The sequence below is a fragment of the Phasianus colchicus genome, chromosome 2 (genome assembly GCF_987193195.1).
Source record: "Phasianus colchicus chromosome 2, bPhaCol1.hap1.1, whole genome shotgun sequence".
Taxonomy (NCBI): Eukaryota; Metazoa; Chordata; class Aves; order Galliformes; family Phasianidae; genus Phasianus; species Phasianus colchicus.
Window position 1 is genome coordinate 34751810 of NC_143437.1, and position 489157 is coordinate 35240966.

A 489157-nucleotide genomic window follows, 5' to 3' on the forward strand; every position below is an offset into this window, starting at 1 on the left:
CCAGATCAGAGTGAAATAGGCACATCCATGGCAGATAAGTTCTCCTACATTTTTGATGTGAATAAAAAAAAAAATCCTACTAAGTTAACTATGTTAACTATTGTCTTTGTGAGTACTTTCAATATTTCAGCTTTGGTTATTATTGTTAGGAGCAAGATGGCACTCGCAAAATCTACATTACACTCTCCTCAATATTGGTTCACCTTGGAATGAATGTGTGGTATCAGGAGAAAGAAAGTTGTGTCTCACTGAAAATTTGACTTCATAGTCATCATAGATTCTGTCTGGAAAGGATATGACATCCAGAAGAAAAAAAGAAACCAAACAACTGTTGTAATTAGCAACCAAGTTTGCTCCACACTGAAGGCGGGGATTTGGACATGGCAAATCTCCAAAAGCTTTTCCATTTAATTCCTAATTGGCCACTGTAGTGACAATTAAGACAACTGGGATATTATATTTGAAAACACAATTCTAATAGTTGGTTACTTGACTGAAGGAGCATCTCTTTCCAAGTAAGTTTTGGAGATGTCTGTAGCTGAAAGAAGGAAGAGGGAAGAGACAGTTCGCTGATTCACTTGGAAAGCAAGTAGCCAAAATCTGAATTGGGATTCAGAACCCACACCATAAAGTCCATTTTATTTTACAGGCTTTCTCAAACCCTTGCTCTCCGAAAAGAGTGTGAAAGAAGTAACAAATATAAAAAATAATTAAATACAAAAATCTATGCTGGTTATCACTCCTGTTGTCTTGATCACTTTTTGTTGTTATCGTTTAACAAAGAACATTTACAACCTTTGCTGATCAAATGCCATGGCATGCAAAAGTGCTCCCAGAGCGCCCAACCTCCTCATGTGAGTCCCTGAAGCAATATGCTCTTCAGTAGTGGGTGGCTGTTTCTGGCAAGACCTTCCTGCATCTTACTGCTTGATAGACTAGTTAATTAAGAAACTCCACATTTTAGCTATACTTAGAAAATCCCAAGAAAGTTTTCATTATCTCCATGCCCAGATAGATTTATTCCTGTTAGCACTTGGATTACATTTTTTTGGTTAATCTTTTTAGACAGTAATTGCTAATGTTTACAGAGCTTTCACATGAGGGCTTGGATTTATGTTGCAATTTTCATCTTTTTACTCTTCCTTGTGTCTATTGATATAGTTGATGGACAAGTATTGTTTGGTTCATTTTACAGGTGGTGGAAGGAATGTGCAAAAGTCTTAGGAAATGTGATTGAACTCATGACAACAGTGATAAAGAAGCAGTTCTCCAACTGCAGCCCTAAAAGCACTTTTTAAGCTGTTTTTATATTTTCTTGAATTGTTAAAGGCAAGACAGCTTTCTGACGCAGGTATGAATGAATGGTAATACTGACTTCCTAATGGGCTATTTTCTGGTATCCTGAATTATTTGGAATAACAGTTTGGTTAATCTCACCAGATTTGTTCATTGAAAGAGTGCTAGGTAGAATAAATGAGGGGATCTGAAGCTCACCACAGAATCATAGAGTTGTTTGAGTTGGAAGGGATCATAAAAGGTCATCTACTCCAACTCCCTGACATGAACACCTACAGCTTCATCAGGTTACTGAGAGGTTACCCTGTCTAGCCTGACCTTGAATGTCTCCAGGGATGAGGCATCCACCAGTGTCTCACCACCCTTATTGTAAAAATCTTCTTCCTTGTGTCCAATCTAAATCTCTCCTCTTTTTGTTTGAAACCATTTCCCCTTGTCATATCAAAATAGGCCCTACTTAAGTGTCTGTCCCCTTCTTTCTTATAGCCTCCCTTTATATGCTGAAAGGTTGCCATTTGGAGTAACAGAGCCTCCTCAAATACACAGGCTTAGTGGTTCTTCTTGATCTGACCTCATCCTCATCTCCATCCCTATTCCTCTGAGCTTCTTTCTGCTGGCAATATCAGTTTATGGGTTGTACAGAGAACTAAGCCCTTTCTTCAGCACTTGGTGACTACCATCTCCCTCCCTTTCCTGAGCTGACACTGCAGTCAGGTCCATCTATTGCTCCTTCCCTCAATTTTTAAACAGATGAGCCAATAAAAAAGAAGAAGAAGAAAGGCATGATGATGGATCATTCTTCTGCAGTGCAGCTTACATTTTCTTTTTCAGAGGAGCACATGTGGTATTCTCTATGTAAAATGAACTCCAGTTAACCAAAATGTCCATCAACTTAATCCAGACTATGTCTCTTGGTCTCTGATGGATGCTCATGCTAAAAAGCAGTGAATAAAATTCTCCTGCTCCTGACTGTAGAAATAGTTTTATGTTCACACTTGAGCTCCACATAAAAATGCAACCCCATTTCCAGCTCATCCCCTGTGCAGAGAATCTTTCATTTAAAAAAAACTGAACTAAAATCTCTTCATTGATAGACCTGGTTGTATTTGACCTTAAAAGGCTGTATTATTTCCAGGATAATCCTTGAATGAGTATTTAGAGCTGCATGGGACACTCTCCAAAGAGGACAGAAGGAAGCTTGGTGTTCCCGGCATCTTTCTCACCTCCTCACCACTGTCCATATTCACCATTTCTGGGTTTTGTGGTGTGAACACTGGCTTTCAGAACACTTCCTTCCTCTTGAAGCTCTAAATAGCCAATATCAACTTCATTTTAGGTAGACTGAACTTGTGTCTGTTACTTTGGGTTGTTTGACTTTGTTCTATCCCTGAAGTTAAGGTCCTCCAGTGACCTGTACTGGGACGATTTAATACTTGTGGTTGGTGACACAGTGGGCTGACATGGAGCTGACAACCATCCTACTTTCACACCCTTATGGGAGTGGAGTGGCTAGGTCCAACGGGTAGTCTTACACCAGGAATGAGCCCCTGTTCACGAAGACAGATTTACCTCAGTTCTTCTCATCTGTCCAACCAAGGGAGAAATAATACTTATGCAGCAAAACACATAGAAGAGGTTGAGGTTAAACTGAGAGGAGGCCCACTCCACCTCTTTTCCTACAGCAGCATCTGCTGAAGCCAATGAGATTCCTCCAGCTTTGAACCAGCATATCCACAAATCAAATCTGTGCTTGGCAGAAGAAGAGATACAGAAACATTATGCACAGCCAGATCTGCAAATAAAGATCTGCTAGATTAAAGGGCAGATATACAGTACATGTTTTGCTTTCCTGGTAGCCTGGAGAGAACCACCCAGACTTCTAACTTGTGTACGTATACTTTCAAAAGGGCATAAATGTTGCTTTCATAAATTAATTTCACACACTTTACAGAGATAAAAATAATCCCTGTGACATTTTGTTTGTCTTCCTTTCTTCCTGTGTGCAAGCAGCCAACTCTCAATTACTTACAGCCCTAAATTTGTTCCACTCAATTGTGAAAAGCCCCCGCAATATTCAACAGGAGAGGAAGAATTCTGATTTGTGGAAAGTCATCATGTTTGCAAAGAAAGCAAATTTCCTCCTCCCCAATATGCTGTATGTATCAGCCAAAACGAGACTCCTATACAGAGTGCCAACTGATAGGAATTTCAACAACTTTATGTATTATATATTAATGTTACAAAAATATGCACCCCATTTTTTTTTTTTTAATAACAAGGGAATTGGTTGTGGCAATACTTGACACCACTTCTGAACTGATGTAGATGAGACAACCTGACAAAAACCTGCCTATCAGCAGGCATTGGCTATGGATACAGAGTTGCCTCAAAAATTCATTGGGTTTTGTGCTGGCTTTTCTTCAGTAACAACCATATCAGCCTTACTGAGCTTTGTTCTAGCTACTTGCACCTTATGGTGGTACAAGCTGTGACTATTGCCAAGGCAGTGGATGTGAGCAGAAGCACCACACAACAAGCAGGTGATGCAAAATGGGTGTGAGGGAGGGAAGGAGACACCTGTGTGGCAAGCGCGGCCCCATCCTTTCATTTGTCCTCCAGTCTCACGAATCGTCTCTCTGAGACTGGCACAGACACTGATTAGTGGGTGGTTTTGATAGAAGTAAATGAGATGATCTGTTTACATAATTACCAGAAGGTACGACAAAGCCAAGTGCTGCCATCTTTACTCACTGTGAAAGCTCGTGGGAGCATCTTGCCTGGATAAGGACAGTTGCCGGGCTTCGGGCTGCAGGGATGAACATTTTCACGGCAGCCCAGCAGCTCCGCCTGAATTCCACAGGCCACCGTGCCAGCAGGCCTGGCCTTGGTTCTGGCTGCCGGCGGTGCAGGACGCTACGTGCGGTCGTGCCGGCCAGCTGCTGACAGGGATTAGGAGGATCTGCCCCGTCAGTTGCTGGTGTTGTGACCCTTCACGAAACATTTTTATGTGTTGGTAACCTCCCACGTAGGAGGCAGCTGTTCTTTCTCCATCTCATCCAATTGCTTGCTTCCCTTTAACGTTTGGTTTCTTAAACTGCCAACTTCTAGTCGCAGTCCTGTGAAATAGAGACATCTCATTGGTTTCAGAGAGCAACTCTGCAAAAGTTGACCTAAAACTCTGACTGTCCCAAGCCTATGATTTTACCCCATGTAACGCTTTTTTGTTAGAAAGCTGGTTTTGTTTTTGTCTCCTCTCCCTCCAGCTGTTTTCTGTCAGACAAGAGAGAGGGCTTCCCCAGCACCTTCTGTTAGATTCTTTTTGATCCCATCAGCACCCAACTGATTTTTTCTAACTTTCTCTTCCAGAAAACCTACTCTTTTATGCTGGCCATGAGTATGAAGGCATGGCAGCTACAGGAAATACATGGTTACATCTTCTTGTACTTATGGGACATAGAGCTCATTTCCACTTCAGTAGCATGCTACTACAAATGCTGAGAAAAGTTTAAATGTGCATCACTACTGTGATGCCCAAAAAGCAGGACCCCACTTCAGGCTAGGGTTATTTTAAAATACAACGGCTGCTCTGAAAGTAATGCCTCCTATTTTATTATATTGGGCTGCAAGGTCAGAGGCAGATGTTGATGGTATGGCAGGAGAGGTTGAACCTTCCCACCAGTATTCCGTTACACATTGCTGCTGTGTGACAGATGGCAGCAGAGGGACAGTCTGACAGAACGGTTCTGACATCGGAGTCCTTATGAAACAAAGGTGTGTCATTGAATTCCTCCACGCTGAAAATAGTGCACCCCCTGAATATTCATCAGCTTCTGACAAACGCTGATGGGGACCAAACAGTGAATGTGAACACAGTGAGGCGGTGGTGGTGCATTTCAGTAGTGGTGACAGTGGGTCATCTCCACTGGTGCAGATTTTACATGTGCAGCATGAAGGCTGTTGTTTATTTCTGGTGCAAATGCATGGCAAATGGTGGTCACAGTGTCAAAAAATATTATTTGTAGCTGAAAATGTGTTCTATCAAATAGTGTTGTTGTAATCTTTGTATCTATTGTAGTTTCCATGGAAATAAGTAGGAGGCATTACTTCTAGTGCGACTTATGTACAAGAATAACCAAAACCACTTATGGGTAATAGTTGATTTCACCAGAGAGACAGCTACTGAAACACAGAGGATGAGTAACCCAGAGAGATTTTTCCAGTCATTTACACCGTATCTGAGCATCAGCTGCTTTTAAAAGAATGTTGCAGATGAAAAGATCAAAGAATACAGAAACCTACTGGAAGGCAGCAAAGCCTGATGTGTAGCCCTGCAGCACTGAGAGTTTGTGGCTGTGGAGCTGAATTAAACATAATTCAGCAATACCAGTGCCAGAAATCTCAATAAACTGCACCTCATCCAAGATCCTGATGTGCTGGGTGCCAGAAAGCAAAGAAAAGAATATCGCAATGAGACAAAACAAGCAGCATAGGCTTTTATCAGGCTCTGCTCTGCAGTGTCATCTGCAATAGTAAGTGCAAGTCCCATTTCCTCACTGTGAAGGCTCCTTTGCTGAGTCCAGAGAGGAGAGGCTGTGCAAGTCCTGCCCAGGCTTGTGAACAGAAATGAAATACAGGGCTGCACAGACACAAAACTCAGGCTACGTTTCCCAAAGTGACTGCAGCTCCCATGGAATGGAATTAGACCTCTAAAGTGCCAAGGCATGTGGTCCTGGGCACATGGATGGACTCAATAATGGAATTTTATATTTGGATCAGAAAGAAACAGTCTACATTGGAAAATGTATGATTCTGGAGAGTACAAAGAAAGAATCCCAAAGACAGAATGTGCTGAGCCGTTGTCCTCTCTCAGCCACAGCAACATCAGAAAACTGCAGTAGCCAAGAAAAGCAGACGATGTAATGAGATGACTCTCACCCAGCCCTGTACACCATTACTTATTTTATCTTCCAAGGCGAATGTACAGGTATTAGGCCCTGTTCCAGGAAAGCACTTAGGGCCATATTCTGGTACCATGCAGAACAGTAAACGCTTAGTAAACGTCACCACTGAAGTCTTTGAGACAGTTTATGGAGTTAAATTTGCACTGTGTTAGTGATGGCATCAAAGTTTGCTTTCTGAGTATTTGCGTAGTGCTAGTGCTTGTGATGCAAATCATTTGCTGAGGTTGCTCACACGCACGTGTGCTTTGCTAATAGACTTAATTGATTACTCAGAACATAAAAAGAGCAGGAGACCCGCCTCTCTGACTCGCACGTGAAGCCTGCAGTAAACACGGTCATCAATGGACCTACAGAATTAGGGCATTTGCTGCAGAAGTGCACATGCCAAATGGGACAGAAAATTGTATTTTGGGGCTCAGGGATTCCTTCCTAACAATTTAACCACATAAAGTGTTCAAGGAGGAAGCCAGAGGGACCACTGAATGAAATCACGAATAGTCTGGGCTAGTGTTGGACTCGAAGAGATGAGTCACCTTCCCTTCTTACCTCCCGGGGCCCTGGGAAGATAGCCAATGTACAGTCTAAGCACCTAGAGCAATCCAGGAAAATGACCTGAGGAAGAGGTAATCTTGGAAGTGCTTTGATTCAGAGTCTAGGCAGAGTTGTCCATTGGCTTAATTGAGTTTTGGGTCAAAGCCTACAATAATATTACCAGTATTTAAATGCAAGATCTATACAACAAACAAACAAACAAAACAAAACAAAAAAAAAAGGGGACAAAAATTGACTGTTTTCTGATGCAGCAAAGAAATTACACTATTAGATGAAAGTGTGCTTATGATTTCAATGAAGAAAAATCAGGTTAAAGATTCATTTAGAAAGTTAGATTAATGCCATCAATATTGAAATCCATTTGAAGTAATGTATGGAATTACTGCAAAAACTGTTGCTGCTCTGTTTAAAAATTTTTACTGGGGACAGATACATTTACTGTGAATGCCATGACTCTGAAGCTCTGGGCATTTCACAAGCAGTAAAGAAGATGTTCTTTTTATTCTTGGTTTGAGGCTTAGTGTGGCAATGACATGAAAGACACAAGTAGCAGAGTGGCACTGTTAACTGATGAGAGCACAGGGCTTTACTAAAGTTGCACATGAGTTTTTTGGAAAATGAAAATCTGATCTCCTTAGCTGCTCAGGCAGCCAAGACCAGACACACCATGGCTCCTTATGGTTACCATGCTCAGGCTTCTGATTTGAAAAGGTGCAGCAAAGGCAAGAGGATGAATGGGTTCTGATGTCCGGTCCCTAGTAGGTTGGGGCACGCAGCCAAGCTCAGGAATTTGGAAGTTCTCCCAGATTGTCCCACCATAAATATCTGTAGAGACGAAAGACATGCTCCAGGTTACACATGAAGTCTGAGGTGGAGAAGGCTTTGTGATCCTTAACCAGAACTCGTAACAGTACACAAACATCCAGATTTGCATGCGTACTGGGAGAGCATGCATTCACAAAGGGCAGCATGTGGACTGGGTAAAGAAGGAGATCCCAAAGGCTGGTGCCAGATCATACAAAGGGCCATTATTCATTATTTACTAACTTGATGTCCAACCTGTACCTGCTGTCACAACAGTGTGTGCTTTAATCATATTAGAAAAATTGCACTTCTGCTTCCAATATCAATTTCATGGAGATGTTGCCTCCACAATATACAGGGCCAGATCCTCAATAAGGCAATCAGCAGAGTTGTGTTGACTTTGGAGAAGATGCCATGATTTATATCTGCTGGGGAAATGATTCTCAATCAGCATGTGTTGGGAGAAAATGTTGAGCTATGATGACAGAGCAGCATCTTGAAAATGATTTTAACAAGCTTTCTTTCCAGTGGGGTGGGTGAAATATGGTCTATATGCAGAGAGGTGGCACTGGTCGTATACTAATTAAATCTCATGTGACTTTTATTTTAAAGGTTTAATCAGAATGAAAGTGGTGCATATAAGTGAATTTTATGAATAGGCTTTGGTCTATTCAGAATGTAGTTAATTCAAATTGGAAATCTGGGAAGAGAGAATAAAAATGTGACACTCAAAACAGGAGTCAAACGGCCATTGTACAATTTAAGGGACACAGCAGAGAAAGAATGGGCTTCCACCACCACCCTTTCTCCATGAATAGGCACTCACACTTCCCTTTCGGACTCATGAGGAGTGGAAAGCTCATTCCAAGGTCAGCAGGAGCATTGGTGGGGTGTGTCTGTGGCAGAGGAAGGGATTAGTGGCCGACCCCCAGTTGCTACCCCAGCTGGAGTATCACAGCCTGGTGCTACTTCTCTGGGGACAGCAGCAAGCCAGAATGCACAGCAACTGTTTGAAGGGGGGTTTAAAGCACATCATAAAATGCTGTGGCCAGAAGCAAGGGAGGAATGTTTTCATGAGACGTCAGTAGGTTGTAAAGCTCTGGGCATGCAGACAGCTATTAAGTAAAAGGCAGATAGCAAAGCATTCACAAAACACAGAAAACCACATGTTTATTTTGTCTTACAAAGCCAAGTGAGTAGTGGGTCAGCAGCCTCGAGGAGCTCCTCAGCCCAATCCCTAGGTGCCCTTGTTAGCCTTCAGACAGGCCTACCTTGAGGCAAGGCAGTGGTGGCTGACATGCTGAGACAGTAGCTAGGAGTGAATAGCAGTGCAACTAGCCCTGTGACCAGACCCATTTAGCCATCACTGGGCTCCAGGGAGAGTAGGGATGTGGTGCTGGCTGTCCAGCCCCATCCAGAAACCAGGAGAGCCAGAGTGATGAGCTACACTTTGCTCAAATAGACCATACCTGGTATAAATTGCAAGGGTCAGCTCACCAGCTGGACAGCCTGGAAAATGAAAGTTACTGCAGCTACATCCACGTAAGGGACCCATTCCTAATTTCTGGGTGTTTGCAGCCTCAGTTTTGTAGCAGTCCACTCACACCAATAGATACCCACATCTTGCAGGCAGGAAATGGAGGTACAGGAAATTTGAGTTTTGCTTTCAGTGTCTCTGTGACTTAGGACATGGCAGGGACCACAGCTGAGCAGTACAGCTTCTGTTTCCCTATTCCTATTTACTTTTTGCTTAATGAGAGCTTAAATTGTAGCACATCAGACTAGCTAGTGGCTTTGCACACTACAGCACAAGGTAGGGAAGCATATGACTAAACAGAGGACAAAGACTAACCTAAAATGGCTGAGTACAAAAAACCTGTGCAGCCACGACACTACATACACATTTGCGGGTCTTCAAGCTGTTAAATATTTTTCAGTTGAGTATCTTTATTAGTTTGTCCTGGATCTTGCCTTTTTTTAAAAAAAACCTTTTTCTCCTCTGAATTCACTTTACTAAAAATACCAACTAACAGTCTCTTTGTGCTGTGAAATCTGGTTGGTGAAAACTGGTTTTGTGCAAGCAGCATGATAAAAGGTGCATTCAGAAATATATCCAACAAGTAAGCTCTCTGCAGGGTGTAAGTCTTCTGAAAAGAGGAGCCGAGTCCTGCAAGCACTTCCATTGCAGGCTTATGCTTCTATTGAGGACATCCATGAATAAGGTTTTGCAGGATCAGGCCCCAGAGTTCAGCAAAATTTGCTTCCTGGCTGCTCTCCACAGCATTTAACAACCTAAATAAAAGAAGGAATTAATTTCTGTTTTAAATCCTTGGCAAGCAACTTCATTTCATTGCTTATCTTTTCATCAGAATCAGAGGACTCTGCCTCATTACAGCCACTCGTAGAGCAGGGGCTTGAAGGAGAGCAAGGTATCTGCTCTCTCAGATGAAAATCAGGTTCTGAATGGTGATATTTTCAATAATGTTTAACAAAGCCACTTTCCTAAGGAAAAGGCAGTATCATGGTTTCTCCATTTTTTCATTCTTGTCCGATGTACAGTTCATTTTTCAGCCAAAGAGTTAACCATTTCTACAGTGCTCACCCAGCACTCTTCTCTTTCTGGTGGTTTCTGTCAAACACCGCTTTATTGTGAAGCGCTGCTCTTTTGGAAAATATAGCCCACCAATTTGGTGGTAAACAAGCCTTGGCTTTCAGACAAAGCTTGCTTTAATCTCCATGATCAGGCTACAGATCTGACCATGTTTTTTATCAAATCTCTTACGAAGAAATCCTATTCATGATTATTATCTATATGAGAATAAAAATGTCTAATTACCTTATATTAAATCTGTATTTATCAATTGTGGCTTTCTCTGGGAAATTGTAATTTGCAAAAATGCTCCACATTCCAGGCTGTAACAGTTGGAGGTGGATGTCCTTAAGGATGGGAAAAAAAGTTCTTTTTTAAATGGCACATTTACTAATTATAAAATGCTCTTATCTCTCTGCAGCTAAAGCCAAAATGAACATGTGCCTTGCACTAAGAAATCCCAGGATTGTCACAACTTGTGCCAGCTGTTGAGGTTATGACACCTGTGCCAGCATCGCCAGCTCTGCCCACTGTCATCTGTTCCAACTGTTCCATCTGCACTGTTTGTACCAATTCTCCCATTTCTGCATCTGTACCTTCTGCAGAAACGGGTCCAACAATGCCAGCTGTGTCATCGGTGCCAAATATGCCAGATGTTCTATTTGTCCACCCTGGGCCAAATCAATGTAGTTTTGTGCTCATTAGTTTTAGCTGGTAGATTCTATTTCACAATTTTTTGAGATGTGCTTAGATTGAATCAATTCTAAATCACCGCTACAACTGCTTTACATCTATCTAGCCATAAACAGAACTTTGTTTGTCATCCCGTATTTGGTCAAAATTATTTTGATCTTATTAAATCGCACGTGATGGTACCAATTCTGTCTTACTGACAAGATTTTTTTCCTGTAGACGACATAGCTGCAGAGAAATAAGCAGAAAAAGACAAGGGTCATGGTATGTAGGCTGTAAATAATCTCTGTGGTTGCCGTAAAAATGACCCATATGTTGATATGCTGACCTAGAGAGACCTGGTCCCGATCCTATCTTCCAGCCCTACAGACTGGGAGAGGCTCATCAGATTCCAGTTTAGCTGTGATGAGTGGGTTAAACTGCAATGATAGAGAAGAATGAAAGTCTGGATGTGTGTCAACCAGGAGTGTTTACTGGGCCTGTGCTAAAGGTCTGTGCTCCACAGGAGTTCCTGCTTGGAAGGACTTGCTGTGCTGCCACAAGGCCAACCACAGCCAGCCTCAGCCCATTGGGGCAGCTTTCCTTGGGGTGACATTTGCTTCACTATGGATGTCTCATTTGAAAGCCAAGTCTGTGGTTGCTGTTTATTTGAATTCATCACTTACTCAAAGGATTCTGCTAGGTTGAGTCTTTGTCCACATCTAGAAAGATCATGCTGTGTTATCTGAAGGTGCTGAGACTTCTGGGTGCACATAATTCTCTAGAATTTGGTGCTGCAGGTCAGGAATGGAAGTCAAAAGTTGCTACTATCGTGTACCTTGAAATAAAGATCATTCTTGTGTCAAGAGTACAAGCCCAGCTTTTATATCCCTGTCTAGAAACAATAAGGGACTGCTGCAGACCTCATTGGGTTCATCCCTCAGCAGTCAGGACAAATGTCATCTTGCAGGCTCCTTGAGACCCACAGGTCACTATGCACCAGAGCTGTGAAATGCAGTTGTCTCTGGTCTGTTTGTCCTTTTCTTCAAAGGGATAGAAAATATGGAGAAAACTGAGAGAGAAAATAAGAGAGAAAAGTTTTCTGTCTGGTTTAGGACAGGTTTCTAATCAAGGAGTATATCCTGAAGTTTCTCAGACAAAACCTCCATTGAAATCTGTGATTCATGAATTCAGAAATCCCTTGAAGTCCCAAATCATGCAACTGGAGGACTCCATGCCCTGGTCTGCCACCTTTTCCTCCATGAGCAGCTGCCACCTACCAGGCTTGGTCTTTACCTGTGCAGTGAATCCCTTGAGAAAGGAGCTAACTCAGTCTTTTTGCAATGTTTACAGCAATGGGTCCCTGATCTTCACTCTGGCTGCTGCTGCCAAACACAGCCTGCACTACGGTGCTGACAGTAATAACTAAATAATGCTTTCTCTGTGTCACAATCCTCTGTGGTGGCTTTCCCATCCACCATGCTGCTCTGGGGTAAGGCAAGTGCCTCATCCCTTCTCACCAGGGCTTATGAAAGAGTCCTTAGGAAGAATTTCCAATGCTGCCTTCCTCAGCAGCTGAAATGAAAAGACATTGTCCTGGGTATAAAAAAAAGTACTTTTTATCCCTCGGTCAGCTTGGCTAGGTCCTTTGGGCTATTTTTTCCTCTTTCCATAACACCCTCTACTTACTGCAACCATCCAGGAGATGTACTCCTAGCCCAGAGCATAGACATGACTTATCTCTCTTTGCTCTGTTGGTCCCTTGCTGGCTTTTCAGTGCTTACCAAGGCTCTGTGTTTGCTACAAAGCACTTTGGGGTGTTCAATGCCTACTGCTGTGGTTGGTCTCCGTGGCACAGGGAGTACAGGCAGCAGTGCCATCCTGCCATCCCACCGGCTGTCTCAGGCACCTTGTCTGGCTCCTGGGACCTGTCACCTAAAAGAAAAGCAGGGCATGACTTGTCACTCCCCATTGTTTCATATTGACCATTCTCCCCACATTTCACTTTAAAACACAAGAGGTTTTGGAGGTCAGAGAGATAGAGAGCCAGTTATTTCTTTGAGGGAAAGAGTTGTGGCAGAGCCCTGGGGATATTGTCAGCTTTCAGTTCTGTCCTGAAGAGGGTATTCCGTTTTTCCCTAAAGGACATTGCTTCCTCCCCTTTCAAGTCTTCTTGAATTACACGGGTCTCCTGCTCCTTGTCCCAAGCAGCACAGCTGACCCTTTAATCACTCCACTTGCCACCTAGCTAGCAAATGTAGGTTAGTGTATATATATATATATATAAAAGCCTGGGAATACTGAGCAGCTCCCACTCCAGCTTGTATGCTTAAAAAGGAAAGAGAAAGTGACTGAGAAGGCTACGTGTTAAAACCTGGCATGGCAGAGCGTGAGCTATTTAAAAACACTCACTTTGCTCCTTGCCACCACTACCAATAACACTACTGTGAATGTGCATGCATTCACACACCCACAAATGATTGTGTCTTTACTACCAAGTTTGTAGTCAGTAAAGTCCAGTTCCCATTAAAGCCAAAACTGTAATTTACCTGGACATGAATCACATTCAGGATACTTTCTTTGTTTTCTTCTTCTTCTTTTAATAAGATATTTTAAAATAAATGTAAAAATTGAAGTATGGAGAATTAACAATATTTTGTTTTCCATTCTATCAACACAGGAACTCTCCCAAGTGACTGAGAGGGAAGGTTTTGCACACTGGTCAAAAGCCATGTCCTCCATCCCAATTAGTTTTTCTGGCTGGCCTAATCTTGGGACTGGCCAAAGGTCAGGAACGGCCCTCATCCCATATTCACTCTTGGCAGCTCTCCCTCTGGAGAGGGATGCTTCACTGGGAGACTCTCCCACTCTGGGTGCCCCACAGGGGAAATCTGCAGTTAGCAGAGTTCAGAAGAGCAATGGAAAAGGGATGTAATAGGAATTGAGTTTGTTTTGAAAACTCTTGCGGTGCTTCTGTTCTTCCTCAGCTGTTTTGAGCTTTTCTGGTTTCATCTGGATGGCAGTTAGAAAGATTGAAGAATCCTCTTTAAAATCCTCCTGCAGAATTTCCCAAAAAAGGAATTTCCACAGCAAAGTCTGCACATGAACAGCCCAGTGGGTGTGACCGGAGAAGATATTTCTTGCAGCAGCAAACACTCAGACTTTTGAAAAGAATGAATCCACTTCAGTATTTTTAGGGTTTTTTTTTTTTTTTTTTTGCAAGCCATTTAACAGATGTAACAGATGTCATTACTTCTAGCTTAGAAAACGAGTGAGTTTGTGTGAGCTCTCTTGACGCTTTTTTTCATTATTCTGGTGGGCAACAGGAATAGAAAGGGGACAGTGGAGGAGAGCAGCTGAAAGGTGCCAGAAGCTGACAAATATCTGTGCGGAAAGAAACATCTAGGTGATAGTGAAAAACTTACAGCAGCTAGTGGTGGCACTGGATTTCCTGTAGAAACTTTTTATGAGAGTAGTTCATTTGTTTTCAAAAAATATCAGATTTCACGCTGGGCTGCTATGAAGGGTGGAAATTTTCTTGAAAAATTGTCATTTTATACAACTCTAATTAGCAAACTGTTCATATAAACCCGCAAGCTGTGCAGCAGATTTCACTTCCAACATCTCTGCAGACAAGACAGAATTTCACCTACTTATTTACTGATCATGTCGCAGCATCCTTTTCCTACTCACTGATGACTGTTCAGTGGCTTATGTAAAATGCTCTGGTGATTTCACAGCATTTCTATTGGACAAATGTCCACGTGTTAAAGCAAATCACCATCACTGGCATGCTCCTGTTGGCAGTCTTGTCAGGCAGCAACCAAGGAACAAAAGACTGAATTGTCTTTTTCACCCTGAGAGATGGTACAACCAAAAGCACTCGAAACACTTGGATGGGGCTGTTAGGGGTCTCATGCACTCCTTTTCACTCTCGGTGTACCTTTCAGCAATATGAATATTTATGGCCATACTTTGTCCTGCTACAGACAAAATAAGAGATGCCCAGGGGAATCCAGTCAATGCAAATAAAAGCGACATTTGCAAGCATGAGTAAACCTCAGTCACGGTACTTGGTATTTTATGTCAAATACAGCTAAAGTGCAAAATTGCAAGAGATAGAAATGATTTCAGGACAGAACTGTTGTTGGAAGGTTGCTGAAAGATGTGGGGCTGTAAGCAATGAGTCCTTCTCTCAAGCCAAGGCTCAAAAAGGGTTCCTCTGCTTTGCATGCAGTCACTCAGGGATCATTAATTCTAACCGAATCTCCTGCTTCCTTGAGGTGGTGAACTCAAAAATGCTGGCTGGCTTTGTCAGTTCTCCTACAGCCAACTTGAAGCTTCCGCTGATTTCTTGTATGTTGAAAAATGCCCTTTTATCCTTTAAAATATTTTCCCTAAGAATTTATCAACATTAGAGCTGTTGGGCACCAGGACAGACACTGATGAGGAAGGATAACACCTGATTAAAACCGTGTCAATTTATTCCATTCTAACTTTATTTGTAGCCCATCTGTAAAAAAGAAAAAAGAAGACAGCGCAAGAAAGCTCATACTCTGTGCAAGCATCTGCTCAGTGTATCTAATGAAAAGTTTGCTTTCTTTTCCTAATTGTCTTTCACCATGTTGTGTGGAACAGAAAACTCCCTCTAACCATTCTCATTTAAATCCATTGCTTTTGCCAAAATTGAGGAATACTTATGACTAGGATGATGCAATGTTGTTGTTGCATTAAGGCTATTGATAGTTAAACTGAATGCATTACATTAAAACTATTACAAATAATGTTTATTTTGCCATTCATCCGTGCATCAATAAAATTAAATTTCCATCAGTAGAAGAAGACCAAGTGGAAGACTCCCTGTGCTCTTCATCTGGCTCTGTGAACTTAAAGTGTTCTCAAATGTGGATGTCTTAGTATGTCACTACAAGATTTTTGTTCATTTTGCCCATTATGACTACCAGTTTAAATAAATGGAATAACATTAAACTTACCTACACTCTATGTTAAATCTTTTCTGTCTTATTTGTGTGTCCCCATACAGTTGCAATTACTTACACATAGTAGCCACTTTAAAGCACACTTTCCTAAATGCTCTATTCTCTGATTTTAGATTTTCTTATTTGGAAATTGCAGCAGTTTGTTTTTTTTTTTAAATATAAAGCATTTCATTGTGGATACTTTTAAAATATTCCTTAAATATAAAATGCAGACAAATTATTTTTGTTTATGTTTCTCAGCACTCAGTAGATGCTAGTCCAACAGCACATCTGTGTTCAGTATGTACTTGCTAGGGTTTGGATTCCCTGGTCTGTGTAATTCATGATCTTCCCCAAAACCACTAGCTCGCTTTGACACTCAATTTATTTTAAATCCTTGTTTATTTATTTATTTACTTAAGTTAAAAAAAGATTTTAAATCCAAGAATAACTCAATTTATGGGCATGAAATGATGAAATGTCTAGTTTAATTTGAACGTATTTATTTATTTGCCTATACTTTTCATTACTTGAACCTGCTATAAACTAAAACAAAAACACAATAGTAAGTGCAAAAGCAGTTTATCTCCTTTGAAAAGTAATAGATGAAATTTTTTACCATGTAGAGCTCTGTGGGGCATTATCACAGATGCACTGAACTCTTGGACAGATATTTGCTCGTATAGCTTTGATTCTGTTCCCTTACAAATGAATGAGGAGTGCTTTTCCTGCTTTTGCCAGACTATTAGTCTGCCTTGCCAGATTATTCCTCTTCCTTGCTAAGCACTCTAGCTGTTTTGTGTGAAAATAAGAACTAGCACCCTCACTAGCTGTCTTTTCTTTCTGTTTGATTTTACAATAAAATCGTAATGGTGAGTTGGTGACTCTTCCTCTTTAGCATCTCAGCAAGTCACATTAGAACAGAAGTACAGCTTCACTGCAGGACAGAACAGAAAGTGGCTTGGAGAAGGCTTTTCTCAAAGGCTATTATTTAAAAGATGTAATTGGCAAGCCAGAAGAAAGCACTAAAAAGCTTTTATTTATTTGCACTCTTTCTTTGTGTTCACATGTGGCTCAGTACAGTGCCTTGCAGTATTACAGGGACCATTAGCATCTCCTGTGCCACTTAATTTATGCTGAATGTTGTGCTCTGCCCTCTATAGCTGACCCCGTGACCTGACCCAGCCTTGGGGCCCTACTGGTACCAGGATTTTGCTGGAATCGGGCCCTGCTGCTGCCCTCCATGGCACCAGGCCCTGAGCAAGGCGCTCCCAAAGGTGGCAGTGGGTTGGATGTTCAGCTGGACAGCAAAGCCTTTCTTTGGGATGAAGCACCTCCCTAAGATGAAAGTGATGAAAGCATTACTGTGCTGATACTACTCATTTATCTGCCCTGATATCAGTCCTCCAGGACCAAATGGCTGCGCCTGCATTCCCACAAGCAGTATTTTATTGGCTCCATTGGATTTAAGGTGAAGGACAGTGCAGCACTGTATATACGTTGCAGAACATGGCCAATAGAGTAGAAGGAAAGTACTGGCACAGGGAATTTGCTGTCCTGATTAAAACTCTTTTATGTTTCTAGGTGTGTGCTGGCCTTGTTGTGGTGACATTACTGAGATATGCATTCGAGTCAAGCTGTGAGAGAAGGTGACAGTAAAGAACAAGTGTGGTGGTGAGAAGGGGACACCTGCCAGCGCTTACACTGCAGATTGGTAACCACACCTGAACTGTTCCTTCTGACGTGCCAGCACTGTGGGGATGGGTGTCTCCAAAGGTGCAAATTTGAAACAAGTTTAAGCTCTTCACCTACCTGTAACTAAGAGAAGGTGTATGGAAACACACATTCCTAGTGTGAGTGCTGAGTCTCACCCATTTAAGCAGAGAATCAGAGATGTGATTCACTAAAAAGGGCACAGGCAGGAACATTTATTGAATTCCTTAATCCATTCAACTACATGATTTCTTGCAGATCTAGAGCAGGGACTTTATCTTCTGAATTAAATGTTGGCTGTGTGATAACAAAGCCCGTGAAAGATCAAGAAAGGTTCTGACATCAAAACTGTTCATCACCAAAGATGTTCCTAAAGGCTGAAATGCTGACACTGCCTATAATTATATACTGTAAAAGAAAGCTATCCCCTTGCAGAAGATTGGCACGAGTCAAATGGATTTTAAAGTTCTTGATTACTTTATTGGTGGGGCTGTCATCGTATATGTGTTGTTTGTATTAGATGGAGATGAATTTTTTTCCTAAATGAAAGAAAAATAGGGTCAGAAGTGCATAGTTTTCACTATATTTAATATGACTTCTTAAAAATACATTGAATTTGTTCTATTTTTGTCATATGTATTTGAGATGTTATATTTTGCATCGCTCTGTTTTCCACTATTTTTTAAAAGATTTTAATATGAAAGCACAGTCTCAACTGCCTTTTGTAACACGAACAGCAACAAAATCAAAATCATTGCAGTGACTCTATTCAGAAGCTGGGCCATACTACCTTGGTTTTACGAATAGGAGTTCCCTTGAAATATTTCTTTACACATACCATGTTATTTTTCACAAAATGTCAATGATGTTGTAATTTACCAATAATCACTGTCATCTTGGAAACTGAACATAAATGACACTGTTCCCAAGCATAAGATTTATAATAATATCATGATTACCTAACACACAGCCATTTCTTAATCTTGGCATTAAAAATTTCCTTTATTATTGGTGCTGTAGAGTTTTGAAAAACCATCACAGGCAACAAGTTGGACTCCCTCCTGCCCGATCCCTGCTCCCCGAGATTTGACTGGGCCACAGGTAAAGCTGAAGTGCCAAACAGAGGCAGCCTGTGAGTCCCATGGTCATTCCCCAGCTGTGGTTAGTCTTTGCATGGAGCAGCAGGAGCAACAGCACAGTCTCCTCCTCTGTCACAGGCATCATGGCCTTGCAGAGGCGTTAGAGAAGCAGTGGCTAAGACTGCCCTTGGGACTCCAAAGCTGGGCTAAAGGCCATATTTGACACTTGTCCTGGCACTGCCGCAGCACTTTAGGCATAGCCAACATTTTGAATGCTGTCTGCATAAGTTCTACATCCTGCAAATACATGACCCAGTGCCTGGTGCAGCCTCTCAGTGCTGGATCACGTTGTGTTGGTCAGCAGGTCTTTCCTCAGGGTAAAGGGTATCCAGGCACAAGAGGTGCAACCTGCTTTATGGGTATCATCTCGCTGTCTATACATCCTCTGCTTTGAGCATACGGGCAGGTTGGCAAAAATATGATGCTAAGTAATACTGTATACCTTGGATAAATCAGAGCTGAATGTTTGAAGGTGGGAGCCCAGCAAATGGACAGGGAGAGGTTTTGGCCTGAATTATATTGTCTCATGAGTATAATTAAACTGCTTGTTTTCATAGGTGTATTTTAAAGAAAAATTATCAAAATCCATTATTTGAGCACTGAGGAGAAAATGGTGAGGTTAACAAATTTTTGTTCCCGGTCTGATTCGCATTACAAGAGGGCAAATCAAAGTTTCATGAGTGTTCCTATTTCCTAACTGTGATTATTTGTCTTTGCAGCTACAGAATACTTTCACCTTCTTAAAATGACAGTATGGATTTCAGTGGAGTTGTGCTGACCTACATCTGCTGCAGATTTGCCCCATTATAATTCCACTGGATGGGCATGAGGTCTAATCACAAAGGCTTGATTATCAAGGTCTTCAAAACTCAGTTTCTATTTTTTTTCTGGGAAATGAAGTACTAATTCAAAAGAGAAAACAAACATCCAGTGTGAGTCACTGGGAATTTTCTGTGAGCAAAAAGAACTCTGAGTGGAACTAAGAGTGATGTCAAATTGCATTACTGAGACATCTATTATTTGTAAGGTCAAAATAATTTATCATGTGGACACCAGTCATTGAAATGAGCACCATCTACTGCAGGAGATGTATCTGTTGCCATCTGCATTCTATGTGTATATATATGTCTCCTTTAACTTCAGAGATATATTTCCTCTTCCTTAATCAAGGAAAATATTTGCATATTTACCACTACAGCCTGAGTTTTAAAGGCAGAAAAATCAGAGTAGAGCCCTCAGCACATCAGTACTGAAAACGCTTCCTCTAGTGACTGAATGTCCTGAAGAGCTAAAATGGAGAGAGATTTGGTGAACTTCCAGAAGGTGGCCTCAGCCAGGAAGAAGATTGCCCAAGCCTTCTCCTGTAAGGGCCACTCCATGCTGCTGATCGGCGAAAGGCTTAGCAGGCAGCAGGTGTGGGATTCCTGTGGCTGTTCTAGCCTGTGTCTCTTGGCAGGGGTTGTGATGGTGCGTGATCATATTTTGAGCTTCTTCAAAGGAATGAAAGGAATGAACAGAGGTTACTGTAGTGCATTATCAACAAAATAACCCCCATTCTCCACGTAAAGTAATAATCCTCTCTTTGTGAGCACCAGTAATCTGCAGCCAGCATGCACAAAGTCATTTGTAATTTTCTTTCACTTCTGGGCAACCTGCAACAGAAAAACACAGAAGATACCCAAAATAATTTGGCAAGTCATTTTCTTGTGCGTATAACATGAACAAATAATCAGGATTGCACTCAAAATATCTTTACAAAGCCTGAACTTCACTCTATGGGCTCATGGCTTTCTCACTGCATCTCGAATGTTTCCACGTGTTAACAGAGCTTTCATTTTTCTTTCTTCCTAAAACTTCATTTTAGCATATTAAAATGTTTTTCGTAAGTTGTTGTCAGAAGCAAGAGTAAGCATGTTGCCTTTCTTGGGCTAAATGTAAATTCTTACACTTTGTTGAACCACTCTTGTTGATTCTGAAGAACAGATTGAACAGAGAAAGGCTTATTGTTTCAAGCTACTTGTGCAGAAGTATTTTTAGAGCTTGTCAAGACTGTAAACAATTATGCACAAGTTTGAAATGTTGTGCCACAAAATAAGAAACAGCAATTTACTTTTTTTTTGTGAAATGGTGGGTATATAAGACAACAATGGTTTTATGAATGTGTAACAAACAACCTGGAATTTAAGAAGGAATTAGTTTAAAACCTTGAGAAATTTTTTGAATAAATAACTTAGAAACTAGTGGCAACTCCCCAGTCTCACAGAAATGGTTTCTGAGCTATCATATTTTGTTGAAAAGACGGTATGTTTGATTTTTCATCTTAATAAGTGATGATCTGTGGTGCCTTACTTATTCCTTTCACTTGCCGAGGCAAGAATATACTTTGTATTCCTAAATGCAGTACATTATTATAATTTGTTGTGTATAAAAAGATAGGGAAAACACAATTGATGCCTAATGCTAGAATTACTCCAAATACACTAGCATTAACAGCTGAAGTCCAAAAGTATTAGGCTTCTTACTAACATGATGATGAGCAATGACCATCTGTCTTTGCACAGGATTCCCAGCCAGAAATGATTACCTCAGTCCCAGTAAACTCTTGAACTTTTCCACAGGGCAATAAGGGGTTTAATGAAGGAGATACAGAATGGAGACCTAGGCCATCAATGGTATATTTAGGTACTTAATTCTCTCATAGACACTCTCTTCCATGAACATCTGTACTACAAAATAAAGTCTGATACCTTACTTGAAACAATTAGAAATTCTGCTAGATCTAGATTTTAAAAAGTCTGTGGAACACTGATTCCCAAGAGGGAGTTTATAAATACCCCCGAGAATCCCAGTCTCTTGTCTGACCTCACTGAAATCTGACTTAGTCTACTGATAGATAGACTAGGTTTACCCCAACATTGTAGAAAAAGGAAAATAACAAACAAAAAAATAACTAAAGCAACTTGTCTTTCTGAACTTGAAATTGATAATTAAGTTATATCAGAGCTAACTCACTACTTGGAGAAGAGAAGGCTCCAGGGAGACCTCATTGTGATCCTCCATTACTTAAAATGAGCTTATTAAAAGGAGAGAGACTGACTTTTTACAGGTGCAGAGAGTGATAGGACAAGGGGGAATGGTTTTAAACTAAAAGAGGGGAGATTTATGTTAGATGTTAGGGGTAAATTCTATTATCAAGAGGGCAGTGAGGAACTGGCACAGCTGTCCAGAGAAGCTGTGGGTGACCCATCCCTAGAGGTGCTCAAGGCCAGGTTGGATGGGGCCCTGGGCAGCTGAACTGATGGGTTTCAGCCCTGCCTGCATCAGCAGGTTGGGACTTCAGTGGGCTTTGAGGTTCCTTCCAATCCAACCATTCTGTGATTCTATGATTCTGTGATTCTGTGAATCATTTTAGAATATCAGTCTTGAGGTATTTGTAAATGATTTACTCTAGTAATCTTTCTTTTATGACTTTCATTTTTTCATTACTCTTTTTTTTGCTCTATGTAATATTTTTCTGTTTGTAATTAACTGTATGCAAAGTAGCAGAATAGTATTAAATAGTTTAATAGTGAAAAAAAAGGAAATAGTCAAACTCCCATTCAATTTTAGAAGTCAATTAACGACTTGAAAGAAGTAAGAAAATTTGCAGATGCACTTAAAAATGCATCATCAAAGCATAACACAAGCTTTTCTCATTTAATCATTTAAGGTGTGCAATTATCTTATTTCCAAGTGGGATTACTTCTACCAGAAGTGGGATAATGAGGACTGAAATGCTAAAAACATTTAGGCCTGTATTTGGGTGTCCGTATACTTTACACCATTGCAGGTAACCCCTGAAAGCAAACCAGAGCTGACCAGGTTCAGTCCAAAACAAAACTCCCTCTTTTTTTCTTTTTCTTTTCTTTTTTTTTTAAATTGTGAATGCTTCAAGGTAATGTCTGTTGATATTGCAGCTTAGGCTCCACTGCATGTGCGTTTGCCTTGTAGACATTAAGGACAATGGCTACAGGTTTCCAAAGATGTTTCAGAACAGGATTAGAGTAACGTACTGAGCAGGCCACTCCCAGGCAATGAATGTCCAAGATGTGAGGCTATCTTTCGTAGTCTGCAGGAAAGCACATCTATGAAAGTGAGAGCTTAAGCACCAGCTCCCTTCACTCCCTACAGCATGCAGGCTGTAACTATCTTGCTAATTTCGACCCACTGGAAAGCATCTTGGTTATTACTGCAAAACTTCTACAATATTAAATAAGATTTTGCAAGATGTTCAGTCTGAGAGAGGATTAATAACAGTGAACAAATAATGGATTAAAAGGAATTCAGTACATCAATATTCACATATTTAGTTAATCTGTGGCAGCATGTTTTTTCTTACTTCTGTGACAGTTGTTCGCATCATGGCATTGTCGTCTTAAAGGAATACTTCTAATTTATTTCTAGTACTAACAGCAATGGTGTCAAAGTTCCTGCTTTGCCTTAGGCAAGCTACTGACAATGCTGAGAAACTTCTAAGCAATATAAGTATGTATGGTTTGATGCAGTGCCTTGAAATTTGGGGCATCTCATGGACTATGCAGCAGGGTTTGGCATTCAGAGGAGGGTAAGTGGAAGAATCCATAAATAAAAACATTGTGAAAATTGTTATGCTGTCCTAGTAGTTTGAGCCTCAGGCCCATTTATACTTTGACTGATCCTGTCTTGAGAGTCTCTTCAGAAACATGATATTGAATAAGTCATTATAAAGATAAGATTTAATAGGAGAAAAATCTCAGGTTCTCTAAATTCATGAATTCTGCAAGATAAAAAAAAAAAAAGAAGAAGAAGAAAGAGCAAAAATTAGTTCATCAGCATTCTAGGTAAGGTAATGATTATCACATGACATGAATGACTCAGAAATCTATGCCAGGACTGTTGAGTAAACCAAACACATCCTACTCTTGACAGGAACTGGAGAAAGCTCTGTAGTCTTATTATTGTTTCAGCCCAGTAGAGTTGAATCCCCTAAAGGAGGGAATATTTGAAGGCAAAGGAATCTGGTTTAATTAGATAAACCAGAGGGATTTGCATTATTTTCTGAAAGATAATTTACACATCTGTATAGGAAAGAGCTGATAGAAATTAAAGGATGAGGAATGAGAGAAAGAGGGTCATTTAGAACAAAAGGAGGAGGATGAGCATCAGTGAGCAGCTGAAGCAGGCTGGGTGGGAGGTGAGATCCTGGAAGTGGTCATCAATGGGAAGATCCATATCCCTGCTTTTGCAATGTGAGGATGAGCATAAGGATGATAACCAAGATCATCCACATATCCGTGACAGCCAGGTGAATTCTAGGGGATGTGGCTGACTGGATAACCTGGAGAACTTTATCCGATTTCTTCTTAGTAGCTGTGAGGCAATGACTGACCTCCACAGAGAGGGGAAGCATGTGCAGGACTCTCATGTTGAGGGCATGATGCTGGCAGACCAAAGCACTGCCATGCTGTGCCCATCACTGGGCAAAATTTGTACTCCTGGGAGCCGAGCTGAAGAGAAGATATTTATAGCAGGCAGGTAGTTGGAAATGAGGCTTGCTTTGTAGAAAGAGCCTGACACATGCACAGTTTGAAATCCATTTTCAGTCCATAAGACCACACCCAAAAAAGTACAATGTACCTACTAAATTAACCCCATGCATTGCTCTCACACTCCAGTTCACAAGAACCTGCATGCCACACTCAAAAGTCTGTACCAGTGGAGGTGTCCTACTGTTTCTGTCACAACTGCTGAAACACACCACCCACTGCCTCACTGTACTCATACCCACTGTTTGGTCTCTATCAACTTTCAGTAAGCTTCAATGAATGCCAATGGGTGCAATTTTTTTCTGCATGGAGGAATACAGTTCCACACCTTTGCTTCATACACACTTCCATGCCAAATGCCATTCAGTCAGCCTGCCCCTCTGCTGCCATCTGTCACACAGCTACAAAATACAATGGAACACTGGTTGGAAGGTTCAACCTCTCCTGCTTTACCGCCAACACCCTCCTGATGTGGTGGCCCAATATAATAAAATAGGAGGCATTACTTTCAGAACAGTCTTCATACATATCACTTTAAATACTGCTTTGCACATTGATCCATTTGTTCATAATATTTTAGGTGCATTTATAAATAAACATGTGTACCTAAAAATATGTAAGTTATATACTAGCTGGGAAGATGTTGATACTTTTCTTGATTCCAAACAGGAAGAGATGTACATTCTGTAAAACAGAATGTGTAAAAATAATTTAATAATTTTAAAATATACTATATAGGAACATTGAACTAACATAAGAAGTTGAAGAAGAGGAATGCACCAGAGGCAGGCCATAGGGAAATCGAGAAATGTTACACTGTTTATAAAGGAAAGACTTGCATCTAAACACTAAAATCATGAAACAAAATCTGCCCATTTAATCACTTATGACTGTGTCACCTTGAGTTTCAGGGAAATAGAATGGGTGACAGTCATCACTGAGTAAGGGACCCATCTCATTGTTTGGACTGCTATATAATGAGACAGGAGAATAATAATTAGCATAGAGACACAACTCTTTCTTAGATATCTTTGCTTGTTATTCCCAGTACACCTTTAGTTCACAGACTATCACAGGAGAACAAATTCAAAGTGTAGTTTCAGAGAATTGAAAGGCCATTTAAACTTCTAATTATGATGATTTTCAAATTCCAACACATTCCTTTTTAATTCTTTTTCATTGCGCATAGCTGACTTTGTGAAGTACTGAGAATTTGAAACAGCTCGTTACACTTTCCATTTTTTTATCAGCTTTCATTCAAAATTTAGTTTGGTTGAAAACAAGTGGAACACTATTTACCCCCCTTTTTTTTTCACTTGCGCTAATTCTTTCAGGATAGCTCTTCATATCTACTTCCCTGTGTAGCACCATTCTCCACACAACTTGAGGGAGATTGTCTGGGCATTGCTAACATTTGATATCCATTTATTATCTTTCAGAGAACATTCCAACACACCAACATATGATGTCAAGTATATATGTATACATGTTTCAGGGTCAAAATCAAACTGGTACTGAATTGTAATGAGTCACTGCCCAACTGAGGATGAATCACCCCCTCAGCACCTGGGAGTGAATCATCCTACAAGCAGGCAGCCATTGGCTGCTGTCTTTAGAGTCTCAATCACTATCTCATAGATTGCAGTTGTCTCCATTAGGATTTCACTTGGCTTACTATTGCAACTATTAATTGAAGAGAAGATAATTGGCTAGAAAAAATCAGTTTTCAGTTAGAAAGTCTTCCAGCTTACTTTGTCCATTCTTTGGATACTTTCTGGTGTCCTTGAAGGATGCTTTCCAAACAATCAAGGAATGAAAGAGGTGCAAATATTACTCACAACCTCTAGTCTATACAAGTCTCACCTCTCTACCCTCCCTAGTTTTCTACTCCTCACCTAAAATTATTGGTTTTACAGAGCCATCTTTCAGAACTCTTGCTTTCCTGTTTAATCCAGCTTCTGGCTTTGGTATCAGTTTCTCTCTGACTATATATATGTACATACGACTGTGACATGACCTGTAATTTACCTGTCTTGGCTTACCAAACTTTGCTTCATAAACTTGTTATGAGCTAAGGTTTTCTGATTTAGCTGCCTAATCCTGGACTGATTCTTGGTTCTGGTCTGCCCATGATTGGGAATTTGCTATCCAGATCCTGGACCAAACTACAGAACATTATCTCCCACTGTCCCAGTCAAAAATCTAAGAATTTGTGCAGGTATAAATAAAATACTTCTTACCTCAAAAAATGAAAGAAGAAGGGAAGGAAGGAATGTAGGAGGGAAGGAAGGAATGTAGGAGGGAAGGAAGGAATGTAGGAAGGAAGGAAGAAAAGAAGAAAGGAAGGAAGAAAGGAAATACTGAGAAGAAAATAAGACACTTTATTCAGATATGGGTTAGATATGTTGTATCTACCACAATTACAGTAATTTGAAAAAAAAAAAACTGTGACTTATAACAACATATATTTACAAGCTCTAAGGGAGTTGTAAGTAACACATGGACTAAGTCCCATAGTTTTCTGATTGTTTACAAATATATTTTTCCCTGTCATTTCTGTAAAGGAGTATCTGTTTAGTGTGAACATTTAATTATTGTATTCAGATACCATAGAAACCTATACTATTTGAGATGCCCTAGTATGCTGCTACTCCAAAAAAGTACAGGTGTCCTTCAGGTTCTGTGTCAATCTCAAAAATCTTATGGCATCTTAAATGGTACTAAATATCTAAAGACTACACTGAAGACATTCTTCAGACAGCTGAGAAAGTACCAAAGCAAGAAGTTTAACCTATTAGCTGTAGATTAAATGCTGCTTTTATGCTTTTATACCAGCCTATTTTCAGTTTGCAACAAGTTTTACAATAGTAGAAGCAAACAGAAAATTCTAGACTCCAGCTAATGTTTTCAGAAAATTTTCTCATTGTTCATTAGTAAAATGATTGTTCATTAGAATGAAAAGACGGACTGCAATGGATGTTAAAAAGTGTGCATATATAAGTTCTGATGTCTTCTTGGCCATTTTTGAAATGAAGACCAAATGAGCACAGATCTGCCTCAATAGGCAGGCCTGATGATTTATTTTTTTACTGAATATATTTCCTTTATAGAAGTAAAATCTTCCCGTAAAATCAATGCTGTAATTTTATCAAAATTAATTTGGTCCTATATTTATTTCACAATCAGACCATGTAAGATCCAGTGGTCTTCATATCAAACTGGGAAGTATAAAAAAATTCTTATTATGAGGAAATTATTTCAAATTTGTTTGAATTGCTGGAACAGCTGAAATCAGCAGATTCTTTTGAATGTACAAAATATGATGTCATGTATGATATTCCCAAAGTGGGTAATTTAACAGCTTTTCTTTCAAGAGGCAGAACTCAAAATATTTGAAGACCTCAGAGATTATTAATAACCTGATTAAAGTATAATCATTCGTAGAACTATAGTCTTTTTTGTCTTTTTGTGTGCTTTGCCCTTTTCCTTAGTTCATTTTAGAATCATGGGTGCTCTCCAAGGTCCTGAAACATGGGACTGGACTTTGGAATATTTTATTACTAATTAGAATTAGTAATTTTACATTAGTTTATATCTAAACTCAAAATGAACAGAATCAATCTTGGAAGGGAAACTTTGATTTAAATACATATAAATACACGCATTCAGATTTTACAAAGCACAGATGATAAAGCAGAAAACAAAAGTTAAGCAAAACGTTATCCTTGTGAATGAAAATATTTGGGAAGAGTTTTTTTTTTTTATGATTGATGATTTTCTGGAAAACATGCTTGCTGAAATTTGCCAGACAACCTGAATAACATAAAATTCTTGCTGAGCCCTGAGCTATCATTATGTCCATTATTAAAAAACATTGATGTTCTTTCTCTTTTCTAATATTCACATGTTCCCTAACAAATTTTTAACTCTGCAGTGGTTTTTGTACTTGGAAAAAAAGTAACAGAAGAAGTGTCATTAGCATTTGCCCAGAAAACTAAAGCACTGCTTCTGTCTCTCCCAGCTCCCTGTACCCCCCAGCCCCTCGTTGGTAGGACAGTAGAAGCTGAGAAAACTGAAACAGTCTTGGTTGGCCCTGTACAGTACTGCTCAGCAACAGGTAAAACATCAGTGTGTTATCAACACAGCTTTTCTTCTAAAACCAAAATGTAGCATCACACCAGACACTATGAAGAAAATCAGCTCTGCCTCTGTTGAAACCTGGTCAGGTGATCTTATTGCAGAGATGTGTACCTAAAGATATAACAACCTGACATTCTAGCAGTCTTAATGAATACTCTAAGAGGTGAGTGTGAATGTTGACTGAGCTACCAGTTTGCACATCCATGACATTCTCAATATGTCAGCTTAGGAAGAATGGTCAGGATTTTAAGAAAAGCTTATTCTGCTGGGCCATTATTGTCTTTTTTACAGATAATTAAATGGCTTTTTTTTTTTTAACCTACTTTTAATTCAATTTTTCTTATCTACTACCCTAATTAAAAAGAATAACACAGTATAAATTAAATTGGTATTACTCCACTACTGCACATTTCAGGGAGAACTTATTAGTAAAGTCTCCCTACCATAATCCCTGAGAGGTAATTTATTTAGAATTCCTGCTTCATTACTTGCCATGTTTTCTGAATTTTATTAAGATCACATACAAACAGACAAATCATAATTCTTGAAATAACAAGAATCAGGACTACCAAAGACAATACATTCTGTCAACATTAAAATGTCAGGAGATATTTTAAAGTACAAAGTAATATGAAGATTATTTTACCAGAATTATAGTGTAAGAAAAGAAGAATATAAATTATAATCATGAATTAGTGATAGCTTTCACCAAAAGGAATTTTACAGGTAGGAAAAGAAAAAAAAGACCGTAAAAATATTTCTTCAGGAGTTTTGTCATTAATTACTGTTTTGGACATCTGATTTGAGAGACTGTATAAAGGAAGAATGAATTTAATCAACAAGCAATTCTCTAGGTACTTCATCAAGAAGAGTAGTTAACAAAGTGGAAAGACATTTCTGGACTGGAAGATGCAAAAGTTCATTATGAGAATAAGAACAATCAGGGCAAAGTGCAATTAAAAAAGCATTCATTATAATTGGAAATACTGAAAACAAGAATCATTAGATTTTCAAAGACGGCAAGAGAAACTTCTATGATACATTCATGGAATGAGTTCTTAAATACAGAGTTAAGACTAAAATACTAAGACTGCACTGAAGACTTCTTGCAAGCACATGAAACCTAAACAAGTGAGCTTGGAACTGAACTTTAAGATAAGTCCTGCTCATTTTAGCAGTTCCAAAAAAATGTACCATCCTTATGAATACTTGTGATACCACCTTCTGCAGTTGATGGCCTTTATGAAGGACTACTGAATTTGAAAAATAAAACATAGTTTTGTACATGAACAGAGGTTCAAAAATACCTACAGCTTCAAAAGAGTGATCAAAGTACAATAAAATTATACCTCTCTGTATCTTCAGGAGCACCACAGTAAATGGTCGAGAGATGGAATCCACCAAATAATTATTCCCTTTCAGCCAGGGACAACTTTTGAATTATTATAGGGTTGTTTAACAAGAAATAAGATCATCAACTTAATTAGATACTTAATGATGAAAAGAAGATATGGAGTAAAATCTTTGCAAAACTGCAATCACCTCTCACAGATTATACTTAGGTGGTGGTGCAATTCAGTTTCCTGAGTTGAAAGGTAAATATTAAAGTAGGTATTATTTGAGAGTATTAAGACAAAGCTCAGGTGCTTGTACCTGTATTTTTATAGGGACAGCAGCAAGAGCTACAACTACTCTTTGTGCTTTCCTGGATGAATCTCCTAAGGTTATAATATACTTTCTTGTTTATAAAGTAAAACAGATTTCCACTGGAAGATAAAAAGATACTGAATGTTACTTGTAAAGCTTGTGCTGCTCCACTCCTAGGAAATTAAAAATATTGTTACCAGATGTTTCACGTGGTCCTGTGTACTGGCAGAGGTGATAGCCGAGCCGCTTTCCATCATCTATCAGCGCTCCTTGTTGACGGGTGAGGTCCCAGAAGACTGGAGGCTTGCCAATGTGACTCCCATCTACAAGAAGGGCTGCAGGGAGGATCCGAGGAACTACAGGCCTGTTAGCCTGACCTTGGTGCCGGGGAAGATTATGAAGCAGATTGTCTTGAGGGAGATCACACGGCATGTGCGGGACAACTGGGGGATCAGGCCTAGCTAGCATGGGTTCATGAAGGGCAGGTCCTGCTTGACCAACCTGATCTTCTATGACCTAGTCACCCGTCTGGTGGATGAGGGAAAGGCTGTTGATGTAATCTACCTAGACTTCAGCAAGGCCTTTGATACTGTCTCCCACAGCATTCTCCTGCAGAAGCTGGCAGTCCGTGGCTTGGACAGGTACACTCTTGGCTGGGTAAGGAACTGGCTGGAGGGCTGGGCCCAGAGAGTGGTGGTGAATGGAGTTAAATCCAGCTGGTGACCGGTTACGAGTGGAGTTCCCCAGGGGTCAGTGCTGGAGTCTGTCCTGTTTAATATCTTTATTGATGACCTGGATGAGGGCATTGAGTGCACCCTCAGTAAGTTTGCAGATGACACCAAGCTGGCTGGAAGTGTGGATGTGCCTGAGGGTAGCGAGGCCCTACAGAGGGATCTGGATAGGCTGGATAGATGGGCTGAAGCCAATGGAATGAGATTCAACAAGACCAAATGCCGGGTCCTACACTTTGGCCACAACAACCCTGTGCAGCGTTATAGGCTTGGGGCAGAGTGGCTGGAAGACTGTGTAGAGGAAATGGACCTGGGGGTGTTGGTTGATGCTAGACTGAACGTGAGCCAGCAGTGTGCCCAGGTGGCCAAGAAGGCCAATGGCATCCTGGCTTGTATCAGGAATAGTGTGACCAGCAGGAATAGGGAAGTAATTGTTCCCCTGTACTCAGCACTGGTGAGGCTGCACCTCAAGTACTGTGTCCAGTTTTGGGCCCCTCGCTGTAAGAAAGACATCGAGGCCCTGGAGCCTGTTCAGAGAAGGGCAACTAAGCTGATGAGGGGTCTGGAGCACAGGTCTTACGAGGAGCGACTGAGGGAGCTGGGATTTTTCAGTCTAGAGAAGAGGAGGCTCAGGGGAGACGTTATTGCTCTCTATAACTACCTGAAGGGAGGTTGTAGGGAGCTGGGGGTCAGCCTCTTCTCTCGTGTGACTAGTGATAGGACTAGAGGGAATGGCTTCAAGCTGCGTCAGGCTGGACGTTAGGAAATACTACTTCTCTGAAAGGGGGTCGGGCGCTGGAATGGGCTGCCCAGAGGGGTGGTGGAGTCACCGACCCTGGAGGTGTTCAAAGAACATTTGGATGCTGTGTTGAGGGACATGGTTTAGCAAGAACCATTGGTGATGGGTGAATGGTTGGACTGGATGATCCTGTGGGTCTTTTCCAACCTTAGTGATTCTATGATTCTATGAAGCTGCGGAACCTTACATCCATACTTCATTTACTTGTTGAGAAGCCAGATACAGAGAAGACCATGGCGTTTACACCTATAAAGAGGCACTCTGAAGAACTCTGCTGCACCACTGTTCTTTAAACTTGAAAGCATAAACAATCCATAGGTTTTAGCCTGATTCCCTAAGGTTATCAATATATCTCATGTTACCATGTTCTGTTCATTTTCCAGTTCTTTCTAATAGTTTTTGAATCTATTAGCCAAATCCTGTCGACAGAAGTCCCAAAAGCATTACATTTCTCTGTGAAAATCTGTAGCAAGACAAAGAAATGCCTGCTTACCTCCTCCAAAAGAAAAAAAAGGCTATAATGTTGACTTAAGTAATTAGCTGTCTGAGATGAACATATTGTCATATAAATTTTACTGTTTCCACAAATTAAAATTCAAATTTTATGAAAAATTTGCCTTTCACCTTGTGAACTTTTGCAAGCATTGCTTTACTGATATTACCAGTTTCTGATGTTTTCCATTTGGTTGCTGCAAGATTTTAATTTTCATGAAGTACATACTTCTTAAATAATTTGGAAGCTTCTCACAAACACTGGAAAATACTGAAAGGAATTAGGAATAAAGAGTCTTCCTTTAACCCAGATGGACAGTAGTTTATTGTCTAGATTGGTCTCTTCTCTCACAATAAACCTTTTTCTTTTGCACTGTAGGAAAAAAAAAAAACAACATTTATTTTTGTGCAATATAATCTGAGAACCAAATGAACATGGTAATTAGCACAGCACTAAACCATTTTTCTTTCTGTACCAGCATTCTCTACTATCACATTTTTCCTTAAAAAATGAAGAAAATGCTGTGGAATTGACAAGTAGAAGTAAGGCAAATAATCACCTTGTGTAACTTTAGACATCTAAATTGCATTATTGAATTAGAAGGCAAATCTGCTAAGACCACCCACAAAGTTAATGGAGACAGGCAGGTTCTTGTAGAAGGTGATTCAGAGCAGAACTCTTTTAACAACCTAGAAACCTTCAGGAAATCAGCTAAGTAGTATCATGACTTAGCCTTCTAAATGTGCACTTGGGAAGTTTAATCAAGAGTGGAAACCTGAAATTCATTTTCATCTTATTCCCATGATTGTCCATTACCCTATATCCAGGCTCTAGAGTTATTATAGTAATTCTTAGATACAACCCTTGTAAAACAAACAAACTTACCAATGGTATCACTGACTAGGACAGTAGAAGAAAAAATCGGATCTTTCACTGTGCAGAGAATTAAAACTTGGCCTTTAGTACCTTTCGAAGGCTTTGTTACCTTTGTTCACAACTGGAAAGCAGGAAATAAAAAGCTGTGGCAGTGGCAGACCTTTTGCATGAAACTGGCTTGCACAAAGGAACGAATAGCTTGAGAACAATATAAAAGATAGAAATCCTATGAAACTACATTCCAGGTGAGTACTGTTAGTGCTATCTTTTGTAGATGATTCAAAGTAATCATCTTATGAGTTACTTCAGGAAGGTAAGAACAACAGTAGTGTTAATTGAATTTACTCCTTAGTTTTAAGATGAGTGTAATATTTTAAAGCACTACAGTGCAATAAGAGCCATGAGTTATTTAAACATTTCCGTAGGGTTTTAAACATTCTGATGAATCATTTATAATTAGCTATGATTAAAAGATCACTGTCAAATAGACAACTGCAATGAAAAATATGGTACAAAGCAACTTTCTCAACTCACAATATCTTTTTTTTTTTTTGTTACGAAGTAAAAAGATTTACTATAATTACAATTCTGTAATACTAGTCCATAAGGAAATAGCGCAGCCAGACCGCCTACTGATAGCTGGCCCTGTTGGCTAGCAAAGGGAGATAAATGCTTTACGTTCATTCGAAATTTCATCTTAAGGCTGTGCCAAAAATGTTTTTTAGATCAAAAAGGGACAAAAGTGATGAGGCTTCCAGAAATACATGCTATGTAATAGAAAAATATCAACCATATGTGCATTTTAGATTTGTGGATCAAGGTTGGCAATCAAATTTTGACTCCCTAAATATTCTCAGTATTCTAAATATAATGCTCTTCTTTAATGTTGTGTTTCTTTCTTTCTTTCTTTCTTTTTTTTTCCCCAGAAACCATCATAGCATTGCTGTGTGCAGTAAAGCGAGCTGTCTTGTTTAACTCAGAGAAGGCTGGATTTGATTTGTGAGTAAAACGGCATTTAGTATATTTAAACAGTTTTAAAAGGGCAACTTAACTGCCAGGTAACTGACAAAATTCTCAAAGTGTCTGTTTTTATGCCCATCTACCTGTCTGTCCTTTCTCTTCCAATAATGTTTTATTTGCATTCTTTCTTCCAACTACATTTAAAAGAGAGGTGAAAGCCTCAAGGTCAGTTCCTAAAATTTTCAAAAGAACTTGTCATTGAGAGAGAAGGCTCTTATTTCTATCTGGCAAATTATTAAATATGAACTCAGTGGCTACCTATGTGTGTATCTATCTGCCCCCGTCCCTGGAGGTGTTCAAGGCCAGGTCTGGGCAGCCTGGTCTAGTATTAAATGTGGACGTTGATGACTCTGCCTGTGGCAGGGTGTGTTGGAGATTCGTGATCCTTGAGGTCTCTTCCAACCAGGACCATTCTATGATTCTGTGATTCTATGCATGGCAACCAGCTGGGCTACCATGTGCAAATTGGACACAGTATGGAAGTCAGAAGAAAAGAAAAGAAAAAAAGAAAAGAAAAGAAAAGAAAAGAAAAGAAAAGAAAAGAAAAGAAAAGAAAAGAAAAGAAAAGAAAAGAAAAGAAAAGAAAAGAAAAGAAAAGAAAAGAAAAGAAAAGAAAAGAAAAGAAAAGAAAAGAAAAGAAAAGAAAAGAAAAGAAAAGAAAAGAAAAGAAAAGAAAAGAAAAGAAAAGAGAAAAGAAAAGAAAAGAAAAGAAAAGAAAAGAAAAGAAAAGAAAAGAAAAGAAAAGAAAAGAAAAGAAAAGAAAAGAAAAGAAAAGAAAAGAAAAGAAAAGAAAAGAAAAGAAAAGAAAAGAAAAGAAAAGAAAAGAAAAGAAAAGAAAAGAAAAGAAAAGAAAAGAAGAAAGGGAAGGGAAGGGAAGGGAAGGGAAGGGAAGGGAAGGGAAGGGAAGGGAAGGGAAGGGAAGGGAAGGGAAGGGAAGGGAAGGGAAGGGAAGGGAAGGGAAGGGAAGGGAAGGGAAGGGAAGGGAAGGGAAGGGAAGGGAAGGGAAGGGAAGGGAAGGGAAGGGAAGGGAAGGGAAGGGAAGGGAAGGGAAGGGAAGGGAAGGGAAGGGAAGGGAAGGGAAGGGAAGGGAAGGGAAGGGAAGGGAAGGGAAGGGAAGGAGCTTTCATAAGCTCAGATTTTACGATTGAGAAAGAATACTGTGATTAGCAAATCTTGACTGTCAAGCTAATCGCAAACCTCAGCAAATTCCTAATTTCTTAATCAAGACAACAATGTCAGATTAGCTAGACTAGTGTACTCAACTGGAATCTAATGTAAGAGAGAATTTAGCACATGCTGCTTAAATTATTACAATTTAATTCTGTTTCAAGATTTATTCATCCTCCCCATTAACACTGTAATTTATTTTTGTTTTGAGTTTTTCTGTTTTCTGGTTTTTTTTTATTTACTTTTTTTATTCAGATCCTCTCATAGACCCATAAAACGTACCTTTGCATTTCATGTTGAATTACAGATTACTCCATAGAGTAGTCAGATTACTCTACCATAACTTCTTACACAGAAAACACATTCTACCTACTACAGAATCACACTGCAGTCTTAATTCTTCCTCTGTGGAAGAGATCAGACTATAATCTTTCACTGTAAAGTACAATTTCAACATCAGAGCATTCGTTTTTAAATTCCTTTTAATTCTCTCAGCAGCATTTAAAAGGTGAGCACTGTATGGACATAGAATTCTGGTTCTGCTTTAATACAAGCTAACCATCTAGCTAAAATTACTGAAAATAAAGTTTTGAATTCACTTTGAACCACTCATTGTGCCACCTTCATTTCCATCCAGATGTCATGTAAATACATTGGTTATTTCCTTAGTGACCTCACAGATTGCCTGTAAAGGATACATTAAAACTATTTCAAAATTCCTGAAGACTAACACTATGAAGACAACACACTGACAGCTTACTAGGAAGTTCATCCTTGAATCATCTGTAATAATAGCTTTTTCTTGGTCTACAAGATGGATAGATTATAGAATGAGACAAGTTATGAATTCTGTACAATAGCAATGAGAAATCTTATCAGTTGTTCTGAAAGGGGAATTGTTAAGAGTTTTTAACATAACAAACAACCAGTAATATTTCTGACAGCATAAACAGTTACAGAGATAACATACAAGTCTGAATTCTAACCAGTAAATCTGAGCCTCTACACAAAGGAAGATATCACAGTGCACACACAAACACAGACATAACAAAATACGACAAGAAAATCAACTGCAAAATTTCGAGACACTTTCTCTGGAAAAGCAGGACCAATGGAAATGAGTTTCCTTTAGGCTCTCGTGAGTCACCAGCACACAAATTCTCTGAGTCCCCTCACTGAAAATGGACCACTCCTTTTCAAGCAACAAGAGACATGCCTTCAAAGTTTATGACTTAGCTTTTGTAAGTGAAAATCTTGTTTTCCTACTACTTTGCTTTCTTCCTGCTTTGTACTTTGCAAAATAATATTGTATCACCTATTTTTGTTTGATTTTCTTCTTATCTCTGTAGTATACATTCAGTAATTTCCTCTGGGTAGAGTTCTGCTGACTTGGAGTCCAGTTTATAAAACTGCTATAAAAATGAAACCTGAATTAAATGAATGATTTGCCTTCTGTATTAATCTAATAAACAGCAAGATATCCTACAGTACTGTATCTTAATGTACTCAATGGGAATTCACTTTTAGTATCGTTAACCTGAAATTAATTACTACAAGAAATCATAGCTGGCTAGAATTACAATGACTTTAGAAACAATACAGACACTATTGCAATTTTTACATTTTGTATGTTGACGGACTTAAAACAATTCAGGGGAGGAGAGAACTTTGTTACAAAAGATTAGAACCTTTCCATGTTAATGTATATGTCATTATCACAGAAGTCAAGGACAGAACGTAGACTCAACAATGTCAACAGGAAGGCAGAGGATTAATTAGCTTGGAAAACAAAAGCAAATTCTTAAAAGAAGACAGTTTCAGAGGCAAAATTGTTCAGGAAGTACTTAGGATTTAAGATAATTAAGGTCTTTTCTGGAAAATGTACAAAATTTTTGTCACATCCATTATAATATTAACTACCACTTTATAACATTTACCTAAAGTTTATTTTAGGAGAAGCTTTGTTTTTAACAATCATCTTAAAACCTAGTAAACTGAAGAATTAATTAGCAAGCATGGAGGATCAGCAAACTAATGCTTTAGTCTGTTAAACCATCTGCTCAGGAGCACCCTGTTCAAATCTTGGCATTATGAGAAGATGGATGAATACTTTTGTTTCTTGCACTTAGCTACAACTTGCCATTCTTAGCTAACATTCTTTTTCTTTTTTATTCATTTCATGGTAAATAAAGTTAAAAAGAGGTCAATAATTGATCAGACTTCTGCTATCATGAAGTTTTACTAAACAGATTGCTAACGATTTTGGCAGAAAATCTCACAGTAGACATTCCTCTTACTTCATTTCAGATTCCTGTATACAATAGGTATTTATAAAGGGCCAGATTCATCATTATCTTCTCTTAGCTCTCCATTGTACAAAGCAGATATACATACAGTTAAACCAGCCAACTACTGTAAGGTAACTGAAGTGTTCAAGGCAGTCTGTCCTTCAGTTTTGAAGACTATTAATATTTTAGTATATTTTTATATTTCATTATTAACAACAACACACTTATCAGATCTGAGAAGGTCCTTGTTATTGCAACCCCAATCTGTCTTTGTCTTCCAAACTTCTGTACTAATTCTTTGATTTCATGTCATAGTTTAGTTTCTGGAAAATGCAGGTGCTCTGATGGGGAATGGAGCAAGGCAGCATCTGGCAATGAGTGTAGCCAACAGTTTGCTCAGAACAAGAGGAGTACTTTGTCGACACTAACAGAATCTCCTTGTGCTTCAGCCACTCTCTTAAAGACCAAAAAAGTGGAGGACTTCCTCAGCTTCAAGCCAGGTGGTGGATGTATCAGGGAAGCAACTCAGAAAATCGCATGGTGTCCAGGGGCAAACGAAGGTGCTCAAAGTAACGCACTCAAAAGATAAGGGATGCTTTACCACTAACAACCCAAGTAGCTGCCAGAGAAAGTTCTCCAGAGGAGACGATTTGGATTCAGCTGGGCAGTAGGTGGCTTCCATCCCTCCCTTAGCAGGCAGCTTTCTCCTTACTTCTTTCAAACTCTGGGCAGCCATGACCCTCCCAGGGTCACCTGGGGAAACTCACCTGGTCACAGACCTCTGAAGTGAAGACATCTGTTTAAAATTCTGTCCCTCTCCTCACTAATCTTTCTAGTCCTTGATTTTGCTCACGCACTACAGACTCGATCCTTCCAACCAGCATCAACTGGCATTTTCTCATTGACTTCAGCTAAGTGAGACCAGGACACAGACAGGGCTCTGCTTTAGAAACTGCTGTACACTGGTAATTGCAGAATTTTATTCAAAGACATTTTTTATCTGTGTTGATGAAATTAAAATAGGATAGGAAAGAGAGGGAGAAAAAAAGCTCAGGCAGAAAGGCTGGCATTTTATTCTTCTTCAGCTTGCTCCTGTAGTAGATTGACCTCCCTCAGATAAATCCGTACACCATGGAAACTATTTTCTCACCGAGGAAAAATTTCCAAGTTCAGCTGAAGGCCTATACATCATGTTAAGCATATAGCTAAACTGTGCAAGCGCGTAATCTTACTGCCCTCTCCCCATCCTTCCCTCCTGCTGTTTGTCATACTTACTGTCATATCTCGTTTCAAAGTCGGGTAAGGGCGTTGGGGCAGGGCATGTGCCTTCCTCTGTGTTTGCAAAGCAGCAGCGTGTGGGAGTACAGGAAAGAAAGGGAAGGGAAACACGTTTCCAGATCTTTGGAGGATAAATTATAAAGCAATAATAACACGCTGTAAAATAAATGCTATCAACTGATATTTACACAGTCCTTTATCTAAAGTCTCTCTCTAATGCGCTCCACGTAATTACAGTGCTGTTTGGCAAAACATAGGTGGACAGAATAATAATTCCTTTATTACTATGTGGTTTTACTGCATATTCACAGATAGCCTATACCCGGCAGGTCTAAAATAATAACAACTGGAGTTCATATCTGGATACCTTTGTTAAGCACTGGGATCCTCTGTGAAAAGCAGAAATTTCTGTGGACAGACAATTTCCCAGCATGGTGCGGAGCAATGGGCCACCTCAGGTGCATGGCAGCTGACACTGAACGCCAGCCTCGTGGAGCTGGTGGAGTGTAAGGCAAAATGGGAATTGTGAAGGCAAAACCTAGTCTGTAGGGTTTCCTTTTTCAACATTTTATATACGAGAAATAAATGAATGAGATTTAAGGTGTTATTTGTTTGCTTGTTTTACACAAACAACACAAATATTCAGGAACAAGGGGTAGAAACTGATGAAAGTCTACAGAAAGCAGTGGGATATGGCCCGCTGAGATGGCTACAGAGACAGAAACACCAACAAGAAGTTCACTGGGAGTCAGAGCATAAAGAAAAAGAAGAGATTCAAAGAGTCATAGAATATCCTGAGTTGGAATTGACCCGTAAGGATCATCGACTCCAACGCCTTCTTACAGCAATCAAGTTATTTATAAGTGAATGCGATAGAAAGGAAAAAAGGACACTCTAGAATCCAACTGGACATGTGTAATTTGGTTTTCTCACAACATCCCATGGATTGCAACACCCTCTGTGCAGGCTTTTCCCAAGCATCTTATCTAAATGCTGCAGCTTTATAATGAACTCTCCTTGGCTGTGAGGAATCAAATTGTCACGGAGCTGGCTAGGATTTGGGTAGCAGTGGTTAGAGCCCTGAGGCAACAGAGAGAACTGTCTCAGCTTAAGAGAAGGTGAATGTGTTCTCCCCTCCCAGCGGAGGAACTTATGCTCACTAACACATGTATTGGCTCTTTAAGAACTACAAATACACAAAAAACTTAATCCATGACTTCTGCAGACAACACGCTAGAGCCACTACAATTAAATGTATAGGATATCTTCTAAGCACAACTTCTTTCACAGCAGATTTCGTTGCCCTTCTGTCAGTCAATTGCCACTGATATTGGTGTGCTTTTCAAGGCAATAGAAAGTTGCCTTGAAAGTCAGAAATGGCCATCTTATCTGCTGTTGTTTTCTTTTTTTTCCCCCCTTTTTTTCTGAAAAATCACTGCTCTAAAGGGTAATTTGTTTTTAACAAAGACTTTTATGTGGATGCAAGCTTATTAGCTGACATGAGGAAAAAAGAAGGAAGTGAAAGGTGATGCAGTGCAAAGAGGTAAAGAAGCAGTGCTATGCAGGCAGTCTGTTCCTCTCCCACTTACTTCTTACATGCAGGGTTTGTATGCCCATACCCTTAGATCCCATCACTCTGGTGATGGAGGCAACAGAAGCATGTTAGGTGAAGCATGGGGGACAGCCTTTTTTTTGCCTCAGAACAGACAGAAGTTCCAGACACGGTATGCAACTTTCCCATTAGATTTCTGTTGAAATCATGTTGACCAGCAATGAAATAGAAGTTTATAAACCTTATTGGTGGTGCCAGTATGGATGACAAAAACAGGGTTTATCCAGTTTGACTCATGATGCTGCATTTGGAGCACATAAGTTCTGAGCTCCAGCTCTCTCCTGTCCTTACATGTACTCAATTGTCCTTAACTTGTGAACTGCAGTGTTTTCTTCATTAGCATGTTCGTAAGTATGTTTGTTAAATTCATGCCACACGGTAATTAATCTGAAAATGATGTAATTTGTACAGAACTGGCAAGCTCACAATGTTCACAATACATACAGCATAGCCATGTTATGTCTGGGACAGCTATGTCCCCGTTTGGATATTAATGCAGGGTGACCACTGCCAACCTTACGGCAATTGGTTCTTTCCAAGAAATCATTCTGATGTCATGGAGCATGATACTAAGCAATGAAATGGCTGTGTGCTTTAAGAAAAGAGAAAATACAAACTGTATTTTGCTGCACAGCAACATTTATTTCTATAACATATTTAACCATGAGTACAGAAGTGCAGGTAAGGCTAGGCTCACAATTTCCAAACAGAGCAGTGACAATGATTTCTGGGATGTGGTAGGGTAAGTGTTATACTCCCTAATGTACGTATCACAAATCACAGATCACAGAATGGCCCGGGTTGGAAGGGACCTCAAGGGTCATGAATCTCCAAACCCCCTGCCACATGCAGGACCAACAAACCTCCCCATTTAATGCTAGACCAGGCTGCCCAGGGCTCCATCCAGTCTGGCCTTGAACAACTCCAGGGATGAGGCATCCACAGCCTCTTTGGGCAGCCTATTCCAGCACCTCACCACTCTCATAGTAAAGAACTTCCCCCTGACATCCATCCTAAATCTTCCCTCCTTCAACTTGAAACCATTTCTCCTTATCATAAGCACTGTGCAGTTTTTTTTTTTAATTATCATTTTTTCTTTTTTAGATGATTTGTGTGCCAGATTTTATCCCGGGCAACGTACACCAAGTATATATATTTACATATTGAAGCAAACTTTCTATCATCATAAGACAAAGAGCAGGAAGCTCTTTGAAAGTTCCAGGATGAGCCAGGATGATCAGCCACACAAATGCCCTTTACCAATAAGAAGTCTGTTGTTGTTTGTGGCAAGGACCAACGAAGAGCAGCAACGCAGCACCAGCTTCTGTGTTGCTGGACAGCAGGTACGTGCTCCCCATGGGCCCGGCTGTCACAGCCCCCAGCCCAGCTCACAGCCAGCTGCCCGCTGCCCCAGGGCCGGGGTCCTCTGCAGCGACTGCGGCGCACTGAGGGCACTTCCCAGATACACTCCTTTCGTTTTGAATGTCGAAGTGTGCGTCGATACCTGACAACGCGGCTGTATGTAAATACCGATAGCTGATGCTTGCTTTAGAAAAGTGCTTTGAGGAAAGAGGAAGACCGAGCTGTAAAATCACGGGAAGGAAATAATACTCAGCAGTGTACTTTTAGCAGCATACTTTTAACCCTCCCCCCCAAATAGTTATGTTAACCAAATACGTAAGAAATTTTAATTTTCTTCAGAATTGAGAGTTTAGGCTGCAGCCTGTTGTAACCGGAGGGCGAGCAAACTTCACGGCTCTGACGGCGGACTGATGAACGGGGTTCACGCTGCGGGGGAGCGGCCTCACCGCCCCCGGGCAGCTGTGCAGCCCTGTGCCAGTCCTGAGCGCTGCTCGGGCCCTCGGGAGGCTCCCACTGCAGCCCCGCAGCGAGCAGGGAAAGAAGGTCTGATGCTTGAAATGGTCACAGAGAAAGGAAGGATGTGGGAGGGACTCTCGAGAAACAAATATGGGGTACATACATCCTAAGGAGATAGCCTGGGTTGTTTTATTTTATATATATATATAATTGTTTTTTTTTTCTTTTTGGGGGGGCGGGGGGGGGAATTTATTTTCTTGAATGCCTTCGTGTCGATTTTTAGGAACCCCGCACACGTAACGGGGCAGACAGCTGTACTCTACAGACCGCTCCCTCTGCACGTACAGGTTCGGACACAAGTCAGGGTCAGCTGCGAGATGCCATTGCGCAGAACATTAATGTGCGCGTTATCACTTCAAGCGCAGACTGACAGAAAGCGCTGCTGCGCACCGAGCCCAGGTGCGTGCAGGCACACGCGCTCCCACTCAGCGGTGACGCCGGGAGCAGCCGGGGCAGCCCCGCGCCCGGACGGAGCTGCAGCAGCGCGGTGCCGCGCTCAGCACCCCGCGGCCGCATCCACGCCGCGCTCTCCCATCGCTCGCCGCAGCAGCGGGTATCACGGAGCCGCGGCGCGGGGCAGCATCCCTCGGCGTGCGAGCCCGCGGGTCGCGTGCCGCTCCCGGAGCGCCCGCCCTGCGGCTCGTGAGGGGCGGCCGTCCCGCGTCCCGCATCCCGCACCGGCAGCGCGCGGCCGGGCGCCGCCGCGGGCCCGCGTCGGAGGGCTCCGCGCTCCGGCTCGGCTCCCCTCGAGCCCCGCCGCCGGCCCGGCCCTCCGCATCCCTCCTCCTCCCTCCCTGCCGCCGGCCGCGGCCCCGCCGCCTCCCCCACCCTCACCTCAGCCGCCCCCCTCTGTCTGGCTCCCCCCTCGCTGTCTGGCGGCCCCCCCCCCGTCCCCGCCGCGCTTCTCGCGAGAGCTGGGGATGCCGCCGCCGCCGCCGCCGCCGCCGCGGAGGGGGAGACACTCGGGGGGAGCCGGTGACGTCGGGAGTTTTCCTGAAAGTCAATAACGAGCCCGGCGGAGGCGGCGGGAGGAGCCGAGAGCGGGGCCCGGGCGGCTCCGGGGTGAGTGCGCCGGGGGGAGCCGCCGCCGCCGCCGCCGCCGCCGCCCTCCTGACCCCCGCCCCGATGCCGCGGCCGCGCTGCCCGCCCGGGCGCCTCCCAGCCTAGCGGCCGCCGCTCCATGTAGCCGCCGCGCCCGCGGCCGGAGCCGCCTCCTCCCGCCCCCGGGGGACACCGGGCCGCAGGGAGCGCCGCGCCCGGCGGGGGTCGGGGACGGCGACGGGGAGGAGGCAGCGGCGCCCTCCCCACCCCCCTTCCCCCGGAGCCGCCGCCGCCCTCCGGCTCCGCAGCAGCGCCCGCGGCGTCGCCGCCTCTGCAGGTACGGGCGGGAGGGGCCGGGCGGCGGCGGCGGGCGGGGAGGAGGCGGCGGGCGGGGAGGGGGCGCGGGGCGCGGCCGGGGCCGCCGGGCAGCGCGGGGGGAGGGGGGCGGTGGCGGCGGCGGGCGGGGGTCGCCCGTCGGGCGGCGCGGGGCGGGGTGGGGGCGGGGGGCGGTTATGTAACGGGGGGCGGAGGGGGGTGGGGGGAGACGGGGTAGGGCACGGCGCGCGCCCGGGGGCGCCGCCTGCGCGTGGCCGCGGCCGTTCCCACGCGGCCGCCCCTCCTCGCCCGCGCCGGGAGCGCGCCCCCGCCCCCCTCTTTTCCCCGTCGCCGCTCCCCGTCCCCGCGGGTGAGCGCGGGCCGCGTCCGCCGGGAGCCGCGAGCGGCCGCGCCGAGAGCGGCGGCGTGGGAGGGGGTCCGCGCGTGGCCGCGCCGGCGGCGGCTCCGGCTGCAAGTAAACAAACCGGCCTCCGCCTCCTGCACGGCCATCATGGAGGGAGGCTGCGGCGCGCGGGCAGCAGCTGATGCGCGGCCGGACCGCGCCTCCCGGCCGCGCGCGGGGCTGAGTGCGCGGGGCGCGGAGCTGGGCGCGGAGCTGGGCCTGGGCGGCCGGCCGGCAGCCCCCGGCCCTCCTCGGGGTGGGGGGGAGCGTGGGGAGCGTAGGGCGGCCCCGTCACGACCCTCGCCGTGGGATGGGTAGTAGGGCGGTGCGAGAGCCCCGAACTCTCGTTGCTGCGCAGCTGAAAGGGAGTAGGGACCGATTGCATCCCTCTTGACCTTAATTCTGGTGTTATTCTGTAATTATTGGTTGACCGCTGCTTGGATACGGCGACACGATCCCATCTTTGTTGTTATGACGATGTGCCTCAGGCCTGACTCACTGAGCTCCTGCCGAAGGAGTGTTATGCTCGGGGCTGGGATGTGCCAGGTACCCGCGTCGCCAGCTCTCAGCGCGGAAGGAACTTGCAGCCGTCCCTTCTGCCACAGCTGCCTGCTTGCTGCTCACCAAAACTTTGTAAACGGGCAGACACGTGTCCCCTCGTTTTGCATACAGAAGCACTTATTTCCCAGGGCAGGAGGCACCCAGATGAGCTGGCTGAGCTTCAGACAGGTGTCTGTGTGCTTCTGCAGGCTGCTGCATAGCAGTATGGATAGAATGAGATAGGGAGGAAAGCTTACCTGATGTTTTAAACAAGTGTGCTACTGAAGCAGAGCCCGTTCATTGGACTTTTTTTTTTTTTTTCCATAGGAGTCATCTTTAGGTTGACCCCAATATCTTTAATTGGATTGGATTGCTAATTATAGCCCATGTGTTTATATTTTGGTTGGCCACTAAGTCAAGTTCAAAGGAGATATGAGGTAAACTGCAGAGAGGGGGAGAACTCTCTGTTTCCTAGAAAGCTCTGTCCCATACCTACCAGCTCCCATTTTCCAGTGGCAGTGCTGGGGCAGGTGTGTGAGCATGGGGTGCACATGGTAGGACTGCCCCACTTGGGCAGTGCCCTCCTGTTCTATCATTGCTCACACAGACCATCAGCTTTGTAGAATCCGATGTTTCAGTGCCTCACTCCTTGTTTGTTTGTAGTTTGAAGGAAGATGATACGTTGTTAAATAAAATACTGGTGTTCCACGGGATGCCACTGAGAAATCTGAGTGATACATGAGCTTCAGCTTATGTAGTGTCAAGGCTGAAGGTACAGTAACTTGTATTAGAAAATGGTGTTGGTATTTTGATGCTGAAACAAATGCTTTGGGGAAAGAATAGTGGTGAAGTTTTCTCTTTTGCCTAATCCCAAACAAGTGGAGCTCTGCTTCTGTGTCTGAAGTGTTACCAGAGGCTAGAGCTCCACTTTGGCACAGTGTGTGCCTGAGGTTCCTACATGAACTTGGGGACCTGCAGGTGGATTGGGAATGTCTGCCACTAGGTTCTCTCTCATGTTCTGTGTGCATTTTCTCTGCAAGAGGCATATCAAATAGTCATTTCTTTACCCCAGAAATTTATTAATTAAGCTAAAGAGCTGAAAAGTAAGTTTGAAATACTCAGTTGTTTCCAGTGATATGGCACCATTACTATAATGAATTGTGTTAAAACACATTCAAAATTTCTGTGCCATTATTGGTGTAAAGAATGCAGAGTTTCTATTTGCAGCACTAGATTGTCACTTCATGTGGTGCTGTTGGTGATGCAGAGAGGTGGGCCTGCATGTGGCAGCCTGCCTTTGCTTCAGCTGTGTGGTATGGCCCTGATGTCCCCTTGTACCTCTGGCTTCGTCTTGCTGCTGTCTGTACCCCACACCGAGGAGGGTGGTGGGTGAACACTGAACTATGCTGAGCAAACACTTTGTTATGCTGAATTTCCATCTCAGTTTGCTCAGTGTGTAAATGGAGCTGCTTCAGCAGCAGTGTGCCGGGCTGTACCTGCATGTCTGTGGGGTGTTGGTTGTCCCATGTGAGCTGGTGTCATGTGCCTGAAGCCCGTCTAAGAAAATGAACGTGTGCGCTGCTCCCTTTGGCAGGAACAGTAAAGACTCAAAAAGAATGGCATAATTAAAGGTGTGCATTTGTGAGTTTTATTTGACAGTATTTATATGAAGTTTACCAACCTCTTATTGGTTCAAGTACTGTTTTTAGAATAAAAGATAGCAGATTTAAGCGCTCATTAAAATTACTCTAGAATATTAGGTTAATCTGTGCCGCCTCCGATTGTCTCTCTGTGGGGACGTACCCAGTGAGAGCTTCACGGTAGACATGGGGTTGCTCCCAGTAGAGCTGCACCTCTGGGAGCACAGCACTGCTTATGGTGCTCAGTGTGTTGTGTGAGTGTGCCTGGTACCACAGGCTGTCCTTGGTAAAGCTGTGGCACCAGTTGGTCTCTGTGCAACAGGTGGGCTTGGTGGAGAAAAGACTACTTCCGTAAGAAAAATTACACGGTAAATGGAAGACCTGGTTCAAAGCATTTAAAAAATCTGCTGAACCAGAGGAATGAATAAAACAGAGAGGCAAATGATAAAAGGCTGAATGGGAAAGTGCACATTTCAGTGTTTTGCACAGTGTAAAATCATCCTTAAAATTTTGGTTTGTGTTTTCTCCTGAACTGGTTGTATGAAGAAGATTCAGGGCTGTCTGTGTGAAGAGAAAAATTGCAAACAAAACAAAAATTGGAAGGTGCAGCATTAGACTGGCATTTTGTTTGTGTTCTGTAGCTCTAGATCAGCTTGAGGTATGGCAGCAGAAGTAGAGTAGCGCTGGGGCATGTGATGGATTTGGAACTGGTCTTTTTCATCATAAAATGTTATTGTCAGGGAGAGTAAGCATTTTTATCCCGTGCATATGAAGACTATTACTTTTGATCACTTAAAATGTTTCTTAGATTTTTCATATTAGTGACACTTAAATAACTTTGTACATCTTCAGTTCATCTTGGCCAATTCTCCTGCATATGTTTATGCAGGTGCCTAGGGGCGAGTCCTATTGATTGAAAATGGTGTTAAGAACAAGCTGTCACCTGTGAATTTTTCTGAGATACCTTGACTAAGAGCAGTGGTTATTTTCCAGTTCCTTTAAGAATGCAGCTAGGACCTCAGTATCTTCTGTGCATGGCTGAATGACAGCACTGTTTGTCAGACCTTGTTGTGCTGAGTGTGTGGTAAGGGAATTTGAATGCATCTTGCAGCAGAGGCAGGGATGAACAGCCTGATTCAGCTTTGCTGAGCTCAGTGAAGATCTTGCCTCTGGATTTTTGTAGCTGTGGAATGGCAGTGCCCAGCAGTCAGAAACCTCTCATACAGCTGGCTTAACACTACAAAGTGCAGAATTTCTCATCTGAATCGCATCCATCTTTCAAAGCAGTTTCTACAAACAAAACCAGTTTTTGTTTTTCCCAGAGTGTTCAGTGTGCTTCTTGGGATAGATGATCACTGCAAGTTGCCTAATGCATTTTTCTTGAAGTTGTTGTACCTTTTCCTGTATGTATTGGTATAATTGGAGGCAGAGAATTAAAGTTGAACGTGTGAGTTTCACTCAGTCGATCTCTTCATATATCTTAGGAGATGACCTTCATCTGGTAAAGACAGCATCTATCCCTAAGTGTGCTCAAGCAGCAATATGCTTATGAAAAACACATTCTTCATTTAAGGTTGTAGAGAATTCCTTCTGTAGTTGAGAAATTCAGTGCTCGGGTTGGGGAGAATAGTGCTGTTTGAAGACAAACAAGCAGATCCCAAAGTTTTAGGTTGGAAGTTGGAGCATGATTAAGTTCTGGTCTGGGGCAGAATTAAACAGTTAATAAGTTCAGCAGCTTTGATGGATCTCTGGGAAAGAATCACAAAGTTCAGCCCTGTTTATGCAAACGAATTCACTATTCAATTTGTACAATATCCATGTAATAAATAAATCCTATTTCAAGAGTTTGAAAAAAAAAATGTCTCTTGCTAGACATATCTCTGAACTTTTTCCATCTTGAATATTAATAGTTTGAGAGCATATTTTTATTTCAGTGCTTTCCTTTCCTCGTTGCCCACAGCACTTCACATGTTTCTGGCTTTTGTTATCTTCAGTGGTGGTGGCTTCAGCAGTGTGCTTGGAGCTGTGCACACACTGGGATGTTGGACTCCAGGAAATATTTAAACCTGGGAGTTCAATAAAGCTATTTTCTATCTCTTAAAGACACCTTTTAAAATAATTCAGAATGATCAGGAATTGTTGAATTCTGTGAGCTTTCGAAAAGTAGATTACCTATTTCGGAGTATTATGAACAGAAATCTAATTTTAGTTTGTTTTCATAATATGGAATTTGAGTTTGGTTTTGCTTGGTTGCTAGAATCGTTACTCAGCTATTTTTTTAAAGGGTGAAGGAACTTTGACTTAAAAAGGCAAGAAATAGTATTCCTGTGTTAATCCTCAGCGAGTGCTGTTTATTACATGTATACTGAAGTGTTGATTGGAATGTGATTGTCAGCTGTGATACCTAACTCATCCTCGATTTCAAAACTCTCCCCAGCTCCTTGTCTGACAAACTTTTCCCTTGAAGCTTAGCTTTAGCCCTCCCTTCATGTTTTCTGCTTTAAATATATTCTTTGGTTGGATTTCAGACCCATGTTCTCATACCTTTCTCATACATTTTCTCACTCTCCTGTCATTTTCAGTTATTGTTTTCTGTGGCTGGAGGGGAGAAAAGGATTTAAGGCGTTCTTGTCAATAAAAGCAGCACAGAACAATGGGTTGTTAATGTTTCACGTGGGATTCTAGAGAAACAATTTAGTTACTTTTAGAAACTTCCTTTATACCTTGATAAACAAAGACAGGGGTGGGTTTGTTCACCTTACTTTAATTATACCTTTGTCCCTTAAAATAACTTATTTTGTCATTATAACGTGAAAAGGAATGCAGAATTGTACTTTCTTTACAGATAAAATTACTCGGTTACAAAATCTAAATAAAACATATAACTTGTGCATTAATGCTTCACTGTGCCTGTAATCTCTTAACCGAGCTTATCCGAGCGTTTATGAGTTATATGCAGCTTTTTGTCATACTGGAAGTGAAAACACAGAATATTTTCAATAAGGGACAAAACAAATATGTAAGTGTGCTTGAGGAAGACCCATTTGTCTGTTCTTTTTTCTTAGCACAAAGTGTAAAAATTGCCATTTGTATGTTATCCTCCTCTTAATTCCAAGTCAAGGCTTATGAAGTAAGCATGTCAGGAAGAAATTGTTGATGCCAATATTCTTAACAGCACTGAGACTTTTAGTACAAAATGTATTTTAAAAATGTTTTGAATGCGAATCATAGAGATATATATGAGATTTTTTAAAGATTTGTTTTAAAATTCGTTAAGTACTGTCATTTATGCTTTGAAATTATTTAAAGGCATGTTTAAGTTTCTTAATTGTGCATGCAGTTAAGATTTTGTAAATTTAGCTTGCATTCTCTTTCATACTGTTTGGTTTTGTTTTTGCTTTGAATGGAAACCAGTTAATGTTTTGTTTGGTGTTGTGTTTGTTTTGTTTTGTTTGTTTATAAGTTAGTTCTAATAAGTTGAACAGATTGTAAGTAGTGTCTAGTGTCTACCCACAGGTTCCTTTTTCTCAACCTAAGCAGTGGCAGTATTCAAATCAATCAGTTCTCCTGAGACTGTAAAGAGCGTCTTAATGCGACTGTACTGTTTCTGAAGTGTAACCAAAATTCTGGGATGTATAGTTCATAGAAGCCTGTAGAAATACTTGGTACCGTTTACAGAAATCACTGAATCTGATGTGATTCTTCCACTAGTAATATCGGTTAATTTAATTTAGGAGTTTTTGTAGTAGTCTGTGTTCTGCAGCGTAGTCTTCTGTGTGATTTTTGATGCTATGCAATATATCCTCTAATTGTTTGACCAGACTATTAGATAACAACTTGGGTAGGGGAGGAGGATATGCATGCATTTTTCATGCAAATGAAACTTGGATCTCAACATCAAATCCTAAAGAGTGCTCTGTTTTTAGTTTAGATCCTTATCTTTTTAATTTGTTGCTCTGTGATTGCAGTGAGTATTGGAAACTACTACAGTCTGTTTGGTTGTGTTGGAGCATTCAAACTTAGTTCTGAGAAAGCCTCTTAAGAATGCGATCTGCTGGTAGGAAAAAAAAAAATGCCCCCAAAGCAGAGAAACAAACATGGGGGGTGGTGACAGTCACTGGACTAGAGGATGACTGAGCTGCTTTTTTTGTTATGTTTTGTCTGTGCGAGCACATAATTTTCCAGTGTACCTTTCTGAGAAATGAGATAAAGATGAGATGTGGCTCTGATTACGCTGAAGACCAAGGAATCTCAGTGAGTCAGAGAGAGTGAATCAGAAAGATTCACTTTTTGATTTCCCCTCCCGCCACGCACTGTGTTTTACAAATGGTTACTTGTAAAAAGGGAAAATAGTAGTTCCCTTATATGTTGTGAGAGGGGCGCGAGCGGTACTGGCAGATTAGGGATAGTCATTGGAAGAGGTGAAGCTGATTCCGTTGGTGTTCCCTGTGGTAGCTTAAGTTGGTAAATGTGAGAGTATCTGTTTATCCTCAGCTCCAAAATTGTTGAAAGTAGAAGCTTGTGTTTATGAAAGTTCTTACAACAGAGACCTGAATCATACAATTTGCACTGAATTTATGGGCACTGTCTTCTGTGCTCAGCTGTCTCTTGTCACTGGGGAGATGGGAGGATGCCCAGATTCCAAGGGAGTGTTGTCTGCTCTTACGAGTCTCAATGATTACTCACTTGCACATAGTAGTTGTTAAGCGTAGACCTGAATTGCTGTTCTTGCTCCTTTCTGCCTCGGAGGAATAGGTGTTGTTTTTTCACCATGGCTTGGGAAAACCACGAGTCTCAGTTGGATTTGCTGCGTGTAGAAGTGTCTGCTTAACTTTTGTTAAGGAAGATGTCCTTGCAGCCCTAACAGCTAGAAACTTAAAGTGAAGCAGTAGCTCTTTAAAGTGTGCTGAATTGGTTCATGTAACAAGGTAAAAGTGGCTTAATAGCTTTCCAGTGAAGATAAGAAAAACCCTCACTATTTTTTACCAGATGCAAATAAGAATAATGCACATTTTGTTAACATAACTGGTCACGACTGAGTAAATTGTCATATCTGCACCATAAAACATGCAGACAGTAAGGTTGTATTTTTTTTTGTAATGTATAAGTGACTGATACAATCTGCAAGATAAAATGTTCTTGGAATTGCATCTTCTAAGAGTTTTGTTTGATAAAGTTGGAAAAAAACCCAAAAAACTCAAACCCACTCAACAGTCCAACCTGTTCTTCAGTTCCTAGAACATACATTTTAAACAAGTTAAGTTTTTCCCTGTAGAAGCAACTGGAGTGCAAAGAACCTTCAGGTTCAGTTCTTAAACATTTTTCCCCCATTTGTGTGGGTTCATCCTGTAGCAACAGGGGGAACTGTAGAATTTATAACAGCTCTTCATCAGGAGAGCAAAACTGGTGGCTAACAAGTATTGAAGTTCTATGCAGGCTGTGCAGCATTAACATTTCCGTAGCCCTTCTTGAAATAGTTGAACTATAGATGGAATGCTGTTTTCATATGTTCTTGTTCCATATGTTGTAGGAAACTCCTTTATGTCTATCGAAATGCAGCAGTACATCTTCAGGCAGATGTCTGTATGTTTATTTTTCATCCAGGTTACTTTCTGTCATTATAGTAGGTAGTTTTTAAGAATCTGTTCTTCTAGACCTTTGCTGGGTGACTTTCTGAGTAAGAGAATACAGCTTTTAGAAAATCTAAAAGGAATTTAATAAGGAGTATTGCTAAAGATGCTTATAAATGGTTTCTTGAAAGTGCAGTGTGAATGCATAACCTTTATTTTCATTAGTCTTTTAATGCTTTGATTTATCTTCTACAGCTTCCTATGCAATTCGGATTGACTTTCAATTACCAATTAAGGGAGCAATCGTTATAACCATAATGTCCACCTATAACTGTTGATAATTTTACTTAAGTTGTTTCTGGTAATACCATGAAGCTAAGCTGGAGATAATTCAGTTTTTTGTATTTATCCAATTTTTGTATTTTGTTTTCTTTTCTTTGAAGTTCAGTATAGCAGTTCATGGGAATAGTAGAATGCAATCCTGCAAGTGTACGTTTGTGGTTATTGGGGCACTGGCTGACATAAAAATCAGTCACAGTTCAGATTTTGATTAAATAATACTAGCTTAATCATGATTGGTGGTAAATAGGGAACTTTAAACATAAATTTATTCATTAAAACCGGGTCTCTACTGACATCGTGGACTTTATGATCAGTTTGTGGACAGACAAGATCATGGCTACTTAGTGCAGAAGTTCATTCCTTACAGCTCGGTCTCTACCAATAAAAATAAATGATTGCACTTTGCATAAGAGCACGCTGACGTTGGGAGGTACATTGAAGTGGCTGGAAGGGTAAAACAAATGGCAGTGCGTGCCACCTCAAGCTAAATACTTTACTTAGTTTGTTCTTAAAGTTGAAAAAAGTGCCACCTGTGATCATGTCTTAAAGAATGCATGGAATGTCTTGTAGGAAAGTCATACTGAAGTTGGACACTGGGATGTGAATGTGCTTATCGTAGAATCATAGAATGGCCTGGGTTGAAAAGGACCTCAAAGATCATCTAGTTTCAACCTCCCTACCATGGGCGCGGTTGTCAACCACTACGCTTGCCTACATGTGCATTGCATTGCAGCTGTTTGTATGTTGCTGTTTTTTGACCTTCAGCCCAGGATTTGTGAAGGTGTGTGTATTTGTGGAGGAGCACTGTGCTGCTGTCAGCCAGAACGGCGGAGCTGGGACCTGTGTCAGTCGCGTGCATCACTCTGTCAGATCTGTGCTGAGGCACATCTGGCGTATTGCTTATCGCTGGGCTGAAGTGCACAAACAAAAGCTCTGATAGTGTGTGACCCAGAAAAAAAAGTCTCAGAATAGTGAGGTGAAAGGCTGTGGAAAGGCAGGTTGTGTTTTTTCTGCCATGCTCTTTCATAATACAAAGTGTAAACAGTTATAGGTAAAGAGACAAATTACCGGTAATGAAGCTGTCTCCTGTCCTTCCAAAACTTTGTTTGTAACTTTTCTTTTCAAGTCTTAAGAAATCTTAAATCTATAAAAGTCCTAAAGCAGGGAGCAGTTGCATCATAGAGGTATCTGATGGTGTCCCTTTGCACACGCATGTGATGTTGGTGCGCAGGGCTGCTCATTGCCTGCATTGGGCTGGGTGCTACATCTGCCAGTGCTGGGGAGGTGGCTCTGAGGTGCTGCCTTTTGTGCAGTTTAAACTTTGTGCTACTCATGGATTCAGCACTGTGGTTTTTAATTTTAAGCAGCTGGATTTCAGCATGTTTAGAGAACATAAATGAAAGCAAAACTGTAAAATGGATACCTCAGTATTTCTGAACCAAGCTGTACTGTGTTATTTGTTATCGCTTGAAAAAAATATTTATACCAAGGTTTATTGTGCACAGCACAGTATCTATACAGAAGCAGCCTTCCATCTGTCTGCTGAGCGCTGCAAATACAGGTTTCAAACGATAAATAAGGAGTAAACTGCATACATATAATGGTCAGTTTTTACTCTGTACTTGGCTGCATTAGAACAGTTTATTTCCCTGTCTGTTCTCCAGTCATTCCTTGCACAGCTGCTTCTAGGACAACAGTTACTTGTTTCTGTTATGCATTTACGTGTGTCGGTCAATAAACTGAATGAATGTGGCTGTGCTGCATTTTGTAGTATTAAACTGGTCGTTCTGTTCTTGTTCCATGTCAGCAGTGTGCAAAGGTGTATTCCTGTGTGTACAGATAAAGGTATTCCTCCACCATCACAGAAATCCCTCTCCTTGGCATCCTACCCTTTTCTAGATTGATATGATGTGGGTGTTTCTGTTTACTTCAAAGGATGGAGGGAGAGGCAGTCTGCTGGCAAAAGGAAACCTCTCCTTCCCTCTGACTTCTCTTCCTGTTTGGTTTCAGTGCTGTTATCTCTTCTTTGCACTTAGCTCGTAGTCTCAGAGTGAGGTGTTTGGAAGGGGGGCTGTGCCTTTTGGGAGCAGTATGTCCTGTTGCATGGCGAGCCTCCCTTCTGCCTCTGTAAGTCAGGCTTTGGAAGGAGAGAGCACTCCTGGCACTGCCTGTGTGAAAACCCTCAGAGAATGTACACTGCTTTTCATAAACTGAACAGCAGCTTTTCTGGGTTAATTTGTGCTCCTAGAAAGTTTTTTTTCTATTCATTTACTTGCAGGCAATGCTGGTTTTTGAAAACTAAAGGGATTTGTACCAGGTATCATATAGTTATAATACTGTTCCTACTTTCATTCTATTTCTGTAGCCATTACTATTTATTTATTTATTTATTTTTAATTCAAGTATTTAAAAAAGTAATTGAATGGCTGGCGAGTGGCTTACAGATTTTAACAGTTAAGCCTTAATGGATATGGTTATCATCATAAGGCTTTGGTTTTAAGTGCTTTTGCAGAATCTTTCATTCCGTTTCCTTGCTCTTTTGATATGATCAGTGTCTTCATAATAGAATCACTTAGCCATTACATGGATTCTCACAAATAGGGGAATGGTTAAAGGTAGTGTGACTTCAAAGTTGGATCTGAGCAGAAGTACTGGCTTTCATTTAACAGCATCCTGCATTAGTACAAGAAATTTTATTGTGTGCATTTTATAATAGTGCCACGTAACTTAAAATGTAACACACTTGGCTTCTGCTAGATAGGTGTTCATGAAAAGGTGTTCATGAAAAATGTGCTGTAAAACTAGAAACCTGACTCTGTTACATTGTTAATTAAAAGAAGAAAGGCAGACTTTTTAATATGAGCTCAGTCAGAGGAAGACATCAACAAAGAGTGTTTTGCTGGCTGTCAAATGAGAAAAACAAAAAGACTTAAATTCTTTTTCTAATATTTCCTTCCAGGGTGACTCATCAATAGAAACTCGGAAGAGCAGCAGAAGAGAAGCCATACAGACAAGCTGATAACTCAAAGAAATACTATTTTGAGTTGGGGGTTCAGAGTGGAGCCATCATGAGCGATGTTACCATTGTGAAGGAAGGCTGGGTTCAGAAGAGGGGTAAGTTCTACCTATTAATGCATAGTTCTAATTTGTAGCTGTCTGTGTGCAGTGGCATTGTACAGTTAGGCTGTGAGCATTCTTGATTTATCTTCTGGTCTGCAGCAAGCTAATCTGACCATATGGAATTAACGGCCATTAAGACCTGGGTCTTGTTAATACTTAACCCTCAGAATTGCCCCTGTTTATGTGGGTAACTGTAACAGTAAGGAGGTAGCTGGTCTCAGTAATTTCCACTTAACCTTGCTGCTCCAGCTCCTGTCACTCCTGTATCAGACTAAATATGCAGTGGTGGCAGCTGTAAGTGGGAATAGAGGTGCACAGTTGGAGGTTGTGTGGAAACAGTTGTGGATGCAATACTTTGCATAGAACTCAATGGATGCTAAAATGTGGCTCAGCTGATATTACTTACTCAAGTACTTCCCATAAAATCAGTGTGTTACTTGTGTAAAGCTCAGTGTATACCTAATTGCTCTGCAGACCTGGAAGCCATATGATTAAAGAATATGTTCCTAATTATAAGCCAGTCTAAAGCAGTATTTTTTCTTACACTCAATTCCTGTAAATTCTTGAGATGTCATTTTATGATCTGTCACTGCGCAATCTGGAATTTTGGGATGGTTGCCGTATGTTGGGCTTTGAATGGGAAACCTCTGGAAACACCTGGCATTCATATCAAGTAATGAACTTTGAATGAAATCTGTGCTTTGTGCTGCTTTGCTTGGGGTTGTGGTTGTGCACGTGATTATTTCCAAAAGAAGATCATCTCTCTTGCAGAGAGAAGGAGATCTGTATTAAAGAGGAATGCATACGGATTCTATCCCAGAAGCATTTAGATGTGAATAGTATGAACAAAATCGCTCTTTAATTTACATAGAAATGCTTTGTTTCATTAGCAGTGTGCAAAGACAAAGATCATTATTAGCTTTCTTATTGTAGATTGACATTAAATGTTAAAGAAGCCAAGAGAATTGTGGAAAAAAAGTTTATTATCCTGTAATTACTCCTGCATAATTGTATTGCAGTATTTCATTATGGGTATTGAAGATGAAAATTAGCTAAATGGCATGAAGCTTAAGGCCTGCTTCCTGTTTTGTAGTATTATACTTACATATATAACAAACCAAATTTTGCAAGACTGGAGTTATTTAAAATTTTGAATTATTCTTCCTTCCCGCCTTCTTGCTTGCTCTATTTGGATATCTCATTTCATTTTCTGTTTATTTCATGTAATTTCAAGCATATTAGGATATGATTGGGTTGATCGATCTTCTTCATTAAAGCCCAGTATCAGCTCTGTGATATGTATTAAACAGGGTCCCAGAAAGGACTATGGTTTTATACAGTGAAATTAAGTGTCATACTGAACATTTGAAAATTTGAAGTGTAAAACAAAGGTTCTCCTTCTCATGCTGCTATCAATTAAAGAAAAGCCTACTGAATTTCACATCTTGTTAGTTTTATTGTTTTGTTTTCAAATTAAAAACATGACATTCATTTTTCCTCATTTTAATGAACTTTCAGCAAATGTATGGTTGTTTTTTTCCTTCTTGTCTAGGTATCTGTAAGTTTAAGGGTGGTTTTCTTTTCCTTTTTTTTTTTTAATTTGTTTGTATTTCCTTAATTTTCTGTGTCTGACTTGTTCTGAGTGTTGGTGGATTCAAGTTTTTTGTTTCTGAAAACAGAAGGAGTGAAGTGTGGTTTTACTATGTCAAAAATTTGTAACTATTTGCTTCAATGCTTATATATTTCATGTAATTACAGATTCTATCTAGGCTTTGCTTTGCTTTGCAAAAGTTTGCTAAGCACTTTTTTTTTTAATTGTTGACAAGGAAAAGTTAAGCTAAACTTAGTCTATTTGTGAAAGTTCGGATTTCACTGTACTCAGTAGACACCTGGCCAGCTGAATATTCTCTCTCTGTACCAAGCAGCATCATGGGACTGGTAAAGTAGCACTGCTTCTTCAAGCTTTAATGCAATTACAATTTTTAAAGTGGGTTTTCTGATCATCCCCACTTGACAGTTACTGGTTAGTTCATAGAGCAGTTTGATATGTACATGCTAGGTTCCTCCTGGAGGAAACCAGACATGGCATCTCCTCCCCGTGTATCCAATGTGTGGATTTCAGCCTCCAGCTGGGGCATGACCATACAAACCAACAGCTTACAGCTGGTACGTTGAACAGTTGTAAGCCATGTGGATGGTACAACATTCCTTCTGAGGCACCAAACTGAATTTAACTTGAAATAGAACTCGTAAACTCTGTACACTGTAAAAGTAGGGGCCTGGGCACCAAGTGCTTCAGTTGACTGATCTGGTTTTATTACGCCGAATTACTTGGTTGTGTGAATATAGCCTAGGGCTTTTAAAAATGGTTCCCTTCAGCAATCAGGGAAGTTTGTGGTACAGGAAAAAAAGCAGAGCAATCTTGCTGCAATTCAGAACCGAGTCAAGAGGTATGACGGTGATGATAGGACTGGGATGAAGCAGAGTTCCAATGAGCCAGCTAATGAGAAGCTGTTACGAAAGGGAGGTAAAGGAACTGATTATTGGAATGAGAGGGGGGAGGACTGATAGTTGAGCTGAGGATCTCTCTCCATGTTGAGGCTGAGATAGATAGATGCTGAGTAGTAGAGGATCTGTTTTGTTATTGCAGCGTATTGTGATTCTTAATGGCTGTGAAATGCACTGAGAAAATGTTTGCTTAATTATCCTTCCCACTGTATCCATTAGGAATAGAGGGCTGATAGTTGTATGTTTGCAAGTCTTTACACCTGCTCTTGAGCACAGAGTCAATATGATTCTACACTTTTGGCTTCAACATGCTGTTGTGCAGTGTATGTTTAAGTGACCAAGCTATTAAAGTATTCCTATTTTAAAATCACTCAGCACTCAAAGTAAGAAATGCCAGAATTAAAATTACTTAATTAAAGATGATCATACTTGGGTTTGAATAGTCTTTACAAGCAGGTGTTTCATTGTGATGAGAGTAGATGACACTGAGGGAAGGAAAGCTGTTTTACCTGAACACTTATACTTGCAGAGGTGACAGGCTGGAAGTGAGAATTTCAGGTGGTGTATGAATTGAAAGCCAAGAGGAAGCAAAGCCTGAGAAGCTCAGTTAACCTCAGCACAGGTCAGAGCCCATGCAGTGTATGAAGGAAGATCCTCAGGCACAGGGGCTGGACCTGCCTCAGCAAGTGATGTGGCTCAGTGAGAGCAGATCCAGAGACTTAGTGATGAGGACCTGGTGCCTATCTGCACTCACAGCATTTGCAAGTGAAGTGGGTTTGGTCTGGTTTCTGTCTGCTTCTGTGCCCCATTACAGCAGTGGTAGAGCTCCAGAGTACATCTCCTGGTTCGCTTTCATCTGAAAGAAACCAGATTTGTGCACTCCAGGACTGCTTCATTCAGCAAACAAAAGTGCATTAGCCAGAGTGATAGAAGATTTGTTGCTAGAGTGCTCTCCTTATCTGAGCTAAAGTACTAGTGCAGACTTACCCTGTGGGACATCGGAACTTGTCTGAGCAAGATCCAAATGTATGACATGAATGGTTTTTGGATTGACTCAGTCAAGAGAGCAGTGAGAATGCATTTTGTGCACATGATCTTACAGTTGTCTGTGATTTGCTGCCTCAGATCAAGTCCTTAGAACCAAGCATCTCATGGCCTTGTGTTCCCGTGCTGCTGGAAAGATAGTATTGCAATGTACTGGCTGAGTATGCTTTGTTTCAGAGAGGATAATCATTTTCCTTTCTTCCCTCTGTTCTGCAGTCATTCCGGTAGCCAGAATAGAAAAGTGTTGTGTTGTCTACTTTTGTGATTGTCCTTTTTAGATGGCGCCAACTTTCTTTCCTTCTAATGCAGAGGTGAGAGGGAGGTGGTCTTAACTGAGAACCTGAAATAGACTGATCCAAACCTTGCTGCTGATTTGCAGAACACGGTGTTTATGCAGTTAGTGTAAGGACTCTGCAGTAATTGCTGAAATTGCTTCTACATTTTGGCTTTGCTTATAAGCACAATGTTTTGCTGAGTGTCTTTTCAAATTATTGTAAGATTTAGTCTTTTTAATTTTACTGAACGCAAATTGAATGTCTTACAGAGTGGGGATATATTCTGAATATATCAGTTTGGAAACAGCTGTTTTTTCAAATGGATGAACATGCTTAGTCTGATTGGAGCATATCATTATGACAGAGATTTTATGCATATAATTCAGGTGGTTTGTTTCTTTTTCTTTAAAGCTAGTTTCTTGTGTTGTGGGGTTGACCTTGTCTGTGGTCTATAATAGTCACAACCATTAGAATTAGATTTAACAATCGTTAATAACTATGCTTAATTGCAACCTAATTTCTTTATATACAACCTGTGCACAAGATTTCAATTAGTTTAAACATGGGAAAAGTTTTAAATGTCTACATTACCATATTATTAAAAGATCATTTGGGACAAAGGAGAAATTGATACAGACTCTAACTTTTTAAAGACCTAGTTTTAAATTGAACGTGTCAGATATTGTGTGTGTGTGTGTGTGTATGTGTGTGTTGAAAGAGGAAACGTTTTCCGTTTGAGGAGAGTAGACCTAATATGGATTACATAACAAAATGGCTAAATCATTATTTTAAAACAAAACAAGATGTTGTCTGTTTAAGTCTGTACTTCTGTACTTGACTTACCTGACCTCTGTTGGGCTTCTCCATTCAGGTGTGTTAGATGAGATAATGCTGTTTATTGTGACCATCTTTACCTTTGTTTATTATTATATTTTTTATGCAGATTATGTGAAATAGATAATGTATGCAGAGGTGACATTAATCATTGTGTTTCTTTTCCTCTTCTTATCTTGCAGTACAGAAAAACTTGTATATGAGTTTTATAGAGAGGGAACTGGAGTATAAAGCTGTACTAATTTAACTGTGATAACTTAAGGCATTTAGTGTAGTGAGATGGAGGTTAAAAAGAAGAGATGTTTTGAAACTTTCCTGTAGCTCCTTCAATAAGAGTATCATTTCAAATATTTTATTATTTTTTTCACTCAAATATTATTTATTTATGAAAATATATAGCTTTTCATAACTTCTTGGTATCCAGAGTAGAATCACCTGAAGCATTTCCAGCCCCACGGAGATTATAGAGTAAAATCTGTTTGATTTATTATGATGAGATTAATTCAGCTGCCAGTTTGTTCTCATTTCTGTAGTTCAAGAGAAGATGCAGATATAATGGGATTTCAAGAAATAAACATGTGGAAAATATTTTGTGGTGTTATATCTGTGTTATAATGGACATTAGGTTTTTCAGTGGAACCAAGCCCAAGAAGATGTTAATTTTGGAAATACTTGCTGGAACTTGAATTCTTGTGGTATGTTTTTTTTGGGTGGGGGCAGGAATGCCTTGATTGAAAAAATAATCTCAGAAGTTATGGTACTAATTGACTGTTATTCACAACCTGTCAGAAATCTTGTTTGCAGATTGTCTGAATTATTTGAGTAGTTTAACACACCTCTAACAAAGACAAATTTAAATAGACTGTCTTGAACATCTGCTGCAGAAAGCAGAAGGAATTTAAGCCATTTTCTAATTGTTTTAGCAAATGGTAGTTTAAGGTGAAGTCATCACTGATGAACCACTTGAAACTAAATAAGTTATTGAAGTTCCATTAAAGCGTTACATGGAAGTTAAAGAGTCAGTGAATGTAAATGGTGGCTTTGAGGAACTGACCAAAACAGACAAGAAATGACAATAAAAGCTTTGTTATATGAATGTTTATACATCTAAATTACAGTATTTTTTATGTTCTCAAATACATATTGTTACATCATTCACTCAGTTCAGAAATGGATCTGTAATGTTGCTTGCAGTACTTTGCTTCCACATCTCCCCTGAACTGAGGGAGCTGTGTATGTACGCAGAGACTATTTTCCTCCAGCTACTGACACAGGAAAGAGGCCCTCCATGCCCTCCCCCCCTGACCTTTTCACTTTTCATTTGAGTGCCAAATTCTTCTTTTTGGAAATAATCATAATCTTTTTAACCCCACTTGTCCCTGACAGAAGGTCAGATCCACATGAAAGTCTGAAACTCGATGTATATAGCACGAGTGTGGGACATTCTCTTTGCTAAATTACTATTTATTCCAGGTACTTTTTAGGTAGTAAATTTGTGAGCGTTGCTTTATCAACCCTTTAGCTTGGATTAATATAAATTTCTACTGGTAAAGGCACTATGCTATAGTAGCTGAAGCCTGAGACACAATCATGAAGCACAAGGTAATTCCAACAGTCCCAATATTTTTTCTTCTTCATTATCTTTGCTGAATGCTAAGCATAGGTAATACATACATGCTTGATATCTGTTTTTGTTTCAATTTATATTGTAATATGGCCTTTCCCCTGTTCTAGGTGTTTGTATAATTGTGATTCTGATTGGTAAAAATGACATTTGTCTAGAGCTGTATTGTAGATAGCAGTGTTCTGTGTGTGTTCTTTGATTGAATATATTTATTCTCATCAAAACTGTGTTGGATAGAAGATGGAATAATACGTTCAGAGGGAAAAAGGTGTTATCAAGTTTGTGTTAATAGGATTTTATTAGAGTATAATATTCATGGGTATCAGCGTGTTTGACCTTGATGCTGTTGATTGTCAGATACTTGATTTCTTGAAAGGGGGTTGAGAGCCTCAATATCCAAAAGGTATCCCTGTTATTACCATTTTTCCAGTGGCTTGCTTCTGGTGCTTATCACTTTAGTCTTTGGGATAGGGGGAAAAAAAAGGAAGACATCATTTCGCCTTTCACATGTTCTGAGATTTATGGTGTAAAAGTGCTTCTACTATTCCTGAGAACAGCAGGTTGCTTGTTACACAGGAAAACACAGGCAGTGGTCTTTGGAATGTTTCAGGCAAATTGGAATTGAATTTTCTTGTATGTCTGTTCCACTTCCTGTGTAGTGATTGCTGCCTTATTGTCCGTGTTCTGAATGGTTTTTCCAGTCACTCTTATTCCTACCAGTTTGTTACCCATGAGGGCAGTTCTTTCCAAGAGGCAAGGTTAACATTCAGTTGCAGGGACTGGAAAGCAAGATGCTGAAATTCATTGTCCTTGTCCTACTCGCAGCCTTTCTGGCCTGGCAGTGCTTTGTGATGAAATTATACTGTTTGGGAAGACTTGGAGGAACTGTTTCTCAAATACACGCTCATTGTTATTTTTTATTTTTTAAAGCTTAAATAGTAATTCTGTATAATACTTTCGGCATACTGTAATCTGTTGATTAAACTTAAATCTCTTTGTGTTTATGTCACTTTCACATTGAATATTTTATTATTATAATGAGAACTTGCTTACAATACCAGAGTTTTTGGTCTCACTAAGAAGTCATCTTCCCTCACTCTACTATCTATTTGCCAGTCTGACCAATAAGTATACGCCAAACCTACTTTTGGTTCAGAGGCAATCCACATATCTTGCTCACCTCAACTGGGCTGATCAGCTTATGCCTCTGTGGGCTGTAATTGTCAGAAACATTAATAAGGTCAAGAACTGTGACTCAGAATTATGTCCTGAGAGTTTTTTAGGGCTGGGTGGAGAAGTGAAAGGTGTAGGGCATGAATACGGAAGAAACAGCCGAAACTGCAAAATGAGATGCTGAAAAATCAGGTTTGGCAGGAGATTGGGCTAGTGATCATTGAGAGAATGAATGAAAGATGGAGGACAAGGGAAGAAGGTTTTCTAACCACTGAAGTGCTATCTTGGTAGCTTTTCCTTCTTCCAGAGGAGCTGTTGACCCTTCGTGAACGTCTGTGCAATCTATTGGCAAAATGAGAGTTTTTTTTCCCCAGCAAATATAGAAAAAAGGTGGTGGCAGTGCCCAAGACTTAAACATGATGATAGCCAACTGATCTTTTCCCAAAGTGCAAGCAAAACAGTGTTGTTCTGACCTTACTTGACTTGTGTGGGAAGGATTTCCTGGAGTAGACCTTAACTAGTACCTTATACAGCATAGGAGAAGATAGCCAAAACTGCCTGAATATGGTCTGGGGCTACCTGATTGAGCAGGTGCTTGGACCAAATGACCTCCACAGGTCCCTTCCCACCTCAGGTGTGCTGTGATTTGTGTGGTTCTGTGAATGTGATGAGTGGAGCAGCTGGTGCTTAGATTTTGATGTGCATACTCTGCATGTTTCCAGTGCTTTGGTTTGGACTCATTGTCATGCCTGTTCCTGTGGGCTGGATGCCTTGTAGCAGTGGGAATGTATTAGGCGCAGTTGCAGTGTAAGCCAAAGCTTGTAGTAGTTGATAATTGGGAGATTTGCTTCAGATATATACTCCTTATCTGTAAAGCAGATCTATCTTTACTCTCATTTTTTCCAACCCTCTTCAGTATCATCTTTAGCTGTGTCATAGGTGCTGTGTTGATTACTCATCTTGCAAATCAGGGCAGAGTTAGTTTACTTTTTATGAATCTAACTACATTACTTTGTAATTAGATCATTGTCTATAGTTTACCATAAATTCTGAATTTATTAGTGTTCTTTATTGTAAGATTGTTTTCTAAGACTAACAGGAAAATAGGAAATCAGTGTTTTGCATGTCAGCACACTGATAAGAAATCATTTGTCCATTTTCAAGACAGATTCAGAAGTTCACTTTTGAAAAGTTAGGTGATTGTCTTTGCAAGGGTATTTAATTACAGTGGGATAGCATATTAACTATGTGAAATTAGAAAGTCCCCGATTTTACTATTGTCAACATTTTTACATTAAAACTCCAAATTATTTAATCTTCAGTTGCGTTTGAACAGTTGAATTGTAAAAAATGTATTCACTTCCTACTGGTTTTCTCTTACCAACATTGTCATGCTAAGAAAGTTACTGGATCCGGAATAGTTTTCACAGAGAGCTACTGACTAGCCTGAGATAATGAGAAACGCACTCATGAGAAATTGGAGAGGGATCCTGTAGCTACTTCATACAAGTCCTTTGTGCTTTTGGCTGCAGTAATTCAGGGACAACTATCTAACGAAGAAAGATGCGTAAGGTGGTAAATCATGTGAGGAATTGAGCCAATGGTATCTTAAATTTGGCTCTCAGTGTTAAGAATTTTAATTTTTCTGAGCCACAGTTTCCCTCAGGTAGAATGGAAATAATATTGCTATTTTACCTCAGGGGCTTCCTGAATGTAAGTCTAGTAGTCTGCATGAAACGAGTGCTTCACATTACTGTATTCCTGCTTGTAAAGAAAGTGGAATGAGCCTAGCAGTAGTTGAAGTTAGCATGAAGGAGAAGCAATGGATGGTTTTGTTTTCCTTTGTTTCTTTTCCTGACATTTTGCAAAGGGAGAGGTGAAATCTCTTAGGAGTGTACAAAGGGTAGTGTTTATAATTAAGTGCAAAAAAACCCAGACAAGCCTGTAGTCCCTTACCAGTTCTCAAGGTTTGGTGTTTTTGCCAGATATCTTCCAGAGAGAATGGAAGAAACTCCCAAGGAGCAGTCCCCAGGAGAGGATTCCATAGGAACATGGTGACACCTCTCCTACATTCTTCTGATCAGATGAAACTGCAATTGTATCAGTGGTTTAACTTTTGCGTGGACGAAAATAGATACAAAACAATGTGGTTTTGTACAGCATAGATTGCTTTAAAACTAGCGTTCACTGTGCTCACTTTTATATCACCATGCCAGCTTTTGGATGCTGACTAATACATTGGAAACTTTTCTGAACAAGTTTATTCTTATCTTGAGAAATAGCAGCAACTACTGAATTTTAATTAGGATCCTGTGAACTTGCCCCTGATAGATGCAGTTCCATGTTTACTTGGAACTTGTATTAAGTGGAAGCTGTTTCTGAAATGGGGGAAGTGTCATGTCCTTTTCTTGCACTGTTGTGTTGGCACTTGTGTTCATAACGGTCATGGGGTGAATCATACCAGGAAATTTATCTGGCTGAAAACTAATCTATTTTTATTTTCTCAGCTAACTTTCAGATGGATTGTTTCTCTGATCTGACTCACCGTGTAGCTGCACAAACAGTAGTGCTGGCACAATTGGGAATGAGCGACTGGAGGTGTGGAGGGCAGGGCACGTCCCATGTAGTGACAGCCTGCACCTTCCCCTAAAGTAAATTGCTTACAAAACTGCACCTAAAAATTAGGCTGGGACTAGAACCAAGCTGCAGCACAATTATTTTGTGTTTTGAGATTGTTTTCTCTCTGTAATTCCTGTTTAGAAAAGAGCCAATGATTTAATGTCTGTGCTGATCCCAAACTTGATTTAATTAGAAAAAGCTACCAGGTGGTTAATTCCCATGGGTTTAAAGTTTTTGAACAAACAGTAACTTGTAACAGAGTAGTGACTTGGCTAATGTCTGAAAAATTAAATAGTGCCTTAATCCAAGTGATAGAGTAGCTTCGTAATCCTCTCTGATTTAGGGGCTTCATAAAGAGAATGTTTTTAACTAAGAAGCCACCCTTGCAGCAAAAGGGTACCCTTCTGAGGCTGTTGAATTTGTTGGTTTCTGGGTATTACTCGAGATGTAAACTATACTTTCTGTTTTCTGACTTCACAATATGCATTCTGTGTTGGTAGACTATCAGTGAGACTTCACATAATGTTAATTTTCAGACCTCTGAGTTTTTGCAGAGTTTGCAATATTCTGCAACGTGACTGCAACATTTGGTAAAATTCCTTTAAAAGTATGTTTTGGCATAAACTCATTCTTTGTAAACCTTCTTCTGGTTTTGTTTGGTTATATAGCAAAATTTGGAGGAGGTTCAATATCTTTATGATTACATCATGCATGAAGAATACTCTGTTTGTAAACATTTTTATTGAGGATCCCTTTGGATGTTCTTCCGTCACAGTCAAAACTTTACACATTTAATTTAGATTATGTGGAACCAATGTTGGTACATAGGGTCTTATGCTGATGAACTTTTTCCATACTTGATCCAACTATCCTTTCCCCAGAGGAGAGAGGGAATTGTTGTTCTGATCGTAGTGCGTTATTTGTGATTTCTAATAGCTGTGTAATGCATATTTATGTGTGAGTGTAAGTGAGCTGTTTTTTTGTTGTTTTTTTTTCCTGTGCCAGACTTCAAAATGTCATTAATAGAGAATGCTACAATGATGAGGGTATTGGTAATATCAAGTTTATTGATAAGGAAGGTTTAAATAATCTGTTGTAGGTATGGAAATAATAATAAATATTACCTTTGATAGTAAAATTTGACCCATTTAAAGATCATGTTATAAAAATTCTGGTCTTATCTTTTTTTTCAGTGGATTTTTTTTTAGGAATATAATGTAATGTTTTTATATTCTTATGTAGCTGTTGGTTTGATCTGAATTTATTATGTTTGCTTCTTAAAATGAATTTTCCCATAAGAGTTATCAAGTCACAATACCAGAGCTGGGTAAAATAAGGGGGAAAAAAATGCTATTTTTATTGTGAGACAGCGTGATTGCAAAAGCATTGCTGTCTGATTGTCCATAATGTGTCTGACCTTTCCTTACCAAAGGAAAATATCTTTGTGGTATAGTGAGTTTTGCCAGAGAGAGTCGCAGGTCTTTATATTCAGTAACAAACATTGTCAGTTGTAAATTGCCACACAATAAGTGTTTGCATTTTTGCAGTAAATTATGATCCTGCATTGGAGGTTTAGCATATTAATAGCCTTTTCTTTCTTCCAGTCCACTTTGTTTCCTGAAACCCAGCCGTGGCTGTTGATGTCAGTATATCACAGCTGCACTGCAGAAGAAAGTTTAAAGCGATCAGATGCGCAGTTTATAAGAAGATGACTTACCACAATCTCTCTGTTTTGCCAATCAACATATTTAAAAATGCTCCAAATATCTTGTTTTCTTTAGAGTTTCTTGAAAATCTGTTCGTATTTCTTTGGGTGTGCATATTTTTTTTTAAATACAAAGCAAGAAATGAATCAACTTGCTAACATTTTAGTCTTCTCAAAATAAAATACCAACAATTTCTGTCTGCTACAAAATACCATGCATCGGAATCCAATGCTTGAAGAACACATTTCTAAATATTGTTTAGAACGTATCGTGCAAGAAGAGAATGGTGTTTAAAAATGCACCATCACCATAAATGTAAAAGCTTGTAGTGTACATAAAGAGGTACAGAGTTAAAATCAGAAAGATATGACTGTGTCTGAAGATGGCAGTTTGTGTAAGTTCTCATTCACTGTGGGAAGTGGATCTTTTTCTCATTTTTAGCCATGTTGGGTGTGTCTTTTCAACTATAAATTAGTGTGAAGTTCTGTGGAGCCTGGGACGTGGAGCAGACACTGACAGCAGAACAGGTCTGGAGAACTTTCTAAGACGGCTGTGAGTGCAGTCACCAAAGAAATGGTCTTTATGCTCATGCTGTGCTGTGCAGAGCTTTTGTTTCTGGGAGGGAAATATTCAGTAGTGATTTCAGCTTCTACTGTAGTTAAAGATTTTGTTTCTGGTTTGAAATGATACAAATAATTTTCTTTTGGTTCCTACTGCGACTGCCATTACATTATTCTCAGTATAGAAGTCTGTCATTAGTTTGCTATGTCGTTCCCTTGGCCGCAGTTGTGTGAACTTGGTTGTAGGAGTTGCAGGTGAATGTTATATTTTTGCAGAGTTCTGAGCAGCTGGTGGGCCTGACAGAGAGCAGTTGATACAAATGGGAAGGATATAGAGCATGGAGACCTGTTTGAAGGATGAGTTGATTGGGCTGGAGTATCTTTGGTATGAAAATCAATAACCATTGCTAGATACATTAACATCATAAAAGGAAAAAAATAGAGAAAGTTTGGTGTGACCGTATTGTTTCTGAAAAAATATTGAATATTTATATTGGAGAGACTAGTAATTTTTAATTAATTATGAGGTCACAGGAAGTTTCCATTACAGAAAAATTACATGGTAATTGCTGTTACATCTGAGATGCACCAGCATATACTTCAGTGACTGGAAGATGAAGTTAAATAGAAAAGCGCTCTTTTTCTTCACTGCTATTTATAAAATGGTATTATGTAATTACAGGAAAAAAATCTAAGCAAATATAATTAATCCCTGGAAACTCCCAGCTCAAATACTACATTGAAAAGTAAAGGAATAAAAGAAGGAGGTAAATTTATCTATCTTGGTAATAAGGTGCCTGTCATCTGGGGATTCCAGTGCACGGCTACTGTTACAAATTGGCAAGGCAGCAGTTTCATTTACCAATTAAATAGGATGCGGTCATGAAAAAATCCATGCTTTAAAGACCAGAGTGTGAAACTTCAACTCAGATATTTCTTTCCATCTCAACATATGGATGTGAAAGCTGGAAATCTAACAAAGGTACAGACATCTAAATGCCTTTGAAAGCAAATGCCTTAGAAAAATACTACGTATTAAATGGAATGAATTTATAACAGATGCCAAGATTCATTAGACAGCTCAAAAACCCCTTGGCTCTAAAGTTATCCAGAAAAGAAGATGGAATTATCATCTGGAACATATGTTAAGAATGAAGCCAGAGCATCTGTCATGGAAAGCATGCCATTGGGCAGCTGGAGGAACAAGGAAAAAGCACCAACTGAAAAGAATCTCTCCATAGAACACCTAAGGTAAAAAAAAAAAAAAAAAAAAAAAAAGAGGAAAAAAAAAGGAAAAAAAAAAAGGAAGGAAGGAAAAATGAGACCTCACAGTGCTTGCAGGAGGGGTGGCTGGAGGCTTGTGGTTTGTTTTCTAGTTTGCTTTTATTTTTTTCAATGCACATAAGCTGAAGGTTTTGTGTTGTTTTCTGTGAAGATTGCAAGGGATGATTAATGAACAAAGATTAGAATTTAAAAGTACAGACTATGTACAGTACTTAATTGTTATCTATTTTCATTTATTATAGAATTTGTATGTAGCTTTAGGCGTGACAAGAGAAATTAACAAATCTTTATTCCTTGCCCCTGGTTGGTTTAATCTGTGATAGAGCGTTCTGAATTATGTGGATAAAAATCCAAAATTATTTTATCCAAGTAGCCTACATTAATGATAGCACTATTGATTTCCTTTTCTCTGAGAACGTTTGCTTTTGTTTCTTTGTGGTAGAACTACTTGTCACTTTCCTGGAGTTTCTGAGGTGGAAGCTCTCTGCTAAACTGTCTTTGACTTGCACTAGTATTACCTTTAATGTTAGCAGAATTCGTGCTGGAAACACCTCAGGAGGATTGAAATTTCATAAAAGACTTCCAGTTGGAATGTAAGGTTTCAAATCTGTTGTCTGACTCTATCTTTTGATCCCATGTTATGCAAAGCATTTCATTAAAATACAACAATCTGAATTAACTTTCTCCAAAGTAGGTATTCAGTACTGTGTTGGACTTGGTGGATTCCTTTCCTTTGTTGATGCTGTTAGTTTATATGTTTGTTTTGTTTTTCTTTCACTTCCCTTATGATTTATCAGGTAAAAGGGAAAGCTCTGTGCTCAGTAATGTGGAGGTGCTTCCAAACAAATATGTGTGTGATATGGCTTTTTAAAATTTGGTTTCCTTTTTTTTTTTTTTCTAACCTCACTGAATCAACTCACTAACACCCAACCTGACATATGGGTAGAGATGCTTCCTGTGAAAAATTTGAAAAATGCTTTCACCTTCTATATGCTGAAAATTCTAAATCGTGGCATTTCATAATGCTTTTGGAGCCGCTAAAGGTTTACCAGAAACAATTTTAAAATGTATGCATTTTAAATACAGAGAAATCCTATCTTATGAGCTTAAGTAGAGAGCCAAGAATCATGTAGTTCCACTTTGCAGGGTGATGAGTTTAGGCAAAGTGAATAGCTTCTGAAACATTTTTGAACGTGTATTGATAGCTACAGCTTTTCTGTTTCTTCCACTTATAATATAATGAGTGTTACACTGCATATATTCCTTATTGCTTCATAAAGGTGAGAAATGCTTGCAAATGGAATTCAGCCACACTTAAAGGTTCAGCATTCTAGAAATGTAATTAGTTTTTACTTTTCTTTTTAAAAATGTTTATGGAGATTTTTTATTAATTCTGCGCATTCAGAGTTGATAGAACAAAGTTTAGATGCCTTCTTCTCATTTGCAGGAAGTAAAGCATATAGGTATTGACTGCGCTTCACAACCTATTTGGTCAAGTTTTTCTCCTTAGTCAGTTTTACAGACTTTCCTGCTGATCTATTGTGTAATTATTGCAGTTAGGACTGCAGATAAAACTCTGCTTAACTAAACTTTATCAGAAGATGTTCATTCTGCCAAATTCAGAGCTGCCTTCGGCTATGTTTTATGGAAAAATAAACTGAGAGCACTCCTGAATATCTTTTCTCCTTTAGCTTTCATGACTCTCTATTCTTTTGCATGTTTGGAAATTTCTTTATATTGTTTGTAATAAAATACTTTCAGAACTACATTTAATGTGCTTAGAAGACAGATCTCTGGAGTAAATGAAGTAAAAAACATTGTGTGGTGTACTACTTCAAGTTGTGTTGACTGGTGTTTTGAAATACAGTTGTCCTGTGCTCACCACTAAAGATTTTTGCCAACATAACAAAATAAAATACATAACAATGAAAAATACTCAAGTGCTAAAAATACAGGATTACTACATGCTCTGACCTGTGCTCACTGAGTTGGCAGGAGTAGCCTTGTATTGTTTGTTCAAGGTTTGTTTGAACAGAACAATTATAGGATGATCATTAAAAGTATTGACATTATTTTTCAGGAGTAGAAGATTAAAAAAACACCTTGAAGAAACAGGGTTTTTAAGAACTCTGTAAGATTGCACTACACAAAATAGCAACAAAAGACAAAACATCATAAACGTTTTCATTTGAAAAATACTCAATTCCAGTTATCGAGGAAGTGGTTGTTTATGCAAATTATGTATTTTCTTTGTGCATTTTCCTTGCAGTATTTTGAAACTATGCTACAGAATCTTCATCTATAAAGGAAGGGGGTTACTTGCCCATGTCAAGGGTCTCATGTTGGGTGAGGATTTTTGGATGTTTGGCAAAGACAGAAAGAAGACTTCCTCCCTCCATTTTGATGTAATTCACAGCCAAATGACACACAGGGTAGTGGTTAGGTCAAAGACGGCTTGCTAGGCTGATGGTCTGAATGAGTGATTCTCTGCTTTAGAAACCTGGTTTCCACGGGTGAGTGTGTGTGGGTTTCCAGGGTACAGATTTGCTGAGTTTATGCCAGAGCTAGTTCTGTAATAAAGTTGGAATGTTTCAGCCTTTGTTTTTCTGCTGTGTATGGTCAGCATGCCTGTGTTATTTTGTCCTTGTCCCTGTCTCAACTTTATTCCTTTTGTAACTGATTTGAGAAGTTGTTTGGGAACTGACAGAAGGAACACTGGCATTTCCTTCAGTTTCTCCTTTGGGTGTACTGGATATTCTTGATTCAGCCTCCCAGAAAACATTACTTGTAGATAAAGCTGAGGTGCGTAACAGTGATGGACAACAGCAAGCAGATAGTAGAGCCCATGTTTTCCCAAGCTGTGAATCTAGAGCATTGGGTTGGAAAATGAGAGGAGATACCTGGATAATCTTTTTATTTTAATTCAGTTCAGAGACCAGGTTTTATACTTCAAACAGAATTCACTGCTTCCTATGACTCTGTTTCTGTTGCCAGACTGGGAGAGTTGTGGTTCAGATTTTGTGAACTTTGTGAACAACTCTGGTTGGTCTCATTGAAGATTCAGGTGGAATGAGAGGGCTTCCATTTTTTCCCCAGGAAAACTGAATGCAATAAGAGGTGGAATTCATATCCAATTAAAAACAAAATAGTTCTTTTCCTCCAAACCCACTTTCCTTAAAATTTAGATAATCTGTAAATTTATGATATTAGAAAGTGCTGTGTGACTGTTTTCAAAGTTGTAATTATGATGATGAAATAGTTTTTCATGTGTATAAAAATGTTTATTGAACAAATGGGCAGATGCAGATCAGTGTGTGACTATGCATTTCTCCATGAGAAAGTGGGAAAGTGTATCACTTCCTCATTAACCTCACTGAGCTAGGTGAACTAGTACAGCTGTCCTTATGTTGAAGATTATGTACCAAAGTAACTAGTTAACTTCCAAAATCTTGGCTGTGTTTCCAACAAGACTGCCAATTTATAGTATTGATACATTTTATTGGACTTAAAAATGTAGTGCTGGAAGAGATTTTGAGTGCTACTTGTCTGTCCTTTATTTTGATGCAGAGACAAAAACAAGAAAGTCCATACACCATGTCTGTCTGTGGTGTTCTTGAAAGGTCCAGCAACCCTCTGATGCTAAGTTGTTCTACAGCTCAACAAACTTTATTTGGATCAACTTTCTAAATTTTTGTACTGCCATCTATAGATGTGAGGTACGATTAATCGCTGTCTTCCTTATGAGACTCTTTCATATTTTAAGAATATTATATTTCACCTCCCTCCTATTTTCTACCATATTCCTTGTTCTAGACTAAGCCTCAATAGTTATTTTAACTATGTTTCAAACTTCATGTTTTCTACAAACAAACAAACACAAACTTTTTTTCCTACCATATTCCTTGTTGTAGACTAAGCCTCAATAGTTATTTTAACTATGTTTCAAACTTCATATCTTCTACGAACAAACAAACACAAACTTTATAGTTTATTCTCATTCGGCTTTTTTGGTGCAGCTTTTTTTTTCCCCCTAATTTGGTAGTGTTCATCAATTGTAAATGATAATATTTAAGAGCTTTTCTCTTTGCTTAGTAGAGAGGAATAATTCCATGCGTTCAGCTATTTCCCCTTAACTTACAGACAATATCTTTGTTCATATATAGCATAATTATATTTGTCTGTTATGATATTTGCCTCTTTTATATCATTATTACATCCATACTTCAGTCTGCTTTTTCTATTTTTTGAGATGTACTTGTCTGTTTTATAAAAAATAAAACCAGAACAAATGCTAAAAATATATTTTCTGTGTTTTTTTTTCTTTATACCTAAATAAGTAATCTGTAACAGAATGCAAAGGAAAAGAAGTAGAGAGTTATTCTTTCTTACTTCACTTGAAAATGTTGGGGGGTAAAAAATCTAAGACATGATGCTTTTTGCAGTTATATTGACTTTTAATAAGTAGTAATCAGGAATATGACCTTTTGGGATGTTAGATGAATAATATTCAAATATTTCTTTCTTTAAACTGTTGACTTACGTTAACTGTGGTAGTGTTATTGTAATCTTATCTTTTATTAACGTACCATATTATTTGCCATTGGTTTTTTTGTTTGTTTCAATGTACTATGAAGAGAGTTGGAAATACTGGTGAGGTTTTTTTTTTTTGGTTGATTTTTTTTCATCCTTTGTTTCTGTTGTAGTGTTCTCGTAGTCTTTTGTATTTTTTAAAGAAAACAATAATCTTTTAAAAGAAAAAGGGTACACTTTTGTGGTGTTTCAATTTTTGAAAAACAAAACAAAACTGTTTCTATTTGCTTATATAAAGAACAGCAATTTCATCTGAGGGAAATAAATATAGTGATTAAGGAAAATAAATATAGTGATATTCTGAATAATCAGATGTGATAAAGTTACCCTAAGAGGTGTTGTATGAAATCTTTGACCAGTGGCCACCATAGAGCTCATGTTTTGATGATCAGATAGTCTTTGTGACCCTTGCTATAAGGTGTTTTTAGGAGATTTGTAGATTGTGTGAGGCTTCTGAAAGTGGTGCTGGGCTTAAATGAGATGTTCTTTCCAGTGCATTTATTTGAATTTGAGAGGTCTCCTTTCCAATTTTCACTAGTACAAATTTAAAGAAAAAAGTAGCGGCATTTCTTCTGTTGGTTTGCAAAAAAGTCTCTGTGGTACAGTACTGCATTCGTTTTGGAAGTGAACTTGATGTTCCGGAAGAGTTCCTGATGCTGCAGTCACCTTGGCTGTTCATTTTGTCCAAACGCCTTGGAGTGTGGTTGTATGGGAAATAAATTTCTGAGGTGTTTGCCCTCCTTCCCTTTCTCTTATCCCTAAGAAAACACATCAGGGCCCACCTGCTATGTCCATGTCCCAGTCTGTTAGTGTGATACACATTTCCTGCACGTCTCCCAAACCTTTACCTTTACCTTTCCTTTTTTTTTTGGGGGGGAAACTTCTACGTGGCCTTCTCACTGGCACGTACATCTCTGTCACGCATCTCATATTTTATAGTCTCAGCATGATAATTCCTGAGAGCACAGAGCTACACGTGACTGCTTGCCTTCATGCAGCAGTTCACCTTGCTCCACTTAGCAGTTGGTGACAGCCAAACCAAAGATCTCAGGCTGCTGAAGAAGAGAGAATGTCTTTACAGATCTGTATGATTTCCTCAATGAGGAATAATTCCTCCTGGTCCTGCCCTAGTAAGAATGGGTGTTTCCCACAGGACTGATGATTTCTTGAACAAACCAGTTTCATTAGTAGGGTTTTGCACAGCAGATGAAATTTAAACGCAGAGTATTTGTTTAAAATAAACTATTTTCCCATAAGGCAGTCATTTTTGTCATTAAGTTCTCATCTTCAGCTCTTGGATATCCACAGGAATATTTGTCATTATAGCCCCTGAAGGAGGATCCATCATGCCAATACTCCTTTTCCTTTTTTAATGTTCCAATCAGTGACTGAAGAAGCTCCAAAATCCATAGAGAACTTGCTGATTACAGCTGTCCTAATATATGAATAGCTAGAAACGTGTACTCAACAGGGAAGACTTTCTGATAGATGTTTGTTTTCATTTCCCTTCTCACCACCCTCCAGCTTTCCCCAGTCTCCACTGTTGAGTATTTCTGAACATGATATGTGGGTAAGCTCTTACTTTACAGGGCTTGAGTTGGAAATTGGAAGCACGGTGCAATGCTGTCTGAAAATATGATGTTCACTATACATTTTCTAGGGAGTTGCTATATGTTTCGTTATAGAATTCTTCTTAAAATCAGTGCACTCTGTCCTCTTCTGGTACAGTTTTTGTTGCAGAGCAGCATTTTGCGCTCTTTTGTAGTTTGAGACTCATATTCCCTACTTATTAAGCAAATTGGGTGTTTTAATGTGGTGCTACATGTGCTCATTAAAGCTATTTTTCCAACAGCTGATCGTTATTTGTTCCTTTTTTGATTTTTTTTTTTTAATTTTCTAAATTTGAGAGAGCTAGCCAGCAGAGATTTTTGTTTCATTCTGTTTAAAATGTAAAATTCCTTTTCCATTCTTTGTTCTTACATCTCCTCTTAAACAGCGTGAAATCTGCTTTTGGTCGCTGCGAGTAGCCTGGAAAAAAGTTTGTCTGTTTCATTACTACCTATGGATATAGCCTAATGCTTTGTTTGTGTTGCCAGGCGCAACAAACTCCATAATCTATGAAATTCCACTTTTCCAAATGGGTCAAATGTTTTGGGAATGTGAATCAGCTTTCTGAAACTTACTTCTGAATTTTGAAGTGCCTTTCTAAGAGGCACGTAATGTAGGTGAAGAGGAAATGGAGCTGCAGAATTTGGTGATATTCTTATTAGTTTTTAGTATATTTATTTCAAATTATTTTTATTGAATAAGTGTTCAATGGCCCACTTGTCAAAACTTTCAGCAGTTTAGATGATGCTGTGGTTTCTTCTTTTTATAATGTGTGGTTTGATTTTTCATAAATAACTTTTCCAGATCCGAAAAAAACCCTGCGTTACTTTAATAGTTTCTTCTTGCAGTTTGACTTTACAGAATTTTGCTGAAGTAGGTAAGTGCCTCGGTACATAAAACACCACTGAAGTAGTGTAAGATGATGAAACTGGAGTAGCTTTGGATCCTGGCCTAACTCATTTGTGTTTAAAACTTCTTTAGGTAGATGTGATTTCCTCAGAAAACATAGCAATGGGAAGAGCTGTTCCCTTTGTTAATATAATATTTGCCTAATGGAATATAAAGTATGACTTTTTGAATTAGTACACTTGTGCAAATTAAGGCTCGGAAAGAAAAACAAATTGTCAGGTATTACTACTTCCCCCCCCCCCCCCCCCCAAGTTATATGCCAAATATTGTTTATATTGTTTGCTGTTTGGTACAAATGTCTAGACTACAGATTTGGTCCTGGAGAAAAATATGATATAATCCCCTTATTGCTTTGTCACTGTGAGAGTTAGAGGACTTGAAAATGGACCAGGCTGTGGTCCTAGCCACAACTAAGAAGTAAAGCTTAGAATTACAGCCATTGAGGTCTGGGCTGGTGAGGAAGTGGTGGGACCTGAAGCCATGAGTAAAATCCTTTTAGTTCACATCAGAAACGAAAATGGTGAATTACATTACATTAAGGGAGTATCAGGGAAATTTAGAAAAAATAGTAAGTATTTAATAGACCTGTACTAATTAAGTTGATAAATTATAAAAGTTTATTATCAAGGCCCAGACTTTGAGATGATGAGTGTCTTAGTTTCAGCTGGGACAATATTGTGTTCTTCGGAGTGTCTGGTATGATGCTGTGTTTTAGTTCTAGGTGAAGAACAATGTTGATAACACACTGATATTTGTGATTGTCACCGAGAGCACTGTGTAGAGCCAAGGCCATTCCAGTTTCTCAGTGAAGGGCTGGTGGGGATGGCCCAAGGAGCTGGGAGGGGCATTCCTGGTCTGATTGGCCCTTCTGATTATTACCCATTATTGATAGTTCAGGCTGGCAGCGATGAAGTCGCTGAAAGAAGCCTGAGGTCTATCAAGGAAGACTTCAGAGGACTGGGGCGGGTAGTTGAAGGAACGGGTGTGCAGGTGGTTTTTTCTTCCCTACCTTCAGTGGCAGGGAAGGATACCGAGAGCATCCAAAAAACCCGCCTCATAAATAAATGGCTAAGAAGTTGGTGCAAGCACAGGAACTTCGGTTTTTTTGACCACGGGGCAATTTACTCTGCGCCTGGCATGATGACTGCAGATGGAAGTAGCCTGTCTCCAAGGGGTAAGAGGATCCTAGCCCAGGAACTGGCAGGGCTCATTGAAAGGTGTTTAAACTAGGTAGGAAGGGGGAAGGGGACAGAATGAGGGCCACTGGGGTTGAGCGGGTAGTTCGTGGCTCAAAATGGAGTTCGATGGGTGAAAAGGGTGGAGTTCAAAGGGATGGAGAGAGGCAGGGGGGTGCTGCTTCCCTAAAGTGTCTATACACTAATGCGCGCAGCATGGGAAATAAACAGGAAGAGTTGGAGATCTGTGTGCGGTCGCAAGGCCATGATCTCATTGCGATCACGGAGACGTGGTGGGGCAGCTCGCATGACTGGAATGTTGTCATGGAGGGCTATGTGCTTTTTAGGAAAGATCGGCTGGCGAGGTGGGGTGGTGGAGTTGCTCTTTATGTGAGAGAGCAGCTAGAATGTATTGAACTCCACCTGGGGGAGGGTGATGTAGCAGTGGAGAGCTTGTGGGTGAGAATCAAGGGGCAGGCTGGTATGGGTGACACCGTTGTGGGTGTGTACTACAGGCCCCCTGATCAGGAGGAGGAGGTTGACGAGGCCTTCCACAAGCAACTGAAAGTAGCGTCGCAATCCCAGGCACTAGTGCTTATGGGGGACTTCAATTATCCAGATATTTGCTGGAAAAGCAACGTGGCCAGGCACGCGCGGTCCAGACGGTTCCTGCAATGTGTCGAAGACAACTTTCTGATGCAGATGGTGGAGGAACCAACGAGGGGAGGGGTGTTACTGGACCTTATTCTCACAAATAAGGACGGGTTTGTTAAGGAAGTAAAAGTTGGGGGTAGCTTGGGTTGTAGTGACCACGAGATGGTGGAGTTCAAGATCTTGAGTGGAAGGAGCAAAGCAAAAAGTAGGATTGCTACCCTGGACTTTAGGAGAGCCAACTTTGATCTCTTCCGGGACCTACTTGGAGCTATCCCGTGGGCTAGGGTGTTAGAAGGTAAGGGGGCCTGTGAGAGCTGGTTGGCATTTAAACAGCTCTTCTTCCAAGCCCAGGATCGGTGCGTCCCTGTGAGCAAGAAATCAGGAAAGGGTGGCAGGAGACCTGTGTGGATGAGCAAGGAGCTCATGCACAAACTCAAAGGGAAAAAGAAGGTCCATGAAATGTGGAAAAAGGGTCTGACCACTCGGGAAGAATATAGAAATGTTGTCAGGGCCTGCAGGGATGCGACGAGGAAGGCTAAAGCCCACCTGGAATTGAATCTAGCAAAGGTGGTAAAGGATAATAAAAAAGGTTTTTTTAAGTATGTTAACAGTAAAAGGAAGACTAGGGAGAATGTAGGTCCCCTACTAAGTGAGGGGGGTGTTCTGGTAACGGGGGATGCTGAGAAGGCGGAGATACTGAACGCCTTCTTTGCTTCTGTCTTCAGTGAAAAAGCTCCCCCTCGGGAATCCCAGGCCCTGGTGGTTAGTGAGAAGGTCTGGGGAATGGAAGACTTCCCTTTAGTCAGGGAAGAGGCGGTCCGAGAGCGCCTAGGCAACACCAATGTTCATAAATCCATGGGACCCGATGGGGTGCATCCACGGGTGCTGAGGGAGCTGGCAGAGGTGATTGCTGAACCGCTCTCTATCATCTTTGAGAGGTCTTGGAGAATGGGGGAGGTGCCTGAAGACTGGAGGATAGCCAATGTCACTCCGGTCTTCAAAAAGGGCAAGAAGGAAGATCCAGGTAATTACAGGCCAGTCAGCCTCACCTCTGTCCCTGGAAAGGTGATGGAACAGATTGTGCTGGATGCCATCTCCAGACAACTGGAAGAAAAGGAGGTTATCAGGAGTAGTCAGCACGGGTTCACCAGGGGGAGGTCGTGCTTGACCAACCTGGTAGCCTTCTATGATGTTGTCACTGGCTGGGTGGATGGGGGGAGAGCAGTGGATGTAGTCTACCTTGATTTCAGCAAGGCATTTGACACTGTCTCCCACGACATCCTTATAACGAAGCTGAGGAAATGCGGGATAGATGAGTGGACAGTGAGGTGGGTTGAGAACTGGCTGACTGGCAGAGCACAGAGGGTTGTCATTGGCGGTGCAGAGTCTGGTTGGAGACCTGTAACCAGCGGTGTTCCCCAGGGGTCGGTGCTGGGACCGGTCCTGTTCAACATCTTCATCAATGACCTTGATGAGGGGGTAGTGGCCACCCTCAGCAAGTTTGCTGATGATACGAAGTTGGGAGGATTGGCTGACACGCCCGAAGGCTGTGCTGCCATTCAGCGAGACCTGGACAGGCTGGAGAGCTGGGCAGTAAGGAACCAGATGAAGTTTAACAAAAGCAAGTGTAGAGTCTTGCACCTAGGGAGGAATAATTCCATGCACCGGTACAGGTTGGGGGATGACCTGCTGGAGAGGAGCTCTGTGGAGAGGGACCTGGGTGTCCTGGTGGACGACAGGTTGGCCATGAGCCAGCAGTGTGCCCTTGTGGCCAAAAAGGCCAATGGCATTCTGGGGTGCATTAAAAGGAGCGTGGCCAGCAGGTCGAGGGAGGTTATCCTCCCCCTCTACTCTGCCCTGGTAAGGCCTCATCTGGAGTACTGTGTCCAGTTCTGGGCTCCCCAGTACAAAAAAGACAGGGATCTCTTGGAAAGAGTCCAGCGGAGAGCCACAAAGATGGTGAAGGGCCTGGAGCATCTCCCCTATGAGGAAAGGCTAAGTGAGCTGGGTCTGTTTAGCCTTGAGAAGAGAAGACTGAGAGGGGACCTGATCCAGGTCTATAAATATCTAAGGTGTGGGGGGCAAAGTGGCGAGGCCAGACTGTTTTCAGCAGTGTGTGGAGACAGGACAAGGGGAAATGGCCAGAAGCTGGAGCATAGGAAGTTCCGCACCAATGTGCGCAAGAACTTCTTTACGGTGAGGGTGACGGAGCACTGGAACAGGCTGCCCAGGGAGGTTGTGGAGTCTCCTTCTCTGGAGATATTCAAGACCCGCCTGGACGCCTACCTGTGTGACCTGGTGTAGGGATCCTGCTTTGGCAGGGGGGTTGGACTCGATGATCTCTGGAGGTCCCTTCCAACCCCTACGATTCTGTGATTCTGTGATTCTGTGAAATCAAGGCAGCTGACTTAAACTGGCCAAAGGGATATTCCATACCATATGACATAATGTGGAAGGAGAGTTTTGAAGGGAGTGGGAATTCATCTCACTCTTCAGCTCACTGGTAAACAATTGCTTTTGCAATCACTTGTTATATGTATTTTTTTACATATATAGTTGTAACTATTATCCTTTTCCTTTTCTCTCTTAGTAATTAGTTTTATCTCAACCTATGAGTTCTACTTTGGTTTTTTTTTCCCCATTCTCTTCTCCCATCCAACTTGGAAGGGGGTGGGGAGTGAATCAGTGATTGTGTGGAGTTAAGCCACCTGGTAGGTTAACTATAACAATGAGACAGGAATTGTGGTTAAATACCTGAGAGTAGTTTATGTGTACAGTGAAACATTACATAGATGAAAATATGAGTGCCTGTAGTAGTACAGTCCAACTTTGCAACGTTACTGTATCATGTAATTGAATGCTTATGTTCTGCAGGAGTTTTTGCCTGTAAGGGTCTTTGATGTCTGTGCTGAGCTCTGCTGGGATGCATTTGAATCACTGCCAGTATATTGCTCTGGTTTGTTATAGCCTTATTTGCAGCATTATATTCTCCTTAAAATTATAGATTCTGGGCTAATGCAGCTTTGTGATTCAAGTAGACACACTTGAAAATTGAGGGTAGGGTGACACATAATCCTAGAAATCTTGACGAAGGCCTTAGCCTTGCAAATGAGCACAGCTCTGCCTTTGGACTTGTGCAGGCTGCCCTGGAGCATGCTGTTTACCTTTTTCACGTGTCTGGAGCATCCTGCCTGGATCAGGCCTGGGCCTTGCACTTAGTGGGCAACCTGCAGAGCGCCTGACTGGGGCGTGAGTAGGAGAGCAGTGCAGTGGAAAGGGCTGTCTGCTGTTCTGCTGTGCTTCTGTTGTTACTCTGCCTGAATTAGTGACAGCTGTGTCTAGTAGTGCATTCTGTGTTTCTTCTTCTTTTCCCACATCTCTAATGGCCAGGATGTTCAAATACAGATAGCAGAATGATATATCTTTAAGTATGTGGCTCTTTGTTTTCTGAAGTTCCTGTTCCCATTCTGGATGTATTACCTTTGTGGAATCCTGTGACGTTTAGATGTCAAACTATCTCTTACAATATTGGGTGCCTAAATAGGTACTTATTGTCTCCATCAAAAAATCATAGAATCATAGAATCACTAAGGTTGGAAAAGACCACTAAGATCATCCAGTCCAGCTGTCCACCTATCACCAATATTTCCTTCTGAATTATGTCCTTAGTATTGCATCTAAATGTTTCTTGAATACCTCTAGGGATGGTGACTACACCACCTCCCTGGGCACCCTATCCAGTGCCTGAGCACTCTTTCAGAGAAGTTCTTCCTAATGTTCAACCTGAACCTCCCTGGCACAACATGAGGCCATCCCTCTAGTCCTATTGCTAGTTAATACAGTATTGTGCTTATATTGCTTACTCACAAACCCATGTGCTATAGCTATTACAAACTTAAATGACAATTTGTATGCATAATTTGTTAAATATGAATGTTAGGGATGGAAAAGTGTATTGAATCACTTAATTGCAAGATCATGGAATGCCAGCAGAAACATAAAATATTATTTTGAACGTAAGGATGATGCTTTATTACTTACTTATGTCTGCAAAGGAATCTCACAGTATGGTGGTGGTCTGGTTTCCAGAAATGCTGTTACTCTAATTCAACCCACCTCAAGAGCTGGTGATAAAATTCTTGATGTGAAACATACTTTTACAGCAGAAGAATGCAGGTGCAGAATAGAAAAGCAAGCATTTTGTCAAGTGGTATTGATTGTTTCTGCCAAAAAACACCAGAATATTTTTAGATTAAAAAGATAAAAAAAAAAATTAGCCATTGCCCTTATGAAAGTCTGTATGTTTGGGTTCATGTTTATCATTAGAAATATCCAGCCTGCTTTCTTAAGCTTTGTAATTGGGCTCCAACTGCTTGAGCCAGGCGGGGGCTGTGGTGCAGCGGTTGTGCAGGGTGAACGGGCACAGCTGCCTGGTGATGTCACGAGCTATTGAGATAGCACCATGCGGCAGAGGAAGGGGATGGGAAGGCAGATTTTAAGGAAAAAAAGCGTCTTCAGTAAGCAAATTATTTTCGTCTGTGTTGTTTTGATTAGGATATGAAATAACAAGCAAAGTCTAATTGCTACAAAAGAAATTACATCTGGAGAGTTTAACTGGGGCAGTTTCAGAAACTTTTTTTTTGTGTGTGTGTGTTTGACATGTCTCATTTTGCCTCTGAAGTTGGGAGAGCTTTGGAGCACCTTGAGTCTGGTTTCCTGCTGTGCTGGCTGTGCCCACATCTGCCCAGCCCTGGAGCTGTGTGGGGTCTTCGGCAAATACCCACGTTTGCTGTGTTACCATACTGCAGTTGGGCACACATGAGGAGCACTGGGCTTCCTGTGGCTACATGAATAGATGTGCGAGGTGCTTGGCGCTGTGTGAGTGGGGTGATTACTTGGGTCCTGTAGTCTTTCGGTGCATGGAATTCTTTTGAGGGCCATGTTGCAGTGACCATACTTACTGTCACTGCATGGGATCTTGTGGGGGTGTTTCTTGGGTTTCATAGATTGAGGTTCAAAGGCATGAAGATTAATCCTACTCGTTTTTGTGATCAGGGATCTTGGTTTGCAGGTTGAGGTCAAAGATGTTTTTTAGAAATGTTTCCTATGATGGATTGATACTTTTCTTTCTGGTATGTGTTTAGATGCATGGGTCTTGTGAAAGGGCAAGAAAGGTCACTGAATTGGTATTTGTAGGGAACGAACTTCTTCAAGTAATACAAAATTAAGAAGATGTGAAGTCTGCCTGGGGGCTGCATATAATATGAAACCATATCAATAGAAAATATATTTTTAACATGTGTTCATTAGAAATTCAAATGTGGATGCAACTGTAATGGTTAATAGAAATTACTAATGTGAAAAAACTCTTGAACAACTGAAAAGCTGGACAGTATGTACTAATGGCTGTCACAACATCACTGATGCAGAAGTACAAAGACTGTTGCTTGCAAGTACCAAATAAAATGTGCTACCATTTGGAAGACATGGTTTGCTTGGCAGCTGGAACCCATGGAGATCATGTATTTGGTTTGCATTTACACGTGCTTATGGCAATCTGAACTAAAAGCAATTTAATTTAGTGTTCATTGCACCTTAAAAATGGGAAAATGGTGATGACAGTAAAAATGAAAATTTGCAATTTTGAAAATATGTAGATAGTACACAGGATTTCATTTAAAAAAAATGTTAAAAAGATATATGTGTTTTAATGTAACACAGCTATGTCTGTGTTACCTTCAAAGCACTTTCAAGGATGTAAAAGATGCCTGTGTAATGATTTCTTTTGAAGGTAGGTATGGTTTCTATCAGTGAAGTGTCATCTGCTTTTTTAGAATGTTCCTAAGGAGACATCAGTCAGCACCTGTCTGCAGAGGACAGGAATGCCTGTCTTTGTGCCTGTACTGCAGTGTTTGCAGGCTGGGTATTAGAATGAGATTGTGAACAGCTTTTTATTTCAGTAAGGAGCATCCCAGTAATCTTTTTAAGTGGGAAGACTTTCTTTTCACTGATGTGCAACAAATAGAACGAATGCTTGTTAAAATTAGTGTTCTGCTTACGCTGAGGTGCAGCCTGCAAGTGGTCTGGTCAGCCTGGCCTTTGGTGGTGAGGGCAGTTCCCTCCAGGCCATTGCTGGCACAAGACTTTTCTGTGCGGGGTGTGTGGCATAGCCTGGGCATGGCACTGGGGTAGGAACTGCCAAATGCTCCCACGCGCCCCTGGCCCTGCACTCCTGCCAGTGAGCTCTCTGTGCAGCATCTTCTGCTGTCTGCTGGGAGTGATCCTCTTGTGCCTCCTTCACATAGGTGTCTGCTCTCGCAGATTTTATAGAACGTATGGGAGATGGCTATGGCTCTGTCACACATAGATGATATCAGCTGCTGGATTTAAAAACTGTGGGGGAAGGAAATAAAGTTGTTACTCAAGCACCTAGTTTCCCTGATCTCTGGCTGGCTTGGCTTTCTGGCAAAACGTTCCTGTAATTCACCTCTTTTGCTGTTCCATTGTGCTGCCTTATGAAAAATACAGTTCTATCGTGGAAGCTAGCTCAGAAAGAAAACAGGAGCTTGTGTGGCTGAACTATATTTTCCCTGAGGCATCACAGCAACAATTCAAAATTTAATATTTCCTAGGTTTTTTTTTTTTTTTAAACAGAGATAAAGCTTACATTTTGGTTTAGTTTTGATACAGAAGATATGGAAAAGCTGTGGAGAATTATTTATGTAGGACTGAAGGAGTTATGGGGTAGGCTATATCTGCAGTTTGCTGGTTTTCAACAGTTTGTCTAGACAGCACTTTTTCTCCTTTTCATTTTTAGTGTATAATTTTTTTCTGTATTATATCTATAATACAGCTGTGCTCATGAATTTTCATTCATAAATTTTTCTTCTTGTGTGGTATTTTGAATATTTATTTTGAAGTTGATTTTGTATTGTCATATTGTCTCTATATGTTTTACCATATAGAAGTCATATTTGGATGACATTTTCCTATAATTGTATTTTGTATATCCAACTGTGTAATAGCAGCATAGTGACACCATTTTCTTAAGAAAAAGTAACAGTGTTTCTGTTAGAAAAACAGAGGAAGATATTTTTGAAGTTCAGCACTTGCAACCTAATGTACATTTCTAGCAATTCCAGCGTACAGAAAATGTCATGTAACATAGACTGAAATAAAAATAAAGATATACAAAGGCAATTGAATGAAAGCTTTCAAATAGCTGTAGCTACTGGATTGAAATATTTGAAAATATGTAGATGCACATGAGCTTTTGAATTACTTTTGCTTTTGGAAGACACTTTTGTTTATTCTTTCTCATTGTTAATTCAGTTATGATATAATTGCACAAGGAGTTAGGGTTTGTTAAATGTGATTTTTTCCAACCTCCTCCTCCCAAGTTTAAAAAGACAAGATTTGTCTTAACTTTTGACGTAACTTTGATAACTTAGGTTAGTCATACTTTTAGACAACCACAGGAATAGCATAGCTATCCATTCTGTTCAAAAATGTGTTCCATTTTAGTGTTTCTATATGCAAACTCTGTATGTATGTGTACGGTTACATTTACACTCTTTTAACAAAGGGTAGTTTTGGCTGTGGATAAAGTAATAGGAATCTTCCGAGCATAAGGGAGAAAATTAAAAAAAAAAAAAAAAAAGCATTGAATTACTTGCTTATTTTCTGTGGTGGCATGTTACATCAGACTGTCTTAAGAAAAAGCCTTAGGTGTTTGTTAAAACATTATTGTTTCATGCTTTTTATTGAATTATTTGTTTATTTGCTGGACGTTTTGCTGAAAATTCTGTGTATGGTCAAGTGCTGTATATATAAGTTCTTGAAGAAATAAAATGTAAAACTTCAACATTCATGTAAGCTGTTGATTTTATGATGGAGTACTACTCTGTTGTGCCTACTACTTTTTAATATTGGAGTCTAGATTGTGATGTTATTTTTTAATTATTCATTAATTTGTGTGGATAGCAAGAGTGAAATTTCACAGTATTTACAGTAGAAACATTTAGAATTGGTTTGTAACTGAATTAAAATCATGTAATGCTAGTATTTCTTACATATGTATGATTGTTCAATACGTTTTAGACTTAACTAGCTGTTGGAATAACTTTTGCAAGTCTTTTAATTGTCACAACAAAAGAAATCAGATTTGGTGGTGAATGACATCTGCTAATGCTGTTTGTTTTCTGTATGGTAAGCTTGAGTTCCTCTTCAGGATGGTAGCCTAGACTGTACTATTAGATAAGTATATACATAATTGCTTTTTGGTGTTTGTCCTGATGTTTTCCCCTTATATTTTAATTGATTCCAGTGCATGGAATCAGTTCTCATCACAATCATATTAATCTCAAACACATTTTTTGTTGTGTTTTAGGAGCTGAGGTGGCAGTTGAAAGCTGATTTTTCAGTATTGCCTCAGTATATTTGAATCAGCTGGGAGTCCGAGTCAGTTCCCAATCTTTTGTACAAATGAATCTTACTATGAAATTTTTATTAGAATTCATTTGCTTCAGATTACTCAATGTCCAGTTAAAGTAAATGGCATTTTAGCATTACTGGTGTTTCTGTTGTTTGATATATAACATGATTTTCTTTGTAGTATTTTTGTAGTTGAAAAAGTAGTATTAATTTTTAAAAAATAGTCTTTTTATTATTAACTACGTATGCAAAAAAAAAAAAAGAAAAAGGAACATCTGCCTTCCAAATGTTGTTCAATGATAGTAATTAAAAGGTTAAATAAAAGCTGAGGCAAGCTTTGAATTCTGAAGCATTTGCAACAGCTACTAATCTGACTTACTGCAGACATTTTTGTCAAAGTTGAAAAAGTTAGAGCTAATTAATTTCTTGGGAGACATATGATGAAATTGTAGGTGTGATAACATATTTGAGTAACATATGGTCGTTATGGGGCACCTTTCTAATGACTGAGCACCAAGTTAAATATAGACTCCCCAGTTTTTCACTTCTTCTATTAGTGATTCTTTTTTACTACAATTTAAACTCCTCTTATTTTCCATTGTGTGTGAAATAAGATTTTATTATAGAAGTCACTTTAAAAATATTACTAGCTTAGTGCTGTGCCTTGGTAAAATTTATTGAGTACTGTGGCACAGAAAATTCATTTCTGTTTCTCGAAGCATTAATTGAGATTATGTGCATTTTGACCTTTATTTTGTGAAACATGAAAATCGCTGCTGAATATTTTTGTGTGTGTGCTCGAAAGCAGGAGCGAGAACGTTTTTGAGAGATTGATAGAAAAAGCACATTGCTCCCCCTGTATGTAATATATTGAAGCGTGCCTTAATAAGATACTGTAATTTATTATGTCGTAAAAAGGAGGACATGCGAGTTTCTAGAACAAATTCTCAGTCTTCAAAGTCATAATTTTTTTTTTTTGTGGGTGGTTTTGCCATTCTTTAGAGGCTACGTATGTAAAGACTGTATTAGAAAAAGATGAATGGTAATTATTCAGTTTCACGTATATTTAAGTTTAATTTATCTATTTTTTTTAACTTAATGAAAACTCGAAAACTTTATTATTTCAGTGTCAACAAGTGGAACAAGCAGCCCAATGTATTGCTTAGTGAAACACAAATAAGAAAGGAAATAAAAATGTTTCATGAAAATGGAGAAAAAAATTGAAGAATGCTTTTTTCCAGAGGTGGTGCAGAAGGTAAAAGATACATGAGAAATCTGCATTTGGTGAGGGCAGAAAATATAGGATGTATACTGAAGGGAGCTAAATATGTACTGATTTCCTGTGGCTACGGCATGAAGAACTATTGCGAGAAGCATAATGACAATTATTGCTTGAGTTTGGCCATCATTTTCTGGTGGGAGAGTGAAAGTCTGCACTGATGTTTAGAGAAAGAGAGAGAGAGAGAAGGGAGGAGTAAATGAGGAATTGTGTCTTGGTAGCTATGACAGTGGGAAAAAAATATCCTGAGAACAGATAAGACCAGGAATGCCTTTTTCACCGGACCATAAAGTCTAGTGCTATGTACAGTGTTATTTGGATTTTCTTTCTTACTTGTTTACATTAATGTGTAGTTATTTTTTGCCAAAAGGGAGCTTTAATGCTTTTCTTGATATTAGGTGATGTAAAGTGTAAGATTGCATTTTTCTTTTTCCAGAATCTATGGAAGACTTTTGATTAGAAGAGAACCAAAGCATGATTTCTACTATGGGAATTGCATTTTGCTTTTTGTTTTCCTTTGGTTACACATGAAATTTGCTAAGAATTATTCATCAAAATACATTTAAGGGTTACAGTAAACTTCCTATAAAGTTTAGTTTCTCTGAGCTGGACATCCTTCAAAGCCTTCCAGCTGATCAGAATATTTATTTACTTATATGTTTAGTTCTGTATATCATTCTCTATATCAGTATTCAGAGATGATCACAGGTCACAGTAGGTGGAAGCAGTTTAAAGTCTAGGATCACTTTTACATACTTTAACATTTGATGATTTTGCTTTTTGTAAAATTAGAAAGATTTCTGTGATCTTTAGTTGATGGTTTTGATAGAATTTGATTTAGTCAGTAAGTTACTCCTTCAGAAGCAGAAAGAGTTTTGAGTACCTGGTGTCAGTACACGTGCAGAAGAATGTGTCTGGGAAGGAGGGTTTGAGGCAGATGTGTTCGGTCCTGATGAGCTTGGTGCTGTGTATACACACGATGTTTTTATGTTTTTTTTTTTTGTTTGTTTTTTGTTTTTTGTTTTTTTTTCCCTATAAATGAGTGTGTTTATTTTCTGGAATACTTGCATTTAAAATCAGCGATAGTGTACTTACTTTGCATGAATCATGGTGCCAGATGTGATGAGGTCTGCAGTCCGGCCATTCATATACCTAGTTAGTTATTGCTAAAAACTGCTCAAGCCCTGAAGGGACTAGTGATCAGGAAGGAGGGTGTATGTTAAAAATCTAATTAAAAAAAAAAATAAGAAAAAAGCATCTTGTGGCACATGATGAACTCTCACATCTAAGCATTTTTGGATGCTTTCATAGCCATCTGTAGAGGGTGGATCATTGATTATGCATCAGCCAGATAAAAGAGATCGTTCTGATACATTTCTTTCTTCACCAGATACTGTTTTAGTGCAAAATACTACAGTATCTTGATCAAATGATAAAAACAATTTTAAGGGGTGGTAATAAAAGCATATTGTATACAGAACAGAAAGGATATGCTACGATGAAAGGTTGAGTTTATCTTAGTGGTTTTTGATTGCTGTATAAATCAAAGGAGGGAGGAGAACCTTGATGAATCACACTTAAATTAGTCACCAGCGGGGCCCCCCTTTGTTCTGTAGGTGTGGTTTTGCTACAGTGAGTTGCTTCATAGTAAAAATAATTGTGACAAAACATTGGCTTCTGCTTAAAACTTTGAATGATTGTCTTTGCATTATTAAGACTTCAAATGTTCTGTGTGTAGAAAAAATTAAAAAAATCATTTGTTCTACAAATCAGTTGTTACGAGAAAGAAGTTTACCAACTGCATTTCTTTAAGGAGATCAAGGATACTGTGTTAAGAATGTACATCAGACTTCTGTATTATATAGAGTGTGCTTTTCCACAAGCAGACACATGAAAGAAAGATCCTCATAGTTGTTTCATATATAAGATTGATATAATTTAGAATAAATTCCTGTTCTGTTGCTGATCACTTCATTAGAGGTGTTAGATCGCAGCATAAACTTCATTTGCCTGATAGGAGCCCCATAATGATTTTTTAGGGAATTCAAAGCAGCAGATAGCAAGAAAGCATCATTTCTGTATTCCTTTGTTTGTTTTCTCTTTAAATCGATTTTTCAGCTTTCAGTATTGAAATAATTCCAAACATTCAAATGTTAAAATATCACATTTGGCATATGACATTTCTCATTGAGGAAAAGATCTGTGTTTATCATATTTCTGTGTTTTGGGTTTTTTTCTTGGGGCTAGGGGAAGAACGTAAAAAAAGGTTTGCAAGTTCTGTACTGTACTTCTACAAAATTTTATATTCCAACTCTTTGCTACCTGTGGAAAAAAAAATAGTGAACTGTAGGAAACAAGAAAAGGAAATTGCCCATTTTCTTTGTAGGTTTACCTCAGCAGCTCAACATGGTGAAAGATACACTCATGTATTTTAGATGACGTATGAGCTGGAGCTCTTCCTGTTGTTTTACATTTCTCAGTTATTTGATACTGTCAGTGAATACTGTTATATTGTAATTGCCATTTTTTGTTGTTGTTGGTTTTGTTTTTGTTTTTCCATCTGAGATCTGTAGATACAAAAAAACAAGAAAAATACAGTGTACTGACAGTTACTCTTTGAAATAGAAACATGAATTAAAATGTATGTAAATAATAATGTAATATGGAAGGCTTGCTGTCAAACATATACATATAACATTAAGACTCTAAATTTGATATGTATACAAGGTAGGCTTCTTAAGTGTCTGTAACAATTCTTAAATTCAGAGCTTGAAAATTTGAATGGAGAATGTGAAATGGAGTTGGGAACAAACTTAAAGTAAAATAGAGGAAATACAAGCAGCTTTTTGCTCAGCAACTGAAGCAGGGGTCCCCTGATGAAGTGTATGTACCTGAAATGAATCCTGTATAGAGAGCTTTAGTTTGGGTATTTTTTGGAATTGTTGAGTTCTGCACTTTGTAACAGATTAGCCTTTTAAGGGAGCTTGCTTTGGATGTGATTTCCTATGTAAAAGCAGACTGAAATGTAATTCTATCACACGGAGTTATAGCATCTCTCAGTTTGGGTTAGAACAGACATTTGCACTTGAAATATGTAATTGGTGGCTGTAACAAGCTCTTCTCTGTAATACCAGCTAGCTACTAGAGGGGGATGAACACCACTTCCAGCAGTTTTCACAGCTATTTACTGACAGAAGAATGTAAAAACGCAGGACCCCCAAGTTCAGCTCTTTTTGGAAAATGTACTTTCTGACCTTGTCATTCACTTCTTTCCCCTGCTACTTAATCCCACATCCCCTTTCCTTCTGTATTCACGCTCTCCTCTTGATTGCCCTGCTGCTACTCATTTGCTCTCATACCCTCCAGAACTGGCCCTCTTCTTTCTCTTTGTTTTCTCAGACTATGGGAGTGCCAGCTCCTGCTCCTTTATTTCTGTCACTGGTTTGAATTTCACTCAGCTCAACTTTCCAGCCAGCCACCTGCCCACTCTGCCCATCTTGTGCGTTTTATCTCCTGCTGCCCCATTACCTTCCGAGTTCTGCAATGAATTTATCCCAACTTGAATTACTCCATTTGGACTGCTTCCTTAATCTTTACGCTACCTGGACATCATTAAAGGTAATGTTTGGAGCCCAAGAAAGAGTGAGTGTCTGTGCTCTCATTTAGTTGCCTGGCACTGTTGCAGAACATTGATTGTCAGAAGGAGCAATTGCAGGAAATGACCTGGTCAGTCCCTGCATGGGCAGAGAAAATGGTCTGCGTAACAAGCCTGCGGAGAATTGGGCTGCCAGACATAACAAGGCTTGTCTTAGCAGCTGTGAAGTGATTTATTTATTTATTTGTACATACTCTTCAGATTAGGGTGGCTCTTCCTACAGACATGTCTGACACCAGGTGAATCCCCTGCCAAATGGCAAGTTCCAAGTCAGATTTCAAAATCTAGTAACTAGAGCTTTTTAGCAGAAGGATTACCATTACGGTTTTGTGTCACAGCAGGACAGTGTAGCTTCCCCTAACTCCCTGAGAAATAAATTGATTCAACTCATTCCATCTTGTATTCACATTCAGCTAAATCAGTGGACAGGCTGCCTCCAGGTGCAGTAGGAACTGGCTTTGGAGGTTGAGGTTCCTCCTGCTCCAGGAGGTGGTGTCAGCCCTGCACCTGTTTGCTTTTTTATGCTTTGAATATGGTGATTTTGCTCTTCAGCGCTCCCTGACTTCTGATGGAAGTTACAGTGCTAAGGAGGAAAAGTGTTGCTGAACAATGCTGACATATTCTTCATTGAATTTAAATGAAACAGTTTACATTATGAGGAAAAACTGTTTAAAAAGGCAGATGCAAGACTTACAATTTGAATGTATGTAAACTAAACATGAGTATTTCATTTATATGACAAAAGTACTATAGGTAATCCAACATGATGTTCAAAGAGCATTTAGAACATATGTACATACATATGTTTAAATAAAAGAATGATTGCATACATAATTGTGTACTTACATTTTAGTTTTGAATGAAATTATCTTGATTTTTGACAAATCTGTCTCATAAAATCATTTACCAAGTATGATTTTGGAAAATTATTTCTACTGCTAATTGAGCAGAGTAATGGGGTAGTGGTTTCTTGCGTACTCAAGAAGTCTGGACTTGTTTGTCTGTCAAAATACCATGTGTAAGGTATGACAGTTAGTGTAGGTAATCAGCACACAGGGGAGAAGTGTGTCTAGCATCTTGTTTAGCACCCTTGAAATCTGCAGTCTGGATGACCAGAGAATGATGGATATCACTTAGGATTTTTAATTATGCAAGTATATAAAGAGAGCTTGTACTCTTGATCTATGTTGTCTAGCAAGACTCCGTAGGCATGTGGCATCAGTCTTGCTACTTCCTTTTCTCAACTCATTCTATTAATAGAAAAATAAGATGATGAGGTGAAAAACAAAGAAAAAATTAGGCTGATATGGTTGGAAGGAGGTAGCTTGAAATGATAATGTGTACTTGTTCCGTGAGCTTAGAAGGGAAGTGCCATTTAACATACTTGTTTATTCTCTTTAATCCTAGTGGAAATCTGTTCTGTTCAATTGTTTTATTGTCTCAGACCTCAAACCTGTTCCTCACAATTTTTTTTTTTTTTTGTTATGCTAAAATGCTCAAAGTCCCACTGCAAATACTCATTTAGATGCTAAATGTGACTGACCTCTTTCATGTTATTTTGCTGGATTCTCTAACATTTGGTGAAATGATCAGATTGTTTCCTTTCAGTTATTTTAATGATCCTGCACTTCAGAGTTGAGATTCTGATTGTCAGAGATGTTCTCAAATAATGATGCCTCTTTTTGTGAGAATGAAGTAGAGAACTCTGAAAATGGAACATGACCTAGAAATCTGGAAGACTTTATGTTACTAATTAGAACCATATTCACAATTGTTTATGAAGATGATAATATTTATACTGGTACTCTATGGATAGAGAGTTAGTCATTAATAAAATGAAGTTGTAGAGGTTCTGTCTTAAAGCTAAAAAGAATACCAGTGGTTTTATTCTCTTCCTCCATCTCCCCACTTTATATGTGTATTTTTTTTTGTCACGATGTTTTTGAGTTGGTCAGATACTGAGATTCATCTCATCTGTAGATTATACTGTATACCAGGAGACTTGGTCTCAGTGCTGATGTCATACAACAAATATGAAAGTTGTGCACCTGATTTAGTTCTAAATGTTAGGTTGAAGCAGGTAGGGTTTGAGTTGAACAACCATTCAGCTGTAATCTGTCTATCCCTTAATAGACAGAATTCTTGAAATGCACAGTACTTTGTGGTTTCAGCACTTGTATCCAAAAGTATCCAAAATCAAAATAGTTCTCATTTTTGACATGCTTTGCCTTTCTGTACAGAGACTTTAGAGGTCTTCATATATTGGTAGGGATCAGAATTTGAGAAATGCTCTCAGTTGCTTTAGTTTTGAATAGAAGAATCCTGCCTAGAAGCAAATACAAACCATCGAACTCCAGACTAAATTTTGTTTCAGCCACAGTTCTGAAACTTGCATGAACGAACTAATTCAGGAGCTTATCATTGGTTCAATTTGGTTAGATCTACAGAGATAACCTGTAGATTAAGAAGGAAGTAAGAATAGCACCCATGATCAGCCTAATTCATATCCTATCTCTGATAGTAGACAACCTATTTTTCTTCGTACTTTCCCTTTTTTTTTTTTTTTGCTTGTCGCATCTATAGCTTTTAGCAAAAGATAAGAAAAGTGATTCAGTTATGAACCCAAAAGCTGAGTTACTCCTTGTGCTTATTCTTTGTGTCCAGAATTTTCCTTTTTCTTTACAAAAGTTTTTAAAAGTCGTCTTTTTTTTTTTGTGTCGGAAGAAAACATGGCACCTTGGCTTTTTAATATTCTAAAATTTTGTCTGCTAAGTCTCTCATGTTTGTAGACTTGAATGCTTTTGGGTTTGATTTTTATTTCACTGAAAGTATAGTAAGTAAAGGGAGACTTAGAGTATAAGAACAGCACTGGGGAGATTAAAAAGAAAGTTTGAAAAACTATATTTGGTTTGTCATTTCCTAGAAGACTGATTAAATTCCCTAAATAAAGTCATTTCACTATATAATTTATGTGCCCACATTGCGAACTGATACTCCTCTATGCTCAATACATAAATATTTCTTGTATGATAAATACCCCAAATAAGTAAAAAAACTTAAAAAAAAAAAAAAAAAAAAAAAGTAAAAAAAGTAAGATCTACTCTTCCTGTAGGACTTTGTCAGCTTGCATGGCTTCCCTGTATTTCAAACATCAGATGATATTTTGCTGGTCAACATCCATCTCAGCAGTTGTATGTTCTGCTTCTATTGTGTAATGCTGAGCACAGTGATATTGTCTGCTGTGTATATGAAGGTTGCAGCCATGTACTGAAAGAGTTGTAAGTGAATTTAGTATGTAAAATTATTTCCTCATGACCATTATGATGTTGCATGGACTCTAGGAAAGAAGATAAAAGAGGGAAATCTAATTGGACAATTATATTGTCATGGTATTTTTCTTAATAGGTTTTACTTAATGTAGGACTGCTTCTGATTTCAGGCAAGCAAGCAGCTTGATAAGATGAATTACTCATGCAGTCCTGGTTTAACAAGCAGAAACTGGTAGACTTGGGGAATTCACTAGTCTGAATATCATGGGGAGTCCTCCCAAGACAAGAACGCTGGGAATTGGAGCAATTGTCTCAAATTGTGGGGAAATCTTTTTTTTTTTTCCTTTTTTTCTTTTGGACTCATGTCTTCCAGTGCTTAACAGCCAGCGATTCATAGCCCATTGTCAGCCTGGAGGTGCACATTGCTATGGGAGGGGTGTCAAGCGGGTGCCTTTCAGCAGTACTGGAAGGATAATTGAAGACTTAGAATATTTGGGGTCACAAATTGAAGGAGGGTTTATTGACTTTATTCTTTCTTCATTAACTTACTCCTGTTCTTCATAGGCTTGTGGAAAAGATTACTATTTTTTTTCCATGGTCACTCAAGACCTTGATCTCTTTGAAGGATCATAATACTTATTCACAGTAGGTTTTATGTAATGAAAATTTGGTCTTTTGGCCTCAAGCCACAATTGACATTAATGATAATTAAATTTCATTTTCTCTTCTTTGAGATCTAAGCTTCTTTGTTCAAGACTGATTTTGCAGGATCAGCACTTCACTAGGAAGCAAGCTTTTCATGAGACCTCAGCAATCTGAGAATGTGGAAGACTGAATGGGAATTGAGGGTATGTAGTGTCAAAGCTTGAGCCTGCCAAGGGAAACTTAACTGGTGTGAGATACACCTGCTATGCAGACGTTTGTGATATAAGTACTGGGAACCTGACTGAAAAGTTGGGATGAAGTTTTGGGAATACTGTCAGTGAGTTTTGTTATGTAACTGTTATTCTATAACAGTTTTCTCTGCTCTCAGTAACATCCAGAATGAATGAATGAGTGTAGGTAATAAAAAGTGAAAAGGCAACCTCCCACTCAAGATCATAAGCCAAAAATCATAAGCCAAAAATACATCACCAAAAGTACTTTTCTTAATGTAAAGCTATATAGGAAATAGTTTGCAAGCTCAAAAACATAAGAGCAGCCTTTGTCAGTGGTAGATTTAAGCTTGGTTTTAGCAAAGCTATACTCTTACCTCTTTCTTCCTTAGTTTGTAGTTTTGTCTGACAAGTTACTACTTTTTCAGTAGTTTTTGAATGTCAAAAATCAAAAGTTTTTTTGAAAATCAGTAGATTTATACTGCAATTTTCTGTTACCTCATTTCTTGTAATGCTGTTCGATGAATACACCATAGTGCAGAATTTCAGTAAAAAATGTATGAAAATATTAGAATCTGATGTGAAATCTAGTTGTCTTCAGTCTTCATCATCCTAGAAGTGAAGGCATCCGTTCCTTTTGGAGTTAATGAAAGATATTCATGTTTAAGAATTCAGAATGTTTGAATTGAAATCTCCCTTGAAAACAATCAAAGCTTAAATTATTGATTACAAAGGAAAGGTGGTAAACTTAGAAATGTGAACAGCCCGGTTTCTTTGATTAGAAAATTCTCAACTCATGGTATTAGCATATTTTAAAAAAGGTTTGCATCCATTTTAGGTCTTAAAAAAAAACCCACCAAAAACAAAATAAGATGTCACTGTTTACATCAAAAGGAATAGAAGGAGAATAAGCTATCATTTTGTGCAACTAGCAGACTATTATCTCTCTGCCAGCAGAAGTAGAAATGATATAAAAGTTTGAAATTTAATGCCTCCTTTTAACTACTGATGTTGATAGATTATGTACCCATTGCCATCTTAAAAGATCAGTTTTGTCAAAAAAAAGAAAATTTCAGGATGTTTGTACCAAATTGGAACAAAGAGGTATTTTAGCAAGTTTTGGCCTCCTCCAATATTTCTAGTCATTTGCAAAAGTAAAAATAAAAATAGTAGTTCTAAGTGTTCAGAAAGGGTGTGTTTGAATGGGGACTGTGGAAAGCTAAGGAATCAAATGTTATAAAGTCAGTACTTTATAGTTAGAGTACATGTATTAAACTATACAATCTGTAGGTTGGTATTGATTGTTGGTAGTCTTGTTACTTGAATTTTTAGATGTGTATTTGGTTGATTTTTCAGGTACGTGTAAATCAGTCTTCATTCCTACCTGTCCACTAGGGGGTTGAATGTTCCAGAGAGTTTGAGTAAGACACCAAACCAAGCAGAAATAAAACACGAAGAATATATATATATTTATTCTGCTTAAAATACAATGTAATGACAGTCAAGCATGAAACGCTTTTTGCCCACTGTGGCACTGGCAGGAAAGAACATGTTGTTGGCTGTGTATAAGCGTACCAAAGTATTCCAGACAGTTTGCTGACCTCAGATGGACCTTTAAGTCTCTGACTTGTCAGACAAGAGGGGCAGTGCTCCTCATTGGCATTCACATCACAGGCAGCCACTGGGCTCAATGCATAGCCAAGTACTGCTTTAGGATTTAGACAAAGCCTCTCTGGCAAAGCATCCCAGTTGTCAGGGTAGCTGGCGGTTTCCTAAAGAACTATTACATAATGGAGAGACTGAAAAAAAGCTTTAGGATGCAAATGTTTTTTAAAGTAAAAATTAAAAAAATGAAAAGTGGGGGTAATTTGTGAAAAGAAACACCCTCCTCCCCCTGCACATACACACACCGTTCCAGATGATCTCATTCATTGGTTCCTCTGTGTGTTTAACTTCTCAGGTCATAAATGTAGTTTGCTGTTTAAAACTGTAGTGATGTCACTCCAGAGGTATTTTGTGGAAGAGGAGAAGGGAATTGTCTGAAAGTGTTTGGGAGTCAACGCTTTCAGATTTATTAGCTTTACTAGAGGTCAGCTATTTGTGTTTCTTCTCTGTATTTATAGTAGAATAAGCTGGGAATTCAACAGTAGAGTTAATGTTTACATTTGAAACCTTGCAGGTAACAGAAATAGATGTTCCGCTTATTACTACAACAGCTCCCAGAGTGAAATTGTAATCTAGAATCTTTCTGCTCCGTGTCCAGACTTACAGCCTGCATCCACGTGCGGATTCTCTTGCACAGTGAGAGGGTTTGACACTTCCCAGTTCTTAGTGTCCCCTTCCCGCTGCACCAGCATGATGTCATGTTTGGGATCTGTGCTGAGATGCATACAGGCCTCCCCTCTCTGCGAACGGGATATAAGAAGCAGCACAACAGCTTTACAGTGCACTGGAGTTGAGAAAGTGATTACCACAAAGGCTACTTAAAAACATAGGGGGCTCCACTGCCTGTTGCTAGCTCCGCTGTGGTTATATTGGCATAAACCATTTTGCTTAATCAGCCTTAGTCTTAAATGTGTTGTATTATTTTAGTAATAACATGGCCGTATTTAACAAACTGCTTTGGAAAGCGTACATCTTTTAAACATTTGTACATGTACTGCTGTCTCACCCATTTTAAATACAGTTCCAACCACTACACGTTGTTTGTTTGTTAAATGGCAAACCTGCAGAGTACCCAGTATTATGAAGAGGGGTTTTTAAGTGTAGATATGTTTTCTGTATGGGTATTACCTTTTTTTGGGGGGGAGGGGAGACAGGCGGTGAGGGGAGAAAGGGTGGATTGAGGGGGTGGGATTGGGGGAAATTTCCAGGATTAGGTTACAGAGGCATCCAGACAAGACAATTTAAGCACAAGCTTTTCAAGGGGGTGTGTGCTTTTTCTGGAAGTTTGGTCTCTGGGGAAGGATGTCTTCCTCATGGAAACACTTATGAATCACTAACTTAATTTCTTACCTAGGAAAACACTCACTTGGAATATACTAAATTATGCTTTCTAGGTAGTCTAAACAGTGTTTTCTCCATCACAGCAGGTCACTAAACAGGAGAAAAAGATAATGGAACATCAATTTGGGAGGTCTGAACCATTGACAGTAGAATCATAACAGTATTAGCAGTCATGCTTAAAACATGTTGGCAGTAGTCATGACCCAAACCTCCTTCAGCTACAAGGGCATGCCAACTAGCCAGCTAATAATCCTGTTCCTCTAGTTGCATTCTATTCTGTTTGTAGTTTGTAGAGCCGTCTTACCTAGTGGCTGGATGATTCATTGTTCCCTTTCATTAGAACACATTCAAAAAATGAAAATTCTGGATGCGGTATTCATTGAAAAAGGGGTTTTAAGATTAGAATGTTATGAGAACCAGTAGATTAGTGTTAACTGTACTGCCAGAAATCTTAAAATGATCTAGCGTCAAAATTATACAAGGGCTGGTCTGAAAGTAATGCCTCCTATTTTATTATGTCAGCCCATGATGTCAGAGGCAGATGGTGATGGTACGTAATTGGAGATTAAACCTTTCCACCATATTCTATTACGTTTTGTTGCTGTGTGATAGATGGCAGCATGGGGGCAGTGGGACAGAACCATGTCTGACTTGGAAGTGTGTATGAAGCAAACATGTAGGATTGAATTGCTCCTTGCGGAAAAAGTGCACCTATTGGCATTCACTGATACTAGCTGAATGTTAATGGATATCAAAGTAATGAGCACAGTGAGGCAGTGGGAGGGGCATTTCAGCAATTGCAGCAATGGCAATGCATCACCTCTGCTGGTCATTTTTATCGCTGGTATAAATGCACAGCTAGTGATGGTGACCGTGTTCAAAAGTAGTGTTTTGTAGCTGAGAATTTGTTCTATCAACGAGTGTTATTGTATCTGTTGCAGTTTCCATGGAAATAAATAGGAGGCATTACTTTCGGAGTGACCTACACATTTGTTTCTTGCTTGTTTGGAAGCTGTGGCTGATGAGTATCCTCCCTTTTTGATTTTGATCAAAACCTGTGGTTTCAAAGTGTTTCCTGTTGATCTCATATGCATACTTGTGTATATATATATCCTGCATTAAAGTGAATGCAGGCATATGTGTACATTTTTTCAGGATGCTGACAGTTTGTACAGCTTCAGTATCAAACAGTGTGCAAATGCTGATAGTGAAATCCAAATAAACTTTCTATTATCTACTACACTTTTTCTCTCTCAGAGTTTTCACTTGAAACACAGAAGCAGTACATGCTTGTGTGTGCAAATAGGATACCAGGCTCTGCACTTCTCCATATGTCTGGATTCAATACAGTATTTCTCCTAATTATTTCCTTTTATGTCTAACAAAGAGTAGTAAGCAAACAAACAAAAACCGGATGTGTCTGCTTGTAACTTTGTGTGGTGGTGATGATATGAATGAGTAGTAAACGCCTTTGTCGTTGTATTTTCTGTTTAGCATATAGCTGACTTATTTGACAGTAAAATAACTGAACCGAATTTGTGTATCTAGCTGTAGCTGTTTAAGCATCTCACAGCTGTTCATTCCCCTCTTTTCACCCTTCATGTGGTGACAGTAGAAGCTACTGTTCCCATCAGAAATTCTGCAACAAATTACTAGCTCTTAACTCTTCTGACTTTGAAGTAAAATGGACTGTTATACTATCATGTATCTGTTCATGTGCTGAGACAGAGAGATTATGATAGAGATGATAAATGTCTGTTCCTCTCTAGAAGTGGGGAGAATGGGTACACTGCAACCTTTGCATGTGCATTTCTGCTACATCTTCTGCTCTGCCAGCAGTGTTCATCTAATTGAGTACTGTTGGTGCAGAGTACTAAAATGCAGAAAAATAAATATAGCCTGTATCAAAAAAACCAATTTGTTTGCTTTCTTCTGATTAGCTCCTAGAATTATCTTACAGTGGGTCAAAAGAATGATGCTACGGAGTGGTTGCATTTTTTGAGTGACTAGAAGTGACTGTATTGTAAAATTTGGTTTGGGATTACAGTGTAAGAGCTAGGAATACAAGTCATAAAGATTACTCTCCCATGAGATTGCATTCTTGTAAATACAGCTGTTAATATACACTGGAAGCTTTAAGGTACCTCTAAATCTGGAGTTTCTTCACATTTAGAATACAAGGTGTAGATCTGGTGATGTATTATTTTCAGTTTAACTACATTTTTCTGTTACTTAAAGGAAGAAACAACAGGGAAAAAAAAGTCAAGTCACTGTGGGGATTGGTTATACACTTACACACTCAAAACTACTGGGTTTTCTATGTAGACCTATACAGTGTGGGCTAATGGGGAAAATGAGTTGTTTTATCATCCTCTGATTGGGCTACTCAAGGGATGATTTCCCTCTGGGATAAGCCCAAAAATTAGGCTAGCTTGGAATTTTCTAGATATATGATGCTCTGCATTTTCATGGGAGGTCTTGTTATATTGCAAATTTTATAAATAAATCTTTACTTATTCTTTTAGTCTCTTAGGGAGTAACTACTATGAATACAGTGTGGCTGGCCCAACAGAACGGAAGCTTTCATTTCCAAATGAGCAGATACTGGTGGAATGAAAGTAGTGGACATTGTAAAAAACATATAGAACTGTATAGAGGATGTCCCTCCAAAATAGATTCGCACTGCTGCAAATGGAGAAGCATTAGAGGGACCTCAGGTACATTTTGTTATTGGTGGAGGATGCCAAATTAGCTTGTCAGCAGAAGACTGTCAGTCTTGGAAAGGTGCTGTGCTCTGATCACGGGTTTTCCAGTTGCACCCAAGGGGAAAGAGTCTCTTCTCTGTTGCCTATAGCCTGTCCTTATCCTACTACTATGTATTTATCATCTTTAGCCCTTCTTCCCAGCTGTGTTCTTACTCTTTGGGCAGTCCCAGTCTTTGCTTGCTAAGCTTTTCATTTGTGAAAAAAAAAAAAAATCATCCCTCAGCAGATGCTGAATATGGAATTATTCAGTGCAGTCATTAAAATCTGGCAAATCATAGGGTAGGAGGATCAGATTTTAGCTATCTATAGGTGGCACAGCCAAGTTCATGAAATTAGCGCATTAGAATTTGACTTCGGAGATGAGGCAGCTAGACTTAAACATTGCTCATGTTAAACTTACCTGTAGAAATGCATCGCTATGGCAAAGCATTTGGAACTGCTGAAAAGCAAATCTGTGGATACCATCAGAGGCTGAGGAAGGAATGATCAGACATGGATAAATAATTTAAATAATTATTGAAAATGGATGTAAGTACTTTAAATTTTGTACTCATTAAGGAAAAGGAAGCACCTGATTTCTGTCCAAATAATTATTTTAAACATTCACTTGGAGTATGTTCGAAGGAGTAGCTGTCTACTAGCAAGACTTTTCATCACCCATTGCCTGATAGAACTAGAAGTGAAGTTGTTATTAAAATTAAATGTTGTTAGTTCCTGGGGACATTTCTGTTATAAAGGGAAATCCTCAGTACTGAAGGCTTACTATTTCTGTGGTGCTATTTTAGGTGTTGTCTTTGTTTTCCTGTCTGTGATGACTGTTATATGAGTGACCTGACATTTGTAGGACTGTTATTTTATGCAGACATCATCTTATAACTGGTGGTGCTTTAGTGATGAGTATGAACTTATCGTAGTTGGTACTGAACTGAAAGGTTAGTGATTTTTAAAGAAGAGGCAAGAACCTTAGTTTCACTTGAGTTTACAGATTGCAGCCAACACAATACTGAACAGGTACAGGAAAAAAAAAAACACAAAGTGTAGGAAAACAGCTAATTATAGTAATTGCAGCTGGTTTCAAAGTACTTCTAACAGTTTGTGCATAATGCTTACTTGAAAGCATCAAATGGGCGCTAGTTGTGAAATAGAACACCTGTTTGTTGTTGAGCATGTGTTTATGCAGATGATTTTTGTTGTCAAAGCACCTTGATGTAGAGTAGTCCTGTTTACATTTACATTCTCCCCAAAGGATTAACAGTGTTCTCTCAATAAATTTGCAGTCTATTCTACTCTCAAAGGCTGCTGTTTGGAGGGTGGTGTGAACGAGGCAACAAGTGCTTGCTAATCACTTGAATATACATAATTAGCGACAGTCTGGTGCACTGGAGTCTTTGTACAACCATAACAATACTGATTGGCAGCAGCAGATAACAATAGTTGTGGCAAGGTGCTATTTGTTGAATATTTGAAGGTGTTTTTCTTTCAAATTTGCAGTGGACATTTTGACTTAATTATGCCATTATTCTGGAACGCTCTTACTGTGTTGTTTTCATGCCAGAGTTAAAGATGGGTCCTGTGGCCTCTTGTACTCAAAGGTGTAAGATCTCTGGTAAATACATTATGCCTTTTGAGACTAAACTGGATTCCTTTTTTTCTTCCTTCATAATTTTATGAAACAAAGCTGGATTATTTTTTTTTTTAAACCGTAGTATTTCTGTGTAACTGACTTTCTTTGACCCTCTTCATCACAGGGGAGTTGGGCTAGCCGGCCTTTAAAGGTCCCTTCCAACTCCAAGGGTTCTATGATTCTTCCCAAAGTAAGAATGTAAGGTTTGTCTGAAAATGTGAGAGATGAAGGTACCTGGTGATACTCATATTCTGCAGTGATCAGTTATATGTCTGGCTCTATTTGACAGGTTCAGTATATCAGAAAAAAAAGCCATCAAATAATTGGTGAGAAATTTAGAGGTAACATAGGCTGCAATACATTAAATAACTGAGAAAATTATCTGGATTGCTTCTTATGTTTTTTATGTTCAAACAAAATGTGTTTTGATGTGGCAAAATGCTTAACATCAATTTAACTGAAGAGAAAATACTCGAAGAAGTGGACTATTTATGAACATCTAGAAAATAATGAGATGAGTCACTGTTGATTTGGCAAGGTTAAATTACATAAAATTAATCAAATTTCCTTTTACTGACAAGGCAGCAAGCTTTGGATGTCATATCTTGGATTTAGTTAGGCTTCTAGTACTCTATGAAAAGAACACTTCTGTAAAGAAACAAAAGATGCATACATTCACTGGAACAAGCGTGAGGTTTGTTTCTAACAGTAAAATTTGTAAGAACAAAAAATGAAAACAAAACCAACGAATCAAAATAAAAAACCCACCGTGCTGAATATTTTTAAAATGTTCTCCATCTAAATCTAAGTAAATGTGGGTTAGAACTCTGGTAGGCTCTGCCATGTGTTCTGCCTAGGCAGTACTTTCACTGCTGAGGTGCTTAATGGAGAATAGTTAATAATGTTTTCAGGTGTCTCCACAGTGAAGACTGCGGGGATGCTGGAGGATAGGATTCGAATTCAGAGTGTTATCAGTAACATAGAGATGTGGTGTCTGAAGAGACGGAAGCTCTTTGAAGGAGCAAGTTTGAAATGAACACTAGAGTGATCAACTGTACAAAAAAATGAATGGAGAAAAAGTGCCAAGGTAAGTCACTCTTTAGAAAGAAGAGGTGCCATTAGGTACCATGGATGATAGTCTGGATATTAACTATATCTCAGTGTTCTTAAGAAGACAAACACAAGCATATATAAACAGTTTTGGAGTCTGTAAGACACATCTATCTGCTCCACCAAGCACGTCAAATCTCAATTACCAACAGCATCCATTTCTGGGTGCTGCAGTTCAAGATCATAAAGACTATAAATAGAGACTAGCAATGGGAGTGACTGTTCTAGCAGTGGTGATTTAGACAATGTGACCTATGAGTATAGGTTGAATGAACTGTAATTACTGAGCTTGAGTAAGAATAGAGAAGGTGATAATGTAATCTGTGATTTATGTTGCAGCACAGAGTAAGTATAAAATAAGGAATAGTCATACTATGTCTGAGTCATATCAGTGGCCCATCTAGCCCAGTAATCTGTCTGCAGAAGTGGCAGAGAAGATTCTGTTTAGGAAGAGCTTGCATCCAGGCCTGGGGCACCAGCACAAGAAAGATGCAGAGCTCTTGAACAGGTCCAGAGGAGAGCCACTAAGATGATCAGAGGGCTGGAGCACCTCTCCTGTGAAGAAAGGTTGAGGGAACTGGGCTTCTTTAGTTTGGAGAAGAGAAGGCTTTGGGGAGACCTCATTGTCACCTTCCAGTACTTCAAGGGAGTGTATAAACAGGAGAGTGTATGACTGTTTTACATGGGTTGATAGTGATAGGATAAGAGGGAATGTTTTTAAACTAAGACAGGGGAAGTTTAGGTTAGATATTAGGAGGAAGTTTTTTGCACAGAGAGTGGTGACGCACTGGAACAGGTTGCCCAGAGAGGTTGTGGATGCCCCATCTCCAGAAGCATTCAAGGCCAGGCTGGATGTGGCTCTGCGCAGCCTGCTCTGGTGGTTGGTGACCTTGCACATATTAGGGGGTTGAAACTAGATGATCTTTGTAGTAATTTTCAACCCAGGCCATTGTGTGATTCTGTGAAATTTAGCCATTTTCTTGCCATTCACTCTTGCGTTTTCCCAGTATCTGAAACTGCTGTATTAGTAATGTTTGATGTTTGAGCTCTGTTTCATCGGTTTGGTATCCGCTTATGGGCCTGTTGTCCATGAATGTAAGCTCTTCTAGAACCCACCAATGCAGAATGGCTCTGTGGCTGTAAGTTTCAGATGTAGATTTTTTTTTTTTTAAATTGTTTTTCCATAAAGCCTTGCTTCTAGATTGTCAGCGCATCTCCTTCCTGGTAGATTTGTCAGGTGCCCTGGCTCTTGTCTTTGTGGTATTGGGTGAACAACAACAGCACTGATGTATTGCCTCTGTGATTTTGTAAACCTCCATCATACCCCCTCAGCCTTCTCCCCTCTGAACTGAGAAGTCCCTGCCTCTTAATCTTCTAGATCTTAATCCTTAGAAAAAGTAGCTGCTGCATCCCCTGGATCAATTTGATTGCCCTTCTCTGTATTTTTTGTAATTGCACTACATCCTTCTTGAGATGTGCAGGTTAATGAAGATGTGGGCACAGCAGTGTTTTCTGCGTCAGCAAAATTACATCCTTTCTCTTCACAGTATCCTGTCTGAAATGCCCATTTTTTTTTGTCAGTTTTTTTTTTGTTGTTGGCTGCTGCTTGTACATGAACTTAAGATTTCATAAAGCTGTCAACAGTAACTCCGGGACTCTCCTAAAATTTAATTCCTGATTTTAAGATAAATGTTGTGAGGCATGGTTTAGATTATTTTTTTTCTATATACGCATTACCAGACATTTATATACCATTTGTCACCTTTGCCAGCTCAATTTTATGAAGTCCTTTTTTTTCTTTTTTTTTTTCTCCCCATGCTATTGACATGGTGTTTGAGTATCCGCTACAGCATTCTGTCATCAGTAAGCTTTACGATTTCATGGATTATACCAACGTCCACATCTTTGATTAAGATGTTGAATAGAAATGATCCCAGCGTGGATTCCTGTGGGACCTGCTGACTGTATTCCTCATGCTGAAAAGTGGCCTTCAAGCCTTATGTTTTGTTTCCTGTTCCTCAGCCAATTTTCAGACTGTATAAAAACCTCTTTTTGCTCCCGTGTTAATGTAGTTTCTTTAAGTCTGTTTGGGGAGGAACTTTGTCAAACTTCATGCCTACTGAATGCCCTTCACCCTCATGTTTATTGCCCCTCTTGTCTTATTGAAACCAATAAGGCTGATGAGGCAGGTTTTTCCTTCACAACAGCCATGCTGGCTCATTCCCAGCAGATCCATGTCCTCTCATGTGCCCTGTGATCTTACTTATTACGGGCTCTAGTGATTTGCCAGAAGCAGGAGTCAGACTTGCAGGTAGTTCCTGAAATTCCATTTAAACACTCTTTTTGTTTAGAGTCATCTTGACAGCCCATCAGCCTTCTGAGCCTGTGGCCATTTGTGAAGAAGGGTTGCACGTCTTGGCCAGCACATCTGTGCTTTCACATTTCACTTATTTCAGCACTGCTGGCTGACTGTCATCCAGTCTTGGTCACTTACTGTCACCTAATAATTCCTACATATTTGTATTAAATAATCTAGCTTTCGCCTGTTTACTACTGGGAATGATCTGGACTTGTGTATCTTTCCAGTGATTTCAGAAATAAAGACCAAGGCAAAGAATTCATAGTTTTTTTTCTGTGCTGTGGCCTTATTATCCCTTTCTGTGTTTCTTTTATCAAAGTGATTATCAAAGTCCCAGTGATTTCTTGTCTTGCTTCCTGGTTTTGATGACAAGCATCATTTGCAAGAAGCTTTTTACATTATTTTCTAGCTCTGTTAATTTGTTTACCCTAACCTTACGTTTCACGATCTTTCCTTTACATCCTTATTTGGTTAAGCTTTTCACTCTTAATGCTGATCTTTTACCTATAATTACCTCTTTAATATCTTCATTAAGACATTAAGATAGATTTTTAGTGATGGTTGAGAGGAAAGGGAATTTTTTTTTTCTATGAATAGTGGCAGCCATTTTCAGCCTGTTTGTAAGATCTTGACTTTTGAACTGCTCATTGGCTTTTTTCTTTTGATTCTTTTCTGTATTTTATTTTTTTTATTTATTTATTTGTATTTTTATTTCTGTTGATGTTGAATACTTACAGACAAGAATTGTTGGGCTAGTTTTCTTCCACTCCAATGCTAAACTTACTCATGAAGTATTCAAGTGGATTCCAGGCAAATGGAAAAATCTTCCAGCAGAGAAGTAACATGATATTAGATAGTAAGTTAATAGTAGTGGTAGTTGTTTCCATCCTGTTCTTTGCAGATCCAGTGGGATCTGTCACTATTTCTGAAGAGGCTGCAGATTGCTACTCAGAAAGAAACATTACCCAGCTTGTCAGGGGTATAGGTCAGTATACCTCTCTTGGTATTTAGGACTCTATGTTTCTACTGGAAAATGTTAGCATTACACCAAGTGAAAAATGTCAAAATCCACCGAGTTAAAATATACTGTTATTTAGTGGTTGTAATTCGTAGAATTCCTTAGAAAGTACTGAATCAAATAGTATCCTTACTATCTCAAAAGATGCGTAGTAAGAATATGGAGAAGTGAATTGGCACTGAAAAGGTAGGAATTGAGAGTTACGTTCCGGTTTGTCTCTTAATATTTAATATTAAAACAAAGAAAAATTGTAATTTTTTCAGTGTTGGAGACGATGGCTTTAGAACCTAAGACTGGAAGAACCGGTGAGCATGAGTATTGAGAGTTTTCTGATAGCTTGGACATGAGAAAGACTCTTGATGAGGTGATGAACTCTTTAATATAGTGAGATAAGGATAATTGTGCCTCATAACTGAATGTTGAATCCACATGTATTCAGAACCAAGATGAGGTTGGTTATGAGGAAAATTTGAAAAATACTGTCAAATGTGTCTTGATATCATCAATGTAAGAGTGTGCAAGATATGGACTTAAAAAAGCAGGAACCATATATCCATAATAGGGAAATCTAACGACCTGCTGTATTTCTGAAGAGGTTTAACTGAAATAATCAGATGTTCTTTTTTGTCTTCAAATACATGATATCATGAGTAAAATTCACAAAACGCCAAATACTGATTTGCATGAGAAATTTAGAGTAGTAACGAAATCTCAAATCATTAGAAATTTTTCCAGCGTCTGTTTAGATTATTCTGATCCAGTTGCTCTTTGCTGAGGTGTCCATTGATAAACGTGTATCAACATTAAAAAATAAATTTACAGAAATTCCTGATGAGTTTTATAGTCTGTCTTGGATGAGTACTGCTGTTGAAACCAGTTTAGCACCTTTGTGCTCAGTATTATGGACAGTTAGAGGTCTCTCAGTGAACATGGAGTGTCCACATACATCCCTTCCTCTGCTTTCATGTTCTGCTAAGTTAAGCCACTTTCCTGCTCAAGCAGTGGCACAGGTATTACTGTTTCTGCACTTCTACCATAAGAAGCAAAAAAGTGCATAAAAGATGCAACTGGGCAGCATGTCCATCCTTTTGCAAGCGGAGGGCACAAGAAGAAGCTATATGTCTTGTGCGTTGATGCTTGTACAATCAACTGGAGGTAGTCATACAACTGTTCCCTACTTGTTTCACACATAGCCAGAGCATTTGAACAGATGCCTAGTGTGCCAGGGAGAGAGGGAAATTTTGCGAACAGTAACCAGAGGATGTTTTCTTTTTACTTCTAATCAAATCTAGCAGTATGCTGCTAATGACAGAGGAGGTTCAGCTAAAGCCTGTCTGGAATGCATCCCTGTGGCCACTTTGTGCTATTTTAGCATGAATATGACTTGCAGGCTGATGGAGTCAGTCATCTGATGTGATAAGACACTGTCTTGTTCCTCTCTTACCTCCCCTATTCAACATCTCCAGTTCCTTTTTTTTTTTTTTTTCCTTTTCCTATTAGACTAGTGAGCTGCACAACTGGTGGATCAGACAGGGAAAGCCAATGTACTGTAGGGTTAGAAGGTGGAGTTATAAAACAAACAAAAGAACAACAACAAACCCAAAACCCAACAACAAAAAAACACCACACCAGAGAATAACGTGAACTTCTGTGAGGTGTTTTACTGGAGCTGGAGAAATCTGCATACAGCCTTATTTCGACAGAGTGAGAACTTCTAGAGGACTGAAGTGTTTCTGTACCTTATTTTGATCACTTGGGCTCACCCTACTCTGCTCCCCATGGAGATAAAGAGTGTAGCTGAGAGCAGCCATATCTCTGGAAAGCAGCCCTCCCCTTAATCATCTCAGATTGTCTGGAGAGGGCTTGCTGTCTGTCACCAATAATCATGTCACTAAATTTCAGTCTGTCTCTATCAATTGTTGGTACAAGATCAAGATGTCACTGGAAAGTAAATTGTCGCAGTATAAAATTGTAGGTACTCAGAAGACAGTCCTTTGTTGAGACTGTTTCAGCTGTGCTGCTGATACTTGCTATTCTTACATACAGACTTGATAAACAAAAAGACAGAATACTTTCAGGACAGGGGAGATGAAAAATTTCTGTCTGTTCTACTGACGGTGAGCTCAAATTCCCCAAGGAGCTTAGCATGGAAAAATGCATCAGCATCATAACGGGCACTCATCTGCAGCACGACCTCCAGAAGACAAAGCAGTGTTTTACTCTTGGGATTAACAAACATGTGTGAGCTTTAGTACTGTTGTTTGGTAGTCAGGTGATAGACTGCCCATATGTCCTCATACCTAATTCTGGTATCAGATTTGTTTCTCTTTGAAAAACGAGGTAGAAACATAGCTTTATTCTGTTGCCATTCATTCCAGTTCTTAAGTCAGAAGTAGGAAATTTTAGATGATGTTTTCAGAAGTTCTGTATCTAAATCTGTTTTTCTCACTGTAAGCTTTTCTTGGCAAGGCTTTTTCTTCATTTTGTTAACTTTACTGGGAAAATAAATAAATGATTATAGAATATAGATGACTTGTATCAAATGAATCTTACCATATCTGTGCTCTGCATACCAAAGTGAATATTAGAGAATTCTTCAGGCACCTGCACAGTTGGAATCCCTTCCCCCAAGCAGGGCACACTTCTGGAGGTGCCGATTTTCCTGACTGCACAGGTAGAAGGGAAGGAAGGAAAAGTTTTCCTCAGAAACTCACAACCTTTGTCCAGCTGAACAGATATCCACATCTCTTTGAAAAATCTCTCTTTAAAATTTTCTTGGGGGTTTGAACCTGGTAAGTGAAGATTTCTTGACTCGTGTTCTTAACCTTCAGATGTAAGAAAAATAGTGGTTTATTAGGTAAGCAGTGGGAAGAAAATACTTTGCTCCGAAGTGCAGTGAAGTTGAAGGGTTTAATTTAAGAATAAACATAAACAAGCATAAGACATTGCTTTTTTCTCTTCAATAGTATTTTACCACTGGCATTGTGCTGTGAGGAAGCTATGATTTGTAGGTCATTTTAAGCAAATGAGGAAATGTGAATGTTACATCAGTGCAATGTGAACAGCGTTATTAAAGTCTGGTGGAGGTATATAGACCTCCTCTTGCTATTTCCTACATCACTATTTCCTACATCCATTCTAGATCGAGTACTCATAATATATTTCAGATACTTAGATTTTACTTAGTTCATTACTAAGAGAGTTACATAAAGAGAGTTGCAACCATAATTCTTTAGAGAACTCTGTAATTCATTAAAATAAAAACAGAATACACAACTATCTCTAATAAATGTTTTAATTAAAATGGACATTTCTGAACCTTCTACGGACAATACCTGCTCAGATGTGACAGAATTTGTGACATCACCAGTACAGACTTTCACAAGGATTTTGAAGTCAGTTTTGTAAGTCAGTTTCCATTTTGTTTTTACTAATTAGAAAATCGTGCTGAAATGTGTCCACTAAAACCATGTCAAAATGGTTTTGTTATTTCAATATTAACACATATATTTTGGAAAACTATTGTTCCTTATTGATTCCTATTATATTGGTGTCACAAATGTTAAATATTTGGTGCCAGTTAAAAACTGAATGAAAAATCAGCGTGAATTTCAGAAAAGTCAGTTTTACAAAGAGATTATTAGTGTTTTCTCTTGTATAAGATTTGAGTTCTGCTTTTTTTTTTTTTTTTTTTTGTATCAGGTCTTCTGATAAGTTTGTCTTTCATGTCAAAGTTGTTTTGGAGGCTAAATCATTAAAAACTGTTAGGAAATTCAGTTTAGGAAAAAAAAAAAAAGTGCAGAGAAAGCACATAGTGGATGTTAGTGAACATCAGTACCAAACCTCATCCTAACTTTGCCACATTCAGTTAGTTAAATTTCTATGCCTTACCTAGGTCAGTAATTTTTTAAATTCCACATTGTGACTGGAATTTTGGAATTCATGTTTAGTAAGTCTGTTTTAAAAGTTTCTAAAGGGTGTTTGAAAATGAGGCAAAATTCTTGTGCTAGTAAAATTGCAGGTTTAAGAATTTCACGTTTCTGCTCATTAGTCAAGCTTTCTTTTAATTCAGAGGAACGGAAAAACTTGAAGTGAAAGACTTTAAAATTATCTCATTTGCCTGAGCATTTATTCCAATTGTAATGTGGCCAAATCATGCAAGATAAAATACTGTAAAATATGTATATTAAAATTAAACTGTATTATGATTCATATGTGGGTGTTACAAGTAGTTTTATTCATTTTAAGGCAGTAAAATATTTTAGAAATATGTAGAATCCTGTGGTTGAAAACTGGAGTGGTGTTTCAGCTTCAGTTGCTTTAATTATAGCCTGCAAGTTTAAGAAAATACATTACTGACCAAGTTCTCATCTTCTTGATGCTGTTTCTTGTATGGGAAGTAATTCATGGCTAAATCAAAATACCAGTTTGTATTGGGATCTCTGTTTGCATTGCTGAGATTTTGTTGATAGCATAAAATTGTCATTAATGCTTCACAAATACATGTCAAAGTACTTTATTTCAAGTGATTTTTGTATTGGAAATTTTAAGTAAATTTTCAGTTATTTGCCAAAGTAGAGAGATTTGTGCATACTCCTTAAAGTGAATGTATGTGTTTATCTATAATTTTTGTGCGTACATGTGTAATAATAATAATAAAAAAATGTTGCCAATATACTTTGCTTTCATAAAATCTGAAGTTGTATTAGGAAAATTCCTGGTTTAATTTTGTGTCAGCAGTAACATCATTGCTTAGTGATGTAGTTGATCTTAGAAATTTGAATCACTCAGACCTGCTTTTGTAGCTTAACCGGAAAACAGGAATTGCCACCACGTGTTAGACCGGCAGTCCAATTCATCAGTCATTAATTTTGCATCAGTTTGTGCTGAGGCCTCTTCTCCATTGCATCTTTTGTGTCCCCAGCCTAATTATTATTCCCCTGTTTCTCCTTTGTGCAAATACTAGCTGTACAGTGAGCTGAAATTGTTTTGATCAGATCAAAATCCTTTTCTTCTTGGGATGTGCTTCTGGTATAAACCTGCCTCAGCTGCACGGATTGGCACTGCTGACACACTGGAGTGAGATATGGGATGCACAGCCCACTTCTTTCACAAGTGTTCCTCACCTTCCCAAATGCACTGTGCTGGTTATAGGCTGTATTTAAGATGACCCAAGGTGGACAAGGAGTGGGACTTTTCGTTTACTGTCTGCACTGCCTGGCTAGTTACAGGTTGGTGTAAGGACTAAGGTATAATCAGTTAGAAGGAACAACATGCCCATGTTGAACGTTTAGTGCAACTTCCTAAATGTGAGACTTTCTTTCAGAAAACAACAACAAAAATTTTAAAAAAAGATGCATCATGGCATTGAAGGAGAGACTTGATTTCTCTGAAGGAGCTCAGAGTTACGGGTGCTGAATTGGTGGGAGCATGGCTGGCAACTTTGTAGTGCAAACCATTAGGTACTTAACAGTGTTACAGACTCCAGCTGTAACTGTGGGTGCTGAGGTGTTTGAAAATCAGCTCCTGAACTCTTCTGAATATTTATTTTCATATGACCAGTTGTTCTGCTGTTGATCTTTAGTGACATGAAATACTTTCGTCCTAGGCCCTCCTGGAAACTGAAGCCTAATCCACTCATTCTCTCCTCTGCTTCTTTGTAACTCCAGTGTTATTTTGTGTGTTTTGTTTCTGTATCCTCTCTACTCTCTTGTATTTTTTTTTTAATGCGGTCAGCAAAACTGTCACTTGCTTATAATTGAAGGATAATATTTTCAGTGTTCCTAAAATTTTGTACCTTTACTAATGATAGTGTTTAATTTTCTTTCTTCTCAGTAGTGCAAACTTAAGCAAAGGTTACATTAATTGGTCTTTGGTGATTAATTTTAAACTACACACAGTGCATGAGTACATATTTATTAATTTGAGCAGTTCTTCAGTGCAGTTCATCTGCTCATTCTCTGCTCACTCGAATAGCTTTGCCACTCAAATTCTTCACATTCTCAGAAATCTTGAATAGTTTTACTGCCATGCAGTATATGCAGTGATGGCCTCAAATCACTGATTAATATATTAACTAAAAATGTTGGTAACGGGGAACTGTAGAACATGGGTGATTGAAATTGGACCATAAGATCCTATTCTGCTGTCTTTTACCCAATTTCCCATTTCTACTTTGTTGCACCACATACCTTTTTAAAAAATTATTATTCACAGAACTACTGATTTCCTTAGACTTATTGAAATATTTTAAAAAGTTGGAATAAATTGTGTCAGTCTCTATTTTCTTGACATTTTCAAAGAAATATCCCATAGATATGATGGGAACGATTTTTCTACTGAAAGGCAGTGATGCTTTGTTTATTGTGTGTCAGTTTTCATTTGTTAAGAGTATGATTAAAACTTGTAAACAGTTTTCTTGGATTACCATCCAGACAATTGACTTGAAATTTTCACATTTGTTCCTAACCTTTTTGGTTTTTCTTTGGGGGCTATTCCCCTGTGATCCCTTAGCCCCCAGCACTCTGGTCTGGTGCCAGTTTTTGGGCCAGAAGCTCTGAAGATATTTGTTACCCGAAAAAGTGCAAAGTAGATTTTCTATTGTCTTCTTAGATATTCTGGTTCTTTCAAAATACGATTATCCTTAGTTAAAGACTTCGTTTTCCTGGTTAATTTTTCATCACATTTTTATCTTGAGATTTTATTTTCCTTGCTTGGAAGTTCACTACAGTTTATTTTCTATGAAAAGTATTTCTAAGATATATTAATTTTCCCACTTAAATACAGTGCTTTCTTTATTCATAGAAGGTTTTCCCAGCTTTGCTCACCTGATTCCTTATCTGCAGTGATTTCTGTGTAATTTGGTGTCATAAGCAAGGTGAAAGGCTGGAAGTGTGTGGCAAAGAGCAAGCAGACCCTGAGGGTTGAATGGTACATTTTCAAGATTTTCAAAATTCTTGTGAATGAAGTGTTTGAAGTGCTATCAAAAATGCATGAAAATACAATCCGGAAAAACGTGGGGTGGAAGTGGGGGAGTGGACTTGAAGTCTTTGTCTCCTAGCCGTGCCGCACTCCAGAATTTGGCTTCACCATGTAAGTTTATGGTGCAATTCCTTTTCCAAGTAGGATGGAACATCGGTATTCTGAGGTTACCCTCAAGTGGTTCTTGAATTAATTCCTCACTCTTGCGTGGATAACAAGGAAAATCTATCCTGATCGTGCATTTTAGAGTCAACGGTATCGAGGAGTGCTGCTGTCAATAAATGACTTCCCTGAACTTTTTTGTGTGTGGTATTCAGCCAGTTTGAGAGAAATAAAAAAATCCTTCAAGTGGACACTATTTAAATTTGGGGGCATGGGATTTTCTGCAATTAACTAGATTGCTATGGTAGGCCAATATATTAAGCTCAGGCAGTTTTGTTGCTAATTACACACAACTTCTCTGGAGTATCGAATATTCAGATCCATTTTATGAATATGGTAGAGAGAATAACAACTGTAAAACAAAGCACTGTGCATGTAAGTGACTGTTAGCGTGTATTTCAGAAGGGATAAATGCTCACCATATGGTACAATTACTGTGTCCAAGTTTTCAAATTAGCTTCTCTCATCCTCCTTATTACTGTCTTTAAAAAGAGAGGAAAAAAACCCAACATGATTTATCTACTCTGCAGCAGAACTCTTGACGCAAAACAGCAGCCCAGTTCTGTCCAGTTTTTTTTTCCTAGCATAATAGAGGCTGTCGGACTTTTTTATACTAATTACTGTGTGAGCCTCAGATGAACCCCCTTCAATTCACAGGGCTTTGTTAAGGGAGGAGCTGTCAATGTGTCTGCCCGTTTGCAGCTGTGCTGTGGCTTTAGCTTGCTTAACATTATGCTGCTTTTTAGACTTGACAGAAGGGATTTTTTTTTTTTTTTTTTTTTTTTATTAAGGCAAAGCAGCCTTGTAGCGAAATGGTTTAAGCAGCTGCATTGTGGGGAAGCACAAAGAAGTTATTATTGTGTCTGTTTAGGGGGGTCGGATGGAGGGGGGAGATATTCGGCTGCTGTTGATGCCGATTGTTGACTTGCCATCTGCCAGATAGGGAGAAGAAAAAAATGACAGCTCCAGCAGGGTGTTCAAGAGGTTGTTTGGAGAGACGCATAAACATGTGCAGATGTCGAACTGAATAATGGCAAGAACTTGAGACGGTTTATGATGCTGCTGTTGTGTGTGCATATACAGAATGAATGTATGTGGAGATTTGGTTAGAAGGAGGGTACATATTAATTATCATTGTCCCCACCGCCTCCTTTACTTCTGTTAATTAGTTCAGGAGTTTAATATCTTCCTTCTCTCCATTGTTTGTTCCTAAAAAGAGCCTTTTCTTTCAGCAGAGAAAACTTTTGATTTCTCCATGTGGTGGATTAAAAAAAAGAAAAAAAGTCTTGATAAATTTGGTACTTGCGGAAGTAGAAAAACTAATGCAGTTATTTCAGTCTTAGACATGTGGAGGACAGGTGCTACACAAGTTCTTACGTAGCTTTGTCTACCTCAGGACTGATACATTGCATGCCCCTGCTATTGCATCCTGAGCTTTTCTTATGCAGAAAGTGCCAATCGGTGATTGTCTGCTATTGTATAATAGACAAGTAAATGCTAGGGGTTAGAATGAGATTAGCAACTAATTTTCTCTTTCACTTGATCTTATTTTCAGTTCTTTCTCCACAGGCAAGGAACTGGTCAGGCATAACTTGTGTATTTTCCTGTTTGATGGTTCCACATAAAATAAAACAAAATTTGGATCACCGTTTGGGAATATGTTTTCCTTTCTTCCTCTAAAATCCTTTCTTATTTGTTGTTTGGTGATTTCTACTCAATATGTGTTTCCAGGTTAATGTGAAACAATGTGAAAATCGATACAAACGTGGATGGAAATTAAACTTGCCCAGAAAGGCCAAAGGAAAGCATTATCTGATCCAGGTGATCTCTTATTTTAAGGATATAAAAGGAAACTTTTTTTTTCCCCCATAAATGTTATGTGCAAATTCAGCACTCTGATATCTGTATTGAACTGAGAAGTGGGAAATGAAATTGTGGTTGAGGAGCGCTGTGGCTGCAGATTTGAACTTGTCTTCCTTAATCATGATGTCAGTATGTATCACGAATTGTTGGTTAGTCACAGCATGACTTAAATATTATCTGAGTGAAACTAACCACCGTTTACTCTGAATACGTGAAAAAAGCAAACTTCTTGCTGTCCTTCGTCTTAGGTCTAATATGCATCAGGTTTGTAGGTCATTGATGACAGTAACCGCATGTGGAACATTTGTTGTCAACTTTTGTCATCATCTTGGCTGAGCAGAAAAAGTCAATTCTGGATTAAGTCTTCAACTGAAAATTCAGGTATGACTGCCTCCTACTCAAGCAGGATTTCTGCATCTGAGTCTAGGCACAGGTCAGTGGTACTGCAGTTGGTGAACTGCTTTTTGCCTTCTAGTTGAGTTGTTGGTTCTTCTACAGAACTGTTCCATTTGCCTTCATGTGTCATGGCTGGTGTGAATCCTGAAGTACTGTGGGCAATGTTGCATTGTTGTTTATCATAATGTCATGCACCCAAAGAGTTTCCAAGTAAATCCTGAAGTGTACAGCAGTAACAAAACTGTTCTTTAAGCTCAAGCAGTTTGAAGAGTGTTTCTGTGCATCTTAAACTGATTGTTTGCAAATGATGTGGACTAAATGGTAAAGTGAAAGGGTTCATTTTAATGGTGTGCTTGAAAAAATATCAGGTGAATAATGTTTGTGCTAGTTTTTTGGCACCTGACAAGGGCTTGGGCTAGGCGCGTATCTAGTGACAAGCGTAATGTTCAGAGGAGATATTTTGAAATTATTGAGATACGCCAGTTGTAAAAGTGAGACAGTTTGCTTTGCAAAAACATGTTAGCAAGTATACCTGTTTTAAGAGTGGAAAGACAAAATTTCTGACAGCACATTAATCTGTTGAAGAAACTCAACTCAGTGATAATGCCGCTGTCAAACTTTATCATATTCTTTTTTGCAAACGGTGAAAAGTTTAAGATTTCTTGTGTAAGCTAGAGTTGGCCGTTATGCAAAAAATTGTAAGTAAAGAATACTGAGATGATGTTTAATTCCACCTAGCTACGTGTAAAAATCATGTACATTTCATCATTTAATATATATGCTTGTACCTATACATGTATTAAATCAAAGCTGCTGTAGCTGAGTGTCTTTCTGGTGTAAATTGTAGGTGAATATTTGTTTACTTGTCTTTACTGTTTACTTTATTACTGTTGAAATATTTACAAAATCTAAGAAAAGTTACTTTGGTCTACTAATAACTGAGGGGAAAAAAAGGAAAGTTGCATGTTTTCAGTTATGTACCACTTGATGGTGATAGTCCTGCCTAAGAAATCATAAATATTGACTAATATTGAGAACTTGCAACTTTATACCAATTAAAAAATCCAGTGAGACAATACTTAATTTTTTTTTTTATTTTTATTTTATTTTTTTTTTTTTTGCAGTTACTATAAATGCATCTCAGTTCTATTAAAAACTGGAAAACTGCTGTAAGAAGCAACTAATGTAGCATTTTGGGTTCAGGTACTATAAAGCTGTAAGCAAGAGAGAAATGTATAAAATGTGCACAGTGTCCCTAAATGTTTCTAGGATGTTGACCTTGGTTTTCCATTCCTGAACAGCAGACATTTAGAAAATATTGATCTCTTTTGTTGTTCACGGATGTTGATGTAATCCAGTACTGTGCTATTCCAGACAGCATGTGCTAATATCCACTTCTCTTTAATTTATTTGTTGTTCTAATTCTTATCCTTTAAGAATGGAGGGGAAGTGAGAGTGATGTTGAAACTGGCAGATTTTTCTTCCTGTTGGCTCAAAGTGGACATTGTAAAGGTCAATTCTCAATTTGTCAGGATGTCAGCTAACTTCATATTTCTGGTACAATTTTTTAAAAGGACAAAATCTTCTGCATACTAAAATTGAGTATGCATTGCCAACATTTATTTTCCACGAGATGCCAGAACGCATCAGTAATTTTAGATGCCCGTTTTGAAAACTGCAGTGTTATTTGCATAGTGGCATGTCTGTCTATTACTGAGTATTTTCCTCTAAATTTTTATATATTTTAAATAAAAGATTATTGATGCAATGGAAAAGCTTTGAATGAACAGCAGCAGGGTTGCATTTATACAGGACGGAACACTGACTCACTCTAGTAGTCCTAATGAGAAGATGAGGGTGCGTGGTGATGTAAGCCCTAACGAACCCCTCACTCGAACACTTGTAGGTTGCATTCAAAGCCTGAGAGGAACCATAGCCTGCAATAGAAGAAGAGAGGCTTCTCCCATTGAGAGGCTTGGTTCTTCCTGCAGCTGTAGATGCAGAGAAGCATGCTGAGACCATGGACAGTTGCTTGATGGCTTCACCCTTGTGAGATTCCTTCTCTGCTTGGAACTTGTCTGCTTTACCTGTGGCAGCTTTTGGTTTTGAGCACAATCTGCTGCTGCTTAAGAAAAAATAGCTCCCTTGTTTGTTGCTCTTCAGTGCCCCTTGGCTGCCGTGAGGGAGAGGGGGGTTGTCTCTTCTTTCTTCTTCTCTTGCTCAGCTGAGTAATTTCTGGGGTGTGTTCCTGAGCCTGCTTGCTGCATTCTGCAAAATCTGAACATCCGTATAGTTTTCACTGCTTTCTGGCCACGTGGCTGTGAAAAGCAGAACATACAATCTTCTTAACTACATTGGGCTGCTGTGATGTCATGAGAAAGTTCAAGCGTCCTCAAGTGTCCCTGTGTTAGCAAGGCATTCTGCTTACATGGACATCCAAACTTTGTGTTTGGAAACCATTCTCCAGTTTGCGGGAGGTGTCATGGAAGCTTAGCTGTGATCTAGGCTGATGCCCACACACTGCTTGAAATGTTTCCCATTCCCTCCTTGTGACTGAAAAAATTCAGTTGTCTAACGTAAGTACAGATGTGCTTAAAATGTCATTTAACGTTACTGGGAGCTGCGGGAAAACAGTATAAATAAGTAATCACTGTCTCACAGTGTGAGAGACAGAATCAAAGACTTAATTCCAAATTCCTCTTTTCTTTGCACTGCTGGAAAATTTTTAGGAGGGAGTACATAATAAAAATAGTTTTTCAAATGCTAACGCATGTTGGGTAAAACTGTGTGATTTAATGTTTTTGATGTGCAATAAGATTTTGTTAAAGCTTTTGCACAATGGTGTAGTTACATATTATGCTATATTGGAGAGCTTATACTGCATCATGAGGACAGGTATATTTTTTAAAGAAGCATTTCTTTTTTACAGTAGCTTTGAACTGTATTGCGTATTTGTTGTCATGAAATCATAGGTAAGTAAATATTAAACAGGAGTGCTTTACATGTGCTGGTGTCTGCTGACTTAGTCGCACAGCCTGCTGCTGCTTTTAATCGTGCGTTAGGTAACACTGCCCTCAGAGGGCCAAGGTAAGTAAATTCAATCTCAAAACCACTGGCACTGCTTCTGGTATTTCACTTGACCCGGCATTCATTAAGGTTGTTTCTTTTAAAGAAAACCTGCATGTGCATATGATTAATTGTATTTTTTATAATTTTGTTTAATGTTCTTAAGTATTCAGTTTGTTCCTAACTATTAATTAAATGCTAGTACAGGGGAACTACAGGGGAATGCAGAGGTGCCTCTAAACAAACAACAATAAAAAGCCAACACAATGAGGAGAAGAGTATTTGTGTATTATCTCTGTTAAAGCCGCTGTAGTAAATTGATGACACAGACAAGAGGCAGATTTTTTTTGTGTTCTCTACTTGGAGGGTTTTTGTTTCCCCCGTTCCCTTAAATCTCACTTATGTCTGTGTGGCAGCTGTTGCTTCTTTTAAGCAAGCAAGTTTTTGAACTCAGGTTTCTGTTGCTTATCAGCACTGTATGTTAAAGACATTTCCTTCACACCTCTAAAACCATTTACATATTAAAAAATGTAGACGTTTTGCAAAAGTGCTCTTTTAAAGCTTGCTTATTTTTTTAATAATAAGACTAATTCATCACTGAAAATGTTTTTAAGAATTTCTAAGGTTCCATATACTCAGGGTTACAAATGGATGAGACTGAAAATAGCAACTATTGAATCTGAGGTGAAGCATGTGTTTGAAGAGATGCTTTGAGTCCTGAGGTGAAATGAAACAATTACGAACTTGTAGTGATGTGCTTATCCAGTGTGGGTGTGGTGAATACTCATGTAATTTCCTAGATAACTCTTCTTTGTGGAGGTCTTCAGTAGTATTAGAACTACAGACATTGCATTTCTAGAATAAACATGTTTTCTGAAACATGAAAGCCGGATTCTCGTGACTGTCAAAGGCAAACAATTTATTAAGGTTGCAGTTGGCAAGTACAGAGCTGGCCAAAGGGGTCGTGTTCTAAACACATCTTCGTTAAGTGTTATTTGTTAGTGTTGTTATCCAGTGTATTATTAAAAACAACATTAATTAATGAGTTGCATTTTATGAGTGTGGATTTTGCATGAAGATCAGATTGTATTTTCATGTGCGTCAGGAGTGCTGTGCCGTCATATTTCCTCTTTGGGGTGTTTTCTACCATAATTATTAAAAAAAGCATACCCTCACAACCCAAAACAGGTTCTCAGTTTGTATTTTTTGTATCGTGTGCATGCACTTATTGTCTGTGTGTATCTGAGATACATACTCTACTGCTACTTTTCTCAGGCAGCTTTAAAAACTGACAAATTAAAGGTGTGTATGAATTACTCGGCTTTCTTTGCTGCAGTGGTTGAGATTAGAGGCCTCTTCTTACAGTCTAATAAACATATTCTAACAAAACATGGTTTTCAACTTTGAAGGGTGTAAATTTAAGCAAAATAATAATTTAGCTTACATTAACTCAGCAGGAAGTCACAGTTTTACTGAGCAGGGTACAAACTGATTAATCCTCTATGGTGGATCCAGTGCCTTTTTAAGTGCTACAGCTATGTTTCATTAAGTTGTCAGGATGTCTTGGGTTTTGGTTAGCCTATGTGAACTTCTCCTTTCTCATAGAATTTGTTTTCACTTGAGTTACTGAATTTCCAGATGTAGACTTCTTGTTTCTTCTCCCTTCTCTCTTCTCCCTTCTCCTCTTCCCCCCTCCCCCCTTCCCCCTTTTTTTTCTTTTTTTATTTCATTTTTTTCCTTTTTTTCCTTTTCTTCCTTTTTTTCTTTTTTTTTTTCCTTTTTTTTCTTTTTTTTTCTTTTTTTTTCTTTTTTCCCTTTTTCCCTTTTCCCTTTTTTCCTTTCCTTTTCTTTCCTTTTCTTCCCCTTTTCTTCCCCTTCCCCTTCACTTTCCCTTAAGTATTTGGGAAGCAAATACCCCAAACATACTTAGAGTAATTAAATACTGCTTATACTCTAAAATATTTTGGTCTGTTTTTTTTATACAGGGCTGGTAAGTTAGAAGTCACACAAAATTGTTTTTTCTTTCCCAATACTCTGCTGTGTTTTAATATTCTTTTTGTATGCAGAGGATATCTCTTTTTAAAGCAGTTCAGTAAAATGTCTTAATGTATTAAGAAGTATGGAATAAAATGTTTTTCAGTCCTTAAGCAGATTGTATAGAAGGAATTCAGTTATAAGAGGGCACCTAGACTTTATCCTGAGAGCCATTAAACCACTTAAGCAGTTAAGTGAACTGCTCACTGATATTACTGTTTACTTTATTCTTCAAAAGTGTTCATCCATTTGTTAATTAAATTATAAAATAAATAAAGAACAGATGATATATTCCTGTATATCTGCTGAAGAATGATTTGATCATTCATTTCAAGGAAAAAATGGCATTTTTTAATATTTATGTGTGTGTGCGTGTATGTATGTATTTTTGGTGTGTGTCTGTACAGAAGTCTTGAGAAGGTGGTTTTACTTGGTTTTACTTTGATTCCTTTTGGGGAAACATTTAGGGGAAATACTCTTCAAAGAAAAATGTATGTAAATGAAATACACTGGATACTTCTGAATCAACTATTGCATTTACATAGGTTGCTTAAAAAGCACCACCCACTGCATTGATGTGCTGACATCCACTGTTTGGTCTCCAGCAATGTTCAACAAGCGTCAATGAATGTCAATGCAACTTTTTCTCATGGAGGAATTCAATTTCACACCTTTACTTTGTATGCATTGCCATGTTAGATGCCATTTTGTCAGACTGACTCTCTGCTGCCATCTGTCACATGGCAATTAAATGGAATTAAATGGTAATGGAAGATTGGAGCATTGGTGGGAAGATTCAGCCTCTACTGCCATACCACCAACATCTGCCTCTCATGTTGTGGGCCAACAGAGTAAAATAGGAGGTGTTACTTTTGGAGCTGCCATTGTAAGCTGTGCATCCTTGTGTCTTGCTATAGTTTGCAAGGCAGAGACAGAGACAGTGGTGCTGCTCATGGACAATCTGGTACTTACTTGCCATTCAGTATTGATATCTTCCACTCCAGAGAAGTACTTGGAAGTACTTGTCATACTCTTCTAATGGTTTTTCTCTAAGCAGGATATTGACTGCAAAACTGATTAGGTGATTCAAAAATCTGTTCAGTTTTCTGATTCAGAAACTCTGAGTACCTAGTAGAAGCTAAATGCAACATCAAATGCTGCCCTAAGAAGAAAAGGGAATAAGTGTCTCTGAGGGCAGCTGCTGAAATGATCTTTTTTTTTTAAATAGGCTTGATTCCAGACAGTGTCTGTGTTAATAGTAGGAGTTAGTAGTAGTTTGTTTTTTCCTGAGATGACTAATTAGCCGTTCTTACCCTATCATCCCTAACTCTTGGAGAATCTGTTTACCCCTTTGCAGTTTGAAAGGAGGGAAAGTTTGAATGGTTGACCTGGCTTGGCTGTACTTGTATTCTGTCCATATTGGATGTTGCCCTTGAGCAAGTCTTCTGTTGTTATAGCTGTCTCCTTCCCAGTGAATGCACCTTCCAGAGAAGGCTAAAGTCTTTATAGATTTTAAACCAACAGGCACTGTCTATCATAGCAGTCTCCTGGAAACAAGTAGTATATGAGAATCTTATGTAAGATTCATTATGAACTGTTCAACATTAAGAAAGGCACTAGAATGCTAATATTTTTTAAACTCATACTGGGTGATATGATGTGTATGGCTTTGTTTTGGCTTCAACTCTTTGATCCAGGCATATTTCTGCAATTTTTTTTAATGGGAGATATTTGAAATATTCTTAAGAAACATTCCTTTAGTTAGGCATGTATTTGTTATTTTCAAGTATTCAGCAAACATAATTAAAGAAGCATCTGTATGTTTTCATGTAATGATACAGTTTTTCACTGTTATTAGTATTAAAGTTACGTTTCTCTTCTCATGCTTTTTTTTTTTTTTTTTTTTTTAATTTGAGGTGAGATTTTCCCATTGTGAAATCAGTTCAGACCAGCTGTATCAGTGTAGATGTTTCCAACTGATCTAGCTCCAGAGATTTGAGATAGAAAGCTCTGAGTGTAGACAATTTTATCTGGTGCTTTATCTCCTTTTCTTTTTTTTGTGTGTGTGTGTGTGTGTGGTCAAATGAAGTAACATTCTGAGCTGTTTCAATTCTTTTTCTACTTATATGAAAATGGAAAATCTCTAGATAACAACACAAGGCAGGTGCCCCGTTATGTGGAGCTAGAAGTTTTGCTGCTAAGGGCCAGGAAACATAGACTGGCTTCTAACAGAACAGTCTCAGTGTCAGATGAATGTCATCTTCCTTCTAACTTCTGAATTGTCTGAAAGGTACAGTTAACAAAATGTAACAAGTCACAAAACACTTCGCAAGGATTGGGTTTAGCCAGGGCCAGGGCAGCCCCTGCTTTATAGTAAGTTCTGAGCATTTTTCAAACCGAGAAATTGAAATAATTTTTCAGTTTCAGCCCTACTGAACTTGAAATTGTGTTTTTTAAAGTTAATACTACTAGGTCATGATTCTTATTTCACAGTGACACTTTGATATAATCTTAAGAGTCTCAGATTAGAGCAGTATTTTAGCATGAAGTTTACAAGTGAGTAATAAGTGGCAACTTTTAGTTTTGAGGAAATATGGAAATTTTGCATTGGTACATACACTTTTTTTCTTAAAATATTATCTTGTGCAATGATTAAATAGTATCTCATTTAAAATCTTAGTCAGTGGTTGTACGTACATTATTTGTTCTGCAAAGTTGATAGATCAAGTCAGATGGGGAAAACTGGGCTGGGCTAAATACACCTGAGTAGTATACATGAGAAGTAAAATTACTGGTTTTTGGATGTTTTGATATGATGAAATATTGCAGTTCAGAGATTTTTCACTCTTAAATAAAATTGTTTAAGCTACCAATTCTCTTCTGTCTTGTTCTTAATGTTTCTGTTCCTGAATACCTCACGGCTTACAGAACCTTCCTTTCCAACTTGAGTAGGGTGAAAGTGGAGGTGGTATGTTTATTGGTTGACTTATCTTGTAAAAGGTAACTGGATTGGATACCTTCAGTCTTCTTGCTGATAGTTTATGTTTGAATGAACTTAATGATTTTTGGTTTGGTTCAACACGGTGAATTTCTGCAATGTAATAACTGGCATTTACTTTTGTTATTGTAAGTTGAGCTGTAGTGCTTACTTTTGCCTGTACCAAATTTCAGACTGTTTACAGATGCAAAGATGGGGAATGGGAAGAGTGTGTGGTGTAATGAAATTTCGATGTACAGAATATAGTATAGTGCATGTAGCTCCTTATTACAGAGGCATCCTTCTACAGTCCAGGTTTTCATTTGCAATTATATTTTCTCTTCTTTTGGAAGAAGTTAGTTTCCTTTGTAGGTTGAAAACATCTGGAAAGATTTTGCTATAATTAATATTAGACATTGATGATATGTTTTTTAGTATCAAGTTGGCTTTTTTTTTCCCTCTACAGTACTAATGAACACATTTTTTTTCTCATTTAGGAGAATATATAAAAAACTGGCGGCCAAGATATTTCCTGCTAAAGACAGATGGTTCTTTCATAGGCTATAAGGAGAAGCCCCAGGATGTGGATCTGCCATATCCACTCAACAACTTTTCAGTGGCAAGTACGTATTTCCAGTATTTATTATTCTCTTAGCATACTGACAAAATGTCTGCTACATTTTGCTGAATGCGTAGTTCGGAATTTATTGATAACAGTGCAAGTTTGATGCCTTGTGTCAGGCTAGTACCCTCCAGTCTCGTGTCCAGTTCTACAAGATTTTCTTACAAATGGCATTAAAGATTTTATCATAAGTGGGTTATTTTGAAAATCAAGTCCTCAATTTTTGTTTTTATTTTATTTATATCTAAAGTGTTTGTTACTAACAATAACATTTGATAAATGATTGTTGTAAGATGAAAATCCTTTGAAAGCTTACTTGTATTCATACCACTGCCCTCTTTATTTTTTGGTAGTATCTCTGAATTCTCTTGAAAACTCAAATTAATTAGAAAATTATCTAGACTGTCAAATGGCACAAAATCGTGCTAAATTATTTTTCTCTTGGATAATCAGGTAATCAGCTCTCCAGCCTGGTTAGTCAGTAATTTTGAGCAATCAGACAATTTGCATATATTAGCAAAGCTACAAAGTATGAATCTATTGGATAAAATGAAGACATTGTGCTTTTTTCTTTTTCAAAAATGTTTTTAGAAGACAAGTTAGTAGTTTTTTTTTTTTTGGATTGTGAGATTGATAGAATATTTTTGAACAGAACTGAAAATATTTGCAGAGCTAAGCTAAGGGGAAAAGATCCCCCTGAGTGTAAGATTTTTGTATATTATGGCTATAAACTTTTGAAGGAATGAATATTAGAATATGTAACCAACTTCTTTCAAAATGTGTTTAGTGTACTGCAGTGCAATAAATAGCAGTGTTTAGTTTTAAAGGAGAATGTTGGAGTCACAAGAGCAGGTGTATGTAGGGAAAGGATTTCCTTTATTTGCATTACTGAAGGAATTAATCTTGGGCTCCAATGCTGTGTCTTGACCTACAATTGGAGGAAGAAAACCTTGCACATTCTGATGATGGTAGAAGTCTTACAGATGATATTGAGTATACAAGCCTTGTAATATTAGAAACTCGTTTTACCTTGTTGCTATGTAGTGCTAAAAGCAGTGATGCCTTTAAGTTGTTCATGAGAGTTGGTAGACCTAGCACTGACCAAATCATAGAATGTTATTCTTTAGCCATTCCTCTGACTGTATAGCCCATTAGTAGTTTCCCAGATACTTCTTGCCCTATGACCAAGGGAAAGAATCTGTAGAATTACAGGAGGTTTTTTTTGCTCTGCTTTACTGTACTCTTCATTGCATATCTAGTCTTCCTTTGCCATTGCAACAAGAAGGATGATCCAGACAGTAGTTCTGCCAAATGAAGAAATGCATAATTAGCAATTAGATCCACTGTGTTGATACTGGTGTTGAACTCTTTTTTCTGATGCCAAGAGGTCGTCTTCTATAATGCTGCCTCTGAACTTTGTTTTGATGGGAATTGGATAATTTTTTTTTATTTGTTTCCAGAAATGACAGGAGTCCTTGCAAGCACCGTAGGTCAGATACTTAGGCTATGTAAGCTAAAGGAAGGAACTTGTAGTATTAATTAAAGAATTACAGTATTGGTAAAGGAGATGAGTTTTTCTGTTTTCTGGCAGGAGAAGCAATAATTTAATAAGAAATAACTGCTGAGGAGAGCAAGAATAGTGAGAGCTTTTCCCTCACAAAAATAATCCCATAAAATTTTAGAAAGGTATCTATGTGAAGATCACAATGTAGAAAGTAAAACATTTTCTGGAATAAGAATTTTTTTGATAAGATTCCAGTTTTTAACTTTAATTAAATATGTTAGATTTTATCTTGAATAAGAAGTACAGAATTATATAACGTCCACGGCTGAAAAGATGAGGCGAGAACAGTATTATACTCTGAATTGCAAAGGACTGCTTTCAGTCAGATATTTTATCTGTCTGACAATGAGATCATCAGTAGCGCAAACAAACAAACAAAACAACACTCTGTATGACTGAATCGGATCTCATCTGCAGTACCTGGTAAATCTCAAGAACGGGCTTTATGCTCTCCAATCCCTGAGTTCCTGAGCTGCTGCAGTAGGTTTGCAGCCACAAGTAGTGCAGCATATTTTTTCTGTAATAGTGAAGTACATTTTTCATAAATTACTAGCCAGGCAGATGGAGTGTGAGATCACTGTTAATACCATCTTGATTAGGTTGGCAGGGACTTAAAGATATGTCTTTATAGTCCTATCTTCACGTAATCTTTGTAGCTATCTGTAAAGTGAGAATGTGGTCTCAGTCTACTTTTTGCTCTCCAAATGATAGACATCTTTGGCTCTTACTTACAGCTTGTTATTTAAGCAGAGAAGGCCAAGGCCATGGTATTATTTTTGTACTGTTTGAGTTGAACACTGGAAAGTTTGTACCTTTCTGCTTTGTGTGATACTTGTTCTGTATTTTAAAATTCTACACCCGCCCTGTTACACCATTTACTTTGATCACACAGATATTTTCCCAACAGAATGACCCCCTTCCACTCCTGCTACACCAAGCTTACTTTTGCAGAAGACTTTCCCGGACAGAGTATCATTTTCTGAATAGTTGCTGCCTGATTTCTTCCAAGAAAAGTTTCTCCCAAGAAATATGGTCAAAGCCCCACAGCTGAGCACTTTTCTCTCCCCGATCCTTTGTAGCCAGTGTATTCCTTTGTGAATCCTGTGAATGAGAGAAAGGCCTGAGAGGACAAATATTTTATAGCCTGCTAACAGTGCTTCCAGTGCTGAATATGCAATTATTAAGGCAGGGAAACCGTGTGGGACTGAAATGACAGTGAGTGATCTCTTACTGGACCATAATTATACTAGGTGGAGTTGACTGGGGGGTATGGTGGAGATGGGCTGGATAAAGTAGGAAGATTCGGGACTGGCCCATTGGTGCCCAGAGCACCTTCCATGCATGTGAGCACCAGTAGTGAGTTCTCTGTGCTGTGACTGCTGAGCTGCCAGAGCTTGTGGCAGGGTGAACAAATCTGTCTGGTGATACAGGTCATGTGCTGGAATTGCTTTGGTTTCTCTCCTGTGGAGTTACTGTATTTTATACCATACAGAGCCCAATTCAGAGACTAGTTCGAAGTCAGCCCCAGCTCTTTTTAGGTGTAGAGAAGCAGTTACAAGTAATCAAGTTGCTGGAGCTTCAAGAGACACTGTTGATTGACTGAGTCATGGTAATGGAGTGGGTGTGCATTCCTGCCCACCTCAAAATATGTTAATTTAAATTGTTTTTTGCTTAGGCATTAATGCAGTCAGAACCAGTCTAAAAATATTTTTGATTCAATTGCTGTAACTTCTTGGTATAGGCAAAGGCCTATATTAGGCTTCTTTTGAAAAAAAAGAACGCAACATTGGTACTCTGGATGCCCCCATGGCAGGATTTATACCCCTAGAGGTCCCAAAAAAGAACAGCATGATCTCACAACACTATTTCTAAGTGGGCCAGTGCTGTTGAAGCAGAATCAGTACTGCTTTGTGTACACCGCCTTGGTCTTCGATGGGAAGAAGTGGTGGTTCTTTCCAATTCTTTTTAAGGAGTTTTTGTGGCCTTATTGATTAAAAAAAGAAAAAAAGAAAAGAAAAAACATAAAAGAGAAACCACTGAAAACCAACACTAAAAAAAGTTCTCACAAATGCAGTGAGTATGTAAGTGATCACATAGCACATTTGGGTTGAGGTATCTGTATGAACTGGCCTTTTGCCTTCATTTTGATCTTCATGTGGAGAATAATTAGAAAGAGATATATCCCTTTAGTGGTAGCCTTTGAACTTCAGCCAAAAATGATGTCACTTGGAATTTTTGTGGTATCTTGAAATATTTTACTTTCCAAGCACTCTGTGATACAGGTGAAATAAATTCAGGTTATTGCTAGAAGATACTTTTCTATAAAATGTTTTTTTTTAATTTTATTTTTCTTCACTACAGAAATTGAATAGAAAATACATATTCTTGTATATATCAACTTATCCATGAAAATACTTTCTGTTAGAAATGACTTTTTTCCAGGAACGGCACAGTTAACTTTTCAATGAGATTTGAGTTTAAAGTCCTAGGTGTTTTTGGTTGTCATAGCAGTGGATGACGTGAACACACAGATATGCGTCCAACTAGATTCATATAATTACAGCACAGATTTAAATCCAAAGTAATAACAGTACAATTGAATAAATAATATTCATTCAACACTGCAAATTATTTGAGAAAAAAAAGCACTGTATATAGAATGTGCTGAATACACAAATGTGTCTATGGAAATTCAAACTCAAATCTAATGTGTTACCAGTGTTACTGTTGGATGTATGTATGTTTGTCTATCTGGAAAATTGGACCAGTCAGTCCAGAGTTGAGAGGTTTGCAAAGTACCTTATGAACTGTTTTTAGGTGGCATAGTTGGTATTCAGTCATTTGACTTAGAAGTTTGGATTCACTTGTTAGCTTGGATCACAAACGAGGATGAGTTCCTCAGACTTATCCTTCAGTTTTACTGAGGTCACTCCAAAAGTATGCCTCCTATTTATTTCCATGGAATCAACAGTTGCAATGAGCACGATAGCACAGCAGCAAAATGGCATGTTGGCGGGAAGGTTCAACCTCTATTGCTGTGCCACCAACATTATAAAATAGGAGGCATTACTTTTAGAGCAGCTCTTGGACAGTGCTTTCTCAGACACCAGTTTACCATTCTGTAATGCCCAGCTATTTCTAAGTAGGGCCTGGTATAAGCGTGGTAAGTCAAAAAATGTACTGTCTTTTTATCTGGCGTACATTGATTTGCATAAATGAAGTTGAGATGTTAGTATGTAGGAGAGAGGGATACACTATGTTACTGACTTCTGTGAAGATAAGAAAAACCTCACGCAAAGCCTGGCTGGCAATAACATGTGGAGATCTCTCATTTTCATTCTCTCTCTTTGTGTGAAAGGGTGACTAGCAAACTAATTGTCATGATAGAAAGGCAAGGGCAGTACTTTTTGGAGTGCTGTAAATAAATGACTTCCCAGCATAGTGAAGTGCATCAGGGATGGTCTTTTTCAGTCTCAAGGAAAATAATCTTTTTTTGGTGTTTATTATTCAGTCATATATGTTGTTGTTGTTACAGCATCAAAGCACATACAAGTTCGAGTCATGAGCCAAGCACCACAGGAGTGGGATTTCTACCCATACGGAACAAAAAGTCAATTCCTGCTCCAAAATACTAAAATTCCAAATATAAAACAAGGGATAGCAGATGGATGCAAACAGATGGGGGGAGTATGAGATAACAATGAGGCAGTATTAGCCTATAGTATAGGCAGTGGTCTCAGCACATTAACAACTTATTCAGTGTCCAGGTTAGATTTTTACTCTATTCTTTTCTCCCTCCTTGCTTCCTGTTTTTAAGATGTCATGGTGAAGTGGAGTATTAAGGAGGATTTAAAGAATAACTTTTTCTCTAAAAAGAAAGAAAATATGAACGCTTTTCAGAAATGGTGCTGAATGGGACAGAGGGAGGATGAGTGATATGAATGGTCATTTGGATACTGAATAAAGAGTGCTAAAGAGGATGAGAGTAGACTGTGGGAGTAGTCCATGTTGAAAACTTACTGCTTATGTGGTAAGGCTGTGTAGAAAATGAGGAATGCAAAGAGAAGTGTGTTATGATCAAAGGGACAGTAGGAAACAATAACCTCTGGAGCAGTTTGGAGGACATTTTTAGGGGAAAACTGCATTTTTGGGGACCAAAGAAAGGATATTAAATTATTCACATACATTGTTATGTTACCAATCTCGTTTTAATGGGTAATATTGCACATAAATAAAATGCAGTGAGAGGAGACTTGAGGAGAGAGAGCCTTTTGGAAAGCCTCAGAGAAATAGTATGGTGTATGTAAATGGGTGGGAAAATCAGGAAAGGACCAAGCTAGGAGGATGTGTTTGTATAAATATATATTTCTGTATATACATATGTGTATATACATGTAAAAGTCATGGCATTTCATATGAGAGCAAAAGCATGTCTATCTGTGTCAATGTTAAGAAAATTACATATTAATTCTGCTACTTTCCTAACACAAGTCATTAGAGAAAACTGGATTTAGAGTACAAAGAGTAGCAGTAATGAAAAAAGGTCGTGTAAACAGTGTGTCTTAACATGAGAAAGAAAGCTAAATGGAGTAGGTTGGGAGGCAGAGGTTGGGATAGTGAAGTGCTTATCTTCTGAAATAAAAATGCATATACGTTCTAAAAAATGCCATCAGCAGTTCAATACTATTTATTTTATATCATATGATAATCATAGGAAGTTTTCCTTTGTGCTAAAACTCAGTTTGCATTAGAAATAATTTCTCACATATGCAACCTTCTGTTCATTTTTTGGTGAAAACTTTTATATGTTTAACATACTTGTCTAACTCTACCAACAAATTCTGCTGAAAATGAAAGCTTCCTTATATGAAATAGTAATAGATATTAGTATTCCTTCTTTGTTTTTCTTTTTTTAATGCTGAATGAATGCATTTAGGAAAAGAACACTGGTGATTATATGGTTAAAGTTATAGAATTCAAACTTTAAACTTTTTAATAAAATCTGAACAGATGATCTGTGCTTTTTTTTTCTTTTCTTTTTTTTTTTTTTTTGGAACTGGCAGGTTTCAGGCCCTCTAATTGGCTTCCCAGCTTTGCAGAGTAATTACAGCTTCAAGCAAACTTTGTCATCTGTGGTTCAGAATGGTGTAAAGTAAACAGAACGTTTTGAAATACAGTTTGTAGTTAGAGCTGCTCAGGAGAGTTTAACTAGCATAACTATTTAATTTAGATAGTGCATTTTATTTGGAAAAGATAGCCTAACGTTTTAGAATTATCAGATTGTTTGTGGATATGGAGATAAAATTTACATCTGGTTAACCTCCTTTTTTAATTAAAAGAAAAAATCAATAATTGAGAAACTTGCATTGCATTTCTTTAATCTGGTTCCATTTCATTTTTCCATTTCTTCTACAGATCCAAAAATGGCCAACCAAGTACTACAAACTTGTTGGAACCGAGTTGTTGATTTCTGTAACTGATTTTGTATTGTGCTGCTTTGAACAAATGTTCTGCCTCAAGGCTTTCTATCCCCTCTAATATTAAGGGGGAAATTTTTCATGACTGATGTTTAATCCCAAGCAAAACAGAAAGCTTTAGGATTAAAATATGTAATTCCAAGTTGTAGATGGCTAGCATACAAGAACACAAAGTTGAGTCTGTCTGTTTACTGGCTTACTCATCTTTTTGAATGATAATTTAGACTTCCAACTGTTTGGAGTTGAGATTCAGCCCTTTAATTACATATGTTTATGTATAGTAGCAAACTTGAAGACATTATGGTAGAGTGTTCTCTCCTTTTGGTAATGACCCAACTATCACTCAAGCTTTCTGAGCCAGCTTTCAGTAGCCAGTTTCACTCATTCTTGTATGCTTTTGTAGTTTCCAAACTATTCTGTCTAAAACTACTACATTTTTTTCCAGTAATTAGTAGAAAAATATTTTGGTAATTAGCAGTAAGTGTGTATTAGAGTACTTATTCATCTTAATAGATTTATTTGTTTTCTTACCCTTAGGTGAAAGACATGCACAAACAAATTTTTATTCATGTTGCAGTCGTGGTAGGAATGTTGTTTATCCCATACATTTGTATACAGCAGCCTGTGAAACATGTGAGTGACTAAATATCAGCAGACTTCAGTTACTTTTATGTACTTCAGCAGGCTGAGTAGCACACACCACTTTTAGAAATATACTAGTTCTCCACTTCTTTCCAAAACTCTTTTTGTTTCAGTGATTGAGGACATTTATGTATTCACTTTTCCTTATAAAAGGAAATTATATATTTAGCCACTTTTAATAGAATATTTCGAAAAGCTCTGTAAGCTTTGCTTGATATTATTTTTCAGTAGCATCCTTCTAACATATTCAAATGGCATTTTTAAAATGTTTTCATTTCCTTTTTCATTTGCCTCAGCCTTTTTTGTTATATTTTTATTATATTATTTTATCATTATAGATGATCAACAAGTTCAATTAAATCTTGATGATCTGTAATGAAAATCTGTGCGAGTTAAGGACTCTGTGATATTTACAGATCTTAGTATATGCATCCACGGCTAAAGTAGTTGTTCTTATTAATGAAGCACACCATCACTTTGAGAAATCTCTGAAGAAAAATTAATATGTAGTACCAGTAATACATATATAGCTTGGTACAGACTTACATGGATGAACATACAAAAAATATATAGATAATATATTAATTATGCAAACTGATCTTAACAAGTTCTCTAGTTCTCTCTTGCAGTCTCTCCATTCTAGCTGCTATTTCTTGCTGCTGATCCTAATGAGCCTTCTTCTATCCCCCTAGTGTTTATTTTCCACGCAAGTTGCAGTCTTTCTCCTTTGTCATTTACACTCGTTTGCTTTTATTACCTCGTCTTTTGTTCTGATGTCTCTTCTTTAAATTATTTTTGCTGTATGGATTTGATTTTACTTTAACTGGGTAGCTTCCTTTTTGTACTGTCTGAGGGTAGCAAGAGCCAGTACGAGCTAGGAGAAGGAGCTCTCCATTCAGCAGATATGTAGATAGGAGATTGCTGTAGCCTCTGGATTACTGCACAGATTTTTAAGAATGTTGTGGTTTAGTAAGTGTTATTGCAATTTTTTTTTTTTTTAACCAATCTCCCCTGTGCTCTTTCCTCTCTTGCAGAGAAAAGAATAGATAGAATGGACAGTTGTGTTACATTTTTGTAGGAATACTGGAAGGTCTTGATTTAAGTTTTAAGTCTTGTCTCCAAAATGTAGTATTTTCCAGCAGTGTGCAGCTTTAGGCAAACATCGAGCAAAGGAAGTTTCAGCCTACATGATTGAAGTGTGATGGGATTAAAGATGAGAGAATGGTTTAGTCAGATGTAGGATCGGGTAATCCTAGAACAGACATGCGTGCAATCATCCATTATAAAAGTAGACCTGTGCGTTTCTTAAAGCTGCACTTGAGAATTTTAAGAAAACAAATAGTGTATTATTCCTAGAGCCTCCATCACTGTCGTTGTAACTTGAGTTTCAACTGTATGCCTGAGGAGAGGAGTTCCTTTGATCTCACAGTACTTGCACCCAGCTGTGATCCTACTATATATCCTAAGTAGCTTCACTTCATCATGGTCCCTATGTTCCCTTCATCTGCTTCTGTCCTTGTTTCTCTTCCACCTTTTGTTCCTACTTCCCATGTCCATCCTACTGTAACACTTTCCTTTTTTAAAAAACAAAACAAAACAAAACATGTCAGCTTGTGCTACAGTTCTTAAATCACAGAGAACCCTCTAATGTCAGAACTTCCCTGTCTGTATTGAGGATGCAGCACGAGTAAGTCTGATAACACTTGCTTGATAACAGTCAGAGGCCACTTCTCAGATAGTGTTCTTTAGATCTTCATGTATGCAAATTAATACCTCGAGCAAAGGCATTAAGCTTGTTATATGTTAGTGATATAAAAGAGAATTGCTTTATTGTGTTTTCAGTTTGTATCTGCATTTCAGAAGGTCTGCTGTGAGTATGCTATTTGTACAATTAACACTCGCAACAGGCATAAGCGGGAAAAGTGAAACAGACTAGTAGGCACCGAAGTATGTTGAGTATTTAGAAATTCACTTGATCTGATGCAGTTCCTTAAACAATATTTAAAACATATTCCTGTAAAATTATGGGTGATAGTTGAGGTGTCAGGACTCTGAATTTATGGAAAAAAAAAAAAAAGAAAGCCAAGATAAAGTACTTCTGTGAAAAAACAAACTGCCTTGAAAAGTGGTGCATGCGATATAATGTGACTTCTGTAAAATACTGACATTATCTTGAGTAAATAAAATGTATTTCTCCAAGAATGAAGGGCAAGGTTTTATGGTAAGTTATAGACAACACCATCAACTTCATCAGGGAAAGATGTGGGCTAGCTGGTAGGTTGCAGCTCTATAAAAAGAAAGTTACAGTTGATCATAAATGAACAGGAAATCATTTGCTGTTTTCATTATTGATTGATTTTGTTTACTGGATCAGTCACTTTATATCACATTCTTGTTGAATTACCAGAATGCGGGCTGTGATGTTTGTGTTAGATTTATGGTAGCTGCAGGACAGCAAATCACTCTTTTGACAGAGTAACCTTAACTTCACAAAATAAGTAAATAAATAAATAAATAAAATCATGTTTGCACGAATAAAAAATTTTAGTAGGTGAGAGTAGGTCAGTGTTTTCAGTGTTTTGCATCATACAAATGTAATGTTTTAGTGTAGTGTGCAATGTTGTAAAATATAACATCAAACATCAAGTCTTATCAAACCTGTCTGAATTAACAGTGTTGTGCTCTTGTGACAGGGGAATAGAAGATTGTCTGCTCTGTGTCTAGATTTCTGTGTCAGAAAAGATCTGGGATATGAAAGCACAACCTGTGAGCACCGACTGGCTTAATTGATTTAGGCCAGGGAGGACTGAAGAGAGACAAAATAGTCTTCAGATGTCTAAAAGAAATAGCTGCTTGAAGAAGAGAATAAATTGGTTGGAAGGACAAGAATGCTTAAATTATTTCCTAAAATGCTAGGAAAAATTAGTTTGCTTGCAGAGATTTGAAATTACTATTTTGGGGAATTGTAGGAAGTGTTTAGAGAAATATTTGAGGGAAACAGCCTAGATAGACCTGTTTCTGCCTTTTAGTGCTAAGAACAAGCAGCTGACTTCCTGGGGCAGCCCTGCTGGGCATGTGGGTGGTAATTCTATGTTTAATAATCAGACTGATTTCAGCATCTGAATTCTCCCAGATAAGATATTTTACAATAAATCTAATCGTGAGGTGATGGTGCCCTGGTAATTGCAGCATGATTACCATTGAAGGAAAAACATCATACTCCTGCCAGGTACAGATGGAAAACTGTGCCTTTGGCTACTGCTGTTACCTTGCCCTACTGGAGCAATCTGGGATCTAATACTCTCACCCTTGTAATAGACCTAATTTGCAAATGGAGATGACATTTTATATGGGGAACAGTACAAGTTCCATCAATACCTCTGACTTATTTCTTCCTCATGTTCAAGCCCATGGTTGTATTGCTGACTAGGTATACGTAAGCTATATGTATCTTACCTAAGTAATTTGCTTTTCACACATTACCCAGAAAACTATAAAGGGTGAAATGTAATGTATTTCTCTAGAATGTCAGCTAATGAAAACAGAGCGACCAAAGCCAAACACATTTATTATCAGATGTCTTCAATGGACCACTGTCATAGAGAGGACATTCCACGTAGACACTCCGGAGGAACGGTGAGAATTTTATTTTTCTTTCTCTTTCAGTCTTGGTTATGCACAGTTTTCAACAGTCTCAGCTGGGATTGCTCAGTAGTCAGTATGCAGAATTCTGACATTCCAAGCACTTCTGAACAGTTATTTGAGCTATTTGTAAGTCAGCTTCTGTAAAATATAATCCGAGCTCATATCTAGTCTGCGAATTGCCTGCAAGTGGGATGAGTGTGTTCAAATAAGCCAAAACTATGTCATGACATGTCTCCAAAGTGTTAAATTTTGAACAATAGAAGGTTGCTTTGGAGTATTTTTCAGCTTTACTGTCTTAGATTTTCCTTTTACTCTTCTTAATGTGTTCTTTTTGGCACAGAAAGCAATATGTTTGTTATAATTTGTTTTATGGTGTTTATTAGCTTTTCTTCTGTCAGTAAACATAAACACACTCTCAAGAATTAACTTTTTTAAAGCATGGAAATGTATGGGAGATATGTGATGGTGTATCTCACTAAAATATTCCATTCTGTTTTTCTGGTTAGATGTACTGTGTCTTCCCACTGAATGCACCTGTCCTCTTGAGGTCAATACTATGATTTGGCTTTATTCATAGAATCACAGATTGGCTTAGGTTGGAGAGGACCACGAAGATCACTTAGTTCCAACTCTCTTGCAGTGGTCAGGGATGCCAACTGCTAGGTCAGGCTATTCAGGATCCCACTCTACCAGGCTTTAAATGCTTCCAGAAATGGGGCATCCACAATCTCTCTGAGCAACCTGTTCCAGCACCTCACCACCCACTAAGTAAAAAATTTCATCCTAACATCTAACCTAAATATTCCCTCTTCTAGTTTAAAGTCATTGCCTCTTGTCCTATCATGTAAGAATTCAGTCTCCCTCCTGCTTTTAAGCTCTCTTCAAGTACTAGAAGACCACAATGAGGTCTCCCTGGAACTGTCTCTTCTCCAAGCTAAACAAGCCCAGCTCCCTCTGCCTTTCGTCACAGGAGAGGTACTTCAGCCCTCTGATCATCTTAGTGGCCCTCTTCTGGACCTGCTCCAACAGCTCTGCATCCTTTCTGTACTGGGAGCCTCAGGCTTGGACGCAGTACTCCAGATGGGGCCTCGCAAGGGCAGAGTAGAGAAGATCAATCACCTCCCTCTCCCTGCTGGACACCCCTCTTGATGCAGCCTAGGATATTATTGGGCTTCTGGGCTGCAAGCACACACTGCTGGCTTGTGTCCAGCTTTTTGACCATTAGAACACACCTTCTCTGCAGGGCTGCTCTCAGTGAGTTCTTCACAGAATCACAGAATTGCAGGGGTTGGAAGGGCCTCAAGAGGTTGAGTCCAACTCCCTTGCTAAAGCAGGTTCCCTACAATAGATTGAATAGATAGGCATACAGATGGGTCTTGAATAACTCCAGAGAAGGAGACTCCACGGCCTCTCTGGGCAACCTGTTCCAGTGTTCCTTCACCCTTACTGTAAAGAAATTATTTTGCATGTACTCCTTGTCCTATAGCTACATTCCACCAAGAAGAGCCTGGCCTCATCATAGAAGGCTACCAGATTAGTGAGGCCTGGTGTGCCCTTGGTGAAGCCATGTTGGCCATCTCAGATCACTTTCACATCTTGCATGTGCCTTAACGTGTTTCCTCGGATGATCTGCTCCTTCCCAACTACAGAGGTGAGGTTCAGTGGCCTGTAGTTCTCCAGATCTTCCTTTCTCCCGTTCTTTAATATGGGAGCGATGTTTTTCTTTTTCCAGTCATGGGGGTTTTACCTGACAGCCACGATTTTTTAAATATGATGGAAAGTGGTTTGACAACCAGATCAGACAGTTCCTTCAGAATCTTGGGATGCATGTCATCAGGCACCGTAGGCTTGTACACATTCAGCTTCATGAGACGGTCTTGAACTTGCTCTACTCTTACAGTGGGAGGAATTTTGCTCCCCTGACTCCCGCTTAGAAGTTCAGGGACACAAGAAGCGTGAGAATGCCTGTTAAGGCTTAGGCAAGGAACTTGTTAGGTACCTTAGTCTTCTCCATGTCTGAAGAGCTAGCTCTCCCTTCCCATTTATCAGAGGGGGTACGCTCTCTGCCTGTCCCTTCTGCCCACAGTAACTAAAGAAACCCTTTTTGTTGTTCACATTCCTTGCCATTCCTTCTGTGCCTTGGCATTCCTGAACCCATCCCTGCACATCTGGACAGCATCCCTGTATTATTCCCAGGCCATCCATCCCCACTTCACTGCTTAAACTTTTCCTCCTTTCTCCCAGCGTGACCAGCAGGTCCTTGCTCAGCTGTGCTGGTTTCTTGCCTTGTCTGCCTGATTTCTCCTTCTGGGAGTTGGAGCCCTTTTGCGCTCTCAGAAAGGCATTTCAGAGGGTGCAGCCAGTTCTGTTCTTTTCCTTTTTCCTTAAGGACAGTTTCCCGGGGAATCTCATCCAACAATTCCTTAAAGTTCTCTCTCCTGAAGTTCAGGATCCTGACTCCACTCTTTGCCAGGCCCATGTTCATCGAGATCATGAACTTGACTAGGACATGGTCACTGCAGCCCAGACTGCCTCTGATCTTAACCTCTTTTTACAGTCACCAGGTCCAGCACCTGGTGGGTCTGACCAGTACCTGAAGCAGAAAGTCACCATTGATGGACTTCAGGAGTCTTCTGGATTGCTTGCAGCTCACCATGTTGTTGTCCCAGCTGATCCGTGGGTGGTTGAAATCCTCCACCAGGATGAGAGCCTGCAGTCACAGTTCCTCTTGTAGCTAATGCAAGAAGTCCTCGTCAATAGGCTCCCCTTGATGAGATGAACAGCCACCACCTATCCCTATTAGCCACAAGCTCTCAACCCGTTCTTGAGTGTTTCTCTGGGACAGTTCTTTGCAGTCTATCAGCTTCTTAACATACAGGGCAACTATCCCACTTCTCCTCCTTCACCTATCCCTTCTAAAAAGCCCCAGCTGGGACACTAGCACCTTGTCTCTCTAACTTAGCTTTACTGTCTCACACCAGGATATGGGCAGGCTCACTCTCACCCCCTTCAACCCTAGTTTAATGCCTTGTCAGTGAGCCCAAACACTTTCTGGGCCAGAATTGTTTTCCCCCTCTGACCCAGGTGGACCCCATCAGCAGGCATTATTAGGTCAAGCATGGAGTAAACTGCCCCATGGTCTTACTGTTTATACTAATAAATAACTAATGATTTTTTATTTTTGCATTGTTTCTTCTTTTATTAGTATATTCACTTACACCATTTAAAATTCTATCATTTAAATTCTGTCATTTTCATGATGCTTTTTGGAATTTAATTATCTTTGAGAACCTCTGATTCTCAGGGGAATTTGAAATTGGCCAAACAGTTCAGCATTAAGAGGGAATAGACAGAGTTGAACACACACTGTAGATTAATAAATCTTAGTTATTTTCTTACAGTGAGGAGGAACATTCTCTTGGTTAGATTGTTATCATATACTGTGTGTCAGGTAGGACATGACATACTAAGCTCTGAGTAGTGTTATAACTCTGACAAAAATTTTCAAGTTTTTAGTATTTAAGTATTTATAAAATCAGAGACTGTTAATTCTTGAAATAAACTAAGCAGTGATTCTTTCTGATACTGATCAACCTTAGCACCTCATCTATCATGCAGAATATGGAAGGAAATTGAAAATATTAAATTGTATGAGACTTCTGCTGTGTGACATGAGAACTGCATTTTGGAGCAATGTAGCATGTGAAAAGAACTATATAAACAAATTATTTGGATGAATTTTATAAGTTTCTGATAGTATTGTTAACTTGTTCATGATAGGGAAGAATGGACAGAAGCAATCCAGGCTGTAGCAGACAGACTTCAGAGGCAGGAAGAGGAAAGGATGAACTGTAGTCCAACTTCACAAATAGACAATATAGGTGAAGAGGAGATGGATGCTTCAACAACTCATCATAAAAGAAAGGTAATGACATTCAAAAATAACTAAGAAGATTAATATGTAAGTAACTTCTGCAAAGTGATCTAGTAGGATATAGAAGCAATAATATCTCTACATAAATTTCAGTGTACTACAAGCGTGGAAGTACATACTTATTTCAGTAAAGCTGCACTGCTCTAATTTTATTTGTTATGCTGTCTGGTACACCACCTTTCAAAGGTAGAGTTCAACCATTCAGGCACACGTTAACAATCTGCTTGCTTTTTGAATATTATTTTTGTTTTTCCCCTTATGTTTGTTTACTCTTCTAGAAGTATGGGAATAAAATATTTTCTTTAGAAGAGTGTTTGCCCACTTTCTCATGCAAATAATGCCCAATACAGATTAGATGATATGCATGAGAAAGGATAGCAGAATTTAGCTTTTATTGACCTTGTTTTTTGCTCTTTGGGAAAAGAACTTTGCTTTAATTTTCAGTGAAAACAGTATCTTATTTCTTTGGAATCCTTCACAGCTTCTGCAGTAAGTAGGAATATGTACACTGCTGTCTATAGCATGCTTGTAGTTATATCTCCAGAGTCAACAGGATAAACACATTATGTTTCAAATATTGTCTCATGTAAAATTTGCTTATTATTTTGGGTTTCCATTTTGTCCTATGTTTCTGGATGTACAAACTACTCTTGAAGAATAATGAGGAACTCGAGTGGATGTTTCTCAGTTGTTAGGCAAGAGTGACATGACTCAAAAAATGCACTGAAATCACATGAGAAGTAATAACATGATTCTAATAGGATTGGCTTCATTCATTCTAGCTACAAAATGAAACCTGTGGAAAATTAAGTGGAAGTCTGCAGACAGCAAAATAATCTTACAGCTAGTGTCACAGAATGTCTCTTAATGATGGACAGTGAAAAGGAATATTGAACATTGCAAGAATTATGAGGCAAGAATTATAGAAAGATCAGTGGCTGACAGCTGTGTCCTTAAGAATAGGGTGTTACAGGAAATCTTAATTCTGTCATTTCCTATGTTTTGAGAACATGAGTTTGCAATACAACCATAGTTATTTCATGTAGTTTCATTGTACATAATTTTCTATGCTTTTTTTCACTTCTTAAAAAAGAAAAACTAATCATATACAGGCATGACAATACTCTCATCATGAACTGTCAGGTTGGAGAGGTTGACACTGAACTTTTAGCCTTGCAACATAGAGATTTAGTGATTGTGCTCCAGGGTAAAATATAATAAATGACAGCAAGACGGAGGCTGTGTTCAAGATGTGTCAGTCTTTGTGAGAGGCAGTGTGATTATGTGGAGGGTATCTGGGTTTGCTCTTTTAAAGATCTGACCACTATGCCAAACTTGTGTATCCTCTTAGTAGTGTACAAAAACACTGCATAACAGCAAGTGTTTTCAAGGTGTCAAAATAAATGTGGTCTAATATAAGTTGTTTATCTAGAACGTATGCTCTCCTTGTTCACAGTGCTTTTCCCATACAACAAAAGGGTTGTGGGAATAAGAGTAGGTGGAAGATCAGTTCTGTTTCTTTCTTGCTACTTACACTTTAAGAACCCAAGTAAAATTCCAGGACAGTGCATGCGCTGTGCTATAAAATATATAATGTATTTGTCAGCAAGCCAAGAGCAAACTACAAATCAAATGTGAAATAAAAAATGGTGATATTCAACACCTAATGATAGCTCAGGATGAAGTGTGTGTAGCCACTGAAAAGCACGCTGATAGCATCAAGGAAGTTTTTTTCCTGCCAAAACTCAAAATCCCACTTCAGATTTAAAACTTTTGGAGGACTTAGCAAAAAGTGCTCAAAAGGTTTTTAATAACATTCCTGAGTGACCATAATAAAGGGGACTCCCTTGTTGCTCCCTTTGTATTAATTGAAATTAGAGGAAATAGATTTTTGTGGAACTGTTTCTGAAAAGCTTCTGCTTAAGCATTTGTATTTGTTAACAGAATCAGAACCACTTCAGTTTTATCTGCTTAATGTGTTGCCTTTTTAATATTAGGTTTCTTTCGATTTCAAGAATTTTTTTTTGCATATTGTGTCCAAAAAATTTTTTTTGTCACCTGATCTTGTATCTGCACACAATGAATTTTGCTTGTGCACACACCAGATGATATTCATATGAGAAGAGCATAATCAGATTAAGAAGCAAGACAGAGAGAAGTGGGCCTGTTTCTTCTCTTAGGAAAAAAAAAAAAAAGGTTTACAAAGAAAACAGTCTTCAAGTAATTGAACTTGCTTTGAACAGCCTGGCAGCAACATCTCTGCAGCAACATCTCTGTCTGTATTATCTGGAAGAACCAAATACACCTTTTTATTTTGCAGTTCTTCCAGTGGTGTCAGTGTGCCACTTAAGTTCTACAGTAATAGCATCACTAACATTTCAGTTACAAAACACAATAAGCGAACTGCTTTTATTCCTTGCTAGACTATTTCTGTTAAGTAGAATTTCTTTCTGATGAAGTCAGATGAAAATTCCCAGTCATATACTCCTTGTGTATATCAGTAATATTTTAAAAGTAGTTTTCAATTGGTAGGAATTTCAATAACCGTAGTAAAGTGTATAGTTTTGAAAAGAACATATATAGCAGGAGTAAAGAGGCTTTACAGAAAACTGAATATCATGTAGTTCTTTGGACAGTTTTCTGTTATTTGTTTGTGAATTTGTTTTTCAGGGTTCAGCATGAATAAAGAATGGATTTTTTCAGAGAAGCCAAAGTACAACATAATGAGTAAAAAAATTCACTTTTCAGGGTTCAGTAGGAATGAAAAAAGTGGAAAAATTAAGAAGAAAACAGAAATCAATCTTACGGAAGTCTCCAAACTTGCTTACCAACATTCTCAGGTTTAGGAAATATTTCAATTTTTTCACCAGTTTTCAGTACACTCTTAACTGTGGCATCTGTGTTTTTATCTCTCAAGGTCTTGTGTTCTTTGGCAGACTTTTTGAGTTACCCTGCACTGAATATCATCTCTAAGCCTTCTGCTAAGCTTCTAAAGAATGACAGCATCAGGATACTTTATTCTTAGAACTATCACTGCTACCATAACCTGCTGTTAAGCAACGACTCAAAATCTCTCAGAACTATTACCTTCCTATTATAAATCTGCATTTAAAAAAATCTGTTTTTAGCACGGTTGCAGCTAGATTCACGACTGCTTTGATGGATGATGTAAGCAAATTTTAGGCAAATGAGTTTCAATTTGACTGGCTTGCTGCCCTTAGCATCAAACCTATGTCTGTGGTCAGTTGAGCCAATATCCTTCTGTGTACAGGCAAAGGGCTGCTATTATACTAGTCTTTGTTCAAACTCAGATGGTCTCTCTCTAAGTTCAGCCTCTCAAGGATGATTGGAATTATGGAAAAAGTTACCCCTTCCTTGCAGCTTATGATCCAACAAATTTTTGACAGTTAGAAGTGATGAACTTTTATGTTCATTAGGTATTCTTTGTCATAAAAGCTGTTGGCCTTTCTGTGTGAGGAATGCAGTTTGAAGTTAGGGTGAACTGTGCTCTGAATTACTCATCTTCTGTCTGAATTGTGTTTTAAATGCATTTTGAATTTCACAGAATCATAGAATGGCCTGGGTTGAAAAGGACCACAATGATCATCTAGTTTCAACCTCCCTGCCACAGGCAGGATTGCCAGCCACCAGACCAGGCTGCCCAGAGCAGAGTCACATCCAGCCTGGGAACTTATCATGTGAATTTTGACAGTTTTCAATGCTTTAACTTAAAGGTGGTTTCTTTTTGCTTGGTGGTTATCATACAACTATCAAAGTAGATATACTGACTTTCCAAAATACTGACTGTGATATTTGAGAAATCTTCCCTTCAGTTGATGGAATAGCAGTTGCCACGTAGTGCTTGGATCACAGCTTTACGTATTCATTATACCTGTTAAGAGTAAGAAGAAGAATATTTTGAGAATGTTCTTTAATGGAGTAAGTTTCAGAAATTCCCAAGCTAGAACATGTGACCTTGAATGTATTTCTTTTGACTTGATACAAGCAAAAAATTATGCTTGTTGACCAGTCAACAGTGGGACAACAGAGGGACTTAGCTAAGATAAGAGAAAGTTTTGTATGCATGTTTATGAGTACGCATGCATGCACATGTGCAATAGATCTGTTTTTCTGTAAATTGGGACTTTCCCATATTAGAGCCTGTTACTTGTTTTGTATTTTGCTATTGGAATCCCTAGCTATGAATATGAGTGGAAATGCACATTTAATTGAAAGAATTCAAACAAAACTAAAATTTTAGCTTGTAGTGACAATCCATGTACATTTTCATCATTTCTTTCTTTATTCCCCTAATGCTCCCCTTGTGTTTTGTGGTAGTTAAGAGGAGTTAGATAATAATAATAAATAATATTTTAGAAACTGTCAATGTAGTAGGTGATATATAATACACAGAATGAAAGTCATCTTGAAAGTCTGTCCTGAAGAGATTTATATGAATTTGTTATTCATACTTTGTTCTGTCTGATCTGTTTATTTTAAAATACGTGTAATTTCCTTATCACTGTTTTTTTCTGACACTTTCCTGTATTTCCTATTTTAGCTGACACAATAAATATTTCTATTAGATTGAATATTTCATTTAAGAGTATAAATAATAATGTTCCTTCAAATTTTATTAAAAACCTACTACTAACTATTGATATTTGTGTCATTGGAGTAGCTTTACAGATTGATGGTAATGCTTTCTGCAAGGGGACAATATTGTCCCCTTGCAGAAAAAACCTGTAATTCCACCCACTCTCCATCACTTAATGAGTGTTTTACAACCTTATGAAAAGGTCCTGTGTTTATATAACAGGTTATTTGCAGAGCTAAGAAAAACAGTTTTATGAACAGGATTAAAGTTTAAATAGGTTCTGTACAAATACAGTACAGGTTCAGTATATTTTTTTTACTCCTGTAGTTTTACTCCTTCTTCATAACCAAAGAAGAAAGCTCAAAATTATTTGAAGTTTGAGTTTGCAGGAATGTGACTGCAGAAAGATTAAATGGAAGATAAATTTAGAATCCTGATAAACAAAAGGCTATGTTGAAAGGATAGTAGTGTCATAGTAAATATTTCTAATGAATACTTGAATCAGTGTCTGGAATTAAAAAATATTTACAGAGAAGTAATTATTTTAGGCTTTGGCTAATTATTAAAAAGATAGGTACAATTGTATCTGAACTACATACCTCGCCTGAGCTTGAGCAAGATTGTCTTATGGTTCTAAAATCTGTTCATGATGCAGACTCCTAGAGTTCACAATTATCAGCAGTTTCATTTTGACAGGAAGATGTTTCATAATTATTTATCTTAAAAGCAATACAAGCTTCTTGTATTAATTATGTATCAATACATATATAGGCTTATTATTAATTGTTTTTTTTTACTTACTTGTAATTTCCCTGGTTTTGTGCATCTCTAGTTGTAGCACACTGCAGTAGTTTTTGGAAAATTTGATCAGTTAAGGCAGTTGTTAAGTCTATGATCATAAACTTCAACTTTATACTGATTGGTGTGTGTGGCTCAGGTTTTGTAAACTGATCTTTTTATATTGGTAGTACCATTTGGTTGTTTGGAGAAGCATTTTTGAATATATTTTGGAACTGCATAGCTTACATCTTGCTAATCCTTGCTTGTTCTTTGCTCCTTGTAGACAATGAATGACTTTGATTATTTAAAACTACTGGGCAAAGGCACGTTTGGCAAAGTTATCCTGGTCCGAGAGAAGGCTAGTGGGAAATACTACGCTATGAAGATTTTGAAAAAAGAAGTAATTATTGCAAAGGTAAGGAAGGTTGTATTTTTAATTCTATTTCTTTTTTTTTTCTTTTTTAATGGAATGATCAGCATCTTAGTAAGTGATATTTGATATATACATTTTTTTATGGTAACTGAATTTAATAGAATATACGTGTATCTTCAGAAAACAAGAGTTAACAAAATTAGCATGTACAGATCTTTTTACTCCTTTTTCCACTGTTCAGTAACCTAGAGCGTGCTAAAGCACTTAGAGAATTCACTGTGCAGGAAAGTTGTGCCGTCTAAGTTTATAAATAGAAAAAGTGCATCGTAAGGTATATTATGTACCTAAACATTTTTAAAGTGAGTCGCAAGTTTAGTCAGATAAATACAATTAATTTAATTAATTCATTTAATTAATTAATTTAACTTAATATGCTGTTCCTGGTTTGTTAGATAAGATTAGCTGTGCATGGGAATAACAATTTTATTGTTGCAGTTTTTGAGGTACAAAAAACAAATCTAAGGCTGAAGTCTGTAGAAATTATTTAAATTGAAATTGTCAGTCACATTCGATTGATGTAACATTATTGGCCCTTGTAGCTGGTGATAATTCTATCTAGTTTTAACTTGAAGATCTGAAGTTTGTTTCTTGTAGTGCTAAAGTTTTGAACCCTACTTGCTTAAGACAACTTTGAGAACAAGAACAGTACTCTGTTGTCATCATTATACAATTAAAAATAATTCCGATTACTAAGTAAAAAAGTTTTTGAGGGATGTGAGCCTGACTGAAATTTCTTGGAGGCTTGAGGCTAATAATACCAGTGTTCCTGGAAGCTGCTGACTGTGGATGACAACAGCTATGGATTATATGTATTTTCAAATATTTGTCATATTTTTCCAATTTTTCTACTTGTGAGTGAAAAGAAGGGTTACAGAGTTCTGCAAGCTATCTCACTGTTCGTTTGTCTGCCTGTCACTCTCATTCTAATAGCTTTTGAATGTTGTTGATCAGTCTTGATTAAATTTGAATAAGGAATAGAAACCTCAAAGACGATTACATTTCTTTGAGCTTCACGAAAACCACCTTCTGTTTCGCTTAATCTTCAGTTTTTTTCCTGATCTAAACCTCATGATTCACCAGAGAAGTGTGGACTCCTTTTTTTTTTCTTCTTCTCATGAAAGTAATAGCAGTTTAGGTAGGTTTTTACTCAGATCACAACTGATGAAGAATGAGATTTATGGAAAACAGGCAATATTGTCTCAGTGTATCTTCTTTCACATGAGTAGTGTCAATAGCAAATCAATTTTTTGTGCACTTGGAAACTTAAAAAATACAAATCAAATTAATGCTTAATAGTAAAATTAGCAGGAATGTGTAATTCTTAAATTCTGCTTTAACAATATTGAAAATTATACCAAAAGGTAGAAGTAAATAAGTAATGATTAAAATCACCTTTTCATTGTAGTGTAAAAAGTCTCTATAGGGATATACTACAATGTTGTATATGTATGTATTAAAAGTTTATTTGTAGATTAGCCCTTAACTCTATCTCCAGGTCATTAACATATTATAAAATTCACTAAGTTTATGAATGGTGCACTGTTCTCCCTACTTTTTCAATTGGAGTTTGAATCTGAAAATATGCCTTTCATCCACATCACCAGTTGAAGAAGTATTGCAGACTAAATCCACATTATTGAAGATTAGAAAGATGGGTGCTGAGCCTCTTGGATTTGTTTTTGCAACATCACTGCTTATTGCAGACTGCCTGTCAGATCCAAGATAAAGTGATTTATTTGATTTTATTATATGAATAATTCTTTAGAATAGCTTTTCTATTTGAAACATTTTTTGTTTTTCTCCCAGTATGTGGCTGTAGTGTCTATACTCAGTAATGCACTACTACTTAACTGGATGGCATCAGAATTTTACTGAGAACTTTGTTGTTATTTTTTAACTTCCTATTTTGACAGTTTTTAAAGCATAAACTAAAACTCCTGACATCTGTGTTTACTTTAATAATAGTTTAATTAGTAAATTAGTTTAATGATACCTTATCTTCAGAGTATGATAAGCATGTCCAGGACAGTAATCTTACATTAGTATTATTTGCGGCAGTATTAAAGCATATTCTGTCTAAATAAATTTACTTCTGTGGTGTTATGGTTGGTGTTTATTCACCACGTTTGTCTTCAGTTCAGTATAGCACTCTAACACTATATACAGCTGATGCTTAGTGCCACAGTCAATGGCAAAAACCAGCAGGGTGCTTCTCGGCTTTTTAGGTCAGGCCCTTGGCAATATGAGGGCAACACTGGCCATAACCTGTCCCTGTGGCCTTGATGCCTTCATCCAGGCTCCTTTTTGCCTGGGGAAAGGCAAGAGAGGGCTCTGAAGGGAGAGACAGCTGGCAGGTAGAGGGCAGATGAGCTTTCCCAGGCACTAGTATGCACTGGGGCTGAGTTTCTTTCCCTTTGGCATGGGTTTTATGGCAACCCCTGTGATTTAGGCTGAGGGACAGGGGAGTGCAACTGTCTCGCTCTGAATTGCCATGTTTTCAAAAGCTGGCTGGAAATGGGGAAGGGCATTTCCTGGCCATCCTTTGGCTTGCCTTGAGGAGGCAGGGCAGGCTTGGCCAGAGAAGTGCTTCTCATGTGATTTCTGTGGGATTGCGCAGAGGTTGAGGAGGGATTTTGCATGGATACTCTTCCATTTTGGCTGAATGGTTTTAAAGAAAAACAAACACCAAGACAATGTTAAAAAAGAAAAAAATGCTGTAAAATTAGACTATGTTCTGTGATTGTCTGTCAGCTACTAGTTGTGTACATTTCCTGCAAACTGATTTAATTTCAGCCTGTATTTGTCATTCAGATGATGCACATTAGAGCTTTGCATTTCTGATGACTTTGCAGGTCTGATGGCTATATTATTAAAAGACCAAATCCAAGATTAATGTTTTTTTCCTGCCCTGCAGTGGTTGTAAATTTTAAGACTTCATTTTAAAGCAATATTAGAAGAAAAATCAAATTAAAGATGTTAAATTGTATGTTGCCAAACTTCTTATTTTACTTCACATTTTTTTCTAAAAAGAAATGAATATTTTTAGTGTTTTGGTTTTTCTTTTTCTTTTTTTTTTTTTTGAGCAGTTTCATTCATTTTTCATATCTACAATGTAGATTTGTGTTTCTGGAAGTATTAACTTTTTCCTTGTAGTTAACTAACAGCAATTTTGTATCTTAATTAAAACCTACTTCTTGTATTTTTTGCTTCTTAGGATGAAGTGGCTCATACACTTACAGAAAGCAGAGTATTGAAAAACACCAGACATCCTTTTTTAACAGTAAGTATTAGGAACTAAATGTTACGTGCCATTAAGAGCTTAAATAGGTATTTTGTACATGTTGGATATTCCAGTATGGACATAACTTACAGACAGACTTTGAAGTCTTCCTCATGAGATGTGTAATGGTTTTGTACTTATTTAACTGTTCAGAAATAAAGTTTCTAATAAATTTATAATGCTTAAATGTACTGAAAACACATTTAGGTGTAGAATGTAACTGTTCAGAAATTTTTATATATGAACACTTTTTTATTAAAAGTGATTTTACATATTAGACCTGGCAGTTATCTTTATAAAGAAAACTTCATCTATAGAGATTTCAGTAAAAATGAAATAAGAATTAGTTCAGCAGAAACAACCCATGGAGCAACAAAATTTAACCACTGCTATTTCAATGTCTGTCTTCACTCGGTTAATATTTAATAAAAAATTCTGAAAGGAAGATGAGAATTTTGATATGCATGACAAAGTACTTCTGTAGAAGTAATTATTAATCTTGTTCTTTGAGAACATATTAGAAAATCTTTTCATTGATTTCAAAAGATTGAATTATTGTAAGGTGGGGAAAAAATGTATTTTTTTCCATTAAAAAAAATGAATGCATAACATGGAAACTTCCTTATGTAGAAAAATAAAACCATTATAAAGCAAAGGACTTCATTTTCATTCCTTGGCCAAAATATTCTTGGACTCAGTCAGTGAGTTCTTCAGAAGTTTCTTAGAGTGTAAAGATAAGCAGAAGTAGGCGTAATTCTACTCAAGTCATGCAGGGATGTCAGTGCAGGTGTATCTTTATATCTTTCTGATTTAATAAAACAACTATTTTAAGTTACGTGAGCTGCGTTATGATTTTGTTTTGCTACAGTTCTTAATTTTTAGGCCATATCTGCATCTGTAGATTCTTTGGTATCATTTTTTTTCCCCAGCAAAATGGAATCAGTATTGAAAAGTTAATCTTCTGGTTGAGAAGATAAAATTAAATTTTATTGAAATGCAAGAAACCAGGTTAATACAAATTGATAATTGTTTTGTTTTTGCTGTTTTCTTTGCAAGTCCTTGAAATATTCCTTCCAGACAAAGGATCGTTTGTGTTTTGTGATGGAGTATGTTAATGGAGGAGAGGTAAGTTTAAAAAAGATTGTACTAGTGATAGTAGTGCTGTCACTGGGTTACACTTTAAAGGGCATAATTTATCTCTGTTTTCTTGCTTTCTTTTATCTTTGAACTGTTTGTTGGGTCTTTTTTTTGCAATATTTTTTGACTGTTTTATGGAAAGAAAGAAAAGTTGACTTTTTTCTAGACTATGATACACTTCTCCAATCTTGAAAAATTAGGCTATTATTTTTTGAAAGATAATTTCATGGAAGGGTGATAAGCACAAATCCTTTGTTTTATTGTTTGTTTTTTATTTTCTTCCTTCAAGTACTTACAGCATATTCTAGCACAACGTCTTTATAAGCCACTGTGAAGAAGCTGAAGTAGTCTTGCTTTTGTCCTAATGTGAAATACATGCCCTCTTCTTTGCTATATCCATTGCAAATACCTAGGAGAAAAGAATGGGACGTTTGTATTTTTCTTTACTTCCTTCCTCTTTGCTTGCTGTGCCCTCTGGAAATTTAAGCATAGGTGCAAAACTTTTTATAGTGTTGTAAGCCTTTGCTGTCCTCCAGCTCTTCACTGAAGTGTGGAGTATAAAGAGCTATACCAGTCAAGTGGAATTAAACGTAATTACAGTGTAGGAAGAAAGCTTTCTTCTGCCTTTTGAGGGTCTATACCTCATTACAGTGTGAGCCAGGGGGAAGTTGATACTTTGTATGCTGTTTACTGCCTGGTAGCATTAAAGGACTAAGTGTTTTCCCTTTGCTTTTTTGATTAGAAAACTATTTCTACGTTGAGGAACTGTTGCCATGACATGATGTCATGTTTTGCATGATCTTTTTGCTGTGTTCTGCTACAATAAAACTGTCTTCCACTATAATCTTCATGCCTGATCACCTCAGGGGTGCCAGTTCTGCATTCCCTGCTCTGGCAATTTCTGGGCCTAGTCTGAGGCTCATTTTCATTTTAAGTCATTTATGGTCACCCTATACCATTGAACATGGTGGTACAGGGTTCTCATATAAGAGAATGGCTTAACTTTATATTTATTAATCCTACTCAAATAATGAAGCAACTTTGGCTGGTGGAGTTATACGCAGAATTTCCTTCAGTGGTAATGCTATAACAGCCTTCTTTTGAATACTCATCTGGCATATTTGGCTTTAAACTTACATCAGAAATATTAAGTCAGTGCTATTTACAATGAGTTCTAAGAATGGTTCCTTCTAAACTAGCTAATTCTTCTGAGTCTTCTCTGTACAGGGCCATTTTGTAATCTCATACTTTGAAGGTATGCGTTTAACATTGACCTGCTGTTTAGGTTTAGATGCTTGCTTTCTTGAAAGCTGCCTATCTGTCCTATGTGAATGCAGAAGAGAATCCACTAGGAACATTTTTGACTCCTTTATTATAGTTGAATATATTCTAATAATCTGTTTTGATTAAGCATATATCTCACATCTCCTTCTGTGTTTGGTGGTGTGCCTTTGTGGCAACTGCTGCAAACATGTTTCTTGCTCATAACCTGCTTTTGCCCATTGGGATTTCAATGATTGTAATATACTTTGCCAAGAATGGCTTACTTTTTCTTCCAGCTGTGATGCTGTTGTTTGTTACTGTTTCTGGTGTTCTTTCTGATGGTTGCCTAGTTCAGTTAAGCTAAGCACAGATTTTCACCCTAATGGGAAATAAAGCCCTTTATTCAGCCACAGTTTTCCTTGAAGAAGCACTTTTGATTTATTAAGTACTTCTTTTGTATGATCTGGAATGATCATAAAAGAAAGGACAAAGTGCCCTTTTTAATAAGAAAATACTTAGTTTTACCAGATTTCCATGTGGATTTCAGACTTAAGTCACTGTCTGCTAGGAAATTCAATTTCTATTTGTAAAAATAGTCTTGTTAAATCAGAGTAAGTCATACTAGATTTAGCTAGCATTTTAGCTGTTCAGAAGCCTATCTCCTCTACTGTGCACAGACTTTTGTCTTCTGTTGTTTTCCTCTACTGCTCTCTGTCTGTTTTAGTAGTTTCTAACTATTGAAGAAGTTGAAAATGTAACTTTTAATTATGTCTTTCCAGTAGGAAATTGTCTGTAACAGTACCATGTTGCTTTTGTTTCTCTCCAGAACTGTGCTAAAATTCAGTTGTGTTTCTGTTCAAATTTCCTTTAGATTAAAGTTCACTTCTTAATTAACTGTGCCTTAGTCAATGGCTTGGGAATTTTCTTGGATTATATCTTTCAGGAGTGAGTTACCCAGACAGTCCTCTGAACGAAAAGTTCTTGAAATTTCTATCAGTATCCTTGACTCTGATCCAGGTGACAGCAAGATAATGCCACAATTCAGAGTTCTGCCCTATTACAGTACTAAAAAAAATGTAGTCAGTACTAGGAATCTTCAGTTCCTCTTCCTCTGATTAGGAAAGAAAACAGTAAAAGGAGTCCCTGAATTTCATTGTGAAGGAAAAGAAATTGTATTAAAAATATTCTAAATAAGAATCTCTATGTTAACTAAAAATCTAGAACCCTGTTAAATTTGGTAACAATTCATCTTACCATTACATTTCCTGCCTAACATCTAAGCAGTTAGACTCAGTTAAAAAGGCAGGCCTTTATGAAGAGAAAATAACTGCTTCAATTTTACTGGCCTATGTGTGTGCTTTTTATTACAGTGTACAAAATATAAATGTGCCTAATTTTCTTTTAATTTCACTTTTAAAATAGTATTTTCTGTAGTTATATTTATAAAAGCAAGATATTAGAAGATTTTTTTAAGTAGATTATTCAGACAGAAACATTGAGTGCATTTGATTATAATGGCAGCTTTTATAGTACATCTTCTGTTGCTTAGGGACACAGTCTTTAAATCTTTATTATGGACTGAAATGTTAACTTTTTTGGTAGTGTTTAACAGTGTCTATTGATCATAAATTATGCTATAGTATAGTGCATGAATGCTGCTTCTGGCATTATGCTGATTTCTTTACATGTTCGTTACGAAGGAATTACATTAAAGCAGCACCAAGACATTGATATTTCATTTTTTTTCATTTCATTTTTCATGCACAAAGTCGTATAAACTATGGTATAAAAAAACCATACTAAGAATGGCTCTAGTGTTGGGGAATATTTTCAGAGTGTATGTTTCCTATTTTTTATTTCTTGAATTTTGTATTAAAGGATGGACTATAGGAGAGAAATCTATCACTCACATTACTCTGCAGAATACACTGATTCAGTTGATTAGTAAGTTGATTAACTTTCATGCTTTGCACTTTCAACATAATTTAAACTTCTATACTTTGTAACTAACTTAATTGGTAATTATCTGAGTAATAAAATTAGACACTAAAATTTGTTCAGATGATTGCTCTACACCAGAATTCTGAATCTGTTCTACTTGGCATTTATTTTCTGCAGCTCTTAGTTCAATTCATTAGGTGAGAGAGAACCAAATGTTTTGGTGTAATTGAACAAGTGCTATTACAGTCTAGAAAAAAAGGATGATTTACAACCTACCTAATGAAAAATAACTGAATATCATTGCAGGCTTTGCTATTTTTATCAGTATTGTCCTGTTTTCTTTTCCTGAACTCTTCATAACAGAGAGTGTTTTCTTTGGCCTGATGTTCGTACTGTACAGAACAAGGGCCCTATATTTCTCTGGCCGTAGAATTTGCTTAGAAGTGCTATATATAAGAAATAATAAACAAATTTAGCATCTTTAACAAAGTTTTAAATATCATGGTTGTTGCTGCTCTACCAAAAAAATATAAGGTATGTTTAACTGCAGAGCTGTGCAAACCCAGTGTGCAATAGCAAGAGCCAGTCGTACAACATTGAACATGCTCAGTAGGTCATTAACGTGTAGGAGTTGAATATATTGATTCGTGCAAGGTTGGATCTTACATGTATTTGGAATTCTTGACTCTGCAGTTGAGTATGCTTTTATATTTGACTTTTGTTATTATTTGTAAAGATTTTTTCATTATCATTTCCTATTAGGGGAGAAAAAGTACCATGGCAAAATTGTTCAGTTTTTAAATACAGACGTGGCAGGAAATTTATAGCTACAATCCTCACTGTAACTATAGCACCCTCATGTATGCCATCATAAAATTATGTGCAAAATGGCTTTCTTTGTGCCAAAGCTATTTCTATTGCAATTGTGACTCTCTCTCCTGTTTAATAACTGCAAATCAATAAATAGTGCAAATGCTGGAAGCTTTTTTATAACCCACCATCAGATTTCTTCTTTTCCTTCCCAGACATAGTAAATCCAGACTTCATGTTATGTCAGTTGTGAGTAGAGTCTTGTGGCCTAATTATTCTGAAATAATAAACTAAATGATTAGCTGAAAATGCTGCTGTAACTTCATGGAATTAGATTTTTCTATTACAATTTTCAAATTTGCTTTAGCATCTTTAACATATACCCCGTTGTACGAATTTACATTTTAACTTGCATTTTTATATTTAACTATACTTTCTTCATTGAACACTGGCATATATGGTTTGATAACTGTTCTAGGTGCTAAAGTAGTATGAGGAATGCTTGTGACAAGTAACTGTTTTAAAATGATAATGTTTTACTTACAGAATAGTTCGTATTTGCCATCAGACATTCTGCCCACTCTACTGGCTAGGGAAGTAAGGCCCAGATTCCTGCTGTTTCACACATGGTTAGTCACAGCTAGTGGGTGCAGACATCAGACTGCAAGTACGTGTCTTAAAGTGTTTTCTTCAAGGTCTCTGATTCACAGAAGAATCTACTTTGAACATTTGTTTGCTTATGCCAACAGGTTGTGTGCATGGGAAGCAGAGGTTGATCCACCACAGTCTGTAGGGGAGCTTTGACTTTGGTTTTGTATGGTGTACTAGCTGCAGTCTGAGGGTACAGTGGCTACAGTGGGAACAGCTGTGCAATTCCGGTGAACAAATAGCTCAGGAAGAGTAACTTGGCTCTCCACTCAGGAGGAGCACCCTAACTGACTTTCATCTACTTAATCTGCTTTTTGCTTGAAAATTGTTTCTTTCTGAGCCAAGACAAAGTTGAAAAAATGCCAGTTTTGTTTGCTTTTGTTTGTTCTTGTTGTTTTTAAATATGTAAGTGAAGTGCTTAATTTCCTTATCAGTTGCATGTGTTGGCTTCCTCAGTTACTGGTGAAAGGGGATTTGAAGCTTTTAATACATTCTGGACACACTGGTTAGAATTCTTCCTTGAGCTTAGGAGTTCTATTTGTATGTAACATTAAAATAAACTGACCCAGGGACTCACAGTCTCTTGGCAAATCCAGAACCATTGCTAGTTTTTTAACTGGTCTTTATTTTTCAACATAGTCACTACCAATAGCTATGCATTTTCACTAGCAGTGAAGAAGAACCTGCATGTTATGCTTATAAAAATGTGCACCAGCGGAGGCGACCCACTGTTTCACAGGTGCTGTAATGGCATCATTGTTGGGAAAATGTTGCTCATGCAGTCTGTCTTTCGTCAGCCCAAACAGATGGAAGTCAGAAGGCTCCATATCCAGACTATACAGTGTGTATGGTAGGGCAGACAAAACTGAAAGTATGCTAGGTGTCACAGTGTAGTGATCAACGTTGATGGTTTGTCCAGGATGGACAATGCAGAAGGATCACCTCTTTCCTATCACAAAAGATGCTGCACAAGACTTTACCTGTGGGGGGCTGCATCTTGAACTTTTTCCTCAGTGTGGAATTCACATCACCACTCCTGCTGCCAGTTGGCTGCCAGTTTGACTCCAGCTCAGAGTGGTGACCCAGCATCTCATCATTGGTAATGATGCAGTCACCTTCAGCCTTGTATTGGTTTAATAGGTCCTGACAAACTTGCATATAGTGTTTTTTCTGTACCTGTGTGAGCATTCATGGGACCCACCTTGTGCAAGCTTTATGATTTTCCACTGTTGCCACCATTGTTTCCAGTGCATTGAAGCTGATGTTCAGCTTGGTATACAGTTCCGTGGTTGTGATCCACTGATTTACACGGATGAGCTGATTAAGATGCTCTTCATTTTGTGGTGCAGCAGAATGTGGATTGACTTTCATATTACTGTCACCACCCACCTCCTCCCTGTGCTCATATCCACTGTCTGGTCTCCATAAATGTTCAACAAGCGTCAGTGAATGTCAATTGATGCAATTTTTTTTCGCATGGAGGAATTCAATTCCACACCTGTGTTTCCTACGTACTTCCTGTGTCAGATGACAATTTGTCAGATTGCCCCTCTTCTGTCATCTGTCACACAGCAACAAAATGTAATGGGTTATTGTCAGGAAAGGTCAGTCTCTACTGCCATACCTCCAACATCCACCTCTGACTTCACGGGTCAGCATAATAAAGCAGGAGACATTACTTTCACAGCAGACCTTACAGGACTGAGTTTTTAATTGGATTTTGAAAAGACTATACATTGAAAATAACTGCAGCAATTTCTGTATTCTTCTTTGCCATCTGAACAGTGTACGCTTCCTATGGGTGAAAAGTACATGGTGGTTATGACAGATAAGGCATATGATTGGATTTTGGGTTGCGGTGTCTTGGCGTCTTTTTTTTTTTTTTTTAAACCTGCCTTGCTTTTTTGGAATTCTCAACTGTCTGATATATTGAGCCTTTAAATTAAAAACAAACAAACAGACAACACTCTGTATTTAATGTGTAAAATGATATTTTCTGTATTTATGTTTTGTTGATTATTAGCTTTTGTGGTAAACACAAAACCATCGTAACTTGAAGGATGGTCTGAAGACCTGTTTGGCCTTAAGTAGATAACTGAAGCATATTTACTAATATTTATTTAAAGAGTTTTCCAAGCATTCTTAACATATTAAATAAAACTATCAATTTAGAGTGGCTTTGAATTATATAGCCAAATTCTGTGTATGTGTATGTGTTTTGCTTTGGTTCTGTGGGTGATTTTTTATCTGATAAGACACTGATAACCCTGCAGAACTCTAGCTTCACCTTATTCGTTTCATTGCAGATGAAATTTTTGGCTGTACATAATGATTAATATTTTTCTCTGAAAGATTTCAGTTAAAGAATTGTCTGCAAATTAGTGTTAATAATGAAGTACTGAAAAAGAGATTAAAAAATAAGGAAACTTTGCAAAGAGATAAAGGAAAAGAGAAAAATGCATAGATTCCTTTCTGTAAGCCCTAAGCAGCTCTCTGTTTGCTTTTTCTAATGACTGTAATATCATTAGCATTATGAATTTGCTGTTTGTGTAAAATGCCAGCTCACCTGTTCAGAGTCTCCTCACGAACTGGAAGTCTTTCCAGTGCAAAGAGGAGTTACTAACTTACTGAAAACTGAAGGTGGAACCAGCCTCTAGGTGTTTTAATGATGTTTCTCAGTGGCTTAAAATAAAAATATGAGGAAGTGGTGGAGGGAGAAGTGCAGAATGCTTCTGCTGTGTACTTTTTTTTTTCCTCTGGTAACTGAAGGTTAAATGAGTAGCAAACAGAATGCCTTAAACAAGATTGGTATATTGATTAAAACGCTGATTTAACAGCTCGCTTTCTCCCTTTGGAAACCTGGAAAAGATAAGCCAGCTGCTGTCTAAGAGTGCTGAGTGTCCACTGAGAGTATACTATCTATCATCACAATATGGTGATGAGAGGTGTTTTATGTTTGTGTTAATTTCCCCCACTAAATCAGTAATTATTACAATCCTGTCCCTGCTGTTTACCCCGCAGCTGTTTTTCCATTTGTCGAGAGAGCGGGTGTTCTCAGAGGACCGCACACGCTTCTATGGTGCAGAAATTGTCTCAGCTCTGGACTATCTGCATTCTGGGAAGATTGTGTACCGTGATCTCAAGGTAAAAAAAAAAGGGAAAAAAGAAAAAAAAGTAATCAAAATTTTTGTTTTTGCAGTGACTGTTGGGAGAAACACAAAGTAATTATAAAGTTGCAATATTTAGAGTTAATGGAGAAAAAGTCTGGGTTCACAGCATGAAGTTCTCTGTTTGCTGAAGGAACCAGTCTGACACAGTAATCTATAGGTACATTGCTCAAAAAAGTGTTCCTTAATGATTCTAGTTGAAGGAGATTTAAACCTCCAATCCTTTTTATTTCCCCCTTTTAACTACAACTTCGCTCATATTTCCAGACAAATCTTAAATAGTTAGTGTCTCCAAATGGAGGGAAATGGAGAATTGGGAAAATGTGATGGTATTCTGCATATTTCACCAAAGAAATATGTTCTTCTATGTTTTGAAAACATGTTAAATAATTTAGAATATCTTAATAGAAGAATTTCAGCCTTAATTTTTTCTTTCATATACTGGGAAAAATAGATAACGCTGGAATGCAGTTTGTCTTAGATTGGCTTTTGTATCCAGTTGTGTTACCCGCTGTATTGCCTTAAGCTCCTTTTAAGTTGTGCTGAAGATACTCTGTGATGCAGTGTGGGCATATTCTTCGGAATATTATCCTGCTTTCAACTGGAACTTCTTCAAACTTACATGGAAGGAACCCCAAATTTCTATGATGAGATCATTTTGGTTTTGTGAAAAGCCCAAATTTTTTACACTGTCACTTTATTTGTGTGTAGCTGTGGAGTGCTCTCTTGTGCAGGAACTGAAGAGAAGAAAGCTGTGGTAGGCAAGTTTTGCTTGGGGCAAAAGAATTCGTAGCAGAATCTGTTTTAATAACGTGGAATACTATGACATATTGCAAATACATGCAATTGTCTTGTTGAGAAATGATACATCACAGTTTTTTGTAAAAATTTAAAAAATTGATGTAGTGCAGCAGCCTATCCTGTTCAGAAGTACTAAGGGAATGTTTTTTTTCCTCAACACACAGTTAGAAAATCTAATGTTGGATAAAGATGGGCATATAAAGATTACAGATTTTGGACTTTGCAAAGAAGGAATCACAGATGCAGCAACTATGAAAACATTCTGTGGTACTCCAGAATACCTGGCACCTGAGGTATGATCTAGAATATACTCTTGTAACGTGGTATAAAATGTTTACTTTTCATTTAATTTTAGACTGCAGTGTTTGTATGATGAACACTGTTCATTGTGGTTAAGAATTGACAGTCTGCCTCATTAATGCTATACAGCTGTAGTTTAGAATTCTGTATGCTACTGCTCTTGCTTTTTAGTGATTCTGTGTATAATGATGCTATGCTTTTTAGTGTTTAATAACACCTTTAACATGTATTTTCCTTCTCATGTTTGCCTTTCTCTGATAAAGCTTTTATCTTTCAATAATTTCTTCCGAAATAATCTTCAGTCTCTCTGTCACTTGGAACATATGATTCTACTTAACTGAGATGTGTAACTAAATTTGTGTAGTTTTCCTGGACAGGAGGGAGAAACTGAGTTTGCTGGGTTTTATCTGAACTCTCCGGATGCAGGGAGTTGAAATTTTAGACATTTCTGCTGAGCCGTTGAGTGTATCAACCTCAGAACTGGCTGAGGTAGGCAGCAAGAGCTAGCTTTCTTCTGAATGAATGTATGTTGAAATGCCACCCCAGAATATTCAGCTCTGTCTTTACAGGTAGCCACTACTCAGTGTCAACACACTTCCTGAGAACTGCCAAAAAGATGGACATAAGAATGTTGTTTTGGTTCCCTTCACAACTCTGATTTGGCCGCTGTGGAATCTACTGTGTAAACTCAAGTCAGTCAAATGGTCTGCTCCAATATCAGTGAGGACTGATACTGGAGGAAATCTGTCATTGATTCTTACAGAGAGAGAGAGAAAGAAAAAAAAAAGAAAAAAAAAAAAGAAAAAAAAAAAGAGCCAGGGAAGTGCACAAGTGCACTCAACATTGGGTTTTTGTCCTACTTGGCTTCAGTCAGTAGTACTGGCTGTGATGCCTCTCTGCCAGCGTTCCCAAATGCAACTCTGATACTAACATGAGAGAGAGCATTATTTCGTAATGGAAGGATCCTGCATTAGCTAGTATTTCCATTTTTGCCTGTATTCAGGAATCATGAATTGATATGTTAACACACACTTGATACTGAGACAACTTTCAGGCAACTGAAAGGACTTTACAGTATCACAGAATCACAGTGGTGGGAAGAGTATTCAAGAGATCATCGAGTCCAACTTCCCTGCTAAAGCAGGTACCCTACAATAGGTCATGCAGGTAGGCATCCAGGTTGGTTTTGAATATCTCCATAGAAGACTCCACCACCTGTCTGGGCAACTTGCTCCAGTGCTCCGTCTGTACCCTTACTGTAAAGAAGTTAATGTGCATGTTAGTATGGAACTTCCTGTGTTCAAGTTTTATGTCCTTCAGCCCTGCTTTTCTTTCCAAGACATGTACATCAAAGGATCCTCCACCTCTTGCAGCTGTTCAGTACCACCAGCAAAATTCTGTTCAAATTGTTTTCTGAAGAAGAATGTGCATTAGTTTAAAGGAAGGGGATAAAGAGGCTCTGATTCAGCATGGCTCTTCACCCTCCTACCCTCTTGGGAGTATTGAATTCTGAGCAGCAGCAGCAGCAGCAGCAAGCGCTAGAGCCTATTTGTGCGAGCTGGTTAGATTGCCTTTGATTTCTCATTCTGAACCTTACAATTAAGGGATGTCTAGGAAACTGGTAGACATCACCTTCAGGATAGTGGTGGCTGTGAGATGTGAGGATGGTCAGGTTTGAGTGTTTGAGACTTCTGACTTTGACATTTTTTTCATATTTATTGCAGGGGCACTCAGCATTTACCTGCATTTAAGGATTCCAGAGCTATTCTTAGCCAATTCTAAATCTTTTGGCTGCTTAGATGATGTTGTTCTTCCACCTGTTTGGCTTGGTATACTGGCCCATTTTTCTTGTGTTCTGTACTCAGAATCTGTTGCAGTCATAGAAGAGCACAAAGGATGATACTATCATCTCTGCACAGACTACAGTTGTCGTTGCTACCTCTTACTCTCTTGTTGTCTTATTGTCAGCAGTCCTGGAAACATTCTAAGTGCAGATACCTGTTTACTTGCTTTCATCTACTTCTCAATATATCAGTTTTGGAAACATTACTTCTCTTCCATCAAACCTGGCAATGGATCGTCCTGAATTTTAGACACTTTCCACAAGTTACTTGATCCAATTTGCCTTTCTGTTCTTTAGCTGTCCCACTCTTCTTCACCTCCCATTATATTTTTGGAGACCTACACTGTATAAACTTATCTGGAGTGAAACTGACCCCTCAATAACCCTGGCACAGAACTCACTCCCTTTTACCTCAAAGATAAAGGTTTTAGAGCCAGCAACTTAGACAAAATTTAAGTTACTGAGATAGCAAGAGAAGACTTAACGTCTTTATCTACAAGTTCTAATTTAAAAGGATTGTGTTAGTAGTAGATGAATGCTATTAGGAAAAAAATACCCAGCCTTTCCTTCAGTATTCTCTGTTGTTACAGTAGTGTTTGATCACATGAAACCATTGTGTCTATTTTCATACCTGGGACAGTTGACTGACACAGGAAAACAGGGTGCTCCAATATTTTCATGTGTTTGTGACAGGGAATGAACATGCAAAACTCACTTCATGTAGTTCAGATCACAGAAGTCATTACCAGATGGCAAAGACTTACGGACTTTTGTCTAATTGCAGATCATGAGAACTTAATGTTACAGCTGGACTTCAATTGTTTTACCATTGCTTTTCTAAACAGTGTCACATCCTTAATGAAGAAAAAGAGAAAACTGAAAAAGTGCTTGCACTTGTAAATACACATGTGAGATATTTAAAAGCAGTTTGGATTTTAATAGTTTGCAGCACACTGTCAGGGGTCAGAGACATACTAATAAGGATACACATCTCTATAATCTACTTTCTTTAGCAGAATATTTAAGAAATGAAGCTACTTGGGCAAAGAAATAAAATTTCCTTTAGCTCAGACTATATATTTATGAGGGTAATTTCTTATATGACATTACACTTTTCTGACTCTGCATTTCAGTTCTAGTTCTTATGAGATGGCATTTCTTCAAGAAGAGTAGTCTTTTATTTAAAGATATTACAGCAAGGCCACTGCAATATCGTTTATGCAGTTTACTGCCACTTATGACAATAAATAAAACCAGAATGGATTCATAACTTTGTTGATAGGCATGAGAAGATTTGCATGTTTTATTATTTACCAGTGCAGATGAAAGAAATGTTATGCTATATGTTACACAATGCTTGTTTGGCCCCTTTTTTTTTTTCCTTTTTTTTTCAAGTCTTTTAAAAAGGAGGGTGAGAGAGATCATCTGTAATTAATTATTTCCCCAAGATTTACCTTAAAGAAACAAAGGGTTAAAGTCTTTTTATTAAGAAGTAACACTCTTCCTTCGTACTTGGCTTAATTTCTTATTTTTACCTTTTACTTTTGGGGAACACTATGGCTTTGATGTGTGAATGACCTAAAATCTAGAACTTGGCTGTTGGAGGTCAGTGGCTGAATTTCAGCAAGGGAGAAGCATGGTGCCCCACACTCCTGACACTGTCCAAGTCTGATTTGTCACAGCAAGAAACTTTTCCCATGCACTACAGGAACTGAACTTGAATTTTTCTGGAATGTTGTAGTGCATATAGGTTATAAAATGCTGTAGTAGAGGCAGCTATACATTTGGCTATACACTGGTGCAGCTGTGCATTTATTTCATTCTTATAGTGCTTGCTTCTATTGGCTCAAGATATTTACCAAAGGTAGTCTGATAAGTTTTTGGACTGATAATATGGTGGTCTGCCACATAACTTGTTTGATGTGAGTTGAATCTAGTGCACAGAGGGAACACTAGGAAACAATCTATGAGTAGAATGAAAATCAGTGTTTTAATTTTTTGCAGGCATCATAGGAGAGCAGTGTTTTAAAGGAATACTTCAATGCAGATAAAAGTAGCAATAAGAATGTACCTGAGGAGCTCCTTCAGGCGTGGGGAAAAGCGTGAAGGTGCTTGTTTGCAGAGAATCTGATGAAACGAGAGGGCTGGGTCCTCTGGGTGGACATGCTGTGCAACAGAAAAAAATGAAGTTGCGTAGTTAATATAGTCAAAGCCACTTTTTTTTTTCTTTTTAAATTGACAGAGAGGTGTATTTCAGTAAGGTAAAGATGAGAGTAATGAGAAAGGTTAATGAGAGAAAAAAGGAATTCAGAAAATGAATCTGATTTTTTCCTGGGTAGATTAAGGTGCCAGAAGACACAGCTTAGAGATGAGAGGTTCTCCTTATGTGGTTGGAGTAGGAAAGCAAACCTGAGCTGAACAAAAGACAATGATGTTATTTTGTTAATTTTCCTTTAACAGAAAGTAATAAAGTGTTTTGCAGAGATGGAAGGCAGTAGAAATTGATGATTGAATTAATATAGAGAGGAGCTAGGCGCAAAGTTGTTGGTTTAGGAACATAGAGGTACTGAAGGAAGGAATTACTTTTGTTATGGCTTGTGTCTGTTTATCTCCTTTTCCTTCACATTTTATTTGAATTTGAAGATAATTGAGGCACCTAAGTGAATTGCTTTTTGAAATTCTATATGGCTTTTATATAAGTGACAGGTATGCGCCATTGTTTTCCAAGTCTAGAACTATTGGACAGTACAAGTAAATAGGGAAGAAGAGAATTTGGGGAAAGTGACATATGTTAAGGTAAAACAGCTGTTAAGATGTTGCTAGATGACAGCTGCATTTGCAAGGCTGTAAGAACAGTAGGAACTGTAGGAGTTGGAACAATACTGCTAGGAGAAATGTGAAAAAGAGACTTTATTTTGTCCTCTGTCTTCCATCATTCTTTACAGAGCAAGTTGTCATTTGTATTTGGTTGCTTCTGGTGAGCAGCCTTCTAACTGGTGGCATTTTGGCTTTCTCAGAGGTAGGGGATGATTTCACTTGGTACTGGGATTCTTTTTATTGATTCTTTTTTCAAGAGAGACCAGAAAGACAGTACACCAAGTTGCCTATATTAGTCAAATGTATTTTAAGACCTGAAGCCTGTAGTGCTATCTCTAACAAGACAAAAAAAATTTCACGTATTTAATTTTTGTAGAGTGAAGGTAAGGTTTAATTGGAGGCTGGGAGGTACATTTGTTTCTCTAGCTTCATACCTTTTTTGGTTCTTTTTATATTAAAGCTTGATTAGGAAGGACATTTACAAGCAGAAATGGATTGTGTGCTGAAGTGTGATAGAGCTCTAGAAATAGGCACCTCCATCCTCTGGCTCTTGTGCCTCAATAGCAATTTCCAATTACTTTGCACCTAGAAGCAGTATCTGCTGTGTTGCAAAGAATGGATTGCATTTCCATGCATTTCTACTCTCGTTTGAGTTTCTTGCTTGTAATTATGGGAGTCCTTTATTCCCTGTCCTCTGGCAGTGTAGAGTGAAGACACAGGCTGTGACTGTCCAGAAGCAGACTTCTTGTAGCATCTTATCCTATGCCTCAGGCAACATTGTGCAGACAGACTCAGTCAAGATGGATGTGTGAACTCGTGTGGATATATTTCTGGGTTTTGTTCCTGTCTTTGAATATAATCTTTTTAGTGCTGAGCTAATTATGTAGTCTCAGTTTTACTGTTAGAGTACCTGATCAACTTTCCAACTGTAAAACAGTTTGAAAATCAAATGTAGCTTACATGCAAGACCCAACAAAATTAGAAGTGTTAAGTACGTTTTGGCAGTTCACTTTTATTATGCCCAGTCCTCAAATGTACCAGCAGACAATCATCTGAATGTTAGTTATTTTTCACATGCTTATGTGATCACACAAAAAGTACATGCTAAAAAGAAGCAGATGGTGACAGATGGGGAAGGTTGAATAAGGTGGTTTTGGAAACCTAGAAAAATGCACTTCTGCAATAGTGTAAAAATAAAAATTCTTTGATCGCCAAGTTAGAATGAACAAAATAGAGTACCCCCCATCTTTCCCTCTCTCCCCCCAACAAAAATGGCAAAAAAAAAACCCATGACAACACCCTCAAAATTTGTGATAGAAAGAAACGGAACCTATGAGTGTTCAATGTAAATTTAGGAAAGTATATTGTTGTTTTGTATAAGGGTTGTTTTGTCTAAGGATGGAACATAAATTTTTATCAGCCAGAGACTTGAAAAGGTGGAAATTTATGTTTTGTCTGATTTTTAAAACAATGTATTCAAATCAACTGTTTTCCATACTCAAGAGAGTGCTGTTGGAAGAGTTGTTCTGTAACATCATATATTTGTAGTGTTGTGTATACGTAAGCATGTAATAATTTTCTTGGGGTAGGTGTACAACTAGAGCTACTTTGTAATGGGCAGAATTACCTCTTTATCATACAGACAGATATAAAGCTGAGAAAGTAGAGAAGATATAATCAACAACAATAAAAAAAAATCATTGTTTTCTTTGTGGATCACACAGATTTGTTTATTGCCTTTCATTAGTTTAAAGGGGTTTTATCATAAATATCTTTCTGTCCTGCAGAAAGGAGGTCCTTCTAAAAATATTTCTGTTGATAAGATGTATTTTACTCCATAAATTAAGATGTATTTGATAAATATTTTAATTGCCATTTTCTACCAGTGCTGAAGCCATAAATATTTTTTATTTTGATGTTTGTTTTCATCTACAGCGTGAGACACTGCTTCATAGTGGTGGAGAACACCTTACTTTTGGTTGTAAGCTTTTGTTTAAAACCCCAAACTCTCAACTTCTCATAACCAGTACTCATTTTTCTTAAAATACATTTAGTTTGCTTAGTACCAGAACACTGTAGTTATGTTATTGTATTCTGCTTCACTAATTTTCTTTTGGCTTCAAAAGGATAGTTCAAGTTTATTTACTCTCTGTTTACCAAGATACTTCATGCAAAATGTGCTTCTTATTAGAGACACAATAGAATTTTTTCTACCTGTGGAACCGTGTCTCAGTGTTGGAGTGTGCTCTTGAACAGCTGTCTGTTGTACATTTGGCTGTGTTTTATTTCTGGGTGAAGACCAGTGGGGAGTGGAAGGAGAAAGAGCATCTATGCCTGAAAATATTTTCTCTTCTGATTTGTGTGACTTTTACAGTAGGGAATTTTCTCCTTACAGTAGAATCCCAAATAATTTTTATGTTGAAAGAAAATGGACGTGCAATTTTTTTTTAATCTTGAGATGCTAGTACCTCAAACGTGATCTTTTTTTCTCATTTGTTATCACTTAATACACTGTAGTGTGCCACAGTGTCATCTTACACACCTAAGTCATCAAAAACCTAGTGATTTCAGTTGGAGCATTTTTGTCAGCTTGGCATTGCCAGCAGAGCCCTGGGGTGAATGCGATGGAATGTGGACAAGGGAAGGTATCCAGAACATTTGCAAGCAGCAGCATCAGGATCAAAAAATGGGGGTATGAAAGCATCACTTAGTTATGCATACAGAAGAGCTGCTGCAGCAACAGATAAATTAGCACAAGAGGTGGACATTCTCCTGAAACCAGATAACCAGTGACGTAACATGAATTTGAATTGTTGTGCAATCTGGTTAATCTCACCATGCACAAAAGCTAATTGTCCACATGCACTATCAGACTTCTCAAGGAGAAAGATGTAACAAATATGCAAAAATAATAAAACAAACAGAAGACTAGAAAGCAAAGTAGCTCAGCATTACCTAAAAATAAACCATTGTATTCAAACCAGAACTGTAAAGCAGAGTGCAGTTTTCTAATAAAAAACAATTATTGTTTAAAGCAAGAAAGTATGACAATTCTTATGAAGTCTCTCAATAGCACACTTGACATTTTTTTCAATAATTTTCATTTAATCAATACAAACATTATTTCCATCTCAGCATAAGCCTTCAGTTTTTCTGAGAGCAATGAACAATAAACAGAAGCTGAATAAACGCTGTTTACTGTGGGTAAAAAATCAGAGCGCTTTCATCAAGAATGACAAGCAACCAGAAAAAAATTATCACAATATTGTCATTATTTGTTATTTCTTACATCTTGCATTTTATGCTAATGCATATTGTGGAGTGTACTGCCAGTACAGTGGTAATAGATATGAGGACGTCTGCAGATTCTCTTATGATGGTACCTAAATGTGTATCATATTTGGCAAACATACCTTTACGTAGGAAGAATTTTTTAACATTTGGGATGACTGTTTCTGTAAAGAAATGTTTATAACCTTAGTTTGTTAGTTTTAGGCCATAAACTTTGCTTCAGTACCTACCGCAATCAATAGAAAGTTTTAGCAGATACACTTTTCAACTTTTGTTGAATATGTGGATGAATATTTGTTAGCAGACCAACAACTGTAGCAATAAAAATGTGTGAAGGGTTACCAGAAATGCTTAGGTAACATATATTCCACCTGAACCGTAAAGTTAATTGAAAACAGTTTTTTCCCCTTAAATTAACAGTACATTGGTGTATCCAAGTTCTCAGTTTTCTATCACAACATAGGTGTGCAGACAGTTTGTTTAGATGTTTAAATCTTTTCCCATCTGTTCTGACAAAATTATTGATTGAGTAAGCTATTTGTTTTTAATGTCCTATCGTAGAGCCTGTATATAGTGTATTAAGAGTAACCAAAACCAGGTCAAAAATGTTATTGGTTTTCCAGTGAGTTGCCTTGGTTATCTAGCACAAAGTACCTGATAGTTAGATAGTGTTATTTTAAAGATAAAACCCAGTACTGACAACCATTTGTAGAAGATCAGTAGTGAATTGTACTAAGCCTTTCATTCACACAGTTATTCCTGTATTTGTCTACATTTTTAGAGTCCAGAAGTTACAGCGATGAATTAATTCTTAGTGATCTGTGGGAAGTCTATTTCCTGTTTGTGTAAATTTCTCCTGTGCAACCAAAAACCTTCCAGAGGACATCATTACATACATTTTGTTTCAAGAAAATTCAGAAAAAAATTGAACTAAGAGATTTTCTGTGTTCAGTCTGTGGCCAGGGCAGTCACACCTTGTCTAGTGTTATGTGATTATTGACATATCGGAGAATCCTGGTTTCACTGACATAAAGGGGAAATGCATGATTGACTTCAGATGGTCATAGGTTTTACCTATTATGTAGACTGCTACCCTTCAAAAGATTTTCTCAGAATCATGTAAAAGCATGGCTTGTGCTTGTGTCAGATTTGACTTATAGCCTGTTGCCTTAGTTTCTGCTCCAAACTTCTGTAAATGAGTTTACAGATGTATCTCAAGTTGCAGCAGCAGAGAAAACTTAAGCTACTGAAGATGTAAAGAGAATATGTGTTTTCACTAAGTTTTACCATTAACTAGATGGGCATGCAATTCTGTGGATTGTGTATTAGTGTAGATTTCTGTTTTAGCTTATAACATAAAGATGAGAGCTGTGCTTTGTTCCATCTGAGCACAATATAAATGAAATTTCTTAAGTAAATAAATAGTTTTCCCTTAGCAGAAACTATAGTGTTGTCTGGTACCTCTAAAACATCCATGAAAGCACAAAAATGCCTGCATGTGGGAAGAGGTGCATGACTAATGTTTCTTGGTTTTTAGAAAGTCTGTATGTTACTTAACATCTTGCATTTTTATCTAAAACTAGAAGTATACAAATCTTAGTAGCACTTCTGAAGATTTTTTAAAAAAGCATTCATATAAATGCAGACTCTTATTGCAGCTGTCCACTTATTGCAGCTGTACGTTTTAGAGCAGCATCAATGCCCATAACAATGATATGGTTTCAGTGCAGTGATTAGTTTTCACCCACTTTGGAGCACTTTTGTAGTGCCAGAGTACTCTAGAGAAATACAGGTTGAGAAGAGAATTGGGTCCTTCATCTTCCCATTAGGTGTGAGGATGGCTATTGCAGCTCTCTGCATGCTCAGGAGTAACAGTGAGAGTCCACACAGCTCCTGTGATGAGGACTGTAGGCATTTCTTTCTGTGGTAGGGGGTGTTTGACACCACCTACACTGGGCTTCCAAATGCTGCTTCCTCGTGTGCTGCTGTAGCAGTGTGGGGACTCAGGTCCCAAGGTGACTTACAAATAGCCCAGGGTAAATCTTTTCTTTCCGATGTAGTGTGTTGCAAAACTTTGACATGGCAAGTGAAAAATATGGGAGCATGTGTCAGGTCAGTACTGCCTCTGGAAGAACCAGAACTGGAGCCTGAAACACGAAGGGAGTGAGATACATTCAAGTAGTAAAAATGAGATAAATTCCTGGGTTTTATTTCCCATGATCTATGGTATCATCCATTCTTAAAACCATGGAAGAATAGAAACCACAGATTACTTTAAATGCACACAATTTTTTTTTCTGTGAATGCATAATGCACAATTTTATTCCATTTCTATTAAAATAAATGGAGCTGCTTTTTTCTTTCTTGACGCTGTTTTCAGGCTGCTTTCCTTTTGCCTAAACGAAACCCTTCTGATGCTCTTGCTTGTCTGGCTGGCTGTAAACCAGGTATTTAAACAAAAATAAAGAGTTGCCAGTTTTGCCAGCTGGGGATGAGAACCCGGCTGGTGATATGCGGGTTCAGGAGGCAGTTAATCCAGCTTTTATGCTTTTTTATGATTTTATGTAAAAAGAGGTTAAAAATCACATTTGGCTCTTTCTTTGTACCACTGTTTTGTTGCTGTTGTGGGAATGCAGCAAAAGGTTGCTCATACTTTTTATTATTATTAGGTAAAGCCCTGCATAAATTAGGTAAAACCCCAGATCTGGTTTGTTTTAGCTGTTGGGCATGTGATTTGCCTCACTCAGAGAATGAAATGCTTTATATTCCCATTGCGTGCTTTTGTAAGTCACATGTGCAAGCCACACCTCAGCTCACTTGTAAAAAGCTCCACCACTGCCTCACAATTTTTTGTATTTCACTAGCTTCTAAAGAAAAGAATAACTAATGGTACAAATAGGAGAAATGATAACAATGCTAAAACATGTATTAGAAAAACACATAATGCTTTTATTCTGTGGCAGAAGAAATGGTGATTTAAAGACAAGTGCCGCAGATTTCATATACAGTTTTTCAGCAAATAGCTTACGGTGTGCTGAAACTCATAAAGTGTTTAATTAATTTTAAAATGCTGGAATTATTTTAGTTGCTTTTGTCACGTGTACTTACTCAGATAATTTGTTGTGTTTTACACTTTCCAAAATTTCACCCTCTATTTGGAAATATCAATGATGTAACGAATCTGTGTGTTTTGGCATGGTTGTAAATAGTATGTGTTAATGTGTTAATATTTATGATTTTTTAATCTTATATACACAAGAGGGATTTGTAATACATTTCTTTCCATTGCATTCCTACTACTAATCCTTAAAGATAGTGAAAATTAGGAATATGAATGCATTAATTACTGTGGGAACATCATTGCCATACTGTATTTTGCTTCTGCTACTAACATGTACCAGGCACTTAGGAGCAGGATTGGATTTACTGGGGAAGAAAAAGGAGAGGCAGATAAACAAGCTGTGCACTCTCACAGGGACTTCCCATTGTCATGCACGTGTCCTTGTAGGACATGGAGCAGTCATGGCCGCTCAGTGTCCCAGATGGGTGCAGGCTGTGTCTGCCATTGCTTCAGAGGAAATTGCTGGAAGTCTTCTTATGCTTTTTTGACAGTCACAAGATAATCTGCTTAGGGAAAAAGTTTATACCTTATCTGCTAGAGGTTGCCTATTCCTTAAAGCCTGAAGGCATTACTAGATGTCACCAGGCTTTCCCTGGCGTGTATCTAGATGACTGTTCCTGTGTGTCTGCTTCCTATTAGAGTCTGGGTGAGTGCTTGGCATTTTTGTTTGCATGTGACAGTGACTTGTAAAAGGTATTTTGTTCTCTACAGGTTAATATATATGTATTTTTAAATCAGTTGTATGTGTATTCTGTCTTTCAGAAACTGCCTTTTAATGATACAAAAACGATGGAGAATTCTTTAGGACTTTATAAATAGAGTCCAACTATTTTAGTTTCATTTATTTGGACTTTCTTACTGTTTATTATTTAAGTCTAATTTCTTGTTTTAAATTTTTTTGCCTTTATATTACTGTACCTTTATTCAGCACATGTTGGCAACTGAAGCACATGCAGTGCCTTCTATGTTAGCATTTATTAACTTCTAATTTTTACAACCTTTTTGGTGCAAGGATATGATCTCCTTATAACGCACAGAAATCTGAATTATATACCCATGCAGTAGCCTTTAGTTTCTTCTTTGTAAATGCTTTCATTATGGGTGTAAAATGCTATTATTTCACTTCCATTGCTGTAATGCAATATTAAGATCTACTGAGATCAAGAAATTCCATTTAGATATTTTTATTCCAATTCTCTAAGGCTGCTGGAGGAAGTCTGTGGAGTTGGTCAGTTTTTTAGACGCACAACATTGGAGGCATTATCATTTTAACATGTCACAAACTTATTTGTGTGATCATATACTATCATACATACACACCCACAGTCTCATGGTAAAGCTATCATGTAAACATCGCCATGTTTCTGTGCGCTGGTACCGTTCAGCTGCTTTGGATTACCTCATGGAACTTAATGGAATTGTCAGGAAAAATGCTTTGAGGGTTTTTAGTATAAACACAGTAGAAGCAAGGAAGCTAAGCTCTTTTAGGAAGAGAAGGGTGTTTCTCAATTTCAGGCTTTATTCTGGCAGGTAGGATAAAGAGAGGAAGTGGCTGAGCAAGGAGACGCGTCACATCCTCTCCATGAAGAACACTGAGACTGCAGTACCAGCAGATGAAGTGTCTCTTCCTAAAACTGCGAATAAATGGGATGGCAGAAGACATAGAAAAGGGGAAAATGCAGTCATGATAATTTTGAGGAGACCATTCTCAATTGTATGTTTTGCTTGTTTCTGATGATTGCACACAGGATAACAGCACAGACCCTGGTATATCTGTAATTGCAGTGAACTCAGGTGTATGGGTCAGTGCTGCAGTTACATATATTGGGTCTGAGTTCTGGCAGCTCTTGTTACACACTGTGGAAATGAAGTCTACGAAAGACACTTATATAAAGATACATCAAATAAGCTGAAATGATCCCATCTGAAATAGCACATGCTTTACAGCTGGCTTTGCTTTCTGTCTTAGGTGTTGGAAGATAATGACTATGGTCGTGCAGTGGACTGGTGGGGATTGGGAGTTGTCATGTATGAAATGATGTGTGGAAGATTGCCTTTCTACAACCAAGATCACGAGAAACTATTTGAACTGATACTAATGGAGGACATAAAATTTCCTCGAACTCTATCTGCAGATGCAAAATCATTACTTTCAGGCCTACTGATAAAAGATCCAAATAAGCGGTAAGTGAAATTACTTGGGTACATAGCCATTAAAAAAATACTCAGCTTATATTCTTTAAAGTAAAAATAGGCCACTGGTGCCTGGTCTTTCTAACTGAAGGACCAGTCATCAGAAGGGGCCATATACAGCCATACAACCTCAGATTTCCACTTACGATATACAACAGTGAGATCCATAAGCAAAAGGAGAAAAGAGATTTGGATGAGAACACTTTTAAAATCATCCACAGCAAACTCAAGGAAGTTTTCAGGTTTAGGTTATGTACTGAAACAAAACGAGAGCTATGTAGTGTTTGTCACAGGATGATTTAACCCTTAGTTGGTTACATAGTCTAATGGAAATGCCCCACTTTTTCTTTTAGTGTGATCATGTGTGAAGACACGTAAAAGCTGCCACAGCTAAGTTGCATTAAAGCATATAAGTAGATCACAGATTATGTAAACTACAAATTGATAATGCATCCTCTAAGTGAGATTTAAATGCAGTGGTTTGAAAGTGAGCATTGCCTACCTGCTTCTTGTGCACCTTTCAGCAGGATTCCTCTTTAGGAAAGCTATCTTCCAATAGTTCCTGCACTCCATCCTCAATCTCTAGACAAGAAGTTTTCTGTAGCAAGAATATGCTCACCCACACTCAGGGCAGGACCAGTTTCAGTGCCCCTCAGTGGGATTTGCCTGTGCTTAGCCAGGTGCAGCAGCTGACACAGCACAAGTGGTCATCCTTTCTGTTGCTGCCCATCAGCATCTGTTTTAATTAAGTTTATTGTATGTAGTAAAAGGAAACCATGACCAACCAAATAAATACATGTAAGGTAAGAATTTGTAGTAATTACTATTGCATTTTAACCTCCAAACAATTTGATTTATCAAATATATTAGCCTTTAGAATTGAAAAGATTCTTCCCTATAATTAATCTTTGCAGCCAGTAGTATGTATTACAGACTTCTGTGTTCTTCAGCTTATTCATATTCAAGTTTCAGTGCTAGCTACTGATAAATAGGGTGCAAGCACAGAGATTAACTGCAGCTCTGCTCTTCTCTGAGCATCTGGATGGGAAGATACTGAGGGAAGTTGGAAGAGTGCAGGCAGACTGGGATGCTCAGCAGAGATGTGGAAAATTTTATGAGCGGTTGAGAAACAGAGAAGAATACAGCATGGAAATAAGTTTATGCTCAGTCACTGCAAGTCTGAGATGGTAGTCCAGAATATTTCTGTAATTTTGAGAATTGTTGCTCCTTGCTTTTAAAACTTCTCTTTATGTCTTTAGCAGTTCATTTTAATGAAACACAAATGCCTGTGTCATTCTCCTTGTTGACAAGATACACAAGCTGTTTGTTAATTTAGATATTTTTTTTCTGTTGCAACTACTGTTATGCCATAGGATAGCTAGACTTGGGAAGATGCTAGATCAGAGCTGAGCAGTCTTAAAAGTCCACCTGCTGTTGAAAGGGGCAGAGGTCCTCTCCCCGGATGTGTGCCTCTGTCTCCACCACCAGCAGCCTAAGGGAGCTCACTGAAACTGATGTTGAATCAAGTTTGACTTCTAAAGCAAAAAAGCTGCCGGTTCTTTGTTGTTTTCTCCTTGTGGGGTTAGTTTTCTTTCAGGTTAGTGAGCTGATTCCAGCTCTCAGCCTCCAGTGAGCATCACAGTCAGTGGAAGTGATGCTGTAGATGAAAGTGAGGGGAGACGTATGGGCAGGAGTGGGACCCTTTTTCTTGGCAGCAGTGTCTACTTATGGGAGCTCAGTCCACCTTGTGTGGGTTCACCTGGAGTAGGTGGAATTTGCTTCCAGAGATGACATGCCAGAGTCTGGCTTTGGCAAGTTATGGGCTGCAGTGAATAGTGTGGTTATTTACAGTGGCCTTTAAATAACCTTCTCAGCAGGCCTACAATTTATTAATTTATACTAATTAACTCAGATTGAGGCTATTTTATGGTAATTGGTTAATTGTTACAGCACCCAGATGCAACAGCAGCACACACTTTATAAAAATGATGTGTCAGTCATTACTAATTCAGTGCTTGGCACCTCCCTGGTAAAACTCTGTGTCAGCTTTGTTGGGTTAGTTTTGGTTTTTAATGGTGCCAGATCTTTAGTTAGTCTTTCAAGAAAACTCAAGAATGTCTTTTGAATGAATGGATTATTAAAAACTCATTATGGACACTAATAAACACGGTGGTTGGAATAATCAAGTATAACAGAACATTATTTGGATGCTTTTGTTAACACTTTTTATCTTGAATTCATATTAAATAGGGGAGAATATCATACTGAACAGGTCAGAGTTTTTCCCAGATATTGAAAAACAAATGGTCCTTTTTCTAACAATCATGATAATTTAATCTCCTTTTAGAAGTAGTACTTGTTTAATATGGACTTCTTTTATTTTCTGCCTAGACTTGGTGGAGGCCCAGATGATGCAAAAGAAATCATGCGTCATAGTTTCTTTGCTGGAGTAAACTGGCAAGATGTATATGATAAAAAGGTATGTGCTTATACGATGCTGAATAACCTGGCTTCTATCCTGGGTCTGTTGCTGTCTTGAAATTATGCATGTTTTTCGTTGCAACTTTTCATGTCCAAATAATTATTCTGATCCAGGTGAACTTCTTTCATCTTTTGGTTTTCATTAATGATTTGTCATTGGACCACAAGTAAATGTTGCTAATCAAACTAAACTCAGCAAAGATTTTCCTCCTGTTATGTGACCTCCCAAACTTTTTCCTTTTTTTTTCTTTCTGGGTGTTCAAGAGAAAAATTATTGTATGAATCAGGAAATTGAAAAAAATAGATTTTTTTTTTCTGAATTGTGTTTTTGCCTTTTACTGAATTGTTATAATGAAGCAATTGAAAAGATTCATAGCAAAAATCAACTTTCTCATTATTTGTGTTTAAGTAGAAATCTCTTAAAAGTTTAGAGAGAGACCTAGCATTAAAATTCTGAGCTAGAACAGCTTTTGGAGAAAGAGAGTGCTGGGAATTGAATTTGAACAGTTTTATCTAAACACAGTCCTGTTCTTACAATGATCACCACAATAGGGATGATTTTAGAGAATTAATGTATCTTACTGAGTAACGGAATTCAATTTGACTTACATTCTTCTATATGCATAAGCTGATTTGATCTCAGTACTTTTTAAGAGGTTTCTTGTTGCTGTAAAGGCCCTTCTATTTTGATAGTCTTTTTTTCCTGTGCTTTCCCCCCTCCCCCCAAACTGTTCTATACTGTTAATCTGCCAGTTGAGCTGTGTAATTTAAAAATTTTCCTCTTCTTTTGCTTTGTTCGAAAAAAAGAAAATGGAAGACATACGAATGAGCAGAATATGTTTATGCTCCAATGTCAGTGCTGCAAACTGTTTTTTCAGTTGTTGTTGAACTGGAATTTTAAAAATGTGTGGTTGTTGGTGTGGTATTTCTCTGACAAATACCAGAATTGAAATGAGAACCTTATATTATGATACAAAATATGGTACTCTCTGAAGTTACTTGATCCAAGTGTGATTTTTCCCTGGCAGAACTGTGATGTTTCAAGAAACTTCTAAATAAATAACCTTAACGAGTGTATTAATCATGTTACTTCATGAGCTCAGAATGGTTGGTTGTTTTTAGGCAGTTGTAGGGAAGCACTCTGAGGATAAAATCTAAAACTCCAAACTGAGGACAGAGAATAGATTGGATTGCACAGTGCTGGGAGCGGGTGAGAAAGAAAAAGCCGTTTCATTACTCTCTCATTCCATCAAAAAAGTTTTCTTGATAATTTTAGGTTAAAAGCTTTCAATTCTACACTGTTAAACATCAAGTTTAGTTCTTACAATATAGATCCCTTTAACTTTTAAGCACAGGCTCTGAATATTTCCAAATCAACACGACAGGTGTTTTTTCCATCCTAATCTTATTCTGTGCTGTTAAAATAATTGGAGGTATTTTGCTTTTCTGCCCGTGGAGGTGGATATGGCTTGGTGGGATGTGGTAACTGGAGAGATGGCAATCACTCCGTGTTTACTCTTTCCACTGCTGCTTTGAGAAACTGAATTTGCTACTGAACGATGAATTGGATTTCCTCAGTTAACTTCCAGGACCAGAGGAATTATTTTTGTGCAGTATTGGCACGCAGTGTGTTCTTTATGGAAAAATAGCTCATTAAAATTAGTTCTGACAGTATGTTTTTCTATTTAATTCAAAAATAGTTGTATTGCTATTGTAAAGCCGTTTGTCTGGTAGGTTCAGAAGTCCAGGCATTCCTTCTGTGCACACGCTGTCTTATCAGTTCTGAAGTATGCAGAGTGCAAGACGGTGTTCTGAAATGTGAACTTCTAGCATAATAATAAGCTTAATGAACTTCAACCAAGTATTTTTATTACAGTGCTTGTGAGAAGGTTTTTGAGGGTTTGCTATGTGATACAGTTCCTAAAACAACTCAGGAGCGTGCATCGAACAAATTTGGTTTTCAAATAGCTTTATCCTATGCCTGCTTCTGTTGCTGTTTATTATTAGTAGTACAGATTTCAGTAGTAGGGTCACTTGATGAAATTTATAGTTGATATAATTATTTGCATAGTAGAGATATTTCACAGAATTCTTTTTTGAGGTTTATGCACCATGAAACTGTAATTTTCTGGCTGCATTTCAAGCATGTGTTTCTCTTAGTAATGAAGGAACTGAAGTTCGCATTCAGAGCAATAGAAAACGAAAAATCATGTGCATTCCAAGTAGTTTCAGGGGAATCATTTTGTACATGTGTATGCTGTACCACCGTGCCACTGATTTCGATCATTTCTACTCGAGATTGAGTTCATTTCTGTACTTACCAGGTTTTCACTTCATGAGTGTGATTGGAGGCAGCATTATGTGTCTGTAAACTTGGAGTGCTTCATAGCAAACACGAGCTCTGTCAGGTCAAAGGGATCCAAATGGTCGGATGGAATTATTAGCTCGCTGATACTGCTAACTAATTAAACTAATTTGGTACTTTGCAGTGATAATAAAATACTGTATGGTACATTGTGGAGCAGAGAAGGTCGTTGACTTTAAATGAAAAACGTATAGTACTTAGCATTTGCGGTCAGATGTATTTATGTTTGGCAGAAAAATCATGAGGGCATATGAAAGAGGACAGTCTGTGCCAGGTTCTTCCTGTGACCAGCTCAACCCTGATGAGTTTTCATTTCTGTGCCTGACTATGAGAAATGGAATAGTTTGGCAAACTCTGAGGACTTCAAAAGCTCATACACTTCTAAATAAATCTTTTGTTTTATTTTTAGCTAGGACCAGGAAGCTTTTTGACATTTCTGTTACTCATTTAGGAATTGTTTTAGAGTACTTTTATTTGGATTGTAGAAATATTCTGAAATTGTCAGATGTTCTGTCTAGGATCTTTCACTGAATGAAAACCACATGGGCATTAATTTGAAGGTAGGAATTAGGGTATGTCTTCGGGTGTGCAGCTTGAAGCACTCAGGTGGCCCCCATCAGAGGACAATCCAGACCTCTTAGTAAAGCCTGGGTTTCCTCCTCCATGTAATAGGGATAGGAAAGGAAGAAGAAGCCAGACAGGAATTTGGGCTGAGTTACATATGTCTTCTGATTTCTGCTAGTCTCTGGCTATTCCTGAAGCAGATTTCTTTGTTTTAGTGCTGGGAAGGAAGGGGGCAAGTGGCATGCATGGTTACAGCCCTGCTGAGCACAAGGACACCCCTCCTGCAGCAGTGTGCAGGCAGTGTGCAGGCAGTGTGCAGGCAGCTGCGAGATGCTGGTTCTCATCCTCCAGCCTCAGCCTCCAGCCTTTGCTTTTCTTAAGGCACAACCACAACAGAAGATGAAATGCCGTGATTAAAACCCTGGGTTTAAATCTGGCAAAATTAATGCGGAATGCGTATTTAGGTACTTTCACTGATCAGATTTTAAGGGAAGAGGTAGGAGGGAAATAGGAAAACGCCAGCATCTGGTTTTAAGCAGTTGCTATTTGAGTCATGCTATTTTGGTACGATTACCTGCTGTGTAATAAAGCCTGTAGAAATGACCCATTACTTGCTTTTGTGTTGTTGCCATACAAAGTAGTGAAAACATCAGAAATCTGCTAAGCAGGCTGATCTTTTCAATGTGCTCCAGTAATACTTGCTATATGTAGATCTTACGATTGATTGCCACCTCTTTGCTGAACTGCTTGAATTTACAGAAGGCAGAGTATAGCATAAAGGTGTTTGATTCAAAAGCAAGCCATCCTTGCTGCAGCCCTGAGGAAAAAAGTTCATCTGTGGGCAAAACCCTGATGACCCAGTGCTGAAATCCCATCTCTGCCACCTCCTCTGCCCAGGACCACTTCCAACCCCACCCCACACGTAGTTTCTTAATGGTGTGCAGGGTTTCTTCCAGCTCCCTGCTGTCCTGTCCTCTGAATCTCAACTCAGGTTCCTGTCATAACCTTGGAGGTTGGGGGTGGGATGCGGTGGGAATGGCCCTCTCCTATTCTGTAAGCTCAATTTGGTGGTTTTGTGGGATTTTGCTCCATCATGGTGTGTTTGCCCAGCCATTCAGAATTTTGGGGGAAGGACATCCAGGTTGACAGAGAGCATAATCTCGTCAGCTCCTGTTTCCCTTGGTAACTGAGCTATTTTCAGAAGAAGGACCCCCCCAGAAAAATGTTGTTAGGAAAGGAAAACAAGTACTTTAAAAGACATATTTTTCTGGAAATATTCTTGGCAATCTGGTGTTAAAAGTCTGAGCTAAGGCTTTGGGTTACTAGTAATGCCTGCATGATTTTTAGGATCATGAAGTTTGTTAGTATCTGCAGGATATTTAAGATCACCAAGGGAGCTTAAAAGACATATGAATGAGAGAACGCATTAACAGATACGCATCAGAAAAAAATCAAATCTAGAGATAGACTTTGCTAGTGTCTTATTAAAACGCTTTATTGTGTTATTTTGTTGTTATTGCTTTGTTGTTATTTCAGTTTCAGTAAAAATAGTCTGTTTACTTGGAATGTCTTGCAGTGAGTTATGTAGTACATTGAGTTGGGAACGCTGTAAACTATGACATGTTTTCAGCACTTAAAGTTGAGTGTGCTTGTGGTGAAATGGAAAGGTGTATTTCAGTGCTGTGACCCCGTTCTCCTCTCACAGTATTTGTCCTGCTGTTCTCAGTAGGTCAGTCTGTCTCTTTGTTTTGATTCTTGACAATCGCAGCTCTGCGTAGTTCTCCAGTCAAATTTAACATAGGTGGAAGTTTGATTTCTGGACATCAGATGTTGAACACTTAACTACCAACATATAATCAACTTTTGTAGCCAGGAAGATCTGTAACATTTGACACAGGTTTTGACATGTATCAGACCTGAACAGTAAACTAACTGGCAACTGTTGAAACGCAGCATTTGATGGTAATGTAAGGCATTATTGAAATATATTTTGTAGTTGTTTTTGTAATACGTTTTCAAAATGTGTAAACTCTGAGGAAAGAAGAATTCATTTCATACACTGTAATTTGTTAGAATAGAAGAGGAAAACACATTGGGATGCAGCAGCGCTCTTTTTTTTGATTGGACAAATCAGAATGTCATACTGAAATTGAACCACACATGTAAGATTCAAATAGTTATTCCTCGTGAATAAAAAGAGGAACTGGACAACAGTGCTCACATCTTTACATTTATACTGTACTTAAGGAATTCGTGTTCTTGAGTTTTGAGGTTATAATCCACTTACATAGTTTATTTAAATAGCTGGATCAATTCAGTGATGGTGGTGTACAGCTGCACCTCTTCCTCCTTTAGCACTTCATCTCAGAGTGCTTTTCAGCTGCAGGCTGTTGGTGGGTGGAATTCTTATGGCTTTGTTAATTTTGAGTTCATTGGAAGGAAAATTCCTTTTAAATTAAAAGGAGAGGGATGATCACAATTCTTAAGCATCTCATTTTTCACTTGACAGGTCGAGTACATAACAGACACTCTAAAGCAGCTCAGGTCACTTCCCATATGATCCAAGACAAATGATTCCTGTCAGGTTGTCTTTGAGCTAATAACATGTCTATTTCCTCTCGTACAGAAGTACTAGTGTAGCTGTTACATCGGCATGAAAAAGCTCAAACACAGAGGCTGCCTGTTCATTTCTATGTGATTGAAGTATTCAGGTGCCTACCTGCCCCTTGTGTTCCCCCAGGAGGTGGGTGGCAAGTTTCCTGGGTCTTGAACTGTGGGAAAACAGTGGTGTTCCTCACATGTTACTCTTGATGGATGCCAAATGGAAATGCCATAATATATGACAATGAAAATACTAAGAATTTGATACTGCTTCTGCTGTCATTTCTAACGTTAAGCCTTGGAAATGTCTGGGGTAGATTCAGATTGACAGGTATGAAATTGGATTTGTCTTAAACATTACCTCTTACAGACAGTTAACTCAGTGCTGAATTTAGTCTTTCATTTCTTTATTTGTACTCATGTGTACCTGTGTACACATACATGTGTTTGTGTGTGTGTTTATAATAAATGAACACACAAAACGTGTATTTTTTGGTCCTTCGAGTCAATTGCTGAAGACAGAGTCTCCTCTCTGGTAGAAGTGTCTGCCTGAAACGGAACAAACTGCTAGAAAAGGGCAAATTGTCACATCCAGGTAGCCTGGATTGAGCAGCAGGAGACAAGGATTGGTTTAGCTGAAGCTTCTATTATTCCTTTTGGACACCTGTTACCATGTGTGCCTTGTGATGCTCGCATTACTCTTTTTGGACTTTCTGATTTCATGGGTCAGAAGTGGTGAGAGCTGTTAGATACCATTTCTTTGTGACACCGAAGCACCAAATACCACTGGGTATGGAGGGGTAACTTCATGTTGTGGTTATCAGGGCTGTACTCAATATTGTGTATTTTGTTCACCCTTTTGGGTTGCATGGAAAAGTTTCTAGGTCATTATTTAGGCTCTGTGTCAGTGTAAGTGGTTATCTCTGCAGCAGTTGCATCTTATTTGTCTTTCTAACAGTTTCATTGCAGCTGAGATTTTTGGAGATTTTACTTTCTGCTTTTAAATAAAAGCTGACAATTAATGAACAAAGGTGGCATCCCTCCAGAAAGATAATTGCCAAGTTTCTGTAGCATGGCCCGGCATGTTGGTGACATGGCTTACAAAATCTGTCTCAAGTGAGTGGTTCTGTCTCTAATCTCCTGGCTGTACTGATGAGGTACAGTGCCCTTCTGTGTGCACTTATGCACATCACTCATACCGTTCTCCCAGCTTCTGTTTTATGTGACAGGAAAGGATTTTGTACTGTATTTCTCCCATTTTCTTCTGGAGATGATGCCTAAGCACTGTGTGGAAGTTCCTTGTGTCTTGACAAGAATTGTGGAGCAACTGGTAAACTATTGTAGAGGCTCTCCCTTTAAAACAAGGAGTTTGTCTTCAAAGTCATTCTGCAATTATATGAAGGTCAGAGAAAGATTCTGTTTGAGGAAGGAGAAGGTGTGCATGTGGTGGCAGACAGGGCTTCTGAAGAGGGATGCCAACAGGCCTTTAGAAACGGCTGTGCTGGTTAAAGGCCAGGAGAACAGGCTGAGAGGAAGTTCAGGAGACCTCCCAGCTGGTGGAGATGTGGTGAGGGAAGGAGGCAGAGCGTGTGAGAAGAGTGAAGGAACCTCCCTGCAGCTCTCTTGAGCCGTGTTTGTGCCTCTTGATCTCAGCTGCCGTTTCCTCTTTCCCATAGGTGTCAGTGTATGTGAAGGTGCCGCCTGTATAAATACCAGCATAAGCTTTTGTGGAGAAGCTGCATGGCTGCGCGGTTTGTGTTTGCAGCCTCTGAAGCCTCCTACTGCTTTTCATGTCTAGAAAATGAAAGGTGCTTCTGTAAGATGAGTGAATCGATCGCTGAACACCAGTGTTGCAAATTTGCACTGGGTTCTTCCCCTCTGGTTATAGACCTGAGTTTCTTCTTCTTTTACTTACACAGACATTAGACTTGTGGCATCGCTGGCATTTTCATCATCTGGCTCATGGGGTGGTGTCAATGAGCACTTGTCTATTCATTAGCCATTCAGAAGCCTGGCTCCTCAGTGTAGCACTGGAGGACGAAACGTCCTCCTTTATGGAAGAACAGATCAGCTAATGCATCACTTTTTTCTTCCTCAGCTGCAAATCCATACACCGCTATATGCTATGATCTTACCCTGCACTACCTTTTGTTTTTCATTAACCACTTTGTTGGAAATAGTATTTGTTAAAGACTGTGTAAGCTATTGTTTTCTCTTCCTCTTCACATAAGAGGTGAAGATTTGGATCAAATGAAATAGAGCTGATAGAGCACACTCAGAAGGACAAACCATTGCAGGGAGAAAAGGGTCAAACTGCTGAGTGAAAGTTAATGCTGAAGCTCTCTCCTGGAAAGAAGGAAAGCAGAATCTGGTACCGTGTCCAAACCACACAGTGTCTTAATGTGAGTTTTGTAGTACCAAAGATGGTGAAGGTGACTTTCTCCAGCTAAGAAAACTTGCATGTTATCAGTGGTCAGTGTAATGCGTCTGATGTGAGAAGGAAAACATAGAAAGAACTGGGTGGCAGTTTTAAACTCGGATTTGAAAACATTACAATGTCATATATACTAAACTGCTGTGTAGTTTTGGACTGCACATTATAGTGTGCAGTATGCTACTGAATGTGCATTCATGTTAGAATCTCTGACCTATGGGCTGTTCTTATGGAAGATACGGAGAGCGAGGCTGGTGCAAGTCATGTCAGAGTGATACTTGCAGTTAACCTTGCTGTTAGCTAGGTTTTGGACTAGTATTGTTGAGATTGTCTGTAATGGCTTGTATCTCTTACCAGGAGTTAGAGACTTGTCTGTCTCTCAGTGACCCTTTTGAAACTCCTCGTTAGATATAGGATGTAGGGAAAAAATAAAAATTGTAATTTCTGTCCTGTGATAATTTGGTTAGCTTCACGTATAATAATCTTGTTCTGTTTCTTGGTTTCTTTCAGCTTGTACCTCCTTTTAAACCTCAAGTGACATCTGAGACAGACACCAGGTATTTTGATGAAGAATTTACAGCTCAGACTATTACAATAACACCGCCTGAAAAATGTAAGTCAAAAATTATACAGGAGCATAACTTAAAAACAACGAGTTTATGACAAAGCACTTTGTGAGAAGGCTCTTCAGTTTGAATGGGAAAAGTATTCTCACTGTTAATAGCAAAAATCTTCATATGAAAGTGTGTAAAAGTAGATCCCAAAAAGAGAGTTCCTTTGAAGAAGGAATGATTACAGAGCTGAAAGCATCAGATCACTGTGTGTGTTTTGTTTGTTTGCATTTTAATATTATTTTTATTTAACTTAGTTTACAGTTCTGTCATTCTCTTTTTATGGAAAACACCAGCTTCAGATTGCTGGGTGGCTGTATACGTCCCAGACAAATATACATAAAGTACTCTTCAGACCAAAAAAAAACAAAAAAGCTGCCAGAGACAAGTGGGTGTCCCTTGTGTAGATATCCATTACATGAAAATTATTTGAAAATGAAATTTGCTATCAAGTTGTGTACTTAGCAGAGCTCTTAAAGAAGTTGTTAATGTAGATGTAATTGGTGCACTGGGCCTTGCACAAACCTTCTGTGTTGGAGTGGATTTAACTGCACCACTGTTTGATCATCTCCCGCTGCACACAGGAATCAGCCAAGCTGGGGCTTAACAGAGTCACTGCCAAGCCGGTGCTAAAGCGCGATTAAAGTCTGGCTGCTCAATTCCTTTCTTAGATTATATTTTTAACTGGGGGGATGGGAAAGGAGGGTAATAAATGTAGGCAGTAACTGCTGTAATTGAAGTTAATTACCCAGTCATAGAGATGGCTCCTTTTTTCTTGGGTTAGGATTCCCAGCTTTAGCCATAGGTTTGTGGTATTGCACAAATCTGGAGTGATTTTCTGGGCTTTGTATTTGTTGTGTTTGATTGCAGCCATTCAAGTGATTTTTAAGTCCTCTTGCTCTGGAAAAAATTTACTGTTTTTTTCCCACCTATCTTAATAATTTGTTCATATCTTTAATTTGAACAAATTTTGTTCAAGTATGGATTAATTTAGAGGCTGTTGACTGAGTGCCATAAAGTCATGATTCTTGGAACTCCACATGTGCACTGATAATGGGTATTTCTTCAGTGACTACTGAAGCAACACAAAATACTTGGATACTGCTGAGATTTCAGATTTAAATTTTTTGAATTTGGAGCAGGCAATTAATACCAGCTCGGAGAAGCTACCTGTCTCCCAGAAGCACTGCCTTGGCCTCTGGTAATGGCACTGCTGCTGCTGCGTGAAGCAGCACAGGCTACAGCCCACCCTGGCTGTAAGAATAATAATATAAGGGTGATTACCAGCAGCAGTGCATGGATGCTGACAACATATCTTGTTTATTCAGTAACCAAACTGTACCTATAATATGACACACAATTCTAAAAGGTTGCATAAAAGTGCATTGTTGCATGAGTCAGGATTTCAATAGGTGTCCTCAAGGATAAGCACTGTTTAAAAATCCATGAGAATGTAGATCCAAATTCTCAGAGTCAGGCAACATCTGGGGTCTAGGTTCCATTCGCACAACAGGAATTATGTAAATAAAACTATTAATGAATTTGGCTTAGCCCTGATTTCCTCTGATTCCTCTAAATACTACAAAAATAAATAGTTTACTAAAAAATAATATGTAAGAATTGAAATATGTAGAACCTTTATGAATTGTTAATTTTGTTGATGTTCTTCCTTTTAACTCTCTTCAAAATGGAAAAGTACTTCTATGTGTCTGCAAGAAGATGATCATTTTCTGGACTCAGCTTAAGAAGCAGTGAAAACTGTTTCACTGCTTCCATCAGCAATGTCTTCTTTTTTCCCTTGCTCCCAGAAGATAGATGCACTGGTGTGTTTTGATTAGCTCAGACAAAGTAGTAGTGATTGAAGTCTGCAGGTGATAGTCATAGTGAAAACAAAACAAAACAAAAACCTTAATAAACCAAAGCAAGCAAAAAAGCCCCGCTGCACTGTTATAAGTGATGGCTTACTGAATTCTACCAAGTGAGCATGAGCCCTTAACTTCAGCACTGAGATCTGAAAGATGGGCTGCGTATCAGACGAAAAATAAAATGTTGTTATAAATATAATGACATTTTGAATTTCTCCCTTACTACAGATGACGAGGATGGTATGGACTGCATGGACAATGAGAGGCGGCCGCATTTCCCCCAGTTTTCCTACTCTGCAAGTGGACGAGAATAACTTTTTTGTTCTGCTGCTTCACTGTCATCTTAGGTTTATCACTGAAAATGATTCCTGAACATCACCACCAGTACTAGATACCGTTTAAGATAGCAGGGGCACTTTCAGAGACCATTCCAAATTGAACAAATTTCTTTCCCAAACGTACCTAAAATCCGTTTTGGTTTTGCATGAAATACGGTATTTCTCTACGCTCTCCCGCTGTTGCTGCTGCCCACCGTCTCAGTATAATAGCAACGTCAAGAAATTACTAACGGTTTCTTTGAAGGTAGATGACCGTACGTCAGCGTTGTACACTTTGTGCACAGATAGTCATCTGTTTTTCCACACAGTGGAGGCTAAACAAAAAAACGTGTTGGTCCAGCTTATCTTCTTCTAGAAGATGAATCAAAATTGTACTTAGTCTAAAAAAGACTAGTCTATAATATTTTCTTGCATCTGTTTGTGCTGTTTAGAACAAGGAAACACGGGGGTGGTGATGTACATATGCAAGGTTTTTGTTAGGCATATCATTACTTGAAGCAGGTCTCTGTCAATAACATCTGGCTGGAATTTGCTCGGGAAACGTTTGAAAGAAGGACTTAAACTGTTGATATATATAAATATATATATATATTATTTTTTAATTACTGTTGGATACTACAGAAGAAGCAGAAGGGCTGGCTCACCCAGCCTGCCACTTAGAACTTCCAGGTTCATGTGCAATCACGGAGAATCGAACATTATACATGCAAGAAATGAAGGCATAAAAGCAGCAGTTGAAGTTCTTTAAGGGGTCTTATAATTTGCACCAGATAACATCTATCTCATGCTTTTCTTTTTCTTTCATGATATACATCACCTCTGATGGCTGAAGAATGTAGACAGGCATAATGGTATTGCTTTTCACCCAAATGTGTGCACCAGGGTAAACAGGTGTTTGCCTTACTTTGAGTTTGTGAATTAGCTCTTTCTCCAGGTGTTTAACTCTGAATATCTTTTTTTTTGTTTTGTTTTGTTTTTTTTTTTGTTTTTTTTTTGTTTATGCTGCGGTAGTATTTATTTTTAGAGATAAGGATTGTATGTGTCATGTTTGCAAATGCTGCTACATCTTAGATAGAACAGGCTTATAGCAGTTAATTTTGTTGTAATATATGGAAGGACTGTACAAGCTGAAGGGGATAACGCACTTTTGTCCAATGTGGAGATATTAGCAAGGCTCTGAAATTGTACATACTGCTTAGAATCAGATTTTTTGTGAATGAAATACTGTCTTTTAATTCTTTGGCAGTGGAGACGAGAAATTCCAACTTCACGTGTCAAAGGATTAAAACTAAATAAATAAGAACACTACATCTTGTGCTGTATTCAGGATAAAGATACTGTAAAAAGCCTGAGAGCACAATAGAAAATTTCTATTCTGTGCGAGGGAAACATCTGAACAATGAGACCACCGTGATTGCAAGAAAAGCACTTTATTCTGATAATTCACATAGTAAATTTCTGGGATCAGCCATTGTCAAGGAAAGTTTGCCCTCGTGAAACCCAGCATGTCACCCGTGACCGTGGTACCAGATTGACTGAATTTAAGACATTGCGAGAAACACTGCCGCTAGGAAGATGTCTTTCCACGTCCGAAGATCTTTATCTAACAGAGCATGTGCGTAAACTTTAGCTTTCTTCTTCAGCAATGATAATCTTAATAATAAACCCGTTGGTGCTAGGAGCTGGGATGTTACGCAGTGCAGCGATGTGCACGCGCCCTTGCTAATGACATCTGAGAACCCCAACTCCATGGGATTATCATTGAAAGTATCTCCGTGTTCGTAACTTTTTAGCTCCCACAAAGACTGTGATATCAGAACATTGCGCTGTGTGAGTGAGGGGATGAGTCTGAAAGGAGACCATACCAGATGCCTCCTTAGCCCCTTGATGTGGAGTTGAGTGTCCCGGCGTGAAGCCCACTGCTGGCAGTGCACGTGCTGGGACTGACAAGGGGCAAACGGGCATTTCAGCAAGGCAGCTAAAGACGCAGACTAGTTTAGACAATTTTTAGTGTTTCATGTTTTATCTTTAGTGATGGATGGATAATCAGTCAGAAATATATCACGATGTATATGCTAACTACATAGGATCTGATGCTGTCACCTTCTAACACTAAATGTGTAGAGATTATCCCTCTGTAGGGAGCGAGCGCAGTAAATGCATGGCAGGTCTGTGGAAGTGTCTGCGCTGACAGCGAGTGAGTGACTGATGTAACTGATGACGCAGTAGATGGGCATTATAATTTTCTGCAAAGGCCTCAGGCTTAAGAGGCTGAAACTATGGTGGTTCAAAATCTGTGTTCCGTGCCTGTGGTGTTACTTTTTTCCAACGTTTTCAGCTTATAACAGCAATAAGGTTTTTGACACAGGCACCTATAGTTCTTGGCTGAGTGGAGTTGTGCCTCTGGCCAACCCTTCCTCACGCTGAGAAGAAAGGGGCCCCGTAGGTGGGTTTGATTCATCATTGCATAGCTCGTTAGAATGCAGTTTGCAGTAAATATTTCTCTGTGAATTCTTTGAAAACCTCTTAATAAGGCTTCATTCAACTTGCATTGTGTTGCTGCCTTCCAAAGTCTCATTCATCAAGTATATATTATAAAGTTAGCAGTGTCATTTAATGCTGCCCCAGGCTGGGAGATTCTCTCTGAGCAGTGTTAGAAATGGATGAAAGAAGAATTACAGGCTGTGCTGAGAGAAACTTTTGAAGCTCCTTTTTTCCCACTTGCAGTTGAAGTTGGGCTTGGGCAGCGCATGGTGGTGGCTGGGTACCTGATGAGCCTTCTGAGCACAGTACATTTCAGATGCTGACTCCAGCTTGTACTGACTTCCATGACATACACTATGCCCTCTTGTACTGCAGCCATCTTGGAGAAATAGGTCATTTCTGTTTGGGTTTCGGCAGTTTTGCACACAGCTTTGCTTTCCACACGAATCCATCTTCCAGTACATTCCTGTTGCTTAAAGAACATTTATTCCAGTGTTGTTTTCCATTTTTTCCATCTATCCTCGCGGCTTCTTAAAGCTGACTGTTCTTGCAGGGGCCATGTGCTTCTCCTAGAGTACAAAAGTAAGGTCTCTCCTTACTAACTGCAGGGTCTATATATTACACCTCAATGTACACACTTTGCTGCTACTGTTTGTACTGTCTACAGTAGAATTTCCTTATCTTGCTCCTGGTAGTGCATTACAGGCAAGCATGAAATGTAAAGTATTTATTTAAATAAAAACCTCTAAATTGGTAATTGAATTACCTCCCTGTAGCTTTAGAGTTTGTGACATTTCTTGACCTTGCTAGCTCTTTCATTAGATCCATGCAAGATCTAGTCATATGGTTAAGGATATTAAGCAGACACGACTATGAACCCAAGAAACCGTATTACTGTTGGTCATACTTAAACTGTTTATTTCCTTAAGTATATGACCCACAAGGATGTGAAATAACTACAAGAAACTGTTTTTGTACACTGTACATCCTTAGTATTTTTACACATATATGATAGGGATGCACATTATTTTCCTTCGTACAGACAGCTTAAATAAAGCACTATGTCAATCTGCTACTTCTGTGTTTTTTAATGCTAATTTGTTCTGGAGGTTTGTAAATATATTATATATATATGTTCAGGCTTGCCACAAAGGACATATTTTTTTATATCTGCACATTAAATATCTTAGAGGATAAAGTTCTGAATTTGTTCTGCGTCAGAGACAGAAAAATGGAAGCAAGAAGGTGGTTTTGCAGATTACAAAAGATCTCTCGAGTTTTGGTTTAAATATTTACTTCATATTTTAGAATAATTTTATATAGGTTAGATGTTTCGATCCTGAAATGCACAAAGAATTGACTTAATTTCTTCTTACAAGAAAATGTACATCGTTATTTTTTTATCACTGTATGTATAATGATCTGTGCATGTTTAGTTACAAGTTTATTTGCTGTGAAGTCCTCGTGGTAACTGTTCCTTGTCGTGACCTATTTCAGATACCGGGTGAGCAGTGTCAGCTTGTAAATTCAGTTATAGTATTGTCACCAAAAAAGGCTTTTCTGGCTAAGCAAGATGTGTTTGTGCTGTGGACCAAGGCTATTTCCACGCAGGTGGTTCATGTTAATTCTTTGAGGTATATGTATATTTTAAAAGTAAATTTGGGTTATAATTTTCAAGTAATTACACAGGGCTGCATTCTATCAGAACACCCAGTATTTAAGTGCGTTGTCCTCTAGTGGAATTCATGTTCTCAAATCCTTTAGCTAGAGTAATGTCCTGGGGGAGGGAGACAGGGGAGGTGTGATTTGCAGGGCACCTTGAGGTGGGACTCATTGAAGCCCAGCTGGCCTGTTTGGGTCAGGAGGGCTGAGTGTCCCTGAGCAGTCTGGGCATCAGCTCAGTTCTCAGACATGAACCCTTCCCTGGAATGTGAGGAAATGTGTGAGCCAGCTCTCTCTTTTTTCTTCTTTTTCTTTCTTTTTTCTTCCCCAGTAGGAAGGGTGGAGCACAAGAGAGAAAGTTGCAGATGCAATAGCAGATTAGTGACTGGGCCTCAGCCGGGACAGCAGGACCATCTGTTCAGTCTGCTTGGAGGTATGGGCACAGAGCACATCAGGAGGTGATGCTCCAGCTGAGACAGGAAAGGTCCTGGGTTTTCTCACCTCATCTGGCTTTTGTAAACTTTATAAAACCAAGCATTTTGTGGCTAAATAGTTGGTGAGGTGGGGGGAAATGGGAGCTGGGAAGACCTGGCCCTGTCTGTGCCCAGCAAATAAGCCACTGCTACAAGCAGAGAAGCTGCTGCAGAGAAGTTGCTCCTTGTAGATGCGCACCCCAGTGGCTGGCAGTTGCCCTCTTCACAATACCACCAGCACCAGCTGGCAGTGAGGCAGGTCCAGGAAGGGTGAGGTGCAGCCGTGCTCCGGGGTCTCAGTGAAGCCTCAGTGCTGGGACTCGGTGCCTGAGTTCCTTTGCACTCGTAGCCGAGAGACACTTCTCCTATTGAAACATAGATTTATGGCGTAGGAAAAAAAAAAGTTTGCTGTTTCTTACATTTATAAACACATTCTTACCTAACTATCTATAAAGTAGTGTCAGTTACAGAAGAAGATGTCCTCGAGTGTGGAGAGCCCACACTTGTGCTAGACAGGAACCTTCTTTGTCAGGCGTTCCTTCCTGACAGACCTGAGGCAGTGGAAGCACATTTACTGTCATGGCAGGGAGGCAGGCTGGGGAGGAGCTCAGATGTGCTTGGCAGTTTCATATGGCAGGAAATTGAAATGGGAAGAAAACCACTTTGATGTTAAAGCTGTACCACTAATAATTCCTGAAATACAAGGGAAAGATTGAGTCCCGCAGCAAATGGTAACTCAGTCGGTGCATCTGCCATTACTCCTATTTTTGTTACATTTCAAGTGTTCATGCTGGCTGGGGCAGCTTTATCACAGGGGAATCGTTCTCTGCACTTTTTTCTTCTCTTCACCATTGCGATTCAGCAATTACACTGAATGTAGAAACTTTTTTCTTCTATAGTTTATCATGCAGTAGTTCAGCAAAAGATTCAGATAAATTCTTTTTGAAAGAGCCTGGCATTTGGAAAGTCGTTTTAAAAATACAAACATGAAGGCAAGCAGAAAAAAAAAAGTCCTCCAAATATATTGCCAAATGTTTTAAGTTCAGTAATTTGCATTTGAGTTCAGCTGCTGCCCATCCCTGAGACAGCGGAGTGTCTGCCAGCAGGGGGGTCCTAAACAGCTTCCTTGGTGGCAGGAACCCAGCACCTCAGTGCCTGTGCTAGCACAGTCCCTCTGTCCCCGAGGCTTTGACCACTAAAGGGAAACCTGGCCCAGGGAAATGACTCAATCTTTCTCATGCTCTTCTGCTGGATAAGTAGTTGTTTGTTAGGACTCAGATTTTTGTGTAAAGGAGACAAATGCTTTGTAAACCTCAGTTTCCCAGGTAGATGCCAGTAGTGAGTCCTTAACACAAGCCTGGTGTGATCTGTGCTGGGCTTACCAGTCTCCTCTTCCACATACACATGCCTTCCCTTGAACACAAAAGGACACAACCAGGAGAAAAAGAATTAGTAAACTAAGTTTATTGGGAATGCCATTGGTAAATAAGACAGACATCTGTATTACAAAAATAGATAAAAATATTTTATAAAAATCGTAGAAATAACGAATCCAGTGCGTGCTCCATCACAGCTGTTGCCATTGGATTGCGGTGTCTTAGGCAAGTCTGAGATGTCTTCCTAGAAAGTTCAGTAGGGGAGTAATGTTTCAGTATGTTGATGGCACTACAGTTAAAAACAAATGCAAAGCAGGTGAGAGTAGGCAGCATGTCTGCTTCTCTGCAAATGGTTCTCTGTGAGCTTCAGAGAAGCCCAGGTTTCAGGCGTGTACAGAGGAGAACTGAAAGACAGAAGAAAGAGATGGGAGCGGAGCATAAGTAGTGTGTATGGAGCTGCTTGCACTTCTGGTTTGTGTCACTTCAGCCTGGGGGTGAGTTCTTAGAAGAGAAATGCATAAATGGTTAAGAATGTGGCAATGCTATGTAAACAAGCACTGTTCCAAAGCCTGGCTTCCTGTGGGCCTGCTGTCCTGCCTCTTTCTAAGATCAGAACTCTTCCAGGTAACAAGCACAGGAGCTGTTTGATTTCTGAAAAACAAGGTCTCCCTGAGCTTTAGCCATCACTTGTGTTTAGCAGTAAATGACTGAGCTGCTGTTTTGGGGCACGTCTTGGATCCTGCCCCTTCTCCATTCCAGGAAGGAGGAGGCAGGGTTGTGCCAGAGAGTGTTTACTGTGAATTGTACAGACTGTATATGGGGTGGGCAGCTGTATCAAAACAGGAAGCTGCCTGCATGCTGTTAGAAAACCTCTGGTGGGAAGGCTAATTTACAGTTTTGAAGTTCTTGCATAGCTATTGTTTGTGCTTCCTCAGTAGCACTTCAGCACTTCATTAAGACAGAGAGATAAAGCTCTGCTGGAGCTGGGGTGGGTACTCAGAAGTAAGTGACTGCAGTTCTGAAATTTGAATTCTAAGAGATGTAAATGACCTCAGAAATAAAAATAAACTTTCCACGTCGGCTGGTTTTATGTTAGAGGACTTAAGGGTTTTTCTTTAAAAAAAAAAACCAACAAAAACTTGGTAAGGTAATGAAGGAAGAGTTTAAAAAGGATTTATAATGCTGCAGTTCATTAAAGAATTAATTAAAAACAATAACATGGTACTTTTTTTCCAAGAATCCATGCACCACATTACCTGCGGTGGTGATGATCAGCACACTGCAACATGAGCGAAATCCAGGGAAAGACACAGAGGTGAAACTCAATACCGGTGGCTGCTCAGAGGAAGCCTGCTCTGTGCTGCACTAACCCCTCTGCTTAAGGCCAGCACCAGAGTACAGAAAAAAGATGACAAACTACACCCACTCTGCACTGCTGTGCTCCTGGCCAGGCACCTTGCAGGAGGTGTGGATCCTGCTTACAGCTGTAGCCTCACAAAACTGGCCACACTCACACGATGCAGCGCTGGAAGCATTCCTATCAGGGCAGCCAAGCATCAGACACTGTGCTAGCTGTCTCCCTCTCTTCCTTTCATACTTTAACTGACTCATCACTGCCCCAAAAATCACACCTTGTCTGCAGAATATCACTGGCTTTACAAAAACCTGGCAGAAGCACATTTTTGTACATTAAGACTAAAAAATAAGGCCCTCCTCCCCCCCAACTAGACTCCTGAAAGAGGTGAGGACCTTGCAAGGATCAGCCCAAATCAATTCTGACATCAAAGATGGAAGTGCTACTCATCTTATGGCTGTGCAAAGGGCAGCTTCAGTATTGAAGTTGAAAAAGAGGGCAAACTAAGGACTTGGGAACCCATCCAAACTGTGTGCTTGTTGCTGGGGCCCCACAGCAGACATAAGAAGACAAAGGACATCTCAGCTCAGAACAGCTGCAACTCTGAAAGTACCTGTATGAAGTGAGGGGGGGAATATACTCAAGGTTGAGTATATTTTATATTCCTTTTAGGAACAGTGGTTTAGTCACAAGTTCACTGTAAAATAGGATGTCTCAAATGAGTGAGGAGGCAGGTTCATTGGCACAATCTGGAGAGCATGGGGAGATTTTCAAGGGAGAAGGCAGACCTGGCTGGTGGTAACCCAAGATCCCAGCCCTGTTAGCTGTGTGCACAAGGTGGGACACAGCTGGCAGCAGCCCTTTGGACAACCGCAGTCTGCAGGGGAATTACAAACTGGGACAAATACCTACTTCTGTATAACTGATGGACACCACGGCAGATCCTGCAAGTGAAGAGCATTCCTGCATTCAGAAACATTGGGTGGACAGTACTGAGGTTTTTAGAAATCTCAGGTTTTTTTCTCTGTTTTGTTTTGTTTACTATATTATGTACATTCATATTTAGTACCCAGGATGGGAGCTGTGTCTCTCGCTCTCTTGATTTAGAGTGACTGGTGATTTAAGACTTTCAAAAGCAGAAACTTAAAATATGAATCTTCCAAATTAATCTTTGATTATTTATATATGAATCTTTCAAAATAAGAGGTATAAAACCTGTAATTAAACTTTTGTCTGCCTTCAGGTGGATCTGCCTATGGTAAACTATATTCCATTATTAACTATTAATGACATCTATTCAAATCGGTGTAATGGCTTCATCTGCAGCACACATTGTAAGCTCAGGCTGAATTATCGTACCAATCCTTTTTAGCTCTATGAAAATTAAAATTATGATTTGAGAATCTTCATCATGTTGTACCCATTACTGCCTTATGCTGGAATGACAAAATTCTACTTCTCCCCTTACCAAGGTCTCTGCCTACAGCATACTTCACATTTTAGAAAAGAAGATACATAAGGAAAGTTTGACGAGGAAATGAACTGGAAAAGCATCAACAGTGAAATAAATCAGTGCTAGAGTGGGAAGGTGTATGGATAATTGGAGCCTTCTGCTATCCTCTGTGGGACAAACAGAGCCCCAAATTTGCAGGAAGGTGATTATATTGGGATTCCTTCTGTGACATGAGGCTTCATGTCATTGTTTCAAAGGATGCAATTCATTGCTGAGGATGACAGAGGCATTTTTGAGTCCTGTGGCATTTGCCTTGGTTACTCCTGCAAGTTCCCACCGGGTCAAGATTTGTCTTTCTTTCCAGTTTAAACTTTAAGATTGTTTGTTTTAATTCTGTCAGGTAAACCTGCTTCTGTTGTGGAGTGCTTGCCCTGATTTTTAAGTATGGAGAAAAAAACACTCCACAAACAACACACCAACAGTTTCTAGCCCCAAAATATTTCAAACACTTTTTTTCTCCCTTTTGTCTTGAAGTGTTTGCCAGATTCAGCCCACATCTGCAAATAGTTTTAGTCTTTCTTTCCTCTCTCTCCTTTTTCTCTATATATAGTGTACAGAAAAAATACCTACTTGTTCTCATTTCTCTTCATCCATCCAGGTTTTTACTTGATTCCATCTGTGTCCTGTTTGAGATCTGCATCCCATTTCTTTTCCTGAAATACACAACTGCTTATGTTCCAAGATACAACAGCAAATTTCACTTAGCGTATCTGACATCATCTTGCAAGGATTTGGTATAATTGGTTTCTCCCCCTTTCCCCAGAGCCCAAGCTAGCTGTAAAGGGTAACTGTTGAGTAAGGCAGTAAACCAAGGTATATTTTCACCTTTAATTAATACTGATTACACAACTGAAGTTATAAAATACATCTTTCTAAAATAACTAAATACATCTCTCTCTCTGTAAAATTTTCCATTTATGGTGAATTGTCCTTTTCTTCAAATAATTGTCTGATATTCCAGGCAGCCCTCTTGGGCTGAATCCCAGTTCCCAGAGAACACTGCTGCTTTAAATAGCTGCAAATAGGTTCTTAGTACTCATTTTGTAATAAGTTTTTAAAAATTTTTCTTCTCTTCTAAGTGTTCCCAAGTAAAAGCATCCTCTGAAGCACAATCAACTTCTAATGAAGATACAGAAGGAAGTCAAGACTTGATAGCAATATATCTCAATGATAGTCTTCCTCTTTTGTATGATTTTTGTACTTCTGCCCAAATCTATAAAAGCATACTTTTTTCCAGATAAAAGAGATTATCAATAACAGAATCCTTGTGGACTGCTTATAAAGTCTCTTCCTATTACTAAGAGTGCTTCCCTTCAAGTAGTCATTTTCATCTCAGAACAGCAAACCTTCCTTAGCTGCCTTACAGAGAGAACACTGCTGTTGCCCTCACGCTCGCCAGTAGTTACCACATGCTGATAACCCAACACTATCTTAGTTACCAGGTTTGTCTACCACAACAGGAAACCCAGTCAAACCAAACACACTGGCATGATTAAAAGCTTAACTAAGTATGGATTTTATTTACTTATGATAAGAACTTATTAAATCTAACTTCTAAGACATTCATTTTCTGTTTACTGCTACGTGTCCTACAAACAGAATACTCTGCTGCATTTCTTTTGTCACCTATTGAGTAGAATGCCAGAAATCCTGCGCAAACTCACGAGTTTACTGCATTTATCAGTTAGAAGACATCGTGGTACAGTTGAATTAGCTGATTATTTAATAGTTTAACTATCAAATATGCTCCTGTTTTTCTTTCTTCCTCCTTTTCCTGAAAGAAGTGGATGAAAGAAGAAAACAGCTTCCCTTATTTCCAAAGCACTGACTAAAGAACTGTGGCCAAAAAGCTGAGCAACAGCAGCCCACAGGAACCTGCAGCTTCCTGGAGACCGCTGGAAGAAGCATGTGGTCCTGCTGAGGTGCAACTGCAGTCTCAGTGCTAAGGCAGAGCTGTTTCACGTTCTCCATCTCTTTTGGGTGAGTGTTCATGAAGCAGCAGGGAAGATGGATGGCATTTAAAAATAAGGGGAAAAAATCACCAAGTGATCAACGGACCTAAGTCTGACAAATGGTGGCAAAAAGATCCAATAAATTATCAGCCTCTGCTACTGTTCAAATGGTAATGCTTGGAAGAGCTGATTTGCCTTATCTCTGAAAAGGGAACACAAAAATCTTCTGATAAGAAAGCCAGGAATTGTAACCAAGAATGACTGCTGCTGTTCTCCTGTCTCTTCAAAACACTTCTTTTAGTTTGGGCTGAAGTGGGACTCAGGTCCAGCTAACGTCCCTCTCCAATTTAATGGAATAATTTCTTCATAAGGTAATGCCTTACTTAAAACACCAACAAAAGCCAGCAGTTGAAAAGAGACTGCTGGTGGATTTCTCTGCTAAAGCTGCAGAACATTCCCCTCAGACTTCCTTTTCTTTTGGCACAAGTACCTGTGTTCGCAGAAACTGCACTTCTTCTGTCAGCAGCTGCTTCTCTTTGAAGAGCTGATTCTGTTTGTTGAGGAGCTCCACAAGCTGCTGGGCAGTGGCCTGGCAGTGCTTGTCCAGCTGATGCAACCTGCAGAAACAGATGAAAGGATTGCACTGTGCCTGAAGTGGGAGTGTGCTGCAGGGCTCGGACATTTGCACTGCAGGTGAAGCTCCCAGGTGACAGAGCTCTGTCTGGCGTTGCGCTGGGACTGCAGTATTGCTCCCAGGGTGGCCATTCAGTGCATTTTGACTTGACACTTTCAACAAGCATTTCTACACGTCTGCCCTTCTCATGACAGGACAGCAAGTCAGTGTCACAACATCAGTAAAGGCCCCAGGGCTGTATCCCAACATCTGCAGCTATGCAAGCTATGCCTTAAGCTATGCCTCGCTCTTCTCCAGCATAGATCAGGTGCTCTTCAGGAGTGAGGCAGGGATTCCTCTGGAAAGACACAAAGAGCCCAAGGGTCCTGCTTTGTGACACTGCTAAATAGAGGGCAGCTGCACCTTTTCCTTTTAATCCCCAACCCCAGACATCTCCAGTGACTGCTTAGCACTCTGAATTCCACAGTGAACATTTTTAAGTTGCTGTAGCAAGGGAAGTAAATGGAAATAAACTGAAAAATGCTTTTACATTAAATGCATTTCATCTGTTCTTTAAGTGGAAACACTTTTAACTAGAAGGCCTTGCAGATATCTTTGAATCTTTGTAAATATCCAAATCTAGAGAAAAACGCACTTAGGAAGCAGGAAACAACTTGCTTTTTGTTATGGCTAGTTCTAGATCCAAACTTTCCAGTTGTTTTTTTTTTTTATAAAGGATTTCTTGTTCAAGATATTGAAATACAGCTTCCACTGAACAAGGTGCATCCTGTATCTCTCGTAGGGTCTCTGTTTTTAATGGAATTAGTTATATGCTCACAATAAGGCATATGATTTTCAGAATTTTTTACTTTCAACTCCATGTGGTAGCTTTGACTTGTACAGCTGTCATAACTCAGCTAAGATAATCGCTCTGAATATTCACATTCTTAACCAGGATTGTTCAAATGTCTGCATTAGTAAACACCTCCAAATTTCTTGATAGTGAAATCTCAAAATTTATATCAAAAACAGCATTTAGTGGTCTGTATCTGTCAGCCACCATCTTTGAAGTCAAACTGCAAGAATCCTGCAGTGAACACTCTGAATGGATATATTTCATCCTGCCCTGTTACTCTGCTAATATATATTGCAGAGAGTGACTGGGGAGCTGTGATCCTGGGGATCAGAACAAAAGTAACTGCAGCATGTTGCAAACAGTGACAGCAGATTTGTAAACATTCAATGAAATAAACAAAAAGACCACTTTAATAACACAGAATATTCTATTAGATACATATACACTGTGTATTCAGTTTCATGTTCACTATACTTTCTAAACTGTAGCACATAGATACATGAGCTATTCATGCTTGATTTCTTTACTAAGGGTGAATTCAGGGGCATGGAACTCCCAAAAAAACCCAACCAACAAACCCAACCCAAAACAAAATTCCCTCATACAAAATCCCCTTGCACTTTTTTTTTGTTCTTGTTCTGTTTTTAAAGATACTTGCGCCTCCAGAGCATCAGATTGCTCCCACTGAGTGCAAGGACAACAGCACTGTTTGCTGGAGGCAGTGTACCAGTTTCAGACTGGAGAGCTGAGTTCTGCTTACTATTTTGCCATTGATTTCCTTTAACTTGATGTTTTGCGACCTTATCACACTTCTTTATTTGTAATAAAGGCGCCTTCCAGTCCTTTACTTATAGAGCACCTACTACTTTATAGCAGTACTTGTAGGAAAGTGTAACTGGAATGTGCTGCCTTCAGGCAACCAAAAAAAACCTCCAGTTTAGGTAGAGCCTCAGGGCTAAGAAATCCTCTGTGTCACCTCAGTACAAAAGTCCCATTCAGCAACGACCAACTACAGTCTGGATTCAAGCCATTAAAATGCAACTTTCTGCTGAGTTCTACGTTAGTACTTTTCCCATGATACTAGCATTCGAGTCTGTTTTAAGGACCTTTGAGAGACCACCTTACACAACGTTTCTGTCACTGGAACTAAAGACATAGTTAAGTGCACAAACCTCTCATCAACATTTCTGCAGCAAAACGATGAGCGTCGCCAATGTACCCTGCATGCAAAGGAACCTCTGCTGAAGGAGCCCACAAGGGAAGGACATTCCCTTTTCCCTTGTGAGTAAAAGGCTCTAGCTGAAGAGACATCACTGCAAGGAACTACTTGCACTTCTGGCACACAGACTGAAGTATTTTCCAGCTCTTGGAAATTATATCAAAACTACACTTTCTACAAAGGCAGCCCATGCAAACCACAAAAACATCTTTGGATACGGACCTTAAGTGCACTCCATTGAAAAGCTCTGTATCCTACCATATCCTGTAAAGGGTAATTTGAATTAACTTCTGTAAATACAGAACTCTCTAATTCTAGCATGTTTCATAACTTTACCATGTTACATCAGACTAGCCCCTTAAACAAAGGTAGAAAACGATGCAGGCACTGAACTGGGCTTGGCTGGCTGACCAAACCTTTACTTGTACCACCTGTAGCCAGCTCCAGAAACAGGGTTAATAATGTTCCTTCCTACAGCTCAGATCTCATCAGTGCACATCTCAGTCTATTAATTCCCAAATTCTGTCTACCATTCTGCTCTCCCAGAACTGCTGCCAAGCTGATCCTTGCTCTGCATGCTGGGATGACCAGCCTGCTCCGGTGCAGTCAGCTCCCGAGGACAGGCTCTGGGCCCTCTCACAGTGTCTACTATTACGTGTGACATGTGCAGCACAGCCACACATTCCCATATGCATTGTATCTGGCCTGCCTGCTGATCTCGTAAATGATTCAAGATGAGAAATGAACAGCTCCACCCACATTCACTGTACTTCCCATATGTTACAACTGCACATCGATGCCTGCCATCATTTTTACAACTGGGTGACAGAACCTTCTGCACATTTTGCTAATACGAGTGAGTGAGGTTGTGCAGGCACCACATTCACTTTGGCAACACCATCGACTGAGCAAATGTGCACTATGTCCTGAGCACAAGTGACCACTGCACAACAGCCCACACATTTCCCACTGAGCTCATTTTCCCTCTGGAGCATGAAGAGCTCCCCAGTTGGGATGTCAGTGGCTGCTGCTCTGTGGCCTGGAAGCACTGAAGAGTGGGACCAGATCCCACTGTCTGCCATGTTGTTTCAAGGCACAAGGTTCAGAAACATGTTATATTTGGACTGCTTACAGGACAACTTTACACCAATGAGTAGCTTCCATGTAGCTGCAATGTCCTTAAAGTATTTTTCCACTGAGGCAGTCTAAACCAGAATTCCTATGTCTACACAGAGGCAGGGTACAGGCAGTTTTGAACAGTGCATGCTTCCACTGGAGACCAAAGCAGTGGCATGACAAGCCACAGCAAGCACCTCATGGTGAGCATTTTGTTCTGATCCTGAACACCTGAGCTTGAGTGCAGCTCTGTGACAGAAGGGCTTTGGGCTATCTTACCAACTTTGTGCAGCTCGTGCTATAGCCCACAGAAGGACTCATCTCTCACTGCACAGAAACTGAACTTGGATCTGAATAGGCAGTCCTGGGTGAAATAGAAAGGACAGGTGCATTTTGTTACATTACAGGTAGGAGCAGACAGCCAGAAACTCCATGAACACAGAATGCAGAGCAGATCTATGGCACCAAGGTGAATTCTGCCCAGAGGAATTAACTGCAGCACAAATCTGGCCAATGCCACGTGCCCTACAGACAGAAGTAACAGCTTCCTTTTCTACAGCCCCAGCACCAAGCCTGGGGCACCTACCAGGCCCCAGCGTGGACGCTATGAGCTCCTGCCCCAGGGAAGTCACAGGCCCATTAATCCACAGGCATCTGTGAGCCATGTGGGAGAGCCGGTTCCACAGGGGCCAGTAGGGCCTGTCAGCCCTCCTCCGAGTTGTACGGCTGACATGGAAGAAATTAACATGCTGAGATTGGCGGGCAGCACCTGTCCATCCAGCAGTGGGGATCAGTCCTTGACAACACAGAGGCATTAAAAGGTTATTTACTCTTTTGGCACAGTCGGGGAACTAACGTAAAATGCTTTCCCTCTACTCTGCCGAGCGGAATCTGCTGAAATGGCGCAACTGGATTGCAGCAACCTGCAGCAGCTAAATCACCAAATCCAATAACCACGCTGCATTTACTGGCACACATCTTAATTAGGTTTTAATACAAGTAATCTGATAACTACTGCTGGCCAGCCCGTGCGGAGCTGTCAGAGCTGAAAGGGCCGTTACCACCCCGCCAAAACCCCCCATCTGCTGGTTGCTGTGGAAACGGGGCAGCCCGTCAGGCCAGGGATCCCTGTGGCAGGGAAGGGCCCGAGGCCACAAGAAGCCTGAAAAGGGGACAGGCAGCAGCATGGTGCAGCGTGCCGTCTGCAACACCTCCCCTACCAGGAGGCTGGAGCGCCAAGTGGGAGCATCTTGGTGCCCACGTGCCTGGGGATGGACCTGGCAATCAGGTGCTGCTTCTGGTGACCAGGGGAAAGATGGGAGCAAAGGCACAGACCCCAGGATCCTGCACAGATGCTCCTGAAGGAGGCTCTGCCCCAGAAGGAAGGCGATGGCAGACCTGGAGGTTGGCCATTTGTGTAGTGTATGCCAGGCTTAAAAACAAACAGGTTACAACAAGAGGGAACAAGCCAGTTAGGTAAGACAACAAAACTCAGCGCTTTCCTTCAACAAGCTTCCACCCCTATTAGCATTTATTTAGGACATCTTGCAAATTTGCTATTGTACTGAAATGGTAGGAAGTAGTCAAGGTAGGGTACTTCAGAGATAGCTGTACTACAATACATTTAAGGATGTTGGCTTGTCTATTCAAATAGTCAGAGGGTTAAGAAACACCAGAGCAAAAGCTCTCGGTGCAGCATCTTCTGGCCCTAGCTCCCACCTCCACAGCAACTCTCCTGCCCTCACCTCTTCCCCAGGCAATTCCCCACCATTACTGTTGAACTGTTTCAGATCGTAAGTTCAGACTGTAACTATTCAGACCATAGGTTTTTGTCAAGCCCAATGAAATTACAAAGAACTTAATGTCTTAAAACAAGAAGCACCACACAACCTTAAACACAAATGCTGGTGATCATAGCTTGGCTAAGATAAAGCAGGTGCCAGCTAGGGTAAAAAAAACTACCCCATATGCATCAGTGATCAGACATGCTTTGTCTGTGAGAGTTACAGAAAACTAGATTTGCTGCCACTTGAAGAATTCAGGTGTACAGCTTATGGTAAGAGAGGACCAGCCTTTCTCAGCTGCCCAAACTGCTGTCACTCCCATCTTTCTTGCGAGGACATCAGCACAGGTCCCCTCTGCTTTCCAGCTCAGCTCTGCTACTCTTCTGTCCTCCCTTTTCATAGCAAGAGTGAAATTGCCCCTTTCATAAAGATAGTAAAATTTACTTTCAACAACTCTACATGTCTTCAATCAGCTCCACAGACTACTAGGACTCTTAAACTAAAAGTTAGTTCATGCATTAGCATCTGCATTATCATTGCGGTTTGCAACACCCACAAATTCACACAGTAAATTTCAGAGAAATTAAACAAGAACCTATAAATTTTGAAATACAAATAGAGAACTATAACTCAAAGCGTCAATATTGTCCTACACGGGTATTTATTTAAGTTGTTGAGGCACAGATCAGGACCTTGTGACATGAACATCTCAGAGAATCTCCCTAAATGCTCCAAAAAATTAAACATTATACTATCTGTCCTTTAACTGAATCCCACTCTCCCTTCTTGCTTCAAAGGCACAGCACTATGATCTTGCTTTGTCATGTTAATGAAAGAAATATAAAGAGAAAAAAACTCTTAAAATCCTTGATAACAGTGAATGTCTCGGTTCTGTCACACTTGAAGCTGTGACTTCTAATACAGGGAGAGATTTAGGGCACTTTAACAGATGTTTCTGTGGCATTTACCACCAGGCTGAAATCCCTTCCAAAATTCTGTTGTCTTCTAAAAGGCCAAAACTGTCATTTGTTTAGCTGGATAATGAATGCATTCAATACCAATTCTAGGTTAGCAAGGAAAGTACTTGCCTACACTACAAGCTGAACAAACTGACCCAGTGTATGTTAACAGTAAGTAACTTGAGATTAATATCCCTTGCATAGTCTGGAATCAAACACTTTAAATGTCCACATTTTACCATGGGTCTCTTCACCCAGGTGGTTCTTAGCTAGTTAATCTTTTCTTCTTAATGTATATGGGGTAATCTCTAAATTTCCCATTATTAAAGACACTCTTAATTACTTTTTCAAAAATAGGCTACATTACTACATCTTCACCAAGAAGATAATCATAATAACAACTGCAAATAGGGTTTAATTAAAAATTCACATAGGAACAGTAGGTTCCGCTTTGTTTGAGATGTCATCACTGACTACTGGAATGTATCTTCACTTTCACAGCTGGTCCAACAGGTTAAACAAACAGATCATGTAGGAAACCTGAGTCTGAGTCTATTCTTGGGCTTCCAGTAGCTCATGTCTGAAGTGCTGAAGAGAGTATTAACAGCCTGCTCTTCAGTAGGGGGTATTGCAGCTGGGCTGAGCTGATATGACAGTCACTTCTAGCCCACCTGGGTTTTGAAGGAAGGAAACTGTTCAAGAGAATGGACAGGGTGCTGTAAAAGATACAGATGAAATATTTATTTCAGCCTGTGTCTGAGTCCCTAGGCTAAAGAAGTTTTTCTTCCTTTACAAAAATTCAGAATTCTATCACCCATGATAACAATACTGGATCAGCTTTGCTCTAGAAAAGTCAGGCTCTGTTTATAAAACATTCACCTTTCCAATTTCATTATATGCTGGACACAACAGATTTTACACAACTTCCCAATCAGGAAACAGTGTCTTGACAATGATGTGAGACCTCAATCTTAGCAAGCCTTCAAAAGCGACCGCTAACGTTCAGAAGGATCATTCTACAAGGTACATATGTACCTTACTGACATATTTCTTTTCTATGCTTGTGTGCTTGTGTTACTAGTTTTAACACTTTTTTTTTTGTTTTACTTTTTAGACTGCACGCTCCATTTTTCCCACAGCTTACTGTTTACTCTTATTTCAGACAAACTGGAACCTTTGCAGGTTGCTAGCTGGTGTCCACACAAAACAATCCCAATATCCAAGTCAGGGAGATGGAGAATTTTTTAATGCAATCTGCCAAATCTGAACTCTTTCCTTCAGAAACACTTTGCCTTTAAAAAGAAATACCCAGCATGAACCTCATCAGAAGCGACATGTAACAGACAGTACATGTGGTGTTTGGGCAGGCGACAGAGAATTGAAAAAAGTCTTTACTTTTTCTATCCCATGGCATGTGCACAATGTACATGTGGCCCAAGCTGACATGAGGCATTTGAAGCAAAAAAGCTGATAAAAAGCATCAGCTTCTGTTAATTTACTTTTTCAGACATTGTCTTAATTAAAAAAATACTACTGGTAGAAAGGGTAGCGCAGCTGAGCTACAACTGCTTCAGTTGTTTCTGACAGTTGCAATTACAGGCTAGCAGCACAGCTTTGAGTTCAGCCCTGCTGTCCTCACTGAGTCCAAACTAGCTGCTGTCAGCAAGGACTGCAGGCACAGTATTACAGAGAGCATAAGGCTTCTGCATTCATCGCCATTACTACCTATGTTGGAAAGGTAAAATGTTTCTCACCAATGGCTCACCAATGGGAGCTCAGTAGTGCCAGGTGTAGTCTTTCTGATTCCATTATCTGCAAGGGAGCCTTCCCAATTTAATACTTACATATCACAGCCCTTCAAAATGTTCTTCAATGTAAAAACCAAGGCTGTTATCCTGAATAGTAAGACCGCTATAAAAATATCAATGTTAAATATCTTTGCAGGCATCATTCATTAGCTCCTCTGATTAAATCCCATCACCTTTATTTGCACCTCTGATGTGCAAAATATGCCCCTCTTCCAGCATCACTGCAAATGTGTGATTTTGCCTACAAGCTCTGGAGGACTAAACACATTTGCTTACTTTCAGGGCTCACACAACGTTATCCTGGTTTTAAAAAATTAGTGAAATTATTGATATACAGACTGTAGTTTTATGCTTGTGACATACAAGAGAATGAAGATGACTTCAGTATAACAGAGATCCATTGTCTGTGCAGCATATGCAGATACATGACTTTCATACATAACCATTGCTCCCTCCACACAGACCATAATGCTTTCATTTGTGAGCTTCTCCCAAGCCTAACTTATTCCCTCCCCTCGCATACAGCTCTATCACACATCTATTCTCAAAGTCTATTGCATTTTGGAAAGAAAAAGAAAAAAGGAGTACTGAGGAACATACTGAGTGAAAATATGGATAAGATACTGGGAAGCAGGTGATGTCAATAGATCAGATGAGCAAAGGAGTCCAGGACATGCATGGGATGCAGAGAAGAGCTGTGCATAGGTTTACCCAAGGAACTTTTTGGCTTCTACTCCCCATTAGCACTGGCTGGTCAGACAAGCATGATTCTACCTTTCCTGAGCTGCTGCTGTCATGTAGCACAGCCCTTTGGATCAGTGCCTATCTCCCTAGCTCCTTTGGTATGCCATAAAGCTCCTGTAGAGACTGAAGGGAGAGTCACAACATCAAGAAAACACTAAGTGAGGAATGTCACACTGAACACCAAAAGCAGGGGAGATAGCATGGGTTACAGAAACGGGCTTTGCATTGGAAACAGCAGAGAAGAAAGCAGTTTTGTTGCGAGAAACCAGAAGTCGAAAATTGGGAAAGAAAAAAAAGCTGAATGATCTGAGCAGTATCATCAGGTGATCTCCATGGGGCTCAGCTGTTGTGAATGCAGAGTCCACATGATCTTTTGCCATAAATTTTATTAAAAACGCAGTGAATTTGCATGTGAAGTGTGTGAATATGGCAATTCTTTAGAAGCACTGGAGGAAAACAGAAGCATTTCAGAGAAACACATCTTAAAAATGATTCTCTGTAAGAGTGACTATTTCATTATGTGCATATATTAGTTCAATTTTGGACTGAATTTACTGCACCAAGCCTGAAGTCTGAACTCAATCATTGCTACAAAAAAAGGTTTTATTCCTGTGTTAGAGGCAAAACTCATTACAGTTATCTTCAATATAACCATTAGCACAACAAGCAATACGACTGCAACCCAACAATTTGGAGAAGAGTATCAACATACTCAGATCAGAGCCAGTAGGAAGGGTCCTTTAAGCCCTTTCGGTAACAGCACCTTAGGTCACGGATGAGAATAGCCAGCCTAGTGTCTCTCCAACAGTGGCACAAGGCTGTTGGAAGTATCAGGCAATCTGAGTACAAATGTGGCTCCAGCCTGGCTCTCCTATGTCTTGGCAAGTCAGTGAGCAGGCACCGGACCCTGCACAGGCATCCCACTGTGGTAAGACTACTTGCATCTTCCAGCAGAAAAATTCATTCTGTCCAGAATATGCATGCACATACTCTTCTGTTTTTCATGGAATTGTCAAAAAGTCCAATAAAGCTATTAGTCTTTTCTTCACTACAAGTTACAATGTATATTAGTTATTTTCTTGAAGCATCTTCAACATAAATACAGAATCACATAATGGCCAGGATTGGAAGGGACCTCAAGGACCATGAATCTCTAACCCCCTGCCACATGCAGGGCCACCAACCTCCTCATTTAATGCTAGACCAGGCTGCCCAGGGCCCCATCCAATCTGGCCTTGAACACTTCCAGGGATGGGGCATCCACAACCTCTCTGGGCAGCTGTTCCAGCACCTCACCACTCTCTCTGTAAAGAACTTCCCCCTGACATCCAACCTAAATCTTCCCTCCCTCAACTTAAAACCATTTCCCCTCCTGCTGTTATCAACCCTTTCAAAGAGTTGATTCCCTTCCTGTTTGTAGGCTCCCTGATACAGGAAGATACAGAAAGAGCACTTTTCCATTTAAATTGTTTCAGAAGACCTTGCTTAGTTCTGTTGGGTAAATTTGCTTTTCTCCTATTTTCTCACTGCCTGGTGAGGTTGTGGATGTTCCCTCCGTCGAAACATTCAAGGCCAGGCAGAATAGGGCTTTGAGCAACCTGGTCTAGAGGGATGTATCCCTGTCTATCGCAGGGGGGCTGGAACTAAATGATCTTAGAGGTCCCTTCCAACCCAAACCATTCTATGATTCTGTATTCCCTACATTCTACTCTTTCAATGGTAAGTGACAGTAAAGCTTTATGAAACAAGAGTTTAAACAGTAAGCTCAGAAGTCCTGGTATTCTTTTGGGAGCTGATAATTCACATAAGTGATTGAATAATTAAAATTAAGTGTCTGAAATCACCAGAAGTAAATGAAGAAAAGAAAGCTGTGCCTGTATATTTAAAAAGACAACCATGGTTTTTGTTCTTTTAAGTAGGGATAAAGATAAACACATTCACAAAATGAGAAGCAAGAGATCCACCTACTACTAATCAATTACTCGTCTTCTAGTCTTGGTAACCTCTGATACTGCTGCTATAGCATAGCTATATTGTTATTCACAATTCATTATTGAGTGATCTACACAGATGAATGCAGATTTCTGTGAGCATGTCCCCTTTTGGTAACAAACACACACCGCTATGTTAGTGAACTCGCATGCTACCAGCACAAAACCCAGCCAGGATTTCTGGAAGACTGCAAGTTCAGCAGAGGACACAGGAGCAGCACAGGTCCCCATGGGCTCTCACCGGCCTGGCCCCATTCCTCCTCAGCAGCCACCAGACGGCTGCCTAGAGCCCTCCAGAGAGGTGCTGGTGGTCCTGGCACGGCTCTAGGCGGACAACTGCCCACCTCACACCTGGCCCAGCCATGGCGAGGTGACGAAAAGGCTGACAGAGCCAACCCAAGCCTCGCTCCCCGGGGAGGCTGCTTTTCATCAGCGCTGAGCAACATATGCGGGCTCAAGCAGGGGGGCACGAAGGCGGCTCAGGAAAAAGTGTGCGCTGCTGTAACTAAACTGCAGATTAAGCTGAAGGCTGCTGTTTCCTAAGCTCCAGACAAGGACCCTTCTGGACAGTCAGAAAAAAAAAAAGAATAAAAAGCAGTAATTATAGTTTTTACTTCTAAATTGTTGTTAATTTGGGCTATATTAGAAAAGCATTTGTCTCAGATTAAGATAATATATTTTTCAGCAAGTATCCTCAGTAGGGCAGATGCTTCTGCAGTTAATGGCTTGTTTCTAATGCCTTTGAAACATAACATTGCCTGCTCAGCATGTATTTACCTATGACTGAGTAACTAGGTGTCCCTCATGTTATCTCTTTACATAAAAATCATGATATGGGATGATAATGTACTTAAAGTCTCTTCAAATAAAGTAATCCTAATTTAATTGAACTCTATTATTGTAGCAGCATCAGATTTTTACATTTCCTTTGAAAGAAACAGGATAGGGGAGATAAAACTGCACTGACAGGTGTAGCAAGAGGCAAGATTTCATTGACATCCATAGAGTAGTCTAACACTCTATTGTGTGACAAAAGAGAAACGAATAAAACCTATTTCTATTACAGATCTAGATACAAAAGCCTTCCTTCCGATCCAGAATAACTCCCGTGAGCTGCAACGTGAACTACTGAGACTCCCATAAAGCACAGAAAAGCCCACTGAGAGTCCAATCCTGTGTTAATAAAAACAAAAGGAATTTTGCCTTTAATAGGAGCAGGCCCCTTGTTTGCATAAAGAGCAACTCGTCAAACAGAATACGAGTGCCAAGCTGGTACTTTACAGCCACCAGCACAATAGCCCCAATCTTGTTTTTAACTAAATAAATCCCAGAGAGAGCAGTTCCTCCTCAAAATCTGGGCATCAGCTACAAATTAAATGAATCAGTATCTCAAAGTGCTCACGAAGGATGCGGGAAATTTACAGAAGGGCACGAGCCTCTCATTTCAAGCAGAAGGAAACTGCATGCTTTCATTATAAAATATGAGAGCGTGAACAAAAACCCTAAACACAATAGTTCTTTCAGGTAGAAAGTTCAGAATTAGATCTGCAAGTTTCCTGCATGTTAAAAGAAGAGCACAGAATAACGATGTAAAAATCCTTCACGAAAAACCAACAAGCAAGGATGAAGCAGTACCCGCCTGGGGGCCAATTGCCTCTCCAGCAGTGGTAAGGCTGTTACTAGGCTTGCAGTACCATTTGTTCCATTACACAATCTCCTGAAGCCTTTTACAGAGAGCTAAAACAACTGCCTGTACCAACACGACACATGGCTTTCCATCCCGACTCTTTGCTAATCCAGACGCTCCAACCATCTTTCTTTAAGATGCCATATGGTTGGCAGAAGCCTGTAGATCTAGCAGCACATCTGCTTGTATGTTACTTCTCCCCTCCAACTCCCCCCTCCACACCACAAAAGAGAGAGCAAATAATTATTTAACATGTAACCAGTTAAACTGCATTTAAAGAGGACAGGAATTATTTAGCTCTAGATATTTCAAAAAATATAATTGTTGCAGAGGAACATTTGCCTATCAGTGATCTGACAAATACAGAGAAACAAAACAAAGGAATGAAAGGCACATGGGCAGAATGACTGCCACATTTGAATTATTTAAATGACTGCCATTTCAGACCTTATGCCCTAAGATTTATTTCCTGCATTACTGAGCCACTGAAGAAAGGATTGAATTTTCTCTCTGCTTTTGTCAGAGGTGACTCAGACAAGCAGACTAGGAAACTGTAATATACTGAACCGTGCTTTGTTAAGCAAGCAGAGTGAGTCTGTATGCTAATGACTCTGCAGGAATACACTGACACACTGATTTTTTTTGGTGTGATGAGCAAAGATTATTGACACTGTTGAAATCCTGGTTACACTGGCATGCAGGCATCCAGGTTGTCTCTTTAGAATCCAGACGCTAGTAAGACAGGCTGCAAAAATAATTTTGTTTGTGATGAGTTATCATTTGACCATTTATGACATAATTGACTATAACAGAAAAGGAAATATACACTTTGGGACTGGAATTAAAAAAAAACAAAAACACCTAGAAAACAGATATTATAAATAAACGTGCCAATAAAACTCTCATCAACCACCGAGACTGAACAGTGATCTCAGTTAATGAAGGACAGGCAGAGATGGAAATGTGTAAGGACAGACGGCACTTTGCAATTCTGTCTGCTGAGGATTTGCAGCACCTTTTGTTCAGAAGCTCTATTTCCTCATTCAACTTTTCATGCATAAGTAAAATAAGACATCAAAGACATAAAACATAACAGTTCTACCTCAAATGCTGCTCACATGTATTGTTCATGTGATTATCCACACAGAGAGATGAAGTACACAGTACAAGGAACATGAAGCACATGTGTATATTTTAGTGTTTTGCTAAAAGAATAGAAACTATGTATGGATTTGCTCCCAGCAGTCTCCCCATATCAACTCCCCATTATACTGAACATAGAGCATTTCACTGCCTGAACAGAGACAGTTTTCCTTACAACACAAGAACATTTTGTTTGACCATGTAATGTAGAAATAAGTGAAAGAAGGAGAGGCAAGGACCCACCCTCACAGAAAGGTCCAAAAGAGTATTTCTGAGAATATAACACTCAACTTCTAAGCTATTTATTTTAGGGTTCGTATTTATTCTCCTTTTTTCCTGTGTCTCAAGGTAATTGTACATTTCATCAAATCTGCCTTGAATACTTTACTTTAAAAATAAAACAACAAAACAAAAAGGACACTTTCTGCTCCTATAATTCCATTATTTTCCTTTTTCCTTGAGAAAAAGATGACAGAAGTTCAAAACACACTTGAAATTCAAACTGTAAATTGTGGCAATGTACTCAATGATGCAGCAATTTAGCTCAGTTAAGATGTGATAAGGGTTGGTTTACTGCCCATAATAAATAACTGTAATAAGAAATGTTCATAAATAACTACAACTTAACATTATAATACTCTCCAGAATTTAGAAATTAGGGAACTACTTAAATGTCAAAAAACACAACCAACAACCAAAACCAAACACACACAACACTCACAAAACCCCACAAAATCTGGAAAAAAAACAAGCCCAATCCTCAAGCCTATTAGATGAACATCTTTCCAACCTAGTTTGTTTAGCATACGTTCCTGATTATTAATCGCTTTTTATTTCAGATCTTAAAGGCCAGGCAGAGCCACCTGCACCATCCTCCTTTGAGAACTCTGGGAGATGTCAGAAAATTTCAACCCAAACAAATGTATCCATTAACATCCTTTATTTTCCCTGGCGGAAGGCTGCAGACAATTTTTCCTCTGTATTTTCCTGAAAGATTCTCAGTAAACCAGTCAGTATTTAGTAGGCCAAAATACCTATTTTTCTCTACTTGGTTGCTTTGAGTACCAAAGGAATAATCAAACCAGCAGGATCTCCTCTGAACTGATAGACAATACCCATCATCTCTAACCAAGTTCAGCATCTCTCTGAACATCAGCTGTGACAGAAGCTCCAGAAGATGCTGTGCTTGGAGCACCGTCACATAGATTCTCACAACCCATTCTAATCCCTCACCGGAGAGTTTCAGTACATCCCCCCTTCACTAAAAGCCCTTGTAAAACATCTGAAACTGAATTTCAGAAACAACAGGACTGTCCAAGAGCGGTCCTTTGGATTAAATATATCATGCTTTGGATTAAATATTTCAGAATTTATGGATTACAGTGAGCATTGCTCATGACCACTGCAATAGGAGGCAAAGCATATAGTTTAGATATCGGCAGGAGAAGGAAAGTGAACTTTGTATACCTGCTATATCTTCTTGTTTCAGAACAGGTGAATGAAAAGAAATCATGGGCATCTTGGCCAAAACTCACTGCAAACTGACCACTGTAGAAAGAATGTAAATGCTTTTCTGTGTTACATTCTTTCTCCTGAAAAACAGTGGGAAATCATGAAAGTGCAGTGTTTGTCAAGAGCTCCCTTTTCTGGAGACTAAGTGCTTCACTGCTTCATAAAATGCTCACCCTCAGTGATCTCTGGTCAGAAGTGCCAATGAGTTCACTGGATTGCAGTTTGGACCATTCAAGAAGAACTGGCTCTCTTTAATTTACTGATATCACAGTAACATAGCTACAAATGCAAAACAAGGCGTTTGCTTATTTGTTTGGTTTTGAAGAGAAGACAGTTCTTATTGCATGGAATACTCAAGATCATAGCAATACTTTTAATGCTGGAGGTATTCATACTCCAGGTAAAGCTGAAATGTCTGATATCATTAAGTACTGATTGTAAATCATCTACTCAGTTCTATTAGGCACTGCACTAATTTGAAGAAATAACACAATATTCCTCTTTCCTTGAGACAAAGAAAAATGGGGGATTGAAAGCAAAATCCTTCTAATTTGAAAAGTCGTGCACGAGGAAGTGCGGATGTTAGCAAGGGAATGAGGTTTTTTCCCTTAACACACCCATCAACAAAACAGAAAGCATTGAGCCACTACAGCAAAAAAAATGACAACACTTCAAACTGACATCTTTTGTTTTACAATTCCCATTTTGATATCATTTCTAGATGGGATAGTGACTGCATATTTAATTTTAAGAGTACAATAAAAAAACATTTCTCACAGAAAATAAGTATTCAATAAGGCACCTGAAGGATTTCCACTAACATTTCTTCATGACATTCAAACTATTTCAATGCAAGATTAAAGAAAATAGAGAAATTACAAAGATATTAAAAAATATTTTTCATTTTCAGGTCTGCATACTGAAATTCCAAATTTCTGCAGTTCTCAGCTCTGGAAACACCCTTCCCCTCATCCTACACACACAGACTGTGGAAGTGTTCAGCCTCCACGTTGCAGTTTGTAACATCAAAAGTGCACGAACAATACACTTTCCTGTGAATTATTACTTATTCAATAATCACATGCATCTTATATACGCACAATTTACTATTTTCATCTGTTATCATCTATCACTGAACAGTGCAAATCCACTTACTCCAGCATCTCTTTACAGCATTTTGAGTTCTGAAATTTTACGTGCATTGTGATGTCTCCAACACCATCACAGAACTCTTATGACAAAAATTAATATAGATAAGAATTAAGATAGTCTTCTGGAATTAAACTCTGATCTGAAAGGTACATTTGAACATTTGGGGACCTCTCTTCAGATGCTGACAGCAAGACATGTGAGCGGATGTAGAGAGAATCTGGATATATGGTTCACATATGGGCCTAACAAAAGCAATCTCTTCATATAAAGAATCTATTTCTCATGCTAAGTCTACCTTGTTTTCTAATGTCATCTGAAAGGAATGTTGGAATCTGGGACAGTTTTCCACATCAGAGTCTGTTATTTAGCTGCCTGATGTCAGAATTATTATCTAATTCCACAGGACTTCTGTAGGTTTTTTGTTTTTTTTTTTCTACTTGTTTTTGTTCTGTTCTTTTGTTTTGTTATGCATTAAGACAACCAATACAACATCTTCTTCGGAAATCTTTTTCCTTATTCTTATATCTTATTTCCTCACACCCAAAGCACCTGAAATTATACACGTATCCTTAGTGATAGGAGCAACTTTTGCCTTTGACCTCCTTTCCTGCGTGTTTTTTCTTATGGTAAGCTTGGGCAGCATATTAAATATTGGATTTCCCCTGCATTTCCATTTCAGCTAAAATGCAGCTTTCTGAGTAAAATGACCCTTGGAGTTATATGGTATGTGTTTCACACGAACCTTTACATGACAGAACTAACGTAATAAGGTTTATTTTCCACTTCTTTCTCCTAATTGCTTTTTATTTTCAGCAGACACATCGGATTCTGCACTGTACAAAGGAGAGCTCAACATGACTACTTGTGTAGCACTGTGCCTGGGACCTATTTATTTAGATATAGACTCAAGTTGGACTTGAGCTCAAAAAAATTAAGTACTCAGCAATCTCAAATGATTTTTTTTTTTTTTTTTTTTTTGCAACAGTTACAGTATCACAGTTCTAGTGCACTATTGCAAAAACAAAAAACCTTTACTTTTACTTAGGGAAAAATATTCAAGCAAGGAGAATGAAGACAAAAGTTGTTTAGAGCTGCCCAACTATTTTGCAGTTAAGTCATCACTGAAATCACTTAAGTCATCAGAGACAAAGGAGTTTAATAATTTACAGCAAGCTAGGAGTCACAGGTTTCACAGACAGGTCTTCATTTAGTTCCACACATGCTAAAGAAATGAAAAATTCCCTTTTTAATTCAAGGTCCTAATTAGTATGATAACTGGAAGAATTCCAGAGCCATCACATTTGAAAATAACAACCTATCTATTTACAATCAACCTCCTTTGTAGCATATCATGAGGGGAATAGAAAGAATTTACAGATGACCTACCATACCCAGTTGAGGTCTGACCTTTTCCAAGTTTTGAAGGAGTCCAGGACTTTGGAGGGAACTCAGCCCATAATTCAAGCAAAGATTTTTCAAAGGATAAAAAGGCCTGATTTTTTTTTTTTTTTTTAAACTAAAAGCAGCATCTCTGGTTTCTGAGTACAGAGTTTTAGAAGGAAGGAAGAAAACAACACTACAAATAGCAAACAAAGCTTACTGTTTACGATACTACCATTTTACCCATGAAAAACCCAGTTGTCTTCATCAGCATTTCCAAACCATCACATTATTTAAGGCAATGGTGGAGTAGGAGGTTGGTCTGTTTCCCACATTTGCAGTTGGCTCAGCTGGAAAGTGAATAAGGCTATTGCCCCAGGATGAGTGAATAATTTAACCCAACTGCAGTTTTGCACAAAATTACTTTAACAACTGGAGGAGGAAAAAAGTAAAAAGCATGGCTAGTCAGACTCAGTGTTAGAGAAGACATAGAAGACAGATTTAATTTTATTTCCTTAATAAACTAATAGCATCCACAGTTTAACTCACGGTGCTACTGTTAAAGAAGTATAAATCTTGACATTAAATCACAATATTCTTCTGTGCTAAGAGTTTGCTGCCACTGCACAAAGTGTCACATACATTACTTACGTATTACCAAACAATACTGCATCAGTCTGGGTGAGATAAAACTTACGCTGGAACAGACGCAGACGCAGGATGAAATCCCCACACTGTACACTGATACTTAGCAGAGGTCTGCTGCATGCTGAACGGGGTTTGATCTTTAGATCATAAACTCCTGGGGGCACAGATCTTCTTTAATTACATGACTACAAAGCACCATGTGTTTCCATTATGCTATTTAAATAGTAGATTTAATTTGAATTTACATTTATTGATGTAAACATTCCTGACTGTAACAGTGCCCTCCAATCTGATGCAGAAAGTCACTGAATTATTAGAAAAAAATTCCTTCCCATATAGATCACAAAGGTAAGATTTCCCAAATGTACTATTTGAAAAGATGAACAGAAATTAATAGGAGAGAAAAAAATTTAGTAGAACAAACATTTTAACATGATATCTTCATACAAATAACACTAACATCTCAGGTAGCCCTAGTCTGCAGTTCTGCTCTAATACTTCTATGTTGCATTTATTGCAGGACTGAATGAATTCAGTTGCTTCCAGCAACCTGCATTCCACTGATTATTGGAAGTAGCATGGGAAGGCTCATTCATTTACTTTGCTACGCTGCTCAAACAGAAGTGAAAGCTCTGTTAATGAATTTAACTGTCAGGACTCCAATCAGTTCTGCTTTTTACCATAATTAATTCTATCTCTGATTTTGTGTAAATAGTCCTGTCATTGAAAACTTTGTTTTGTGTGTCTTCTGTAAATTTGGTGAGATTTAAATGGACTAGACAGGTACCGAGTTCAGAGGGCACTTAAGCATAAAGCATTTTAACACAACAATTTAAGGTAAGCTTTTCTATTAACAACACACATCCAGAAATTGCACTAATGCTGCAAAAGACTTTAGTTTAGCACTTAAATAGTTACTATTTGGAAGAACCTAGGCAAAAAGTAAAAAAAACATTATGTACTATAAAGGTGGAATGTACTGTTCAGTTACTGTCACGTTCCTATTAAAAACAACTTTCAAACAGTGGATCTTGTAAATCATATGTAATCAAAACATACAAGCACTAATTTACCAGCCTAAAATTTTGCCAGAATAGATACAATTGAAAATGAAAGCAGACAGCTATGTGAAAAGTAGCAATATTCAGCAAAGATTATACTGCTTTGGACTTCAATTATCAGTTTTCATGATATAACTCACAAGGCAGCTAAGAAAGAAGTAAGTTGCAAGTAGAGATTTTTCCCTTCTGTCTACATCACAAAAATAATTTTTTCAGATCAAGAAATACTTTTTGATTTTGGACATGACCACCTCTGACCCATTACTTCCTTTTCCTTGTCCTTACACTACCTTGCAGAAAGAAAGAGTGGAATACAGGACCTTCTGGCTGATCTAAAAACACGTGAGCAGAAAAAGACTTAATAAAAGCCGAAGGCCGAGCAACAACAGATGAATATTTGAAATGCTAGATTTGACCCTTCTGCAGAACGTGAAGTTTCCACAGTAGATTGAGATTCACTACAAATAGACCCAACGGTGGGAACAGCTTATGTAGGTAAATGATCACCTGGAATAATCTTGGATTTTTGATCACATCACTGATAAATGCACATACATAGGCTAAGGTAGCACAGAGTAACTGCAAAAATAAGTTACAGTAAGTACATTAAAAGTGTAAGATTGACAGCTTTCTTGATTCTTTGCACATAGAAAAGAAGGCTACAGCATTGTGACTTGTTTTTTGCTCTTGACCTTGCCCACTCCCTCCATCTCTAATTCTCATTTGCATACCTACTGAACAAAGGTAATAACCCTTCAAAAAAACAGTTTTCTTTAGACATTTGCAGCTTTGAAACACTGAAAAAAATGCAGTGGATCTGTCAGACTCATTATGCAAGAATGTGCAAGCCTTCATTATGAACTTACAGAGGCTGTCTAAATGATTCTAAGAGAAACTAACAATTTTCTATATGTAACAGAGCAAAAAAAAAGTAAGACATCATTAAGCTGGTGCACATGCATGTTCTGTCAGAGGTTAAACACTCTCCTTTTTCTGCACATGATCAACACAGTTGCATACAAAACTGGATAAGGAAGCCATACTACTATTTTTGAAAGGTAAGCACACGTCTCAGTAGGACTTTCAAGAATAGCATGATAATATTTACAATTTTTTTTACAATAAAAGCAATTGCTCCAAGATGGTCTTCGTACCAGGATGTTTACTACAACATCTTGGTAACCTAACAATTGTTCAGAGAAGCTCATAAAACTACTTTATTAGTAAAGCCTGAAAGGAGGTAGGATAGGGAGATGTCATTCCTCAACCATAACACTTTACAACCTCCTTTTGTTTCTTAATCTTTGAGTTCCTGCAACAACTTTCTCCAGCAGGTATGTTCATGAGGTAAAAGTTGGCTACAGTCCCATTCAGCTAGCAGACTCGGGCAGCTCTTATAAATACACCAGCAAGATAAACAAATGCAAAATAAACAATAACCCAGAGTTAACAGCTTTTAGCATCGGATTTCACACTGCAATCTTCATAGCATGGCTTCTGCAATCTTAAAAGTGACATCGTTTCTCTGAATGTGATTCACAAAGAGTACTAAGCATACTACTGCAGTGGAGTCTATGAAGAATCAGAAATGGCGGAGTCTTTTTTCCTTTAGGCTGAAACATGAGGGTACTAGCTCTGGTGCAGCAGCTGTCTTACCAGCTCCTGGATTAGTTATGGGAGAACTAAATACGGACATGCACTTTCCCAGATGAAACATCCCTCATTACATTCATATTAGTGAACAAAATAAATGTAATTTTTCATCATCTTTAAAATGTAGTGTTTATAAGAGAAATTCCAACATTCCTATAAACATAAGGAGCAATGCAGTATAGGTTCTAGTAATAGTGTTTTGATTTTACATATATCCGTGAGAAGACTACCGTGCAAGCTTTTAATATAGCAGTAGTTTTAGTAATACTACAAAAACCTTTTTTTCTTTAATACTTGAAAACAGTCCTGCAAAAAAAAATGAAGAATCTAATGATTTAACATCCTTTCCCCCCTTTTTCTATCCTAACACAGAACACTAAAAACAGTATTTCTGTGGTACTCATCACCCAAGTGTTTACTTTTTTTTTTTTTTTTTTTTAAAGAAAGAACTTTCTGCGTGTTACAATTAGACTGTTTTTTTATTTGTCCATTAAGATCATTTATCTTTATTTTTTTCAAGGTTAGGACAAAAATGGCTTTGTTCACCTTTACCTAATACAATATGAATTTGTAAGTAGTAGCCTTTGGAAATTAACTTTCAGAATTTATGGAGTTATCTCAAATACACATCTAGGTTGATCTAGGACAAGATTTCAAGTTTCTCCTACAAATGCTCGTAAGTGTTTGCCAGTCATATAGATACAGTGCTGACGAAATACGCTCTTCTCTGAGACAAGAAGCAGAGCACACAGTAATGCAGTGAAAGGAACATACCACTATTGCAAACAACTGCCTGTTACAATTAGCCTTTTTGGCATGAAACCTGAATTTCTCCATGCTATACTCCAATTCAGTGTTTTCTTCCTTTCATATTCACTACCAATTTCTCTGAACCCAAAAACGTCAAGAGGTCAACAATTACATTGTTCACAATAGACCTTAAAAGTAAGAGTGACCCTACGCTATAAATTCATTTTTCTCCTTTGATCATCGTTTTATTTGACTGTATTTCAGTAAATTATCCATGTAGTTTTTATTTTGACAGCTCTCTTTACAGCAGTAAAACAAAATGTGTGCATTGCAAATGGCAAAGATTCAAATTTCAGCTATGTTTATCCAAAATAGCACTGAACTGCTTCTGTACTTATGCTATACTGCCTACAGCCTTACGGAAGGGGAGACAGATGGGATGAATTTAGCAGGGAAACAGCTGTGGCTTGAAGAAGAGACAAGCAAAAGTTTTGCTATCAGGCTTCATTATGTATCAAGGTACCAGTAAAATGTGTATCCGTAAGGCAGCCAAAAAAGTGTTTTTCATTTGACTAGTGATAATTACCTTTTCTCGACAGCTGACAATGTTCTAAGCAGCATTAAATAGGTATAATAATTAAGCAATAAGATAAGACAAGCAGTGCCTTGCTGGGGATTATGGCTTGCCTCGGGTATGTTGAGAGGCACAAGGCTGAATGGTGAGCGACTTCAGCCACCCAAGAAATGCAATAATCCCCCAGAAATGCACTGCCTGGAGTGTCGTCTTGCTATTAAAAATGGAAATTTAAAAAGGACAAAATGTTAGACACGTTTCCTGTAGATTTTTGACATGGGTTAACATTACAGAAAGCCAATGAAGAAATTCCATTTCAGCCCAGCCTTTGAAAATCTTTTCCCAAGGAGACATATACATCTGTTCAACGTGTTTCTCCACTGTATTCAAAAAATTGATTTGAGAAGCACAAGCATTTGCATCATCTAACAAGTGTGAAAAGGCACAGCGTATTACAATATCCTTCATGATGGTAAATGTTAAAGCCAGACTGTTTCTAAGATGTCTCCAAATATTTATTCTGTGCAATTGTCCAAGTATGGTGTGATTTTACAGACAAGCTTTTTTCACTGGATGGGAGAAAGGGGAAGAGTAAGAAAGAGGAATAGAGGAAGAAAGACCACATAGTTGAAACTAAGACTAAATCCCTCCCAGTGTTGGAAGTAGTACTCAGAAAGATTACACCACTTCACATAAGCAGAGGGAAGTTTATTACAATTTCAGCCATGCCACTAAGAGAACCTTTTGAATCTGGGGACTTGGAAGTGTCCAGCAACCTTAGCTTTAATCAAATCAGAAATCTGAATGCCTTTCAGGAACAAGCTGGGTCAAAGATATATTTCTTTTCACATAACTAAAGGTAGAATATGATTGTAAGAGGTTAAAAAGGTCTTTACAAAAAATAGCTCCAGGAAAGAATGATATTTTAAATTACAGAAGAAAAGAAGAGTCTACCTGGCAAAAGAAGATCCTATCTGCATGTCTGAGAACATAAATGGTGCAAAAACAAGTCTTCAGTCTCATAATCTGAAACCAACTCCACTTCCAATTAATTTGAAAGAGTGAAAACAAAAGTCACAAATAAAAAAACTCTAAGTGCAACATTAGTTGTGGAACTTACCGACACAAGACACATCGAGGTTAAACATGCAAAAAATTAAAAGCAGGTTAGGCACAGGGAAAATGAAAGCAACCACAAGTATATCAACTTCCATAGGAGCAAGACTGTACTATCTGCAAGTAATCACAATGCTGAAGTTACTATGAAAAAGCTGCATTCCAACACCTAGCAAAAATTGAGTCACTTATTATATTAAGAAGACAAACTATCATTACTTTTTGGTCTCCTTACAACACCAAATACTTTTTACTAGTATAGTGAGTTCACTTTAGGCCCAATAGAAAGATCCCAAATACTCTGCTACTGCTGAAAGGAGTTTGCCAAATACTTTTTACTAGTATAGTGAGTTCACTTTAGGCCCAATAGAAAGATCCCAAATACTGTTACATATTCCAACTAAACATTTGCTGGATAGTGCATAGTGTCAATCTCACAGAGGTTACTTGCAAATAAATATTTTTTAATGTTTTGACATATCATAAGAAATATGGTACAGAAGAATGAATTTTGAAAATGGACATGCAACACAATTTGGAAGAAAATAAGGTGACCACAATAGCCAGAGATTTCAGCAATTTAATTTTTAGATGGTGTAAAGAATCAAGACTTGTTAAGATGTGAATACCTCTAGGAAGAACATGGGTTGAGTGTCCACTATATTGGGAAGGCTATTATCCTGGGTAGAAACCTTTATTCTATAGCTCTGGATATGTTTCAGCAGATGCTTAATATGATGTGTGATGCATTTTGGTGCTGTTTCTTGCCATTAAACAACAAAGTTTTTATAAGCCCACTGGCAAGGGTGCGATTTGATCAATTGACTGGTCCATTACTACTGTCATTGACCAGAAAGGCTACTACCAGTCACTGAAGACAAAATATTCAAAGGAAAGATGTGGTGGCTAAAGGTAATTGGTGGATTAACAAAACAAGGACTGCATATCACCACCAGAAGTAACCTCCAACTGAAAAAAAGAGAGAATAAATTTGTTTTTTCACTTGAAGTCCATGCATATAATTGCAATGCATGCCTTCTCCAGCATCAGTGCGATGCTCTGCATGGGGCCAAGCATTTCTAGATCTTGCCACAGCAAGCAGTCTGCACTGGGCTGCTAAAGACATCACCTTTATCTACCTCCATTTCAGAGGAGAGAATCAAGAATTCTTTGTTAATGCTAAATTAACATTTAAATTTGAAACCCAGCAACTGTGCTGACAACAGAAAGTAACAGGAACAGCCTGGAACCTTATGTTGTGCTGTTTTATGTCACACATTTCAGGGCTTTTTACATTCCTGGTAGACAAGAGCACAAGCTTACTATTAGCGAGCTGAAGGCTTTGACTCTCAGAAGCTGAAGGCATGAATAAGAACTATCCTCATGTCTGCTTTGGAGAAGGCTGAGAACATCAAAGCAGTCAAGTTGAAGATATCCTCAGCAGTGGACAATTATCAGACTCCTAACAGAAGGGATGCTAGTCAATGCTGATAGCTGTTCTACAGAGAAGCGAGCTATTTGTGCCTCTAGGTTTTCTTTGAGGCATAGGCTATTCCCCATGCCTCAAAGATCCCCATGAAGCATCTCCTTTCCAAATATTATCCTCCAGTTTCTAAAACATTGCAACTGTGGAGACCAGCTGTTACATGTGCAAAGTGAACACAGACACGCTGTATTTTTTCCCTCTATATAGACTACAAGCTAGGTGATCAAATCCTAAGTAGCATTAACTAATCCTTAAAAAAAAGGTAATTCAATAACTATTGGCCTGTTAATGTGACTTCAAATGTCTGAAAAGCCTACAACAAACAATGAAGGTAAATCGAAAACAAGGAAACAGAAACATAGGATTAAACCTATGACGAAGATTCTGTCATGTCAATCCTAATTTCTCTGGCAGTTTAAGATAAGTATATTTTACCTACATTAACTTAAAAAACCAAAACATTTTAAATATCATGCCACATCAACAATGGTTAACTAAGCCTCTAATCCTTGTTGGTAAATAAAGAGCACATATGATGGAACAACTGATGGTGGGGAACGATAAGAAAGATTCTTCTAGTTGGGTTTAAGCTGATTTCCAAATATCTGGAATTATGATTCAACACAAGAAGTGTGATAGTAGGCTGATAAATTTAAGACATGTCATGAGCTTAGAGAAGGTCTGGAATACTGCACAGAAATAAACATTACTTAGAAGAATGAAACAGCAAAAAAGGAAGGAAATTTGATGGTACAAGACATTACACTGCAGACTTGATGGATTTTTAGTTCACAGCAAAAAAAGTCTTTGCTAATAATTTGTATTTACTTGGGAGAAAGAGGTCCTGGATGCACTTTTTGGATAGAGATGAATTACCAACTGTCAGTATTAAGCAGCTATAAGAAAGCCAAATGTGATCATAGGATCTGTCACTTAAGGAATGTACAGTGAATATATTAATTCTACTACCCAAGACACTCAAATACCCTTATCCAATGCCCTGCCAACAGTTCTGATCACCCATATTAAAAGATCAACAACCAGAAAACACAGTTTGAGGGAAAGCTTACTGCAAAAAGAACAAAAGAGAAAGGCTTCAGTTATTATTCAGAAGTAGACTGAATAGATACAACCATTGTCTATAAATACAATGCAAATAAAAGCAAAACAAAAGAACTAATCACACCAATTTTGGATCAAGGGCAAATATGTACAAGCTGACCACAAATAAATGCAGATCCCAATCAGTAGAACAGTGGTGCTGGAAATGACCTAATTGGAGCCGTGAGGCCTCACAACTCTTACAGTGGAGTTTAAGAAATCATTATATATATATATGTATATGTATATATCAAATATATAACATACATTAAAGTGTATATATTCAGCGATAGCTGCAGTAGAATAATACAGAATGCATGGCCAAGAATAGATCTTACAAAACATTATTCCCTTCTGTCTGAAAATTGTGCGCGATATTTTCGTCTACTTGTCATTTACTTCTCAAGAAAGGTAACTTGTGCACTATTTTGCAGCATTTTCTGAAGACTATATTTTATTCTTGGTATACATTTTCAGGTTTTCTAACAACTAAGATAATTTTTCCTTTGTGTGTGTGCTACCCAAGTAGTTGGAGAATAAGTCTTTAAAAACAATATTCAAGAGTTTATATAATCTTATACAAGCTGTTACCTATTTAGAATGGGAATATTAATATGTAGAGTATACATATAAAGCTATAAATAATATATACACATATATGATACATATACACACCTACTTAAAATAAGGAGAAGGAAAAATAATAGACAGTGAACAGGAGAGGAAGAGCGATGGAGATCATATGTACTGTGTTAAAGCATCCAAATATATTAAGCAACAGAAAACTACATTTTCAGATTTTGATGCGATTTGTTTTATATACACACACGTGTGTGTGCATGCATATACACAACATTTGTTGATTATTTTTTAATAGTAATTCTCCAGTACATTTTACAAACTAAAATGTGAGCAATAAAAAATTAAGTAATAATGATAATCCCCAATTCCGAATAGAGCTGAGAGTTTTTCACTATTCTCAATATAAAAATTAATGCCTTTTAAACTAAAAAACTGCAATTTAATGCATTTTTTATTCTGTAATTGCATTTCAAAACAGATGCTTAGGCTATTACGACTAAGGTAACAATTGCTCCATTGGACTGGGAAAATAAAAGGCCTTCTAAGCAATGGTCAAAACTGAGTTTTTCTACTCATCAACATTTATAGAAAAACAAAACAAACAGAAAAAACAACACATGAATTATAATTCCATAACTTAGGAAGAAAATGTAAAATATGTAATTCAAGCTAATAGATTCAATCATCAAAAAATAATTTTATTCAAGTGTTTCACTGGAGATTTACCAAAGAAACACCAAATTTCGATTCTGCAGTGTAACAGCGAGCCAGTTATTATGATTTCAGCTACTTGAAATGGCTGGTATATTCTCAATTTGTGTCTCAATTCTTATATATATGTGTTCTCTCATGCATATGAGATCTCTCACACTTTGCTTAGTAACAGCAACAAGAAAATTAATGGTGGAAAAAACGTTCAAATTACTGTCAATCTGAGCATCGTTTCTCTCTTATCTCCTATAGTGGTCCACTTAAGAATCCATTTTAGCTACTCTTACAGATAAGCTTAGCCGTAAGAATCATACATTTCCCCATAGGTGGAAAACAAATGTAATTTGTCACACACTGTGGAATTCAGACATTTCTGCACAGTCGCTGCACTCCACTAGAATCTCTGAAGGGGAAGACACCCCAGGTAGTTGGCTGCAGACGCATCTCAGCAACATGGCACATAGTTACAATTTGACACATAGAGTCTTTATAAATCCAATGTCTATGAAGTCAAACAAATCTCCTTCTTATTTATAGTAACAGGCAAGAGCAGATCTCTGCCGTCTTGTTACACAGATGGTTGTAACATTTTTATAGTTAACTTACAACCACTGATGCCTGAGGAATAGACACACATCTGCCCCAAACTGCCAGTCCTGTAGGCTCTTCTTTTTAACTTCAGCTCCCAAAAATACAGTTGAAACACACACAACACTACTGCCTCTCCCAAAGTACCACGACAAAAAGCCCCAGTCAAATTTGTATAACGTGTATTGCTAATGTTGTGTCGATCAAACAGTGATCACACACACATCAAAGGAAAAAATACTGGCTCTAATCACCAAGTAGGAATTCCAGAGAAAACTTACAGTCCCTGGATTCCACCTACAAATCTTAGTTTGAAAATTAGTTTGGAAACATCCAATCATAAGCTTCCAGAATTATGCTTCATTAATAATGTTTCAAAAAAGCTTTATACTTCATACAACATATTGTTCATGTACTCTTTCTTGTTCTTTATATAAAGTAAAGGCATAATTGGTTCATCTTTAAAAACAGAAATCGATTGCTTGTGATTTTCTTCTGCTCCTCGAAGACAACAATCCACATTATATACACCATTTGGGTCTTTAAAATTCCATTCTTTCTTCTATCTGCTAATTTCTGCTATGAACACTTACCTACAGAATTTGAAGAATTTAATCATAAAATTTGCATTCAAGTTGAAAACGGATCCCAATGTGCTCTTTGCCACACCAAAGAGATTTTATTTCTCTAACACTCATACCTGTGAAGGCACTGACACGGATCAGCTCACTTCCACAGGCACAGCCTTATGTCATGCTATCTAATACTTTTGAGATATTACATAGCTAAACAAATCACTATCTAAAATCATTTAGCTGGATGTCTACTTCTTTTAATGTTGTTTTTCACTGAGGAAAAACACTGAAAGGGGTGGATATCTGCATTACCATGAAAACTGATTTAAAATCATCTTTAAAGACTGCAATTTAAAGCAACCTTTTGTTTTGAAACCCGCTTACATTTCATACAATATTCATGTACAGCATATAGCCAGAAAGATAGGGATGGCAAAAAAAAAAAGTTATCCTGTTCATTTTCAGCAGTGTAGCTATTGCAACTATCAAACACTGCTGCTCCAAAATACATTCCAATCTCCAATTGAACAATTAGATCTTGCACCTGCCACAAAACAGTTACACCACTACACAAGTAGTGATGGACTTCTTAACTACAATGCTACCATTTCTTATTAACCAAATGCAACACTCAGTTCAAGATTAAGTCAAAATAATTTTACTACAAGTAACTAAAGAGAGGCAGAATAAAAACAAAGAAAATCAGGGAGGAACCCACTGCACATTGTTGTGTTGAAAGGAGACCAAGGGTACTGGTGGCTGCATAAAAAGGGAAAACATATCCTTGCAGTAAGAAGCAATCAGCCTTAATAATGCGTTGTGCTTATTTGTACCTGAGTGTTGGATGGAAATCTGAGGAAAAACACATTATTTCTTCTTCTCTGTTCTGCTAAATAACACTGATAGATCTCTGTTTCCAAAATCAGAAGAGAAAAATTGCTGTTTTTTATTCGGTGGAAGTCCTTCAACTTATAAAGAAATAAGTGTGAAATTTATTTTTTGTAGAAGTTATACTTGCTGATTTTCTTCACTTAGGAAAGAATAGTTCATAGCCAATTTATAGCAGTTGGCAACTAAGAATCCATTACAGTTTTGACATGGAAACTAAAAGCAGATTACACTGAATTTTTAAAGCAGTTTATAATAGCAGCTTTGTCATTAATTACCTGGATTTTAAATAAATGCAGTGTAAAATCATAATTAAAAATATGTTAGAAGAGCCCTCTCTTAAAATGCTGTTACTGGCCATGATTCGAATGCTCAATAATCTCCGCCACATTTAAATATTCTAAAATATTTAATGTGACAAATACTATCACTGTGCAGTTTTCTCTCCTTGCCGTTATCAAAACAGCAGCAGAAGGTAGGGCACTGCCTGCAGCATGACCACTCTGCTTTCAAATCACTTTTCTGTTCTGGATTAATGCTTTCAATCTTTTCTACTGTATAGTCACTGCTGCTGCAGCAGAGAATGAGCAACATTTTCCACTACGTCTGTTTGGTTCTTACAAAAAGGAAAGGCTCTCCTAAAAACTTACACAGAAATCTTAAATTCACCTCGATACTAATAATGCTACAGCTTTAGGGGAACAGCTAGGGAAAAAGAAAAAGACTGAACTTTTTTCCCCGCTAAAAGTAAAATTGAGTCCTCAGTGTGTGTTGCCCAAATGTGAAGAATCCACCACAAAAAAACAAAGGGGAGGTAAGATCAATGGAAAAACTATGTGGTCACATAGATGGAAGACACAATCACATAGGTATTTTGAGTTTCTTTGTTCTCTGAGCTATAAAAAATTACAGCAATTATGGATTACAGAAGAACTAGATGGGGCTCAGACAGAAATCAGAAAAGGAGAAGAAGGGGACCTGGGATACTAAAAAGAAAACAAAGAGTTTTCAAGAAACAGTATAATATAGACAGACAGAGACCATAGTTGGAATGGAGTGAACAAACAGGACTGGAACATTCAGTGCAAGCTATGTTCTTGTCAGGTACTCAAAAATAGGCCACTAACTTTTGCTCTGTCAGTACCACCTAGCCCAAATGAGCTTGAACTGCACCATGTCTTTCAGTACTGACAAGAAAGAAGTAGCCAGGTCAGCTGGACTTGCAGAAATGCCATTTCACCACTTCTCCCACCTCCCCAGCCACGCCTCAGCTCACTTCAGTGACCCTTAAATTAAATACAGACTGGAAAACAGAGTGAGAAGGTACAGGATTCTTTTGGTACCAAGAAGAAAAGTCTCCAGAGTGTTCTTTAAGACTATCTAACACAAGTCACAGCACAAGGTAGTTTGGAGACTGTCCAGAATATTCAATGTATATTGGAGGAAATACTTCACTCTAGCTGCTACCAGTTACTCCCAAGAAGTCAGTATCCCTTTGAGAAGGCTAGAGGTACCTGGAAGCAATTAATAGCTCTCTGGATACTAAGACCTTCAACAAGATTTTCTTGTTTATCTAAGTTATATATTACCAAGAAACATAATTTGGCAATATGGAAAAAAAGAACATTACATGGCATTACAGAATCCACATCTGTAAACTACCTTCACACTACTGAATAACCTCCTCCTCTCCTTCTCAGCCCTCCCTTCCCTCCTCATTTTTTTTTTTATGGTAAGACAATTCATCCAAGTTAGAACAGAGAACAGCCGAAGCAGCCCACACACATATGTACTAGGCTTAAATTCTTTGGAAGACTGTGTTGTTCAAGCTTTCCTTTTATTTATCCAAAATGGCACAAGCAAAAGATGTTATAAAAAAAACTCGACAGAATGCTTGAAGGAGTAGGGGGAAGGGTGGCCATTTTCATAAAGCAAGACCATTACTTTCAAACAATTTAGTGTCATTTTTATGTTTACAGCCTAACAGGTACAGTATAGCATACCACCTGCTAACAGATTAACAGGACCTCCTACCTTGACTTCATCCTCTCATGCATTCTCCCATGCTGGATACACTGTTGGTCCAATTCATCATTCCGTTTCTGCATCTTCTCCAATCTGCCATGAAGATACTCTTTTTCCTGACTAAGCTGGTTGACTTTAGATCTATAGAAGTAAAACACAGTGATGATGGATGTTGTCAGATTTCATCCTGCAGCGTGCCATCAATATGTGGCTTCAGCATTTATAAAATTCCATACATGGATATATAATGCATAAACAGGCTATTACTAGAACTTAGAAACAAGAAGCCACTTCAAATATTCTTAAAATGGAAGAACATGAAGCTGCAGTGTGTCTGGTAAATATGTCAATTACTCAGTCACAGGTTGGCTATGCTAATTTCAGCTTTATTTAAACAGGCATGTCATTTGACATTAGGTGCTGTTATTAAACATTATCAATACATGTAAATCCATACTTGTTTAGCATTTTGAAAACTCCTTTCAAGTTCTTTGTTGGTAAAGGCCAAAAAATGGGTACTAGAAACTTTTTAACCCTTATTGTACTGCACAGGTTGAACTCTGAATAGTACTACTGTTTTAGAAACTTTATTGCCCTGATATGCCCCAAATACTGCATGACACACACGAAAAAAGAGGAAAATTAATAAAAGCTTAAGAAACAACATTAAAATCATACACACACTCTAATCTACATAAGGCTTGGCAGAGCCTTTAAGAAATTTAGTCACTTTCTAGCAATTCTTATTCTTCACGGGTGAGCAGAGACACCAGATCCATGAATGACCTGGGACTGTTACTTGCTACATCTCTAACCATCAGCCCATGGAGAAACAGGCATGAGCTGTTTCTTAATATCAGGAAAAGATCTCAGATAAAATTGTGATAAAATATACATTATGCACTTGTACAGTTTAACTCCTTGGAAAAGGTTAATGAGAACATGTCAGAATCTGCTATACCATCAGAACGTAAGAATCAAAAGCAGGCAAATTTGTTTTATGGCATCTGCCACTCCAGATCTTGAGGTTAAAAAGCTTCAGAGATATCTTTAAATCATAAACTTAAACATGCTGCAGATACAGAATGAAGAGACTTTACCTTCCTGGCTGTTACAGAATGCAACAACAACTGACATTCTGAAAAACACAACAAAGTGCAAGGGGAATAAATACTCCTTCAAAAACATGTTGTTACACTGACAAGACAGATCTGGAAATGACAACATAATCTTTTCATATTTAAATGGAGAACAATACAGGATATCATCTGTGAATCTGAAAGAACTTAGCAAGGGCAACTTTGGAAGAAGGCTGTGTATAATTTAAATATGGAGTTATGGCTCTATTATGGAACATCAATGAAAAATACATCAGAGTCACACTGATGTTCACATCAAACTTAGATGAATGAGTTTCTGGACATCTTCCTAACAGCGGGCAGGATAGTATAAGGAGGTAACTGAGGTGTAATTCTTAACTTTTAACAGAAACGCTAGTAACTGTGAAATGTCAGTAATAAAGAGTACGGAGCATTTCTTATTATACAGGATAAATGCAGTCTTTCATCTGTATTGATGATGCAAGAAAGGCAATCAGCAGATAAAAGTAAAGGTCCATTACAAAGCAGCACACCAGAGATCTGAGGTAACAGAGCCCAACCCATTTAAACTCATCTACCAGGATGGGTTTCCTTTTTTTGCCAGGAAAATGCAGCTACAAGTATTCCCACAAGGCAAATACTGTCATTTATCATTTCCATGGGGTTTCCCCAACCATGGAATCCTGCTTCCTTTTCAGCATTTATATGACTGTGTAATTCACAGATATAGCAGAAGTAACTTTGAAGAGGTAAAAATCTCAAAGTTTTGAAGGGACTTTGCTCATCTCCAGTGCATTTGAAGGTGCCCGAAGGAATCAAAACACTACTGAAAATTACCACTGAAGAAACTAACTAAAATACTGAATTCACAGAGAACATAAGTAACATGATCTCTAATCTCTTAACACACAGCTCTAAATACCTGATGCTTCGAACCATGTTACTTATGTACTCTTCTCCTAATACATCTCTTATGGAATTACAGTTGAAGAACTCATCAAAAAATCCACATCTATTCCAGATAAAATACTATTTACATGATCACCATTCTAAATTAAATATCTAAGATTCTGAGCATTCAGATTCAAGTATTTCATGACACTGAAATTTTAGAGGACAGCACACAGGAATGGCAGAATGCCTACTGAAGTCAGGATTAAGAAGTTCAGGTATTGGTGTTAAAAAGAGAACACTGGTCCCCAACAACATGCATACTAAAAGTTTCCATCATTGTCTGACAAAGATTCCTCCTGTAGCTTTAAACACACCACTCATCCAACATCAGTTTCCAAAGTTCATTACACAACAGTTCATTCTACACAATCTTCAAACAATTTCAATGTTGTTGGGTAATGAAAACATACCTGTAACAAGCCTAAACAACTGTGTTGCAACAGCAATAGCAAATTTACACTACGAGTAGTCATTCCAGGGGTAGTACAGGGTCTGCACAAATGATCCTAAATAGCTCTGCTCACTCAGCATCGTAACAGGAATGGGCTTTATTCAAAGCAATTGCTGAAGGGGGTAACAACAGAAAAAACCTCTATAGCTTGGGATCCAGCCATCTACTGTGTAAGACTCAACTCCTAAGTTAAGAAGCAAGTTAAATTTGTACCCCTACCACTCCTGCTGGGACAATCTTGAAAAAAACCCCACAAAAATAGCAGGCTATTATCCCAAAACATTCAGATAATAGAGGCTAAGAACCAGCAAATGTTAAATAGATGTAACTTGAAGTCGGACATAGGATATTTTTTAGAATGATTTTTGAATGTTAAGGTGGCAAAGCTGCCTTTGTCCTCTGATTCATCTTTTGCATAGCAGCACTTGGACTCACAAGCACAGAGGCTGGCTTTTTTAAGCATTTTCTTTTCCTACCGTTAAAACCAGTTATTGTACAGCAATTAGATACATTAAATATATGCTGTAAAATATTTTCTGCTATCTCAACGAGTACCACTGCATGTAATTTTAATGATTCATCCCTCAGACAGACTCTGTTTCACATCTTCACACGGCTACCCTAAGCAAACACTCTGCTCCTGGTATCGAAGTGCAATTGACTGCAGTCAACCAAACCCGCAGAAAAATAGTTCAGCCGGGTGTGTGTTCTTTACTTCAATTAAACTCACACAGTTGGATGCCTACTGTTGCCAAAACAGTAATATAATTTATACATTATAGTCCAAACAGTAAAACTACACTAAAAGTCATTTAACAATATTTATAACACCATAAAATACAGTGTTAAAATATATGAACTGCAATATGTACCAAAATTATAAAATTTGTTTCTCATCATCAGTGATTAAAACCAGGATCATTGCTCTAGCTTCAATACTCACAACCCTGGTGACAGATTAGAATTCAAATCTTAATGATCAATTTACAATTAACAAGATAGAAGTGAAACAAATTAAACCAACCATTATATATAACGAGACCCAATGGGCTCCCATTGTTCCCCTTAATTACAAAACGCAAATCACAAATACACAGTGGGCAGTGTTAAGCATTAATCCACAACCTAGAAACTCAGATAGTGACAATCAGAGAAAAAAATAAAAAAAAATAAAAAAGAGAAGAAATCAACAAAGGACTATGGTTTACGGTTACGCCTCTGCATACAGAAACCTTCCCAGACACTACCTTCTTTTTACACAGCTTGAGGGGTTTATAATTTGCCTGAAGTCTTCCTGATTTTTTTTAATCCTACAGAGTGTGTTAGCTCATAAAAAATTTAGATCTATCAGAAAGCCTGTATTTAATACGAAAAACACACATGCAACTCAGAGGTATCCCGCTTAAGTAGTGCAAAGATGTACTCATCAAAAATAAATTTGAAATGCCTTTCATTAGAAGTGGACCCTTTTCTTTCTACAAAGAAAAATATAAAGTTACTCTTACATCTCTTCTTAAAAATAGCTTGATCTGCTTTTACTAATGTACATAAGACCTAAGTTACAAAATCTTCCAAAAAATATTCTTTTAATTTTTTTTTGAGCACAAAAGTACATCATTCTATCCCAGAACTGTGGTTTTACACTATATCACATGAGAATGAGCGTGAAGAGTGCCTTTTGGAGAGATGCTACTGAAAGCTAAAGAATGTTCAGGCATTTTAAATCCAGTTTAAGTCATTTTCTGCATCTGATCTTCTGACCACATCAGTTTTGAAGCATTCACTAAGTTACCATTTTCCACCATCTCCAATTTCACCTTTCAGTTCTTCTTTTCATATGCTTAGTTTTCCCCATACACTATTTGTCCAGCCCTTTAACTGCCTGCAACAGCTCCCACTTCAGTGCAGGCAATCTCAAACTATTTTGGGGCCATTTCTCTAAACTATTTTAATACATTCTTCCATACTCTTCCTTGTGCAAAGTATACCACTTCATGGAGATCCAAGAGAGCTTCTTCTCCCCTTTCAGGTTCTTGACATAGTCAGCTAATGCTGCTAGGTGGAGAAACACTTGGCAATCTCTGGTATTTATTTTCAGAGAATAATGTGTTTTCACAGTATGTTTTCTGTCTTTCCTTTATCCTTTTACAGTTACTAGTCTGTGATTCTGAGCTCTAGCAACAAAGTCTGTGTGCATTTTTATTGCTGGAATAACGATATGGTTTGAATCTATTTAGATTTTGTATTACTTTAGCAGAGGAGCTCTGCTTTTTCAGAAGAAAAATTCTGTTTGCTTCTCTCTCAAACACCCATCACAACATTTGCAGGGGAAGATGGCTTATATTTCCTCAAGTTTCTAATTTCTTCCCTGAATACTCATGGTGGGATTCATCTCCCAACTTCAGCTACTTAACAGCTAGTCAACACCTCTTACTCAATGGAAAGTAGGATGGCCAGTGGAGGCAGTACCTGTGGAAAGCATCATCTACTTATATCATTCCCCTTTGATCATCCCTGGAGACAGGATATTGGGATAAATGAGTTCTCTCCCTGAGTGAGTGTTGACCCTGTTGTTAGTTCAACAGGATAATTAAATCCACCCAGCAGAAGAAACCTATCTTGAAAACAAGTTTTATCTTTGCTGAATGTTTCTCTTACTTCACATAAGCCATACAAGAATCCTACCTTTAATTGCCAAATTCATTTTATATGAGATTTACAGAAGTCGTGGAATACTACCTCACCATTTCAGCCTTTTTTTCCCCACTTCCCTTAATATGACCTTGCAGTAAGTTTCAACAAAAAGTCTACTTTCATACTGAAAAATATGCAACATCAAATTAATGACAAGGAAGGAATATGAGGGCTAGAACTGTAATATTTCTGTCCTATAGGACTTACTTTTTAAATAGATAACTTCATACTTCTGCATTTATTTAAAACAGTTATTGCTTCTAGTTTTTATTGTACTCCAGAAATTTTAATGGTTTCGTACGTAGCCCTACTACTGATTTTAAATGAGAGCACCACATAATAAGCGTCAGCAGAATCAGAGCTTCAATGACAAGCAATTTTGACAACAAATTTTACAGAGATAATTATTCAGTGTGTACTACTATGAATGGGGCTTTAAGTAAATAACTAAAGCAACACACTACGGTTTTGAGAGCTTTTAATATTTGCTATTTTTAATATAGTGTCAGATAAACTGGAATTGTAGTTCCACTAACAACTTTCTACTTTTCATATTAAGAATAAGAACATCAGAAATAATATAGTAAACAATTTTTACACTGGAATTATCTAAAACCAAAAAGATTAAATTAACAGCCACAAACATCATCTGAAAAGTAGAAAATGAGAACTATCTTGGAAAAAAATCCATCCATGTTACACAAATGGCATGTGTTATATTGAGAGGACATGCAATATCTGGGACAAGACGAACAACAACAAATATTGAAAGACAAATATAAAATAAGGAAGCATGTCAAAACAATAAGGGGGACAGGATAAGAAAATATACTAACCTGTATTTTTCTGACGTTTGTTCCAACTTGCTTGCCAACAAACAACATTCTTTCTTTAATTTTCCTATGAATGTTTTCTGGGAGGTCAGCAATGAGTCCAATTCATTTACTAGAAATAATAACATTAGAAAACTAGAAAATTAATTTAAAATTACATAAATACATAGAGAATTTAGAACCTATTTAATATATTCTTTATTTCTCTTGTTTAGATCCCACTAGTTTTGGCATGTTTTTTCATACTTCACCTACATGCACATGGAATTATAACATCACCATTCGCCAAGTAAAGGCTGTATGTCAGAATAAGCTAACCTAAAGTGTTAAGGTGATGTGACCATTGAATCAGGTCTTGTGTGAATCCCTGTAAAGACTACATATCGCATCCAGTGGTTTTAGTTCTTAGCTGGAAGGTTATTGATATTTCTGGGAGGAATAAAATTAGCAGCCTTAGCAGCCTTTTGCTTGCTCAGCTGGTGCAGAGGATATGCTAGTAATCCAAATATGCAGACTGTAATGCGCATTATTTTGTCCTTTTAGAAAGCAGTTATTTATTTTATTTACAGTGTCCTGTGCTTACTGTAATTTACATTCTGTCTCTCATGATCAGATACAAGACTTATTATCCAGTTTTTATAAATTCATTTTCACTAGTGGCTTGGACTGCACCAAAACTCATGACCTAGAAATAAAAGACCTTTATTTTTCCTAGAGGAAGATAGTCTAAAATAATTTTTCTTGATTCCTGCTTTTAAAATCATTCAGAGAAATAGACAACTATTACCCAAATTTCCTATATACATGAAAGAACATAATACACAAGGGTTTCTTTATTTTCAACACCTCCTCATATACATACTCAACCTCAAAGTTGTTTCATTTTTATGTACTGGGATAATTAATGCACCAGGAGGGTAAATTACACATCTCTTGTGCAAAGTGACACTTAGTCATACGTAGATGCGGTGTCTAGAGCAGCAATTCTGTGATTCTGAGTGCTTCTTCTCTCCTACTGTGTAGACAGTAGTTACAACATAGCTGTTTGCAATCCCTGAACAGAATATAAGGTCCTCTAGTACTGTGATAATGCTGCAAAAAAGGCAAAAAAAATAAAAAAAATAATAAAAAAAAAATAAAAAATCAATGGGAGATGTAAATGTGCCTACTACTTCAGGTATTAACTGGCACTGCTAAGGAGTAATACAGGCTACATCATTTTTCCAAAAGCATTAGAGGACCGGTGGATAAGAATGCTATTTCATTAAACATATGAATACATCACGCTCCATAAAAGCTGAAGCTTCTCTTCCTTTCTGTGCTCAAAGGCTACCTCCTTAAAAATTATTTTTTTGTTTTAATATGCCCCTTCGTTAAATTTACTGGCATGACAAAATAACAAAAGGCTTTTTTTGTTTTGTAAAATCCATTTTTACTCACAGATTAAGGTTAGAAGTTATTGATCTGCTAAGCCAATATGATGAAGTCTCCTATTATGACAAACTGAAGTATGCAAGGGATTAAATATCTTTCTTCTAGATTGGGGTGTTAGGAGGGGGCTCATACTAATGCTAAAAATGTTTGAGGCTGCAAAGATTAAATAAAGGAACATATCAATTTGGAGCCAGTGAATTACATCCAGCTGCGACAGTGAATTAAGAACCGATTAATGGCTAAAGCTTTTCTCCAGTTTGGATGCCGAAGCAAACTCATTAAGCTTTTAGAGTAGCTATAATGTGTGTACTGTGGGAACTGTTCAATGCTATTCAGGAGACTTTAACTGTAAGCTCAGAGCATTTCCCGCAGAGCTTCTGATGCTATTTTCTTTATATAACATGTGTGCCTGCAAATCCAGCCAAAAACAAGCCCTTTGTTTTTCTACTTTGTTGTGGTCTCTCTCAGCTTTACGTTTCTTGAACACAGGTAAATAAACTCATAATCCAGATGGTGCAACAGATGTGAGAGCAGCACTCTGAAATCAACAGACAGTGGGCAATACTTTCCATTTTCTCTTTTAAACGCTAACTAATATGTAATTCGGAATCTCCGGTGTAGTTAGCATCTGCTCCCTTCGGCCAGCCAAAGGTTACAGGTGTTCCTGATGTCATTTCACAGTAAGGCGTGGGCCTGGCTTGTGAGTGAGTGCCCAGGCTCTAATCTTTCCCTACCACCTACCAGTTTTCTCATGCTGGGCCTCCATTTGCTGCATCTTCTGTGTCAGCTCCTGCTCTCTTTGCTGGGCCTGAAGGGCTCGGGCCTTTGCTTCATTGCTAATGCTGCGCTGAATGCTCTCTTTCTCCAATCTATTAAAAAATGTAAGAAAAAAAAAAGTAAATTTGATAAAATAAGGTAAAAAGGCAAAGCAAAACATTCAATTAAGAAAAACAAAACTCAAAATCTGACCAGGCTTTTCACATGAATCATTTCTATCCCACTGCAGGTTAAGCAAGCTGACCTTTCTCTTACAATGTCACACTTTCTCTAGTGACTAGTAGAAAATGGGTAAAAAAATATGACCTATTTCCTGAGTGAAAATTAGCTATTAAGGCTATAATTTTATTTTTTTAAATTTAAAGACAACTTCTTTTTTGTAAGGAACTTCACCGACATGCATTTTGCACCGAACAGACTACTTGTATTTTCTTTTAAATGCTATCTGTTTAATTTTGTAAGGAAACTCAGGGACCTGACCCTGAGATGGACTGGTTCCCAGTGAACCAGCGGGAGACAAGTCAATGGGAGCAATTGCCACAGTGCTCATAATTCAGCTACTCTAAAAGCCTAATGAGTTTTCTTAAGCAACCAAACAAGTTTTAACTATTAATTTATGTAAATAGGAGATGAATGCATCCATTACAACACAGAAGCCTGTTAGTGCCACGCAGGCCCAGCCCCTTGCAGCCCTGCTCACTGGGGGGCTGTACAGGAAGGTCTAAAGCCCAGTACTATTACCGAAGTACACAGGCAAGAGAGCAATTTACTTGACCAGATATGCAAGATGGGGCAATCTACTCCTGAGGCAAAACAAATGCTAGACTACCACACTCCATTGAAGCATTTTATTTAATGCAAGCCAAGCAAAAACAGCATGGAAAATAAGAAACAAAAAAGATATATGCATATAAATTAGAAAAGATCCTCAACCACAGATTTATCTCTAGACTTTCCCAGAGGTCTTAAATATTTTTCTGGTGCATATTTGGACGTAGATTCAAAATTCTACACATATGAGGACTGATTTCTAGATTTCAAAGGACATATATACACACACACTTGTACTGAAACTATGTTTTATAGCTTAGGATAGATTTCAATGAAGTCTTATAAACATGCTGTTTTATTCTAGTGACAATTTCCATTCCAGGGGACTACAACATGGAACACGGGCACAGATCATGTAAGGATAAAGCCACATCTCATGTGGTTGCTGCACTTAACCTTTGGATCAGTGCCTAATAACCCATCCAAGATATTGCAATATCTCAGCATGACATACACAATGTTAAATCTTCTCTCTTAAATTTACCCCAAAGCAATACAAATGGTGGGTCACATTACACTAATTCCTGGTCCTGATGTTGCAAGCAGTACCTGAGGCAAAACTCCCTTTGAAATCACAGGCAGCTTTTTCTGAGGTGGGACTGAGTGATTTGACAGAGATAATACACTTCAATAGCAGGAATATTATAGCTTTAAGGAAACAAAGCACATTGTTCAAGGATATTTCAAACATTGTTTTATATTTTATCACATCACTCTCAGAATTACTTTGTAAATATACTGATGCTGTCCTAAGGAGTAATACTTACATCAGTTCTTAAGTATAAGCTCCAAATCTGGAAAACTTTAATATGAAAAAATATTTCACATTTGCTGGGAAAAAAAAATCTAAAAACCCCTTCCTTCCATTTCCAAATGTTTTTTGCCTTCAGATAGCTGTCATGAGGCCTGCACTGTTTAAAAAATAAAATAAAATGCACCAGCACCTCACATTTCCCCCAGATATTTTCAGCAGGAGAAAGTGGCATCAACACAGTATTTTGCTTAACAGTGCCTTTGCGTGAGATGGCTGTTGGGTACTAAGTTATCATCTGGAACACAGCTAGCTGGCTGGCTCCAAGCTGTAGAGACCTCAAGCTACCAAGGTAAACCTGTACAGGTCCATTTCTCATTGATGGGGTCCCTCCTGTCCAACAAGAACTCATGCTATTGGAGAATTCAAAATAAATGGAGAACATTCTCTTGCTAAGGGGATTCACCCAAAAAAGCAATGCATCTAGGCTACCTACTGTAAATGTAAACAAACAGGACCTTGGAAACAGTGGATACATGATGAGTTCCTTATATCTGAAGTGTACAGGCATGGGTGAAAATTGGTGACTTTATGTAATGCATAAGAAACAGACTAAAAGAGTAGGAAGACAGAGTAAGTCTTTAAGCAGAATTGTAGCTGACTAGTCTCAGTATTTTGGGGACTGAGACCTACTAGTGCCACAGGAGCAAGACCTGAGGTGCTTAGAGCTGCTGAGGAATGAAACACTTCTTGGAGACAAAGTTGTCTGAACCGAGTGGTGAATCACTCACACAGAGATCTGACACCCTCCCTGCCCCCTTATTTCAGTCTCTCTGTCCTCTTACAGAAAATAGTTATGCTCCTTGAGCACTATGAATTTTCTATTGCAATAGCTTCAACATTTCTCATATTGACTAAAGGAAAACGCAAAGACAGTGAAATGCAAGGGAAGTACAGCCCAATTTTGATGATGCAAGTAAGATCAGAATCTGAAATGATGGCTTAAGATTAATTGTACCAGAATTTTTTAAAGCATCAACAATAGTTACCAATGAAAACGAAATAGAATGGATAAGCTGCAGTCTGTTCTCCAACAGAATGAAAACACTGAAAACAGAAAGTAGCAAAAATTAAAGTTCTTTAACAGTATCCATCCTGAAACATTCAGTAAAAGCCTACAGTTGCGGATTTGGCCATCACATTGGCCAATTTCACTAAAGGAAGAGTTAAACTCATGGTGATTTTCATTTTTGTGCCATGTAGTCAGAAGCAAGGAGGCAAACTTAAGTTCTCCTCGACGTCTGCTCTGAAGTACAAGTTTTCCATAGTGATTTTCTTGGAGCACCTATTGCTCTGCGCCTGAGTTATTACTGTCAAGGACAGCCCCCTTAGTTAACTTGTTTCTAAATAATCCTTGCTTTCTAAATAATTCTTGATGAAACTAAGGCCATAATGAGCTGCAGCTTATAGAACAGGAAGGTGAAGAACAGAACTGCCATCATTTGCAAGCCATAAAAAAATCTTTGCTGAAAAACAAGTGGAAATTCACTTTGACATCAAAGCTAACGTGTAAAGCACATTGGCTCAACTTGAGTCACCAAATTTAGTAAAACAAAGAAACAAAACCCTTCCCCATCACTAGTAAATGAAAACTAGCTCACAGGTCCAGTTCTCAATAGAAGACTACTTTTATCCGAGTAAAGGGAAAAAAAAGAATTTAAGTATTAGTGACATAGAAGTGTAATTCGACAAAAGAAAAATAATAATTAATTTGATAAAAAATTGATTTTTGCCTACAAAAGAACAAAACTTAGATTGATACAACTTTGAATTTCACAGTGCAGTTTAGTAGTAAATAAGTCTGTACAACTTCTGTTTTGCCAAGAGTAAAAATATAAAAAGGGGAAACACAAGATGAATCACAGCACAGCATTAGGCCTTTGACTCTGGAAGTTGCCAGTAAGCCTCCTCACAAAGCAACTTGATGTTGAAACAACCACATACCCCTACTGACTGTTTGATTTTTCCATGAGATCACTATATGGCATTTTGTAAAAAGCTAATGGATCCATTAGTAAGGACTATGAACTTAATTGAACAAATTAAAATACTCTAACAATTATGTAAGTTCTGCAGCACATCAGAGGTTATAATAATCTCATTTCTGACATCTTCATTTCTTGTTAATTAAATATTTAATTACAAAATCTTGTAGGCTTTTAGATATAGTTATTTTAAACTGGAGTTCATAAATCATTAAAGAGCAGCTGGCAGTATTGCACTGTTGTTCCAAATGTTTGTGATACCTGAACAACTAGGAATGCTGGTCTCAGTAACAGCCAGTCCCAGACTCTGCATGAACACTCACATGTAGGCAGCAAAAGGCCCGGTGGAGCCTAGCACTTCTTCCACATGTCCAGTCAAACATGGGCCCATTCCCAGGTAAGAGGCAGCCAAGAAGGTCAACACTGCAAACCACTGCACAGCAAATGCCGTCATAAGATGGGCAGCACATAACTGAGGACTCCCTTAGCTTGCCAAGAACTTTTGAGAATACATACGAGCTTGTGCTACCCATTTACCAAATGGAAGAATAGTTTTGTAAGGTACTTAAGCACTGAATTTCTAGTATCTTTACAAAAATTTGGCCCACAGGCACTCAAACCAATTCAAATACTTCCGATAACAGGACTTGAAAATCTATGTGTATTAGGAACTTCAAGGATTTCAGCCAATAGCTCAGGATTCAAAGGTCCAGAATTTTTTTTACAGTACTTTGCCTTAACAGTTGGTTCTAAAATACTAAAAGAAATTGAAAACTACCAAGAAGTCTTCACAGGTAGAGTTTTAAATCACTTTTTCCAGTAATGCAAAACAACTTTGAAAACTGCTTTTAGACCTGCCTCCCAGTTGAACATCACTGCAGTATTCTATTAGGTTATTTACAATGGAGAGCATAACTCCATAACTTGTTATGTGAAGTTTTAGTGTTCCAAATACTTAAGGTAAGGAAATACAACACAGTAAGATTCCAAATTCTGCAGACAAAGAAGTAAACGGTTTTAAGTGTAGTCATGATTCAAAATTATTTATTACCATACCTTAAAAATCAACAGATAAGTATGTAACATGCTCATATGTTAGGGTCAGGTAAGTAATAAGACTTAGAATCTGAAGATACCTCCCTTTCTCTTAAGTCAAGCTTCGAGGAACCTTTTTCAGTGCTGGTTATCTTCTTTTATGGAGCTTATATATTAATCATCTAATTGATCTCCATTAAAACTGAGGACTGCTACAACTGAGGACATAGCTGGGCAGTGTTTCCTCCTCCAGTGTTTCTCCTCTTATGGAACAATGTAAATTTGGTATTTATTCCCCATTTTTTTTTAATAAATGTATTGATTTTTCCCTACTTGTGTAAACTCACCACACTATGCTTGGGCTGGCCGGATTTTACGGCACTCAGTTCTTTTACAGGGCAGAAGGAGAGGCATGACATGAATGTTTCTGATATCCAAAAATAAATGAAAAAAAAAAAAAAGTATGCATGCATGCATGCACGCAAGTGGAAGAATTATGTAGAAATAACTTCTGAAAGCATCATGATCAGGTCACTTTTTCAAATCCCTCCAAGAAGCTGAAAAATTGCCCTTCCTGTATCCCATTGTGGGAATTACCCACTGAGTTGCTCTTTCTGTCTGTTTCTGGGAGCTGACCGGATGCTGATTCTGGAGCTGGCTGCCAGGTCTTCTCAGTGGAAAGCTCAAGTTTCTGGAATCTGCCCCAGCCGGCACACTGCGTTTGGTGAGCTTCAGTACAAGCAACATTTGTATGGTCACATTTTGCAGAGATTCAGTGAATACTTTAGTTGGTAAAACCAGAGGAATGCTTGATTTTTAAGAATGCAAATAGTCGTCTTTGTCAGAAGTGAAGCTTATGAAATTTTTTTTATAATGAAAGATGTCTACTTACAGAGGCACAGAGAGCTTTGTAAAACAATGAAGTATCAGAGTTTTCTTCTCATAACTATGTGAAGAAGAAGCTACTGAAAGCAATTACAAAAGTTATGCCTTAAGATAAGGGTTTAAAAGTGGTATGAAATTAACTATTCAAATTGATTAAACTTTTCAAATACAGACCTGCAAGAGAAGAAGATACTATGGAAATAATTTTAAAGTAGAAACATCTTAAAAGTAGGTTTATGAATGAAACAAAACCTTTTACTATCCTATCTGAGACAAGCAACCAGAAAAGACAACCCTCCCCAGGTACTTTCACTTCACAAAAACACCTCAAACGTAAGGAACATTTTGGGGGGAGAAAGCAAGAAAGACAAAGCTCTGTTTATATTTCCAACTTTCTCAAGAGACTAGATACAAATGTTTGATAAACTTGCTTAAACTATTTTTCCCCACGATGCAAATAATAAAATAGGTTACACAAATTCATCTCCTTTCCCAAAATCCAAATAATTTCAATCTTGTTACACAACATTCTATGAATTTCAATTTTGCTGAGACGGAAAGTTAGTGCATATGCCTTCCTTGTTTCCATTGAAACTTTTTTTTCCCAGTTTCCTTTGCTTGAAGTATATTTGTAACAGCTGGAAGGTGCTTACAACTCCTAAAGATGTTTGTACTTTATGTAGTATATAGTATTAGAAGTTTTACAGAAAAAAATAAAACAAAGTCCAGAGTTTCATTTTGACCTTTAAATCCTGCCAGAGGCATCAGAATATATTACTAATAAGTGACTGCGAATGAAGATGACCTCTCTATTTTTGATAACTTACTATGCTTGAAAACTACTTCAAAACTTACCATTAACTATGATGATGGGCAAGTAAAACATGAAAAGTTTTAAGGGAATATGAACTGAGAGACACAGTATTCTTCCTACAAAGGCTTATACAGTATGAAGAAGCTTTAAAACCATATGCACTACTGGTGCTGTAACTATTGCTAGGTACTAACTCTATTAACAAAATGAAAAGACTGGAATTCTTACTCATGTTAAAATCAGCATAAAAGAAATAATTTTCAAATAAGTCATCTATAACACTATTCTATTACTTTAGTGTTTTTCCTTAAGAAGATATATACTGAAAACTGCCAGTTTCTCAATGTAGACTGTAAGTCCTTTTAAGGCTGGGTATTTCAGCGTATGCCAAGCCACAGCTTAACACTAACTGCCTTCTCTTTCTCTGTTAGGAGAGAAAAAAAAAAGTAAGTTTCTTTTTCTGGCACATCCATAAACCTTGCCTGCAAGACATGCACCTTGCATGTAAACACCCAACCTGTAAATGTTACCATCAGACTGCAAACTACTTGGCTGATAAAACCACACAGAAACATGCAATTAAGTACAGCACAGAAGTTGCACGGGAAGATACCACATGAGAAGAAGTGGTTTCTGTCAAGCCAGTGCATAGCACTAAGCTCTTCACAGTACTGCGCCCTTTTCTACAAAATATTCTTTCCTCCTTTGCTCTTTGTTCCACAAGCACTTTCACAGATGGCTTAATGTTGAAATGTTTGCTTCACATATGAGATTTTTGCAGGCATTTACTTCATACGCACAGTTACATAAATTATTTTCTCTATGTTTAAAATGAAGGGGTAATTTTTTTGACTTATTGTTGTTCCTGAACTTGGTATCAGCAGTCTCTTATGATGTGATTTTGTAACAGTTTTAAGCCAATCTAAGGCAACGCTGCCAGATTAAGGTGCATTCTTTTTGTCCTCTGACGAGCAGCATTCATACAAATTCTCCAGGAGCAAATGATTGTTTTTCAAAAGAATCAGCTCCCTGAACTCTCTTATCATGTAGTTGCTGGTATTAACCTAAGCAAGGGCCTGCAGATGTGTGGGTATGTAGCCAGGCAGAGCCACATGTTACCCCTCTATGGAATTGCCCTTTCACTAGCAGCACAGACTTAAACCACATCAGAACCATTGTAAATCTGTGCTCCAAAGCTCAGCTTGTTGATACAGTATATCCAGACTTCAAGCTCCTACCGTTGAAACAAAAAATGATGCAGCTAAATGATGCAGAGATCTGATTTGCTATGAACGCAGTCTGTCAATTTAAATTTGTTTAAAAAAAAAAAATCCAATGATTTTGGTACACTAATTTTATACCAGCAAGCTTTGTGCTGAATCAGGTATCATCTGTCCCCCTGCAGCTGGCATAAAGTCAGCATAAACAGTGCATTGCATGCTCTGGCTAATTCAAAAGAAAAGTGACTGTGCAGCCACACCTGATCCGCATCAGATCAGCACAGTTGAATGATCCAGTAGATCACAGATGCACTCTGAATGCCTGCTGAACAGCCACCTCAAATTTTTCAGACATTCTGTTTGGGCAGACACACAACTTCCAGTCAAGCTACCATATTAGCCACAGGTCTGATGCTCTGAAGCTGTTAACTCTCCCCGACTATTATTGAAGTTAAGAACTGAGGAACATTATTCTCTGCCTCCCAAGGATCAAGCCTCACACAAACAGGCTGGGAAGAAGCAGAACTTCACACAACAATTAGTTGTTCTTGAAGACGATCTGAAGGAGAAAATTTATTGTGTACTTAATGTAGGGTAAGCTAGACTTTTCCCCCATTCTACAGCAAAATACCACAAATTCCAGCAATCTGACAATGCTGTGACCAAAAAGCAAAACCAAGCAAATACTATGCTAATGTTACATTGTACTTGATGATTTGCTAGATGTTACACAAACATACCAATAAAAGACATGCCTATATACCCCCATATCACAGGAACTAGATACAGCCAGGTGAGTCAAAAAACAAAAATCCAGCCTTATGGGTCCTCCACTGGTTTGGTTAGCTGTGGCATAATTTTGGTATCACCCTGACTGAAACACTGTCTGCACATTAATATTAGAAATAATGGACAAGTAGCATACTAGTCAAGGGTTGGTTGGTTGTTTTCTTTTTTACTCAGGTTATTAATCTCTTCTTTATGCTGTCAAGAGTTAAGGAGAAACATGTTTCAGTAGCAACTTTAAAACTGAACTCACAAATTACTACCGTTATGTTAAGTGTTAGATATCCCACTGTGCAGTTTTGCTTTGTGAATTTTTACCTTCTTCCATGCACACTTTTAGCCACTGATCGCACAGCCTTTCAGTGTTTTCTGCCTTTTCCTTTAAATAAACTGGCTCTGGCTCCTTCCATCTGGTTCCCCTTCCGTCAGCAACCCTGCACCTGTTCACACCTCCTCTCCTGTTGGATTCCACTGAACATTTCCTCCTCTGCCAGGGCTATTCTGGCACTCGCAACCTTTCTGTCATTCAATCCATCTGTCAGAAGTGAACTTTGTTTACCGCAAGCTTCTGCTTTCTTCTTCAAGAAGCAAAGCCCCTCAAGGTCATTGTCAAATGAACTGTCGGTGTGGATTTAAATCCACTTCTGCTAACCAGCAGAAGATGAAGTTCTTTGCAGTTCTCAATTTATGAAGATCAGTTTGGGGTTTAAGAGAAATAATATAGAAGTAAAATAAGATACTTTAGTCATTTATTAACACCAACAGCTAATATGGTTTTCTTCATGTACGTATACCTCCTTGCAAAGACTGGCATAATCCCTGAGAAGAACTTGCAAAGCTATATGAAGAAGTGAAAAAGGAAAAAATATGACAAAAAAAATGAAAGGTTTTGATTCATTTTAACGCTGTGCAACAAAGATATCGACTGAAAATGCAAAGATAAAATAGGAACAGCCAATTAAGTTTATGAGTTTCCAAACTTGCCTACAGATGTTTAAAACGAAATCTCTGTTTGAGGAGAAAAAAAAAAACTCAATATTTTTTCCTGCTTGTAAGACTTGTAAACACACGTGTACATCTTGGTTAAAATACTGCCTACAAATTAGGATGAATTGTAAAGATTGTTTGTCAAAGCTGAGATTAATTTCATATTGTTAACAGGAAACATTATTTTTAGCAACTCCTGTGCCTGTATTTTTTTTCAGGAATAGATTCCGATAGCAACAAACTCCTGAATTATTAACTAACCTCCTCGACAGTCTCACTCTTCTAAAATAAGAAACAACTTTCAATTTAACTGCCTGCATCTTGGGCATCCTTAAAAAAGGGGGAGGGGGGAAGAATTATTTCACCAAGATTAAATTTAGTGCGAAAAAATATAAATACATATTTAAGTTTTATAAGAAATTATAATGAAACAACCATTTTATTACTCTGTTAAAAAAAATGAATTTAAAAGTAAAGCTTTCTGGGAGCAAATCCAACAGCTAATCCAATCTCATTAGCAGAAATGCAGTTACACTTATGTTAGGTCTGAATTTGACTCTAATAAAAATTGCATTGACAAGTACTATGTAAGTTTAGCTCAATAATAACACTAATAGATCCCTTACATGGGGATTAGTCCCTGCATTTACAAGTAAATGTTTTCTGATGTTATGATATTCTTCCTCAGGAAACTACATGCAGCTCAACAAAAGCACTGGAAATGGAAAAGGAACTTTGGGACAAACAGAATACACAGCATTGTCCCACTTAATGACAAAGAAACATTTAATCCTTATTTTGAGTCCTGAAGAAGGCATCTGAACAACAAGGATCAGCTAATCAAGAACAGTTGCTCCTGTTTCTGCAAAAGCAGAGTTTGATACTTGAATCACCAGGATACCACAGGGGCAACCAATGGCAGCATGCTACTAACCTCGCCAGGCTGCCAGCACAGACAGGGAAAGGAGGTCAGCTCTGTCGAGCAGCCGACGGCAGAACAGCACTCATCTGCTCGCTCAGGACAGGCTTCTCCCAGCTCACATTTCCCCCCGGCCAGTCAGCGGCACCAGGGCACCAAGTGCGGGGGTGGCAAGAGCAGCGGAGCAGCCAATGCTGGCATGCTCAGGTAATTTGCCTGCCTTCCTCCCTCCATCCACCAGCTACCTTCCACAGAGATGACAACCCTCAGGTTGATGCTCTTAAATGTCAAGTTACATCAAGTCTCTAATTAAGGACCTTTTGGTTTCTCTGTTGAAATATTTTCTAGGCGAGAATTTCAGGAGCAGAATCTTGCATAAGGGAAGAAAAACCGTCACCGTGACAGCACAAAGTAAATGACTACCAGCGTGCTTTTAAAAGCACAAGGCAGCTTTTAAAGTTAAGTTCATAATTGCCAACTGCTGATAGAAAAAGTGTATTTCAGCTTATTGTAAAATCGAAATTTCAGATAGACTTAAGAGAAAAGTCCAAGACTAGTCAAGAAGGATAAAAATTAGAAACATTTCTCCAGTAGAGAATTCAGCCAAAAATCCAGCAGCCTTGAATACAAGTGTCTGAAAGATTTTTTTTTTTAACCATAATAAATCATTATCCTGTTGTCATTAGTCACACAAATAGAAAACATAATTTGAATGAAATTGAAGTAAATATTTGGTACACACACAAACTTATTACTGTTAGTGCTGAATAATAGCTGCTCTAAACAAAGACCTTCCAAAGATGCTTGTTTTCTGCAGCAGTCTCTTCTACATTTCATCTGAATTCACTGCTCGCTCCCAAGCACTCTAAGAATTGTTGCTCCTGAACCACCCTCTCCACGCAGCAGCATTTTGGCTGCCTCAGCAACCTGACGCACCGTATAAAAGATGAAATCATTAGAGAAATTTGATGTGACCGCTTGCAGTTTAAATGCCACAGAGAAAAATTTACATAAATCTAAGACTGAAATCTGAAAGCATATCATTTTGTTTTTCTTGAGAAATTTGTATTGTAGGGCAATAAATTAATTTGTAAACACGACTGAATACTTTACAAATGAAAAAAAGGTGATTATTATAGAGACTTCAGTGTTCAACATTCACAGATGATTTCGGATTTCTTTATTTGCTCACTTATCTTTTTTCTTCCTCTTTTAAACTTCATCAGTGTCCTTTTAATGGTGGTACAATAATCTTAAATGTTTTAATGATTAAATAGAAAGATATTTAGACGTGTATTATCTTGACATAACGTTCACAAGCTTCAAAATTTCCAAAAGGCATTGCCAGAACACGACAGAGCCGATTTATTTCAAATCACTCAGTATCAGTCTTCGTAAAGCAGCATATGGTCTTACCATGGCAGGTAAAATATTTTACCTTCTATAATAACGCAGAGCAGCTAATTTATCTACATGCTGTATAATGAGATAAACAATTTCAGCTGCACTATGAAAACCTATAGGAAAGGGAGAATTCATCTATCCCTCCCACATTATTGATTTTTCTGCCTATACATTCAGATAATTGCTAACAATAGAGGTTATTCTGTCTTTCCCCTTCAATTACCTTAAAGTAAGACCTTCTTTTCAGCTGGGGAAATATTTGCAGTTTCTACAGCTGCAGCACAACAGACTGAGACATTTTCATGAAGTTACTCAGGAAAAAAGAAAGGAAAAAAAGCCTTCCAAGATTATATTGCAAGTAAAGTAGAGCGAATGACAACTTTCAGAGCTACCACAATCATTTCCTAATGTGCTGCTATAACAAATAAGTTTAATTTTTTCTGACAGTACTAAATTAGATTTATTGCAAAAAACTGCTGCATAAATAGCATATGGCTATGTTATACCACCTATTTCAAATCTGTGTAATGGATCCTCCTCTCCCTGCTCAAAACGAATAATTGAACCAAGCTATAAACCTTCTGCAGAAGAGAGATACACAAGTTCAAAAGCAGACACAGGAGATGTACGTTCCCTTTTTAATTATCTAAAAAAGCATCCCACACCGTGATCAAATACAAATGGACAGTAGTAAGTAAGGTTCCCTTTGTTACACTTTGGGATGCTATTTCCCTCTTCCTTGATAAAATCTTGTTTTCATTCCTCTTTCAAGCTTACAGTCATTGACTTAGGGTATGACCCACTAATCATCCCTCACGTGACCACCTCTCATTGCACAAGAAATCCTACTGATCTTTATTTCTTACGTGAATAAAATTTTTCATGTCACTCAAGATCAGAAGGCTCAGACCTTAATTCACTTTTCACAAGCTCTCATTTACAAAGAAGCAAGTGCCCCTCCAAGCAAAAACAAAACATCAGAAGATTCTTCTCACTGATCAATGGGGCCCAGCCCTGTGGGAAGCTGCTGACCTATAGCTCTTTCCCATTTCAGTAAGAAGCAGAGTTTTCTCATCATTTTCCTGGATCAGTCCCCAGATCCAAATGCTTTTGCATTTCTGCAGATCTCCAAGTACTACATTAAATGTGCCACCACAACAAAATGCAACCCCACACGTCCTTATACTGTGGGACAGGGTGAGAGAAAACAACACTTGTGCAGGGCACGGGCAGCATGATGCCCCTCACGGGGGTGGGCCGGGGGCTCGGGAGGCTGCACAAGGCCAGGCATCCAGCTCATGCCTCCCATCACTGCAAGCAGCGGCCAGGCGCTCTATCCGCCCCAAAGTTTGTGCAGCTTCTGCCTAGAAAGACATTGCAAGGTCTTATCTCGGACCAACGGGCACACCACTGCACACATCGCGGAAGGCTGCGGCTACCCCGCCGCTTGCCTCTCGGTGGTCAGTCCTCCCAGCTGCCCTATCTGTTACTGTCTGATTAGTTCTGCTAAGGAGCCCCTCCCCGGCCAGCTTTCCCTGCCATCTGTTCCACACGCGATGGCTGCTGCCCAGCAGCCTCGCGCTGCCCTCCTACCTGGCACCCGGCTCCCGGCCTTACCCCAAAGTGCTAACACAGGTTCTCGCTGCTGGCAGAGTCAGGATTTCATTACTACTACTTTGACAAGTGCAGGGTTGTTTGTAATTTCTCTTTTATCCTGATTTTGATTGTACAACCACCTCCCACTGATTCAGTTTGCTTCAGTTTTGTTGCTCACAGATTTTACTCTCCACATTAATCTCCCTCTGGCATGTTACTGCATCTGTTCCCTTTTTTATTATTAATTTTCAAATTCCCACCATTTTTGACAAAAAGGAGGTAATCTACACTCTGCTTCTGCCCATTTCATTTTCTTTAATTTGGAAGATAAGTATGAAAGCATGCCAAAGAAGTTAATTCTCCGTTAACAGTTTATTTTCTGGCATCCCGATGCCTTTGTATATGAAAAACAGATAGAAATAAATGTTGACTGAATCGCAACAACACTGTTGCAACCGTCCCTAAATTTAATGAAAAGTAAACATACGAAGCAAGATCTAAAAAGTTTATTAGTTACCAGAGTTGTTTCATGTTATCACTCCCGCCCTGCATCTTAAAATAATGGTTTTGTGTAAAATTAGCAAATGTAGAAAAAAAAAAATCAATCACTGCTTACATTTCATTTCTGCTTTTCCCCTCTCCCTCCTCCCCAGTGTAAGTGCTATTGGTCCTTTCGTCAGTCAGCCACTCTGGGAACATAAAACAGTATCTCAGTCATTTAATATTAGCAACAACATTTCTTTGACTGTTATCTTCCTTCCAGCAGAGTCAATGGACTCTTGTGATGTGCTAAAACTGTTAGAGAAAGTGTGCTGCTAACTACCGTTTCCTAGAAAAAAATTGAAACAACAACAAACGCTCAAACACACAACAGATAATATCAGGCACTGTGCAAGTACCTTGCTGGCTATGTAAAGCCAAATCCTACAAATCGAGAAGTTAATTTCTGTTTTAGAATTTAATAGTATAGATTAAATGGGAAATCTGATGTCTAGGTACACATCAAGTCTAGCAATTCTAATAAGGAATGCTAGTGACATCATAAAGCACAACAGCAAAGCTGTGATTAAATAATGCCACAGGAACCTGGATGTGGAATGATAGATTTATGTGCTTTATTTATTATACATGCACTACAATTAGAGTTAATGGTATTGTTGAAATTAACAAGAGGCTGCTAGGCAGACCTGTGCATAGCAGGAAGGCACTACTGAAATCCTCTGTACTCCCCAAATACCATGGTCTCTGATACACTGCTTTCTAGATAATATTTAATTTGTAAAAATGAGGGAGAAAAGAAATATCACATAACTGAAAAGATGAACAACAATATCCCCTTATCCACTTTTATCCTTCAAGGAAGTGGCACAGGCATTCATTTACCCTGACATATCACATTTAACTGAACAGAGAAGCGCAGTTTGTTATCTGGGTAAGTAACTTTTCTTCACCTAGAAGCCATTCAGTACTGTTTGTAACATTTTCTATACGCAAACAACGACAGTAAATAATAAATAAAACATCTGCTCAAATTCTATTCCATTACATCTCCCATTCAGTTTTAGATGGCATTACATCCAAGTGTATCTCGAGCCCCCTACCTATGTCCATGTCTGAGAAAACACATGATGACACAGAAAAAGTTCAATTTTGAAATTCTGTGATTCCTCCAATTCTTAAGATTTAACTGTTCTGGCATACAAAAACAAGAACTACATCTGACAAACCAAAGCAAGTAATAAATTCTGACTTGTTTTGTAACAAAAAGAGGAAAGGCTTTTTAATGATGATTGCATTACACTGGAAAAGTGCAAGTTTTTATTGAATTAGATGACATGCTAAAATCTTTGCAAGCTGTTAGGGTCTTGCATCTTTCATGTGATCTTTTCCACTAGCATACCGACATGATTTTTAACAATCACTCTCTCATGAGCCAAGAACAATAGATCTGTATGTTTTATATGCCTTGAGGAACAGATTCAGATAAGCTTAATCAGCAAGACCCAACCATGTCAAAGTAACAACTTAAAATTGGTTTAGAAGTAATTTCAGAAGATTTTTCTACTAAGGAAACGACTATAAGTAAATACAAAAGTCAAAACTAGGATTAACAAACCTACAAAAAAGTTATGCAAGTATGGTCAGATTCGTAACACAGTGACATCTACAAAATTACAACTGACAACTGAAACTACACTACAAAGCTTCCATATTTTCCCAGTTATTTGAAAACATACATGTTAGAATTACTAACTAGATTCAATAGCAGGAAGGCATGTTAATAGCAAAGATTTCTAAGCAACATATTGCTCCAGAAACAAAGGTGACAGGAAAAGGCAAATTTAAACTCTGTGCAATGGTTTAGAATAGCTAATTGTAACCTCTTTCTTGATTTTTTTAACAAGTACATTTTGTTAACTTAGAAGCTGTTTAGCAGTTAATCAATCAACGGGGTTTGAAAACTGGGATACAAGAAAAGAAGTGGGACTCCTGAAGAAGAGTACAGCTCCGCAGAGCACTTTCTTTTTCTCACTAAGACATAGTTTGTATGCTCTCATTTAATCCTAATATGATCTTTACTGTCTCATGTTTGTATACTAAAATCTAAAGTTTTTGTATTCATTTCATTATTCTATTTATTCACAATATCCAAGCTTAGAATCAGTGGGTTAGTAAAGAACTTTCTTCATTAGTAACTTACAAAGTCATACAGAGCAAAAAATTATTTCTGTAACTCCTCAGCTATATATAATTTTTGCTAGAACAAAGAAAGTTCATGCAAGGCAACAGAAACATCGTCCACAATGATGTAACAGCAGTACAGGACTCCCTCAAGTCCAGCTTTTAGAGGAGACTTGCAGTTGACCAGCTGGTTCTGTCCTGAAAACAGGGAAATCAGTAATATGAGGCCAAGGCCAGAATACCCAAGAGATGCACTGAATCAGTGCAATTTCTGTAGCGACCTCCCACAGGCAGGACTCTAGAGCTTAAAATCTGTTTTCCTTGGCAAATGCCAGTGAACAATTCCACAAGCCCCATAGGATTACTATTACCACTACCCTTCAAGTGAGTATTTTCTCTGGCACAACTGCCATTTCAGGTGAAGGGAATAAAGAATGGAGGACAGACTGCAAGTGAATCAAGTTCACATATGACAACTATGGATGTACTGCACGTTAAAAACACACTGGCCTTTACAACACAGAACTGTAATACCAGAGAAATGTAAATCCTGACCCTTCACTAGTACAGTAAGCTTGTTCCACCAGAAGTGATCTGAGAAGGAGAGTACAGGCTGAGAAAAAGTGTAATTTGAGTTGGGTATCTTTTCCGCTGTGACTTGGGGAAAACGGAAGACAGTATGAAAAGATCTCAAACCCAATATATATATGCAGGGACCAGGGGGTAATTGTTCAGAAGTAATACATATCTCATCCTTCAACCACCACTTCTGACATTAGCATCACCTACTGTGTGCCTGGAAAGAAGATAAAGAGAATATTAAAAAAACCCTAAGTAGTATCATAGAATTTGATCCAACTATTTTTCCTTCATGTAACTCAATTTCCTAAGCTTTAACGTACACATCTTTCCCATGATCATATGCCAGCATAGAAACATTTTAACACCGAAAATGTATACTTACAATCATAAAACATAATATAAACATGAAGTATAAAAAATAAACAAAGATTAGGACATCTCAGAAGAGTGGCCACACTCGGTCAAACAAAGAAGCTGTACTAATTCACTGCCTGTCTCAAAAAGCAGATAAAAGCAGATGTCTACTAAAGACTGATAGAACAGGGCCAGCATTGGGCATTACTTGCCCCAAAACACTGTTCCCAGCCTCCAGCGATTTGCAGCTCACAAAATTCCTGAGTTTGACACCATAGACTGTAAAGATATCTGAGTCATCTGTATGTTAGCTACCTTCCCAGAGGTGCCACACTATGTAAAAGCAGTAAATAGTGCTGATTTTTACAAACCATGTATTTTCACAAAAATTCATTGGCTAGTCAGACTTCCTCCAAGATATCCAGAGTTTTATTGCATATAATCAGCCCTTTGCTAAAAGGAGCGTGGTAAGCCATTTGGTTAACTATCACAACAAATCATTATTAATAAAGTTCTGCTAAATCAAAACTTTAGATATCTTAACAACTCACCCAAAACTTTTTTCAAGTTCATTAACCTCTAGCATATTTTTTCTCTAAATACAGGCTGTTAGAGTGGTACTTTCTTCCATCTGTTAAACTACCGTGCTCTGAATTACACAGAAATGGAGCTGAATAAAAAATTGATTCATTGAATTTAATAGTTTAGATGAAGCTCTATTTTATTTCCATTTACTCAATGGCAGAATTCTCATAAACTCAACCCAAGTACAAGACTTGGATGAGCATACAGACATACTGTTAAGTGATAAAAAAAACAGAGGCTTTTTTCCCCATGTAAAATTTAAATTAACTCAACTTTTTGATTAAGGACTGAGTAAAAGTCTTCAGATTTCTATCTAGATACTCAGTTTTCAGGTGACAAGAGAGGAGGAGTTAGAAAAAACCCAACACATATACAACCAAAATCTTCCAGCAGTAAGAAAAAATGCTGCGTGTGACAAAAGGAAAAAAAAAATAAACTCAAGCTGGAATGAATTATTGGCAAGATAATCTTCTGTTATTTTCTAGAAAATGTGTAATGAATAATGTCACATATCCACTGAACAAGTGACTTCAACACCCTCTACACGTTCTTGATTTTATCTCCTAGGTGTAGACAGTAACATTACCTTTAGATTGTTTAATTGTCAAGGAAGCTTAGCATGATTAGGTACATTTATATGTTTCCGATAATGCACCTGCATAAACTTCACATTATTAATCTGCAAATTCCTTTGCTTAAGGGTGCTGCTGAACATTACAGACTGAAATGACATTTTAAAGTACTCTTGTCTAACCAAACACAGGAACAAGAAAGTAGCTGCACGCTTCCCAACTCTTTTTCCTGCCTCCAAGTATGGTACCTCACCACTGGAGTTAAACATGGCCTTTGCTTCACACTAGTAATTCACTTTTAGCTGCTTATAGTTCATAACTCAGCCATTCAAGCCTCCACTTTTAATATGACTGGGGGCTGCCCATGCAATGACTGCAGCTATCAGCTGTGGGGAAAGCCTGTGGCAAAAACATTAGCAGAATGAAATTGGTACTATAGCATGTAATAGGATAAGGGGTACCTGGTGAGGTGCAGTTGGTGCTCAGATTTACTCAGCAGTTCTGTCAATTTTAGGCAGTCCTCTCTGGCTCCTGCCACATCCTGCTGGGCTTGTTCCAAACGCTGCTTGTTTCCATTCAGCTCTAATCCCAGCTTTTCTATTTTCTTTGAAAATTGTAGAACCATAGAAAGTATATTTAAGAAAGGCATGGAAAAACATTTGAAGATAGCAAATCTTAATGTGATAAAAACTCCTGAAAAATAACATGTATTTTTGCTTTAGAACAAAAGTAATTTGAAGATAAAAGCTGCAAAACAAGTAAATTAAAATATCTGATGTTATATTCTCAGGGAAAGTCAAAATGCATACCATATAAACACCAAAAATGTATTAACGCACAATATTACTGCCTTCGCATGTTTAAGAGATCCACGTTACAATCATTTTCTTATTTCCTCATGTGAATGCTTCATATTTGTATCTGTAACTCACTGCATCAGAAAGCCAGAAAGCAGAAGTGTAGATGCTGCTGGACACAGGATATCTCCTAGTTTACCTAGTTACTTATCTATTACATATGCAACAATGCATGGGAATCAAGCTCTTGTCATACTCTTAAAATAACACGTTAAGAGAATAAAGGTATTTTAGTGACTTTGCTGCTATAAAACAAGTTATTTATGACTGAATCCGAAATATTGGTCATGATTAATCCTGTCATAGTCTTTACATTATAAGTCTCTGTGTGTCAACTAAACCAAGAAAGTAAACCTAATTTAGGGAATGAGTACATTAATTTATCACACATGCAACCATCAGGAAAGCTGTATGACCAACATCTTTGATTGCAGTGAAGAACCCTGCAGTGAAGAATACTAATGCCAACTTAATCATAATATCAACACGTGAAACATTTTTTATAAACATTCTCAGGATAGACACCATGTATAGCATACAAGTATCTGTAGGAATACATTTGAAATATAATGAACCTTACTTGACTGTAAGTATGTTCTAAGGATGGCAATGTAGTACAGAATATAAGCTAACAATATATGTTTTTTAAGGTAGTAGCTATCTTACATAAACTCGCTACATAAATATTAATTCATTGTTGGAGCTAGAAAGAACTTGCACATTTTTAAGTCATCTAAATTGTGAAAGGATATTTGCAGTACAGAATAAAATTGTTCGTGTAAGGAGTCAGTGCTGAATAGCTATTATACTTCAAATTCATACCATTACTTATTTTGTCATAGCTTTCTCATGTAGACAAGCCTTAGTATCTTCTTCAGTTAATTAAATTATTCATTCAAACAACTACAAGAACAAATTAATGTAATTCAGTGCCAATATTTGCACTTGAAGCATCTTTGCAATAATGTTGTCTCTGTTCCTCTTGTGAAAATGTTAACTCAAATCTCTTCCAGTATGTTATGATGTTGCAGATAAACACAACTTCTCCATCCAGGAATAGGTTTCATGATGTTCTTTTTACCACTCAACAAGGGTTCATGTCTTTTCCAACCTTGGTGTTTCTGTGATTCAGTGTTGTTTTGATTAGAATTTGAATGTCACCTGTATGATACAGGATATCTCCCAAACTAAATCGGTAATTTCAATATTGAATACAAAATGAGTGAAACTATTTGCAAGATCATTAGTCTTCTTCCCCTTCAAAGACTGTAACAACCCATTACACCATTAAGATTTGCTTTAAAAATTTCTTTCAAAAAACCCCACAATAATATGGAAAGAATCAACTAAGTATTTGAAAAAGCACAATCACATATGTGAACATCACTACACTTCACCACCACTCCACCAGGGAAAAGCCTCAGTGAACAGAAGGGCTTTACACCATTCCCTCAAGTTAAATGAGCTCAGTCAGGTTTTGACAGAGACTTACAGAAGAAAGCAAATTCAGAGCAGAATAATCCCTGTTCTATCAGCCAGATGTTGAACCTTCAGGTCTCAACCCTAAAATTTGTCCACAGATTTCAGCTGTCATGGATATGCATTCATATTCAAAGAAATGAATTCTCAATCAGCAATCCATAACAGGATCTTTAAGGACTCAAAGGGAGCTTATGACTTCCATAAAAGTAACAGGGAAGCAAACACAGGTTTTCAAGACCAATTTTACTTCCACTGCTTTCATCAATAACTACAACATTCCAAATGTGCGTATGAATACACAAATATATTTTAAATACCAGCATTTAGATGTCATCACAATGCAAGTGATGAGAGGAATGGGAATTCTAAACTGGAAATGGCTATAGCAGAACTAGCAGGCAATCTCACAAGAAAAGGACAGGAGGAAACTACTGTCACCCAAGAGGACGTGCTAACAAGCAATTCACAGATCAGAGGTGTCTGATCCAGGCATATTTAGGGACCTTAACTAAATAATTCTTAAGAAACAGTTATTAAAAACAACTTGGTATAAGCCAGGCATTATTATGGTGAAAACTCACAGCCCAGTTCCTGATGCTAGATGCTTCTTCAATTTAGTAACTCAGACAATGGCTTGAAAAACGCAAAGCCTCTGAACTTGAGATCTGTTCATACATCAACAAAAACAAAACTTTCCCTCTCCTGCAAACAACATCAGACTCAAAAATGCATAACTTTGTGAAATATCACAAGTTAAGCTCATCACAATGTAATCAGAATTCAAAACACAGAAAAACTCTACAATCAATGAGTCTTCTTCACTGTACCTCCAAGGAACCTTATCAGACAGCGTCTTTCCAAAACTACTCAGATACAGGCTAGTTTTTGTGATAGTTTTAGTACGTATTTCTTCAACTGGCAAGCTGCAAGCAGTTGTGTAGCTGCTATCCAGGCCTTTGCATAACTGTAGGGAGAAGCAGGAACAAACCACCAACTAAAGTATTTTAATGACAACTCCACTTCTCATGCAGCATTAATTTGATCCCTCAGAGCCTATCACTTGCAATGCAGCTTTTTACATGATCAGATAATATTTCTTCAAGATACTTAACTTTTCAATGTATGTGAGAGACAAGAGATGGAGTACAGAACTGAAAAAAAGACAGATGACAATCTTGAGTTTAAGAAAATCTGAAACAGATTTTCAGTATAACAAGAAACAGAATTATCATAACGTATACGTACAACAAGACTACATTAAGCTTGGAACGTTGCAACAGGCAACTTCTGGTGCCTAACTCCCCAACTTTAATATTCTTATTACTTTTGCACATAATTTTAAAAGTATTATTTGATCTGCCTTGCACTGCCTAAACTTTTAGAAAAGGCACTTTGCCATTGAAAGATGGCAGCAAAAGAAACATCAGTAGTTGTAAGAGGAAGCACATTAACACCACTCTGCATTCCTTCCAATTCAGTTGAAAGAAGGAAGCTTTATTTAACAAAAATTAACACACTGATGAAATAATACCACAGTAAACATTTTTACACGTACCCATATATATATCTTTTCAGTATCTGAACTATTTTATGTTTGCAGCATGTAGTACTTTCTAGAGTTTCTTGAAACAGTTGGAATTCTAAGCATTTTTCTTCTCATTCATTAGTTCATGAGGTGTTTACAAACTGTCTTCTGATTTTCACAATGCATTTTTAGGATAGCACTGGAGATGCTCTTTCAGTGACATTAATACATCTTACTAAAAGGCAATAAAGGAGGATTTCTCAAACACTGGATGAATCTTCATATATATTCTCCCCATGAATAATCTGAAATTATCTTCACCTATGAATACTCATGTATTTGTAAAAACATATTTTTTAATTAACTAGACATCTCTCTAACTCCACAGAGTCTGATAAATTTAAATAATGAAGTAATTTGATTGAAAACAAGCCAAATTGAAGATTAAAATAATTGCTTAATTCTTTTCGTACTGATGCTGATTCTATTGTATGCAGAAAAATGGAACTTTAAATTCTAAATCAGCAGATGTTTTTCCACAGAATTTTAAATAGAAGCAAAGCTGACAGAAAAGACAAATGTTATTTTTTATATTAAATAAATGAGAATGATTAAACAGTGGTAAAAACTCATACTCTACTAAAATGTAAAACAACTTGAGAAGCCTTTTAGCAAATAAAAAATATATTAAAACCAAATGAGCTAATAATTCATTTATGACATTCACTGTTATGCCAGTATTCTTACGTACCAGGTATGAAATCACACAGTATAACCTAAAAAATAAATTCTGCACTAACTATACCATAACACAAATTCTGCAGCACTGTAATTTTGAAGGGAAAGATATTTCCACAAATTTCAATACTTTCTTTTCTTTGTTTCCTACTTCATTCCCTTCATTTTAACACATTAAAAGGACATAAAATAGAACCAAGAAATAGAAGAACGAAGACAAAGTAACAGAAAGTGAAATATAAATGTATGATAGTCAGCATTTGCACCAAAAGGCAATCAACAACTATAAAATCAGATACGTTTCAAATTAATATATAGTAAAACTTTACAGGCCCTGAAGCTCCCATATTCTGTTTCACTTACTAAAACAACCTTTCAAAGCAATGAAATTAGTGTATAGGAGTAAGGCTAAAATTAAGCTCCTTTTAAGAGGTACCATCAGTATTGCAATTCAAGTGCACTTAACCATTCTATATGACAGCAACAAAGAATTTTTGCATTGTTTAAAACCGATCTCAACCACTGTTGCCTTCTTTACTTATTTATAAACAAATTAATCAAAAACAGAATTTTCTCACACAGTTTTTTTGTTCTCTTTTTTAAGTTACAAGAAAGAGCAAACTTTTTACAGCAAGATTCCAAGATATTTTACTTGGAGAAAACTAGCAGCCCATATTCAGCAGGGGTCACTTGCAGTCATTTCTATCCTAATCTTGATATCAATCAAGCAAAACTATGTTCTGATCAGTCCCTAAACCTCAGACCTCCCAGGCATGGCCATCTGACATAGCATATTGCACCTGAAGAGCCATCCAACTTCATAAAATGACTTAGGGCCATCACAAGGTTAACCTCCAGTAGGTCCCAACAATGTTTTTCTTCCTTTTGAATTCTATGTGAATTACTGCTGCTTCCTATTTAAATCTGCTTTAGTTTTCAAAACTATGTTGTATCCTAAATCTGGTTACAAAGCAGAAAATTCCTTTCTGGAAGTATATGTGACAGTGTACCAATGAATTACAAGAAATACATGAGCAAGGCTTAAAAGAGTCCACAAAGATCATCTTTTTAAACTAGAGTCAATTCTCTACAAACATAGAACAATCCAAATTTCTACAAATCATTTAGTCCAAAACATAAATCTCAAGTTAGGAATGAAATTGAGAATCCACTCATATATTGACAGTGAAAGATGACAAATGTGAGCAGAAGCACAGAGGTATCTCCAATAAATGCACAGAGTTCGCTTTACCCACCAACAGTTCACAAATCTATGGACCTCCAAAAACCAGAGAGAAAAGCAAGGGTTTAATCTAGATGAATAGTAAAGACTTCAATTTGTTGAATAGATATTAATTATTCTAACCTTATCTAGTAGAAGTCTTGCAGTCCTCAGGTGCATGTAGTTTTATGGCCACATTACCACTTAAACTGCAAAGAAACATAATGGCATCTGGCAGTAGTGTGGCACCCCTCCAACAAAATAAAGGGCAAAACTTCAAGACCAGAGCCATCACCTATGCTAAAGCCAGGAGCAAACCTGCTTCCAAAATGATCAAGAATTAACAGAGATGAGAGTCTGCAGATCGCTAGAAGAGAGGCAGAGAAAGAACAGGGAATAGCATGGAGGTGGGATGATCTTAAAGACATTTTTAAATCTAATGAAAGCAAACTTTCTGTCTGTAACTGTTAGTTACGTGCAGCTGGGGAAGAAAAGAATGAAAGAAGATCTGTGTTGCTAAGTATATATTTATAAATATGCACACACCATTTTTAAATAAAGCAGTACTTTAACATGGCTGTCCTCGTGCAAACTCTCAAAGAGCAACATGGCCTCTGGATATTGTGGCTAAATACCTTGAAAGACAGGAAGGAATAAATATCTTATACAAGGATTTCATCACATTATTTTCTTGAAAATACTTGAACCACAATGTTATTTCAGGAACAAAACTTTCAAACCCATGGAGATTAGTATTGCAACATTTTAACAGACAACACTGCCGTAATAGAAATTATCTCAGCAGCCACCAATAGAGATAAGAAAATGATTTTGTACCATAGGTGAACAAGGTGTATTTTTAAATGGACTGCAGCTGTGGGTGTTGGGGGTTGGTGGGGAGTAGATGGTTTGCTCATTGAAAAGAAATTGTTAGAAAAGCAGGGTACATATAAGAAACACAAATGGGAAGATTACACCTTCACTGTGGAGAAACAGGAGAGAATGAAAATAACTTCATTTATCCTTTCAAACATATCTTCCAGGTGACTGATGCGGGATTGTCTCTTCCTAGATAGCATTAAGAAAAGCTACACAGTGAAAATAGAAAAGTGATAGTCGGGGACTTCTACATTATTTTTCTTCAGAGTAGATTGTTAACACAATGACTATTGATAAAGTCACCCTTACTCTAGTCGAAGAAGAAAAAGAATTGAGAAAACAGGCATTTCTGTAAGCATTAAGTATATGCACACTTAAACCAAAAGCTGTGCAATTCTCTTCCTACTTTGTGTAATGTTTAACGTCCATAAATAATTTCATGTGTTAACATGGTAACACCACTCTGGGTGATAGAGCATGGATCAAGATTACTTGGGTCATTGGCAGCTATGAGAAATAAAATTCTGATAAGTAACATGGGCTGAAAAAGCTCATCTCACTCTTTTGAGCAGGCCAGCTGCTTTAGAGAAGCAGACCAGTACAAAAAATAAAGTAAAATAATAATTAAAGAAATCTACTACTGGGATTCCCAGCCTCAGATATTTTTCTCATGAAAACAGGACTAAGACTGTATAATGAAGGGTGATCCTCAGTGATCCTTGAGGAATGGATGGTTGACATGTGAAAGCAACACGATGGCACAGCAAGAACAGCAGATATTTCATAACTTTACTTGGGCACTTTTTTCGTAAAATACAGTCGAGTTCCAGATCAACATTTTTACTCAAAAAATCTTGCGTCGAGCTATTAAAGCCAGTTACGAAAATATTTCCCTCCTGAATAGGTCAGAAAATTTGTAACAAAGCAAGCCACAAAGTAGTAACATTTTACTCCCTTCTCCTTTACCTATTTTGAGATTAGGACTTGGGATATTTAAGAAAAGAAGGATTTATGAGAAAGCATTTAGTTACAGTAGAAAGTTATCACACATTCTTTCTTAAGGCTTTCTTGTCCAATAGCAGTTTTGTGGGTTTTTCTTACTCTCAAGGCCATTGTTCTCAATGAAAAAAAAATCTAACCTTAAGAATTTCAAGCTGTCTGTAGTATTTTCATTCTTTTCCTCCCTGAATGCTGTTTGGCAAATACACTTACTAACTTAACAGAATTCCTTTTAAAAACAGAACTTTCTGAGAATCGTTTTAACTAATGGAGTCACAAAATATTCGGTATAAAAATGGGCATTCTTGTAACAGCTCTAAATTCTGACATACAATCCTAACCCATCCTTACCAGAGTATTAAGCCTTGCAATTCTATTGAGTCTCAAAACATCTGGTGATACTGTGAATGTCCCAGCCCGTGACAAACTTCATCTTTTGAAGCATGGCTCATGGAAGTCTCATATCTATTCCTACGATGACATCTGAGGGAATCAGTGTCTTCAGGAGGTTGTATTTTGTCTTGTATTGGACACACTTCACGCATTTCCAGAATATATACCCACATTCTTGGCCTGTTTTATTTTTGATGAAGACAGTCAGTAATCTCTTCATTTATAATGTCTAAATTAGGTTACTATAAATCATGGATTTATGACAAATGAGATAAACATTCCCAAAATACCTTTTGGCAAAATGCTTTTGGACTGCAATTTTGCCAGATTTTTATTTGTCTGCAAAATTGTCATTCAGTCTATAGTGTATGGAGACATCATTTAGGTTCTGTCATACAACAGAAAAATGTTCTTATGTGTAACTCTTTCCACATGTATAGGTTGCGCATATTAGTGACTCCATCATCTTTTATGTGGGCTCAGAAACTTACATACCACAGCTTGTAAAAAATTTTGGGTTTTTCTGGTATAATATTTCTGGAGGTTTTCATTCTGTCACCTGCAAGGCATGCAAGAGAATTCTGCTATCTCCAGCTTCAAATTATATTTGGATAATTTTAAATACAGTATTGAAAGGTTGTTTTCCTGTTGTTTTTGTAGGTGAAGCTTAAAGGCTAAGATTTATTCCTACATAAGATGTTTTTTCTGATTAAAAACATTAAAAGAAAATTTACAGGACTGATTTTCTCTAGTTGCATTTAACATATTCCAGTACTTTATTATAAGACGACCAGTTGTGAAACACTCCTGGGCATCTCTGTTAGAGTTCAAATTAGCTGGGACTACATAAGCCAAGAGTACAAACTGTTTTCTGAAGCTTGCAAGATTTTCTAAACCAAATAAAAACGACTTACAAAGAGACAGAAAGCAATTAACAGTAGACTTTTTTTTTTTTTTTAAATGTAGAGCAGAAAAGAATAAGTGATGCTAATATGAGGAAACAATGACTTCAAATTTTCACAAAAATGATTTCCACAACAAATGCATAAATCAGCCCATGCAGTGCTTCTAAATTCACAGAAAAAGTACCATAAAAGTGAAGACCTACTGTGTCAAACATGCCACAATTTTTTCTTGTGATAATAGCTATTTAGGTTAGGGCGTGACTTCTTTCTGATATAGTTGTGCTACTACAACCCCTAGTGTGGACACTGTTTACTGCCGTGAAGGCATTGCACTCTTTTTTTTCTTTTTTTTAAAAGCTTGTTCCTAAGAAGGTAAAGCATTAAGTATTTTATTTCAGCACAGTCACAACCACAATGGGAGAGCTGAGACAGAAAAAGAGGGCAGGAGGTTATGCTACTTTACAATATACAGGCTCAGATGAACAGATGCAGTTTTTGTGTTGAGAAACTGTGCGGTATATTTCTTCCTTGCCCCTTGCACCCTCAATCCTAGGGTTAATCACATCATGATGGATGATATTACAAAATAGTTATTCAATTTAAAAGGTTGCATTGCTCTTCGGTTCTTTATTTTTAAAGATATATTCATGTCCAATGTCAATTACAGGTATTCCCACAGAAGCACCAATATTCTAAATTAGTCCCTACTGAGTGATAAAGACAGGAAAAGAGGTATCAGAGAAAAAAGGAAAATACCATATATTATGTACATAGAATTTCCTTTAACTTTTCTAAATGATACAAATTCATTTTCAAAGAATGTTATAAATATCAGCTTTTACCAAATATATACCTGATCATCTTAGATTGCACACAAATTTATGACTCCTCTGACACACCTGGATAACATTAATCCTTTATAAGAAGTCATTATATACAAACTCAGATACATCTTCAAAACTAGAACTTATCCACACAATTAACAAACACAAGCACATCTCAAAAAACAAGGAAACTCATTCTCAATATATCAAATGAATTTGAAATAACATTATTTGCTTTTAAAACAGAAAAATGCATAGCAGCACTGTTTGTACACTAGTATCTCTTTACTTTTAAAATATAAATATGTATTTATTATGAACAGATGGTGGCCAAGAAAGGTATCAACTCTGTCTTAGCCAGAAGGTCAGGTCATGGCTGAGAGACCAAAGAACAATTACTGTTTGCAATTTAGTGCCATGTAAGATAAAACATCTTAGGTTCATCTTTAAATACACTAAATGTGATTAAGCTGTTTTCATTTTATTTATATGAAACAATTTGCAGTGACAATGTTTGTAAAGCTATGCTTTAAAACAAGAAAAAATAAAGGAATAAAACACAACTTTTAACACTATAAATAATATTAGGACCTATACACAACTTTCTTGATTACTAGAGCCTCATCAATGAAACAGCTGACACTGAACCTCAGTATTAAAAAAAACATAAGTTTGTTTTCCATTGTTCTTTTTCCTACTTTTCTTTTACAAAGGAACCAACTATCGGATTTGAACAATATAGTTACTTTACGTAATTACTGAATTGCTCTATTCTCTACTGGTAGGGATTCTTCCTCCATCACTTTATTTTAATTATATCAAATTACCACATTTTAGTATATTCATTCCCACAATGAATAAAATACTATTATGTCAATACATGAGATTAGAATATTTTGTTCAATTTTGCAATTTGTTCAGAAGGCAATCCTGAAGCAAGTCAGAGAACAGGATTTAAAATCCAAGTTACTTCTTCAGATATTAAACACATCCTGTTTTATTTGTATGCCAAGATTATGCCAACTCTCTTATCTGTGATATCTGTCAAGGCACAGACGACAAGGCTGCTTTTTGTTTTTCAAAGTGTCCTTAGGCCTAAGGGATGCAGGAGGATAGAAAAAAAAAAACAACAGAAAAAACAACCCTGAAAACAAAAGGCTTTGGAAGGCCCCTGCTCTTCTGGGCTATAAGATTTTTCAATATATATTAATGAGTTATTTTACCTAATTAAGTTTTTTGATTTTATGTATCTTTTTACTATAATTTGAATCAATAACATTTCAAGTCCAAACTCGTACTTAATTAAGTTAATAAACTTATTGTCTACATGCAGATTTTGGGCAACTGGTAAATAAAATTTAATTTTAGAAATACTGCATTTTTTTCTACGTATGTTCTTACACAGGGACTGATTTGTTCATTTATTTACAAGTAAATGAATGATTTAAAACTTGTTAGATAGTCTGTTCTATGTACAAAATCCATGTAAAAATTATGCTTTCATGAATCTTATGCACTCCTCTGTGTATTCAAAAAAAAATTTATTCTCGTGAAAAATCACAACTTTTGAAGGAATAACTGGAAGTTTGAATACCTAAAGAAAAATGGATAGAACTTCGACAAAAAGGGCACTTCAAAAGATGCAGAGTACACCAGTTTAAGCTGTTTGCCAAGTATGTTGCATGTTATCCTAATAATATTCCTTATTGCAGTGGATGTTTTTTTCACCTGTAAAGCATATACTGGTTTTTGTATATAGTATAAAAGACAGTTTGTTTATTAAACTTTTCTATGAAGCCCAGCATTCATTAGACTTGCATTTTTAAAGAAACTGGAAGACAAATGATCTTCTTTTTTCCTTGTACAGTTAGTTTATATTTAAGACTTCTTAGTGTTTTGTCAAGCTATATGTAAACCTAGTTGTATACCTAGTTACATGTGATTTACTTGTTAGAAAAGACTGTATAAGCATATGTATATAGTATATACAATTCAAGCACGTTGTATGAATTCATATGCTAAAGTAATTCTGTATGAAAGCATGGGATGAGTACTACGTAAGACTTAACAAATTAGGGCTGAAAACAAAAATAAGATAACCAAGAGGTATTTACTTAACAGTAATAGCTGGCTTGTTGCCATTAATTCAGAAACCATTTAACAGTAATAAATGACCACTATTAGAAAAATGAATCATTCCAACTTCCGAAATAACCCTATTTAGGCTTCCAATAACTGCAAAGCTACAGCAGTATTATCTCTTACCTGGTCCTTAATTTCAAGCTGCCTTATAGTTTTTGTTCTGTACTCTCTGAGCTCCTTTTCTGCCTCATCCTTCTTCATTTTGGTTTGATTCAACTGATAGCGCATTTCTCCACACACCTGTTAGATTATACAGACAACATGATCCGTAGCTTGAAGAGACAGGATTTGCAATGAGATCTTTTGGTGCCCTCTAGAGGTCATTTAAATGCAAGATTTTAATTTACAGAAATTTTAAGACTACATATGGTAAATGTTTTTTTACATAAAAAGTGGATCTGAATTCTCTGTCTAGTGATTAACTTTGAAATACGCACAGCCTTCTATATTCAATTATATTTGGATCAAGATTTTGCTAACTATAAATATTTATGTTGTAAATATATGTGCCACTAAATACTGTTAAACTACTGTCACTTTTATATTCTTCTCCCATTCTTTTTGAAATCTCAAGAAAGTCTATGTGAACAACCTAGAAGTAAAGAATCTATCACATCCCTATGTAAGGGCATAGTTTCTTGTCTTGCCAACTCTCTGCTGCTAAGAAAAAACATTTAGATGTTAATACATTAATTTTCAAAGTTAGATCAGAGCACTACAGACAAGTTATTTTAAAAATGCGTATTTTTACCATATGCACGGGCCAAAAGAAAGGGACTGAAGCAACATTAAAAAAAAAAAAAAGATCACCTCCACAAAATCAACAAGTCTTCTGTGCCGTTGGGATGTTCACCATCTTAACCCCTCATTCCTTTTATACCTGAAAGGTAGCTTGACTTCAAAAGGCTTGAGGGAGGCTAATCCCTCCTATGTAACTAACTACTACATTGTGACAATATTACTCTCCTATTTCCCAATTTAATGGATTCTATTTAAATTTATCTGTTAGGAATGGAGAAGGATAGCAGACAAGCTGTCTTCTTTTCAATTTTCCTGGCCAATTACCTCCAATTTGTGGCTATTTATTTTATCTTAATAATGAACAAAACAAATATATGCAAGATTGCTATCCCTCACAATCCCCAATGAGAACAGTTACTTTCAAAATTTTCTTTCCAACTCACATCTGCCCTGCTTATTCTCTTCCACAAGACTTGCTTCCTAAATAGGCACATTTTTAATGTGCTACTGGTCCCCTGCACTTCTTAACAATTTCCACTCACACATTCTACAAGACAAATTCATTTCAACTGTTCAGTCTCATCTCTCTTCTCATTTCTATATTTTTTTTCACTCTTAAAAAAGGTACAGGGAAAGTAAATACGCATACAGCCGTCAGGTCGCCTTATGAAAAAACAATAACAAAAGGAACTGTGAGAAATGCTTGTGTCCAACAGTCCGAGCTCAGGCAGAATTAGCTATGAATCACAATTTATTTCATGCTTTTGCAGAAGTGGACAACCTTCAGAGTAGAGAGGTGCATCAGAGCAGAGAATTGTGACAGTTTATATTTCTTATTTCCCAGCACGAATTTCCTCCCACTTCCCCATTGGTTGAGTACTCCAGGGGTTTACAACCTATCCAACTCTTAATTCTCTTAGCAGTTGTCTCACCCCCATTTACTGCTTGGTTAACCCCTCCTAATTTTTGTTTAGTTTTTACCTATTATGGTATGCTGAGATAACCTCTCATAATTAACCTTCCCTTCTGGTTCTCACTGAAATCACAGAACCAGTTTGTACCAATACATCTGATGCTACTTAAAAACACAGGTCTTCTATTCTGTGAGCAGGAATTTATCTTCTACCAGAGCTCCACGGCGCCTCTTTGGATCTTGTTAGAGTCGTAACATCTTACTGCTATTATTCAAAACAACATTTCTTTCCTCGCAGAACTGTTCTGATGTTAAGATACAGCATCACTTATGAATTCAAAGTATGAGAGGTAAAAAGGATCATTTTCTTGGAGGATAACTTGCTAATTTAGTCCTGTTGCAAATGACGGAAAGTACAAAACACTATAAACAATGATATAGTTTTTTTTATCTGTTTTAATTTTTAGTTTTTATTTTATTTTTTTTAACACTGAAATGTAACATGCAACTGAAAAATCCTAAGCAGCAGCTGCACGGACTGCCAATCCTGTTTTTCTAATGCCTTCATTCTTTATATTAAGAATGAACAAACTGTGACCTGTTCCTTCCTCTAAGCAAAATAAAAAACATGCAGCCATCCCTGCCTTTGGCTTCCCTGCACACAGTACACACTGAATAACACAGAAGGATCAGCAGATGGTGCTGTCCTAATAACTGATTTTCCAGCCTCCTAGTACTTCAGCATGAAGGTTGAAAAAAATTCTGACCATGCTTTCTCCCCCCCCCCCTGCTCCTAGTACAGGTTAAGAAAAAAAGAAAAAAAAGAATTCCAGAGAAATCAAAATTTAGTTTGGAAATGAATCAGATACACAAGGGGATGTAAACATTATACAATCAATGAAAGCAGTCATGGCAATGTATGTTGTCCCAAGAGCTCAACATTAGGACTTTCCTCCAGAATTTTTATTTGAGCTCAGGGACATGAACACATTTTTCCAGTCTCTCATGACAGGGCAATGAAAACACAACACTGCCTATTGCAAAGGGGTCACCTATTCGGCTTTGTATTAATTTTAACTCAAGTAGAGACTAGGAGCACAAAATTACCTCTCTAAGGTTCAAATCAGCAGGCTATAAAATCAGACAACCAAATCAGTAGGTATTTGGACATATTGCTTCCATCCCCTGCTACCCTACCCTCAAAAGTAGTGCTACGGCCAACCACGAATCTGGTCCAGAAAACCAAAACTTTCATGTATCAGAAGAGGTAAAACAGATCATTTTTACATTCTTAAAATGAGCTTTCCCATTTCTTTCAGTTGAATTTGAATTAAGTTTTCTAATGCATTTGATGGGCTCTTTGCTGTAAATTTTCTGCATAACTTTCACCTGTTCGTAGCAGAATGGGCCGCTAAGGAAGACAAACAGCTGACAATCTCCCCAGAAGTGGAAGTCTGAAGAACAAATTGCTCCCCAAAACTTTGCAATTAACTACTGGCTGTAGGGCTACCGAGCAGCGACAAACATTTTAAAAGGTCGTAACAAATTTCCATTTGCAGATTGTCTATTCTACATGAACTTAGCATCCCCTCATCTTCATGAAGTTGAATTAATTTCTACGATAAAAAAACTGCTGTAACAAGCTATCACTCCCCATTATAAGCTTCAGACTGCATTTTTTTTTTTTTTATTTCTCATGCCACAATTAACATTAAGGCTCTAATTGGTTGAGAAATGTGCAGTATAGGGCACCACAAACTGATACAGACAGACCTGATTTGAATATAAATTTTTAACACTGTATGTATATAAAACAGATCTAATATATATGTTAAGCAGTAATTCTTACATAGAATAAATATTTCTTCGTAGAATACTTATCATCAACATTAATTAGTAAAGGAGTACACTGCAAAGCATTTCTACAAGAAAGTACATGAAAAACTGTAATTACAGGACAGTGTATGTGTCTTACTTACACCTAATACAGATTATAATCAGAATTTGCATAGTCTGTGAAAAAGAAAGCTTAACTTTTGAATCACAAGGTAACTTGCAGACATAAAAGTTCTCTTCTGCAAAACTTTACATGGAATCTTCAGAAGAGTTTACATTTGTAATCACACTCTCTTTACCAATATAGAGGAAAATGGAGAAACAAAAAAACTCATCTTCCAAGTCAGAACAATGAGCTTAAGCAAAGCGCCTACCCTGTTCATCTCCATTTCATGAGATGCAAGCTGATGTTGTGATTCTTCTAACTGGTTGACCAGAGAATTCTTTTCCCTTGTAATTCTCTCTACCTGAGCCTCTAACATGGCAACATTCTCAGACGAGGCCGTCACCTGCAAAATATAAACAAGAACAGGGCAACAATGAAATTCAGCCAGCTACAGATTTAAACCCTGCAGGACTTTCTCCTTGAAAGTAACTGTAGCTATATAGACAAAATATAAACCAAGAAATGCAAGAAAAAGCATAAATTAGAAATAAAAATATTAACCAAATAAGGCTAAATTACTTTAATAATTAATATGTTATTTTGAATTAATTTATCATGAGGTCATGTATTTGAAACTTCCCATTAGTCAGATTAGTCTCCAGAACTTGCTAACATGGTCAAAGTGTCATAAGCACCCAGTTGCAATACTTTTGCAGCTATGGAAGAACTATTTAACACCTTCTTACCTGTACTTACATAAATTGGTTTCAACAAAATCACATTCCCCCAGCTATCTTATGCACCACCAAAAAGAAAACTCCCACTGTAAGTATATATATATTCAATTAATTCCAAGTTCAGACAGTACTTTTGCACTGAAAATCAAAGCATAATATAATACAAGCATATAGAAATAGTATGCTAAAAATTTAATTAATTCAAATCAAATTTTACTGAACGCTGGAAAAAAAATGTAACAATAATACAGAGACAGTGACCCTTCAGCTATTTAGCCCTGAAGCTTACTAATGTAAGTGGAAATAATGGTGTCTGACAGTTCTAGGTTAACTTACAGGAATTCAAAGCCAAACCTAGGAGATTATATATTCGTAACTATTTTTCACTTATTATATATCTACCTGAATTTTGGAACATGCCAATTCTTTCCCTCAAACAAATGACTTGTTAAAGAAAGTGATAAAATACTCACATAGCATGCAGTGCATTGAGTCAGTCCTTATTTCTACCATTTCATTTTCCTGAAGCATAATAGCTAATACGTAGACTAAAATCATACGTATAGATGATAGTTTTCTAGAAAGTCATTCTATATCTTTCTTAATTACTAAGAATGACATCATAGTATCACTATGCAACATTTAATGTGTAAGTAGGATTTGGAAAAAAAAAAAGAAAAAAAGACAGACAACTCCTAAGAGTTGAGATCAGTTTCAGTAAAACACAGCAGAGCAGCTTGTGATGAAATACAAGGTGATGTACTGACATGAAGAAATGAATTACTCTGCTGAAAAAAAGTACGACATGCTTGTCTAATATCCTGTATTTTAGAGCACATATTCTGCTCTGAAATAAATCTAAATGACTGAAGATGTAAGCATAGAATCATAGAATATCCAAGTTGGAAGGAACGCACAAACATCATTGACTCCATCTCTTGGCCCTATAATGGAACTCTGAAATTCAAACCCTATATCCAAATACTCCTTGAACTCTGGCAGCCTGAGGCCAGAACCACCAGCCTGGGGAGCCCATTCCAGAGCCCTGGCCTACTTCTCTGGTGAAGAACCTTTTCCTAATCCCCAACCAGATCCTCGCCTGACACAGCTCCATGCCATTTCCTTGAGTCTTGTCACTGTAACCAGAGAGCAGAAATCAGTGCCTTTGCTCCCCTTGTGAGTAAGCTGTAGCCCACCATGAAGCTTCTCCACAACCTCCACTTCTTCAGGCAGAATAACTCAAGAGATCTCAGTCACTCCTCATATGTCTTGCAGACATATTCTGTGTCTTCATAGCCCTCCTCTGGATACCCTCTCATAATTTTGTCTTTAAGGATAACTTCCAACAGACAGCAATGACTTAAACAAAAAACTGCTTACTGCTTAACAATGGCTCACTGTCCGCAGTTTAGGTTTTAATTTCTATTTGCCTTGCCAACAGATTTATGAAGACCTCTTACAACAGATTACTTTTAAAAATATTCAATCCTCATTACTGCACTTAATTCTTGTTTTTATATCTGAAATTGAAGTTGAAGACTTTAAATTCCTATGACAGCTTCAGAATATTATCTCACAATACCAGAAATACAACCATATTTCTCTTAGTTCTATGCTATATATGGTCATATTACTATATGGCTTATTTCTAAGAAGAGCCAATAAATACAGAAAAAACCTACAGTCAGAAGAGAAATTCACAGTATTATTCCCAAAATTCCACCATAAAATGGTCGAAGAGGCTCTAAATTAAACGTCCCTTAGGTTTACTGATGTTAAGATGAAGTTTCCTCTGTACACGTTACATGGCAGAAAACTCTTGTGCTTTATACTCACATTACACTCGGATCTAGAAGTCTAAAGCAAGATTATGCTACAACAGTCAGTCAGTCTCGGTCAGTCAGTCTCAATATAAATAATGATAGAGATTCTGTCTGAAAGATTCCATAAATATAAGGTTGTTTTATTTTGCTTTAAACAAGATTCCTGCACATTTCTGCAAATGGGCAAATTAAGCATTGATAAGATTCTCTAAAAAATACCATATTAAAATGCAATTACAATACTGTAGCTTTGATATATAACATAAGTATTATGTAGCACAAGGTCCTACAGGTACAAAATTTTGAACGTTCAACTTGACAATCTAAATAATATTCCTTATAAGAAGCTAGGAACAAATCATGCTTTAAAGTAGTGTTAGAATAGATTTAGTGAGCTCGAAAATCCAACATAGAAACAAAAGAAAGGATGCCCAAACAGAAAGTTTAGAGAAATCTTACACTCCTTGTATATACAAATAGGAAAAATCATGAGTACCATTGCTGCCAAGTTCTCCCTTTCTTTCTTCATTTCTTCCCGCAGAACTTCTTTTTCCTCAGTCCTCTTATTGAGCTGGACAGCTAACTCCTTTTCAAGACGATTCTTCTGGCGTTCCATCTCACTTTTCAGTTGCTCACACTGAACTAGAGCCTAAATAAAGAAAAATACAAAAACAATTAGGTTTCTCTTACTTAAAAAATAAACGTTAAATTACTGCAATATGTATCCACTGTGTTCAGAGAAACCAATTCACTATTAGGCTGTTTTTTGTTGTTTTTTTTTGTTTCTTTGTTTTACTTTTTAATGTAGTAGTTATGATGTTTATGCAATCCTTCCATATTAACATCTAGAATAGAACTAACAAATTAAAAACAGACATATGTTTATTTGTATAAACATGCCCTACTGTGATTTGTAATTCTAAATGAATCTCTAAATGAATTTAGAAGTCAGGGCAAAGAAGAAAGCACTTGCAGGGTATATTTTCCAAATAAGAAGCTGTTCTTCTATAGATTATTATTTGCCTTTCATTTAAAACTCCTGAATGCACATCTGTAGAACCAGCCTCCTACACCCGACTCCTTGCAAACTCTGCTGTTTTTACTACATGAGTGGTTCGAAAAGTTATTCTATGAAATCTATGTGGAAAACGCTCCTGGATTTATTGCAGCTAAGCAAGTTTAGCCTTTCCAGATCTCCTCCTGGCTCTAAGGAACAAAAACAACTAAAAAACAGAAAAAAAAAGTGATGCTTTTTAAAAAATAAGTACCTGAGGTTAGATAGTCTGACAGGAAAATGAAACTATAGTACAGTGGGCTTCTAAATGCTACCCCCTCACATTTCTCAGGTGGACTTTTCTAAGTGATTCTTTGATACTTACAGAACCAAACAGCTGATTTGTGCTTCCCAAGATAAATACTAGTAATTGTAAATAAAATAAAATAAAATAAAAATAAATAAAAACACCAGCCAAACAAAAAACCACCATACAGAGCTGCTTTTCTCATATGAAAGACTTAAAACATTATTAACGGGAGTTAAACTGACTCATCACCTCTCTGTTGAGTAAAAATTTGAAGCTGCTATAATCACATCTGACAAGTACGTAGGATTTCAAGCTCTTACTAAATTTTCTCTTACAAATCACAGACTCTATACAGAGTCTACGACATATATCCCTACAGCACTGGATAAATAACATCAACCACTATAGCTTATTTGGTCATTAGAACAATTATGTCAATCTTACCCAAAAACAAAGGCACTTCATTAAAAACAAGTATACTTAAAAACCAAATAATTCAATAATGATTAAAAAAAAAGAAATCCCCAAACCACAACCACTCAATTCCATAGTAATTCACTAATAATACAGTAGATGTCACTAAATCTCAACGAAACAATTCACATCAATATTAGTTATGATAGTAACTAGGGCTAGCATAAGCATTAGATCAAAACTGGTTTTGCCGTTATTATTTACCCCGTGCCAAAAGGGGTAAACAAAGGTAGCATTTATAACTCTGAACATGAGATAGTCCTATATAACAACTATTCAGTCCTTGCATTGCACTCATCTGAGGTAAAATTAATTGCTTATAAATGTTTCAAATATTCTTTCAGAAACAATTCAGAAATGTGGTACTAGCTGTGTGACCTATTGTAGGGCACTGCTTATAGCAGGGGGACTGGACTCAATGCTCTCTTGTGGTCCATTCCAACCCCCTCACTGTGTGATTACAATTATCTTCCTATATGCTGTAAATGCCCTTGAAAATATTACCTTTCAGTTTTTATCATCTAGCTCTGAAACCACTTAAGAATTTAAATAATGGCCTCAGAACCCTATACAACCCACAGCTTTGGATGACAACTTAAGAATCCAGAGTACATGTTACTGTTCAAAAGTATTCACAGTTTGAACCTAACACATCAGTAACAAAGGTTTTATGCACACATTCTCTCATTAGCTTGCAAACTAATTCATATTTATAGGAGTTTTGAATACTCAAAAGCTCTAATCTTTTTGATGACTTTACCTTTGTTTTTTCTAAATTGGCCTCTTCTGTCATTTGCACAGCTTGTTTAACTTGCTCATATGCATTAGATTCTCTTTGCTGCATCTCTTTCATGTTTCGCCTCACTGAAACAAGTGCATCCATCAAATCATCTCTTTCTCTGCACATAAGAAAAAAATATTCCTTCTGTATCTTCCCGTAAGTAGGGAAAAAACAGGTGTATCAGATAAACAGATATTTACAGATAAAACAGATATTAACAGATAAAAGACAAAGGTATTAAGTGAAGCAAGACTAAAACCAGTACAGGTTAAGCACAAAAGACAGAATACTGTTAGTATCTGCTGAGCTGTTAGTATCTATCACTTGCTACTGGTCTTATGCTTCAGGATGGACTGTTAGGGAAGCCACCAGTAAACCTGGAAGAATTCAGGTCATGAATGTGCTGAAGCTGAGTAACGTCCTAGTGGCATTACAAAATACGAATCCACTTTAAAAAAAAAAAGCCTCATAAAATATCAGAACAAAGCAATATGGCATTATTCTGTCATTACATGTAAAATAGGAAGAAAAAAGAATTAAAAGAAAGGGTTTAAGTTCCAAAATTAATTCAGATTATTGAATATATCAGGAAAAAACAGTAGCTCTTTGCTGCACACTGTAACTGAGCTAAAGAAAAATACTCTTGGATTCTACACCTCCACACAACTTCTTTATTAACAAAGCCTGAGCTGTACACCAAACCGTATCAAAATGAATAAAGTTAGATATTTAACTATTCCACTGTTTTTCATATGGTGAATGCTTTTCAGTTCTGAGAGAATAATTGTCTCCATCTATTTACGGAACAACTAGATTCTGACTGAAAATTGCTGCTGTTTTGTCTGTGCATCTGTTGCACTGAATGGTAACACAGTTCTGTGTATTCATTTTAGCAGCATTTGGTCAAACTACTTAGTCCTACTTATCTACTGCAATATCTTTGTTTTAATAATTTCCATCAAAGAAATTGATTTCAGATGTTGTTGAGAAATGGTTTAAGAGGAAGAAATAAATCAGCTCAAATCTTTTGTTTCAAGCTGCCCTGTAACACAAGGTGACAAAAATGTACTGGCTGAGTTTCCACAGTTTCTGTGACAACAGTTACTTTAAAAAAACAAAAAGCAGATTTGGAAACATGATTTTTCAGCAACAGAGAGCTTTCCCAGAAAATTCTTGGACTTGTGACAACAGAAAAATACATTAATCCTCCCAACATCCATATAATATGTAGAGATCACATCCATTTGTCAAACAGTATGTATTATGCCCCTTCAGACTTCTCACTTCTAATTGACCCACAGATCCTCTTCAGCAGATTCATTCTAAAACTCTGGAAATCCTAAAAAGCTTCACGTATCTGACAATAGACAGATGGCTGTTTAACAAACTTTGAGAAAGCTGCAGTATCCTGTCACTATTACTAACAAGTAAAAATGGAGAGACTTCTGAAGACGACTGACTAGCAGCATTTCTTCTAAAAAAAATGTTAGTGCTGTTGGAATTTCTGAATTACTGTATCTCATTATAAACCACATATACTATGTTCAGTTTGTACAGTTATTTTCTAAAATCCCTTAAATAAAAGCCACAATTTAAAAATGGTTGCTAAAAATAATTTCATTTCTTTCTGATTCAAAGGAAGTTGCCTTGAATTAGTTAGCAAAGTATTCCATCCCAAACTCTGGACCTATTAAACATATTCAAGGAAAAAAGGGATTTCTCTGATAGAGTGAAAGGTTTACTTGTAGAATTAGCACAATAAATACAAACTACCAGACTACTGTCTGGTGGGGACAAGGGATCACAATTATAAAATAAAGACTAACTTTCTTTTGCATTTGAAATAAGAAGAAAACTACCATGGATTTCACAGTGGCTGTGACCTACACTCATATTCTGCCATTAGTTTTCATATTACAATTTGAACTTGGGACTCCATTGCCTTGTAAATATCTCTACAAATACAACCATATTATAATCCATGGTTTAATGTAAGCAACTCTTATTTCACGAGAAGCTAAATATCCCCAAACTTACTTTGTTACTCTCTCAATTGCCTGCACGTGAACATTAGAATGTGTCTGTGCAAGAATTGCCTCCTGCTGTGCACATTTGAGACAAAGACCACCAACTCGACTAGAATTTGTGGCTGAAACAAGTGACTTCTGGTGTTTTAACCTTGCTTCCAAATCTTCACATGTCTTCTGAGATTCTGAAAGGTGTTTCCTAAAAAGAAGAAACAAAAAAATATATATATTTGAGCAATACCTAAACATTTCTACAAGCTATATTTATATGCAAAATATAACAATAAATGCAAAAAAAAAAAAAAAGAGCTGTAAGAAACTCCATAATATACATTATTTTACACATTTCAATAGCCTGTGGAAAATCTTAACAGAGGAACAGAAGTTAAACTGTCCCAACAAAATTACTAATAGATAAAACAAAATTAATTTGTTTCATCTGCTGTGACAGAAAATAGTAAATTTTAGATGAAACTTGTAGTCTTACATTTTTCCTGAACAGAAAAAAAAGGATTCATTATCCAAAGAAACTCTGTAAGTGCATTTATACAATAGCTGTGCAAATATTTCAAGATCCTGTGAAAATGTATTTTTTTTCCTGCTCTTATTGCTAATATTATCAGTAGTTCCTCATTTTTACACCGCTCTCAAATTAGCCAGCAAGTGACAATACACTTCCTAGAGAAAATCCAGCACAAGTTCTTTACAGAGAGAGTGGTGAGGTGCTGGAACAAGCTGCCCAGAGAGGTTGTAGATGCCCTGCCCCTAAAAGTGTTCAAGGCCAGGTTGGATAGGGCCCTGGGCAGCCTGGTGTAATATTAGATGGGGAGGTTGGTGGCCCTGCATGTGGCAGGGGGGTTGAAGATTCATGATCCTTGAGGTCCCTTCCAACCCTGGCCGTTCTGTGATCTGTGATTCTGTGACATTTACTCTGATCCCCTCTCTGACCACTCTAGGCACAAACCTGAGGTCAACCCCAACTCAAGAAAAACAGGGTAAGTTCTCTTTTTCTCTCTGAAATTTCTACCAGGTCCTATGAAGAATTTTCTCTAGAATTTCCAAGCATCTGTCATGGTAGGAAGAACTCAGTAAGAATGCTGACATCAGGAAGTTTCAGACAAATGCACACTGCGCACATAAAGATCTATCTGATAAATTGTGCAATGTATCCAAAACTTTTGATTTGTTATGCAGACCATCTGGGCAGCATACACATACCAAGTCTGACACATTCTGGCTGTACTGGATTTATTGAGCACACGATATGTATGCTGTACGCACATATATTTCCTTCTGGGAAAGCTTCTGTGTACTTTCTTCCTATTTTAGTAGTAGGTCTATTAAATAGAATACACTATAACCTGGACAGAATTTGCCCTGGGTATATCCTTGGACAGTCATGGTACAACAGACCTATTATTAAGAAATCTAGGGCAGAAACTGATGAGTCCTATGTAAATTCATGATTAAAGTTAAAAAATAGGGATAGTTCCATCTGAAAACAGTACAATTTTGCACTGGTACAAAATCACCAGATCTCGAGTGTTTCAAAGCGCTTACACTTTCAAAGATCACACCCCTTAGGAGAGAGTGAGAAGTTTCAAAAAGTACCTTTAGAAGTTCTCAGATGATTTCAACCTCTAATCTTTCTTTCTGAATATACCTAACACTTAGCCATGAGGGGGAAAAAGCCAAGAGACTAGCTGAGATTTAAGATTCTCCTACACTTTGACTAGCACAATTGGCTTTGTACATTTATGATTTCACCACTGCAGATGACATATTTAAACCAGTAACTCCTTTCGCACACAAACACATGTAGAATTATGTAATTTTTGATATATTGGATTAGAAATTATTTGGGGAAAAACCTAATTAAACAGATTTGGCAGCAGTGTCATGAATACAAGTACACAAGAAATTTATTCCAGAACACCAAATCCTACAGCGTTGGCCTCTACTGCTGCTTTCACTAGTCTGCTGTCTATAATGAAAGCACTCATTTAGAGTACATGACCTATTTTCAAATATTTTTATTTTTGAAGCTATGCAGGTTGCATGACTGGAAACACAGCATGCGTACTTCAAAACTATTGTTGCCCAGTGCCAAAATCATTATGTGGCCTAAACTAGCTCAGAGATTCCTAAAATTTTTGATACCAGATATCAGAAGAAAGCTAATTGTGAAAGAGCTCACAAGTTCAAACTTCAGCTTCTTTTTTACTTTGTTTTTATTATCAGAACAGGCACAGAGTCTCCATAAGGAAACCAGACAAAAAAAAGATCTCCTATGAAGTTCTGAGGCTCAGTAATGTCTGTAAATACAATTTGACATAATTTATTATATGGCAATACACACATTTTATAACAATGCATTCAATTACATTATTTGAGAGAACACAAATCCTTTAAAACCAGCTTTCAGGCAAAGTACTTGAAAATATCAAATTTACTCTTTAACCACACTGTTATCTAAATTCAAATGAAGAATGCATCATGTTAGGAGTTGAAAATATTCCTTCAACCATAATTTTAAGAAAAAAATATTTCACTATACCTTAGAGATTGTACTTGGGCATCCAAGATATTGGTTTTATCCTGATAAAGAAGTTTTAGTTTCTCCTTTAGAAAAGATGGGAGAAGAAAAAAACAAAACATAATTGTGTCTTTTCGTTTGTTCTTTGTACTGTCTTTACATATAAATCTAGACATTAACCATATTTATTCTTTTTCCCTGAAGATATAAACCTGTTAAATCACAAGACTCAGAGAAATCTAAGTATTTCACATTTTTGTTCAAGTTCACAACATGAACAAACCTCCCATTTTCTTAGTTCTACACAACTTGCCAGCTCCTCATATGATATAAATTGGTACAGCTCCACATATTTCAGCCATCTACAATAATTTACAAAAATTAATGATCTTATCTCAGTTTTTCTTTTACTCTCCCACAACCCTACAGAAATAAAAGATTCTTCAAGTAGCTATTTTTTCATAATATAATACTATACTCCTACTACCTGGGACTCTTATAACCAAGAAACAAATAAATCAACCACAGCAGTGATAAAATACAAGGATGAAAACAAGCCAAAGAAAGCATCAGAAATTTAGCTCACTATGATGCTTAGGAAGAAGTCACAATCACTACGATACTCCTACTTTAAATATTACTGAGGAAAAAAAGTGCATTTATCGTAAAAAACTAGCTGTCAAATTGATGTTATTGATAACAGAATATGTTTTCAGCTAAAGATGTGCCAGAAGCATGATTACAAGCATCCCAAAACTCTCAATTAATCCTGGTTGTTGTTTTTTTTCCCCAAAAGATGGCAATGTCACCCAGTTCCTTCAGAGAAAATAAATCTAGAATACTGTCCCAAACTAAGGAAACAGGATAGGCTCTGAATCATTAAGGGTTCTTGGTATCTCTAAAAGAACAAGTGTAATTCAGACCAGGGAAGACAGACTGACAAAGCCATTTTTGTATCTTACTGACCCTACTCTGCTCCAGAAGTAGGAAAACTCATTGCAAACAAGCTTGTCTGGAGGCCTGTCTAAAATACAGCAGCTAGTTTCTATCTGTTTATGGGTTGTGTTACTGCCAAGAATCTCTAAAGTACAGTGGAGCCATCACTGACCTGATATTCTCGAACCAAGACTTATCTCTTGGAAATCAACACCTGCAGCTACAGCCTAGCATCTGTGTCTAACTGGAGAATTATATTAATTAGTGAATAACGAGGAGATGAGGTTTAGGAGAACAAAATTTGATCTCAAATTAAGGTTCAGCCAACCAAAACTCCTTCCATAAGTGCATTACAAAATTGCAGCAATAACAGTACTGAATGCTTTTCCAAAGGTAAAAGAAATCCTAATACCAACCAGTTCTACATGCCATTTTTCTACTTCTCCAACAGTTTTTGAAACCAAAGCTGGATCTCTGTTATACGCTGATGATGATATAGAAGGTTGATGCAGCTTCAAGTCATTATGCCTGGAGTTCTGATTATTTGCCAAAAATGAAAATGTTAGTGCTTCAATTATAATTATGTATGCTGTATTTGTAAACAAACATTAATTATGTAAATATCAAATGTTATAATTTTAATTACAGTAAAATATAAGAACCAGTAAACAAGTTCATTAGGTTAGCAACCTGTGATGATATCTACAGGAATTCATGTTTTCAGACTGTCATTTTGTTCTGACTAAAATTCAGTTTGAAGATAATCATTTATATAAGCTTTCCATAACAGGATTTAGTTCACTGAACCCTGGTTAAAACAACAAGAGAAATAAGAACTTACCGAGGTATCTAGAAGAGCTTGTTCTCCCAAGGTATATTCTGCAGTCAAAAATTTCAGTTTCTGATGGAGGTCCTCATTTTCAAGTATAACTACTCGAACCTGATCTTTCATCTCAGACAACTCCTCCTGTGAGACAGAGAAACTGCATGTAAAAGGTTCCTTGAGACAATCATCAACCTCTTGAGAACAAAGACTAGATAAATATTTTCAACTATTTCAGCTTCTTCAAAAAAAACAAGAACACTCAAAAAAGAATTGTTTTTATATAGAAATTTAAGCTACAAAATAATAATTTCTTAAAAAATACACTTATTTGCATTTGTAAGATGAAATAAAAACATGTTTGAAGGTCCTTAAACACCACATAAACACCAAGATGTGCAATAAAGCTCAGTGTTTATTGAACTGTGGTTTACTCATTTTTGGTCACTAAAGCAATTTATCTCAAGACTAAGCACAAGTTTTTTTTTACAGCAAGTCTTCATAAATGGGGGATCAGGGTTTCAGTAGCTGAAATGTATAATGTAATAAATACCTTGCAAAACTTCACTTCTGCTTCTAAATGGTTAATGTACTGAGACTGATCATTAATTCTAGGAATAAGATCAGAAGGGTCTGGTAAGTCTTCTGTTACAGCTTCTGGGGTTTTCTGAAGGAAGTAAAGAACAGTATGTGTTATTTTCTGGTTTACCAATTACTGCAATAAGAAGTCACTTGCACACAGCCTATGCTTAATAAAAGAAATACACACCCCACCAAGTACCAGGTCACGAGAAAGGGAGAAATGGCAAGAACTTCTAATCTTCAGTTCAAGAAGTAAATATGCCACTTCTGCCAAAACATATTACTGCTTGAACAAGCATATCTATAGAACATAACCATCAACCAATGCCCAAATGAAATTCACACACTATTTATTATTCATTTTAGACAAATGTTGGAGGGTATTTTCTTCTGTGAAATGAATATTGAAATATCTTGAATTTTAATTGGTATGCATCAAAGGATACACCTCTAAATGTTCGTTAATAATTGCTGCAGAAATACGAGTATGTCTGCAATTTTAATAGCCACATAGAAACACAAGAAAACGTCTAACAAATATTTATCAAAGAATGTGATATTTTAAGATTCTTCACAGCATTTACAGCTAAGAATAGTGTACAAATTAAACAAGAGTGTAACTAAACCTATTATTAAAATACCCTTAAAATCACAGTTGAAATGGTTTCACAAAAACATAGCCTCTCTTTTATCCTATTAGCAAGAGTCCTTGGCCATCTGAAAACAGAATTAATTTAGAGTTGACATTACGTACCTATTTTGCATATTGTAATTCATTCTGATCTAATTAATTAGTCTTAAGGGTCCCAGATGTAATTTTCAGGAACTAACTGAACAGTCAGACACCTAAGTCTTCCAGACCTCATAAAAGATTCAGAAAGCCACATCCTTGTTTTTTAAAAATTGTTTTTTAAATGTTCACAATCAAGAATATAAATATATATATATATCTTTAAAAAATTCATGCTACTATTGGGTAGCTATTACATCTTATACACAAAATGTGCATCTGACAAGAAGAGTAAATGGTGGAAGATGTTTTATGTTCAACAGCGAGCTACTAAGATTCCCTATCCAACATTTAAGATAAAAACTTCAGGTTTTAAAACCAGAACTCTGTGGCAGGGGGGTTGGAGCTTAATGATCCTTGAAGTCCCTTCCAACCCAAGCCATTCTATGATTCTATCCTGACATTTAAATGAGAATGAATAATCAAACCTGCAAAGGTAACAGAAATTTCTAGTAACAACAGCCTTTCTTTCAAATTATATGCAATATAATTTTTTACCATAGTAAAAAAAAGAGTGACCCTTGTTTCACCTGGAACTACAGTTGAGATTTCCAGAACCATCCAGAAAAACACTTGCAGAATAGACACTAAATTTGTAATGTAACCCACCTCAGCTGCGTGCATGTTCTGAGAGTAGTTCTGCTGCAAGAAGGATAGATTTGAGAAACCTGCATAAGGGTGTCCTTTCCACTTACGAAAGTGACTTTGGCAGAGACCACTGCACTTTGGTACAGAGCTACCATACCTGGTGCTATGTGGATCGACCATCCGGTCAATCCCAACCGTTTCCAAAACAAAAAGGATAAACTTGCAGTGCAGTTAAGATGATGAGAAAACAAAGTAATGTGGACTGTCACCAACACACACCATGATCAACTAGAAGGAAATGCCTAAATCAAGCATCTGGGATTTTTCTTCTGCTGTGGTCATAAACATACCAAGTTCACATCACAGAGAATCAAAATTTCACACCGTAAAAATGGCTCAGGAGCTCTAATTCTTCCAGGACAGTAGAAAACATTTCACAGCATGCATGTCATTCATTCAAATAACACAAAGAGACAAGAAGAAACATACTTGGAATTGCATTTTTCTCCTTGATGGAGAGGCTTCACTTTCCATCTTTTCCTGATGTTGCAACAAAATTTTAAGTTGATTAACTAGGAAGAGATTAAAAAGAACAACACAAAAACACATTGGTTATAAGCAAAAATATTGATAGTATGAATGGATAAATTTAATATTATTTCTAACATTTTTAAGCTGTTTGCCTTCAGAGTAATCTTACCTGCGTGACTGTGCTGTAGTTCCTCCCAGGGTGGATTCCCACTGTTGTCGTTGCTCCCGTCCACATCATCAGTGCCCTTGTCCACAGAAGACTGGTCAAATCCAGCTTCATCCTTACTCTCCGCAAAATGTCTTTCCTCCAAGGCATATTTCAGCTGATGGATACTTTCATTAGCACGCTCTGCAAACAATCATATCATTAGCCACAGCAGACAACATAAAAGGAAACATTTTAAGTTGCAAAAAATTGTGAGAACTAAATGCATTCAGCAACTGTCTAACTTGATTCCTTCATCTTAAGCCAGCCACTGAAAGCAATTACATAATGCAAATAGCCAAAACTACAACAGTTCACAACTTGAGGAAGCAAAATTTACTACATTTCTAAATATCAGGCTATGAACAGAATGCCAGCCTGTCAATAGAACGACTTCATAGCAGCACAAATAGCTAGTATTAAATATTGCCACTACAAAGCTTCAGCTATAGTCATACCTTACTGTATTTCAAACATAATGCTCATTCTATATTTCATATAATGCACAGGATCAGACTCTAAGGATAGCTTTAGTGATTTCTCATGGTGATACTTTACATGACAAAGCAATGCCTCATACAACTGAAAAATAACTGAAATAAACAGCAAATGCAGTCAACATAAAACAGAGATTAAATAAAGACAGATGACTTCTGAATGAGCGTAAAAAGTAAATAACACTCATTCAAAACAAAACAAAAAACACCTCTTTCCATATAAACCAAAATACTCTATGAACCCTTTCAAGAACTGATTTGGGAGTGATACAATAACATTCTTTTCTCATTTTCAGTGCATTGTACTTATTTTCTTTTTCTTTCTTTTTATTCTGCTAACTTCATAAAAATAGAAAACCATAAATGCCACATTATACCAATGTACCTGAACATTGTCAGTATGTCAGAAAAGAAACTGGATAAATTTGCAGATCGAGAAGTGAAAAATGAACAAGGAATTAGAAAATATGAGCCTGGCTTTAAACAATGATTTTTCTGGTCCACACTGTAGGACCTCTGTCAGTTACTTCTTTTATTAATTCTTTCTTACCATTACCTATGTATAAATGGAGATTAGTAGTTTATTCCTCTTCCATTTAAGTGGCGCATACACAAAGTAGACAGGAAAGCAGCCTAGAGGAGTATGGCTTTCTGCAAATATCAAAAAGAAGGATATCTGGGCTCTGCTGTAATACCAAGTGAACTCAGAAACATCTACCTGAAAATATATTTTGAATATTAAAAAAAACTTATTAAAAAATCACTGTTCAGCATTTGCTGGTAGAACAAGCAATTGTCTTAGAGTAAAATAAATGCTGATGGTTAGAAATATTAATAGCTCCTTTCTTCCAAACAGCAAAGCGAACAGCAATTCAAGTTGGAACAAAAGCTAAGTATGTAAATCTAGCTTCACTTTATCTATCTTTTTCAAGTTCAAATACATCATCTTGACTAAAGTTAGGAAATACTTCTTTTCCCTGACTATAACGATTTTCACAGTCCTTTTCTCTGCATTGCCATAACTCACCTATAGTCCATAAAATATAAATAAGACACCAAAACCATTCTATTTAGGAATATTTTCAACCCAGTGTGCCAGCTCTGTCTCACATTTTAATGATGCTAGTTTTTCATAGAAGCATAAGCTGTTTCTCACATATTCATCTTTCCACAGCACTCATTTTTAAAACCCATTAATCTTATGACTAGTCTTACATCTTCTGATTTTCAGGTACTCCATGCTTTAACCAAGTTAGTGTAAGAGAAGAAGCAAAAGCTAAAATTTTAGACAGTCGTAATTTATTATAACAAACCCAAATATATTTCACAAGGTGGTGGCTCAGGCAAGAGAATCTAGGTCATACATTTTTCTATTAGCTAATGGGCATAATTAAGTTATCCATTCTAAAGGATTACAGGATGTTATGAGACTGGGAGAGTTAATTGGCAAACGGTAACTGTATCTCATTGATGCAATGGCTTGAATATTTAGTAAACTATGTTGCAATGAGTTGTTACCAAAAAATTTTCTATGTCAGCTAAAGTATTACACGGAGAGTCATTTGATAACTAGAAAATGCACCTAATTTTCCTGTTCACTGTAGGCCTCTGTCAGAGAGCCCTGAATTCTAATTTTCCTTCTGTAGCAAGTGGGGAAAAGAAAGAATAAAAACAAAACAAAGTACAGGCCCACGTATATGCTTTCTTCCATAAAATAAAGTGTGCAGGAGTAGTAGTGAAACGTAATAAAAACATTATCTGTGACACGCTGATGTCTACTTTTCTTGGCTAAACATCTCCTGTCTCTGGAAGAATATCCCCATATTTTTGAAAGCTTCATTAATATTTGACAAAGTTGCTTAAACGCTTTCTGGTTTCATAATTAAAAAGGCTGCTGCTATAAGCAAAAAGCTCACTACTGGGAAACTGGGAATTAGGAGCTTTCAATACCAAACAGCTAACATTCATTTGAGTAAGAGTTGAACTGGACATAAAAGAGGCAAGATGTACAATTTTTTTTTCTAAGTACATCATTTGGGGGCATTAGGATAAAAAAATAAACATTAACAAGTGGGAATGTACACAGTGTTGCTCTTATCAATGTAAAAATGTTCTTTCTAAGCATGAAAGAAGCAGAAAGAACCTCTGTGGATGCAAACTATTGGAGACCAAGGCATCTTTATTTAAAGATTTCACAATAATTTTTAAAGTGAATTTAGAAGCTGTAAGTTTCTAAGTGCTAGCACAGTCAGTCTACTTTTTCAGTTAGCTATTCCTATAACAGCACATTTTACAAAAGTAGCTCTCAGTAAAAATGCATTGCCCAAAACTGCCTGCATATCTAAAATTCGATTGTCGTATTCTTTTCTGCATTTTAAGACTTTACAAACAATATCTGAGAATATATTTCTGTTGTGTGATAAAATGCCACTGATGTGTTATCTCCCACAGGCAGAGCTAAGGATATAGATGGATCACAGCATGGCTGGGGTTGGAAGGCACTTCTGGAGACCATCTGGTACAACCTCCAGCACAGACACCACATCCAGGTGTAATACGAAGATCTCCACAAACAGATTCCATGCACAGAAGAGTACTGGTTGTGTTAAACGTTCAACTTTAATTGGAAACAAATCAAAATGATAACACAATCTAGGATTCCTGAAAGCAATCAAATCTAATATGCAGATACTATCAACTGTGGGGAAAGAAAGCCTTGATCTCTCTTTTTTTTCCCCTACGCTTTTTCCCCCTCCAGTATTCATTAAGATTTTTTTTTTTAAGTTGCCTACAGACATATAAAAGTAATTATAATATTTCCTACACTAGAGAGGATCTGATGCAACTTAGTACTACCCATTAAAATATACACTTGAAAACATGCTTCAAAAAATATTTCATTTGTTTCCTAGAATGAAAAATATGAAATGTTAAAATATATATATAAACTCAATTTCAGAATTTCTACAGATCACTTATGTGAACCAAAAATTAAAAAAAAAAAACTTTTTAAACTGATATTGCTTTTTGTTTTTCAGTATTTAGTGGTCATGGCACCAAACCTACTGGAGTCGAGAAGTGTTTGAACAGCACTCTCAGACACAGGGTTTGGATCTCGGATGGTGCAAGAGGGGAATCAGGAGTTGGGCTCAATGATCCCTGGGGTCCCTCCCAACTCGGGATATTCCATGATCCTATCATCATGAAAAAACACAAGCCAGCAAAAAACCCAATGCTTCTTTTTTCTTTGACATATCAGCTTTCATCTTAAGTATTAAACCCTGAAGATATATTACTGGTATCCTTTTTTCAGAGAAGTATCTTTATATAAATACAATTAATTTTTTTTTTTTTTTTTTTTTAGCAGCATGTCACTACTACTGTAGAATGTATTTTGTTCTTTTATTAAATTGGAGATATGACTGATGCATTCAACTTGTCAAATAAATAAATAAATAAATAAATAAATAAAGGCTAGAGTCAAAACATTGAAATGAAATTCAACACAAAAAAGCTTGCTGTATTTCCATATAAGTAGTACTCAGCTTTGGAGCAAAAAAAATAAAATTGTGAGAACAATACGTCACTGAAGGGAAAACAGAAAAAACAGAGAAGGCATTGAACCCTGTTTGCCTAAACAAAAGATGTTTTTTCAGGCACTGCCCAAGACTGTCTATGAAGAGCAATTCTTCAAATGAAAGCACCAACGTTACCTCATTCATGAACTCAGAAGTGCCACAGAAAATACTCTAAGACCTAATGGAGAGCTTAGCAAAGGAAACAACCATCCAGAACAACAAAATTGGCTGCAAGACATGGAAAAAAACTCCAACTGGTACACATGATAAAGAACAGACACTGAAAAAAATTAACTACAACCCTGCAAAAAATGTTGCTTTAACTATCATCTAAGGACAACTGCCTAGTTTGTTAGTTTTTAAGAAGACTGAAATGTAACTACTAGTATTTAACATATTTACTGGACAGAGGAGCGACTGAAGGAACTGGGGCTGTTTAGTCTCAAGAAGAGGAGGCTGAGGGAAGACCTTAATGCTCTATTCCAATATCTGAAAGGTGTTTACAGCGACAGTGGGGTTGGTCTCTTCTCACTGGTGACAGGATGAGGGGAAATGGCCTCAAGTTGCACCAGGGTAAGTTTAGGTTGGATATCAGGAAACATTTCTTTACAGAAAGGGTTGTTAATCACTGGAATAGGCTCCCCAGCGAGGTGATTGATTGTGTCACCATCCCTGGATGTGTTTAAAAACTGTTTGGATGTGGTGTGCAGGGACGTGATTTAGCAGAGGGTTGTTAGAGTTAGGCCAGTATGGTTGTGGTTGGACTCGATGATCTTCAAGGTCTTTTCCAACTTAAGCAATTCTATGATTCTATGATTTTCACAGGTTGATTAAAAAAACCCTCCTTCAAAAACAATGATTTGCACTCACAAGATTAATTTATAATATTGAAGCATGCTAGCTAGAACGGATTCTTTCTGACCATTCAAACAGTAGTGTTCATGACATGGACAGAGCAGAAGGCTCACAGGACATCCATGCCATGACCACCAGTTTTTGGTAATTGATACGACTACAATAGCACAGCTCTTACTCTACAGTAGAAAACACCCCTTCTCTCAGGGATAACTTCTGAATATAAATTCTATTACCTCCTGAGTACTTTGAAGTTCACTTGAAATAGTTTCAATAGTGTGAAAGTTTACATAGTAACCTAATAAATCCACTGCACAAATACCACCCCCCTAACTCCACATTACACACAATTGTAAAGACTGTAATTATACAAAGTCTTAGACTTATCAGGAAAATCCTTGCTACAGGGCCCTTAGTACTTCCATCAGAAATCCCTCTACTGGGCTCTAACACAACCTATTTCTCAGTCACACATTTTGTCTGGCTTTCTGCCCCCTGGCTATTGTAGTTAGCTTTTCAACGCTTGGACTTCCCTACAAACCTGTCTTCTGAGGCAACTCTCTTTACAACAAAGGACACTGCACTGAAGAGTAACTGGTAATCTTTGAGATCTTATACACGCTTTCATCTTGCTGATTAAAGCCATAAAATGATTCTTCCGATCTCCAGAATGGATGGTATTAACCTCCTGCCATGTATCAGCCCATGTCCAAGAGGAAGTGTTGCAATGCATCAGCCAGGATCTACATAAGGTCAAGGACTGCTCTTCAGAAACGCTGCATATCAAAAACATTAAAGGTGCTAAATGCTACCTGAAATTCCAGAATCCCAATTACACGAGTGATGTGAACTTGTACGAAAATCTCAAACTATGTAATTAAGATGGGAAAAGAATTAGGTTCATCAGCTCATGGAGCAATAAATCCATTCATTCCACAGTGAATCATAAAGCTAGTGGGACCAATGTGGGCAAAAAAGAGGGAAATGGAACAGCCAATAGAAGGCTGTTCTGAAGTGATTTAAAAACCATAGTGGGTCCAGTGTGAAGCAATCCAGTCAGAGAAAGGGAAAACTTAAAATAAATTGCATGAACAGAATACATGCATCCAGTCATTTTATATTATGAGCTCTAATATTACTCCTGTAAACAGTCCAACATGCAAGATTCTTGAGAAAGACCCTTTAAAGTTACATGAAATTTAAAGCCATAACCTACAGCCTCCAGATAGCTTGGTACAAAGGCATGTTTTGAACTCTACGTATTAAAAGCTTATAAGCTCATCAGGACTATGAAGATGTATCTATAGATATACAACAGTTCCCAAGCAACTCCGACAGATTTTCTAGTTGACGGAAAGTGAAATTTCAGTTTAAAAGCACAAAAAGCCTAAGACAAAATTAAAAAAAAAATTTTTTTTGAGCTGTGTTGCAAAATGCTACAAAAGCATATTTTAATGAAAAGCCTGGTCTGAATCAAGAAAAGAACCAAACTTACTAAAAGAACCAAACTTACTAAACCACACCCACAAAAGAAATATTAAGTATGTTAAAGCTTGGAGAACATAGGGAATGAAAACACAGTAGGCTTGATCTCCAAAGGTTTTTGGCTTTTCTGCTGTCACAACCTAAGAAAGATGAGAACAGCCTATTTTTGAAGGCAGTTCAGGCAGCTCAATGTAACCACTGTAAAACTATATTCCCACATGCCCCAGCAGGACACAGGTAGAACTGAGCAAGGCGTGTACTCTGGAAGTAAAACACATTAACACATCTCCTTAGATGAGAATGAACACAAGAAATCTGCCTTCTCCACTGCCTGCATGCCACTCATTAAGCTTTGCAGTCATTCAAGAGGCCAGTACTAACAGAGCTTCAATACCTAAAATGAAAAGGCAAGTCAGGCACGGCACAATTAAAGAGCAGACCAGGCTTGGGGCAGAGTGGCTGGAAAGCTGCATGGAGGAAAAGGACCTGGATACATTTGTCAACAGCTGGCTGAACGTGAGCCAGCAGTATGCTCCGGTGGCTAAGACCAATGGCTTGTATCAGAAATAGTGTTGCCTGCGGGAGCAAGGAAGTGATCATCTCTCTGTACTCAGCTCTGGGGAAGCCACACCTTGAGTGCTGTGTGTTCAGTACTGGGTCCCTCGTTAAAAGAAAGGCACTGAAGCCCTGGAGCATGTCCAAAGAAGGGCAATAAAGCTGTAAGGGGTCTGGAGCACAAGTCTTATGGGGAGCAGCTGAGGTTGTTTAGTATGGAGAAGAGGAGGCTAAGGGGCAACCTTACTGCTTTCAGCAACTGCCTGAAGGGAGATTGTGGTGAGGTAAGGGTTGGCCTCTTCTCCCAATGTAACTAATGATAGGACTAGAGGGAATGGCTTCAAGTTGCACCAGGGAAAATTCACGTTGGACATCAGGAAAAATTTATGCTCTGAAAGAATTGTAATGCATTGGGACAGGCTGCCCAGGGAGGTGGCGGAGTCACCGTCCTTGGAGGTGTTTGGAATCATGTGGACGTGGCACGGAGACACGGTTAGTGAGATGACAGGGATGGGTTGGCCGCTGACTAGACAGGTGATCCAACAGGGCTTTATCAACCTTAGTGATTCCGTGAAGTTCAGAGCAGGTCACAGAGCACCTCAGAAACCACCACCAAAAGAGCTGCAACTTGTTAAAAAGAGCCCGTGCGATCACACAGGGCCACAGCTCACCAGACGCAGTACTTTCAGGCTCGTTCTAATTTCACTACAAGTTCCGACTCCCGCAAACACTTGGTGAAAACGCTAAAGCTCAGGAAAGCCACCTCGGGCCGTTAGCAGCGGAGCGGCGCGCGGCCACAGCGCGTCCGACTACCGGCGGGCGTCCAGCCGGGGCCGGCCCGGGCAGGAGCGGCCCTCCTCGCCCGCCCACAGCTCCGCGGGCCGCGCTCACCTCGGAGCCGCCTCTGGTACCGCCGCAGGGACTCCTCCAGGGCGGGCTGCCCGCGAGGCGCCCGCATCGGGACGCCGCCGACCGCCGGGAAGGGCGCGCACCGAACTCCGCGGCGCTGCCCCGCGGCACTCCGGCCCCCGCCGCCTCGCGGAGGAACCGCTACGCCCGCGGGCCGCCTTCCGTTGCTACAACGCCAACTACCAGCCACAGCCGAGCGCCGGACGCCAGAGCTGTACCACGCCCCCAGCTACAGCGCGCGGGGAGACCGCGGCGCCAGCCACAGTTCCCGGCAAACGGCGCGCCGCGCGGAGCGCGCTGGGAGGTGTAGTCCCCACCGCGCGCACAACCGGCAGCGGGAGGAGGATACGCACCGCTTCTCTTCTCCCCTTTGTTGTGGCTCGCAACCGCCTTCGCGCCTGCGTACTGCGCGCGCCTTCCGCCTACGTCCACGCGCCCGCAGTGGCTGAGCACGGCGCAGGTCCCGGTGCGGCCGAGGGGGCGGAGCCGCGTTCACCTCCCACTGCCGCGCTATTGTCTGAAGTCGGCGCAGGCGCAGCTCCGGCCCCGCGGCTCGGCCCTCTGCGCCTGCGCGGTGCCGTCCGCCCTCCCCCACCCCCCCGCATTGTGTGAGCTCGGGCGGCGCCTGCGCAGCGCCGTGCCCGCTCTGCCCGTTAGCCGCTATGTGCAGGGAATAACGTTGCCGCGGTTGCCGGAGGAACGCGGAACGGAGCGCCCCGCCCCGCCCTGCGGGGCCGCCGGCTCAGCGAGCACCCGGCGCCACTACTACCAGCAGCGGGTCGGACCCGCGGCGCGGAGAGCCTCCTCGGAGGGGTGAGCGAGGGCTCGGGGGAGAAGCGGGGCCGGGGTCGCGCCGCCCATTGTGTCAGCGGGCGCCGGGCGGGCTGCGCCCCGCAGCGCGGATCCGGTCGTAGCCGCGCTCCCCGCGGGGCCCGGAGGCCGCCCCGCGCCCCCGCCTCCATCCGCCCTCGGCGGCGCGGCGGGAGGCGTGGGGCAGCGGCGGGGCGGGCTGCGGTGCCGCCCCTCTGGCCCGCGCCGCCGGCACACCCCTGGACCGCTGCTGCGCCTGCCGCGGGGTCCGAACGCGCTCCCGGCGGCGGTCGTTTGACGGACGGCGTCGCCCGGCGAAACGGGGCGACTGATGGAGAACGGCCGCCTGCGCCCTCTCCCCATTGTGCGCGCCCGCCCGGGAGGGTCCTCCGCTCTGCGCCGTCCTCCCGCGCCTCCTCGCTTCTCCCCGCGGAGAAGCGCGGCGCGGCCGCCCCCTCGCTCTGTCTCTGCGGGCGGTTATGGCCCTCGCGGGGGCCCCGCGCCGCTGACAAAGCGCCCCGCGGCGCCGTGCTGCCCGTTACGGCGTCACGCGGGGAACCGGCGGTGGGTGCGATGCCGCCGAATGGGAGACAAAAAGAGCAGCCCCCTTGTGACAGCCCGGGGAACACAGATAGCAGAACACAGAGAGCATCCCCGGCTCGGCGGTTTGAAGGTGTTTTCTTCGCTGCGAATTTAAACGTCTAAAGGGTTTGCAGGAGGAAAGCGTGCTGCTAGCACCGTGGTGGGCATGGCCTTCTGAGTGCCGCTCGAGGCTCTGACAGTGCTCCTGGCCCGGCGCTCGCCTGTGTGGGATGGGGCGCCTTGTGCAAACTGAGCTGAGGCGTGAGCACATATGCCGTGATTTCCTGTGATTGATTTCCTCTGGGAATGGCTGTCCAGATGTTGAGGAGCCCATCCTGCAGGGAACTGGGCTGTCACCATGGGAGCTGCTCAACTTCAAATTTTATCTAACGATATTTTTGTCTGAAAGGGGTCACGAAGCCTGGCTGGGTGGGGAGAATAGTATGGCTGAAGATGCATAGAAATCTATTGAAAGCAAAGCCATGAGGTATTATTGTGGGTTTTTTTTCCCTCTCATTTCTCGACTACCTAAAAGTTATTTGTAAGGGATCGGATACAAATATTTTCATGGCAGTGCAGGGATTTCTTTGATGTCTGTTCGAGATGTTTTGCAGGTGCTGTTTTGCAGGTGCTGCCTGCCTCCCTTATCTGGTCATGCTGGGCTTTGCAAATCAGAATAGTTTCTCGCTATCTTGTGCCTCCAGACTGTGAGAGACGTGGCAAAAAAGATTTTAGCAGTTCTTTTGTAACATAGAAGCTGGAAAAGAACCAAGTTCTGAATGTGAACTGCAAAAGTTGATGTACTCTTGCGGGTGGAAACTGGGAGCTTCCCTGAGTGATAAGAGCCCAACCTAAAACACGAGTAGCTGCAGAAACTGATTTTGAAGTTCCATTTCTAGTTTTTTGCAAACACAGGCAGAAAGGGCTTAATGTGAATGGATACCACAATGTCTCCTTGGGTCCCTGAAGAGAACTATTGCAGTGTCAGCACCACTGGCTCTGCAGGCAGAATGACGCTGGAGTAAAACAGACTAATATTACTTAAACCAGAAAGCCAATAGAATCTGAAATTCTGCTTTCCTCGTAGAAGATGTTGGACAGGAGAGCCAGGCGTTGAGTCTCTTTGGATAGCACAGTGGCACAGATTCTGTCTGTGTCTGACGTCTGTGAGCTGCTCTCTGTAGCACACACTGCTTGTTGTGGTAAATATTGGCGTGGCTTGGACCAGGAAACTGCAGATGAGGGAAGAAAGTCCTTTGAGGGATGGAGCTTCTGTCTGATGAAGTTAGGTGTGTGTCTGTTCTACAGCATCCTATGACTGTGCCAAGTGAGCCTGGGAGGTGTCTCTCACTGCCTGCCAAGTTTATAATACTCTTACAGAGCACCTGCGCTCCTTCTGGTCCTGTGTTTGTTGTTGTATCTTGCATTGTCATGTTCCTTGAACATCTTTGATGGAGTGGTGTACAGATAGCAGCTTCCTTCTGTGTGCAGTGCTCGTGCTGCTCTGGGTCAGAGTCCACGCAGCGTGCTGAATGAGGCGGTTGTCCTGGGAAAAATAGAGCATGATCACATGGCTTGAATGGTAAGGTATAATGTATGCAAACAAGGCTGAGAGGAAAGCACAAACTACTTAATTAATCAGCTCTGTGTATGTCTGTTGTGTAGACACAACAAAATATTAAAATTACAGATGTTTGGTTCACTTTTCTAATTTAGTTTGTTCCACTCTGTCCTCTTAAAGCTGGGAGGCTGTTTTTATTTTAGAGATGCATTTATAGTTAGAGGCCTTAAGAGACTTTTATTTCAAATTTTGTTTGATCTTCAAAAAAAAAAAAAAACCAAAAAAACCCATATATTTTAAATTAATGTTTTTTTTTGTTTGTTTTTTGTTTTTTGTTTTTTAAATAATGCATTATGTCAGAAGCAGTTTGTCCTAGAAACTTCAAATAAAACCATCAAAGATGTTTTAGTGGATTGCCCATGATTCTGAATTGCTTTGTTCAGGCTCTTAGATGGTTGAGTCTTTGAGATAGACTGGCACTTGCCCATCTCACAGTGGCTGTGAATGGAGCAGTCCCACTCACCCAGTCCTCTTACACTGTGAAAAGTTAATTCACACGACTAAACCAGCCAGCTTCTTTTCTTTTTGTTCTGTTTGACCTTTTTTCCCCCCCCCCCCCCCCTTGGGTTAGCAAATTGAATTATTTTATGGTGTGGTCAGATGAGCGCCAGAGCAAGTACACAGAGTGGGGACAGCAATGTCAGGTCTGGAAGAAGGCAATATTCCCTTTTCTGATAGCAGAGATCCATTTGGACTGCTTGGCTGTGCTCTCTGACAGTCTTACGGTTGCTACAGAATACTGCAGACAGGAAGGGAAATGTATATATCCAAGAAAACCATCAGGAGACTGGTTTTAGTTTTATCATTTGTCTTTGCTGTTCTTTATCTGTGAAAGGTTCACATTCCGCAATGTTCAGAACATGTAACTGGGTGAAAAATGATCTTTCACTGAGTGTAGTATGCAAAGAGAATTGGAATGAGAAGAGGTTCTGCTAAGTGATGTGGCCTTTGCATAAGAAAGCGTGTGAAGAAGTGTGTGGTTTTCTTTTCTTTAAAATTGTATTAAAATGCTATATGTGAAGAATTTGCTTTTACTAATTCAAAACAGAAACATCTTTTATTTCATCCTCTGAATAGAATACTCAGTGAAATAGGGTCTTTTTTTCCTGTGTGCATCTGATATGTCAACTTTGTTTCTGCTCATTGTTTCTGCCTGTAGAAATGGCTATTGAAAAACAGGCTTCCCATTAGCTAGGTGCTTTTCAGAGCTCCATCCCCACCCACTGGTGGGCCTCACAAGCTGACTCAACGCCAACAGCTGCAGTCCTCACAGTCTAGCTTCTTCAGTTTGTTCTGCTGTATTTATCGCAAGAATTGGTGTTCTTGTAACAGGTTCCTTTGTCTACTTCTTTCCAACCTTGTGAACTAAAATCTTATATTCCAAACTTCTCCGTGAGACTAAGGTGGTTGATATAAGAAGAGTCTGCTAAAGCCTATGTGATGAACTTTCCAGATTTGGTATTACTTCGAACATCGTTCCTGAGATTCTGGTTCTGTTCCCTTTGTTTCTTTTGGGAAGTACAGCAACTATTGATCTTTTCAGAGAAATAGAAAGAGAAGTGATACCACTCCCTGGCATTTCCGAGATACTCCTTTGTGCTCAGGGTATTTTGCTGGTTTCCAGCTGTGGTTCTGCATGAAGAAAGAACTGAACTTGCAATCAATCCATTAGCTAACCATTGTGGTCTGGAAGAAGCAGTACAGTGAAGGCATTAAATCAGATGTACTTAGAACTCATCCCTCAAAATGACACGCTCAAATAATTTTCTTAATGATCTTTCTGTTCAACTGCGAATACTAGGCTATCTAAGTAGGCATTCTCAATAGGCCTTTTCAGCTATCTTTTATTTTTTGTCTTGTTACATTTCAAGAATTGGAATAGAAGTCCAAGAAGTCAACATGTCACATCTCTTCTGTTTTCTCACAAACGCACGTTTTTCTGGCTTTCATTAATCTCACTTCCCACCCTCATCAACCACCAATGACATAACTGATAATTTAGCCTTAGGCCACTATCAGTGCAGGAATCTTGATGTCAGGAATAATTATACTTAACTTTTATATTTTAGTTTACTAGGTGCAAGATATAATGAATAGTATTGCTGTTTAGTTTAACTTAATTTTTTTATTTTGTAGTTTTTCTAAGAACATAAGAATGGCCATGTTGGGTCACAATAGAGGTCAATCTCATGAGGCCTCCATGAAGAGCCATAACCCAGTGTCTAGGGAGAGACAAGGAAGTTGTAGGCATGTATGTTATCTTCTTGTAAAACAATGCTAGTCTCTATGCGTTTTCTACTTGAGACTTTAGAGTCAGGTGTGGTTTCTATTAACTGTTACTCTTTCTACTTGATCTGCTTTTCTTCAGCATTGTCTTTTCAGGCAACATGTTAAAATTCGTTTTAAAAATAAAGATCTGTTTACTTAAAGGGCTTAATTTAATAACTAAAATCTTTCTTACCCCTTTTCATTATTAAAGATAGGCAAATGCATTTTTTTGAGGTTGATGAAGATTATGCTCACCCATCTCCTCTATATGATTATATATATTTAAATATATTTAATCATACTTTTGTTTCAAAAAGGAATAATCATATAATACAAGGGTCAAACACTTCCTATAAGAATTGCTCTTTTGGATGATTGTCAAAGCACAGCTCAAATCTTAGCTTTTAAATTGGCTCTAAAACTGACTACTACAAATCTGTTTTGAATTGCAAGCAAAAAATATTGAGAACCCAGATCTTCTTTGTTTGTTTAGCTTTTGGGTCCACAGAATCTTGAAAAGCAAACAAACAAAAAACACACCAGAACTCATTAATATAAGAATTATGGAATCACCTGAGTATTTTCTTGATAAATAATACCACCCTCTCTGATCCTTCCTCTTTTTTTGTTGTTACTATTACAGTTCCTGCTGATAAACATGAAAGTGCCTTTATTTTGGCTCAGTCTGCACCAGCTTCAATCATTAGCAACTTCAGTAGAAGTTGGCTCAAAAATCTGTCAAGAATTTACACCTGCTCATTAAAATCAGTGTGCTGACTTTTAACCACTTAGATCACAAATCTGGTAGCATGTTCCCATATTCAGTATTTGGGTGGCTTTTTTAAACTTCCTTAGCCAAGGAAGAGTTGTTTGCCCACAGTCTTGGTGAAGTTGAAATGTCAGGAACTGCAGCAGCTCTGTGTAAAAGATTGTCCTGCCATATACAGAAGAGCAAGGCCCTCTAAAGCTATTGCATTCTATTATTTTGCTCACTGTAGAAAATGTATTGCTTTGCATTCATGAGTAGTGTCGTCTTTTTTTCCAAAAGAGAACATTTGCTTCCTCGGCATTTGCATCTTCTAAATTGCCACATATAATTATCTTGCATATTGCCTGTGCTATTTTCTTATTAATACCCTTCCTTATGCAAACACCTTTGCTTTTACCTTTTTTGTGGCCTGATGGAATTTTATTTACCATACTGCATTAGCAACTTAACACTCAAAATTAAATGTGCTGTTGGTGTGGTGTTGCTAAACCTGCAAATGGCAACGGTCAGTGTCCTTCCCTATGACTGACAGCCCAGAACCTGGTTTGCATTGTTCTCTTGCAGGCTTCTCATTGTAAGTGTGTCTAAATGTTGCCTGGTTACTTGCTTTGAGGAGTTTGATGTTTGCTGGGGAACTGAGGGCTGAGTTACTTAACAGCTTCAGTTCTGCATGACTGAATTACATTTTAGTATCCACTCACCAAAGGAATGTCTTCAAGTTTTCAAGTTTTTGTTTGTCATTCTTTGAGCTCTCTATTACTAAGAAGCAAGATTGGTTTTTCTACTACAGCTTCAGACATTGCTTTCATGATCTTCACTTCTATTTGCCTTCTTTATGCATCCTAAACAGTAGGTTTTCAGTTTCTCCTGTTAATATTATTGGGTTGTTTATTTAAATCTTTGATAAGGTGAATTCATTTCTATTTTTATTTTTCTTCTAGGCAGCGTATAGCATGTGGACAAGTCTTGTAAAACATGGCAGTTTCAAAAAAGGGTATTGAGACATAACAATGAACCAGGATGTCCTGAGTCATTCCTTGCCCAGTTGAGGCAAACTGAAGCCTTTGATCGATTAAAAATAACTAAATGATCTGTTATTTCAGTGCAATTCATAAATTAACTTTAAGCAGTAGTTTAGGAGAAGGCTTACTTCAGTAGAATAGGATCCTTGAGTTGCCATGTGTTGTGGGTCTTTCTGTTGATGCAATTTCATTCCAAAACCAAGAAAAGCTTTAGGCAGAGCTGTTTTTATCTAGACGGCTTTGAGGGTGGCAGTGCTTCAGAGTGTCTATGGTTGCTTTATTTGTATAGCTATTTCCCATGGGAATTCTTTCTTTCTTTCTTCTCAAGGTATTTATTTGCACTTTGCAGCCTAATCTAATGCAGCTTTAGAAGAAAGACTGTTAGGTTGTTGTGAAATGGGAGACAGAAAAGATTTCATGACTGGATTGTGATGTTTTAAGCAACTGCTAGGGCAAGTGCAAAGAAAATAAAAACATGGACTAAATATTTTAAAAGTACGTAGTTCTCTTAGTTATTCATCACAGATTTTAAAACTGTCAGTGGTTATTATATATTAATATTTCTTATGGCTATTGTTTAAATTAGCCATATTTTTTTTTAATATATGGAAGAAGTCAGGTGAGCTGCAGGTGGGTTTGATGTAAGCAGCCCAGGTTCTCATAGCAGCCTAAGCAGAGCTGACAGCAGACTGTCTTGGTCCTGCCTTTTTCTCCCAGCCCTGACTGCACACCCCCATTCCTTTTGCTGTGGTGCTAGGCTTGTGTGCTCGCTTCTGGGAACACTTCATCTGTTTGTGGGAGCTGAGGAGTGAGGAGGAGTTGGTTTGTCACCAGCTGAACACATTGCAGTAGCTCAGCTGCACAGCCACAGCTATCTTGCCGCCAAGGCAGAGGGAGCAGGCAGGGCTGGGGCGGAGTGGGAGGGCTGGGATCCTGACAGCAGCAAACCTGATTTGGGCTGATGCGGAACCGCAGCGACTTCAGTATGTCATTAGTGTGATGAGAGTTACAACTGTTAATTTCCTATTGGTTGAATCTTCCTCACTAAGGTTGAAAATAAATAGCAGAGTGCAGCTGTGGGCAAAGAAACAACTTACGGTGGGGGAAACTAAATATGAACTGTGTCAGGTTCCCATTGTAACTTCTGCTGGATTATTTGAGATTTGCTGCAGTGGACGTATGGATGCATGCACGAGCAGCTAATGAGGAGAAGATGCCATGCTATAATTTATATCCTGTACTGCTTTCCAGAAGACTTACTATAATTAGATCTTTAACTGTGTAAGTGTAATTGAACTGCTAAAAATACCTTCTCTGTTTCAGACAGTAAAATTTTGGGCACAGACTGCTACAATCTCATGAAAAATTCTGAACATAGCACATACTTTGGAATTTTTAATCGTTTCAGATATCTGAAAACTTGTGTAAGAGTTTGAAAATAAAATACATTTTCTCTGAACTTGGGGAAACATCTGAATGAAAACCACTTTGACTTTGGTGAAGGAGGGAAGAAATTTGGTCTTTGGCACTACGTTGTTTATACTTTTTCTTAGTATTTACAGTTACAGTATTAAAAGAGAATTGTTTTCTTGTGGTGGTTTAGTTATTTGTTTAATTTCAACTGCATTTTTGTCTGTGGAAGCCTGTAGATCAGTACTAACAGATAGGATGTAGAGCATCCGTTTCTAACTATAGAGATTGACTTTTATGAATGCTTTCAGTAGTGTGGTGGAACCACCTTCAGTTTGAGGCTTGTGTGTTTATATTTGCAATACTGTGCACTCATTCTGTTAAATGTCTGTGTGCCCAGACTGATTGTTCACAACCAGTCTGTGCTGTGGACCAGGTAGAGGGAACATTTCTGTTTCTTCCGCTTGTGTCTTCCTCCCTCCAATAGTAAGCACATGGCAAGTACTTCCAGGATTGAAGGGAAAAAAAGCATTTCTGAATTTCTGGCAACACTGTGAAAGCTCTTTGCTTGTGATTCAAAGCAAAGCAATCCTATTACAACAAGATGGAGAGAAAAAAATGCATAGAAGCAGCATCTACTTTTGTAGGGATGTGTCCTGTATCTCAAAATGTGCTGGGGTTTGATGTGAGCATGTGCTCTTCCTTGCCCGCTCGGTTGAGAACCATCACTGTTTTATGGAGAACATAACCTGAATGGCAGATATCCCCAAAGGCCAAGAAGAGAGGAGCCACGTAGGCACGGGGTGGCCAGCAGGCTGCAAGGAGCCGATGCCTATCAGTCCCATAGCAGTGATTCTGCCAGTGGGATGATGAACTTGTTCTTTTGATAGTACTGAGTCCTCCATTCCCCCAAAGCTGATAGGAGCCTTGCATCTTTGCAGTCTCCAGCTCTTGAAAGCTTGCTGGCAGGAGGAGCAATTGAGAAAAAGAGTGGCTGCTTAGGTCAGGCTTTTTCAGGCAGCTAATGATTTTGGTAAGAGTTAATAACCGTGGCAGAAGGAGACGATAGTTAAAAAACATAAATCCTAGTTTGTTTTTAAAATATTCTTACTTGAAAAGAGAAATATGCCACTTAATATTTTTAGGGACAAATCAAAATGAAGGCTCCATCTGTGTTATTTTTAGTTTAAACATCAGAAAATAGTAGTCTTGCATATTAAAGATATGCTAAATAAATATTTACCATCTCCTAAATGGGACATATAGAAGAGGTGAAGTCTGGGAAGAGCCAAGGCAAAATAAACAGAAATTCAACTAATTTCTCCAATATTTTAAATGTTGTAATGTATTATGCTATCAGGAGTGTTGTTCTCTGGATGCCAATGGTAATACTATGACTTTTATACCATGGAAACCCGGAGGAATTTAAGCAGAGGATGTGAATTGTTCCAGCTTAAAAAAAAGGGAAGTGGGATGATCTGTCTTAATCAACTTTTGGTGCTTTTATTCACTTTTAGTTTGATGATAAATGATTTAAAATATGTTTGGTAAACCAGAAGACTGTATCTCTATTGCAATAATGTGGTCACTGTTGCGTAATATACCTCTTTTTTTTTTTTTTTAATGCAGCTGAATGCAACCAAGTTCCCTGTTAATCTTTTTGGAGACATAGAATGAGACTTTTGTAGTAACTGTGGATATTTAAAACAAAGAACCAAAACAACACTGGAACTCTTCAGTGAGATACTGGTAGAAGGGATGACTCAATCCCTTTTTGTGGATGGGGTTAGAGTACTGCTTCCTCTTGGTTCTGTGCCTGGGGTGGTGTGTGTAGTTCCGAGCTCTTCCCGTTTAGCCTTTCCTTTCACATCTCTTCCTTCCAGCCCTTTATTTTAAGGCAATAAAAGTAAAGTTGCCAATTATTGAACTTACAAAGGTAAATCTCTGTCAGTTTCCTTCCATAGAACTACTTCAATTCCAGATTTCTGTCTATTGAAAGACATGCTTGTGTTCACTTAATAGCTATTACAATTATTTATTTTAGCATACTTATGAAAATATTTTCTAGTAGTCTCCAAAGGAGAGATGGCAGTGTGCCTGCTCAGTCAAGTCCTTGCATAGAAATGTCAAGCTGCATGTACTCACTGCATTTGTTTACAGTGAGAATTTCACATGTAATTGTTTGACTGTATTTAGTAAATATGAGGCAGTGTAAGAAAGAATTGAGATTATGCTGTAGTCTAGTAGCTGTATTCCCGTTTGTTGGCTGCGTATGACAAAGGAGTGAGCAGCCACTGCAAGCAAAATGTGGAATAGCTCCTCTCCAGGGAAGCCATTTCCTAGCTACTAATTACAGACTGCTTTAAAATCTGAAACGTAATTTATGCTGCTTTAAAGTCTTTGTAATAGGTTGTATTTATCATTAGGCCATCACTATTCTTATTCGTTGTGCGAATGTCTTACTCTTGGGTTTTTGGGGGGCAGTTGTTTCCATGTGTTTATACACTGAGAAAGTGTTTGTGTTCTATGTGTCACTTTAAAGTTTTGTTTTATGGGAAAGGAGAGAAGTGGAAAAGGCACATGCATTAAATAAACGCTGTAGCCCAAAATGCAAGGCTAGGTTCCTTCTGCATATTCTGAGATGTGACTAAAGAACTTTTGCAAATAATTAAAATATATAAGACATTTTAACCCTTTTTCAGCTTTATTTTTTCCATCAGTCTCCAGGAAGAGTACTACTCATCTGGAGATCCTAAACACTGAGTGCATAGCATGGTTCTGTATTATTGTCTGAGACTGTAGTACATTGAATGGATGTGGAGATCAGTTACGTTGATGCCAATAGTTGTCCTCCATGACTACTGTTTTCACATTCTGTGTGCTTTTGTATCGAGTCAGGAGGTAAAATGGAACTGAAAAATGAAAGGTAGATATTAAAATTACTTAATATGTTTGTTTTCATTTTGCTTTTTTTATTCCCTTCGAAAAATATGCTTATCTTCATACCCACAAAATAATTTCCTGAATTACAGAAGAAAAATTTTGAATTCTTTTGAGTGTAATTAAATCTTACTCAGTATCTTGGGACATGGAATAAACTCCATATATTTCACAATTTTGGGGAAAGTGAAATCACCACCCTTGGGAGGTTAAAAAGTCCAATTTTCTTTGTAAAGTGGTATTTGTTTTCTCAGTACTGGTCAGGACTGCGGTCTGTACTTAGCCAATGCAAATAAAATCTCCTCTTTTTACACAGCATGCAAAACAACCTGGAGTATGCCATATGATGGAGGCAGTGAGAATGGGAAACGGGGGAGGAAGACTTGACTACATCTTGATCACGTTCTGTCTGAATGCAGTGTACAGTTATTTATTTTCTCGTTCGCTTGTCTTGGCAATAATATAATCTGATAGTATCGTCTGATTTGGGGGGTGGGGAGAAGGAGGGATTTCTGTAGCTCTATTGGAAGAATCTTTCTTAAAGGCAATTTGGTTATGGCCAGCTTGTTTCATTAGCATGCTGGCTGTGCTGCTCTCTGTGTGGCTGGCCTCGTTTAGTCATGGTGATGTAAGAAAATTTCAGAATACTTCAGTGTGCTTTTCCTTAACTGAAATAAGAATGATAGGCAAAATGTGAACATTTTATTGTTTTATTATAAATTAAGCTACTTTTAGAGGCAGTCTTTAATGTATGCTTTATGTTAACTGTTTATTGATAGCAACTTGTGAGAAGCATTGCATTTCAGTGTGGGAATGCTGCAAAGAAGAAAAGTCATGAGATCTCATTTCTTACTTATGCCTGTAAGGATTAGAAATGCAAATTAGCCAGCAGTTGGCTTTAATAAATGCAAAATATCCTTATTATCCAGCTCAAAGGTTAGAATAAGATAGCTTTTTGAAGCCTGAGACTGGCTTTATCCTGCTGGCTAACGCCAAGTATGCTTTTAACAATTTGAAATCTGATGTTTCAACAATACCTTCATATTCTACGATGTAAATATTTTTTTCCTTTAAGTACCCCTGATTATTTTAATAGTATGCATAAGAGACTGACATTGGTTGTGAAAGACCAACCATGTACAGTAGCAGCCTTGTGCAAAATTTTCTAAGTGGTCTTTTAAGAACATGCATGTTGACCAATATTATCTGTAAAGGTTCCCAGTTTTTTTTTTTTTTAATTTTGTTTTGCAAGCTGCTAAATTCTTTATTTCAACTGCTGCCGTTACCTTTGTTTCATTAAATTGCTCTTAATAAAATTCCATCTCCTAGCATTACTAGGAATTGCTGTCGCTTCAGTTTGGTTTTGCCCTTGGTATCTTCTAAATCTCCCTGGCTTTCTTCCCCCTACTCCCCTGAAAAAGGGACTTCTCTAGCAGGAAAAGGCATGACTGTCTGCATAGTTCCTCTAATGTTTATCTTCCCTTTCTAAGGGTGCTTTACATGGGAATTGAGATTATTTTTAAAAACTTTGTACAAAGTCTTAATGTTAGACTTTGGTTGTTACAGACATCCTGACATTGTTTGTTCATACAAATAATGTTATTTTGCATATTATGACATTCAAACGATTGATAGCTGTCAAATAGGCCATCTGTAAAATTTTTACAGTACCTATACATTGATAGAACAACAAAAGAAAAGATTTTGTTAGGATTTTTTTGGTTTTTTTTTTTCATCAAAAATAGGATACAGTCTTCCAAGTCATTACCATGGCATCACCATGGTTGGAAAAGACCTCCAAGATCATCCAGTCCAACTGTCCACATTCCAGCAATATTTCCCTACTAAACCGTGTCCCTTAGTACTGCTTATAGATGTTTGTTGAACACTTCCAGGGACAGTGACTCCACACCACCTCCCTGGGCAGCCCCTTCTAGCAGTGGACTACTCTTTCAAAGAAAAAAAATTTCCAAATGTCCAGCCTGAATCTCCCCTGGTGCAACTTACAGCCTCTGCTTCTAGTCCTGTCGCTAGCTATGTGGGACAAGAGGCTGGCCCCCACACAACCTCCTTTCAGGTATTTGTAGAGAGCGATAAGGTCATCCCTGGGCCAAACTACACAATCCCAGCTCCATCAGCCACTCCTTATAGAACTTGTGCTTCAGAGCCCTTACAGCTTTGTTGCTCTTTTCTGGATGTTGCTCTTTTCTGGATGTGTTCCAGGGCCTCGGTGTCTTTTTTGTAGAGAAAGGCCCAAAACTGAATACAGTGCTTGAGGTGTGGCTTCTTTTTGTCCCTCAGATTTGTCTCTTGTCTCTCACTGTCTCTTGTCCCTCAAAATCAAAAACCTGAGCAACTAGAAGTTCAGCCACACTGTCAGCAGAAAGAAAGGCCTTATTTCAGTTGCTGTTCTGACAGCTATTTCTGTGTATAACATCAATAAAATTGGTGAATATAATTCTGATCTGAACAGTAGGGAGAAGATGTTCATGCAGCCCCATGGCTGTAGCACATTACAAGACAGAGGTGAGCCTCTGTCAGATGGTGAGACAGAGAGAGGGGAGGCTCTGACTGCCTTTGGTGGTGATCTCAAACTCTTTGAATGCAGGAGGAAAGTCTTGGTCTATCCTTAGTAGCATACACAGCCAGAAGGCTTCTGTCTTTTTGTAATTAAAATATGAGGGAAGAAATGTTTCTTCCCACAAATGCTGCTGCGGAATTTCCTGTGATAATCTGGCTCTAGGGCACCAGACTGGACCCTCCTGGGAGACTGGGGTTTTATCATAGAAAGCACTTCATCACCGCCAGCCAGAGACACAGAAGAATGCAGCGCTGATGCTTTATTGATTTGGTGAAATGCTAACTCTTGTTTTAGATAGACTTAGATAATGGGTAATCTGTAATGTGCTGGGCGTGTGTTAATAAAAGTATATAAAAATAAAAGGGAAAGGGGGTGACTCTGGCCTCCTGATGCTCTGTAAATGCATACAATTGTTCAGATTTTAATTTGTTTTATTATATGTATTAAAAAAGAATTGTCCTTAAAATTATTTTCAGAAATATCTTCTTGTGTGTATCAGATCTTGCAGATGTTACAAGTAAATTTAATCTGTTTAAAAAAAAAAAAAGAAAAAAAAAGACCCAAATGGTTTTGTAGACTTGAATTCAAAGAGGCTTAGATAGGCTTATTTTGTTCTTTCTTCCTCCTTTTCTATTGGGGGAGAAGAAGAAAAGGGAAAGGAGGAGGAGACAAAAAGAGGAAAAGAGCATTTTGCAGGGTGGTGGCTAACAGGGGTTTTTTACTCTGTGGTTCCCTTGCTGTGTAGAATTTAGTCACGATCGCCTCTCTAGATGGACGCTGGCAGAGATTTTAGAAAAAACAAGGCTTCGATATGATTTTCTGTTCATTCTTCAGGAAATTATAGCCTCTTCCAGAGCTTTGAGCAAAGATGGAATGTGTTACTTCAAAAACAGAATGAAAACCTGAGGCTGTTATTCAGTTGTCTTATGTCTTAGATTTATTATAGTTTATCTGACAAGCCAACAGACCAAGGTCTGTGATTTATTCATTTATTTATTTATATTCAATGAAGCATTACAGATAGGGGCAGTCATCCTGTACATAGTCTTGTTCCCCATTTTAGCAGGGTAAGTAAACTGAATGGATCCTTCACTTATCTTCCTGTGGGTTTCCTGTATTCTTCCACATGACTGATTTTCATGTTTGCCATCTAGTTCCACCCTGTTACATCAGTGTAACTCCACCATAATTGTGTAAAAACTGTAATGAAACTAAAGATTTTTTTAAACAAAGAAATATCATTAGCTATAATCTTAACAGCAGTTTCCTGTTCAGGGCTATAGATACCATTTGAATGGTTCTGGAGGAATCCATTCAGGTGAATTTTCCCATCGGCAAAATATTTGGTAATGTAGTAATTGTAGCTTGTTGGACAGATGTTGAAAATCTGGAGTCCTTTTGGTCAATTTTTGTGAGCTTGTGAGCTCATCTTTGCTGTGGGAAGAAAAGTTTCCTTAGTTTTAAGCATAAGCTACTTTGTTTATACTTTCATCCATTTGTTTTAAATTTTGTTACAGGCTTGTATAACTGTAGTTTTATTAAACTCTATGGATATTGTAGAGACAGTGAAAAGCCTATTAACTTTATGCACTGGTCCAAGCGTTACTTGGGCTGTGTCTTTTAACTGTGCTACACTTCTTTGGAAGAATCTTGTGCTGCTTGGCAAGCAAAGATCAAGGCTGAAAGTCTTCTTATTTCCCCTTTTGAAGTACACTGTGACCTCTGAAAGTCCACAGATGATTTTTTTTCCTTGATTTTAGCCTAAAATACTTTAATTTTAGATGGGTTTAACAGTATTGAGGAGCAACTCTACAAAGTACTGTTATGTAAGGGATTGCTTTTTTTTCTTTATTAGCAAGTTTGCTTAATGGACTTACTGCAGAAATTAGAATAGTTTCAACCAAGAGACTCTTACTTGTGGAGCTCTCAATATCCCTTTCTGATGTGACAGAAATATGGGTAATGAAAGCAGGCGATTGTGAAAACACCAAGGATAGCTTACTGACTAAAACATCTAGAAGCTACCCTGCAGTATGAATTTTTATTTGTAGTTCATGTGATGGGAGATAAGCTGTTTACCTTTAGTTTGGAAAGGTGGTCTTAATTTTCTACAGTCCTACGCCCATACCCTTCAACCTTACTTTTAAAAGAATTGCTCAGTGTTACAACAGAAATCATTGAGACCGTTTCAACACCTGTAGAGGTGTGTCGAATTAGGTGTTTTAAGATGAAGTGCTGTTGGCTTTAGAACTCAATCCAAAATTAAGATACTACAGTGTTAAATGGGGAACAATAGAGAGACTGTCTTTTTATTATATACCCTTTGCAGAGATGTTGTGAAGCTTTTGCCATAAGTGTTAATGAATTTCTCGTGTTGTGATGATGAGCATGGTAGGTAAAGTCAGTGGGAAGTTAATAATTCATGAAAGGTTTTAGTGATGTGCAATAAATAAGGCACAGGACAATCAAGTGATGAGAAGAGGGGGGAAAAAGCCATTGTGAACAGATTGTCAAGCTTCTTGCTTTAACACAAATACGGTAGAGATCCTGGTTAAACTATTATGCGGTGATGTAGTTAAAGGTTATTTTCTAATAATGTATGTAAGTAGGTTAATTATGGTAGTGCATCAAACGCCACTTGTAATCCTGCCCCACAGCAGTGTTTTACAGAGTAGGTTTAATATTATAGTCATGTTTTCTACTCATTTTCCTAGAGTTCAATTAGTTACCTTCATAGGTTCCTTTTTAATATCAATTATATTGATGCAGAAATTTTCTCAGGGTTGGAATTAGATTCACTTCTTTCTTTGTACAGCATGGATTTCACTGTTACAGTCAAAAACAGAACTGTTGGCAGTAACATTCTTAATTCCCTCAGACAGTTTGTTCAGCAGTCATGGTGGGCACTTTCTGATGGGCATTGTTTGCTGGCAGCATTTTTTTGTGAACTTAGAAACGACTTCAATTTCAGGCCACTTCCAGTCATTGCTGATGCTATCAGTGCTCTCTCAAGTCTGTTTTCTCCCTTGTCGCGACTTGCATCTGATGTCTTTCTTCCTGGAGTCCTCACAGCAGTCTGCCTAGCTTCTGTTCAGGTGCCTTCTGTGGCATTCTTTTCCTCTGGCCTTACCACCAGCAGGGGATGAACTGAGAGTAATGGGAAAGGGGTACTCGTTTTGGCTCTAACTGGCCCTACAACATTACAAAGCAGTATTTAAGGCTCTGTGTAGGTGGGTGGGCAAGAAATTTCATCTGTGTACTTGCTTAACTAACATACACATGGAAAGTTTTCAAAAGCCTTTTTCTTGCCTGCATTTGGATAGATTTGCACAAGAGCAGCAGTAGTAGAAGCTATGAACTGATACTGAGGCCTCCTGTCACATAGCAATTACCAATTTATGAGCATTACCAATTCATTTCAATTACCAATGTATGAGGTACTGCTTCCAATTATTATTTTTTTAATGCTAGTAAGACAGAATATTTTCTGTTTACCTTTTTTTCAAAAGCATTTGAGCCATTTTTTCCTGAAACTTCTGTATTATGCTTCTTTGTCAGTTATATGGCAAAGACTACTTAATATTAGCATAATTGTAGCAGCTGGAACAGGAACTTAAAAGTTCAAATATTGGGCATTGTTGGGATTGCAGTTCTGTCAATATTGTGTATCAGCTTGATGCCGAGGTTTTTGCATGTTGTTTAAATAAAATATACATTGTACAGTAATAGGATAATTGTGTACTATTAAGGCTATATGATTTTCAGTTGTTCTGTGGAAGACTGTGATGCTTAAAGTCTGAATTTCAGCATATATTAGTTTTGTTTTAATTTTAAACATAGCTTTTTGTTCTTCTGTAGGGCTGATGTCTCACTTCTGGAAAAAACTGTTGGCTGTTCTCAATGATATGCAAATACAAAAATGTAGTCTGTAGGTTGCTCAAATGAGAGATTATTAAGGATTTTTGCTGAATCAAAACTATAAGCTTGGCAATGTTTTTCTAGACATATTAAAATTGGTTACACCCATCTCTTGGCTACATAATGTAGGGCTTTATTTGTTAGGACTGAATTATATTTACAGTCTTATGTAGCCAATTTTCTTTTGCTGCTGCATCTGTTTCAAATGACTTATGACCTGTGTGTATTTCCTTACATGCTGATTATTGCTTTTTGAAATTGCAAGTCCTTGACCATAAAGTGCTGTTTCTTCTGCAAACGAGGAAACGTTTCACTGTTGCATTGAAAGTCTTGGAAACAGACATCCATGGTACATAGAATGAAGCACTGCTTTGGATGATTGAGTCTCAGTAATTTTGTTTCCTGTGTTAAAGATGACAATCCAATGTCACCCAGGTATCAAAGTCTAGGAAAGTGTTTAAAATGCATTTTGCTGGAGAGGAAATCCTAATGTGTTTCACGAGTACCTCAGCTGAAAGAGTTATCTGTCCTGTAGCAGTGCAGGTCCATCCAGGCCACCATCCTGTTCCCCATGAGCACAGGCTTCATGAGGAAAGGAGTGTGTTAGCTATGGTGATATCAAGTGACAACTCCCTAGAGCCTTATTCCTGACTCAGACAGCTCCTGAGCCAGAAATGGGATCGTTGCATTTAAATGGCATAATTATTTTTCTCTTCTTTGAATTCTTATTGCATATTGACCCAGCGTAACCTTTTAGTATCCATAATGTCTCACTGCAAGAATTATCGTGACCTAAAATTGCCTTGAGTAAAGAGCTGCTTCTGATAATGATTTTGCACCTGTCCTGTAGTAATTCAGTTTGGTATCTCCCAGACAGTGAGCAATCATTCATCCTCTTATTGTTTAGAATCTTTCCACTACAGGCAGAATACTTAATACAGCAGTGTATATAAAACATTAAGCTTTCATGAACTTTTCAGGCCTCAGTGTAATTGTGTATATATTGTCTATGTTGGTTGCTCCAAAAGTAATGCCTCCTACCACACATACAAGGAGCTCAGTAACACTATTGGATAGAGCAAATTCTCAGCTACAAAAGTATTTTTCAACATAGTCACCGTCAATGAACAGGAACCTGCATGCTGCATTTTGTTTAGTGGAGGTGACCCACGTTTGCTGTCTCTGCTGCTGAAACGCATCGTGCTCTGCCTCACTGTACTCCTGTTCACTGTTCGGTCTCCAGAAACATGCAACAAGTGTTGTTGAATGTCAGTGGGTGCCATTTTTCCCCTTTGCTGGGTGGAATTAAATCCCAAACCCTTGCTTCAGATGCCATTGTGCCAGACTACTATGCTGCCATCTGTCACACGGCAACAGTGTGTCATGGAATGTTGGCAGGAAGGTTCAACCTCTACTGCTGTAACACCAGCATCCACCCCTGTTGTCATAGGCCAACGTACTAAAGTAGGAGGCATTGCTTTCAGAGCAGATGTTGTAACTAATGAGAAGCACCGTTTCATATAAAAATTTCAGTGCACTTACTTTGCTCTGATATTAAATAACTGTTGCTACTGTATCTTATAATTTCAGTCACTTTTGCCATGTGCAATTTCAGCCAAGCTTTTTTGATCAAAGGCGATGGTTTATTCTAATGAATACTTGAAACTTAAATATGTATCTGGGTTGATGATTTGTCACAGAGGCAGCAAGCACTGTTGGAAAAGAACAGCAGTATTAGCTTTGATAGAAATGGTGATGGACTTTTAACTACGGATGTGCTGCCAAGCTGTGTGGCAATGATTACTCTGTATAATTTCTTTTTTATTTACTTATTTTCCAATAGCTTAGTTTAATGTGCTTGTTGTCAGGCTTTGCCATTTGTGGGAGGTTTGAGGTTCTTGTATTTCTCTCTAGCTCAGTAGTTGTTGACCTACTTGTCTGTTTTAAAAGTAAAAATAGTTCTTTTCTTGACAGTCTGTGTAAACAAACGTATGTGATTATGAACTTTTCAAAATAGCATATTTGTTCATACATATACACATACACATAAAGAGCATAATAGGTTTGGTGTGAATTTGCAGTTAGTGTTGGATGACCCCATGGTGTAAATGGTATTGTAATAGATGGGAGACTTAACAGGTAGTAAGATATGAACTGAATGGACAGCTTTCATTTTGACCAATATGCTTGCTTTCAGATACCCATATAACTCGCTTGTTAAAAGTGAAAACTTGGACTAGCAATCTTCAGTACTTTTTTTCTTTCTACAAAGGAATGCAAAGATGTAATTTAATTAAACTTTTTATTTTCTAGTTTTAAACTAGATTATATTAAAAATAAAAAGTTTAATTTCCTTGAGGGCTATTGAATACACTATTGTAATTATTAATATACTTAGAAGGGATCTAGGTGTGTTTAAATATGCTTTGGGGATGTTATTCTTGTAGATGCAGTTCGTTACTGAAAAGTACAGTGTAGATGGTTCACCATATCTTCCATTGAGCTGGAGAGCATGAATTAGGCATTGGCTTCATTTGAAGAATCTGTTGTGATACAGCTGTGAGAAGGTAAACCCACCTGATACTGTGTATATGAAAACACACTCCTGCGAATAAATCTTTAACACATTCAATCCTTTAATTTCTTTCATTTGAATTCCACTTTTTAAATTGGTTTCACAGTTTTGCTGGTTCATTTCAGCACTTCTGTTGCAAGATGTAGACTTAACTGAGGCCTGTTGTGTCACTTTTAGATGCAGTGTTGACTTTTGTTGTTTTTCTTTATGTGCATTCATGATTTACAGTCTCTCCTTGATGATAGTTTGCCTAATGGGGCAGTGTTGGTGACTTATTCAGTGCTTACACATTAGCCTGGTTTTGAGAACCTCACAGCATCCTTGTTAGAATGAAGATTATGCTGAAATCTGCTACAAATCTGTTTGGAGTACTGTTGCTCAGCTCAATTTCACTAAGTGACACAAATTAAAGAACAGAAGTACCAGGTGTTTGGTACTGAGAAGGAATGCAAACTGGTTGCTTTCTATATTCTTTAGCTTCTCTTAACAAGTAGAGAGCAGTAATGAGTGAATGAATATGATTACTTTGACTTATTTTTTCTTGAAGAGAGATTTGGAACATTTAAGGTCTGTCCCAAGTTTCAACCACTGAATTACTCTAGAGAGTGTTTTTAATCGTGTTTTTGCCCAGTGTAAGCGAGCCATATTATGTGAAGGACTTTTCCATAGAGTAGTATATTTATCAAGTTTTCAAGCTTTTGCTTCATCTTGTGTTTTTATGGCTTTTAAAATGATTGTATTTTTATTTCTGTTTATGACTGTCATTTTGTCAATTGGTGAGTTAAGCCAGAGCTCTATGCAGAAAAGACTGCACCCCCTGATGTTCATCAATACTTACTAAACATTTCTGGAGACCAAACAGTGGATGTGAGCACAGGGAGATGCTGCTGCAGATTGTTACAAGCACAGCATGCAAGCTCTTGTTCATCTCTGGTGAAAATGCACAGCTAGTGGTGGTGACTGTTGAAAAACAGTGTTTTGTTGCTGAGAGTTTGCTCTACCAACTAGTGTTACTGTGCTCTTGTATCAGTGGTAGTTTCTGTGGAAGTAAATAGGAGGCATTACTTTTGGAGTAACTATGTATTATAGGAAAGCTGCTTTCTGATTTGTTGTTCACAATTAACTTCTTAATTGTTCATCTTGTTCCATATTGTTTACAATTCAAAATGTATTTTGCTGAATTTCCAAGATCAATTTTTTTCCCAAGAACATCTGACAGTAAATAGGATGAAAAATGGGGTGCTGTGCGGAGAACTTAAGCTTAAGATAGAAGAAATTTGGAGTGGTTCTTTTTCACTGGAAAATATGCACACCACACGTGCACATTGCTGTCTCTTGTGAGTGTTTGCCATGCTATTTATTGATTGTGATAGCAAACCATTTATGTAGCAATTATCTCAGTAATAAGTGGTTAAATGTTAAAAGCTTTCTGACAGCTTGATGTATGACTGGCATTAGCCCAATGCTCATTTATTTGAAGAAGCTTACCTCTGATTGAGTTTGCCTCATTGCATGAAGCAGAGCATCAGGACTATGGAAGTCTGTGGCCTTGTCGCTTCCTCCAGTTGCTGGCATCAGTGCCTGCTACTGAGAGATGCTGTATTTTCAGAGGCTTTATGTATTCTGCTTGCAGTGTTTGCTGAGTAGGAATTGTAGCTAAAAATAATCAAAATGACTTTCTGTGTTCCTCTTTCTTTCTGTTTCGCTGCAGGATGACGTAGCTTTGCCAAGGATTTATCAGCTAAGCAGAAAATGAGCTTAACATCCTGGTTTTTGGTGAGCAGTGGAGGCACCCGCCATCGGCTGCCACGAGAAATGATTTTTGTTGGAAGAGATGACTGTGAGCTGATGTTACAGGTAATTGCATCAGCCTTCCATGTGCAGCTGCTCAAATCTTGAATCAGTTTAATACTGTGCATGAAAATGAGATTTGCCAGATGTTGGGTGGGGTGATAGTTTTGATTTATCTGTTGTGTTCATACAAAAAGTTAGAGTATATTGTCATTAATCATACACTTACCGTCGAAGTGTAGAGGATCACATTTCCTTTATGGAAATGTCATACTGAATACAAGAATAGAAGGCTGAAGAAATTTTGCAATATGATGAATGAAAAATCAACTGTACCCTTAATATGTGATAATGCTATGTGCACCGGATGCTTTTGAAAAGAGCTTTCTTTTTTCTTGTAATCTAATTTAGTCACGATTTGATGTAACTCTATCTTCATGTCCTGATCTCCTTTTACAAAGGCAATGAAATCAGTAGAAAAGCTATTTCCTGTATCTCTAAGGAATTTGAATGACTCAATCTCAGTAACGATTCCGGTTCAACTGTAAAAATACGAGTCTGTCAGTTGAATACTTCAGTAGCTTCCTGAACTTGTGAGTCACTGAGGGGACCTCTTAGAGGAGATGTGTAACTGTATTGCTGTGCAGCCATATGGCAGGCACTCTGCCTTATCAAAGCTGTAGTCCTCTGAGCTGCTTTCCAGTGTATGTAGTTTTTAATGGTGAATGCTGTTATTTTGGGGAATTCTTGTCCTTGATTACTGTAGAACTCTTATGATGGTATTAGCAAGTGAAGTGCCAGAAACCTATTTTTTATTTGTATTACTGAGAGTGTAATTTCAGTACAAAGTCACGTCAACTTCAGAAGATATCCAAGGGGTTTTTTGGTGGTAGAAATACTTTGTCTCTTATAAACTTGAAAACACTCTCAATTTCTCTTAAAAACAAAACAAGAACAGGCAGTATGAGGTCTTGGGGATTTATGCATGAAGTATTTGTTTTCAGTAGGAAAAAAAATAAAGGAAAAAAAGCAAAAATAAGGTGGCAAAAAGAAATAAAACTAAAAATTGCAATTGATTCCTACCCAGGACGTTATAATTAAAAAATATTCTGGTTTAGGTCATGAAACTGAGAGCAAAGTTGGCTTTTTGAGATGGGGAGTGAGATGGTATTTTTTACCTTATATAACCATGCTTTTTTGTTGTTGTTCACAAGTTGGAAAAATGTAAAAGTTTTAACAGTTTAAAGGTAGTAATATGCTTCAAATAATTTATGTTAGAAAGGTGTAGGGGAACTGCTGAGTCGCAGCCTGAACCTCTGATTGATCACCTGAGGCGAGCAATGAGTCAGCCTTGGGAGCACAGGTGAATACAATTCACCTGTGCTGCTGGAAGGGATGGAGCCTGGCTCCACCTCTCCTAGACCCACTTAAGAGCTGACTACCACTGGGGAAGGATCTCTTCTGGAGATCTACTCCACAGGAGTTTTCCACGCAAGTCCAGGATATGGGTAAGTGTACCTATCATTTCTGTTTCCTGCTTTGTTGTAACAACTACGTAGCCAGGCTCTCTGCTATACCATAACCTCATTCATTAATTGTACATAAGGCAATTACGGAAACTGATTCTGACCTCCCCTTTCTAACAGTAAATGTTATTTCCAGTTTAATCTATACAGTTTTTCACGCTAGGTAAAGTAACAGTTGCAACTTCCTAGGATGTAACTGGTTAGCTACAAACTCTGTATTAAAATATAAGTGTGTGTTTTCAGTTAGTATTAATTAAGTAAAATCATAATTATTACAGTAGTTTTATGTTGATTGCAAGTGCTACTATTTTATTATTTTGAATGTAAAATTTTTGATCAGTCTGATATTAGAGATTAGAGATTTCATTCCTAGATGCTAGATGAAGTGGAATGAATTTCTTAAAGACATATTTCTCAGTCCTTTTGTTAAGTGCTTTTTCTTTAACTATCATTCCTAATACCACCATCTTCACTATGTCCTCTTTTATCATACCTTTTAGCCTTTTAATATTCACTTGGATTGGCTGACTGCAAGTCACAGCAGCAGTAGGGCAGCTCAATCTCTCATTCAAAAAAGTGATTTGGAGATATGCTTTTATATAATATATACTGCAGCAAATCACTTTATCCGACTAGGAAAGACTAAAAATGCTTTGTTGGTAGAATGATGGAATGGTTTGGGTTGGAAGGAACCATTAAGATCATCTAGTTCCAGTCCCCCTGCTAATAGGCAGGGATACCTCCCCTTAGACAAGGTTGCACAAAGCCCCATTCTGTCTGGCCTTGACTGCTTCCATGAAGGGGGCATTCACAGTCTCTCTGAGCAACCTGGTCCACTCAAACCTAAACAAAGCTTACTTAACCCTCAGATAACCTGTCTTTCATTCATGGAGTCAAATACCTTGTTTAACGAAATCAGTTTGTCTGACATGATTTCCTACCTTCTGCTACCTAAATGAATGATTGCAAATGCTGATAGGAAGAATGTTTAACTTTTTTTCAGTTTTACATACTCAAACGTAGCTTGAGTTCCTTGCTATCAATCATTTTCCTTAAATCTTGCCATAACTGGAGACTGTGTAATATATTTTTCTAATGTCACATATATATATATATATATATATATATATATATATATATATATATATATATACACATATACACACATACATACATATGTCACATGAGGAAAATAAATAATAATATAAATATAAGAATATAATATAAATATATTATATACATTTTATATATATACACGTGCACACACATATATGTTTGTGGTTTATTGTGGTTTTGCAGTTTTCTCATTAGTAAATAACGTAGCTTTAATGGTCCCTATCCATAACTGTTCAGTCTTTAGAGTGAAGCTTATTACTTGAGCATTTATTATTTTGTTACAAAACTTCAGTCATCAACACTTCCAAAAGCAGCTGCCTGCTGGATGGGTGTTGTGAACAGAGTCCAGTCAATCATGGATGTTACCGTCTGTTAACTTTAGAGGTAGTTTAAAAAGAATCCCTGTGATTTCAAGAATATTCTGTGTAGCCTGCTGTTAGGTCTACATGCCAGCATGAATGTGATACCACATTGCTGAAGGGGGAGGAACCAACCAAAGGAGAAGCTCATAATGTGTTCTTGTTCTGTATGTATAGCTCTTTGTGCAGGACCTTCCATTCCACTTCTGACAACTTGGTTGTTCTCTTACTGCAAAGCATGTGGACAATGCATGATAAAGAAAGTGGCTTTTAATGCTTTTATTCATACTCTTGTCAGAAAGCATGTTATAGTAGCCTTATTAGGGAGCATTTTAACTCTGTTCTGTGTTTTATAGAATTAGATCTTAGGTCATGCCTACCCGCTGTTCATCTAGTAGGGGTTTTATTCACATCTGGGAATATAGATTTACTTCCCACAGTAAGCATTCAACTCCTATTTTCATAATATATTTTGTAAATATTCTAAAACAAACTTGAAAGGTGGCCCTGTGAACCTCATGAGGTTCAACATAGTGAAGTGCGAGGTTCTGCGCTTGGGTCAGACTAACCCCAGATACATGTGCAGGCTGGGAGAAGAACCCCTTGAGAGTAGTCCTGTGGAGATGGACCTGGGCATCCTGGTGGATGAAAATCTGAACATGAGCCAGCAGTGTGCTTTTGCAGCTCAGAAAGCCAATGGATCCTTGGCTCTATCAGAAGAGGAGAGGTGTGGCCAGCAGGGAAAGGGAGGTGATTGTTTCTCTCTACTCTGCCCTCGTGAGGGCCCCATCTGGAGTAATGCATCCAGGGAAGATGTGGAGCTGTTGAAGAGGGTCCAGTGGGGGGCCATGAAGACGATCAGAGGGCTGGAGCACCTCCCCTGCAAAGACAGGCCGAGGGAGCTGGGCTTTTTCAGCCTGGAAGAGAGAGGACTGCGAGGAGACCTCATTGAAGCCTTCGAGTATTTAAAAGGGATTATAAAAAGGAGGAGAATCAACTCTTTACAAGGATAGGCAGTGATAGGATAAGGGGGAATGGTTTAAAGCTCAAGGAGGGAAGGTTTAGATTGGGTATCAGGGAAGTTCTTTACAAGAGAGCGGTGAGGTACTGGAACAGGCTGCCCAAAGAGGCCTGGAGGTGTTCAGAGGTTGAATGGGGCTCTGGGCAACCTGGTCTAGTACCAGATCTGGAGGTTGGTGGCCCTGCCTGTGGCAGGGGGATTGGAACTTAATGATCCTTGGGGCCCCTTCTAATCCATGCCATTCTATGATTCTATGGTATGCAGTGACACATAAAGATAATAATTGGTTAATAACGTAATATATAATTGAATAAAATAATTATTAAAAGTTCAGTGAAAGTGTTTCTTTAGAAGCTATGATTGCATGGTCTGATGCCTTGATCTCGCTAACGCCTTTGTGACCTGGGATCCTTAAAACTGGCAGACTGCGGGTGCTAATACAGGAATGAGTCCAGAAGTCATTCTCAGTGCTATATGGGTCTGGGAATTTGGGTCTTAGAGATGGTGTTCTCAGAGAAAATAGCAACAAAGTTTATTCCTAATTTATTGTTCACATTTGGAAGCAAGTTTTATTAAAAAAAAAAATATATATATATATATATATATATATTGAATTGCTTATAGAAGGAAATAAAGACTTAAAGAAACAAATCAGAGACTGGGAATAGGAGCTCAGGAACCACTTAGACATTTAGCAAAGAGGTTATAGATGTTTTGTTCATAAAATTAAGATCAAGAAGGAAAAAAATGAATGATTGTTCGTATACGGCGGTAAGAATCCCAGACAACATAATGAAGGGTTTAGAAATGCATGACAAGAAAACTGTACGTTTTAGAGAGTACAACCATACCAGAGAACTGTTAATCATGTTTTGATATAAGCATGCAGTTAAAGGGAGAAGGAGAGCAAGAGAGAAATAAAGGTGAAATTGATGTTGTAAGATTAAACATCAGTAATAGCGTGGGGAAATTTTTTTTGATAAGAGATGGCTGGATATAACTTAGAATCACGTTTGACGAAACATTAAAAAAACAATTATTCTGAATTTTATGATTCTGCTATGAGTACTCACATTTTGATGTGGTTAGAGATAAAGTTAGTGGGGGATTAATTATTTTATGTATAGTTAGAAGAAATGCATGAAAATGACATAATTGGATTACTCTAAGAAATAATTATTCTCTTTTGATCTGTTTTTGAAATACTTTTTTATTCTTGTTTTAGTCACGAAGTGTGGACAAGCAACATGCTGTACTTAACTATGAACCTTCTACAGATGAACACTTAGTGAAGGACTTAGGTAGCTTGAATGGGGTAAGTTAACATTGGAAACTTTTGAACAAGGAGACAGTGAATTAACAAGCATTAATTAATATTTTCTTCATGCAAGTTTTAAGAAGAGGGAAACATCTGGAAAAAATAAAGTTGTTTTGCGGAGCATCAATTAAAGGACTGAAAGTCCTTTAGTGAAAGAGGCTTGGCAATAGGAAAAAAATATCAAGAATAAAAAGATACATTTAACTCTTCTGTATTTCAGAAGTGTAAAAGCAGAAACTCTTAAATTGATTATATACTTATTTTTTAAAGGCATTTTAATCTCTAGAATTTTTCTGTAAGAAATGGATTTCTTTTTCACAGTATTCCTTACTATCCTTTCTTCATACAGATAAGAATGTTAATGTAATCTGTATGTGAAAACAGCTGTGTTGCATGCAAGCCTACTTGTTATATTTTATATTTGCATATTCTTTCTCAGTATCCTTTGTGTCACTTTTTGTAGCTCTTTCAGTATTTCTTGGAGCTGTTTAGAGATGGTAGTTATGGTTGGTATTTTCTCTGTCTACGTCATGAATGTGCTTTGAGTACACAGTATCGTGAGTTCATCTCTTTAGCAGGTGCTTACTAAATATTAATTTCAGCAAATATTACTAAATGTTTAAAAAGATATGAGGAAGAAATGTCTCTTAACGTTGATTTCGAACTTGACGTTTGGTCTTGAAGTGCTTTTCAAAATAAATTCTCAGACTGCCTGTATTATTTCTTTGTATTTTAAGATTTAGACATTTAGATGTTTGTAAGTGTCTCAGCCTTCCAAAGAGTCAGAGCCTCAACTCCATCTGAAAGCAGTGTAACTTCTGAAGTCTTTGGATATCCTTTGAATAGTTACATGCAGATGAGAACTTTGCTCCTTAAATATTTAATGTATTTTTGTATTTTGAAAGTCAGTGCACTGTTTCAGGGAAATGATCAAAATGAATTCAGCTCATAGTAATTTCTTGTCCAGGCACTTGATTTTATTCCCAAATTTTGTTACTCTTGTAATCAATAGGTATACTTTATTTTCATCATCTTCTCACAAAATTTGAGTTTAATTAAGTGTTAAAGGTCCTTCCTTTTTTTTACCTCTCTTCACTTCTGATAAAGAGCTTTCAGTTATTTGATTCACTTGATGTTGGAGCTGCCTGTTCCCTATATGTCTGTTTATCCAGAGTCATCAAAGAAACTTTCTTTCCATAGTTTTGAGAATATTCAATCTTAAAAATATAGTCCTTGCTCATTGTCTTCACAATGCTTCCCTTACTATCTGTTTCCAGTTGTGCTTTTTCTTGCATACCTCTGCTTGTTTGGTTTCAGATACAAAATTGTGTATTTCCTCTATACAACAGAATACTTCCACAAAATTGTGTGGCTGAACAATATGTGCAATGCGTCTGTGTGCTACAATGAACTAATAACTAAGCAATAGGTCTTTTCACCCTGCTACACCATTTGCTGTGAATATTAGACAGCGATACGTGGTTTTGAATGACATTCAAAATGACAAAGCATAAACTGGGGAGGAGAGTGTGTAGAGATGGAAGTAAAACAAAATCCTGAATTTGTAGCTGATACTTTCAGACCAGTGATCTTTTGTTTTTGATTTTTAACTCAGCATTTTAGGTGGTTAGCTTTCTGTAACTGTACCTCATTGCATAATTCAGCCAACTTCTGTGTGCAAAGGCTGTTTTGAAGCCACCTTTGGGAAATAGTATCTGTTGTTGGGATCAGGGAGAGAGCTACTAAATCTAGTGGTATCCGTGGAAAAAATTACTGAAAAAGCTTTCTTTTGCTGTAGCATTAAAGTTTGACTTGTTTTGTCATATTTAAGTGATGACATCCTGCAGAAAAAGAGAGCTGAATTCTATGAAGAGTTCTTCATCTCTATATAAGCCTTCTTGTTACTATAACACAAATAAGACATTCCCAAATCTGACTTCGTATTTTTTTTTTGCTTACTTTAATATTCCTGTCTTTTTTTGAGAGATCCTTAGTAGAGTGACATTCTGCTTTTCAGGATGTTCTGTTTTTATTTTTTGTCTCCTCCTTTTTAATCATTCCATGGTATATACATCCATTACTGTGCTCCCTTGCTTCATCTCCCTATCTTAACTTTTGTAAGGGATGTATGTTCTTTAATCATTGAAGAAATTTAAAATCAACTTTTGAGCATCTGTTTTTCTCCATTATCTCTGATTCTGCAGCATTGTGTTGTTCCTAAGTTGTACAGATAACTTTTTTTTTTAGCATTGTAGCTAATGCTTTCAGCTGCCACCTGTACGTACTTAAGGGTGCTCATTTTCTCACTACGCTGAGTGAAACAGCTGAAGTTCTGTCTGGCATTTGAGGATCCAGGTTCTTCAGACACTTTATTTTACCCAGTCGTTGTTCGGGAGTGGCAGCTTATTTTTGTGCTTCTAGTAGCGTGAGCCTATTCTGTGGTCAAATATGCTAGCCTTGCACCTCTGTCTTACTCTTCAGCATGCTTGTGGAAAGTTCCAGTTTTCTGTTTCTAGACCAGTACTGAAATTCAGGCTGTGTTGAGGATACTCTTTGCATGTCTGGGCTCTCATAATGTTTAATTAGAATAAATATGCATTAAATACTACTCTTAAGTTTTAGGCTTGCTAGACAGGAATTCTTAATTCTTATTTCTTAGAGAAGTCACCTACATCATAGAAAATAGTCAGTTTTATGACCAAGATGAGCATTAGTAGAAAAAAAAAAAAGAAAATTAAATTGCTATTTAGTTAGAAAATTAAAATAAAACAGAAGAGCCTTGTATTACTTGGAGGAAGGTAATCCTTTCTGTATTTGGAGACTTGATCTCATACTGGATTTATTTAAATGAACAAAACAAGTGTTTAAAGATTTGGATACTTGACTTACTTATAAAAGATTTATTTGTTGTGTGCACTCCTAACTTCAAAGTGCTTTAAAAGTGGCAGACTTGAGCTGCTCCAGTTCTTAAAAACATGTAGATATTGTTGTAGATTTTTTTCAAGTTTGAATTTGCAGTGCCTGCAGCCTTCTGCAGGCTGCTGGTATTTTGAGACCCTGAAAATGGCACAAAACAATGTAAATAGCTTTAATCTGGGTGCTCCATGTTCAATCTCCTGTCTGCAGAATTAATGTTTAGTCATTCTAAAAAATAAAAATGAACAGGAAGCTGTAAAATTGATTTTTGTGTGAGGTACAGAAAATAATACAACTGCTAAATAATTCATAAAATATTGCAACAGACTCATACGAGCTGAGCCATAAATATTTTATTTGCCCTGAATTTGCCCGAAATTAAGGCTTTTTAAGGCTTTGGAAAGAGGATGAGGGAAGTAAATGTAAGGAATGAGAGAGAAGTCATGAGTAACTGATCAGTCATATTTCTTACAAGGAAGGTGCTACGTTGCTATAAGGCTAGATGTTATGTTCTTTTTGGGTAAAAGGAGGAGGATGATTTCGAGAGGCCAGGAGAGTGTAAACTTTAGCTCTTCTGTGCTGATTTGAATTTAGTGTTCAGAAACAGTTTAAGGGAAGATGCTGTGCAGAAGTTTTTGTCAGCTCATATGGTGGACAGATTCTTCAAGGGTCTGAGTGCAGAGTTAATGTCATCTTTTTAAATTGTAGCTCAATTGCCAGTTTAGTTGGTTGATTTTTTTTTTTTTTTTCCCCCCAAGTGGAAAGATTTGTTTGTCTTTTTTTCTTTTTTTTTCTTTTTTCCCTATTGTTACAGGAGCCATTGCCAATTTCAGAATGTTATGGAGGTAACGTAGAATCACAGAATAGCCTGGGTTGAAAAGGACCACAGTGATCATCTACTTTCAATCCCCCTGACATGCGTAGGGTCGCCAACCACTAGACCTGAGCCACATCCAGTCTGGCCTTGAATGCCTCCAGGGATAATATAACTTTGACTAGCAACTTTCTAGAATTTTCTGTAGAGCTTTAATTTCAAGCTCTGTTTACATTCCCTTTTTTTTTCTTTCCCCACAGAGATGAAATTGTTTGTTGTCTTACAGTTTCCCTTTCTGAGATCCATTTTGACTTGAACATGTATTATTCCTCCTCCTTGTTGTATCTCAGGTGTTCTCTTGAAGTTATGCCAAGATCTTTTTGTGAGTTTCTTCTTGTTTTCAGCCATAAGATTTCAGGTCCGAATTAATCTGCACTGCCTCTAACAGCCAATGGCTATGGCTGGTGAAACTGGGCAGTCTTTCGGGTACATAAGTCCTTCTTTAAATTGGTGAAAGCTTGTCTGATTTCTCCAGTTGTTTCCAACAGTGATTTGAAGGAGGGAGAATTAGTTATGGTACAACAAGTGAACTTTCAAAAGGTATTGTCAAAACAATAGACTTTTGCTGCTCACTGGTGTAATGATGTTAATTTTGCTTACAAATATTGTTATGCCTGCTGTTGTTCAGGTGTCACAATACATGAGTTCTTTATCACTGCTTTTTGGAGATAATTTGGATGCAGTAACTTGGTCCATACTTGTTTTCCTTAAAGTCTTTTTACAGTGTACGTAACTTTCAAGCTACCTCAGAACTTGCATATCCGACATTAAATACTGAAAAAAAAGTGTTGCACAAAGATGACGATAAATCAGTTCTGATGTCTAATTGAATTGAAAAAGCAAGCTACAAGAAAAATAAGTGCTAATTTGAAGGAATGTTCCCCACTGAATCAACAGTGGAAAATTTGCAGTGCTGAAAACTTTTCTTTATAAAATTAGTATAGTGATTGATTGTTGGGTAGCTTGTTTTGTTAGGTTGTTGGCTTTTTTTTCAGTTTGATAGTATCTCTTTCTGTCCTCATTTATTTCTACAGACATTTGTAAACGATGTGAGGATTCCGGAGCAGACATACATCACTCTGAAATTAGAAGATAAACTGAGATTTGGATATGATATCCTTGTCAGAAGAAAATGCATGGTGTGCTGATGCACACTTCTCATGAGGAAAGTATAATTGCATTAAATGAAGGGTTCTCATTGTATTTGAGAACTTTAAGTATCTCTCTTTACAACAAAAATGCCCATATTAGAGAAAATTGCTGAATGCTGTACCACGATCAGAAATATTGATCAAGTACATCTCATGTTTCTCACTAAAAGAGACTTTGATTTCCAATTATTGTTTCAAACCTTTATTTCAAACCCTCTTGTTATACCACTTTTATTTGTCACTTTTGTGTTGTTGAGAAACAGTACTTTGAGGAGAATACTCAAAGTATTCTACTGTATGAGGGAAGAAGAAAAAAGTGTAGTTTTACAACATGAAGTTATCTATTCAATGATCTATTTATAAGTAATAAGTAATTGTGTTGTGCATTTTCTTTTACAAGTACTACTCTACACGCTAGTCCTAACAGTGATAAATGTGTAGAACAGTTCTTACTGTTGGAATGGCAGAACAGGCTGCAGAACTGTTGCCTTTGTAGAAAATCCTCTTGTGAGCAGTGTGTTTTCCTTAGCGTTTCCCACATACTAATCTTTTTACTGTTGTCAGAGGAGAGATGAGAGTCCCTGAAGAAGCTCTTAAGGTAACAATGGCCTGTGCCTTGGTGGTGCTCTGTCATTGCGTGGTTATTGGTAAAAGATTTTTTTCATTCTTTGAAATTTATTTATTTACTTAATGTCACGTAGCATGAAAAATTTACAAGCCAACTCCAGTTATCCCAGAAATCTTCAGAGGCAGAAGGGTCAAAGCAAACCAGCTCCAAAAGTTCAGAACCCAAAGAAACAGACTCCACAGCTGAAGTGCACCACAAGACTACTGAAGCACTGAAATCTGAAGAGAAATCCATAGGTAAGGTGCATTTTTGCTGCAGAAGCATGCAAGCTTGGAAGAGACGTTTGTTTGCTTCGCTAGAGTGTCTGTGAAATTACACACATGGATGTTTTGTTTTTAAGGCGTTTTGCATTTTAGATGTATTATAAGCATAGAATTATAGAGTCTTTAAGGTTGGAAAAGACCTCTAAGATCACCTAGTACAACTTTTGTATCTATATATTGTGTCATAGTGGCTTTGCCCAGGCTGTCTTAAATACATTGTGTGGCTTGTTCGCTTTGTAATTTTCTCATTATAATTCCTTGCTGTGTTACCTGTTAGCACAGGACATAACCACACAAATGAGAAAGGTATTGGAGGGTATTGTGCATTTCATATGAGTCCATTTAGGTCCAGTTCCTTAGTTAATGGCTGTTACCGTGCTGTTGAGCTGTAATCTATCTTCTGGAAAGCTTACTTTATATAATTCTCTCCACCACCTGTAGGACTCAGTGGTATAACTAATTTTATCTAATCTAGCATCCTATTATGGGTACATAAAGCCAAACCAATACTTCAGTATTCTGATCTTATATTGTTTTTCAGCCCCTTACGTTTTCATTATGTAGTGCTGTGGATTTTTTTCTCCTCAACTTCCCTTTTCTCTTGACTGTTTCAAAAATAACAGTAAAAGTTAATGATTTATATTTGACTACAACTGATAAGCTTTTAGGGGATTTGTTCTCTCACTGTTGTTGTATGTTTGCAAAGCTGTTCCCATCAAGTTTTTGAGAACTGTTCAGTAGAAGTGTAAGGCTGTTTTTTTATTTATAAATAAATAATTTTTTTTTTTTTTAAATATTTATTTATAAATAAAATTACTTTATCTTTAAATTATGCTGAATTTTGCCATGACTGAAGTTTGTATCGAGTCTTTGGAATTGCTTTGAATAAAGCACTGAAGAACAATGCAAAATAAACATTCGTGACAGGCAAAGTAATAGATAACTACTAAGCTACATTTAAGCAGGTCACCAGCCTTTATATAAAGACTGTTTAAAGTAACCTCAGAACATCCATATGGTACTAAAATCTGAGTATGGTGAATAAACTCTCAGGAGGGGAGGTCAGATGAAAACTAGTCCAATAAGTTGTTGTGAAAGCAGAAATTTTAATTACATCAGTACTTTTTTTTTTTATTTAACCTCTGAATTTAAATATGTTTAATCTTGTGTATGCATTCTGTATAATATTTTTCCTTTATTGGACAGCAGTTTAACTACGGTTTGTTTTAAAAATAATTTTGCTCGCTAGTGTTTTACACTTGATAACTTTCAGCACTCTGCAGTCTGTCAGCAATTTGGAACCTTGGCAACACTGCAAAATTTTGGTCAGTTTTTCATGCACTGAGTTCAGATTTCAGCGAAAGGTCAATGTGGATAAAAGTGACAGTCTTCTCATAGGAATAGCAGTGAACAGCTTTTAGGAATGTACTGCTGTACTGACAACTTCAAGCTCAATGCAGAAAATAGTGTTTGCAGATATATCAGGGCAACAATAAGAGATGTCAGCTGCCTTTGCAGAAGTGTTTGTGCCAGAAGTTTTGATCAGGTCATTAGTAAGCTTTTATATTTAGAACTCAGATCACTTATCCAGTCTCTAAATTGGTTTTGTATTTAGGCAAATGCGTGCAACAAATTCACTTCAGCTTCCAGGAGAAATGATCCCAATAAATCTCTCTCTTGTTTCTTGAATCAAAGCAACTCAACTAAACACAAAAGCAATTTCCTCGGTTTTGCACTATTTTTATAGATCTTTCTACCATGCCTCGTGGTACACCGCTGTATGGACAGCCAGCTTGGTGGGGTGAGGATGAAGCTGATGAAAAAGGTGGTTGTAAACCAGATGGCAAAGGTGAAGAAAAAATGCATGAGACGGCAGCTTCAGGTAAATCTCATTTCTCTCTCTTTTCTAATTCCTTGGGGAGCTTTTGCTGTTTAGTAGAGTTTCATGTATTGTGAACTAGACATCTAAACAATGTTGTTTTTGGAAGTTTGACAGATTGCATAGATGAAAACTTAATAAAAATCTACCTTAAAAATTATTCTGCAAGAAACTAGAAGTTTCCAGAGAAGTGTTTCAGACGTGTATCAGTTCTTTAGTATCAGTACAATTTTTGTCAGTAAATTTAGAAAATATTACCTGAAGTACTGTTTTTTTACTTATCAGTTTAGTCAATCTGTTATTTCCCATGCTAAAAATTAGAGTTTGCAATGGGATGTCTTAAGGAAATCGCTTCTGAAAATGTACTATTTTATTTTTGTGTCTGAGTCTTGACTATATAAGGTGGTTAGTGCTTTCTGTCCTGTAATTTCATAATCTGCATTATCAGGGATTGCATCCTGTATTTCATGCAAACATTTGTATAGTCTGAAATTAAGCTGATAAGTTTTATTTCCCCATAGTATAGATTTTTTTGGATAGTCTGGTTGTCTGCTTGCAGCACGTGTTGCCAAAACACAGATCTCAATGTCTATAATTAGACCCCTAAATCTATCATCAGGCATATAAATAGAATAACTTTTCTAATAAAGAGGAATTGAAATGAACTCTAAACATGAGGAAATCAAACAAAACTAACATCGCTGTAGTAAAATCAATTTCTTTATTGCTTTTTTTCACCATAGCTTTCAGTAAACTGTCTCTTATTAGTTTAAAGTTTTCAAGTTGCAGACAGAAAGCTGCTTAAGATCTGGACTAATAGAGAAGAAACCCAGGTGAAATATTTTATTGTAGTGACAGTTTTCTTGAAACAACTGTGTTGCATCTGGAACAAGTGCATCGTAATGCAGTACTGCAAACTTTCTGTTTGTGGGTCTGTTTGTAAAAAGGTTTTCTCTGCTATGGATGGTGTGAGGTGTTACTGTGGACTCCAGTGACAGAGGCTTTTTAAGTTCTGGGTTTAATAGCCCAAATTAGTAATCTCTGACTCTGTAACGTGCAGTGGAAATCTTGGGTAGGAAGATGTTCTTCAAACACTTCTAAGCATTCTTAGGGAATACAATTTTTTCTTTTTCCATTGGCAATAATAATGAAATACTAAGGCTGTTAGATGTTGTTCCACCTGTTCTTCAGTATCTCAAATCTGTGAAGCCTGATACCATTTTAACAAATTAATCCTATGAATAATCTGCTTTAATGATTTTTTTACATGATTATTTCTTGAATAGAAAAGAAGGCATGAATTATAACAGATGGGGCAGTGTGTTTTGACATCAGTTACAAAGAATAAGAATCAAGTCCTTGCCTTCCAGTCGTGCCATTGATACACTGACTATGAAACCTGTGCTGTCTGTATACCAAAATGGGGGTGGTAAAGTCTATGGTATTTGTGATTTTGTTTCTTTGATGACCATGTATTTAGCAAACTAATATTAAAAAAAAAAAACCTATAAATCACAAGGCTTCTTGTACTTGCATTTATCTACCAACATTTTAACATAAAATCATGCATGTTGTTCACCTCTCTTAAATATAGGCTTATTAAAAAAATAGTATCCTGAAGTCTGTGGTTTTGGTGCAGTACCTTAACAAGCTATGACACAAGACTCCAGGTTCTATTTGGTAGCTATTCTTCTTTTTTCCTTTTTTAAAGTTATTTTTTTATAGACATTATAGCATTAAATGTTTCATATTTTTAATATATTTATCAAGAGATTTTGCAAAGGGATTGCTGGTATTTACTTCTCAGTCCCCAGACAATAGCTGCATCACTACAGAAGTGTACAAAGAATACTCTGAACATTTTGATAGGATTATATAGTTAAGCTTTTCAGGCCTCTTTGGCCTACTTACATTCCATGTAAATTTCATGCAACTTCCATCAAGTTAATTTTCAGCAAGCTAGTTTGTATTTTCTTCGTGCGCGGAAGTCTTGAAATGTAGGTGAACTTAATTATTAGAAATTGATGTAAAGAAACACTGTAATGAAGGAAAATAAGAAACTTCAAAGACCTTCATGTTTAGATTTTTTTAACTAAACATCAAATTTTAATTTAATAAAAACTTTTCAAAATGGATACATATTTTCACTTTCTTTATGGGTTTAAAGCGCAGATTTGGTTCACACTTCATATTATAAACTGCCTACAAGAATTCACTGAAGAAACTCTTATGTGAGTTTTGAAACTTTCTTCAGTATCTCAAATCTGTGAAGCCTGATACCATTTTAACAAATTAATCCTATGAATAATCTGCTTCATGCTTTAATGATTTTTTTTACATGATTATTTCTTGAATAGAAAAGAAGGCATGAATTATAACAGATGGGGAAGGTTTAATGAGGAGATTCAAACGGGAGATTTGTTTCTGCCAAGCCAACTATAGACAATTAGTCTCTACAGTCTCAAGTTAATAGGCTTATGTCACTGTTACTGTCTTCCTACCTCAGTGGAAGCTCACTAATGGAAATTATTTGCAAACATCAGGAAAGCCTGGGAAATCTCAAGAAGTTGAAGACTTTTTGTTTTTTTCTCACATGCTTGTTAATCTTATTTAATTATCCATGACCCTGATAGCCCCACTTACAATCAATTGCTGCAAAGTTACCTACAGTACAACTATTTTATTTATGCTGCATCTGTTAAGATTACATGCTAGTGACAAGTTCCTGGACAGGTAATTACTATTCTGTCCATTTGTTGTATTCTTATTTCTTGAAAAAGTGAAAAATACATTTCTGCTGATCTTAGTAGTAGTTGTAAAGGCATTATTGCTGTAAAATTCTGCTAGAAACATAAGAAAAGATGGAAGTCATGAATTTTAAATGGGTTTTAGGAAACAGAAGTCAATTACAGTTAAAAAGCTGTGAAGATCGCTATCTTAATTATTTGCTATCTTAATTATATAGCTGAAACTGTCTTCTATATCTACATTTGGTTTTATATGTAATTTCTTTCAGCTTGGCTGATGATTTATTATGAGTTCACTATAATGTAGCTTTACTTTTGTAATACAAAGCTGTAGGTACTTGCAGTCATATTTTCAGTGAAAAATTCTGAAGGGTGATTTAGCTCAGGATTTCTGTTATTTTTTGTTTCATCCTTGCTTCCAATAGTATTATTGATTAGAATAAACAATATTTAACTCTATAAAATGTAAGTACTTTGGTCAGAAAACAGCACTTTTAAGTTATGAAAATTAGCTTGAACTTGGAATATTTTCCATAAGATGAATTCTAAGATTTTTTTTCTAGTTGGAAATTTCTTTATGTTTGTAATCCAGTTTCTTAATTCTTTGGTTAGAGAGAAATATGATGTCAAGTATAGTATCTTAGTAAACAAGAATCTCGTGAAATTCAATTAGAAGTCCAAAATCCCACACCTGGGGAAGAGCAGACCCAAGCACTGGTACGTGCTGGGGACCATCCAGCTGGATGACAGCTTGGTAGAAAAGGACCTGGGGATCCTGGTAGACAGTAAGTTGAATGTGAGTTAGCAACATGCCTTTGCTGGTAAGAAGACCGATGGTATTTTTGTCTACAATAAAAAACATATCAGCAGCAAGTAAAGAGAGGTGATTTTTTTCCCCTCTTCTCAGCACAGATGAGCCCACACCTGCAGTACTGTCCACTTCTGGGGTCTGCCAGTACAAGAGAGATGTGGAGCTCCTGGAGTGAGTCCAACAAAGGGCTAATCAAATAAGATGATCAAGAGACTGGAGGACCTCTCTTGTGCAGAGAGGCTGAGAGCTGAGACTATTCAGCCTGGAGAAGACTTGGGGAGATGTTATAAATATATAGAAATATCTAATGTGAAGGTGCAGTGAAGACAGAGCTAGGCTCTTTTCAGTGTTGCTCAGTACCCTGGGCAAGAAAGAATGGGCCTAAGCTGAAACACAAGAAGTTTCCTCTAAACATCAGGAAGCACTTCTTTACTGTGCAAGTGACTGAGCACTAGTACTGGCTATCCAGAGAGTTTTTGGAGTCTTCCTCCTTGTAGACATTATATTGCTTTATCTTCTTCATGCTTCCATGTGGGGGGAGAAGGGGAAGGGCTGCCATTTCCCAGGATGTGGAGTAGTGAGGTGCTGTTGTAGGGCCTAAAAACTACCCTCCAGACTTGAGGTAATCTAGGATGGATTAAGACCTGGTAGTGCAGGGACCTGTTTGGAAAGAACATGCATCGGTAAAATGAGATTGCAAAGGGTGTTCTTGGCTTGCAACAGCATGCTTTGCAATTACAAAAAAACATCTTTTGTGTTTGCAGTGGCTACTTCTAGACAAAATGAATTAATCATGTACCTTCACCAGAGTTACTTTTTCCTGTTGGTATCCAAGCATGGCAGTGTATAAAGAATATGTATTATTTGTTATACCTTAATAACATTCCCCCCTTTTTAATTTATTTTTTTCCAGCTATTATATTATTCCTTGATTCATTCTATTTATTGAACTACTATCCTGTATTTCTTAGTTTTTAACATTTTCCTAAACCTTCATGAAAAGCATGTCAGTGAAGAACACGTATTGAGCTGTCCTGCACATTTGACTCCTTAAATTCCTGTCTGTAGTATGCATGTTTCCAATTCTACCTTGTTGCATAATGATTTCATACATAAATGTTTATTATGCCACCTGATATATTGACTGTTTCTACCTCCAGAAATCTATTAGTTGCATTCTTATTTATCTTCTTGGCAAGCTAAAGTGATTTCTTAAACATCTCGATTCATGATAAAAGGAGCTATTCAGTATTCTTTGCTGGAATCTAACTGGCCATTACTGCTAACATCTCAAGCGTCTGCTGCTTGTTGCACATCTTTACACCTGATACTTTGGCTGGCTTATTGCTTAATGAACTGCAACCAGAAGATTGTAGATTTTTGAGCAACCACAAGAAGCCTTAACCTTCTTTCATGCTATAACGTGGAAGTTCCCCATGCTTTTTCCATATTCTGCTTTTTTTACCCAGTTAGAGCATGGTTTTGTAACATTCTGCATGCTCCCAGCTATTGTTGCTTTTCCTGTTCTACAAACTGGAAACAAGTAAAATAAGAGCAGATGATGATAGAGTTTAGCTAGATTCTTGGATTTTACCTTTTATAGAAACATAAAAGGTGCTTGAATTCCAAAACATTATCCAGTGCTTATTAAGGTTAAAATTTTCAAGTCAGTCTTAACATTGATCTTGTGTTAGTGTGTGAATTGTTTTTCCAAAGATTTTTACCAAAATTATACTAGCTCTGCACAAAATGAGATAAAGCCAGATCACTAGCACTTGTTTTAGGGAGACCTTGATCTGATGTTTCTTTAAATAGATTGAAATTGCAGTGACTATAATCTCAGCAATTTCTATCATGTTTTTTGCCTGTTTCCCCTGTTAGTAATAACTGTGACTTTTACATCGTCCAAACATTTTTGGAATGCAGACTTCCTTTGTCAAATTCGAAGTGAGTTTTCTGCTGCTTTACACTCCTTACAGCCAGAGCTTGTGCTGTCTTTTCAGTAATGCTTTTCATATGTAATTCTGGAATTATTTTTCCAGAGCTGCGTTGCTCAGTCTTCTCCACAGTCTTACTGTTTAATCCAGAAGTTACTCAAGTGGCCTTTGCAGAAATTCAGAAAATTCTTGAAGAACCTGAAGTTCCCAAGTATTGTGAAATCTATCTTTTATTTTTCTTAATAGGATGCAGCACAGATGCCAAGCAAGCTGAGGAGCAATCTGCAGCTGCAAGTGAAGAACTTTATCCTTTCTGTAGGGAGCCAAGTTATTTTGAAATTCCTACAAAAGAATTCCAGCAAACTTCACAGGTAGCAGAGAGCGCTATTCATGAAATTCCAACAAAAGACACCCAAAGTTCCCATGCAGCAAGTGCAGGACATGCTTCCTTTACCATTGAATTTGATGACAACACACCAGGGAAAGTAACAATCAAAGATCACGTGACAAAATTCACATCTGAGCAGCGCCACAAGTCAAAGAAGCCTTCTTCCTCCAGTGGTCAGGACCTGCCTGGGCTTCAGACTGTGATGATGGCCGCAGAGAGCAAAGTGGCAGATTGGCTAGCACAGAACAATCCTCCCAGAATGATTTGGGAGCCAACAGAGGAGGATTCCAAAAGTATTAAGAGTGATGTTCCAGTGTACTTGAAGAGACTGAAAGGTAACGTGAATAATTCCAGCTATGCTTATTTCTGAGGATAGCAATTCTTCACAAGCATCCAGTCAGTGGATCCCTGAGCCCTTGCAGAGTTCAGTGGAAATTACAGATACTCTGCAGGAGCACAAGGATTTGTGCTTGGGAAATCTTACTGCACCACTGAGTATTAAAAAGATGATAGAAAACCAAATAATAAATCATCTTCTAGTAAGTATACTGGTTGGGGATATTCTTGTACAGCTAAGTATGGTACAAAGGCAATCATCAGATATTTAAATCGTGATTTTGAATAAAAAACCCAAGGCTTTAGTTGAAGTTCATACATCTCATTTTTTCCTGTGCATTGTTTTAAAAAGCTGGATTGCTTGATAGTGTCAAAGTTCTGAAGTACAAATTATTCAGAAGTACTCTGAGAAAATCACTTGGTGACAAAAGGTAAATCATACACTTCTTTTGATGATATTAATCATGTATGATGAAGTCAGGCTTGAGTGTGAAATCTGAAATTAACAAAGGATTTCCTTTTTTTACTATGCTTTCAGAATTTTTATAGGAATGCTGCTTTTAGATGAAGTTCCAGTTACTTCAGACAGTGATGTTTCAAATAAAGTTAAATTAAATGTTGAATGGAAAGTGTGCTTTCTTTCGGATCCAACTTTGCAGAATAGAGTAGAAACAGTTTTTCATTTTCAGATGAAGGGGTTCCACTAAAATTCAAACTTTTAGAATGAAAGTTCTGAAGAAATTTTTCAAGTTATTCTCTGTCACTTTCTGTTTTTACTGTCAGAAGGTTAACTCTGGTACTCAAACTTTATTAATTTTGCAGTGCTATCATATTTAACTCTTAAAGTAGCTGGGATTCTGTACAGTGAGTTTTCTTTTATTGATCTGAAGTCTGTATATTAAGGCCAACTCTTCCAAAATATGCTATAAAATAGCACTTTCAAAACAAGAATTGCATGACTACAGTAACATTGAAATAATGGCATAAAAGCTCTTCTACAGGGTGTCGCAGAGCATTCTTTGATCTTCATGGTATTGTACTATGTTTGATAAACAGGAACGATTTTGTTTACGAGGCCTTGACCATCCGGGCAGCAGAATCTCCTGGATGTTTGATTCTTTTTCATTTTTATTTTTTGCTTAGGAAGGTGTAAGTTACAGGTTGCATTTGGCCATAACACATCTGAATTTTGTAATCTTTGGAGATCTGTTCATATTCTTACTCTTTACTTCTGCTTTGTTCAAAAGGCTACAAAATGTATCTAGCTTTGAAAGTTTGATTTTAAAAGAGTGGAAAATTCTTTCTCATTTTTCTCCTCAACTTTTTCCTACAGTACCTTATACTGAATTTGCACTGCAAGAATTCTTATAAGACTTTCACAGTGATGTTGATATGTATTGTTACTATACTGATGTCTGTCCATTTTCTTAGTCGCTGTACAAATAAGGGACAAAGGGAGGTCTCTGCCAAAGAAATGCAGTAAAGATTTCAGTTGTGTATTCAGTACTGTTAACCTGCTACGTAAGGTTTCCCAGCATACAATTATCATTTACAAGAATAGTAGCTGAGTGTTCTTATGATGCATGTGGGAAAGCCATCTAAAGCTATCCTCTTCAGAAGAGGGGAAAAAAAATCACTTGTACATTCTGTGTATACATGAGTAAGTCTTGATCCAAAATAATTTAAAGATAACAAAACTGTTTCTTTACAGGAATTGCAGTAAAACTTAAGATGTAGGCTAGTTCATTGTACATGAAATGAAGTTGCTGAAAGCTAAATGTGACATTGTGTATGAGTACCCAGTCTTCCATACATTTTTCAGGCATTATTGCTAAGTATATTTAAATATGCATTTATATATGATTTATGAAATGTGTAGTCCTAATTCACAGATCATGAAGTAGTTTGAGGAATGAATAATTAATAACAGCCATTTTGCATACATACGTCAGATGGTGTGAGGAATGAATGATAGAATAATTTATTGTACTTCTTGGAAAGAGTAATAAAGAATTAATTCAAATTTTCTGTAGATTTTTCTCATGATAAACCATTGTCTTAGGAAAAGACAATCTAACCATATCAATTGTGATTTGACATGTATTCTCACCTACCAGAATGATTACTTTAGGTTTTTCTTCTTCCTTTTAAGTCTACCAAGAATGTTTCAGTAATTCAATTGTCTGTGTAATAAAGGTAATATAATTGGGAAACAAGCTGTTTCCTTACTGCCTTAAGAGCTAGTAAAATGCTGCCTTCTGTAAATCATTGATAAGTATTTGCAGATTAAAATATTGATGAAAAGGGTAGTTTGAATGTACTGATATTATTGGTCAGCCTGTGTATAAGCAGCAGTTGTACAAGATTTGCAGCTACAGAGAAGTGTTTGATTCTACACAGAAAATCAATTTTCACTTCTTTCTTTGTTTACCAGTTTCTTATGTATATGTTGAATTTTTTGTATAGTTTCATATTGCTATATCTTGTTTTGCTTTGGTTGTAGGGAATAAGCATGATGATGGTACACAGAGTGATTCAGAAAATGCTGGTGCCCACCGGCATTACAGTAAGCGGGCAGCACTTGAAGAGCACTTGAGGCACCACCATGCAGAGCTGAAAAAGTCGCACCAGAAAGTCCATTCTGCAGAAAAGCAGCAAGAGCAAGCTGGTGTGAATCAGACTGCTTTTATGATTGAGTTTTTTGATGAGGACCATCCTCGAAAGAGACGTTCTTACTCTTTTTCTCAGAATGTAGGAGCTCTGTGCTCAGAATCCCCATCTCCAACACCTCACGTGCGAGCTGAAAGAGCAAAACCTACATCAGGAGAGAAAGCTGCCCCTTCGTGTGTGCAAGGTAGTTCATCACATCATAGAGCAGCACACAGCGTTCATGCAAAACTATTAAAACAAAAATCAGAAGATCCCTCTGCTGCATTACCTGTCTTTCAAGCTGCGTTGTTAAGGAGTTCAGGAAGCCTTGGCCATAGGCCTAGTCAGAACCAGGAGATGGACAAAAAGTTGAAAAGCCAACATATTTCTGCTGCTACTGAGAAGGACAATGAGGATGACCAGAGTGACAAAGGTACTTACACTATTGAGTTGGAAAATCCCAATTCTGAAGAAATGGAAGCCCGTAAAATGATTGACAAGGTGAGAAACCTGAAGTGTGTACGGATGCTAAACTGGTACATGTTGCGTGGGCAGCAGTCTACCTGTTCAGTTCTACTTACTTAAAGCTACTGCACTATTGTAAGTTTACTAGCTATTGTATAATGTTTACATACAGAATATCTTAAAAGCAGAAGTAGACATTTGAGTAAGCATTATTCCTATGTGAATAGGAACCTGTTGTTCTTTTAGTTTGCTAGTTCTAGTATGTTTTCAAAATGTTAAATATTGCCAAAATACTAAGGAACAACATTAAATGAGCTGGTATTTTTAAAGTGTTTGATTACAATTTATTACATCCCATGTGGAAATACTCAATTGTTTTTAAAATCTGTTATCTCTGCAGTTTTTGGCAGATAGGCTTAGGAGCTTTGTGGTGACAAAATAACTTTTGCCTATAGGGAAAAATAAACATAAAAATAGAAGTAACTTTAATGAATTCAAATGGAAGATATGACTAGGAGAATCTACATTTAATCATTAGTCTTAACGGACTCATGAGCAGATATTTTTTTCCTTTTACTGTCATGTCTTCCTAAATAGTCCAATGTAATGGGATACTGGCATCCAGTTTTGGCTTGTTTCACAGAAAATTCATTACTTGTTATAGAGTTATTAAGAATTGTTTCTGTGTTTCTATGATTTTTTTTCAGAGCTGAACAAATGCATTAATGCTTTCAATTTAGGCTAAATCTTAAAAAGATTAGATTGATTCAGTGAATAGAGACACATTCACTTTCTGTTACAAATCTTCAATTGCTATTGCAACACAAAAATTTGTAATTCCAGCTTCTAGTCAGTGAAGTTATACAACAGGATTTATTTGAAAAGTACAGGAAAAAGAAAAAAACACTTTGAAATGGATAATTTAAGTACAAGACAAGAATGTAAATACTATCTGATGTTCAATAAGATTTCAAATTATTTTTGGTCTTTAGTATCCCTTGATATATGTCGTCAGGTTTCTTCTCTTGAAATATCTGCAGTTACAGGTCAGATTCAGGGCAGGATGTGAAGATAAATATTAAGGATGATAATGAAGTATTAGTTTATATTTGTAGTGTTGTATAAAAAGCTTTTGGGTATCATAAATTCTTCTTACTGCTAACCTAGAAAACTACATCATTAGACTTTAAAGATTTAGAATGAAGAAAAGCAGAGACATTTATTCCTTTAGGTGTCCTATATCTTTTCACTTTTATTTAAGGCTCTGTTCACAGATACTAGATTTTGGCATGTAAGCCTTCCTGAATAATTCTGTGCTTGGTAGTATAAAAGTAGTATGATGCTATTTTTATGCAGTGCAGAAAAACATCCAGTGCAGAAAATAAAAATCAAAGGGAGATCAAAACTTGCCTGCAGTTTCACTCAGCTTTGCTTCTCTTCCATTTTTAAATTGCAAATGCTGAGTGAGGATTCTTATACTTTCCTAATAAAAGGTGGATAAGTGTGAGGACTTGTGCTAGTTTGTCAACTACTGTGCTGCTCTCTTGACCATTTAAATGATTAGTTGGTATGTATATAATCAGTGGTTCCAGCTGAACCTCTCTTTCTGAGTTGAGGCATCAGTCTTTTCTTCTGAGCAGCCTGCTAGATTGAATTTCATTCACAAGTATCCATTGGGTCAAAAGATTCATTGAAATTCATGAGTTGAATTTGCTAGGATTTAGGTGAAAACTACAGAATGCCAAGGATAACTCTCTAAAACATTTACACAAAACTGCAAATGGTTCACCTGTAACAATTTATTCTAGATATTCTAGAATGGTACTACAATTTCTGTCCAATCTACCTGAAGAATTTCCTATGGAATAAATTGCTTGTTGGTTTAGGTAGTTTTTTTTACTTTTTTTTGTCGTCTTTATACTGGAAGAAAGGATGAGAATCTTCAGACTAATTTGCATTACTTGTTCATTTGCAAAGTCTTAGCCATAGCTTTAATCTTAGGCAAAGATTCTATTCTCTTTCAGCAAGTATGTAAGAACATAATCACAAGTGCTAGTGTGGCATTAAACTGTCAAAAATCAATCAACAATTTATTAATCAAGTAATGACTAATAATGCTTTCTTCTGAGTTTAGGATCCAAGAGAAATATTTGGGAAATTGAAGTTCAAATTCTCAGAAAAATGAGATGTCTGTATGTAGTTTTAAAACAAAAAAAAATTGGATAAGACTTTAATCTTGTACCATATTGTTGCCTTCAAAAGCACGATTTTTGCCTTATATGGCCTTTTTCTAGTGAATCTAGGAAATATTCAAGCATAACAGATAGTTATGTGAATGATAATCTAATGATCAGTAGAGGATGCAGTTCTGTTTTATTCAACATATTTCTTTAATATAGGGATCCATTTCTCCCTCTGCTATTCTTTCAGTATCTAAAAAGAGACTAAAGCAAAAAAGATTTCAGTTTAACAAATGACAATCTGTTTAAGAAAAAAGTAAAGCATTTTAAAACCTGTCATATGAAAAGAGAATGTGAGAAAGATACAAAAATAATCTTTCTACCTAACATAATAATAATAACATTAATAATAACATAAATAAGCTTTCTGCCTGACAAAGAAAAACTTTTCACTGAAATAGATTTCCCAAAGAGATGGGTCGAATCATTTATCTGCAATGATGACTATCTTGGAGTGAATAGACTGTAGCTTGTCTAGAATAAATGGCTCAAAAAAATAAATATATTGAGACATGAACCTTTTACAACTTGCAACACCATAGAAATTTGTGAAAATTAAGATTAGGCAAGACTAAGATCTCCCAGGCAAGGTCACTGTAACGAAAGCAACTTATATAAATGTGTTCAAAGCCTGAAATGTGTGGAAAAAAGAGAAGTTTGTTAAAGTTTTTGCATATTAATAGCTTCTTTTGTGTGTCCTAAAATCAAATCTCTTTAAAAAAAAAATAACAGAACTTAAGATAATTAGCAACTACATTTCGGATTTAAACATTTATATATAAATATGAATATCTCTGTATAACCTGTATATGCCTATTTAACTCATATCAATTAATTTCCATTTTTATATCAACGATTATAGGAACTGATGCAATTAGCTAATATTCCAGGAATACTATAATTATTTGTTCTGTGCTGTCATTTGAGCTTCCTCAGTGTGAATAAGCACCACTGATGTGTGGCTGGCTTTGAATGATTAGAAATAGTGTGTCAGTTCTCTCAAAACAAAAACCGTGGAGAGTAAGTTTAAAAAAACAGAGCAATCTTGAATTTTATACAGGTTAAGCTATGTTATTAAGAGGAAGCAGAGAAACAGTCATAAGATATCAGTTTTTTCTGTTTTAGGATATAATGGGTCACTTGCAAAGTAAAGCCTTTTACTTATTTCTGTAGAAACTATAACTGATATGAAGAGCACAATAACACTGTTTGGTAGAGCAAACTCTCAGCTACAAAACACCAGTTTTCAACATAGCCACCTCCATTAGCTGTGCATTTTCACCAGTGGTGAACAAGAGTCTGCATGCTGTGCTTGTAAAAACTGGCACCAGTGCAGGTGATCTGTTGTCACCACCGCTGAAATGCAGCACCCACTGCCTCGCTGTGCTCGCATCCATTGTTGATGAATGTCAGTGTGTACACTATTTTCAGCATGGAGGAATTTCATCCCACACCTTTGCTTCATACATACTTCCATGTCAGATGTCATTTTGTCAGACTTGCCCCTCTGTTGCCATCTGTCACACAGCAACAGCATGTAATGGAATATTGGTGAGAAGGTTCAACTTCTACTGCCTTATGACCAACGTCTGCCTCTAATGTTGCGGGCCAACATAATAGAATAGGTGACACTACTTTCGTAGCAATTCTGTTTTGCTCTGAATTGTAAACTATGTATGTTTTACAATAAAAAAAAATCGAATGTGTCAGATAAGAAATGTTCCTGAACCACACAAAAGGTAAGTCGCTCAGTGGATGAAGGAGTTACGAATGAAGTTTCTGAAGTTTATCTTCCTATTTGTTAATAGAAAGACTACAAATGATCAGGGCAGTGAGTTTCATGTTCTTAATAAATCAAAATATCAGTATTAAATTTTAATAAGTAAGAATGGATGTATTTGGAATATTAAGGATTTTACCCTTAATACCGCAGAATTGCGATAAAGGAGAAGCGGCTCAATGAGTTGTGTGCAGGCTCTTCGGGGGTTTTTAGAGTGTAGGAAGAGTATTTTTTATTTCTGTAGGTCTGGGTTTTCTGGGAGTTAACTATAGCAGAGCATGCCTGGGAAAAGAATGAGTAGAATAAAGGTTACACGTCTGTTTTGAATCTCATCAGCTTTGCTAAACAGGGAATCTGGAATTCTTTAGCAAATCGTGCATATGGAGACAGTGGCCTTGGATAAAGTTTTCTTTTGTCCTCATTGATTACTTCGGTTATTTTATGTACTCAATTATAAACCACAGGTAGAATACACATAGAATATTGTTCTGCTGGCTCAATCATGAGATTCTTTTTCCTCTTTATAAATCTGGAATAGCAGTAATAGTTTAGGAGATGATGCCGAACTGGTGTTGATAGTGACACCAGGTTTTCCATTTTCATTTTCTACATCTTTCATCTTTCTGTTTATGATAAAAGTCATGTTTCGGTTGTTTCTTTTTTTTCCCACACTATACATGTAAGTGGGCATTACAATAAATTGAATTTCCTTATTCATTTTGCTCTTGGGGTTTGTCTGCTCATACTCTGTTAAGTTACTGGTTAAAGTTGCATTCTTCAAGGACTGCTCTGTATTTCTCCTTGCTGAGCTAGGACTTAATGAGAGAGTTTTTATTGCTTTTGTGTTGCAAGCAGCAATGAAACTGCTTAATATGGTATTATTTTAACATGCAAGGCGACTTTGGAGGTCAGTCATAGACAAATAGCCTGAGGTATCATCATCTATAATAACTTCTCAAAAAATATATTTTAAACAGCTTAATTTTTGACTGCGTAATTTTTCATAGGTGTTTTTTCTTTTGTCCTTTAAGTGTGCGGAAAGGTTGCTTGCTGGATCTTGTCTGTTGTAGACTTTAAAGCTACATAGATAATCTTGGATAGGCTGAGAAAGTACCTGCAATACCTCCATTGTGTTAGACATGAAGTAACTGCTAAATGATAAACTGGGGACTACAAGTTTCAGAGTAATGCCAATTGACCAAATCATAAGTAGGTGTTTCATTACATGGCTACATTTCCAATATGTATCAATCCATCTCTGTGAGAATTATAGACTAATTTGGATGTTTTTCATCATTTTTAAGTAGTATGAAGTACACAGTGGGGATTGGTTCAAAACATGGATCTATATGTAGCTGAACATATATATTTGTAGGACCCTAAAGATACATTAAAAAATATATCTTCTGATCTGTATTAAAACTATGTACTTCCAAAAACATGCATTTATGGTGCAAGCAGAGCAGGGAATGGGGAAGTATTTTGCATTGCAATATGTAATATCCACAGGATGATATGTATTTTATTGCAGTAGCATTGATGACAAACTAAGTGAAAAGAATCAAAGAACAGGAAATAAGTCAGGAGAAAAAAAAATCTGAATGCTTCAAAGACTGCAAAGGAACTGAGACAGATGTATCTATTTTCAGAAAATAACTTTCTGATCATCTGCCTTTTCACATTCAGTGAATTTAATTGCCTTTATCACTGCTTCAGTGATTTTTTTCCAGAAAGAATGCTTTTTAGCCCTATTTAGTGTCTTGGTTGTGGAGTGACTTTATTTCATGACTACAACTTTAAAAAAAAGAAATTAAAAGGAAACCAACAGTAGAACAGTTGAAGCCTATCAAATCATCTGAGCGTGTAAGTTTTAGCAGAATGCAGAATGTTTGGAACTTCCTTTCTTTCTACACTGGGGGAGGCTGAGGAGTCTTACAGTCCCTAAACTTATCATTTCCTTTTGAATTTGAAATTCTGAAGGAAATGAATTTTTCATTAAAACAAGTACAAAATATGTAAATAGGTAACTGGCTGTTGGTAAGAGGAAGTTATTAAGCTTAGCACACTGCTCTTCTTTATTTGTATATGTAGCTTTTTTTTTAGTAATAGTGTGTTTTGTGTTCTAAGTCTTCAATATATAGTTAAAATGCCTTAAACAGCTTCTGTGAAAATCGCCAGGAATTCATGAGGGGTTCCCTGCACAGGACACAGTGTCTGCTTGGCTGCAATAGCTCAGCTAACTGCCAGGAGCAAACATAAACTACTGATCAGGCATCTCAGAAGCAACTTGGTTAAACGCAGTTCGCGCAATAGCTAAATGCGAGATGAAAATAAGCATTTTACTCTGGCTCATCAAATTTCAAAGGAAAAGGAAAATGTTTTCTCATTTGTCCTTTTTTCCTGTTATCAGAAATTTTGATTTCTAACCACCAACTTACTCCACATTATGAATGACCAGACTAACCTCTTTACGAGGTGCTCAGTCTGAACATTTGAAGTTCAGCACTGCCAAGTTTATCTGCCATGTGCATCCAGTGCCTCTTTCCCTTCTCTTTGAAATCTTCTTATTAGTCAAGCATACTCAAGAGTGTTGGCTTATTCAGACTTTTTTGTTCTTTCACAGCCTAACCAAACAGTGTCTTAATCCAGCTTGCCTTTTCCAATTAATGTCTCTTCCCTCTCTGTCTTTTTTTTTCCTTAACTGTATCAGATCACAACTCAGTTTTTGAAATTTGCTTCTGTTTGACTTCTCTGACAGTCAAACATACTACAGTCTCCATTAACTGAAAATTAGTATCTTGAAATTAAAAAGCAAGTATAACGTCCTAACGCTAGAAATTCTGAAATGTACTTAGTGGGATACAACAGGAAAGGTATCATGTAAAAATGGGAAAAAGAAGATTCTTCCTCAAGTACTTAGAAGTGTAGATAAAGCCTGTTAGGAAAATGTAAAGTACTTTTTTATTTAGCAACTGCATTTTCTGCCTTTTGATACAGAAGAGTGTTTCCTCCAACTTTCCTGTTTATTTTAATTTCTAGATGCTCACTTAGCAGTAAAGAAGTTTTAAAGAGCAGTCACTCCTGTTCATTAAGCCTATGCTCATTATTCTCACCTATAATGTAGTTATCTATTGTGTACAACTGAGGGACGTAGAGTGAAGATGACCAACAACTTGACCAATAAAGCTAGCTTGTGTTAAAGCTCTGCTTCAGCTCTTGTGACAAGCAGGTGTGCTCTGAGTCATGAACTACTGTGAAAGCAAAATGCACACAGTCTGCCGGAGGAGATTGTTCTTCTTTTCTCTAATATTAGCCCTTGTAGAATAGGGCAGAGCACGTGATCAGAGTTGGTCCTGTAACTCAGGCTGTCCCCAGAAATGCACCAGTGCTTCCCAGAAGAACTGTCTTGATTATTTTGTGTTACATAGGTTTTGTTACTTTTTTTTTTTTAATTGGATTAAGGGTTGGGTTTTTTTAAGTGACTAGTTTATGTAGCTGAAGTTCATCTTATGTGATAATATTGGAAAACTGTTGCGGAGATAAATTTGTAGCATTTATTAACATCTACAACAAAGTCCAATTACTTTGCCATCAGTTAATTTGCATGTCACGTCTGTACTTATCAAATTGAGTTTGTGCTCCAGCAAGACTGGACAACCTTGCTTGATGTTCTTGGGCTGAAAAAGCTTTTCATTTATATGCCATCTGAATTTCTCTTGTTTCAAATTATGCAAGTTATCCCTTGTGCTCCTGACAATGACAGAAAGACATTTTCTAACACAAGCGTTCAGATTATCCCATGGCTGTTTCTTTTGAGAGCATATTCTCATTATTTGGTAGACAGTAAAGTGGATTGGTTAATCCTGAAGTACTCATTTTCTGATGTGTCTGAGATGTTCTAAATTATGTCAAACGTTAAGCAAGAATTATCTTACTTTCTGCATAGCTGTTAAATGTCAAGTTTTAAGTATCTGTTAACGATTTCTGGATTTGAAGGGGTATTTTATATCGTAGTTTTGAAATTTAGGGCTGGATCACTCTTCCCAAGAAGAGCTTTGAGGTGGCATAGCAATGCAGCTTTGGTGCAGGTGCTTGTGCATGCAGGTGTCACTAGAAGTTAAATGTATGTGAAAATTATTAATTTATTGCAGATGCTGTCTATTGCTTTCTACATAATAGTAATAAATAGATAATAAATAATAGCAACGTTGCTAAATATTTGCTCTTTGGGCCTTTGATATCCCTGCTATATTTGCAGAGGGAACATTCAAAGTAGTATTAAGAAGAAAATTGGTTTCTTGGATCTTATTTGTAGTAAGTATTGCCTTACACAAAAAGAAAAGATCAAATTTGCTTTTGAAGCAATTTCAGTAATGGAAGGAGAATAACAAAACTTACTTAAAGCACCAAAACTGGAAGAAATAATGCTGAAAGAAAGAAGGCTTAAGTGAGTACAAGTAAAGTACAAATAAAGAGTACAAATGTGAGTACAAATAAAGAAATTTGACATAATAAGTGTGCCACCAGCTAGTAGTAAGAAATGTACAGGCTGCAACTTAATTGTGTAGTTCTCATTCCTCTAGCTGTGGAACTGTGTGTTCACATTTTCCTTCAGATACCTGAAAAAAATTGCTTTTATTTAAAAGAAAGTGTAAACTCTGGACAATAGAAGTATAGTAAACAAGGAGGATGTGGCTGCAGAGTAATGATATGTTCAAAGAAAGGAGACACCGAATAATAGCCAGATTGTTTCTACCTTTAAAAATTGCCTCGTTACAAGACAAAAGTAGATCATTAAAGGGGAATCCTATGTTCTGTTACACTTTTTCTAAGGAAATAAACTATTATAAAATTCTCCTAAGCAAGTCATGTAAAACAGTACCTGGACATGATTATATGTATTGCAAATCTAGGGAGCGTTAGCAGAAGGTGCTTTTCAAACGTTTAACAAACATTATGGTTTGTGGCCATCTAGTGGTGAATCTTTTTTTAGGTATACTGACATCATGCAGAATTTTGTTTAACTGAGCCTCTAGCTTTACTATCCAAACTGAATTATAAAAAAAAAAAGTAATTCCCTGTAGCTCTTTCTTTCTGTTTCGAACAAGTCATTTTTTACAAGAGGATAATTTCCATTTTCTTTCTTTTTCTTCATCTTCAAGATGAAACAATTTTTGATGTTGCAGTTCTTTTCTGGCAGCTAGCTTTAATGTAAATTTTTTAAATGGTAGATTTTCAAGATGCAAAATATTCTGTTAAGTGTCTTTGAAGAATACGTAAATTCTGAAAGCAGTGATTATTCCTTAATATCTTTGACTCACATGAAATTTGACAGACAGTATACTGCCTGTCCTGCTTAACTCCATTTCATGAAATTGCCTTGGTGAAAGTTAAAACATACCTAACTGTTTCTAGGATTTTTCTCTATGAGCAATGGTTTCAAATGTTGTGGGGAAATTATTTCTCTCGAACAGTAGAATTGCTGTAAGCATCAGTTCAGTATAGCAGAACCATGGCAAGGCACATATTGAACGAGATTATTCTGCATGGTTTGTGAGATCTGGTTAACTTCTGATGTCTACTAAATTCCCAAGAAATGAAAAACTGAGATTTTTGTTTATATTCAGTAATGCAACGAGAGTGTTAGTGGCAAATGTAACCGTTTAGATTTGTTTTCTCTAGCTCATGACAAAATTCTGAAAATGTGGTAGGTTTTAGTTATTGATTTTTTCATTGACTGGGAAATGGATTCTGCAATAATTTTGTCTTCACCATTTGTTTCTTTCATCGGTGTCATTTTTCATTTGTGACTATTCCAGCTAGCAGTTCCCTAAATTTTCAGTGTTGATGTACACTTCTGCTCTTTCTTTTTTTCCATTGCAGTAAACATTTCTTCTGTTCAATCTGCTGATTTCACCAGGATGTCAGATAAGCATAATACAACAAAAATACATGAACTCACTATCCAGCATGCCACCATCCATCCATTAACATCGAACATAATATCAGGATGGTATTGAGTTAATGTGTGTAATGGTTTGTTTCATTTTCAGGTATTTGGAGTGGATGACAGCCAGGATTATAATAGGCCTGTTATCAACGAGAACCAGAAAGATTTAGTAAAAGATTGGGCTATAAATTCTACTACAGTAGTGCTGGAAGAAAAAAGACCACTGAGTACAACTGGATTTCTTGACACAGAGGTAGAATTTAATTTTTGATGGTCTTCCTTTTTCTTCCAATAAGACAGAGCACTAATAGTTGACCAATAAGTATTAAACAGCAAACAAAGCTTTTCCTAGAAAATATTGGCTCAGATCTATAAGTTTATTTTTCTTTGTTCTTTATTGTATTACTGAAATTTCTGTGTCCCAGTTTCCCAAGTTAAATTGGGAAGGTATTAAAATTCAGAAGTATGTTACATGCATTCAGTGAGGGAGAGAAAGCCAGCTAGGAAAAAAATGGTGGATGAATAGAAAAAATGTTTCAATTATTCTTGGTTACAAAGCTGGAGGTTTTTGCATTCAAGGTTTCAGTTCTCAAGTGAGATGCTACTCATGAGAAGTCACATATGTTATTTGCCTGAGAGGCAGTATAATTTAATCAGTTGATGAAAGATAAGGTAAAGGAAAGTGTCTCTCCTTTTATATGACTCAGAATATGCACATGAGCTACATGTTAATTATATTGTGTGAAATCCTGGGATACTGATATATTGGTGGATGATAAACTGTAATCTGAAATGTGTCAGAACGGGCTCAAACTGGAACAGAATTGATCTGATAGTGAAACACACCACATTTATTCCACTGGATGTATCAAACTGTAAATAAGAAAACTTTCTGGAATATATCGAGAGCTTTAAGTATGAGTATCTGCCTGCCATGTCAATACACTTGTTTTGGTATCTTGACTTGTGCTTTCCATAGAAAAAGCATTCTTCGTAGTTTTTGCCTTTGAGGTACTGCACAATGCTGAGATGCTGGATATACAACTCTGTTTAGATTAGTTTCTTTGAGTAGTTTTTCTAGGGTTACTGCTTCAAGGAAGTTATAATCTTACCAGGGTGGTTGTGATCTATAGAAGAATTTGACAAAGTTTGCCTTTCACCATGCTTCTTTGAGTTATCTGTAAATTAAACTGGACTATCTTCTTTTTTATGCCTTTTTGCTCCTTTAAACCTAGTGAGTTTTCAAGAAATTAAAAGTATTGATTTGTTTCTATTTCTGTTGGGAGTTTTTGGTTTGTTTTTTTTTTGTTTTGCTTTTGTAAACAGCAGTAGGATATACGATTAATTTTATAACCATAATTGTGCTTTACACATTGCAGGGATTGATTTGAGAGGACTTCTGCAATCATAGGACAAATTTAAGAACTCTTGTGGCAATGACATACAAAAACTTGCTTTGAATTAGCTTGAAATTACAGAAATGGTCACTTTTTGTTTGCTGAATAAGTAAGCCTTCTTTATGTGTTGGAGGAGGAGTGGGCTTTGTGTTGTAGTCTTAATTTCTAGGATTATTATGAGATATCATAGGGGAAAAAATGAAAATTGTTTTGTATGTAAAGGAGACCAAACCATGTAGATGTAGCACAAATTAGTGTAGTAAGAGATGAGGACAAATGACAATTGGAGAAAAGCTTACCAGAGAAACGACAGAGTATGTCAGTAGATATATGGAAGAAAAAGAGAAGTTAATTCAGTAAAAGGGAGATGCCTTTTGTAGTGTCATAACAGGGAAACATCAGGAGCATAACTGTTAGTTCAGCTGGAGAAAGTCTTTTACCAAAACAGATTTTGTTATTTTTGGGAAAGGGAGAGGCAAATGTGTTTGATTCGCAAAGTACATGAACACCATATTCTCACCGTAGATGAGCTTTTCTGCTTATTCTTTTTGGAAAACTTCCTGCATTACTGAGCTGCAGATCATAAATGAATAAACCCTATTGAATGCCTTGACTAACCAGTCAGGTGACACTGGGGTAGCTCACTGTTCCAGGCTTGTTTCGTTTGCCCATCGTGGTTGTATCTATAGATATTTAGAAAAAACAGATTAAATCAGAAGATGTTTGACATTTTTTAAAAAAAAGAAAAGATTTCAATCTTGGAAGTTGGGAATGATGTCTTGGGAAATTAATAATGTTTTATAAAAGCGTTTAGGGGTTGAGAAATTGTTCTGAGCTTGGATATGTTAACTTTACAGGGCAGGTTATAAATAGCTTGCTTTGAAGAGCATAGAATTCTTATAAAGAAGGTCTCACTTCTGATGTGACAGGCTTTGATATTTTAAAGTGGTGTATGTCAGGAGACTAGATAAAATGCAGAGTGAATGTCTTAACACAATTGCATTGAGCCTGCATGCACTTGCCTTTTCAACGATTACAGATCAGACAGTAAAAATGCTGAATCCATTTATCTAAAATATTTAAATGTTTTTATTTTCTATATTATAAGCTGCCACTTGCCAACCCAGGTAAGTGAGTTTCAAGAACAAAAGTTAAATGATAGAGAACAAAGAATAATTTTTGCTGTTGATAGATGTTCTGATTATATGAGCACACTTAATAAAATACTGCAGTCTTTTGGGCTATGATACATTCACCCGGCTTCCATTGAATTTTCAGTGACCAGTTACTGTATTCTAACCACCATTCTTAAATTGTGGACATGATTTATCAACATTATTTTTGATGTGCTTGTTAAGGGCGTACTTTTTTTATTTTTCTATTTACAGTGTCATCAGTGCTGTTGGCTACGGTGTTCCTTGTTTTGAACACCCATTTCATGTCTTTGCTATTGAAAATAAATAAGTGCTGACATTGTGAACGCAAAATAACTTCATGTAAATATTTGCTGTATTGCTCCTTAAAGCTGGGGAAGAGCCGTGTCTATTCAGAGGCTTTTATGTCCTTTTGTTTGTCTATTCTAATTACACTAATTTCATTTCCTTCTGTAGAGAAACCATTGAGTATGAAGTTTGATATTGGCTTTTTGTTTGAAATTAGAAGCTGTGATTAAACATAGGATGACTACATTAGCAGTGTCCTGTGGCTGTGAAAAGGCAAGCACTGGGTGATGCATTAGCAGCAGAAATGGGAAATCTTGGCACCATGATGGGAGGTGGCAGTGAATCTCCAGAACACTGGCAAGAGATTTGTTACTGTTCTTGTTTAGGAAAGGAGAATTCAAAACTAGAGAAGGAGCCAAAGAGATTTACTCGCATTATTAAGGGAATAGAGATCTACATTACAAGAACAGATTGATATAATTCATTTACTTCAGATACGTGGATGTGATTGCTGGAGTTTGCTGTGTAAGCAGAGTTAATGTAACAGAAGGAAAAAAGAGCTATTTGAGATGCGTGTCAGTGTTGTTCCATGAAGAAATGTGAAAACATTGTCTATAAGTGAAGTATAGAAACTTGGGAGGGAAAAAAAATCAGTGCTCATAGAGGAGTGTGGTTCAGAAAAAGAGGGGGAGAGAGCGACTAAAAGACTTTCAAGATGCCTCTTAAATGTATGAAAAGATGGCATAGTCGGATATTTAGAACTTGAGGTAACTGGAATATGTATCTAAAAAAACTGATTTGGGGTTCTATTTACTGAAATTTTTTTGAACTTATTTATAATGCTCTGAAATGCCAAGTAATGGGGATGCTTCTAGGCATCATATGTATGTGCTATGTCTTTTTTCAGATACACAGATGGAAGCTCTGAATCTTCAGGCTGAATAATAAATCTTCATAAATCCATGGGTATTTTTCTTGTGGATGTATCGCTCAGATTTAGTTTGAATATGTAATAAGGGAAAGCAGATTCAACACAAAGTTATAATGCTGGGTCCTCTGATGTCAGCCTGGCTTTTCTGAACGGCTGGGAAATTCCTCTTGGTCTTCAAGGGAAGACTTAAAGGACTGCTTATTGAAAGCCTATAAGATGTGTGGATTATATGGAGAAAATTTGGATAACTGGATGTGGACTTTTAATGCTTTATGAACCTTTCACATCTGGACATGTTGGATTCTATTGCTGAGCTACGTTTTGCTTATAATAAAAAACCTTTTAGTGAAGGATTAAAATATCCATTTTTTTAACTACTGGTAAAAGGAATTTCATAGCTTTGTTGTCTATGCTTGTATATATAGAAAACTGACAAAATGACACGTGCATCCACTCCTATTTAAGAATTTTTAACAGTGTAATTACCATTAATTTGCAAAATCTTCATACTTTATTAGGAAGTGATTATTTATTGGAAATCATATCAATGGAATTGCTTAGGTGATACACAAACAATTAGGGATAAGTAGAACTACCATCATATCTGATTTAGGCTGTAATTAATTGCTTTGGTAGGACAGAGAAACAAAGCAAAAAAAAAAAAATGTATCAGCAGTAGGAAGGCTTTTTGTTGTCAGTGCTAAATGCTGCTTGTTTTTGCATGTTTTTTGTTAAATTATTCTTTCTGGCACTCTTCCTTACATCATGTTCAGAAATGCCCATAAATAACTGAAACATTGAATTGCATTACTTCAGTGTTGTTAGATTTGAATTTTGTAACATTGTGATTCTAAGAAATGAGAATGTGGACATTTCTATTGTAGTTCACAGAGGTGATTTGATGCATCTCTGGCATAACACATTCATAACAATCTGAAATAGATTCATGATGCTTCTGTTTGCATTAATTAAAGTCGGACATATGATTAAGAGGCATTCAGGAATATAAATTCAGATCTTCTTAATTAGCTAAGTAACTCTTAATTTAAGAGGTTCTTGTACATTAAATGACACCTTTTTAGCCTTCCATTTTTGCTGAATAAATTTCATAAAATCTATAATGTTAATTCCTGATCAAAGATTAGAATCCCAGGGTGCCCAATAAATTAAACAGAAATCTACATTTTTAATATTAGTGCCAAGCAGAGCTTCAGGTAACCTCTGAAATAGTTGCTTCACATTCTCTTAAGAAGCGAGGTGTGCGTATCTTCATGTCCTTCCCATCTCTTCTGTTGATTTTGAATTGCGATTTCTGATTTGACTTGCCTATGGTTATGTAACTCCCCTAGTGCTGCAGACAGTGACTTTTCTCATTTGCAGCAATTTGGTTTTTGAGTCCCATAGATTAGACTATCTAAACTAGAAAATGTTTCAAGCCTTCAATAGGGTTCTGCTGTGTATGCACACATACGTGTATCCATAGTTGTCTGCTGTCTTTGGAGGAGCATGAGAAACTCTAATATAGAGAGTAAAACAATAATCTTGTGTTATGTTTAGAAATCTGGTTTTGGAAAATAAGTGTTTATCATACTGTAAGAATATGGAGTAGGAAGGTGGTTTGAGTTTTATTTTTACTTTTATTCATTTAAAAACTTGTCAAAGTTTCAAAAGGCTTTCCTATTGGGAAAACAAGTCAATTTTCTTTTCAGGTCAGCTGAAAAAAAAAAAAAATCAGATAGCGATTGCACTGACTACCCTGTTAGCCAGTACAATGGTATAAAACAATCTTTCCTTCTTTTGTCATTTAGACTGGACAAATTATTTATCTTGCTCTTCTTTCCATCACAGATTTTTTGTTCTTTCAGTTCCTAATGCATTCTTTCCATAATGAACTAAATACAATGTATCTGGACAAGACATCTTTTAAACTGGTAAAATGTAACCCAAGTATCTTCCTGAAGCTTATTCTTAATACTTGCCCACAACCCTACCTGCAGTGTTTCTTCCCTGCTCTTCTGTTTCGAAGCAGGCATGTGTTCTCATATATTTTCTATAGATTCTGATTTTTAAAATTTCATAGCATGAAGAAATGGTGTTTATTCTATACTGACTTTGCAGCTGTATGTAGAGTTATGTTGCTGTTCTAGAAACGGTAAATCTAAAATATATTCAAGTAAACTCCTTTTTCAGTTTCCTCCAGATAGATAGTGTCTGACATTTCTATTCCAGGAAAACTTGGAATGAGAATATGATTTTATCAAACAGTTGTCATTTTTCTTTTACTGTTTTTCTTCCTTAGGAAGGTTCTACTGCCCCTGGAAGTAAACGTTGGGTATCACAGTGGGCTAGTTTGGCTGCCAATCACACGCGTCATGACCCAGATGATATCAGATTGGAGTCACCTGTTCCTGCTGCATTAGAGAACGGTAATAAAACAGTTCTTGTTGACATAATTTCTGATGAAAAAACCTCTGAAAGGGGGAGAAGAATGATCATGTACATAAATAAGCAACTTTCATACTGTTAAGACCTTATCTTCATTTGATGTTCTTACATATCTTTGAGAAGACACAATGTGAAAACTAGCTCTAGTGGTAGTGTTTTCTGACACGGCAGAAGAATGCCAAAATTAAACAATGATACTAAAGCAAACAAAGTGTAACATAAAAGAAACTTTCACTTGAATGCAGTTTGGGTTCATCTGCCTGCTATGTTTTTGGGATACTGGGGATTGAGTGTTAAACCGTCTGACCTGAAGTTTGTTATTCAGCTGTTCTTCAGCTGAAAAGTAGCATATTCCTGACACTGGAAACAAAGAAAACATACTTTATCTCCAGTGATGAACAACCGTCTGTCCTTAACTAAACTGTTCCCATCTGTGTTTTTAAGTAGTTTGTTCACTAAGGTCTACGCTCTTGGCTATGAAGGAGTTGCTTACCTTACCTATCCTCAGTTGTTTTCTTCCTCTCAGTTTCAACCTAGAGACGTTGATGCAACAAAACTTCTAATGTACTTCTAATGCTGATTTTTACATGCTGGGGTAGAAGTTACTATATCTAGCAAAGTAGTTCCATAGTTTTCTTCTGTAAATTATGAGTTAATATAGCTCTTTGTTGCCAAATTGATTTCACAAGATGTCATTTCCATGCTTTCCACATTCTGAATGCGATATGCTGTTTAGGAATTGAGAAGTAACTGTCAGCCTACTGCTAGTTATGTTTCTGTCCTGCAATTCCAGCATTTCCTCTTATTCCAGTTGACTTTGAAATTCACAACAAAGTTTAAAAGATTTTTTTAAATGGGGAAAAAATGTGTTTTTAAAGTAGAAATGCCTTTCTGTGTACGTCACTTCAGAAGACACACCACCACCTCCAGAACTTGTCCAATAACCTCTTGTTAGATATTGGTGAGTAAAATTAATTACTTGTCTGTCTAATAACTTTTTTTTCATGAAGTTACATTCTGAAGAGTAATTTGTGTTCTCTACTTTTTTTGTTATAGCTGCTGGTTTTCTTCAGATTCTCAAGATTCCATATGTCTATTACAAATTCAGAGCAAGCTACATCTTTGACCTTTAAGTTAGTCTCTCAGAAGAATGTGTTTTCAAAATGATAAAACTAAGTCATCACTGCTTTCAGAATGGAATCCTGTAATTCTCCCCTTGCTAAGTTTGGAAACTGGCCTCAGCACTCTGCCCAGCAGGCAGGCCTTCTGCAGAGCAAGCTTCAGCTTGCCTATTCCTCAGTTTCCTGGGCTTTTTGGATGTTGAGTTGTTTGGGAGGGGAAGGAGGGAGCAGAGCGAGGGGGACAATTTGGTTGGTTTGCTCCTCACTGTGCGCACTCCTCCTTGAGTCCTCAAACAAGTGTAAAAGCATAGCAGCAGAGATTTTCCAAAATAGTTATCAAGTTTGCATTACAAAAGTAGTAAATAATAACTTCTTTAAAAGGGAAAAAAAAGAACAAAACAATACCATATCCATATTTTACTATACAAATTACAAGTTTCTTGATACCAGACCTGGGTTATGTGAACTGAACCATTGTTTGAGTTGCTTGATCTTGAATCCCATAGTGATTTTTATTCTTTGAAATTCTTTGTCCTGGGACATCTTAATTTAGTTGTAACTTATGTATATTTTTCTTGTTGCAGATTTATTTTGCTGCCCTCAGATTTAAGATAACACTGATAAATGGAATTGCATGCTTTGTGTTTGTAGAGACATTAACCATACCATTTATTCTGTATTAGAAAAAAACTAGTTAGTGTCTTCACAATAGTTAGCTTTTCATTCTGTGTATTGCTCTAACACAAAGAATGGAAGACAAAGGAAATGAATTTTAATCCTTAAGTTGGATTAATATCTTTTAATATTTTATTTAAAATTTTAAAAAGTGAAACTGAAATATTACAACAAAACTAAGCAGATATTCTGTATTGTTTACTAACTGAAGCTCTATTCAGGCTTATATTCAGCAGATGATAATGTATGTGTGAGTATGTTTAATTAAATGGATTTTAATGAATTTAATCTATTGTAGTTTTTTTATTACTTTTTAAAGTAAATTGCATGGTTTTAAAATATAACAGGTGAGGCCATATATTAAAGTAAGCAATAAAAGAACTTCCAAGTTCAGAGCCTCATTGTATTGTTTTCAAAAAAATTTTGCCTTTGTGTAGTTTAAACGTCTGTGTCGATGCTTGAAAGAATTCTTAACAGTGACTACTGCTCTCTAGGAGCTTTTCCACCCGTCATAGAGTTTGAACTTTGAATATGTTGTTCTTTAGGATATCAAATATCTAAGGAGATAAAGGGGAAAAATTAAATAAGTTGATATATCGTGTATGCAGAATAATGGGAATTGAGTAAATTCTATACTACTTGGAAGCATCAGAGTGGTGTGTGTGTGTGTGTATATACACAAATATATATATATATATATATATATATATATATGTACTTAATAGCACATGATGTGATGAGACTGATCCTTTGGATGGTTAACTTGCAAGCTGGGGGATATGTTGTGGTTTTTGGATTCATTTAAATTCTATGTTTTAGGTGGAACACTAACCAGAATCTTTGAAGGGATGAATACTTCTTTTGCCAGTATGAGAACTTTGATTTAAGTGAACTAACAACTGTGTAATATGCCCCTATATTGCAGGAATTCTAAAATGCTTAAGATCCAAAAAGCTTTCAAGCACCTAACTTGTGATGAAAATTGTATTTAATATGTATGTCCATAGAAGAATTCAAAGTCTGCTTTGTTGGCTTAGATGCCTATCTTTTCTTCAGAAATGTTGGTAGTTAAATTTCCAGTGGTGTGTATATTGCCATCAACAATGCTGAGTCACTCTACTACTAAAGACTTTTAAATGTCTAGATATCTGAAAAAATGAATAAGAAAAGTGAGCTTGTAAAACAGGCTTCTCTCTGACATACTTTGCAAATATCAGTTATGCTGATTTCTGTTGAACCTCCAATATATTTTTTTTAAATTTATAAAAGTGACAATTCCCAAGAAAAATAATCCAGAAATGTTTAGATTTCAGTGATATCTCCTGCTTTTCTAAATGAGTGTCCTAACACATGTGATACAAGAAAAATGTGCAAATTGTTTTGCCACCTCCTTCTAAGATGTGACACTGCAAAGCAAAAATAAAAATTAAGAATACAGAAGATAACTATTTGATTTAATGTAGTAGTTTTATACACACATCTGCACATGTACAGTGTAACTGATAATATTCAATTAAGGGATTAGAGAGTTCTTGCCGCGAGGGACACCTTATTCTCCTGGAACAACCAATGTATGTTTATATATATATTTTTTTCAACATAGACACCACCATTACCTCTGCGTTTTCACCAGTGATGAACAAGACCATGCATGTCATGCTCGTAAAAATCTTCACCAGCGGCGTTGAACTGCTGTCGCCTCTGCTTAAATGCACACGCACCACCTCACTGTGCTCACATCCACTGTTTGGTCTCCAGAAGTGTTCAGCAAGCATCAGTAATGTCAGTGGGTGCCATTTTTCTGCATGGAGGAGTTCAGTTCCACACTTCGGCTTCATCACTTCCATGTCAGATGCCTTTTTGTCAGACTGCCCCTTTGTTGCTATTTGTCAGACAACAAAATATAATGTGATATTGGCAGAAGGGTTCGCCATCTACTGCCACACCACCATCTGCCTCTGATGTTGTGGGCCAACATAATAAAGCAGGACGCATTACTTTCAGAGCTGCCCTCAGGTGTTCCAGTGGCATTTCACAGTTTTATGTTGTTTGATTAGTATTGTGCTGTCTTAATTTAATGTTCGTGTTTAGCTTGCTACTGAATTATTTCTTAGCTATGCTTTCTTCTTCATTTTTAGACACAGATATCAGTGAATCTGGTATTTCCATCAGAAGCACTGGTTCAGCTACTTCTGTGACCAGCCAAGGTGAGCGGAAGAGAAGGACGCTTCCACAACTTCCCAAGGAGGATAAAATGAGTGAAAGCTCCAGAACAAAAACTGCATCTCATCAGAGATCAGAAATAGGTGAAAAGCAGGACACTGAACTTCAAGAGAAAGAAACTCCAGCTCGTGCCTCAGATTCTGACAGCAGAAGTATAGCTAAGTCAAGCAGAACAGTGAATGGTCTTTCACCCAAAGCAACAGGAGAAAAGGTTTTCTCTTTCCCTGGTTCTTCCAGTAAAGAGAGAGCTGAAACTGGCAGAGAAACTTCCGTGGTGAAACAAGCTCTAGCGAAAATTCAACAAGAACGAAAGGAGCAAGGACACTGGACACCCACAAAATCTGCTACAACCTTCGTTGAGAAAGATAAGGAGGAGATTGCTGTGTCACGCAAAACTTTGGATAATCAGGACAAAACTCCTGGACATGATAAAGCAGCAATGAAGTTAGCACAGAGTGAGGGAAAAAGAAGAAGGAATGAGGAAAGTATTAAAGGACAAAGTCCCAAAGCATCAGGAGAAAAAAAGGAATCCTCAAAACCGTTAGTGAGGCAAGGCAGCTTTACTATAGATAAGCCTAGCACAAATATACCCATAGAGCTTATTCCTCACATTAATAAGCAAAGTGGATCTGCTGCCCCCTTAGCATCTGCGAACAGAATACGTGACAGAAGTGATTCAATGGACACTGATTCCAGTCTAGATACAACACTCATTTTAAAAGACACTGAAGCTGTAATGGCTTTCCTTGAAGCTAAACTGCGTGAAGAAAATAAAACTGATGAAGGTCCTGAAACTCCTAGTTACAACAGAGATAATTCCATATCACCAGAATCAGATGTAGATACAGCCAGCACAATCAGTCTTGTTACTGGTGACAGTGAAAGGAAATCCACACAGAAACGAAAGAGCTTTACAACTTTATATAAAGATAGATGTTCCTCTGGTTCCCCTTCTAAGGATGTTGTAAAATCCTCTGCAACAAGTGCCAGAGAAAAGATGGAAAAGAAAACTAAAAGTCGATCTTCAGATGGTGGATCTAGAGCTGATGCTCGCAAGTCTGTGCAATCCAGTGGAAGAATGAGACAACCATCAGTAGACTTGACAGATGATGACCAAACATCTAGTGTACCTCATTCTGCCATTTCCGATATTTTATCATCTGACCAGGAAACCTACTCTGGCAAATCACATGGAAGAGTTCCTTTTGCCTCAGCAGATGAACTTTTGCATTCTAAAATGGAAGGAAAGTCAGCTAAATCAAAAAGCTCTCCTGTCATACTTGGACAATCTAGTAAATCTACCACTCTTCCAAGACCTCGTCCTACAAGGACTTCTCTCCTGCGCAGAGCACGGCTTGGTGAAGCCTCAGACAGCGAGCTTGCTGATGCCGATAAAGCTTCAGTCGCTTCTGAAGTGTCCACTACAAGTTCTACATCAAAACCTCCATCGGGGAGGAGGAGTATTTCCAGAATAGACTTACTTGCTCAACCCCGCAGAACTCGACTTGGCTCTTTGTCAGCACGTAGTGATTCTGAAGCGACAATAACCAGAAGCACTGCTTCATCTCGTACTCCAGAAGCTATTATCAGAAGTGCAAGGTTGACATTAGCAGGAGAAAGTAAAGTTTCTGCTAGAACTCGAGCCAATAGCATTTCTCGACTTTCAGATTCAAAATCCAAATCTTTGGCTTCAGCTCATAATTCTCCTTCAGGTACGTCTGATTATTTGAACTATTTTTCTACAATACTATATATATATATAATTTTTTAATATGTGGATAATTTATTTACTTATTTTTAAGGTACTGTTCTGACCAAACAATTCATTGAGTTGTAGTTGACTTGATCTTTTTCTTTCAAGTAGGAAGCTTCCTTGGTGATGCTTGTGGACATTTCTCACTTAAAGTTGCAAAGACAAGAAATTTTAATCTTTTAACTTGGATGGAGATATGCATGTGTGTGTATATGTATATAAAATTATGTTTGTCTAACTGGAAGTCAATATCAAAGAATTACACTGAGGTGTTCAAGTATGGCAGCACTGATTTGCATGACAGTGGAATCTCTAAGCTCAAGCCATAGTAGTGAATATTTAGATGGTCAGCAACATTTTTACTACATAAAATATACAACATTAGTTTGTGAAGTATTATTTGCCAGCCTGGCATACAGTAAGAGTTCCCTAAGGGAACACCCTCAGAAGTTTTAGGATATTCTTATTCATAATTTAAGACCAGCTTCTAAAACCATAAAAGTGAGATTTGTTTAGTATGGATAATAACTAAGAGTAAGAAAGGAAAAAATCAAACACAAATGCTACCTGACTAAGCACACTAAAGTTAAGCAATTCATATTACGTTTGCCTTGCCTTAGAGTAGTTTCTATTCTCTTATCTAAGTCATGACAATTTCTGATTTCGTCATGATTTCCAAATCATGTTTCTTTTGTATGGTAGCTTGTTCACTGTAATTTATCTAACATGTGGATGAAAAAAATCCATAGAGTTATTAATTTTAACCTGCTATTCAGTTAGAAGCTAACACAGTGCCTTAAATACAAGCAGAGTGAAAGCTAGATTTTTTTCCAACAGAAATATTAAATCAATCAAAGTTAAAATGTGATTCTAAATGTTATCTACCATATGAAATGAATATTTGTAATTGGTGACTTCTTGCTTTTTGAGTTGCCTATATTGACTGTATTTCAAGCCAATGCGCGATCTAAGAAAAACATAAATCACAATAGCTTGCTTAATTCCAGTGCTGAGGTATTTCCAGAGATTATATTTTTACTGCACCACCTCCTATTACAATACATTTATTTATTTATTTATTTAGGTATATTTCCTGCTACCCTTCTATTGCTTGTGTATCATGAATGTACCATTAGAATTCTTAGCAGTTTCTCCTACACAGCTGCATTTTTGTTGTCGTTTATTAGCTGAATAGAAGTTTTAGAAGAGATAAAAATAAAGTAGAAAACAAAAAGGTGATTCTGTTATACTATGATCTCTACAAAGATACAAAAAAAAATTTAAATCTCTGATAAAAACACAATATTTCCTTCTAGGATGTCATTGGAAAAGTAACGTACTTTCACTTTTAATCAGTTTTGACTGGACTCATGCAGCTTGAAAGCTGGCAGCATTAGTTCAAAGAGTGTCCATTAATCCTGCTTGTACTTTTAATAACCAACACTAATTCTCATCCTGCTACCACTGATTTTTTAAAAGGCAAACCACAGATATTACTTGTTGCTTTGCTTCCTCCCTTCCCCCCGCAAAACTGTGTATGGATGTTGAGGCTTGTGTACATTTATGTCTCTATGCTTTCTAAACTTCCCCCAGATTGCGGCATTGAAGTGATTTGTTACCTCTGTTCAGTGGAGTCCTTTCAGCTTTCACTTCCTAGTCTATTAGTCTGTCCTGGCTGTCTGTCCTTAATGTTCATTTCAGTTACCTGCATTGCACAGCTAACTCTGCCTTGTATAAAATGTACTGCTTTCCAGAGGGAAAAGATGTCATCTTCTCATGGGCTACCTGACTTATGTAATAAGCTAGCTATTAAAAACCACTACTGTTTTGAAAAATTTGCAGTAGAACTAGCTTATGCCATTAAAACTAAATTATCAATGTACATACCTAAATCAGGAGTAGCATGTAGGCCATTTAGAATTTACTTTAGGTATATTGGAATTGCTGTAAAACTGGTGTAGAATTTACTGCTGCAGGCCACTTACACACACCACTACTCAGTGCATCTCTATTTTCACTGGCATTTTTAAAATGATGGTAACATCTCAAGTTATTAATAATGCTATCATTTTCCCCATTTTACACATATTTAAAATGTTTGATTTGAATGTATTATTTGCATGCAATATATAAAATGTAAAGCAGCAGCATATTTTAGATCCAAAGAATATAATTTTGTTTCTGGAAATGTCAAGGATTCACTTAAATATTTTGTTGTGCTCTTAAAAATTACTAATGAAATGCCTGGAGTATGTCAAAGTGTTTGAATGTATTTGCCTTCAGGCAGATTTAATTCAAGCATAATTATTGTTTATTTTCTTGTCTACCTGAACCTAGAAAGACTGGAAAATGAATTCTCATTTCCAGGAAGTTAGTTGGTTTTTTGTTGTTGTACTTATTTTTACCAGTGCATTAGTTGTGATTGAAGTGTTAAAATTGTTCCATGGGCCTTCTCATCAGAGCAGTTAACATTACAGCATTGTAGATCATGAAAATATTGGCATTGGAATCATGCTGCTTAGATTCAGTCTATGAAAGAGAAAATTACTTTCACGTATTGCAAATCTCTTTGAATGTTCAGACATACATTCCCACAAAAGTGGGGAGAAAAGGACTGCATTTATTGGACTTTTTTAACTACCGTCTACTTATGTGGATTGATTGCAACATAACAGCATTAAAATTGCCAGAGCTGTGCCATTGTTTCCAGAAACTTTTGAAAGCCTTTGTGCAGATAAGTATTGCTTGTTTTTAAATGAAAGGACAAGCAGATAAATGGAATGTCTTGGATGAGAGTTATCAGTATTGAAGTATTTGCCAGGGTGTTCCCATGGCAGGAGGCATGATAACTGAGAGCACTGGGAAAAACCAAACCAAATTAGTCATTCTGTGTATAGCACAAGCAATCAAGGATTTAATCAAGGCACTAAATAATCAAAAAATAGGGTGATCAATAAAAACAGAGAGGACAGAATTGTGGAGGAAAATTGCAGATGGTGTTATGAGAAGAGCCACGTGTTGCAGAGAAAAAGCTGTGAGGACAGACTTAGTGCAAGAGTGCCAAGTGCAACTGTAAAATTCTGCATTATTTTAAAGCAGAGAGACCTTGGTGAGTGACTAGTGTTGGCAGCACTGCCAACTTGCTGACCTCGCTGTCATTGCAAATAATTAGCAGACAAGTTCACCAAAGCTGCTGAGGTATCCCTGTAAGAAAAAGCAAAAAGGTTCAAGGATAGAAAACAACCTTTATCTGACCTCTAGCATTTTTGCAGTAAGGATTTTTGAAACAGGCAATCTCTGGGAAGGCAGTGCATCTGTGAGGATATTTTGTAAGGGATATGTTGAGTAAATCTGTTCCCAAATCTTAAAAGCAAGATCATGGTGTCATTTGCCAAATTAAGGTGTTCTCAACACACTGTGCTTTCACACAATAGCCACCAATAAGATTTGTCAACTGTTAAGTATACAGTAACATTTTTCCCACATTAAAACGATCATAATAATGAATTTTCAAAATTGGTTTTGTGGTACTATGTAGACAGTTGCTATTGATGTTATTTCAATTGCATAGTATCTTTGAATGTTTAATGTATAATTTAAGAATTTTTTCTAAAAAGTGTGAGTCAATGCTGTGTGGAAAAAGAGGAATTAATACTGATCTCATCAATAGATTTTATTTAAGCAAATGATTCTTATTTGAATGTTTTAATGCAAATTAACATGATAAAACACTATTTTGTACACAGAGAAACCCAAGCTTCTCCCAGACCCAGATCCTGATGTTGAAACTTACAGTGGTAGAGTACTAGAAATCAAATGTTTCTGATATTTCACTTCTCATTCAGTCTTTAGTTTTTAAATATGACTACATATGCTCATTGTACAGTGCTGAGTTACTGGATTACCTCACTTGAGAGAATTTATGATCAATTTTATATTTATTTTGACGCATTTCATTTGAACTTGGACAAAATACGTAAACAAAAATTAATAATGAAATGTGGGCCCAACTCATAAATCTCTTTGGACTTCAGTCACAAGTTGCTTGCATGCTATTGGTGGGGAAATGTGCTTTTTCTGCTTATGTTCTATTTCCCTAATCAAAACAAACTTGAAACCCCTAAAAGGAATGCAGTAAGTAGCTGGAAAGATCTTTTTCCTTTGGTAGTTAGAATAATGATAATTTAAAAAATAAAAAATAAAAAAAAATAGTAGAGCTGGACACAATTTGAAGCCCACGTTTAAACCTGAAAAAATTGCACGAGAATGTGTTTTTAGAAATTAAAGATGGATTATTTACATGAGGGAAGGGGTGTAAGCTTATGACATTACTGTCATATTATAAGCATTATAATCATTTGAGGCATTGCGCAGATCATTTCACAATTAAAAATGACTTCAATGTTTATTACCTAAATTCATATCGATATATTATTTCTAATGTGTTGACTCTTGTAATAATGACTATTCCAAAATCATTAAAAGTTGCTTTTTTCTTTTTCCTATCCTAAAGCCACTATGAATAAATTGAATACTTTAAATTACTAAGATACAATCACACATTTTACAAAATGTCTATGGTTATTATAGAGCCTCATGAATGTCAGTGAGTTTAGGGGATTAAATCCCCTGCAAGACTTCAGCAGGTCACAGTGATGAGCACTCCTTTACACTCGGGTGATGTCTCTTCCTGCTGGGAACATTTGAGGACAGAATGTCTGAAACAGACTTTAGACTTAACTAATTCCTAGGGGGAAGAAAGCTTCCTAGTCAATTCCAGTTCTCTCCTACTTCAGTCTGTCCACAGCAACATGGCCATATATACTTTGTGCTATGTGTGAGGAAAACATGCATTTTGCTTTAAGGTTTCTGGAGATCTGCTGCTGATTTTTATGGCACAATATTAGAAGTATTTTTTTCTATGCTAAATTTTATCTTCCTGGGTTTTAATACTTTCCTTATGTAAGCATGCATTCTAGGCTTGCTGCCAGCTCAGTCCTTCCTTCATGTCTTCTCTTTTTTTTTGTGCACTACTTAAACCTTAAATTAAACTTATGGGAAAAAAATCTGCAGAAAAAGTGCAAGCTGATTATTTACTTAAATGTTCATGAATTGGGCCCCTGATTTATAATACAGTTTGCTTGAGCTCATGTACAGTTACTGGCTTTTACATCTTATTTCACTCATCATTATACAAAGAGCATCCAATTTATGTTTTATTAATATTATTTAACACAACTTCTGTAGCTTTCTTTTTAAGATGTGGTAAAAAAGCTTTTTGTAAGGTATCTGGGGATCGGCAATTAATAGTTGTGTACTTTTACGATAATACTGAAATAATTTTGGCTTTTTCCTTATAAAAGATACAATAATAATTCTTTTTTAATGATTAAACTAATTTAGTAAGTGCAAGATGGAGGCGCTTTCCTACAGATTATGCTTCCACCTCAGAAGATGAATTTGGATCAAACCGTAATTCTCCTAAACATACCCGTCTACGTACCTCTCCAGCCCTGAAAACCACACGACTGCAGAGCACGGGGACAGCAACTCAAAGTAGCAATGCTTTCAAGCACAGAATAAAAGAACAGGAAGATTACATACGTGATTGGACTGCCCACCGAGAAGAAATAGCAAGGTTGGTTTCAAAGGAGCATCACCAAAATGACAGAGATTTGATATATAGGAGAAAGTAAGCTGGTAGATTATCACTCTCTATAGTTTTCATTCGCTAACTGAAGGGGTGATTTTAAATTCCTCTTATGAGACACTGGCAGAACACTTGTGTTACCTGTACGTATTCTAATGGAATAGGATGATCATTGCTGAGTTATGATAGCTAGATCCCAGAATGCAACTTCTGGTTGCACTAGCAGGACTTGCAGAGGAACTCTGTGTGGAACTGTTAGTTGCTAATGGTATGTTTCTTGAGGTATATTTGAATTATATCTGATTTTGTATTGTTTGCATTGATGGTGAGGTAGAATTTCAGATGAGTGCATAGGTGTCAGAGAGGAAGTTAAGTTCTGAGAGACTGTTAGGTCATGTTAGATATCATGTGATCTAAAATCACATGTGTTCATCAAAAAGTAATTTCTTGCGAGTCCCTGAGATTAGTGTTGCAATTTCTGCATTATTGCTGTTAGCACTGTGCTTCAAGTGAGCCATGCAAATGGAAAAGGCAGTCACTTCTGCACTCTAGTATCTGATTATTCCTGTATCATGCAATACCCAGGCAATGAAAGTAGCTTGTTCAAAGTAAATTAAACTGTGTAAGTATTTAAATCCTATTTAAAACTTAGGTGTGAGTGCTCAAGTTTTGAATGTTTTCAAAGGACTTAGTTTGGAAGCCTAAACAAGAAAAGTGTTGTTTGTTTAATTTACCTTACGCTGTGGTCTCACAGCTGTGAAGCACTGTGTTGCTTAGTTTAAGTAACCATTTATTTTTTTCTTGATAATAGTTTTCACCGTTTTCTTCTAGTGTAGTCTGTGCAAAGGGAAAATACTTAAGGCAGTCTTGGTAAGCTGTGAGAAGCACCTTGAACTAACAGACTATGAATTTAATTATAATTTAATAGCAAGAATATGAAGAAGGTGTGATTAAAATCAGAAATGAATAAGGCTTAGAAACTTCAAAGGTGTAATTTCCATATTGTAGCTTAGGTGATATTGTGTCCTCCTGAACACAGGTGAAGACAAGTACTTTAACATCAGAAATGTTGTATATTTATATATTTATATCTGTGTATATATGTGTATTTATACACATGTGCACATCTATGAAAATATTCAACTTTTACCGAATTCTGTGAGTTAAGATTTATTTATTTTTATTTGAATTTGCATCCACTCTACTAAAATAGGTCACTTTTAAGTGTGGAAGTGAGTGGGTGACCAGGGTAATTAGTACATTATGGGAGAATGCATACATGTCTGTCAATTAAAGAGAAGTGGAATAGTTCACTAATTTTGTTAGCTTCCTTCACTTCTGCAGTTGCATTTCTTTATTATTATTTTTATTTATTCCTTATTGATTTATGCTTGCCAGTCATGGATTATGTGTCTAACAATGTCTTTGCAAAAGATTTGAGGGGACAGGAGAGAGAGGGTTGATTTTTGTTAAGATCAATTGAATGACTGATCAGATTAGGGAGGTTTTAAGTTAAAAGTCGATTATATGACAAGTGTTTTGTTTTTTCCATGTTACCATCATGTTCTTTAAACTGATCTTCAAAGAATGATCCAGCTTACACTTTTCACAGACTGTACAATTAACAAGTTTATTAACAATAATTATTTATTAACAAATGTTAATAAACTTGGAAAATATATTTTAAAAATGTCTTTTGGAGCCTCCTGGGGAAAGGGAGATGCAAGAAAAGCTAGGGAAGTTCCCTTCATATGATTCTGTTCTGCTGAGCAAAATGAAGAGCTATGTTTTGATGTGGAAGAAAGAAAAAGGCAAGTGCAGAGAGAGATAGCAGTAGTTCAGAGCTCTTCATATAGTAATTAGTCAAAGGAACCTTCAGCTGAGAAGTTGAATGTATTTGTATAATGCCATCATACATTTGTTTTTTCAAATGGCAAGCTTTTCTTGTTTAAATTTGGGGGTCTAAGGTATTGGTCACTTTAGCAGTAAGCAGTTCAATCTGAGCAAGCTGCAAGGCTGCTGGATAATAAGAGGTCTTGCAGAAGTTCTTTGCAAGTAGATAAGCTGAAATATAAATTAAAGGCGTCTTCATGGGACATCTGTGCAGTATTTTCACAATATTTCCAGTGTATCCTACGCTGAACTTAAATGTGTTGCACACGTCTGCCTGGGAATCCTAGGAAGAAAACAAGGATATTCTCTTGAGATTGCTTTCTACCATCTTCTTCTATAAAGGCATATTATTAAGAGCTTCAGTTAAGAATTTCCTGTTGTATTTCTATGCATACGCTTTCTGTTCTGAAAAGCATACTCCTCGTAACACAGCTACCATCAGAAACTGGAACATCATCTGAAAGGCTGCAGGCTGGGCTCTACTGCTCTGTTTGTATTTGTAGACAAGAGTGTAACACTGTCTTTATTACTAGGATCAGTCAAGATCTGGCTCTCATCGCACGGGAAATCAACGATGTAGCAGGAGAAATAGATTCAGTGACTTCATCAGGCACTGCCCCCAGTACCACAGTAAGCACTGCTGCCACCACCCCTGGCTCTGCCATAGACACTAGAGAAGAGGTAGGAGATCTTCATGGAGAAATGCATAAGGTTCTTTCTTTTCTTTATTTCTTTTGCTTTTAGCATTTTGCATAGCCTTTTTCAGTTATTTCCACCCAACCTGTATGCATAATCTCTACCTTCATTTTTAATTTGAAGTTCTTTTACGTTCTGATAAACTACCCAGAAATGATTCTGTTAACGCAGATTGTGAAAAATACCACACAACTGCATACTATCTGTCTGTCTCTTTTTTTCCACAAAGCATAGGACAGGATGGTTATTTGTTTCCTTCTTGTCCTTAGCCTTAGATACTTTTGGGTAGTATCTAAGTGCATTTAAAAGTACTAGTGACGTATGCAGGAATATATATGTATACAGTTAATACTTTATGTAGCCATTTAAAAAAAAGCCCCTCTTTTCACAGGTAATATTGAAGTTTCTTCTTCTGAAAACTGAAATGCTTAGGAACCATCAGCTAACAATAACTTCACATTTTCTTTCCTAATAATGTCGTAAAAACTGCCTTGAAATAAGTTTGCATTGTGCTTGTATTAATTCTTATTTTCTTTGACTATATCTGGTGTGCTTGAATATATTGACTAACTTCTTTTAATAACCATCACAGTTCTAATGCTGGTATACATGTTAATCTGAACGTAAATCATCACTTTCTTCCATATTATAATTCACCCTAATGTTTACTGCATTTTTAAATTCATGTTAGTTCTTTCAAAATGTGTTTATTCATTTTTTGTGTACGTAAAGTTTGGCTAATAGATTAGTTGACCATGTTTAGTATAATACTGTCTTTTTCTGTGGAAAAAAAGATATAAACAGTGGCAAGAAACTTGTGAGTTGTGTACTCAGGAAAAAAAATATAACTACACTCACACAGAATTTATCTTTAATTCTTATGAACTGTAGCTAACCTTCAGCAAGATGTGCTCATTTTCTCAGATGTAGTCAGGTTGCTCTGATTTTTATACTACAGTATAAAAATCTTATTTCTTTTTAAAAGATGCTGTACAGTTGTACATGCTACTGCAGGTGGCAGTCTTTCCTTTAAGTAGGCATAGGTGTTTCTGTAACTCTATGACTAATTGGGAAAAATCTAAATTTGATTGCACTGTACCTAATCTCACACATATACATTCCTTTAATTAAAGGAATAAAATTCCAGTACCAATTTGTAGGTAATTATCCATGTTACTTGTATGTAAGCAAAATGTCTATGGGGTAACCTTATTTCTGTTGCCATGTAGATCTGCTGTTTGGAAAAAAAAAAAAGACATTTGTTTTAACGAAGTATTGCTGTATTTGAATGTGGCATCACACTATACTACAGAAGACAGAGTGACTTTTATTTGATAAGCTTCTTCAAAGCTGCCTGAAAAGGAGAAAAGATTAGTCTCATTTTACTCGTATCCAGTTGGTTTAATAAACTGCATTTTTCTTTTGCTCTCCAGTTGGTTGACCGAGTATTTGATGAAAGTCTCAATTTTAGAAAAATCCCTCCACTAGTGCATGCCAAACCACCAGAGGGGAACGGTCAGCCTAATGATGGGAGACCTCAACTACCAGATGCCATGGATCCCCCAACAATTACCCGAAGAAGGACTTGGAGCAGAGATGAAGTAAGTACAAAAGAAATTTCTCTATGGTAATGTTTCTATTTCAGTTTTTCGTAATCATCTCTCTGCTTAGCATTCTACACTATCCTTTCATTCTTACCTGTACCAGGTAGCATAAATACTGGAAAAAATTATTTAATTTAATGTTTTAGTATGATCATTTGTGTAGGATACTAATTAGAACACAAGTAATATTTTTTCAGGTTTAAAAAAATGGAAAATGCATGGAATTGTTTGTTTAATTCTATTTAAAACTTATTTCAGGTTATGGGGGATAGTTTGCTGTTGTCCTCAGTCTTCCAGTTTTCTCGCAAAATAAGACAATCCATAGACAAAACAGCTGGCAAAATCAGGTGGGTTTTCTTTTGAAGTTGTTATTTCTGAAAATGTTCTGTTCACGTTGACATTCCTGCTAGTAGATGTATGTAATTCAAATAGAGCAAATGCATTTAGTAGCAGCTTGTGTTTTGAAAAAACAATGTTGGTTATGGTGTTGGGTTTTTTTTACTATTCAAGGAGATTTCAAATTGTTTTTCTATTATTGTTTGTGTGTGTTTCCTATTGTGTGAAGATAAATATCAGCAAAATTTGCATGGACAGGAGTAATATCCAATATATTTCCAGCAGAAGAGCTGTTCCAAAGCATGGAAATGCTGTACAAAATCTGCAGTGCTTCTGCACAAACATCATAAAACTCCCTTAACTTAAAAATAAAGTTAAAACTTTGCTGAATTGTATATTTGCCAAGCTGATGTAGAGATCAACCATTTTAGGAAGAAAAACAATTGGAGAGAGGAGAACAGTTTTGTTAAATCCTTCTGAAAAAGAACTTACTCTGGAGACAATAACTAAAATAACAGATGATGACATCTGTTGTTTTTAATTACAAAGTCCTGTTTAGATAGCTAGATTTCTGCCACAAATGTCATAGTAGCTAACAGGAAGTCCAGACCTATCAAAAATGGTAACTTGTTTCCCTATCAACAGCTGTTTTAACTTCAGTAACATTTGGTGACCATTTTAGTTGACAAGAGGAAATGAAAATTCTAAATGCAAAGTTCAGTGTTGTTTAATTTGCATGTCCTTCCTTCGTGTCTTATTGTAGCTAATAGTGTATGTTAAAAAGAAAAGACACTTGGCTGAACTTAATGCAATTTTTTTTTTAAGTGTGAGAGCATACTAGGACTGTAATTGATCGGTTTGGCTAGGAAATACCCCATATTGAAATCTTGGATATTTGTAAGTCTGTTCTATTTTTACCAGTGGTTACCAGTAACATTTGTGAGCATGGTATTTCCACCATCTCAGAATGTGTTTCCAGACTGACATTCATCTTGCTTTCTTTCCACATGTCCCTTCTGAGGCTGCAGGATTATAATACTCTTTGGTTTTCTCAAGACATGTAACTTTATGTATGATGTTGTTTGCTTTGATATCTTGAAGGAAAGTACATAAATATCTTTTACTATGTCAATTTCATTTGTAAATGAATTTTTGAAACATAGGTTTAAAATACAGTTGCTCTCAAAAACTCTGTATCCTGGTTCTGTCCCCTCCCATGTTCTCATGTAGCTGTAGCCCTAGTTCTCTCACTGGCGGGGTAGTGTAAGAAGCTGATATTCTCCTGGTTTCAGCTGGCACAAAATCGATTTTCTTCATAGTTTCTGCTATGATGCTATGTATTAGCTTTAGGAGAAAAACAGTGGTGATAAGACATCAATGTTGTAGTTGTTGCTGAGCAGTGCTGTGCAGATCTAAGGCTGTTTCAGCTTCCCACGTTGTCTTGCTAGTAACAGAACTGGGGGAGAAGTGCACAAGAAGCAAGGAGGAGACAGAACCAGGGCAGCTGACCAAACTGATACTCCATACCATATGACACCATGTGGAACAATGAAACAGAGGGTGGGTGGAGTTGGCTGAGGGGAGATGCCACTGCTTGGGAACTGGTTGGTCATTGATCAGCAGGCAGTGAGCAATTGTTGCGTAACTCTTGTTCTGTAATTATGTATATTATATATATATTATTGTCATTGCTATTATTTCTCTTTTCCTATTTTTGTCTTGGTAAATAGTTTTTAGTTCAACCTGAGATTTGATATTTAATAAAACAAATACATATGTTCTACTTTTTCCACCCCATCCCCCCCCAGTTCTCTCTCATCACCCTGGAAGTGGGGAGTGATGGAATGGCTGTGTGGCTGAGCCATCTGCCTGGATAAACCCAGAGCACTGTGTCAAATTAAGAATTTCACTTTATTGTGCAGAAATTAATATAAATTACATAGAAATTCACAATATTAATCTACCTTTGAGTTCACTGTATCATTTGCTCAAATCTCATCTCGAAAAATGAGCAAATAAACACTCGCAAAGAGATAACTAAGTCTGATCATTCTTTGGAAGTCTTTCTAAAAGACATTAAACATACTGCAAATGGAAGCATTACAAAAATATTACATTTTTGTCTTCAGCATAATTCTTTGGGAAAATTCAGTGACATCCACAAGGAGCCCTGCTTTACCAGTATATTTTTTTCCTTTTAAAGCTGCATCACCGGAACAAGAATCTTACTTATTGACTTTTTTATGGTAGGCTTGTGGGACGATATGTATCTTAAAATGCTGTAAAAGCAGTAGATAATAGATGCCCTACTCTTTTTTTGTAGATTTTTATTGATGCTTAGTTCTGTAAATATTTTGCAAGTACAGTTGTAGTTTATTTGACACAAAAATCTGTGAGTACCATATAATGAATTTAAACAAATCTACATATGCAAGTGCATTCTGAGAAACAGTAATATCATCTTACATTTTTTTGCTAAACTTTCTGAGCTTAATGGCTATGTAATGCTACATTGTAATTAATGCAATAATGCTATGATTATTTATAATAAGATACATATGAGGATATGGATAAACATTATGTGTACATTTAAAGAGAACAGCATTACGTATTGCCATAAAAATATGTTCATTGGAGAACTTTCTTTAGCATATTTCTCAGAGCTGTGATCAAAACTTCCTTTACCTGCTACTCAGAATGGATTTGAAAAATGACATTTTTCGTAATGTCATTGGTATTTTGAATTAGAAAAATAGAATAGTTGTAGAACTGTTTTTTAGTGAGCATGTAAGGGAGCAGTGAGTTATGTACATCAAAACAAAGCTAAGATAAATACTGTAGTAAGGTCAATAGACTGCTATGCTTCTATTTATTTCCCTGGAGCTAAGCTGTTTAAAATTTCTGTCTGGAATAGATATGATGAGAATCAATCAGGATTTGCTAAGCTAACATTTGTGTACAGTTCCAGAGTATTTGACCCTTTCAAGGAGATGAGGAAGTTTTAGAGATGCCAGAGTGCCTGACTGTGTTGTTGAAGTCATCCCTCAAGTCTCTTTGTTCACCAATATAACCTCATCTCACAAGAATGGAGGCAGTATGGGACAGTTACAGCAATTACAGATTCCACCATATATACTGAAAAATGATGTCCATTCTGTCTGAGACCAAATGGACAAATAAATGTTTTCTGTAAATGTGAATGCTGCTTCTTGTAATATTTTAGTTGCAGTAGCTAGTTTTACTGAAAATACCAGTTTTGCTTTGGCTAAAGTATTAAGAACATAAATATTTTCAGTCATCCTTGACAAGATGATGTGTCAAAAATTATAATGAGCAGAACTCAGTCATGAAAATAAATGTGTGTGAGGAAAAGAAGGGGAAATACATGTCTTTCTGCTTGGCTAATTTCTTCTCCATTTCATTGGAGCTGCTGTTTCTGTTTTCCAAATTGAATATAATGCTCTGACTTATATGGAGTTCTGTCAGCACAGGGGCACACATTGTGCAGCCACAGCTCAGGCACCATGGCAGCTGAGGGAAAAGGAGTTGTGCTGTCACCAGCCACCTGCCAGGCCCAGAGTTTGTGGCATCACCTGCTGCCTGGAGGTGGATGGCAGGTCTGCAAGGACTAAGGTTACAGGCCGAGGACTCTCATGTGGTCTGAGAGCAGAGTGACCTCTCAGATAGCAACACATCCTCTGTGAAGGATGTGCCCTTCGACTGATGGAAAAACTGACAAGAAAGGAACGCAGCTTGTCAGTGTTCTGGTGGGCTGCCTTAGGCAAAAGGAAGATGAGAAAAAGGAGTTAGGGGACAACCGCTCTATCAAAGCTAATTCTGTGGGACTGCACTCAATTTCTGTGAGCCTACCTCTGCTGTAAGGAGATTAGATTAGGAGGTGAGGCTTTGGAAGATGCTTGTTCCTCATCAGAGGGAGAGAGGGAAATGTTCTTCATGTGGTGAATTTGTGAAGACACAGCTGGTCCTGTGTGAAGCCGGGAGAGTCCGTGCAGATAGTCTCTGATTCTATGATCATTCCTACTTTATATTAAGATGTAGGATTGAGAGAAGCTTTTGGAGATTTATTCTTTGGCTAAATTCTCTCAAAACTGGTGACGCTGTTTTTATTTTTCTTCAGGTGCTAGAATACTGAGTTCAGCTTGAAACAGATTCAAGTGCCCAATTCTTTCCTTTCACAAAACCCCTTCTATAGATCTGTTTTTCTTCAGGATAAGGTCATAGCTTGGCTTGGCTAAGCTCCTTCTTATAATTTACTTTTATTCATTGCTGTGTTTAATCAGTTTTGTTTTTACCCACTAGTATACACAAAATGATATTGTAATGGAAAATTGTGTGGCATTCTTGCCATTTATCTTGCATACAGTTCTTTGCTAATGAATTACTCTGGTGACTTCTCAGGAAGCAGATATGCAGGGTTTTTTTTTGCTTTTCTATCTTTATATAACATATGAGTTTGCAGGAATTTGGGGGGATTATGAAGAGATGTAAGTATGAATTCCAATGACGAGACCTTTAGAGTTTTATCTGCACTGTGTAATGCAAATGCTGTATTATTGGCTTTCCTTGCAGCAAGCAGGTAAGAACCTGTGCAGTCAAGCAAAATCTAGGCAAGGCAATCTGCTCAGTGCAAGCACCACTCATCTATCTCTGCAGTTGTCTGTGCATCCTGCAGCAAAAGAGAAACAGGGGCAGAGCACAACCAAATAAGAATGGTTAGGCAGATTTGCCACAGAAAGCAAGACTGGGAAAGGCAGGAGCAGAAGCAGGCAGTCATATATGTTCTTTGAGTGTGTTAAAAGAAGGAGGAGCATAGGAGACAGAGATGCTACTCTAACATGTTAACATGTATTAAATGCAGAATTGAAAAAAAGTTGAAAAAATAAAGTAGGCTTCCTAAAATTATAGGAAAAACAAATTGACCAGTCTACTTTATAGTGGGAATAATAACATTTTAAATTAATTTTAAGGATTTTTGCTATTTTAAATAACTTCTGAAATGTAAAGTATTTAGATTGCTAGAGAATTAATGTCTCTGAAAGACAGGAAGGTTGAAAGCACCATGTACATAAAGGCAAATAAATGAATATATGGAGAGTTTTAGTCTAATATGAACAAGGTAAATGCAAAAGCAAGCAATGTCACCCTAATTTCTATATTTTTCTACTCACGCTGTTTACTGCTAAATAAAGCCTCTGAGATGCAAAGCATTGTGAATTTCCCCCTTAAAAAGTTATTTTCTCAGAGTTCTACCAATAGCAGTAATGCCTTTAAAGAGTACTACTGTTATGTTATGATGTTAAAATGGTTTTCTTGTTTGCTTGGCAGTTTTTTTTTTGGCTTTGCAGTTTTAGTAAAGCTGTCTTCATTCTTATAAGTCTAAAATACCATTAATGTTTGCTAGTCACATTTCCAACTGGAGTTAATACCTAATTATTGCAATTAAAGAAGAAATTGACTTAGAACATAAACCTCTATTATTATTATGACATCACTTAAAATAAGGAAAAAAGCTACCCTTAAATATCCACCGATTCTATGTTTTCAGTATTGTAATTATACACAATTTAAATGATTTTTATACTGCAATTTCACAAAAAAATATTTATCACAGCAGGGAAGCAAGGCAGAAACAAGCAAGCAAAAAACTTCCTCAGAATCTTATAACATGCTTTGGAATTTTACATGTACTAGAAGTGACTTCTTTAAACATGTAATACGAGTGATATTCCATCGTTTGAAAAAAATTATATCATGTGGATGTATTTCCTAAAATGTTTTATTTGTCACCAAATTAATATAAAATACAAATATAGAAGTTGAATTTACGAGTGTTAACCTCCTGTGTATTTTGCTGTTACTGCAAAATACAACATTAACGGGGAATTCTGCTATTAAATAGTTGGATTATGAAATAAATCTGAAATGGTGCTGAAGGAAAGAATGAACTGTAACTTTTCAACACCATAAGCATGTATTTAGCTACACAACTGGCATTTTATTGTAAATATGGATGTTGCTGAACCTTTGTATGCTACCCAGAAATTTCAAACTTGGGTTTCTGCCTCTTTTCACTATTTTAGATTTCAGTTTTATTTAGAGTTCACTATATTGCTTTCTTGTAGCTTGTGTTTAATCTTTGTTTTGGTTTGTTTACTTCTAAACATACTATCTTTGTATTTCCTTCTTTTAGAATATTGTTTAAGGACAAAGACAGAAATTGGGATGAAATTGAAAACAAGTTACGAGCAGAAAGTGAAGTTCCTATTGTGAAAACATCAAGTATGGTATGAATAGTTATCTTTTCTGGGGTAGAATGAGCCCTTTTCTCATCTAATTTTTAAATAATAAGTAGAAGAAAATGCTGTTTTCACTGATGATGCTAACATCTGTAAAAGTTTTCACTTTGACATTATCTATTTCCATAAAGAACTTAATCTTTTTAAATGATTACTAAGACTTGCTATCTTAGAACCTCTCCTAAAGTAGCTGTTCTGAGGGATTTCTCAAAGAATAACGTAGAAGGATACAAACTATATACAGACTCCATTGGGCACTATTATTTAAAAGTAGGTAATAACAATCGGTTTGATTGCTGGTTTCTTTCAAATAAAGTTGTTTTAAAATTTTAATGCTAATTTATCTACTGTTTTCTCATATTTAAAGAAATATATTTTAATATATGGGAGTAAAACAAATTTGTAGACATACTGTAATAAAAGCGCTCTTCTAATCTGTGTTAATATTGTTCTGGAGTAATAACTATAGGGTACTGTAACTACAGGTAGAGTTTGTGCAGCATTCTGGCTGCGCCTAATTAGAGCTGCTTCATGACCAGACTGTGTGGCAGTGTGAGGGAGCGGATGGAGTATGTGTTATTTCCCAGTACATTTTGGCATTTGAGGCTTTTGCTTTTTTGCTTTTTATTCCTACAGTGCATTAAAGCATCTCACGTTGTTTAAAATTGCTTAATCTATGCACTCATTTTCAAGTTTCTGCTTAGTTTTGAGAGTAATGTATCATTCGAATCCATACTAAAGCAGTGTTTGGATGTTTTTTTTAACCACAAAATCTTATGAGGAGTTACCAGAGGACAACTGCAGTTGATGTTTGCTTTGACCTTGGTACATTTATTTCCAGCTCAGATGAGGAATCTGCTTTAAGATAATGGCTTTGTAAAATCCAATGTAATCCATTTTTTTGCCACCCACAAAAATTCTCTGCTCTCTTCAGCAATCAGATTAGCAGCATTCTCAGGCAGGATCTTTCAGCTGTAGGATTTACATACTTATTCACTGCACCACGTTTTAGATCATATTGTAGCCTTTCTGACTGCATTGCTGTGGCTATGTCTGTGTTAGCAAGCAGCGCAGCTCAGAGGGCACTCCAAGGCAAATGAGTGCTGAGGACCCAGTGCTGGCACGGTGCAGACTCGCACAGTGGCCCAGTGATTGAAGACAAAATCTCAGCAGTGCAATCATCTTGCTGACTATTCTGACTCGCATCTAAACACGGTTACGAATCAGCTTGCCTACCCCATTAATATTGGGTTTATACTGTAACTCTGTAAATTTGCTGTCCGTTTGCCTTGTTTCTACACTACTGCGTAGTCAGTGCTTGAGAAAAAGTAGCATAGGCAAATAAGTAAGGGGTAAAATGAGCCATTGTTGATTTGGGAAATTGAACAGTCTAGAAGAATTCTTTATTTTCAAGAGGGCCGTCCTGAGCACTGGGACCCATGGTGCAAATGGCCTTGTCCCACCCAACAAGGGTGTTTTCAATGCAAGAAGGGATAACACAAATATCATATAACAGAATCTGGGGAGGGAACTTATTTGCTACTGATACACAGCTTGAATGTCTTTTTCCTTAATGAAGTAAGTCCTTGAGCTTTGGATATCTATTTCTTTCCTAGGAAATATCATCAATCTTACAGGAACTGAAACGAGTTGAGAAGCAGCTCCAAGGTACAGATCCTTTTTTACTCTTCTGTCATTGCTGTCTGTTTCCAGTTTCTTTTATTTATATGTATATAGCATGAAACAAGTCCAAATGTCACATCTTATTAAAATATGATCACAGTATCAGTTGCGTACATTACACCATATCATTACTAACACATCTGGTTAAGAAACATCACTGAATTAATTATATTAAAAAAGAATACTGATATATTTTTATGTGGGTGAGAAAAGGCTTAACTTAAAGTGAAATAGTCCAGAGAATCCCAAAATAATTATTTGTGAAACTTCCTTAATAGATGCGTTTATGTGGCTAAATTTTGAAGAGTGGGTTCTAGCAAATCCTCATGACATTAATGCATCAGTACTAACTTCATGTATAGAACAACTCAATATAAGGAATGCACTGGGGCCACAGTCTATAGGAAACATTTTTAAAAATTTTATCTGACACCATAAAATGAAAATTTAGGATTGTTCCTTGACATCTTCCCTTCACATTATTGGATCTGTTCTCCATAATTGGAAAATCCATAGACTATGAAATAGAACTTTTTTCTTTGTTTTTCATTTTTCAAACCTTTCATCTGAAAAATGAAAAAAAAAAAAAAGTGTTGACACAGTCTGCTCTTTAGGCATATATTGCATTTATCAAAATCAATTTAAAAATTGAGAATATTTTAAAAAGAGGACACTGATCTCCCTGGAAACTGATGACAGGACACACAGGAGATTTCAGGGGAGGTTCAGATTGGGCATTAGGAAAAGTTTGTCTACTTTGAGAGTGGTAGAACACTAGAACAAAATTCTTAGCAAGGTGGTTGATGACACATGCCTGTCAGTATTTGAGGGGCTGTCTTATTGGCCTGCAATCCTACTCCAGGTCCAGGGCATCCATTACCATTGTAGGCCTCAAAGTACAATTTGAGGATTTGAGGATCCTCACCCCAGGCAACTCTAGTTTAAAGCCCTCCTGAGTAAACTGGAAAGCTTGCTGCCAATGGTGGTCTTCCCCTTGTCTGACAGATGAAACCTATTCTTCTCCAGAAGACCAGATTTCACTAAATTAGTTCCATGACATAAGTAACCAAAGCCCTGTTCACAACACCACTCTTTAGACATTTGTTTATTTTTTTAAGTTCTGTTGGTCGGTTCCCCTAAACTGGAGGATTGATGAGAAAACTACCTGTGCTCCCAAGTTCTTCACTGCTGCTCTGAGCACCCTGTAGTCCCTATAGCGGATGTTCTTCAAGTTGCTGACAGCTGTGTCCCCGGTGCCTTTGTGGAACAGCAGCAGGAGGTAGTCTGTGGAACATACAAGGTCTGGCAGCCTCTCTGTCACGTCCTTGATGCAGGCCCCTGGCAAGCAGCAGACCTCTCTGGATAGCAGGCGGGGCTGTAAATGTGTGCCTCTGTGCCCTAGTGAGATTGTTTGTAGGCTTTTACTCTAGATGGAGGTGCTAATATGTGAAAAGAATAAACATTCTTTTTATCAGTGCATAAAATATTTTTTATGGTTTCTATCCCATCCCTTTCATCTTCTCTAATTGCTTAGCTATTAATGCTATGATTGACCCCGATGGCACCTTGGATGCTCTGAGCAACTTGGGATTTGCCGGCCCCATCGTGCCAGCTCAGCCGAAGCAGAAGTCCAGTCCTGTTTCCCAGAGCGCCCGTCCCCAGGTGCAGCCAAACTGCCAGCCCGAGGCGCGGGCTGCCCGCCCTGCTGCCGGCCCTGCTGCAGCTGAACTGGGGACTGCTGAATCTGAGCCAGATTTCAGCATACATTTCAATAGGTTTAACCCAGACGGCGAAGAGGAAGATGCCACTCTGCGTGAATGACATCTCACTGTTGGTAATAACACCCTTCGTGTGGAATGTCTAGAAATGGAAAGGTTACAATATCGGTTTTATAATTAAAAAAAAAAAAAGGCTTGGTCAAACAGCAGTTGTTTTATTAAACCAGTTTTCCTTAACTGTGATTCTTTGCTTGTCACACAAATCCTTTTCAAATCATAAGGACGTGCATAGATACAAGTGTAGGAAAGCAGATTGTGGCAGATTTGCCCTTTGTGATTGTGCGCTTTGCAAAGAAATTATTATATTGGCAGTTTTCCCTTAACAGATTAATTTCTTTTTAAAAGCCATGTGAGCAGTCTAACATTTAATGTTACTGAAACCCCAAATCTCTTTGCCAAGCTACTCTATTTAATGGATCTCCTCCTCTAAAGTTTGTACAGAACTGTTGAACAGTTACATTTGATTCTGATGATTTATATAGGAAACATTATCTTTGGCTACGGTGACACATTACTGCAAAAGGTAAGACGGATTTCAGAAAGCATTCGTTCTTGTGTGCTGAGAATCTCAAACAGTTCTGTGTTTTGTATAACCTTGTTGCTGCGTAAATTGTCTTGGGGTTTACAAACTTCACGTATTATGTTTGCACTAAGATTTGCTGGGAGTGGTAGGTGAACATATCAATATCATTAAACAGCAAACGGTGTTTTGGTGTACATAAAAAACTGGTAATACCATACTTGTATTAACACTGCAGTGTTGTAATCCACTTTCTGAAAGGATTATTTGGCACTTTTTGATCTTCAAATGTCTTTTTGATGTTCATAAAAGTAGAAGTATCTCATTTCTGCCCAAACGTTAGTTGAAACTAGAAAACAAATTTAATCATATAGATACATGGGATATTTAAAGCGTATTCAGGCAAATGGGCTCTCACCAATTCAAATACAACATAAGCTTCTGGAAAAAAAAAAAGACTATTCCTTGAAATGATGATGAGGTGTAAAATTTCCTTTGGGGATTCGGACGTAGAATTGTCATAATTTCCTTCATCAATAGATGCACTCCCAAGCAAATGATTTTAATTTGCTTCTGTATATTTTCCTGTAGTCTTGCTAGTGAAACTGTCTCTGTCTTACATATTTAAAAGGATTCTGGAAGATGACTGCTAACATAGACATTTTGCTTATACCACTGAAAAGCAAGTCTATTTAAAGTTTCCTATATAAGCCTATTTTCCTTATAAGTTGTCCCAGTAACTTAACATTTGGAAATGATAATAAAAATAAAAGTAAATTACTTTGTATTTCCAGAACACTGTAATTTGGAGGAATGTTATTTCTGTTAAATGTAACTAATAGACTGGAATTTTCCTATGTTTGCATCGGTCTCTATATATTAAGGTTGAAGATACAGTTTTGCAGCTTTTATGAAATGGTCTTTAATATTTCAGCAATAATCCTATATGACGTTTGTTTAAAAAAAAAAACTACTTTCTGTACACTTTTAAATTGTACAGGCTTTCAGAAGTCAGTAAAAGTTGGACCAGTTAATAAAAATGCAAAAACTTTTTTTGTAGAGATGTAAAAACAAAACCACTAATCTGTTGTATAATGGATTTCATATTTTCTTTAAAAAAGAATTAAAAGCAAACAGCCTTTCACGTATGACTCAATATGCTCTACTCCAGCTAACTGTGGAAGCCTGAACTATGCTAGTTTACTGAGGCTACAAGAAAAGTTTTAGAAGGTGCAGAAGGGCAAAAACAAATAGAAACTAGAGCTAGGTATTGAAACAGAGTGTACCAAACCATCACCATAATTCCTTCTTTTGTTTAATGCTTGGGAACATAATTTTTCTGCAGACTCAAGTGGGAAGTAGGAGATGGCAAGGATGGCTTGGAGGTGCAGGCTCTTCATGCAAGATTCTGTTTGTGTTCTTTCAGGCGTTTATACCTTTCTGTTCTGTAATAAGCATTTTGCATTACTATGTTCTTATTTTATATGAACATGTTCTCCTTATTTATTTTTGTTACATTTATTATGTATGTTATTTTGTTATATGCATTTACAACTCCATTTTTAAATAAATAAAGTGTTTCTGGAACTTTAAAAATGTGTAAATATGTAATTCAGAGCTGAGAAGTTCACACGGTCTTCCTGCATTTTGTTCTACCTTCACTGAAATAGGAAATGACATTTTTCATAAACATCTCTTCTTCTGGAAAGGTTGTGTTATTGCCACTGCTGCTTCGTTTAATCTGTGCTGACAGTGCTGGCTTACTTTCCTCTATTTGGGTTCATTTCCACATTTGAATTCATTGTTGTATGCAAAACTAGAAATGAAAATAATCCTGAGTTTTAGTCACCAAATAGTGATTGTTTCCCTTCTGTGGAATAAAAATAAGCGAGTTTTAATGTATCTGCCAGGTACAGTATTTGATGTTTTCCAGACTGCTTTCCCATTGCTTCATATGTTGGAAAACTTTATCACACATTCTGATTTGGCTTCAGATTGATGCCTTTTTTTTCCCCTCTTCTCCCAGCTTGGACTTTTTATGAACTTTTCTTCAGGCCGCTGCATGTTCTTTTCTGTAGTTAGCTTTGTGCAAGAACAAAACTAAGAGATGAGTTTTAACTTCCCAGAATTCATTGCCAGCTTGCACATTTCAGAGTTATTGAGCTTTGCTTTGACTTGGCAGTGGTGAACTGTGATCTTCTGCTTACCTCTTATTCCTTTTAGCCCTCAATTTGATGTCACCAAGCCTGGTGGCACACAGTAGCACTCAATAGCACTCAGCTGTATGGCAGTAGGAGAGTTTTACTGTTGTTGATGGATGCCCAGTTGGTTTAGTGAGACTTGAGCAACTGAGAAAGGCTTTCCAGATGCTCATGATTTTTTCATATTCCCCCACTTCATCTGCTGCTATTCACATTTCCTCAGTTGTTGCCAGCCTCCCTTTATATTTGCAAAAGTAAAGGAAATGCACTTCTGGGTTAATATACTCTAGTACAAATCCTCATTTGCTCAAGCATTAGTGGTTTGTCATTTATTTTCATCTATCTGGCATGCTCTAGGCAAAGGTTATGCAGAGAAGTGTTCAAAACGCTTTGGGCAATCAGCTAGCTTGCTACAGTCCTCTGCTTCCTTTTGTCATCAGCTAGGCTGACTGGCATGTAGCACACAGAGAAAGAGGGCACCACACCATTCTGTCAGCACTCCAGCTTCCTCCCTTACAGGCCTGCACTGATACAACTAATGAATACTTCTAAGGAGTATCACATCTAATTGTGGCATACAGAAATGAAGCTAAGTGCAAGTTGTGTACCTGGCCTAGTAGGAGTAAGATGGTGTTTCACAGTCTCTGAAAAGAATGCTGCTTTGTATCAAAGACTGAATTTTGGGTGGGGAATGCCTGTCTAAAAGCCTTTGCAGTTTTAACCAGAAAGATTTCTAGCATAGAAAAGATCTGAAATTGCTGTTTTGAGGAAACAAAAAGAAAAAAAAGTGTACAGGAACACATGAAGCATTCTGTGACACAGAATGTAAAGCTAATGGATGCCACTGCCTGGCAAGAAGTATTTTGTACTGAAAGGGAGCAGCAGGGGAGAAACTTGCCCTCTCACCAGCCAATTTGTTAAGCCTCATACTGATAAATAATCAGATTTTAAGCATCACAAAGATGTCATCTTCACTTGGACTGCATCTGTTGATGCTGACAAGGTTGTAGCATAATAGTTCAGCTGTGCTTGTTGGTTACTAAATATATCGGACGATACTGGCCTTGGCAGTAGTGCCCAAGTGCAGTTGCCTAACACTAAGGAACAGCATTTCAAGCTGCTCCAGCTCCTTGAGAGAATAGTTTTTGTTCTCAACTTGGTAAACCTTACCCAGCCCTGCTCTTGCAAGTGGCGACCAACAGTAGGTGGGAGCAAGGCATTTCCTGTTCAGATTCTTTTCTCAAAACATTCATTTAGCTTTATAGGAGAGGATATACTTAAGAAGCAAGTGGAATTAGGCAGCCCTGAAAATATTTTAAAGTAGGATTAGAAATCTACGTTCACATTCACAGATCTTGATCTTTAGCTGTTCCAACAAGGCCAGAGGGAACAGTGAATGATAAGCTAGAAAAAAATAAACCTAGTGCCCACCTCCCTTGGCTGACAACTGCACAGACAGTTGCTGTTTTGCGAGATATGTTGACATTCTTACTGAGAAGCGCTCTTAAAATTTTTGACAGTATTGCAAAATGCCCTTTTTCAGGAGGCTATATTAAAATTGGAGTTCCTAGTTACTGAATATCCACATGGGGCCGTAAGGCAGTATTTCCAAATGTTACACTTTTAAAAGTGATGCCAAATATGAGGACATGTATCTCAGAGCAAGCTGCCTATGTGAAGGGATTGAGGGTCCTTGGTCACCTGAGTGGTATTTTCAGTGCTCTTTCTCTCATGTCTGGAGAGCCAGCATATCCACAGAGATCATCGCTAAAATGAAAGCTGAACAATGCACAGCCCTAGAGGTGAGGTAGTGAGATGAATAGGTGTTCATTTCAGCAATAAAACTGTACACTCTCATTTCACAATAATGTGTAATCTGGTGAAGTTCTGGTAGTATATCCCATCAATCCATTAGTTCTAGCATTTTTAGACCAGTTTTAAAAATTAATACACGTCTTTATGATTTATAGGTCTTTCTGTTCATGCTGAGTAGCTAGAAGCACTGTCTTTTCTTATATTAAAAAACAACAGTTTAGTGGCAGCATGACACCTTCCACGAAAACTATTTTTTCTTAACGGAAAAAGATAAATTATTAATAAAGATTTAAACAAAAGTGCAAATAGACATACATTCTGTATGTCTATTCATACAATGCATGGGCTTGTATGGAACTAGACATGGAGGACAAGATTATATATGAATTTCTGAAATGCTGGTGGCTGGAAGTGCCTGAGGGCTGTTCTGCCTGCAGTAAGAAGATGGTTCTCGTAAGGCTTTTCCCTGCAGGGACACAGTGAGAACTGGAAGCTCTGTGAGCGCTGTGGAGCTGCTGCGGATCAACGCGGTTGTTTCCCGCCTGCTGGAGCCTCCAGTCAGCGGGGCTGGGGCTGGGCACAGCTCATCTCACAGGCCAGCACTGCCTGCAGGCCTGCGAGTCACTGCTAAAGCCAAAGAGCTGGAGATCGACCCTGCTGAGGGGCTTCTGTCTGAGCTCTTCCAATCGCTTCACAACCATATTTTCAGTTACTAAATTCTTGGGAGAAAAGAGTTTCATCCCAGTCTTACAGATGAGAAAACAGACTAAGAAAAATGTTAGTGTGCTTGCTGTCTTGTGAGTGCTGAGGTGAGGCATTGCCAGGGCCGACACCTCAGTGAGTGACACGTGGCAGTACCGGGTCAGGCAGGGATCATTTATGCATTCTTGCATGACCTATGCCTCCCAGTGGATGTGACAGAGCTGGTGCCTGTGTCTCCACCTGGGTCACTTTGCTCACACTCCTCCAATACCACTGGGCTGCAAGACACCTCTGGGGGCTGCCTTGGCTGGATGCAGGCCACACACAGCTGACTGAAGGCCGTGTGGTGTGCAGCTGTGAGCACCATGGCAGCTGAGGGGAGAGGCATCGCCTGCTGCCCAGAGCAGTGTGGTAGGTCCCTGGACACTAAAGTTACAGTCCTAGGACACACGTAGGCAATCTGAGAGCAGGGCAACCTCTCAGGCAGCACTGCATACCGTGCCAGCTCTGTGTGGGATGTGGATGTGCCTTTTGATTGATGGAAAAACTGACAAGAAAGGAACGCAGCTTGTCAGTGTTCTGGTGGGCTGCCTTAGGCAAAAGGAAGATGAGAAAAAGGAGTTGGGGGACAACCGCTCTTTCAAAGCTAATTCTGTGGGACTGCACTCAATTTCTGTGAGCCTGCCTGTGCAGTAAGGAGATTAGATTAGGAGGTGAGGCTTTGGAAGAGGCTTGTTCTTCATCAGAGGGAGAGAGGGAAATGTTCTTCATGTGGTGAATTTGTGAAGACACAGCTGGTCCTGTGTGAAGCCAGGAGATGGCCTCGATGATCCTTGTGGATCCCTTCCAACTCTGGATAGTCTGTGATTCTATGGTATGTATCAGTTTAATTTGAATTTATATGGTCTGTATGCGAGAGAAGTACTGTAATTCTCCATGCAAATTATGCATGTTTATGTGCATATATTAGAAGATGTTCTTTTTTTTTAATCTCAAGATTTAATGGACGAGTAGAGATCATATCATAGAAATTTTCAGCCATTGTTAATGGCAAAGCACTATCAGTGAGATCTGCATAGCTGCAGCAGCACTGAGGTAGTCATTAGTTTCAGTTTTCTAACATAAGGACTCTGTTCCAAAATGAAGGATGAAGTAGAGAGTGAACGACATCCAAGCAACTTTTTTGTTCAATTGCCCCCAAAATATCAGCAATATATGAAAGACAACATTTTATACACCCACAGAGTGGGGCACAAAAGAATCTTCCTGTAGGGCAGGATGCAGCAGGAGGGCTCTGTAGAAGGGCTTCAGTCCTGAGTTACCAGTCATGGCTGCATTTGCCCCTGTATGTTACAGATCTACAGGAGCACAGGACCAGAAAACAGATTGCAGTGTAAACAGCTCAGAAAAAATCTTAAAGACAGTCACCTTCCCATCAACTTTTCAAGAGAAAGGGAAAATACAGTGATGTACTGCATTGTACTGCATTGAGCACATGATTACTTTTGGAACAAAAATAGATCTGAAGCATCTAAGATTTTGTAGTTCGACTGCTATTGATCAGGACTTCAACTGCTGAAGTTGTCTTGAGAGAGGTCACATCCCCCATTAAATCTGATAAAAAAATAACCAAGTTTCCTAATTTCTTCTGGATGGCTAGCATCAAATTATATGAAGTTAATGGCCAACCAGAAAGGACTCTGGCTGAGGTTTCCATTTTATTCAAGAGTCTGGAAGGACAGAGCTAAGTGGATAATCCCATGTTCTGTATGATGTTTATTAGCACCTCTTTTAAATGAGAAATGAGAAGCAGAAGGACCCATGATCATTTCAAGGTGGCCAAGTTATGCTGGGTTCTAGCTGTGCCCACACTCTGGCTCTCTGCTTCTCTCCTGTGATTGACAAGCAGAGGACAAAGACAAAGCAGTGCTGCTACTTTTAGCAACAGAGCTTCTGAGGAACAAGGTTGGGATCTGGTACTGCTGAACCAAGGTGGACTCAATTGGATATAAAAAAAGGTGCATTACAGTCAGGGTCAGAAATTCCTTAGGTAAATCAAAAAAAAAAAAAAAAAAAGAAGAAGAAGAAGAAAGAAACTTCCCAGAAAGCAATTTTAGAAGATTTCCATATCCTGAAAATATCTGAGGTAACTGAAATGTTGATCGGACCAATCTCTACCAAATGTTCATATAAACCTGTGAACCCAGCTACTGCTTTCCCAGTCTGAACTTTAATAACCAATGAGTCACATTGCAAAGAAATTCGAAGCGTAGAAATTTTCTGTGGATGCTGATTGCTTGGGTAGAAAGTCAGGCTGTGCTGCGGAGGCTCTCCTTCCCCAGGAGAATGTGGGCAAGGGGGCATTTGGCACTTTTCTCACACGTTAATTCTCTAATCAGGAGCAGTGACAACTGCAGGAGTTGACGGTTGGCAGAGCTGTTCCCGCAGCCCCGCAGACCTCATGGCCATGGCAGAGGCAGCCTCACGGCTGTGGTTACAGCACTGTGGGGCAGGGACACAAGTCCAGGACACACAGAAGAGTGGAATGCCAACAGGACTTTGGAAATGAGTGAGTCCTCCTCTATGCCTCATTTGCAGGATAAAAACAGGTGCAGGGCTTCCTCATTACATTTTGAACACTTTTGAAAGCTTCGGTAAACGATTACATCTGTTTCCTAGAATGAGTGAAATTCAGCAATGCACAAATGAGGGCAGATGTTCAGCTCAATGATGGAACTGTGAAGTGATGGTTCTTAAACATGGTTGCTTGAAGCAACTAAAGAAAATGCCTCAGGGTCTTTGTGCAATCCCTGGAGTTCGTTCAAAAACATGGAAGGGGGAGGGAAGGGCCACTGCTACACTGAGATGCCTGAAGCAGTCCTGTGCTGTTGCTTAGTTTGGAGTATTATAAAATAAAGGCATTTGACAGCTGAATTGGATCAAGAAAAACAGGGGGTTGATTCAGGCACAGAAGCTTTTTGCCCAGATGTACAAATAATGCTGAAGGATGGAAAAGCCAAGGTGCTATTGCTTGGAGTCAAACGGGAGAAAAAAAAATGGGAAATCAGGATAGTAAAAGTCAGCTGCACTTCGGGTAAGACATTTTACAGACTGAGTTGGCAGAGTGCTAAAACTGTGCAAGATTTATTTACAGGGAATGACTGGAGAAAAACTAGTTGGAATAAATCTTGAATATTCCCTGCATTGAAATCACTCTGTAAATGAGCAAATTTCATTTTAATCCTCAAATTTAATATCCTTCTACGTTTCAAAGTTTCTCAAGATTAAAAGAGAAATATTATCATGTCAGAGCTATAATTTGAATAATTCTGGCTTAAAGACCTATGTAAGGGTGCAGGTAGGAGATGGGGCATTTTTGCACTTAAACACATGCCCTCTGAGGGTCTAAAGGTTAACACTGTGGCTCTGTGCAGTATCTTTCCTGTTCTCCTGATACATTTAAGTATTTAAACATCACGCATGAAGTGTTTTGAAGCACCTACCAACTCAGCAGCCCTGGGCTTTGGCCACTGAGCAGCGCTGCCTTTCAGACTCACCATTTAGAGACATCATGCTTGGTTTTCCTTTGACAGCTTCCATAGTTGTGCTGCTTGGGAACACTGAGCTGCAGCCTCAGGAGGGCATCAGCAAAGAAACCACTGAGGAGTGTAGAGAAAGCCATTGGGAGCACAGCATCAGCTGTGTTTCCAGAAGTGCTGATGTGAGTGATGGCTGCTTGTCAATCTCCTCACACATTTGTCCATTTTGGCCTGGCCAGCGAGGCACAACACAGTGGGAACAAGCAGACATGATCTTTCCACCAGAAAATGGGATTGCAGCATTTATTACTGCTAGGAACTGGTGAGCAAGAGAGAAAGAGTGATTTTTATATGTCACAGTTTCTTTTTCATTCCTCTCTGAGCTGCTCCTTCTGATTTCTTTTTTTCCCATTTTTAATAGAGAAAGTTTTCCTTGATGAAAAAAATCCTAATATTCTTTACAGAGAATGTGACTCCAAATAAAGCTGATAATCTGGTTATCAACTCCCTAATACTATCATAATGACTGGGCAAATGTTTAAAACATTTTCCAGAGCCAGCACAAATCTGGGTTAGACTGAGTTCTCTGTTCCTTATCCATTGTAAGATTGCTCCAAATGTCGCTTCTTGTGCCTCATTAAGCATGAGTCTGAGTATCCATGAGTTCAAATAAATGTCATCATCTTCAGATCTGATTGAAGACCACTTTATGGGCCCTGCAGTACATTCACAGACTTCCTGTGTTCTGCACTGTTTTTCCAAAACATCATAGCATTAATTTTTTCTCTTTCTCTTTCAAACCAGTGATCAGACACTGGCCAAATAATGCTACACGTACAGGCAGCAAAGAGGGAGTGCAGACAGTGTGCTTGGCTGCTGCACTGCAGCACCATGCGCTGCTTTATGGATTCTTCATAGGGTAATGCATTCATGGGAGACATTTAGTGAAAAGGGATAATCTAGCGGCTGCTCTCTAGTGCTGAATCACAGTAACTGCAGGGTTACTGCCCACTGTTCGCTGCATTGCACTGTAAGTCAGTAAAACTTCCTATTCTCATTGCACTGCAGCTAAAGGACCAGATTTTCATGAATAACTGATTTTGTCTCTTTCTCAAAACATTGTTTTTTTTCCTTTTTTACCTGGATCAATGTTAATTAATAATTATTTCTTTTGTAATGGGAGGAGACTAAAAGCCAAACCTATCCTGAAAGACTCATGAGAGCTTTCTATCTGTGCTATTTTACATCTTAATGTAATACCAATTATTCATTTATTTTTCTTTCATTATCAAGTGGGCTTTTTGGAGAGCAAAACAGGATCATATATTTCTACTTTGGTTTCAAAAAGCTCTTTCTTAATGCAGAATTCAAGAAAAATCAATTCTTCTCCACAGGAAAGAGATTAATGTAACTTAATTCTTCAGCCCTTAAATCCTGGATGCATCTGCCAAAAGCAGGGCATTTCTCTGAAGCCATTTATTCCACTGAGCCAGAGAAGGGGCTCTTCTTTTAATGGGTATTTAAAAATTTGTGATTTTTTTTTTTTTTTTAGCATGGCAAGAATTCCTGTATCCTACAAGTTCACTGCATCCCAAACCTGAGTCAAACACTGAGAAGTGGGAACACGTTTCCAAGCTGGCCTCTATACTTATAAATTGAATAGATAACTCTTTCTTTGTGCCAAGGCTGCATAATCATGATGACAATGTATCAAGAGGAACAACCTATGAATTTTGTCTTTTTCCACGTAAAAACAGAGAGGAAAAGCTGTGAAGAAACCTACCTCAGAGAGGCAGGCAGCGTTCAGGACTTAACCTTTGTACCAATGGTCAGAAAAAGCTGCTTGAGCAAGAAGAGTACCAGGCTCATTGGGCTTCCTTTCCTACATCTGCAATCACTCAACATACTCAAAAATCTTCATTTACTGTTTTGTTGAGAATCTGAGATAACTCATGAATTTCTAAGGCTTTCCCAACTTCACTATCCACTGCGTGAAGCAAATCTTACAGAACTGATCAGTAATAGAAGCAGGATAAAACACAGGTAGGTAACTAGGAGCCTCTCTCACCCGACTTCTCTCTTTGCCAGCTGTCTATATTTGATGCATTTGGTGGTATCCCAGGCTCTGTCTTTTCCTGGAATTTCCCATCCTGGTTTCCAGCTGCTTCTAGTCAGTTACTTCTAAGAAAGTGCCGACCATTCCACTTTGAGATAACTGCTCCCTCAAGTTCAAATAATTTCCTCTGTCATCACATACATCACACAGGTACAGATATTTTCTCACTGGTACTGTACAGGATGGATACATGCTATTTCAGCTTTTGTGCCTGTGCTTATTTGGTGCTTCTCCATAATGCTTTCCAGGGGAATATCAATAAGGATTGATACATGTCAGCTGTGCTGAGCTGTGTAATTATGTGCTTGCATTGAGAAGCTAACACCTTGCTGCAGAATGCTAGTGAGCACTTATTTTAGTTTCCAGATTTGTTATGCTCTCAGTCATATACATGATTATTTAAATCAAGAGGTGAATCAGTGATGTATATCTGAGTTTTCAAAAATTAATATAAATGAAGAAGGTAGGCTATCACATTTGACTGTTTCTGGAGTGTGAGTCACCTGAACAGTGATGAACAACATCTATAAGATGGGGAATGACCAAGCAGAATTAGTTTAAATTAGCTTGAGCTAGGTTTAATAGACTTCTATATATACACAGTTTGTGTTCTGTGATCTCAGTATTGGAATGCTTGAAGAGATTATGCATTAGGTGCTTAAATAGTGACGTTATTATTGCTACAGCCTGATTGCTTATGGGGTTGAACAACAACTCTTCTTGATTTCAGGAATCTGTGAGGAGTCAGGTTCTGTAAACTGGGCATCATCAGCAACATCATGTAATGAAGTCCTAGAACTGCAGGCTTGTCTGCTTCAGTGCATTTGGGAGAAGTGATTTGAAAACACTTGAAAGAAACCTGCTGCAAGCACTGAGGGCGTTTGTCCTACATGGAATGAAAAGGTAAAAGATATAAAATAGTTTCTTCAGCCTTGAGACTGAAAGAAGCACTATCTTGCTCCCCACTATTTCCTTGTAGCTTCCACTGAACCTTATGTCCGGGTGTTTATTTTCCATTTCATTGTGCCTGGAACAGTCCTGGGTATGCTGGGTTTGCTTGTCTGTCTTTCTGGTCTGAGAATGAGGGATGTTGTTTTATATGAGAAGGTGAGAATGCAGGGTCAGTCTCCTAGTCTCATTTTCCTTCCACTAGAAGGGCCTCCTTTGCTGTCAGAGAAATACAGGATACTGTAATGGGCAGATTCATCTATCTCCTGTTTGATACTAGAATCATAGAATCCTTAGAGTTGGAAAGGGCTTTTAAAGTCATCTAGTCCAACTCCTGTGCAATGAACAGGAACATCCACAGCTAGATCAGGTTGCCCAGGGCCTGATCCAGCCTTGATCTGTGAGTCTCCAAGGGTGGGGCACACATCACTTCTCTGGGCAAACCCGTTTATGTGTCCCACCACCCTCACTCTTTGAGCTTGAAACTGTTTCCCCTTGTTCTATCACCACAGATCATGCTAAAGAGTCTGTTCCCTTCTTTCCTGTAGCTCTCCTTTAGATACTGAAAGGCTGCTGTCAGGTCACCTCAGAGCCTTTTCTTCATGGAGAACAATCCCAGCTCTTTCAGTCTGTCCTCATAAAAGAGGTGTTCTAAACCTTGTACCAATAGCCTTTGATTCCTGCTGCTCACATTTCTGTCCCAGAGGAGTGTGACACAAGTAAGCACACCATCTAACTCTGGGTGTTGTGTTTTGATCATCTACAGAGTACTTTATTCTGTCTCATCTGTCCCATGAGACCTTACTGAACTTGGAGAAAAAAACCTGACAAAGTGTTTTTTAAGAAAGCTGCAGGGTTTTTTGTCATAATTCCACAGAATTTCAGACAGACTAAAGCTGCTGTTGTGATTTCTGCATTTTTCACACACGTCTGAGAAAATGCAGGGTGGATAATATGATAGTTTATCATTAGGGAATTAAGCTTGAGGCCATAAGTAACAGCCCATAGGATTTCAGCATTAGTCATGAACTACAGTTAATGATACTAAATTAGAGCCCAAACTACAACATGGCTTTTTTCAAATGGCATTTAAACCACCTCCTGGCTCACAGTGCAATATGTAGTAGCTCATTCTAAATTTCAAGTGTCATGCCTCGACTGAACAACCAAATATAGCAATTCAGAGACAGATAATTAATGGTGAGGCTACATAAATGGCTGACATAAAAAATAACTGCTGCATATGACTACAGATGTTGGCTATGCTTTGCCTATGGACAAGCAAGGTAAGCTTTTTGAAAATTGCATTAATCTGCTTCGTTTTACATTCAGTCCTTTCTCTCATATTCATTGTGAATTTCTGCCAAATTTGTGCAAATGAAGATCAATTTCTTGAGAACTAAAGCACCTCTCTGATCTTCAATCCAATTTATTTTTTTAGCATTATGTATAGCTACTTGCCTTTTTTCATGTACATTTTTTAGTAATGGGAGGGGTTTGCAGTGAAACAACCACATAACATCTTGCAAGCTGAAATTTTGCCAGTGAACTTTAGTGATAACTTGTGATATAAGCTAGGATTACAGACCATTTACAGATATGTTTTCCTGATACTAGGGAAGGAACCAAGACTTCAGCTAGCTGTGAAAAGTAGTTGAGTATATCAAACTTATTTCACATGTGAATAGCATCTGAAGATGGCATTCATTAGTTCATTGTACTTTGTACATTGTACAAATTTGTGATTTAAAACTGTTTTTGTTCTGTTGGCATCTGGAATATGACATCTGTTAACGATGTGGTTAAGAGAAAACATGAAATAATGTCTGAAATCATGATTTCAACTACAATACAAAATCATCTTTTTTTTTTTTTTTTTTTTTCTTTAGAATGAAAGAACTTGCAGTTTTTCATGTGTTTTTTTGATATATTTTTTTCCTATCTCTTTAACTTCTGCTCATCTCTGGAGAATGATGATGAGACATAAAACTGAAGTACAGAAGGAGTGATCAGAAAGATTTGTCTTATATCCCTTTGCCTTTAAGTACTTAACCCAATGGTTCACACTACCACCATTTCATTTCATTACTCGTCACTGACATTCACTCCTTTACAGGAAATACGAGTAATTAGAACTGCTTAATCAGGTTGATTATTCTAGACTGTGAATGCCTGCACTCTACAAACTCAAACTGATATCCATGCCACTCTACACTTTCACTGAGCTCTTCCTAAACATTTGCAAGGTTATTCTGGCTATTTGCCCTATACAGCCGTTGAGACAACTGCTGTCTTGAGCCCTGGAGCAGACACTTGGCTGTCTCATGTCTCTTGATCATTCCCAGCACAAAAAGATGGAAAGCCTTGGGAAAGAGCAGATGCTCAGGTTCTCTGTTCTTCTTGCCAACTATTTCTGCTTTTTGGCAGCTATTACTTCTACAAACTTTTCTTTCTCAACTCTGTACAAGTAACTCTTCTGCTTACCTTCTAGATATGACCAGATGGCAAAGTAAGGTCCTATTGCTTTGGGAAAGAAAAAACAGATCGGACTAGATTCTTTAATACGTGTATATTGGTAGAACTGTTTCTACACTTAGATATCTTTGCAATGCAAATATATCCAGAATTCAAATGTTAATTGCAACTAAAATGAAGGAGTCAGCAGATCGTGGTGGCAGCTGGACAGTTTCCATTCCCTCTAGGATATATATCTCATCGGCAGTGCCTTTCATATCTAACCAGAGAGATAAAAAGCCAGCACAGGTTTTACACTAAAATACTAGTTATGCCATGGAATGAGCATGTGGAGGCTCCAAAATACGATACGACTGAGGAAAATAGAAAACAAACTATGAAAGACTGTGGAGATTCAATGCCTGTGCACTGGTACTCATCCCATACTCTGTCTCCCTGTATCTTTTAGGAAAGTTACACCCATCCACCTTTACATCCTCCAGCATGTAACATCCAGCTGCGTGGCAGATGGCAGATCTATGCTTTGTCCTATATACATCCACAAAGAATTATTTAGAAATACTAAACCTGATACAGCAATTGACTCAGCACAGTTTTGCAACTGGATTGTACTGAGCTTTTAGAAACTGTGAAATTGTCTTGCATGACTCAAAGAGCACAGCTCTTCAAAAAACAGTCCTGGATTTCAGGACCATTGAAGCTGCAGTTTATGTAGCAATACAAAGCAAAGCTCAAGTGCTCAGCCCCATGAGTACCTTGTAGGATGATGCCCTACCCACAGCAGTCCTGGGGGAAAGGGACAGAAATGTCCTTTGGGCTGTAGTTGATATGTGATAGTAGGTACTGGATTGAAAGAGAAGCATGTGTAACACAGAAAGCTCCTTGCACTACTATTCCCCCCTAAAGTAAGCAGTACAGGAGGAACAGGAGAGTGAGCTAAACCAGAGGGAAGTAAAAGAAGAGAAAACTTGATGGTAAGGAGCTTGATCTGCTTCTTCCCAACAATTCCCCAATCTCTTTGTCCCCTAAGCATGTGAGCCTATCTCTGGCTGCTCTTCTTGGCTTTGAGTTGTGTGGGCAGAAGAATTAGGAAGAAAATTTTCCAGGTTTTTGGCATCTGTTGGGTGCCTACAGTCTCTGCCCTCTGGATTGCTGCCAGTCAGAAAAGGCAAAGTACAAATTATGATGCTCTAATTCTGTGTGATATGGGGACACTGCAGACTGCGGACCTGAACAGTGTGACATCTTTATTTATTCTCATTGATACAGTTGTTCTGGCTCAATCTGTAAACTATTGTGATTATTACCCTTTCTGTACTATCGGGGAGATACCAGAAACATGATAATTGCTCCAAATTCCCCTATTAAATTCAGCTGAACTCAGCAGGAGCTTTGCTCTTCTTCCTGTGCATCGTTGGTAATTTCATAGTTTTGGATAGGTGAAGTCATGAGGTCAACCTGAGAGGGATCTGATCAACCTCCTAGACACTCAAGGTGCCCTTGATGTCTCAAGGAGTTTTTGCTTGATTCTGGATGTGAATTTCAATGGGCCTGGCTGTAAAGTGGCATATCCTGTGACTGAAGCAGGCAGCTAATGAGGGACCAAATCAATACAATGCCTTTTTAGGCTTCCAGGTCATCCTGGAGGGAATACTCTCTGTAGACCACAGATATCTTTCTGTATCTTCAGTATTAAATGTCTTCTGTTTAGAAACTTGAACTCAGAAGATAAAAATATTTCTTCTGCTTTTTGGACATTCTACCTATGATGGCTTGTGGGAGAGCAGATTTTCTTCTGACCTGCTGCTGGTGTAGCCACATGTTTGGAATTTTGTCACCTGTCAAATAGCATCCTGCACCTTTATCTGTTTAAAGTTTGATAGCACTGACTCCGAAATGATAGCAAAAGGCAGCAGATGAACCAGGCTAGTCTGACCCATGGAGTTTTCGATCAAGACTCATGTATTTATCAGGACAGTTTCTGTAAGTTAAGTATACTGGGTTTTTTAGAGTGACTTGGAGATTTGCAAAATGTCTTTTTGATTCTACTGGCTACATGATTAAAAGAACAATGGATTTACAGGGATGGGATGGTTTAGCATATGCAAGGCTACATTTTGATTGTGGGGAAAGCTGCATAGAGCTGACAAGCGCATTACCCTCTGGAATCAATACACTCAGTCTGCTGACTGTTTAGGACTGGCCTAACTTTTGTACCTGAAATCAATAACCAAGACTTAGTGGGAACTGCATCTAATAAAAAAAAAAAAAAAAAAAAAAAAAAAAAGTAGCTATGTAGTGCTATGGTTAAATTGTCAAAGATGACAAGGATAAGATAAGTTCATGTAATGGCTAAATACTAAATAATGCATGCTGTGAACTGGAGAACTGGAGCCTTTGAAAATATATCGTGTTGAATAACACTCTCAGAAGTAACCAAACTCATTATTCATTGATCAAAATGATCAAAATAGTTTAAATGGTCATTGCTGTTCATATCTCAACTCTAGAATATGACATGGACATCAGCCCAAATTAATGATTTTATTCTTTAGACAGAAAACAGCAACAACAACAACAAAACCCCCAGCATTTAGAATGACCACTGCATGTTGTGATAGTGGCCACTTCTATTACTGGAGCTGACCACATATTTTTCTTCTCTTAACTGTTGACTGGACTGTTTCTCCTGGAGTTCCTCAAGTACTTTCAAGAGACCTCTTCTGATCTTGCTCTACTTTTGTAGCAGCTGGGTAATTTCAATGTAAAAAAAAAGAAAAGAAAAAAAGAAAAAAAAAAGAAAAAAAAGCTTTGAATGATAATTATCTTCTTATTATTAAATGATTGATAACAGTTGATTCTTTTTCATGACTTTATTCATGCCTAAGTGTATTTTATGAATGACATAGTTAAAGCAGGCTTTTTGGTTTTACCACCCCAGCTCTGACATATTAGTTGTTTTGTATGCTGCATGTTTTCTCCTCTTGAATTCACCATGAAGAAGCTCAATTTAAGACTCCTTCCAAGTAATTCAACTTTATTTACTCAAAGCCTTCTGTTTGCTTCGGGTATGGTTACAGTGCAGATGATGCCACTCTGCTGAATGATCACCTCTTCTTAATGTGTACATTAAGTAGATTTTTTCAGACCAAAACCTCCAGTATAGCCTTTTGAATAGTTCAGAGTTTCTTGGATTGCTTTAAAAAAATTATTTTCCAAGAATATGGATAGTAAACATAATCTGACATGCTGGCAATAAGAATGTCTACAAAGCTTTCCACTGTGGGCTAAGCATTTGTTCAAAACAAACACGAGCACAGGTTTTTATGGAAACTCATGATTCCAGAGTCCAGAGTGTGTTTTCCTGCACTACAAAACAAAAACCTGAAAATACAAATCTCTTCCAAACTGAAGCAAGTCTGTGTAGCAAGTCAGTAATTTCCATTTCAGATAAAATGGAAGAAATAATCAGTTTGGTTTTCAGGCTCAACTGCGTTGTCACTAGATGGCACATTGGTCTAAAGTTTCAGAACCATCACTGTGGTGTTGATCACAGTTATAGCAGCTGCATGGATGAGCTATAAGTTATATATGGGAAGCAGCCAGGACATCATTATGCATGTAACTGCCCTCAGTGTGTGTATGGTAGTATAATTGTGTAGATGACTTTGTGAGACTGTTGTTCTGTATATAGGTGTTACATTAAATACAGATGGCTGATGTTTAGGTACTAACATCCAAGATAGGTGTGAGGACAGAAAGGATGAAGGTGCCTGTCTGACTGCCACATTTACACACTGGTCTGCTTTGTACTCATAGCAGCTGGAAGTCACATCTGGCTGTGTGCATCAGTGCTTCCTCAGAGCAGCTTTTATTATGCAGAGGCTCATAATTAGCAGGAAGATCTTAGAAGCTCTATCTGTAAATGAGTAAAATAAGTGGTAATGTGGGGGACAAATAATAAGGATTTTTGTGTTAATCTGCAGGTGGAGGTGTAGGCTGCCTCCAGAATCTCAACCAGGTTCTTTCAGATAGTATTTTAGATGCTGTTCTGAAAATATTGAAAAGGGCAAGGTAGAAGCACATTGCATTACATGTTGTCTTTATTTTATGCCAGAATTAAGTGTGTTGTATCCTTAACCACTGCCCTTTTCACTCTGCTGTCCTTCCCATTTGTTCTTTATGGAGAATCCGTTTGCCAACATCAAGAAGTCCATTGCAGCTTAGTAAAATGAGTAGCTTGATTGTGAATTTCAGCAATGCATATACAGGTCTGTTTTCTCATTTGTAAGAAGCACTTTCAAGAGTGCAGTCACCTTCGTTTCTAAAAATGTTATGCCTTTTTGAGGAATATACAAGTTTTTTGTCAGTTTTATTGTTTGAAAGTGTTTATCTGTTTTCTGCTGTGCTTTATCCTATGAGGGTGGTATTCATATATGGAGAAAAATGTTTGCTTTGGGGATCTGAGAATACTGGGAGATTTTACTATCAGAACTAATTTCAAGTTCTGGAATCTCAAAAACAAAGAAGGCTAACGAATAGCAAGAGCATGGGATTGAGGTCCATCTCTGGATGATGTGCCATTGCTTTTATTTATTTCAGTAATTTCATTTTACCTTGACTTTTTCCCTGAATTTTCTCAAATCACAAGATAAAGCAATGTACTTTTGAAAACTTAAAAAATACAGTAATGAATTCCAGCTTTGGTAAGGCTGTCCTGTAAAAGAGCAGGAAATCTATGGGAGAATAAGTGCATCAGGTATTTTGAGTTGTAATGCATAGTATGACTGATCCTGAATTTTAGATTAATAAAATGGTTTTCTATTGCCCACCTCACATTATTTTTTTCCTTTATGTATCATTATACATTCAGTATTTTGTCCTGAGATAAGGTCTTAGATCAGTTCACACACATTCATCTGATCCTTTCTCAAGAGTCTGAGAAATAGCAAATGTTTTCCTTTGATCACTTGTAGTTGATAGATGTTCTTAACACCAATCACATATAACTAAAATCCACACCTTCACCAGTAGAGAAAAGTCAGAAAAGACAAAGAGAGCATGCAAAGAGACAGAAAGCATAGTGAAGGCATTAAGGTTAAGGAATGAGGGCTTTTTGTAGCTTCTGTTGACACTTTAAAGTATTTTCAATTTGAACACCAATAAATGATAAATAATTTTAGCTCACATATTTTTCAAAACTGTTATTTGGGGAATAGATACTGAATATGTCAATAGTTTCACTCCAGTATCCTTTCATTCCTGAAGAATTAATGGAAAAAACATTGATTGGTAGTTCAAGCCAGACAAATTAACTTTGCTAAGTAGTAGCATGCAGTGTAACTATTCATGAGGCAGTGTTTCACTGCTGTGGATGTTCCTGTTACAAGTAACTTAGCCACAGCAATACCTTTGACAAAACGTGTTGCACTACAATGCAGGCAAAGACACGTTATTTAATGTGTAAGCTGTGGAATGGTTTATTATGTGCATTCCTTGATGCTGGATTTTGTATAAATTAAGAGCTCTGGAAACAAACTTAGATTTCTTCCTCTTTGAAAATGACTTTCTAAAACCCTAGCATCAGTCACATCTCCCAGATTATTGGCAGCTTCCCTTCTGTACCTGTGAAAATGACCTTCAATGTCTCACGACCACAAAAAATGAACTCCAGTATGTTAATTGAGGTTTACTTTGAGAAGTAGGAAAGTAAGATAGTCTCAAACAAAGAATTTCTGGCCTTTCATGTTCTTCATTTGCATCACCTTCTTTCTCTGAGGCTTTTTTGGAGTAAAACTATAATGAAATCTTGTGAAATTTAATTTCCTGCTCTCTGTTTTCTCGGGAAAAGCACAGCAATATTCTGTATCTGAAAATGTACCCTATTTAAGCTGTCATATCTATTAAAAAAAAAAAAAAAAAAAAAAAAAAAAGGTAAAATAAGGAGGAGTCTGCACCTTAAGTGTTTTTTCGTCTTTCAGAAATGCTGTGTCTGAACTGCCATGCACAGGGGAAAAAAAAAAAAAAGGAAATATTTCAGCACTGGTTCACCAGGAGGCCAGCTGTTTGTCAGCATAAGAAAAAAGTCCTCCTAGGTAAAGCCTGATTCCACTTTAACAATATACCTTAGTTACCTGTCGTTTCTCTTTTGAGAAAAATATCTGCTTCATAATATGCTACGCATTATGCGACATTTTATGTGACAGTAGATTTAGAAACACAACTACTCAGCCAAATTTTACCTGCTGATGTTTGGCTAGAACATTAATTTTATCTTTGCTTTCAGCTGTTTACCACCAGTCAGTCATTAATCACAGATAATGACTGATGTCCTGAAGGTTAAAGCTTGAATGCATTCTTCTGAAACTAAAAAATATTTCTGTTTTCAACTATATTGCTTTGCCATGCAACATAGGAGTGCAGTATTTGTTTGCCCCTGTTATAAGGGTACTGCTGATTTATGTCTAATTCATATACTCCAGATGCCAGTGCTGTTAAGATTTGTCTCCCATCTATATAACTGCTAAATACAACATAATATGTTAAACATCTGTTTTTTGGATAGCTAGCTTTAAAAAATGTAACAGTTACATTTTCATCCCAGAGCATGATGAATGTGAGCAGAAGAATTGTACTGTCAGTAAGATTCATTCCACCAGGGAAAATTAGTGTTAGGTTATCTGTTTGCTTTAGGAAATGCAATTTGTGTTTCAGTACTTCAGTGCCAGGCATAAACTCTCCCTCTTGTTTCCTCAAATCCTCCATCTACTAACAAGTAACACTATCCATAAAGTATTCATGCTTCACAACAGCATTAATTCTTTAATTGTAAAAAAATATATACAGTTAATCAGTTAAAGGCATTCTTGCCCACTGACCAATTTAAGTTTAAGTCAATGGTATATACACAGTGCTATTTGTTGATACTGTGGCTACCTTTCAAGTGCTTAATGAGGCAGTTTGGACCAGGAAAGTGAGGTGGACAGATTATAATGCTACTGCCATGTTGCCTCATAGGTGGTCATGTTCTAGCCAGTGTGCAGACTCTGCGTGCTCTGTGATGCAGCAGTGCTCCACCTTCCTTCTACTGCCAGAAATACAACCCCCAATACTTCTGGAAGAATCTAGCTGATTGTCTTACAGCTATGATAATCTAAAAATACAGTGAAAAACAGTTTTAAGAACTGTTCTCATTCCATAGATCTGCAAAACAAAACTGAATTAGCAGCACGTTTCAAAGCTTGTCACAGCCTTACTCAAAAAGGCGTAAACAAGGAACTTCAAAGGTAAGCAGGAATATCTTTAAATAACTGAATGGTGGATGAAGTAAACAGTTGCTGATTAAATATCTGGGTCATAAACAAAGGGAAGTGCTTGAATTTGTCATCTCCTTTATGTCTGTGAGATGTTATAACATTTGCAATACTGCGCTAAGTATGAAAGCAGAGCAGCTGAGAATCAGTTCTGATTTGAGATTCCTATCAACAGTAGGAGATAAAAGCAACCTGTCCTGTGTCTGTTCTTGCTGTTTTACAGGGGCGTGGTTCTTTTGAAGTTTTACTTTGCTTTGGCTCTGAAACATCGAGTTACTGTCACAAGTTTAAATTAGGGCTTTTGGCACACCAAAGCCCCTTGCTGCATTGAAGCTTACTCTGTACATAGTTGACTACTGACAACAGGCTGGAATGTATGATGGAGAGATGGCCTTGGCTTATCTAAAGTGAACTTGATCTAATTTTACTTCATAGAATTGTTGATAAAATGAAATTCACCAAATCTGGTCTTTTTTTCTTTCTCTCTCTCTCTTTTTTTTTTTTTTTACCACAAAGAGAGTAACAAATATTTGCAATAAAATACAATCTATAGGGGATGCTATAGTTACTACTCTACAAAGTTCATATGTAAGGTTTAATGAGGTCATTTTTTTCCTCCTCTAAGTCAGTTCTTGCAGAAACAGCCTGGATTCCATCTAAAATATGCCAACAATGTAGCAATGTTGCAGGCTCAGTCCTGAGTTTTTCTCTTCAGGTCTCAAGTACGTATCACTTTCTTACTTTTGACCTCTTTACACACCCAGTTTGCAGTAAGATCATCATGAAGATACAAGGGAGTGGCCTTGAGTACAGATGTGTCCTGCCCTAGCCTTCATTATTCCTAAGCTCTTTGGCCTGTGTCTTCTCACCAGGTTCTTCCCATCAGTAAGTTCCACTTACTGGAAGATGTATAACATTTTATGTAGCCTTATTCAGCATTTAGCAACACCTTTTTTTCCTCATGGTACCAGTGGAGACTAATGATTCCTAATGGCTGGCTAACATCTGTTACATACAGGAAATTAAGGATGTATTCTTACGCAGCTAATCTGTTTACAAGGGTGGATAGTGATAGGACAAGGGGGAATGGTTTTAAACTGAGACAGGGGAGGTTTAGGTTAGATATTAGGAGAAAGTTTTTCACACAGAGGGTGGTGACACACTGGAACAGGTTGCCCAAGGAGGTTGTGGATGCCCCATCCCTAGAGGCATTCAAGGCCAGGCTGGATGTGGCTCTGGGCAGCCTGGTCTGGTGGTTGGTGACCCTGCACATAGCAAGGGGGTTGAAAGTAGATGATCATTGTGGTCCTTTTCAACAGAGGCCATTCTATGACCTCTTCCATAATCTCTTCATTGTACAGAGAGGGATACTTTTATTTGGTGAGAGAAAGCATCATAATTTTGCCTTCAATAATAGAAATATTCATTTTCATAGAGCAATCTTGCTTACCTGGGCATTTATAACTTATGGTAGCAGTGAGCTATCATGAAAGTAAAAACACTAACCAGAAGTTCAGCAGAGCCTTCTATTTGTGCAATTTGAAGATGTGATTGATGCTGCTTTAAGCAACTGTTATTGGGTAACAACTTCTAACTGGACTAGGATCAATTAAGGTTATTGCAGTTAGTGTTTGGATTGTATTTTTCCCAGTTACTTTCACCATGGGGAGGGACAACCTCAGGACGGGTGATGCTAGAAACTGAAGAATGAGGAAAGTCATGCAGGATAATTAAGCCAATCATGACTCATAGATCACAAATTGTTTCTTAAAAGTGAACTCATTGCTGATTTGGCAGGAAATGCACTCTTTCCACCAAGGATGGCATGAAAATGGCCATAATTGCTAGCAGGATGAGCTTATGTCACTTGAACTTTAGAGGAATATTAGTATTTCAAATGTTTGAATGCAGCCATAGTGGTAAAATGAAGGGAAGAGAGGAAGAAGGTGAAGTGCTTGACACTTAGTTCATACCATTCTAAGTAAAAGCAAGAAGGAACACAGAATTATCCATTTTTGATTTGCACATTGAAACCTGCTGTTGATCAAAATGCATTTACTTGTTTTTAGTATTATTGTGAGCCTCTCTCCCTTGCCTTGTTACCATGTTCAACAACTTATTCTCTATTCTAATTGCAAGAAAAAGAAAGCCACTGATCTGCATGAAGGTTTTATTGGAATATGGACAAACATACAAAAGCTCAAGCGTTTACATGAACCAGTTAAATAGCACTTGATGTCCTCAATCAGCAAGCACAGGGATACAATTAACTGATATTTTAGTTGTTACATGAATTGACCTTTATCCAACGCAATCCTTAAAATTAATTTGGCACTCTGTAATCCTTGCAGATTGGCAGTCCAATCACACCAGGAGTCTAAAAAAAAAAAGTACAGTAGGCACTTCAATACCCTTTAACCTATTAAAACATGCCCTGTGGTATTTCACAATCCACAAAATTGTACCAGCGTTTGCAATTAATTACACATTACAACTACCATGTGTAGCATAGACATTAACTTGTATGGTGCCTTAATTTCCCTTGACCTTAGTCCCATACTGCTTAGGAGAGGGCATTTTTCATTTGTGTGAAACAGTGAAAGAATCTTTCTGCAACAGAGAAATTTAGCTTCCAAAATGATTCTCTCTTGTTTTGTTGACGTTGCGTCCTGGTGTGAACTTTGTAGTCCTATGCAATGTTGGTAACATTTCCGTCTATGTGCTTCTGAATCAACTGCTGCTTTTCCTTCAGCTTCGTGAATAGGCACAGCCACACAGTTGTTGAAAGCATATTTGAATTTCTTTGCGGTAGTGTGGTTTGTAAGCAGGGCTTAGCCTCCAATGGAGAAAGAAAAGACTGAATCCCTCAAAATACAAGTTGTCAAAAGCATCCTCATGATTGCTTCGTCACTGGCAAAGTTAAAGAATATGAATATCAGATATTGTAAGATTTCTGTGCTACAATTTGTAACTGCTTTGCAGGGATGCTCATGCTGTTCCCCAAATCCATGATACAAAACCTTCTTAATATGCCTCTTTGCTTTTGTGTGAGCACAGTCTACATGCATCAGAGTTCAGGTGATGCAGTTGGAAATCTGCTTTATCTGGAAACAATATTTCTTTTCAGCTGCATTCCTGAAATCAAGTTTCCAATTGGCAAAAGTAACTTTTCATCACCAGTAATAAAAGAAGTACTTGCCAATATTAAGTTAGCTGTGCACCTGTAGCAGTATTGGGAAGATCTACCTTAGACTCTACCTTAGTAATGTAAAGCTAAGTCCATAAGACCATGGTTTTCTTGACTTGTGTGCAGTGGTGAAAAAAAAAAAGTCTTTGTCCAACCTTAGTTATATCTAGGCTGCAAAACTGGGTTAAGACATGAGACTGCACTTCCACACTGCTTAGCTCCTGATGCCATTTTTGTCTGTGCCAACTAATAGTCTCTGAGACAATGCCCAAGGACAGTCCAGGGGAAAGTATGTGCCAGACACCATTTTCAGTACATTGTGTGAAAGTATTGCACTAGGCTTACTTCCTTTTGCCCTTTACCATCCTTCAGCACCATCCTGTAAGCTTTGTACACTCAGATGTTGCTATGTGCCCTCATTTCACATTTAGAGGCGAGAAAAAAAACTTTTTTTCCCCTCATCTGGCAGCACAGCTTCTGAGAACAGGAAATCAAACTCCACGTAGAACCCAGAGGAGAATGTGAGTCAGGTGCTATGCAGTGTGGAGGTAGCTCATGCCATTTGGCTACAAGGTCAGTAAACCATTCATTGGCTTTGTTTTATTTAACAGTATGGGAGTTAACTTCCACATCTGCTTTCTCAGAAAAAGTATTGGAGCTATTCTTAGCCAAGTTGTGCCTGCAAATGTACTCAATTCCTTTTATGTGGTGTATCTTCAGTAATACCCATGAACAGGGTGATGGAACAAGGAGCAGTACTTGTCATGTTTTTGAGTTCTGCTTTGCGAAGTATTTTAATGACCTCTGTGTCTATTTTCTTTCTATTCTGTAGAACAAATGAGTCCTCTCTTACCTGTATGAATCTACAAACTGAAATTTTAAGACTATGAATAAGAGGAGTAATACCAAAAGATACCTGGTTCTAGCCAGGGAATATCTTCAGTATGCTAAACCAAACAGGCTCTGTGCAACTGATAGTGGACAAAAACAATGCTATCTTGTGGGAGTTTCCAGAAAGCACATATACCTATTCCATGACAGGTACTGTACTGAGTTTACCTGAAACGGAAACAGTCATCTTCACTGTAGCCATATGGCGATGTGTTCTAGAGGGCTGACCCAATCAGTGTTGATAACATGCCAATGTTTCAGCTACTGTTGCACAGTGCTCTGCTGTCCTAGTGCATAGGCTGATGAGCAGGAGGCTGTGTGAGGACCCAGCTGGGACAGCTGACGTGAACTGGCCAAAAGGATATTCCAGACCATGTAATATCATGCTAAAATAAAAGGAGATTTTCGCAAAGTAGCTGTTGGCCAAGCAACACTGATCTACTGGTAGCAAGTAATTGCCTTTGCATAATGTTTTCTTTTTCCCCTTTCACTTATCAAACGTCTTTATGTTGTCCTATGAATTTTTTTTGCCCTTTGATTCTCTCCCCATCCCACTGCGGGAGAGTGAGGAGCTGGATGGGAACTTATCTGCCAGCAGAGGTAAATCCGCCGCAGGTATCCAATCTCTTTCTGTCTGTATTTCTATCTCTTAGGAATCCTATAGTTTAGAATCCTATCACTGTTGAGAGAATGGACACAAGCACAAAATGAAAAGCATGAATGCGGCATGGCTGCACTGGACAAAACAGTGACAATAAGGCAAATGTAATTTGCCACCTCTGAGTGTGCAGACCACATGTGAATATCTACATACTTATGTATTTATCATTTCTAAGGCATGCAATTTCATTTTGCTTCTGAGTTTAGGAATATCTACCTGGAAAAAAAGAAAATATTGTGACTATAACTGAAAAGAACACAAATATTGTGACTATAGCTGAAAAGAACACATGAATTACAAATTAATTACAGAGTAATTCACATGGGACAATAATCAACTGTTGACTTAAATTCTAGAGAACTCTGAACTCTACAGAGATCAGTCAACAAACTCTGTGGTTTTATTGAGCATTGTAACTGCAACAATGCTGGGGAATGGAATTTTTTAAGATGCCCTGTGGCTGTCTGCCAGGCTGAACAGGCATTATCTTTTGAAAAATTACACATATGCAAGTGAAGAACAGCCAGATCTACCTCTATACTTATGAATATTGGCCAGTGGAATTCCAAATGATGAATTGCTCAAATTTGGTTTCAATCGTTCTTAACCATACTTAATAGTGCTTTTAATCAAATAGACTTGCTATAAAAACTATGTAAATTCAAGGCAGAAAAAAATCTTTAGAGAGCGGGATAATTATTTATTAAAGATAATTCTGGGCATAGTGTCAAAAGCTGTTAATTAATCAATATCATTTTGGGGTAAGTATTTGGGGATATTATTTGATGTCCATACAAATTTGGGGAAGGCTCTCATACTGATGACATTAGAAAATGTGGAATTATATAAATACTGGAGCTCTCTAGATCCCCTGTCTGAAGTCAATGAAGTTACTATGACTTAGATCTTAACAGTGACAAAAGAATTTGACCTAATTTTATAGGAAGTGTGTCTTTCAGTTTGAAAGACTCCTGTTCATTGTACCTCCAACTGCGATTTTAAAAGAGTTTATAACTCCATACGGGAGATATTAAATCACCAAATCATAATGAGACATTAAAATGCAAAATATTCAACATCCATCTATTTCTTGATTGGTTTTTCAAAACTGTACAGCTTACAGAGAGATGAAAATGAAAAAAATCATTTTAGAACCATGTCTTATTTGAGAGTCATTACTTTTTCCCCAGGTTTTCAGATCAATACTGAGTTTCCAAGTTGCTGACATCTCTAATGCCAATAATACTTTTTAGTCACTGAATATGCCATGAATTACTTCTCTCATGTGATGCTCTACAAACAGCTTTGAATGGAAAGAAGAAGTGAGAATAACAATGTGTAACAGTGTTGGTCTGCAAGAAGCACTGTTAACATACTAAACTAAACCAAACCAGACTGTGATTCAGCTTCATTGCAGCCCAGATATACTGGGAGGGCTTTGAAGGCAGGCAACCAGCTAGTTTTGCCAATTGTCAGGGCAGTGTGTGGGATGGCTGCTCTCTGTGGGCCAGGGAGCCTGATGCTGTGAGGGCTTCCTAAGCTGGTAGGACAGGACATCATCAGCCAGGATGTGTCCCACCAGTCCCAACCAATGGAGCAGGGCAGGAGGCAGGACAGTTAGAGAGACAGGCTAAGATCAGGCTGAGTCATCAGCCCTGAGATAAAGGTAGCCAGGGTTAACCCCAGCCCCAAGATGATGACAGGGCCATGCAGAGGCCAGGGCAGAACAGCAGTCTGTCTGGGACAGAGTCCATATCAATGGAATCTATGGCCAGTCATGCTGAGTAAAAATCCTTGAGCTGCTTGTATGAAAAGTAAACAGATGGACTGGCATTACTGGCAGGAGTGGAAATGAGTAATGTGGAGATGTATCTTTCTGTTACTCAAATGGGAAATCAAGCTCCCTTTTGAGGGAACTTTCCCAAGTGGTGAAGGAGAAGGAATCAGCAGGGAGAGGGAACTGAATTTCCCTCAGCATTTTGAAAGCACAAGAGCGGAATGAAATTTATCTGCTAAATATAAAGAAAGCGTGGATGGATGATGCAGGAGTGGAAAGAATGTTTTGGAGATTGTATAAAACAAGACCTATTACAGTTTTAGGTGTCACCTAATTAAAAACTCTGAGATGAAGGGCTACAATGTAGCTCATTATGGAATTGTGGCTGAACTAAGTGATAGTGACAATATTGCTGGTGTTCTTCATTGCTGCTAAAGAAAATTTTGCAAGCCTACAAAACATTGAATAAGTGTCGAGTTTTAAAACAATGATTGCAAACAATCATACCATTAACAGAATTGAATATTAATTATATGCAGGCTGGCATTTTTCTGTTGTTTGTATGTGCAAAGACAATTTAGTTTCAGACATCATGGTTTAAAATTTAATGCAAGAGAAGAGAACAGCCTGAGATCAATGACTGTCATCCTATGGAAAGTGATAAACATTTCCCTTCCAAGATGATGTGGCTAAACAATGTTCTTATATCTCTACAGAAAATAGATGCAACTCATGGCTATTCCGAAAATGCAGTTGACTCCTACACTAGGGACTGACATTAATTTGGTGGTGGTGTTTACAAACTTAGAATTTGTTTCTGATATAGTTCAGTGCTAAGAAGAAACCAGATGCATTAACAGCTTGAGTCACATGCAAATGACATGTTTCTCTTTACAATATAGTAGTAAACAAACATTATAAATAAGAAACCATACTGATTAATTCTCTAAAGAAAAGTGACTATACCAGTAAGGTCACATCTTCATTTATAAGCATGCCATCTCAATTATTTCTGTAGTAGATGGAATCATTAGAGTTGGAAGGGGCCTTTGAAGGCCACCTGCAATGAACAGGGACACCACAGCTAAATAATGTTGCCCAGGGCCGCCTAATCCAGCCTTGCCTTGAAAATCTCTAAGATGGGGCATCAATCACATCACTGGGCAACCTGTTCCAGTGTCTTACCACCCTCTCTGTAAAATATTTTTTCTTTATATCTAACCTAAATCTCCCCTCTTTAAGCTGGAAACTATCTTCCCTTGTTCTATCACAACAGACTCTGCTAAAAAGTCTGTCTCCTTCTTTCCTGTAGCTCCCCTTTAGATATTTGAAAGGTCACTATTTTATCACCTCAGAGCCACCTCTTCTCCAGGCTGAATAGCCCCAGCTCTCTCAGCTTGTCCTTGTAGGAGAGGTTTTCCACCCCTTGGATCATTTTTGTGGTCTTTCTCTGGATGCTCTTCAACAGGTCAATGTTTCTCCTGTACTGAGGACTTCACATCTGGCTGTAGTACTCCTGGTGAGGCCTCACCATCACAGAATAGCAGGGCAGTATCACATCCTTTGACCTGCTGGCCACGCTTCTTTTGATGCAGCCCAGGATACAGTTGGCTTTCTGGGCTGCAACAGCACATTGCTGACTCATGTTCAGCTTCCCATCCACCATTATCCCCAGGCCTTTTTCAGCAAGGCCATACTCAATCTTCTCATATCCTAGCTTGTATTTGTAATGGGAATTATCTCCACTCAGGTGCAAGATATTGCGTTTGGATTAGTTGAACCTCATGAGGTTCACCTGGGCCCACTGCTCAGGCCTGTCTAGGCCCCTCTGGATGGCATCCTGTCCCTCTGGCGTGCTGACACACCCCATAGCTTGCTGTCATCAGCAAACTTGCTGAGGCTGCACTCAACCCCTCTGCCAATATCACTGATTATATTAAAGAGTATCAACCCCAGCACTGGTCCCTGAAGAACACCACTCATCACTGACCTCCATCCAGGCATTGAGCCATTGGCTACCATTCTCTGGACTTGATCCTACAGCCAGTTTTTCGTCCATCAAAGAGTTTACCCATCAAATCCCTATCTTTCTAATTTGGAGAGAAGGATGTTGTGGGGTACCATGTCAAAGGCCTTACTGAAGTCAAGATAGATAACATCAGTGGCTTTTCTCTTGCCCATTTTTGCAGTTATACTACCAGAGAAAGCCGCTAGGTTGGTCAAGCAGGATCTGCCCTTGGTGTAGCCATGCTGGTTCTCTCATATCACCTACCTGCCTTCCATGTGCCTTAGCATAGCTTCCAGGAGGATCTGTTCCCTGATCTTCCCTGTGCAGAGGTGAGACTGACAGGTCAGTAGTTCCCAGGGTCATCCTTTTAACTCTTTTTAAAAACGGGTGTGATGTTACTTTTTATTCTAGTCACTAGGGCTTTCACCTGATTGCCATGACTTTTCAAATATCATTGAGAGTGACTTGGCAACTACATCAACTAATTCCCTCAGGACTCTGAAATGCATCTCATCAGGACCCATAGACTTGTGGATGTTCAGGTTCCTCAGGTGGACAAGAACCTGACTTTCACTTACAGTGAAGAATGTTTGAGGGCTTTGTGGTGAGCATTACCAGAGAAGTCTGAAGAAAAATGCTAAGTACCTCAGCTTTCCCCTTGTCAGATATTACCAGTAGGCAAGTTTAAAAGTGTTACTCAATCAGTACATTATCATCTACTTCACTTTGCATTGGAGTAGGTAGGTTTAGCTAACGTAAGATTTTGATAAATTAAGTTAGTGCATTTATCACAAACCTGTCTGTCAAAATCAGCCATGTAAGACCATTTCTGAAGGAAGCAAATGAGCTGACAAAATGGCAAGAATTTGGAGGAACTGTCACCACAGAGTCTGGTTCTGTTAAAAAAAAAAAACAAAAAACAAACATTAGTCAGGGGAAAATGAAGTTTGTAATTATAGCTTTTTGTCGAGTGACTATGGATTCAAACTCCTGGATTATGTCTTTTGTGGGGTTATAGTTTCAGAATTCCTGGCTTTAAAAGATTTTTCCTGACTTCACTGAATCAAGAAAGTGTTTACATCGAGTTTTTGAGATACAAAACTTTCCTTTTAACTTTCTGGCTTCACTCAGACATAGAGTCAAAGGCTATATCAAGAATTTGATTTTTATTTACACCCTCAATATTAGGTGAATTTAACTGCAGTGCTGTAGATCAAAGTGATAGTTGCTTCTCTCATCTTTCTTTTTTTGTATCATATGTAGATATTGGCTAATCATTTAATCTTGGCAGCTGTTTCTTTTGTTAACTTCAAAGATGTATTGCTATATGACAATAGTACAGTTACTGAGGCTTTTCACAGCATTCTGCCTAAAATAACTCATTACTGTTTGCTCATGTCATTTACAGTTTGAATGCCTGATGCTTAAAGGAACACTATAAAACATATAAACTAGAATAGTTCTCCTGCAGTTTCATTCCTGATTATCTATACATCTTTCCACATTTATTATTTCTAAAGAAATTTACTATGTAATCATCTTATTAGCATTCACCAAATCCTCATGGATATTTTTTTTTCCCTGAAATTGTGACCATGGTTACAATTGGAATAGAAACACAGAAAATAGAGATGAGCAGAAGTTTAATACAAATTCATGAAAGGTTGGTGGACTTCAACATTATGAACAATTTAGAGAGGTTAAATGTCAGGACTTCAATTGTATAATTAGTAATATTTTCATTCTGAAGGGAAAAAAACTGTTCACTGTTTCAAATGTGTATATTGAATTAGTAAGATGAGGCAAAAGATCTCACTGAGGTAACTGAAAAAGCCATTTGCATATATTATGTTTCTGCTACACAAAGTTCTTTTAGTGTGTAAATCATCAAGCACTGGGAGGTCTAAAGAAGATCTTTAACAGTTATTTCTTGAAAAAGTGGGCTGGAGAATTAGAGAAACTCAAATCCAATTAAATGTAGCTGATGTAATGCTTAAGAGTGTTCCAACATTCAGCTGTAAGACTTTACTAGACGTTATTGGATTGAAGATACTGTTGTCTCAGAGATATGATGACATTGCCACCAATATGTAATGCAGAGACAATTTTAAAATAAGTTATTCTATTTTTTTTTATAACAGTCAGAAGTTTTCCACCGCAAGGAACAGTTTCCACATCTTATTTGTCCTTGTGATTTATTTTCTCTAAATACTATAATATTTATTTTCTATCCATCTTGAGATTTAGATACATGACTTCAGTGGCATTAGCATGAACATGAACAATATTGATGTTTTAACCTACACAATATGACTTCCAAAATACACAAGTATCATTTCCCTACTGCTTTTGCTTACTGTTTCCTCAAAAGCATGCTTATAGTGTGAAAAAAGCACAGTGCAGGACATAGTTTTATTAAGACATGCACTTCTCAGCGTATAGTCTTGTCCTATAAGCAGAATATGCCACATACATTGCATAAAGTGACAATGGGCCACTAGTTTGATTGCCATTTTTCTCCCTGCTCTTGCAGAAAGCTTACCCAGCAATTTCCTTTGACATCTGTCAGTAGTCTGTTGTTTTAATTACATTATAGCTCTCCAATCTCATCCATAAATCTTGTTAGTGATTTTATATTGTTTTGGGTAAAAATTCTTCAGAGTGAGGGGGAAAACCTGAAGAAATTCATTATGAATATAACTGTTATATCCTGCCTTAAATGGAAAGATTAATCAGGTATTCACTTTTTAAAAAATGTGTAATCTTAATTCCATCAAAGATTTATTTATTTATTTATTTATTTTAATGTCAAAGCAATGTATTACATCAACAGCTTCAACTGTTTTGAGGAAATGCATTTGCACCCCAAACTGTAATGCTATTAAATAATCAAGTTAATGAAAATATCCATTGTTTGTAGCCATGCTGCTTAGCTTTATTAGTCTTCCCCACTAACACGTCTAGTCTATTCTAGTCTCTTAACCAGGACTGATGTCAGACTGATGGTCTCTAGTTAGTATTTTTAATACTGTCAGTATGGTAACTGTTGAGTCATGGCCTGAACCACTGATTGAGCACCTGGGGAAAAGACCCTGGGAGCACAGGTGAAGGCAATTCAGCTGTGTGACTAAAAGGGGTGGAGCCTGGCTGCACTTCTCTTAGACCTCATTTAAGGGCTGACTGCACCTGGGGAAGGATCTCTTTCTGGAGATTTCTTTTTGGTGAAGTTTTTCCCAGTAAGAGTCTTCCAATGTGGGTGAGTAATCTTCTTCCCTTCCTTTATAGCACCTTTCTATCCTGCTGGTCCTTCTATCATCACACCTTTGTTGTAATGCCTTTCCAATCCTATTGATCTGTTCAACTGCTACACTGTTGTAGTACCTGGATTTTTTTTTTTTTTTCTATCATCTGTAACTTCAATAGTGTTTCAAGAATTACCAAGAATCAGTATTGATGGCTCAGTTCAGAGTACTCACAGAGTCATAACATAGTTGAGGGTGGCAAGGACCTCGGGAGGTCATCTAATCTAATCCCTACCCAAGCAGGGACATCTTGTGCTGCCCCAGACTATGTCCAGGTAGCTTTTGAAAATCTCCAAGGAGACTCTGCAAACTCTCTGGGTGTCCTGTGCCATCGCTCAGTAACCTGAGGAAACACAAAACAAAAAAAACAGAACAAGTGTTTCCTGAGGTTCAGATAGCTTTACAACTAAAACTGTATTTCATTTTGTGCCTATTGCCACTTGTTCTGTCTCTGAGCACCACTGAAAAGAGCCTGTCTTCATCCTCTTTGCCACCATTCCTTCAGGTATTTATACATATTGATGAGATCCCTCTGGGCCTCTGTCTTCTAGATTGAATTGTCCCAGCCTTTCTTAACATGTGATATGTTCCAATTCCCATATAGAATGCGGATTAAAGAAGTTCAATGACATGGTCAGTAGGTAACTGTTTCACTGTTACACTTACTGTTTAAATTACATATGAACATGCTGCTTTCTGGGACAGTTCTGTGTTTGAAAGAAGTCTGCCTTTAGAGGATATTAACCTTAATGCAAATCTGATCAAAGGTGGTGGTGATGAAACTTGTAGGAATCTGTCTTAGAGAAGCCACAATGCCATCTCCTTTGGTGAAAGGTTCACACCCACATTTGAACAATTTATCTTTGACCTATGAGAGTCTCTGTAATCAATCAGAATCCTGAGCACTGACAACTAACAATTCTTGGGAATTTCTGTGGGTAAGGAGACATTTCTCACCCTGAAGTAATGAGCTGGCTTTAGTTAGTCTTGTCTTTGTTGCATCATCTGACGTATAATGAGATACTAAAAATGAGCAAGTACCCTCAAGTACTCAGGGAAATCCAGTTAATGCATTATTTCTCTTTTGCAACACAGCTTACTGCAAATACTTCAGATCTCTTGTCCCTTGCACTGACATCCCCTCCGAATGTAAAAATGCACCCAAGGCCACACTCTTATCTCCAAGTGCTTGCTGACTAGAGACAAGAAAATTCAAGAGCCAAATTAGCAATGAGGAAAAACAAGACTAAGAATTTTAATCCTTCAAAGCAGTGAAGTTGTCTTCAGAAAAGTTAAAGCCTTAATTGCGTGGTGTGGAAAGTTGCCTAATTTATTAGAGTCTCCTTTAAAATAAAAGGCCGACAAGTTTAAGAGGAGAAGTAGCAGTTAATAACTCCTGTAACAGCTGTATCTCACGTGGCCTCAGTTTTCATCTTTCCCTAATATAATTCTATCAACTTCACTGGGAACTTTCACTCATGAAAAAGAACAATTATGTGCATTGTTATTCAAACCTCTTTCAAACCTTGTAACGTATAATTATCAAAGGGATGGTTGTGACTCTTCAGTTTAAGAGTAATTGCTACAACAGATTCAATTATGTTTTGCAAGGCAGAAATTTGTCTTACAAAATCCTGAACTTGCCCTCTAACTAAAATCTTCATAGTGGTATCAGTAGCAATAGTCAAAACTATGCATGTGATTCTACTTGCTGTAACATTTAACACTTGGATAGTGTCAAATGCAAACAGTCAATTCTTTAATCATTCTGTTGGGTGGGTACAATCTCATTGGCTGGCTATCTTTTTTTTTTTCCTGGACTCACTCATGTTTATTTATCATACCCACAGACTTTAATTTCATTCCTGACATTATTTTAGTGTGTGATGTACAAACTTTGTCTCATGGGGATTGAAGTCCAATTGTGTACAACTCAAAAAATGTTCTTAAGGGAATAAAAAATAATGGTGTATGTTGTCCAAACTTGTATGGAAGCTTTGAATTGAATTCAGGTCTGCATGGCCCTGTTTTTTATCTCTTTGGTGCATATGCCTTCCAACACAAGTGTTTTCTTCACCTTGATCTCAGTGGATTTTACTTCAAATGAAAGGCCTGATTTCTGTAGAATTCTGTTTGTACTGCTGACACAGAATATCCATTATTCTTTCCTTAACCTTAATAATGGAAATGAACTAGAAATCTTCAGTAGGACTGACACCTTTAAGTTCCATATACAGATTAACCTACAGAATCCTGCTTGCTTAGAATATTATTTTTTTTGCCTTGCCTGTAAATTGTTTTTATTCCTTATGTGATTAGTTGCAACGTCTTCATTATCACTTTGATGGAATGTGCTTTGAGCACAGCTTTTGAAAACTATCTTCTAGATTCAAAACCAGTGTGAATTATCCTTCACAGTACACACATCTGATATTTTTTTTAAATACAGTACTCTAAAGCTAGACGAATTCTTCATTCTTCCAGTTCTAAAGTAAGATAAATCCTTACTGAGGGTAATGTATTTTTGTTCACTCAAAGCCTATTTTAGTTACTTTCAGCCTGACATCAGGAGCCCAACATATTTTGCTTTTGAATGTATGTGTTAGCAACATGGAACTTCCATAATTATTTCAGCTAATTCATTTGCTAAGCCTGGAAAGCCTCTTTTCCTACATTAAATTCTAATCTGTTCTGTATGCTTTCCTTTTCTTTGCTGGAGAAGAAACAAAGTATGAAAATAAGTGGCCTTCCCTTACTTTGGTTTTGTAGTCATTTGGTCCCTGACAAAGTACAGAAACAACTCAAAATTCTATTTTCTTCAGCAAGAGTAATGTGCATAAAACTAAACCTGAGTATAATGTTTATCATACCTAGAGCACAAATTTCAGAGCTACTATTGATGGATGAGAAATGGAGGTATGCAGGCTGTTGTGGTTTTTCTTTTCACTTTGGTTCTTAGTGTTCTGACTAATTTGGCTCCTTTTTTTTTTTAAAAAAAAAAGATCATAATCAGGAAAATACTTGCATATGGTACATGCTTCTAGCATGAAATTCAAAACTATTGATTTCAGTTGTTCCATTAGAATGAAAAAGCACCACCTAAAATAAGGCATAGTTCTTGGTCTAATCTCGTTTGCTTGTATAATGTCATGTTTCTTTAAACACAGTGGGCAACTGCTTTATTTCAAAATCCTTGTACTTGTGATATCCTGACCTCTACAATTCTTGTCTGTGTTCTTGATTAATTATGCTTGCAATTCTTGCCACTACTTTTTTTTCCTTCAAGCTGTAGAGGCTGCAATCAGACCTAGAACCCCTGTACTTAAAATCATTGTACTCACTGTTAACCTTCTTTGATTATTTTCTATGCCATTTATACAGTCCTTGAATTCTAGCTCCATTTTGATGTTCTTATTGCTAGAAGTGCTCCAGCTAAGCCAATTAAATGCTTGTGATAGGACAGTGGTTTTCCATCAGTATTAATTCTGTAGTTAGACAAGACAGGTGTGTTACAGTAAGTTATGTTCAAGGCTAAGGCTTGAGCCTTAGAATAGAGTGAGCACTGAGAAATTATGACTGAATACTGCAAGACATACAGAAACTGAAGCCAGCAAGCTGTTTATTTCCTAATAAATCCTGAAGAAAAGGTTAAGGCTAGCTGTGAAATCTTGCAAGATGCATGTGGAAACAATGAGGACAAGTGCTTTTGCATGGACAAGAGCTTTCTGTTCTGAGGTAATAATGTCATTTATTATTTGTGTTATGTCTAAGATAGGCTGGGATAAAATAACACCCTACACAGGTAGGGAGAACCTACCTGATCTTCCAGGTCAAAATTATGCCTGTATGCGTCTGGGAATCTAGTCAGTAGTTATCACTCAGACAGGCATAGAAATCCATGCTACTTGTACAGCCGTGCAACTGGTAAGAAAGTTTCATAATTCTTTTAATGCCCACTGAGCTGCCATCAGCTACGTACCAGTACCCTGTCATGGTTTAACTTCGGTTAAAGGAAGAATTTTACCTGAACTTTGTACTAAGTGATGCATTTGCTGCCAAATTGTGGGTTCCAGGAAGACCAGAATGGCTACATCTGGGAGCAGAGACAGAATAGGTAGATTCCCTACCAGTATCATAATAAGATAGAAACCAAATCTGAGCACTGTTATTTAGATTTGGATCTTGTGTTACAGTTTAGCTGTGTATGGAAGAGTGAATGAAGTTTTAGGTTAAATTACAGGTCATGTAAAATCTATATCAACAGAATAAGGATTAGTAAAACATGGTCAATGGCTTTTATGTTTAGTTGCAGAGTGAACATACATTACTGTACCTACATACAGCCTTATTTGTGGCACAGAATTTGAGTTTATGTTCACAACGGCATGGACCAAAAGGATTGTTCTGCTGTTCCAAGTACTGAACTGGGGTTGACTAGGCTGTAGAATATGCGAATCTCAATGCTCTCTTAGTGAATCTGTGACTATATGCAATCATGAAAATTGAGACAACATGAACTCAGTCTGGATTTTAACAAGACATGAGCATCACTGTAATATTTTTGCAATCTGTATGTGACCCAACAGGTACTGAAAGGTGCAAGAATATTTTGCCCTTTGTTGCCTGTTACTCAAATTCTAGCTGCTAGCCTACCATCAGCTGTATTTATCTCATATGTACTCCAGGAATATCCATGAAAAGTTGCCCAGGCGGGCAAGAGCCCTCATCTTTGTTGATAATAAATTGAATCTCAAATTGAAGCAGAACAAACTGCCTGTGTTGAAACTGAGGAGAACAAACACCATGATGACAAAAAATAATGTGCTAAAAAGGAGATAGGTCTGGACCAAATGTATTATGAGTTTATTGCAAAGAAGTAGGGATAAAAGCTAGAATATGAAAATACTAAGTATTTCATATGTGCAAATTCCCTTACTCCTCAGTAAATCTACTTATTTTTAACTCATGGGATAGTTAAGTAAAAACAATATCAGATCCTGCTCAATACTGCTATTTATTTCTGCCAGAACAGATTTAAGCAGCAAAACATGGGATATAGACAACTGAGAATTCACATTTCTTTTGTGGTGTGTAATTAATTTTGTTTTTTATTTGTAGCCCATCAAACACTACACTATCCAATTATGGACTTTTCTGTTTCTCATAAACTCTCTGGCTCAGCAAGTTTAGCGAATATAGGCCAACAAAATTTTGGTTTTATTTGCATTCAAACAAATTGAAAGTAGGTAAAATTTTTATTTCTATTTTTATATTCTACTGATAGCATGTGCCATTATGAAAAAAATTCATAAGACTCCAAGTATAAGAACAGCGTTTGCTGTTCCATGAGGAAAGTCTCATGTTTTACATAGAATGCATCCATGGCGTAACTTTTCCTGTCAGTGGTGATAAATTAACTCAGGAAACCAAGGTCAGTCAGAAAACTGCATATCATTTTTGTGTCAGAAAGAATAGTTAGCTTAGACAAACCATTTCAGTAACAGTTACTGCTTCTGAAATGCATAACATAAATGAACACTTCAGATCTAAGAGAAGATGACACCACCATTTTCACTGCTACTGCCACAAATTGTTTTCATAATAACTTGGTTATCTTGGTTTCAGAACTATGTTGCTAGGAGGCACATCAGAGAAAATAAGTAGAAACAAATGTAAATTCATGTAGAAAAAGTTCCAAAGTTCATATATGAAGTGACAAGCTCTGAGCTAAGCATTACCTTTTAGGAGCAAGATGTAAAGGTTCTGATAAGGGTTCCAAGTCAATATCTTATCAGTGCTCTTAATCAAAAGAACAAAGGAAATAGGAATTTTTAGCAATGTGACTATGACACCATATTTATGGTATGCTTGTACCTTTAATATTGTAAGGTATTCTGCTCTTTCTTCCATGTTAAGAGAATATGCTTTTATAGAGGGCAGAAGAAAGGAATGAAATATAGAAAAACTACATATTAGAAATGACTAAACAATAAGATTTTAACATCAGAAGTGGAAACTAAGAACACAAAGAAATAAAGGGATCAGTTTTCAAACAGAAATAAGGTGATTTTTGTGCAGGGAGTGTCTGAGCTGTGGAGTCAGTGTTAGAGGTTATTTTGGTGCTAAAAGTCTACATGGATTTATAGGGAGACTGGTCAAGTTCATGAGAAATGTCATCTCTGAGCTGGAAAGTGCCCGAGTGGAAAAGCGTTGTTCAGAAATAGAATATTGGCTTGCCTTGTTCTGCTGCTGCTCCTCAGGCACCTGCTTTTGGCATCTGTTAAAACTTGTTTTTGAGTAGTTATGCTATTCACACTAAGTACCAGCTCAGAAAATATCTATTAGTAGTACTCTTACCTAAGTGGGAAGTTAATTGCTTGCTCATCCTGAGGAAAATGCATGGAAGCAGTGAGACTAGTCTGTAGAATTATGCCTTAACTATCTGTCTAATTTAAACATATCAGTTCTGTCAGATTAGTAATAGTGTGACTCATAATTAATGAACTTAACCAGTGCTCTGAGGTGAGTACTACTGTGTGATATCTGAGATCTCTAAGATACAGCTTTACCCTGCCTTAGCTCTAAGTACAAGCATAGATTGACAAGTGAAAATATAGATTCACATTCATGGAGGAAAGGGCATTAACCATAATGCTTGTTTTGTGGATCTTGCAGGTGAGGTTGGCTTCTGTTGGTTGCATACATTAGAGACTGGAAAAAATTATCCCAATTTCGAAGTGATCTGTATGGTCTTATGGAGCATGCTGCTCCTTAAGACTTAGCCACTTAGTTAACTAACAGATTAGAAAGCACAAGGAAGTTTCAAGCCAAAGCGGTACAGCAAGATGTATGTATATTAACTTATATATTTTTTGCATTGTCTTGCTACTGACTTTCAGTCTTTAGGGCCCTTAACCATGGGAACCTGATTACTATTAATCCCGCTTATACATACTCAGAATTAACCAGAGAAGACTATTGGACCTAAGTGGTAGATAAGTCAGTCTATAATGGCAGATGCCTAAGACATCTAAGCACAACACTTCAAGGTAAAGACAGAGGGGTTCAACAGTTCTGGAGTGTTGCAGCTTCCTTCTTCTCAGAGAAGGAGTGTGGTGGCTGACAAAGTCAATGACTCCAGTGCATTCTCCAATGCTCCACCCCACCTCCCTACCCATCCCTTGCAGTCAACAGCCAATGTGTAACAGCCAGTGGCCTCTGAACCTCTGGGCTCCACTGTCCCACCCCAACTCTCCCCATTTGCTGTGTTCTTGCCATGCTGAGAGGATGCCAACAGCTGCTGCCTTTTGAGTTCATCCTTCACTTTCTGATCACAGCCTTATGCATACTCTTTATTCATTTGGAATTCTTGTGGGAAGGAAGGAGAAGGTGAGGGCTATGGAGACAAATGACTCCACAAAAGTATTTTCTTTGCATGTGGTAAACACGCAACAATGCAAGGAGCAGGCTAGATGCAGCTGTGATCTGAATGCAGCAGTGTGAAGGAGGGCTGTTCTAGTCTGACCTCTGCTGATATTGCATGACAGCAAAGTAGGCTGTCTTCTGAGGAGGATGCAGATGTCTTCCAATTATTTTTCACAGAAGTATTTCTTAATATGTGAAAGCAAGCATAGAGCTCATTATATAAAATTACCATCTCACATATCAAGGTTTCCATACAGAGAATGTCCCCAGGACCTGGAGAGAGTAATAAAAAATGGCCAATAAAACTCTACTTTTGAGTATTAAAATATTTTGGTCTTACAGGTCCAAATTGTGCACAAAGTACAAAATCAAACAAATGAGAATTAGAAGCAAAATGTTTGCTAAGTTTTGACTTTATTGATCAGAAACTACAGACTTTGACTTAAGTGTTCTAAAAATTTCTGCTTAGTGAAGTGAGAAAAGAAAATAATGCGTTTATACTGGGAATAAATTACAGTATATAGAGTTAAGGTTCACTGATTATAGAAAAGCAATTTAAAAAAAATCATTATTTTTGGTAATGTAAGCAAATGCATAAATCAGGTCTGACCTAAAAACCAGAGAAGCGTCCATTGAAGGGCCATTCTCTATTTACCTAAAAATAAAAAACAGTGGGAAAGAAAAATGTGTACGAACAGATGAAGATAAGCACTAGAAATAAAATATTGCACCGGGTAACAGTTGAAATAGATTAGTAAATTAAACTGGCTAAAGTTTGAGGAAGACTTGACCTTGATTACCTGTCAAAGGTTACTTTCTAGTATAAGTGTATGATTGTGTTGTTATAAAAAGAGGATCTGAATGCAAAAACACTGCAGTGATTATTTCCAACTTCTTTAAAAATACGGATAGTGAATCATTTAAGTTGGACTGCTCTTATGTTAGTGTTTCCTTGTTTATTCTTTTTCTCCTTGATCAGCTAAAAAATAACTTATATTGATGTTTGGTAGAGCTTGGCCAAGAATTAAATGGGCGGAAATTTTTATTTACTTGACCCTTTCAGCTTGTGACAGTCAAAAAGTGAAGCACATGCGGGGTGTCATAAAGGACTTTTCCTGTTTCATTATCTCCACTGTTCTTTTATGTTTATATCCATTTTTATTATGCTTTTGTAATTTGAGGCACAGTCCATGATTAACAGATGACTGGAACATCTGTTAAAGAAAGGTGTGGCTCCCTTTTTGGTTGTACATCCAGACTTTTTAGTGACAATAAAAATGCAAAGGGAAAAGGGAGGAAATTGAAAGGAACATTTAATCTGATAAGGCATCTGTACTTGTGAGAGAGTACATATAGCTTTCAGCAGACTTCAGATATGAAGTGCTCTGGTTCTGCACATGGGGCACAATGCCAGATTATTAGATGGATTCTGTGAGAGTATCAAATACTAGAAGAATGCGTGCTCCACAAAATGCAAATATATATACCTGTCACGATCCATTATTTTGATGTATAAAGTAATCTCACTGCTTTTATCTGCTGCTCTACTCTGTTTCTCATTTTTTCCTTTGCTGCTTCACCTATTTCTGCCTTCTATTTTCTGTCATCTTTTTCTCTGGAGGCCTAATGTCCCAAATCACCTTGTGCTCAATATACGAGGAATAGGAATGACTTCTGTCCAGCATTCACGCTTTTCCTTATTCATAGCTACATAACCATTGCTATTGCTCATGTTTAATCTAGAGCACCTTACATTAACACCATACTGGAAGAACTGCTTCCCTGCTAATGTGTATACCTATTCATGAGGCAAAAATACAGCAGGTACAGTGACTCAGTCAGAATTTGATACATGCTTAAGTCAACTAATAAGAGGGAAGTTTTATGCTGCCAAGATGTTGAAAAAAGCTGCTTTGCTCCCTTTTTCACTCACAAAGTTGCTTTCTAATCAGTCACTTTGCCTTTACTCAATTACCAAATTTTCTATAACTTCTCAGAACTTTCATTCTGAAAACTTTGACCATTTAGTGAAAATATTGTCATTAGTTCATAGACTTAAATGTTACCTTGGGGAGCAAAACCAACATGTTCTGTAAATCTCACATCATGAAGGAGTCGACTAAAGCCAGACTCAGCCAGACTGAGATCTCTCAGATGTTTCAGGAAAAAAAAAATATTTTCAAATACTGACATCGATAGTTTGTTAATACCAATATGCATATAAAGATCCATGAAAAATAAAGCATTTGAAGTATCTCTGATTCCTGAGAGCTCTTCATTTGTAAGAGTATTTGTAAATTAGTGGTATTAGAGGCAGTTTTCTGCTGGTAAAAGGACTTAGGAAATTTAATTTACATGTGCACATTTCCTTTTTTTGGTGCACATTAACAGTGAAGTCTAAAAATGTACTATAAATGTACTCTTTAATTTTGCAGTGATATCTTCTGAAGAATGTAGATAACTGAAGAAAATTTTAATTGAATCAATGAATTCAAAGCAAATCATAGTAAGATTGTCCTCTTATTTATTCTCATATTTCTTAATTTCTTTTTCTTTTTCTATTGTAGAGGGAACATACAAAAATTGATATGCATGTTAACATTTTCATGATGTTAGGATGCTTCTTTGTTTTACCACAAGAAGCTCCACAAAAATAATAAATCATTAATTTGGGCACAGTGTCAGCAGCGTCTGTGCCTGTCTGCAACCTCACGATATTTAGAGAAATCAATCACATAACCAGTCTTGCTCAGCGAGCTGCTCTAATGTGTATTGCTTGAGATGAAATTCTTGGTGTAAGGCTGAGCTAATGTTTGTGGTACTTTGCTTTTCTCTCTTTTGCCTCTGATTCATGTCAGTATGGTTTGGAAGAATGAAAAAAACCTGTTCTCTTACCTAATTTTTGAAGAGGCTAATAAGATGTTAATAAAGAGTAGTTTAAAGAGTACTACAGCATAATGTTCAACAGCTAAGATATAGGCAATCTACTCAGCTATAAATAATTTCAAGTTAGTCATTAAGCCTCCAAATTTGTGCAGTTTTTTCTCTGATAGATTATTTAAAAACAGATGTTCAATAAGTAATTCATTTCTTCAGTGTAGGGAATCCCCAGGCTCCTCTGGGATGTTTGAACTTTCTACTTTTTTCTACCTTGCTTTTATGCACAGTAGTAAAGGTATCTCACTGCTGAGATTGCTGAACAGTGCCCTGAAAGCTTAATTTCTAGATTGCTGTGAGGCTGTTTAAGTTACACTGGGGACAAAAGCAGTATGAAACTATTTGGGAGGGAGGGAATAGTTATGGAGATAATCCCATTTTGCTATATCTTGTATCTAGTGCTCACAGAGTGGAAGAATAAAGAAGCCTCTCATTATACGGCACTGGAGCCTACTAATAGATCAAAGCATTTCTACAGAGCATTTCAATATTAATGCCATTTGCCTACAGATGAAAATGAAAGATGATAGAGAAATCAATCAGGACATTGATTCCTTGGCATTAAAAAACTCTGGAAAGCAGAAATATTGAATGAAATAATCATTTCAAGAATCATTTTGTGAGCATGTGGTTTTTTTTTTTTTAGCTTGGGCCCTTCTTCCCTGGCTCAGTACATGATGATGGATTTTCTTTTTTTTTTCCTGGAGAGAATCTCTGTAAGCAAAACTGCTCAGTGTTCTGTAACAAATTTTTAATTATGTGAGTTGGTGATACCAAGATGTGTCTCAAATATATGTGCTGAGTACTTTGCTCATCTGTAGCCTGAATATTTATTTCCCGGGGCACACGTGTATTTTGTACAGTGGCTGTGTGTTTAATACAGGTAGAGATGATGATTTGAGTTCTCTTGCCTCTGTCACCTACGATAATTTGGGTGCAGCCTTGATGCAAAAGTGCTGAATTCAAAGTGTTCTTATCAACTATCACAAGCCGCAGAAACTTGTTTGATAAAAAAATTATTGTAACCAGAGGTGAAAAGGAAAAAGAGACATTAGAATAGGTTATTTGAAGGCAGACAGAATAGCCTTGTTAGAAGAGTAACTGCTAGTGGTCTTGTAATGGCGTGGGCCAGCTCTCTAAGTACCCAGGGATGAATCCCATTGAGCCCCGTAGACCCGCACACATCCGGCAGGCGCAGCGCACCCCACACAGCTTAGGAGCTGGCTGAGGCCCGCTGCGCTCCCTGCAGCCCCCTGCTGTGCGCAACGCGCATGCGCCGCGGTTCGCGCCTCGTGACCGTCCGTTGGTGGCGGTTACGCCGCGTGGAAGTTTGGCGCCGTTGCTCCCGGCTCCGAGGTCGACTTTCGGAGTTACGTGGGTGGTTCTTTGGGAGCGGGGCTACAGGAGGTGTAATCTCAGAGTGTGCACGCGTGGAACATGTTAAATTAAAGAGAGTGTGAAGTGTATCACAGCCACTATGAAGCTGAAGGAGAAATAGCGTTTATTTCATATTTTAGCAGCAGAGCCACAGTCTATCTGAAGCACAAAATACGTGGCTAAAAGGGCGGATCAGCCACGTCCTAGTGAGGAAAGAAAGGCGTTGTGCAGCTGTAGTGCTGAAACGGCTCTTGTGATACAGGAGCATGAGCAGCTTTGGGCAAGCAAAACAAGAGCCCCTCCTTGTTGGTAAATCCACGTTCAGCCTTTATTCAGTGCAAAATAGCACAGAGATTACAGGTGGCAAATGATATAATTTTTGTGAAATAAGCTGCTGTGTCTCTATGTAGGAAGGAGGAGCCTGGTTTGTGCAGTGTGCCAATGCAGCACTAGCATGTTTGGAGAACATTCTCAGCTTGAGGCAGCAGCTAAACAGCTGTGCTAGAACAGTGCAGTGTAGGTGGAATTGTTCAAGAGACCAAGTGCAAGTGATTGTGCTGCAGGTTTCTGTGGCAGACATATGGTGCCCTGCAGAAGTATGGTTGCCAAACTTGGGATCATTGGACTTTTTTCCAAGGTGAAAATAGAGTTCTTAAAGGAGCTGTCTCCTCCTCTAATGGCTGCTGAGAGATCAGTATTCTGCTGTTGTCAGCTGCAGTTCTATATGCCTGAGCTGATGCAGACGCTAAACAATACTCAAAAATCTGCTATATGCCAGAGATAAATTTCAGATGTAGGGGAATATGTAATTACATTTAAAATCTGTCTGTTGTTCCTTGTACGACATATAATAATACTTCTTTAACTATTCAAAGAGGTGTAGATGCTCTTCGCTTCTATCCGTCTTCATTTCTTCCCTTCATTTTGAGTAATGCAGTAGCATAAATGTGCAAGTTACTGTTTTTCATGGCTGCTTGGACCATGTCTAAACCACACCCACTGAGTTGAACTGAGTACTTTAACATTCACACACTGGTCCTCGCTCACCAGTCCTCATACCACTAAGCAGTTTGTGCAGGTTTAGTTCTGTCATTTTCTAAGAAAGAGACCTGAGTGTATTGTTAGCAACTGTTGCTTGACAAAGAAGTCTCTGAACATTTCACAACCTTCTATAAAAGGAGGAGAGAGGAAGTTCCTTAATTTTTCTATTGAACTATGTAATGTAAGGAAGATGGTTTTGGAAAGTATATTCCTTCCTGAATATTTTGTTCTCTTTCACTCTTTTTTTTCTTTTCGCTTCAAGCTGTTATAAGGAAAGAAACTCCTACTAAGACGGAAGGAGAAGATAAAGAAAATCTCTCTTCTACCCTGGAAGCCAGTGTCTCAGCTGTGGAAAAACTAGTTTAATGGCTCAAAGAAAAAGAGTAAGCCTTCTCTTTCACCTGTACAAACCAGTATCTCAGCTTTTAGAAGTAAGCATTCCTCTGCTCGAGAGACGTGATGTAGTGTCATCTTGTGGTTTTCCCTGTGTGACCACAGGAGGATGTGAAGTACTCAGATGGAAAATCCACCTACCCTAGAGATATGGGTGTGAGAGTTGCAGGGGAGAACAATCGCAAGAGGGTTCTTTCAGAAAAATGACTGCTCCAGTTTCTATTGGGCAGTTCCACAGCATTACTGTAATGCTTGAGTATCTGAGCACCTAATTTACTTGCAACAAAATGAGTCTCCAGATTTGCCAATCATAATCAGAATAATTGCTTAAGGACCTATATCTTAAACTGACCTTATTTCCTTCTGATACATACTTCAACGCTTTATCCAAATTTGAGTGTGAACTGTTGCAACGTAGATAATGACTGCCATAGTTACATACCAAGTTACACACTGTAAGTAATTTTTTCATTCCTCTGCTATATCTGGAAATGGAAGGATGTGATATGAAATGTATTCTATTTGATTCCATTTTATTTTCAAAAGGACTTTAGCAGAAGTAGAATTGACATGATAGCTGGAACTTCACTGGTTTAAGCAAAATGGTTGAGTACCTCATTTAGAAAAATAGTGTATGTAAAATTAATTCAGTCAGTCAGTCTCTGCTCCTGAGATAATAGGAGTGCCAGAGCAGGTGTGTGGACTGTGTGCACTTGCAATTTCTTTGGCACTTAAAATGTCTTGCCTGACCTTGTGATGAGTTGGTTCATGCAGCTAAGCCAGCAGATATTCATCCCTGAAAAAAGTGATTAATTCTCTGACTGTTAATTCAATTGAACTAAGTTAATTTAGCTGTAATTTTAAGCTATACTCTTCAAATTTACTTCCAGCAAAATTGAAATGCTTCCATTGTTATTTTTTTTCTCATTCTTACTTTTATATGACTAACAGATTTTAAGTATTCTGAAATTCTGCTTGCTTCATCAGCCAGTTCAGCAAAATATTATTTACCCATTAAGAGCTTTATGGTCTGATCACTTTTTCTTTTCTTCCTCTTTTAATCTCAAATTTCTATTTAATGCTTTTCTTGTAACATTTGTGAAAATTACTTTGTAAAAGTTAATGCTTGATTTTCACATGTCACTTGACCATTATAATAGAAATCTGCTGTAAGATCCTGATGGTAAGATGTTAAAAAAAAAAAAAAAAACAACCAACCACACACCTATTTATTGAAAGAAAACTGAAGGATGATAATTTCATACCAAAATATCAGAAATTTGTATCTCGTAGCATTAATTTCTGCCTGCATTTGTAACTGCCTATCAGATTTTTATTTAAAATATTATATTGAGCTTTTAAAAAATAATTCATCTTGAAAAGCTTTCAGTTGATGGTTGCTTTACATAAAAACTACCATGCCTTCTGTGTATGTTTCTCTTCTGTTTACCTCTACAAAGAATTTAAAACTATGTTCCTTCTTTCCTTCCAAATCTTTTCAAATGTTTTATTTCTAACTTGTAACCATTTTTGATGATCTTAAGAGATCTAGTCAGAATATATTTCACAAGATATCATAATTAATAATGCATTAATAGAGTTGTTGGCTGCTTTAGTCAGGATGGCATTATGAACTTATACAAATACATTCCAGGCTAAGTCAGCAAGAAATCAGCACTTTGATGTTTGAATTCAGATTATTTGATTATATTATAATTAATTGTTCAAAGGGAAATTTTAAGCCCTGAGTATGATGCGAGCTAAATGTTGACACCTATAGTTCTCTTGGATATAAGATAGGTATGTGCTTTAAGACAACAGAAGTAGAAATGTTTGAAACTTCCTCTGCCTCATTCTTTTGTCCACCTCTCCTGGACTACTCTGTAGCATTTGAACGTTTTTGGTGCAGTTTGCACATTATCACCTTAATAATGTCAAAATACATACACTGCTGTTCTTCTGGCTATTTCTTTAGAGTGAGCTTTTATTAGAGATCAAATGATATCTGGACACTGATGATAATTTATTAGTTTGTAAAGCATGGTATGAGTGAAGTATTAGTATGATGTTAAAGTATTAGTTTACTGTGCAACATCAGACGCGTTATTTTCCTGGTGAATTTTAAAAGTTGTTTAATTTTCTATCACTGTTTCTATCACTGTTTCTACATGTCCTTGAAATAGACTTTCCTGCAGTGAGTGCAGGTGTTTCTGCAATCATTTTCCACCCCCTCCCACCTAGGCTGGGTTTGAGTCCTCAACTGCACTTCAATGTTTCCTACAACGTGGAGTGATAGCACTTATTAAATCGCAATGAAAATAAAAAGAGGTGACTCCCAGGATAGGTGAGTTGAGCACAGAAGACCTCAGGAATAATAGGAAGCCGAGCAATTTAATTATTTTTATGAAATTAAATTCATGCTTCCATCAAAACCTCAGATGGGTCTTTATTAAGCATTTTATTATTATTTCTGAGAATAACTTGAATATGCCTGAGTGCTTAATATCACAAAGTGCAATTATCTTTGAGGCAAAGATAATTTCATAGACAAGAAATCTTTGCTTATGTAGGTTGTTGCTGAATTCAACTCTTGCTGCAGGATCCCAATTGATTCAGAGAACAAATTTATAAGGAAATTATTTTAACTACACCATGGCAAATATGTTAAATTATGAAGAAGTGTAGTGAGAGACAAAGAGGCAGAAGCACAGAAACATGCTCTCCAATCTTCCTCTGTACTACCGAGAACCTGCTTAACACCAGTCCAAATTTAAATCAGTTAAGCACACTCAAGCAGCAGTGTATTTTAGCGTAAGAAGCACAGTCTTGAAGCATTTTTAAAAATCTGCTGTTAATGTTGATATCCATTCACACAACTATGTAAGTTGTATCTTCTGACAGTACTGCACACCACTTCTATGTACTAAATAAAACTTGTTTGAGCAAAAGCAACATCACTTGACTGAAGCTTCTTGTGAAAGATGAAGCATGTACATGTAAACGTGCATATTTCATCACTGTTCTTTTTTCTTCTTTTGCCCCCTCCCTGGAAGCATTCAAGGCCAGGCTGGAGGGGGCTTTGAGCAACCTGGTCTAGAGGGAGTGTCCCTGCCTATTTGCAGGGGCTTTGGAACAAGGTCGTCTTAGGGGTCCCTTCCAACCTAAACTATTCTATGGTTTTATCTTGCTTTGAACTTTTGGGGAATTGTGGCAATTCTCAGCTTCTTCAGATTGATTCTTAAAATCCTTGGAACTAGGTTGTTTTCTTGATCTGTGAATGAATACTGAGCTATAATTTGAAAGGATTTTTGTGTGAGGATGTCATCTGCAAACTTTGATCTCATACTTCTCATATTTTTTGAGATGTTGGTGTTTCTTTTTAAGTAGATGGCTTCTTAATGATATCTTATCTCAATGTATTGTTAAGTGACAAATTATTCTTAATGGGTTGTAGCCTTAGAGACTGAGTTCTGATAGACCTTTATGAGCTTTCTGCAGAAGGATAACTAAGTTTGCTCTAGAAAGTGGAAGATAAACTTCCCACTCTAATTAGATGTTATTATGAGGAAAGACTCATCACATATCTGTTCTTTTTCTTAGCAGCAGCATTCATTTAACTTATTTTATGCCTTTTCACATGTGTTTAATTTTCTCTAACATGTTATGGTAGACTCAGCTTTACAGATTAATTTTGACTGTTTAATGATGTTTTTAGGTCTCAGTTGACCTCACCGCTGAATCTCAATAAAAAATAGATGATTTTGATCTTCAGGGATTGTTTGACAGTTAGCAGGATAGCATCTGTGAAGATGTGCAGGTAAAGAGAGTTGCAGTTGTACTGAAAATGTGTAAATATAAGACAGAATTTTCATGTTTCTCTAGGAAGAATTTGTTTTTCAGCCTGTGAGTAATAAAATGAACCATCTTGAAATAGATTTTAAAGGTTAAATTTGAAGAATTCATTCTGTTTGTTGACTTATGAAACAAACATTAATTTACAGTACTACCATATGCTTTATATGTAATGCTTTCTATTGGTTACTAAAAATAATTATTAAATAGTTTTTAATATTAACTAATTACATATGAGGAAAAAATCTAAAAGATAGTTTATTAAGGATCCTTTGTGGTAAACAGAGCAGGTTTTTCAAACTCTGTTGTTACAAATAATATATTGTACAATGGAACAAGGCTGTATTCCTTCTAAAACCTAAAGTTTTCAATTGTTAAAAAGCAACAGTAACAATAATCCATGGTAATAAAGAGACAAAACTCTTAAATATGACACCTACCTTCACGTTTCATCAGTGATTTCATGTTTTCACATTCTGCCTGATTGCAGCATGTAGCCATCTGAATGGCTCATATTTAAATATTGTTTTTTCTCCCCTTTGCTGCCTTTATAATATTTAACTCAACTCCCTAGATCATGACAGAATTCAAGAAATGTGTGTCTTTCCTGCTGCATCAGAAAGCCCTAGAGAAATTTTCTATCATGAGTGGAACAAATGCATCAGGAGTCACGCTGTAACTTTGGCTATCAGTTTTTGCAAAAATCTTTTGCTATCAAGTACTACTGCTAGGAAGCTCAACTTTGAAAGAGCCTTGCATTTCTTGGTAGAGTGGGCTCCAGTTTAGATTTGACAACAAGAATTCAGTTCTTTACTGCTTGCTCTGACAAATCGGACCTCCTCAGACACTGAGTGACCTGCAGGATTGCATAGTTTTAAAAAGAGTAAATGGATATGAGGTGGTAGCTGTTAGCATCCATTCAGATTTCCCAGAATCTGAGTGTCAGGAAAAGAGAGATGTATTGTAAGCTATAACCAGTTCTCAGATTGGCTGTGAACTTTCTGCCTTAACGCTGAAACAACATTTTGGATCATATGTTACTTTTGGAGTTAAGCTCCAGAACCATGTATGGTCTTATGTTTATAATGTTTCATTCAAAAATCTTTTATTTCAGTAATGAAATGTCCCAGTTTTAGTTCTGTCTCACTGTTTCTTTCTCTCCTGTTTATTCCAGTTTCAGACTTCAGTTCCAGGTTTCTCTCCTGGCATTTTTTCAATTAAATGGATCTACTTACTGAGAACCCATGTATCTCAAATCAGTGTGTTAAGTTGCACAGCTGGAGATGAAACAGCTTATTTTCTCTTTTAGTTCTCTTTTCATCAGTTTTATTCTAAATTTACCATCTTATACCTTCTAAATCTTAGCCTGCTACAATACCTGTTACTGAGTCCTGAAGAACATGGAAGGAACAGATTCTGTCCAGTAACAAACTGATTAAAATACTTCTTAAAAAATGCCAGATGTTGGTGTTTGAAATCCAGTCTTGGCTCTGGACAAAAGTTTATCATCATGCTATAAATACTTGAGATCCAGGTTAACTTCTTCCAGACTGCCACACACTGATTTTTATTCTTACAAATCCATGCAGTCAGAATCATTGTTACTTACTAATGGGCCTTCGGAGAAATATAGCTATGAAATAGGCATGGAAGAAACAGATTTGAATTTGAGTCAGCAGGCAGATACTGCTGTATTCTAGAACTTGCCTTTGGAACCAGAATCCCATTCTGCCATTCTAATTATCTAAGTATTTTAGCTTTCTAGTGGTTGTTGTATGTGATCATATTGGATTTTAAATATTTCTAATATTTTAGAAAATGATGTAATCCAAGCAAAAAGTCTGAATGGATCACTGCACTGAAGCTACTGTCAAAATGCTTAAATTAAGATCAATAATTTAAAAAGACTTAGCTCATTCTACACTTCTATTTTTAAATTAGGAGTAATGATACTAAATTCTGTCAAATCATTTTTAATAAAAATGCCAGGAAGTAATGTAAAGCAACTGTTTTCATTTAAAAGAGTTATTGTAATCTAGGGATATGTGGAATGCAGTTGAATTCTAAATGTCATCTGTTTATCTGATCTGTGATACAATTTATTTCGTATTCTTAAGAATAATTTCATTTTTGAACCTCTTTTGTTATTGTTTCTGGTTAATGCGAAGCAGAGGTAAGGACTCTGAATTGAAAGGAATAGGCCTAAACTGAATTCTCACTCTGGGTCACTATGAGCACAGCCTCTTTGTTAAAGTGTTTTTTCTAACTATTTACTAGATTAGTAGTACTAGATATCTGGTTGATGTGGATTTCTTGACGATTCATTGGATAATATCGGTACAGGACCATCATCTATATGCAAAAAGCTTGTGAGTGAATTAAGTGTACTTAGAAGGGGAAGTTACTGCCAGAAATGCTTAGATGTAATCAGTGAGGTCTTCCCCTCACCTCTGGTTGGCAAGGAAAGGAAAAGCTGAACAGAGGTGGACACTATAAGTCAGGAGAACTGTTGCGAGTGGAATTGCATCCTTACAGAAGACTGGTTGTCTGAAGTTTCATGACCCAGTTTCCTGGAAGCTCCAACTGTAGGGTGCCAAGCAGTAAGGAAGTGTTCTTCCCTGAAGCATTACAAAAGAACGGTTTTGTTACAATAAACTTTCATTTGGCTTCCCCTGCTTAGGCCTGTTACAGGGAAATTTTATTATCATGACCAATCTCATGCAAATGCCTAGAATTCTGGGGTTTATAATGGAAAGCAAATGCCACTGCAAATTATTTCATTATTATTACTATTACGTTCTTTCATTTCAAGAAAAAAAAATACTGCTTTAGATGAACTGCAGTCAAGTCAGTATTTATGGCAGCCGAGGAAAATCCATCACTAGAGAGAAATATTTTCTAGATGTGCCTCAGTAATATTCTGTTCTTTTATTTTCACTATAATTTTCCAACTTGGAGTTTTATATGGAATTATATTTATAAATGCTTTTACTTTACTTCCTAAAGGTCTTTTAGGAATGTGATTTTAGGCATTCACTGAAGATGCAGCACTAATATAAATGAAAAGTGCAGCAGCTATGTGGCCAGAAGATTCTCAGAAGAGCCCTGTATGTATATTCATACATGTGTGTGTATATAATAAATATATGTGTATGTTTCTTTGTTTATATATTCCTATAATGAATTTTAGACAGGAGAAAATGTAAACCCTGTGACTAGGCTATGGCCTATTAACCTGTATTTTGAGATGTAGAATATGGCTTTGAACAGTGGTTGTGGAAATTTTATCCTTACAAGATATAGCAAATATAATGAAGGCACAGTTATTTTCAAAATAATAAATTAACATCTTTCTGCTTTTTACTTGAAGAAACAAAAATGTGTTTTAGTGCATCCTCTCAAAAAGTAGAGAACACTGAATATTTGACTTCATCATGTTGAATGATGACAGTAAATCTTTTATCTACAGCTGTATGTTTTGATGCTGTATCTATCCTAGTTTTACATTCAGAGAGATCTGTGGAAACCACAGTCTGTTGTGGTTGAACACAGGTCTCTGCTGAACGTCAGCCTCTCTAACTAACTTGTTCTGTCAACAGAAATCATTCCTAAATCATTCCTCTGTGCTAAACTTAGCACCTTTTGAAGTTTAAGTAATTACAAAAGTCGCCTTCCATCATTCTGGTGATGCACACATCCACTGTTTCTCCTAGTGGCAAGGATGTAATAATATACTTAAATTGGAATTTTGTATCTGCATCTAATCAATGAGAAATCAGTTTCAGGACATAGACTACAGCTTTTGTAGTGAGGAATCCCTATGATAATGTGTTTAAATTTGTACCTTTCTGCCTTCAAAGAAAGGAACAATAGCACAGCAGATTTCAGATGCAGAAATATGAAGTGGATCCTGGCAGTCTGCACTGTGTACTCGGTCCTTGTCATGAGGAAGCCCTGTGGGCTGCTGTGGATGCTCACAGGAAGCTCTTTGCTTTTTGTTACTTAGAAGACCTGCACTGGACCTTGCACAGCTTTTGTTCTTGCTTCCAGTTTCTCTTGCACAAATATTCCCTGAACACTGCAGGAGTTTTAGAGACCATGTCAGCAGTCGATTATGAAGCATGTTGGTATTTGAGCATTCTGAAAGAACTGCATACAGAATAGCTAGAAAGCCATCTACCTCTGCCTGTTTCAGCTCCCCTTTAATTTAATTTGTCAGTGTTGAATAGATGGTTACAGCTGCTTCAAATGTTGTTCATTTTTCTCAGAAATCAGCATAACTCCTTTACAGTGAGAAGGCACAGAATGCTGGAAAAAAGAAAAAATCTGAAACAGCCTTAATTTTCAGAAGAATGTGGTTGTGTGGAATTTTACCAGGCGGTTTAATTTCTGCTCTGAACTGCAGACTGTTTGCTCACTTCCAGCATGATGCCTCCAGTCACTGAACAGGAACTGCAATCTTCTCTTGGGATTTCATATCCAAAAGTGTTTCAGAGCATTTCATCAGCAGTGGCTCAAAGGCATGGATTTGTCTGCTATCTTCTGGGACGCAAAGGGGAAGAGGTCTAGTTGTACACCAAGTACCTTTTTCATGTCTTAATCCTCTGATTTATTTTTCAAAAAAATAGTTAAATGCAGTCATTATTATTGAGAATTCCCCTTTCTGTTCTGTACTTCTCTTGGTCTTTTTAAAATTACTTTTTTTTTTTTTTTTTAAACAGCAAATTTCTACATGGAAATTGGGAGAGTCCTTTCAGAGCATATTCAATTTGGGGCTTGTTTTAAGCTGCTGAAAGTCCCATGAAGACAGCATAAGCTACTGTACTGAGAAGTAAAGAAGGATAAGTAATCAAAATGTGAAATCAGTTGTATATGAATATGTCACTCAGAAAGAGGATCTTTCCTATGAAGGAAAAGTAAATGCACTTATTGAGGAACACTGTAGCAGTGTGTGGTCAGAGAATTTTCTAGAAAGAGGCAAAAATTCTACTGTTTTGCCCTGTGATGCAGCTAGATTCCTGCTGTGTGGCTTAGAAAGAATTTAAGAGGTTTATGACATTTTAAATATGCCACTGAGCGATTGCACCTGAAGGGAAGTCACCACAGAATGCGTGAAGAAAAAAGAAAATCACTAGTAGACTTAGCAACAGCAATAAAACTGAAGAGTATGGATCAACCATGAATTGGTCATCAGCTTAGTGAGCTACAATTTAACCTGTCAGTGCATCTCCATTATCTTTTATCAGGTCCAGTGACTCCCTGGTTCCCTTTCCTCTCTAACCTTTCACTTGAGTAAAACTGGTGTTCCCTGCTTCTCTGATTGCTGTGTTCATGTAAAACTATATCCTTTGGCAGGCACACTTTAAACGATCATGTGCAAATTGCATAGTCAGTTTGGGAACTGCCGTAAAATACTGCAATTAGCATCCTATGTAGTCATGCAGGCCAGCGTTGCTTCGCAGCCCATTTCTTCCATCTGGTTGCAGGTCATAAATGCAGGTTCCTCTCTTCTGATTCTTAGAGCTGTTAGAGTGCTTGGCTTCAGCTGGTGCTCAAAAATATGACAAGAAGCAGCAGCTTAATCACAGAATTGAGGTTTCCATTTTTTTTGAATGGAAAATGAATTTAAATTGCAGTGGGGAATGTTATGTTACTCTCTAAATACCATCCATGCCTTTTAACAATGATTGAGGACAAGAACCATTAACTAGATGGCTCACTGATGATTTCTCACCTCACTCAATTCCACTGGACATGGAGGAAGAAAAGATATCCAGAAGTACAAGAACTGTTAGTTTAAATAGAGTAGGAGTACTCTGCCTCACATTCCAGAAATGTTACTTATAGTTTTTACTTGTGCCCTACTACTAAATATCTTATAGAATGTCCTAGTTTCAGATGGTTTTTTTCACTGTTACATATGACACTATATTTTGGCTTCAGAAGAAAAGCAATGCTGATAACACACCGGTATTTTAGTTGTTGCTGAGCAGTGCTGTACAGAGAAGTAAGTTTCAGGTTTTCAGCTTCTCATGCTGTCCTTTGAGCATGAAGTTGTGGGGCACAAGGAGCTGGGAAGAGACATAACCAGTGCAGCTGACCTAAACTCACTGGAGGGATATTCCATCCCATATGATGTCGTGCAAAACAAACAAACAAAAAAACAAAAACAAAACAAAAAAACCCACAACCATAAAACTAAGGTGAATTGGCTGGGATGGGGGCAGCTGTTGCTCAGCAGCTGGTTCTGAATTTGTTCACATCAGAATATAAATTATTGCTTCCACAAATAAAGTCGTCTTTCTGGTTTGCAACAGAGATTGTTTACCCCTCTGTTATAATACTCAAACCCTGGAAAAGAGAAGATTTGCTTCTGCCCCAGGATTCAAGTTTGTATGATTGAGTGGACTGTTCATGCATCAGAATAATTATTTCTCTTTGTCATGAATAACATGAATAAATATCTTGAAAAGCAAAAAAAAAAAAAAAAACAAAAACAAAACCACAAAGATTTCTTTTGACTGAGAGTCTTGGAGGCTGCTTGGTTATTGTCACTGAGGGTCACAGTTATGTGTAAATCTACATTTTGGTTTGTAATAGACTACATAATTGTTTGTGTGGTTTATCACCTAGGTTTTAAATTATTCTTTATTCATGCCAGTACTTGAATATCTTCTTTAAAACTACCTTCTGGGTTCCTAAAAAAATGAATAGCAGAATCAGTAGTCAAGAATATCCTAAAGAAAAAAAAGGTCAAATGAATTGCTTTCCTTAATGTTATGCTGGTAATTTCTCACGTTTTACATCTAATCTGAGGAAGTTAGCTTGGTGCTTTTATCCTTTTAATACTCATCCTCTCTGAAGACAACAAGTACAGAGGGAAAGAGAAAAGAATTGTAGCATTATTTCTGCAGTAGTAACACTTGCCTCCTATGGAATCTGAACTGAGGCAAACTTTACAGTGGTCACTGACAGACAGAGCTCCCCAGGAGTTGGAGATGTTTTTGTAATTGATCATTTTAGATAATTAACCTTCTGTAAATGGTTCTGCTGTCTCACAACTCTTTTGAATAATAGAATTTGAGTAATGAAATACTGAAAATAATTGCTGTAATGATTTTTTATTTCAACAGATATATTGAATAAGTGATAATTAAGGGAACATTTTAAATAGATCATGGTTTTAAAATTAGTCTGTAATTCTGGAGTGAAATTGTTATTAATCTTTTATTACATAAGTATGAGGGCAAAAATTTGTCCTTTAATTTAATGACTGGAATGAAATTCACTAGAAAACTTTCCAAAGGAATATTAGATTGATTTGGCATTGTATCTTGATAGACAAATGGAAATAATAGGGGATATGAAAAAATGCATCTACTGTGATAGTGGAAATCTACTTAGGGTTCTGTTTAATTCATTTATTTGAATACTAACTCTCTTCTTTTAACCAAGCTAATCCTATTCTCCAAAACTGATTTGATTAAGACTAGAGAAGGTAGTCCACAGGATCTCTTGATGCTGTAAAGAAATGGAAATTTTTCTTATTTTGAATAATAATTTTGTGAACTCTCAGCCTCACTGAGTATAGAAATAATTAAAGCATACAGCTAATTCACTAATCCATCTTAAGTTTTCAAATGGAAAATTTGGTGTCATATCAAAATCCACTGGATTCCTTTTTAAAACTATTGTGTGATTTGTTTTGATGAAGAGAAATACTTTATTGTGTGATTTGTTTTGATGAAGAGAAATACTTTTGTTACAGAGTGGCAGTAAAATGACAGAGTGTCGCAGTTCATCAGGGAACGTTACATAATGCGCTGTGTGGCTTTCTCCTCTTCTCCAACTCATTCCACAGGAGATGCTCATTTTGTGCACGTGGTCTCTATATAAGTACTCCAGAGTGTGTTTCAGCTGAGTCTCAGTAGAACCATTGTGTCTCCAGAGTTTAAAGTTGCTGTGAGCCAGTGTTTCAATTAGAGTAATTGTATTAGCTCTTATAATAATATGCAAGCTATGCAGCTGGTCTACAAATATGTGAGTAAACTAGAGACCTATGCAATAGTATGTTTATTGCAAGATTACTAAGAAAATGGAGCCATACTTTTAAAAAATATATTTGAGTGTCTGAAATGCATGCTAAAGTTAGTATCGTTTATCTTGTAATATTTTTTACTTTTTGAGGAAATGTACCATTTACTTGAAAATAAGACCAGAAATGCAGAGCGAAGCATTTAACTGGTATGGTTTCACTGCTGTTGAGCTACAAGCCCACTTGATAACACTCAGATTCTTCGCCAGGCTAAAAGATCTGTGGTAACTTAGAAACAATGTTGTCTGCAACTCTCCCTTGCCAAAAGCCAGTGGACTTACAACAAAAAAGTGCTACTGTATCTCCATGGCACCTTGGCAACTTGATGACCTACAAACGGGCTGCGCAGAGAAGGAAAATCTCACTCTGGCTGGTTTGTTTTTGTTTCACGTTCAATATTATTTTGCAGCCCTTCAGTGATATAAAAGATTGTTTGCTCTATTTCAATAGCCTTATGCACTGAAAAGGAAAAAATGTCATTGGTATATCTACAGGATATATTGTGCAGAAAGAAATAAAAGATATTGTTGCATTCATTACCCTAAGGGGGGAGCAAAAATAGAGTATATTTGCTGGGTTGCTTTGAAACAAGATTTTAAAATTAATATTCCACAAAAAATACTCAAACACTGCAAGTCCTTCCTGAAGGAGACTTACTCTACCTAAAATGATTACTAGAAATCAGTTTCTAATGTGAAAACTTGAAAGTTCTTCATCTTTAATCCATTTACTCCTAAATACATTTTCCTTTTCACCGCCTCGAAAATTTTTCATTGTATGCTTCTCGTATTTTTAGATAGCTGTGCTTAATTTTAAACACTCTTAATTTTATTAACATTTCCTCATATCTAGATTTCAGAATAGCACTCATTTCTGTTGTGTGTTGCTGAATTTCTCCTATAAAAACTGATGTTTTCTGTTCAGTCTCATTTTTTTTTCCTGTGGTTTAAAAAGATCCACAATAATAAGATAAGGACCTTCTTATTGAGGTTGCAGTATGAAACCATAGACAGTCTGCCTGATGTATTTTTGCTTGCTTGTGTGTGATTTGCTGTCAGCTTTCTCTGAAAACTCTTGCTGCTTCAGATGTTTAACTCCTGCTGCGTGTTTGTTTTTTTCTCCCCATTCTGTCTTAGGGTTTCAAAATCATTTTCCTTTACCTTTAAGCATCTCCCTACCGTAGCATATTTTAAGAGCCAATATGAAGAATTGCTCTGTGGCTCAGGAAATGTGGGTTCTGTTTCTGGCTCTTCCACAGGCCTACTGCACAACCTAAGATCAGTCATCATCTTATTTTCCTCTTTAAAATTAGAGTATGGACCATGTTTCTTCTCCAGTCATGGATAAACATTCTAGTGAAGTTACTGGATACAAGATTGTTAGCAAAGATATAAAAGAACCAGCATTCTAATGGAAATTCCAGAAGGGAGAACCAGAACTTCTCTTTAAAGAACTGAAAAGAAAAAATAATTAAGAACAAAAATTCCTATTCATTCGGTAGTTTATTTTTAACGGCTTGTATCATCCAACCCCTGATTCATTGAAATAGTGGTGTGTTGCTGAATATTGCTTTGAGCCAGGGATGCAGAAGCATTACTGGCACTAAAAATAATATGTGATCTGCAAGAGTCTCAATAATATGGATTTCCTATATTGTCAACCAGTAGCCTTTTAGGAATGCTGCTCATGAGTGTGATTTTCACTTTTTATAGTTGCATATTGTTTAAACTGCTGTGACCTTTATTCTGCAGCTGATCACAAAATATGGGGAGGCAGAAGTGCCAACTCTCCTTCAAAGCAAGAGAGCATCATAGAGGTGGCAGTGCACCTGTGGACAGGCAGATGTAACATTGAAGCACACAGTGGTATATTTACCACTTTTTTTGTGTTTTTGTTGTTGTTGTTTTGGTTTTTTTTTTTTTTTTGCTGCTTACATGCAGAGTGCCAGAGGTAGGCAATGCTCTCTGATGTTAAGTTTTTGATTAAAAGTGTGAAGAGTTTTACACTACTGTATGACTCTATTTAAAATGATTATTAACTGGTACGTTGTTGATTTTTAGCTTTTATATTCAGTCACTTTTCTAGTTACTTAGCTGGCTTTTATACTAGTAATGCAACTATGGCTTACAGGCTATCTTTTCACCAAATAAAAAAGGCATCTGAAAGAATATCTCAATTTTTAGTGTAAATATAGAAGCTGACTTCCTTCCTCATATCCTGTATTGGAAATAAATTCTAACATTTGTCCTGTTTCGTCAGACACTTAAGCATGTTAGTGGAGCAAAGTAAGCAGATTCATATGTTTGGTAAATCCTGTTTTGAGCTTTAATTTTTTGTAGTGTCACTCTTGAACACAGAAATCTTCTTGTCCAAGCCAGGTTCATTTTTGAAATAATAGAGTTTTATTGTCTGACAGACTGAATCCCACTAGGATGTAGAAATGCTCTGGGTTCTTACAGGTGGGATTTCAATAACAGATCTGAAAGAGCAGAGATGGTAAGCATCAGTGTTACCCTTTCAAGGACAGACCGATCTGAGGTACAAAAGAGTTGTAGTTTGCTGTTCTACAGAATAAGGTAGAAACAGGCAGAATAGCATTTTGAATCATCAGTGCTCTTGGCAGTAAACCTGTAATATCATTTTCCTTTATAATAAAATTGATTTACTGGAAGAACTTTACAAATAAAGCAAATTTCTGCCTTATGATACTATTTTATATCATGGGCAGAATAACTACATTGGGATGCTTATTTGGACTTTAAACTTGTAAGAACATTTAGGCAACAAAATAAAAGCCCAAGGGAAACTACTGAAATATCTCCATTCTAGAATATATATACATTCATTAAAAGTGAGTTAGGTTAAAAGAAATCTGTTCTGTGACAATAAAAATCTATGGTCTTTTCTTTCTCAATAATTCTGTCCAAATGGCTCACTGAGGATCATGACACCTTATTTATGTGGCATTAATTCTCTCATACCTGCTAAAATACACAAATGATGTTTATGGTGTAAAGTGTTAGAATTTCCTAACGTAACTAACCTGTCGTGGGTATTCAGCAGTGTTTTGTTTAGTTTCTCATCAGGCTATGTGTGATCACATGTGACTCTCTAAATCTATCCCTTTCCTCAGCTGCATATTTTCATATGAAGGAAATAATTTACTGTTTACCAAATGTTAAAGTGAGTATCTATTTATTGGAGTGGGTATGTGAAAGCCATAGTCTGATATTCTTTGCTGTTAGCACCATCTGGAACGGCATGTGCTCCTCCTTGCATGGAGCAAGAGAAAAGCTATGAAGCCCTCATTCATTAATGTCTTGGTTGTATTCTCATTTTAATTGGAGATATCCTTAACAGTAGCAAAGAAGCACAAGAAAACAGTAATGACAGGATAATGGAAGACACAAAAAGCTTTGATGATGATAGGAAGGAGAGGCAGTTATCAGTACGGCTAAATATTTCTATTGTACTTTGCTTTTTGACATAAACACCAATCTGGAGCTCTTCAACTAGATCCCACTGAAAGATACTTCGGTTTTGTATCTGTCTATGCATGTAGCACAGAGAAAATGTGACTCTAAAAGAATCTATGAATACAGAAAGAGAAAACAATTCTCTGTGAGCTTTCCCATGTGCAAAACACCCATCTGAACATTGTTGGAGAGAACGTAAATGAAGGAAGGGACCTTACTTCTGTATATATACTTGATGATGGAAAAATTTATTGAGTTCTCATTTACAAACATTAATATGGATTAAAAAATTCCAAAAAACTGGGGTGAATACAGAGGTAAATTTGAAGTCCTATTGGAAAGATATAGAAAATATTCCCCAAAGGGAAATCTGATGCTTTGTCTGCTTAAGTCATCAGAAGAAATATTTAAATTTGGCTGAGTTACGCTGGGTGAGGACTTACGCAGAGAGAAAATAATAGGTGCAGGGGAGCTGCTCCAAACGCACATCAGAACAAACACTAAAATTTAAGAAAAAAATACCTTCAAGCTTGATATAAAAAATACGTTTTAGCTAGGGAGACTGATTTTAGCTGTAGAACAAACTAACAGGGAATGTACTGGGTATTTACACAGTCCTAATATATTTAAAACAAGACCAGCTGTCTTTTTGGTAAAAACTGCCTTTATCTGGTGCAAGTTATTGATAATTGTATGAAATTATGTCTAATATGACACAGAAATTAGACTGAATAACCGAATAACCTAAATGATGTTGGCTTTTTTTGCTTTGTTTTGTTATTTTTTATCTTATAAAGCATACAATCCCGACAGCAACTAATAAACCAGGGAGGAAGAAACTTAGAAACTTACACTAAGTTTATTAAATTATATTCATGCAGATTTTTATTTATGCTTACCAGCTTGGCTGTTTTTTTTGTTTGCTTTTCTTGTTAGTCAACTGAGAGCTCTTCAAAATCCAGTGAGTGAGTAGGAATTGTACAAGTCATGACTAGGCAGAGTCTTCATTTTATTTCTCTTACAGGTAGTATAGTCTAATCTGTTTCATCTCCTCTGCTAGTGATTATCTTTTTGAATACTTAATTTAGCAAAGAAATTGTTGCCTTAGGCTCCTTTCTGCAAGGTGCTGGATGACTACTTTCCATTCAGTTCAGAGAGGGCTGAGGTTATGAAGTATTTTGCAACATCTATCCCTAATAAATAATTTTGAAAATCATCATTAAAAAAGCTTATGGTATCACTGTATCACATGTCTACATGAAGAACATAATTAAATATTCAAATTAGTATTTCAAACTACTGTTCTGTGAAATGCAGGAAATCACAAAGTGAATGATGGGCTTGCTGTTTGAACAGTACCTGTGAAGTGCACTTATTCAACATCAAACTGGAGAATGATATTAGTACTTTCTGTCTTAATTAGATATTTCTGGTACATTGAACGTATGGTGTTTTTGTAGATCATAGAAATGTATGTATGTGTTTTCAGATATGGAATTTATTTTGGTAGAGATATCCCAGAAACAGAGGCATGTTTAAAATTCAGTTAAAGAAAAAAAGAAGGAGAGAGGTTGCTTACCTAATGACACTGACCCAGTGACAGTGGAGTTTTTCAATGGCCTAACTGGTGCTTTAAAATTAAATAAATAATGAGTGGGACCAAACTAGATGACATGGCAGTGTTCATTAGAGCTGTCAGAAGACAAACTAACCCTGCTTATTTGAGATTTTATAAGAATGGTTGTATTATTAAAAAAAAAACTGTACGTTGGAGGGGCAGAGAAAATAGATGTGAGATAACTATAGATCTTTAACTGAGATGGAGGGACCTCTGTGACTTTTGTCTTTATGTGATTAGCTAATGGAATGTTGATGAGGAAAATATCTACCAGAGTCAGATTAAGCTGAATGGTATTCCCATCAAGGAAAACTATAGGAAAGCCTGTGCAAAGGTGGTGCAGTGGAAGTGCTAAGTCAGGACCTGAACCAGTGATTGAGCACCTGGTAGGGAGGCAGGGCCAATCCAGGGGAGCTCAGGTGCATACAATGCATCTGAGTGACTGCAATGGGTATAGCCAGGATCCACCCCTTCCTAGACTTCATTTGGGGGTTGGCAGTGGAAGCAAAGGCAATTCATTTGGAGATCCCTGTCTAGCTGGGGACCTTACAGGTCTTCTGGAGGTAAGCAGCTTTTTTCTCCTTATTTCTGTAGCATCTGAGGGGATCCTCACTCACTGTGGCCTGTGATCTTACTGCTCTGCTGTCTTGTTGTGCTTCCCATTGCATCACAGATGAAAATATTCACTATTCTACAAAACTTCTCATTGACTCCAGCAAATGTACTTACATTTTTGGTATTTATCTTGTATTTATCTTGATTCTGCTCTATAACTAAGACTGATTTCTGGCATTTTTAGCATATCACAGAATCACATATTTTTCCTTCCTGTTGTATTTTTCTTTTCCAAATGATTGATGAAACAGCCTTTGTAATTTTTCTTTCTCAGATTGATTACTGGTTCGTTAGAAATAAATAACCTTTTAAAATAGTGAGATGTAGTGGGTGTAACAGATTCTGACGCAGTATTTTGGAATCTGCTGGCTTTTACAAGAGTTAAACTATGTGACAGGGAGCGTGCTTTTTCATGATGCATACCTCAATCTTCTGCTTTCAATGAAGTTAATCTCAATTTTACTCTACAGTGTAAAAAGGTGAAGGATGCATTTGTTTTCAGTTCTGTTGCCAAGAATTTTACAAATGACAGCTCAAAGAGAATTGTAATAGTAGTTATGAATTCTGTTAAGCATAACTACTCAATTAGTAACTGGTAATACTTTTAAAATGTGTCTTGTCTTTGAACTTCATTAAACTGATCTACAGTCAATTTTCAGTAGGGAATTATCTCAGATGTCTCTGTGTTTGAGACATGTATCTGGAGTATATCTTGTTTATCAATATGCTGTGGTAATGAGCCATCTACTTGTAAGTGGAGATTACTGCTTTTGTTGGAGCTTGACAGCCCCTGCAGACTGAAGAGAAAGAGTTAAAGAATAGTTTGTAAAAATTAGTTAATATATTTTCTGAAAAGACCCACAGTATCCATGTTTTGAAGAGATTAGTTGCTAGAAAAATGGAAGTGGCTTGTATGAAGGCTTCACAGGGCATCTTTTATTGCTTCCAGAAGGCAGTTAATGTTGGTCCAGTTGTGTGGAGAAGTATTTGCGACCTCTAAACTGTCGATATACTCAGAAGCCCCTCTGCACTGGTCAGCTCTATGAATTTCAGGTTCACAGATTTCCTTTATCTCAGAGAGAATTTAGCAAAGAAAGCTGAAGGTTTTATTTGCTAAGTTCCATTATTACAGAAAAAAAAAAATTGATGCTGCTGCCATGCCACAAGAAGATGAAAAAGCTCTTATAGGTTGTAAGGAGGTTTTTTTTATCTTATATCAGCGATTCAGATTACTTACGCTTTTGTTGCTTCTGTAATAAATGTTATTATGATAGATGTGGAAATACAGACTTATTGACATTGTTGCCAACAGTGAAATATTAAGCTAATCCCCTAATATCACTTTCTGTGAAAAGCATGCAACGAATATGGTTCTGACTTAATCTGTTTAGAATGACATGCATGACCTGTGGATCCCTGAGGAGCACACCTGAGTTCACTGACCTAGCTTCTGCTATGATTGCTTCAGTCTGATTGTTCGAAGGAAGAAACAGTCACACTGCTTTAGCTATCATCAGAACACAGTCACAGCACATCACTAAATACTGTTTTCTCCTTGAATACACAGACATGAATACCTGCTTTTTTCTTTGTTTTCATTTAGTTTCTTATTTTGTTCATGTTTTTTTTTGAAACTATTTTCATAATGTAGTAAAAGATAAATTACAATGCTTTCCGTCTGTCTAAACTTTTAGTCTCGTCTTAGGTTTTTACTGAACAGAACAATGGTAGGCTCTACAAATGACGCTCAATTTTGTTAGTATTTTAGTAGAGCAGTGAATGGTGAAGGCCAGTAGGTGCATTCAGGGTAGAAATAACTTCTGCATGAAGTCTTTACCTGGGCTTTATAAAAAATCCTCTCTGTGGGGAAAGACTTCATGAATTCACTGCTATAAGGAAAATATTGAATGAATCTCAAAACCTTTTTAAACAGCAAGTAGTGCATCTGTGAGTGGTTGCTTCTCTTCCAGTCCCCTCAGACGATGTAATGCTATCCAGTATATGCCATCTTTTTTTTTTTTTTTTTTTAGTGTGGTGCCTTTAGCATATTTATCTTTTCTCTGTGAAAATATCTCGTAAAAATACTTTGTCACCTCCCCAAAATTACAATAACTCATTATGTTATGAATTATCATGATAATCATAATCATTCAGGTATAATAATCCATAGTGTTGACTATAAATGAGCTCCAAATGCTGGGTTATTTTTCTGGGACTTCTAATAAGCAGATTCGGAGAACATTCAGGGGATCATTTTCTTACATGCGTAAAATCTAGAATAAGATGAGAACGTTCTGTTTCTGTGTAATAGTTAGAACTTAAAAGGTTGCATCTCAGAATGCACAAGAGGATTTTTTTGCTTGTTTATTCTGTGAATCCAGCTTGAAATTCTGGCAAGTAATTAATGACTACAGGCCTTACTGCTGGCAAATAGATTCCATTATTTGGTACATAACAAACTGCACATTTTGTGTCTCATTTCATTTTCTACTGTCTTTTTGTTGTTGTTGAGATTTCCTTGTTTTATTTAGCTGTCCTTTGAAATCTTAGTATAAGCCTGGAACTGATATATCCACAGCTCACAAATAATTCCTTTTGTCTCTGTTGTAATATTTTTTCCTTCCTTATGATCATTTACTTGATCTTTTGAGATCATCAGATACTGAATTCATTGTGTAATAATGTCAAGTTTTCAACGGTTTTTGTTTTGCATTAGAATAGAAATTGCATCTTGAGAGCCATGTCTTTGAAAACAAGTCTGATGCATGTGCCTTTGGTAACATTTATTTTGCCCTGACACAAGCAATTATATAAAATATTTAGTGTTTGTGTGTAAGAGGGAGAAACGTGTTGAAGTTTTACTTCTTTATTCAAGGCACATGCCATCATCTCACAGCTTTCTGAGTCAAACAGTTGAGAGAGTGGAATGTACATCATAGATATCCCATATGAATATTAGGAATACAAAACTAAAAAATACAATTATGACCTTTAGCATATCTGTGACACTACTACGCTCTATTCCCCTAGTTTCTTCAACCTGACCCTCTCTCTAGGTTCCATTCAGTAATATTTTTTTTATTCATGAAATGGATATACCTACAAATAGCTGTATACCTAGAACAGGGCAGGAAGACAGATAGGCCTCTTTTTTTTTTTTTTCTAGCTGTGGAACTGTGTTCAACTTCAGTGGATTTGCTATTTGACTCTTACGAGGATGCTTTTTATAAAAACTGCCTACTGCTCAGAACAGTGGTGGTTTTTCTGGTGCTGTTATCTGAGAAATTGCACTCTTGATCAGTATTGCTTGAAGTATTGTCCTTAGTTGAGATCAAATGATACAATGAAACCAGGAGAAAAATCAGGAAAGCGTGTCTGGGTGAGCACAAACCATTGAAAGGAAGAATTGGCGAACCCTGTGGATGAAGAATTTAATTAACCATTCTCATTTCTATCTTCAAAGTTTCTTTCCTTTTCTACATCAGAATTTAATTCCCATTTCCCTAACTGTTCTTTCACCTATTCTCTGCGTTGGCTTCCTAACACATTTATTGGCAATTCTTCCATCATCTTTGCCTTGGCTGATTTTATATTTCTTCCTGTAGCTAGCTTTATTCTTAGAGACCGTGTGTGGCAAATAAGCTATTATGTGGTGGGTGCAGAGACTATTTATCCTATGTGTTAGCCAGAGAGGATGGCATTCCAATTCACTTTCTGATTCCCACCAGCTAATGGTGGTAACAAATCTAACAGAGATGCAGTTGGTAGTTCAGATATAGGGTGAAGAAACACATGTGCATCACTGTACTGATGTCTTTTATTACCTGTAAGACACTGTCTTGGTTCCAATGTCTGTCAGAGCCTGAGTTTCACTGTACATAGGTTTTCTAGGTGAAAGAGCTGCAAGGTGAACACTGTGGAAAGGCACCTGAATGCTTCTCTGTGATGAGATGAATCTGACACTTTTCCATTCCAATCAGTTTAAATCTACTAATCTGATAGTGGAAAGAATTAAGATGAGGATGTCATGCTCTCTGAGGAAAAACTGAGAAACTGTTGGTGGAAGTTTACCTTTATGAGAATATCAGCAAGGCCCTGTCATAATGAAACAAGTGCTCGATCTTATGTGGTTTTTACCATGAGCCTGGTGATTTTGTGGAGATCCCTTAGCTTCCTTTTGTTTTTCATTCCCACTGCTGAGTCTCTAACTTGCGGTGTAGAAACTGCTGTAGATCATGACATGGCCATGTGGTACACGCAGAAGGGGAAAATGCTACGTTGGCAGTTGGGTACTCAGTATTTCAATCTTATCTTTAAAAATATCCACTAGAACTGACAATGAGTTGCCCTTGCAAGTGGCCTGACTCAGAATCTTATTTTGTTCTGACCTTTTCCTTTATTCTTCTTTGCTGTGACTGTATCTGTTAATCTTGCTGTCTTCGCTTGAATATATATCCTGCCATCACCTCATCTTGCAAAATGGTACATTATGAAGAGTTATTTTATTGTTCCATTAACATTGCTATATTCACAACAAACTTCCTTCTTCAGGTCTGACCTTTTTGTGTACTATAGTTTTGGTGTCTATAGTTCATCCATTTTTTTATAATATTCTGTTGTAAATAGATTCTACATACATTTGTTGTGGGATATGAGTGTGTTTACTGGCTGTGACAAACTAGCGCTAATAAACTTAGTCTCTTATGCTAAGAGGATTATTGTCATCTAAGTAGTCATGTTGATAGGATCCAAATTCTAGCACCTACTGTCCATCATTATTTCTTTGTTGCATTTCTTCTGTACACTTGCAGATTTCTTGCTCAGTCAGGTGAATCCTCTTCTGAGAATGTTTTATTGGTTTAGAGAAATGCTATAGCTAGCAAGTGTATCCTTTGGGAGCATTTCATTTATTATTGAGAAAATGCTTCAGAAAGATCCGTGAGAAATACTGTCCTTTGTACAGATGCTGACTGATAAATTCTAGTACAAACCATAAACTTAAATAAGGCATTAATTTAAAATGCATTTTTCTTTTGAAAATTTACATCACTTCAAAACCCACTGCATTCTGTGAGCTAATAGTTTGGATTACCTTCACATCAATGCTCAGAATTTCTCTTCAGTAACATATTTTGCAATTGAGAAGCAAAAGAAAATGACTGAGTACTTCACAATTATTATTTTTTTCTAATAATGAAATAGGTGAGAATTAAGGTCAGTAGGGAAGACATAGGAGCAATAGGTGTCCAAGTGGTTCTCCACAACTCAGCTTGCACTGTGAATGAAACAAGGAAAAATAATTTGCAGAGGCCTCTCATGCAAGTCTAATCATACAACCTTTGGTCAGCTTGTTGTGATTTTTAAGTGTAAGCTCTCATGGTTCTTTATGTGTGCTTGTTTTGTGCATGTTTGAAATCTAGATTTTGCAGGTTGATAATTACAGATTAACATCTTCAAACACTTTCTAATTTTTAACCAGGCTTTCACATTTTTATTTGCAGTCCCTCTTTGTATCAATAGAATTCAAAAGTACTGAGCAAAATTTGCTGTGTTTTTGTGGTGAGATGGGCAGCAAATGGAGCAGATTTTCATTTCTATTTTTCTTCTGTTTGGTTTTAGCTGTTTTCAAATAAAGATCCAAGACTTGTAGGTGATAGTTAAAGGCATCTCCTTATCCTTGTGGTAGTCCAACTAAGCTTGTACATCTGACATCTGAAATTTTTTTTCAGATATATTTATAGGACTAGGAAAACAAATTACAGTTAAGGAATTTATTTGTAGAATCAATTGGTTGCTTTCCATGAGAGAGTAAGAAGAGAAATCTATAGCAAGGGAAGTCATATTTCATCTATTTACTTTTTAATAATTTTTTATAATATTTACTACACAGGAAATATTCTGCAAAGCCCAAATCCCATTTCCACTGAGATGCTGACCTCATTTATTCCCCTGGGACAAGATGAAAATCAGGTTGCTTCACCTTGAGAGAAAAAAGGTCAGTTGTCTCTGACGTGAATATTCTAAGAATGGAGCTGAAAGAACCAGTGCTCTCCCAAAAGGAAAAAGAAAGGGGAAAAATGTGTCTGAAATACAGAGCTGCAATATTTGTTTGACAGAGAACCTACCTCCTGCTCTGGCAGTATCTTTCTATTAAACTATGCTTTGAGTCTCCTTCTTTGGGAATGTCAGAACAAGAACAATCATGGTAATAGTTTTTCTTCTTCTAAGTTGTGCTGTGTTTCAGTGTCTTCAGCTGTCTTCTCCAGCTTTGGTTCTCTTGTATAAGGAGCAAGCAACCCTGTTAACTACAGATAGGCCACCTTGGGACCCATTTACTTGATCTGGAAGGTTTTTCTTCTTGTAGAGCTTTGACCTAATGGCACATCTATGTCAGGGCTGAACTTTCCTGTTTCATACCTGCCCATACACAGAAGTCTGAAAATCTGCAGCTCTGTTTAGGCAGGGTGAGAGATGGCACATTGTTAGAAAGAACCTGGGGTCTCCATCCCTTCATTGTACATTTCTAAAAGAACATGAATAAGCTGAACATCACATACAGTTTGATTAAACCAAAGATTTCAGGATACTATCCTAATAGATAGGATTTGTGACATAATTCAGAGAAGATATTTCATTCATTGGCTTCATAATCCATGATGTCAGAAGCATTTGATTGTTTTTAGAGATGAGAGCATGATTTAAGAATCCACATACCTTATTTTAGTAGAAATAACAGACTGAGAATACAGATCTTTTGTTTAGAAATGCATTCACGTTAGTGACTAGTAAGCTAGAAACCATTTACAAGTATGAATACAGATAGATACATAGGCAGGTAGAAATATACAGACCTTTTAACATTCTTTTTTATGAAATAAATCGTGTTTTAAAAAAGTAATTATTAGATGGTAACTTAGGCTTTTTAAAGCAAAGGCTGAAAGAGGATAGTGTGTTTTGTTTTTAACCTTAGGTATACCCTCTTTTAAGTTGGTACAAAGCAGAGTCCTTAAATGAATTCTTGTGAGTATAGAGCTAGTTGGATGTTCAGCTTTGTTTACTACAACAGAAACAATCCTGGTACATTCTTGTAATAAAGCTGGCTTCGCTCTTATTTTTCTACATAAATACTGTCAGACCATATAATATTGATCTTTAAGACTAGAATTGTGAATGTTGAGAAAATCTGTACTGCTCTAGGGACATGTGCTTTGTAGAGCATGAGTGAGAGATTTGTATGCATGTAAGCTCCAAACATATCTCTGCAAACACAATTAAAGATTAAGAGAATTAATGACTGAAAGTCAAAAGAAGCTTTCTCTTGACTGTGGTGAGATTTGGTTCATGTCCAAAGGATAAAGTGGCCATGTGTCTCACTTACAGTGGAATCTCTGTTTTTGTTGACCAAACCGGGACCCCAAAAATATCTTTAGTAAACACACCTGTCTGCATATGCTTAATTGCAAAGTGTTTTCAAATGTTTATTCATGGTTTTATTTGTTACATATTTATGCTGAGTAGGCAACACAGTCAAATTCATTGCACAGAAAAAACGTCCAAGTGCAGTAGAATAAAGGAAAGTTTCTCAGATATTGGAGAAGTTGGTAAGATTGTTGTTTAAAGCAAATTTTAGTGGCGCTTGTCTGATGTTTCATCATTAAACTTCCTAAAGACTTGAAGCTACTGTGAGGAAGAAGTCTTTAATATATGACTATCAATAATCTGAGGCATGGCATTCTAAAATTATTCCAGCTATTTTCTTAGAACAATGACAGAAAGAAAACTGTTAGTCTCTCACTTTAATGAGTCTCGTGCCTGAAGGAGTGCTAAACATTTGAAAGCTAAATTAGAAAGAAGCTATATGGACATTAATAGACAAGTTTGCCTGTAAACAATTCTTTAACAGTAAGTGAACCAAAACCAGGCTGGCAGGCTGAATAAACAAATGCAGACAAAATGCACATTGTTATGTGTTTCATCCATTACATTAGACAGTTCAATTATAATTTGAAATATTTATAGGCTTGTTAGCACACTTCTTGTTTGTGGATTTTGTGTACTTATGCAAAATGTTTCCAATGATAAACACATGTGACAGAATTTCAAGTATGGTGAGAAACATGGCAGTTCAATCTAGATTCACAAGGTCCACGAAAGTGACGTCACGCACATGTGTGGACATTGGTTCTTTGTGTAATTATTTTTGAAGATCTCTTGGATATAAAATTTCTTCAGGAACACTGATGTCTTTGTAATGTGGAAACTGTTGGGGTTTTTTAGCCTGTGTGCAGATGGGGAATGGGTTCCTTAGTTGTGAGTGTCCTGTTCACTCAGCAGTTTCTGTATTCAAGATGCTTGTAGCTTACTTCTAAATTCATTATAATTTGTCCAGGAAAGATGTATCTATATTGAATCATGTCAAGACATCTGAGTGATTAAATCAATTCAGAAATATTATTTCACTTTTAAGGTCTCTCTTGACATCAATGTTGTGCCAGAATTATTATTTTATAGAAGGGCAAAAGAATGTTGGAGGAAAAAAAAACAGGTTTGTTTCTACAATGCTCTGATGGTTTGCCTTCATGATAACCTTGTTTCTGGTAAGATCTAAAATTATTATAGTTTAGGTCACTGAACTATAAACAATGCTTCTCTTAATAAGAGTGCTCTTAATATTTTCGTAAAGGGAAAACAAAATAGCTATGGTTAGAAAGGTTATTTAGTATAAGAGCTCAGTTTGCAGAGTGAATTTTGCTCATTAGAGTAAAGAATTGAGACTGAAAAAATTAGATAGCTATACAATATGACTGTTTCATTATGGATAGGCTGTAATGACTTTTAAATGGCTGACATGGATTTAAAGATGAAATTCTACCTCCTTAATCAGATTTTATTGAAGTCTCTCCAGACTTTTCACCAGTCCAAAACAACTGCAAATAAAATAGCTTGCAATTTCTTATACTTGATCAGTTTATACTATGCTTTAATAGTGTGCATTTCATGTAAGTATAAGAGCCTTAAACCTACCAACATAAGAATTTTGCCCTGAGTACATAAAATTAAAACAACAACAAAAAAACCAAACAACAACAACCAAAACTAGGCTGACAGAGACCATAAGAGTTTATATAAAAAGTCTAGCAAACTAAGGTATGAGCCCTATTTCTTTCTTGACAGATTTCTTACCTGTTCTTGAAAGTCTTGAGCATGGAAAGAGGCTGTACAATATTCCCAACCAATCCATTCTATTTTTCCTTTGTCTTCTGCAGTAGAAATCAGAATTCAGCAGAAAAATAATTTCTCATCTTGGTTTTCACTCTCAGAAGCTCTTAGAAGACAAACATATTGAAAGCTAGATGATAGTTCATGACTCTGTGCCTGCTTCAGAAACTTGGAAACCAAGTTAAGGGATAATTTTTCCCCAAAATTCTACTACTTTTGCAAGAAAAGAAGAATCTTGAATCTCTACTCTACAGGGATGTCTTCCAAGAACTCCTTGAACCAGTGGACTGAAAAAAAGGTCCTAGAAATGAAAAAAAAATTCTTGAAGGAAACTTCATGTTTTCTTTCTAAAGTGAACCTTATTTACAAAAGCTTGTGGGTGCACCAGACAATCATTATGACCCAATATATCAAAGCCTTCACTGATGTGATTAAAATGACTAATGTTGTGTTCTATAGTTACATAGTTCTAAATCCTGTCCTATAATTTGAAACAGATCTCTGAAACAGCAGATAACTTTTACTGCATGAGGATTCTGAAAAGTTTTGACAAATCTACTTTTTCACCTTATCCATGTTCTCCAAGAGAGCCTATTTCACATGTTGAAACAAGTAGCTTACTGAAATATTACATTTGTCTGTAGAAATAATTTAATAGAAATAACTTATTTTGAGATTGTAATAATTCTGTCCTCTTGCTATGATGATAACCTGGAGCCATGTCTGCATATTAAGAATGCAGACGGCTTATTTTACTGTTGCCAAGTGCCATGTTTTCTCTGATTCTCATGCCTTTTCACCTATTTAAGTTGCTAATTTGTTATCTTTTTGTATCTACTACGTAGAACAAGGAAGTGCCAAGATAAATACAAGAAATATGTCTATGGTAATAAGACTTTATTTTGTAAATTTTATTGTAAATTTTTGAGTATTTTTGCAATACTTCTTTCTAAACTCACTGAAGATGCTAGTGATTACTAAATACTTTGTGAAATGTATTTGACAGAGAAAATCCAGAGATAATCTTACTAGTATTTGTGAGCTAAGCAACTTGGTTTGAATTTACATTCAAAATCTAGAATATATTCTACTATTCACTAGGAAATTTTCTAGAAATAAATAGTCCAAATCAAATTAATACACTAAGCAAACCATAATGAAACATTATCACTTAAATATATTTTATACTGGAGAGTTTTAACTACATTATATACGTTGAACAAATTGTTTGCTGGAGCAGAGTGACTAGCATTCAACCTGTGTGATTTCTTCTGTTTTTCATGTCTGTTTTCACAGGAAAGATCTTACAGTTATGTTAATATGCAATTGTTCACGTGAAGATTAAATGCCTGAAAAAGAGTAGACAGAGCTGAGATACTAACAGTCCAAATCCTGTAACTTACATAGCCATCAGAGAGGTTCTAGAGAATGTTTAGGTATATGATCATAGGTGCTTTATATTTGTAGCTAATTACACAAAATAAAACCATATAAATATCTGTGCTAGACTCACAGAATTCCTATCTGGTACGATATTTACAGCTCTACTCACCTACCTGTCTTTATACTGGTTCATGATTTTCTAAATCAGTTAAGAATAATTGACAGCTTTATCAACTGTACAGAGCTGTAACAGAGCTGTAAATTCTGTTGTCTTTATGTAGAGGGTCTATTCATGTTCTCCACAGAAATTAATCTGGACTAGTTCGTATGGTGCAAATCCCCAGAATTAGCAATCCTACATGTGCTTACAATTTTTGTGTGATCTTGAAGGATCATAAAATCCTTAGTAAAGTAGCTGCTACCATTGTCAATTTGATTTCAAAGTAGAAATCCCCCTCAAGACCACTAGACAGTTGCGTTCTCTTTCAGTAGCAGCATTCAGCTTTTCTGTTAAAATCTTTTGCTAATTCTAGTATGTTAAAAAATAAATACAATTAATCTGCAAAGCAGTTCCTTATAGTATCTCTTTGAATTCTTTGCCCTAATGGACATTAGTTCCATAGATAACCTTTTAAAAAGTGGAGGCAATATATTTTTTAAAAAGATTTTTCAGCTGTATGTCTCTGTCTACAGTATAAGTGAGCAAGGCAAAGTTTTCCTTATCTAGTTTAATTTATGATGGCTATTATCTGCTAGCCCTCTGAAGTATGACTAATATTAAACTGCTTTCATAATAGGTGTTCACTTTTCTTGAATGTTTTGTCTATTTGGGAAATCATAAGAAACAGAAGCAAGTAAAAATCTTATATAGGAAAAGACTTATACAAACAAATAACTCCTGGCTTTACTTTGTTCTTGCCCTAAACCAATTTCAAATAAGTGTTTTGTTTTTTTTTTTCAAGTAACATCATTGTGGGCAAGCAAGCAAACACTGACACTAAACAGAAAAAAAACCTCTCAGAGATCACTGTAAGTAATGCCAGTATTTCTGTGAAACTGGAAAAGCATTCTCTCTTCCATGAAATGTCTTGTATATACTCAGTAAGAATTCTAAGCCTGGGAGGACTTTGACTGAGCCTTCAGTCAATCATTTTTAAGGCCAAAGGCTTTATGATTCTTTTGAGTTTTCTGCTTTTTCTTACAAGAGATGCATTATGGACATTACATTGTAAAATACTTACCTTCAATCAGTATAGATTTTTCAAATACAAAATTGCATCAATGGCTATCCTTTTCTATGCTAATATATTGATTGTGTTTCTGCTTAAGTATGGGGCTGAACTCCCTTAAACTTGGATAAGGAACTTGAATACAAGCCAGCCTGCAGAACACAGTGGCACGATGAATAATTTCTTCCTTTCAATGTTCCATAGACAAATATCTACACTCATAAATCCTGAGGACTAGCACATATTCAGCACTGACCATGAAATATCATTCTCTCATTTGAGATAAATAGAAAAAATCTAAGACTGTGTAGTAAAGTCTTCTGATTTATTCTGCAAAGAGAATTCTGTTTAAAAACAGAAATATGAAACAAGACTTTAACTTGTATTAGGAATTCTGGTTCCTTTTATCTTTTCCAAAAACCCTTTAGCTAAATTATTCAGATGATCAGGACTTAGGTGCCAGAAATGCTTCGATGGCATTCATTTTTACCACCTTCACCTTCTGAATGATTAATTGATTGGAGCATGTACTCAGAGAGATCTGCTTTACAACGAAGAAGAGTCAGATGAATTAAAGAAAAAATATTGAAGTTTAGTCATTTTTGTTTGAAGGCACATAACTACGCATCAGTCCACAGATAAAGTGGACTTTGAGGTCTTACTGGTACAACTCTTACTACAGAACTGCCTGTGTGAAAGGCCATTTGGAGTCACTTCACTCCTTGCACATCAGCTGAGGCATCTAAGCTGTCTTCTTCTAGCTTGGCTAAGGGATCTAGTGCAAGCCTGTGGCTCCTTGTGCTGTTGCTATCCAATAGTTTCCTACCAGTAATTTATATTCTGGCTCCTAACAGTGAGTGAACTGCTTTCTTCTGAAGGCATGTTGCAGCAGTAGTTTCTGTTGTCTCTGGCTTCCTGTGGAATTTCAAATTAAACTCTCTTGCTCCTTATTGTCAAGTTGGTACCTAGCTTAGGGATGGTAACTGTTACTGTTTTTTTTGTTTTTTTTTTTAATAATCCTCGACTATCTCAGCAGTAAGGCTAGAGTTGTGAGTGTAGAAATTGCCTCTGGGAGCTAGAATTTAATCAATGACTGTGACTATGGAATTAAATCCCTTGTGGGAAGTGAGGTCATAAAAAATCTCATGGATGTCTGACTTAGATCAGCTGGATCACTGGGCTGAGGTGAATGGGATGAGGTTCAACAAGGCCAAGTGCCGGGTCCTGCACTTTGGCCACAACAACCCCATGCAGCCTTATGGGCTTGGAGTGGCTGGATGATTGTGAAGAGAAAAGGGACCTGGGGGTGTTGGTTGATGCTCGGCTGAACGTGAGTCGACAGTGTGCCCAGGTGGCCAAGAAGGCCAACGGCATCCTGGCCTGCATTAGAAATAGTGGCCAGCAGGAGCAGGGAGGTGATCATCCCCCTGTACTCAGCGCTGGTGAGGACGCACCTCGAACACTGTGTTCAGTTTTGGGCACCTCACTACAAGAAAGACATTGAGGCCCTGCAATGTGTCCAGAGAAGGGCAATGAAACTGGTGAGGGGCCTGGAGCACAAATCTTACGAGGAGCAGCTGAGAAAGCTCTTTAGTCTCGAGAAGAGGAAGCTCAGGGAAGACCTCATTGCACTCTACAACTTCCTGAAGGGAGGCTGTGGTGAAGAGGAGTTTGGCCTCTTCTCCCAGGCAACGAACAGGACCCGGAAAATGGCTGCAAGGTTTAGGTTGGACATGAGGAAAAACTTTTTCTCTCAGAGGGTGGTCAGGCACTGGAATGGCCTGCCCAGGGAGGTGGTGGAGTCACCGTCCCTGGCAGTGTTCAAGAGGTGCCTGGATGAGGAGCTGTGAGATATGGTTTAGTTTGTGGTAGCAATGGTAATGAGAAGATGGTTGGACTAGATGATCTTACAGGTCGTTTTCAACCTTGTGATTCTATGATTAGATATATTACTTTGATTTTTGTTTTCTCTAGAACAAAGGAACAGCAGGTATGACCTCTGGAGAAAAACTACATTGGTTGCTCAGAAAGTAGTGCCTCCTGTTTATTTCTATGGAAAGTAAAGCAGATACAAAGAGCACAATAATACTATTTGATAGAGCACATTCTCAGCTACAAAATGCTTTTTCAACACAGTCACCACCATTAATTATGTATTTTTAAGAGCAATGAACTAGAGCCTGCATCCTGCGATTGTGAAAATCTGTACCAGCAGAGGTGACCCACTGTTTCACAGCTGCTGTGATGGTATTGTTGATAGGAAAATGTTGCCCAAACAGGCAGATGTCAGAAGGCTCCAGATCCAGACTATAGAATACATGTGGTAAGACCAGACAAGATTGGCAGTGTGCTCCCTAGCCTTCAGACTGGTATGGGGTGTGGCATTAATATGATGCAGTAGAAAGATTGTCTTCCTTTCTGGCCTGACTCTGGAAGTTTGACCTGTTAGTTTAGTCAGCATCAGCATAGCAGTCAGAGTTGATTCTTTGTCCAAGTTCCAGGAAATCTAGAAAGATCACACATTTCCTATCCCAAAAGAGAGTGCACATCACTTTGCTCACTGAGGTCTGTCTTGAACTATTTATTCTATGGGGAATTCACATCACTACTCTGTGGACTGACATTTTGATTTGGCTCTTAGTGGTGATACCATGTGTTGTCAATGCTAATGGTGCAATCCAGGAAACTGTCACCTTAGCCTTGTCAGGACTTTTTCAAAAAATGCAAACTTGCATACAGTGCCCTTTTTATTTTAATGTGGGCATTTATGGGTCCCATCTGATGTAAGCTTTGTAATATTCTAGTATTGCCACCGTCGCTTTCAACACATTGAAGGCAATATTCAGCTCTGTACAAAGTTCTCTGGTTGTAATCTGATGATTCACTCAGATGAGCTGATTGAGACGCTCTTCATTTTGTGTTGTGACGGTTGTGCATGACTGTGCATGGCTTGTCTTTCATATCAGCACTGCTGAAATGCACCATCAAGCACTGTACTGTGCAAACATGAATGTCAATGCGTGCAATTTTTTATGCATGGAGGTGTTGAATTTCTCGCTTTTACTTCATTTGTGCTTTCATGTCAGACATTATTTTGTCAGACTACCCCTCTGCTGCCATCTGTTATGTGACAAAACAGAACGGAATATTGGTAGGATGTTCCTACCTCTACTGCCATACCACCAAGATCTGCCTCTGATGTTGTGGTCAACATAATAAAGCAAGGGGCACATTACCTTTAGAGCAGCCTTTGTGAATGCAACCATTGTCACCGTGCCCATAGAATTTCTGTCCAAAATAGTGCAAGACTCTATCATAACACTTTGGCATACGTATCTTCCTTAGAAAAGAGATGCCAGTTATATTAAAAGGGAATGCAGAACTAGAACACACGTGAATGTACATTAACAGAATTTTAATGGAGTAACATCCCTTTTTTCACCTCTTCCTTTTCTTCTGAAATTTTCTTACCATCAGCAGATGAATTTGCCATGAAATTTAACCTGACGTGATGTTTGATGTTCTTGCTGATCACAGGCTCCTTCAGGAATTTGTAGGAATCCTATTTTTGTATTTGAAGTCAAGGATGTGAATGGAACTTTTTGGCTTGATTCACCAAAAACATTATTATAAATTATTAGGAATGTGCTCATCTTGAGAATGTGAATAAGCTTTATTCATTTTCTGAGTAGGAATTGATACTTAATTTGAAATAAATAGGCAGTTAAATTTGAAATCAATATAAGTAGAGGGTATAAATGTCCTCAAATCACAAATCTATGCTGTTTTATTGTTATGTAAGGATAATTCAGTATTGATATTCATATAGACTTTTTAAATCTTTTCCATTCTATTACTAGTTATATTTTAGAATAAGCTGATTTATGATGGAGTTTCAAATGGGAGATAAACAGCTACATCTACAGAGTAAAAGAATTTCTGATCTCCTAAGCTATTGTCAGAACTTTTAGCTTTGCATTGAATGTTGTGAATTTTGGCATAGATAGGCTTACATGATTTTGAAAGCAGTGTTGTGCTGGATTTTCACAGTTTATGGCTGCCAAAGTCTAAGATTAGATGAGTCTTAAGGTAGATTGAATCCAGTCGCTTTTAAACGGCAGTAGTACTCGGAAGCTGCAATTGGATTTGAGTATCCTTTAGATTAACTTGGGATGTGTGCATATTTAAATATTTATTGTACAGAAAATCTTATAATATAAACAAATCTTACAAACTAGAAGTTAAGTTATAATATTGCTCCATTCTAGAAGTGGGGAAACTGTAGTGAGGCTGTGATCTAAATTGATCTGCTCTAAGCTACGGTCTGTTGCAGGCCTGATAATGAGGTTCTGAGCTGTGGTCTAGTACTTTTACTACATAAGGCGATGATTTGCCATTATTATGTTAAGGGATGGAAAATTTTACCTTTCTAAAAAGCTTTCCTAGAGGATATGCAGCACAGAAACCTTTTGCCTTTTACTTTAGCAACCTTTCCATAGTTTGGATGAATGTTGTAGGCCACAGAGATAAAAAGGAGGAGTTTAAAATGCAAAGTTCAGCACATGACAAAATTGTTGACTGCTTTTAACTGTTTTTCATTTGAAATGCAATTTGATTTTTTGGGGGGTTGGAAAATTATTAGAGGTGAGTTAATAGTAAGAAAATTTATTTTTAAAAGCTACTTTAAGTTTTGACCTCATTTTTTCATTATTTTTAATGGAAATCCATGAGATTTTTTTCTGTTGTATTAGCCCTTTGTCTAGATCTGGTTAATTGTTAAATGAAATTTCTTTGACTTAGGTTTAAATCATGCGTGTGGAAGGGTCATGAAGCAATTTCCTGTTCAAAATACATAAACATTTTAACACATAATTACATAGTTTGATTTTTGAATATCACGTTTATGAGAGTATGTAGAACAATCTGTGTATTGCAAACTATTCATTTACAAAACTCATTTTCAAAAGCAAGCAGTTGGCTGAAGTTACTTCATTAAAGGAATCTTTAAACAAGGAAAAATAATATTTTCTGATTGCATTGTTTGAAAATTTCTTGTCCATCTCTGTAAGGTAGATATTTTCTCTTAGCTGTGGCATTGAGGAATTTGGCATTTTTCTCAGGAATAGCAATACATTGCTTTCTAATGGCTTGATCCTTTTGTTATTTTATATTTAATTTAAAAATTGAAGAAACACTTAACTAGGAATCTTGGTCCTTTGGAGTGCTGGGAACTGCTTCACTTATTTTATTTTATTTTTTGAACCTGAAGCTACAATAGATCTCTTGCACGGTTATTTTCTTTTATTACATGATAGGAAGCTATCTATGTCTTATTCTTGTATAGTGAGGGGAAAGACATAGTACAGACTTTTGCTGGACTTAATTCTACAATTATTACATTGACTTTGGTAACTGTGATAACAGTGGAAACTATTGGTTTCTACACTATAGAATAACTGTATGGTTGTCTTTAGAAGTAATACACTACTTGCCTTATGTCCAGCAGAATTCGGGAACTCGATTAACGGCCAGACAGAGCCAGCTGTAGGGACTGTTGTGCTTTTGTTCTGTATTACAGGAAAACACTCCACAGGTTACACTTGTGATTTATCTGAGGATCTGTTTTAAGTAAGGTGTGAAAATATAAATCTAGCATCCCCCTAAAGGCATACCTGACCATTTTAGTCAGATAGTTTAATTCTCTAGAAACCTATCTGAACACTGCAAGTGTGGAACATATCAGACAAAATTCTACTTGCATTCTGAGCACCTGTGAATATAAATGTCTTTAAATCTAAGTACATGCTAGGATCATCTTTTTTTTTCCTTTATATAAGGGAGTTATTATCTATATCATACTTTTTGAAGCAAAATATAAAGTAGTCTGTACGATTTTCTTTCTAATATTTAGAACTTGTTTCTTTTTTTTTAATTTGTGGAGAAAACCAAATTGAATGTAGAGCAACACCAGTGTTAATTGTGGCCCACAGAGTTGAAAAATTACACTTTTTAATATATTCATCTTGTATCTGAGCATTTGAGGCATTATATCACAATCTCAGTAATGTTTGTGTCTTGTGGGTGATATTTTATTGCTGGAACAAGACATTACATATACACAGTAATATTATTTATTGTTCAGTAAGCCATAGAAGTTAGGAATAGAAAATGACCTATTAGATCATCCAGTCTATCTCCCCACAAAGGAAAGAACATCTCTGCAAGTGCAGGTTGATGACAGCTAGATATATAATCGTGGCAACAGTGTCATTATTTTAGAAGGGCAAATGTGAAGTGTTATTTTCCCAAAACATGCAACTTTTTTGCAAGTTAGAATATTAAAAGAAAAATAATAATATTGAATTTAACTTTACTTGTGTTTGTATTATGCATAAGTGTAGAATTAAATTTCATATTTAAATGCTAAACAGCTGGAGAAAAATTGACAAAACCATCATCTAGAATTTGTTTTTTTTTCTGGGAAAATCTTGGTGCAGATAAGCAGATTTCTTTTTTCCCTCTGAGTTCTGAAATAAGATCTGACCACTGTCCCATATCAGTGAAGTTTATTATCAGCCACGAAGATCATACAAAGTAGAAATCTATAAATTCACCATAAGATGCAAATATTATGTAGTTCATGACAATCTTGTGCTTCTGCTAATTTTTCATTGAACATCTATGCTGCAGTAGGCAAAACTGAAATATTAATGCAACTCCTGTCAGAACAGGATAGATTTGTACTGATGACATAAGGAGGGTGGATGCCAGTCTTGAGAATATCTGAAGTCTCTCTCTACAGTTATCAACTGAATGGTAACAATAATAAAATTTAAAAAAACAGAAAGGAATTTTCAAATAATGGGAATAGACACTCTTCTATCCTTCAGAAATATCTCTCCTTGCCTGTCCCCACTTGTATGTACAGCAAATCGGAGAAGAAAAGCAACGTATATCCTACTTTAAAGAGCAGTAGTCAAGATGAGAAGTTATTAATTAAAGTTTGCCTGACAGGCTTTGTCATAAAGGAAAAAAAATCAAAATTTTAAAAGTGAAAACTTTCAAAGTCTTCTTGGAGTAATGACACATCACTTTAAGTGGGTGAGAATGTTCTATTGTTACAAAACTGCAAGAGTTCCTGACTTTCTGTCAGTAAGTAAATTCTGATATGAACAATAAGCTTCTTGGTCTGAACAGACAAACTCTGAATTGTTAGTAAAATGAACAGTTTTTCATGGCATTGTTATTTAAGAATGAGATATATTGAATAGGTTGTTCTGTTTATTTAGAGAATGACTAAAAAAATCTCACTCACTTTGTGTAGTACATTAAACTATAAAATGATCTGTTGTTACTAGGACAGTATACAGGTCAATCTATCACTCAAAATATGTGAAGCTGGCAGAATCATGCCCTTATAAATAGTAATGGGTAATTGTTGCAGCACTTATTGCGCTATTATTTTATTGCAAACTAACTAGAAATAGATGCTAATAGTGATTTCAAAAATAAGGTTTTCAGATAATTACTTTTGATAACAAATAGTTCTCTGCATTGTTTTCTTTAGTTTTGCCTAATAAAAGAAAAATTCACACATTGATTACTGATACAGAGGATCAAAGAAAGTTTATGTAATGGGAACTGTTTACAATACATTATGGTTTCAGTGTATGTTCTCTGCTGATTCTGAATGCAAAAAAATGTTTGTTGCCTGATAAGTAGTCATGGAGGAGTCAATTTACTTCCTAAGACACTTAAATTTACTTATTTCCATAGACATGTCCACGATTGTGCTGAAAATTCAATTCTACTGTATAAAGTGTTTGTGTCCAGATCTTGAAAATTTTGCAGAGATCTTCAGCTCCTCTAAAGTGATCTCACCTACTTTCTAGCCAGCAGCTTGATCTCCAGTTCTACTGACTGGATTGACTTGATCTCCACTCACTGGAGTGAAGCTTAAGCAGATCTATAAAGACATTTGGATACATATGAATCCAATTCTGAGTCAGTCATGGGGTGAAATAAAGGAACTCCTCACGTGGCATTTCATCTGCTATGACAATCCTTGGAAAAATCACATTGAGAAAATTTGGTATTAAATTTCATAGTTTCCATACCAAAATACATGTGAGGATGAAATCTCCACTTATATCTTTTTGCTTAAATATTTTATTTTTCTCTGTCAATACAATTTTTGTAGATATTATATTTCAAATGATGTCACCTGTCAAAAAAGAGGTACTTGATTGAAACTGAGTAATCCGTGTCTCTCAGTTTTGTTTTGTTATTGCAGTTGCTGATATGTGAGCTGATATGGAGACATTGTGGTCACACAGAAAGCATAAGTTAGACCTCGTAGGAACAGCTGACGTGTGTGTGGCTTTAGCACATCAAATGTTAAATTATGGTGCCAAGATTATGTGCATTTCATTCATAGTGAGCTTTGAAAAAATTTAGTGACTTGGGAGTAGAGGATAAAGCAGAGGGGAAAAAAAGATGAAATCCTGCTCTACAGATGCAGAAATCTGACATACTGATCTTTCTGCTTGTCCATGTTTACTGTCCCATTCTACATCTGTCATTTTTTTCTTATTTTAAAATAAAATATGTACCATATTAAAAGTTGGTGTTATGTAAAATACAAGCAAATCAAGCTTGCAACTCCAGCTGTTTTCTACTGAATGGTTCTTCCAGAAGTGCAAGTGAAAATATAAATGGAATTTTGTATGCATGATGACTGGTAGCTCATAACTTGGTTTGAGTTTCTTCCATCAAGCTTAATGAATGGAATTTTAAAATCAATTTTAAAAATCCCCTGATTCTCATCTAACTCCTTGAAAAATATTTGTCAGCTCAGTCTAGGAGGTTGCCAGCATTCTTGTCTGCAGCCATTACTTTTGAACAGTGGTATATGTTTAGAAAGGAAACCTGGTAAATGTTGAAAAATGAATCCTCTAAATTTTAGTTGAAAACTTTGACTTCTAGCTCTTCTCTCTTTCTTTCTCTCATATATATCTGTATTTGAAATCTGAGGAATAGTGCTAAATATTAAATAACTTATGCGAAGGATCTTGAATTTTTAGAAAAGCTGAACCATTTCTAATTTGACATACATTTTTTGCAGTGTCAACTACATAGATTTCATTTAAGTTAGTAACAGCAGAAACTAATTCAGTGCAATTATTCTCCAGCAGAACTTGTAGAGTGTGTATGTGTCATGAAAAATGAACGTGATTTTTTTTCCATTTTACTTTAGTGAAATGACTACAGCTCATTAGGATTTATAGGGTACTACTCGCAAAAATACCAGGTAGCAAGATGTGGGATGTAAAGATATCCAGCAAACAACAGTGGTTGAGAGATGATCCTGAATTTGTGACTAGGAGATTGTGGCACATGACATATGTGCATGAAATTATTGGGGTGGAGGATTGGTGGAAGTTATTTGGTATTTATTGTCCAAATCCTGTTTTCTCTAGCTTGTCCGGGCACCTAAATATTCACTGGAAACCTCTTGTTTTTTTTCTTGTGTGTGCCCAATAGGGCTGCAAATCATGTCTGAATTGCTCAGCAACAAGACTCTTTGTAATTCTGGCATTATTCTCTCTGAGAATTTTCAGTGTTAACTCCTTTGTTTTAATGTCAGCATTCAGGCATCTAATTTTCAGTCTTACCAAACAAATATGCAGAACTTATGTGAGCATCATTTTATCATCTACCATCAGCAGGGCAGGAATCTTGTCAGGATGATAGCTGATACTTTAGTGAATAAAATATTAAGAGCAGCAGCCAAGCTTTTTTCTTTCAAGACCAGAAAGTGGTATGTGCCATGTGCTTGGCATAATATTTCACAGGTCTTTGCAGGTCAGAAACAGAAATCTTGATTTCACATAATCATTGTACTGTAGTTGCTTTTTCTATCATTTATTCAGATTTTTGACTTGTCCCTTTCCTAATTCTTGTGTTCACATTGGTTGTTCCAACCCTCATAAGTTGAAAAATGATCTTTTTCTCTCTGGGATCAGTGTAAAGACAGTAAACTTGGTTAATGCAAACTAAAAATGCTGGAGGCAGGCTTTTTAGCCTTAGATTACAAATCACGATCAAGGTAGCACCCACAGCTGGATAGGTAGGGTTTCCATTACACAACGAATGGAAATGTACTGCTTCTTCAGCTTAATAAACCAATACAGATGAGATAATGATCTCTTAAAAAAAAAAAAATCATTGAAAATTCTGCACTAAAATCACCTCAGCATATATACTGAGCATTATGTAAATCTGGTTGCCTAATTGCACCATTTTTCGTGTGATTGAAAACTTGTATGAAGCGTGGTGCACATCAATTTTTATTATGTTTGTCAGTGACAAAAGCTTATGCAAGACCATAGAAGGAGATAAATACACTACTGTATTAGTTTTCCCAGTACACATACCCATACATCACCCAGGGATTTGACCATGGCATGTCCTTCGTGATTTTTACTGCTGTCTGCTGTCATAAATATTCCTGCTGCGTGCTAACAGTAGACAAGGCTGAGCAGGATTCATTGCATCTTCACAGTCGCATAGGCATTTCTAAATTGCAGCAGATCCAATTAGCATCTTCAAACCTCTCTTGTATTTACTGCAGATACTGTAATCTCTGTACAGCTTAGAACTCCAGCTGTGTACTGTCAGCGGCGAGCCTGTTGTCTGCAGGCTAAAATGCTGTGACCGCTTTCTCAAGGTATCTTTTGATCTACAGAGAGGAAACAATGGTCTGTTATTTTTCAAATCACAGAGGAAAATCATTTGCCTTCTTGATCTGTGATTTTTAGGGAGGAATCTTCTTGCAAAATACTGTTTAAACTGCAAATGGCAGAGTCAAATCCTGAAAGTCTGAGTTCCTTGAGCACTCACTTCCTAAATTACCCACTGTACGATGTGACTGACTTGGGGTTTTATGACAGTTATTGTCACACAAATGAAAAGGAAATGGATTTTACAAATCTATAAGACGACCGACATGAAAGTTTTGGCTGCAACTACAAATATTGAGTTAGTTTCATGGAAGACTGAACTTGTAAAGTTGCAAATTCCGAAAGTAGAGTCTGCATGCTGAAATCATCAAGCCTTCAGTCACTGATAAAATGCCTTCCACATGCCAGCCATTGAAATGAGACAGGAAGTCTGACAGAAATCATGAACATACTGTCCCTTCTAGTGTCACAAAGAGGAAAAAAAACCAACAGAACACTCAGCTAAAATTGGCTACTGGTTTATGGGGAAAATAGGTACTCCTTGACCTATAGGAAGAGGTATCAGAGCAGGAACAAGAGAATTAAGATATATCACCTGATAACATTGGTACTTTCTGCATAACTGACTCATCCTACTTACCTCAAATCTGCTAAACCCGTGTATTTAATTAAATCATCTATAGTTCCTAAGCTATATTTCTACAGGAACTGGAATTTGATATCAGGATCTTTGTTTCTCTGTGTTCTGCATTTGAACGTACCCACGTACACAACTATGGATTTTGTGCCTGTGCATTTTGGTCAACAAAAATACTAAGTTATTCTTTCAGCTTGATTGTCTAACTCATGATGACTGCCTTAGTGGAAATGACTTCATAGGACCAAAGGATGGAATTATGGAAGTTGAATAGGATTTGCTTGGTTTTTAGTTCTTGGAGATCTGTTTAATAAATACTTAGGAGAGGGAAACATTGACATTGAGACCCTACTTTATAGATGTGAGAAATCAATATATCTATGTTGACAAACCGAGCAGAGGATGCACATTTTGTATTTTAATGGAGGCCAACATCTATAACAATAATGCATGTTTTTAAATTTTAATATTGCAAAACTGTTGTTGACAAGCTATACCTTCTATCACTTAACTGGGAGTTTATCAGTTAGACTTCTCTTTCCTTATACAAACAACAATTCCATGAACTTCAGCACTTTTACAGCTATGGTAAAAATCTTGGGTTTCACCGATCCCCAGTTGGGATTTTACCATTGTGCTCATGGTATCTAACTGAAAGCAAAAGGACCTGAGTCCTACTGGACAATGCTACATTAATCTTTGCAGTGGAAAACAGCATTCATTCTGAGCAATGAGAAATCTAATACAACATGAAAATAAGGAGAAAAAAATCTTGAAGTCCTTACAGATCTATACTGAAAGTATGCTTCAAGAATTTGGTTATAATTCTGCCTCTGAAACTGTAACAAATTTAGTTGAAAGTCACTAAGACACTTCAACTGCAGATTTGTAGTGTGTATTGGGGAAGGATACAATATATTAATCACAGGAAATAAGATTATTTTTTTTTAAGTAAAACCAGATATGTTTTTAAAATAGCAGAAGTGCTACTGCACCTAGATGATTACATTCAGGCTTATATGAGGGGAAAAGCACATGACAAGGATGATCCTTTGAATCTGAATGCATTCATTAAAATCAATATCAATAAAAATACTTGGCCTCAGGATCCAAAGTCAGCTTACTGTTGATGTTCATTAAGGAAGAAACGAGGTAAATGAAGTAACTTCATATAAAATTGTATAATTATGAAAAGGCTACATGTGATTCTTACTTTATCTCCCTATAGGCATTCAGTAGCTTTTAGAGAAAATGAGCATATATTTCATATTCAAAAAATACAACATTGGAAACTGATTTTTTTAATGATTTCACTGCTTTCTTTGAGCAATTAATGCCTGAAGTAGTTCTGTCTCTAAAGTACTCACGTCTCTATAATTTTATTTATTTATTTATTTATTTATTTGCTATAGTAGTAGAGCAAATAAATCTGTCATTTGTTAGATTATCAAGCCCTCTGCTTAGGCATTTCTCTGCATTTTTTATTTAATTATGATGCTTAGTCACTATCTCCATTATATAGTCTCTGGTTTTATTATGTTATATTTTAAAGCATTTGCTGGGTTAGAAGTCTTGTTATATATCGTTCATGCCACCAGTGAATGGTTCGGTTGTAAAGTGTTGCGGTAGCTCCGGTACTTAAATTTCAGTTTTCTAAAGCGTCATGTGAAGTTTCTTGTCAAACTCAGAACTGATACGCTGTCAGTGAATTCGATAGCATTACAGCTAGTACATAAATGATTTTTCATCATTCAGTAATGACACGGGTATCTTCTAACAATTGTGTACCTTCTCACCTTCTTTTCTTTCTGGGTTATCTAAATTTTTTGTATACTCATCTCAAGATACATTCACTCTAATTCTTCAGAGTCATTGGAGTGTTTAGTTCCAGTCAAAATTAGTGAGATTTTGTCCTATAAAAGTCTTTAGCTGGTTACTCCTAACTGCAGCACTGATGATATTGTTCCAGTTATTTGAGAATTTGGTTCCCAAGTTTGTTTTCTATTTGTGTTGCAAGTTTGTTGCAAGGTAATAGGAACACAGAGTATAAGCAATGTAAGGAATGAGGTCAGGCAACTTGAAAAAAGTGAACAATAAAATTATGGTAGCTCTGCTTGGAGGAAGAAATAACTACTTTCATGCTAAACACACTCTTGCTCTGTGTCACAAATTAAACTGATGCATCACATGCAAAGGAAAGAAGCTATTTATGATGCTTAGCAGGTTTTTAAAAATTATTTTTGTTTTTTGCCTATAGCTGTAACTTCTTTAGGATGCTGGGAGTTCTAGGTGAAGTTTAATAAGTTAATCTATTATACCAATTTGTCCTGAAGATAACAAAAGGCCTTAAAAATAGCAGTTGACATTTGTTTAGCCAATTTCCCCACTGCACCTCTTGAGAAAGTCTTTGTTGTTGTAGCATTTTCATTACAACAAATCAGTGAATGAAAATGATGGTACCACAGCATGAATAAAAGAATAGAATTAACCAATGGACGATCCATTAATCTAGAGCTGTTAGTAGGCAACTGTGGTTCCTCACAGTGTTTGAAGTAAACCATTAGATGTTCTAGTATTATTATCTTTCCAGTGCCTGAAACTGTACTTAAGCATTGAATGCTTTTTCCATATTTCATTGGGACAAGTTTCTGATCAGTGGCTGCTGTTGTGACAGATTTATTCAATTTGAATATGAGAGCAGCCATTGTTCTCTCTTCAGTGGTCAACAGGATTGCCCAGGAAGTTCTGACAGCTCTTCATTTCTCTCAGTCTGAACAAAAGTAGTGACACCTAAACAGAAGGTATTTACTATGAAGGACAACAGCTTTCAGTTTCTGATACAATTAATCTGTGTCCCTGATATGAAAATGCATTTCAGTGCTCCAGTAAATAGAAAAATACTTTCATTGCAATGAAAAGTCTTGGGAAGATGGAATGAATACCTCTAATTTTGAGTATGGACAGAAACAGGCCATCTTTATTCTGTAATTCTTTCCCCCACACTTTTGTGGTAATACAATTCATTGCAGAAACACTTTATACCTCTCAAAATAATTTTGCCTCTAGGAACAATGCAGCAGAAGGTTAGAGTAGCTAATTCTTATGGTACTCCTTTCCGTAACCTCATCACTGGGAAGTCTCAGGCCTGCACTAGTATAGCTATTTCACTCCATCAATCTTCCAGTGTGATGACATAATCTATAGCTTCTATAGCTGTCCCATGATTGCTTTAAACTAGAATCAGAAAAGTACCAGGACTTTGGTCAATATAAAACCTACCTGTTTAGAAGAAGCAGAATACTCGTTTATCATTCAGTCCAGTAAATACAGAATTGTTTTCAGGGAAAAAAAGGCAAATAACAAGATATATATATATGCTAATTTTAAAGAATATATTTCTCATATTTGTGGATATACGTAAGCAGTGAACCATATGTAGTTCTGGATAAGTGCATAGCTGATGAGGGAGAAAAGACCTCCAGATATCTGTTTGACAGATATCTGCAGTTTCTTGAAGATCCTCTGAAAACCATTAAATCCTTTTAAAAGAGAAAGCACTTTCATCTACTTTGGTGTCATATCCATCAGAACAGCATAGTAAAGATAAATAAAGTATGATTTTTTTTTAAGCCCTTTCTAGAAATAAGAAAAGAGCCAGTATTTTTTCTTATAAAGTTGCTGTAACTTCCCATAAGAAGAAACTTTGAAAAGATAACAGCCTGACTAGATCCTCCTAAGATATTCAGTAAATAATTATTTTCCAGTAGGCTGGCCCCTGACTAATCCAGCCTTACTTCAGCTTGGTTTTAGACAGCCACCAATGCAAGACAGATTCCTATCAAACCTGAGCTTCTAGTGGTGCATTTTAAATTCGTACACATTACTTCTACTTCTGAACTGAGTTATGATAATTTAATGGGTCTTTCTACCCTTGGTACAGTGTTCTATGATTCTTCATATTTTACAGTGACTGTTTTTCCTTGTGATCTAAATTGTTTTTTGTAACTTGCTGGGAAGCAACACGTATGGTTTTATATATCTCAAAGCAGGTGTTCAGGGGAGGCAGGCATGCTGAAAGACAAAATCACATCATCATCAAAGACTACAAGTCTCTGCAATGGTACTGTGCTCTGGGGTACAAAGGTACTGGGAGTGTAGAGGGATGAGGAAGCTACTGTTTCAAGGGTGAATATCATCTTCATTTCGTATACCAGCTTTGCCAATTTAGAAGTAGTTCTGTAAACATGCCTACAGAACACAGGAGACTTCACTGAATATCTGAATGTAATGCACTGCTGAGGCCTCAACGTTGGCTCAGTGGTAGAGTAATTGTTGTGCAAGAAAAATGCTGCCAAAAGCATTTCTTCTGTTATTAAACACAGATGATTGATACTGCAAAGACTCTGGGTGGGGTAACAGCGAATACGTGGCAGTTCCTCTGCAGCTCCTCTGCTACTGTTCTAGTCACGTCAGATGATCTGGAAATTCTGTACCAGATACGGGGAGTGGCTCAGAATGACTTATTAGAGGAAAATAGGAGTTCAGAAAGTTGATAGTTCCTAAACCTTCTACACAATGTTTGAAGAGTTCTTTATAACTCTTCCAATAAATGTTTACTAGGAGCTGGCTGTTAGGTCAAGATCATTTGAGGGTCATTTACATGCATTCTGTGTCTCATTCCCCCATTTTTTTTCTTTTTCTGTGTCCTTTTTACAGCTACAATTCTGGATTCATAGCCTGTTTTTCTTAGAAAGATATCTAACATTAATTTTAGCAGAATCTGATGTATAAGGAAACATATTGCTTCATACTGCAGTTTTACTGATGCCATAAATTTAGTTTTTATCTGAGGATTTTTAAATGAGATTTTGGCATGAATTACTAGAATTTACAGCAGAATTTACTTGAGAAATATTAACAAAAATAATAAAAATAACAACTGTAGACCTTTAATCCGAGAAATATTTGAGGAATGTTTAGCTGCCTTTTGGACGTTATTTACTGGAGAATGGTAAATTCTCTTTGTAACTAAATTACACAGGCAATATAGTTGTACTACATTATGTAAGTCAGGTGCATGCCAAGATGTATCTCTTTTCAACTGTACTATATTTTTTCTAAATATACATTGTGAATGTAATACTGCTTTTCCAACTTGTAAGTCTTATCTCCAGCCAAACATTGTACATCAATTGGAATGTTATCCTGGTTGCTTACATGTTAACTTCTTGAATCAAACTATGTGCTTGATTCTGATGTTGAATCAAACTAAAACGTAAAACTGTTTGGAATTTGAAAGCAAGGTGACAAATTGTTTTATTCTAAGTTACTAACAATATTTTAAGTATGACAATTTACAGTTGTATGTCAGGGGGGCACAGGTAGAAACAGGAGCCTTTTGTGTAAATGCTACCTGCTTTTAGAAAATAATTTCTTTCCTCTTTAGAAATACTGAGGTTGAGGTGAGTGTTTTGCTTGGGTTTAAATTGAATGAAAGACAATGAAAAGTCTTAGGTACCACTTAAGTCTTATGCCAATCTTACCTGTAGTATGCAGGTCCAGATGCTAGATCTGCTTACAGCCAGAATTTCACACCTAAATGTGAATTTCTGAAAAGATGAAGAATTATATAAGCAGGCATCCAGACAATGCAGAGGGTTTTGGTTAGGTAGCTGATAAGCCATCTATGGGGTATGACTTCTGCTTGAAAGACTGCATAAAAGCTTCTTGTTAATTACATACTATCAGAAATAGAAGGTCTGGTCTTTGCCCTTGGTATACTGAGTCTTTTTAATGTGCAATTTTAGTCGTTTTTTATAAGTGCAATTTTAGTGGGGTTGGTTTTGTTTTAAAGAAAAAAATAACCTATAGTACTGAATGTGACATTTCAGTAAGAGTTATGAGAGTTCTGCATCATGATAGATCTTAAAATCGTGTGTCTTATTAATTGATACTCAGGAACGTACAAATGCTGATTTGCACTTACAGACCGATATTCTATTGTGCGCATCCTATAGAGAGAAATGCCCTGCAGATGAGCGTGACAGCGTGGTTAACAAGAGTGAAAGATATACTCATTTCTTAGGGAGCCAGACTAATATCCAGAGACTTATGATCAGAGAAGAATAAGTATTGTCATATTCTGACTCTAAACATTTTGTTAAGAAAACAAAAATTGCTACTTTGCTGTAATTTTGGAGGAATTATGATGTATTCTTTCAAAGGTGATAGTTCCAGGGAGGAAAATGTAATACTGAATTTACAAGTCATTCTTAGGAGTAGAAAAACTGAATATAAAATGGTCACAAGTACATTTCACCAAGTAACAGAGCAGTGTGAGTTGGAAACAGCTTCCCAATAAGAATTGGAATAGAGATAGAAAGCCCTAGCTACTTTAAAGTGTTATGTCGTTGCCTCACAAAAATCACTCGGTGATGTAATGGCATCTGAAAGCAGACTCTTGTAACTCTGGCTGCCCTCTCCAGTCCCTAAGCCATTTTTATGTAAAAAGAATACATTTTCAGTGAATTAAAGGAAATTAGTCAAGATAGAGGACTGACTGTATGAAGATGCTTCTGTTCCTGATGTCCCTTGTCCCATCTGACTGGGAAACAGTATAGTTTTATAGTTGTTCATGTAGTCATTACAGTTTCAAAATCTGTTGAACAGGACTTCATCTAAGAAGGATACAGGTCATTTATTTCAACTTAAAATACCCTTTGGGTATTTTAGATGTAATAAAATCTAAAAATCTGTTTTCCTTGCATCATACTGTTGCTTTTCGAACAGTCAGTTTTAACATACACATTCTCTTGCTTTGGTCAGCATTGAAAAATTATTTCTGTTTGACTTGTCTTTCTCTGCTCTTACTGAAAATGTATTGCTTCCACCCATTGCTTCCATGTTGTTACATATCGTGAAGTCTGTTCTTCTCTTGGCATGTGTATTTAAATCTCATTGTTGGTAACAAAAGCAATAGACTAAGTTCCTTTTTCTTCTTTCTTTTCTTTTTTTAATTCTCCATAGATTTCACTGTAGTGTTTATGGAAAACTGGTTTCTGCTGAACTTGCACCTTTTTTGTGCTTCATTTATACCAGCATTTGAAGAATAGAGTTTTGCTAGCAGAAACATTCACCGAAAGTGAATGTTAATGCTAGATGGAGGAATATTTGCAGAACATTTCATTTTATAAAAGCAGATATTTCAGCTACCTTAAACTTTATTTCAGCTGAGAAACAGGGAACTACTGACATATTATGTTTGTGCAGTATATTACAGTTTCTGAATATTTGTGATGAGTAATAAAATAATTGTGATGAGTAGTCAAATACAAAGTAAAAATGAAAAAAAGTGATCTGAAGAATCTAGAAATAAGCAAATGTCAAACAATAACTGCGAACCAGTCTCTCAAATTGCAAAGTAGAAGAAAAAAATACTCTGATGGCCATTTTGTTTTGTAAACCTCTGTGGATCACAAGGATTAAGAAAAAGGAGGGATTGGAGTTTTCTGGTGGAACAAAGACTGAGTATGAACTGATCAGCAAGGTGCTGCAGTACAGCCAAGCTCCTTGTTATTCCCATCTTGTTTCAGTCCTCTGTTGTGCTGCTCTCTTCAACATTGCAGAGCAAAATTGTTTGACAGTTTGGCTAAGAAAGAGAAAGAAACCACTTTGCATAATCTGTAGTTTCACTTAAACTACAACTTACTCTAGAGGTGAACCCTCTACAAAGCTGATTCTCCGTTCTTTCACAATGCATCTTCATATTAAAGATTCTGCAGCACTGATGATAAAAATATGCTGTGTAATTACTGACACTGATGACTATTTAAAAATAATGTGCTTTCTTTTATACAGAGCTCTGAGAAGCCTTTTTGATCAGTTTACCCAGCACTAGCTTATTCTGTGACAAAAATAGTATTTATTTGCTAGTTTTTTCAGTTTTGAAGGACAATTATTGCATTATTCCATTCTTGTGTATTGCAAAAACAAAAACAAAAAAAACAAAACCAAAACAAAAAAATGCACAAAAAACCTCCACAGAATAACAAAATATTTCTACGTGCTAAATACTCTTCTGTTCTTTATCACAAGTTCTCCAGTAATGACAGTAATGAGATTTACAGCATGCTGGGAAATAATTAAGACTTTTTCATTAATATTTCAGTATTTAGCACAGTGTATTATGTAGGTTCTTATCTGCAGTCAGCCATGTTAATAGAAGGAATTGAGATTTGTATGTGTACATCTGCAGGTGAATTTGATAAAAGTTTAATCCTTTCTGAAATGCTTTTCAGAAACATAAATCCTTTTTTTATTTTTTTGTAGAAGTTGCTACCCCTAGTGTGACAGATAAATATGTCAGTAAGCCATCTGTGCTCCTTCTCAGTGTGAATGGCTCAGTGAGCCCTCTTTTGCCTTCTGAATAAAACAAACTAGTCTCCTACTGTTGCTGCAACATAATCAATTTCACTGTTTCACTTTCTCCACTGACTGAGTTCACAAATCTTAACATTAGCCCCATCCTCTCCTACATGTGGCACTCATTATCCTGCTCCATTGATCTTTATGTTTCATATACAGCCCTGGAGCTAAGCATTTTTTCCACACCAAAAAAAAAAATTAAAAAATAACGTCAGATTAGGCATCAGGCACCTATTCTATGTTTATTTCTTCTTTTAGCTTCCAGATACCTCAAAAAGATATATAACACTTATCTGAAACACACTTGTAAGTTGAATGGATGACATAGTTGATACTGCCTTTTCATCTTTTTGAGTATTATAGTAGTGGACTATGTGGTATCAATCATTCAGGGTTATGTACAGTGTATGGTGTTGTTCTTTTACATGCTTGCAAGTTGATGAAACTGAAGGTTTGTATTAATAACTCAGTGGGTTGTTTTATGTGCAATACCTTATGGGAGTATCTGCTAACAAATCACAATTTTAATTAGCTATTACTTAATGTCCTGATAGTGTCTACCCTGGCAGATACTGATTTAGTCTGAATTACACCATTTCTAAAAGTTATGTAAGTTTCTACAGCTGTACTGATTACATTTTTCATTTGCATAACAAGGTCAGGTACTTCTTTGTAAAATAGCATTTTGTATTATGCTGGCAGTGAAAGAAACATCTCTTCCTCTGCAGGCTTTTATTAAGCTGGAGTCTTTGGATGGATAGCTGCATTCATCTTAGACATAAATAATTGTCATATGCTGAAATATATTAAAATCCACTAAAATGCTGATATCTCACAATGCTATTTCAATCTGGCATACATTGGTCAAATCCTAGTGTCTTTATATATCACTAATGAAATTTGCTTCCTCTGTGAACCAGCTGGAGAGAAATAGTTGTCTTCAAATGTAGCCTATATAATTCTGGAAGACCTGCTGCCTACTTTGCATAGCTTATTGCACAGTTACTACCTCTGCATAAATGTGGAATCCATGAAAGAAGACAATGTGATCTGGAAAAGTGATTTCTGCCAAGCGGGCACTCCTCACGATGCAGTTCAAGCAATGATCCATGTGGATCGGTGCTGACTCAGTGCATATCATCAGGACCTCTGCATGGCTCACTTCCCACAGTGCAGAGGGACCCTGGACCCTGAACACAGTTAGCTGTATCTCAATTGTTCTGGTTTCAGCACCACTGTGGCCACAACTAAGAGATGAGAAAAGAAGTAGTGAGATCCATGTAGAAGCAAGGGGAGGGAAGAAGCATAATTGAGGTAATTTTAATAGAAATGCATAGAGTTGGATAGATTCAGGACAGATTGTGGTATATGTTGGAGGTGGGACTGGGATTAAGCAGACCTAGATTCATAGAATCATGGGGCATAGGCTTGGATTCCAAAATGATGAGAGCCAGTGAGCCTGTGTATGTAGGAATGTAAAGAGATAAATCATGTACAGGACTACTAGCCCCTCTCAATTTCTCCAAATATAAAACAACATAAATTTTTACTGACCTTAAACACATCTTGAAAATTGTACATCAAATATTTTTGAGTTCGATTTTTCCAGAAGATCATGCTTACCAAGTATTCTTAATTTTCTCAGGGCTTTCCTTTCTTATTTGGAAACAGAACTGAATAATGGAATGTACACAGCTAGTTTAGACTTCAGATATCCCAGTTGTCTCTTCAAGACTCTAGTATATAAGATGATATGCCACACCTGAGCTTTTGGAAGTTCTTTCCCTCCTGGATTGCTTAAAGTATCCACTGAGATTTCCTGTACATTACTTAGTGACATGAGGATTATGGACTACTGATATTTAAGAGGAGAATTGATTAGAAACGGATTGCTCTAAAATGCATATTACAGAATATTTCTCTGTGTGCATATGTGGGCCAGAACCTATACCTAAAAATAAAATAAAATAAATCTTTACTTGCACTAGAAACTGAAGAAACTGCTTTCAGACCAAGTTAGTTTAGTATTTATTCAGGCTCACCATTGTCATCAAATAAATTCAGAGAGCTTCACAACAGTTGCTTTCCAGTTCTTGCATAGTTCTTATGAGGAGAAAGCCTTGAGAATGGACAGCTATAGAAGGAGCAAAAACTCTGTGTGGATACTGGCTCCATTCTTAACCCTGAGCTGTGCTGTGCTGTGCATGGAGATGGAGGTTTGCATCTCTGTTATATGTGGAGAAATTGATGTATCACTGCACAAAACTGCTGCAAACTTTGCCTCCTCTTCAAATAAATGATCATTTTACAAGGAAGAAAGTCTGTTAGGTTTACATTCATTTTTAAGTAGATTCTTGAAGAAACTTGAGAGGTTTTATAAAGCTTTTTATCATTCTAAATGATTTCATTAGAAACACTCAGACATCTTGAATTTTGTAAATAATTTAAACTCAGTTCAGTCACTGGCTGCATTGATGAAATCTGCTTTTTTTCCTTTCCTTTCTCTCTTTTCTTTTTTCTTTTTTCTTTTTTTTTTTGCTGTTATTTCTAACTGAAAATGTTATGCAATAAAAAAACCAAACAAACAACAGCAAAATCCAATCTTTTTCACATTTTCATTTTTCTATCATGCTCTATTTATTTGTTAAATTTCTTTGGTCATTGCAGTATTTTTTCTTTCAGTTGAAGAACTGGTTAAAATATGTCACCTGCATATCAATTCAACTAATGTGCTGAGAGAAAAGTACAAAAGTATCATAACTTCTGAGTGCCCCTCTGAGTTGAGAGGTCATTATGAGTTATAATGCAAGAAATTGTTTGCAGTGTGTACTGGTAGCCCAATTATCATGTATTTGGAGCTCAATCCACTTGGTTAAAAAAAAAAAGTATATTTTTATGTAGGAGTTCATGCAGAAGGTTCTGAAGTGTTTACATTGAGATGACATTTACTGTAGTAGAGGTGTTTGCACAGTGGAAATGAACGAAGGCTGACATTACCAATATAAAAGGTAATAGAGCTAGATGAAATGCAGCAGCTATTTCTGAGCGCCATTAAGCGTTCTGCAAGAAAAGGCTGCAAAAGAAGTGACTACACAGTGAATTTAAGAAGGCAGACAGTAAATGATGTAATCAAAGCTAGTTTTAAGTTCTTGCAAAAAAAAAAAAAAAATAGGCTACAGATATCTGAAATGTAACTGGCAGTAGACTGACTGGGCATAGAGCATGTAATACAGTGATGAGACAGAATTAGGTTGTATTGAAAATACAAGACCACCTTGGTTCATCCTCATCTTGAATATAAAAGTATTAGGCAAGAAGTGCTGCTGTAGAATCCCAAGGTAAAAACTGCACAGGAGAGTCCAAGTCTGTCATAAGGATGGAGTCCTGAAAAGCTACTGTCCTCAAGTGGGAATTAGTATGGTAAGGGTATACCAAGCTAGCTCTTTGCTGTCATAAAGAGGATTGTTAAAACGATGCTAGAAGTCCCATCTATATTGCTGTCTTTAAAAATAAAAATGCTGAGGAGAGCTGGTTACTCTTCAAGGATGCCTTCCTGAGAGTGCAAGAACTCTCTGTACCTCTGAACAAGAAAGCGGGCAGAGGAGGAAGGAAGCCGGCGTGGCTTGGTAAGGACCTGCTGGGTGTGCTGAGGGCCAAGAAAGGTGCGTACAAGCTCTAGAAAAAAGTGCATGTCACCTGGGAGGAATACAGGAATGCCGTCCGCACTTGCAGATGTGGGATCAGGAAAACCAAGGCGTAGGCGGAACTGAACTTGGAGAGGGACGTGAAAAACAATAGGAAGACTTTCTACAGGTACATTGGCCAGAAGAGACAGGCCAAAGCGAGTGTACCTCCCTTGGTAAATGTAAAAGGAGGACTGGCTTCAATGGATGAAGAGAAGGCTGAGGTACTGAATGAGTTCTTTGTCTCGGTCTTCACTGGCGGCCAGGATTCCAGTACTTCTCACATCCCTGAGCCCTGCATCCCTACACCTCTGGGTGGGGACCAGGGTGGTAAATCCCCCCTGCTGTGAGGACAGAGCAGGTCCAAGACTGCCTCATGAGACTGTGTACAAGTCTATGGGGCCGGATGGCGTGCATCCCAGGGTTTTGAAGGAGCTGGCTGAGGTGGTTGCCAAGCCACTCTCCATCATATTTGAGAAGTCGTGGCTGTCAGGTATGACCCCAGAGGAAGGGTCATGTCACTCCCAGTTGCAAGAAAGGGAGAAAGGGGGACCCCGGGAACTACAGGCCGGTGAGTCTCACCTCTGTGTCTGGGAAGATTATGGAACAGATCATCCTGGATGACATGCTTGATCATATGAGGAAAGGGCATGTGATCCATGACAGCCAGCATGGCTTCACCAGAGGAAGGTCATGCTTGACCAATCTGGTGGCCTTTTATGATGGAGTAACGGCATCGGTGGACAAGGGAAAGGCAATCGATGTCATTTACCTGGACTTGAGCAAGGCCTTTGACATGGTCCCCCAACATCCTTATCTCCAAATTGGAGGAATGTGGATTTGATGGATGGACCACTCAATGGATAAGAAACTGGTTGAAAGGCCGTAGACAGAGGGTGGTCATCAATGGCTCTATGTCCAGGTGGAGGCTGGTAACAAGCGGCATCCCCCAGGGGTCTGTCTAGGGACCGGTGCTCTTTAACATCTTTATCAATGACAGCGATGACGGAATCGAGTGCACCATCAGCATTTTTGCTGACGACACCAAGCTCAGTGGTGCGGTCAACACTGCTGAATGAAGGGATGCCATTCAGAGGGACCTTGAGAGGTGGGCCAGGGTGAAGCTTATGAGGTTCAACACGGCAAAGTGCAGAGTTTTGCACTTGGGCCAAAGGAATCCCAGGCATCCATACAGACTGGAAGGAGTGGTTCTTGAGAGCAGCCCTGTGGAGAAGGACCTGGGGGTCTTGATAGATGAAAAACTTAATATGAGCCAGCAGTGCGCCCTTGCGGCTCAGAAGGCAAATGCTATCTTGGGCTCCATCAAAAGAGGGGTGGCCAGCAGGGACAGGGAGGTGATTGTTCCCCTCTACTCTGCTCTTGTGAGACCCCATCTGGAGTACTGTGTCTAAGTCTGGAGCCCCCCGTACAAGAAAGACAGGGAGCTGTTGGAGAGGGTCCAGAGGAGGGCTACGAAGATGATCAGGGAACTGGAGCACCTCCCCTATGAAGACAGGCTGAGGGAGCTGGGCTTGTTCAGCCTGGAGAAAAGAAGGCTGAGGGATAACCTAATTGCAGCATTTCAATACCTAAAGGGAGCCTACAGAGGGGAGGGGAATCAACTCTTTGAAAGGGTAGATAACAGCAGGACGAGGGGAAATGGTTTTAACTTGACAGAGGGGAGATTTAGGTTGGACGTCAGGGGGAAATTCTTTACAGAGAGAGCGGTGACATGCTGGAACAGGCTGCCCAGAGAGGTTGTGGATGCCCCGTCCCTGGAAGTGTTCAAGGCCAGATCGGATGGGGCCCTGGGCACCCTAGTCTAGCATTAAATGAGGAAGTTGGTGGCCCTGCATGTGGAGAGGGGTTGGAGATTCATGGTCCTTGAGGTCCCTTCCAACCCTGGTCATTCTGTGATCTATGTTTGCTGTCTTTGGGCTACCAGCTTGTACTAGCAGATGTGCTAGTGCCATTGACCCTATTGAAAAGTTTTGCAGAAATTTTTGGATGAAATAGCAAATCTGGGGAGACTGCTGAAAGTTAATTAGAATCATAGAATCATAGAATTACTCAGATTGGAAGGGACCTCAAGGATCATCAAGTTCTACCGCAGCCTAACCATAGTACCCTAACTCTAACAACCCTCTGCTAAATCATATCTCCGAGCACCACATCCAAACGGCTCTTAAAGACATCCAGGGACGGTGATCCAACCACCTCCCTGGGGAGCCTATTCCAATGTTTAACCACTCTTTCTGTAAAGAAGTGTTTCCTAACGTCTAACCTAAATTTACCTTGGTGCAACTTGAGGCCATTTCCCCTCGTCTTGTCGCCTGTCACCAGTGAGAAGAGACGTACCCCGCTCTCATTGTAAGCAACTTTCAGGTACTGGAAGAGAGTAATAAGGTCTCCACTCAGCTGCCTCTTCCCCAGACTAAACAGCCTCCCTCATTGCCTTGTTATTCTCATATAGGAATTTTACTATAATTCTGAAAGCTTTTAGTGACCTTATTTGTTCATCAAAAAGGAAAATAAAGCAGGACAGCCTGTTCATTTAGAATGCTTGGTCATGAAAGTAGATACTGGTGAAGCTAGATTGTAATAGTATTAGAACTTAATGAAATAAATCTGTTTTATGATTGTTGAAAATGATTTGCAAATCCATTTCAAGTGCGTTAGTTGGAAGGGCTGAAAACTGCTTACAGTGTGTATTTGATGTAGATCAAGTAAGTTACAGTAGGTATATCTCAGTGTGCTTTTCCTAACAAAATTCATCCCCATCTTCTATAAATCTAACAAAAACAAGAATTATTAAGTAGTCTTTACAAATATGTTCATAAACATATGAATTTGCTGGCATGTAATAAGTAAATAAAATGGAAAAAGCTCTTTCTTTCTTCTAAAGCTTTTGCCTGGGCCTTCACTATGAGTTAAGAGAGAAAAATCAAACCAGTTGTTCTTGCATTGTGCTTTAAATGACAAGAAAAAAAGGAAGATATGTATTCTAGTGTGTACCAGTGAGCAGACAGTAACTCTGTCTTTTCTTAGACATGTATTTAAGTAGATGAGAACAGTAATCCTTCATCTTCTGCATATATGAAACCAGTTTTCTTAGAATCTCGTCACGTCATGTGGCCCAACTGCATAAAGGATCATTACAGTTTAAGTCCCTTTTTTTTTTTTGTGAGAAAATTGAGGAAGAGATGGTTGCTTGTTTTATAGATTACCAAATATAAGTTGCAAGAGTTTTCTTTGTTTTTCAATTGATCTTAAGTAAACCAATTGTTAATCAAACAAGTGCATGATCACAGACTAGCATTTCTAATGTCTACATAATTCAACTTGTTATTCCTGTAGGAAAACATAAATTCAGTTCCTTTTATCTTATCTAATTGTCTATAAAATCATTTGAAATATTTTGTGTACATCCAAACTGGATTTCATTCTGAACCAAGCCACCTTGAGAACCATCTAGAGGCAAAGATCTTCAGTAGCATTTTTTTTTGTGTATTTACTCCCTGCATCCATCACCATGAAAAAGAAACTTCTAATGATTTAAGTCTCTGCCACACAGAATAGACTACCGTTGAGTTACATAGTCTATATACAGTATTTGTCCCCACTTCCCTCTTTCCTCCCCCACCTTCCCCTCCCCGCCTCCAAAAAAAAAGAAAACCAACAACGCAACAATGGTTGCATTTTTCTTTACCAGTTGTGAATTTCTAATGGAAGTCTGTCAGGCTAGAAAGAGCTAAGAAAAATTCCAGCATTCATATGAACCCATGAGAATCCATAAAGAAACTCTATTACGAACTGCTTCTTTTTCACCAGTAGGGAGTTGCTTGGAAGTTTCATTTGTGCAAATATGTGTCATTGTCTAATCCTATATGCAGGATTAAATTTGTGATAGAATTTCTCACTCTCTTACTTCAAGAGTTAGTAAAGCACAGATACGTGAGCTCGTCATTTAGATATGTAATGATGAAGTGTTCATCTCTAATTATCAGTCTAGTGAATCATGGTGTGAACTTGTTAGACATTGCCTGTCACTATTCCTCTTACAGATAACAAAAGAAGAGTCAGTGTTTATAGTGGTGGCTTCTTTGTTGTTCCATTTTGTTTTTCCTCTCTCTTTTGAAAGGGAAGTCTGCTTAAGAAAAAAAGAAAAAGTAAACAATAATTAGGGGGAAAAAAAAAAAACAGCTAAAGTTTATGGAGGCAAAGTAAAGGTTAGGAAGAATAAAAAACAAAACCAACAAAACAAAAAACTGAAAAAAAAATCCAAACAAACACCAGACGAGGAGGACAAACTTACAGTCCATTTCTTTTCTAGCTGTATAAGGGGAAATCTTAATTTGGAGTTATGTCACAGTCTCTAAAATCATGGATCATCTGAAGCTTTCCACATGTTATGGCTTCTGAAAAGTAAATGATGTCAATACTTCCAGTCTGTTACCTTGCAAGCAATATCAAAATCTTTCTGAATGTATCCTTGATATAAGGTCATTTTCAGAACGATGCTTTTTTTCAGGTAGCTTTTCAAGGGAATAACAAAATTTCATTTCCAAGATTAGTGGCTTTACAATAACCTCAGGTTTATTCAAGAACTTTAACAGAGGTTCTTTTTGTTGGTTTTTTTTTTCACTTACAAGAGAATAACAAAAACTCATCATTCTTAGAATTGGTTTGTGTTTCATTCTGTCTAACTTACTTTGAAAATGTTGATTATTTGTTGTTGTGAAATGTACAGATACTTAATACATTGTTTTTTACTTGAGATTTTTCCAGGGTTCTTGGGATGGGTATTACCATAAATAAAAAGTGCAGGGGACAAAACAAAATTGAACATATGCATAATGCTCACTGACCTCTTCATCTAGATTGTTTATGTCTGGGGATGTTTGGTACAATTACACTTGCTTCTCATTTGGTGAGGAAATAAATATGCACCTTCAGACTGGCTTCAATTACAGCAGTCATCTTTCCTCTGAATAGCCAGATTATGCTTTCTTACATGAGAATGGGTTTTTAATGAGAAGTATCAGTATTTGCTGGAAAACACTTTGGTGTACGCACTTTTGATGTCAACTCGGTAAGTCAGATTGTTGCACCTTTGTTAGCTAAAGATCTGATTACAGGAAAGAAAATACAACTTAGAAGAAAAGAAGTAGAAATTACAGGAAAGAAATATCAGCCTTACTTTTTATGTCTTGATGCTTAACTGAATGCACAGAATCCACTTTTGGGAGCTGAATCGCGTAGTCCAAATGTCAGAGTTGTGGTCCTACATGAGTAAATATGAGTGCAAGTATTTTTTTGTCATCTTAATTACATCAGTTTGCAAATTTTATCCAAATCTTGCAGACAACTGTTCAACTAGTTCTGTATGTAATATGAAATATTCTACAGCACTGCCAATTAAATCGTGAAGGTCAGTCAAAATACAGCTTGAGAACTACCTTTCTAATTACTCATGGCAATTTACTTTGTTCTGCCTTGTCCATTGTGGCAGTTCAGGTTATTCATAGCTTTACTCATTAAAGTAATAAAAATTGAAAAATATCTGTCTTATATTGTCTTTAAGGACTCTAACACTCATTATATTGTTTAATTCTTATAAATATTTTAATAACACATGAATAATCAGTCTCTTATTGCATGCTTGCTATTTGACTCATGATGTCTCCAAAGATTTATTGAGAATACATTAAAGAAGTGGGGTGGGTTTCTGTTAGAAGACGTTATTACATTAGGGAAATATTTCTTTTACTAGCTACCCATATCAGATCTTGTCAAAACAATTCTGTAAAGATACAGTCATCTAAAAGTCAAGGATTTTGTGTGCTTCAGAAAATGTGTTTAAAAAAATTATCTAGTTTCTCAGTTGGATAACTTGAGGATGCTCTTTCCAGTACTGCAAAACACAGTGATGTCAGGAGTGAGTTAAAGAGAAAACAAAAGCTGTAACTCTTATCTCACAGCCTTCAGAATGAAAGCTGACATGCACTTTTATGTAATGCCAGTTAGGTTGCACTTTTCAGGACTTCCATCTCTGTTGGCACAATTACTTATGTTATTACTTTGCTCAATTAGGCCTCACTTTCCCTTGAAGACTGCTAGTACCGAAGCCTCTAGATTTGCAGTGGTAAAATAGCTGTTAAAAAAAAACGCGCTTGCCTGTGCTCAGTAATGCTTAGTTAATAAGAACAAAAGCAACCAGAAAACTGAAGAATCACAGTAACAGCTATCAGAAAGGCAGTGTTTGCCAATAAATAAAACCACTTCAACTCAACTTCCAAGTAATGTCTATCTTCTCTTATTCGGAGTAGTAATTGATCCTAGCTGGTGATTTATTGTTTCAAGCATTTTCAAGAATTTCAAGCAGATGTACTTCTAGGGCAAATTTCCCAGTCTAAAAAATTTTCCTGTCTGAACTTATATGCAGTTTTTAAAATTCTTTTTTACATATTTTATCTCAAGTAAGATTTCTTTAAACATAAGTTTAGAATAGTGTAAGCCCCATTCCATAAAAGACACGAGTAGTTGTGGGGGAGGGGTTATCATCCATACAAAGACCAAGTGAATACTGAATACTATTGAAATGTGATTGTTGTATTTTATGCATTCTTCAACTTTAAGATTTTCAAAGATTTCAGAGGCAATGTCTTAGTAGTCCCTCATTATTAAAAACTTGCATCTTAATTCTAATCTGAATCTGTCAGTTATTTGCTTGCATATATCAACAAATGTTTAGCACTTTCCTTCTTTAGACTAATTTTTTCATTTTCATTCACTGTGTAGATTCTTGTAGTCTCTAGTTTATCACCTCTTAATTTGGTGCAAGATAAATTGAGTTCTTTGAAATTGTGTTTTTGAAGCAGATTTCCAATCTGTTTGCAATGATTAAATTAAAAATATTGGATATAAAACGACAGAAGATTAGCCTTGTGAAATGCAATATATCTAGGAGTAGTGAGAGACTGACCTGTCAGGAATTTTTATTGTTAACTTCCTTTGAAATTTTATCCATAGTCTGGTGTATGTAGCTATGTCTTACATGCTGCTGTATTAAACAACCATGCCCAAGTACAAACCACAGAATCACAGAACTGCAGGGATCAGAAGGAACCTCAAGAGATCACTGGGTCCAACTCATCTCCCTACAGTAGTTCACACAGGTAGGCGGCCAGATCTTGAGTATCTCCATAGAGGGGATCTCTACAGCCTCTCTCAGCAACCTGTTCCAGTGCTCTGTCACAAGCTAAAAAATTTTTCAGCATGTTTCTATGAACTTCCTATGTCCAAGTTTTAGGCCATTGGGTCTTGTCCAATCACTACACACCACTGAGAAGAGCCTGGCCTCATCCATTTATCATCCAGCTCCCTTTAGATATTTATAGACATTAATTGGATCCCCACCTCTGTCTTCTTTTCCCCAGGCTGAACAGGCCCAGATTACTCAGTCTTTTCTCCTAAGGGAGATGCTCCAGTCCCTTAGTCATCTTTGTGGCCCTCTGCTGCCCTCCTTCTAGGAAATTCCTGTCTTTTTTTAACTGGGGGTTCCAGAGCTGGACTCGCTATTATTCTCTCTTTCTGGTATGTGCAGAAAGTAAAGCCAGACATACAGACCCCATGGGAGTGTCAGCATATTCCAAACAGATGGCAAATCTAGATAATCAGAATACATGCTACCTTTGATCCCCAGGGGCAAACAGCAGATCCCGCTTACTCCATTGTTTTGTGGATGTAGAAGGTACAAATATCCTCAGCTGACAACCATTGGCAAGAGTCATGTTTTTAAACTCTTCACATAGGGTGTATCACATAGCTGTAGCTCCACTCTTCAGACAAGCAGGATCTAAGCGTTACTTCACAAGCCAGAAGTGTGTGCTTTCAGTCCGGAAGGAGAATTGTATCCTGGCTGCATCAAAAGAGGAATGGCCAGCAGGGTCAGGGAGGTGGTTGTCTCTCTTTACTCTGTCCTTCTGACGTCTCATCTGGAGTACTCAGTCCAGGTCTGTGGCTCCCAGCATAGGAAAGATTCATAGCACTGGATTGGATCCAGAAAGCTGCCACAAGGATGATCAGAGGGCTAGAGCACATCTCTTTTGAAGAAAGGTTGAGGGAGCTAGTTCAGCTTGCAAAAGAGATAGCTCCAAGGAGACGTCAATACTTGACTTCCAGTAATTGATATGAACTTATATGCGAGAGAGAGAACAAATTTTACGTGATCTGATAGTGATAGGACAAGGAGGAATGGATTTGAACTAAAAGAGGGAATATTGAGGTTAGGTGTCAGGAGGAAATTTTTTACTGAAAGAGTGGTGAAGCACTGGAACAGGTTGTCTAGAGAAGCTGTGTATACCCCATCCTTGGTGACGTTCAAAGCCAGGTTGGATGGGGCCCTGGACAGCTTGATCTGGTGAGTGGCATCCCAGCTCATGGCAGGGGGGTGGAACTAGATCATCTTTGTCATCCTTTCTAACCCAAGCTATTCTATGATTCTATACTAATCACAAATTAATAAAATTCAAAAATTATTGTAGATATTGTGATGAGCTACTTGGATAAGTGATCCTGGACAAAAATGAAAACATAGATTCTCTTACTACTGTACTACATGATCAAAATGATTAATTTTGTGAGGTTTACAAAGTTAGAGTACAAATCTTTGAGGATCATATTGTGGAAATTATATCATATTTACACAAAAGTGAATATCTTGAAACAAATACATTTTTGTCTAGTTTATGTCATGATATCAGAATGAAAATTACTATCTGCCAAAGATATTACTGGGTGGATAGAATCTTTTAAAGTGTTCCATTTATAGTCTATTATGATCTATATCACATTACAATCTGTTTATCACTATATAAAATATTTGATATTCCCATTTTAGCTACTTTGAAATAAAGCAGCATGACAAAACTTAAAATTTTGATCATTTTCTATGCTTATCTTCCTGTTTAAAATGTATTCACATGTTATTCAATATCAGTATCTTCCTGTTTAAAATGTATTCACAGTATTCAATATCAGATATTGTGTCATTGGGTTCTGGTGCATACTTAATTGTTAATGACATAATTTCATTCAGTGAAACCACCAAAATGTTAGACAAGCATGTCACATGTGAATATGAATAGTTTTATGTTAATACCGCATTTGTTAAAGTTGCTGTGTAATAAACATTAACAATGGCATATTTAATTAAAATTTAATACTTAAATTTTGAAAAAAATATGAAATGACTATTTCATGTTACGATTATAAAATTTGTAAAGTGCACTAGTCAGATAAAGTTAGGAATTGAGACTAATTTTTTTCACAGTTACCACTGTATTCATGGTTTTACTGGTTTGTACTTCAATTAAAAGGCCTCCCATGAAAATGTGAATAAGTAATACATAGACTTATATATATTTGCACATGTATCTTCAACGGATAATATGAATAAGGCTGGAAAAGTAACAGAATATCATCTCATTGATCCTCCTCAACCTGACATAATTCTTGAATGATAATATAGCCTTTTCCAAAATGGTATTCTCTTTTACTGAGAACTATTGGTGATAGGTGGACGGTTGGACTGGATGATCTGGTAGGTCTTTTCCAACCTTGGTGTTTCCCTGATTCTGTGATGATGTTTCCAAAACCTGGAAATCTTTCAGACCTTGGGTCTCCTAACTATTAGAAGCTGTATTCTTAAAATTATTCAGACTATTTCTTGCTGTAATTTAAATTTATTATTTCTCTAAATCATATTCAGAGAGAGCCAGCTGAATATTTGTTCCCTTATTTTCTCCTATGCATTACAGCATTCAAATCAGCCTCATACTTTAGATGGGGCTTTTCCAGCTTTGAGTGAACTAAAAGAATTCATTTGAATGGTAGAGACAAGATAATAGGTAATAAAAGCAAACAAAAATAACCCAGGTAGTAACTCTTGATAAGACTTTATTTTTTCTTGGCATCATACTGCTGTTGGCATAGTTTCTCAACTACATTATGCCCCAGACCTTTTTACATGGACTCCTGCATAGGTTGTTTTCCTTCTGCCAAAATTATGGGCTATCTGTTGAATGTTGTACTTGTTCTTAGTGATCTGTATCCTAAATTTTTTCAGACCATTCCTCTAATCTTTCAAAATCCTTTGGTTTCCCATCTTATCTTCAAGCAGTCTTGCAGCCCAGCTTTATTTTGTCTAGAAATTTCATAGAATAATCTTTGCTATCTAAGCTGAAGGAGAAACAAGTTGACTTGAGGATTCAGTACATGTTTGTGTAGGATACCTGTGGGCACCCAATAAGAGCTAGAACTAGCTTTAGGCATGCTGTGTAATAATGACAGTAACATAAGACACTTAAGTACAACCTATTGCACTGAAGTATTC

The 489157-nt window shown here is 37.7% G+C and overlaps 3 protein-coding genes and 2 long non-coding RNA genes across 30 annotated transcripts; 3 read left to right on the plus strand and 2 right to left on the minus strand.

Annotated features, from left to right (window-relative positions):
* Positions 1-42998: 42998 nt before the first annotated feature.
* Positions 42999-190714, plus strand: AKT3 (AKT serine/threonine kinase 3). Of its 3 annotated transcripts, XR_016464172.1 has the most exons (15): positions 43425-43577; positions 55010-55164; positions 125103-125228; positions 136435-136546; positions 140336-140480; positions 146150-146281; positions 149514-149579; positions 150636-150704; positions 158400-158522; positions 159511-159639; positions 172688-172902; positions 175303-175390; positions 183867-183969; positions 186061-190288; positions 190648-190714. XR_016464172.1 is itself a non-coding variant. In XM_031592720.2 (14 exons), the coding sequence occupies exons 2-14, from the start codon at positions 55119-55121 to the stop codon at positions 186144-186146; spliced, it is 1440 nt and encodes a 479-aa protein (XP_031448580.1). In that variant the 5' UTR covers positions 42999-43261; positions 55010-55118; the 3' UTR covers positions 186147-190339. The 3 variants fall into 3 exon arrangements, 2 of the variants coding, with proteins under 2 accessions (XP_031448580.1, XP_089991482.1); XM_031592720.2 differs by lacking the exons at positions 43425-43577; positions 190648-190714 and adding an exon at positions 42999-43261 and having other exon boundaries at positions 186061-190339; XM_090135356.1 differs by lacking the exon at positions 190648-190714 and having other exon boundaries at positions 186061-190339.
* A 353-nt stretch (positions 190715-191067) lies between these two features.
* SDCCAG8 (SHH signaling and ciliogenesis regulator SDCCAG8) lies at positions 191068-293063 on the minus strand. 8 transcript variants are annotated; one of them, XM_090135354.1, is made up of 20 exons: positions 292929-293016; positions 285750-285844; positions 284661-284840; positions 284450-284532; positions 282554-282611; positions 282019-282144; positions 281594-281713; positions 280263-280327; positions 277716-277904; positions 275658-275796; positions 273616-273768; positions 270828-270962; positions 267087-267203; positions 255459-255601; positions 236914-237041; positions 234742-234850; positions 228716-228847; positions 197475-197601; positions 195603-195685; positions 192234-192569 (listed from the first exon to the last, which is right to left on the minus strand). In XM_090135354.1, the coding sequence occupies exons 3-19, from the start codon at positions 284805-284807 to the stop codon at positions 195635-195637; spliced, it is 2022 nt and encodes a 673-aa protein (XP_089991480.1). In that variant the 5' UTR covers positions 284808-284840; positions 285750-285844; positions 292929-293016; the 3' UTR covers positions 192234-192569; positions 195603-195634. The 8 variants fall into 8 exon arrangements, 7 of the variants coding, with proteins under 7 accessions (XP_089991478.1, XP_089991479.1, XP_089991480.1 ...); XM_090135352.1 differs by lacking the exons at positions 192234-192569; positions 285750-285844; positions 292929-293016 and adding exons at positions 191068-191154; positions 292558-292904 and having other exon boundaries at positions 282554-282667; XM_090135353.1 differs by lacking the exons at positions 192234-192569; positions 285750-285844; positions 292929-293016 and adding exons at positions 191832-192202; positions 292558-292904 and having other exon boundaries at positions 282554-282667.
* Positions 293064-293205: 142 nt separating this feature from the next.
* CEP170 (centrosomal protein 170) lies at positions 293206-381276 on the plus strand. Of its 14 annotated transcripts, XM_031592545.2 has the most exons (21): positions 311887-311960; positions 312944-313063; positions 314783-314928; positions 320110-320199; positions 325027-325105; positions 325683-325741; positions 325845-326007; positions 327782-327916; positions 333655-334131; positions 336636-337282; positions 347320-347469; positions 353286-353412; positions 357366-359162; positions 362950-363000; positions 364607-364841; positions 367280-367457; positions 368876-369043; positions 369305-369393; positions 375594-375687; positions 377316-377367; positions 378917-381276. In XM_031592545.2, exons 3-21 carry the CDS (start codon positions 314824-314826, stop codon positions 379201-379203), a joined length of 4983 nt encoding a protein of 1660 aa, XP_031448405.2. In that variant the 5' UTR covers positions 311887-311960; positions 312944-313063; positions 314783-314823; the 3' UTR covers positions 379204-381276. The 14 variants fall into 14 exon arrangements, with proteins under 14 accessions (XP_089991477.1, XP_089991472.1, XP_089991476.1 ...); XM_090135346.1 differs by lacking the exons at positions 311887-311960; positions 312944-313063 and adding an exon at positions 293208-293388 and having other exon boundaries at positions 367280-367376; XM_031592554.2 differs by lacking the exons at positions 311887-311960; positions 312944-313063 and adding an exon at positions 293209-293388.
* A 21457-nt stretch (positions 381277-402733) lies between these two features.
* Positions 402734-424211, minus strand: LOC149918957 (uncharacterized). The gene is made up of 3 exons (XR_016464185.1): positions 424122-424211; positions 410110-410209; positions 402734-403166 (listed from the first exon to the last, which is right to left on the minus strand). It is a non-coding gene; the product is annotated as an uncharacterized LOC149918957 (long non-coding RNA).
* Positions 424212-424269: 58 nt separating this feature from the next.
* LOC116228587 (uncharacterized) lies at positions 424270-438545 on the plus strand. 4 transcript variants are annotated; one of them, XR_016464183.1, is made up of 5 exons: positions 424276-424991; positions 425658-425778; positions 429504-429605; positions 432647-432747; positions 434362-438545. It is a non-coding gene; the product is annotated as an uncharacterized LOC116228587 (long non-coding RNA). The 4 variants fall into 4 exon arrangements; XR_004166799.2 differs by having other exon boundaries at positions 424277-424663; XR_016464184.1 differs by having other exon boundaries at positions 424270-426243.
* The last annotated feature ends 50612 nt before the right edge of the window (positions 438546-489157 follow it).

Excerpts from the sequence above, each read along its gene's own strand:
- SDCCAG8 (XM_090135352.1), bottom strand. The coding sequence starts at position 292,624 with ATGCGGGCGCCTCGCGGGCAGCCCGCCCTGGAGGAGTCCCTGCGGCGG. Across the intron at positions 282,668-284,449 it reads GGAGAAAAATGCAATTCCAA|AAAACCCCAGAAGCTGTAAC; the intron begins GTATGTTTCTTC and ends TACTTCCTTCAG. Across the intron at positions 255,602-267,086 it reads AGCTTGAAATTAAGGACCAG|AAAATAGAAAAGCTGGGATT; the intron begins GTAAGAGATAAT and ends CAATTTTCAAAG.
- CEP170 (XM_031592554.2), top strand. The coding sequence starts at position 314,824 with ATGAGCTTAACATCCTGGTTTTTGGTGAGCAGTGGAGGCACCCGCCAT. Across the intron at positions 327,917-333,654 it reads GCATGAGACGGCAGCTTCAG|GATGCAGCACAGATGCCAAG; the intron begins GTAAATCTCATT and ends TTTTCTTAATAG. Across the intron at positions 337,283-347,319 it reads CCCGTAAAATGATTGACAAG|GTATTTGGAGTGGATGACAG; the intron begins GTGAGAAACCTG and ends TTTCATTTTCAG.
- AKT3 (XM_031592720.2), top strand. The coding sequence starts at position 55,119 with ATGAGCGATGTTACCATTGTGAAGGAAGGCTGGGTTCAGAAGAGGG. Across the intron at positions 172,903-175,302 it reads ATAAAAGATCCAAATAAGCG|ACTTGGTGGAGGCCCAGATG; the intron begins GTAAGTGAAATT and ends TTTTCTGCCTAG. Across the intron at positions 183,970-186,060 it reads AATAACACCGCCTGAAAAAT|ATGACGAGGATGGTATGGAC; the intron begins GTAAGTCAAAAA and ends CCCTTACTACAG.